Here is a 576,716-nt window from a genome sequence, read left to right on the forward strand (position 1 = left end):
CTAGAGGAAAAGGGAGAAGGAAGGAGAACTGAAGCAGTGACCCACTCATCATTGTTGTCATTATTGTCAGCATCATCTTCACCTTCATCTCTTCTTAAGAAGTGGGCTTCTTCTCCCACCAGCTGTGAGAGGACTAAGAGGGTGCTGAATGAACAGCATGGTTGAAATGCAACCATTAGCAACCTTCCTTCTGCCTTCAAGGTCTAAAGTGAGCTATTCAGAGAGGGCTTAGTCTGAGCTCTGACCCACCACGATGCAACCCAGGCACTGACTGCACTGGGGCTCCTCATGGAACACAAGTCTTTCAGCAAAACATCGAAGGACAGACTTAGGCATTTTAGGTGGACCAAGTCCAACACATTTCCAAACATCAGTATGTTGTGGCGATGTCAGTCTCTTCTAGTTGTGAGCATTTTTTCTAGTTAAATCTAGATCAACTCCAGCTTATAAGCAACCCCAAGGCATTTACATCATTTACATGCAGATCTTCCAAAAGCACAGCATGTTTTTGAAAGCTTAATATTTAATGCCTTCTTCCAGAGCAACATTCTCCCAGCTATCCTGAAATATCCTCCCATGAGCAGCAGAGACTATGGTGTCAACGTCTGGGGTTGTTTCCATGGGCCAGGGTGGAAATGCACACAAAACCAAAACCAGGACTGCAACAGCCTGGGAGGTTCATTAATGTTTTCTGAATACAAGACTCTGCAAGCTGCCATCTGCCTATCAGGGTGACCTGTGTATCTGTACAGAACGGAGGTGAATTAAGACAACAGCCCACATAGAAGAAAAAAAGAAGAAAAAAAAAAGGGGTTTTTTTCTGTTTAGTACATAATCTTTCATTTCCTCAAACCTGAGAAATATCATGCCAAGTCAGACCACCAGTCAGCAGAGCATAGGAGGCATTGTATTCAGAGGTACTTTCTAAGGAACATTTCAGATCACAGTTTAAATTATGGATCATGCAGATGGATTAAGAACTAGATCCCATTTCCTGGTTTATTCCTTGTTATGTGCTTTTCTCTTGAATGCTGCTGTTTAGGCATCTTATTTTCCTTCCCCCCCCCCCCTCCCCCTTTTTGTTCACCTTTTATTATTTCAATAAGCACACAGATAAACAGAAAGAAGCTGATGCAGAGCTGGAAGTTGGGTCTGCCTTTCACATGGTGCATCTGGAGCTGCAGACTCCACCCTTCGTCTGATTTATTTTAAAAGCCTGCTGTGTCCATTAATGGAAAATTGGACCCTTTTCAGGCTGTGATGGTGTCCATGGACAGGAAAATGGAAAGTTTCAGATTAAAGCTGCAGGGGAGCAGGAAGAAAAATATCTGGAGAATTTAATTGATGGTGGCAGTGCAATAATTGCAGACAAATATTTAAGAAATGGCAGTCTGTGACCCAAAGCAGATCCCTGGGTCACAAGGAGGGGAGCATGAACATCTGCAAGGCCACAGGGCTGAGAAATTAAAATATTCCTCACCAGCAGGAAATTCAAACATTTCACAAAACAGAACACATAGGATAGAACCACTATCACTGTGATGTTACATTTGCTAACCATCCAAGTTACTCGCCTCCTAAGATGTGAGACATATCTGATGACACCCGTCTGATTTGAGAAAGTGATAGGAATTTTGGAGACAACGTTCTGCAGTTTCATTAGAATAAACAGCTTAGAGAAGTCACCTTTACTGAAAACCTGATCAGACACTGGAGAAGCCCATCAAGGCACATGGAAAACCATCTACACCTGGGTTGCGGCTGCCCATGGAGCAGAAGGCAATGAATCAGTGAAGAGACTTCTCAAATCCCAACCAAGCTTAGAGACTAGCAATGGGATTTCTAGGGGGAAAAATAAATACATTAAAAGCTGTAAAACCAAGCAGAATTGCAGCTTTTAAACCCACTGATTTGTATAATAACAATACTGTCCTCGTATGATGGGTTTTTTTCTTTTTTTAGCAGTTAACAGAGTAGCAATAAAGTAAAAGCATAACTGTAATTATGGCTATTTATATAAGACTACTATAGAATACAGGAGAAGATAAAACCAGTATGATGGAATGGAACCTTAATGTATTCTACAAGCACCCCCCTCGCCCCCCCTCCCAAATTCCAAAACCTTAAAGAATGCTCTAGCTGAAATCGCATGCCATGCTCTTGCTTTATTTTTTGTTTTTAAACTGTTACATGGAAAATGATGATAGAATTCTATAGCAGGAACATATTTTTGGAGTTGTCAAAAATATTTCGGGCTACTTGGTACCTTCCTATTAAGGCAAGACAGCCAAATCTCCAGCCCATGAAAGAATTTGTCATGAAGTGAGCTCGTGACTTTCAGTCTTTCAGAGAGACCAACATGAAAGACACTGGCTCTTCAAGAGCATGTTCCCCTCTCTCCTTTCCCTAAGAAACACAAACACTTGCAAAACCTTTCCAGTCTTTACCTTTGGATGAAACGATTGCATGGACTGGGAGCTGGTGCAACATAATATTCCATTATTTTCCTCCTCCTAGATGAAGTCACAGCCTAAGACATTCCCATCAGCACCGCCATCTGTTTACAGGAGCTGTATCTAGCCTGAAGCCCATACAAAGTGAGGTGAGAGGAACATGATTGATACAGCAGATTCAATATGCATCAGTTTAAAAGATGTGGCTTATTAATTCACGGTGCAGAACACCTTCCTTCAGTGAGTTACCTTTAGTCTAGAAAACTCCCCCTGTTTTCCCATGATCTGTTGAAGCCCCAGACGCTGGCAGCAAGAGGTTACACAATCATCTCAGCTGTTTTCCACTGCATATACTCACTCCTTTAAAACAGGCTTTCCATGGTTTCAAAGAGGGGTTTGAACCAGAATGGTGCCTTTGTGTCATGTTTTCAGAAACAAGAAGAGTAAAAAAACATGAGAGGGATTTTGAAGGGAAAGGGGAAGTTATTCTCTAGCTTTTACAGCACTTTCTGTAGCAGGAGGTTAAGGGTTCCTCTGTCAAAATTTTCAGTGGCACTGCCTTTGCAATTCAGCATTTGCTCTGGTGAACTACACCGCTTCTCTCCAAACATTTCTGAATCACAGAGGGTTTGTTTTATGGGTTTGTTTGTTTGTTTTAACCCAAAAGAAAACAATGTAGTTGAGTTTTTTCCATCTGAGAGACTGCGGTAAGCAACTTACCCATACAGACGGCTATTCACAACAAGAGCCATTCAATTCTTTGCTCAGCAATTTTAATATTCCCCTTTGAATACAGCTGAGCCACATGAAATTCTGTTGTGTAAGGCTCTCCTTCAAAGTAGAGATTTATTTTCTTTGGTAACAGCTCATCAAGTCTTGAGGCTACAACCATCTGTGTTAATCTCTGCACAGTCTGTTCTTATTCATCATCAATAATAAGACCAAGGAGCGCCCATGCTGAAGACAGTCTGAACAGACAACTATAATAAAGAAATAAAAGCTGCCTTGCTGAAATTTTTAGCTTCTGTGTCTATCCTACATCCTAATTCTTTGACCATAACTGGAGACATCAAATGAGGGAAAACAATTAACTTCACCCCGAAGGAACATAATGTTTGAAAGAAAGTTCAGCTATGTTTTCTGAGTGGCCATTATGGCAGTGCAGACCTCAGGCTTTGGCAGTGGGACAGCCGGCAGCAGAATGGCAAAGAGAAGAACTTGGATGCTGTTTGCTTCTGCCTGCTTATTTTGTCTCTTACAGTACAGCTGTGGGGATGTTCTCTACTAACTGCTGAAGCTTCCTGCACAAGCAGACCGGGTCGCTCAACTGCTGGCAGGCAAGATCCAGGGCGATGCCTGCAGAGTCACATAATAGCGTTACCTCCAGCTTGATCTCCACTGACACCAGAATGGGGTTGTCACTTCTGTTGTTCAGCTCAAATGAAGAAACTCACTGTAAGGGCTGATCATGCTGAGCATCCTTGGCAACACGCTGATAATCTTTTTCCTGGCATTGGACTGCCCACAGACTTGCAGACTTACAGGCATGAAGGGTCTCAATTAAAATTTCTTCTGTCTGCTCAAACCTGAAGGAACTTAATTTGCTAACTTGTGAACTTGTGGTGGCAACTGGTGCAGGGACCCTTTCCCTGAGAAGGCAAAGAACAGTCTAATTTCTAGGCAATCAGTAAGGGAGAAGTGACTCCTTAAGAGATGTTTTCTGTGACTTGTTCGAAGCCAAAGCTCATCCCTTGGTGTCCCAGAAGGTACGTGACAGAGAAACAGCAAAAATCCCTTCTGGTTCCCATCTCTAGCCAGGACTAGAGGGGACAATTAGCCAGACTTGCTTGGTCTCCACAGCTTTCAAAGGAAGGTCTGAGAAATATTTGCCTTGAGGTGTTTCCAACCCCAGTCAATGAACGCTTTCTGCTTTTGTGACGTGACTGCTAGTTACAGCCACACAGTTCTTACAGTGGGCATTTGCAAATCCCCAAAACATTTCTGCTTAACAACTTCATGCCTGAACCACAGTCCTCTTAGTCGAAACTCCAACCCTTTCGTTAGTCTAACTGGTGTCAGTGATACTCCTGTGCTTATGCATGGCAAACAGCATTCCCAGCTCTCCGCCTTTCCTTTCCATCTTTGTTGCCTAATGACCAGTTTCTCAATCTGAATAACCATTTCCTCCAAACAACATCAACCCTTCTCCTTATCAGTTTCAAAGGGGTTGTGCTGGTTGTTTTATTCAGCCAGCTTGCTCCAGGCAGGTGCTGTTCTTACACAGTATCACAAGGCACTGGTTGCCTGCAACTCCAGCATAAACAAACTTGTTGGTGCACCAGCTTTCCCCATCGGCAGTGGTACAGAAATCAGAAGTTTAAGTGTAACCAGGGATCAAACTCCTACAGGAAAATGGGCCTTGCCTTTGATTCCCAAGCTGTACTGGCCCTCAAGTACTTGAACCAACATGAATCTTAGAGTAGAGCAACCACTTCTTCACCAGCCTCACCTATAAACGTAAAAGTTTTCCTCCCTCTCAAAGTGATGTTTGTCAGGAGTCATGAAAGGTACAGGACTGCTGATGGCAGACAGGAAGCAGAAAAGCTTGAGCAGTCACAGGGTCTCTCACAGTCACGGCTGTGAGCGCAGTTATGGGATTTCACCCATTACCTGGCAGGGGCACAGGGAGAGATTGGCACCCATTTCACGACATTCTTCTATATACAGCCTTCTCTATATGGGCAGCATGTTCACAGCTGAACAAGTTCTGGGCTATATGTTTTCAAATCTTAATGACAGAACAAAAGACAAAATATACTAATCATGCTCCCAGTGTGGCTTTCAAAGGGGTTTTGTATACCATCAAATCAAGAAATTAACATGCCGTCTGGCTACTTCCACCTACTCTGGAAGCCAAGACAGTTACTAAAAGGTAAAAGAGTAGTGTAACTTGTTCCCATCACGGATACTAAAGAGGAGCCAGACTCCCCATCTTGGTGATCAAGATGAGAGCACAACTTTTTAACCAGCATTTTTACAAAAACCAGTCCATTTTCTAGAAGAAATCAAGGCTTACAAAACGACACTTTAGTTTAAAAAAGGGTTAAGCTTCTCAAACCAGGAAAATAATATGGAAATAGTTACACAACCTTCATAGGCTCCTCTAATTCCTTTTTGGGACTAAACAGACATGTATTTGTAATACACCCTAATTTAAAAAAAGCAAAACAACAAACCCACAAAGAAAAGCTCCAACCCCCACTCCCCCCCAAACTATGAATAAGAAACACATTTTCAGAAGCAAATCTCATCCCGTTTTATCTTCTTGTACAAAAGTATTTCAGCCCTAATTTTTTTCAATCCTGCCCCCAATCTCCTTCCCCTCACCCACGCCTTCTTTTCAAACCAAATGAGCCTGTCCCTGTGTCTGTCCTCTGGAACAGGATTAAAGTTTCACACTGAGCCTGCTGCCTCGTTCACAGTAGCAGATGATCTGTCTGAAAGCTGTTCATTCAGCTCTGGGCAAGGCAAATTTGTTATGGAGTTTTCTTCAACCCGCCATCTCCCTTAGTTTACAGGTAAAACAATGCTGGAGGAAACCTTTCCTCAGCACTCAGTACAGCTCCCAGCAACTAACTTCTCTACAATACTTAAAAGAGCATCCTTTCCAAAGCATGTTCTATGTTGACATCACATTACTTGAATTCTTCAGATCTTCTTGTTTGAGGGTGGGAAACAAGAATGTAAATAAATAAATAAATAAATAAATACACTTACGCACCAACTCAGACATAATACATAGGTATTACAAAAAGTAATGGTAGATCAGAATTCTATCCCTTAGCAAATGTTTTAACAGGTCCAGAGTTTCTTTTAAAAATAATTTTAAAGGTTTTCCTATTGCATTTTGCTAAGATCACTTGCTCTGCAGATTTTCAGCTTCAGTATTGGAAGACTGGCATAGATTCTCTGCCAACACAACGCAGCAATAAGCAACAACAGAATCACTTCAGTGTTAAGAACCAGGTTCATTTAATTTATTTAATAACATTTTTCTGCTGGAAGCTATGTTACAGCAGCCAGATTGTTTCAAAATAGAATCCCTGTTGCCTGCATTTTTGTAATCCACTTGTAGTCCATATCCAGCAGCTTTACTCTTCGAGTCTTCTTTTGATGGCACTTGGCTTTAAGCGCAGGCTCTTTATGATGAAGGCCAGCCACATGCATGAGTCATGCCACTGCAATGGGTAATACAAGCCTTTTCCCAATTACTTGGTAAGAAAAAAAAAAGACGCTTGGAAAATAAGTGTAAGCAAGGTAGGATCAAAAAAGGTATGATGTGATTCAGGGCCTTCTCTGCCAGTGGTTTGATCAAAACCAGCAGATGTGAAAAGGGCATGATGGAACAGCCTCCAGCACCTGCTGCCTCTCAGAAAAACCAGCAGACTCCAATTTTTCTCTCTAGTCTCATGTGTTGACAACCCAAGAACAGTAAATTCCTTAAATGATGGATACCAATAAATCTGGAGGTTTTTGCATCAGCTGAGCTACAGACCCACCGCTTTGCATCCAGGCATTACTTGGTGTCATTGCTTCTCTGCAACGTAAAGGAGCTCCTCCTTCCTTAGAGCTGTGTGTTCAGCACTTTGTATTTTTGACCGACTGGAAAAAGTTCAGTTAGATATAAATGGTGCACCCTTGCATATTCCTGCTCTAAATTACTTAACATAACTGTTGACTAGTCTTACAAGGGCTGTTTTAAGCTTGAACTTCTGAGGTTTTTGGCTTTGAAGATCACTTTAACAACCCTGAAGTGTGTTCTTTATTATGCAGCACCCCTCCTTCTGTGGCAGGGCTGAATTAAAGACCAGGGTGCTGCTTTCTCAGGAAATCGCCAGGTTTGCTCTTCCTCCTCCCCTCCAGTCCCCAACCTCTGCAAGCAGCCAGTAGGTTCTGAAGCAGGTGGGGGTTGGTTCGAAGGGTACTTCTTCTTCTCAGTTGTGTTTGAAAGAGAACCCCAACTTCACTAACTCTGGTTCTTTGATTTGCTTGTGTAGCAACCAATTTAAACCTGCACTTTTTACTTACCGCAAGCAGAGTCTTAGAAATGCAAGCACATTGCACTAAGGCACAAAAAAATGCAGGCAGAGGTTAAACAGTTCAGTGTTGTTTAACACACAGAAGTTAAATAAAAAGGCAGTTGCCTTACTGTGCAGGGGTATACTAATGCAGTATCTGCAGGGACTGAATTCCCCCAGGGCCCAGACAACATAAATATGCCTGTCACAGCTAAGCAAGCTTTCTACAGCCATCCAAAGATGCCCTCTGATCAAAGTGCTACAGCAACCCTGGCTGCTGGTTTGGCCTCTACCTTTCCACTGAGACCACAAGAAAGCAAATGGGTGTTCTGCTTTGATAAACTGCTATGAACAGCACAGGCAAGATAGAGGAAGAAAAAAAAATCAGACTGCAGCCTATCCTTAAAAGTTATGCAAGAAGAGAGGTACACGATGAGCTTTTCCCACAGCAAAGGTTCCAGCTACGATTGCAAAACCTCAGCAATCACACAGGGACTCTTCCATGAGGTCTCCTAGGGTCACTATTCACTCCAAAGTCAGCAGAAAGGTGGCATAGCAAGGGTTCTACTGTATTGCCACAACTGGCTGGCAGAGTTGTCTGGGCAAAGCCAGAATGCTGCAGCCATCACTCCCAGCACTGTCTGAATTTACGGACTGGAATGCCATGAGGATCTATGGCTGGCTGTGTCATGGCTCACTGGATGTGAGGATGGGCCCAACTTCCCATGTGGCTCATTTCGGTTTCAGGACTAGGGCTCAGGTTTGAGCATTTATTTTTTCATGCTTGTCCCTCCCTCCCCCTTTCTTCCTAAACCTGAGTTTTCCACCTGGCAAAACAATGGCTCACTCCAAACTCAAGCCAGAGTGGGACCCAACATGCATAGAAAACATACCAGTATAAGGAGACCTTTCATAATAAATTGAGATAAGCTTAGATACAATATAGACCAGAGTACTTCTCTATTAAACTACAGCATTTCTTTTTCTGAAAACCAACTAATCTTTATCTAAAACTCTCCAGTCATAGAAATTGACTGCAAACATTCATAAAATTTATCTTCTTTGTTAACCTATGGTGTTTTATTTGGAATTAAAATGTAGCCATATTTTCAAGCCCATCTGGTGGAATTTGTTAGATTGAAGCAGATATGCCTCTGGTAACTGTAGCCTTGTAGAAACCATGTGTGTTGTCTACACCAGTCACCTAGTGTCTATCTACAGACAGATATGCACTTCTAACACAGCAATCTATTCAAGAAGGACGTGGGGGCAGCCCTCTTTCCATTGACTATGAAGGAAACTTGGTCAACTTAGATTAAGGGTCTACACTTTACATACCAAACGTCATGTGAGACAAGTCCCTCTCCTCATCGAAGATTTGTTACCGAGTTCCTTTTACCATGTAGACCTTTCCCACAATCTTGTAAACTCATCATTTAATATTATTTTCACATAGATTGGAGGCTGTAATATATCAAGACTTATTTCTAACAGCCATTAAGCAACCAGAAGTGCAATTATTTTAAGAACTCTTGAGATTCATTTCCTTACACTCTTTATGACATTCATTCAAGGTTCGTGTTCTTTGTTTCCTCTTGCAATAATTTAAGAGACAAACCACTGCTGGGAACAGTACGTGTCCCTCCACCCCCTCCAGCTGACAAAAACTGCCAGAGTTCAAGAGAAATTTTGGAGAATGGGAGACGAAAAAAGTTCACAAAATGCAATCACTACAGATATTGAGATTTATTGCTGATTTTCGCTTTTTGCAAAGCTGTCAAACTGCCACAGTTCCAGAAGGGGATTATCTCCTCAAGCCCCTTGGCCTCAGTCCCTGTACCAGTTCAGACAACTTGACTAGAGACCTGTGTGGCAGCTTGCCGCTTACAGAACAGTTGGAGGCAAAATCCGTCCTTGCAGATCCTGAATTTATGGCAGGATCTGGGCTCTGACATTGTTTGGTATGACCTGCTGTCTGCTTCAAACAAAAAAAAACCACCGGGGGCATCCAGTGGGGAATGCTGCTTTTCCTGAGTTTAGTTCCCTGTGCAAGAAGCTGCTACTGAGTGGTTCTCACACAGAGCCATCAGTATGAGACAGTGCAGTTTTTCCTTTACCACATCAATCTGATATCGTTTGTCTTGTGCTTTGAGGCAAAGGCTCCTTACCATCTTTGCCAACTATGCTGCTCCTTTACCAGCACCATTAATAGCATAGGTTTTTTTCTTAATTAAAAAAAAAAACAGTAGATCCTTTTCCTCATGTTTGGTTGCACTTCTTCATTCCTGCTGCCACATTTTTTTCATGATAGCTCTAGGCTGCAAGTCAGCTCTTTTCCAGCTGCTGAGGTCTGGTTCCTCTTTATGTGCCTGTCCTTTCAGTGTAAACAAGCAATGCTTCTCCAACTCCACCAATCACAAGGCTGTAAACAAAGTATATCACAAATTTAGCATCAGGCAGATCCTTCTACTTGATACAAAAAAGATATTATTTTATCTAAACACATTTCAACCTAGAAACAGTAACCCAGGTGATTTTTTTCATTTGTCTTTAATGAAGAAATGCTGAAACCCAAAATATCTTATTCAAATGATCTCATCAGAAACTACCTTTCCTGTGTTTTAGGGCTGGTGGTATTCAGTGAAAACGCACAGAAAAAAATCTAAATAGAGAAGGTTGCCCCTAGTTACAAGAATAGCTGCTCACCCTTACACTAGTAAGAATAGGAAAGGAAGGCAAGAGAGTCTGAACCTCATTAGCTTTATGATTCCCTCTTGCAACTTCTGTTTGTGTTCTGTCCTGAAAACTTGCCACTTGACAACACCAGGAGGAGATGTAAAGCCTAGGTTTTGGGGACAAGGGAAATCTGGGAAAACCCTTTTGCGCTGGGGTGATCCCACTGGCATAGTGAGGCCAGTGGAAATTCCTGTCTTTGCCTCTCTTGGTGAAGAGCCTGGTGAAAGGAGCTGCCCGAGCCAAAAAGGCACATGGGCCCAAGCACTTCCTTCCTGTGCTGCTCATGGCACAGCAGTGGCACTAAGGCTGCTCCCCAAGACTCAGCCTAGGAGCAGGACTCTGAGTCAGGATGAATGGTTTTACAAAAACCTTCACTGAAATATGCCATCAACCCACTCAATGCATGCAACAGTTAATAATCCCTGGGTCTCCTCTGTTATCTCTCACAGCTGACAGGAGTATGGTAAGATGCCGACTTTTCTCCCCTTTTATAACAATGCAAAGCTAAGTGTACTGACCTTTCATCTTAGCCCCATGGTTTAATTAGCTTATGAAACAGAAAAGCTCCTTACTGAACTTTATAAACAAAACAAACTTCTGTTAAGTTCATGTCTAAGAGTACTCTTCTTTTTTTCCTTGAAAAAAAAAGCATGTAAAGCTGAAGGCTCCTTGGTCTAATAGCATTACATTCACTTAAGTCTTAGCTTTGGTGAGCTGTTTTAAAAACCACATAATCGCCCTTGTTCCAGAGAGGAAAAAAATTGTATAACAACAGCACAACATCTTGTAATTACACAGTAAACAGCCCTGGAAAGTAGGTGCTACAGACAGTCTGGGATAGTCCACTGGCGAGACAGAATAGCTTTGGTGTGGAATTACCAACAAGGAGCAAAAGGCTGCAAGCTTTTCAAAAAGATTTAAACCACTGAGTCTGGTCACCTGCAATCGGTAACAACTTCTGAGTGCTTTTTTTCTGGAGAGGGTAAACCCCCATGTCTTATTACAGCTCCAGTTATAAACACACCCTATGCATTAATTCCTTTGGGAGCTAAGGTTGGATAATACATTCTTTATCCTAAAGAAAAAAAAACAAAAACAAAACACTACATACAGAAGACCTAAACTCTAAAGAGCCTTAGAAATTGTTTTCCTGTTTCTACAGATGTGTTATTTTTCAATTTTTTAACAGAGACTTTAAAAAATAAACCTATTTCTGACATACCATTCTAAAAATTAGACTGGCAATTATGTACAAAAGACAGTAAACTGCCCAGCCTTGTTCTGGAAAAAGATGCCTGCACCTAAACTGCTCTTTAATACCATATGTCTTACATCAGAGAAGAAGAATTCCTTTCTGAAGGATTTGAAATCTTGGGTATCCACATGACCATGCAGTCCAAATTACTAGGCAAAAGGAAACCATTGTTACATCTTCAAGATGAAGCAGAGCAAAAACCATGGCTAAATGCCAACCCTTGATTTTACCTTCAATTTACCATCTGGCAAATCCTCCAACTTCTGTTTATAGTGGGGTGACAGCTAACTGCATTTGCCCATCGTTCAAAAATTAACATATGATATTGTCCATGACCACACTGGAGCAACACTAAAATCCTCAGTGATTAATGTTCTCATGAGTGCTTTGCAGCTGCTATCATCCAACAAACTATTTCCAGAGCTTTGCTGATAAGCCAAGGCACTGCCAATGCACAAGCACTAACAGAATTAAAATTTAAAAAAATAAATTAAAGAAATTGTTTTCTTTTTGAATTATGACAAAGTCTAACGGTGGCCCATGGGCTAAAGCAAATTTTTTTTTAAACGTACAGGTGTGTTCATCATTTATAGAAGTTTCAGTCCATATAGGGCAGGTGGCATGCGTGCAACTATATGGGTCTGTGTGCTCACATTAACAAAGGTACACATTAATTTTTAGTGCATGTGTCAGTGAGTACAGAGATATAATCAAAGCCTAACTCTAGCACACACATGACAGACCTGCACAAACACATGTGAAACATGGTGAAGAGCAGCAAGTTAGTGGCATAGACTAGGAGTGTTGGGGGTGCATTGATATTGGTTAAGTCTCTGACATGCACAGGCTGCATGTATTCCTAGAGCTAAAAAAATTACACAACTTACTTTAGCATTTGAGATGACATGTGCCTAAAATACAGATAGGGATGCATATTCACACATAAGTAAATCGGGGCCAGTCTGAACTGGAGATTCTCCTTTCTCTAAGACTCTTATCACACCTGAAGAAAGGATATGCTAATTCCATTCAGTGAAGAGATGAATATTTAGGATGGCAATCAAACTGAAAGAATAACGAATCAAGTGGAGAAAAAGAAGCCTAAAGCTTTTCAAAAGTAAGTAGATTTTTATTTCCATTAACAAATCTGTCCTCAGAGACACATGCCTCACCCCATATTGAGATGTTATTCGCATGGTAGAAGCATTTAGGAGCATCAGCCATGCTCTGTGATTCCTTTTCACTGGGTGCTATATAAACATAGATCAAAATCACTTCCTTTCACCAAAGGAGTTTGCACTCCCATCCTTTATATTACTACCTAAAAAATTCATATTAGGTGATTTGTAATGTGTGGCCACGCATCACAAAATCCAGATACAGCTTTGGAAAAAGCTTATTATCATTATTTTTCTACTGTTTTAATTTTATGCATTCACAGTGCACAGTATGTTAGGGAAATTTGAATGCACCCTTTTGGTTAAAAAGATGCTGTCAGCAAACCTTGACTCCTGTGTTTTACTTCCAGTTCTGTCACTAAATTGCAGCATGACTTTGAATGGGTCATTTATTTGCCTATTGGATCCATTTTCCTCACTGTAAAATGTGCTGAGTGAATTGTGGTGAGGCTTTATGTCCAAAATGTCCATGTTCTCCCACAGAGGCAGAAGAAACACTCTTCTATTACTGTACTGCATCCATCACTGCACACCTGGTTCTCCTTACATGCAAAATAATACTGACAGCAATAGAACTTGACATTTAAAAGTATTTCCACATGAAGCACTGTGTGAAAATTCATCTTTACTGTTAAGGAAAAGTTCATGTAGGCACTTACCAAGAAATAGTTAGTACATTGGCAGTCATGACAAAGAAGAATGGTGATAAACCAGCAGTGATAACCTGTTAAATTGAAAAGAAGGAAGAAACACTTTGTGAATTTGTGATATCACAAATGAAAACTTAAATACTTTTGCTGAAATTTAACTCCCATGCATGCAGTCATACTTTTTTTTTTCAGTTGGAGAAGATAGTATGATAGTCACACATCACAGCTCGATTTTGACTCTGACAGAACCAAAGACACAGCAGAGGCAGGGCAGGGAAGCAGAGCAGGGGATCCCTTAGCACATATCCTAGCCGGCTTGGCCTAGAAGCCTGCTCGCTTTTACTTGCCCACAGCAGACTGGGGAGAGCAGTTGGACCCCAGGTTTGGAAAGCCTTGTATTTCTGAGGAGAACAAGAGCTTGAAATGTGTTTATAGGTGTAGAAAAACAAAACAAAAATTAGCAGGGTATAGGGTAAAGAAAAATATCACAACTTCAGTAGGTTTATATTACAAATCTCTCGTTACCCCCAGGTGTCCTGGGTAGAGAAGCTAGAGACAAATGACTTTATACTTTCCAAGTACTGATTCCAGAAGCAGCTAGATCCTGACATACAATGGTTTGTAACAGATCCCTGCCTCAGCAGCTATGGAGCTACCACATCTGCAGCCTGCGTGCGGTTTTGGATGTTTTGTTGCCAGATGGATAATGTAAAATGGAAAGAGTTCAAAGAACAGTGACAGAGTCATTAGATGGGGGGATTGATTTTCAGTCAACAGTTAGGATAAGCAATGCCTGTGGGAAAGGAAGACTTGGTAGTGGTTTACAAATACTTGGGAAACACAAGCACTGAGGAATGAAAGGAACTATTTAAGTTAATACAAAATTGCCCAAGGAAAAAGATGAAATTAAGAAACAAAACATTTAAACAATTATCAGCTAAGATTTCCTAATCATTGTTTGTCCAGTTGACTCCCAGGGGAGACAGCAGAAACTTCATTCTGTAATCTATTACTTGTTAAAGCATTACTACATGTGCAGTAGGGAAGCAAATGCCATTTCAGTGTAGATTCTGTGCACCAGAGCTTGGACTAAGAGTCAATACCTGCTACATTTTTTAGGGCCGCATGTTAAAAGGCAGGCTTTGAATCTGCCTGGAGTATAATCAGCGCAGGACCACAAGCAGCAGTGGCAGGTGAAGAAGAGAGGGTTGTGTGTCCTCTCTCCAGCCACACTCTGAGTTAGGTGGAGAGGGGACAACGATCTAAATGGAGCAGTGAGACCATGCAATGGCACAGGAGCAAAGGTGTTCAGTGGGGACTACACAAGGACTACCTCCTCTGGCCTCTTTAGGGATGTTTTCTACTTCAGGGAGATTCAGGCGTGCAGGTGGCTTTTTTCTTCCTAGACATTACCGTAACTCACACCCTGACTGTTCTCCATGTGCCTATAGTCCAGGCACCTGACTGAGGAAATGAGGCAGGAGAAGGACTTGATCCAGGCAGGATAACACACGACTGCAGAACCACTCCAGACCCATGCCATTCCTGCAACCAAATTTCTGCTACCAATACAGCCACAGACACACTGATACAAACTTCATCTAACTTCAGTGTTTTCACACAGCCACAGCAGTGTACCACAGAAGCAATGCTGTATAGTTCTAAGCCAACAGAAAAAGTGAGCTCCCACTCCTAGGGAAAATCAAAGATACATATCCTACCTCTACTCCTATAATCTTGGATCTGTACATGTACACAAACATACAATTAAACATATATACCCAAAAGAGACTGACAGAGGACAAGGAAAAATCACAAACAGAGAGTTATGCTTCAAAATTCAACATCGTTTTGCAACTGTGCATGTTCAGTGGCATGTCTCATAGTCATTTGCAGCCAGAGAGAGCTGACACCTACTCCAAACAGTGGAAGTTAACCATTCAGGAGATGAATCTTTCATGCACTTTACCTAAAAACCAGCTGCGAGGCTGAATACCCACTAGTTCAAAAGCAGTGCTCTAAAATACGTTTGCATCTTGTTCTAGTGGGCTGGATTCTCCCCTTACAAACTGTGCAGCAGATGCACTGACCTACAGGGAACCATTTCTCATTTACACTGGTGTGAATGCTTGCGGAATTAATGTACTGAACTTATTTTAGGTTAATGTTAACTTATTACATAAAAATATACAATACCAATTACCGACCATGTAAACAGAAACTAATGAAGGATGGCAGCTGTGGTATGCACAGAGCATTCTTTTTTTAAGCTCTTCTCCTCAAAGAAACTGAAGTGCTGTATCTGAGAAGTGGCACAAGTTAAAGTTGTGTCACCCACTCCCTCGTAGAGATTCCTGTTTATTAGAAACTTGATAAGAGGCCAAGAGCAGAGAAACAGACATTTAAGAACCGTCCAAAAACAGGCCCTATCAGAAACAATACACCATTCTGTTTGAGATCATCCCAAACCTCTGCAAAAATGCAGGCTGTAGCCTTTTGGACTATTATAGCTGAACACTGTTGTATTTTTGAGAAATTATGTAAGAGTCTCTCAGTGCCAAAGACAAACAAAATGTGGGTTGGAAGAGCGCATGAAGTAAGTGTGTGTAAGGAAAGAAAAAACAAATCACAAACAAACTAAAAGGAAAACACGTTGCTAAAATGTCTACCTTTGATTGTTTGTCTAAAAGAAGAATATGTTTAAAAATGAAAAACAAGTTTTCAGAGAAGCTAACTATGTAATGTGTTCCAGGGGAAGAATCGAAATTCTAGGGACATAGTAGAGAAGGTAATTTTATTTAAGTACATTTCAGTATTATCTGAAGTGTTTAAAGTGCACATTTAGTTTGAAAAAAAACCCCACCTACACTGATGTTCTGAATGGCCTTTAAAAAAAACCAAACCAACAAAATAAAATCAAAACAAGCTAAGTGCAGTAATCTCCCTTTCTTCACTTTAAAGGTCACAGTTGTCCTCCTAGGCATTCAGATGCTTTAGTAAAGGGAATGAGCTTTCAAGACAAAAGAAAGCAAGTTAAAGGGCAAACTAAAGTTAATGATTTCCAAATATATTTTGATGCTGAATCTTTAAAACTAAGAGGTGGGAAAAAAATTTTTAATTAGCTATAATATGCCCATTTTGAACAAAGCTCCCCAAGATTTCGACAGACAGTCACTAATTCTATCAAATGATACAGGCTGGATGGTTGAACGCCAACTATTTTAGAAACAGCAATAGCTCAATGGACTCTGCCTACTTCTAAAGGAACTGTGACCAATCAGTATTATGAAAGCTACTTTAAAAACATTCAAACCCTGAAATTTTCTTACAAAATTCTGACATGGCTTTTCGTGATTAGGAAAAAATTCAAGTGTAGCATAACTTAACAAAATATTTCTGTGTGAGTTGAAATATTTCCTGAGAAATCATTTCAAATTCTTCCTTGAATGAAAAAACAAAAGAAAACAAAACAAAACAAAACAACCTCCCCTTCAAGACTGTTACTTAAAATAAATCACTCTAAGTTTAATGTGTCATTCCATTGTACTGTGAAAACAAGACCCGTTTTAAAGGAACACTTTATTAGCACCTATTTGCTGTTTCTGTAGTTCCAATCACTGAGTTATTCACAAGTAATTTTAAAAATTATCAAAAATCTTGGCGTTTCAAATTGTGCTTCTTACCTCAACCAAAACCAGTTCTAGTTATTTACAATGTGCATCAGCATTGAAGGAAATAAAAGTATCCATGTACTGGGATGAGGTCTGAGGAGAGCGGGCTGATCTCCGTATAAGAGATTGGGCCTGAGTAGTCAGATAACAAAACACGTAAGTACTCTGGTATTCTTCACATAAATACTCTAGTACAAGGGCTGGACAAGAACCAGGAGAAAAAAACGGAGCAACTCAGCCAGTTAGAGGTTTCAAACTTACTGGTTACAGGAGATTCCCAAATTCACGTCTCCACATAAAAGGACGAAAACTTCAGTTGTCCCCATTATTCTGGGAACCAGAGACAGGCTCTGTAGTGGTTTGGTCCAAAATACTCATTACTTACTTATTCACCTTCTGTGAGATAAGAATTAGGAGAAAGCAAAGCAGGCACAAAACTTGAAAGAATATAAAGAAGTTTATTAACAGACCTAAAAGAAAGGAAACAAAAGGGGGAAAAAAACCCCACACCTTCAGAACTCTTCTCCTCCCCCCACCTTTCTCGCTTCTCCCACTGACAATGTAAAAAGACAACCCTTGAGATGTTCAGTCAGTTTACCACTTCTATAATAACCTCTTTTCAGTTCACTTAGGGAGAGGAGTCTCTCTTGCTCATGCTATGGAGACATCTCCACAAGAAGTTCTCTCATGGCTTCAGTATCACAACAAGACAGCCGCCTGGGATGGTTCTCTGCTTGCATGTGAGAGTCCCTTCCCTCAACTTGCAGCTTTTCCCACAACTGTTTTCGAGGGTCCAGTCTTGAGCTACTGGGGTACCATTTTAAGGTTGAGCTGTTCAAAAACAAAAGTTCTCTTTGCCCATCTCTGGGAGCATCTTCATCTCTAGAAATAGAGGCCCTCCCCCTTCCCTGGGAGCAACAAGGGTCCTCATCATCTTCATCTCTAGGAATCTCTCTGGGAGCATCTCTAGGAACAGAGGTCTTTCTCCTTCCGATTTGAAGCAAGAGTCCTCATCACTTCCATCTCTCCCTGTTCAAACTTCTCATCAAATTACAGCTGCTTCAGCATTTGCTTATTCCAGCACGGGTGCTTTTGCTCACAGGTACGGTTTGAACGCTCCACCCCCCGTGCTTTCATGAAATTACAATGGGTACTCTGATATATCATAGTCCATCACCACCATAGATTTACAACAGAATTTCAGCTCTTAAGCATCTCCTCTTTCTCCTCCCTCAGGTTTTCAGCTCTTCCTTCTTTACTTAATGTCAGCAGGCTTCATCTGTTCTGGAGGAAACTTACAGCACTAAAAGGGTTAATCTCACCCGGGCCTTGCAGCTGGAATTTCGCTTATCGCTGTTGGTCACAGGATCTTTGCTGGACAGCGGGGCAGCTTCAGCTGAATCTTTGGCTGCACTGGAGGGGGGGTGGGATTGTGTAGAGCTGGGCCACGCCGTCTGCATGGAACAGGGCTGGGAGAGGCTGCGGGTGGAACAGGGCCACACGGCTCCAGGATGGCTGTGTCCCAGCCCAGGCCGAGCAGGGCCCAACCCGGGCCCGCGGGGCCCCATACCTGTCCCAAGGCTGGAAGCAAGACAGAGCTTTCCTGGGGTCTGTCCATTCTTAAATGTGGACCACAGAGGCAGTCAAAATTCTAAGTGGCTTAAAAAATTGTCAATATTCAAACTAGCCAGTTGATAAGTTCTGTCAGGTCATAGAGGAAGCCATAAGCACCTCTTTGCAAGAAAATCACTTTCGGAGCTATGCTTGCTAACCCATGACAGGCTCAGATGACATAACACATTCCACACACTGCTTACATTGCCATTTACATTTAAGAAGCCCCTCTCAAGGACAACACAGCACCCAACTTGAGGATCCAAAGAGATTCATTCAATTCCAGATCATCAGTTTGCCCATTATCAGGCTGAATGACTGGCAACTAGAAAAACAACAGCATCCTTCAAGTGCTGGGTAACAGACCAAGATCCATAAAGCAGAAATATTCCAGCGTGTGGAAGAACTTGCTGCACAGTAGGGATAAATTCAGCACATATAATCACCTCTGCACAGGAAAAAAGGAGGCATAGGAAAAAATGTGCTCTGATGCGTCTCCTTTTTCTAAATCTGCTTTAGTGATTCCTGAGTGGAGGGAGACACAATTACCACTAGTTTTAAGGAGTTCTCAAGGAACTTTGATAGACAGACCACTGCACAACTCATGACATGAATGCTTTCCTCCTTTCTCCCCATAACATTACGGTCAGATAAAAAAAAGTTTCCAAAGAGAAAGTAAAATTTGTCTCATAAACGTTGCTTTAAGAAAATAGGGGGGAAATGGCATTTATTTTAGAATAAGAGATTAACTTAGTTTACAGATAACAAAATAAAAATAAAGACTGGAGAATTTCTTGCTGTAGACCTTAAGAACAGGCAAGATAACTATTTAGCCAGCTTCCCTAATAGGTGATTTTCTCGAACATATAACATCAGAAAACTCTGATAAGTCTGACATGTGGCTTGAAGACACAAGGAGATGGCATCCTAAGGGTTCCTGGTCCTTGACAAAGCAGGACTTTGGATCCTGCGAGATAGAGGAATGCGAAACTCTGCATTCTTTGCTGCCTTGCCTTCTCCACTGACCAGCTGTGGTTATACCGTAGCCTCCAGAGAGTCCAATCTCAATCAGCTCAAACCAGACAGCACTGGCCAGACAAATGCATCATTCTTGACCAAGCTATCATGGACCCCTTTCATCCCTGACTTTACAATCACTTCAGAGAAAGATTTTCAAGCTACAGAAGCTGGCTGTAGATTTTGAATATCTAGCATTTCTGAGTTGTTCAGGAACATGTTGTTTATATAGCCAAGAAAACAGATGAGGACATTTTCAAAATTTAGATTCTGATTTAATCTTCCTATCTGGAATGGAAAGATACGGTGGGGATTTAGTCCTGACATGACCATGATTTGTTAATATTACAACTGTAGTTGTACATTCCATATAAAACTATGTTTCCTCTGAAACTTTTAAATTGCTAAGAAGTTAAATATCATAGTTCTCACTGTGAACACAGAATACTTTACAAAAGTTTTCTTTAGTTTGTGTACACAGAGCCAACTCTTGTAACTTCACTTCCCCAAACTGCCAAAACCCCTGTCCTTACAAAAAAGCGTATTTTTTCCAAAGAGAGTGTTTTGAAACAGCTTGTCAAGTTTACTCAGTGTTCAAAATAAATCATTCTATTTACCATTGGGTCATCTTCTCAAAACATCAGGAAAAAGATTCTGATGTACATAACCTTTTGTTTTCATTCTACTGTCAGAATTAAAGCAATATCAAGCTTTTTATAGGCATAATATTTGTTTTGTCCCTCTTCTGCATGGTTTAACCAGCTGCTAAGATAATCATCAAAAATTACCAGGGAAATGGATCATTGGTAGTGCCTCTGAAAACAGCTTCATCAAGATAATCCAGTACTACCAAAAAGATAAAAATTACAGCAGACCAATATCAGTAACAACATATACTTTTTTTTCTTGAGGGAGAGCCACTGAAATAATTTCCCAGATTTCAGAGTTACATCTCTTTTGCACATACATTTACTTCGGAGTAAGCATATGTAACATGTGCACACGAAATGTTATGCCAGGTATGGAAATATGGCAAAACAAAACCAAGATCTTCAGAACAGAAAAAAGGAACAACTAATATTTTAATGCCATCTTCTGTATTGATTAATTCACATTAATTTTCTAAGCTATTAGCATAATTTCTCTTCGTTTACATACATTTTCCATCTTAGATGGTCTACAAACATTTCTATCTAGCTCTCCTCTGCTTTCCTTCATCCAGATTTAAGGCAATGTAACATTGCTGCACCTTGGCAAGAATACTTTCATTCACAGACATCCAGCAGCTACAGAACCAGATGAATACATGAAGGCATTGACTGGGACAGCCAAATACATGGAAGAACACTGAGGGACTGGGATCTCCCCTGTCCAAACCCTGACTGAAATGGTCCAGCAGGTACTGAAAAGTCTTTTTGAAATAACCCAGACTTGAGAGGAGATCTTTATAGAGCAGGTGCTGACAGTGAGGTTTCAAATGGCAAAAAGTCAGCAATGAGCAAGGAGAGGCACCAATGACCACCTGTAAGCTCCCTGATTGTGCAATGCTGGTACTGTCACTGGAAATCTGCCATGAGTTGGCAGCAAAAACCCCTGCTAAAGATGACAAACCTGGTACATATCCTGCCTCACAAGGAAGAGAGGATGGGACTAGAACTAATGTCAAGTCTGACTGGATTGCTGTCAATTAGGACAGGGAATAAACAAATACAAACAAGCTGTGTAGAAAAAAACCACAGTTTTTAATTTTTTCTCCATGGTCAGCAAACAAAATAAAGCACCATTAACAGCTGCAGATACTGTGCACTGGAGATGTCCTCCATCGTGAGCAGAATTAATGTATAGCTCTGAATGAATCCTGCATGCTGAACCAGACAAAATCGAAGTAGCATTCACTGTTTAATTTTAGGTCAGCTTTGGGGATGATCTACCAGAGAAATAAAAACTTCCCTGGAAGCTTTCAATTATATTGACTATTGCAATGACAAAACTTCCTATGCAATCATTAGAAGTTCAAAAGCTCTTCGCAAACCGTTTTTACAATACCAAGGTCAGTCTTTGGTTAAAAAAGATACAGAAAATTCCAGCAAAATTCCTCTGACCAACTCTCCTTTAAAGTCTCCTCCCCATAGATATTAATTTAGTTGTATTAATCAATACAGTGAAATAAACTGTGAGAGTTTTCAACTTTGTTCTGAGGGTGTGTTGTTACCAATCAAAAAGCAAGACAAAATATGCTGCTTAACATAAGGGCTTCAGGTGATAATGCAGCCCCTGAAGGAGCACTACTAATAAATCCACTGACAAGGAAGGATTTCAATCAGCCACACAACTTTTTGCAAGGAAAGGTAATGAACCTTTAACCTTGAACCACTAAAATAATGGCTCTTCCCAAACGAAACAGCAATGCTGTGATCCTGCCTGAAAAGCTGAGCAGCCCAAACAAGAGAAGGAAACATTTCAAAGTGAAATAGATTGGAGGAAAAGGGAAAGCAGAACAGGCTTCGCTCTCAATTCTGCCCACTAGTTTAACATTAACTTGAGCACATCTGCTGTGTTACCCTCATCCTGACCAAAGTGCAGACATGCCCTGAGGGATTTCATCCCCCATCAGACTTAACTGGAGACTGTCAGTCTATGAAATCAGCAGACAACACGATGAGTTTGTGCATTACTGCACACTTAGGTACACATTGCCCATAGGAGGACTCTGCTCAGCTCTTCTCAAGGAAGAAAACCCTTTAACCCTTCTGAAATGCAAGCTGTTCCTTAAAGGAACCTGGTGATGCTGGCACCATGGCAACAGTGGCACCATGGCAACGGTGACAAAGTCAGTAACTTCATGATCCACACAGCTTTGATCCAGCCACACAGAAGTTTTTTCAGATGCTGTAAATTTCTTTGAGAACCTTTATTTCATATTTGCCTAAATGCCTGCACTCATCTCCATCTTCTCTAAAGCATCTTTTTTCTCAAAGGAGGTTTTGGTCACTCTCTTCTGTCCTTTCTTTATATTTTATATTTCTTCTTTTTAAAAGCAATGATGGTCAGTTCCAGGGGTTAAGAACACAATTAATTCCATGTATTGTGACTCAAAAGTAGCCAGAGTTTAAACGTGCCTTAGCAGTCAAATGCCTAATGATAACGATAAAACTTAGTTCTAGTGTAAATGAATCTATCTGGTTTTCATAGCAATTAGCTTCTGACAAAGCTTAAAATCACCTACGTGTTACATTTAAAATATAGAACATGCTAAAAACAGAGGGAGAGGGTAGATCAAATGACAAACACAATCAGCCAACTTGCCCTCTAAAATGTTTTCACAACGAAAGCAACACAAATGCTTGCATCTAGAAAAATCATCAGATAGTTTAGGGTGGTTTTTCTTTCTCACATTACAAATACCTAAACCAATAATCCCTGTACTGCAGAGGAGTGTTTCTATATATTAGCTTTTAGACTGCTATAAGAAAGTAGATTTCTTAATTAGCCTTTAGAGGGAAGATAATCCTCCGCGTTTCTGTGGCTAGGTACCTATATGCAGTTCCTGTATTTAAAGAATTCGGTATCCATCCTCTACTTTCTATCACATTTATGAAGGTTATTTTAGTGCTGTTTTCTGTAAGTTCTTTTTGTTTCCAGGATTTGATGACCAATACAACCATGATGATGATCATGCAAGTGCAAGGTTGGACCAACAGGTGGTTGCATCCGTAAAGCTGCCTTAAAGTCATTGAGCATCCTGTCTTACCAGATTAATACATGAGTAATGTACAATCCTTTCAGATTAATATGCTACAGTAACTAGTTTTTAACTCTGAGCATCATGTGAATATCAGAAGAACTGCTGACTGCTGTCTAATTTCATAATTTTAAAATTCCATATAAGACAAAAGTGTCCAAGCTATTGTGCTTGCACCATATGCATCTCATTAGCAGTTTGGCTGCAGGAGAAAATAAACCATTAAAGGATACTGAAGCTGTGGTTACTAGGTCGTTCTGGAACCCAGCTGTGTGCCCAGCCCCATCCTACAATTCAGAAAGGGCTCAGAAAAACCTGTATTCTTGTGTTTAAATCACTTCTAGAGAGTCCTCTGCCTTCACCTCTGAGGTATGTGGCACCTGTCTTACAGCTCTCAGCCATACCAAGACTTTGAGTATAGCTCATGGATAGCCATTTTGATTCTTGGCCTTAATTTCCTTGTCTCTCTCTTTTCTTAACTTTACAAGAGCCACCACAAAGATATGATGATTATTTTATGTTGCAGAAACACCTTAAAATGTTAAAGTACAGTAAGAAAAGAAGGATGTGTGGGTTATACAGTGTAATTAATAGAATCTGTGTGAGAAAATTTTCCTCTTATGAGAAACAGGATATCATGGTCGTATTTACAATGATCAAAGAGGAACAAGGCAAGACAAGACTCTTCCTTTTCAGAAAGACCTACATCTATCAAGGTATAAACAAGTATCTATATATGCATTCATATATAAACATGTACTATATATATGCACCATAGAAATACATAAACATACATCATTGATGAGCTAGGACTGAACTATTACAAGTACATTATAACTTGTTTTGCTTTCCCCAACAAAAGTGAGACATTTAAAGAAAATCAAAACTCTTTGCTCCTTGGAAAATACCACATTGGGTTGAAAATTATGGTAGTGATTTCTTTCTGAACATCAAGTAGCCACTTAACACTAGCTTCACTCAAACGTAAAGATCAGACTTTCTGGCCAAAGCCGAAAGAAGAAGCATTTACCCTCCGCTATTGGAGATAATGGCCAAAACATCCATCTTCCCTTCCCGTGACTGAGATGGCTGGAGAAGGGACACCAATCTTCAGCCTATAAAGTGTAGAGCGGTTATAGCACAGAACACAACTTTAAGAGTACCTCTGCTCATATTTGAATATTTCTTTTAAATGTTCCCATCTGTAATCCAGATACTGTTACTACTTTCAGCGTTCCAGTTCAGTGCTAAGGACACAAAGGGAACAGCTGGTCCTAAGCGTGCTTTGCTGATATGGAAACACGATCAGTCATGATTCAAACAGGTGTGGGCACATGCACCAGACTCACAGCATCTGTTCAGGTCAGTTCTGCAAACGAGAGGCACAATCCATGCAGCTGAAGCTTTGTCAAGTAAGGACAACAAAAATGATTTAGCGAGGATCACAAGAAGGCTTCTTTATACCAAACAAATTTGATTTTCTTTGAATTTGCTGAGAAGCATTTTGCCTATTCTTGCTATTTCACCAAACTTTAAGACCCAACACCTCCTGTTTCCTGTAAATGCTTCATGCATTATAATGTTTAACTGTTCTTTTCCTGTATCTTTTCAGCCTGTCAAGGAGTCTCTTTTGCTTATATGCTACCTCATTACTGCGAAGGTCTTAAATGACTCCTGACATTTAGCTTCTCCCCTGAAACCTCTAAGTTCAGAAGATGACAGGGCAATGTGATTCATCATCTTGTTCTTATTTTATGAATTATTAAATATTTGTGTAATGGAATAAGGATTTCAACAGCAACAACAACAACTGTAAAGTGTTCTACCCACTAGGATCTCAGACACAAATTAGATTGGAATAAAGGAAGGTTTAATCAAGTCAATACTTGATTGGCAGAGAATTTGGGAGAATTTATGATTCTCCCTTCATGCAGCAAGTCTGGCGTCAATGTGCACATCAGAAAAAAGGAGGTATTTGCATCTTGACCTTAGTTGATACAAAATTTACATCTCATGGCATGCAGTTTATTAATCTTTCCCCTTTTGTCCTAGAAAAATTTCCATATAATGTCTACTACTGCTAAAATTGTTCACTCCTTGGAACCTTTTAAGCAGATCCAAGTCTGTTAAAAATATACACCTCTCTTTACTTTTACTCAGTCTCAGTATTATCTTCTGTTTGAGACACTGAATTTTACTGGTCAGTGATATGGTACATTGTGTAAGATAATTACTTTTTCTATCTGATTTGAAAAGTATTGATTTTCAGTTTTGGGCAGCAGTCAGCTGTACTAACCCTCTGCTGTTGTAAAATACCACAATAAAATATACTTCATCTTATGTTAAGCTCAGCAAGAGCTAGCCTTTTGGCATTCCAAGTTATTCTTCATCTCATGAGATCATGAAGATAACCCAGATGAAATGATCATGCTTTTTGTTGTCACACTTAGGTGGTGAATTTAGCAGCCAAACAGACAGTTTGCTTTGTATATCTGGCACAAAAGCAGCTGCCTCCTTGGGAAGGAACGAGGCCAGCATCTGTCTGTGCCTTACTTCCTCCCAAGTGCTAGATGCCCATGGGTGGGCATCAACCAGGAACTGTTACTATAAGTGCCTTGCAGGAGAGGATGCACTTCCAAACTCCTCACAGGCAGACCATGACCTCCACAGCTGCAGTTCAGTGGTGACTCAGCTGGCATCCAGGAGAAAAGAAAAAGCTGGTCCCAGGAGACGGGGTGTTTTTTAATAATGGGTTGTGATAACTCTTCATCATTTACTACTTTATGTGCACCATTTTATAATTCTTACTGAAGTCCAAATTAACCAGGCTGATTAATTCAATCCCTGTCAGCCTGATCTCTTTGAAAGTGCAAGAGATCATAGTTCAAGGACCCACAACTTCTGAAAGATAATTTCAATGATGAGGTGGCTAAGGCAAAAAAATGGGGCCAAATGCAGATGTTACAGGCTACATCAGCGTGTTTCCTAGCATCACAAAAACTGTGTGTCTATTCAAAAGTCAGCTGGACACTCAGCCCAAAGCCATGTGCTGAGGTGTTGCCCTACACTAGGTAATACCTTCACAAAACAGACCAGAAGCCTGAGAGCAGTAAATGCCCTCTGAGCAACCTAGAAACCCAACAGTGAACTTTTCTTTTCCCCATAGGCATCAGGAGGGTGAACACCCACCCAGCTGTGCACTCTGAAGTCACTGCCACAACTGGCTCAAATGACCCAGATGGGAGCTAGCCCAAGACTGGTAACATCTGGGACCCTTTGCTGTAGAGGGGGGTGTTGAATGGGAGGCTGCACACATTCTCAGAGATTGCTCTTTCTGTGTTAGATTCCCCGAAGGTCTCAAGCTGAACACTGCAGACTGAGGCCATTGTCAATTCAAGATCTGTGCATTTCTTGAGTGCATTTTCAAACCTCTCCGTGCCCCCCAGTGTCGCTGCTGTAAGAGAACAGATCCTATGAATGCTGCTTGACTTATTCATGGAAAGCCCAAATGCTGCTGAAAGGGTTCAAGGGGGCTGTGAGAACCAATGAAGATGCCCAGCTCAAGGGGAATATTTTAGTGAAAAGCCATGCAAGGCAATTTTCCATTGTTAAAATCTACAGAAACACGTGAAGTGCCTATGTTCCTTGTCAGCATTATCAAATGTAAAACATTTTTCTGTCATGACTAACTCAGAACTCTGTGGAGGATATCAGCAGTATCAAAATAGCATAGGAAACTTTGGGATGCACAATCAAGGGTTTTTAAAAAAAATCTGTTAGCAAAAATAGCAAGTTTCCATCAACTTCTCTCCCAGATGACACTTAGAATTTTGGTATTTCTATGCATGTATAAAGTCCATTTCCTATTGTATTTCCCATCTCACAACTCCTTTGGGAAAACCTAATTCATAAACAAACAATTCCCAGAGCAGATAACTAAATCTCCCTACTGACCCCTTTCCATACTACCCAACAATAATAACAGAGGCACAGTCTCTGCATTGCCATTCTTTGGTGTGTTTATGCTGTTTTAGTAATGATGTAATGGAACGAAAGTGACATGCTATTATTACTATTATTATGCTAAGGACTGCAAGGAAGAATTGGTATTCTTTAAGGTTTTATTTTTCCATTTAAAAATGACAGTCTTTCCAGGGCTTCTTAACCATTAAATGTTACAAAAGGTCAAAATATTCCATCAGAAACTTTTAAAAATGTGATACTTAAAAAAATGTTTTTTTAAAAACATTTATACTGATCAATTTTGAGAAGTGCCTTTTATGAACAATGTCACAAGGTTACACACTGTGGGCCTCAGCAGTCTCTGCGTGTCCCATGCATGGGAAGACAGTGACAGAAGTGACTATAACTGACTATACTCTTGGCCTTCCATTCCTTCAGAAAGGGCTGGGGAAGCCTTTGCAGGACAGACCCATTCCCTTCTAGCCCCTTAGAACAACCATCCACAGCAACATGATGTGTATAGGTGAAGAACAGCCCACAGTCATCTCCTGAGATTGTCTGAAGCCTATGTGACTTCCCTGAGCACCACATATTTCAGGAACAGAATGTAATCCATTTAGCCTGCCTTCCCTAGAGCTCTATGGCTGTTTGCTGACTTTTGTTGGAAGTCAAATCTAATCCTTAAACAGGTGTACAGAGTTGGACTGAGAAATGAATGCACTTGAGGTTTGGCAAAGAGCTGGTATGAGTTGGGGAGAAGAGAAAGACACAGAGACCTGTTTCAGAAAGCAGCAGCTGAAGTTTCTGAAGGAAGCCACCTGAAGTGTGACACCCAGAGGTGTTGGCCTATCACAGAGGCCAAGATCTCTGAGAAAGCCTGGAGATATTTCACCCATGAAGGTATTTAAAAATCAGCAAGGCACATCCTGAAAAGAACAGAGAACCAGCAAAGGAGAATAATGTGGCTATATCTTGCTTGTTCTTGGAAGCCCAGTCTTAGCTAGCTTTGGAGCCTTCTACATTAGTATGTTACACAGTGCACAGCTCTCCCATGTAATTTTGGCACTTACATCAGTGCATTAGCAACAGAAATGACTTCCAAAACAGTTCTCATTCTTTTGACTTCTCTTTGTCACAATAATGATTCATCTCCCAGCCTCAGCTCTCCATATGCAAGTAACTCCAGGAGACTAAATAAAAACATGGGAGACCAGGAATCTATTATGCAGAGGAACAAATGAACCTGCGTTCTATGCAATTCAAAATTCTGTTTGATCTGAAGAAAATTATTTTTGTATTGTCATTTTCTACTGTTGAGAATATAGACATGGTTTGTTAGGGGTAGGGATGAAAAAGTCCCTTCCAAAGATATAGTCCAAGCTCATGGTTCTGCCTCTAGCTTTACATTAAAGAAAATGCCAATACCAAATGTACACTTCGAAAGGATAGCATAATAGATAAAAGGAAACAAACTATTTCAGAGCATCTCTTAGGGCTCAAAGTTAATGTCTACTGAGACTGGATTTATTATATTGAGCACAGCTGAAAACTGTGCTGTGATACCACCCCCAAGTCACACCACATAACTTTATGTACTTATTTGTGTGACCATGTCATGCCCAAAAGCTGTGTAGCTGGCATTTTTAGTGGACACACAATTGCAGCCATTTACACCGCCGCCACAATATTAAAATTTTCCATTACCTAGAGATTCGAAATCTCCAACAAGTCTCAGCTGTTCTTACAAGACAGCTTCCTTAAATTGCAACAGTGCCCCAGGGAGCCTGTGTCACTTAGCTTAGTGGCCATGAAGCACACAATGAAGTTGTTATGGAGACTGATGTCTCCCAAGCAATTGTAAGGTGTAATTAGTGTTGGCTGCTACAACATTAACTATCAAGCTGTCTCCATGGAAACTACCTGAAAACCGGTATTTTTAAGGTTTCAGCAACTGGTCTTCTTTATAGACCCTTACTATGCAGTGAAGTTCACACTGATTGCCTTCTCTGCTTGAAGCTTAGCTGAGAAACACATTTTCTTTTCCAAGGTATTTGCATAGTCCCCATGGTGACTCACAGGAATCAACTATGTGTAGCAAGAATAAATGTACATATTTCATACAGTGAGGACCAATCATAAAGCAATGAGGGTTTTTGCCATTTTTAATTAACTTTATCCATATATGTGTGCACATCCACATGCATGCCAGTGCACAAGGTGTGTAGACGGAACAAGTTCAGTTCTTCTTTATGAGCCCCTTCTTGGAATCCTTGAATACTTCAGGGTCACAGAACCTCCCTCTCTCAGATTAGAGATGCACTTCTACCCACACTGGTGCCACAAAGAGCTCCTACCAGTAGAGTCCGGATGACTCTAGCACACAATTCTCCCTCTCTCCCAGGGCTTTGGCTTGCAGCTGCACAGTTTTTCCAGATTGAGTGAGCAGAGATCTTGTGAAAGTCTTGCACACAGTGCAGGATCTTTGCCGAATGAAAACGCACTGTGTTTATGGAACTTCAGTGGGAGTTTATGACATTTTTGCCTAAAGCTTTATGAGGTCCAAGCCAAGAAAGTAATGTGATTTTCAGCCAAGAATCTCACTGTCACTTTTGCCTGAGCCCAGCAGCATTCAAAAAAGACACTGCTTCAGTCTACAATAAAACCAAGTGGGCAAGTGCCAGAAAACCAAACACATTCTTGTTCTGGTTATGATATACATATAAAATTTTTAAACAGACTTTTTAATTCCAGAATCCTGTTCCATTAGGGCAGAGAAGAACAGGGGAGAGACATTACCCATGGCAGGACTTTTTTATAGATTTCCTACAAGTAAATAGTCCCCAGCAGAATATTTTCTAGCACTTGCATGCTAAGAGAGGAATTAAGAGGTATACAAATTGAAGCACATGCTTTGGCAGAGGCTTTAAATTGCAACAACATGGAAAAGCATTAATTCATTTTATTTCTCTTGATTGGTTTGCCGCTGGAATTACAGCAGATAAAATTCTCATGTGAACTGCTATGTGTGAAGAGAGGTGCAGTGAGCATAACCAGGCTAGGAGCCCCAGAAGACCTGCAGTTGTGGCCTCTCAATTTTATGAGAAGCAGAAAAAGGAGAATTTCTGCTTTAATAGAAACATCAGTACTTCTCCAGCCATTAAGATGGATATCATCAATTTTTTTTGCACTGACGTGAAGAGGGATCTAGTCTATCCTTTCTCTTCAAGATACCATGGGGATCAAAGAAGCAGAAACACAGACACAAAATATAAAATCCAAGACTACAGGAGTCATTCTGAATAACAGGAGGGATTCTGAACTGCCACTATATATTTTGGGGGAAGATTAAACCTGCTGGGGTATAAGTACAGTGGGCTACAGTTGGTACACAGAACCACAGATAAGAGATTCTTTCAGACACTCCTGCAAAGCTGCTTTCGAAATGTCTGGCAGCCAGCATTAAACACAGGATGACCTGGGGCAAACACATCTAAAGTTAACAAACAAGGAACCAAAGCAGCTGTCAGAGGATGCTTTTATGTATTAGGGAGCCTCCAACACTGTTCAGATAAACTATAGATTACATAATAGTGCCTGGGATGGTTATATAGAAAATAGTTGCATGCTCCTGATCCGATTATTCTGTATTTTCTTCCGACCCATGCATAGGAAAATCAGTGTAAACCTCAATGCAACCTCATTTCAGTTATTCAATTTCCTTTCTTCAGGTGAGGGAGGAAGAAAAAGAGAATTCAAAATCCACTGACCTTCCCATTTGTTCTTCCTATTTATAACGAGCTGCCTCAATAGGTTCCTACTGGAAACAAGCTGAATTCCCTACTGCAAGTTTATTAGGATAACACTGAACACGATATGGGAATATGAATTCAGAGTAACCAATATCTTGCTGAATTTTTCCATTCTATTAATGATTTAAACTATTTCTGCTGCTTAACTTTCAGAGACCCTAACAGGCTTCATCACCAGATATAGATTGGCAACCTTAATCAAAACAAACTCACTGACAGCACTGTTAGAGCTCATTAGCATTCTCACCAGATGCTTCTGTCTGTATATATGAGCATCTCCAGTTTTTTCTTTCCAGTACATGACCCATGATACTAGCACAGCTTTCAAATTAAAACAAGAAATCTCAGTACAGCTTCAAATCCTTGCTCTTCTGGGGATTAAATCTATGCAAGGCTATGACAAAGCATTTCATATTTCTTGGTCTTCTTAAAAATTTTTCTTTTTGGTTATACAGATCACTTCACTGATTTTTTGGCATGTCTCACAAATTTATACAGATATGACTAACACACACACTATTTGCTTTCACAGAAAAAGTGCAGAGAGCATTTGTCACTATAATTATCACACAGGACTATATACACAGATGAAACCTGTGCTTCATCTGTCTCTGCAGAAAGCAATGCTCTGACATGAAAGCTGTCAGAAATGATTACAGGGAAGAATTTAAAAACCTCATGCATTGATTAAGTTGCTGTAGTCAAAGTAAAGATCATAACAACAAGTTAAGACCCAGCTCCAGTTTTTAAGTGAATGAAAAATTAGAGGACAGGGAGGCCAAATATGTGGGCTTCACAAAGAATGTGTTCTTGGATATGCAAAGCAGAGCTGATCAGATCTCATGGTTAGTTTATTGGAAATGAAGCTGTGACAACGATCTCAGCCCCAGCTCATCAGTCACATAGGTACAAAGCGTCCAAATGGAAAACAGATTTTCCGATTCTCTGCACCTCCCTAGAGGCCTGTGCTGCTGACTGAGGACTACAGCACTCTCCTATCTTGGCTTATTTGCAAGATAAACATATTCTGGCCTCAAATGCTGCTCCTTTCCAACTGCTGGTGAAAACTGCAGTCAGTCTGAGAGACTGAGAGGATGATCTAGGGCACTACTCAATCCAAGAAAAATGCTCATGTGGGAATGCAAAGCTGTTGTTGTGACCAGAGGTGTTTTGGTTTTTTTCAACTGGATCCCATTCTGCAAGTCCAGCTACAAATACTTTCTATATTTATTCTTTATCCGCTTAACTTCCTTCCTTTTCTTTTTTTTTTTTTTTTAAAGGGAGCAGACACTTAGACTTAAACACATTTTTACAGTGCTAGTTAAATGCTGCTTTTCTGCACTTACAGTGATTTAAGATATGAGTGACACAGCCCTCATACCTGAGCAATGCTGAGCTGGATCAGTATGTAGTTTTAACACTTTCAAACACCTGCAGGAAGTAGTATTAATGACCAGACAGATGGGACTCAAATCTTAACTACACAGTACATAAATTTATAGTTCCTTGTAGATGCAAGGTTCCTTGGGAGAGTTTTCTGGGAGCTGGTAGATCAGGCCCTACCCTTCAGGCAAGCTCCAATTCAGCTCTAGCTTTCTGCCTGTCCATCTCTGTCTCTGCAGTCTCTTTTGATCCCTGTTCTAAAACTGATGTATAGTGCTTCCAAACTTTTCAAGTATTCACTGACTTATAACTCCAAATCAGCTACATTTCAGCACTTGGAGCAGCAGTTCCTCCATGCTCCTCATGTGTCCTTAGGCAGGTATGGTAGAACCCTAAAATCAGTTGCATAGCAAGCTTTCAAACACTAGTGGATGACATTTACAAACACTAGTGGACATTTTAAACACTAGTGGAGAAACTGCTAGCGTTGATAAAATTATTAGTGCTACAGACAGATCTCATGTCTTCATTACTTATTGCCCTCTTCGAACTCAAGATAAGCCATATAATTTGAGCACTGGGTTAGAAGCTACAACAGGAAAAGGACTAATTGCTCTGTTACAAAAACCTTCCAAGCAAGATAATTAAACCATGTACATTAAAAAGCACTTTTAAGGCTAAAGAACAGATTAAATTCTCACAGTGACATGGGGACAAGTTTTTAGTTGCTATGAAGGCACATAATTTCATTGATAACAGTGACTAGAACACTTAGGTCTAAAGATGGCTAAATCCCCAGAAATCTAGAAACCCTTGAACTCTGGGAAAGCTTTAATCCAGTCCAGACTTTGTGGCTCTGATCCACTTCAGCTGGGGCAGACTCAAATCTATTTCACAACACATCTTTTCTGCATTTTTCTCCAATAGGTCATAAATACCACATGTAGAACCATTTACCCTCATTCACAACACCTACCAGCAGAGCCGGCTATTCCAATCTCCAACCCAGAATGTTAAACAAACACCAGCCAAAAAAAACCCCAAAAAACTCAAGAGCAAGTTTTAGATCAGTTGACTTTGCTACCAAGGAGCAAGAAGAAAGCTAAAGTGCTAAAAGCTGCACAGTCAGAATGTTTGGAAGAAATTCAAACTAGTGAGAAACTGCATGTGACTTCTACAGTGGGGAACAGCTTGCAAAGCACAAACCAACTCATATCACTCCGTGCTTGTTATCCCCAGAAAAAACAGACTCATTTGACTACAGTTTCTAGAGAAGCATATTATGCAAATCTACGGTTTTGAGGGGTTTTTTGATAACGTAATAGCTTCATTCACTGTAGTAGGAAAGGTGAGATCACAAACCACATAGGAAGGTTGTGGTTTTCAGGCAGCCTAGCTGAAAGTGATGAAATTAAGCAAAATCTAACCAGGGAAAAGGAGTCTGACAAGTTCTTTTGACTGCACTCACCACCGATAATTTAAAAACTGAGTTGTTAATAGCTTAAATCAAGTACAGCCAGACCCTAGATCCACAGATCACAGGATAATTCCAGTAGGAATGGACCTCAGGAGGCCAGACTGGGTTGCTTAGGGCTTTATCCAGTCTTGTAAACCTTCAAAGACGGAAAGAGCACAGCCTTCCTGGGCAACCTCTGCCCTTGCCTGACTTGTCCTTGGGGTGAAAAAATTTTTCCTTGTACCTAATGTGAACCTCTCTGTTTATCTTACACACACACCCCTATGCAGCACTGTGAATAGCCTGGATCTGTCTCCTGGATGGTTTCTCCATAGCTACTGTGTGGCTGCTGTTTGTTAGGTGCTCCCAAAGATGTCCCTCTTCCAGGCTGAACAAGCCTGGTCCAGCAGCAACTCCCCAAAATGCAAGTGATCCAGTCCCCTGAATTTCTTGGCAACCCTCTGCCAAACTCACTCCAGTTCATCAGTATCTTCCCTGTATTGAGGTGCCTAAAAAAAGGCTCCCTATTCCAGATGTCGACCAACAAGTGCTGAGGAGAGGGTCATGATCACTTCCATGAATGTACTGTCTATCCTATTATAAGTACAGTCCAGGATACTTTGGGGGTTCTTAGCTGCCAGGGCACACTGCTGCCTCATGTGCAGCTTGCTGTCTACCAGAATCCCAGGTCCTTTTCCACAGAGTTGCTTCCCACCTGGCAATAATACAGTCCTCAGGCTGTATTATTGCCACCAACTCTTCCTTCCCATGTGCAGGGCTTCATATCTGCCCTTGATGAATTTTCAAAGATTTCTGTTGGTCCATTCGTCCAGCCTGTCCAGATCCCTCTGGAAGGCAACCCTATCCTCCACTGTTATTGACACAATTTGGTGTCCCTTGGAAGTGTGAGTGCACTCTCTTCTCATTCTTCAATAAAGATGTTGAAAAGGAAGGGACCCAGGACAGATCCCTGTGCCACTGCACTTGTCACAAGACTCCAGTTAGAGTAGGAATCATTAACCTCTACCTTCTGAACCTGATTCTCCAACCATTTTTTTTACCCATTTAGTTGTCTGCCCATCCAGACTGTAATAGTCTGATTTTGATATAATAATATTGTGGGACATTCTGTCAAAAGCCCTGTTAATGTCAAGGCAAATGACATCCTCAGCTCTCTCCTGCAACAAAAACAGCGAGAGTTCTGGTATTGAACTTCATGGAATTAGTTTTAACTCCTGGCTTAGGAAAGACACACTGCAAACAATGGCTGGTGCACACACTCTCAGAAGGACTATTCTCCAAAACACCTTTGGAACGTATAGGTTTGTGTTACTGGGATTCAGTAGTCCAAATCCTTAGCTGCAATAATCATCTCAGTTCCATTAGACTCAGTCTATACACAGTATTTCATTTCAGATAATGATCCTGGGATATTACACACCTGATATTTGTTGCACAAACAGGACCTAGGAAGCATCAAGGAGGAATAGCAAGAGAAACTAGAGAGATGCAGAAATTCCTCATTTCTCCTGGGAGATGCACAGATCCACTGTGTTCTTGTGAGGGTCTTTCTCTTACCTTTGCAAGGAAACTCCAGGCTGCATATTGCCCTGAGGTTGTGCTGCTTTTTAGCTTCACTGTGTGCAACATCAGAAAGAATCCCAATAGTCCACTGCAAGGGATGGGGAAAGCTTGTTAATAAAATCTCTTAATTTCAACTAAACAACCTCTTACAGGCATCTTGGTTTTCCTAATGCAGAACTGCAGTTTTAATCCCATTTGGAGAAAGAAAGCTGGTGGACAAGAAGCTTACATTATGTCCAGTACATCTTGGGTTTTGTTCAGTCAGTGACTAGAATCTGAGTAAAATAAGTCTGTGCTCTTATGGCTGGTCTCTAATGCACTTGCATAATCAGAAAAGTAGAGATTATTGAAAACATGAGGTGAAATATTAACTTCAGGCATTGAAATGGCTCTGAATAACAGCAAGGCTAATTTCAGCAGGAACCACACATATTTGGCAACTAACTCACTTCAATCTCCACAGAGCCTTGAACTGAAAAAATAACCACTGGAAAGTTTCTGCCTGAAGCTTTCAAACTGTTTAAACTTCATGAAGGCTAAATTCCAATTAGGAAGTCAAATACATCTCTACTGTATAACAAATAGATGACTCAGTAGTGCTGGGAACAGGATACTCCAAAGTTTTCTGCTGACAATTAAGGGAATTTTGATTCTCAAGTCATATAGGACAGCAGTCCCCCGTGCTCCTGTAGCCAAGATTACTCATAAGGAAATTCTGTTGCACACTTCACCAGACTTTATGGAGTTGATGGGGTTTGGCTCTGGATTTTGTTTCACTTGTGACATTCGTACAACCCCCTGATTGTGAGACAATGTAATGGTGTAAACCAGCAAGCAGGGAACAGAAAGGGACTTCAAACTACATAAGGCACAAATTACTGAGGCATAAGAGACTACAAAGTACTGTGGGAAGCTGCATGGGAAACGAGATAGGATCAACACAGCATGCAGGTGGTGAAGCAAAAAGTGCCTTGGCATTGGCAGAGGGTATGCTGTTCTGGATAGTGATGCCATGTAGTTGGGCCCCTCTCTACAACAGCAGGAAGGGTGGAAAATGGTGGCTCCTCAGGTCAGAAGTTCCATGCTGGGCTCCAGTATATCAGCCAAGTGCTGTTCCCTGCTCAATACGTGTGGCCAAGCTCCATCTCAGCCACATGTCCATACAGGCGCCGAACAGTAGGGTAAGATAACTTCCCAGGAGTAGAAGGCGTTAGGAATATTTGCATTGAGCCGTAACACAAGATCCTTTGGGATGTGTGTGAAGTCTGAAGCCAAGGAAGCAGATGCTGCTTTGATGACAAAATATAGGCCTAAACTCAGCAACTTCTTGCAGAGGATGAAGTGCTGAGCAGTAGAACATTCCACTGAGAAATGTGTGAGTTCAGTGTACCAACAGTGCCCATGAGTCCAGTAGCTTACGTTTATTCCAGATCTTCTGCCCTGCTGTAAAGGGCTTTCAGTCAGAGAGATCTGAAGATGTTTAGTGTAACTCAAGAGATTAAAAAGTAAAACAGCGAATATTGATGCCACAATTAACACCAATTTATTTCATTAAATAAATTGAGCACTTTGCACCTTACTGCTGATGCTTCAGACATTCTGCAGAGGCAGTAGATTGAGCTACATCAGTTGCCCTTACCTTACATTGCATAAGGTAAGGTAAATAAATAATAATAATAAATGTATATTTACATTTTCCTCCAAATCCCACATATCTACCAAGACACTAGATTACAATATGTTAAGAGAGCAACTGAGATGTTTGTTTCTCCATCTTACCATTCCTTTTCCCTTCCCGTAGTGTACAGTGCTATCTACTACATATGTACTGAAGGTGGGCCAATGGAAACAGGAGTGGGAGACTACCACAGTGGTAGTGTTCTAATGAAGTGAAAGAGAAGAATATCTGGGCTAGACAGATACCCATTAGTGCCTGCAATTAGACTTCACTTTTGAGAATAATAGATTTCACCTACCTACAGAATACCTAATTGCAAGTTACTTGTAGTGTGGATAGACCACACTTGGAAAAACATTAAAAAAACCTATGTACATTGGAAATTATTTAACAATCATTCTCAATATCCCCTTTCAAGGGAAAATCCAGCTACAAGTAAGAAAATCCCTATCAGGAAATATTTTTGCCATTAGTTACCATGAAAATATCTTTTTCACCCTCTAAAAAAAAACAACTTTCATTTGATAAAAGAGTGGGAGGGAAAGACAGGAATTTTTTAAAAAATTAAGATCTATGGGAAATATATTTATGTTGTCCTGTGAGAACTATGCCATTATGCAGTGAACTTTTGCTAGTCAAAATAATGGAACATTTCTTGAAGCTTTACCTTTTTACCCAAAACAGCATTCTGCCAAATAACAAGATGTACAGGCAAATAAATCCATGTACACCCATATACTGCTGAAGACTAATACTTCGTAATCCCTGCAAACAGCAAGTGTGGGCTAATCCCAGACTTCAGAAACATTTGAGAGATGCTATGTATCTAAGCTTTACTACACTGGGTAAACATTATTTTAATGGTGACTGGGAACTCTCACCATCAGAATGCATTAACTCAAGGAAACACATATACTTTCAGCATATTTGAATCTCAGGCCATCAAATGCACATCCACAGACATGCAAAGATATATTCTCTGCAATTCTACTGGCTTATGGCAGCAGAAACTAGTATAAGTAAGACTTTACATGCTCCAAAATTTTTAACTGAGAGTATAGGCTGGAAGTCAGTGGGATCCCTTATTTTGAAAACATTTACATGACCTGTTATAGAAAGGTTACCTGGCACAGCAGCTGCTGTGAAACCTGTAGAAGTACAGGAATGGAAAATCCAAGGCACTGAAGAGATCACCTGAGGGACAAAGCAATACACTCAGTACATGGTGGGAAAAAAATTACCCACTGTTACAAGCAAGGCAACAGCAATTACATGAACATTACTAGTTCAACGTTCCTTCAAGCCTTTACAGCTGGCTGAGTTTTCATCTATGATGCTTTCCACATTTCTGGTGTGTTTAATGATTTCTCTCTGACCTTGCTTCTAGCCAGTTCCTGCCTTTGGTTGAAAAAGGGAAAAGGGATACCTAAGAGTATTCTTTGCTAGTATTCAGAAGGTCCTGCTTAAGCAACAGTGGACAGATGCGTACCATATCCACTTCTTTTATTACACAGCTTGTGATAGTTCCTACTGAAGCAACAGGAAACACAGACATATGGTGGCTGCTTCCCCCTCTGGCATTTGAACTCTGTAACACAGAGCATGTTGAGAGGTTTAAATAAGTTCTCCTAGGTATAAGTAGGGCACTTGAGTACTTGCATTTCCAGGAACCTAAGCCTTGGTTGCTCTTGGTAGCGATTCCAGGAGTTCTCTGGCCTTCAGGCTCTACAGATTTGCAAGAAGCTCCATCCTTCACTTTTTGAAATATAGGACTGTTTCACTGAACATGTATGTCTATCCTGGTGGGGGTTTCCTATATACACAATCTGCACCACCAGGCAAAAGGAGGAATTTATGTTTCTTTAAATGATCCTTCTTTGTTTTTCTAGCTGAACAAATGTTTAATGAAAGAAAGAGATAATCATCTTTACCCTTCTAACTATGAAAACACAAGTATGGTAGGAATACTAGCCACCATAAAATATTAAATTACTCCATATTTACCACTTGATGTGCTGCTATTTCAAGTCCTGCCATGGGCCCAAGCAATGGGATCTGTGTTATGAAAGCAACAAAACAAAATCTCTGCATAGCACTGAGGACAATGCAAAGAAGGAAACACAGTTCTAGATGGATGGCTGGGACATTGCTCTGAAGAGGACATGTTGACTTAGGGAATCCTTGTTCTTTACCATGCACCACCTCAAAAACTGTTCTTTGTTGTCTGTCCCATGCTGATTTTTTTGCAAAGGGCAGCTAAGAATGGTATTGGGAAATATCATGCAAATTGCACCAAGTTATATACCCTTCTCTCCTCTTCCTACATGATAATATATATTATTGGTCATATTCAGGGCTAAAATCCTAAGAGTTTGGTCTCTAAAAACATGCATAGAGAGCAAAAACAACATGGAAACCTACAAAAGAAACAACTCAATTCACTTTACCTGCTGGATGGGATGCAGAGGCCAACAGCACCACACTAAAAAAAATTTAAAAAAATTAATTGGATACTACAGAATTTATGACATGGGCTGAAGACTACAAATTGACAGCTTTGTTTTTGTTTTTTCATGGTGAATAGTTAGGTAGAATAACTGAGATACAAGTATCAATTAAAAGAAAAGTTGATTGGGAAGGAATGTCTGGGGTCACTTAATAAAATTTCTGACTGAAAGCAGGACTATCACGAATATTTGTTCATGCTCTCTGGTTCTGTCTCAAAAAGGCATGTCTCAAAAACCTACCAGTACAGAGATTCCACACCTCTCTGGGTAATTTGTCCCAGGGCCACTCTACCCTCCTAGCAAAGAAGTTTTTGCTGTCCCATTTTTAAACCCCCAAAGTTACAATATATGGTTGTTGTCCCATATTATGTCAAATACTGCATTTAGACAAGTTTAAAAGCAGGTGAAAATAAAACCAAGTACCAGCCCAAATGATTCACACTTTTCAGAAATATACAAGTGAACAGGAAAATCAGCTGTGACCAGTTCTGCGTCTGAAGTATCACTTAAGATTTCTGAGGTCTTACAAAGGCTCACGCTCTTGAATTTGTGGTATAGAGCCTTTTTTAGTGTTACCGATCCTTCTTGTAAATTTCTCTCTCTTTTTGTTTTTAGGGTGTTTTTTTTTTTTTTTAAATTTTTCATTCCAAATTGTTTCTAAGGTTAGAAGGCTTCTGGGGTGCTGTGAGATGAGATAAACATGCACATCTGTAGAGCTACAGCTTCCAGTTACCAACAACATACATCCATGACAAACACTAAGGACAAGTGGGAGAAGAAGAAAAGATTATCTGGAGAGTTTGCCTCTTGATGAGCTGCAAGCACTGCACTTATAGACGTAAAAAGACATTCATTAATGTCATGAACTCTCAAGCATTCCAGGCCAACTCCCTTTTCCAGTGTTAACACAGCTACTGTTTCCAAGCCTGTTCACTCACAGCTGGTCCCAGCTCTCTACAGGACCAAGCTTCCATGCTTGGTGACCTGCTCTTGGCAAGCTTGGTGAAGCCCAGAATGATTCACAGAGTCACCAGCAGCAAAAGGAACTTCAAAGAGCATGGAAACCCCACGGCCAAGGAAGCCCTGGGGGAAGGTTGTCACTGAAATCGGCCGTGAAACACAACATGATGAAGGAGGAAAGGGTTTATGAGGGACAGACAGGCAGGTATTTTGGGTTTTGCATCTTACAAGTCTTTGAAAGGCATCAGCTGGTACAGTATGTTCGCATTCTCAATATTTATACATGTTTTTGAAAGACGTTATTGCCACAACGGCAAACAAGGCAAAGCAGACCACTTACAATAGGTAATTTAGCCCACCTCTCCTCCCCACACATGGGCGCTCTCCCTGTCAAGGGATGCCAAGAGTAATTCACAATAAACAGGCCCAATTCCTCAGTTTCCTCGTAAAGAGAGAAAAGGAAGCAAAGGTCTACTGCTTTTGTTTGAATAACAGAGAAAACAGGAGACTGCAGGACAAGTGAAACTGTATCAACAGTGACGAGAAGTAGGACTAAACCATGTCTCTCCACTTGCTTTTTGAATTATTTCATTTTAAACAAAACAGTCAGAAATACTCAGAGAGAAACTTCCTTCTGCATCCAAGAGGAATTGATAACCCTGACAGACACTCCACATTTTGGTCCAAAGGAAACACAAGAAGAAAACAAAACCTTATTTGTGAAGTGCAGGGCAGGTTAAGGCAAATGGATTAGATGGCATTACAGCTGCTCTGTAGCTCTGCTCTGAATGAAGCATCAGTAAAAAAGACACGATGATGTTGTAAAACCAGATTAGGGATTCAGAGGTTTCTAGCAGGACAGCCCGGATATGAGGCTGCAGCAAAAACAAATTCCCTGTGCTGGATTTCTCTGCTCTTCTCTTTTTTTCCCTGTACTCAAAACTGAGGGCTGGGTCACCTGTGGTTTCCTTCCTGGCTAAAAAGAGGTTTTGTCAGCAAGAACAGCAATTTATGCCTACAAAGCTGCCCTCCCCTATTGCAGAAAATCTACTGCAGCATTTTTAATTCACAAAAGTGACAGATTAGCAGCTCTTCCAGAAGCCAGATGTCGTTTTGCTGCATAGAGTAGAACCTTTACCTCATACCTTTGTCAGTGTCATTTATTCACCATTTGAAATTCTGTATCTGTTTTCTCCTCACCAGTGGCTGCTAGGCCATCTGGGCATGCATTTGTGAGCAAATATCTGACAGGGACAGATATTGGGATGTACTGAAACTTCCTTGCAGGTTCTTCAAAAACAGTAAAATATCTCTACCTGCCTCAGCACAGGAGAAAGCCCAAGATGAGCTACAACCTGCTCCTAAGACACATTTATGTCTCCCTCAACATGTCAGGCAAGCATTACTACCCCTCCCCTCATGCTACCCCTCACCAGCTATGGGGGAGAAATCTGGCTCCCTCGATCATAAAAAGTGGGGGAACACAAAGGAATAAAAGAAAATGTAAGATTACCAGAAAAAAACACTAGGAAGTAGAACACTAATGCAGAAGTCAAAGTACAGAGAAGTACAATACTGTAGTTTAAAAAAGGAGGTGGGATCAAAAGGATTGAAGGATTAGAGTCAGGGTCTTGGAAGTACATTGACCCTCTTCTCTTCCTCCCTGCCCCTGCCCCAGATGCTTAAACACAAGGAAGAGTAATGAACAAGATGGGGCTGGACACTGAGAAGCAACATCACCCCTCCCTTCTCTGCATAGCACAGCTCTGCTTTCCCTCCTACACTTGTTCCTGGCCCGGCTCCCTTTTTAAAAGCCATTGAATAATCATGTTGGAAGTGATGAAGTGAGAAGAACACCACACTTTCAACATCAGCAAATATTTTTTCAGATCTGTTTTATTCTGGAAAGTTCCCATTCATGTACATTTACTTACGGTGTTCTTCTCTCCCAAACTGTTCCAGATTTTAAAACAAGAAAGAGTGCGTGGCATATAAGGACAGCATATGTTAGGAGACTGCTCATTTCAGTTGCACTTCTGCAAGCGTCCAACAGAGCCTTCTTCTCTTTTATATTTATTTATTTATTTATTTAATTTTACTCTAACATACATTTATTTATTTATTTATTTTTACTCTAACATATTGGTAGATTCTAACATCCAGTAATTTGTGGCAGATCTTTTAATCTGCTCTATGCAGGCAGTCTCTACACTCAGTAGAGTGCAACTGTGCTTTCATACTGAACTGAGAAACATTTTGAACAGCCCCTATTACAATAATCCTATGTATTTTTCCAATGTATTAGGAAAAATATCTTCACTAAAAGGCTTATCAAGCTTTGGAATAGGTTGTCCAGGGCAGTGTCTGAGTCACCATCCCTAGAGGTATTTAAGACACATGTGGTGCTTAGGGACAAGGCTCAGTGGTAGGCTTGGTAGTGCTCAGTTAATGCACTCAATGACCTTAAGGGTCTCCTCCAACCTAAAAGATTGGATGATTTTAAACACTACCTGGCTGTGCCCACACAGCTGCATGTCTGCTGTCTGATCTAGGTTAGAAATAAGAAGCTTTAAAGACCTATTGATAATAGTGCTAAGAGGAGAAAATTGCCCTGATACCACACTAGCAAGTTCCTTCATACATCATAGAATCATACAATCATGCTTGTATAGACAAGGCCTCCAGAGCACATTAAACTGTCCTGTCCTGGAGGTGAAACTGGGGTCCTATCATGGCCAGAACAGTCCTTGAGAAGGCCTGAGAAGAGGAAGCAGCATATACCTTAACACCTTCTAAATCACACAATTTAGTGCTGGGCACCCTCTGACAGAGATAATCCATGTCTACAGTAATTCAGGCCCAGGGCTGCCTGGAGTTAGTGCTCATTCAGAGAACATTCCTTTAGTCAATGATATTTAAATGTAGTTTTGATTATTTTCTACAGAAATTAAGTTTGCGCAGTAAAGCTGTGTGTACACAGCTCCACACAGCTCTCAAACACACTAAACAGCTCCATCCAGATTTGGGAAGTGGCAGTGATCTCTGAGATAAATACATGTGCAGAGGTCTCACACAGAGACAAACCCTGCCAGTGCCTCCTGCAGCAGAAGGGTCCCATTAGACACTGGAGGTGGCACATCATGGAGGTTGCGGACAAGGAGAGAGCTTCTGCCAAATTTTACACCCTTTCAAACATCATCAGCTAGTTTGACAAAACAAAACTCTAAAATAAATCAGACGTCACTTACTCCATTGTCCATGGTACTGCTTGTTTTCCCCAGGCAAGATGAGGTCCAAATGCTATGGATTGTGAGCTTCTCTAACACATAGAAATACGTGCACATACAGATACATAGACATACAGATATACACAGACCCAAGCCAAACAAATAAGCATTCAGTTTGCTACCTCCCTTAAGCCACCTGTTTTCCAGCTTTGCACCATCACCTTGTAAGCTATGCTGACCTTTAAGCCTCTTCTTGGGGAAAAACTTTGGAAGCTTTGTTAACAAATTTTTGCTCTTAAACAGATGCTGAAGATAGCCATCTTCCAATTTGCACAAATCGACTGTTGGATTGTTTGTTAGTTTGTTTTCTGTAAAAAGAACAGTTTTAAAATACATATACCACTGCACCTCACAGTTCTTTAGCGAGAAGTTTCTCCCTTTCAAAAGCTTCCAAATAAATAATCATACTTTCCATGGAATGTGGGACTCCTGCTCTCTGCTGGACACAAGTTCACAGACTTCAAACTAACAGAGGAGCAACCCAGCCCTGACTTTTCAATCAAAGCTGAAAAATTAAGACCTTCGGACAAAATCTGAATTTAAAGGTTCAGGCCTAGGTGCAATTTTCAGCTAAAACTGAGACAGTCAGGCAGTTGCCAAATGAAAAATCAATTGATTTTACTGCTTGGTTCATGATTTCCCTTCAACACACAGAAGTAGCTACATCTCGTTCCAGACCTCATAGGTTATTTCTGCATGTGGCAGCACATTTGCAAATTCCATGACTAATTCTTCCAAAGGTTCAATAAACACACCTACCTTCTTTGCGTAAAATTGATTTGCTTTGCATTTCATAGTAGATGGAAAACAACAACTGACTTAAACAAGAGCCTACTTCAAGCAAACTGATATTCAGATATTGTCCATAAATGGGACCCTGGTGAATCACAAAGGCAAAAGCAGAGGCCTGCATTACTTATTTATGGAAATAGGAGATTTGATTGAACTAAGATAGAAAGAGATACACAGTGTTATCATATTGATGATGCTCACAAGATAAACAGGAATTAAAAGGAAGCAACTGTCCTACACTGGTGTCCCTGCTGTATTCCTATCAAGGATCTTTCATGTGATCAAACAAGAGCATACATCCATCTAATCAAATGGACTAGCACAACTAGACTTCCCTTTTGTTATGCTTATTCCCAGCTTCTGCTGCCTCTTTCATTCCTTCTGACCGCAGAAGGAATTTCTTTGAATTTATTATTCATACTTCACAGTGTTCCCAAATGACTTTAGGTATGAACCCAAGAAAAGAGGCCAACATATATTAGATGTGATTACGGATGGAGGAGAATTGAATCAAGTCTCTAGATCCCTTATTTGAAATAAAGCCTCACAAAAACCCAGCAGAAGCCATGTACACTGAATGTCCTGGTTTGTGGCTCTTTGAGGAAAGGAGTGGATTTAAAAAAGCAGGGGAATATATGGTCAGTGACTCAGGCTCTTTCACTAGCTACAAAATAACAAGCCACTCTTATATCTCCAAATCAGAAAAACAACTGAAAGTCAGAATTACTCAATCCCACTAATGACACTCAGAACAATCAGTTACTGCTCATGTTCTTTGCACACACTACTTTTGTAATCACTACCTCCTCTTCTGGCAATTTTGTACAAGTTTTATTTTCTGAAGTGGGATATTGCCAGGGAGTTACTCTGTAAATATTATTTCTGGAAGTGATAGATCACTTGTGCACGTGGTGATTTAAAAATTCATAATTAACACCTCGTTACCTCCCCAGGTGTATATTGGCATGTCCACCTACAACTGGAGCCAAAAAAATTCAGATGCTAAGACATTCAGCTTAGCACTGTTCTTTCAGTGAGTGTCCTGCTAAATAAATACATTTAAATAGGGGTAGCTATGAGTTTCTTCCACAAGCCACAGTTGAAAATGAAAACATACACCACATAAAAACAGCTATGGTGTATCAAAGACTTATTCATTTTACCTGAATACATAGTTGATGTACTGTTGGTCCAGATCACTAGGAGATGAGGGAAAGAGAAAAAGGTGGGTTTTTTAACAATGCACTTCATTTGGTGTAACAGATCTGTATATTAAGCAGTATTAATGTACTGTAATGTAAATTAATACTGTACTGTATTAATGTACAGTAATGCTGTAATATTACATTATATTAATTTATATAATATATAATAAGGTTAACATTAGGTAATACTAACATTATATTGTAATTATAAACATTATAAACATAATATAGTAATAATTTTATCAACACAAGTCAATTAATTATCATTTAAACAACATATTAATTAACTCAGAATTCACACATTATTTCTGTTGTTACTGTCCATGGAAGTTTCATTTAAAGTGAAGATAAAGTGAGACTGATTAAAATTTAGACCCTTTAACCAGAGATGGAAAATGGACTTGAAATAAATAAGCTTATCCATGCATGTATATTATACATCATGTGCAGTATCAATACATCCATCTCCATCCATACAGAGAACTGCAGATTATAGACACTGTGAACATGTAATGCCACCTGATTCCAAGACTACTGTTGTGTGGTTGCAGTTCTAACATGCACATGGGATTAGTGCAGGGTTTCAAGGTGTTTAAGGTACTCAGTCATTCCCTCCCTGTGGTAAGTCACCAGCTGCTGAACACTTTTGAGACTGTGTCACAAAGGGAGATACTGACAGATTCAAACTATGCAGCTTTCCATGTGAACACAGACTAACATTTCCTCTGAACACCTGTGCCAGTAATTAGGGGTTTCTTTTCCAGGGCTGAGTCATCACCCTTGGATAATACGCTGTTAAAACTAATTCAGTGTTCCAGTTAGTAGTATAACTATCAATAACCACATGCTATTGTTATGAACAATAAATAACACTCATCTTGCAAGAGAAGTTATTAATGATTAACCAGGAGTGGCCCAGCTCCTGCTGATCATGCAGAGCTCCCTACATCACAGCCATCTCTCCTTATAAAAGAATAAGAAAACACATTACCTTAAAGAGCCAGGTTTCCACAACTTGTGAAATATTTTGTAAGCCCCTGTAATTGAAATGACATGTGTAATTACCATATCGTGCAATCATTCTGACAAACAACAGCTTGTTTGGCCGTGGTACTGGCAGAGATGGAACCCCTCTGAATTACAGTTTAGCAACATGGCACAAAGGATTTCTAAACCATGAGTAAAACGAACCTGTTGCTTCAAATTAATGGTTTTCAAAGTGTTACCAGCTCTGAGTACAGTCATGCTTTGTGGTTCTGCTAGTCCTTCTGAGGTCAAGACATCTTCTAGCTCACAGCAACAACAAAGGAGAGACTCTGTGTGTGGGTTTGTGTGTAAATACATACAGTGTCACAGAATGGGTTCTTCAGCCCACACCATTTTGGGGGTAAGTTCTGTGACATATATGTTCATCTACACAGAGCTGTTGGCTCTGATCCATCTTTCCTATTTAAAGTTCTCTCAGCTCTAGGGTCTCCAGGTCCTTTACATTCTTGACCTGCCTGTCTACCTCTTGTTAACTTACATTTCTGTTCTGGGTAAAGATTTGAATGCTCGTGGAAGAAACAACACAGCTTCAGGCTCTATTTTTGCAGACCCGTTCTTTAAGGCTTTGGGGTGATTTTTTTTGATTCGCAGACAAAACTAGAATATGAAAAGTAAATGCAGTAGAACACTATGAAATAGATGTCCTCAAGTCTGCCTCCATCAGACAAGATGAAGGGTAGAACACACATCCTTTCTGTAATGCTCTGTCTCAACTTACTATGCAGTAAGTGAGTTCATCTCTTTGCCCTTTCTCGTAGCACCTTCATTTCAGTTGATAGGAAATCTAATTACACAAATAACTCCCAACAGCCATATCAACAACTCTCAAAACCAAGAGATGGAAGGCAGCTATATTTTCAGCATAAACATTATGTTGGCACTTCCTACACATTTCAAACACACAAAAGAAGCATTCTGAAGACTCTCTAAGTTATTTTCCACCTCCATGACCAAACACTGCTTTACAAATGAGACCCCTTGGCCTTGAGAAAGAAAGAACATTGCTCATTACAGCAAACAAGTATTTGAAGTGGAAAATCCATAGCTTTTACTTTTATATAAATGAGCAAATGTTTACCATATAATATTTCTCAAAAAACTACAAAACTATTTCTTATTTTTATGTTAACAACATTTCAGATGGGGATCTCTAGGCCTCCCTAGACAGGAATACATATAAACACATTACCTCTGCCCTGAAAATTTTACAGTATGAATAGAAGAAATAAAGAAGGAATCATCCCTGATCTGCAGACAAGACTTAACATATGAATGAGTCACTCAGTATATAGGACAGATAAGAATCAAATACAAGTCCCTTATTATCCACCAAAATACTCCAAAAGACAAAAATCTCCTAGTTAAATATTACTACTCTTGTTTTCTTCAAATTTTCTGGGTCTGACTGTGTCTAGCTTTTCAGGGAAGAACTACGATTTATCCAAATCAATGTTTGGTCTGAAAAAAAAGACAGAAGAAAACCTGATGGATTATGCAACTCATTGTTAAAATTTTTTAAAAATGCATATGATTGCCTAAAAAACCCCAACATTTCAACATCCTTCCTCTGGGACCATATTCCATGATATTTTAGTATATTTTTGTCAGTTTTTAAATAAAATCTGTGTGTGCAATAAAGTTCCAAGTACAAGTTATTGCTTGTTTTTTTCGTGTTTCTTCTCCCCTCAGAAAGAAGTCTCTCTCAGTATGCAACCATCAAAAAACAACCAGAAAAGTTTAGTGCTGATTAAAATTGTATGTGCATTTTCCCATCCACTGTTAGCAGACTGCAATAGGTAGTTTGTTCCGTTGCTGTTTTCAACATAAAAGCTATAAAAAGAATGCACTTTCTTATATTTACTGATCTTCGTTCTTTCCAAGTGTTTCTTACGTATAGAGTCTCAAATACCAGTAACTTCATAATAAAGCTGGTTTCGCCAACACATTTACCCTTCCTAATTCTTTTTCTAGAAGAAAATTACTTACCAACACAGATCAAGTGAATTAGAGCCCATAAATATCCGTTTGGATCAAACTGCAATAAAGAACATCTACATAAATAAAAGCATGATCGTGTAAATACACATATTGCAATTTCCCTGCAGTTAGCTTTGCAAAGCAAGTACAGTGAGTGGGAGCAGTGCTACAAAGACAGGGAAGATGACTAAAGAAGACTAGGAAGACTGAAATTCTTCCTGTCACACTTAGAAACCTGGCATATGTTGGTTATTCATGCTCTCAGCTCGTCTCAGCAAGGATAATTCTATTTCCTTCAGATGTGTACACCAATTTAAGTAGTCTGAGCATATGGACCCCAGCCTATTTGGTCTTGTATTGACAATCAGCGACAGGCAAGGTGATCAGACGACCATCACAAAGGTTTTTGTCTTGTCTCCTTTCCCCTCTGAGCCTCTGCAGCAGCTAAGCAGTTTCTCTACAAGGCTCCAACTAAACAGAGTATCCAAAGGAGGGCTTCAAATGGACGTCTGTCTGAGCAAAGTAGGCCCTCTTCACAATCAGTAGGGAAAACCAAACATTTTTGAGAGGAATTCACCTGGCATATTTTAGATGTCTGCTTTCAGATGAGATGAATTATGTACCAGGAGATCCTGCTCTGCGCCATGGACTATGATGAGAGCGAGCGCAGGTGCAACACCTCCGATGGCCACATTTGATCAGATGTATCCAGACAAGTTCCAGACTCATCCAACTTCAGATATTAACTAAGGTATCTAAAGCAAGGAAGCAGCTTTCCTAAGTGCCTGAAAGAGAATCTCCAATGAATAGATCTTTGCTGGATGGAGCACTCTCTGGAGGTACCTCCTTTCTTTCTCAGGTAGATACAGAAAGTGGATACAGCGAGAACAAAACTAATTCAGGAACTTCCTGAAAGTACACAATTAATTCAAACCTAAGTGATTTGCTGTAAGCCCTATTAAGAAGTAAAACTGTGGTTTCCCCTGCCACCACCTTCACCAAAGAGCTGTATGTCCACACTGCTCAGGGGTTTTACTATGATGCGAACACAGTAAACCCAGCAAGACTACAACACAGCAACAGCAAACATTTACAATTCCCTTGCAGGAATCCTACTCTAGCTTACAAGTAAAAGCTGCATCCCTCATATGCTGGCAAGATGTCAAACATCAAGGCCTAACTAGAGCTGCTTTACAAAGCAGAGCTCACCTGTGTGTCGCAGAAAGGAAGGCACACTGCTGCTGCCAGGAGGAACAGCACACTGTGGAGAAGAGAAAGAAAAAAAAAAAAAAAAAAGCAAGACAAATGCTTTCAACCTGGTTTTGTACTCTCAGCAAAGTAGAGGCAATTCCAGTCAATTTTACACTGACACTTCCCTTACTTAATTTTCTTATTCCGTATTTAAAAAGCAATTCCTGCCACCAAAATTGAGTTTTACATCATGCATTCTTCATAACTTGTACACAGCAAAGTTTTATGGGAAGAGAAGCAGCACAAAACATCGCAGAAGTGATGAAAGCAAGTATTTTTAGTGGAGAATATTTTTCTTCACTAGCCATCTTGGTTCGCTAGGCTTTTTCAGAAAGCCAAAATCAGCCAATTTCTGGTTGAATGGCTACCAAAAACTTCTTTCATTAGGATGAATTGCCTGTTACAACAATTCCAGCAGATGTGACTCCATTACAAGTGTGACATTGTTACTCCAGAACACAGAGCAAGGTGGAAGTGACTGGTATTACACTAGAAATGTCTTAAGGACAGCACAAGTCCTCTCCTAGCCCACTGACTCAGGCTAAATAAATTCTTAACCTGTGGCTGAGTCAATATTGGTTCAAGCTACATGGAATACACTGATGTGGAATTTCTGTCGACTGTCACTATTAATACTAACATACAGTTGGTTTTGCAGCTTATTTTCCTACTCTCTAAGGGCATGGGAAAAGACAGAATAAAGATTATAAAAAATAATAGTATCCTTGACAATAATCCAGTGGTGAAGACAAGGCCACAGTAAGTCAGATAATGGAAACAACAGGAAGAAATTAGGAAGATAATGCCTCGAAGTATACAAAAAAATAACCCAACATTATCCATTCTTAAGCACAGCTAAAAGATTACAGGATGTGGAGGACAGCAAATATCCATTCTTCAAGGAGATGTAGGGGGCACAGAATCAAATTTTTAACATATGACTGGTTGACTTCTGCTTGTCCCTTTCTATCTCCTTTTTGAAGCCTAAACAACTAGGGCCAACAGGGGTTGGCAGTTGTGTAGCTTAATATCACAGAATCATCAAGGTTGGAAGAGACCTTCAAGATCATTTGTCCAACCATCAACCCAGCACCACCATAATCAGCCTAAACCCTATCCCCAAGTGCCACGCCCAAACAGCTCTTGAACATTTCCAGAGATGGTGACTCCATCACCTCCCTGGGCAATTTATTCCAATGCCAAACCACTCTTGTAGTGATTTTTTTTCCCCTAATATCTGATCTGAACTTCCCCTGGTGCAATTTAAGGCCACTTCCTCTTGTTCGTTCACTTGAGACATGGCAGAAGAGACCGATGCCAACCTTGCTATGAATGACTCTAGCAGAAATGGGTCTCATTTACCTTTCATTTCTAAGGAAAGGCATTTTTAGCTACTTTCTAACACACTAATTATCTTTCTCTTACTGTTTACGAACTTCAAACTCACTGGAATTTCAAACATGGTTTCCATCTCCTTTCCAAAAGCATTGTTATGAGCACTGATTTTTCATTCATTTCATTTTTGTAAGGAGAAAAAAACATATCTATTCAAGCAATCGTTAAAAAAAAAAAAAAAATTAATTACTCCTGTGTTGCAATTTAGGCTCACTGCCCACAGGAATGCGCCTTACATTCTTCACTGTTTTGGTGTGACATTATCTGAAGCAACTACAGAAGCTGGAGCCAAAACAAGTCTGAATCTGAATCTGAGTAGTTTTAAAAGCTTACCTACAGACTTTCAGATGAGAGGTCTGCTGTAAAAAAGAACATATGATTAAAACATTAAAATTTAATGATAAAAAGGGTAAAATAGTGTTTTCTCCTTCCAAAATCTGGAAAGTGATGACAGCTGATCTTACTGCACCACACACATTAAAACTTCAACAAGCAATATTCAAAATTTGAGCACGGCTTAGCAAATTTAACTTGACAAAGAAGAATCAGGATTACAGATAAGCCTACTCCACCTTGATTTATATTTTCAGATTGCTTATCAGCAAGTAAACCTAAAACCAGACACGAACTTCATGCCTGCTCCTCAAACTTGACTTGAATTATACCAAAAACGTGTAAAATATGTACTCAAATATTGAGTTTTCTTAATTAGGTACTGCCCCATTCAAATCAGTCTTGATCTAAACTCATGAAATTTTCCCAGTTCTTGATATGGAATTATTCCTGAGAAGCTTCCAGTTAGGCCTGTGTTTGCATTACCCTTGTCCGTAGTGCTTTTGTTTTTAAAGACAGGAGTCATAAACTTCTGACATAGAAGGAAAATATGGAACACTTTGACAGGGACACTAATCAGAGGACAATGACACAGGGACACGCCATGGTACACACTGCTATGTCCCTTAGGCATAACCTTAGTGATCTCTTCTGTTGTTAGATGTAGTAAACACTCATTTATCTTTCTTCTTTATAGACAACAGATATAATGAATGGAAGATGCCTTTCACAGCAAGCCAAAGGCCACTGTAGAAACAACTTTGTGATGAATGATTTCCCACTCTTAGATCACACAGCAGCTCTGCAGTTAGTTAGAGAAACATTTCAAGAAAAGCCTAAAAAGAAGGCTCCCCAATTCAGTTTGTGAGAAAAACACCCCAGCTCTTACAAAAGGGTACAGGAATGATTCTCCTGACTTTCACAGGGGCAGAATCTCAAGCATTCAAAACAAATTCAAAAATGTACCATTCCTTCTGCATTTTATTTGGAGATGTGACCTATCTGTAATCATACAATACACTATATCTATTATACTGATTAGTTCTAAGGACATAATCCTCCTTCCTCTCAGCTCAAACAACGAGATTTTTATGTGGGGCATGAGAGAGAGGGAATATTAATTTTCAAAAGGAAAAAACAAGCAGGACCAAGCCAGTCTTAAAAATGCAGATCAGACTGGTGATATGTATTTGCACTGCTTCATCAACTAAAGGGGAAAAGGAAACATCAGTATAGATACTTGTCAACAGCAAAAAGCTCTCTCTGGGTCTCATTAATGAGTAGCTATTACAGTGAGTCTAGAAAAGTAGATGGCACTAATGCCTGTATTCTATCACAGGAGTTACCTTGACTTGATCAATTACCTCTTTCAGCACAAACTTCTGGAACCCGCAGGTTACAACTTCTGCTGCGTTGTGCACAGTGAGGAACACTGGGATTGGCTGCCGTGGAGAGAGAACAAAAATGCCCAAATCAACCCAGAACAGTCACACACATAGGAAGGGGCACTCCTCCCAGAGACAGCTGTCCCACATGTCTGTGGTTTGGGGTTTTGTTTTTGAAGCTGTAAACCCATGCCACATTGCCTAAAAGAGATTTAACCCATTCCAATCACTACCACATGGTACAGGCATCTTTAAATGCAGACCCTGCTGCAGACCTGCTTGCTGTTTCTCCCACTGCTGAATACTCAGTCAGTTTGTTTGTACATAGCTACCCCAGCAAGATTTGCCCCAGGTTTCTGCCTCTAGTTTTCCCTCTCTGATCCAGGATCTTCAGCCTCCACCGTAAACAGTTCTCATTTGTTGTCCCATTTCTGTTTGCTGATACTAAGAATACAGTGTGACTCCTAGCAACAGAACTGTGGGCAAGATGATTTTAGGTGATTGTTTTCAGTTACTGCTAGGAAGAGCTGCCCAAAATTAGGATAGAAATGCAATAGTTCATATACCAATGATGTCAAAATTATACCCACTGAAGTATCTGGACACCATCCCAACATGAAATCATTAAGAAACAAACCCCAACGATAACAATAATGAATCAAACACCCATTGCCCTGGGCAAACCCAACCAGAATTAGTGGTTCATAATACTTCCTCCAGATCAGATCCATGGTCTCTCAGACAGTTGAAACAGAAGCAATTCTATGCTCTGATTACGATAATCTAAAGACTAAGCCAGTTTAGGAAGCAGTATTTCCCCACTAGTGTATAGTATTTAAATCACAGTAGCAGAGAATGAGTTAATTTCTCAGTGATGTCCAAGCTTTTAAGTATCAGATGATATAAGCAGCAAATATCTCTCAAATGTGACTTTACGTATTTTCTGTAATTCTCTTTTCTTTACCATGAAGCCAGATAAGCATTGCTCATTGAACATTTTAAGTCATGATGAGAACTGGGGTGGATCCATAAACACAACAGTTACACCTAGATAAGAATGAAAAGCACACAAACACAACTGGCATGAAGTTGTTGGACCTAGCTTCACCAGTCCTGAAAACCAATTCTCAACCCTGCTGCTGGACAACTGAGAGCATAAACCCAGAAGTATCTAACATAAAAGCACTCTGAGCTTGACACAGCAGTAGGATATACAAGAAATACCCATAAACAAAGGAAAGTTGACAGCAGAATTTACATTCTTCCCTTCATGAAAGTAAATTTGTTGGGTTTTTCTTTCCTCCCTTCTGCTTTTGGCTCTTCCAAATATGTTTTGGAGCCAACAATGGCTCCAGTTTGCCTAGCCCAGTTAACCTTCTCCATATGTCTATTGCCTTTGATGCAAGTAGTTCTTAAATTTGTGAGTGGGCTTAATGCTTATGAAAAGAAAGGTTTACTGGCTGGGCAGGCAGGGTGAATAGAGACTGTACAGATCTCCCCTCACAGCTCTGCATACTTTTTTTAATGCATCACAGTCCAGAGCTAAGCAGTCCTCCTCCAGTTCTAGCCCTGAATCCTTGGTCTGGGGAGATTGCCAGCACCTCTAGGAAGAGGCACAAACAGAGATTAAAGTTGTAGCTTTGCCAATATACAGGAGTGTTTGAAAGTGGGTCCCCTTGGATTTGATAATAAAAGTACACATAATTTCTGCTTTAGGAACAAACCCACTTAACTCAAAGATGCTGTTGAGATGAGCCAATTCAGCTATGATTTTGGGAGAGTCCACTTTCCTTCTCACTCTGTCATAAAATTGTTGTACACAAAGTTATTGTAAGCAAAGCTTCTCTATAGGATTGAATTTAGCCCCACTACAAGGCAGCACATAATAATTATGGCCTAAGACTAGTCATCCTTTTGTCTTGCCTCATAAAACAGCCACAGAATTAGATCTCTAAATCCCCATTCATGTACAACAGAAGCCATTAAGAAATGGAGATGCACCTTAAAAAATATTTGGGATACAAATCAAAACCCTCCACAGCCCTTCTGCCACTCCAGTGCAGTTCATTCATGAATGACCAGAGCAGGAACAGGAGGTTGACACAGTAACTTACAGGATGACTAGGAAGCAAGAAGTAATAGAGAGGATGTGATTCATAACTCCTCCACCACCCAAGTGAGCAAGCAGAAAAGATGCTCCTGCATCTTTCAAGCTTTAGTGATGCTTCCAGACAGGGTTTTCCTTAGGGAACTTTGCTTACCTTACACCAAAGAAGCCCAATGGAACTTCCTTTGACAAGGAACCAAGAGGAAGTAAATGCAATCACCCTGAGACAGAACTAATCTGGGAGCAGAGGGCTTCTGAGCAGCTCTGTGCTTTCCCAATATTATTTGGGTCCAAGATAAGGCCTCCAACCTTGCTTACGAGGACAGAGACCTCCTGTTCTTTTCTGTTCTATCTCTCTGCTGGGATTTTCAAGGGATCACTACGATCAGAATCTGGTAAAAACGTCCCTTTTGATTCTTCTTGGGGTTTAGGAGGTGACAGGAGCAAGCTGGCTCTGGAGTTACATTTAGATGCATTGATAGAATGCAGAAGGGAACTAGTGCATGATATGGGCTTGCAGACTGCATACAGCAGCAAAAAATTGTTATTTTTTTAAAATTAGTGCCACCAATTTATTTTACTTTTTTAAAGGAAGACTATACAATTTAAGCATAAAGCATTCAAGTTTCATGAAAGCAGATTTGACATTCTGTAAACATTTCGTAAATTACTGTGATGCAAATGAATCATAAAACAGAGTAATCTAACCCTTCCCATAATTTCTTTCCAACTTTCTATTTATTTTTTCAAATCCTGCAAAGAATCAAAAGCTTCTCACCGGAATGGTCTTCACCAGTTTCCTGGAAGGATTTGCCACAGATCCCACAACCCCCTTCCTCCTTTTACAAAGTTACAGCTACTGATTTCTTCAGCTTCTTCCCTACTTGTACAATTCAGACCACTGAGAATCTGTTCAGCAAAACACTGCATACTCTGGAGAGATGCTGAGTGCTTCGGACCGTCGCAGAGATTCTTTCTGATACTTAGTAGGAATGAACCAGTGCATTAGCTCCATTAACAATGGATCTATTATTTAAACCCCTCCTGCCTCCTTTCCCCTCAACCCAGGAACAGCATTAAACACCATGTATGAAGGGAATGGTTTTTGTTTACAAAGTAGAGATAATAAAGAACTGATTTCTACTGGTTCATTTCTTACCAATCTAGAGAGTGCCCTAGAGCCAGCATAAATAATGCCCACAAAAAGTATTGATGCAGGAAGCCATGACAGGATTTCAGACCTGTGAAAAGAATTAAAATCCCATTATTTCACCACATTCTGTTTACATACAGAAAGCAACAGTTGCATGCAAGGAATGTAATAATATGCAAATACGTACATACAATTCAAACATGCATATTAAAGTCACTGTCTGATTGCTCAGTGCTCCTCCCATTTACTAAAGAGTCCAAGTCAGAAATTATTCATTTTATCTAATCCAAGACAGGAACTGACTGCAGATATATTTTGTTTGTTTTACTCTTTCCCTGGCTCCTCTCCCTCCAAAATCCTGTTGTTGTTTTTTTCTCCGTTAGAAATTACTCACATTGGTTTTAAAGGAGAGACATCTCAACTAATTTCCTTGATATTCTGTGAAAGGAACAAAACCTGACAAATGAAGGCATAAAATGGCTCACTTGCACAGACAGCACACATTTTCACTATGTACAAATACACTTGGCCACCCACACATTCATTTCTCAGCCAGATTTACAAAGAGACTCTTCCTAAAGATCACATTGTCTCTGTGGGAGCCTATCTCTTGAGATTTCCTAATGATAATGCTTTGACTAAGCCAAACTCCTAGAGGCAATTTGACAACTAATGGAGGGATGAAGTCATCAGATTGATTTGATTAATTTTTTTTAGCCATGGTTACTGCAGTAGGGTCAGGTTTCAGTTCTGAGAAGAGGCTTCAGAATTTGCACTTTTCCTATTTTTGATCTTGTTACTTAAGGGGAAAAAGGAATCAGATAGGTGGTAAATTTCAGAGAGAATAATGTAAGATTTTGGGCAAGGGAAGAAAGGAGTAGCAGTGAGGTAAAGGCCTGAATCAAAGGCTTCCCAAGACTGAAGACATGGCTGCCCCGTTCACTCTTCCCAAGCTTTAAATTAAAGTGGAGGGAACATTAGTGATCAGTGCTGGTTCTTGAAAAAAAAACCCAAACTGCTTGTAGTTCCTTAATTTGCATTTCACTTCTAATTAACATGTAAACTTGAAATGCAATTATAGATACTGGTACACCACCACACTTCATGGAACACCAGAAAACAGACCACTAAATGATGAAGCCAGAACACTATGAATGAAGAAAAAACATGTGCAAAGATTCACATAATCACAGACAAGGGAAAAACCATAAATATCACATTTCCTCTGTTATATATATATATATTTTTCCAAGACACTCAATCAAAAACCCAGGGCCACAAAAATAATCTTTAGATCCTTTCACCAGCATAAATATTTGCTCTGGGTTTTCTTGAGTAGTCACAATAAATTTTTATAAAAATACAGTTTCTTTTGAGGTTATTGACTTCAACTGGAATTTCATCAACCAAAATCTAATACTGTCATACCTCATTACCAATGAATTCACATCAGACACCAACAAAAATACCCCCCACCCTATTGGAACAGCAACAAATGGAAGAAAGGGGGAGGGAAGAAAAGAAAGTGGGTCTGGGAAGATAAAAGGAACACATGATGAAAACCAAATTTTCATTTAGAACATAAAAATATCACTCTTTCATGTTCCCCACCACTAAATTGTAGGAATCCTAAATATGTCCTCATCTCCAATGCAATTCTGAGAAGTGCAGTGGAAAAGGACTTCAGATGCATTTTCCATGATGTAAGGGTAGAATTTTATGCTGCCAAGTGGGAATTTCAGGACTGAAAAAGAATGCACGGATGTTTGATGTAACGTGTCAGCATCAACAATCTGTCTTGTATGTAAACCAATTAGCAGCTTCTTATGTTGGCAATACAGTGATGTACATGCAAAATAAAAAAAGAACTGATGAGTCTGTGGTCGTTTTAGGTCTAAATCCAAATCCCACTATAGGCAATGGCAGGTTCCCCCAAACAACACTTAAAGTAAGGCTCTGAGCTGCTGCTTAGCTGTGGGTGAAATGCAGCACTACGAGAAATGTCAACCAGAACACATCAGACTTATGTGCCTACAAGAGTTAGGCAGAAGCTGGGCAGCAGACTGCAGCACTGGAAGAATTATGCAGATGCTGCATGTTCCTCTGTGCTCCACAGAGCCCTTGTTTTACTAATACTAAAAGCTTTGCAGTCAAAATTTGCTGTTTAGAAGAAATTATGGAGAGTCCCTTACAGTATGTCCTGGGGGGAAGCAGAGGCAAAGCAGGTTATCCACAAAATCTAAGTGAGATTACTCTAAATAATATGTTTTCATTTGGTCTTTATAGTGAGGTTAGTATTCTGGACTTTAGACAAAGGATGATGATCTCTATGTAATAATTTAACTCTGCTGAGACACTTAGGGATAACCTGAATGGGCTCAGAAAGTATATGAGATCAGTCCATGAGACAGAAAAATCGAGACTTTTTGGACATAAACAAACAAATGGATGGCAGTTTATTATTTGAAGCATGATGAGACTAAAGACTGGCTATGATATTCCTAAGTATCCTACACATACAGCAACTCCTCCTCCCAAAACAACAGACAGATTCGGAGACAAATATTCTGTAAGGGGGGGTGGAAATGTCCACATCCCAGTGGTAGTATTAAAATCACCTTTGCACATTATGTTTGTTCATTTGTTTGTTTGTTTGCTAGTGAGTTTTTTGGTTGGTAGTGCTTTAGAAAACCCTCTGGTTTTTTGTTTTGGCTTTGATTAGTTTTTTCTCCAATACAGGAGATACATGTTACAAATCCACCTCTGCAAAGCATTAAAGCATGTGCCTAATCTTTGTGAAGAAGGACAGGTTTAAACTCATGCTTAAATAGCTGGATGAATTATAGCCAAAGCATGTCAATTAATTCTGGTTGTTCCATTCAGTCTATTCTAGAACAGGTATTCTCTATTAACTAAGCTAATGAAGAGGTTTCTCAAGAGGGATTTCAACCCCTTTCCCTACAGTGTGCTGACATCTAGTGGCCTCATGTCTCCAGGGTCAAAATACGAACTAATTTTTCATCAGAACTTTTCTTAGATAAAAACAATCTCTTCAACATCGGAGAGTAGTTCTTGTCCTCTATTTTTGTTAATATCTTCCCAGGTCTTGAAAAGAAAAAAAGTATCTTTTCCATGATGGGAAAAAAAGATTCAACTTCTTTAATTTCGTTATTTAAAGCAGAAGTAATCATTAGTGATGAAAAGCTGAACTATAAAAGGACATTACTGATGGCTGTATTCCTCTAGACTGTTCTGTGAAACAATATAAATTTGATAATAATATATATATGTATTGGTAACTGCCAGTAAAGCTAGGTTTGGACCCTAATCCTGTCTCTGCCAAAGACACTGACAGCTTTTATGATATCCTCAGTTGATTGCAGCTATAAAATGGGAAACTAAATTCTGTTTTCATTTACGACCTCACTTATATTTCCGTGGTGATGTAGTCATTTGCATGGCCATGAAAACAGAACACAGCCTGGTTTTTCTGACATACTCACAGGATTTCATTCTAAGTGAGGAGATTTAATTTTTCAAACCAACTCTTTGAATCTTAAACAGAAGGTTAATCAGTTGTCACTTGCTAATACAGAATCACTGAGAAAAAATTACATTAGAAGGGAAGTCTGGCAGTCACTTAGTCCAAACTGTCCCATCTTCAGAGTCAAGTCGCATTATTCAGGTCATCACCCAGGAAAGTTTTTAGTATCTTCTGAGATGAAGACTCAATGATTGCTGTGGGCATACATCCTCTAAGTGATACCATTTTGCACAACAAAAAAGATGCTACATTCCATACTGCAGAATGGATCCACCTGAGCAGAGTACAGCATGATGACTCTTCTGAATTGTGCTGTCACACTCAGTTCAAGGAGATGATCTTTGTCTACAAAGCACCATTTAATTTGGAGAGTGATTGTCAGCTAGGAAAATGTGAATGATGCCCATTTAGGAGACAGCTCTCAGAAAATGGCAGATCACATTTGTAGACTTAGCCCCCCGAGGGTTTTGTGGAAGGTTGTGTCAATGCTCTTAATTAACATTTCCAAGGTTTCTCTTACAATACTAAAAAAAAAAAGTACAGGGAAGAGATATGGACAGATGGTTGGACAAGATATCCTAATTGTGTTCACTAAGAGCTTTTTGGCTATCTTACCAAAGTTAAAATGAATCACTTTATATTAGTAGTCGGTTTAAGTGGGTGTCACTGAACACCCATTTGACTAAAATGTGAGTTCCCTTCTACATCTGTGAAGCAGAACACGAACACACCCACCCCAGCCTCTATTTTAGCCAGTTAGTAACATCCACAACCAACTTAACTATGTTGTAGTCCAGCTACAGAAAATAAGTGTTTGGCAAAAACCAAAAAACCTACAGTACCTTGAACACAAGTTTATCTCCACCCAGCCCAGCTTCCAGGAGATGTGAAGCAGAAGTCCACCCACCAGTGTCTGCCACCTGAAACAGAACAACACTAGGAAATAATATGTGTGGCCTAGGAAACACGTGCAGACAATTTAGAGTAAGTAGCAAGTAATGCACACTGATTTCTCCTACACTTTAAAATAAGTTATCAGCTTTCTTCTTTCTTAAGCTTGTGGTTTTCAGACAGCTGTTTCAGGTTTCATGGGTGAAAATCCTTGAACATCTAGCACAGTTCAGACAGAGATATTGTACTACAATTTTAAATGACATTAACATCCGCAACATATAGAATTGGGTTGATTTATTATTCCCATTTGTTGCAATGCATTTAAGCAATTATTTAAAAACTTTTTCACACATACACAAATAAACAAAGATTAACTCTATGCAGTGTTATTGCAGTTGGACACTGCCAGAGAAGAGTGAGCTCATTTTCCACATGGATATGGTAAATATTCAATGCTACTATCACAGCTCACTTCACCTTTTTTTGGATGAAGAGCATATGCGAGCTTAAAAGCCAAGTTTCCCTGGCGTTTGTGGCAGGTTTGACCATGGTTTAGCCAAGCCAGTGCTGAAATCCCATCAGCTTTATTGAGAAGAATTTCCTCTTGTCTCAGGTTTTAAGGACAGAAGTTGGTGACAGCTTCAGATGCGTAGGACTACGTGGTACAGTCTTAGATCATACAGGGAACAAAACCAAGGACAATGAACAATAACAGCATGAACTAAGAATTACATTCTTTTTCTCTTTGCTCATCTGTCATAGGTCTAAGTGAAAGTGCATCTGAGCCACTTTAAAAATTTCAAGGAAAGGTCACTTTTAAAAGCCAGAACTGACAGAAAAATATTAAGATGCTGAAATGCATTTCCAAATAATAGAAAAAGGAAATAACTGTGGTGAAACAGATGCGATAAGGTAGTTGCTTGCCATTGAAATATGCTTTTCTGTTGGTTTACCATGTCTATTTTACACAAATTACTCAAAACCCTCCCCCTATACAATTAAAGTCTCGTGCAAGAGACAGATTCTGTGTATGTGCCAAAACTGAAGAAAGCATTCATTGCATATTTAATTGAGCTGAATACACTCAAAGTAAGTGGAGATTCCCAAGGTAATTATTCCTAGAGTTGATTGCAGTCCTGGAACTGCAAGTCAGGCAAAAATGTAAGCCATGCTAAGCAGCAGAAAAGGAAGCAAAGATATCCAGTGTCTGCAGGTTTTGACATCTCAAAAGAACAAATAGGGGAAGTCTTGACTCTAAGAGGCCAGATTTTCACTAAATGTCTCATCAACAACATTGACGGTATATATGGACACTTACCAAAACATTAAATTTCTCATTACAGTTATTGAGATATGACGGTGACTTGTGATGCAGAGTTACCAAAAGCCAAGCAGGAAAAGAAGCAACATGGTATTTGTGGATGCCTAAAGATGGGTTTAAGGCTGGTTTTTTCTAGCATAGCAAAAGAACGCACCATAACTGCACACTATCCACGAGTGCCATTTCCAAAGACAAGAGGTTGTACTGTAATTGCTACTTTTCTATGCTGAAGCATAAGACTTTAAGGAAAATGAGAAATTATGGACTATATATCTTAATTACATCATCTCCATGATGTTTAAAAATTAACCAAGACACTTTAATGAATGCTTTATTAAGGCTTCATGAAGTATGTTCTCCCGACAGCAAAAGCCAGTAATGACACGAGGTAGTAAAGGTAGCTTCAGCATGAAACAGCAAGACGTTAAAGTCATTTTTCAAACAACTGTATTCTTAAAACAATACTTACCCTTGAAAAAGGGTAGGATAGGTAAATTGCAGGACAGACAGGACATACTGGAAAACAAATTGCAAATTAATGGACATCAAACACCTACAGTTTATAATATTAACAATCATGAGCAACAAAACATAAACAAAAAGTTTTCATTTTTCTATATTTTGGTAGAAAAGACAAAAAAGAAGTCTAGTAATTTCTCTTGCTGTGGTGTATTTTCTCCCCCTTCTCTCACTGGGCTGCACTGTGATCTCTGAAATGCTTGATAGGCCTCAATCTTGATGAACAGCATCTGGGCTAAGTTCCACTTGAGCTTATGAGAAACACTGTCTGCTCCCAGGAACTTAATGTTTTTTAACAAACAGCCTTGGAGACTTATTTTTCTTGCCTGCATAACAACCCAAGCAGAACAATATTTTTCTTACTGAATTTCCAAAGAAAGTTACCAACCCACATTGCAGCCAGGATGGAAAATTACTTCATCGAAACCCAACTCTCTTGTGACCCTATAAACAGCATTCCTGAGTGAGACCCTTTGAGCTCTCCCAGACCGCAGCAGGATGCAACCAGCAACGTCCCTCTGAGTGGGACACCTCTCAGAGCCAGCAAACCCTCAAGTTTGCTACACTTGGAGGATCACTGAACGACGATAATGGATCCTGGGCTGATACCATCCACTCCTCCAGGGTCAACCCTTTGCCTGTGAAGAAGATGCAAAGGCACCCGATGTGAGTACTTCACTGAATCCGAGGGGAATTTTTCCTGGGTATACCGTGTACATGCTCCTTTAGATCTGAGTGTGTGTGAATGTGGATATGCTGTAGCAAATTTGTTATGAATATTGCTCTCTTAGATTCTTAAGTACATTAGGTTCATAAGTAAGATAGGCCTGTGAGTCACTGTTGTGCCTATATTAAATTCTATACAAACCTTTCCTTAAATTCTGTAAATTAATCTTTTGATTAAGAGCTGCTACATTTAAGTGCTGTTAAAACCTTTAGGCTAAACTGTTGATCAAATCTGGGGCTAAGTTTGGCAAGTAGGTCCACTATGAATGCTGTGTGAGTGTGTTATTTCCTTTTATCCTTACCCTTTCCTATTCATACTTCATTGTAGATAATTTTAGGTCGATTGATTTTTAGATTGACTGATTTTAGTCTGATTTTTCTCTGTCTGCTTTAACTGTCTAATAATGATGTAGTAGATGTAATGATATAGTAATGATGTAATAACATAGTATCGATGGTAGTAGAGTGAACCTTGCCAACAAACTTTGTAGTGATTTCACTTTAATATTAAACCTGTTTTTGCCCATCCCTTTGCCAGTGATTCTTTGAGTGACCTAAAACACGAATTTGCGACACTTCCCATGCCAGAACTGGATGCTGGATGCTGCCTCAGTCACTGTGGAAGGTAACAGACACTAAAGTACATGAGGCATAGAGTGAACAATGGAGAAGGCTGTCATCTGAATTGCACTTTCACTTTCTGAACACACTCCATACATCACACTGAATGGAAAAGGATTAACAGGAACAAAAAGCCACAAGCACCAGTCAGTTAAAACCGTATCGTACCAAAGAGGCAGTCTTTGGCAGAACCAAGAGCAATAATCTTAACGTAATTGCCTCCTCATGACTAATGTATCTTACAGACTTAACATTCTGCTCACACACTATTTTGTGTAAAATATTATGCAGCCCATAAAGCCCATCAGAGATGTAATACATGGGGGTAAAAAGCAAAGCCTCTGTGTCATTGCTTTAGTGTGCTTTGTCTGGGCCTGCAAGTAAGGATACCAGTAGTGTCTCTTCACGTTATATATGTATATATGCAAATATGAGGCATAAATACATGTCTTCCAGGTCTAGCAACTTCCCATGGAGAAGTATATAAGTAGCACTTCTGCAAAGGAGAATAATGATTGAAGCTTCCTCAGAGGAAATGAAAGGTACCTGCTGTTCCTTCCAATAGCCAGCAGAAGCTGTCAATGGCAAAAGGAGAAGCTGAAAGCTTTCAGCAGAGACGAAACTGTGCTGAGCACCTTGCAAGGTTCAGTTTTCAGGTGTGTGGGATGTCACTAAGAAGCTGGCATCAATATACATAGACAATGCATGTTGATTCACAACAGGTCCTTTTACACATACACCTGTGAGAACAGCCATGTGCATTTTAAATCAGGACAATCTACCTGCACATATCTGTACTCCTGCTTGCATTTGCACACCACCTGCAACAACTGAAAGGTCTATATTCTGGTTATTTTTAACTTTATTACACTAAAACCTACATTCAGGTTTGAGAATGGAGGCCCTGTGTCAATGTCCCTCTGACTTCCTCTAAAAGCACAGTTAAGCCAAGTACCTTTCCCAATGCATGATGCAACCTGGCAGCTCTTTTAGCCCCTTTCTGTTTATCTAATCACTGCTCCTAGCAGTCTGTCAGATCAAGTGCATTACCTCTCCCTACAAACTTTGCTTCATGTCTGGACTTCAGTCTACTTCTGGACATCCTTAATGGCAAATGTATCTCGGAACAGAAACCACTGGCCAACGCCCAGAAAAGATTTAATTTTCACCTCTGAAATGCTGCTTTCCTCTAATCCTCCCTCAGAAAATTCATACTCTGATTGCTTCACCAGCATTTTTTTCTTTCAGAAATCTGCACCACAAATACAGATGCTCTCTGATAAATAGGATAGCACAGAGCAGTTACTGTATTTCCTCCTCCCTGAGTAAAAAAAATTGCTTTCAATCTATGCTTAAAGGATACGATTTTATTCACAATGTGGCCATCTTCAGCCTACTTCTTCTGCTTAGACATTTCAGCAACACTAATAAGAAATTGTTACACAGTGGAAAACAAAATTCTTGTCCTTAATTTGTAGGTTAATTAAGTTGCCAAAGGAACAAAGTTGCCATGGAAGTTAATATTTGTTTCACTACTGAAGTAATACTTTGAATATTTCACATTTTTTCCTTGGATAATTGATATTATTGTTCCAGTTAACAGATCTTCTTTTGGGAATGAGGGCAGCTGCCAGAGTGAAATACATACAGCATCAGCGATACTTTCAGTGCAGCATAACTTCTGACTCTGTAACACTTCATTCATTGGAATGATATGATGTCAACCTCCTTGCCCTCCTAAACAAGACAATAGTGGAACGTATGTGGCCTGGAAAGGTAAAGATGTCACACACAGCAAAACGAAACCGGCACGCTATCCGCAGTTTCGGGAGCACACTGGGATGGGCGGCAGGCTGAAGTGCCAGGGACTTCTTCACTCGTGGGGTAGTCCCGTCCGGGAAGGGCTGGTCCTCCGGCTCTCCCTGAGCAGGGCAGGGAAAGCAGAGGGCACCGTCTCTCCTCTTTCTCCTCTTTCTCCTCCTTCCTCCTGGCTCCCTGCACTTTCCTCGCCCCCCGCTCCCGGCAGCTGCGGACCGGCTGCCCAGCACCCCCGCACCTCCCTGAGCCCCGCCCGGCCCGTCCGAGACCGGGGCGGCCCCGCGCCCGCGCTCACCTTGTTGGTGAAGCTGGAGGCCAGGTAGAAGAGGCAGAAGGCGAGGCCGCCCGCCGGCTTCTTCAAATACATCAGTCAGCGCGGGCGCGGAGCGCGGTCCGGCGGGCGGTGGCCATCGGCCATGGCAGGGACACGTCGCCTCAGCGGGCGCCGCCTCTGCGGGGCCGCTGCTGCCGCCCGGCGGCCGTGCGGGGCTCAGGGCGGCCGTGCTGGGCTCAGGGACCGTGCGGAGCTCAGGGCGGCCGTGCCGGGCTCAGGGACCGTGCGGAGCTCAGGGCGGCCGTGCGGAGCTCAGGGTGGCCGTGCGGGGCTCAGGGCGGCCGTGCCGGGCTCAGGGACCGTGCGGAGCTCAGGGCGGCCGTGCGGGGCTCAGGGCGGCCGTGCCGGGCTCAGGGACCGTGCGGAGCTCAGGGCGGCCGTGCGGGGCTCAGGGCGGCCGTGCGGGGCTCAGGGCGGCCGTGCCGGGCTCAGGGACCGTGCGGAGCTCAGGGCGGCCGTGCGGAGCTCAGGGCGGCCGTGCGGGGCTCAGGGCGGCCGTGCCGGGCTCAGGGACCGTGCGGGGCTCAGGGCGGCCGTGCCGGGCTCAGGGACCGTGCGGGGCTCAGGGACCGTGCGGGGCTCAGGGACCGTGCGGGGCTCAGGGCGGCCGTGCCGGGCTCAGGGACCGTGCGGAGCTCAGGGCGGCCGTGCGGAGCTCAGGGTGGCCGTGCGGGGCTCAGGGCGGCCGTGCCGGGCTCAGGGACCGTGCGGAGCTCAGGGCGGCCGTGCGGGGCTCAGGGCGGCCGTGCCGGGCTCAGGGACCGTGCGGAGCTCAGGGCGGCCGTGCGGGGCTCAGGGCGGCCGTGCGGGGCTCAGGGCGGCCGTGCCGGGCTCAGGGACCGTGCGGAGCTCAGGGCGGCCGTGCGGGGCTCAGGGCGGCCGTGCGGGGCTCAGGGCGGCCGTGAGGGGCTCAGGGCGGCCGTGCCGGGCTCAGGGACCGTGCGGGGCTCAGGGACCGTGCCGGGCTGAGGGCGGCCGTGCCGGGCTCAGGGCGGCTGGAGCTCAGGGCAGCCCCGCAGTCCGGGCACAGCCGCGGCTCGGGTGGCAGCGGCCGAACCGTGCCCGGCAGGCGAGGGAGGGCATTGTCCCCTCTACTCTGCCCTTGTGAGACCCCACCTGGAGTGCTGCGTCCAGCTCCGAGGCACGCAGCACAGGAAAGACCTGCTGAAGCGAGTCCAGAGAGAGACGCAAAGATGATCAGAGAGCTGGAGCAGCACCTCTCCTGTGAAGACAGGCTGAGAGAGCTCGTGATGTTCAGCCAGAAGAAGAGATGCTCTGGAGGCACCTTACACCAGCCTTTTAGTACCTAAAGGGGACCTGCAAGAGAGCTGCAGAGGGACTTTTTACATGGGCATATAACTGTAAGACAAGGGGGAATAGCTCTAAACTGAAAGAGGGTGGATTTAGACTAGACGTAAGGAAGATATCTTTTACAGTGAGGGTGGAAAGACATTGGAACAGGTGGTGGATACCCCATCCCTAGAAGTGTTCTTGGCCAGGTTGGACGGGGCTCTGAGCAACCTGATCTAGTCGAAGACGTTTAGCAGGATGCTCCGCCCTGGAATGTGGTCAAGCAACTTGGACAATGCCCTGTTTACAAGGCTAACAGTGGTGGACTGAGAGGGCATCAAGCTGGTTTTGGTGTTGAATTATGATAAAACCAGTCTGACACATCAACCCCAAATTAATACCCTGACAGTGAGGCAAAGATTTGGCAGATAAGCTGCTAAGTTGACCTGGAGATATAGGACTGGCAGTCAGTCACTTTAAAAGTTCAGTCCACTTTCATATGGTTATGTTCTTCTAATATATCCCTTCTTGGAGTGTGTATGAAGATTCCTCCTTTGGGTGGGGACACCCCTCAAAGTTAGTCCTTAAGGGTGAGTGAGCAAAAGAGATTTTGCCCATGGTCGTTGGTATGGGTGAGTTACATCAATCTGTAATAATGATTCCTTTTTGCTAGTTTTAATAGAATTGCTTTAATATAGTTTCTTTAATAGAGTGCACTGTGCTATCCTATCCTATCCTATCCTATCCTAGTAGTTTCAGCTTCTATAGTGTGTAGTAAATAATTCTGATTAAGATCTTTTTGTCTAATCGTTTATCATAATGAATCAGTCATTTTTATATAAATATACCTGGTTTGCCATCATTTATCCTGCAGGACAAAAGTTCAATCACGCCTCTATAATTTCTTAGACTGAAACCATTTACAGTCTGAGGCTGAGATTGGATCCAGCCATACCTTGGCTCCTCTCTAAGAAGGAATTTAGAAAGCAAGGAGGTCCTTTCTGCACCTCATGACTCAGTGGAAGGGTTTCTCCAACTCCCACCCGTGACAAGAAGTCCCTGCTTATTGCAGAGGGATGGCCTAGATGGCTAACTTTAAAGGCCCCTTCCAACCAACTATTCTATCATCCTATGATCCTATGATTCACTGGTGACATGTAAACTACAAATATCCCAGGCAGGTGAGAAGCAGTGAAAGACACACCCTATCAAGTAATGGTTACTGGGTGACCTTTTATTACGGCCTAGGTAAGCCTTGTTTTTCCCAGTCCTGGTATTAGCAGGGCCCTACCTTTGCAGTTCTCACCTTGACTTTGCTCAGGTAACACAAAGTACAGGGCCCTCTCTGTACATGTACACCTTGTTTTTACAGGACAGAGCAAAGCAGCATAAATAAGAAACCTTATTTATGAGCATGGCCTAAACTAGGGAGGGAGGGAGGCACTAAGTGGTCAAATCCAGCCCATAAAATGAGCCTGTCTAACCTGCTACATTTAGCCTCAAAAGACAAAGCCAACAGAGTGCAAGAGCTGAACAGTTGACCTGCACTGAGATAAATTCAAGTATTTTAGTACATCAGATGTGATCCTATCTGGTTTGTAAGGTGGTGGCCCAACAGAGACATCGATTTCCAGTGCTGAAAGTTTTGGTCCATCCAGGCTTACAGAGATCACTGATGAGCCACTGTAATGGATGTGTCAGAGACAGCAGGGCAATTGATAGAGCATTTCCACTTTGCAGAGCACCTGTGTGTGTAAGGATGTCAAATGTATATTTGGCAAACAAAGGCACACTTTGCATTGTGCCAAAAATTCAGCCTGTAAAGCTTCAAAATACATTAAGTAAGATTTACGGATATCTACAAAGACTAATGTAAGCATGCAGTAAGAGTACTTTTGACTTTTTATTAGAGTTTATCATTTATTACAGTTTATTACTATTTATCATTTTCATGCAAAATATTACAGTGATATCTCTGAGCTTTTTGCAGCATTTCTTAGTACAAGTGGGAGACATGGGCAAGGATGATGTTATCTTCTTACAGCCAAATACAGAGGCAGGTTTGAATTCTTGTAGGCCACTTATAGAGAGGGATTAAGAATGAAGATGCAAATTTCTACTAATGTTGTTTATCAGGACTGACTTGAATTACATATGAAGTAATCACTATGCAGCTTTGGAATAATTTTGATTAATATGAAGGGAAGTTTCTGCTCCATCTAGATTTTTAACTATTTTTATTGGGAAGGATGAACGTGTTGCAAATGATTGTGCTTACACATCATTTTACAGAACATTTCTTCTTAACACAATTCAGTTCAAAGCTTGATCCATTCATACAAGAGGAAATGGGATCAAGGCCTAATCAGGAAATATTTAAGAGACTAAAACAGAAGACTTATTTTTGAGAATTAAAACTTAGTAACAAGACATAGGAATATTAAGTCACTGTTCATATCTTTCTGAATCAAAACCTACCAAAACCCATTTTCTTAATCAGTGCTTGTACAGCTGTGCAAGAATAATGATTTTTCCCAGGGCAGCAGGACATTGCTTTGATATTCTGCTCATATATAAAACTGTTAAATTTAGACAAAGAAGATTGAAGGGGCATTAATCTTCACACCCCAAAAGGCAGCTGCAAACAGAAAGAAATAATCTCTTTCCACCAGGGCTACGAGGGTAAGAAACATGCTGGTACTGCATCATCAGACAAAGCCACTCTCACCAGCACTTAGCAGTGCCACAATAACCATTGAACCTGATGATCTTAAAGGTCTTTTACAACCTAAATGATTCTATGATCCTATAATGCCTCCGTGGCACAAGCCTGCGTCATGCCAGCAGGTTGTGCATTACAACTTGGGTCCCTACCCTCTTCCAAATTGTTTCTCTTTTAGCTGGGGACTTTCTGGGGTAATGAACGCTGGAACAGTATCTTAAGAGATTGTAAGGTGTTTCGTCATTGCAGGTTGCTAAGGACAAATAAGATGAACTTTGGCCAACGAAGCTGATTCTTGCATGGCTGAGAAGTGATGTGAATGGCCTTTGCTGAGTCTGCCTGGCAGCATGGGCTTTGCTAGATGTGTAACAGGGAACTTACTCTGAGCAGGCTGGGGGATGCCACAGAGGCTATACAATCCCTTACCACTTCTGCCCTTGCAGTCACCCAGCTTTCCTAGGCTGGTTTTCAGAATATTAACAGTGAGTGTGATGGTACAGCTGGCTATGACTACAGACAGATACCTTCAATAGCTGGTGATGAGCCAGGCCAGAGGAGATTTCTAGGCACTGCTTCCTTCCTTTTAGGAAACTTGCCCAAGTAGACCTAACAGTGATTGTGTCGAAGCAAAGCACTATCCTGTTGCTGCTGTCCTGGAAATAGGGCATTTTAGTCACAATACTATTTTCCAGATAAACATTACATATAAAATTGAGATGTAAAAGGCAGCAGGTCACATACAAAGTACGTAAATTTGTATCTACAGTGACTTACAGGACTGGGATCATTTTAATTTGTTTGCTTATGGTTTGGTTAATTTGTTGTATTTTTTTCCTGTTTCCTCAGTTAGTTCCTGAGATAAAAACAAATGCCACCTATTTAATTTCACAGAGTCACAGAATCAATTAGGTTGGAAAAGACCTCTGTGATCGAGTCCAATCTACAACCAAACACCAAGTCAACTAAACCATGGCACTGAGTGCCACGTCCAGTCTTTCCTTAAACACCTCCAGGAATGGTGACTCCATCACCTCCCTGGGCGGCCCATTCCAGTGTCTAATCACCCCTTCTGTGAAGAAACTCTTCCTAATGTCCAACCTAAGCCTCCTCTGGCGCAGCTAAAGGCCATGCCCTCTTGTCCTGTCACTTGTTGCCTGGGAGAAGAGGCCGACCCCCAGCTGGCTACACCCTCATTTCAGGGAGTTGTAGAGAGTGATAAGGTCACCCTGAGCCTCCTTTTCTCCAGGCTGAACAACCCCAGCCCCCTCAGCCGCTCCTCATGGGACATGCGCTCCAGACCTTTCACCAGCTTCGTTGCCCTTCTCTAGACTCTATTTCATCCATTTGTTTTGCCGCTGGCTTACTGTTTGGTTTGGGTTTTTTCTCCCACCGATCCTTCGGTTACTTCCCGAGATAAAAACAAAAGTCAGCTATTTAACTTCTCCCATTCGCATTACCGGCAGCCCAGCGCAGCCCTGCGCTGTCCCTCAGGCCCCGGGAAGGGGCGGCCGGGCGGGAGTTCCGCCGCCTCGCCTCGCCTCGCCTCGCCTCGCCCCGCAGGCGGCCCCGGGAGGCTCCGCACGCCGCCAGCGAGGCCCCTGCCGCCCCGGTGACATCACCGGAAAGGCGGGTCACCCGCGGCCAATGGGCTGCCTGACGGCCGCGGAGAACCGGGGAGGACCCGGAAGGTTTCGCAGTTGGAGCGTCGCTGCCCCGCGGAGAGACCTCGCTCCTGCCGCCCGCCCGCCCCTGCGTGCCCGATGGACTCGGTGGGAGTCGCCGCCGCCGCGCCCGACGCCGGGCCGGGCCCCGCCTGGCAGAGCAAGGTGAGCGCTGTGCCGGCGCCGCGAGGCCGCTGTCCGGGCTCCGGGGAGGAGCAGGAGGACCGAGGCCGTGGAGAGGGCGCTGCGAGGTGGTGCCAGCACCACCAGAGTCACGGTCACTCGGCAGAGCGACCCGAGCGTGGTTTGGTACCGGCAGTTATCTCCTTGGTGGGGAGAGCTGCTGTGGCAGCCTGATAACCGAATTGCTTCCGTCCGAGGGAACTGGAGCTAAGTGAGCTTGGTTATCCCGGCGGTAGGCAGCGAGTCCCAGCTCGCTGGGATTCGTCATTCCCCAGCCCCCGCCTCCCCGAGCGAGGTGTGTGTGTCCCTCTGTTGTTTTGAGGGCAAGTTTTACGCTAGCTGACCTTTCAGGGCTCTAGAAGCGGGGGAGGAAGCTGCGCGTAAACCCCTGCTGTTGGGTTATTCCAAGAGAAGTTTTATATAGGCTGTATGTCTGCTTGTGGGCAAACTTCCTGGGAAGGCTTTACCCCTGTCTCCAGAGGGTACTGAGACTGACAAACTGACTTTTTTTTCCTTCGTTAGTGAGTGACCATCAACAGTTTTTCAACCCCAGTTCTCCCTATTGGGTTTATGAAGCTACTCTTTGAGTAGTTCCCATAGTTCCTCTGTAGAAGAGCCCTTCCATTACATGAGCTTATTTTGGAGCCAGTGATAGCTAGTTATCCTGATTATTGTGTTGCCACTGCACAAGGCTTGGTGAATTGAAAAAAATATTTATTTCCAGTGTCCGTGGGGAGCCCCTAGCACAACATCAATATCATGTTCTCTTGCTGATGTAATGAGTGAACAGCTGGCAAAAGAACTGCAGCTGGAAGAAGAAAGAACTGCTTTTCCTGAAGTGGTTGCGTAAGTTTAAGTCCTGGATTAGTGATTTCCGTAGTTGTGACGCCGTCTTCTCTCTCACACGCAATTTCTTACAATGTACTCAGTGCATAGCAATATAGTAAATGATTTGCCTGTTGCCTCCTGACTCTGCTTCTTCAAATCTTCTTCAGTGAAGATGGCTTCCCCAGCTAAAAGTCTGCCTTAGATTCTCTTCTCTGTTGCTCTTCCTTCTTTCGTGAGGTTTTCTTTGCATTTTCTGGGGGTGTTAGCAGTCTGTAAGCTATATTTAGAGAATGTCAGAAATGGTTTTTTTCTACCCCTTTAGGGACTCTTCTTAACAGTGTGCAATGTTATTTTGAGAGCTATTAGATATATCACCTGTATCCTCCTATTACTTGAGAGCTCTAAACAAAGGCCAAGAACTTACTAGTTCTAAAATTGTACAAATTTTGACTATATTTCCTGTGAAGCAGAACAAAGCAACACTGTTTGGGATTTTTTAAACATATAAATAAGTATACACATGCATACACCTGTATGCCTTTTTTCTTTTCTCTGAAGGACATCTTAAAAATAGAGCTTAATGCTTCTTGCAGAATGGTAAACAAGCAAAAGTTTAAGTAAAATTTGCATTGTAAATGAGTGGCAAAGAGAAATGAAGTCATGATCTATTAATATTTAGTGTTGGCTTGGAGTGGAGGCAGACAGCTGAGATCCATTCCTTTCTGTGCAGCTCTGCATGAAGTCTGTTGTATAGACTGGGGAAGTGGTAGAAAGCAGTGTTTCCACTTAGATTGCTGTGTTTAATTTTTTAAAATTTCTGTTTTCATCTTATATAGTGCTGCTGAAGGACCTTTTATTACAGGAGAAAATATTGACACTTCCAGTGATCTAATGCTAGCTCAGATGCTGCAGATGGAATTTGACAGGGAATACGATGCGCAGCTTCGGCGTGAAGAGAAGAAGATCAATGGAGATAGCAAAGGTACCTTCATCAGAAGGAATATTTTTGCTTTGGAGCTATTCTTGGCCCTTAGCTTAAATTGATGGAGCTGTGAGGAAGTAGCAAAGCCCTGATAATCACAGAGACATGCTTATTTGTTTTGTTTCTCAAGTCTCCATATCCTTTGAAAATTATCGGAAGGTGCATCCCTATGACAGTGACAGCTCAGAGGATGAGGTTGATTGGCAGGATACCCGTCATGATCCGTACAGAGCAGGTATGTGACAGCTTTAAACAATGCAATTTCTTCAGTCAGTAGACCTGAGAATATGACATAGTTAAATTAGGTCTTGTTTTAGTGTAAGGAGACACACCAGCTGCATTTAAAATCAGGTCACCTCAATGGGAGGTGTCAGCAGGAGGTTGGGCAGGTAACTTCTGTCTGCCAGTATATTGGATTCAGCGGCTGAATCTGGCAAAATACAGTGTACATGGGAAGTATTGTGGGATGTGCTTATCTGTCATCTACGTTTGGATGATATGTTTACATATCATCTGCACATGATATTGAATACTCCTGTCTTAGCATGCCAGAAATGTGTCTGACACCCCAGAGAAGACAGAGAAGTAAGTTATAACATAGCCAAAGAAGCTGTCATGCTTAGGATGAGAGAAGACTGTATTAAGATTGTACAATTGAAGTAATTTATTCTGTTTTATAAATAAAATTATGTTACTTTTGTGGACGTTGTGGGACTTGTATGAGCATTGGTTATGTTTGTTTAGATGTAAAATTTGGTTTCTTTTTCTCACTGCTGGCAGATAAACCTACTACTACACCAAGAAGGGGTTTCATAGGAAAAGGAAAAGACATTACTACGAAACATGATGAAGTGGTATGTGGAAGAAAAAACACTGCTCGCATGGAAAATGTAAGTGAAAACTTAGGGAAACTTACTTTGTGTATAAAACTGGAATGCTGCAATTCAGCCAAAGAGCTAATGCTTGTCTACCAGTGCTACTGGGTAGGGTGCTGACTTTTATTTTTTCCTGTTGGCTGAAAGCAGTTCAGTCTTTGGTTTATTGGTTTTTCACTTTGGCAGTTGGAGTTTTGCGTGGTTTCTGTTTAATAATAGTTTGTTATTGAGCAATTCAAGAATTTGCCCAAGAACTGGTTTGGCAAAACAAAACTGTCAGCAAGTTTGGCACACAGGCAAATAAAACACAAAAGCTATTTTTGAAAAGCATAGATATTGTGTAACCTTCCTTCTAATTAATTTTGTCTGATAAGCCAAGTGTTTCAGTCAATTGTTTGACTTACAGCTTTTCAATCTGTTTATCTGTAGTACATACCTTTCATTTTCTTTAAGGTAACTGGTGCAACTTCTCTAAATAAGGAAGTGCTGCCAGTGCTATTTTTACAGGATGTTAGGTTACCTCATATCAATTTGGGCAGAACTTTGAGTTCTGAGTTTAAAACAGTGTGTTTTTTAACATAGTGACAACATCGCACAAGTGGGTTTCACATAGGTCCAAATCTATCCTGGGTTTTTCCAAATCAGGATGAGAAATTTCTGTTTGTGCCAACTTTTGGTGTCTGCTAGTAACAATGCTTAAATTCTTATTATTTTTACTTGTAGTTTGCACCTGAATTCCAAGTTGGGGATGGAATTGGGATGGACTTAAAGCTGTCAAATCAAGTCTTCAATGCCTTAAAACAGCATGCATACTCTGAGGAACGTCGAAGTGCAAGGCTCCATGAGAAGAAGGAGCACTCCACTGCTGTATGTTTTTAATAAAGTCTCTCTATCTACTTCTTATCTTGTGTAATAGCTAAACACTGCTTTGGTAACTTCTTGCAACATTCCATTTTTAGTAAAACAGCTAAGCAATATTATGTTAACGTTGCTGAAGGAAATTATATCAGCCAGCTCCTACAAAAAAAAGCTCTTTATTTGAGCTGCATTACTGTGAGAGCCATGTTGAAGTACAAGCAAGCAGCTACTGGTTTTTTCTCTTTGTCTTTCTAAACTTGTCTCTTAATCAACTACAATGAATAAACTGCCTGGAAGTTATTTATAGAAATATTCAGAGGACTAATTCTCTGCAGTTGAACCATGTGGCTCCAGATATCTGTCTTCATAACAAGTTTCAGGAAGATGAGGTGACCAACTGACCTAATAATTTAGGAATTTACTTGATAGACTGTATGGGTGAGTTTGGAGTAGGGCCTCTGGTAATTCCTGATGTGGACCTCTTCAAATTTGTGTGTTTTGCTTTGGTTTATTGTTACTTATATAAAAGGAATATAATACTTGGGATATTGTGATTCATGATTCGTAAAGACTCCTTGAAAACACTGTAGAAATTGCTGTTGAGTCTCAGTCTATAAGTGCAATTAGTAACATACTCTATGTGCTGCACTGCTGATGGGAAACTAAGAGTATTAAATCATTAAATCAGTCCTGGAGCAGATTGGCTTTGCTTCATATGTTTATTTTGGTCAGGCTTCTTTTTCCCCCTCTGTCAGTTGAGAGAATTTTATTAATACATTATTCTTTCCACTTAGTTGAATTCTTGTGGTATATAAATATTCTAAACTCCTGGTAAAGCAAAGAATTGCTTTATTGAATTGAGTATTCATGTCTTGCCTATTCATTCTGTTCATCTCTTGTAGGAGAAAGCAGTGGATCCTAAAACACGTTTACTTCTGTACAAGATGGTCAATTCTGGGATGCTGGAGACCATCACAGGCTGCATCAGCACAGGAAAAGAATCTGTTGTTTTTCATGCTTATGGAGGAAAGTGAGTATGTTGTTTGTTACTGATGATAGCTTTAAGTACCAGAGATGACTTAAAAAGCAGAAAACACACAAGTATTTAAACATCTGCACCTTTTTATTCCCAAGATTAAAAGGTTGTATTCATGTATATGCAGATAATAATAAAATCTGAAAAGATGTGCCTTAACAAATTGGGAGAGGTAATCTATTTGATAAACAACTTATAATCAAAATGACAAAACCCAAACATTCATAAGTTTAATCATCGAATTGTTATAAACTTAAGTTGGCTTCTAAATTTGATAGAAAATTAGATCCTCTCTTATATTAAAAATTGCTGTATGTTGCAATGTATAAAAACCCAAACCCATGCATTTGCTTGTAAATAGTTAACTTTGTTATATATTTGTCTTTTTCCATGAGAAGTGCAACTGAAGATAAAGTCATTCCTCCAGAATGTGCCATCAAAGTGTTTAAAACAACTCTTAATGAATTCAAGAACCGTGACAAATACATTAAGGATGACTACAGATTTAAAGACCGCTTCAGTAAATTGAATCCACGAAAGATTATTCGTATGTGGGCTGAGAAGGAAATGCATAACTTAACAAGGTAAAGAAAGAAAAAGGAAGTGTAGTTGCCAAATGCCTGCCAGTTTCTTATTCTCTCTTTAAGGAAGATACTCTGTGTCTGGGTGTTTGACTTTAAGGCCAAAGTAATACACAACCTGGCACAGGTTGAATAAGCCTGTGATTTCTTACAGTTTAATAAATTGTCAGCATCTTCAGTGATTTTGCAGCAGAATTTACAGGCCCATGAAGTTAACAGGCTCTAGTTGTAAAAGTGATTAGTATTCCATGAGCATTTTAGACTCACTTATGACTTTAGGATCTGAATTTTCCTGTGTAAAATACTGTGAAATATATATAATTATTCAGTTTTCATTTGTCTCAAAGACTTTTTTTACTCTGGATTAAGTTTCTCACACAGCTCTCAGATTGCAAATGAGCAAGTGAGAACTAGAACTTTGGGACCTTTTAAGCTTTTTTTCTGTTTTCCTTAATCAGTATTTATTTTCTGATCCACAGAATGCAAAATGCAGGAATTCCTTGTCCTCAAGTGGTTATCCTTAAGAAACATGTCTTGGTTATGTCTTTCATTGGCCAGGATCAAGTCCCAGCTCCTAAACTAAAGGATGTAACACTTAGTAATGAAGATATGAAAAAGGCCTACTATCAGATTCTTAATGTAAGATGATGCTGATTTCTCCTCCAATTCTGTGTTGTGTTTTCTTTTAGGGGAATAACTGTAAGGACAAATCAGCACTTATTTACTTTACAGGATGCTTACATAATTTTCAAGATACAAAGTCCAAAGTCTTATTTTGCTGCTGTTTAATATGTGACTTAGAATCAATAAGAAATTATGCACTGAAAAAAAGATATAATAATCTGAGTGGAAAACTTGCTGGAATTTGATGACAAACAGATGTTTAGCAGCAGAGGAATTGTGAGCAAGTAGTCCTCCTTTTATAGAAGCAATATGTGGTTTAGAAAATTCTCTGAAGTCTTTCTGGGTTTACCAAACACTTAATTTGCTTAAGCACTCTCCAGTGGATTGCCTGCCACCTTTTTTAGCAAACCTAGAAACTGGAGAATGAATTAGAATACTGCATGGTGGATACTTTAATTTCCTATTATCTGCTTGGTTCAAACACACACTGGCTAACTGTCCACTCACTATTACATTCTAGATATTAAAAAAACCCAACCAGGCAACCAACCCCTTGGCTGGCAACAGCTTGGTAACAGGAGTGGTCTAGGTCTCAACTGAATCAGACCAGTGAGCAGCACAACTGTGTTTCAAGTGAATTTGTGTCCTGGTTAGGATTCAGTCTCTACAACCTGTGAAGCTTCCTTCCTATGTGATAGGAGTGAAAATGACATGTATATTTAGAGAACATGTTTATCTGTCTCCTGCACCTGGACTGTTTGGCAGAGCTGACATGAGTTTACCAGAGTAACTCTTCTTATTTTGCCAAAGCTAAGCTCAGTGATAAAAATGTAGTTTGCTGGCCGTTTGCCAAAGCTGCAATTCCCTGGATGGAAGTGTATTGAAGACTTGGGTAAAAATTATGTACATTATGTGAGTGGAAAGGGAAAGATGGGGTTGTTTTGTTGTTTTTTCTTTTCAACAGTCATGCTAGCAATATTTGTTTGGAGTATAGCACACTTCATTCATTAATTTGGTTCCTTGCAGATGATGCAGCAGTTGTATAGGGAGTGCAACCTGGTCCATGCAGATCTTAGTGAATACAACATGCTTTGGCATGATGGGAAGGTGAGTTTGTTCTTAATTTGGGGGGAAAAGGTTTCATCTACTGTGAAATATTAATACAAAGTGAATTGCTATTTCTGTCACTACAGGTCTGGCTCATTGATGTCAGTCAGTCTGTGGAGCCAACCCATCCTCATGGACTTGAGTTTTTGTTCAGAGACTGTAGGAATGTTTCACAGGTAGGACCTGTGATATCTTAGCTATACAGAAGATTACTCTTGTGCATTTTCCATGCTGACAGTGTCCTCTGAAAGTGGAAAAGAAAGTGGAAAAGTAAAATTATACCACTAGAACTTCTTTCAGTTATGTTTATCTGTGGGTCAACCGAAACAAAAATCTAATTTTGACTAAGTATTGTAACTGGGGGAAGTCAAAGGAATATTTTGTTCTGTGTAGTAAAGTGTTTAATGTGTGCTCTTTATATTGACTAGTTCTTCCAGAAAGGAGGTGTGGCAGAAGCACTTAATGAGCGTGAACTCTTCAATGCTGTCTCAGGTTTAAATATTACAGCTGACAATGAAGTAGACTTCCAAGCAGAGGTATAGCTTTCTTTGTCTAACAATTTTAATTTGGTTAGCTATAGTAGCTATTATAATACCTTAATTTTCCACATTTAGTTTGTGTGATTGGTGTGAGTAAAGTTTCAGCAGTCATTCTGCATCTCTTTTTAAAACCTTGAGTATTTTAACCTGCTACAAATGTTTACAGAAACTCAGATTGACAGATTTCTCCACCCCCTTTCCTGATGCCCCTGCTCCCAAGTAGAAGAGACTTCATACTGAATATAGTTGCTTCGTTTCAGCATTAAGGCAAATCTAGTGATCTGTTTTAGTTTAAAATCTGTTGTCTTGCCTTACATACATTAAAGGTTGTACAGCAAAAGGAAAGTCGGGTTAAAAATAATAATCATTCTACTGCTTATTTTTCATGGTTTAGATGTTAATGGATTTGAATTTAAAGTTTAGGCTAGCATTTTTAATTTTGAAGCTTAAAATCATGCTAGTGTAAATATGGACTTAGGAATCTTTGGTCACTGTTGGCTTTTAATTTTCAACCTTTGGCTGTAACTCCTCAAGGCCTGCATCCTGATACCGGATTTAAAAAAAAAACAAGTTGTCAAACATTCCGTATTTACTAATTAAAGTAAGGGCAATGTGGTGATTCTACTTTCCCAATTTGCTAATGAAATTGCAGGTTTATGCTAGTCCAGCATGGAGTAGGTGGGAGCTGGAAATTAGGTGACTCCTGGAGCAGGAGGTCAAAGTAAGAAAGAGATAAAGGGAACACAGTGTCACAGTTCCACGATCTCTGTATCACTGGAGAAAGGCACACTTCTGTACTCCGAGAAATACAGCTGAAGTCTCAAGGATCATCCAGTCCCCCCTCTAACTGGTGCATTTTAGTTACATAGCTTGAAAGTGTAAAGGAGTGCTGCTCATTTTAGTAACTTGTTGAGAACAGATGTTTTCAAGGCGTACCTGGCTGTATTGGAGCTGTTACATGTGACTGAATCTTTGAAATAGCAACATTGTACATACCTGCTCTGGCCTCTAAAGCTACTTTTTAATGCTGTTCAGAAGCATTCTGCTGCCAGCATGGTTTTGTGATTTCAGCATGGTTTTATTTTTGGCTCTCTAGATTGAAGCTTTGGAGAAGATGAATGAAGATCACGTGCAGAATCATGGAAAGAAACTGTCAATGTTTCCAAGTGATGGAGACCCACCTATATATGATGAATAGCACTGAGTTTATAGCTGCTCACAAAACAGAACACAAATTTACTGCTTCTAACTATGTTGGTGCAGTGGTAAATGTCAACTGCCAGTGTCGAGAGAGTGCTTGGCTGGGAATACCAAAATGGAAAACACAGCGAGCATATGGTGATGCCTCAGTGGTTTGCTTTTTTTTTAACCTGTCCCACACATCAGGCTGGCACTGTGAGAATGGACTATCACTACCACTTTGAACAGACTGACAGTTTCACCAATTGCCCAGTTACATTAGACTAATGTAGCTCAGGTGGTCATGTTTTGCATGATTCAGAGCTTACATATCTTTTAGTCTAAGAAAAAAAAATTTCAATCATCTATATTGTCCAAAGTATTTAGTGGGAAAGCACACTAGAAGAGTCCCTCATTTTTTTCCTAATGTAACTTGAAAAACTAATTAAACATTGTGTATGGACACAATGTCTTTCATCTATCTCCACCAAGGGCAAAATGAAAAGGCAAACTGTGCACTGCAATTGCATGAAAATGTTTATTTAGCAAAGTAATATATTTATAAATGCAAAAGTCTGGACCTTGTCATTTGAAGTACAGGGAAGGTGGCTCTACTATCTCTGTAAATACTGTTGGGTATTATATGAGAAAGAGATTTGAATCCAACCAGCAGAGGACTTCCTTGGTGCCATGCCAGGAAATCCTGAGTCAACAATGTATAATAAAAGAGTCAGCTCAGGTAGCTTCACTCTTAATATACAAAGGGTTCCAAGAACTTGGTGCAAGCCAAAAATAAAACTGTATAATAATCCTGTCTCTACCTAGAATGTCAGTTTGGAGCATCAAATATTCTTGCCCTAAAGATAATCATAGACAAATCTGAGTATTCTTTTTTCACCTGTAAGCAAAAAAGCTTCATTTAGAAATAATGATGACTGATATTGGTTTCCACAGTCTATTTTATGCTTTTATTCTTAATGTCAGTCTTTTTTTTTCAGCAACTTCTAAAAATCTAGCAATGTTTCTCTCCAAAACAACACATTTAAAGGTGAACTGACATGGTGGGATAGTTTGGAATTAAGAAATTCTAATCAACTTCTTTTTAACTGATTTCTAGTTTCTGATGCTGCTCTTTATCAAGCAGAATATAGTGATGCTACATGTGACCTTCTCACAGTGTGCTGTGAAAGTGACTTTTTTATCTCTTTTTGTTGGAAAACTGGTGGTGAAGTAAAATCTTAAGATCTTGTGGTGGTATTCTCGCATGGTTCTTTGCATCACAGAGGCCTTCATTGATCTTTGGTGCTTCCCTAGAGCAATATTAGGGTAGGACTACACTAATTCCTTACAACAATAGAGAAATGACTGTTTGGGTGGGTACTACATGAACAATAAACAACCTTGGTTTTGCCAGTTTCATCCCAACACTTGGATCCTCTTCCTTTTTCCAAATCGGACAAGTATCTTGCATTTACCCCTTACTTTTGAAATAAAGGAACTTGTATCTTTCAGATACTTAAGTCTGTTCCAAATTTCTCAGTGAAACAGTTTCCCAGAATAATGGTATCAGGGAAAGAACAGACCACTGTAAGGGAAGTGCTGCAGTTAGCTAACCACTTCAAGAAGACTACAAGCTTCTGTTGTCAAAGATAACTAGATCTCCTTCAGAGAAGGCTTTTTATTAAAAAAGTGATAGTCCTATTCCAGGCTTATAACTAGTTTTAGTACTCTTAACATTTCTTAGAGGGGAAAAAAATCTCAGAACAGTTGCTAATAGCTTAAAATGTTCTTGTAAAAGGAAGATTATGATTGCTACAGCTATTTGCATGAAGTGAGAGGAGAGAGAGCAGAAGTAACAGGAAGCAAGGGGAGGGACTTTTTTGAGCTACTATTTGAAATAGGCCCCTGCTTGTATCCCTGTGCTTGGACTGAAGCTTCAGTTGTTACTGTCATTTTTAATTTCTTGCTAAAATCTGTCTAGCACAGGCTTGAAAAAACAAAACACGCTCCAAATAAATTAAGCCATTTTCCTTGAGTCTAATTTAAATCAGTTGGGCCCAATTATATTATGTATTATATATATAATATTATATATAAATATATTTTCACTTCCATCAGTAAAATTGGCTCAGGAATTTGCATGGAGATTTTAAGACACCTGGGCATGTTTTCGAGTTTGCTAAAAGAAGCATTTTCCTGGACTCCTTTGAAATAAAAGGTTCCAGGATTATTATTGAGCAAATAGAATCTTAGTTTTGGAATTGGCCATTAAGGTTTATTTCTATGACAAGAGTTTCAAGTTGTGTGTATATTTACTTATTTGCTGATTTCTCCTCAAAGATACCTCAGTTTCTATTGCAATTGCAGGAAGTGCATGCTGTTCTTTAGAGAAGTAGGAGAAGGGTAAATGTCGGTAGAATTTTTTAAATTTTCACCGTGGATTAACTAAACTTCTGACTAACAAGCAATGAATTTTGTTACTTTGTAAAAAATTATAAAATTTAATGTGCTTTAAATGCTTTGGAAATACTTGTCATCTCCAGTTACCAATTTTTTGATGATGCAGGAGGGTTCTGCAGAACAAACAGCTTGCTGTAATTCTTAGTTGTGACTTTAGTATCCTTAGTCTGATGTGAAATTGCAGCTGGACTAACTGGGTCACAAGTCATTCAACAGCCATTTGCATGATACTGTGTTAGTATCTGGTACTTAAATTTCTATTTCTCCCATACTAAGATGTGCTACCATTTTAATCTGAAATTTTTAAATTGTTATGATCTTAGTCTTTTCTTTTCCCCTCTTTTTAAATTTTCCTTTCTAAACCAAATAGAAAATGCATAAGTGATATTCTCACACAATATCTAGATCATAATGTAGGGCTTACATCTAGTGAACTAAGATATTTGCCAGTGCATCAACAAAAAAAATCCCATTGCTGTTTTGTTCTCCAAACTAAAATATATGCTCAGCATCAATGCTGAGGACCAAGCCAGACTTTAACTTCAATAATGCTTTATTAATATTGTTCCTGAAATAAGGGCTGTTTTCAGAGTTGAATTACAACAAGCCACTATACAAGCAGTCTCCTGCCAAGGAGCAGGATCAATAGTGACAGTGCAGTAATTATGGACAAATAAAGACAGAACTTGGAAGCAGTTGTTTCCTGTTTTTCTCCACATAGAAGTTTTGAGTTTGTTTCTGGTTGGTTGGTTTTAAAATCACTACAAAAGGTTGGGCCAAAAGCCCCATCCTGCCCCTGCGGCCTCCACACAATGCTGCCTTGGTTTAGAAAGGCAGTGTTTTTGCTTGCCTAACTATTTTAAAGTCCACTAGCTTTGCTTTTAAAAGCAGAATAAATCCTCCTAGCTAGAGGGGTGCCCTGATGAGTGACACTTGTTACAGTCAGATCTTACTCTGGCACCCTAATTTCTTAATTTTCCTTCTCTGATAGATTCGCTCCTAAATATTTGCATTGCGGTCCCGTAATGTACCTCTATGCTCATTCCACGTGTTTCTTATTTACCACCTAGCCAGCATTCACACCTTTCCTGAAGCAGTTTTTGCAGCTTGCCAGGCTTCCGTTCTCATTTGTTAAGCTCACTGATATCTTTCGGGTATTGGCGTTCAGAATCGCTTGACACGTTTCCATTCCCAGTCTCTCCCAGCGTTCGGGATCCCGGCTGTTGCAAGCGCAGGCTCTCTCGCCCACCGCTACATTGCCTTTGAAACGCGATACAGCGAGCACAAGAGGGAGAAGACGCTGGCTTAGAAAAGGAAAGTTAAGAGAGGGAAAAAAAAACCAAAACAAAACCTGAGATCGGACCAATTTAAACCTTTCAGATTAAAGCGGAGAGGCACAACTTAGTAGAGGAGAAGTAGAAATTTAAGCACCACACAGACGCACTTCGCCGTCTCTCCGGCCAAGGTCTGTGTCCCGGCACCCGCCAGCGGCCCTTTCCAGCGGGGATCCGCGTCCCGGCACCCGCCAGCGGCCCTTTCCAGCGGGGATCCGCGTCCCGGCACCCGCCAGCGGCCCTTTCCAGCGGGGATCCGCGTCCCGGCACCCGCCAGCGGCCCTTTCCAGCGGGGATCCGCGTCCCTCCCCCGGGCCGCGGCGCCTTTAAGGCGGAAGCAGCGCGTCACGCGCGAGGGGAGTGTAAACAGGAAGCGGCCGCCCGGGAGCGGGGGTCGGCAATGGCCGCCGCCATGAGCCGTGAGGCGCCGGGGCCGGGCGAGGACGAGGCGCCGGGAGCGCCGGCGGCAGCGGCGGCGGGAGGAGCAGCAGCAGCAGCAGCAGCGGGAGAAGGCGAGGGGCGAGCGAGGGGCGGCGGCTGCTACCTGGCGCTGTGCGCGCGGCCCGTGCACTTCGAGAAGGCGAACCCCGTGAACTGCGTGTTCTTCGACGAGGCCAACAAGCAGGTGGGGGCCGCGGATCCGGGCCTGGGGGCTCAGCCCAGCCCGCTGCTGCTCGCCTGCTTGGCTTTGGTTCCCTGCCCGGCTCTGGTTTCCTCCCGTCCCCTCTCTCGACTGCCGGGCATGAGCCCGGTTGTTCCCCTTCCCGCCGGGTGCTGGCTCAGGACCTGTCACCGTGCTAGAGGCGGTAGTTTGCTTTTTTTCCCTTCACCAATTTATTAGGTTGGATTTCACCTGCCTTACTGCCGTAAGGTCTTTCTGGAATTCATCGGAGTCAGCACTTTTCCTTTCTGTTCCAAGTGTCCCCACATGACTGACAAACTTTGTCACTTTGCTCTTAGCTTAATTACCCTGATTTTTTTTCACACCCCTTTCAATTCCTGAAATTCAATATATTCATTAAAAAATGAATAATTACAGCGTTCCTTGTGGCACAGACTTAGGCGGTCATTTCTTGGCTTTAGTGCTTTTAAGCATATTCTCCTTAATACCTGTATGGACTCCTGAGAGTTCAGCTCGGTATAGCTAAAAGATCTACAGCCTGTCATGAGGCTTTATCAATGTGGATACATTTCACTGTCTAATTCCTGTAACCGTTCTTTGACCTCAGCATTCATGGAATTGGAATCTTCAAGCTTTCTTCCCCATAAAGCTGTCATGGATTGATTGCCCCATGTGTGGACATGTTTGGAGAGGGAGCAGTATTTCTGGGGGGTGTTTCTTGCTGTTGCACTCTGTTCAGAATGATGACAGAATCATTTAGTTTGGAAAAGGTCTCTGAGATCATGGAGTCCAAACTTTGACTGAACACTACCTTGTCAACTGGACCATCCCACTGAGTGCCACATCTTCCCTTAAACACCACCTCCAGGCATGGTGACTCCACCACCCCCCTGGGCAGTCCATTGCACTGTCTAATCACCTTTTCAGGGAAGGCATTCTTCCTAATGTCCAACCTAAACCTCCCCTGGTGCAGCTTAAGGCCATGTCCTCTGCCTCTGTCTCTGGGGAGAAGGGGGGAACCCCCAGCTGGCTACACCCTCCTTTCAGGGAGTTGTAGAGAGTGATAAGGTCTCTCTCGAGCCTTCTTTTCTCCAGGCTAAACATCCCCAGCCCCCTCAGCCACTCCGTATAGGACTTGTACCCCAGACCCTTCCCCAGCTCCGTTGCCCTTCCCTGGACATGCTCCAGCACCTCAGTGTCCTTCCTGAATTGAGGAGCCCTGAACTGGACACAGCACTCGAGGTGTGGCCTCACCAGTGCAGAGTACAGGGGGACAATCACTGCCCTGGTCCTGCTGGCCGCTATGGCTGATCCAGGCCAGGATGCCGTTGGTTTCTTGGCCACCTGGGCACAGGCTGGCTCACGTTCAGCTGCTGTCAACCAGCACCTCCAAGTCCACTGGGCCACTTTCCATTTATTTCTTCTTATAATCCATTGTCTTACATTTTGTGGGCTAGTTGAAATACCCTGTTGGGAGATACTGTATCATAGTGTGGGTGTGATATAACTACATAGAAACTGGTTGTTGAGAGCTCACTTGAAGGATTCATATTTTCCAGTGTAGATTTATTTGTCTGTGTTTTCTTGTTAAGCTTAAATAGTTTGATTTCCATTGTGTCTCTGAATCATGTGTAACCAGCGTTTCAATGACAGTTTCCCATGTGAGAGACCTGCCCATGCAATCTTCTCATCTTGCAGAGATTAAGTGTTGCCTTCATTTTCTATCTACTTAAAACCAAAAATAGTTAAACTAAGTATTTGTCATTCTAATAAGGCTGTGGATTTGCTTGCAATTTATAGTCTTGACACCTGTATTTCCTGCCTGAGCATAGCAGACTGGCAGCATGGCTGATAGTACAGAACAATGTCCCTGTTACCCTGAGACCTGATCTGTGTGCCTAGTGCTGCTGCACATATAACAAGTACCAATAAGGCATTTTTCTGCCTTTCTTTTTCTAAGCTAGGTAAAGGTTGTAACAGCATGACTTTTCTTTTTTTTTTTAATGTTATCTTATTCCAGCTCAATACATGTCATATCTGTAGCAGGTTTTCTACACATATATTTGAAGTTGTGCTGAAGGAATTCTCAGTTGCTAGGGCATGTTGGCTGAAACTCCTTAGGTACATGCAAGTCAGCAGGTTACTGTTAAACTATTCCTATTTAATAATGTGTTCTGACACAATTAAGCTTCTGGGTCATTGAGTTACATCTCTTTCCAATCCCCAAGATGAGCTTATTTTTGTTTTAAACAATGCCCTGATGTCTCAGATACTTTTACTAGTACCTGACTTAGAAAAATAAAAATATAAAAGAAGTAAAACCAAGATAAAGGCTTATATCAGATTTTTACTGATTTAACTTGCTCAGTAGTTCAGAACATGCCTACAAGACTCTTGCAGTACCATGCAATCTGACAACTCTAAGTAAACTTGGAATTCCAGATTATCTCTGTGAACTGGCGGATCTGCAGAAGAACAAAAATTGTGTCTTGTAGAAAAAATTAAAGATGTGGCTTATAGAAGAGGCAGCACGTGAAGGTTATGACTTTGAAAGAGTTAAAAATATGTTCAAAACTTTTTTTGTAGGTTTTTGCTGTTCGATCTGGTGGAGCTACAGGAGTTGTTGTTAAAGGTTTGGAAGATAGAAATCCTATTTCCTTCAGGTAAGGCCCCTTTATCTTGGGATAGAATCATGCGATCTTAAAATTATGTGGTACTTAGTCCTGGTCTACTGTAATTCAGGTATAAAACTTTAAAGTAGTTCTTTCTGATCATATTTTGATTTGTTCTTAGATATAATCTTGCAATTAAGGGATTATGCTTTTCCCTCCCTATAGTCTTCTGAGGGGAAGAAGTAATTAGGCTGTAGCTCGTTTTTTTTTCAACAACAGTCTTTTATTAAAACATGCTATACATATGAGAGAGTGATTCCTAAAGCAGCAATGACTTAGCCAAGGATACAGTTCAGCAGGTTATGCCTGTGATTCAAGCACAATGTCAAAACCTAGATGTAGGTTTCTCACCTTCTGTTCCTTGTTTAATCTAAATTGGCTTCTTCTGTGTCTTCCGTTTCTTGTGGAAACATTTTTTGTAGAATTTGACTACAGTAAACTATTTTTACATATGTCTCTGTTAAGAGTGATGGCTCTTTGCACTCTGCTGTGTAAGGAAGTATTCTTTTACGCCACATCAATCCAGATATGGATGAAGCAATTTATAATCAAGATGTGTTTACTGTGATCTCGTGGGTATTGCGTAGGGCCTGTCTTGAAAGTTGCTGGGTTTATTTTACTTTTTTGTTTGATTACACTTGTCAATCCTGAAGGAGCTGAAAATGCTTACTAAAATTCATGATGTTCCACTATTTTCGTACTTGGCTGTCTCACTCTCTTTGGCTTGACTTAATAACATATGCTGGAGGAGCTATATACCTTATTTGTGCCAATTGTGCTGATGCTTGTTTGGTAAGAATACATTTTTATTGATTTTAATGGTGTGAAAACAGCCTCACTCTCCCTTTAACATCCAAAGTTCTTCCAGAGGCTGTGTCCTAATGGGAGAGCAAGGAGGCTTGTGTCAGCTAGCAGGAGTTCTGGAAGTAACAGAGCAGGTTGCAGGATGTTGGTGAGTGTCACAGAACTCCAGACTCACTGGGACAGAACTGAAAATGCAGGTTTGGATAGTCCCACAAGTTTTCCAGTTCCACATCACAGGCCAACAGAACTGAGCATTTGCAGTGATTTCAGGTGCTAATTTGTGTGACCTTAGCCATGATTCTGTAATTGATGTGTTCAGGACTTCTGAAGAGTGAGCTACCATATTCTTTCAGTCTGGGTTTTGAATACATTACTGGCAGGCAAGAGTAATAATCTGTATTCAGAAGCATTTGCAGTGCACTTTTTTTCCTCTTTCATTGTCTTTTTTGAGGGTATATTCTTTAAGAAACTATTTTAGATAATATTTCCATAACTTGTGTTTCTTTCTGTACAGGATGGAGGACAAAGGAGAAGTGAAGTGTATCAAATTTTCCTTGGGGAACAAGATCCTGGCTGTGCAGAGAACTTTGAAGAGTGTGGTAAGAAACCTACACCCTGCAGCTAGGGAATTGGAGCTGGAAATCATCTACTTCCAGAGTAGAAGTCTCTGAGACAAATGTTCAAAAAGTCTGTTGGCTAAAAACACTCTAGTGAAAATTCCTCCATCATCCTGAGAGGCTGGACAGGCAGCATTGTTTTCTTGCTAGTGTCATCATTTAAGGAAAAGTGTAAGGGGGAGCCAACTTCTGTAAAGAATTCTCTGGCAAGGGTGGAGTGGAATATAAGCCAAGTTTTTCATATATCTGTATCTATATCTATCTCATCCAAAACAATCTGATAAACTAATATCTTTTCTTTTGTATCTATGTAAGTATTTTGTCTGTGCTTCATAATTGCTAATACACTTAATGGGTGTTTTTGCAGGATTTTTTGAATTTTATTCCAGATAGCCCTCAGCTAGAATATACACAGGAATGTAAGGTGAGTTAAATGTCCCAAGCTTATATGCTTAAGTGAAAATCTAAAGTTAGTTAGGCTGGTGACCTCTACTCTACAAGAGAACTAATTGAGGTACCTTTCAAAACACTAAAGGAAATGAGATATGTGGTCACTACTGTCTACCTAAACTGAGGTGAACAAACAAGTATTAACAACACCATGAAAACCTTCCCAGTCTTGTGAATGTAATTGTTTCCTAGAGGAAGCAGAAATGCTGTGAAGGCAACAAATGTCAAGGTTTGGTAAGGAGAAGAGACAAAGTGCTGATGATACAGAAGCAGTGGACAGTGATTATATTAGTGCCAGATATGTTAATGTGGATGTTTTATCCTAATGTCACTAAGCATTAATTAGATAATTAGACATTAGCATTACTAGTTTTTGTACTATGTTTGGTATTTTTAAACAATCTTTCTAATGTTTTGATGATTATTTTACGAGAAACAAGTACCATTGTCATTGTTTGGTATTTTCCAACTTTTAACTAAAACAAATTACATTTGTGGGTAATAGAATGCTAAAATAAATTTTTATACGTCTGATTTGCACAGATCCCTTTATCCCTGTAGTCTTTAAAGCTGAAGCACTGTCTGCTTCATTATTTAGGACTATGAGTTTAAGTAAACCATTCTAGAAAAACCTTTATAGTAATGAAACTTCTGGGTGTAATAGTAGTAGATTCTGAGTGAAGTCATGGCAAAGTTTTCCACTTCGTTTTTAGTTTCTCTAAACATATCTTCCTGCTTTTCATGTCAGGAACTGGTTGAATTGGCAGTAGAGTTTGAAGCTGAGGAACTTAGTTTCCTCTAGGGTGAAAATAAAATTTGATCGTGTAATAAACTTGTAAATCTTACATGCTGCCAAAAATCCAGGTTATACAGTAGTTGTGTTCATATGTAGTTTGGGAATGCTTTATAAAAGCAACTGATGCATGCTGGGTGTCTGGTTGGCCAAAAGTATTAACTCCAGAGATTGGATACCTAAACTGCCTTTGGTCTCGTGTTCTTCATTTAGTAGTATTAGCTTATCTGAATAGTTAATTTTTCCAAGTAAAAGAGTGTTTGTTTGCTTGTTTGTTAAAAGACAAAGAATGCCAATATTCTAGGATTCTGCTGGACGAGTTCGACAGAAATTGTCTTCATCACAGATCAAGGAATTGAATTCTACCAGGTAATACAAATAACTCCCATAGGACATGCTTAGAGACTTGAAAATGTAAATTTGTAACAGCATATTTGAATTTTTTTCTTGTCTCTGTAATTGAGAAAGTGTACTGGTTAAAAAAAAAACTTCTGCCATTTTGTTTTCAGACTACAATTTTTAATTTTTTTTGAGAAGAATACATTTTTAGGGCAGAGCAAATTTATCATTTACAGGTTTTAAAACCTTGTATAAAGGAGTACTCAACTAAGTCTTGAGAACTCTTAGATTAAGAGATGCTCTTGGCTTGTATGGAAATGAATATTTAAATCTAATGTGAAATACCACTTCATGCAAAACAAATCAGCATTGGGGAAGATGTGTAAATGCTTAAAAGGTGGCAAAGAACAAATAATTGACTAGCTAGAATAGCTGCAATTTGCAGAAGAGTTTCTTCTATGTTGACCTCATTGAGTTCCTCCGTGTAATTACCTTTGCATATGTTTTTAAAGATGTCTAATGAATAAATAACCAATTCTGACATTCATGATGAGGGATATTTAAACACTTCAAAAAAAAAAAAAAAAAGTTGGGCACTTTGCAATAATTTCAGTCCTGGAGCTAAGACACAATATTTCTAAGAATTACTAATAACTAGTACTAAAGAAAGTAACTGAAAAAGCAGCATTATTTCCTGCTGATCAAAGGGGAAAATATATATTTAGCACCTGAAAGGATTATGAATGTCAAACATGCAGGTAAAAGGACCAAATCAAGTAAGTGTCTTTTTAAGGAGAGGATATTTATGCCCTTAAAATGAAGAGAATTAGTTTATATACTTAGTTCTACAAAAGATTAAGGAAGCTGTGAATGCAGGAAGAATATTGTAGGAAGAACTTTTTGATAAAACTTCACTAGTTGTTTTGATGCCTAGGTTTTAACTTTTATATTTTCCTGATTCTGTACTGCTTAGAGTGTAACTCTGAGGTTTCTTGTAGCTTGCTAATTTCTGTTCACTTGTGCTAGGTAGACATAACAAAGCCTCTCCTGGCCTGCTCTCCAAGGTCACCCAGACCATCCTAGGCCCAAAGAGTATAATCCAAAGAGCCTCTAAGGGGGGGCAAGCTGAGGGGAATTACATCATTGAACTGAAGCTTTAATTGGAGAATTAACCCTGATATGCAAATGAATCAAACCTATAAAGGTGTGAAGAACTCATGACCTGTTCTCCATCTTGGGGTCCATCTTGGCAATAGCCTCTGGCCCCAGGGGGTACCTTTGGAGGCCTTTCAAATAAATACCTATTTTATTCTTTTACTCCTGTCCAGTCTCTGTGTCTAGGAGGCCTCTTAAGGCATCAGTTTCAAGCCAGGTGTTTTCTCCATTGTGCACAGAATGTATACCCAGGTCTGGATGAGTGGGAAAACACAGCACCTTTGAGCTCATTAGGATTTGATGTGCTTTATTTCCTTAGCTACAGTAAAGTGGGGCCTAAGCCATAATTGCCAGGTTTCTGATGTTTAATTCTAGCATGGTAAATGTCTTTACACTTAACTGTTTCTCATTTACATTCCTTGCTCCTGTGCATTACCATTTATGCTGTTGGAATACTGGTGGTAACATAATGCTAATAATTCTGTGTTTCCAGGTATTGCCAGAGAAACGAAGTTTAAAGCTTCTGAAGAATCAGAGTATTAATGTCAATTGGTACATGTATTGTCCAGAGAGCTCTGTTATCCTCCTTTCAACCACTGTCCTTGGCAATGTCCTGCAGCCGTTCTATTTCAAGGTAAAGGGGTGTGTTCCAAACTTTTCATTTTAATTTTTTCTTAAACTGCTTCTTCATCCAAATATTCTGTTGCTTGAATTTCTTCCAAGAGTGTATGTGTTCACATCCTTGTATGACAATAAGCAAATCTATAAGGTATTTCCTAGGTGATGGCTTAAATTAGGTAATTCACCCTTTCTTACATGCTCTTTGAAAAGTGGTGTGTCCAGACAAAGCTGGACAGTTGACCTTGAGAAAGGAAAGAAAAAATTGGTGACTAAAATATTTTACAACTTAGATGTCTTTAAAGAGAATTTTTTTCACTTTAATAGGTATTTATGATTTACTTTTAATATGAACATTTGCTCTCTGTAGTATGAAAAATAAAAAGTAAGGGCCTTTCACTTGTGATTATAATTATAACCTTCCAAATATGACTGGATGGAAAAGAGATAAAGAAAAAAGATAGCACTTAAGAAACAACTGTTGTCCCAAGCCAAGAGAGGGCTTTGTCTACAGTAGTTATTTCTTTTGATCTTCTTCCCTGTGGGCAACACTTACTGTGTTACTGGGAAAATATTTTTCATTTTATCTTGGAAAAAGTGTGTTGTGAGAACTAGAATCTATTTTAAGTTAATGATGCAGTCAGGTGATTTTAAAAATGAGGAAAGGAACTACAGCATTTGTCTTGCTCCTATGAATGGATTAGGAAGATTTCTGTGGCAGTTTAAGGGTAAAGAGATTAAAAGGCAGCTTATTCACATGGTTTGTGTTAATCTTGTGTAGGGTCTATACTGCATCCTGAATTGATGTTCCCTTAGGTGTCTGGGAGGAACCTACTAGCTGCTCCCAGTTTTCTTTTGAACATCTTAGGTTATGGTTCCCCCTTCTTCACAATTTATGTCAAGTTGCAGCTTGAAGCTAAACAATTTTTATCTTGTGTTCAGAAGGTAATATTTAAAGATCTCCTGAGAAAGGTCCTGTACTAAAATAATATTTGAAAATAGAGATCTAGCAAAGGAAATAGTTCTGTAGTATTCACACTTCACACTCAAGAATGAATCAGTAAGAATGGGAAGTGAATTTCAGTAGAAACTTGGGAAACTCTGAAAACTTGCTTAAATATAAATTCCATAGAAAAGAGGAAGAGGAGAGAGGAAGCCTTGGGTAGGAGAAGGGGTATGCTGTAAGGAGACGATGAATGGTAGGAGGTAGTGATATTTTCTGCTTCCCAGGAAGCAGTTATTTAAGAGTAGGAGCATATACTTTTCTGGAAGAGGGAATGTAAGTTAAGAGAACTGCACTTTTGAGATCTCCAGACCAGTTGTACATGGGATTTGCATACAAATTTGTCTTGACTTAATTAAAATAGAAACATTTTTGTAGCTGGAGTTATAAAATCAAGACGGTAAAGCTTCTGAAGTTACGGAAGTGTGTTAAAAATCACTTGGGGTTTTTTTTTTGGTAAAGAAAGCGCAAACCCTTTCTTTTGGACTATGGCCGCCCTTCGCCTGGTGGGGGCGCTGGTGATACAGCGTTCGGGGAAACGCGGCTCGGCCCCGTCTGGTTCAGGCCGTGACAGTTCTTGTTGTGCTGTTTAACAGAGTGGGACCATGTCAAAGCTATCAAAATTTGAAATTGAGTTACCTGCAGCACCCAAGTCATCCAAGCTCAGCCTTTCTGAAAGAGATATTGCTATGGCTACAATGTACGTATCTCACTCATCAGGTCTTTCTTGGGAAGGTGGGACGGTTCGGGAATTCTGGGAGAAGACAAAAACAATACGATGGTTGCACTTGTTTCTTGTTTTAGCAGCACTATTGCACTTCAGTTACTGCCTTGAACAAAGCATCTAAACAACCCTCTTGGGGCAGGGTGGGGAGGGGAAGGAAATGGAGAAATCTTACATGAAATTGTTCCCGATTACCACAGAAGTTTAGAGAATGTTTCATTTTTTAGTTGATATTTTGATAGAGGAATCGTTCACAGATGCTTAACTTGCATGGGTATAGGTCATGCATTGTGATGTCTTTTCACTTTTAATTAAATTATCACCTGACTTAGGTAATCTCATCTCTTCTTTTAGGATAAAATGCATGGCTCTAAGAGATTGGTAGAGCTTTTAATTGAAAATAATGCTTTAATCCTGTTGTCTTGTTAGATACGGGCAGCTTTATGTTCTCTATTTGAGGCATCACTCAAGGACTTCCAACAGTACAGGAGCAGAAGTAGTGCTCTATCACTTACCCAGGTAAGAGCAGAATGAAGAACAGTAGTGGCAGTTCCCATTTGTGTCAGGGTGTTATGGTTTAATCCCAGCTGGCAACTAAGTACCACCAGCTGCTCCCCCAAACCCCTGGTGGCAGGGGCACCAAAAGGTAAAACTCTTGGGTTGAGATAAGAACAGTTTAATAAGTGAAATGGAGTAAAAACTATTAGTAGTAATGAAAATGGGGTGGAGGAGGGAATAAAACCCATGAAAAGCAAGTGACACAATAACAGTTGCTCACAGCCCAGCCTGTCCCAAGCACTGATCCGTGCCTCCTGGCCCACTTCCCCCCGTTTATTTACTCAGCATGATGTCCTAAGGTATGGAATATCCCTTTGGCCAGTTCAGGTCTGCTGTCCTGGCCCTGCTCCCTCCCAGCTCCTTGCACACCTGCTTGCTGGCAGAACATGGGAAACAAAGAAGTCCTTGATATAGAGTAAGCTCTGTTCACAACAGCTAAAACATCAGTGTCTTATCAATGTTTTTCTCATACTAAATCCAAAATACAGCACTGTACCAGCTCCTAGGAAGAAAATAAACTGGGTCCCAGCAAAACCAGGACGAAAACACGTCTTTTATAGTCTAAACAGGCTTGTTGACCAGTTCTCATTTCTCTTTGTTTCCATAGAGAGGGCTCCTGTAAGAAGACACATATTTTAAAGCTGAACAGAACTGGGAAGTTTGCACTGAATGTAGTGGATAACTTGGTGGTAGTACATCATCAGGATACTGAGGTCTGGTTTATTTATATTATGTTGTGCCGTAACTTTGAGAAGTTCCAGGCAGGTTTTAGTAACACTCTAGAAATTACATTTCTATATTCTTAGCTTTGCCAAAAGCCAGAGTATTTGCAGGAACAAAACCATAACACTGTAAGAGATTCAAATTTATCCTTTTATCTTGATGGGCTAACATACAATCAGGGTTGTTGGTAATGCCTGCTTTCTTCTTACACTGTTCTTGCTTCTTGTCAGTTTCTTCTGATGCTTTGCTGCTGCACTGTGTAGGCTTTTAAGGCATTATACAAAGAGGTAGAATTAAATTGGATACTAAATTATTAATCCTGGGAAACTTCTCATATTTGAATGATAATGTTTCTATGACACAGACTTAGGCTCCTTTAGTTCGAATGCCTGGATCTGTAAAAACTTGTATGAAACAAGCCTTCTTGTCTTACCATAGGTAAACCTTCCTTGTCTGTAGCCTCGGTAGCAAGGCTTGGTCAGTGGTTAAGCTGAAGTGGTACTTTGCTCTTAACTTGGGAAAAGGCTTGGACTTCTTGTATTGTGTTCTCTTGGACAACTTCAAGAACTGGGGCATGTTACCTCCTTAGGAGGGTTAATTGATGTTTCATTTATATTTCATGTTAATTCTACTCATTAGCATTTAACCCAGAGCACTTTCTCCCCAGCATTTTGGTCAAGGTATAAACATGACTATAGAAACCCAGAAAACATTACTCACTTTGGCTTTGGGAGACACCAGTAACTGAAGTTTCACTGTCACTGAAAGCAAAGTTGCTTTCCATGGTGGTCCATACTGGGTAGAAGTGTTAGTGACTTGAGTTGAACAAGACTGAATGGTAGAAGCATGAGAATATCATAGGAAGATACTGGAAACTGGGAGGAAAATGGTGCATCCATGACTAAGCAGTGTCAAAGTCAGGTGTCTTTTTACCAGGGCCTGTAATGACAGTTCCAGGGGCAATGGTTTTAGACCAAAGGGGGATAGATTTAGATGGGATGCAGGGAAGCAATTTTTACCCTGAGGATGGTGAGACCCTATAACAGGATACCCCATCACCAAAAGCGTTCAAGGCCGGGTTGGGTGGGGCCTTGAGGAAACTGATAAGTGAAAGATGTCATCACCCCCAGTCCATCCCTTCCAACCCCAACTATTCTATGATTCTAACAGAGAATACAAGATGGAAATGTGAAAAGCAGACTGAATGCATGTAAAGGGGTGGTGATTCACATTTGTGAATACTAATTTCGTCTTTTTAATTGCAGACTTCAGTTATATTTGACATCAAGCTAAAAGGAGAATTTGATGGCTCCACAACCATCCATCAGTTTGTACTTCCACCTCGATCAATACAACCCTATCAAATACCTGTAGCAGGTAGAACCACTATATAATGAATAACCTAACACTTAGCAAGAGTACTTAAATGTAACAGCTCACATACAGGAGTGCTTCAGGTTTTAGGAGGCTGCCTACTAACACTTGAGTTATACATATTTGAGAGGGTGAGGAAGGAACAAGGTAAGAAGCAATTGAGCATAAGTTGGTGTTCCAACTGTGTGCCAGCTACAGAAGAGTTGCTGTTAGAGGTGCGTGCTTCTTATAGTACTTTGCTTTTACTTTGCTTGAAAATTGTTGGGTTTGGGGAGTTTCTTGGCCGTGACTCTCAAAACTTGTGGGTGCTCAAAAGCACTTCATGCTTTTCTGGCTTAAGTCAGGATTACATGACTTAGGAATTTAGAGGCTGAAAGACAATACAAGCTCAGAATCAAGTTTGGGACCTGTTTAGAAGTAATGCTACAATCAGTATTAGGACTTAAATGGTTAGATTCTTCTTGGATTTCTGTTCTCCAGCCCTAGAAGTGTGACCCTCAAGCTGGGAGTAACTAGAAATAGTCTGAGCACAGTTTCAATAGCAGGTGATAAAGCAGCAAGGTTCTCTTTGTAGAAGAGAAAGGTGCTTCTATACAAAAAGATTGCATATTAAAAGCTCTTTAACATCTGAGAGCAAGTATGATAAATCTGCAGGTGGAGACCTGTATTAAACAAAGGTTAGGATCAGAATGTACAAACCACTGCTCCTTTTAGAGAGTATACATTTAAACACAGCAAATGGAGTCTGTGTATTTAGAATTACAGTACTAGAGCTGGAATATTTATGCATGCATTATTTCACTTGGCTGAAAAACAAGAGAGTCATGTTTTGAAGGATTTGTTTGCCTTCTCAGTGTCAGATTTTCTTTGTAGATCTGGCTACACAAATGGGTCTCTCTTTTTGACTGCATGCTACAGTGTTAAGATCCATAGTTGCCTTTCAGTATAGGAGAGCTGCCGGAGTACTACTGCTCTTCACCAGATGTTATTTTTTCTGCAGGCCCAGCTTCTGTGACAAGTCAGGCTCCTGTTCCATGTAAACTCTGTATCCTTTAAATCCTCTCAAAAAGTAAAAACTTCATTCTAAGTATCAAGCAGGGAAGAAGGAAGCATTTGCTACCTTGGCTCCTTAACAGAGCAGTTTTAGCCAATTATGCACATGTACTTCAAGACAAAATAATATGCTTCATAATAGCCTCATAATGCTTTCACAGAGTTGTAAACACTGAAGTCTAGTATAATACCACATTTCCTGATTATTTGAGACACATGTATGAAATTATTGAATAAGTACATTGTAAGATTGAAGGCATCATTCCAAGAAGATGGTTCAAAACCTCAGAAGTAAAAGTGACAGTAAATGAAAATATGTTAATGGGATCTGCTTCTCTACAGTAATGTGAATTCAGGAGAAACAGTTTAGAATCAATGTTAATATGGATGTTAAAACTTTAACATTTAGATTCTTCTTCTTGGATTGTCTTTCAACCTGATATTATCATCAGTGCAAGTGAAGGTAAGTGGTGAGCTCTTGGACTCTACAGTATTCATTATCAGGGGGGCTAGGGTGTGCACTGAAAGTGCACAAAGCAGCTTAAAACTTAAGTGGCTTATTAGGTACATCTGCTGAGTTGATCACTCTTGGTAGTGATAACTGAGGATGGTGCTATCTCTACAACTTTTCAAGGGTAATGCTGCTCTAAAATACAGGCTTAGAAAGGTAAATAATCTAGATTTGTGTTCATTTAAGCATGGAAAAATTGTATGTCTAGGCTATACTGTACAAGGCAATTCACTTTGTTTACTCCTTCAAATCAAGGTTACCTCTGGAGTCTTCAGGTGAAACTTGAACCTGTAGTTAACCTCTTGCTAGATAAAGGAAAACTAATGGATTTCCTTCTCCAGAGAAAAGAATGCAAAATGGTTATCCTGTCTGTATGCTCTCAAAGTAAGTTCAAGTGTGTTGTCTGTATCTTGAAAGTACAAAACTGCTTATTCATACTCACCCAAGTTAGCTAAGCTAGTTTTAGGTTTGAGATCACCCCTGAAGTGACCTTGGTCCTGTGGGATGTCATTTGCCCCAACTACCCTCAGTCACTATTCTAAAGGAATTTAACAGCATGAAAAAATTAACTTTCCCCCCTTGCCCCCACCATTCAATTCAAATATACCTGACATGATTGAAAGTGTTGCATGAAAGTTTAAAATTAAGTACAGAATAGAGATCACCTTTTGAAAAAGGCAACATTCAAGCCCCTGGTTACTTCTCCTCACAGCTCTTCTTTTCTTTTTATCTTTTCAGTGCTCAGTGAGCCAGAAAGAGGATCACTATCTGTGATTGCAACTGTTTTTGACAAACTGAATCATGAATACAAGAAGTACTTGGAAGCTGAGCAAAGCTATACTATGGTAAACCATGTTAGCTAGAGTGGCTTACAGAGACAGGACAATTCCGTTTGCTTCTCAGGTGGCATGAAGGTGCAGGCATGCTCCTTTCTACTTAGGAAATTTAGGCTTACCTCAAAAGGTCCTGACTGCCTCAGGCTCCCAGTAAAAGTCTACTGTGCAAAGTGATCCTCACTTAACACTTGTGAGTTAATATACCCCAGTGCTTGAAAGCAGAGAGAAGGTAGAAGCTGAAAAAGCAACTGTGAATCAGTAACTACTACCTTGGTTTCCAAAGCACTGATTTCATTGCACACTGTATCGTGGCGTAACATAGGCAGTCCTGATACCTCGCACTTACTTCTGTTAAAATACCCAATTTGAGCACTAGCTCAGAGTACAGTCACATACTCAAAACTCTTGGAAGCCTGAGGGCCTGTGGCAGTGTAGTTAGCTTGATTCATCTCCTGGCTTTGAGGTATATAATAGCAGCTGTATTTATCTAACTTTAAAGAGCAGTTCTAAATTTAATATGAAAGCCCTGCTGAACAAGATGCATCTAATATAATGTGACCACAGATACGAATTTCCTTGTTAACAAAACATATTTATAGTTACGTTTGAAACAGAAAACAGTCTGTACAAGTGTGACTGACTTGGAACTGTACTACAACACTACAGTTTTCTTTCTAAAAGACTTTGTTTTCTCCTAGGTGGTAGAAACAGGCCTGAGTAGAAGTAATCCACTCCTGAAACGTCCTGTCCGCACTCAAGCAGTTATTGACCAGTCTGATATGTACACACATGTTTTATCTGTTTTTACAGAAAAGAAGGTAAGTTAATTTTAAAGGCTAATTAAATAATTTAAAGGGCTAATTTGGTAGCAGTATCAGAACGGCCAACTTAAGTTGACTGCTTGAAATTGGCTGCAGGAAGCTTTGTTAGGATTAGGATATTTTGATGCCCATTCTTATGGGGTTATTAACAGAAAAGCTATGCAAGTTCCCACTAACACTTTCTTCCTTGTCCAGGAAGCACCCCATAAGTTCACTATAGCTGTCTTGATGGAATACATTCGCTCTCTCAACCAGTTCCAGATTGCAGTTCAGGTAAATCACTTATGTGCTAACTACATTGCCCCATTCTGTGAACGGGGCAAGTCTAGTCTTGGTCACATGTGCAAGTCCTATACAATACTGACTTCTAGATTATAAAAACATGTATAGAGACATACCTTTCATTGTCTTCTTCCTACATTCACAGCACTACTTGTATGAGCTGGTTATCAAAACCCTTGTTCAACACAACTTGTTCTACATGCTCCATCAGTTTCTGCAGTACCATGTGCTCAGTGACTCAAAGCCTTTGGTATGTAAGACAAGTAGCTCCAATAAGCTAGTGAGGGAGGTGAGAAGTCTTCAGAATTTTAAGGTTATTTCTACTTTTGCCCTAGGCTTGTCTCTTACTTTCCCTGGAAAGCATTTACCCTCCTGCACATCAGCTCTCGCTGGACATGTTAAAAGTAAGCACTTCTCACTCTAGTAACTCCATGCCAGATGTGGGTTAGACTGGTCAAACAGCTTCCCTGACCAGGCTTGAGGTGACTAACTAGCATCAGTCATTTGCATGCATTGGAAGCATTGTCTTACAGCTGTGATTGACTTCACAGAGGCTTTCCACAGCAAATGATGAAATAGTGGAAGTTCTGTTGTCCAAACACCAAGTTTTGGCTGCCTTGAGATTCATCAGGGGTATTGGAGGACACGACAGCATTTCAGCCCGCAAATTCCTCGATGCAGCGAAACAAGCAGAGGATGAGATGCTTTTCTACACCATATTCCGATTCTTTGAGCAAAGAAACCAGCGGTTACGAGGAAACCCCAGCTTCACACCAGGTAAGCAATAAGCAGGTTGACCAAGATACTCAGTTGTACAAACACAACTAAGACTTGTTTCATTTCCAATCCAGTTGAGCCTATATTAGAAGATAAAACTCATGGTACTTTTTAGCCTATGTTTTGTACCTACCTTTAAGCACAGTTCCACATTAACTTGTCTTACTCCTTTGTCTGCTGCACTCAGGAGTAAAGAGGCTGAGCTAAACATAAACTCGCAGATGAACCTTTTTGACTTGCAGCTGCTCTCACTGCTTAGCTTAGCAGAGCCATTATCTCCAATTAGTGCTTTCTCCTGAAGTCAGCAACCAGGTTGGGAAACCTTTGAGTTCAGTTGTCTATTTCCACTAATTACAAAAAATTCAAGCCCTGTTTTATGCTACAGTTCTTCTTCCTTTAAAAGCCAAGCCAAACTTTTGCACCAGCAACATGTTTGCAATCACCAGACATGCTGTTGGCACAGAATCCCACCCCAAGCTCTTGTATCTTGACAGTAAAGGGCTCTCATGGCTGTGAATCTGCTGGTTAGACACATGAACTAGATACAGAAACTAGATCAAACATCTGCTTCACCTCAAGAATGAGTCACAGAACTGGAAATACCTCAGTATTCCAGTGCTTTCTATTTGTTCAACTCCTGTACTCAAACATGTTAAAGATAAGAGTTAGTACTAATAAATTAAGGTAAGTGAAACTACACAATCTTGGCTCTTGGTTTCTGAGTTGTAAAGTGAACATTAACTTTTATTTTGTCCCCCTAAGGTGAGCACTGTGAAGAACATGTCACCTTCTTCAAACAAGTTTTTGGAGAACAAGCTCTCATGAAACCCACAACATTCTGAAAGACTCTTCCACTGAAATGTATAAACTTAATTTATTGCATTTAAGTAGATTTTTGGACTACAAAATTGCTATTTTATAATAAAGTATATACAAGACATTTTGGCAAATAGTACTAAAAATATTACAACTTGTGATGGCTTCCCCCTAAAAATAGAGACAAAAATTGCATTGACCTGCATTTAAAATTAGTGTCAGTAGTTTAGCAGTCCATTCTCATACACATCACCTCAATTTCATTGACAAAATGCTATTCAACTCTCACTACAGCTGGTTTAGGTTTCTGGAGAAAAAAGATGCAACCTCTTGAAAACAGAAGTGTTTTAGTAATATTATTAACACATCTAGTAATACTGCTACTTGAGCCACACTTAGCATTTCCTGAGTTTAAAGCTATGTCCAAAGCTGCAGCTGGTATCTTCTAGTTGAATCTGTGCAGGAGTCAAGTCTGTGGTGGTTACAGTGTGATAGTCATAGAACATTGCTGCGCTTCAGTTCTTAAGAGCTGGGCCTAAGCCACAGTTCAAGGAGTCCACTGAACACTGTTAAAAACTAGAAGTAGAGGAGTCTCTCCCGTTCTGTACCTCTGGTCCTCTCTTGTGCAACACGAGTTTTAGCTTTATTTACTGATGGGCCTGAGTGAGAGAGAACAAAGTTATCCAAAGGCTCCACATTACAGCTGATCAGTCATCAGGAAGCATGCATGATCTTCATGTCTAGGGCCAGCTTAACATTCAGAAATGTGCTTCTGCTCAGCTGTTAATAACTCTCAGCAGCAACAAGGGCAGTGGTAGATGAATCCCCACCAGTCTTAAACTGAGCCTTACTTAATAGGGTTAAGTCTACCTTTAAGGACTACACTATACATGTGCATTTCCAAATTCAAGAGGACAGTGCTTGGACCATCCTCACTGCAAGGTATTACAGCTGGTGATGGGGTCCGAGGCTGTGACCCAGGAAGAGATGACCGGTCCGGGGAGATGGTCCTGAAAGGAGTCACCTTCCCGGGGTCCGGTGTCTTCCCTCAGCTGCTGGCAGAGGGGCCCTTGCAGAGGCTGTCAGCTCTTTAGTGATATCAGCTCGTGATTCCAGCTCAGGTCTGCAGGGCAGCCTCCAGGCCAAGCCAGACCAGAGAGAGAGACGAGAAGGCCCGTGTGGCTGGTTCCACACGAAGGGAGCTTTATTGCGTGTCCCCTCTGGCGAAGGGGAGAGCCAGGGACAAGAACCCTCTCTGAGCCACAGGGGCCCATTGATCTTGCTTTTATAGGAACACAGGGGATCAGCAAGGGGACCAATGGATTACAGAGGGTCTGGGACAGACAAATGGGTTACAGAATGATCTGCATAGTGTCTCCCAAAGGATTGTGGGTCTACCTTTCCTCGCCATGACCCAAGAAGTAGTTGCCTTTCCAGGGAGTCCTGCTGGGAGATTGAGCAATCTCCTTATCTCAGCAGACATCCCTCCAGGGCAGTGGCTGGGCATACCCCACAGCAAGGCAAGATTGTTCCTGCATTTGCAGGAACAGTGTCCCACGGGAGGTTTGTTACTTCCACCCTCCATCCCAGTCCCCAGGTTGAAACATGCAAATCATGCTGCTCTCTGGGGGCCACAGGGGCCCAGCAGCCACCTTCACAAAGCACAGCAAAGTGCAGCCACGTTGGCCAGGCTATGCTTGCTTCAGTTCAGCAAGCCCACCACAATGAGCTTACAGTGCCACCAGTCAGCCTTTGCTTTCCAAAAGACAGGCACCTTGGATGAGAGGGGCACATTTAAGTGCTGCTTTTCATCTCTGCAGTCCTTTCCATGGCATGGAAAGTCCACAGACAGCAATTTTTGTTTGAAGTGTGGTATAGAACAGACTGTCACATCTTACCTATGTAACTAAGGAGAACTGGAAGAAATATCAGTCCATGTGTTGCTCCCAGCACAACCATAGCTAGATACATCCTGAAGTAGAATATCTTGAAGATTTGAGATTTGGAAAAAGCCAATACTACAATTCCTCCAAATTTGGTCAGTGTGATACCACTGAAAACCTGGCAATAAAAAAAAAGTGTTTTAAGTGGTAAACAGAGCTTTAGGTAATCCATTCCCTTCAAGTATGTAGCATTTGGTAAAATTTCTGTGTAATCTAAAGCTCCTATATGTAGTATTCCTCCTGCCCTGCCAGTCTAGAACCAAATCAAGATGTACTCAGGAGAAGAGTTCATCTTTTTGGTCCCACAGGACAGGCTCAGTATGATTAAAAATCCACTTTGATCTCTGCAGCCACCTAATTAATTTTTGCTTGAGCCAGATACAGATGAAAACCATTACTTAAATTAACTTGTGTTCCAGTGAAATTCTGTATGTGGCTGCAGTACATATATCACAAGAACTGTCCATTCCAACCCCATATTTAGTTTAAGATCAGTACTGCCTAAACACTGAGCCCTGCTTGTTTTCTACAAGCTCCAACTGCATCCCATATTCACAACAACCTTTCCTAGTCACCTCTGACTATCTGGAAGAGAAACACTTGAACTTTAATGGGACAATTTGAGGTTTATCCAAACTACTAGGTCAGCTAAAGCATTTAGCTCTTCTCTACTATTAGGTAGTAGTAACATGAGATTAAAAATGAGTCTTCATCATCCCTATTACTAGTAGAAGCCTGGGTTGACCTTAAGAGCTTTAAGCATTCCAAAAAGAAAAGGCAAGGCCATCTTTATGTCTTAAGACTATCATCTATAATATTTCTTAAAATAGTAAAGCTGTTACTTGGCTACTCATTTTTCCCTCCCCACCCAGCAGATACTCACTGAGCTGCCCATGTGAGACAGAGCTGCTTCTGCACGCTCTACTCGACTGCCCTTGGTACTAACAGTGAATGCTCTTGTCACATGACTGCAGAATTCCACAGCAATACCACAGCTCTGGAGAGTGAAAGGAAACACACATGATAACACCAGTTAAAGGAGCGCTTTGATGGCAAGGTCTCTCTTCAGAATTCGGGATGGGCTAGAAAGATTCCTATCAGCTGTGATCAGTCCTCAGGGTAAAGTACCATGGGAAGTTACAAGCTTAGTGTTAGTTGCTTCCCAGAGGCTGTTGCAGGCACTGTGTGGTGTTTTACCACCAATCACTGCTAACAGACAAGCAAACAGGAAGCAGAACATGACATTGTTTCAGAGGTCAAAAGTTTCTTGATGTTGAAGCAAGCTGGCTTTGATGCAGTGCATTGCAGTGAACATAGAACACTAGGATCAGTTTACAACTATCAGGTTCAATAACATTGCTTGAGAATAACACTGAATGTACATCCTGATTTGATACCATAACAATTTAGCTGATTAGTCATTTACAACACTAACTGAACACTTAGCTAATCTTGGCCTTACCTAGTAGATGCATGCTTGAACATACATCTAACTCTAACATGGGCCAGCAGTTTACACTAACCCTCAGACCGGCCACAAACCTCTAGAGAACACAGTAAGCCAGAGCAACCAATAGCTGCTTGCTGGAGCTAATTCTGGAGTGCTTTACCAAGGCTCTCTCTGTCCAAATGATTCCATCCACTTATGCAAGAACAATACTGGTGCTAGCATATCCCAGATCTACTCTGTAGAACATAAATATAGCAGAAGCCTTAACACAGACTTATGCATCCTCCCCCTTCAGCATGAACCACCTGTGTTGATGTGGAGCAGCACCAAGCCTAGATAGCAGCAGTAAAGCTGTTGCTGCAAAACAGGAGTGACCTCCACCAGAGGCAGTATAGCTTCAGTTCAATTGCTGTATTTTATCAGTACCAGGACTAGTTGTCAGAATAAACTTGTTTTCTCTTCTTCTAGATGTGTTAAGATAGTTCCAATTACTGTTCAAATGCCTGTCGAAGTTTAGTAGCAGAATACTGCTCAGTATCTCGAGTATATATGTAGGACACAGAACTGCTCAAAACTTGGAAAGAGAAGCAAAGGGATGCCTTGTTGACTTACCATGACAAGATTTACTAATGAAACTGCATTCAAGCTGATGCCCCAGAGCCACATCACTCCAAACATGTTGACGATGATCATAGCAATAGTTATTGAAACCACAACAGCAGCCCATACTTCAAAACCAAGAAGCACAGTTGTCACCAAAAATATTGATCCCAAGGAGATGCAGAGGTTAAAGATAGCATCGTGCACAATTGTCAAGTATTGTTCATAGAAGACATAAAACACACTGTGGAAAAGAGAGAGGTTGGCATTAGCTATCTTCCCTTTTGTATGCTAATATTAGATCAGCTTCTGTGCTAAGGATAAAGTAGCTCCCCCCTGACAGAAGTCACCAACAGAACCTGGCTTCTTTGTATCAGTGAAATGTCATGTAACAGCCAGCATTCTGTAGGAGTCAACTCCTCACTAATACCTCAAATAAAGATTGTGTCTCAAAGTCAGGGTAATTCCCATATTTCAATATAAGCAGCTACAGTAGATACCAGGAGGTAGGTCCTCAGATCCACTGTGATATCTGCAGGAGCTACTGCAGGTGGACCGTAAGTACAGGTAGGATCCTTTGATGCAAAGAGATCAGTATTTCAGATGTACAGATACCAACTCCAACACAATTTTAGTGTAGTAGTGTTATACTTGACATTGCTGCTGCATTTGCTTTACATTTAAATAACTTATTTGAAGTCAATACATTCACATCACAGCTTGCAACTACCCATGCCAATATATCTGCTTATGTTAGAACTATTGAACCCTACTATAAAAGCTAGGAAATGCCCAAAAATGGAGCCAGAGCTACCTTTGTAGTGAAGGATGTAAGTTAGTTACCGATTACAGTAAAAAGAGGCCAGTGCTACAAATGTAAATTTTATCTTTCTGGTTTTACTAGAAATCCCCAAATCTCTGCATTACCTTCTGCTAGGCAAAACTCAGGTTTCTAAGAGGTTATTAGCCAGCTCCTTTTCTGTGTTGCTCAAGTATTTGTCACCAAGGCAAGAAACATCTAATCATACCTGTAAGGAAACACCCGGTAGTTCTTCTCTTTGATGCCCATGGTTTCAGTAATGTTGTCTGCTATAATCCGAGCTTTCCTCATAGCATCAATAAAATCAGATGATGTTTTCAGTACAGTATGGTAAGTCATAAAGTAAGTGGCTCCAATGTCAGTTTTGTTGTTTATAAAGTTGACAGCAGAATTATAGGCAGCATGTCCTCTATAAAAACAGGGACATATTAGATACCAGTGTCAGCACCATTGAAATTTATTAGCTTTTATAATCTTATGGAATTATAGAATGGTTTGAGTTGCAAGGGAATATAAAGACAGTCTAGTTCCACCCCTGCCATGAGCAGGGACACCTTCCACTAGACTAAGGTTGCTCATATCCCATTGCACCTGGCCTTGAACACTCGCAGGGATGGGGCGCAACTTCTCTGGGCAATCTGTTCCAGTGCCTCACCACCCTCATAGGAAAGAATTTCTTCCTAACATCTAATCTAAACCTACCCTCTTTCATCTTAAAGCCATTCCTCCTTGTTTATCACTACACCCCCTTGTAAAAAGTCCCTCTTCAGCTCTCCTGTAGGTGCCCTTTAGAGGGCTAACAGCTGGTAGCTGTTTCCAGCAGTTTCCAAAACTATACAAGCTTCAGAGCACAATACATTTCAAGATTGCACAGGATATTCTAGACCAGACTGACCATAGACATTGTCTCTCTGTACAGGGAAAAGCTGCTATTCCATTCAGTTGATGATGCATTTGTTCTTTTCAGAAAATACTACAGAACTGGTGACATGTCCATGTTTGTATGGCTTTTAGGAGGACATTAGATATCTAACCTTGCAGACAAAATCCAGAGCAAGTATCTTTGATGCACTGGTCTGAGCAAGGTCTATAGAATAAGGCTCTTACCCTTTGCCACATTTAGGATTAGGGTTGTCCGACAGGAACATTGGCAAAAAGGTCATGAAGTCTTTGCCCTGTGGTCTCTGCTTGCCTTCTTGAGTCAGTGGTCGACAACTAGTGCAGGATGGATCGCTGACTGAAGAAATATAGGATAAAGGTCAGCTACAGGATCAAGTATTCTTTTTCCTAACAGTAGTAACTTCTGACTTGCATTACTACAGGATGCAATTCCATAAAAAGCATTTTTACTGACGAACTAACTGATCCATCCTGAAATTCCATATAAGCTTCGTAGTCCTTAATTTTATTTATTGCTACTACTTTATTTATTGTTACTTTTATTTATTGCTGTCAGAGACCTCTTACTTGTGCATTTATCTTCATTAGATCTGATGAGAATTGCACCAAACTGAAGGACCTGAATAAAACCAAAGCACCAAGTTTGTGTGCTCTAAGAAAACCAACAGAAGGATCAAAATTTTTACAGCAAGTTACACTGGCTGTCTAGGTAGGCTGTTTCCAACCTGCAGCATTCCAGCAGAATATTTAAGCTCACTGGAACAGCAGTTCAAATAAATTAAGAGGGCAATTCAAGAGGTGCCTCCTTACAATAAGGAAAGGTATTCACTTGGCTCATACCATGAGCAAATTTTTTGGCTGTAAAGTGTATAAACCAAGCTAATCCACTAGCAACTGGATGGATGCCAATACCTGAAGCATTGCAAAACTGCCCAGTGGTATTGTAGACTCTGCAACAGGACGACTGTGGCTTCACCCAGTCAAAGTAGTCATCAATCCAGGACGATGGGGCATAGCCTATCCTCGTGCTAATAAGAGTAACATAACATATCCATCATCAGTAATTTTGTGTTTCATTCCAGAACACGTCACTTGATCTCTCCTGTGCCACCTTATGCCATGTCAACTTATTCTTGTCAAATCTGCTCAGTCCTCCATATAGTCCCATGCTCTAGTACCCCATCCAAGAGCCATAGTGCTCAGGTAGCTCATAACACTGCAGCTAGCAAACAGCAGGAGCGTTTTCACTGCATCCAGTTCTACTGCCAAGCTCAGCTTTCCATTTCCCTGCCCACTCTGTTCCCCATCCTATTCCACACCCTGTTGATTCAGTTTTCAAGCAAAGCTCCTCCTTCAGTTAGGCTGAAATGAACTACAGTAGAAGGAATTGGGAAAAGACTTCCTTGAGTTGTTAGCTGCAGAAAAAATTCCTGCTTAGCCTCCCTAGGCTAGCCTGGTTTATTCACCAGGTTTAGAAGCTGAGCATGCAGTCATTTTCCAGAACATCATAACCCTACTGAGAGGTTTTCACAAGTTTCTCTTACTACCATTCCAAGATTCCTTGAAGGATCAAGCCCCTTTTCCAAACCCAAGTACACCAATGTATCCCCCACCAGTCCAGACAGGTTTTATCCTCACTCTAGAAGACTGTCACACAGCTGCTTCCAACCCCTTCCCTCCCAAGCCCATAACAATAAAGCAAATACAACAGAATGTCAGCTACATCTCTTCCATGCAGCTATGCAGAGACAAGCATAAAAGACTTACTAGCTACCAATTTCCGCAGCATTGAAGACTTGCTGGACAAGTGAATCATTATCACATCCCATTCCACCACACACCATGTTCTGCCCTTCCAAAGAAGTGTAGTTGTGTCCTTCTTCTAGGACGAAGTAGACAGGGGGACCCGCATGCAGATATTTGCTGATGTGGCTGAAGTAATCTATTACATAGGAGTCCTTCAAGGGAAATTTTTCAGTTACTATTATGGAATGTTCAGGTAGCACAACAAGGTATCCAGGTTTCAATTCAGCCACAAACTGCTGAACAGTGACACGATCATAAGACTTACATCTGGCATTGAGAGAGACTGATCCAGTCCAATCTCTACATTGTGCATAACTGCAGCACTGAATGACAGGATACCCACAAACACTGCTATCTGCAAAAAAGCAAATCCATGGACGTGAGAACTGTACAGAAACAACAAGCAATAGGAGTCATTTGCTAAGCTAATAGGAACCATGCAAAGAGGCTCTAGTTTGAATATGCTAGCCAGGCTTAGTACAACAGTGCTAGTAAAATGTACTTAACTCCGAGGTCCCTTTGGAACTGTAAGGAAATTTATTCTTAGAAATCCGCAGTGAAAGATACAAATACCTTCTGTAAATAAGCACAGTAACCTTAAACTGAATCACAGACTTGGCAACAACACTCTGGATTAATGCACTGTAGAAGCCAACACATGCTGATTTTTTTACATAGGCTAAAGTAATTTGATTGTCAGTAACACAACCCTTAAATCTGGGCTTTAGACAATCCATGATCAAGCCTCTATTCACTGAAATACTTTTGAAGTTACAAAAGCTTATTTCTATACTAATGCTGAAAATTAAATACTAGAAGCTTCATTTGTTTCACTGTACTGAAGATTTTTCTTCCCTGTTTAGGCCTTCAGGCTCACAGCTCTTTTGCTCAAGTTTAGATGACTGCTTACTTGAAATAGACTATACATACTACTATTGGTCTCATCCAATCCTTAAGCAGATATGGAGAAAACTGATTTTTGAAGAACAGAAATAACATGCTCTCAGAATGCTGGACTCCACCCGTTTCTTCACTGCTTTTGATGCAACACAGAATATCCAGTCTATTCCTCTGAAAAGGGATTAAATGCCAGAGTTAGTGCAGTTCTGCAGATGTATTCATCCCCACTACACTGCAGTTACAGCTGCACTTATACTCACCTCTTGACGCTTAATATCCAAGCCCAGGAGACTCACAAAGCAAGTGACTTGAAGAATAAAGTCTATGAGCACAGCCATTCCAGCAAAAAGGGAGAACGTGTGAACCGCCGGCATCGTAGACAGTGTCCCTGGAGGAAGCGACCCAGTTTGTTAGGAGAGCTCCCTTCTCCTAGAAATGCACGAGTATTTTCTAGACAAACACCCAGTTTAAGTGGTAGCCTTACAGCAGGACAAAGGGCCTGTATTTTTGGAGCAAAAGAAAGAGCCCATACAAGCCTGGCTACAGCTGCTGTCTTTGACCTGTTTATCAGCACTGAGGCTGTGCAAAGGAGTGACTAGTTCTAAGATATTTCTCAATTCCAAAGTTAGGTGCAGACTGTAACACAGCAGTTAAGGAGTGCCGTCATGCAACATCTTGCTTCCATATTAAGCCATTCCAATGCAAGCTGATCCAACAGCAAATTACACTGCAGGTAAACAAAGCCATTACGAAAGAAGGCCAAATTATACTTGTAGGGTAACAACATAAGATTTACCTCTAAAACATATTGTAAAGTGAACCTCAAATGCACATCTGTCATAGGGGCATTTTTCCAAGCAGTGGAAGATGACTAAATGCAATGTAGGAGTTCATACACACTGATATTTGATCTATTCATAAGGTCAAATTTACTTGACAGTTATTGCAAGTCAGTAAAAACCTCTGCCTTTGCTGGAAAGTTTGACAGATTCAGAAGCAGATCTTTTTAACTGTGCCGAATTCTTCAAGTACTCCAATGCCTATCCTCAGCAGAAGTCAAGTTTAACTTGATTATAACAACAAACAACTAAGTTAATCTGCCTCTACAAATTCTTTACTTTTATATTTTAGTTTTGCATTTATTCTTGCAACATGCAGTTTTGACAAGGCCCTTATCTTCAAATATTAAAGGAGTCTTACCAAGGAAGAATGCCACAGTCTCCGAAAGGGATGAGAGAAACATACCAGGTGCCACATCTCCCAAAACTCTGCCAATCTGTTGATCCAGAGTTTCACCCTGAAGGCGTTCATCTCTCTGTTTTAAGGCAAAACTGTATTATTAGGAATCATGCAAGTGATAAAGCTATTTCATATGGCTTTAAAAAACCCCCAACTTTAAAATATCCTAAACTCTCCTGTTGTTTTCACTGCATTAACAAGAGGTAGATAAACAGCTGAGACTCTCTAAAACAAGAGCAGCCTGAACATTACTTGTTGTCTTGCTTCAAATTTAAAATATAGTACTAAGTTTAGTACTTCAGATAAAACCACACACTTGACAGAGGCAGTGACAGTTTCAGTGGGTTATTGAAGCTGTCAAATTAAAAAGCTGATTACCCACTAAGACTTAGTGTCAGAAGTCCCTAGTCTTAAGCATGTAGTTAGTTCATGACTACTGCTTACAATATGCTAAAATTACAAGTGATAAAAATACCAGTTGAGTTCTACAACTGTTTTGATATCAAGCAGCAGTAAGAAAAATGCAGAGACATAAATTGGGGGTTTTTTGTGAAGGTAGAATGTACACAGATTCTTGGCTCTCTTCCACTAGATATCTTGTGAGAGTCCAGAGCTGCTCAGATTGAGCTGAGCACTGGAGTGCAGGAGACTTCCTACTCCAAGCTTACAGACTTCAAAAATGACAGGCATTTTTAGAAGAGTCTGTATGAAAGAATAAATACCTGAAGTGTCTGAACCATAATGAAGATGTTGTCCACTCCAATAGCCAGCACCAAGAAAGGAATTACTTCTATCACAATCAGTGTCAGGGGGATTCCAAAGTAGCTGAAAATGCCTATAGAACATGCTACTGAGCTCAGTACAATCAGGATGCCTGCAATGCCCAGAGAGATCTTCGAATCCACCTAAAAAAGTTGTACTGAACATCAGCCAAACAAGCATCATCCCACAAAACAGATTATAGCAAAGGCAAAAGCCATATTCTTACATTTAGTCTACGTAGCGGAAAACTTTTCTGGGTTTTTTTGAAGATCCAAATATTAAAAAAAATAATCAACCTTGAAGTTACAAGTCCTAAAGCTGATATTAACTGAACATCTCAAGTGAAAGAACTTAGTTGAGACTATGAAGCACATATGAATTGTCTAATACAACAAGAACAATGCTTCTCCTAACTCCTGCCCAAGCAGGACTCAGTGCTCTAATACAAAACTGAACACCAGCATTCTGCAAAAACAGGTAAATCACTCAAAGCTAATCGGCAAGCTCTAGCTTCAGTCTTTATAGCAATGAAAACTCTACACATACCAGCAGTCTTCTACAGCTCTGGATATGTCCCAAAGCTATGGAGATGTACACAAACATCACAAGATAGCTTATCAACACAACACTAATATCACTGTTGCTTTCACGGTTGATCTCATCTTCAATACTCCGTTCAGCAGAAAATGATATAGTTAAGTTTGAATTATTATAGCTCTTCAGAAAGTTAATAAATCTAAAAAAACAAAACCAAGAGGTCAGTCACACTTTAGAGGATAAAACATCTTCCACTAGAAATACTTGAAAATCAGTTGATGGCAAATTTACATCATCTGTGTGGCACTGTGGCCAGTACCACTGTGGTACTTTGAGGGACCACTCTCATTTTTAAAAGAGAGGTGCTGGCTACACATACCTACTCTATTCTAAGCACTAGAAGCACACTACACTGAAATACTTCCCATGTTCTCTCCAGAGTCTGAGGACAAATAGGTATCTTGCATGAGTTATTTCAAACTCTAAGTACAATTTTCCTCAAAGATAGACCTAGGAATACACACATGAAAGATGACTACAGCTTGCTTGTAGTACAATTTATTAGCCCTTGTTTCAGTTTCCCAACTTGAGAGGTGTTTGTGACACAGGCAGATACTTGTCATACTTTTATTTTATCACAATTTTCTAGTACAGTAGTTTTTATCTGAACTGACAGCCAGAGCAACTGGCCTGTGCAAGCTAGCTCTTCAAGGGGGAAAGGGGATGAAAGCCTTAGATGCTCACCTGGATGGCATTTTAAAAATTGAAGGTGAAGAATTACAGCATCAAGCTCGACCTTTCCACTCATGGTAAATGGTCCAGTAAATTAAGAGTCTACCTGTGTAATTCTAGCCACAACAAAATAGATCAAATCCTTTCTGAAGTTACTTATTGGCAAGTACTACTGGGCTAGATGATCACTAAGAGGACTAGAACCTATGTCTCAAAGCAAACGAAGTGTGCCAGACAAAGTGAAGGTCTTATGACCAGCACAGTCTGTTTTTAACCAGTTTTTCTGCCTCTCAAAAGATCCCTGTAGTTATACTGAAAAAATGTCAGTACAGGTGTTTCTTGTTTATCTACATTTTAAGTCTTGTATGTATTTCAGAACACAGGGAGACTACTCACTCTTTTTCCCATGCCAAGGCTTTCATCAGCTTTTTTGAGTCATTGTAGTAGTTGTTCACAGGAAGAGTAATAACAAGAGCTGTAGCATTATTATAGTTATCATCTATAGAAGAAAAAAAAAGTTTGGCATTAAAAAATGGAACTTACATTCTATACATCTGTATAGCAGATACAGATAAGTTCAAAATTAGCATTGCCCAAAGCAATCCCATCCCTACAAATCCACTGAACCCCCCTGAGTTCTCAAACACACTACTGAAATAAGAACAGAAGCTGATAAGCATTCCAGGTTGTATTCAAGAGTAATTATTCATTATTTAACATGCTCATGACACCCCAACATTAAATTGTTGCATGGTTAGACAAAGAGCTACTATATAACCACTGCTTATGACTTTCCATCAAATGAGAAATGCGGCTTCCTAAACACTGTACCTCTTGCATACTCAGATTTTACTCAAAGTAAATACAAATCCTCTACAATTTAATAAAGAAGTGCTTGCCTTTAAACACTATTTTAAATATATCAAACACAAATATACTACCAAGTTATGTTTAATTAGATAAATTGCTTGAACAAAATCCTGGCTGCAGAGTAATTATGAAAGAATTTCCTTTGTGAACATGTTAATCTATTCTTAACTGCTTTGTCAGACCAGTGACAGAACTTTATTCTAACTCAAAGCAAAATACACATATATCCCAGCACACCAACCTGAGTTACTTCAGGTCTTTATCTTTCACCAAGCCCAAAGTAGACTGAACATCTGTCCTGTTGACAAGTGTGTTCCAGTTACACATTGCTTGCATTTTGCACTTCCACAGTAGTCTGCCTCCAATCCCAGCACTGGTCTACTGAAAACTTACTTTAAACACCCTTGCTTACTGAAAGTTTAGCAGAACTCCAGTTTCTCTGGAGTGCATTTAAACACCTATTTAAATCAGAATGCACCTTTAGCACCAAGGACAGCACACAAGTATATCCTCTCAGACTTAAACTGCAATACTGAGGTTTGCCACTCACCATCATATCCTCCCAACACCAGCCACGGAAATACAGGTCCACCAAACGTTCCTAAGCAGGGATCGTGAAGCAAGCTCGTGTCATTCAGTGATGCTGGAGCCCTAAAGAGATCACCAGCAATAATTGTTAGCTTCTGCTTGACAGCTGAGGCACAGCACAAAACAGAAAAAAGCTGTTGTGCTACCACTGAAAATGAAGACAGAAACAAGACAAGACTGCTAGTGGTATGCTGCCCTCGTGCTACATTTGCTTTGAATCTTTAAACCATTTTAAAGGTATCTGCCTTATAGCCTTTAAGACAAGGAGTACCTTCTAACCAACTGAACTATAAACTAAAGTGAAAGCTTAGAAACTGATCTTCCGTTCAGAACTCTTCAGAGGCATTGAAAACATGTTTGTTTGTTTGAGGTAAACCAGTCAGCATCCATACCAAACCAAGTTTAACTGGCAACTTGATTAAAAACCATGTAATTGTACTGCTTACCGAACACAGTATAAGAAGTGAGTGTGGTAATCAGCATAGACAAAGAACTCATCCCCAACAGTGTGATCCAGAACAGAATGGCTGTTCTGAAAGTAGTTGAGTACGCTCAGGATAGTGCAGTTGTTGTTGTAGGGAGCAAGAGGAGCCAGGCAAATGTCCTTCAGCATTACAGTCTCATTGTCGTAAGAAGCAGTTATGTTGACAATAGCATCCTGCAAATCCAGTACCTTTAGAAAAAACAAACCATAGCTTAAGAGCAGCACAAGAAAGCACTTCCCTTGCAAGACAGAACTTAAGTGCAGCTATATTCCTGCAAGTTTCCAGAGACAGAGGCATGTGTCAATAGAAGCACGTTACAAAACATTATTTCTGTGTTCATACTAAGAACTGGGACTTAAGCTTGCAAGTGTCTCACTAACAAAGGTTTTCAGCAAAAAGCTTTCATAGTAAGACTAGGACTTTTAATATGAACATCAAGTGACTGTTTTGATGGATACATAACATTGCAGATGAAAGCCAACTCCATGTGGTTATACCTGTTAAGTATGCTTAGGTCTTTGCTCTTGGAAAGTCCCAATTACCTGATGGAGAATATCTTTGGTAAGGGGAGGCCCAAAAGGTACATCATCTCCTGATGGGTAAGGTGAGTATGTCTCTGGGTGGCTCTTTGGTGCTTGAATAATAACTTGCTCAGTACGGAAGAAAGGCCCAAAGTGCATGTCAAAGTATTCCTTCTCCTTGCGGGCTTGGCTGCTTGGGGCTGACCAGAGATCTACAGGATTTGTAGTTGCTTTAATATATACAAAGCCTGAGCAGCACATTGCAATGAAGACCACAGAGAAAAGGATAACAGGACGTGGATTTCTGACACAGAAAGCCCCCCATGATGTGAATGTCATCCTCAGGCCATTCTCAAACCTTTCACCAAGCCTTTCACCACAGGTAATTTTTCCTGCAAGAGCAAGAAGTAAACAGTAAATGTTTGAGAAGTCAGTTAAGCAGCATTTTCTTGGAGCCCACTCAGAAAGATGAAATTTTATTCTAGCTCTGTTTGTAGGAAGCAGTAGAAGCTACGCCTCCAGTGACAGTCAGACCCTGGGACTAATCCCTGACTGAGGCCAAGGGGGCAGAAAACAGCTTGTACCTACACTGCCCCTTGTAATGTAAGATTGTCTTTGACAGCAGTAGGTGTAGCAAATAAAGAAAGAAGCAGTTAAAAGATATACACGCAATAAAACAAGCTACCTCAGCTGCTACACAAGTTAAACTACAGTTCTTTCATAGGATACTTTAAATGGATACATGGATGAGTTAAAACATGACCAAACTGATTTTAGAATCATGCTGCCCTCCCCACACCCCTGCAACAAAGCCCTCCAGAATTTCCTTGGAGCTTAGCTAGATCCATGAAGTGTGTACCCAGGGCTTTCAGCATCCAGTACAGCAGGGGTAAGTACTACTCTAAAAGAAGAGATGCTGGTCAAAAGGCTGAAGGCTATCTAGGAACAGGCTTTTAGCCTAACAAAGCTAGAACTCCAGAGCCCATCCCTATGAAAGGGATGCACTTAAGCTGAATTTCTAACAAACTTATTACTCTTATCCAAGCCATACCATTGTCGCCGTGGGAATTCACAGAAAAGGCTACATTGCTGTCAATTGGGGTGTACTCCGAGACAAAGTGCCGCCTCCTGCAAGGCGAAAAGCTGTGTTATCCTGCTTGTCCTGAAAGGCATCTGTACTGTTTGTACAACAATCTCCAGCTTTATGATCCTCTGGAACAACATACAGCCATGTCAGCTGTCTTAATAAACTCTTCCAGCTTACATCAAGCACAGCTTCTTTATGCACATTTAGAATATCACTAGCATTAACAACAGAGAGAATATCTTCAAAGTGATCATTACTTGAAATTCGCAGGAGATTTTTACTTTAGAAATATGAACCAGGCATCTCAAACACGCCTATCATTTCATAGTGCCCAGTAAGGTAAGGCTGCTGAACATGTTTCAAACTGTCATACCCACTATCCTTTTCCCTACAGACTTAATTCTTATTATAGAACAATTTTAGTTTCCTGGTCATAACTCATCAATCATAGAATCACAGAGTGGTTTGGGTTGGAAATAAACCTTAAAGATCATCTAGTTCCAACTCCTCTGCCATGAGCAGGGCCACCTTTCAATGATCAGTTTACTCAGAGCCCCATTGAGCCTGGCCTTGAACATGTCCAAGAACAGGGAGTCCACAACCTCTCTGGGCAACCTCTTCCACTGCCTCACCACACTTATAGCACAGAATTTGTTTTTAACATCTAATCCGCACCTACTCTCCTTCAGTTCAAGACCATTGCCCCTTGTCCTGTCACTACATACCCTTGTAAAAAATCCTGCTCCATCTGTCTTGTAGGCCCCCTTTGGGTACTGGAAGGTGCCGTGTAAGTAATCCCTAGAGCCTTTTCTTCTCCAGGCTGAACAGCCCCAACTCTCTCAGCCTGTCTTCACAGGAGAGGTGCTCCAGCCACGTGATCAAGGGTGATATGCTATAATTACTGGAAGCTCAGCTTCCATTTAGGTTTTTTTTTTCAAAATAGGAGACTAGGAAAAAGTATTCATGACTTCATTTGCAATAGGGCAGTAATAGTTTTGTTATGAATGTGTGTTTTCCCAGACTTCTGCATACTTGCTTATGAAAGTTGAAGAACAGTGTATGTGATTCTGTAGCTAGGAAAGCGAAGACAGTTCTGCATCAACTAAACCAACTTCTGCAATCACTTTCTACCAGGTGGTTTTCACTGCTAGAACACTCCCTGTCAGCATATGTGGCATCTGCTACAGAACATGACTTTTGGCTGGCTGAATTAGTAAGGACATAAGAATCTGACCAGGGCAAAGAAGTTCTCAGGGATAAACAAGTGACTTGAAGAGCTCAGCATTTTGAATGCTTTACCTGTAACACCAGACTCCAAAAACCAGTGCAAAAAATATGAGAAGAAAGCCCATGTAGGAGATCCACATGATGACATACACAGCATCCAAGCCAAACAATAGCCAAGGAGGAGGCAATGGAGGGGGTTGAGGTTTCGGACCACAAACAATTGAACAGTCCTGACAGCTGCATGGTCCTGTTGAATCATCCATGGACTCATTACAGCCTTTGGTAGCGTTATTCATAGGATTCATTCCAAGGACAGGAACATCTGTGACAAATCACAAGTTGCAGAGCCAGTTTACTACCAGGAAAAACTCAGACCTTCACAGTTAAGTGAGTTAACCCTTTATATGAAAGCCCCCAGCCCCTATAAAGCATAGCATTTCTTGGTCTTACAGATGAAGATTCCACTGCCTTTTCCACAGCAGGTCCCAACTGTTTACAGTTGGCTAATATATAAACAACTTGTCATGTCTATAACACTTCAGTCTGTAAAAGTAATAAGCACATACTCCTATCATCCCAGCAATGATTTGTCACCCCCCTTATCTGTTCACATTGTGAAATGTGCAACAATAATTTCCTTATAAAGAAATCGTCAAGGATGAGGGTACTGCCCGTTTCCCAAGGAATACAAGTAGCCAGTTTCCTAAGCTCAATCCATCATTAATGAGTTCTAGAGATTTATACAGTAAGAAGCCACATAGAAAAAAAAGCATGGTTTCCAAGCAGAAATCAAAAAACCAGTTAAGTTAATCTCCCATTGCTTTGAAAGCCTCTGACTGCAGACTTTCATTTGCTGGGCAGCTGTTTAAAAATCAGTGTTCTATCCACACAGCCTTTGACAGGAGCTTCAAAGGCAAGGACTATTCTGAGTTTCTTACCTGAAAAGATTGGAATTATGCTGAAAGGAGTTTGTCCATTGTCTTTACTGAACATGTACTCAATCCAGTTGGTTGCACTGCAGTCCTTGACATCCTTCCCACACAGCAACCCCAGTGCTTTAACATTGCTTGATGGAGCCTCCACATCTTTGCAGGCATTGTACATTGCTAGGAAGAGTCATTAAACCAATGTTATAATTTGAGTAAGCATTCCAAGTATTTCCAACATTACAGACTCCCCAAGTTCCAGGAACATACTTACAGCTTTCAAACAGAAACATCTTAGGATAGTGAACTAATGCTTTCAGTTGTATTTACAGTATTCAAGGTTACAATGCTTTGTTACAGCTACCTTGCTCTGAGAAAGCCACTCAAATCTGCATTATGCTAGGACCTACTTTTCTGCTTGACAGGAAACATTACCTAATATTGTCTTCAGGGAAAGCTATGAAAAGCATTTAGTACTTTCAACTTGTAGGCCATATTTGACTTTCAATTGTCTCAATTTTATTAAAGGTTACGGCAAAAAGCATAAAAAGACTGAAAGCTTGCTACAAAATCAAAATACAACCCAAATATTCTGTTCTCTAAAAACATCTGATTTTGACAATGGACTAGAACAATCCATTTCAAGACTGTCTCCTAGAGAACCACTGTAGTACACCATGTACAAACTTTATTATCATACTTGCCAGACTGTTTTAGTATCAGGTAGGCTTTGGACATTCAATACTTGGCAACAACTTTATTTTTGTGAAGTTAAAGTCATCAGGGTTATCAGCTATTAGCCATTTGTATAGATGTTCAGCGCCAGCTGAACCTTTAAAAACACTGTTAATTTAACAGTGTCAGTGTAATGTCCCTTGTCCAGGCAGAAGTTAAGTATTCCATAAGTTTTAAGGGGGACCTGCTGTTACCTATGTGAAGACTCAAACTTCAAAAAGGCAGTCAAAGAGATGTTTCTACCTCCCAATTCTTTCTGAAAAAGCACTGGTCTTGTTACCAAAAGCCAAAGTAAATTAACACACTGTTTACTCACCATTTGCAAATCGATCTCCAATAAAGTACTCCAGCTCTGTAATGCTACTTCTGTTCTCTTTTAAAATGGGATCATAGTAAGGTATGGTGCTTGTAACATTCAAAAAGTCAGACTGACTTGGACTACAAGTCAGTTCACAGAAGAGGTTTATCAAGTTGTAAAAACACGATGGACATCTGGGTAGGAAAGTCAATGAACAGCAATCAGATTAAGAGGTAAAGGTGCTATGTAGGTCAAGTCAGATGTGCCTTGCAAACAAACATTCTGCTCAGTGACAGGACAAAATATTTAAGTTCTGTAAGCTTTTAGTAAGCACTACAACAATTGTTGTTGATGCTACAGACAAACGACTCTAAGCACCATAATTCACTAATTAAATTGTCTGCCTCAAAGAGGAGATTCAAATAATTTTACTAGAATCTGAAGAAAAACTTAGCTGTTGCTAGCAGGAAGACTTCTTAACATTTTAGTTAGAACAAGACCAAATGGTACTTTATGTTACCCTCCTCTCAAGGTTTCATTAGATAAAGTAGTTTGAGACAAACTAAGGGAACGTTTATTCTACAGCTAAGTCAATCCAGAGTGCAAGTAGATGTTTCATGACAATACAGCCTGCTGCTCTAGATGAGCAAGTCATTCCAATAGTTTGCTCCAATAATCCTTTAAATGAAACCAACATTTTTTCGACAGTCTACTTGAAGACAAGTGGTTTGTTACTCTGTTACAAAGCTAGGTGTTTTGCCATTCATTAGCATACCTGGAGAGAAACTGCAGAGGCAGCTGCAAGCTATTTTTCAAAGTCCGAAGCTGATGAACATCACAGCAAGTGCTAACGTTGCCAAAGAATAAACCTGGACAGAGTTCCTTAAAAAACCAAAAAAATGAACAACATTAAGATCAAGAGGAAAAGAAGAATAAGCATGTTTAAGACTTCAGAATCCATTACAATAATGGGCTGTGCTTCAGCATATTTCACAACACAGTAGCTGTTGCTGTGGGAGATGCATAGGAGAAAAACAGTCCAGCAAACAAGATTTTTGTTTAAAGACTGGAGAGAATAATCACTTTTTTCACTTCTTTTATTCAATGCAGCACTTCCTTTCGAAAAGCTCCTTCAGATATCTTTAGTCACCAGGGTCTATATATAGAGTGAGAACGGTATTTGAGAGCCTATTGGTAAGAGGACAACAACACATATTTATCCAAGTTGAAAGTATTCCTGCAGCTTATCCTCCTCCTGGATAGTATCAGATTTCAAAGTCTCAGAAGGCAAGCCACTAACCACAAACTCACCAATTACCTGGAAGAGCTACTTCATGTTCAGTTTACAGAGGAGACAAATGTATTTAACACAAGTATAACTGATAGTAGCATCCAAGAAATGTACATTAAGTCTTCAGAAACAATACACAACAGTAGTTACCTCAACTAAATATTTAATGAAGTCATTCCTGTCACCAGCCAAACCACTGTTTAACTCTGTAGTTATTTCACTCTTTAAAACTTTGAACTATCAGATACCAGAAGGCAAGCCTGGCAATATTATCCTGTGTCGTGCATGAAATACATAAACTCTATTCTGACTGTGATTTTGTTCACTCTGGTAGCTAAAGCCCAAGTTAGAAAATACAGTCTCACACTAGGCACAGCTACTTTTGTCCAAATTTGCTCCATTTGAACAAGAGTCAGTTAGCACCTTCCTTTATCAGGAATGATCATCTGAAGGAAAATAGTTTAGCCCTGTCCTTTAGAGATCAGAAGGGCATAACTGTGGAACATACATTTTGGGAGAGCCTTAAAAAAAGCAATCTGATTAAAGAGTAGTCAAACCAGTGAGGAAAATTCGCAGGAAAGTGAACAAGTCCTATATTTAAGGTTTTGTCTGTGATAGCCTCTAATCACATTTTGGAGACTTCAGGTATCTCTGAAAAGGAACTGAGGTAAATCACCTTCACCCAGTTGGACCTGAGAAATCAGAGATAATCTGTCTACTTTCTCATCAGGTTAGGATGAGAAGTCATAGCACAGGTCCAACAGAACTCAAAGAATTCTAAAGTGTTGGAGATTTTTTTAGCAGCAGACCTCCAAGAGAAGCTCACCTGCATTAAGTCATAGCCATCTTCTGGTAGTGCTTTTGGTGGTCCATCATAAGCACAGTTGTACCTCTTGTCTCCAGAAGCAACTCCACATTCTCCATACCAGACACACTTTTGTGGAAGTACCTAATCAACAAGATAAATGATTAACTGCAAGGAATAGTTGCCAAATACCTCAGCTATTGTAGAATTTATGTGCTACTACTCCAAAAGCCTCTTACAGTCCAGATTAGATAATTTCCTGCTAATTAAGTTATCAGTGTGTACTACATAAAACACCCATTAAGAAAAGCAGGTGTTTTTGACATGGTGCACATCAGCACTGATCTTCAGCTCAGCTCCCCACCCTCCCCTGACCATTACAGAAACAAGAAGTGCACTGCCTATAGTTAAGATCAAGCATAAGAGTTACTTAAGAAAAACCTAAATCAGTACCTGAAAAGCATCTTCAAGTACAAGGTGGTTTAGAAAAGAATTTGTTCATGCAAGACAACAAAATAATTTGGGGGTTAAACTGTCACATTAGAGCACATGACTCAGTGCACATGGAGAGAAACTCATTGTTTATGTGCAATTTCACTTCCTCCTGCCACCTTTTGATCCTTCCTGAAAACTCAATACAGTGACAGATTGAGGAAACAGCATAGAGAGGATTCTGAAACAGAACTTCATGGATCTGCACTTGCCATACATCTATTGTCACAGTCTCAAAGGATGCCTGCCATCACCACTTTCAAACCTAAGCATGGAACATTTAAATGGGATTACAGCGCTATGAAAAAAAGCTTAAAGATGTTTTAATTTAAGGGACTATTGATAATTCAGAAATTTGTTCTTTATTATGTACATAAAAAATTGAAAAAGGGCAGTGGCACCTTGAAACCCTTTTATCTTTGTTCAGTGATACTGACACTGAGATATCCAAGATACTAGCCAAAATAATTATTCTGAAAATTAAAACATTTAATGCAATAACAAGTTATTTACAGCAAAAGCTTTAAGACCACTCCAAGGTTTTCCTACCACCTGGGCTGCAAGCAGAAAGCAGACTGCACAAACATTTACTACACTTCTGCCAGCTCTGATCAGGGGTTTGCTTACTACAGTTTGAGAGATAACTGACCTATTTTGATCTCCTTAACAACCTTGACCCAGCATTTTTAGAGATACCATATGTGTATGCTGCAAGGACAGACTGCTGTGCTTTGTGCTTGACCATGAATAGTATTGTTTACTGACCAGAGAGGCCCCTGAAAGGCTGTATTCACAACACCCAAGAGCTACCCAGAATCACAGTGCTTCCATAACATCCATTTTTGTGCTGAACAACACTGACAGTTCTTCAAAAAGTACGTCAGTAGTTAGTTGTTTATCAGGGACAATAACCATCAACAATTTACTCAACCCAGAACTTGCTTCCTCTTTAACCTAACCAGGGCAACATAGGCTGACTCAAAGTTATTCATTGCAAGCCAGGTCTAAAAGTCAGTTTAAGTACCACTTATCTAGATCACCATTTCATTTGTCTGTTTTAGCAGTTCTTCTATCCAAAGTATTGCAAGTTGGAAAACACTCCTTAAGATTGCACTTTTAAATACTGAATGCTTAACATCAGCATAAGACAAAAAGTCAAACTTCCGTAACTTGTAGACAATTTCTCAAAACTACATTGTAAACTTGTGCATGCATCAAGTTAATCTAAGAAGTTTACACTATGATGCAAATGTAGAAGCCATCATCTTCAGCTCTGCTTCCTCACAGCCGTATGCCCCGGTTTTAATAGCAAACAATCTGCTAGCAGTGAAAATGGTTTTACTGTTTGTACCAGCATCAGAAGCAAATTGTCTCTTCACAAGGAAGCACAGATTCACTACTATTCTTGCAAAAGGGCAAAGAATTTGGAGCTGCTTCACACTGCCCATGAGAAAAGGATTAGTTATTTCTTCAGTATCAGGCTGGCTTCCACGTTTAGTCTAGAACAGTTTGTAATCATCCTTTCTATAAAACACTTTCTGTCCTTCATTAAGTTTTGTTATCTAACACTTCTTATTTTTTAAAACACACAAATTCATCAACCTACTCTTTAGAGAAAGACTTCGCTTCTTCCAGAGTCGAAAGTATGGGAAAACTGGTAATGCAGTTAAACTTATCAGGGCACCTCTTGCATAGAAAAACTTGAGTAAATTTCAGCTACCACATCAACTGGACTGATAGTTCAGTTGTTTTAAAAACATTATCTGTATTTCAAGGCAGCAATTCCTTGGTTATAGCTACATGGATACAAAACAAAATACAATCTGTATTATGTCTATAAATTTACCTACAAGGCTTTCTGTCACCATTTTCAGCACAGAATATAAAACAACTTACTTGCACATGACACTTGGTGATGTACCAAAATGTATTCAGCTAAACAAAAGAAAAATAAAGCAAGACAAGCTTTGGCCTAGTATTAGTTTACATTTGAATTTGGATAAAGAATTTCAAATCATATTTCTGAAGTTCCACAAGAGTAAAACATACAATGGAAAAAACAACATTTGCCACTCAAACTTTCAGCCTGTTTAAGAAAAGCTGAACAGATCAGCTGCTTTAAACTACTAGAAGAGCATTTAGGCCAAGAACTGCAAGTCTGAATATTCTGTTTCAGTATTAACACCAAGAACGCAGTTTCAGAAACATCTTAAGATTTTACATTTATGTCATGACCTAGCAGGATTTCACTAATAAAAGTGTGAGTTTGTTCCCTGAACCAGTAAGCTTTGGGGATGCTTGATTTACAGTGGTTGAACCAAGTCAATAAGCCTGAAAACCACCAAATCATTAGACATCAACAGCCTAAAGTCAACACAACAGCTCTTGAGGACTAGCAAGTTAATAGCCTGCTTACCATTGAGTCAGCCACAAAATAACAGGAGAGGGCTCATCTCCCATGGTTGAGGCAGTATTCAGGGACACAAGTAACTACTCCACTACCACAGATAAGATATAGCTGATAGTTCTTCCCCTTGAAAACCCTCTAGTAAAAGCTAGATTAAGTCACAGACTAAGACAAGCACTTTGCTCTTTCCATTCTTTCAGAAGAACGCTCCTATGAGGGTAGGGTGAGATAGGGATGAGCAAGTGTGGTTGTAAATAAGCCATAGTTAACAAAGCTGCTGCTTGCAGAGTCAGACTTTTAGGTCACATAGTTGCTCACCTGGGAATTAAGTTTCTTAAGTGGGTAAAAGCCTAGCCCCAAAAGTAACAGAGAAATGCTACGTTGAACCCAGCTGCCTTCTAAACAAGGCAAAATACTTATAATACTCCGTAAGTAACACAAGACTCAGTTCATGGTTTTGGATTCTTTCTGAGTGTTTTCCTTTTAAGATCACATGACTAAGTACTTCATATATTAAAATGCGACTTTCCTAAGTATTTCATAAAGCAACAGCAACATAACCTTAGATTAAGGCTGTTCCTTCCTGCCTCTAGCACGTCTTCGAAACCATCTATCAGCACACTAACCCTCGCCCTCAGTACATTCTCAGAGTTCAGAAAACTGTATTCCTATTTCTGGCAGACTTATTCTTCTTAGACTCTAGAAGAGAAATTTCACCTCAGGCCCTTATAAAGAACTTGCACATGAACAAGTATGGACATTCCACAAAAGTTCTGTTAGAGCTTTCTGGTTCCCAGGCATTATCATTCACTTGTAACAGAACTAGTGTTCCAACAGATCATAAACACCTTTACTTCAGCCCAAGTTTCTTCAACTATAGGTTGAAACAAACCGATAATTTTCGACACTTCCAGCAACTTTCGCCGCCACTACCACCAATGAATACATAGCTGTTAAACAGACAAAGAACAATGATGATGCTGTACACAGAAACAGCAACTGTTTGTGGTCTTGCAAATGCCAGATGACAAGTGAACACTGTTTGGCTCTTCAAACTAAGATTACTAATGTATGGAAAAGGCAAGAGCATCAGATACGGCTGTTTCCCCTTCCTTCATCTAGGATGATGCATCTGGGATCTTGCAGGGCAAAAAGATCAATCCAGGAAAGAGCACACCCTTCCCCCACACTCCCTTTAATATCTGCTATTGTCGACTAGGTTGAGAGTTCTAAGGAAACACTCCACCATCCTTAATAAATGGGAAGACTGGTTTATGGAAACAGGTGACCAGTCAAGTTCACAGATGTGCCCCAGAAGTTGCATATTACCTCACAACCCTTCTTGCAGGGAGAAGGAGGTCCATGGACTAAAGGAAACTTTACAGGTTTAGTTCTTACTCTTTGCCTCTTTCAGCAACTTGTTCAGAGGCAGCCAATTCAGAGCCATGCTTTATCTGCCAAGCTCCTCCTGTTCCTTTCCTCATAGGCAGGAGACTGTTCCCTTTCAGATGGAAAAATCATTACTACTCCTGGTCAGGCAAAGCAAGCCACAGTTCTGGAGTTATCCAAGTACATTTCAGATGTCACAGTAAAGTCAAAGGCAAGTAGGAAGAGGAAGTTGCAATAATAGTAATAAAACAGTATCTGTGGAAACAAGCTGATGTTAGCTGACAAGGATGCATGCATGATCAGAAAGTGCAGGGTCCCTAACTAGCACCTGTCTGCAACTTAGTCCATCTGCACCAAAACAGCTCTGATGTCCTGCAGGTTAATAATAATAATGCACAACACCTGGATTGTTTTGGCTACTACCCAGCTAAGTACTATTCAGTTCTACCAGTCCTTCCCTTCAGTCATCTCTCCCCTTCTAAGGCAGCTTCCTCACTTTCCATCCAGAAAGGCTGAACAAGTCATTCCTGATTTTCCAGGAAGTAATTTAGGTGAAGTGGTTACTGTCTTGTTCTGGAGCTACACTGCCATCCCTAACAACGAAACTGCTCCACACAGGCATTTCAGAACTTTGTGTCCAAGGTCAGGTAACACCACACTGCAGGCCAGTGGGCAAGAGCAGCACTTGTCGTTAACATTTTCCCATGGGATTTCAGAAAATCAAATATATCCTGCAGCTTGGGATCTCAGCTTCTGATAGGAAACCCGTATCCAACCTTGATTAGCCAGTGGTTTAACAGCTTGTGATTTAGTATAATTATATAAAGATCAATTGCAATAGTGGCCATTAAGCACACAAATACCATCTAGTGCATTAGGACAGCCACAAGAAAACAAAATAGTAATGGATAGCTTGATACATATCTTGTACCATGCATTGTTCAGAGTGAAAGATACAGGCTGAACACTTCAAGTTCACTGTGAACACATATATAATGGAAGGATTGCAAACAGAAGTGTCACTCCAGTCCACCAACTGCTTTGAAACAGAAAAAACATGACATACGGCACTTCGGATTACAAACATCACAACTGAAAGCACAAAAACATTACACCACCAGTACACTTGAGGGAGAGAACAGGTTCACCTTCACAATGCTTCTCTTCTGCAAGCATCTAACACTATATAGGCTCAGCCTAACTGAAGGACTAGCTTGTCTTTGAAAGATATCAAGGTCCTCTTTGTGAAGTGTCAGGCTGTAAATAAGAGTTAATGGCAAAATTCCCCAACAGAACCAGATGCTGCCTTCTTACAGTACACAACTGAGATCTGCATGGTTAAAGTAATTCTGTAAAGTTTACTTCGAGGGACCACAAAGCCTCTAAAAGGATTCCCCCTAAATATTTGGGGAACTTATTTCAAGTTCCTCTCGGTCAGTATCCTCCTGATAAGATTTCTTTACCAGCCTAGGACACACCTGATTGCTCCAAGATAGTATCTCCTTCCAAAAAACATTACATAAAGGTGCATTGGTTAGGTGTGAAGTACCATTACTTACTCACCTGAAGACTATGAGTCACTACTAACAACCACCTTCTCCAGTGGTAATAGAAGAATGAACTCCTAGTTTCATGTTCAAGCTCTTTAAAAGTGTTTTGAAGAGGATATTAGAACAAAAGAACCTCAGCACACACACAAGACAACAAACTCCTATGTTTAAAAAGGGCTAATCATAAGACTCGACCTAGAAAGTATGTTTTCAGTGTAGGTAGAGAGGGGAAGAAAGCCAACCACTAAGGCTTACAAGACACTCCTTGTTTCTCCAGAGGAATGTGGAGTATCCCGCTCCTATCTTGCACTACAGCATAACAAAACATGACAGAGGAGTGAATGTTTTACCGTATTTTTCCCTAAAGCAGCAAGAAGTCCAGCATACTCTAGTCCTCAATTTTAAGGAAGCACGTAGTGTTACTACTACACACGAATAAACAGCAACTCTCACTCCGCACAGACCATTACTTGCAAGGAGCTGTCACCTACGGCAACTTACACCCCAAGCAAAGCGAACCAGACACCGAGGACATCTGCAAGCCTCAGCCGAGCATGTGACTGCGTGGCCACTCACATGCACGGGGCATTGCATAACCAGGGCACGCCACGGGAACGCGGCATCCCGGGGGCGACCGCAGGGGACGGGGACTGGCCAGAGGCTGAAGTTCGGGGGTGCTCCCCGACGGGCCCGCTGTGCCACTGGCTGTCAGCCCCGTCCCGACGGGGACCAGGGGCACGGGAGAAGGGGGGCCGAGTCCCATCGGGGGCGAGGAGGGAACACCCCGGTACCTCGCTTCAGCTTCACGCCGCCCCGAGCCCAGGGGCCTAACCCGGGACACCGCCGCCCTTATCCAGCCCCGCCACCTGGGACATCCCGGCTGCGGGATGCGGGGGGGATACCGCGGGTCCCCCCACCCCAGGCAATACCCGCGGGACCCCGCTGCCCACCCCCCGCTCCCTCTCCTCCCCAGAGTGCCAGGAGGCCCGGCATTCCCCACCCCACGGCGACCTGCCGGGAGGGACCTACCCGCACGGGCAACAGAAGCAGGAGGAGGAAGAGGAAGCCAAGGCCGCCTCGCCCGGGGCTGCCTTGAGGAGTCCCCATGGCGGCGCGGACTGGAGCGCGGAAGACCGGCAGACGCTGCGGGCAGCAGCACCGAGCGGCGGCGAATAGAAGCAGGAGGAGGCGGCAAGGCAGCCGCGCCAGCGCAGTCCGGAACAGCCGCTCCCGCCTGCCGAGGCGGAGGCGCCGGCCCCTTCGAGGAGAGGCCGAGGGCCGCCCCAGTGCCGCCGCCAACCGCGACCGCCTGCCCACCCCCAGCACCGCCTCCCTACTTACTGCCTGCCCAGAAACACCGCCCCCGGCACCGCCTCCCCAGCACGGCCTGCCCAGAAACACCGCCCCCGGCACCGCCTCCCCAGCACGGCCTGTCCCGGCGGTGGGTGGGGCCGCCCATCACGCCACGGCCGCTCCGAGCCGCGGGGGGATGCGCTGTGGGGCCTCGGCGGGAGGTTCGGCCCGGTGTGGGAGCGCAGCCGTGCCCCTCCGGGAGGGAGCGTCCCGCCCAGGCTGCACGGGCAGCCGGGCGGGGGCGTTGTCTAGGCGCGGGAGTGTTAATCGCCTAGTTTGTAAATATCAAAAGTCGCTTTAAAAACCTCTGGATTGGACAAAAGCGCCTTAATTTGGCTTCAAAGTCACTGATTCCTGATTTCCAGGAACTAGTCTCGCAGCCCTGCGTGCCGTGCGGCTGCAAGGAACGGGGCCCGCGGGCTGCCCAGCCAAGAGCCGCTGCCCGGGGCTGTGCCCGCTGCCGGGGGCTGTGCCCGCTGCCCGGGGCTGTGCCCGCTGTCCGGGGCTGTGCCCGCTGTTCGGGGCTGTGCCCGCTGCCGGGGGCTGTGCCCGCTGTTCGGGGCTGTGCCCGCGGCCCGGGGCTGTGCCCGCTGCCGGGGGCTGTGCCCGCTGTTCGGGGCTGTGCCCGCTGCCGGGGGCTGTGCCCGCTGTCCGGGGCTGTGCCCGCTGCCCGGGGCTGTGCCCGCGGCCCGGGGCTGTGCCCGCTGTCCGGGGCAGTGCCCGTGGCCCGCGGCCCGGGGCTGTGCCCACTGTCCGGGGCAGTGCCCGCGGCCCGGTCCGCTCCCGACGCGCTGACCCCGGGTGGCCTGGCCGCTGTGGCAATCAGCCGCTGTGGGAATGCTGCCTGCGCTCTGCCGAAGCTATCTGTGTTTGGGCTCTGTCACCCTGGGCTCTGCCTGTTTGGACTCTGGGATCAGTTCGGGACCTGGCTGGGAGGAGGCACAGTAAAAGCAGGGCGTGAGGCATTCCCGTGCGTGCTGTCTCTGATTTTCCCACCTCTTTATTGCCTTCCCCGACACTTTATTGCCTTCCCAGACAGGTAACGCGCACTGCTCGGCTGGAATAAAACATGTAATTTAGCTGATATTGCCATCTGCTGACAGAAACGTAGACTAGTCTGGGCGTCAGAGCCGCACGGGCTGGCGTTGTTGGCCGGCAACCTCCCGGGGATCACGTAATCCGACTTTCCGCTGAGAGCAGAACCCGGTTAGAGCAGGTGGCTCAGGGAATTGTCCGGCTATGAATAGCTTCAGAGATGGAGATTTCACAGCCTCTTTGGACAAACTGTTCCACTGAGTGACCACTTAGAGTAAAATGTTTTTCCTGTATCTAAAGAAATTTTCCCATATTCCATCTTGAGGCTGTTGCTTCTTATGCTGCCATGGTGCCTGACTGAGAAGAGTGTGACTCCCCCTTCTCCACATCCTCTCGTTTAGTAGCTGCCGTGATTACTAAGATGTCCCTAGAGCCAGCTTTCTGCTTAGGGCTGAGCAAACACAGCTCACAGCTCCAGCAGCCCAGGCTGTCGGGGTGGCAGTAAAATGGATTTTGCTACAGCATGTCAGTGTCTTTATTTTGTTTGGGTTTTTCTGTATGTTTGGTTGGTTTTTGTTTGGTTTGGGTTTTACTTGTTGGGGGTTTGGTTTGGTTTATTGTTTTTTTCTTGGTTGTTCTGCGGAGCCTAAACCTGGACACAGCACTCCAGCTGTGGTCTGACATGTCCTAAAGAGAGGAAAAATTCTAACCCTTGACCTACTGGCCACCCTCTTGCTGATGATGCAGCTTGCTGACTCATGTTTCAGCATTTCACCCAACCACCGTACTCTTTTCTTCTAAACTGTTTTCCAAGCCACTGCCCAGCTTGTATTTTTCTGCAGGATTACTCCACCCTAAATGCAGGACTTGGCATTTGGCAAGTGCAAAACAAATCTAGTGTAGCTAAAGTTATATTGTGGTTTAACTTTCATGTCATAAATAAAAAAATTATTCAGGACTGTGCAGTGTGATCCTAGAAGCAGGGGAACTAGTTGCCTCATTTTCCAGGCACTCCACATAAGCAGAGAAGGCAGTGGGCATAGCTTGCAGAGCTACAAGTTAAAAAAATGCGAGAACCTTGTTTCAGTGCTTGTGAAAAAAAGTGAAGGATAGCAAAACTGACTGAACAGAAATGGTATTTTCTTCCTGTATAAATTACATAGTGAATAAGTGATTTAAGAATGAGAGTAGAGAGAACCAATGTACAATGTTGTGAAACAAGCAAGAGGGAAGCTACTGCAAGGAAAACATTCACCACAAAATAATTAAGTCCATAACATCACACTTGCCTACCACCTATAGCACAAATAGAGAGAAAGGGTAGTATTTTAATATTTATCTAACTCTCTTAGGGGTATTTCTAGGTGGCTGACTAAATTCACACTGTTACTCCAGTGCAATCCCTCAGAGTGCTGCCTTTTTGCTCTCACAAGCTGAAGTGGTGTGGGTATGAAGACCAATTAACAAACACTGAAATCTTGCAATTATAATGGCAGATGCTGAAACTCAAACAAGTATCTGTTTTTATGTGGCCTATGTACCCTGGCAGCAAGGTGAGCAGACAGGTAATGCTTTCAGTCCTGCTGCAGCCATCAGTCTGGGTTGTGGCTCTGTGCCAGATTCAGGGGATGAAGATGGCAGCTCATGGGTGTTTAAGTACAATTGCATGAGTGTTATCAATGACAAAGCTAGCATCGTTGTTTGTTTCACTTTAAGGTTATCTCATTCCTTATGGACAGGGAAAAAGTAACCCTGAATAGTTAACCCAGGTCAACACGCTGACAACAGCTCATTGCCTCGTCTGTGATACACACGGCCCAAAAGAGAACATTCCAATTCCTGCCTGCTCCTTTAGAAGGACATTTATCAAGTTATGTTTTATAAGGTTCCCTTTTAGACCCGGGATTGTGCATAACTGTTAGGGACTTGGAAGATTTATGGGAAACACTTATTCTGCTTCTCAGGAGCGTATACGAAACTAAATTTTCCTGCCTGGAAGAAGAACCTGCTACTAATTCATTGAACAAGTCCTTTAATTGTCCATTAGGTTCAAATCAGCCCTTTCCCTCACTGGATACACTGAATGGTGCAAAGTTGCTTGCCAGAAAGCTCATGTGAAATAACTTTGTTGTGTTCTGTGTGTTTGATGGAAAGCCAGGAGTGTTGCCTGCAGGGGTGTAGGCCTTACTGTGTATCCATCCCTTTATTCAATGCAGAAATGAAACCTGTGTTACCACTTCCAGTAGCAACTGAACACCTAGTGGTAATGACCTTGCAATTTCTAGATGGCAATCTGTCTGAATAGTTACTTGTGCCTACCAATGGAAACACAGTACATGACTGTTCTGCAGCAAAATCAATTAAATGTCTATTGCTGTTTATTCTCCATAATTTGTTATGAACATTTATTATTTCTATTGAAATAGCACCCAGTGGCACTTGCAAGGACTGGGAGCTATGGTAAGCAACACCCTGCACAAGCACATGGGAAAGTGGGATGTTCCCCTTGGGGATGTCTTGCAATCTGTGTGCAGACAAGCTGCAACAGGTGAGTGAGAAGTTTCACTCAGTTTCTCATACCTCTGGTTTTTTGTAGACTCAGACAAAACCACTGTAGCTTGTTCCAAGACTGTTTTTCCAGCTAAACCAGAATAATGCTAGTACTAAACAAACCTGGTGTTTCCTATTTGGTGTTACAAATGAATCATATTCTTTTGATCAGCTCTCATTTGACTGCCTCCCTCACCTGTGGAGGCCTGCTTGGCATTTAATTATACACAACTCAATGTACCTGTTACTTTGGTAAGATGCTCTTGGCTTCAGATTAACCATATGGAATCAAATCAGAGTGAGGGGGCTGACAGCAATGTGGCTGATGCTGCCAGTACCTCTTAAATATGCAAGTTGTACGTCAGGTGATGCTTAGTCAAGTCTGTTTATCATCTTTTCATCTTCTTATCTGCCCTAGTGTATTTTGCTCCACCAACCTGTGCCAGTGTGTCCCTATCTAACCACAGACAGTTCTATGGCCACTCTTTAAGTCACAACCTTTGTGTATCTATCATTGAAATCACTGAAACTTGTTCATTTTTATCACACTCAGGTAAAGTTATTTATTGTCTTCTAGCAAAAGCTTGGGACTTGAATTCAATCAACTCAATGTTTGTTCCAGCTTTGCTACAGACTTGCTGGATGACGTGGGTAGGTCCCAACCTAGCCAGTGCAATTTCCTCTTCTATAAAGCAGTGCCAATTGCGTGGCAATATGTGGCCCAAGAGCTCCAAAACCAGGTGTCAACCACTGAGCTGTTGAAGGCAAACACTGTAGAAATGCAGCTGATTATTGCAGCAGAGTCTGCAGACATTCTGCGCTTGTTGCTGTAAGCAAATACATGCAGTGCGTCCTCATGCCAGAAACTGCATAAGCACTGATATGCTGAAAAATTTGAAGTCTGACCTACTAACAGCTGTGTATGGTTTGCATTACCATGGATTTACTGAGCCCTTGTAGCACCATGCTGCCACGTGGCAAGAATTTGCTGTCCAAGTGGAAAATATGGGCAGAACTGTCACAGAGGAGTCCCTAAGGGCACTACCAAAATCTGATTTTTCAGGAGCAACAGGAGATGGGTTTCTGAACTGCAATTCACCTGAGGAACAGACTGATTTTGACTTGAAGACATTTTGTCAGTTTTATAACAGTTTGTCCCAGTGAGTAGGGTCCAATGCAGTAGCATGGCAAAGGCAGGGCCTGCAGAAACTGTTCTTTGAGTCTTCAGAAAGTGGAATAACTCTTCTGCCTCTTACACAATATATTCCAGGCAAGCAGATCATGAGGTTGTGATATCACTTTTCCAAGGGGATTATGAGACCTTATATCCATATGCTGGATGTGTGCATACATGTGCATGTATATATCACATGAGAACATATCTGTGCAATCCATACAAAATTGCAGACTGTTTCAGGTCTGCACTGTAGGTTAGTGTCATGCTCCATCTGGGGATCCAAGCCATTGCCATAGCAAAAAGTTGTGTCTGTTCCTTCAGGAAGCAGTTCCTTCAGGAAGCAGTTCCTTCCTGATTTATCCATGTTCCCCAACAGCACATCCCAGATCTCTCTGCTGATCCTTGTTCCCTGGCAAGGTACAGCACTACGCAGCTCTTGTGCTAGTTATGAACCAACAGATTTGACATTAAAAGCAAGACATTAAAGCATTAGTCCAGCTAAAATGCCTTGTCAACACTGTGAGAGCAAAATGGATTATCTAGGGGCAACTTAAGTATGTGTCTCAGATTTCATCTTGCCACAGCTGCTAGGCATAGGGTCATGTTATTGATCCCATGAGAGTTAGTGTCTCCCTGAGTCACAGAGGAGGTGAAGCAATAAGTGTATTGATTCATATATTTTAAGATCAAAGGGACTATTATGATCACATAATGTTTGTTCCTGCATATCATATAATTTCATCCAGTAATTCCTGCATCAAACACAAAATGTTTCAGGTGATATATATCTTTGAGAATGAAAAGTAATTGTTTGTTGTGTTGATTTTTTTTTAAACTCAAATGATGAAGGAATCATCTCAACAATTTGTTTCTGAAATAATTATCCTCAGTCTTGAAAATCCACAGCCTGAAGTTTGAATTTGTCTAGTTTCAGCCTCTTGATACTGTTTCGATATGCTTTCATGTGCAAAATTAAGGAGCTTTTCACTCCCAGAAATCATTCTTTGTAGTGATTTAGGCCATGAACAGTCACAACACTTTCCCTTTATATTCTCTGAATAGAGTGAGATGCTTTATTGAGTTATGGCCATAGGAATTTTTGATGATGAGCTACTCAAAATGTAGCTCATCACAATAGAAAACTGTAGGAATAAGGCAAAAAAGGGATGTCAAAACAGTGTCAAAAATATGGGCTTCAGTGTAGACTTCTTCCTTTTTATAATGCACATAATCCACTGCACACCATAATAAGCATATCAATAGGGTGTTGACTTTTTTTTTAGCTGAAATACATCAGATCAGTATAAAGGCCAGTTTTACATCTAGGAATAAGAGAACCACCAAGACATGTTTGACCAACTAATTAAAAGTACAGTCTTATTCCTTTGCTTCCTATGTTGCTTTTTATAATCTTCCGTTCGGAGAGATCTGACCTAATGGATATTAATGTAATGGGGAGTTTGTCAGCCATGTCTGAATCTTTGAAATAAACCTTGTTATGTTATGCTAAATTAAGTTTTCCTGTTCCCAAGCCAGGCCATTCACTTTTTTTTTTTTTCTGTGAATGCTATCTCATTTGTGAAGAGCTGGAAAACAATAACAGTCTAATCAATCAAGTGGAATAGAACAAAGTGGTCTTCATGTAAATAGGAAACTAATTCTGGTATTGTATAAAGAGTAGAATACAGAAGAAAGCAAAGACATTGAAGTATGCAGAACAAGATAATCTGAGTAGTATATTTTTGTTGAGATGATATGGAAATATATTTTTTAGGAAAGCAACCTTCCTGTTGCAGAACATTAGTCTCACATGGATTTACATAAATTTACATATGCTTTATCAAATGCATAAAAGGTCAGGTAAAAAAAAAAAAGGTAGAATTCAGAACAGTATGAAACTCTCATTCCTGGGGGCCAAAAGGAGAGCTGCTGTGGGAAGGCACAGCTCCATTTAGTCCCAGGCATGCAGTACAATATTCTGTTGCTGGGAAAAAGAGCCTTTGATTAGGCTTGTAGCAAACTTTAACATTCTAACGCCAATGACTCAAGGTTTCCAGACAAGGGCTGTATTTTATGTCTGTTCAGTGCCCATATCAAATGAAGTACAAATGGGCTGGGGTTTGTGCTACCTGATTTTCTGTACAACAATTCTGAAATTTCTGAGACACCAGATTTGGTTAACTTGTGGATTTTCCAATAGTCACTAAGACTGGCTGAACAAAGAAGTGTGAATTATTCTTGCAATTAACTCTGATTCTGAGGCAGATAATCATCATTTTAAAGTGCATTAAATATGACCTGCAGCTATTTGATCTCATCATTTGCTCTAATCCTCTCAGGTCTTGTAAGCTAAACAAAGGTGGGTGAATCAATAGTGAGATGGTTTTGTTCCAGGAGAAGAGCATATGCAAGTCAAGTGGAACAATACTGCCTTTTGTATTGTTACTGAATAGATGTCCCTGCACACTGCACTGCAGTGATAATCTAAATGAAGCACTCCATGTATTTGGGACCTCTGAGGCTACACCACTACTACATCTGTGCTGGGATGTCACTTCTCTCCATGCCCTGCAGGCTTTTTGTTGTGCTCACCCCCATCACACAATGTCTTGATACTAGCAAAATAAAAAAAAAGCGCCCTATATTTTTCCTAGACTCACTGGTATAGCCTTTTGCTTGGTTGCATGTCCTTTGTACTCACTTGCAGCTGATGGGAAGTTACCAGGCTAATAGCACCTGCATAAATGTACAAGGGACAGCAGGCTGAGCCTCTGGCTCTGAATGTGCAGAGAAGCAAACCTGAAATCAGTGTGCTAGTGGAGCTTATTCTTTTAGGGTGTAATATGGAGACATATATGACACTTTAAAGGGAAAAGAAAACCCCAACTCAGAAAAAACCTGTTGTGTTATTCTGTCTCAGTTCTATTTCACATCTTTATATTATATCTATCTTCATCCTGTCATCTATGAAATTAATTTAATGCCCCATAATTCCTAAATCTAAATGTCTGAATTCACTCTTGTCTGTTGGCATGAACTGATGAAGGGCTGTTGTGCTTCACTGGTGTGTGAATGAAATAATTTACTTCCTCGCTTCCCTCAACAATGCATTTCGGAATTTACAAAGGTTAGAGTGTCTGCAGAGCACTTAGAAAGCCTTCCACAAAAGGCACCCCTACTATGCAAAGAACTACTGTCGATGTTAGTGAATCACTTCAGCCACCAAGGGAAAATGGGCTTCCGTTTTAATACAACAAAAAAACCACAACAGTATTTACTGAACACTTTAAAGATAACAACAGCTACATAAATGCTAAGAATTATTAAGGTTTCTTTGTGAAAACATTAATTGCATGGTGATAAACAGTATTGCAATGTTTGAGTCCATATACAGGCAGATAAAGCACCTTTGGGTTACAGGGAGCCCAAAACTGAAACCATCCCTCTTCCAAAGTCTCCAAGATGAAACAAATGCTCCCAACAGGAAGGCTTCCATGCCAGAAGTCTCATTTTGGTTGAATAGTGTCTTTGCTGAAGCTAGATTCAACTTCAGCCTGAATGGGGCAGAGAAAGACTTCACTGCCGGTTCTCCACCACGGAGCCCCCAGACAGCCTGTGTGTTGTATCAGCCAGCACTAACAAGAGCAAGAAGAGAGAAACAAATCTCTTCCTTTAACCTGTGCTAGCCCCACATTTCAAAGGCTGTTTAAAAATAAGAAAAGCCCATTATAGCATATGATCACTCAAAAAAAAAAAAGCCCTGACCTGGTAACTGCATCCTCTCAGAAGGTCAGCAGATGCTCTGTATGGGACACAGGGACCCAGGTGTTCTTCACATGTTTCACAAGATCCCCAGCTGCAGTGACCATTCATAGAGACAGCTGGACAAAGGACTTGAAAGTCCTAGTCTAAGTAGTGGGGAGAAAACATCTTCTCATGGACAGGCATAGTTGAAGAAGCTCTTTGCTGAGTAACTGCTCCCTCTGGGATGAGACAACTCCCAAGAAATACACCTGGGAGAAAGGAAGGGCCACCTGTAGATACGGACACCTGCATTTGTTGTCTCAGCTTCTTACTTCAGCTGTTGCAGGATCATTGTTGGATTGCCTTGTCCTCTCTCCTACACTCTGCTACCAGGAAAAAATAGGAGACCCTCACCAACAGTGGATGCTTTCGCAATTTTTAGGAGGACTGTGTGATTACTACAGCCTGTCTGATATTAAGAGTACTTATTGCATAGCTACTGAAGACCTTCTAATGATTATTCACCTCCTTTACAAATATGGAAGGGCTTTTCACCTTGAGAGTGTGGTTGTTGTCAGTTGTTGATCTGTAGAAAATGTAGGGTGAAAGTTAAATGCTGTGGCCAGGCTGCCCAGAGTCCCTCTGCTGTTCTCCAAAATAGTATGTTGATCTTCAGCCCACTGGAGGCTCCAAATAAACCTGTCTTCTCTAGTGTTGTTTGTCAAAGAAGTTAGGGTGCAGTCCCTTGTAATGCCGTGCAATTTAAGATCCCAGTAAGGCTCTTGAGATTTCTGCGTGCTCAGTATTTTTTAGTCTTTTGCAGATCTTAACCCTGGATACAGTCATCCTCTAAGTATCTTGCATAATTCTTTGGTTTTGTACCAGTTCATCTGCAAGTTTGTGTTAGGCACAACATTATTTTAATTCAAAAATACAGCAGCATAAATTACCTAAACAAATAATTTTTTCTTGTTACGTGGTTGGAAAATGTAAAGTTTTCCTGTTTAATGTGGAATAGAAATTGAATAGCAATTCCAGCATGCAAGAAAAGGTACACCCGGTTCTGTTCTCTTAACCAGAACACTGACTTCTTACCTAACTTACTCACAAAAAGAATAACTTTTATCATTTGATAATACATATGGCTAATTTGCAATACGTAAACTACATTCGTGCTAGCTCACCTAAAGATTTCCTTTTAACTCACCAAAGCAAAAGTGCAGCAGTTCAGCTGAATCCTAGGCAGACACTTCTTAAGCAAGATATATTTTGTGTCCTTACAATCTTCCTTGTCTTCAACTTTTAAAGCAATTTTTCAGTAATTTGCCAAGGTTTGAAAGCAGGTGAAATGCCTGGATTTATATACTGAACTAACTTTTTATCTCAGCTCACTGTAAATTAATCTCTAATGTTTTTGTGGCTAACAGGACATGGTATATACTGTTTATACTGCAGAAATGACTGGGTTTTAATGGGGTGTCTTAGAGCAACATGGTTAAAACACAGCTCTTCACAAACCACCTGCAATTTGCACTGCCTTCCCCACACAGGCACTAGTAGCATGTCTAAGTGTCTCAACCACAACAGAGGCCAAAACTGCTGTTCAGACTTCATTTTCCATGTCTGCATTAATTAGTGGGCCTGTTTAGGTATGGCTATGTGTAATTCTCTCACCAACTGTTGAAACACCTGTACTCTGTGCACTTCTCCCTTAGCTCCTGCCACAGACCTGGGGAACGAGTGCTTTGCATAGTAGCTGTGGGTACTAAACTGTAGTGTCACATATCTGGGTGCAGAACATACAAATACCATTTGTGTAGCATCTGTGCTGTTTGTTGTGCCTGATAGCTGAATTTCTGATGTACTTGCACCTGTGGAAACCCTGTCTGGTTTGCTCAGCAACCAGTCCTCCTCTACCAACAAAAATGCACATGAGGTCCCAACACATAAGATCTAACTAAGGATCCTCATACACTGCATGGGCATTGCGAAAACAACTGCTCCACTGTGTTTCTGTTGCTGGACAGATTGGCAGATCAAGATGCTGCAACTGAAAGAACATCCCCTTGCTTTTTGTTTGGATCATTTTTACGGAGCTTCAAGTGGTAGCAAAAATGTCACCTCAGCCCTGGGCTGGCAGGAGAACTTTTGCTGTTGTGATGGCTCAGGTGGGATCTCACCTCTAGTCTCACGTGGCACTTGGAGGTAGAGAGGAATGGTCACTGTCAGCAAAGGGAGGGCAGGGGCGTCATGGGGCCATTCCATGACCAACTGAATGCAAACAGCTGCAAGGTCTGGGTATCCTTTTGGCACAAGGGCGCAGTGCTCCCGACCCACACTGTTGCAGGTGTGTGGCCATGACAGCGTGGGGCTGCATGTCTGAAGCAGCAGGAGTGCTTGCCTGTGCGGGGATGTGTGGGGAGCAAACGTTGCTGCTGGGATCGCTGGGATCCTGGGGGACAGGCAGGGCTGCTGTGCAAACGCAGCTCCTGGGCCACTCCCTGCTCTCGTCATGGTGCCGTGGTCAGCAATGCCGGGCCAAGGCCCCAGCCTGTGGTGACCCTGTGGCAAGGGCGTGGTGCGTTCAGGGAGCGTGTACTGGACAGGCTAATCAGTTCTGCAAACTGTTCCAACCTAGGATTACTGTCATGCTACTTGTGGTCAGGGCACATCTCTGTCAAACTGCATCTGCTACAGGGCTGCATTAGCTTTTCCTTTGCTTTTCCTTTGCACGGAGGAGTCGGAGGATGCGTTCGTTTTTTGTTAGTTCTGCTGGCAGTTCATTTGCCTGGAACAAAAAACCCTTGAGGTTAGCAGAAATGAACAAGTATTTCCCAATCATAGTTGAAAAGCATTACACTCTACAGAAGATGGTACTGGGCATTATAATGACGTGGGTTTTTTCTAGTGTTGTCTCCACCACTGCTGAAGGTATCTTAGGAAACCATCTTTCAGTGTTCAAGTCTCACTTAAGTCTTCAAAACAATCCAAGGGTGGAATTTGAGTGACAGCTTATTTTGTGCTGACTGTCCAGGCTAAATTCCCTTGGGCTCCCTATGCTTCTGCCACAGAAATAAAACAGAGCATGGCTGCTGATTTTTGGGGGGCAATGAGGCAGGTCCTTATGTACTAAAGTTCATAAAAATCCAAGGGAAGATTTAAATTGCTATAAAATAGTGCTATCCTGCAAGGTTGGTAATAGAACATGAGTTTGTTTTTGTTTTTGTTTTTTTTTTAATTGAATACAAATTTGGTAACATAAAGTATTTTTGATGAAGCTGCTTCTGAAAATCAGTTATTCTATCCTGCAAATATACTGTGTCATGCCAAATGGCATGTTGTTTACAAAAACTAAAAAAAAAAAAAAAATCAGTAGGAGGGGTTTCAGCCACACACTTTCTTCTACTGCACACCCTGCTGCTGCAGATCACTGTCAGTAGCAGAAAAATCTTGTACATTTTTCAGGTTATAGTATCAAACCAAAATGTCTGTTAACACAAACTAGTGTGAGAGAGGCATTTACTGTGCTGCCATCAAGTGGAATGATGTAGAAATTAACAGCCACAGATTTTATATTAAATGACCAAAATATTTACAAGATATGGGCTGGATTACTTGTTTTACAAACTTTCACTCACCTAGCCATAAAACAGAAGTCAGTGCCAGACCATTCATTGACAGCTTAACAAACCCAGCTAGATATCAAACTCTAGCAGCAAATAGTTCAGAAATATGTCAAAGGAAGACACATTCACAGAAATTATCAAACATTCAATGTTAAAACACTTCACAGGATAAAACCGTGGTAAGTTTTCTACAGAAAATTTGCTGTTATCAAAAGAATGCAAAACTAATTCAACAAACTTACAGATCTACAGTAAGATATGGGAAATATGCATGTAATTTGGGATTTTTTTTTTTTTTTTTTTTTTTTTTTTTTTTTTTTTTTTTTTGTATTAGCAATGCCCTGAATTCTCCACAGAAACATGGGCTGCCCCCACCTTGATGGCACACACGGCTCCACCGCTTGGTGCTCCCCGTGCTCCTCGCCCGGGAGGAGGCTGTGCCAGGACCTACCTTGTTCCTCAGGCAGGGATCCGCTCCTGCCTCCAGGAGCAGCGCCACTGTCCTCACGTTGCCACTCAGGACGGCTGCATGGAGAGCAGAGGTCCCATTCTAGGAAATGCCAGTGGAGGTGTTTGTACCGTGCATGGAAAGAGAAGCAAAAGGCAATGAAACACAAATGTTTGCAGAGAACAGACCTACGAGTGAGAAAGAAGTAACATGGAAGAGATTAGGTCACCAAAGGCGTAGGGTCTGTTTCAGGGTGCTGGCAGCCTAGTGGGATGTGAAGGGAGTGATTTTAAATGCTTTAATAAAAATGAGAGTCAAGTTCACTTTACCACAGCAGTATTTCCTTTTAATAATCACCCTTGTCAATAGATCAGAGGTGACATGAACACAGCACTTGTTTCTGCCTGGCAAAATCAGTCATTAGCAAGTGAAACAGAAGCACAAGCAGTAATGGAAGCCATCTGTGCATTTTATCTTCTCTCTCTGATGATTAATGGCCTCAGTGTCAGACAGCTGACTGGTGGGGTTTTTAATGGTTGGCCTTTTGTTTGTGGTTGCAAACTGACAGTTCAAATATGTGTGGAAGCTATTTCATACTTGAAATTAATAACTAAGTTGATGCCACCAGCATTTTCAAGTACATTAAGTTTGCCAGTCATTTGCATGCACAGAGGCTATCAAAGTATCTCTTTTATGGACGCATAAAGTTAGGTCAGCCATTAAAAAGCAGCTTCAAAATATCTGTTATTTTTCAAGTCACTTTATGAATTCAGAGGAAAACAAAATCTAGTAGGAAATCTGCTCACAACAGATCTTTTAGGACACTATTTTTCTGACTAAATGCATTAGAGGGTTGGGTATAATGTTAAAACTGTACAGTCAAGAGCAATCTACTTACAATAGAAATAAAATCAAGTGACAAAAAGCAGAATTTCTTCTATGACACAATGTGCTTCCTCATTCCAAGAATTAAATTCATGGTTTTGTTTAAAAAGATTTGTGAGCGGCATTAAGGCTAAAAAAGATAATTTCATTTTTGTCTTGATTTTTTTGAGCTCAAATTCCTATCATCTTCCACTAGAGTAGTCAGAAATACCAGGTCTTTCATGAGACCCTTTGCCTTCTTGTGTTCTGCTGAAAAATCTCAGTGTTTCACTACTAACCTTCAGCAGGCCAAGTGTGGGAGAGAATTTCAGCAACTCTTCTATCACATTGTTGTACCCTTTAATGGCAGCCTTCAGTAAAGCCGTTGTACCATCCTTTAAAAAAAGAGGAATGTCATAAATGCCTTGCCTGCATTCCCCTTGCAGGGGAAGCTGGAGGGGAAGAAGAAGCTGGAGGGGAAGAAGAAGCTGGAGGGAAATGCCAGCTCTCCCCATGCCTCTGAGAGGAGGGTCTTCTCTGCTCATTATCTTTGAGAAGGCACCTCCACAGCATGTGCTGTTGGTTTTAGGGTACCTGGAGGATTGTTCCTCTGGCAGGGGAAAACTTCAGGGTAAAATGAACCATATTCCATCTTTGTCTCTCAACTACGTGGACATTTCCATTCCCTTATTCCAGAAGGTACTGCCAGGAAGCTGTCCCAGACACAATGGGAAAAAGGAAACCATGGTGGGACTTTGCAACCTGACAAACAGGAGGGACTCTGGAGGCACCAATCCAGGCAGACTTACAGCCCCCCAAAGGAGGCATTAAGCTGCAGACAGAGTGCAGGAGGAAGTGCTACTCACATCCCGCGCGGCGTCTCGCTCTGCTCCCCGGAGCAGCATCACTCGCACCACTTCACTGTGACCCATCTGCGAGGCAATCCACAAGGGAGCTGTCCCGTCCTGCAAACAAAATAAGACTGCTGATGGCTTCACTTCAGTGTTCTACGCCCTCTGGTATTTTACTGCCCAAGCCTACTGGAATGGACATACTTCAATTACTCGATCAAATCCTGCATCACAAGGAAACAGATGCAGAGCTGTGTCCAAAAACATGTGGGAGATTGGTGTAACAAGTTAGAACTGCTTCAGTTTGTGGAGTAGAGCCACCCTTACTGCCTTCTGTTGCATAATTTGCCAGAAATGTGCATTGCTCTGTGAAATTAAAGCCCAGTTAGGCACCAGCCGTGACTAAAACACACAGGGAGGTTTGAAACATAAGGGCTAAAGGTATCCTGTGTACTTTGAACTCTAGGTGGTTAACTGTGACAGAGGATACAGACAAACCTCAGCATGCACAGGCAGAATCTGCAGCTGGGTGCCTGTACATGGGGAGTGAAAGCTGTTTACAGAAACTAGGGAGCAATGCAAGGTAATCACCAACTTTCTGTATTAAATTACGTTATGCACCCTCAGGGAATCTGGTAAAAACGTCCTGCCTTACAGTGAAGCTGAATATTTCACAAATTTTATCTTCAAAACTCCACTAGAAAACAAGGGAATTATCAAGGAATCCAGCAAGAAACAATCTGCTTTGGAAAAGTTGTCCTATGCAATCATTATTTGAGCACAAAACCTCAGAAAATAAAATGCGCATTTGGAGTAAGCTAAACTTTGTGATGGATTTCCCTCCCAAAGGCAAAGGTGAATTGAAGCACTAGAAGTATTTCTCACTGCAAGCAGAATTTAGTTTTCTGTCTTTTCCTCTTTTTTATTCTAAATTACCTGATTCTCCAGACTGAAGGAGGACTCCAGCAGTTATGTGGTGCCAAACTGATTCTCATGAGCCTTTAAAAAAGGTTTTGCCTGTAAGGATTTTAACATAGAGGTGAGGCCCCACAAAGCAGGGTGTCTGATCCTGCCTTTAGGTCTTGCCAGTTCCCCTCACCACCCTCCGCAGCCTGAAGGCTTGGCTCGAAAGAGGAAGACAAACTACACTGAGACTTCAGCAACAGCCTTAATGAGAACTTTCAGGAGAAATCAACTTTTTACACTAAATAAGATATTGCCACCTTGATCAAAGAAATAGTCTTGCTCCCCAGTGCCAGCTGAAGATTCCTGTGACTTGCTTATGCAATCCAGAAAACCATTGCTGAACCAGATCTCTGCTTTCCATGGACTAGTGAATTAATCCTTTCAAAGAAACAGAAAAATTATTTCTTCCTTTGATATAATAATCTGGGCTTCCCTTTTTCTGATTCTGAGAAGGAACAAAAGCACATCCTGAGATCTTCAGTATTCTCAAATGGTGATCAAACATGATCTTTGCCCACCCTTGTATAATTTCTCTACAAGTTAACTCATTGAAATTAGTGACTGACCTCACTCTGGTATATATCCTGTTAATACAACAAGTGTTCTTTGTGATTCAAAAATAACAAAGGCTGTCATGTATACAGAGTATGTGATGTTAGTGTGATGGCAAAAAACATCACTCTCCGATTTACAGTGTTTTCCCTCCCAGTAAGCTGATGCTTCATATTTTTCTGATCTCCCCCACCAGAGGGCTCCAGAAAATAGCAATAGGTGCACTGAAAAAGCCTGTAAAACTTGGGAAATGTCTGAGAGCAGCCTACACAATTTAATCTGCATGAAGAACCAATGCTGTGCAAATTCACACTTGTATTTACACAAGCAATGAAAACACAAGCTCAGCATAGGAAACATAGCAGCTTTTTTTTACTCACAGTGAAGTTCATAGGAACAACCCCCTGTTTTCACGAATAAATGAAAAGGAGTAAAAGGAGATACAAATGTCGGGTAACATCACTGCTACCATTAATTGTCATTAATAGTATTGCTGTCAGACATCATCCTCAGCACCTCAGTTACAAGACAGAGGCAAAAGTACATTATGAGGAAGAGTGGCTATCTTGGAGGACTTAGCCTGAAGAGAAGAAAGATAGCAAAGATGATAATGGGCTCACATTGACTATGGTCAGCTTCTTTCTCTTAAGCAAACAGCATCTAGCATTCAGGTTTATGCAAATATTTATATGGAGTAGATGAGCTTTCTGTCCATTTTCATGTTGGTGAATGATGCAAAGCAGATACTACATTTTACTAAGAGGTCACATGAGAATTCATGTGTAAACAGATTAGGGCTTGGAGATGAGTCAGGAAGAAAGTGAGAATGGGGAAAGATACAGTTCGAAAACTATGCTTCCTCGTCCCTCTGCCCACCCAGCGGACTGCAGATCACTACAATCCCAGAATAACTTTGAACACCCCATAAGTTTTTAAGGTGTTCTTTTTTCCACATTTGGCTACATGCTAGTATATATGGACAACACCTTACTATATCCAGCAGCTAGAAGTTCCAAATATACTCTGACTGAAATTATTAATGCTCTTTCTCTTTCCCATTAACTAATGACTTCATCTTGCAGCTTTGAATCTCAACTTTTGCTTGTGGCTTGAAGTTTTAGAAAAGGCCAGATTAGGGTGGAAGGTGTAAGACCCTTCTAATTCCCAGTAGGAACTTCTAGGGGCAAAAACCTCCAACTCTCAGGCTGCTCAGTGTCATCTCCTCCTCTGCTCTGCCCATTAGTCCACTTGCACCACTACACCTAATTTGCCAATAGCAAATTGCTCGCTTGTCTGAAGTGCACCCTACGTGGGTTTACTGGTTTACACCTATGTGTAATTGCATATCATACGCTAAGAAAAAAGTCATTAATTTTCAGATTATTTTGAATCTGCTTAGCCAGTCGGAATAAAGCCTGTTGGGACACAGGCTGCCAAAACAGCATTGGCAAAGAATCTTACAGCTTTGTTTTGTGAGTTGAAGAAGCATAGAAATATCTCCTGTAGCAGGCTTCAGACACTGCCCCCAGCTCTGTCTAGACAAAAAGATGACAAAAGAATTCCTGCCCAGCTCCTCAATACTGGCAACTGCAGAAGGCAATTACAACCCAAGAGCAATGACATTGCCAGGGACGAAATTTTCCAGGAAGCGTCACTATTTGGTCTTGTGAAAGCTGAGCTGAAGGGCTTGCACATGGACAGGCAGGACCATCCAAAATGCTCTGTGGTGTCAGAAATACCCCCACGGGACAGGAGGTGGGACACCAGACTGAGGGGGAACTGATACCCACCACAGCAGCAGGAGGAGACATAGAAGGCAGATGCATGTGTGTAGGTCAATGGATTAAGCCAACAAAGTAGAGAGGAAAACCTGGACACCATGAGGAAGGAGAAGCATGAACTCACACCTGGCACTCTGCAGCCTTGTATTCGAGGTAATGTTGCCTGGAAAAGTTTTCTACCACAGTGAGAGCAATGTAGCTTGTAAATGAGAATGAGAGATGTCTGGCATCAAAACTGCCCCTTCTAGAGCTACATTCCTCATGACCAGCACACCACCTTGTAACAAAGTACAAATCCATTTGTTAGTAAAAAAGAGACTGAAGCCCATCCAACCATTACTTGACTAATTAAACAGTAAAAATGTTCCATTTGTTAAGGAAATGTTTCAGATTAAGTGCGACCAACTACGAATGCCACGCACTTATCCAGGCATAATCTTAGCAGGGATCGGAGGTACCCTCGAGCAAAGAAGGCCTGTCCTGCTGGAGATGAAACAGAGGAGCCAGGAGGAACATTCACACAGAGACAAGTCTTTGCCTCAACTAAGATTAAAAAATGCCTCATGAAACATTGTGTTGTAGAAATTGGATTAGAGAGCTAAAAAAATGGTGTCAGAAAGCATTAGCTGCATTATAATTACAGATAGCAGAATGCAGTTTTAATAGCAACAGGGTTCAGCTAAACCTAAGACTCCCCAACCCTGTTTTGACTTATTCAAAATGTATTAATGCATACCTTGGTCTCTCCTTCTACACTGAAATTTCAGACTGTGTTAATTAACAGCTTTTAACATTTCTTAAGCTTTTTTCTTGGGAGACAGTGTGGAGGCAACCTAGGAGCAGCTAATGCATCAGTCCAGGGGGTAGCTGCCAGCACAGTTCTGGTGTTCGGAGGTGGGGCTAGGGGCAGCAGGAAAACTATTTTAGTTAAGGCTCTTAAAATACTAATCCTCTTTCCTTACACCACAGCTAGGAGTGTACACAGACCTACACATGCAGCAGAAGCATATAGATAAATGTCTGTTGCCAGGCTATGATTTGTCATGCTTTTGGTGCAGATGAAAGGAAATACTGAAAATACCTGGCAGAGCTTGTCTCATGCCACGTTGTCTACTGTTATTAGAGTTTTCGCACTCATTTGCTCTCGCCTGCTGCTTTTTCACTTGCTGCAGTCAGTGATCATAGCCACCTGGCAGATGTGCATGACTGATTACAAGGACAAGACCTTATCCCATCAATTTCAAATGTGCAGTGAAGACCCAGGACAGCTACCTTGCCTGCAGGGTTTCAGCAGACCACAGGCGAGGCTCTCTCAAAGCAGGTAGAGATTCCTGAGAAGCCCCATCTCTAACCAGACACTTCTACATGCTGGGTATAAAGCTAGCTGTGCAACTCCCACCTCTGGCTGTTTAGGCACTGATTTTAGAGTCAAGAAACAGACAAACAATTAAGAAACCCTTTTATTTGGAAAGCAAGAGAGCTTTCATACATGTCTCTGTATACCACGTATGCTTACCTATCCCATAGTTAGTTTAAAACCTAGAAAGCCTCTTGCACCCTTAGCTAACTCCAGCATCCAGTGATGTACGGTGGATATAGCCCCAAACCCCCCAGCAGTAATCTCTGAAACAGCCACAAATCTAGCTCACACTTCCCATTCAATGATCAAACAGCAGCCTCACAGCTTGCAGAGGAGCTAATTTCATGGCTACCACTGGTTGTATGTGTTTGCAACATCAGGGCCACTAGAGTGACTAGCTGGAAATGGGGAGAAAAGCTTTCCATATGTATCAAGAACTTGCAGAGATGAAGGCAACACTCATGCTTGAATTTCAGAGTGCCCAGGAAGGATACAGAGTAAAACAAACAAATAAACAAAAGTAAAACTAAAAATAAAAGCTTTTGTCGAAGATAAATTTCAACACCAAAGCCACGTCTGAAGGTCTGGAGATTTCAAAGAACAGAATTTAGTACTGCCTCCTCCTAGAGCGCCCAGATTTTCAAAAGCTTTTTAAACAATTTTCAAAAGAACTCAGGGATGTCGTAGGCTGTGTAGACCTTCAAAAGTAATGTGGTACAACATAAACAGATCAGTAGTTGCAAGAGGTAGTGCTAGGCCTTTACATCAACATTCCATCCAGCTGGAAGGTTTTATTTTGATTTAGCTTGGTGCCTGACCCAAACATACGTGTGGTTCAAACCTGTTCAGAGGAGCAGTCAGTGGTTTGATCTGCTCTAGAATCATAGAATCATTTAGGCTGGAAAAGACCTCTGAGTCTCACCGTTAACCCAGTACTGCCAAGCCCACCACTAAACCGTGTGCCCAAGTGCCACATCTAAGCTGTCTTTTAAAAACCTCCAGGGATGCTGACTCATAGGGTGTAAGGTGTAGATCTAGAGCAGAGCTTTCAGTTTCACTTCTTCCAGAAATGACTGAGGTACTGACTTCAAAATCATGTTACCAGTCTGAACTAAAACACAGAACATGGGCACAGCCACAAATTGCCTTCCAATGAAACACCTCCACAGGAACCCAATGCCTGGAGAAATTCCAGTGTTAATTTTCAGAACTATAAAATTAGAACCCAGCTATGTCCTGAAGTGTTGATCATACCTGTCGTGGCTGGTTAACCTTTGCTCCTGAAGAAAGCAGCAATCGGATGACATCCAGATAGCCTCCTTGTGCTGCCAGGAAAATTGCAGAAGCCCCATCCTAAGAACAAACACATCCATCTTACACTGTGTTGAAGTGGTGCCATTTTTCCACACAAAAGCAAATCAAACAGAATCAAGTTCTCATTCCTTAGTCATTATGCTTTGTAACAGTAGATATACAGCCATGCTCAAGAAATAACTATCAAAATGAAAAGTCTAGTTCATAATAAACTATGGCAATATTTTCATTCAGTATGCACAAATATTGGCTCCCATCATGTATCAAATCCAGCATTAAATCCTGGGTCTGGAATACAAGAGTCTAGTTCCTTAAGGCATTGAGCTACATAACTAGAAATTAGTTCCTGTACAGCAATTATTTAGATTTTATATGTTCATGCAGATGTGTTCTGCTACATGGATACATGGTGGAAACACATCAGATACTTTGCAAGACTGCAAAGCCCAGCACTGAAGTCTGCCCTTGAGGCTGAAGGAGTCAGACCTGTGCCATACCACTATGCCACCCCAGAAACCACCATGCTACTGCTCTGGCACGTCTTGTAGAAGAGACTTCACTGTAATATAGTATTCTAAAAGTATTTAGTAGCCGTATAAGAAACCAGAATTTTCCTGCAAAAAGCTTGTGAAAGAATAAATTGTGAACAAATACAGGGTTTTATTTTTCTTTGATATGTCTTTCATGTGCAGATGTTCTCAGAATTTTACTTCAGAGGAACTTCTTCCATAGGGAAAAAAAAAATTAGAAGTCATATTTCATTAAGTGTTTTTGATGAAACATTTTCAAACAGCATTATAATCCATCTAACCAACTAGAAGTAGACATCTATATTGAGGGTGGGACAGGTGTTTATCCATCCTACATCCACAGCACTCAGCTCAGGATGTGCTAGGACAAGTTTTCCCAGGAGGCGAGAATCTTTTAGATTAAATAGAGACATGAATTAACCCCTTCACTGCATCTCAGATGCGCAAGTACACATCTCATGCCTACCCAGGCAGGTACTTATCTCAAAATACAGGGCACTTTAGTGAAAGCCTGTTGTTGACCTTGTTGGCATATCACTATGTTGGGACTAAATGCTGTTGCCTGCAGAGAGAGTGCTTAGCTACTCCTCTAGCTGAAAAACCCAGCACAGATTTGGTGAAGCATGAGCTGAATATACTGCCCCAGGGACTGAATTTAGGATGTTTGACATTGATTTCAAGACAAATGTCCTGGTAAACAAAAGAGGTGTCTGCTGGAACTATAAATGCCTGCCCCTGGGCCCTCTGATGGGCTGTTTTCTCTGGTTGCTGTGTGAGTACATGAAAAAAACCTGTTGGTACCAGAGCCTTTGCAGGCTTCCTCCCGAGACAGAGAACATGGAAATTTAGAAAGTAAACAAGGTTTTGTAACATTAAAAAGGCTCTTTATTGTAGGATCAATCAAGATGGAGAACCTTGCATTCACTGGTACCTATTTGATTTGAACTGATGCTGTAATGAGAATGCTGTTTTGAGGCTATAACACATTTCTGCAAGAAATACTATTTACTTAGGGTATTCTTTTGTCTCCTGCTCTCCTGACCCCTCACGTGAGTCAATTTAATATTAAAACATTGATCTGGATGGTTTTTTTGAGGAGTATCCAAATGTGTGCTCCAAATCTCTCTCATTTGTCTGCCTGCCAGTGAAACTGCCACCCAGGTACCACTTAACAAATGCAGCTTGGTCCACAAAAAGAGCTAGACAACCCCTATTTTCAAGAGATTGTATTCTTATTTTATTACACAACTGTTTCTGACTGGCTTTGCCCAACGTCTGTGAGCAATAAAAGTACATTTCTTAATCCAATTGCAAATATTGCTCATTTCCAGGAGAGACAAGGAAGTTATTTTACTGCCTTGACCTCTGGGTAAGAGTCTGCAGGTGTGGCAGCATAGCTATTTTTAAATTGAGTGGCAGCCCCTGGGATTACCCTGCAGAGGGATGAATCACTGCCCTCAGATCAGAAAGACAATTCCTACTTGGACAGCAGCAAGGGTGGAACAGCCTGCTTTATAAATGAGGGGTGAGGCAGCATGGTGGGGACCCCGCTATGACCACTTCTGCAGTCACCAGCTTTTGACTCCCATGCCAAGCCAGTAGGAACTGGGAGTGCAACAGCATCCTGCAGATCCAAAGCCAGTGGAAACAGCTGAAAAAATTCATATATCTCAGGGAAACAACTTCCTCTTTGTCAGTCTTGAGTGCCCTGGGGTAGGAAAGAGTGGTGGGAAGCAGGGGCAAAATCTGCTACTCATTTTCGTTGAATGCCGAAAAGCTCCACTTATCTGTGTCTCTGTTGGAGTAAATTAAATCCAGAGCTTCATTGGTTCAATCCAACTTTCTGAAAAGTCAACTAAACAACATCAGATCAGCCATTTTAACTGTACTTTGCCCAAAACCCTGGCAAACTGGAGATTCAAAAATATGAAATAACATAATTTTAACTGATATTAAAAAAAACCAATTTGAAGTAATTTAAATATTTTAACTTTTACTATTCTTTCTGGCAGAAAACTAATGTACTTCAGAGGCTCTAGAGCTGTTCACTCTTCTGCAAATCCTGGTAGAACATGACATGCTTTTCGTCCAAGGCTAATGGGTAGCACAAGTCTGTTCCAGATTTGGTACATATCCTTCATACAGATAATGAACCAAAAGGCAGCCAAAGAATCTTTTCTGATTTTGCGCTACTTCTCTCAGCATTGTGAAAAGCAGACAGTTAACAAAATTCATATCTTAGAGGAACAGAGTACTATAAAACGGCAGCGTTTGGCAAATGCCTGTCTGTGCTGGAGCCAGGGTGTCTGCTGTTGTCCAAGCAACAGCACATTTGTTCCACCACCACCATTGTCAATATTGTGTGTGTCAAATAACTCACATAGAGCTGGTCGTGAATGTTGGCGCCGTGCTTCAGCAGAGTTTCCACTACTTTTGCGTGCCCGTACTGACAGGCAGCCAGGAGAGCTGTGCCTCCGTCCTGTGAAAAAGCAAAGAATGGCTACAGTCAGGTGAGAGGCCAGGGGCTGGACTGAACATCACCATAATAAAAGAGCCAAACTTTAAGACTTTTCAGAATCTGCCTCACAGCAGTTCAGTAATGAGTAGCTACTGAATCTTTCATAACTTTAATGCCAAGTGTTGCCATGTAAAATCTTTCAACTTGGCTCAGTCACTATATACATTTTTCTCCTGAGGTTTTTTTTTAGAGAGGGACAGGAACTAAGAAAATTCTGCTTTTTGTTCCTCATCTTCTGCCTTGCCATTAGAAGCTTCGTTCCTTCCACAAGCTCCTCCATGTCTCTTCATTTTACAGACAAATTCCTCATGCCTGCCAAACTCTTCTACCGATGGAAGGACAGCACACCTTTCCACTGCTCCAGAGCCTATTGATCATCTGCTCTTTTTCGGCCACAACCTTGTGCCCTGTTTTGTCCTGCCTCTCATCTGTGGATTGCTGGCCTGAAACTGAGTAGGGAGAAAGCATTTTAAAGTATGCTAGCTAACTGTGGAAGTGTGAGTCCAACCAAAAGCATCAGTGAAAGCACCATTACTTCTGCTTGAGAAGTGATGCCTGCAGGTGGGATCAATCCCAGGCAGCTAGAGTTGCTGCACATCACCACTAAAGGGAGACCTAGGCACATGCATCAATCCCTGCTTGTAGAAACACTCCCTTGGGAGCCATCTGAGAAGGGAAACACCTCAATGTTGCCGGCAATTGACTCCAAACCAGCTGAAACAATTGAGACAGCAAATGTGGGTCTTGCCATCTTAAGGGTGCTGTGCCCCACCCAAAAATTCTCAGTATTTCTGACACAGATGTGGAGAGGAAGTTCTTATCTTCTGCCTGGGATGGCACCATGCCATTGTGCAAAGATGATGCACACAACAAAATATCCCAACCATAGGTCTGCTCTCTCCTTCCCTGCCTTCTCCTAGTCTCAAGCCTCTCCTCCACAAGATAAGCTATCTAAAGTATTTCAGATAAATGGTTTCTAGAGCTGCTATTAACGTGGACACAAGACTGTGCTTTCCCCTAGACTTGTTCTCTGAAACAACTCCAAAGTTGTCTGAAATTTTCCACATAGACAGATATCCACAAAAGAAGTTACAGCTTGAATGACCAAATGGATCTTTTATAATGGGAAGTGACAATCAAATTTATTGATCAATGGTGCAATTTCATGGCTATAATAGCCTGTGAAAACTCAAGCTCTGACATGACAGAACTAACCCACAGGCACTGTTTACAGCTACCCCCAAAACCTCATCTGCCTATGACATCGAAAAGAAAAGAAGGCTTGGGTGTCAGCAAAGCCAGAGATGTGAGGCTGTTGTGTGACAGTCCAAGAATTGCCTATTAATTCTGGATTATTTGAGCAAATACAGTGTGTTATCAGGTCAGTGGAGTTAAGTTTCTCTTATGAGAAATTAGAATTTCCTGCCAAATTAAACTACTGTAATTTGATGGGAACTGCTGGAACAAAACACAAAAGCAATCACAATTGTGCCTGGATTAAGAAACACCTAATACACCATAAAAGACAATGAAAAAGCTAATAGCTTCATGAAACCTATTTCCTCTTTCCAACCAGCTGAAAGCCACTTTGCTCAAGTGGTGACTCACCAGATCAAAGGGCTACAAACAAAAAAAAACCTGAGAAATTTTTAAAGATCCTTAATCCAAAGGAAGTTGAGAGAGAAAGATTAGTGAATTAAGAAGAGAAATTATGCTATCCAGACTGAAGGTCTTCTGTGGAGAGGCAGGGAAGGAAAAAGTTTTAGGAAGCTTAAAAATATTAAAGTTCCCTGTATGGAGGGTAAATAGACACGCTCGGTTGCATATGGGAAAAGTTTGTTTATTGCTTTATGGTCTGGCTTTTGTTTTCTAAAATTCTTGTGTTTTCCACAAACTCCTATTATTTTTAGACGATTGTTTGGTTATTAACATAATGACAGGTCCCAAATAAAAGGCAGGCCTGCAAAGCTGATCGCAGTTGGCACAGCAGAATCCCAATGTGTGATCCCACCTTGGGAGATGTGACAGCTTGGGGTTTAAGAAGGGCAACAGTCTCCCAAGATATGTCTAATTAACTCCAAAAGGGGATCCTGACCAAGTGTTTCGTTCAACCCAGTGAACAGTTTTAGACAGATTTTTTTTTTTTTTTTTGGAAGAATAACACAATTCCAAAATACACCATTTGGATCTTTCAGACTGAAATGATTGAGTTTTCCTAAATCAGTCTGATCAGAGTCCAGGGGTTAGAAGAAGAGCATTGGATGGTCCCCAATTCCATCTGTCCACTCTGAATAAAATATTTACTGGGTCAGAGACAACTGGGTAATAACTCCTGGGCTCATAGATCTGGTCCCTGATCAGGAAGACAATTGAGCTCTAAGACCTGCTCTACTGTCTGTCTGATATATGAAGCTGAATACATTCAACAGAAGGGACTGGGATTCCTCTGCATGCTCTGAGTTGGGGGTATCACTGTGAAAAATCAGATATACATCTTTTTGTAAGAAAGAGAAGTTGGGGGCAGGAATCTTTTCCACTGACCATGTGGTAAAACAGCACTTAGTTAAATCAAGGAATTGTCAAACAGTGCAGAAGTCCACTGTTTATTAGTAGGAGAAAACTCAGTCCCGCTCTTGCCTCTATTGAGCTTCTATCTGGTTTTCTCTCACACTTTACTCCAGCAGGCTCTAGCTGAAAACCCCAATGTTTTACAGACCATAGGGAAAGCAAAAAAGTTGTGGGGGATTAAAAAAAAAAGTGAATGACAGAGTTTTAACATCCCTTTTAGCCACGTGATTACCTCTTCCTTTTGGGCTTCAGCTGAGATAAGTAAAAAGCTGAAGTAGCGTCTTTGGTATTGGCAAGCCTCTTGGAAACTCTGAGCAGGGCAGCAAATGGGAGCTGGACACATGAGCAGGCACTGAGGCACTCCTGGGGCTATCACCCCTTCTGCAGTGGGCAGGAGGCCGTCTGTGCAACCTCTGAGAGAAGGCACGTTGCCTTGGGTTCCCTTCTTGCTCATGTCCTGTTTTCCTGCTTACCTATTAATCCTGCTCTGCAAATACTTCCAGCTCAGATAGGAGACCCTTTTCTCAGCTACCTCTGCAATTCTTCCCCTGAAACCATTTTTCTGCCCTCCCCAGAGTCTGTGCTCCTCACTGCCAGCACATAACAGCAGCTGCCAACCTCCAGTGAAAACACTTGGAACAGCAGCACCACGCTAAGTGGTGTAGACTTCCCTGTCTGTTTGCCGACTCCTTTCCTCTGTTATCATCACCTGAAAGTAGCTTAGAATTATACCTTTTTTTACCACCACTGAAATATGCTGCAGAGGAGGGGAACTGACCTTCTGCAATTGCTGCCTGCTGAAAAATAGCCTCTGACATACTGTTCAACATGCAGTACTGCTCAGAAAACACGCCACCATGTTTTTTAAGAACTCACATGGTTAACACATCTATCAGAATAAAAGAAAAAAGTTTCAACCTTTGTTAAATATTTCTATGGATGTCAGACTGGGACAATGGAGAATAATATTAATGATTAATATTATATGTAATAATTATAATTATATAATAATTAACCTTCAATAGTACTATTCATTCTCTTTAGATCATCAGCATTTATTGCTAATTACTTTATGACACTGTTTTAGAATAGGTTTACTTTGCCTGCCATAGCACATATCAATTCTAATGATACAAGGCTTAACAAGAATTGCATGCCTGTATTAAGATAGTTCTCCAGAATTCTCATATATGAGTAACAAATGCAGTAATCACAATTTACAGATAAGTGCATGAAAAAGATGATGGGCTTTGCATTTCCTTGCTTTAAAGTCTCTGTTTTCTAGGATACATTCAATTTGTGTGCTTATTCCAATTCCATGTCTTAATTTATAATAGAAATATATATTCTTTGCAAATGGATTCATTTTGCACTGCCCTTTAAAAACAGATAGGATCAGCTATATCTTTTCCAGAGCTGCTCCCAATGGAGTGTCTTAGTGAAAAAATGCCTTGTCCCTAACCTAAAAAGGCATATTTTATCAACTATATTGTTGCTGGGGTTTGGGAAGGATGGAGGAGCCTGTCACCTTGGTCACCTGTTAACGAAACGATGGAATTATTCCAAGCTATGAAAACCACATTATTAAATCAGAAGATTGAACTGATACAAAGCCACTCTAGCGGGCCAGTGGAAGATGTGGACTGTCCATGTGCTACACCTCACTGGTGCCTCCTGCTCAGGCACCCACAGGGTGATGCTGCTGGAAGATCATCTCACATGCACATCACACACCAGTTTCCCATGTTACGTCCATTGGGAGCTGGTGTTATCTTTCAACCAGCTTGTCTGGACATAGCAGAAAGCTGCAGCCTGGGGAGGAAGAGCAACCTGCAGCTTAAAAGATACTTGGCACTGGCATATGGGCCAAGTCAGGTCTGGGTTCAGAAGAGGAAGGCAGGAAAAGAGGGGCTGGAATTAAAGCTTCAGGGTGAGCAACACTAGACCCCAAACTTGCATTTGTCCAAAGAGGGAAGCCATTTGGAGCAGCTGAACACAGGAATATTCTTTTATAATTTAGATCTTTGCTCTCTTTTATCTGTCCTAGTGTTTCACATCAACATATTTTGTATGCTTCAAAAGAGATTGTATGTTTTCATGAAGGGTCAGGCTATTTCAAGCCTGCTGTTCACCTCCTGGATCAAATCTTGGCCTCTTCACAAACTCCTAGTTCACAGACTGTGAAAAGATTGAGTGAAGATGTAACTGTCCCTCTAGACAGAATAAGGTACTGAGCCTCTAACTTGCCAACTGAATGCAAGGGAAGATGACCCCTCTGAATCTTGCTAACCCGCACCCATACCCTGAAATAAAAGTTAGAGAAGCAACATTTATTTTAATGTGCAATGTTACCCAATAAATCTGTCCCATGTGAGATAATCCAGCACTTTAGGATCCAGCTGTTGTATTTAACACTGCAACCTCCTGCTTTGCCAACTTTCACAGCTGCACTCCATGTTGTGTTAAACAGCCACAATTTCATTCATGCTTTTATTACTGATTGCTGCAGTGGTCAGAGAGTTGCTCACCACAAATACAGCTCCCTGGGGTATCAGAATCCTACTGTATGGGCATGTGTGGACTCTGGCCACAAAATATCAGGATTTTTAGCCCCTGGAGCATAAGGAGCTGAGTTTCTGATGTTTCATCAATTCCCTTAGTATTTAGAGCCTGTATTTCCAGGGACTCCAGAAAGCAGGTATGGATTGAGGGAATCATTTGAATCACAGACTAATATATCTTGACAAATTGATTACTGTGGGGTAAAGAACTATTCCTTCTTCAAAGACATCACTAGGAATCCCAGGGTAAGTGACTGACAAGTGTCCTCCTCCCCAGATTATGGGAATGCTTCAAAATGTAGCCAGCATGTCAAGGACAAGTATACTTAATGAAAATATGCTCCTTTTCACCCCGTTTGCTGAAAGCAGAGGTGCTAATACTGCCTTGGGCAAAGAAACTGGGTTGATGTACTGCTGTCAGTGATGAGCTGCTGTTGACCCCATGAGGGGTAAGGAACCCAGGCTCCACTACCTGTGCTTTTGGCTATTCTAAGAAGATTTTGGAAAAGGATCTGCCTGAACAAAGAAATAAAAGCTCTGAGGTGCATTTCACTTTCTTGTCCCTGACGGGTAAGTGGAAATCTAGGGAGGACTGAAGCCATTATACTCTTATGTATCATATGGTGTCATGCAGAGGCATCCCCATGTTGATGAAATGTAAGTTCTCTGCAACTGGAGTACATAAACACCTAAGTCAGGATCCCACCTAGGAGGTACAAAAAGACCTTTTGATCTTGTATTGGAGGATGGCTTATGAGGAAAGACTGATATCACTATCAAAGGACCTCGATAAACTTATGCCACTAAGTCTAGGTAGGAAAAGCCAGTCCCAAGTTAATATTTCACAATGTGTTGCGTTACTCATATTACTCAAAAAATGTTCATGCAAGGAAATTTCATCATCTTAACACTGCCCTGTCATAGTTCACGTGAATACAAAAAACCCAGCCTTGACCTTCAGAATGTATCAGCATGCAAAAATAGACTCATCATCTTACTTTATTCTTAAATTCAGTGGAGGCTCCAAATGAAAAGAGAAACTTCACTACATCATTGTGGCCTTGCTGTGCAGCAAAGAACAGAGAAGTTGCACCTGACTGTAAAGGAAAAATGGATTAAAAGAATAACAAACGCATAACACACGACTAAAGTACAGACATTTCAAATTAAAATGTATTGAGCTCAATCAGTTGAATATCAGCTGAAAAGACATGAGGAATTTGAAGACTCCAGAGGACACCAGGTATCTTAACTCAGTCTTCTTCCCATTGCACTGAAAAATCTGTCCAGCATCATACATTTGAGTAAAACCCAAGAGGAACTGAAACCCCATATTTTAAACAAGTTGTAGAAGATACTGTCATTAACATGTGAGCAAATCAGGCCCCAGAAAATTACCATGTAAGATTTTAATGGCTGGACAGAAGAAAGAAGGAGGAGAAGGAAGGAAGAAACAGAGAAAGAAAAGAAATGCAGGCTTTTCTGACTTTGGGCTCACTCACCCCATGTAGAAAGTACAGGAAATTGGAGCTACACAAGAAATTCATTCCAGTGCCCAAAGCCTTTATAATAGTACGTGGCCCCACTTAGACCATTTCAGAGCCCCCTCTCCTGACACAATAATGGGACTCTCACTTCCCCAAGCTTCACAACAACTTCAGAGCACAAGAGCACTGGTTGGAGTATGTGCCTTTAGTTGCAGAACCATGCCATTGGGCTGTAGAGCTTAAACTTCATCTGTTTTGCTTCCTTTCTGCAACATAGTAATTTTGGAGGCTTTCAGAAGGGTTTTTTTTTGTTGTTGCCTTGTTGAATCAGTATTTCCTGAGTGATGATCAAGAGCAGTTCCATAAAACTGTTCTTAAATTTTTCTTTTGTTGCTGCTTTCCAAGCAATGTTTACCTAAGGGAAGGGACATGTTTAAGTACGTGTTTTGTTAGAACAGGATGCCACTGAAAGACACTGACAATCATAGCTGGAGCAAGTTTAGGCCAGTAAGTGCAGGGACACCTACATCATCAAACATGGCATTCACTGACTCAGTAATTTGCAGATGTCAGCATGAGATTAATACTCTGGTACCAGGGAAAGTAAGAAACATTGGCTTGTATTGTTGGAGCAATGAGCACACTGCTGTCCTGCACTACCTGCCACCATCCCATGTAACTGCATGCCCTCCTTCAACTGCTCTTCTCTTAAAACCAGTGGCTGTCCCAGAGCAATTCTGCTCTTTGCACTGCCAACACGCAGACCAGAGCAACTGCAATTATTCCTTACAACCGTCTGCATGGAGTATGAGTGAAAGGCAGTTTCCCACAAACATCAGTTGCTGATGTCCCTTCCATGCTGATGTCATGGTGCAAGACATGCCTTGAATGCCAAGCAGAGATGCAGGGAAGAGTATGGATGATAAAGCTGTGTGATTGTCAGAGATGAGTTGGCTCATACTAGAAGGCAGAAACTCCAAAGCATACAGGGTCAAAAATAATCCCTGTGCTACCAATGGCATCCACTATGTCTTAATGACCAGGCTGCAAATCAAAAGGTAAAGGTCTTCTCCTGATTATTTATCCCATCCAAAGGGCTGTAAACTGTTGTGCCAATAAGTAAAACTGCAAATACATAAATGGCATAACCCCGGGGGTTACATCTCTGATGTAACTGACCCTCACCAACCAGAAGTGCTGAAAATGTTTGGTAAGTTATAATAAATGTACCTCTGGCATCTGATTTTCTATTGTAAACTCCAGATATCTGATTCCCTGATGTCCTCAGAACAGAGCCTGTTATATGAACACACTGTACAGCAAGTGACAAAGAAACAATTGGCAACAAGCAGCAGACAACGCTCTTATTATTTGTAACAAACCAACAGTCACTTAATGAAGCCCTGTTTGAATCCTACCTCTCTCTGCAGATTGATATCTGCTCCTTGCAACACCAATTCCCGTACACAATCTATGTGGCCATAGTAAGATGCTACCATCAGAGCTGTTGTGCCAAGCTGGGAGTAAGGAAAAACAAGTCAGTACCTTCAACAGACACCTACAGCAATGAATCAGGCTGTCTGGAAGAGACAGCACTTCTGCCAAAAAACTGGAGGGAGCTTATGATACCTTACTGTCCCAAAATAAGTGCAACAAGTATAAAAATAATGGGTTTTGTTTTTAAACAGTATTTTTTTGGGTTTTTTGGTTTTTTTTAATCAGAGAATCCCAAAGTTCTTTGCATCATTTCCAGAAGAATAACCTCAGACACAGGAGCTGAGTGACTTAGCTGAGTCACTTAATTATGAGTCATAGTCAGGAGTAGGGGCTGGGTGATTTGAACAATAATTCCCTATCCAAATAAAGAGAGCAAACTCACTCAGTGACTCTTCACATTATAAGAAAGAACTTTCTGTACAGAAACATGTGTTCAGCTCCCTCAGTACACTATAAGGTCACTTCCAGTGAACGAAGTAGGACTTATATGTATGTAGTGTATGGACAATATGCAGAAACCACATGCATAAGGATGAAACACATCCTTCAAAAGCATTCACACACAACAGCTCAATTTAAAGAAGGAATGGGTGACATTATAAAAAAGAAACATGCAGTCTTAATTGCACAAAAATAATTTAGTCTAGAAAATGTGTATGTTTGATACAATTATTAATGCAGTGCAAAGTTCTTGTCCAAAGTTAGCCTTCTTTTGAGAAAAAAATGAACAGTAGCGACTTTATCTTTTCACACTGATCTCTGTCCTGTTTACTACAAGCCTCTTTGAACATCCTTCCCTCCCTGTCATGACAGTCATAGCATCAGCTCCAGAAGTACTGTAGGACAAATACTTGCCTACAGGGCAAAAATGAAATGAAATTTAAAAGATAGGTTAAAGTCAGTGGGATTAGAAAAACTCTTACACTTTAAAGGTAGTCAAAGTGAGAAAAGCTGCAGCAAGTTCATGTTTCAGGCTGGAAGTGGCATTAATCCTTGCCAATACCAGCATGACTCCATGTCAGTCAGTCCCAATGCCAAACAAAAGAAACCTGGAACTTCTCAACCTCGTTTTTCCCCTGCTCTTTGACACAGCTTAGCACAATCAAGTATCTCACCATGTGTTGTAGGCAGAATAGAAAGACATACTCATTTATCTGTGTTATCAGCCCATTTCTAATTTCAAAACTAATTTCAACCCATGTCAATTACAGTAAGGAAATTCACATGAAATCCACCATGTGTCTGGGCTCCTCTTACTTGGCAATCTTGTGCCTTCATGTTGGTGCCCAGTCCAGAGATTGGGTGGAGGAGGAAGAATTTCGGAGGCCAGCAGTTGTTCTAATTATGAGGAGGTCTGCTAGCTGACAGGATCATTGCTACCTGGGCTCAACTGAGCCAACTCTTCACTGTGATCTATTACTACAATGACATTTCTTTGCAAAGAGAAGCCCGAGGTGCTAGGATCTGTGTTTCTAATGTCAGCACCACAAATAACTGTGTAAGACACATTTTTGAGTGCTGGCAAATTCTTAACCCCCTGCCACTGATGTAAATCATCATGTTATTTTATCTTACATTTCAAGCTTGATTACTGACAAGAAAAGGTTTTAAATCATCCTGAAATGCCATAAGACTTTCCTATGTTTCATATTAGATCCCTACTACACCCTCTGCATGGTGGGCTATGGAAAGTGATGCAAAATGAGTGCTGTGGCTGTAGGTGCATTGTATGCATACGCTGTCTTTGCAGTCCACATCTACTCGCCCACTGTTCAGAAGCAGCTGGAGGAGAGCCAGGTTTCCTTTCCTTGCAGCCCAAAATGCAGCATTGGCAAGTGGTGTTTCTTTCTGGAGGAAAAAGAAAAAGGGGAAAAAAAAAAAAAAAGCAAGCAGAAATAAATCACTTTGGCAAATACATTGGACAAGCATACACATTGCATACATTCTGCATTCAAGCCAGGCAAGTTTCAGCTTAGTGTGCTGTTTCTTCAAACCCAGAGCATGGAAAGGAAGCTAATTTCATTTCTTTGGGCAGTTAAAGAGATCAGTCTTCCTGTGCTACCTCATGTTATTTCAAGTCTTCCTTGTGTCCATGGCAGCCTATGGCCTCTTAGATTGCTCTGTAATGAGAAATGATGATGCTAGGCCAGATCCACAGGGAAACATCACAGAAAACAACATGCTCAGTGATGCCTGTATTGTCTGCTTCTGTGGTGGGGCTGGCCATAGTTAGGCTGAAGCGTCCTGCTGATGTCCTGCTGCAGGACATCCTCTTAGGTTTCAGATTAGCTCTCTGTCATCTCCTTCTTTCCTGCACATAACGTTCCAATACAGGAATAGTATTGCTCATGCATCTCCCAGACTGCTTGTTCTACCTCCTGCCTGGAATTAACACCCTGTGACTGTGGGCATGTGCAAGATCTCCTGGGTAGGAGTGAATGACGACTGCTGCAGCATAGGAAAAGGACAGGAAAATAAAGACATGGACTTTGCTCCTGCTCTCTTTATCTAATCGATGCAAACAGCTGCCAACATGCTGCCTTGACAGGTAAACACTGTCACTGGTGAAGTGTCGAGGGGAAACACCGTGATGGCAGCGATATGTATCCTAGAGCAGGCTCGTGCTGATGATTTTTTAATAAGGCCCCAGACCACCAACAGAAGAGTAAAGCATTGCTGCACTGACAGTCACTTACACCAAAACAGAGTCAAAAATACCCAGGGTCATTGCTTTCCAGTGAACCCTTCCTTCAGGATACAAAGAGAGTGCAGATTGGATATAAAGTCAATCATTCAGCTTCAGAAATGAAATAGGTACTTCTCCTTGTCTAAATGTCAATGTGCACATGTAATGTGGTAAGGAATCAGGATTCAATGGTTTTATGGCTTACAATTAAAATGCACATATACAGCACAGTTTAAATTGCTTCCTTCACTGACATGAAGATAATAAACTTTGCAGAAACCAGCAGACACAAGAATCATGAATCTGAATCTATCCCAGGCCCGTCACACTGAGCACTTTCCATGGGTTGCATTTTCAATATTAATAGGTTGGAAAATTGGCAGCTCTTTGAGACGAGAGAAGTTCCAACCATTCAATAAATTATAAGTCACTTCCTATAAACTGATAGTGATATTTCTTGTACCAGCACACACAAGGGCAGGAGTCTGAAATTTTTAGCAATAAGCTAAATTCTGATCTTCTTTTCACAGCTATTGCATTTCCCTGGAGAACCTGTAGATAATGTTGATTACAGTAGAGACAGCAGTTTATACCCTCCTTGCTGGCAACACTGTAGTGTCTTCCTATCTTGACCCTTAGAACCACTAAAATTTTATTATTTACAGAGCTGGCAGTTAGGAATATTGTCTTATTGGCTTTGTTATTATGATATTCACTGGAAAGCTATTGCAAAAGAATTATGTTTAGACCTTACAGAATGGAAAATCAAATTCCTTACCTTTTATTGTCCCAATCTATCCCTTAAAGTTTTAGAAAGTTTTGAGATATGACAATACATCCATAAAAGTAAAGATTTATTTAATCCACCCCAGTTTTCACTATGAGGGCACAGTAGCAGACTGAATTTTATTATGGCACACCATACACCACCACCTTCACTGGTCAGGTAGGCAGCAACTGGAATCCATATTCAGGAACTCCTTACCTGCTTTCACCAGTTCACGTGAGAAGAGAAAAGAACTAAATGTCCAGTGTCACCCTGGACTGGAAGTAGAAGTTCAAAGTCTTTGGTCTTATGAGTCATAAATTCCTACCTCTTTTTTCTCCCCTGGAAGTTCTACAGTAGCTCTCCAGAAAAGTTGTCCTCATACTTTGGATCAGACCCAAGGAATGGAAGAATTCTTCAGTTCATCAAGGACACAGAAAGAAGTTTTTTGCAGTGGTGCTTTTGGCCCCATTTACAATGACTGCTACCAGCACTTGTGCTTCCCCTTGTGCCCCTGCATTGCTTGGGATTCCTTGTATAAAAGTAGAGTGTACAGCATGCTCAGCCCATCAACCATCCAGTGATAAGATTAAAAAATCAGATGCAAATCTGAGCTATTTTACCCACTAAGGTGAATGAAAGTGCAAACTCATTCAGATGGTCTGGGCACCTTGCAAGAACAGCCACATTGCGTACCATGTGGCAGTCTATATCTCCGGATCTGTATCTCTGTGCTCTTCATTTTCATCAGCAATACTGATATCATTGGTAGGCAAAATGTAAGACAGCACTTTGGGGTTGATAATCCAATTAATTGAATTATTTTTGAGAAATAAATGGGTTTATAACTGCAGGATGTGACTGCTGTTGTTCTAATATGAACTCAGTCTTGTCTCATCAAATACTGCTTAGGGAGAGGTAATGTTGAATTTCAAGAGATTAATTGGACAAATTTTTCATGTAATTCTTAGCATAAAGCTAGTCTGCTCCCAAAGCATCCTCAAAGTAAACAAGTGATCCTCAGCACTGACAGTCTGGGAGCAGAATGTAATAAACATTTGAAAATTATTAGCTAATAGCTTTCATCAAAATTGCTTGTTTCATTATGTCACTTGTTCCAGCATCAGCAACTTTCAGGATAAAATTTCCTTCACTTCCTCAAGTTCTCTAAAGTTTCATTTTAAAATCTGGCTGTGCTATTAATTTTGATTGTATGCTTTTATGAGAGCCCAAAGATGAAACGCTGGCATTATATTCATGCTGTATTGACATTAGAAAAAAACACTTTTTCAAAAATGGCCTAGAGGAAAATATATATTGTAAATCTGACAAAACCATTTCTCTGCAGGGATACACAAAACATGAATTGTGCTAATGTATCTGTGTCATTTTAGGAATATTGAGAGGGAAAGTGTAATTTAAATGCTGTGACCACCAGCTCCTGCTCCCTGCCCTACCTTTGACTTGCTGTTTGCAGAGAAAGAGCAGGTGACAGTGGGATGACCACTGACGAGGAAGAGTGCAGTTCTTAAACAGGGATCTTGCAGATGAAAGAAAAGAGGCAATAGACAAAGAAAAGAGAAGAAAGAGAACACTAGCACGCTGGCTTGTTCCTTGTACTGTCAAAATACAAGAAAATTCCTTTTCTTTCTTAGTTTTCAGACCAGTCCTAATGGGAAGGAGGAATTGAGCAAAAGGTTTTCAGAAGAAGAACTGGAAATCAGGATCAAGCATGATGGAAAAGACTAGTACAACTTAGGAGCAATATATCCTACATGAAGGATCCTGGTAAAAAAGAAAGATCGTTCAATATATAAATGTTGTTTAGTCAGGCAAAATGTGGTAGAAGAGAGGATATTTGTGTGAGAAAGAAAGATAAATGCTATGCCATGGGTAAGTAGGATAATAAGATGGAAAACATGAATAGCCAGTGGCAAACACAGATAGTAAGGATCCAAGTTAAGTTCATGACCTTCAGAGAGAAAATGCCAAACAAAAAGTCACAGAAAAGGGAGAGAAAAAAGAAAGAGGAAGGTATGGGCTGCAATTCTTCAGAGGGAGGAGAAAGCAGTGAGCTTCTTTGAACAGGAATACTTGGGGGAATACAGTGTGAGAAATAGGGCACAGAAAAGGAGCTGACAGGGACAGAACAGAAAGTAAGACCGGAAGAACAAGTTAAATAAACAAGGAGGCCAAAAAAGGATAAGATGCAAGAAGAAGCTGGCATCACCAGGAACATGGGGCTGTTAGGGTGGATGCTTGTGAGTAATGAAGGTAGGAAAAATCTCACAGAGACAGAATGGAGGAACAGAAAGACAGGAAAAAAAAGAAATTAGGTGTGAGACCAGTGCAGGACCAAAAAGGGGATGACCACAGAGGCTGCAGTCCAGAAAGCCAAGTGTATCGTGGGCTACATCAAAAGAATCATGACCAGCAGGTTGAGGAAAGTGATTCTCTCCCTCAATTCTGCTCTGGTAAGACCACACCTGGAGTACTATGTTCAGCTCTGGGGCTCTCAACATAAGGTTGTGGACCTGCTGGAACAAATCCAGAAGAGGGCTATGACGATGATCAGAGGGCTGGAGCACTTCTCCTATGAAGACAGGCTGAGAGAGTTGGGGTTGTTCAGCCTGGAGAAGAGAAGGCTCCGAGGAGACCTTAGAGCAGCCTTCCAGCACCAGAAGGGGACCCGCAAGAGAGATGGAGAGGGATTTTTTACAAGGGTATGTAGTGATAGGACAAGGACAAATGGCTTTAAACTGAAAAGGGGTAGGTTTAGGGTGGCAATTAGGAAGACATTCTTTACTGTGAGGGTGGTGAGGCACTGAAACAGGTTGCCCAGAGAAGTTGTGGATGCCCCATCCCTAGAAGTATCCACAGCCAGGCTGGACGGGGCTTTGAGCAACCTGGTCTAGTAGAAGCTCTCCCTGCTTATGGCACAGGACACCTTCTACTATGATGATGTTTAATGTCCCTTCCAACCCAAGGCATTCTATGATTTCACCACCAAGTGTAAGGCTGAGCTGCACTTGGAGCAAAGGTTCTCTGCTGCCTGCCACAGGAGGGCTTTAACTGCAGGTGCAAACCACCTGCTGCGCCACCACTGAACCGACACAGTGCCACTGAAGCACCAGCACTCCAGGAGGGAGATACCCTGACAGGAGTGAGGCAAGTACAGGGAATAATCCATCAAATCAAGTAATGCAACACAAGCAATATGGCAAAGGACTGGCACTGAGCTGCTGATCAATAAGAGAAGGGCAAGCACAGCATCCAGAAAGTGCATAACAGAGAAGATGTACATCCATCAGAAATATTACTTGTTAACATCATTAGTAAATTGCTGCTTGCTTCCCTCTTTGCCAAATAATCTTATTAATCCTGTCCTTAGATTAAAAAACTTCTTTTAGGCAATCTTTTGAAATGACTGCTCTTGCGTGGGTTTGGATGGAAGAAGCACAAAAGGTGACAGAAATCACAGCTGGCAAAGGGAACGAACCAGTCTGGCTTCAGTGGCCACCACAGCCTGAAAGGAAGAGCACGGACAAAGACTGCCTCCTAACTATTACACAACCAGCACCAGCAGAGATGGTCGGAAAAGTGAGGAGGAGGCTCCTGACTGCACCAAAACCCACAGCACGGAACCCGGCCACCCCAGAGCCAGCGTAAAGCTCCATGGAGGCTCGCGGTTTATGTAACACAAGCCACGCATCCTTTTGGGGTTGTCAGCTGGGAAAAGCGCCCGCTCCATCAGCTGGCACCGCAGCACTCCCGGGGGACCCCAAAGCTCGGGAAGGACGCTGCTGTTTTCTTTCCTTCCGCCCTACACCACCCTCGTTTTTCCTAAAAAAATAAAATAAATCAGTCCCCAAGTCCACGGATACGACAGCGCACTCCACGGGCTGCCAGCATGACAAGCGCAAAGCGGGAGCCCAAACGCGCATCCCCCCGCCCCTCTCCCCGGCGCCCGGCTCACCTTGAACGACATCCTGCACATCGCAGCGCTCCGCCTCCGCCCCGCTCCGCGCCCGGGGCAGCGCGGGGCCGGGGCGGGGCGCGGCGCGGGGCCGGCGCCTCCCTCCTGCATCACCTTGTGCTCAGGGGGTTCTGGCTACTACTGCTCTTTACAGGTTCTTTTTGGGGCGGGAAGAGAGTATTTGGGAATATTATAATTATTAATTATTATTATTATTATTATTTAGCCGAATAGAATGAATTATATTCGAACATACACTAATTATATCAGCACACAATTTTATATAATTACAGAAAATTATATTTTATTGTTACTTTTGCTGCCTATAATTATTATTTTTCAATTGTTGTTGTTAGTAGTAGTAATATTAGTATTATTTAAAATGGCTCCCTGCTCCAGCAGCATCCGGAGAAGCCAGCCCCCATGGTGGGGGACCCGCACCACTCAGCCTCTGGTTCAGACCTACAGATCAGGCCTCTGCAGCCCAGGAATGGCACTGAGATGGTCCAAAGCTCAAGCACCCTCAGCCCAGCCCTAGTCCCATCACAGTGTTAATGCCACCTGCATGGTGGCACCTCCTTTGTATTTCCCAGCCTCTTCCCTTCATATCTAGGAAAAACCTGTTAAGAGGTACTGTTGTGAGTACACCCATGATGCTACCACACAAACCTGTGGTGGAGGCGAGCGTTCCTTCGCTTTGCAAGCATCCAGCTATCACCAACACTATCTCCCATGGCTGATGTACCCTCATTAGGAAGCCAGTAAGTTCTTAAGGGCTTAATTTTAAGCCTTTAAAAATGAACAACCATAAAGCCAAGTCATGTCCTGTTTTGCCTGGCTGCCAGAGATTTCATTCAAAGTCTGCGTGATATAAAGTAGGCAAAGCAGGGCATGCTCTGGTGAGAGATTCCTGAATTTCTTTGCTATTGTTGGTTTAAACTGAGCCCTTAGGGATTTTCCTCTTTTGATGTGCACACATAAATCCCATTCACGAGAAAATTATGCGCGTGCATTGGGAGAAAATACTTGTGCTGAGATCCAAACAGCTTATTCTACAAATCTGCAAGTGAAGGGGTTTCTGCAGATCTTTTCCCTGAGGCAATGTTCATCTGTGCATCTGTGCATACAGTAAAACAAACGGTAGACAAGCAGATGAAAGCTGCTAATAGCACCAGCTCATCTCAGAATGCATGGCCTGGTGTGAACCTTAATTACTGAGTTCATACAATCCTGGATTGTAACTCAGATTTCTCCTTTAACTTAAAAATACTGAATAAACTCAGTAGATTGCATAATTGAGAGTCATTCTTGCTCTCATCCAGTTGCACAGTGATGATTGTCCACTGAAAGAGGAAAATATTACTGATCTGTACACACTCCCTACCTCACCCTTGGAAAATCCCTGTGTTTATTCAATCTATTGTGAATAACATGCCAAACTTTTCCCATTCATCAGCCCAAATATTAAATTTTATTACCAAGAAAAAACAAAGAATTCTGTGGATGAACAACAAAAAAGGAGATGAAAGCAGTACAGTTTTTCAGGGGTCTGTATTTACCTTGGGTGTCAGGCGACAAATTTTGAAGCGCCTTTCTTAATTTCCCCACACAATCTGAAATTGCACCTATTTTCGGTTGCACATGGTCTCCTGTGATTTTTCTGTTGTCATATGGAGGTGCAATAATTTGTCAGAACTGTTGAATACAGACATACATATATAAGGTATGTTCTTTCTTGGTGATCCTTTCAAGTTTATCCCAGAAAGCATGTAGAAACTATGTTTTTTGATGTAGACCTCTGACTATAATTACACTCAAAATCTTGTTTATGGGCAAAGAGAAAACACACCTCATATACATATAAAACCAAGAATTTATAATTAGTGTAACTGAAACTTAACAGTCTAATATAAGAATCATTACTAGAGCAGATGTAATTATTGCAGAAAAAGAAAAAAGTCCATACAGAGAAAAGATCTGTATTAATAACATTACAGTTAAAACTTATATACAATTCCTAGTTTTTACTTCTTTTCTGGATATTATCCTCACCTTTCCCGTGCTATGCTAGGTCCCAGAGTTGGTGGTTTCATTCTGATGGTGGTGGTTTGGGATGTTATGGTGAGCTGTCAGCATCTGGAATTGGTCGTTGCAGGGAATATCATGTTCATAGTAATGGTTTCTTCTTCCCTCAAGGATTGGCATAATTCTGTTTGCTAATGTGCTTTTCTCTCTGACTCTTTCTTCACTGGTCTGCAGCTTCACATTACAACCAAACTAATTCTCATTTCAATTATAAAAGCTGCTGTTAGAGATAAACCATGTAAAACAAAATTGAGGGAGGTCAAGAAAGTTTAAAGAGAGCAAACCTGACAAGCCTCAGTCCCGAGGCCCTGCACATTCAATGCCTGTTACTATTGTGGGAATATCGTATTTTAGGGCTACACTTCTCCCCTGTTCTTCAGTCTTGGCAGAATATTTAAGATTGCAAGATACTCGGACTGGTTGGGATTTGTTAGCTGCTTGGCAGAATTCATCTGCAGGGCAGCAGGCTGCATTCCTCTCACCTAGTATTTCATCACAGTGATTATTTCAAATATCCTGAGTCATGTTGTTTTGTACAAATCTGAAGGCTACCTAAGATGAATTGCAGGAACAGATTAAATTATTGTGTTTAAAAGCTGATGCAACCATTCTGTGTAAGTCACAGAAAAACCTTATCTGAGCCAGAACAGTTCAGGCACATCTATATATGGATGATTAAGAGAAGTAGCACAAATTTTGGGTTAGACAAAACATTCCTTTGGAGATCGTGATCTACACATCTACAATTTTTTATGCAAAGATGACATTAATTTCTATCTGCTTTAAAAACCAGCAATCAATAAACAAATACCCATTTAGAAATGTGAGTGAAGAGCAATGTAAGTTTGCCTGCTATAAGTGGAAATGGATAAATACATTTCAGCAGATGAGATGATAAATGTGTCTTGTAACTTTGGTGAGCTCTGGTGTGGGATTCTGCCCCCATCTCAAGAACCCGTTGTTGAATTTGACTGCCATCTTCCAGGCTCCAGAGGTCTTTACTGCAGGGCGTGCCACAGAACTGCATCTGTGTAACTCAGAAGATACGGCATTGACAAATACATTTCTGCAGTAGCTTTTGTCATTTCCCATATGGCGGTATGTCAATAATGTCGATGCTTCTGCTTTCAATATCTCCTGTATAAAGATCATTGATGAAGGCTCGTGACAATTATTCTCTGATTGTTACTTACTTTTTTTTCTGAAGCTTTGCAAATGGTGGAGATCTTAGTATAATGTTATTGATTTCAGCTGTGCCTGCGTTGTCTTCTTTCCTTGGATATTTGCTTCCATTAACATTTAATTATTGAAATATTTTTAAAAATGTATACAGGTTTCTATGTTTTTCTAGAAATAAATAACTTTCTTCAAAGTATATTAAAAAAAAAAGGCAGTTTAAAATGTAAAATGGAGCAATCTTCAGCAGTTTCAGTTACAAATTTTGAAGCCTGATTTTACCCAGACAACAACAGTAATAAGCTTGGCTACCTTGAACAGCAAATTCTATTTCTATTTTACTAAAGGTATGAATCCTCTTTACTACTGTAGTTCTCTCTGCATGATTTCAAAATCCTGGATCATTGCCTCTTAGACAACTGTGTATGTTTCTGCCTGTGACCTCCTGGGTGGGCCAGGGCAAGCCTTTTGTGCCAAAATTTAAAAAAATAACTTCTCACTTTAGCTTCCTTACGTTCTTTTGCATTGTAACTCAAAATGCTGACACTAGGACAAGGACTACTTTTGAAACCATCAGCCTAAGGATTTTGCTCATCAGTTTTTGTCAGCAAGATTCAATACCAGCCCACAGTAAGAGAGCAGCTCTAAAACTTTTTTCTCTTTCCCAAACTTTTGACTCTTTATGTTGCTGAAATCACTCTTGATCTTGGCTAAATCGTGCACTGTGCTGTGGAGTGAACTGAGCTGGCAAGCTCAGACACCAGCAGCAGTTCTGCTGTGCCAGCATGGACACCTGCATAGACCAGCAAATCCAACTGCTTGGCTGGCTAAATCCGTTCATGCTGACCTCTCTGGGACATCTAATTTAGTGCTCTAGTCCGGATGAGGAGTACACAGCTGAAGTGAATCTCCCAGTTGTCTCCCTTTACTGTGCTGTTTTCTTGTTGTGGAGGGATCTTGTACTGTGCAAACTGGATCCATTTTGAACTAACCTCAAAGAACTTCTCCAGGAGCAGACTCAGTGGACTGCAGCGGCAAACTGGGATTGAAAGAGAGCTAATCTGAATTAAAACAAACACAAATGCAACATGACATGGCTACAATGTAGACTTTTGATCCTCAGCACCGTTTGCTCTACAGATTCACTCCTGTCAGGCTGCACTACTTGCAAATATAGACAGCCTGTGTTGTGCTGCTACTACCTCAGCTAGTTTAGATATCTCTACACTGCAGTGCAGTCTTTGATATAGAAAAAATACCATATAATAACATGTCTGGTACAGCCATGTTGGCCCCCCTCTCCAGCCTGAAAAGTAGCCAAAGTCTCGTGCCATGGCTCCTTCCCTTTGCCCTGTGCATGATCCCAGTGAGAACGTGGGGAGTCTCACTCACTATTTGCCCAGGACTTACAGATGTTCTGCAGCACCTACAAATGGGCCACAAACTATCAGGAAATCCTAGGCCTGTCCACTGCAGTTTACTGTAGGCTTCATGTATGTGTGCTTCATCAACCCTCTTCAAGAACATGGTAAACCTGACCTTTTTCAGGGTGCACAAATCAAATTCATGGTACATAACATACACAATAAATGTGATACTTTCTAAGCATGCTGTACCTACTGACAACAGCTTGTGTCATCAGCTTGTACATGTCCAACAAGAGTGATACATCCTGGAGTGCCTGGGCTTGCCCATCCCTGCCTGGGAGTATGAATCATTCCTAATCCAGCATGCTATACCTAGGAATATTCTTCAGTCCAAAAGGAACCCTTGTCTGCTTCTTGGTTTGATGCCCTTTGGCTCCTTAGGGTTGAATAACTGGGCTTGCTTCTTTTCATGAGAGTAGCACTGCTCATCTCCTATTGAAACACTTGAACAGCCACAGAGAAAACCAGCTGCATGTTTCAGATTGACTACTGTTTATGTACTTAGCTGAAGTTTGCATGCAAAATGCTACAACATCATGAGGTGGATATTAATTTGAGTGCAATATATTACTGCTATTCCAACTGTCTTTTGATTAAAAAGTGACAGATCAGAGAGGCATTTCTAAATTAATTCAGCAAACTGATTTTACTTCCAGCCTTCCCTTGCATGCACAAGGAGTTTTAAATCAGGAAAGTGCCAGAGCAGATCCGTGAATGTGTCAGTATGAAAGTGCACAGAAACACATACAGGCTTGCTGCTGAGGTGGTATCTAATCTCCTAAATTTATCTATTTATGAACAAAAAAGACACTGCTCATTTCGAGCCAAAAATCGTATTCTTGCTAAAATTCCATAGACAAAGATTTCAATAACATAACTTTGGGGAGATCTGCTTCTTGAGACACTGAAATCAGTAAATCCTACCACACAGTGACAACTCCAAGGATTAATTCATAGCATTGCATCAGGTTAATTCATGCTGTCATGCCTTTCCAGTACATTTTCAGCCTGTGTTATGATCCTGATTTCAGGATTTGGGAAGCACTTTTGTGGGATTCTTTAAGGAATATGGCCTGGTTTTGTTGATGTCTTTGTTGTAGGACCTACTTTAATTTGAAGATGGAATATTGCAAAATTTAGGGAAAACTAAGTTAATAGATTGACTTCAATTTTGCAATTATCAGGAACATTAGTCTTCAAGTTGCATATTGTACTTTTCATGTAAATATCATTTTTTTTTGACTGTTAATTTAAATTCTTCATGTTGAAGAAAATGCATTTAAGTCATCAGCAATAACTTTAATAAAGCAGTCGATAAACAAAAAGATTTTCCATCTGGTCTACCATTTCCATTAATCTTTCCCTTGCTAAACTGCAGAATAAATATCTACACAGGCTGTTCCTTATTTCCATAATATTAAAAAAGTACAGGTCTATTTTACAAAAAGTGTATGAAGAAAGCACTTTGAGTAACTCTTTATTTTGGAAGTTATTCCTGGAAATGAACAGGGATAATATTAGAAACAGTAAAAGTTACTTTGAAAATAAATCTTGCAGACTTATCAGGAAAACTGTACCAAGTATTTATGTATCCCATAAAACTTTTAAAAATAGAATGGGGAATTTACGAAACTGGACCTCAAAATGGAAAAGTTTATCTATTAATATAAATAGTTTACCCAACATGTTGGTAACTGTATTCATTCATCCTTCTAGGGAGCTCTTACCTTGAATCTCTCTTTTCACTCCATGGCCTTTTTGCTGAGGCCTCCTATGACATCCAACTTCCTATCAGATTTGCTGTTATAAGCTGGTGTAAGGACATGTAGCTTCTGGGGACCACAGGAGTGTTATTAACTTCCTTCATCTGAACCTTTGAACTGATGCCTGGGCTAATGACCAGGGAATCAGAGAGAAGTTAGAGTTGCACTTGAATAAGCAGTAGGGAACAAACTCCACAAATTGCCACTTGAGTTTTTCAGTGAATTTGCTCTTTTCCTTCCTCTTTTCCATTTGTTCACAGCAAATTAATGATTTTTGCCACAGATATGAAGTGACAGGTCAAGGGAATCAATGAAAGGACTACAATTACCACATAAGACTAATTTCTAGTCCAGTATAAGCACCAGCATGCCATCTTCACTTAAGTGCAAATGCCTTCCAACCTTCAAACAGCTCAACTTAAAACATCTCTGTGTTCCATCTGTACAGGTACATGACACTCAAAATTTTTTTATCCTTCTCCTCCCAGTCTTGGAATTTTGCTCTCTTCAAGTTATATTGCTTTAAGACAGCGTGTACAGGTTGTGACTGTATGTTCTCTTCATCTGTCATTTCCTTTTGCTTTCCCTGCTTATCCTCTGTATATGCTGATTTTATGACTCAGTCTGAAGTGAATTGTTTACCTATTTTCCATCTGCTCAGCCAGAGAGAAGCCCATGAGCCTGTATTCAAGTCTGCAATCTTTCTAACCCTATGCCTGGCACTTAAGTGCTGATGGATAGTGGTGTAGATAAATGAAACTGGCTGTCTTGAGTCCATGAACAATCTAAACCTGATTAGATTGTGAAGTTCTCTAAACAGAAAGGCATATTCAAATGAAATAATATCATATCCGTTTTCCCCAGCTGTTGTTTGTATATTATTGTATATAACTTTACTGTGAGAAATGTTGTGAATCTGAAAACATATGTGTCACATGAGTTGAGAACAATGATGATATATCCCATATGCTGCTACAGGTAGGAAAAACAGCAGATAATCCAGGGCTTGCTATTTTTTTTCCCCACAGAATATAACTGACTTACTGTAAGTGGAAGATTTGTGTACATTTACTAAGATAAAAAACCTCAGTGTAAGAAATCGGGCCAAATTCTAGTTATCCTCCTAAGCCTAAGTAAATAGATTTGTTAAAGGGGGACACATGTCATTAGCACTGCACAGGAACCACAAAACTGCTCTGTATTTAGCATGGAAGTGTAAGATTCTCACTGTCTCGTTCACATGAGCCATCCTGAGCAGCCGAACAGAGTGTGTTTGGCTATTTCCTCTCTGTCCCAAAGGCTTTGTCTGAGGACAGCAGAAACCATTGTGGAGCATAACTTTCAAGGGTCCAGATTCTCTGAGATGGCTCGCTGGCACCTTAGAGCTCACCCCACCCAGTAAAATGGATCTGGTAGATTAATTTCATCCTCACTTGGAGAGAGTGGAGGTCCTCAAAGGAAGGGAGTGAGACCTTGGGCTGAGGGTATGTATGACAGGGCACAAGCAAGTTCAATAGGAGTCAACTCTATGCATGCAAGAGAGAAACTACTTGCCTTGCCAGTTACAAAGTTTATTTGAGTTAACTGGCTATAGCTTAGTCAGTTCAATTTCTCTGCCTTATGCTCTGCTGGTCAGAAAATCAGTCCACTAATTGAAAAGAAAGGATTTGGCTAAGGAACATAGGTAGACGACTGTATGATAAAATACCCAAATGGCAAAATAATACCACAGTAGGGCTAACAAGCCATATCACATCTCCTAATGAAGCTCCTGGTAATTAACATCACTGAAACCAATTATTACCAACAAAAAAAAAGAAGAAGAAAATAGTGATTTGTAAGAGCTGTGACTCTTATAATTATAAATTCTCTTCCATGGAGAATTTTTGTAGTGTATTATGTCTGTGTTACACAAATCTGCAATTGTGCTTAAAAAAACATAGCAAAAGTATTCTCCACTAAATCTTCTGCACTTTCACAAGGGATTTAAATTTACTATATTTTCTAAGTTACAAAAATTAAAGTAAATAAATCAATACTCTTAAACTACATCTGTTTGAATTTTCAGTTGCATTTTTTGCCTGATCCTCAGCTGGAACAAACTGATATAGCACCAGAGTCTCCTCAGTATATATTGCTGAAAGTCTGGCTTCCTATCACATTTAAACACAAGGTTCTATTTAAAAATTAAGAACTTGATGAGACTATGGTCAGGCTAGAGCTGAGATTGAAGTAAACCTGAGGCAGTTTGTAACACCAACACTACCTGAAAGTATAAAAGTCTTTCTGGAAACAGATCCTAGAAAAAACACTGCCTTATTAATAGAGATCAGATCAAAGACAATTCTGGCAGAGAAAAAGATGAAATTCAAATGCCAATCTAATTTAACCAATGGCTAAAAAAGCCTGTTAGGAAAAGCAGACTACAAAGAAGTGGTTTCCATGAGTAGCTGCTGGCATACTATGGCAGGGAGTCTGTGGAGAGCTGTTTTGCCATATTATGATGGCCAAAGCAGCAATAATAGCACCAATGTCAGCAAATAGAAAAACAGGATGTGAAAAATACAAGAGCTGACATTTTAGTTTTCCCCAGATGTTTGACTGACAAGTCATTGGGTACTGACCAAAGCAAGCATGTGCTTCTTCACAGAAAATTAGCCATTTTATGACCAAGACTTGTTTTCTTCTTTTTGAACTTTTAAGTCCATGAGCAACTCTATAAAAAAGTACAGGAAGCTGAGAATAAAAAGGAAATCCATTAAGAAGCAAAACAATAAAGTGGATAGATTTTAATGTTGTCCATTAGAAAGCTTATTCAAGGAAAAAAAAAAGATACATTAGCCTCTGTAGTTAACAGGAGTTATGGTCAAGTGTAGTTTGCTTAGGGAGTCTTAGCCACACCGTTAGCTACATACCCCAGAGTGTTCCTCTGGACTTACTCTTTGGAACTGGATGGCAAAGAAGTTGTGTCTCACTTACAGGGTTGCCCTAGACTCAGGATACTCAGTGAGCAAACATAAAAAAAACCTGGGAGGGACTGTCATGAGTTCTACACACTGGCAAGGGATGAGAGCTCATGGTTTTGCCTTGAAAGTGTAATTTCCCTTCTCATGAAAATGCAATTTGCCTTCCCATGAATGGGGAAAGTGTTGTAAAGCAGCAAACATTCACCTTCCCTCCTCTTTTGGCTTTGCACTTCTCTGCAGTGAAAGAGCATGAAACACCAATCTGCCACAAAGCCATTTTAAGGTTTTTTGGTCCACAATCCCATCAAGCCATTAGTGCTTACTAGGAAGTTTTTTGTAGCCAGGACATTGCAAGAAAAGACCAAAAGATAGGAAAAAATACAAGAGTTACAATGAGAATGCTCTTCAGATGTTGCAATTTAACTTGAGAGCCCTTAGAAACTGAGTGTGTTCACACACAGTGGTTTTCTGTTATAGGACTATGTCAAGTAAACTTAGGAAGCAGAATGTAAAGGAAAAATCTTAGTACATGGGATTTCTGACTAGGAAAGACAGAGCTCATATTAGGCCGTAGAACGATGCTAAGGAAATGGTATCTAGTAAACTACCATGCAACCATCACAGTTGCATGGTACAGCAACATTATGCAGACATCTAATTATGAAAAAGTTCAAAAAGCATCAGCTGAAATACCTGAATCATGTGAGATGATAGGACAGACCATAAGAGAGGCTCCAATTGGATGGCTAACAAGATCTAGCAGGCATAGTACAAGGACATTCAGAAAAAGATGGTCTATGAAGAAGGATGGTGTCATCCTAGTATGTAAATCCAGAAAGAAACTGGTGAAAGAAACAAGAAAAAATGAAATCAAACCAAAGGCAAGACGAAAGTGCAGCTCTGAAGAACTGAGTTTGGGATTACACTAAGTAATTTAGTCATCCAAACTGTTTTTGCTGACAGAATTGCATTTCAGACCTTGGTCCCAGCTTCTGTATGCCTCTATTCCAGTTACAAAGAGGATAATTTATCTTTTTCAAAGTGACATGGTAGGGTCCTCAAATACTATGGCGCAAGGACTATTAAACCAGAGTGCCTTCAAGTAACCTTATTTTAGTCTAGATTTACTGCAATAAGCTGTTACTAAAACTACTGGAAGTTTACATATAGACACAAACTGACTATTAGTCATGCATAAGCATTTATGGCAGGATGTGATAAATGCATTATTTCCGTGATAGAAGTAGGGATCGTTATCCGAGCTTGAAAGCTTCTGGTTGGGTATTTACACTCTAGGCTACAGATGTGCTTACCTGATAAAGATTTAGTCTGTGGAAGAGTCTTCCTGCAAAGTACTGAGTCTCTCCTGAAAATTATTAAGATTGGCTTAAACATAAATGCCAGATAGGAAACTTCAATGGGGGAACAAGATGCACAATTTAATCTTTAATGATCACTGAGTAGAGAATCAGGACTATCTAATCTGAGAGACTTTCTAGCTACCTGGTAGCATATTGATTCGTTACTATCTCAAAAAAAAGAGCAAATTCCCATAACACCCGGTGTGGCAATGTGGGACCGTAAAGTAGGAGCTCAATATTACCACTAATTACTCAGTGAGCAACAAAAAATGTAACTCACTGGGACTATCTATTGATGGTTTGATTTTCACTGAGGTTTATAACATAACATATATGAAACAGCAGTATGAGACAAGACATGCTATAATGCACATATCACTAAGAGAGTGAAACAGAGTTACATCAGCAAGGCTAATTTTCAACAAACATTCTTGACTTGAAATTTTAAACGAACGTATTTTAAAATAGAAAGAATGATCTATATTCATAATAGTGTAAATGCAAAATAATGTAATGTAATCTGCTTATGTCATAATAATACAGACCCAGTAACATTTTCAATTGCCTACGTTTATTCAATAAACTGCTAAACATCAGTCAACTAACACAGTTTACTCCTTGCAGACATGAAGAAATAAGGAAAGCAGACCTTATAGAGGCTGAAGGAAAAAGGAGGAGAGGCTTAACAGGGAGGAAAACAGGGCAGGTAGCTGGAGAAGAGTGTTTTCTGCAGAGCGGCACTGTCTTATAAATGCTGATTGCAGACAGCTGCCAGCTCATAAATTCTTACCTGTGTTTCTGGAACCTGTAATTACAAAAAAAAGATGACAGGAGGGGAAGATGAAGTATTATTCCATGAATTATTGATAGTGACCTTTTTATAGGATGAATTTCTATATTAGATAAGGTGAGCCAAAATTCAGTGAAGTTACAGAAAAATTTCAGTTTTCCATCTGCTGGTGACAGGCCATGCTGTTATCATCACCTCCATATACACACCCACACCATTGCTCTGTCTGCTTCCTCACACAAATTATTCTCTCTGGCTGTGCATAGCTCCAGGGTCTCTGCATAAAATTTTTAGTCACTTTTTAGAGGAATCAAGTTATCAAGTACCTGTGCTGGGAATGCCACTATAAACATTTTTTCCAACCACTTTGAGTCAAAGGCAAAAATCATCATTGCATGTTTCATAATACCTGCCCACATATTTAGAGAGACCTCTAGAGATTTTTCAAGAAAATCTAAAAGGTGGCACTTTGATCTCTATTTCTAGAAAACACACTGAATTAAAAAAACCTCCTTGATTGGCATAAGTGATTAACAAAAGGACAGAAAAATTACCTAGATGGCCAAAAAACATTTTTAAATCTAGGTATACATTAAGAAAAATGCACACAATTTTATGAGGGAAAGAACAGGAAAATTACTCCCTCTTTTTTTCTATCTTATAGGCTAATTTTGTGAATATTTCAAAAGTTTCATCCCTGTTTTTAACTTTTAGGAAATTAGATCCAAGAACATGTCATTATTTTACTAAACTATTTGGTTCTTGCTCGTGTAAGTTGTGTTTTCTCATGTGATGCTTACCAATAAATTCACCAATACTCTGTTTGAGAATGGACATCTCTTGTGAGCAAGGACTGCCTTTTGTGCTGTGCAACCCACCAAACAGCTCACAAGAATCTTCTCTTCAAAGTGAGATTGCAAAGGATCTTCTGAAGCTGGGCTCCTTACCTGAACCACCCCAAAAAGTGGGCAGGCCTTTCTAAGAGCTTGCTTGCTCTGGACTTACATCAGATACTTCCAGATGTCTGTTTGTAAAAACCGATATACTCCAGGATATACTTGGGATTTAACTGGTTTTCAAGAAATAGTTTGAAATCGTTTGAATAGTGGCTCTCCTATCTGATATCATGGCATTTTGGTTAATGGAACATATGTTTGTATTCAAACCTCTCATATTTCTTATGAAATGCAATCTATTGTATGAAGTGAAATGATGTACATATTCAATAAGATCATTTCCTTTCCGCAATCTCACGGTTGGAAAGGGGAATATTTTTAAGGTGCTCTAGAAATTGAAAGCATTTATGAAATCTGATGTATGTGAGTTGACAGCATGCTACATTTATGAAAGCCAACTTTTATTATGGAGGACACAAAAATTGTCTCCCACAGATATGTCTCTATGGTGTGCTAAAGCCACAGCCAAACAAACAAGGGTAGTGAGATTTTCTTGTAGGCAAAATCAATAGCTTGCGGCTGGTGCTTCCTGAAACAGTACACCAGGGATCTCTCTTCCCACTGCTGAGTGGCATGTAGTAAAGCTTTCATAAAGTTATGAAATGCTTTGCAACTCACATGAATCACTCTTAAAATATTGAACGCATGTGTCTCTACCCTTATCTTTTGCCTGAACCCCTCAAATTTTGTCAAGAGAACTGAACACGGGATGTGTGAACATGCGTAGGATTGAAAATGTGAATAGGTGTATGACATTTAGGATAGCAATGCCATTAATCAGTGCAAATCCTGATACAGATGACATGGTTCTTAGGCCTCCTTCTCTCTCTGCAACCTTCCTTCTCATCCCCCCAGCTCCTGTGTTACCCAAAGCCTGTGCCAAACAGCTTCAAAAAGACAGGAGACTCATTGTCTGCCCTGGATGAGCAGGAACACCCATTCGATAAGGGGCTGCGGGCACTGGCTGTGCATTGCAGGAGGGTGGCCCAGGCTGCACCGTTTCCAGCAGCCTCAGAGCACTGAAAATGGCAAGAGGAGCTGCGATTTTTGCAGCACAGTCACACAGGGTCTTCCTGAGGACCTGCAGAGAGCAGCTGGGTATACCTTGTTGTGGGGATGTCCCTGCTCGTGGAGAAAGCTTGGACACCTTAACTTTATTCCCTGTATGTGACATGACAGGTCAGGGGTTATCAGAGAATCACAGAATGGTTTGGGTTGGAAGGAGCCTTAATGATCACCTAGTTGTCTAATCCCCATGTCCGTGGCAGGGTCAGCTCCCACTAGACCAGGTCGCTCAGAGCCCCATCCAGTCTGGCCTTCAACACTACCAGGAATGGGGTAGCCACAAATGCAATGTGTTGTGGACAGATTATGTGCGTGGCATTCTCTGAGACTTCTTCACGGTCTGTCAGAAACACTGACCCGCGCACTTACCGAGGACGAGGAAGCTCAGAGCGCTCCAGCTGAGCCGGGGGTGGCACCTCTCGGCATGGCCGCAGAGCTGGGCGCTTGGGCACACACCTGGGGCAGCCCCGCCAGCCCGGAGACCCTTCCCCCCGTCCCGTCCCGTCCCGTCCCGTCCCGCCCCGTCCAGCGCACCCGCACGCCCCGGGGGACGGGGCTGTGCCTCGTCCCGCCCCAGCTCGCACCGCGCAGCGCAGCTCAGCGCAGGCAGGCTGTGAGAGAGGTGCAGGCAGCCCCCAGCCTGCTCCTTCTCCTTCTTAGCTCCCGTTCCTTCTCCTGTCCCGCTCCTGCACGCCCACCGCCGGGGCAGTGCCGCCGCGGGGTGGCGAGGGCCGAGCCCGGCGCAGGATGGCCGCGCCGCCGGGCTCCCCGCGGCTCTGGGCGCTGCTGCTGCCGCCGCTCCTCGCCCTCAGCGCCGCGCAGCCGGGGCCCGACGCCTCCCGCGGGACGGGGCTCAGCCTCTACCCGCCCTACTTCAACCTGGCGACGGCCGCCCGCATCTGGGCCACGGCCACCTGCGGGGAGGCGGCGGGCGGCGGCGGCGGGCGGCCGCAGCTCTTCTGCAAGCTGGTGGGGGGCCCGGCCGCCGCCCCGCTGGGACGCGCCATCCAGGTAACCGCGCGGCCGCGACCCCTGCCCCGCGCCGCGCCTCCCCATCCCGCGCCGCATCCCCGGGGTGTGTGTGGGGATACGTGTGTGTGTGTGCGTGTGTGTGCGTGTGTCTTTTTGGGGGGTCTGACGTGACCCTGCTGCGCGCGGTCTCCTTTCCTCCTGGCTGGGCGTGTGCCACGGGCATAGAAGGGGAGCGTGGACCGGCGGGAGCCCGCGCAGGGAAGCGCCGGGCGGGATGAATGGAAGCGAACAGCGGCGCCTCTGCCCGCGCACCTGCCCTCAGGTGTGCCGGCACCTCCTGGAGCCACACACCCACACACCGCCCCGGCCGCGGGGACCGGCAGCCGCCCCTCCGGCCGCGGTGCCACGGGGCTGCGGCTGCTCCCGGGCGTGTGTGAGCTGCTCGTCCCGTCGGGCACCTGGAAGTGCCTTAGGGAGTGCCCAGGGTGGTGTTTTGTGGCCTCAGCGCGTGGCCCGTGGTCTGCGGTGAGCAGCGAGCTTGGGGGGGATGGATGGGATGGGACTGCTCTAGTAGCCGCTGGCTGGACAGCGAGCAGTTCTCTGCGGGCGGCGGGAAAAGAGTACTGGCTTTAATCAAGTATTTTGTGGTATTTTAGAAGCACTAAATGTGAGGGTTATCGTTTGTGCCTTGCATTGCTTGTGGGAGGAAACCAGAGACTCCCTAGGACTCTGACAGGGAGTATAGGCACAGAGGGCAACCAGGATTGCACTGTTCTTTCCTAGCATAGCACAAGATTACTACACACGTTTTGTGCCAGTCACAAGAAAGATAACAATAAACTGCAAAACTTCTGAAAAAGGATTATTGGAAATATATTTTTCCCTTGGAAGAAACATGTATTTACACATTTGTTGGAGGATAAAAAAGGAGTAACAAATGCACCAAACCGTTGTACTGCAATAGATGCTTGGTATCTGATCAGGGCTTTGTTAAAAGAGGGGACTTTCCTGAAGCCTCAGACCTTCCAAAGTTATTTTAATTGCATTCTCTCTTGGTGGGAGGAGAGCCAGAATGAAATTGCGGTTTGAAAGGGATTTTGAAAGCTTAAAGGTCCACTGTCTGACTTCAGGCAATACAGAAAGCATACAAGTAAATTTTTAGTATCTTGGAAGAAGGACTAGTGTTTCAAAGTCTTATGAGGTGTTTGTACGTTTAGTAGTGAAAAAACCCTTAATATATGGTTTCAGAAGGAGTTGCAATGGATAACAGAGTTGTTCTTCTCAGTTTTTAATGAGAATGGTGCTCAAGAGAGGGTAGAGGACTAAGAACATGCAGCATATGTATTCCTTGCCATGTGCCAGAAGGGAGCGTGCACTATCATGCAACCTGCCATCACAGTTCATTGGGCAGCCGTAGCCAGCAGTGTGCTTTGCTCTGGACTTCCCTCTGCCGTACCACCCTGCCTCACAATGGAATCTTCTTATATCTCTCTCTCTCCTTATATTACCGTATATCTTTGTAGCACTTTCAGTCATAAAAAAAGCTCAAAGTGCTTTGGAGATGCTTACAGGCTGAGTAGTATACAGTTCTAGTAAAAGGGAAACTGGGACACAGGTGTTACATGCTTAAACTGAGGTTACAAAAAAAGGTTGTGATGATCAGGAAACTGCCTGGTTCTCTGTTTCTAACACACCTCTGAAGTTTAGGCACCCATCCTTCCATACTGAATGTGACACCCATGTTTAAAATTGCCTGAAACAACCATGCCACCAGGTGAACAGCAAACCCAGCAATCTCAGCAACTCGCTATAGCCCACTGCTGCAGATAGCAGCAAATCTCAAACTGACATGCCTTGAAATATCAGAAATCACAGGGTAATAAAAATCAGCCAAAGCAAACATCAGATAAACTTGGCAAGCAAGCGGAATGAAGCTTGCATGTTGCCATTGATGGTTTTTGTAGTTGTTCTCTTTATATGCTAACACTCAACTGGAAATGAGGGTTTGCTGTGTAAAGGAAGAGGGAGGCTAGAAAGGGGGGATTTCTTCTTAAATGTTTGACTTGCAGGTCCTAGGTTAGAGGGCTGTTATGGTTCATGCCCGATTAAAGTTCCCAAAGGACTGCTGATAGCTCAGCCCTGGCACGAGGAAGTGTGTTGTGCCTCTCATTGCGTTTGTGTAAGCACAGATACAGCAGCGTCTCTTTCCAGTTATAACAAGGCCCCATTGAGATACATGACATGAATGCTTCTGTGGTTTACCAGTAGTTGTTATGGTTCAAGAAGGGTTGGAAAGTCTTTCAAAAGGCCAGGGAAATCCAGACATGGAAAATGCACAATGTGTGTATTCTCAAGCCACTTCACCTCACAAGTTCAAAGACGCTGTAAATAAGAGAATTTCTTCTTTCATGGAAAATTGGAGAGAATTGCATTAAACTTTTACAGAACATGAACTTACATAGAAGGATTTAAAATCAGCAGAAGTATTCAAGTGTTGTTTCTTAAGAGTCTGAGGGAAGGTCATGTGGCTTTTACAAAGTGATAGGTGTAATAGCCACTGTGTTGTGCTGGTTCAAGTTCAAGTGATACCACACACTTGAGTCACTCTCTTTTGGACTCTATACAATGCTGGATTGCAGGAGTTGCTCTATGAATAGGGAAATTGGAAAAGAGGTGCAGAATGTGATCCTCATTCTGGCAAACAGAGCAGACAGCTCTGTTGCCAGTGCTATCTGAAAATAAGGCAGAGACGAAGAGCAGCCCCAGCATCATTTCCATTGCTCTGCCATTGGTTGTTCTCGTTCAGCTTGTCATTTAGTGATGTGTCTTTCAGTGAAGCCTGTAATATTCAGCAAATCCAGAAAGAGCATTTGGAGGTTGTTTAAAGGTGATTGGTGGGGTGGCCAGTCCCTTCATGGGCAGCTCAAGCAAGGCTCATAAGGCAGTGCTGGACATACACTGTGGAACGAGGTGGGTTTCCCTTATGTAGCACATTGGCATGTGGGACAATGACTTAATAAGAACAGTGTTGAGTGAAGAAATGCACAACAGTATAAAATATTTCAGCAGCTGATAGATAAGTGGCATGCCTGGTTTTGCCTGCCAGTCTGTCCACAGTGGTGTGCGGGTGTGAGTTAAAGTCTAACTGCTTACCTGTCCTGCCCTGCCAGTGGGCACAGAGCTGCTAGGTATCAAATAGTGAACAAATCCTTCATTGTTGTCACTTTCTATAACTTACAGGTGAGACATTTTCATCCCTGTGTGTCCCTGGTCCACACTGGTGTATTTCAGCAAACTCTTTCATGCAGTTCCAGGTCTCTCCTTTGCTCAGAAGAAGCAGGGGAAAGGAGGGTAGCAAGGTCACCAGCAAATGCACACCTGCCTGTCTGATGAACTGCAGCCAAAATCAAACCAAGTTTCAAGGCTCAGTCTACTGGAATGGAGACGTGTCCTGTAGCAGACGGGCTGAGCGTGATGTGCCTGAGATACTGCCAGTGAGAAGGAAGGAAGGCTGCTCTGTCCAATAAGTTTTTTTCTTTCATTTTTGTTTTGCTGCCTAGTTGGCAGGGTGGCTGGAATGTAGTTTAAAGAACTGAAACTTCAGCTGTTGCAATGAAATTCTTTGAATTATGTGCCCAAAAAGAAAAAGATGGTATCTTGAGTTCAGATCAAGTGCTCTGGTATACTGAAATCACATAACTGCATGTAAATTAAACTCCTCTGTTTAGTACTCCCCATTGTTTTCTTCTCATTCAACCTTTCTTTGAGGTTGTTTCCAGATCAGAGCTGGAACTGCTGTAACAGCAACTGCTTCCTGTGTACTTCCAGCCTGATGATTGTGAATGTAATTCAGATCTAAAGACTGTGTCTCAAGCCCATTATAAAGCTATTTAGGGAAGCTTGCCCAGTTGTAACATACATGTCAGAACTCAGGTATGCATTTGTCAGGGAAGATGCTCTGATGTGGTAGTAACTGCAGTTGCCAGTGCATAGATAGATTTCTCAGGGTATGGATTTTTGCAGATAGTGGCATGATGTTCTTTGTCGTCACTGCAGAAGCTGGCAGAGTTGCCTGTAGCTAGCACAGGCTGATGTGTATCTGCTGCAGCAAATCATCTGAATCAGACAGTGTCCTGGCATACTGTAGTTTGTATTAAAGTCAGCCAAACCATCTTCTCTAACAGAGCTGGAGGAGAATCATGTTATAACATGACCCCAGATGCAGTTAACCAACTTGTGCATGTGAGTATTTAGTCCCTTTGAATTGTCAAGAGTTAACGTATTCTTTTTCTTCTGTTTTTGTGTTTCAAGTTCTTTTTCTCAGAGTTCGAATTAAGACGCAGGAGATTGAGAATTCTTGTTCGGACTTAGTTGTTTGTTATATCTTATCAGTAATACAGCTGCACGGTATGTGCCTCTTTGTTGGCAGGCTGGAAAATGGCCGTGAGTTTTAATTTTCAAGGTTTTTAAAAGTCTAAACTAACCAATTATGAAATGCTAAGTAATATGTTTTTACTTACAACCCAGTTACTAACTTTTCGTGTTCTGCAGTGCAGAACTTTTGACCAGTGATAGAGCATTCAGATTTGTGAAGAAGAAGGAGAAAGAAGAAGACATAAATCCACACCCCAAATCCTCCATATTGTAACCTATTATTACCTATATCCCCTAAACCTAATTTTCTACATTTCTACATATTTCACCCTGTGATACAACTTTTAATTACACAGCAATAACCTCAGTGTTATCACACAATTTAGGAAGCTTTTCCCAGGGTTTTGGATTGAATACAGTGTACTTCTGAGGATCACTGCCTCTCAGCACTGACAGGCTGAAATTCTCAGAACCCAGGGTTCCAGCATTAACCCGCAGTCAGATTGGCACTGGCAGTGCTGAATCAGAACAGCTAATGGTAGCCATGTCTTCTGGAAACTGCATCATATGCTGGGCTTTCTGGAAGAGGAGGATGAGGATGGAACTACTGCTAGATGCAGATGCTGAAATTATTGCTATTGCTGCAGAAATATTCAATTCAGTGAACATCTCTGTTTCATACTTGAAAGACACAGGATGGTATATTTGTATCGCATGAGACCGATGAAGTATTTTCCAATCTGTTAGTAACTATGGTAGATGTGAAATAAATTCTGTTGAACATCTTAAACTCACCAAGCTTGCAAGACTGCCCCCAGCAAGAATGTGAGAGCCCTTCTGTTATTTCTCTATAAAGTGGACAAGTATGATTGCTCCAGTTACTTTACACTGGTTAGTCTTACAGGAGCGAGGAACCAAACAACGGCAGTTATATAGCAGTCTGTTAATTCTTAAAAGGCAGGAGTGTCCTTCATGCCATCTGGAAACAACAAAAGATTGTCACATTCTTTTGATGGAAATCTGCTAAGTTGATAAGGTAACATTTGCCCCATTCTCTTTATTTTAGTCAGGAGTCCAACATAGTGTCAGCGCCTCACAGACTGATGGATTAAGCAACTGTCCTACTGAAGTAGCCATGGCCATGGCGGGTGTACCGCTATTCAATGAAAATGTTATTTTTCTACAAAGATCTGTGCCTGGCACAGTTTAGCATTTTCACTGATTATCTCCACCTAATGATTGGAATAAGAAGTGAATGGGACACTAAAAAGATCCCTTAATAACTAATTTCAGCAGTTCAGCACTAATCTTAGTAGACTGTAAAATGCATTTTCTTGGAGATAAAAATAGTTTGTGGGGCAAGCCAAGATATGAAATCAAAAGACAATTAAATTTCCTGAAGTGAATTCATCATTATTGTACAAAGAGCTTAAGAGACTCTCAAAGGGCATCTCTGGATTGTGGCTTTAGTTGTGGACTGGAAATTGGGCAGTAACTTCTGGAAATGAAGATACAATGGGATTCTTTAAAGGGGAGCTTGAAGGGAGTGGTCTGTAGGATCTGTTGCATTTTCCACAAGTACATATTGTTTAGAAAACTCTGATTCAGAATGTATTATAATGGCATGAAACAAAATGAAAACAGTGTTATAAAATTCTAATACCAAGCTTATAGCCAAGTAGCAGAGCTTTTTTTAAAATGGTTTTATTTATACCAGGCTATGTGGATATGTGGCTATTTCACGACGTTTTAGAAGAATTGAGGATAATTTGTTTGTTGTTCCTAATCCAGTTCTAAGAATCGTTGTTTCACTAATTCTCTGCAGATTTCCTGCAGACACCACTGTAGATGTAATATAGGTAATTTCACCAAAGTCTGAATAAGTTCATAAAGATTTACTGTAGTTCCTTCATTGAGATTTCTGAAGTTTTCGTTTGTTACATAAAAGTTAGTGTGTAAAAGTGTGTAATTTAATTGCATGGGGAATAATTCATACATTAAAAATTGTTCTATGTAAAGGAACAAAATTAACCCCCATTTTTAGTCAACACTCTAGTTCAGAATCTCAATTAACAACCACATGTGTCATCAGTGCATAAGATTTTGTGTGATACCGTGTTTTTAATTTACTGTGTTTCAGGGCCAGTTCTGTGATTACTGCAATGCTGCTGATCCCAGCAAAGCTCACCCGATAACCAATGCCATTGATGGCACGGAGCGCTGGTGGCAAAGTCCCCCTCTTTCCATGGGCTTGAAGTACAATGAAGTCAATGTCACCTTAGATTTGGGGCAGGTAAGTGCCTGAGATGTGGGGTGAGGTGTGGACATTTGCATTTATACATATGCTTTGCATTTGGGAGGGGCTTTTGAGCTGATGGTTTTAACTTCTAACATCACTGCTTTTTTATCTGGTTTATGTCTTGTATTTTTATACCAAGATGGCTATATTAAAGTGATTACTTTCCTTTAGGAATTTTGATTATGGGGGTTCTTGGCATCAGACAGATACAGTGATGGTGTACTTTCTTGCACAGGTGCTGTAACTCATTAACCTGAGGTTACAAGGGGGGACCCCTTAGTTTAAACTCGGGCTCTAGATTCCATTTCATGTTCTCCTTTTCCACGAAGGCAGAGAGAGAGGCTTCATGATTGCTGTGCTTGCAGACATTTTGAGAATAATGTTTGGAGTCTGTTTTTGCCTCAGGGGTCCTTCTGGTTTCTCTGTCATCCAGCAAGATCTTCAAGATAAACAGAAAAATACTGATAAAGTGATCTGAAAGGGAAAGAGACAGCAAAACCAGTGTAATGTGAATTAGTAATGAGACAGTAACACAAACACCCATATTTCCCCTGCAAGTGATAGGCAAGTAGCTAAGAGTAAAGCCTCTGTATCTGTTTCTTAAGTCACAGGGATGGATTCTCAGCTGCCATAGTTGGGTGCTGATCCAGTGAAGTTAGCTACACTGTGCAAGTTCACACCTCATGAAAACATGTGTTTATAAATGTTGGGGAAGATGAAACAGGAAAGCCTTATAAATATGATTGCCTGACAAAAGATTTTGAGAATATGAAAACTATAAGCGACATCGAAATGAAAGCCACCTTTTGAGATACCAAGTCTTAGTTACTGAACAACTGGAAAACAATGGTATGGCCGACTGAAGGTAATCCCCTCTTGATGGAACAATACCCTCTGCTTGCAGGCAGGTCCAAGGGTCAGAGCAGACCCTACTAGCTCAGCAGAAGGGGTCCAAAGAGTAGTTTTGAGAAGTTAAGATGTAACACTCTATGGTAATATAAGAACTCTTATAGGCTGTATGTAAATGCTATAGGATTTGTATCTTGTATTAGATTGGTTAGTGACAATTAGAATATTCAGTACAGAAGATGATTTATTGTATTGTAACCAGAACTTCAGACACTCTTACTCCACTCTTACTCACACTCTTACTACACTCTCTCTCACTTCTTCACTCTCATTCTTCTCTCTCTCTCTCTCTCTTTACTTACCTGCTTACTCTCTTGCTCTCTTGGGCCTGCTCAGAGCTGCCAGCTGCAGCTCTAAGCAGTGCCCCTATACCCACGCCCTTTGCAATAAACCGCATGTTCCGAGATCTGACTATAGAGATCTCTCGTCACCGTCCGTCTATGCCCGGTCCAGACTGAACCCCAGATCTCCCACATATAAATATATGTGTGGGCCTGCAAAATATATGTATACATGTGCATATATATTTTGGACCGCGGTAACTGTTTATTGACTGATTATTTTTGAGCAGACCTTCAATTTAGTTGACAGCAAGGTAGGGGATAATTAAGAAAGTATTTCTCTGTGAGACTTACCTGCCATTTTGTCGGGGATTCTGGTGCAACTTATTTTACATCTTGTCTTACATGGGGTTTTAATAGTCTTGCTCCTCTCATGGCTGGAATGGTTCTCATTTTGAGGATATCCTCAGTCAGTGTTCCTGAATCCAGTAGAGCTGCAGTGCAGAAAGGCCATGCTAAACTTCTTTTCCGACTGTGTACTTGTTAGCTTCTTTGGAGGACCTACTGACAGACCCTTTTTGTGTGCTGAGTAAGCTTCTGAGAAACCTCCTTCCTTGAGAGGAGGGATATGAACTGCGTGCCCTCTTCTCATGGGACTCCTTGGAGATCAGCTGCTATGTGCTAAGATTTCTGTAGTTATTAAAGAATTTCTTAGAGGGATGTTGCGCGTTTCTCATTACTCTGGTACTACCTGGAAAGGTGACTCTGAATCCCCTTTCTTGGAAATGAAGGAAATCCAAGACAAAGGTGAAAATGACTCCATATCCTATGATTGGGAATGAATAATTTTAGCTGGTGGATGGATGAGGGTTTGGTAGGATTCACGTGATTTTTTTTTTTTCCAACTTCACAGGCATTATTTTGTATCTGCATTCATCCAGTTAAACCTTAACCTCAGGATTTGTTCGAACTTGAGATTCACTTCTGACATTTTGCCTGGTATCTTTACCCCCAAATTCATACAGTAGCACAGAATACTACTAATGAAGAAGAACATTAAGTACTGTGACAGAGTAGGTCTACTCAGGTGAACAGGTAAGCACTGAGACCCCAGTTCACCTTTACCTTATTTTAAAGTCCTAAATATTAAGAGCTTGGTGTGTATTAGTCATGCAGACTTTCTTAGTAATTGTCAGACAATTTTTCAGAGTGCAGTTCCTGTCAAGTCCCGTCCGTCAAGTGATCTGAGATGAAGGTTTTGGGTTTTAAGGAAAAAAAATTTGATTTGTGTCTAAATACTTTATAGAACCACATACCATAATGTTAAAAAAATAACAGGGATGTAGTTTTCCTCACTAATTATTTGTCCTTTTTCATTATTTTGGTTTTTTTTTAATACAAGGCTCTTTTTCTGCCAAGAAAATATGGAAAAGCAGAACGTGACAAAGAGTAAGGTACATATGTGTGCAGGAAAGCCATGACTGAGTGTAAGCTGATCATCAAGTATTCACAATTAGAGGAAGCAGGACATAGTGCAAAGTCAAAAGCTTTTAATTTTCTGCATTCCTGCCATTATATCTTTATGATTGAGAGCAGAGTCCCAGTGGAGCCTCTTACCGTGGTCTCACGACAGTATTTAATTGAATAGTTGCACCACAATGGAAATTTTAGTGCTCACTACAACAGAGTTGGAACAGAACATCCACCTGGTGCTGCTTCTGTTTCACAAGGGCTAGGGTGATTTTGAAAGTCAAAACGCCTTTAGGCTGTTAAATCTGTTTGCAAGAAGAATGCTCATTTTGCTGTATTTAGTAATACGAGAAAAAGCAAAAACCTTAAAGCAAAAGCCCTGCTTTACTTCCCTTTCTGACTTTCTGTACTATAGTTACATTTCTAATCAATCACAGTCGTTCTGAATAACAATTACAATGTTGATCCCTGAGGCAGTCTCTCCATTCTGTTAACATACCTGCTTACACTGTGGCTGTTCCTGACTTGTTTGAAATATTTGGATCAAGTGAAATCTCGATTATTTCTCTAATTGGTTATGTTTTTTTCCCAATGTAGTTTTCAACATATTTTAAACTTCTGAATCCAGAATGTCTGACTGAATTTCACTGCCCTTCCCCTGACTCTTTGGATTGCCTAATTTCAGCAGGTGTGTCCTCATCTTTGGCTTGCTTATTGCTCAGCAGATATTACAGTAATACTCCCCCGGGTATTTTTCTGAACTCTCTCTTCAGAAGAAATGAAAGTTCAGGATAGCAGGGTAGCGTATGATGAAAAAGAAATGTCCAACTACAAAAAGTAGTTCAAAGAAGCATAGCCCATATATTTTATTGTGGCTTTCAGTTATGTATAATTTTTTTTTCACTGTGCTTTTTAATATAGTGCTGAAAGACTCAGATTCAGTGAAGTCTTGTGCACTAATATGTTGGATAGTTTTATTGTAGCAATATTATTAGTCACTGTTGTAAATTAAAGGTACACAGTGGAATGCCATGTCCAAATTAGTACTTTTATTATGGAGGGAGGGCAACTCAACCATAAATTTAAGATAAGTGGTGTGGCCTGTGGAGGAATTCATGCTTTTATGCTTTCTACCAGTTAAAGCGTATAAACATTTTGTAAATAGCCTTACAGTTTGGCAAATCTTCTGAGTTGCTTTGATATGGTAGAGGTCTAATTTTTACATTTGGTAGCAATCCTTTGATTTACAAACAATATTTGTTGTTCAGAATATTATTCAGCTTTGGCTAATTGTTGGGAACTAAAAACAATTGTTCTTAACTTACAAAAGACTGACATGGTAACTTCAAATGTTTCTGAAGTTACAGTTAATTTAAGTGTCATTCTGTAAAATATAAAGTGTCCTGTGCTCACTTCTTCTGTAGGGAGAAACTCTCAAGGTGGTGGGAGATTTGTCACAAGCTGCATTGAAATGGGCTCCCAAAAATAGTCATTGCACTCATGGTGCTTGGCTTTTGAAGACTTTGTGTTATCACTGACCCTGAAATGAGACCCAGCTCTAGCCTGAAGTTGCATAACCTCTATAATAACACTGGGAAGTCCTACAGATTAGGGCATGAGAACCACTGCACAAGGCTTCTGCAGTGCTACAGAGCTGTACCTGCAGTGAGACAAAGCCTTTTCTCTGGAACCCCTGCACAGCTCTGCATCAACAGCAGCACTGAGCCCATCTCTGCTGTTTTGGTTCACACTGGGGAGAAAAGGGCCTTCTAAGTTTGGGGAAGGTGCAATATTGTCCCTACAGTAAACAAAAATGGGGATGCTAACAGCACAGAGGTGTTCCTTCTTATTAGAGAACTCTGGTTCTGAGTATTTCAGTTGGTGCAGGAAGCTGATTTGGGATCATGTCACAGAACAGTATGCTTTGAAGTTAGTTGTGAGTTTTGGCTCATACCACAAGAAGGTGCATCTAGTTGTGAACTCTAGAGTTACACAACTTCAGCTGATGAAGTAGCACCTGTCTGATGGAATCTTCTAAAAGTTGTATCAGGTAATGCGTGTTCCATTTATTCCTCAGTCACACTACAAGCAACTCAATTCAGAGTTGAGCTACCAGTCTTAATAAAGAAAATACCTTAAAATATGTTCTTTCTTGCTCATGTTTTCTTTTAAGTTGTAGTCAACATGTTGTGTTTTCTTAAAGATTTAATTAAAGACCTTTTCAATGGCTCAGCATTTTTCCCTCATGTTTGCACTAGTAGATGCATGTCATTGGTTTTAAAATGCATTTTTGATACTAATTTGATATTATTCTGAAAATATACAGGAACAAAACCTCACAAATCTTTTCTCCTTTGCTTTCCTGACTCCATCTTCCTCTGGCTCTTCCTTTAGGAAGGTCTTGGTTCCCGCTCATTGATCTCACTTCCCTCCCTCCATGTCTGTACTTCTGCTTTCCCCATTTTCCTTTCCATACTCATTCCTACATGTTACTTTAATTTTGTGATATGTTGTTCTAAATACCTCACTTTCAACCCAATGTGGTAAAAGCAGAACCTCTGATGGTTGCCTCCAATCCTTTGCACTTCCCTGGGGTTCCTTCCAGTGCTGATAGTCTACTGTGTTCCTTTTACTTTGGACTGCAGCCCTCATAAGGGGACATTTATCTTCTGGGCAACTGAGGGCTGAATCATACAAATCCTTTTCCATATGAATAGCTTCAGTGTTCTGTGAAGAAATAGGCCATATGTAAGAAATAGTTATGAGCATTGAGTTGGTTTTTGTCCAAATCCTAATGGAAAAGTGGCTGCACAAGAAATTTCAGGAAAATAACCGAGAGTCATTGATGTATTTGCCTGCAGCCTTGGCAAGAAGACCAAGGACTGGTTGAATGTGGAGAATGAACTACCTTTTCATTTCTGGAAGTAGTTCTCCCTTCTAGAGTACTTCCCGTGAAATATATGGAGAGAGCTTCTCCATTCTGGTCCTGCCATCAGCTGGGATAGAGAAAAGATCTCCAGATGTGTCTGTGAAGCCTATTCACAGGCACTGACTTACCTAACTGAACACACTCTTCAGCATCAGTGGCTGGTTAAAGGAAAGTGTGATGTGAATAGAACATGGACAGTGATAACTGAAAAATGTTGAAAATCCTGTGCTTATTCCTGGCTGCTACGCCCCAGACTGGAAGCTGGCACACAAGGAATGACTTCAGCATGCTGTGCAGTGAGAGCCTTTGCAGTCACTGTCACTGTTTATGCAGTGTAGGCCTTGCTGTGTATATGTGTACTCAGTTAAGCTGGATGGAACACACTCAAGAGGTCTGAGGCCTCTCAGGTACTACCCACACAGGATTTTCTCTTCACCTCTGCTACACCTATTTTTCCACATACCCAGAAGAGTAGCTGGCAGCTCCAGAAATGCTGGGTCGGCTCACTCTGGTTGGCATTTTTTTGTATTACAATTTATGTTACAAAATACATTGCTGGGAATTGATGAATACTGACTGGCAGGATTTTTTTATACAGTACCTGGATCTGCAAGGGTGCCTCAAGTCCTACTGAGATGTTTGAATAAAAGGACCGCTTCCCTCTTCGCAAAATCAAGAAATCAAAGCCTTTATTTTGACCAGAGTACATGGGATTTTTATTTCATTTGAATAGGGATGTTTTTGTGGCTCTCTGAGAGGAGACAGTGTTCAAGATCTTAGGGCTTCATTACACCAAAAAAAAAAAATTGGTTTAAAAACCAATGGGCATGCACACGCCAATCCTATGCAGTGAGTGGCACTAAGGTGTGTTCTGGAGCCGGTACTATGCACAGTTCACACTTCCTGGAATCCCTCTCCTGCATCAGTTCCCCCTGTGAGAAGTTTAGTTTGTGTACTGAATCATATCAGATTTCTGTCTCTTCTGAGCAATCCGCAACACCAACCACGTTATTCAAGACAATGAAAGAAACGTACAAGAACAACCATACCATGCTGAGGGAAGTTTTGGTGGTGCAGCTGTATCTGTTAGTAACAGTCTGAGGAAATTTCATCCTGCTGAAACAGATTCAGATTACATGAAGAAAGATTGCTGTGGTATCTTTTTGAGCGCATCTGGAGATCTGTAGAATGTCTCAGATAGATGGTCTACCTGGATTTAGTTGGGTTCTTGTTACTGCCACATTCCAGGACTTTTTATTCTTCATGAGCCAAAAAGGAAGAACAGTCTTTTCCTACAGAAGCAGCACACAACATACTGATTGTTTAGAACATAGTGTGTTTTTCTTCTGTGCTAGTTTATGTCCAACACTCATCTAACAAGTCATTTCAGTGTTTTAGTATTCTGGTTTTAGTTTATGGTTTCAGGAACAGAGGAAAATGTGCTATGCCTTTATATATACATATCTAACTTTTATCCATTTTTTAATGCTTTCTAGGATTCAACCAAATATTGGAAATTTCTCTGTGTAAAGAGTTGTTTAAACTTTTAGGGAGAAAATAGAGAAAACATTTTAAACTAATATTCTAGTGTTCTCCTGAGAATGGGATGGGTTATGGTGTTTTCTTTCTGTTGGTTTAAAATAAATGTGTGCATGTTGTTAGAGATCATGAATATTGTATCATTAACAATAATGGTACAGTGTAACTCCCAATCAATTGAAATGACCTCTTTTAATATCATCTTAAGTTCACCTGAAAGAGCTTTTATAGAAATGTCTCTCTTTATAATGTAATACTGTTAATATATAACACTGAATTTTAATTGTCATTCTCAGATGAGGAGGGCATTTTTCTCATTCTACTGAATGATTTTTAAAAACCTTTTCTGGGTGTTTGTGAATCTATTAGGCCATTGGCTGCAAGAACATTTCAAATCTGAACAAACCTGAGTGAAGAGGAAATAGTCCGATTAATGTGGAACTGGTTAAATTCCAGCTGTTGACAATCCATCAGGTTTGACCTACATGGCTGGATTACAGCAGAATATTGTTGGCAATTGAATGACAGACATAGATTGGCAGGGAATCTGAATCATTTATTCAAAGGAGTGAGCTGGTTTTATACACTTTTCTGAGGCACAGCATTTCCTTACATGGTGTGACCTATCCTGTGTTGCCACATCAGCAACACACTTCCTCAATGTCCTTCTATGGGGTGAACTCACTGTTCACTGGTCTGTCAGCTCCCGGCAGGCTCCTCTCTGTAGGGGTCTGCCAAGTGACACCTCCTCTCCCCAGGGTCCGGAGGAGACAAGCTTCTCTGTGCTGCCATGTGCTCCTTTGTGCTGCCGTGTGCCTCTGCAGGCAGGGTTTACAGCTCACAACCCAATTCTCTCTTATAATTCCCCGTAATTCCCCCTTTTCTGTTTTATACAAATAAGAATTATGGCAGTGATTGAACAGATAGAACTTTGAGAAACAATGTAAAGTTGTCTAAAACTTTTACCATCACTCAGAGTCTGCAACTGCTGGAAGGTCCTGTTTCATAGTGAAGACTTAGAAAGTCTTTCCCAGGCAAGACTTTCAAGTTTACTTTGAAAGAGGGTCCAGCTTTTGTAAAATCCAATTAGCAAGTCAAAATGACTTGATTACACTTTTAGGGCAGAAACACTTGGGTTTGATGGTATAATTCCCTAGTCAGCCAGGGCTAGGGCTTGGCCAGAGCCTCAAGCTGTGACTGAGGTTTCCCTAAAATACGTATAAAATTGCTTAAAAGCTTTATTAATATCTTGCGATCGTTTTGAATGCAATTGAAAAATTAAGAACATATAAGCTTCTTTACAGTCTTTCGCCAGGGGCACACCCCATCTGTGCATTCCCCGTTTTCTGTTCTAACAATATGTAACATGAACATTTTTTAACTTACCAAGTTTAAGAAAATGTGAAACATAACATGCAGTTTTCTTACTATGAACAGTGAAATAATACATCAAATACAACAACAAGTGCGCACCAAGTAAAAATAAGCAAGTTAATATCATTAACTGCTTAAATACTTCATTGTTTCTCAGAATGTATATAAATCTAGGCCTTGGAAAATTACAATTATATTAACATGAACTCTCTAAGAGGTTTTAAAAGCTAACAAACTTAATTCTTGCTTAAAGAAATAGTTTACAAATTGTAATTATTATCTATCACAAAAAGCACTCAGAACAATGCAGGGTATTACAAGGTGGTGTGGTAAAAAAGCAGTCTTGGAGATAGAGTCTAGGATTGTGGTAACATTTTGAATAACAAAAACAGAGTTCTATGGACCAGCTGCAGGAACGACATGCATAGCCTGCAGCCATTCCTGCACAAGCTGGTGCAAATGCTGTATGCTGCAGCTCCCATAGCCCGAGGAAGGGGCAGGAGATGGGAGCCCAGCTGTAGCGGCTCGAGTCCAGCCGGCCGTGTGGGTCTCCCCGGCCATGCGCGTCTGGCACCCGCACAGGTCAGGCGGCCAGCAGAGGTCTGCCGGCCTGTCTCTGCATCTCTCACATGCAGAGAGCCGCCTGTGGGCCCTTCCATGTGCCAAGCAGAGCCATGACCCCGCCAGCCTCCAGCGCCGCTGATCCTGCTTGTCCGTGGCATGGGGGCGGCCACCAGGCGCGGCCATGGCACGGCTTTGCCATGCACTCGCTGCTATGTGCTTGCCAGCACGGCACGGCTTTGCCACGCGCTCGCCGCGATGCGCTCGCCGCCACGGCACAGCTTTGCCATGTGCTTGCTGGCGCGGATGCTTGCCAGCGCCGCGCCCTCGCGGTGCCACACGCTCTCCCCTCACCACGGCTGCCACTGCCACTGCACTCCCTCAGAAGGCAAACGGAGAGGGAACACGCTCCCCCCTGGCTCCAGCCATTCGCCGCAACCCAGCTCCAGCTGATGCCACACAGCATGGGGCGGCATGTGCTTTTCTATGGTACCATCTGGCTTCCCTCCAGGGTCAAACAGGACGAGGGGACATCTTCTGGTTCTCTTCCCACTGCCCCGACAGACTTACGGTCGCTTGCTGGCAGCGCAGAAGGGCTCAGCACAGCTGCTGCGGTGGCACAAGCATCTTTCTTTGTCCGGTCTCTGGGTGCCGCCTGTGCTGTGACTGCTTTGCACACTGTCCTCCACGGACACAAAAGCTCCATCAGTGCTGCGTTGCGTAACTCGGTTCCATAATGCGTCTAAAGCATCCTGTGTCCGAGGATCAAAAATATTGGTACTATCTAAAGTTGAATCACAGTCTTTTGCCCAGAACAAGAGTCTGTTCAAATCTGTAGACTCAACTTTCATGCCGCATTTCTTTAAAATCCATTTTGATGTCTCTGGGACGTTGTGTTCCTGGAATACTCCATCCCCTACATCCCCCATGGCTCACCTACAATTTGTAGGGATTATTTGCTGGCCAGCGTTCCTGCTTCTTGCAGCAGCACTTCAAGTCCCACAGGGCTTACCTACAGACACACAGGTAGGTGTATAATAAATTCCTCACACGGGGCACCATTTGTCGGCAATTGAATGACGGACACAGACCGGCAGGGAATCTGAGTCTTTTATTCAAAGGAGTGAGTTGGTTTTATACACTTTTCTGAGGCACAGTATTTCCTTACATGGCGTGACCTATGCCATGTTGCCACATCAGCAACACACTTCCTCAATGTCCTTCTATGGGATGATCACTCGCTGTTCACTCGTCTGTCAGCTCCCGGCAGGCTCCTCTCTGTAGGGGTCTGCCCTGTGTCACCTCCTCCCCCCAGGGTCTGGTCGAGACAAACCTCTTTGTGCCGCCATGTGCCTCTGCTGGCAGGTTTTATAGCTCACAACCTAATTCTCTCTTACAACTCCCCATAGGGTATGATGTTCGACACTTACTCTTTCAAGCATTTCACTCCTCTTTCAAGCATGCATTTCCAGAGTGCATTGTTTCCATTACTGGAAACGAAATGCTGTTTCCACTTTTAAATTCAGTTCTTTATTCATACAAGAAAATGCTCAAGAGTTTTGATTAAGATGTATTTCTGGGATTTTTTGTGAAATTTTTTTTACCATTATATAATTGTATCAAAATGCTTACTTACAGTTTTAACATTCCTTTTGAGAGATGGTTGGATTTTTAATGAAACAAATTTGGCTTAAAACCAACCAAATAAACATTTTTTCAAAAATTAGGGCACTTCCTTTTTTTTCTCAAAACTGAGTGGCTGAAGGAAAACATTGCTTTGAGTTTAGTCTGCCTTTTTTTCAGGGTAAGTTTTAGGTCAGGATCAAGATTTAAAGAAGTGAAATGCCAGCTTAGAATATGTGATTAAAATTGGCTTTAGTGGTTGCTTTTCTAGGTCTTATTTCAGCAAGGTTACTCTTTTACCTTCAGCTAGGATTTATTTGCTAAACCAAGGATTATTTTTCTTCTGTAGTTGTCTCATCAGATCTGGAGAGTGACCACTCATCAACTTGGTCAGTATTTAATCTTAGTCGAAGTTTGGATGTTCAAGTACCATTTTGCATCCTTGATCCAGGTCAAGATCAAATCATAGGCACTCATGCAAAGTCAGAAGCAGGAGATGATAGGCTTGGTGACTATGTTTTGGTGATATGCTGTCATTAATTAACACTAAATTGTTATCAGATCTGTCCCTTTTGCCTTTCTGAATGTGCCAGTATAAACCTGAGCAGTATTTCAAACCGTGAGATGTAAGGAGAGCATCACGTGAATTGAAATTTTCATATGTAACAGTACTGTGAAGTTGCCATACTTTTTTTTTCCCTTCCATTTTTTTGATCTGCATGGAAATACGCTAGGAGTGGTGCTGAGTGGCAGTTCTTTAAGCATTAGCAGACTTGCAGAGTTCCTGATATAATACACATTTTTGAAGAGTAGATACAAGGTCGTTGTAATCATTCCACAATGTGACTACAAGCAGTGGAAAAGGCAGGACACTGTCTATATGCTTCCTTAATTTCTTCTTGAGCTTTCTAAACCACTTGTCTTGGTTAAATCTGTATCAGTCAACACAGAGTGTTATCTGCACCTGCTAACGTGCATGTCAAGATGGGACTCCCAAAGATCTTAAGACACAGGGGAAGAATGACTGCTAATGTTGCCTGCCAGTGCAAACCTGGTTTGAACAGGTAAATGCCCCTTGAGAGATTCAGCTGACCAAAAGCAAGAAAATGAAGCACTTTTTCTTTTTTAAGGAGTTTGAGAACTATTACGCTTTCCTAGAGGATACCAGTCTTTGCACTGAGTGGCCATACCAGATGACATGTAATGTCTGTATGGCCAATAGCTCTATTCTGAAACCTGACTGTGAAGTAGCAGAAGTTACTCAGGCAAAGAGTATCAGAAACTCAGAAAGAGCAGATCTTGCCATTGTCCTCAGAGTATTCACCTATTTCTGACAATGGCTAAAATCAGTAATTTGAGGGCATTACTCCACCTACGCAGTCATTGAGCACAGTTTTGGGTTCTGCCATGGTTCATGCCATTTGCTGCCACTTACTGTGCTCGGTATTGTTGCCAAGTAAGTAGTTTTTCCTGTGGAGATAATGTCTGGTTGTTGAGGTACCTAATTCAGTATCTCAGGAGGTGAAGCTGATGCTTGTCAGGCTGTGTTAAATAGCAGGGTAAATTTCAACACTGATGGAAGAGTTGGGTTATTTTTCCTCCTGGTTCTCTCTGCGCTGACCTAAGTTAGCAACATTCAGCAAAGTAAAGTTTCTGAAATAGGTTGCAAGGTACAATACCTGCTGCAGTGATGCCTTGGTGTGTGTAGAACAGGGGCTTGCCCTGGAGAGCAGTTGTACATACTGCATTAAATGAACGCACAACAAAAAAGTTTCATTTTGTTTTCTTCTGAGATGTGAGGTATTATCATGAGACTTCATGACTGACTCCATGAAGTCCCTGAATTCCTCCCATTTCTCCATGAGAACGTTTTACTTTCTACTGTGAATACAGTATGCAGATATTCAGAAGCCGATGTCTGAAATAGATGTGTGAGGATGGAGGCTGCATGTATCCATGGGATTGTCATGTGCAGTGCTGGTTAGGAACAAATATTTCCAGGGATCTGCTTCACTGCACTGTTCACCATTTGCATCTGCCTCTTGGTGGTCCCAGTTGGTGTGACAGCTATTGAATTGTTCCTAGCTGACAACTGAATGGGTCAGGCATACTGTTCCCAGTTCATGGTTGAGAGCTTGTAAGCACTTGTAGTTTGGAGTCTTATAAACTTTGCAAAGTATTAGCTTCAGGGTTATGACATTTGTGAGGTATGAGCAAAGATAAACTGTTTAGGTGTATTTGATGTGGGGGCTCTGGCAGCAGTTACTTGACAAAATGCTGACTGCAACTCCTTGTCTCCCCCATCAAAGTGAGCATCTCCTGCCAGCAGATGATTCTCAGTTGAGGCTGTTGAATGGGAAATTCCAGTGCAGGTTCATTTGAATATTAAGTGTACCTCAATATTGGTTCACTTTTATTGACGGCTCCCATCCATGTCGTGGTTGTTTACATTTAAAATGACCTTTAAAATCAATCCATGTTTAGCTTTTTGTGTAAAGGTAATTTTTATTGATGTTCTGGTTTTTATGACATGGACTATCCCAAGAGGCTTACAGTAAGACTTCCTGTCTTGTAAGATCCATTTTTTCTCTAGTGTTTGGGAGCTCTCTGTGTGATATACAATGAGCACCTAAAGAAGCCAGATTAAACTCTTAATGTCTTAATGTTCTTGAACACATTGCCAGGTGAAGTAGCCAGCTGAGAATGTGGCCTCTTATCTTCGTGGGAAAGAAACTGCTGAGAATAACCTTCTCCTTGTACACTAAAGAAAAAGTGTTTATTTGTATTATTTTTATTATTGCCATGCTTTTATAGAGTTCAAATAAAGCTCCTGACAAGATCTGTGTATATTCTGTTACCAGCTCTTCCATGTTGCCTATATCCTTATCAAGTTTGCAAATTCTCCTCGTCCAGATCTCTGGGTCTTGGAAAGATCAGTGGACTTTGGAACAACTTACACTCCCTGGCAATATTTTGCTTGTAAGTATCAATCCTTGTGTCATTGCTCTTTTGTGGACAGGTTTCTTTAATCATTTCCTCAGTAGCAGCAAAATCAAACCATGGTGTTTGCTGAAGATTTCACCTGCAGAGAAGACAGTGAGCGTTAAATACATTTCTCCTTTCTTATTTAGCAACAATAAATTAGTAGTAAGAGTGTATGAGTATGATACCTTGAAAACATAATTCAGCATGTGAATATTTTTCTCTCTCTTGGGAATTTTTGAGTTGTTTTGTCTGACTTGTTTTTTGGGTATGTCAGAACTTCAGTGTCCTTCATCCCATAGGACCCTGGAGTTTCTTGCAAAAATCAGTGAAATACAAATGCAAGATCCTGGAGTACCTATATAGCTTTTCTTTGTGATAATATGAGAAATATTGTGCCATGTCTTGTCAGGAATTGATTAGGAAGAGATATTATTGTTTTGAGGTATGTTGGTTTTTCTGTGCTGAGTGACACAATCACAGTTACTACTCTATTATGGGGACAATTTACCTGAAAGCACAGGGGATACTTCTCTGTTAATTTAAATTAGAACAATAGGTCTTATTTTCACACATAAAATGAATTTTATTCTTGCTTGGCTAGACTCAAAAGCAGATTGCTTGGAGCGCTTTGGAAAGGAAGCAAATCTTCCTGTGAGGAGGGACAGCGATGTCCTGTGCACCACAGAGTACTCTCGCATTCTGCCTCTTGAAAATGGAGAGGTAAGTGCTTTTAGGAAAGCAATGTGTGATGCTGGAGGCAAACAAACAGCATTGGTTTCAGAAGTTTGTTGGAAGTAATTTTTTATCTATGACTGCTTAAGTCTCTATCAGTAAGTCCATAATCTAAACCTAAGCGATATTTTGGGAGGGTGACCTGACTCCTCCTAATTTTCATCATTCCCTATGGGGGTAGGGGCTACTCAGAGCAGCCTGTGTTTATAGTTATCATAATTTATGTACCTCACTGTAGCCATGTGCATTCGAAGGTGTTGACTGCATTTTCTGAATACTTCCAATTTGCATGGCAAAACTTGGTGCATCAGAATTGCTCATGTGAGTAAAGGCTGTAGAAACAGATATTTACCATTCAAGAATAAGTAGCTGTTAAAAAAAAAAAAATCTCTATATAAGAAAGCTACATGTTTATAATATAATACAAGTATTTGGAAAACATTGCTTTGATTTTAGCCATTGTTCCTTTCTAGGCAGAGCTGTGGCTTGTATTACTTGAATGAATGTTAAACTCCTGGATGTGCTGATGGCTCCTCCTGGCATTCTGCTTTTATGCCTGATGTGGTTAGAATTCAGATCTGAACTCCTCAAGAGTTATTCAGAGTTTTGAGCAGATGGATCTGTGGTTTCATATTAAAATAGAACTTATTTGTTAATGTGTCTGTAAAATTTTCCTAATCAGATATTGTAAAGAATAATTTCCACAGAAGAACACTGCTGGTGCCATTCCCTGTTACATGCTTTATGACTTTTCCTGAAGGAATTGTGCTGCAGTTGGAACAGTCATCATAGCCTTGTTACGTGCTTCAGAGTATAGGAGCCATTTGAAAGTAGAAATCTGTTATCTGAATGGTTATAAACAAAGTCTTTTACTGAGCCCTGTACATACAAACTAGGTTGTTTATTCAGTAGAGATTCATGATTGCTAAGCTGCTGGCAGCTGTTTCTTTAAAAAATAAAAAAGTATTGGATCCCTTGTTTTGGAAGTCAGACAAACCTGCTTTCATGTGAGGGGATTTTCTAAAGCAACACTGTGTACTTTCTTCCAGAAGACCATTAAAATGCTCGCAGGCACTGGACCTGGTAACAATAATATTTTCCAGGAATGTTTATGCCTTGACCCAAAAATAAATGTGCCTTGGGAAAGAGCCAAAATCTGATGTTTTTAATCAGGCTAAACTTCCATTGACACTGTCAACTGTTCAAATAACTACTTGTAACTATTCCTATTGTTTTTTCCTATTAAAATGTAGTTTTTGCATGCTATACCTACTGTTTTCAAAACAGATAGAGGCTTTTTTTTCCAATGTGCTATATGGATAATGAGAATACAGGAGGCTCCAAGACTAACAACACTATTTTTCCCAATATCCTGACTTCAGTATGAAATGCCTAGTTGTTACTGCAAATATGTTCAGAAACAATAGTAAGTTTTTGGATTCTTTTATTAATTCTGCTCTATGCTGCTATTGGCACTTGCAGTTGATATATTTTAACAAGAGCGTGCTTACTTCTTTGTTAGATTGTCGTATCTTTGGTAAATGGCCGTCCAGGAGCAAGAAACTTCACTTATTCCCCTGGTCTTCAGCAATTCACAAAAGCAACAAACATCCGTCTCCGTTTTCTCAGAACTAATACTCTTCTTGGACACTTGATATCCAAAGCTCAACGGGATCCCACTGTAACTCGTAGAGTAAGTACTCTTGTCACTGAGATGTATGTACTCAACAATCATACCCAGCATGTTAGGCACCAAAAAATGGTCTGAATGTTTTAAGCTTGCAATATCCTGACAATGAAATTTGCAGTGACCCTATTTTTCTCCAGGTTTGTTTGAGACATGGAGGTAACTGGGCCATTATGGATTTATGGAGGGGCAGTAATGATTAATGATTTTGTAACAGACCATTTTCATGCCCTGCTTTCTAATATGGAAGGAAGTGGAGTGCATCATGGGAGCTATAAAGAGCCAAAGCAAAATTATTCTGAACTGTCTTTTTGCAGAACTGAGGAACTAAATCTCTTCACCTTTTTTTGGCACTACTTTCTGATATTTATTCACAAACGTTTTCGGAAAATAATGCCTGAGTTTCCAAAGGAGCAGAAATCAAAGGCTGTGCTTGAAAGTTCTTTCCACAAATCATTTGAGATGCCTAGGTGTTTTAAGTGCATTTTGGGCTATCCAAGAGCTTGAAGGCCGAAGTTCCACTCCCATTCAGTGGGTAAATACAAGGAAATACAGGGAACACCACACAGAAATTCATATACTTACAGAGATTTCAGACTTCATATTGTACTGCTATTTTTAACCTTTTCATTTAAAATGAAGATTTGGTAACAATTGGAGGAAACCCTGGGGTGAGGCACCACACAAATGTGTGTGAGGGTTTCTGCACTGAAAAACATAAAGCTATTCCAGTTATTTGACAGCACTCCCATCAAGTGCCCTTATTGCCTTAAGTAAATTTTAAGATGTTGCTCACAGGCAGAGGTAAATGCAGTATGCAGTTCACTTGGCAAGCAGCACAGCTTTAGTGTAAGGAACTTCTGGTGTTATCCTGGCCATGGGGTGTAGGTTAGATGAATGAAATCTCAAGTGTTTTATTAAATTGCTAAAGGAGAGTGCAGATTTTTGTTGTAGAGACCTTCCAAGTCTAGCAAACCTGATGTTCATATTTCTGATGTAATGCAAGCGAGGAAAGACCTATACATACTTCTTGTGCTTGTTCCACAGTATTACTACAGTATAAAGGACATCAGTATTGGTGGTCGATGTGTTTGCCATGGCCATGCTGAAGTATGTAATCCAAAGAGTGCTGAAAACCAATACCAGTAAGTAAATGGAGCCTGACATTTATCTGAGAAAAACAATACATGAATGCTTTCAAATGACCTTTTTATATTATCAAAATATGTAGTGGTGCAAGGATTTTTTTCTTTATATTTAAAAAAAAATAGAACCTGCTAATGGTTGGCAAGAAAACTTGTCAAGAGCGATTGTATGTGAAATATAATAATAGAAAGTCTTAGATTTTTCATTTTAATTGACATAAAAGTTTGGCAGCTTGAGTAATTTCTTAGAAACCCATAGTTCTTTTTGGAAAACATGACTTGATATCACCTTCTTACATTAGGAATTAGAAGTCCAACTCAGGAACAAGGTCAGTGAACTTCATGGAGATATTGAGCACTTTAACTGAGCTCATGCAAGATCTAATAGCTTTAGATCATTACTGTAAAAACATAAAAACAAACTGAATTAACTATTCCCTTTCCCTGTCAAGTTCGTGACCTCCACGTTGATTTCACAGGGAATTAGGTCAGTCTTCTTGGCTCACCAGCTATCAGGCTGTCTCAAACATATTTTAAAAACCTGCTTTAAATCATCTGTTGCTCTTATCCATAATGGCATTAAAACAAACTTCTATCAGGACAATGCAGTATTTCCAGTTGTGTTTGAATGAAGAGTAAGTGGGGGAGATAGGTGCCTCCATTCCAGATGTCTGTGCTAGGGAAAAGTAAGCAAAGAAGGTGAGAAATGTATGAAAATAGGATGGTTATACTCAAAAGTCTTACTGCCCCAGTGTTATTAGACTACACACATAAGAGAAGAATGTTGTAAAATGCCTCCTGAGTCTCAAGGTCTTTGTTCCTCCCAGGATTCAGTTACTATGCAGGATGGTAAGACCTAGCCCACAATTAGAGCCTGCCCTTTAAGTAGGCTATTTAGCTAAATAAATCAAAAGCAGCCCTAAATTTCATTGGTAAATAATGTGCACAGTCTTAAAAATAACAAGATCAAGTTATGATCTTGGTTTATTAAAAACACTGATAAAATTATTGTAAACAAAGCATAATGGAAAAATTATGAAGGCATGCGTTTAAAGGTGATAAATATTTTAATTACTGTAGGCCAACAAGCTTGAGCCTTGGAACGAAGCTGAAACAAGATACATCCTAAACTATTGTATACCAACTTGATTTAATAATCTAAAATAGTTTCATAATCCAGTCTGTTGAATCCAATTATAAACATTTTCTATAAGTAATGTGTTGTAATAAACCCATAATCACATGATTAAAGTAGTCAATCTTGAAGAATTTCAAGAAAATTCCAAAACATTCTAGTATTACTGATTGACTTCTTTACATGTGAGGTTTATGTCCTGTCCTTTTCATACAATGTGTAAGTCTTGTACTGCAGTAAAATGAAGAAAAAACCAATTATTTTTTATTTAAAAACTTAAAAAAAAAAAATTAAGCCCAGCTTTATTAAGAGGCTTTCACTTCTGTAGGTTTCAGTGTGAATGTCAGCATAACACTTGTGGGGAAACCTGTGATCACTGCTGCCCTGGATATAATCAGAAACAGTGGCAACCTGCAACAGCTGGGAGCACAAACATATGTGAACGTGAGTAGCCAAAAAGATGGTGGGTTAAAAGAGATACTGACAAGAGGGTGGGAATTAGCTGTAGCACACATGTTCATGGAACATAACCAGCATGCTTTAACACCCTTTTTTTCTGTATAGAGAAAATTCTTTCCATACAGAAAACGGAAAAATGCAGTGAATATTATTTATGTTCTTCTTTCTTATTAAACAGTGAAAATACTAATTTGTGTGAGAATATGACATGAGAAAAGTGGAAGACTTTTTGTAGAACATTGAGTCAACATCCCTCCCCAGTCATAGCTGTCTGCTGACAGGCTATGGCTTTCCAAGCAGAGCAGAGACTATAGGCACCTTTACAACTCAGCATATTCCTTTCCATTACCCTGCCTCTTGGTGTTCAGGTTGCAGAGATGTTGCTTGAGGCTGCCACTGCTTACAGGTGCTTGAGCTGACCCTCCCTTCTCAGGCTGAGTTGCCCCCCACTGACCATATGTCAGTGGCACAAAGGTGTTCTGGTGGGGAATCCTGGTGATTCCACACTTGTACCTCTTCCCATCCTTGTATTTGGGAGTTTGGGGTATGATATCCCTACAGACTGACTAGTCAAGCTGGAGAAGCCCATTCATTTGCCTTTCTCCCAGTTCCCCTGTGTTTCATTATTTTGTTAAAGAAAGTGACAGCATGGACCCTCTTTTGGTGATGGGTGTGTACTGTCACACATGGGTGTTTTGCATCCCCCAGACAGAAACCAGGTAGGGTGGTTGCCATCTCTGTGCACAGCCATTTCCTTTGTGTCTGGCCCAATTTATTTTTCTCGTCTGCCTTTCCTGAGAGTAGCATAGCCAGTGGGTACAAACTGGTAACAGGAGAACCTTAACTGAAAGCCAAAGAGATGGACCTATATAATTAGTCTGAGGAATAAAGAGATGGCTTGTTTAATTAAAACTGCAGTACTATGACTTGGGATGTGGGAGGGAGGTTGTGTGTGATTAAAATGTTTGATAGGAGGCAGGCATGTTGGGACACAATTTTTTGAACAATATTTGAAACCCCATTTAAGTACCCCTCTTTGAAAGGAAAACATTTTCTGCCAGAAAAGAGGTAGACAAAGAGCATAAATAATGTCATGTTTTTTGAAGAATGAGTTTATAGAGGATCATCTATAAGATTCTGAGCCAAAACCACTTCGTTTCTAACTAACGCTGAAAAAATTTCCTTTTTAGTATGGATTGCTCCTAGCAGTTTGAGGTGATTTGTTGAGAGCGTTTGCCAGGTGCAGGCTTCTTTTGCTGGCAGTCAGGAGTGAGGGAATTAAAGCAATCTTGTTCATCTTTCCAGAAGCCTGAGGTTCCTTGAGAGAAACTGCTTGAAAGAGGTTGGTGGGAGCTTATAGGGATCAGCCCAACATTTGGCTGTGAGCTTCCCAGTACGTATGGATCAGCAAATGGCCCAAAGTGGTGAAAAGGTGTTTGATGAGGTAGAAGGGGGTTCTATTCCCCTATCAGTGAAAATGCTATTACTATAATCAGAGGAAGCAATTTTCCATTGCTGTTAGAACACATAGCTGAGCTGTACCTCACAGATGGTTTGGCCCTAGAGGCAAGGGAGGTTTTATTTACATTGTTAATTACATGTGTATATATATATATATATATATATGTTTTATATATATATAATATTATCTTTTTTTCCTTTTTTGACTTAATATCTTAAGCCGGCATCTCATTGTGTAACTTTTTGTTTTCTTGAAGAATTATATGAGTAAGAAAACCCAAAGATCTTCATAGGCTATTGCAACCTGGCCAGGGAGCCCAGTCTTGAACCCTATCCAGTTCTTGTCGGCAGACCATAAGAGAACCTGATATCAGGGCACCTCCTCAGCTGTGTGGTTGGTAATTTTTGGGAAAAGGTTTCCTTATCCACAGTTCTTCAGAGAAAAAGACATAGAGAAGATACAGAGAATGATCTAGTTTCTCTTCTCGTCTGTATGATTATGTAGCAAGAATGGAGAATCAGTTGTCCCTGAGTTGTGCTCCCAGTTGTACCAGGAACTGGGAATAGACTTTGGAAGAATTACCTCCCATTTGCTTCTCTCATCCTGAAGAAGGGCCAGAGCCCTTAGCTTCTGTAACCCATTACCTTTCAGGGTATTGTGTCCCCTAGTCCAGATGAAGGGAGGATTTCCCTAAACATGAAGTAATAGCTTTATCAAGTCATAACTTCAGGAATTTCCTGGGAAGGTTGCCCTGGGGTGCTGAAGCAGCTGTAATTAAAAGATCAACTAGCACTGAGATGCTTGGGGAAGCCTGGTTTTGCTTTCTTCATTCTTTCAAAAAACATCCCATTTTCCTCTCCAGCAAAGAAGGAAGATCAGATCAGGAAGAAAAGAGGACATGGAATGAATTTATGGCCCTTTGATTTATTCTATTTTGTTTGCTGTTATGGTTGGTTACTACTCAGGATTATATTATAGCCAAGTTTGCTGGTATATCTGTATCTACAGCTGAATATGAGAGCTCTTTGGTGTAGGTCTTTTTATTTAAATGTATATATCTTTTCTATAATTGTTAATTTTAAATAAAGGTTTAGTGCACATTGCATCAGTCCAGATGTATTTTTGAGGCATGAAAAAATAAGATAAACATTTGAGCATGTTTTTGATAATTTAAAAAAAACTGCTGTGGCCATTCTTCTGGAGCTTCCTAGTCCTGCGTTTATGCATAACTAGTTTAGTTTTGAGATGGTACAACTGTTGCCTTCTCTGATAAGACTATCTGCATGTTTTCTTCATGTCTACATTACTGTACTATGTTTCTGGTATGAAAATCCAGTTGTTTATGGGTAAATATGTGCATTTGAGTATACTCCAGGATGCCTGAGTGTATGCACACATAAAAAAATCTAATCTTCTTTTCTACCTCTGCTAGAGGTAAATGCTGGAGATTGCTAAATTCCATCATTATAAAAAAAGCTGACTTGGAATATTACTTTTTCAGCCTGCAATTGCCATGGACATGCCACTGATTGTTACTATGATGCTGACGTTGATCGGCGTCGAGAAAGCTTAAACATCCATGGGCATTATGAAGGTGGAGGAGTCTGCATTAACTGCCAGGTAAAAAGGTCATTTTGATCAGTTTAAATAAATGTGTACACCAGTAGTTTTGGGTCTGACCAGTCCAGATAGGCCCATTTCTCTGATGGTGTTATTACTTGTACTCAAAGTGTGGAAAAAGGTGCGTGAAAATAATTTACCTTGTTCAGCATTGCTTGTTAATGTGTAAAAGACACATAAAAATTGTATTGATGCTCAGTCCTGTGTGATCGAAATAGAACCACACAATGTAACAATCAACTGTAAAAATTCCCTTTCCTCTTGTTGCAAACTCTGCCATTTCCCTGCTTAACAGAAGGAAGTAAAATTAACCAAATAAAATGCCAGCTCAGGCTCAGCTGGTTCCTTACTGCAGCAAAAGGCAGAGGGCTCTCTGTCATCAGTGGAAATAAAGGAGGATGTAGACTATACCAAGATGGAAAGTTATAGGTATTGGGAAAGCACAGAATCATAGAAGGGACCTCTGAAATTCTTTGGACTAGTGCTCCACTCAAACCAAGGCTAGATGCAAAATTATATCCAGCTGCACTGAGAAACAGTTGAATTCTGAAAATTTCTGAGGATGCACTTTACACGCACTCTGGGTAATCTTTTACAGCACTTAATCACACTCTTGTTCAGTAGGAATTTCTCCAATTGCAGGTTGTGATAGTTGGCTTTTGGGCTTTTGCTGTGCTTATGTGAGAAGAGTTGGTTCTGTCTTTTGTGTGGAGGAAGGATGTCTTAGGTAGAGGAAAATGACCATTAGGCACCTCCCCCCTCCAAGCCAACCAAAGTCATTCCCTCAGGTTCCCCTGAAAACTGAGTGAATGAGCTCCAGCCCCATAATTATCTTAGAGGCTCCATTGGATTCAATCAGAAGTTTTAAATTTGGAATCAGAGACTTTACACTGTGTCTGTCATAAAAGGATAGCACGCTCTTGGAAAGAACGAGAATTTCTTTCACTCTGATTTTGTTCTACTCTAGCAATGACTATGAGGAAAGATCAAACAAGACTCCGATAAAGATCTGATTTTGGACTTCTCTCTGCTTTGAGCGGGACTGAACTACTTGACCTCCTGAGGTCCCTTACAACCTAAGTTATTCTTTGGTTCAGTGATCTCACGGTTAAATAAATCCAGACTTACTTGGAAGTCTGTCTTCCTTTTGTTGTCAAGTCATCTGATGTATAAGCAGCTGACCAGAATTCTGCATTACAACAAAATTATCATCAGTTCTATGTTCCTGTGAAACCTGTGTGTCATGATTTATGTAATACCATGCTGTGCATTTGAAAATATAGCTGTATTTAAGCAACAGAAAAGGGAAATATCCAGTGAACAGTATGTTTTCCATATTCTTCTTAATATAATCAGATGTTGTCCAAAAGGCAGGCAGAAGAGAGTAGAGTTATTTTTACTAATGTGAGTAGAAGAAATGTTCTTTGTGTTCCAGTTGACATTTCTGCGCAGAACTTTGCTCATGCAGTCTGGCAAGATTTCCCATGTTGGTCCTTTCTGTCAGCTCTTTGTTCATGAAAGAACATTTCTTTCAATACTGCTTCCAAGATAGAAAATAGCAAAATTAGTCTAAATCTACAAGTCCTGGTTATATGACTGATACGAATTGTTTATAATTAATTTTGTGGAAGTTAAGGTGGATTAAATGAGTTTACCATAGATCCAATTATAGCTTTCTTTTTTTTTTTTTTTTTTTGTTTTCATCGACAAAGCGCATTAATTTTAGTTTAATTTTACTGTTTGTGTCAGGGGAAAGAAACATTTTAGGAATGGATGCCTGAACAAAGAAGTGATGTAATTGATAGATAGAAGATAGAATCAGTTTCTTTAGAGTATGATGACAAAGGAGCTCTGGAAATCACATAGTCCTACTCAAAGTAGGTGTAATTAGATCAGGTTGCTCAGGAACTCATTCCTCCAAGCTTGGAACACCTCCAAAGATTGGAATGCCACAACCACTCATGGCAACCTGTTTCAGTGTTTGACTGCCTGCATGATAAATTTTGTCCCTAATATCGAACTGAAATTTTCCATGTTCCAGTCTGTGCCTATTGCCTCTCATCCTTTTGCTGAGCACCTCTCCTAAGAGTCTGGGTCCATCCCCTTTGTATTCTCTGATCAGGCAGTTGTAGGGAGCAATAAATTCACCCTTCTCTTCTCAACGCTGAAGAAACCCAACCATCTCAGCCTCTTCTTTGATGGCATGTGCTTCAGTCCCTCACCATCTGAGTGGGTCTGTCCAGAGCACCTGTCATCGTATCACACAGCTCCATGAGGTTGATTGGGCATACTTTGCCCTAGGCACACTATGCTGGATGTGTCCCATCACCTTCCTGTCCTTTGTATGTTCTAAGATAATTTGTTCACTGGATCTCCTTCCCTGGTGAGCAGTGGGCCCCTACCCCCTTAGCTTTTGTTTTGCTGCTGCTCTACTCTTGGAATCTTTCTTTTTGTGTTTCACCTTCCTTCCTCGTTTTATCTCTGCTAAGCTTTGGCTTTCCTAACTCCACTACTGCATGTTTGGGCAATGTCTTTCTCTTGCCACCAAGTAGCCTGTCCCTGCTTCCACCTTCCATGTACTTTCTCTTTGAGCTTGAGATCAATCAGGAACTCTGTGTTTATCTGTGCTGGCCTTCTGCCATGCTTGCACATTGGAAAGAACTTCCTTGTTCTAAGGAGGCTGTCTATGAGCTCTTGGTCCCTGTTCCCACCCAGGACACTTCACACAGGATCTTGTCAAGCAGCGATCTGAACAAGGACAAATCTGATTTTCAGAAGCCCAGAACTGTAATTCTGCTATTGTCTTGTTTGCTTGTCTTTCATACATTGAAAATAACTTCTGGATTAACTGCACCCTGCTGCATTGTCTCTCTGGCATCCTCCTGAAGCTCTGTCTGGGCTGGGGCCACTGATGTGCCACTAGAGTGAGCACCAGTAGCCACTGAAGAATGTGCAGAGTCCTGAGTGCCCTGCTCATGAACTGCCCACCAGTCCATCCAGGAAAGGCTGTGTCCCTGCACAGCCCTGAATTGCAACACTCCCTAAGGAGGAACTAAACAGGGAGTGGGAGAAATGCTTTGGTTGCTCCAGGGCAGAGCTTCCTGCTCTGGTTCCCCAGCTCTCATGTCTATGAGCTCATCAGGATGCCTCATGACCATGATTTACTCAACTAGTACTTGCCATCACTGCTGTAATTCAAATTGCTTAGGATCTTTTTGTGTGTGTGTGTGCCTAAACGACTTATTTATAGAGACATATACTTTTCTAATGGAAAATCTGGTTTGAACTGCACTGTTCAGCTTTTGGTTTATTTTGGTCTTGCTGATCTTAGACACAAGGTATTTGAAAATTAATATACAGTATAAGCAAAAATTCATTATGCAGTTGCTTGAACAATATATACATCATAGTAAGAAAGTAGCCTAAAAAGAGATATTATATGATATAAAGCAATATTTTTTCAATTTTTTTTTAATGGGAGGAGGGGTTTATAGTGCTTTAAAGATAAAATTCAGCTGCTTTATGTGAGAATACCACAATTCAGAAGCCTGTAGAGAACAGGTGGTTAAAGAACACCACATAATGATTGATGTCTATTGCAGTCCTATTCCATTCTTTTTTCCCCTTCTTAGTTGTACATAGAAACAGTGTAAAGGATGTTATTGTTTCTTAATTCTTCCAAGTTCCTCTCTTTATCTCATATTATCCTTTTGTTTTATTTTACACAGCATAACACAGCTGGGATCAACTGTGAGAAGTGTGCAAAAGGCTACTATCGTCCTTACGGTGTTCCAGTGAGAGCTCCCGGTGGTTGTATACGTGAGTCCTTCTCTATGGAGTATCTTCTCCTGGTGGCTTGAGGGATTTGGGCTATAATCAAGGCATAGGGTGCATCTTTTGGGGAGGCAAAAATGAAAAAGTGGTCAAAAGATGTTGGAGAATAGCTACAAATGAATTTCTGTGTTGCTTTAAAGCTTTTAAATTGTATTCTTCTCAACTTATGTGTCATATGAGCATAAATCTTCAGAACAGCAGAAGGATAATAAGAGGAAGTAGGCCGTAAAAGGGTACTGGGGAGATAGGATGATGGAAACCTGGAGTGCTGCAATACACCCCACAGTGAGGAGGATCTCAGGATCTCTACGAAGCCATTCTCATCTCCTGCTCTCATGATCTTGTTTCTCTTAGCTCTCTGATGTACATGTGAGGTATCCTGTGACTCTTGGGTTACTTGAAAATTTTATTCTATAGCTCAAAAGGTCACAAGGGTAACTACTCTGATCTTATGCAGTGCTGAGCCCACTGATTAATAAGTGATGCAATGGGGTAATTACTGATAGAACATCTGAAAAAGAACTGAGTATAGGTAAGAGCTAGGTGTTGGATTATGAACAGGCTGAAGGAGCCATGTGACAGGTAGAAGGAAACTACAGTTATGTTGTGTTCGGGGATTGAAAGGAGTGGGAAGTCAGCAGAGCTGTGGTCATAGTGTTGCATGTAGTGTGTAAGTGAAAGGGAATAGTGTGGTGCTTAGCCTAGATCATGGAGACAGAGGAGTTGTTGCCACAGGAAAATTGCTGCAGTCCTGTGGAGGAACAACGTGCAGCTTTTGGAATTAAAAAACCCTGAACACTCTAAGAAAATAACATGGGTTTTCCTTTTAAGGGATGTATTGGTGATATGTAAGTACTTGGGAAATGTTAACTCTTTAAATAATGAGTCATTCACATCTGCAAGTTTATTGTTATAATGCCATTGTGCGCTGCTGTAAAAGGCAAATTAATTATTTTCCAAAGAGTGCCTAATTGCTGGTGCTTTTACTTAGCCTGCAGTTGTAACTTGGAGCATGCAGATGGCTGTGAGGAAGGGTCTGGCCGCTGCTTCTGTAAGCAGAATTTCCAGGGAGACCACTGTGAACGCTGTGCTGACGGATTCTATGGTTATCCATTTTGTGTCTGTAAGTATACAAGTAAAATTGCCCCTTTTTCCGTATTTTAAATGTGCATTAAAGAATTAATGGTTTTCACGCCTCTTGACTTGGTTGAAAAACATCTGGCATCTCAGCTTCACATGTTTATGTGTTCTGATAAATCAGTTGTTATACTACTGAAGAGAGTTGGGTTTATTTAACAAAATGATAGCGACTTGAAAGACAAAGAGATTGTGCTGCATTCTCACAATTCTGCATTCATTGGAGACATCAAGTTTACAGCCTATTCTCAGTAAGTTGTGAACTCTAGTCCTAAAGCCCTGAACAAATTGTTTAAACATGTGTCAGGATTTGTGGGGATAAAGACCACCTGGACAGGGAAGTAGTTCTATGTCTGTAATGAGGGGGAGCAAATGGGTGTGTGTTCTCCTTGACACCTCCTAGGATTTGGAACTTGCCTCTCTGATAAACAATGCTTTTCCCATAAAAAATTATATATAAAATAACTGAGCAGGAAATGTAGCATCAGGATTGTATTTGCTGCATAAAAGCTTCTGACTCCATGAAAAGATTGCAAAAATGCATCAGTGGGATGTTTTGTGCCCTCAGGAGAAAGAAGTGTGTTTCTGACAGCTGATAAAAAACAAGGGTTGATCTGGGACCAGATCTGAGGTCTGACTAGAAGAGAGGTACCACAATAAAAACACAAGAAAACAATACAAAACAAAGGAAAAAAAACCCTGTGAAAATTGAATGTTGTCTGAATTCAATGTCTGTGATAGAATAAATCCTGTCTGTACAGTACATTCTAGGTTATCACATCTCCTATATCCTCATGATTGAAATTCAACATTTTTACCGAAGTTCATCTCAGGTAGACATTGATCTAAGTCCCATGGATGTTTGTAGCTCATTGATTTTGGATTCTATCTCAATGCAAGAATGTTTAAGAATGGGAAAGACAATCCAGCAATCTGGAGGACTCTCAAGTAAAAAGCTCCTAAGATGTACTGTACATGTCATAACTTATGGCAGTTCACGTATCAAGTGGTAATGCCACACAGAAGGAGATGGACCTTCAGCTGGAAGCAGGAAATGTGACGTAAATATGGAGCTCCTTAGATAACTCTCACAATGCTGTCTAGTGTAAGAAAGCTTTCTGCATGAAAGGATAGGGAGCAGGAAAGCAACCTTGTGGCATTTCTGAATGGTGTCTGGCCTTTCATGCTGCTTTTTAGAGAAGGGAGGTTTGTACCTGAATTGGAAATCAAAAGTACACTGTCTCTTATCTCTTTCCTAAGAAAACTAAAGAAAACTAAGCTGAAGTTGGTTACTAGAGTCATATGCATATCGTGCTCTCTATATTGACAGGAGGTTGCTTCATTATTCGTCATGATTTTTAATGAAATGAATGTGTTTGTTTCAAATACCTCGTTGTTTCTTTTGTTTTAAAGATACTCCTGTATATCCTTTTACTTCTTCGATTCCAAGAGATGCTGTGGCTGGTGACATAATAGGCAAGTTCTTGGTGTTTTTTTCCCCATTTCATTGTTTTTCCCCATGTTGCTGTTTTTCACTGTTTTAGTGGCGCCTGGTCTTTTGTAGAATCATTGAGTTGATCTTTATGTAGTAGTTTTGCCTCTGTTGGTATTTATCTTTCAAGAGAACCTCTGTTTTTGCCAGAAGTTCATCATATTGTCATGTTTGTACTAAGCAGTTTAGTGGGCTAGCTCCAGAAAGAGTTATGGATCAAAGTAACTTCGGCCAGCCTCCGGCAAACATCTGCAGGAGGGGCTGACCATCTTGTTTGGTGCACTTAAGAACAGATCCATCAAGACTTTCTGACATGTACAGCTCTCTGACACAACAACCATTGCTTTGCAGTGTAAATCTCTTTCTTCAGGCTAACTGGCCTCTGCCTCTGGACTGTCCTCTCTCACCTGGCAAATTGTACATTGCCCTTGGCACTGAAAGATTTTGATTTCTAAGAAAGGTTCATATTTCTTTTTCAGCTCACTGCAAAGTTGCCTCCACACAATGATTCCCTTGGTGGGCTTACATTTTTTAGTCTGTATTATCATACTGCACAACAGAGACATCATCACAGCTAGCACTTAATCATTTGCATACTTATAATGCACTTCACCTTTTTACAGCATCCAGAATAATTGCCCTGGTAGACCTCGGTGTGCTCTGTTGCATATCCCCTTTTCTCACAAATTTTTAAAAAGAAGAAGGAAAACTCTGAAGGAAAGTGAATAAATATAACAGGAGAAAACATCTTGAGCTATTTACAATGAGCAGCATCAGAATTTGAAGGCATAAGAAAGGCAGCTGCCTCTAAGAGGAAGTTTCTGTAGAAGTAGTAAGTTTGTGCTGTTAGACTAAGCACAATTACAGGTTGTTTTTTAAATGAGATTTGCATGTAAGGCTCATACAAATAGGGTATTTTTGTTCAAGAGTAATATTTACCAACTACTGATCTGTTTATCTCTGAAAAATGATAATGAATTCTGTGATTTGATGCACTAACTTTGTTTTTTTTTCTTCTCCTTTCCTGTTTTAACTAGAAGGAGGCTGCAAACCAGGGTATTTTGGCCCCCAGTGTCTGCGTAAGTGATGTCGTTTCTTTGACACTTGGAGCCTGTGCTCCAGCATAAATGCCAGCCTTTGGCTTCCAAGGGAAGTAGGAGCTTTAAGATCATAATACTGCAAATGTTTTCTTTACAAATTGCTCTTCAGCGTGCCAGTGCCATGGTGCGGGAGTGCTGGGCAGTGACTGTGATGGAAGCACCGGGCAGTGCAGATGTCGAACTGGATTTGGGGGTTTTTCCTGTGATACCTGTGCAGCTGGGTATTTTCAGTACCCCTTCTGCCAGGGTAAGCCAAACATTCCCTTTTGGCAAGCATATCCAAAACACCAAGTTTTATCCTGAAGGGTGTTGTTATTTTGCCATGGACATGTATTCATAGCAGGCTGTCCCAAAACTCACACAAGTCAAAGGAGAATAATGTGACAAGGGAAGATTTTGATCTAAAAATGCCCCCCTTTCCTTGGTTGCTGTCTGCTGTTTGATTCAGCTGCCAGACTCTAGTTTGTGGTTGGATTTAGTAACATTAATTAAACTTAGAATAACTGTGGAAGCATTTCTGTTACTTATCCTTGGAATTTTTTTTTTTAATTGTGTTTGATATAAGTTAGCAACCTCACTTTGATGCACCAAGCTACCCTATCTAATCAATACTAGAATACTGACTGGTTTTGAACATCAATAACTGTCTCTATACTGTCTTTCTAGGCAATTTATTAACCACTCTCACCTGAGATTGTAAATCTAAACCATAAATTGTTTGGGTTCAGTCCCAGAAGTGATGGAACTACTTTCAATAGCTGGCATACCACTTGGGACTGATAAATCAGACTCTCAGTGGGGCCAGGCCAGGTGTAGTGCTTTGACACTGATAACTGAACTTTGAGCCAGCGTCACTGCTCTTTCGTTAATGTTTTCCTTGTTCCTGAATTTTTACAGATGTGAGCAATCAATAAAAGCTGTTATGAACCCATATAAATTTGATGGGAAAATTGTGGTTCTGTTGAGCATCAGGGAGCAGGGAGTTGCTTTTTCTGCTCTTTTTTCCATATATATTTTTATTTCAAGAAAGATAAAAGAAGAGAGCCTGTGCCTGTGCAGAAGCTGCCTCTGAAGTATCTTTTCTCATTGGCAGTGTGTGAATGTAACTTGCTGGGTACCCAGCCCGAAGTCTGCGATTTTCTTGGGAGGTGTCTTTGTCGCTCAGGGGTCGCTGGACTTCAGTGTGACAGCTGCCAGTCTGGCCACCACTCATTCCCTGCCTGTCAAGGTAAGGCTGCTCATTGCATGTACAGCATCAAACAGGCCCCTGAAAAGGCAGACAGGAGTGCTTTCCAGGACAGCAGCCAAAGCAACGTTCACAGCAGCAAATGGGCAACTCCCTCTTCTGCTCTACAGTGAAATCCTCTTATATTCTAATTCTCCAATTTCAGGCATGTTTCAATAGTAGGGAAGAATTATATAGTCCTTTTCCTCACAGGCTTTTTTTTCCCCTCATGGTCAGACTGATGTACCCTCAGTCAGCACAGCTGTCTTACTAATAACCAAGCATTTGAAAGCTGTTCTCACATGGAGGCCCACAGCAACAGGGCACACTTGACTGCTGAGGAACCAGCAGAGCAGAGCTGTGAAGCACCGGTCTGAATTTGCAGAGGGTCCTTGTTTGCTACCTTGTAAAATGTGTGTTCTGTAAATATGAAAATCCGAAGCCCTCGTTTTGCCCTTCATGGTGGTTTCTCACTCATTTTAAGATCACCTGACAAGCATTGACCCAACCTCTCTCCATGTAGGCATGAAACATGAAAGATCTCTATGGGGTTTCCCACCAAGGACTAGCCTGCTTTTTTACAAGACAGGGAAATTAATGGAGTATAACTTTTGAGTATCATAATGGTCTTGTGTGCATACGAGGACTCCCATCAAGTCCTACTTGGCCCTAGGTTTTATCTGCCTTTAAAGTGAGTGAGAGAGGGACCCTTAATCCTTAGTGATTTTGCCATTGAGAAAGAATATAGAGTATTATAGAGTTCTGGTATGTGCTTTCCTGTACTGATTAACAAGATTTATGTACAACATTATGATTTGCTTTCTTCTCTCTTGTTATTTTTGGCTATTGGCTATGTCAGTCTTCTTCCTTTGGGCTTATGCAGTTGTTTATCTCTGATAAATGGACAGCAGAATTCTTTATGGCCTCGTGACCTGGTTTCAGCTGGGGAAGAGTTAATTTTATTCCTAATACTGTGTACAGTGCTGTGTTTTACCTTTTTTCCCAATTCTTTTCCCCATCCCATGAGTGGGGTGTGAGTGGCTGCGTGTACCTGGTTGCCAGCTGGGGTTAAACTGTGGCACCTTGCAAAGACAGACTGTGTTGTGTTACCAAACAAAATGGGTGGAATAAAGAAATACCTACCACATAATTGTGGGTTTTATGGTTTGGAGTAGATGAACATTTTTAATGAAAAACATAAAATCAGGATCCTGCATTGGTACACACTGTTCACTGGTCTTAAAATAACCTTTTTTTTTTTTCCCTAGAACAAAATCAAGTAGCAATCTTAAAGCAAATCAAACCCATATTGAATATGTTTGATCTTGGAGCACCAAAAGCTGAAAAGAGAAATAAAAGCTTAAAAGAGCATGCAAAAACAAATTGTAAAAGACAGATAAAAATAGTTGAAAATACAGTCAGTGGGATTACTCAGAACTGCTGCAGTTCACAGTTTGTTCAGTTAAAATGAGCTGCCATGGGTTTAAACATAAATTAACACAGCATGCTGCAAGCTGTGGTGGAAAGTGAGCAGCCCAGCCTGCTACTCCTGTAAAGAGCTGTCATCTTCAAAAGGGAGACAGACCTGTATTTTTTGGGCTGCTGTGACTAGAACTGATCTCTCTGGTCTTAGCTTGTTGAACTCAATAGAAGCTTTATTCAAATAAAGTGGTATCAAAACAAAGCCTTTAAACAAAACAGTAATACTAAAATTAGGAGAGAATGCAATATAATAGCCAGCTGATGGGGGACTGTAGTGTAGGTGATGTTCTTGGAAGCTTCAGTATTTGTATTTCTCTTATACTAACTTCCTAGCAAGCCCTGTGTCTTTCCAAGCATCTTTAAAGTAAACACAGCAAAGTCAGATGTTTTTGACTGCAGCAGAAAGAGGAACCAAAAGGGGGAACCAAAAACATGAACATGTAACAGGAAGACAGTGTTTGTTTTATATTCATGTCAGTCAGCCCTTTCTGCCAGTTGTAACTTCCAAGTGGTTAACTACAGCACTTCATCTTGTACTTGGGACAGCTGGGATGCCCAGATGGGGTCCCATTCCTGTACCTGTGAAGTGTGACCCTGCAGAACATTCCAGCATCATCTCAATAAAATAGGAAGTCTTGTCTTCTGCTCTTAGCCAAAATAGTGGTAATTCCATGAGAAGTTTATTGTTAATAGTTGACAACATCCTTTGAGTATATATTTTAAAGATTCTTTTAAGTATTTCTCTCATGTGACATTCTTTCCAAATGTGAGATGGGTTTCTGTCCCTTACATGTGTCTTGCAAGGCATCAAACTGAATCTCTTAGCTGGGCATTACAGAATTGCAAGAACCAAGATTATCAGTGGTTGAGGAGGCAATTGCAGAATAACCATCTGTTTCAGGATATTTATTTTTGGTGGTAAAATCATGGTTTGTCTGGTTTTCTGAATGCAAATGATTGATTTACATTCAAAGGTAAGTTTTTTGGCAAATTCTAGATTTAGATGTGCATCTGTTATTTTTTTTCTCTGAGCAGAATGCAGTTGTGATGGGGAATACATGTGGTCCTGGAGGGCGGTGTCTGTGCCGTAGTAACTATGCTGGGCTTAGATGCAACCAGTGTGCTCCAGGATATTACAGCTATCCCAACTGCTTGCATGAGTAAAAGACTCCCCTAGTTTTTCTGGGGTTTTCCTTCTTATATCTGCAACACGGAAGAAAAGAAATCTTCTCAAATATATGTCCATTTAAAAGATTTCCATTTTGATGGCACAGGAACTTTGAGAAAATGTCTGTCAGTTCCATAGGTTAGTGTTCTGTTTTTCCAAGTGACTGCTTTGCATACAAACCCAAATACTATAAATCAGGCTAAATACACATTTAAAAAATAATTGTTAAAGGCTTCTGCTGTCTTGGAGTTTAAGGTATTTGAGTCCCTCCGAGGTAACATATTAAAAAGCCCTTTCAAGCTCACACCTGCCACATTGTGCTTCTTCACTACTCCATTCCACAGCTCTGTTTTCAAAAGATCTTTCACTGTGTTTGTTTTATAAAGGTATCAACAGCGAGTGTGACCCTGCAGGTAGCGCTGGTTCTCACTCTGTAAGTATTCTGCCATTGCAGCTAACAGTGCATGTTAATAATTTATGTACCTTTGCTGAACACATCCAACTCCTTTCTCAAGCCCTGAAGCCTGCTCTTAGACTCTAAAAGAATTGCACGAGTTTGTTTGCAGAGTATGGGCAGAAATAAATGTTTTGTTTTGTTCTTTGGTCATACCAGTGCAAACCCTTGTCAAGGGTGGGGGCTTTTTATCTTTTATATGCATACTGTTTATGTCTTTTTGGTGTACTCTTAACACTAACATATACATGAAGCTATAAGCCTATGCATGTCTCTAAGACCTGGTTCTGGGTTGCAACAGGCCTTTCAACATGAAATTATTCTTGAAAAATCATTACATCTTTGTTGCTGTTCCACTATTACTGTTATTAATATGATGATGGTTATTAGTGGTTGCATATTACCAGAAATCACAGTCATTGTTAAATGTGTAGCAAAGACCACCTAAAGGGTGAGTCTGATGGATAGTACGGGTACCTATGTAGGCTCCTGTATAGGGTTATGTCTGTCTTCCACCAATAAAGATAAGACTAAATATGAAAATGAATTATTGTTTTTAAGAAAATATGGAGTTTATACTTTGTGCAAAGCAGTTAATACTTCAGAGCAGTTCTAATAAGGCTATAAAAGAATTGGAAAGCACATCCTTTGGGACCCTTAGAATAAATTAGATTCATGAAAAATATGCAGAGTGGAATAATCCTGTGCTGATAGTATGAGACAAAAATCTAAGATGTCTGAATCAGCCTGAGATCCGTGTATCTGTAGAAGTCAGTAAACTGCATGAGCTCTTAACAATATTAGTTTTTTCTTAGTAGTAAAGAGCAGTAAGTTTTTTATGAAACAGGAGAACCCATATTAGCTCCTTTCTGTTGTTAGGGATATTGTCAATGTCTCCAGAACGTTGAAGGTCCTACCTGCAGTAAATGCAAACCCTTGTACTGGAACCTGGCCAAAGAAAACCCCGAGGGATGTACAGGTATGGCTTCATGACACGTTTTTCTGGCTTATGAAATGTAGTCATCTGCCTTCTCTGACACTATCTTTGCTGCTCTTTGTGACTTTCACAACTCTGGTTAACAGCATGTCTCTCATGCTGCTTAATTGTAACACCAAATTACCCATGATACCAGCATTTACTTTCACAAAACAGCCCATAATTTCATGTGTGTTTGCACACTTGAATCAGGGTGTGCTCTGAAGTTACAATGATGTTCACTTCAGATGGCCCTATGGCAGATTTACTGGAGAGAGACAGGATTTTTGCCTGTAAACATGAAATCAGAATTTGGCTCATTGAGAAAAAAGGTGCTTTTTCACTTTATATTCTTTCCTAACTTGCAGTGTAAAGCCTTCTTGTGGCCTCAGGGTGTGACAAATCTGTTATGGTTTTTATCTTTATAATAATAAATCTGTGATTGTCAATGTTTTCCAACAGGGAGTATATGTTTTTCAGGCAGATAATGATAATGAAGATTAAAAAGGGTAAAGATAAAAAAATTTTTAAAGAGTCTCTCCAACTATTTTCTTTGGAACAGATTCCACCACGACAGCCACTTAGATAGGATGAGTAGCTTTAGACCTGATAATGGTGTCATTACATTTTTTACTTCAGATCTCTAAATACTAAACAACTCCTCAAATATTAAGTACTGCACTTTTCACATAATTCATCTTCTCTGCCTTCAGTCAAAGAGTCAGTACTGGGTTTCTCCAAATTTCTAGGTCAGCATAGCTCCTCCCTGCAATATTTTCTCCATTTCTATTCATATGGAGAGTTGATTTGGTCCCAGAGTATCACTGCAGAATGGAAGTTGCTGGTCTGGCTGGAAGATGCTGTTTTGTATCAATTGTCTGAATGTTTCTATGAAAGAAAACAATTGTTCAAGTTGTTCAATATTCAAACTCAATTCTGTTCAATTCCAACTCAATACTGGTTTTTGTCAAATACAAGCTAGATCACTTTAAAACACACCAGGAAATCACACATACTACTTAGAAGTCCTCATTCTTTCTCCTCTTTTTCTTCTCACCTCATACCATTATCTGTCTGCTGTTCTGAACCTTCCAGAGTAAAATCCACCTTGTGGCACTTTGACTCCAAATTGCAGATCCAGGGTTGTGGGGTTTTTCCCTGCAAAGTATCACGAGAAGATGAAATGCAGGTGTCATTTTTTTCTTTCATCTGTACAGCATGCCAGTGCGATGTGAGTGGAACACTAAGTGGAGTTGGAGAATGTCAGCAGGTAAAGTGAAATTAAAAGAAAGATATTCATTAAATTGATTATTGTAAAGATAAATTATTGTAACATTTTCTAAGGTAGAAATCTTAGTACTGTTTATTGCTTTTGAACATAAACCAGCTAGTTCTATACAGCAAATAGTCAATTTTATACATCCTAGGGATATATAAAGCTTTTAAAAATTTTTGTCTTCTTGAGTTTATGTATTTTCTAGTCTGTTTATTGAAGATGATAAATGACAGAAATAATGTCCAGATAATGGGGGTTTTTTGTTGAGATTAGAAAGTTTTTCCTCTTTAGAATTAGTGGGAATTCAGAGTATTGAAAGATTAAAATTCTGGAAAGGTACTGAAACATTTTTGATTAAATTTATTTTTTTCACAGGAAAATGGGCACTGTTACTGCAAATCTAATGTTTGTGGAGATTCCTGTGACACTTGTGAAGCTGGTTATTATGCTCTTGAAAAAAAGAATTACTTTGGCTGCCAAGGTAAAATGAATAAAGGACATCTCTAGTGGAACATTTGCACTTAGCACAGAAGTCTTTAGAATTCCCTAGGCTATACTTTTAGAATGGGGATGTTTGGGTTACCCATGTGCACAGCATTGTGCACTGGTGCTGGTAGTTGCTTGTAATCTGTGTGACTCCTCTTTGCCTTTCAGCAGGAGAAGGAACAAGGCAGATGTTACCGCTGTGCTTCCCAGTCATTTTGTGCATGTCTTAGAAAACAGGGTGCTTTTAGACTGTGACATCAATACTTTTTTAGGAGCACTCAGCCTTTCAATCCAGCTTGAAATTTTTAGCCTTGACATACTTGTTCCTTAGTACAGCATATTATATACCTCGTTACTAGAGGTGTCCTTTAGTTGGTGCCACAAGTCCTGTCTCCTGTAGAAAGTCATTCAATATTGTTGTCCAGTGTCAGTTGAAAATATGCATGTTATATGAACACATACATTGTAATTTTGTCAGATAGATTAAATATTGGGGTACCAGACTTTGAAAAATTGACATCTTGCAAGTTTTTAAAGTTAGGTTTTAGATTTTGTTGTTTGTGGGGGTTTTTTTAATAATTATTATTTGTGATGTTGCTGCAGAAATTTTGACTTGCTAGGAAAACATCCGAATAGCTGTTCTGCAAAACTGCAGCCCTGCATTTAGCAATGTGGCATGGTCTATTATTTGAGGTTTTTTTAAAAGTGACTTTTGTTACATTCTAAGGAGAAATTAAAAAAACCACAGGCACAAACATGGGAAACTCAAAATAATTGCAGCTTATGCACATGTATTAAGTTGTGTTTGAAAGAGTCTGAAGGGCTCTGGGAGGAGGAAACTAGTCATTAATGGTGCTTAATTAGGTGAAGCCGTGGAGTGTTTTCTGGTAACTTTTGTCACTCTTTTTCTGATTGGCTTTTGCTCTTGGCCTTACAGGCTGCCAGTGCGACGTTGGAGGATCCCTCAGCCCAGCCTGTTCCCAGCCCTTGGGCAGCTGCCAGTGCAGGCCACACATCGTGGGCACGACCTGTCGGGAGTGAGTCCAGCTGGGGTTCCTGGTAGCTCCTGGCAGAGCTTCAGCACAGTTCTTTTGAAACTGTCCATAAGTCCCTTGTTAAACTTTCATGTGACAAATTTCTTTTTGGATTTGTTGATAATTAACTGTTGCAGTGCTAGGTTTGGTTTAGCAAGCTGCAGCTTTCCCTGGGAGCTCAGCGGGGCTGCTTAGGGCAGGGCAGCCATTCCGCCCTCCCGTAGTCCATTTCGGACGGCCCCGCACTCTTGCTCCGGTGGCTGTCAGCTCTACAGCACAGTGACGGCGAAGGAGGCGAGAAGGGACCCTCCACGAGGGTTTCAGAGGATTTTTCCTGGTGATCCCCAGAGGCAGAGAGACCTCCTGATCTGGGTGCAGGGGGGTTTTGTCAGATCGCAGGGGCGGTACCTGGGCGGAGTTGGGGTACAGGAACCAATAGGGAGAGCCCGAGGGAGGGGCCAGGGCTAGGGGCAGGGGAAAGCGGGGGGGAGCAACAGGGGATAGGAAAAGGAATGGGTGAAGAGAGCACCACAATTAACTTGGTAAATTGCACTAGTTATTGATATTAATTTTCCTGGGCAGTTTCCTTCCTATATTTTAATAAGTTTTTCTGACTTGTTTCCTTAAATAACCAATACCAGTTCTGCAATAGTATTGCATATCTATCAAGAGTTGTATAGGAAAAAGTATGAAAGCTGTAAAAGCTTCTGGAAGGAAGACTCGTTGCATCCCTCTTTCCAGGTGTCTTGAATCTACAAGCTGCTGTCAGAATTCCTCAGTCAGCAGCAGATCACCTCCCTTCCACTGCTTTTTTGCCGTTAGACGTAGATCATAAATGACTGGTAATTCTTTGTTGATTTGTTGTGGATTTTTTTCTCCTTGAAAGGCCTGAAAGAAACTATTTTTTTCCTGATCTGCACCACATGAAGTTTGAGATTGAAGATGGTGCTACTGTCGAAGGAGGGAAAATTCGGTTTGGCTATGATCCTCAGGAATTTCCTAGCTTCAGTTGGAGAGGATATGCCCTGATGTCCTCTATACAAGTAAGCTGGTATTTCACTCAAGACTTTGGGGTGAAAATGAAAACAAAAGTGCATGGTACATATGTCTTTATAGTGCTGCTGTGTGTGTGGAAGGTCATGGAGAAAAGACAGAAAAAAGAACAGGATCTCACTAATCCAAACCCTTTGGCACTATGCTGCTGTTTGGATTAGTGAGTGTTGGTATTACTGTCAGGTCATTTGCACATTGCTTCAGCAAGTGTGTCTTCATCAGAGATTTTCTTTGAGGTTGGTTTTTTTATGAGATAGGTGTAAAGAAAGGAACATATAGCTTTAAAGTCTTTAATACTAAGTGCAGAAATTCTTGTCATGCCAAGAACAGCAGAAACAGCAGAAGATTAATGCTTGGCTAAATAATTTGAATTGCACGGTTCTGTGGCAGTCTCTGTCCATAAGATTTTCAGGTACAATCACAGTGCTGTCACTGAAGGCATCTTGTATTGGGTAAAGAAGAGAAAGGTGCCGGCTTTTATTATGTATTATTACAGCAAACAGGAAAGTGTGTGGTTCAGTAAAAGAAGTTGTGAGCAGGGTTGTATTGGCAACATTTATTTTAGTTTCATGACAGACTATGAATAAACTAAACAATAGCTGAGGGAATAAGTAAATCACAGGTAGAAAGTCACCATAATTTCTCGGAGAAGGGAGCTTCTGGCTTTGGACTGAACTGCTGATCAAGTGAAGCAGGATTTTAAAACATTAGGTTTGAGTAATAAATGGGATTTGTTCACTCATCTTGAAAGTACTGCTTTGGTATAATTGTGTCCAGCCTCCATTTGTCCGGGGACTAATGAATCACTGTAGCATGAGACATAAGCACATAACCATTGCACAATGATTTCCTTTATGTTCTTCATTTTTCAGTCTTTCTTCTTTTGTTGTTTTGGTCTTGGGGTCTTTTTAATCCCAGATAATTTTTTAAATTTTCAGTATTATTCCACATTCATAAATTAAGGCAACTCTTCAGTATCTGTGATTTCTTAATGCCTGCTTTCTAATTCAGCTGCTTTTTGCATTTCTTTTCTAGTGGCATTTTGTACAGGCTTTTTATTCTGTTCTCAGATGTGTGAAACAGAGAAAACGTTTGCATTTGGGGAAGTGGACCCCAGTGGTGGGGAGGTTGCTGTGCCACAAGTAGCTTGGAAAGGGACAGCACATGGATTGTGATGGATGAACCGGTGGGAGCTGGGTAGTGAGGGGAGCTTTAGGATTTAGGATGGAAAGAAAGAAACCAAACTCATGAGATTGCACCAATCCTGTCTTTTGCGAATCCACCGCGGACCCTTAACATGTCTCTTAGTTTTTTGAAAACTAAATAATGGGGCTGTGTGAATGCTGAGAATTTTGTGGCTCTGGAGGTGCCAAGTTCAGCCCCAGGACAAGGACAGCATTCTTGGTATTGCAGCTCTAAGCAACTGCAGGATCTGGTGGAGGATCAGAACTATGGTAACAATCTGAGGTGTCTGCATGCTGTGGGATCTCAGACTAGGATCAATGATTGTGGCCTATTCCTTGGAAAGGCAGGATTATCGGCAGCCCTTGATACCATATGCCTCCTTTATGGCATGAGTAGGGAGAATAACAGTAAAATAATGTCTGTGTATCAAGGTGAGGTATCAACACACATGTTAGTTCAGCCATTCTATGTCCTTCTGGATCAGCTGGTATTCAACGAGAGTTTTATTTCACAGGAGATTTTGTTCTATGCTCTTTTGTAAGCTGCCCATGCCTTTTGTCTTTGCCAAATGGTTTTTCTTTCTCTGGGTGCTGGTAACAAGTAATGGACTTTCCTTTCCTCCTTTTTCCCTTTCTTTTTATTTTTCCCAGCCAGAGGTGGTTGTGCCTATCACTGTGGCTTCCCCTAAGCTCTTCCACCTAGTCCTCCGCTATGTCAGCCTGGGCTCAAAAAGCTCTAAAGGGAAGATCTCAGTTGCTGAGGGAAAACATTTTGGCACTAATTATACTTGTAAGTGAATTAATTTTCTCACTAGGCTTCCCTGTCTTCCTCTGTCATACACCAGCATTGCCATTCCAGTATATACTTGTCTGCATGAACCTTTTTCTTGTAGGGTTTTAGTCTGGTGCTTGCATGGCTTCTAACTGTTCCTCTATTCAGCACATTATGGCTGTTTTTGTTTATTAACTTCCATTTTTCAGAATGAAGTGAGGATAACTTTGAATGTGGAAAAATCAAACCTCTACTTATTTCGCATTATCCTGAGGTATATTAACCCTGGAGATGAAACATTATCTGGTCGCATATCTGCTTGTCAGTCTCAGCCTGGAGCAGGTAGGTGCAACTCAGCAGTGCAACAGGTCAGGGGAATGTTAGATCAGAGAAGGCTTTCCAAGGTACACCTAAGTCAAGTCTTTAATGTTGCTTAAAAGGCATCACTTTTAACAGTGTCAGTGCTTTTGTGCTTCTCCTCATACATTTTTGCTGTGAAATTGATGTGGCTGTGTTTGCATGAAACCCCTGCTTGCAATAGTAATCAACACTTGTTTTTTTTCGAATGTTTGCCACACTCAGTATTTTCAGTCCTATACTTGGAAGCTCTGAACTGTGGGTTCTGTGAAGCTTTTAAAGAAGAGGCAACAACACTTAGTTAGGTTTACTTGCCTTTAATATTCAAGTTTTAAACGTGGCTTCTGCCTTCATTCCATGTTTAACATTTGTTTAATGATGAACCCAGTCTACCAAGTTAGTTCTGATTACAGACCTCGAAAACATGTGATGACTTTCAGGCCCTGATAAAAGATAAGTACTCCATATCCTTTGAATGGTAGGGGCATACCAGGCCTATATGCAGAATTATGTCTTACTATTCCTGCCTTACTGATTGGAGTAAAGTTACAGATCCTTTTAGTAATTCAAGTAAGACCAAACTGAAGATTTCACAGACACCATTCAGCAGGGTGGCAGCAGTTTGTAGTCATCACTGGCTCCTAGTGACTGGGAGACAGGGAACCAGATTTTGTCTGTGTCCAGAGTCTTCAAAGAGGAAACCTTTAATATTCATAACAATTGATCCTCATGACCTCTATTTGACAAAGCATACCACAGCTGTATTTCTGTAGTACATAGAGTCACAGAATAGTCTGGGTTGGAAGAGACCTTAAAGATCATCCAGTTCCAACCCCTTGCCATGGGCAGGGACACCTTCCACTAGACCAGGTTGCTCAGAGCCCCGTCCAACCTGTTTTTGAATGCTGCCAGGGATGGGGCACCCACAGCTGGCCCATCATCTCTGCCTAGAAGTTATCTGTCTGTAAGTAAACATTTTAGATGCTACTGAGACCCTCCAATACCTGGAGTATTTGACTTAAAGTCACACAAGAACAGGTCTTGTGTCAGCTGGACATACTGAGAGTCAGTGCAGAGAGAGGTTGAATGGAAAATTATGGAAGGGGAAACCGAAAAAGTGACCATTTCAGAATATTGCAGAACTCATTACAGGGGTCTGGTCATTACAGGGGCAGAGCTCTGCTTTTCTGTACCAGTTTGCTCAAGAGTAATAAGAATGAAAACAACAACCACTGCATATCTCTGTATGTGGTCAAGTGCATTTCTAATGCATATTGTCTGAAAAGCATTGATCAGCTCCTGTCAAACAAAGTTTAATGGATCAATTAATCAGTCCAGCTCACTAAGCAAGTAGAGACATTTTACACAGTCACATATGTTTTTTACTTGATTTTTTTTTCTGGCAGGGGCTGCTCAGAGCAAAGAGTTTGTCTTCCCACCCAGCAAGGAGCCCTCTTTTATCACAATCCCAGGAAAAAGCTCCACAGAGCCTTTCTCACTGGTTCCAGGCACGTGGACTGTCAGTATAATGGCAGAGGAAGTCCTCTTGGTAAGAAAACAATTGAGGAAAACAGCTGCTAGAAGGTTGTCATGAAATTACTGCTCTGGAGTTACTTGCTGGGAAGAACCCTTCAAGCAAGTAAAATTCAGCACTAGTAAAAAGAGTATAAGCAGCAGAATACAATTATGAAAACCTACACTTCTGCTTTTTTCTTATTTCTTCCCTGACTTTCTCCTGCTCTAATTTTTCTTCTGCTTACAGACTTTAAGTCTATCTGGAATCTGTACCTTCAAATGATGAACTATTATTAACATACAGCACAAAGCATAAATGCCCACAAAAATTAGTAATTTCTTACATATCAGGTGTTGTGTCTAGAGCTTAGCTCAGCCCAGGCCTTAGTTTCTTGACAAAAAATCTTCCTAAGAGTATTGTAAGATGGGCTGCATTATGAGTAGGTCAATTTCTGTCTGCTTTTATCCTCCCATCTTTTCTCTCATTCACTGGAAAACTGAAAAATTTTCTAGCAGCAATTCTAAGAAATGGCTAGAGAAAGAGAAATGGTTTGAGGTGGTCATTTATGGAAAACCTTAAATATGTGTAATCACAAAAACACCATACTGAAATTCTGATGTATTTTGTACAGGGATAAAAAGTAAGCAGTGTCTCTAGTCATTAAGCCTGGGGCTGTGTTAAATTTATGGAATACCATGTGAAGTGTTAGTAAAGAGCCTGCAAATATATTTCTTGATGAAAGTATTTTTGTGCTGGGTTTTTTTACTAATACCTTTGAAAAGGTATTAATTATCTTAGCCCATCATGTTCTCACATTAGCAGTTGCTATACATAAGCACTAACATCATAATTTAAGTAAGCAAGGCAGAACAAAAATATACCAGCTTTTAAAGCACATCTTAATAGGTTAGATGGATATTTTAATCAAGTCATCTGGGATATATGAATCTCCTGTATGGAGTCACCCAGAGTTGAGTTGTGTGCTTCTGGATTGCACTCCTGGATGAAAACTGCAGGCATCTGGCTGTGTGTTAGTGAGAAGCAGGGAAGCTCCTTTCTAAGCACATGATGGGAGAGTGGCTTCAGAGTTTCCCTAGTCAGAGGGCAGCTGCCTTCATACCATCTTTCTGAAATGATAGAATTAGGGAGACACATTCTGATGTTACTGGCCCAAGTAATAACAGCAAAAAGCACCCCCCACATCTTGTGGATACCCTCTGTACAAATTATTTATGTGATTGGTTTCATTCATTGTTACATTGTGAAAGCCTGGTGATAGATGTTCTTTTTGTCCTTGTTTGAATGCTTTTGCGTTGTTGTGTTCTTTGTTTTTAGGATTATCTGGTGCTGTTACCTAGTGATTACTACGAGGCATCCCTGTTGCAGATCCAAGTTACAGAACCTTGCACACATCCCGGGCCTGCTTCAGCAGAACAGTCAGTAGATGGGCTACAGTGTAAACCAGTGCCTTGGTTTATTTTGTTATCATGTTGCTGCACTTGAAAACAATAATAATCCTGTGTTTTGTTTGTTGTTTTTCTTGTGTAAGCTGCTTGCTCTATCAGCATTTGCCTCTGGGCAGATTTTCCTGTGTCCTTGGCTCAGAGGCAGTGCGTTTCAGACACGGGGGAGAATCCAGAAGAGTACCTGTGCGACAGCCAACTCCCAATCAGCCAGCAATGGCCCATATCAGTGGAAGAGAGGTCAGATTCCTGCCTGCTAATTGCAGTCCCATCTGTGCTGTTGACTATAAACCTACCAGACTAAAATGATTGCAGATTTACAGCTCAGGATTTTCAAATCCTAGCACATCCCTAAAACAGACTCTACACCAAGGTCTGCATTTTACACAAAACTGTGTAGAAGTATCAGTGTAGGCAGATTTATAACTGTGACTGGAGTGGACATTCCACTCTGGCAAAAGCATTTCATTAAATAAAAATCCTTCTGCTTTAGGCATACTGGCTGGTTCAGAAGAAGTGACATAATGATTTGTCGGCAGAAATGGTGTACATACATCATTCTAAATTAATCTGTTTTTTTCTTAAATAGCTACACTTAGGTAAAATGTTTGCTTTACTGAAAAACAAGCAGAAGCAATTATGCCACTGCTGTAGGTCCTTTGAAAGCAAAACATGTTATATGAAATGAAAAGATCTACTAAAAGTGTGTTTGGCAAAAATACGGTATTTTATCAACTATGTGACAGAGATGTAAAATGATTATGCCCTTTATTACTGTGTTTGGATATCTATTTTAAAAATCCCAAGTATAGCAGGAGTACTCACATGCCACAGGCTCTGGTGCTTCATCATTGATGCATGTGCAAAACTTTACTGGTATGAATAATTGCAGTGAAGTCAAGAGGGCTGTTGACAGAATTATTTACATGTTTAAGTGTTTGTAGCCTAAGGAAATACTGAGAAAAAAACAGTTTAAGTTTGAAAATACTTGTGTAGTCAACTGGAGCAAAACCTTTGTAACCACAACACTTAACTACTTAGAAATATTTTGCATCAAATATTGTATTAACCACTTTGTGCAAGTAACCTGAAAGAAAACCTTGATGCTTCAAAGTGTTATTGTTTGCTGGAGAAGATGCTTTTGCTCTTTGTAGGGAATCAAAATGCAGCATTGCTATAGTAGGAATTTTGTTCCTGGAAATATTTTTTCAGTGGAGAAGTAAACTCAGTTTTTACATGTTATTAAGGATAGCTTAGAGATGATGGTGACAATTTTTTATCATCATTACCTTTCTTCCCTTTCTGCTGGGGAGAAGAGAAATGATAATATATTCATTTCCTAGGGTTATTTTAGAGCTTTCCTAGTACTGTTATAATAGCAGCTGTTTCTTGAACTTGTTTGACTTGATTAGAGGACAAAGTGATATTTATAAGCGTTGCTTGCATTCTGCTAGGTGTCTTCTGTTGAGACACTATGGGACTGGCCCTGGACTAATGCTGACCAGTCAAAAGAGCAGGAAATGGGAGCAGAAAATGGGAGCTTCCTGCAAGAAAAGGGAGTGAAAAATTTAACTACTTTTTTATTTTTTGATTTATTTTGACCCAGGTCAATTTGGAGATGACCGTAAATGTTCCTCAAGTTGGTCGCTATGTTCTGGTTTTTGAATATGCCAACAAAGAGGATCAGATATACACTGCAGAGGTAACAATACATAGCCCTGGACCTGTCACTGAAGGCAGAGTGAGAATATACAGTTGTAAATACAGGTAAGAATTTCTGAAGTAACCACTAAATGATTAAATAAGTATTTGCAATATAATTATACCTTTTATAAATTAGGATCCATTTTACCATGTAGATTGTTCAGATTCTAGGGTGATTTAAAAGCAAGTGCAGGCTTCTGTGGATTTCATACAGATTTTTAATTCTCTTTGTGCAATCAGCTCATTAAATATTGCTACTGCTTAAGTGAATTGTTTTCCTATACAAAGAGTTACTTTTTAATATACATTCTTAAATCCTTATAAACTATTAATCTCCAAGTCCAGTGGAAGAGCATTGCTGTTGGCTACAGATCCCTGCACTGCTTTTCTTTAGTTGAAAGTGTGTGCAAGGGGTTTGGCTATAAAAAATGTAGCAGCCAGTTTTACAAGAGCATTCCCAGCGTTTCTAACAAGATTTGCTGAAGCAGAAGTATAAAGGTCTCTGAAATTCTGTGTAGTCATCCTCTGGCTGTTAGGCTGTAGGCAAGGTCTTCAGTAAAATGCTTCTTTATCCATGCTGACTGATGAGGTTACTGCAGATGTTTCTGCACAAGAGATTTTGCCTGTCCTGAGTGAGATTGTCTTTAACACTTGAGCACTCAGCTTATTTTGAGCCCTTGGGAGAGCCTACCCCATGCCAGGGAACTACAGACATGCATTCCCCATGAGCCAAGTGTTTGGCAGAATGGAGGCTTAGGGATATTCAGGATGAAATTGCTCAGTAAGAAAAACCATTTTCATCAGCATGTTTGTGATACAGAGCAGAGCCATGTGGAGCAGTGACCTTGTCAGGTTATTGCTGGGGAAAGCTCTTACTTTACCCTGTTACGTAACACTTTGAGCCCCAAACTTCTTGCTATAAATCCTCCATTTCATTGGGTTTTTGGTGGATTTTGCCCCCAAATACATTTTATGGGCTGATTTCAAACATATTTGTTTGTTTATGTGACCCATTAAAAACATGCTCATGAAAATACAAGGAAAGCCCTTGCTGCTTTAATGTAGCAATGCAGCAAATCCCTCCTGCAGACATTCTGCATGAACTGAATGGTCACATTTTGAGTGAGGTGCTGTGTCATCTTTCCCAAACAGGAAGGTACAAGTCTCCTCTGATAAAAAATAAATCAGGCAATGACATAGTGAGGTACATATAGATAACAGTACCTTGTAGAATCTGTAAAATATTGTGCCAGACTTTCTTACAGCTCTGTGAGCTTGGTTATTCCAAATAAAACATGGTAAGAGAATAAAACACTACAAGCTTTCAGCAAATCATGAGTAAGGGACCTATATTTCTCTAGTTTTACATGTCCTTAGCCCTGAGATGACCTTTTTCCTGATCTGTGCTTTAAGCAAGAGTGAAACTTCCACGTTTTCTGGTTTGTACAGGAGGCAAACCTGTTTTTTCACTTGCATTTAGGAGTATCTCAGCATACATAATAGCTTCCTAAAATCAGGCCTTGCCCAGCTGCCACTGTGTGGGCAAGAGCTGCTGATTCACATGGCAGTAGTGGAAAGGAGGAACTGGTGTGTGCTGGCACCTCACGGAGCACGGCCCAGGTAGAAGAATATTAGTTACATATCATGTTACACAGCGTGGAAACCTCTGCAGATAGCATCTATGTCTGTCCACATCCTACTCAAGCCAGTAGCTCAAATGGGTGTTTGAGCTGAGATCTGGAGGCTTCAGCTGCAAACCACCCAGGATAAGCAGTGTTTTGTACATGGTAGATCCTGTGTCTCACTGGCAAGGACAGTGCATGTTCCACAGTGGCCACAGGCAGGTTAGTTATCATCCAGCAGGAGGGCTAGGTGCTGTGGCTAGCCAGCAGCCAGGCAGTGAGGCTAGGTGACAGCCTAAACAACGTGGCAATGCCAGCAGGCTCATCCTTAATCCTGCTTTCTGTCTCAGTTTCCTTTGTCGCAGCGTTGTAGTTGATGACAGGAATCGCATTGCAGCCTACGACCTTCTAGCAGACACAAAGTTACATCTTAAGGCATCATCCATTAATTTTCTTCTGGTAAGTTGACGTTTTCTTTTCCCCTTTGTAATAGTTATTTCCCTAATTGGGTAAACAAAGATATTTGTCTCCCTATGTTCACATTCTGTAAGGTAATGTGTGAAATTATGTATATTAGATGCTTGAATAGACACGCTTCAAATATACCCAGAGAATGCTGAGGCAAAACTTGTCAGTTTCAAAGACAAACAGAAGTTTGCCTTTATTGGTAACGTTTTTTCCAGCTTTCCTGTGCTTTCTTTTAGTTCCCCTTTCTCTTCTGCAAGTAAACTTTAAATGAAAAATATTCTGGTAGCTTTTATACCTAATTTTTTATTTTCTTTTTTTATCTTCCGTTTTTCTAAATCCTCAAAACCCATGTAGGAGTTTCCTGTGTCTCTTACAGAATTCAGGTAATAAATGCATTTATTTCCGGTAATAAATGCATTCATTAGTCATATATAGCTTTTAGATATTTTAGATATCTAGGCTTTTAGATATTTTAAATAAAAAGCCTTCACTGACCTCTTTTGGCCACACCAGGAATATACTTTACTGGAGACTGAATTTTCTTATGTGTTGTTTGTGGTTTCTATTTTAGAAACACAGGGTTTGTTAAAATCTAGAGTTCAAACCCAGCCAGTAAGAACTATTAGGACTAACAGCTGATACATACTTTCTTCATTTCATGAGTCAGTGTGAACTAATACCTTTTACATTGTCTGTTAGCTCTGTATAGCAATTGCTGTGTTAACAAGATCCAGTCTTCACAATCTTTAATTGTAGAGGCTACACTTAGCAAAGGATGGAAAAGGGGAAAAGAAGGGCTTCTGGTATATAGACACTAATCATTAAGTCGGTGATAGCAGTTCTGGGGTTAACGATCTGGGTATGATCCCTTCATGCAGACCAGAGAGGCAAATGGGAGTCACCTCCAGAGCTGGAGACATCTGGTTTAAATAAAGGAGAAATGGGGTTGTTGAGGCTATCTGTCAAAAGAGGCTCTTACAACTTGATAGTCTTTATCTCATAGTGATACAGACAAGCTGTCTAAACCCAGACTGTACTTAGCACTAACTTTTTAGCCACTCAAGAAGTGCTGTTCAAAGGTTCAGAATGTACCCTTGTTCTGCTGCAATGGCCTGGAGCCCTGTGGGTTGTTACACGAAGGACAGGCCAAGTGTTGGCTGCCCAGGAAAAGGGATTTTTAGCACTCTGCCTTATAAAGGTTTTTGTTTTTTCCCTGCTTTTAAAACACAGGCTGAACCCCCTTAGGAGTTGCTTCCAAACTAAATCACTTTGCATAATAATGAATTTTCCTTCAGCAATTTTTACTTACATTACTACTTGGTGCTAGCTGTCTTACTGCTTATTGGACATCGTCATCTCCTTTTCAAGTAGTTCATGGATAAGTTCTGTAACTTGTGCATATGTATTTTCCTATATATTTTATTAGTGCATACTCTTGTGTCTACTCACAAGCCTTCCCTTATGTCCTTACCACCATGGGTACAGCAGAACTACCACAGATTCATTTGATCATGTCTACTTTTAGTTAAAATAAAAGATCCCATATGACGTCTTGCTTCTTTTGAAATTAGTTCTGAATCCTGGGAGAGAAATCCTGGTATCACTGAAACTCATTCCCATGGCCTTTGCACGACCAAGTGTTTGTATTTGAGAAAGTCTGGGAATTCCCCCAGGGTCCAAAAGTCTGTGACATGACAGATGAGGGCTTTTCCCTACTACCTCTCTACATTCCTTGCCTTGCTTCTCAGCCTTTGGGCTGGTCTTCTGCCTTTCACTTTACCACACATATACTTATGGTTTAGTTATTTCACTTCTGAACAGCCAGTATTCCCTTGACAAGGACAGAAGAATGCTATTTAACCCTAGGGCATTGAGGTACAAGGAGGTAAAGGGATCCAAAATCTTGTGGGAGGTCCATGACAGAGCATGGCTTTGGGCTCATATCTCCCTATGCTAAAATTAGGCTTCATCCTTCCTGTTCAGGCCTGGCCCTGTTATTTATGATATTAATTGTTAATTGTGCCTTGTGCTTATTTTTCAGCATAAGGTTTGCATTATATCAGCTGAAGAATTTTCTCCAGAATACGTGGATCCTAAAGTACAGTGCATAGCTGCTTACAGGAGTACCAGTGATGGAAGGTAACTTGCTTGGTTTTATCCTTCCTATTATCTGAGGACAACCTTGAAAGGTAGAATAAATGGTGTTTTAATTCTTTTGAGTGAAGCTTTCCTCAGTGACTCACAGGTGGTTTGTAGGCCACTTTTGCAAAGTAGTCTTTGTAAAGAAGCTGAAGTGTTAGTGTTAATCTAGACAGTCTTTGCACAGGATGTTTTTAATAACTGCCTCTTCCTGGCCCGTCTGAACTACCCAGTGCTGATGTGTGAGAAAACACACATCTTTCACACTCCATCCAGTATGACAGGTGTCCAAGCTGGAGAATCATTCCTGCTTTGGTGGCCTGAAATGCTTACTGTGCCATCTGGAGTTTTCTTCTGCATGTTACTGCTTCAGCTGTCCCAAAATGGTGTTAATTTTTCATTAGGAGTGGGAAGTGACTGCCCTTTCGGGCACAAATCCACCAGCTAAACTTGGCAGCATCAAATTACTCAACATATAAACCCCCACCTCACAAACAAGCCATTCCCTTGTCTGTCTCGTCGTGGGGCCCTTAGGGTAGGTGTGCCCTCATCTTTCACCTCACACAGCAATGCCAGCTGATCCTTCTTCTCCATCATACTTTATAGGACCAGTAATTAGGGGATGCATATACTGCTTGGCTGATCCAGGCTGATCTCTTGCTGTGAAGATCTGAACCTGAACCTTGACTTCCCAAGTGGTCAGGTTTGGGTTCTGCAGAGCATCTGCTCTGTCCTGTTGATGCTCTTCCCCTCTCCATCTTTTGTTCTTTGGGACAGAGAGGAACTGTCACTGCGGCTCCCAAATTAGAGACCTCCACATTTCAGCCTGTTGCACTCCCCAGGATGTGCCTCGTGATGCCTACTCCTAAGGCTTTATTCCTACTGATCTAGCAGTGGGAAGGACCTCAAAGTAAAAGTAAATGTCATTTGCAGGACTTAAGAGGCAAAATGAGTTGGTGATTTGGTCTAATAGTTTTCCAGATGGTAGCTTCTAATACAGGGGTTGAATTGAAATAGAAAGCAGAAAAATCTGGATAGTAAATTGGATAAAAACATGTGACTGTGCTTGGCTTCCAAGCATGCATAGCATTGAACCACAGCTTTAATTCGCCTGCTCAGAGTGTTAGCACTGACAGCAGCTTTCTAAGACTGAAGATACTTGTCCTGTCACCTAAGTTATTTTGCAAATCCAGGCATTTATATTCTGAGTAAAACAAGGGAAAGAGGATGGGTGAAAAACATGATTCAAAATAAAACTAATGTAGAAACTTATACATTTTATTTTGGTTTTGTGTTGGGTATGTTTTAAAACTCTTGTTATATTTGCATCATTTTAGCACTCTGCCTTGTAGCTCATAAAGGTTTCGGTTTTTTCCCTGCTTTTAATACACAGGCTGAACCCCCTTAGGAGCTTAGGTTTATGTTTTTTTGTTGTTATCTGGTGTCATTTTTGCTTTCCTGAAAGTGTTTAAGTTCATCAAGTTGAAAAATGCAAAGGCTTGGCTCAGTTTAACAGTATTATAAGTGGATGCTGCAAATGATTTCCCATACAGGTCTGGCAAATACATCTCAGTTCTGGCCCTGAAACATAATTCCCATTCCAGTTCTGGGCCTGTCTGGAGCAAAGATTAATCATTGTCTGTTGAGTACTTACAAGAAGTGAACAAATACAACCAGAAAACCCCCAAAAATATTTTATCGTGCAGTCTTGGAAAATTCTTCTCTCAATCCCAGAATTAAATATGCCAAGGAAGAAATAGTTAAACACAGCAGTGAATGAATAAGGGTGCTTTCAAGGAGTACCGTTATTTATTTTGGCTCCAATTCTACAAATATTTGAGAATATACTTAACTTCTAAGTATTTAAGTTGTCCCATTGACTTCAGTGGGAAAACTTCCATGTTTAAGGGTTACACCTATGTAAATATTTGTAGAAATGAGAATTCAATGTTAGTACAGATTCTGGTGAATGTAACTAACTGGATTGCCTAAAATATATTTAATTTTTAACACTCCTGATTCTCTTACGTTTCCTCTTCCTTAGCAAATTCTTTCCACTGAAACTTAAAGTTACGGAAATTTTGTGTGAATAAAATCAGGTAATACATTAAAAGTGCACACACTTTCCCCTTTATAAGTTAAATCCGTACCTCTTTTTCTCATTTACTTTATGATCATTTGCCAAGAATCCAAACAGGTACAGGGGTTATTATTGCATTATCAATTGCAATACAGTCTGATACATTGGCTTTTCTAATTCAGCCGCTTTTCCTGTTATGATTAGAACTTTCTCCTGGCCCCAAGGATAATTACTATGGTTCTGTGTTTAGTGCAGCATGCATTCCCTCCATTTTTGAAACTCCACCAGCAGCTTTGGTTTTGGATGCATTCAAAGATGGGAAGATTTCCGAAGTACAGGAGAATATACTCCATGATCCACTGAGTGCCACTTTACCTGCTGATTCAGTTCATGGAGTCACCTTGACACCATTACAGGTATCTCGTATTTTGAAAACTTTGCTTCACAAGTCACAGAGAATGTTCTCAGTAAAGTTAAATAGATGAAACACTGTAAGAGAATCAAAACTGGATGATGTGATACCATGAAAATGTTGCAAACTGAGTAAGCCACAGACACAATATAAAGAAAGGGAAAAAAAAACCCAAACAGCAGCTTCTTTTGGAGCTACACAGCAGTCTCACAGACTGCAGAAGAATGTTAAATGTGCTTGGCAGGCAAACAGAGCATGCAGTTGTAATGCTATGTTCCTTGAAGAAATGTAACTTGCTGAGAGATGCTAAGCCCCCTCGCTTTCACTGCAGGTAGGGGGTACTTAGCACAGCTGATAAGCCCAAGAATGTTTCACAAAACAAATATAATCTGTGATTCCGTGATTTAATACCAGAGCTGTTCTTGTTTCTCCAGAACCAGATCACCCTGAGTGGCAGAGTGCCCCACTTGGGCAGATATGTATTTGTGGTACATTTTTATCAGCTGGCACACCCGGTGTTCCCTGTGCAAGTCCGTGTGAATGCAGGACATGTGTGGTCAGGTAGGCATCTGCATTTGATCTAACCCCTTTCCCTTCTCAGCATTTTGGGAAATGGAGCTGTGTTGGGTTGGCTCTGGATGGACACCAGGTGCCCACCGAAGCCGCTGTGTCACTCCCCTCCTCAGCTGGACAGGGGAGAGCCAATTTAACAAATGGCTTGTGGGAGGAGATAAGGACATGGAGAGATCACTCATCGATTACCAACGTGGGCCAAACAGACCTGACTTGGGGAAATTAGCTTAATTTGCTACCAGTCAAATCAGAGCAGGGTAATGAGAGCTAAAGCCAAATATTCAAACGCTTTCCTTCCACCTTTCCCTTTTTCCTGGGCTCAGCTTTACTCCCAGATTTCTTCAACTTCTCCCATGGGTGGCACATGGGGATGGAGAATATGGGCTGTACTCAGTTCATCACAGGTTGCCTCTGTTCCTTCCTCCTCAGCAGGGGACTGCTCACACTCTTCCCATGCTTTAGTATGGGATCCCTCATATGGGAGACAGTCCTCCACCAACTTCTCCAACATGAGTCATTCTCCTGGGCTGCAGTTCTTCACTAACTGCTCCAGTGTGGGTCCCTTCCATGAGGTCACGAGGCCTGCCAGGAGCCTGCTCCAGTGTGGGCTTCCCAGAGATTCACAGACCCCTTTGGGCATCCACCTGTTCTTGCGTGGGTCTCCTCCACAGGCTGCAGGTGGATCTCTGCTCCAGCACCTGGAGCACCTCGTCCTTCTCCTTCTTCACTGATCTTGGTGACTGCAGAGTTGTTTCTCTCACGTCTTCTCACTCCTCTCTCTCTGGCTGTAGCTGCTCTTGAGACAGGTTTTTTTCACCTTTCTTAAATATGTTATTCCAGAGGCACTACCATGGTCAGACCTGGCCTTGGCCAGTGTTGGATCTGTCTTGGAGCCAACTGGCATTGGCTCTGTTGGACATGGGAGAAGCTGTCAGAAGCTTCATAGAACCCATCCCTCCAGTAGCCCCCTGCAACCAAACCTTTTCACATAAACCCAATATATTTTTTCTTCTAGGTACTTTCAGTGCTTCATTCTGCCCTCATACTTCTGGCTGTCGGGTTCAGGTGATTGCAGAAAACCAAATTGAGCTTGACATTTCTGAACCCAGAGTCTCTGTTACAGTGATGATACCGGAAGGAAGAACGCTGGTTCTGGTACGTGCATTACATAAATGTGCTTGAAAATGTTATTCTCTGTTTCACCCTTCATTCAGAGATAGATGCAAAGATGAAAGCCAAAAAGGATAAATTTTTTAATGTTGTGTTTCAGATTAGGATCTTTTGCACTGCTTTTGGTTTTATTTTAAATTTTTAAGATACTCTGCACTGTTTTTATTGTACACTGCTTGTAGCACCACAACTTTGAGTGGCACATGCAAAGTTTATTTTCCTATTTTTTGGTTAAAATCTTGCAGGTTTTGAAAAAATCCAGAATGTATAATGAAGCAACATTTAAATATGTAAATGCCTTAGCTTATGTCTTTTCATTTTTCTCTGAAATGTACAACTTAGCTTTCTTATTGTTTTAAGGAAAATATCTTAGTTGTTCCAGCAGACACCTACAGTTACAAAATTCTTGACAAAAAGACAGTGGACAAGTCATTTGATTTTATCAGCCAATGTGGAGGAAACAGTTTTTATCTTGAGTAAGCATCACTTTCTGAAAAACTGAACATTGACAATAAACTGGGAATAATCTTACTTTTACTCTGTATTAAAGAGCTGTCTTAAATCCCTATAATTATGCTACAATAAAATGCTTTTCATGGCTTATGCTGGCCCATTAAATTTCCATGAGTCATTTTTCCATGACTTCCTATTGCAAATGCAATGTAAAGGTAGAGCTCTATTGCTCACAGTACAAAAGAGGAAAATCTGTGTCATCTTCCTGTCTTTGGTATTTCCATCTTTGGTATTTGGATTTTGCTTGGCATGTCTGAACTGATACAACTAATATGCACTTGCTATGAAAACAATCTCTTACCTGCATGTTCAAAGCCATTCACTCCTAATTTACTTAAAGTCTATCCTTGCATGTGTGCTGATGCCATCCTTACGTCAAACTGTTTGAAAGACAGAACCCTAATTTACTGAACCACTGCAAAGCACTCTCACAACAATTCCTGAGTGCCAGCACTTACATGATTTATATTTCAATTTAAATAGCCCAGAACGATCATCAGCCTTCTGTAAGGACTCTGTAAGGTCACTGGTGGCTTTTTACAACAACGGAGCCCTGCCATGTGATTGCCACAGCGCAGGTGCCACGAGCCCTACGTGCAGCCCCCTGGGAGGGCAGTGTGTGTGCAGACCCAACGTCATCGGTCGCCGGTGCAGCCGATGCCAGACCGGCTACTATGGATTCCCATTTTGCAAGTGTAAGTACATCCTTGCACTCCTTCAGCTCCTGACCCAACCACCTAGTTAATCATCTGCATTTGCTGCAGATGTTCTGCAGCCTGACTTTTCTCTGTAGAGCCTGATCCTGTGAGAGGCTGGTCAAGCCGTTTTAACTTCACCATAGCATAGCTTTCGGTTTAAGGCAGAAGAAATCCCATTCCCCTAAAGCACACCTAGTTCATGGTGTGCCTTTGCATGTGTTGTCTGATCAGGTATAGTAGGCTTTCAGCTAAACTGGTTAAAATCCATATTGCCACTACTTCAGTGAAATGGATTTTTTCTGCACTGACTGCTGAATAGTTTCCAATTTGTTAATGTTTAAACCCGTTTTACACCTTCAAGTTTTTCCATAGATAATCAGAGACACAGCATTCCTAATTCGTAATATTCTGATGTTAATAGTACCAACAGATCTGTAGATTTCACCAACAATCTTCAGCTGCCTTCCTAGATACTATACTTGATGTTTATAAACACCACTTTACAAAAGTGGTGCCCTTGACGCCAAAACTACTTTTTTAATCCTTGTCAGTTTTAGCAAGGGATAAACAATGTCTGTGGTGAAGTTAAGCAACCAATCCGTGGAAAAGAGCCAAGCACTAAACCTGCTCTTTGAAACTATTGTTGCAGTCAGATAGTTGGTTTCTATGACCCTGAACTTTAAACTAGTGAGAGAAAATAGTCATGTCTTCTATACATAAAGGTTGTGTATATTTGTTGCATATTCAATAAGAGTTGATTGTTGTAAGATGAGATGTGAATTATTTGTAGAACAATTTCTTTGATCTAGTATGCAACTGCGGGCAGCGTCTTTGTGATGACATGACTGGTAAATGCATTTGCCCTCCACGAACTGTGAAGCCAAAATGTGAAGTGTGTGAGAAATACTACTTTGGCTATCATCCCCTTGCTGGCTGCAAGAGCTGTAACTGCTCAGAAAAAGGAGTTGTTGATGTGGCAAGCCCAGAATGTGATAAAACCAGTGGGCAATGCAAGTAAGTTTGGGTTATGTGCGTTATAAACAATGCATGAAGAGTTTGCTTCAAAGCTCTTTTCAGGTGTTTAGAGAGGGTATGGGAAATGTAGGGCATTCAGTCTTCATTGTGAGCAAAGTGGATTTTATCCATTGTGAACAGTTGCAAACTAACCCAAGCTTTGTGGACGACTGAGTTCCCTGTAATTATTCATATGCTCGCAATTCCCCATTTTTCTGTTAGCAGGTGCTTGCCTTGAGTAATGCACAGGCATATTTTCCAGCTGTAAATTTTCTTCCAGTTCTGCTTACCTGTATTCAACATCCATATTTTACACCTTGGTCTACAGAGAGAGTAGTTCTGCACTGCAAGCACTGAACAGCTGTAGAAGTCTTAATTCTATTGTGAGCATTTTTATCCTTCAAAGTCAAATCCATTCCTAGTCAGTTCTCTGGCCATTTAAAATGTCACACTATGCAAAATCTGAGAACAATACTAATTTGCTGCTTTTTCTCTGTGGAAATCATAAAGTTGTGTCATAGCCATGCAATCCCTTCAAATATCCACCTGCCTGTTGTTTTATTTTCCCTTCCTTGCTCCATTCCTACCTCCCTTACTGACTCTCCTCTGTGTTTGTTGATAAAGATGCAAACCGGGAATAAAAGGACGTCGGTGTGATCAGTGTGCTCCTGGAAGTTATGGTTTCCCTAACTGTGTGCCATGTAGCTGTAACAGAGATGGAACAGAACCAGGTGTTTGCGATCCCCAGACAGGAATTTGTCTGTGCAAGGTCAGATAAATCAAATTACTTCTGCATTCACAAGCATTGTTTGCATGTCAGTGACTATTTCATATATAATGGGGTGAATAAAGTGAGTTTATAATTTAAGTTTTCAGTAAAAATTAAATGCAGCTGTACAAAGCCATCACACTTTGCAGTATGTGTATGGATTATCATGATAGCATTAAATACCATTTTTAATGGCTTCAGTATCTGTCAGTTGTACAGGTGGTCTTAGGTTTTGCAGGATGTTAGAGAGCTGCAGAGTAGATGTCCACTGATTCACTGAAGCAGTCTGTATCCTGCACATATCCGCTTTATCCATCTGTATCTTGCCTTTTGGATGTTAACCAAGTCCCATGCTTTTTTTAGCCATATTATGTCGGTTGACATTTTACCACATCATTATAGCTACGAAATCTTCTTTTGTTCTGATCTGCATAATTAAATGTGATAAATTTGAACTTTCACAAGTGACCTTTTATATTGTGGGTTTGCAAAAGCCAGCAGGAGGGTTTTGGCGAGGAAGTTACCAGCTGTCTCTGACTAATATTTATTACTCAGTGGCTCACATTATAAACTGGAAAGACAGCTCATAAGATAGCCTCCAAGTCAGTTTTATTTGCATTTGGAATACAGTCTATCCAGACAATCACACATTTGTTTCTATACATTTAAATAAACATTCTTTCATAAGGTTTGTTTCATGTGCAGGAAGTTTTGGGGACCTCAGCAAAGCAAAAAGAAAAGCACTGAATTTTCTTTGAACTCTGCCTTAACAGGAAAATGTTGAAGGTGCAGCATGTGACACTTGCCGACCAGGATCTTTTTATCTGGATGTTTCCAACCCCAGGGGATGCACACCTTGCTTTTGTTTTGGGGCAACCAGCAACTGTCGCAGCACGGATCGTCGTAGAACCAAGGTGTACCAAAGATTTTTTTCTTCTCTATCGTGAACTTACACTTGTTCCATTAAGGAAATTCCAGATTTCTTCCAGAGTTGAAAATATATTTTATTAGTTTCTAAGGATGAGAAATATTCTCCAAGCAATTCTCCGGGTGAAGATTTAGTGCAGCCTTCTTAAGATTAAGTGTAGTCTGAAAGTGCCATTCAGCAGAAATGGCCCTTTTCACCTGTTTGTTAACAAGTCACTAGTTGGACTGAAGTTGAGTGGGCCTTTATCTCGCTAGCTTTATCTTCAAACTCTGTGTCAGTGATCTCCTTCAAGATGCTTTGATAAGCACATAGCATTTTACATGTCTATGTTATAGATGCATTCTTAAGAATTGTGACAGATTCTACAGAGATTGTAAAAATTGTCTTTCTTCCCTCCCTATAAGAAACATGACATCAAGTGTGATGATGATAAAGATTTTTAGTAGCATAAATGAACAGTAAAATGGCTGAAGACTGAAAAAAAGGTGAGAGAAAGGACAGGAAAAGAGAAGAGAGCTAGAATGGTGGATGAGGAGTTTAGTTAAGGTTTAGACATGGACTATATGCAATCCAGATTGTGCCCTTTACTGTTTACAAGCAAAAGGTAAAAATGTGGCCTAAGTGAAATCAGTAGAAAACTTCCTCTAGGCATTACTTGTTCTCACCAAAAACTGTTTATGAGAACACGTCTTTTTGTTTTATTGCCCTGGCCAGTCAAGGGCAACACACCAGAATCCAGAACTGTTCTGATACATACACATTATGCTCTCTTTCCTCCAGCATGATGATAAATTAAAAGAGGCGTGATCTTTCATGAAACAGCAGCCATAGACATAAAATGTGCATTAAAGAGCCAGAATATTAGGCTACATTGCCTGTCACTCCAAAATGTCATGCCATGTCCCCTCCCTAACTGTTAACCTGATCCAAACTGTCTTTTAGGTTAGTGCCCTGGGTTTGATTTTGGAATGGAGTTAAAAAAGCATCTCCAAATTATATCCTTGGGTTTGTGTGCACAATTCCTAGTCACCTCCAAAAGGCTATGTCTTCATGTGGGTGAAGATAGAATATAGTTTCCAGGTGACAAACCAAATGCCTGCATCCCACGTAGCTCTGGCACATCTTTACATTTACACTCTCTTTGAGGTCCATGCATTGTGTGAAGATTTACGCTGGCTGTGAAGGGATTGGATGTCATGGTCAGGGAATTACAGAGGCTAAACAATTTCTTCTCATTGCTTGGTGCTGGTAAAGCTTAATAAAGGATGAAACAAAGTTTTATTTCCTTTATGTATTTTTCATTAGTTTGTGGACATGAGGAACTGGCACTTGGAGGCAGTAGATGAAAATATTGAGATTCCAGTCACTTTCAATCCAGTCAGTAGTAGTGTGGTGGCTGATGTTCAAGAATTGCCTGCTTCTGTGCAGAATTTGTACTGGAAAGCACCACCATCCTACCTAGGAGAGAAGGTAAATGCCACCTAACTCATCTGTTTTAGTAACATGTAATCATTTTTTTGCCAACATTGATAAAGAGTCTCACTGTTTTTCTTAGATAAGTTTCTCTCTCTTCCCTTGTCTTTCTTACCTGTTATGCCAGGAACCACAACATTTTGCTTCCGAGTACAGTGTTGCAATCAACCAATAACACAGAATTAATTCATGTTGCTTGGTGCCAGAGAGGTCTTTATGTGAACAGCATGATCAAGAGCTCAATGGCTCAAATGGCTCAAGGAGCTGGTACCTTTAGCTGCTCTGAAACCCAGAACACAGGGGACTTGTCAATCCTTTGGATTCTCTAGAGTATGCCCTGGGCAGATTTCTAAAAGAGTAAAAGGTGATTATGTGCTCAGTGGCACACAAAAACCCGCAACCTTTTGCTTTTGATACATTGCTTGGGAAAAGCATCAACTGGTTTTCTACTCTTTGTGTTCTTTGGACTGCTTGCTGCTCTCTCGACTCATGCATAGGAGCAGTTTCCTGCTCATGGTTAATACCATCAGCATCTCAGCCTGAGAATCACACTGACCAAGGGACTTGGACGATGGTGACTTCCAGGCCCAGAGGCCCCCTCTTTGGAGCTCTGACAGTGCCAGTACTTACCAGCCAGTTGCAGGACACACAGGCTTTTCAGATGCAATCCTGCTGAGACACAAGAGAAAACAAATGGTGTAGACACCAAGGCATGAAAGATGGTACAATTTTTTAAGTTTCTCCTAGTTCTCATTTTAAAGACTAGAGCAGTATTTTTCCTCCTGCTCTCCTATGTATCTCAGGTGAACAGCACATTTAGTTGGGGTGCTTTTTGTCAATGTTATAAAGGTTCTTGTTTCAGAGACTACAAATTATTTTTTGAAGAAATTTCATGTTAAAGCATACGTTATCACCTGCAGTGTTAAAACAAAGGTCCTTTTGTTGTTCCATAACAAGATATAGAGCAGGCAATAACCCTTTTTAAACACAGCTATTAAGATCAGTGCTATGAGCTTTATGTTGCATGTCACAGTATCTACCTAGTCCTGCCACAACTTGCTTTCATTTAGAGTGACAACACTGCAAATAAAATAGTTCTAATTTGGGTCCTGCTTTTGCTGTATGCTGTGTGTGAGTGTATATTTTAGCACAGGCAATACTGCAGTAATGAATGTCCCACCAAAATGCTATCTAGCTGTGAGTTTACAAGTTCATAAATTTACCGATTATTCACGTTATTGTGTTTTTAAAATGTCAGGGTTTGGTCTGCTTCCAGTGATAGCATCTCTTTTGGAAAATATGAACAAGATCGCTTCAGCTATTTTTCATTATGATGAGGGTATAAATACTGTTTTCCATGATCTGAAACCTTTTAACTGGTTCCACTGGAACATTTATATTTAGTGGAGTGCATTTTCTTTCCTCTCTCTGTCTTTTGTTTACAAAGTTTAAAGGGAACCAAATGTAAGATGTATAGCAGTACAGAAACTAAGAGTAATTGAGAAATTCAAATCATGTTGTCCCCATTTTTTTTATGTTTTAACATTCTATTTAATAGACCACTCTTGACGTTAGAAAATAAATACATACAGAATGCAGAGGTTAGTTTGTAACATCAATCTTGTCCTACAAAAAAAAAAACACATTGAAAAACAAGTAATTTAACAAAGCCTCTCAAATGGTGCAGTTCTGAAACATGTTAACAGGAAATCAACTCTAATTTGAATTTTCTTATGTTTTTGTAAAAGAATTTATTTATACAGGGTGGTTTGATTGTGCTGGCAAACTATAACCAATGTTCCAAATGATGCTTTTGGAAATGCAGTTGGCTAAGGAGAATAGCATTAATTATGGACCTGTGATCCAAAGAACAAATTTAGTATTGAGATGTCAGTATTTTGTTTGTAATTCATCAGAGATATGGAAAGGGGAGATTGAAGGTGGTGCTTACCTGTAGAACAGCAGAACCTGACAAAGCAGTTCTTCCATGGCAAAACCAAGGGTAAGATGTAAGGGCAAATGCCAAGAGGTGCAAACCAAAATAGGATATCCATGGCAAAATGCCTGATTTCACTTAGTACCCACAAACCTTCCCTCAAGTCTCTTCTTGGAACAAAATCTAGGCTGTGCCTGGAGCTTCCTTTGCTCCCAGTGTTTTGTACTGAGTCACTCACACGGCACCCAGGGAAGTGCTGTGTTTGTTGGGTGGTTCAAACACACTTGCCTGTGTTTGTTCTGGGCAGCAGCCCTCTGTTGGGTTGGGTTTGAGGCTGCCTGTGGTCACCTCTAGTTGAGCCAAAAGAAGTGTGGTTTCAGCTCAGCCTGCAGCTACAGTCTACTTATAGCAGAGCCGATACCAGTAGAAATCCTGTCCTGAAAGTGGAGCAAACATTTCCTGATTGTGTTCATGTTTTTAGTAAGTTTAGAAAATGCTGGCCCCTGAAACCCACTGTTAAACATGCTTAGTCTGACTTCTTTTTATCCATGGCTATTTGTTAGGTTTACCACCACTTTCACTGTCAGTCTTATGTCTGCTCTTGATGCAAATCTGTTCTGTACAGTCAGGGGAAGACTGTTCATGTGGACATGTGATTTCTTCATGACACAGGTGGTGTGAACCCAAGTATGAAAAACCCCATGATGCAGGTAACCTTTCAGAGAACAGTATCTGCTCGAAAAGTTGTATCAGATACGCACAGTAAACAAAATAGAAAGTAATTTCTTACAAACAACAGTATTTTCATATTTTTTCTAAAGAACAAAGAGCAAGTGTGAGTGCTGGAAGATGAGATAAACTGGAATACAAATTCATATTATTATCAAGCAATAGTGCAGTAAAGTATCTCTGGTCTTGTGCATTTTGTTACAGCTTTCTTCATATGGTGGCTTCCTAAGTTACCAACTGAAATCTTTTGGCTTACCTAGTGAGGGCATGGTTCTTCTGGATAAGAAACCTGATATACGACTAACAGTAAGCTTTGAAATACTATTTTTTCTTATAAGCAACACGAATACTATGATTTTTTATGTTACTTAACAACTATGGCTAATTTTGCTCTTATAGTGTACTTAACTATTAAAACAACTGGCTGTGTTTTAATAGAAGTGCTTTTGCTGCATTTTCCTCAAAGCCAGCAACACATCTGTTGCTGTTGCCAAAGTAACATATTGTTAAGCATAACTGATTTGAGCAAGTAAAAAGATAAAACAGGATTTTCTCTGTAGAATATGCCCGTGGAAAAAAACCTAATTAATGCATTGCACACTTGTCAACAAGTATGGCCTCATCTCTGCAAAAGATGTCCTGGATTTCATGTGTAATTAATCTCATTTTCTGTGAGAATTTTCTTCGGCATAAAACTAAGCATAATTGTAGGGCTTCAAGGGACCGAAATAAAAAAGCAATTTAGGTTAACAGTTTTTTAATTTAACCACTTTAGGGCCAAAATTGAAATCCTTAACTGTTTGTTGAAATTCTCAAGGGGGAGTTTTGTTTCCTCAGACCGTCAGAAGTACTAATTCAATTTTCTAGGATTCTTACTGGGAAGCATACCTCATAAACTACTAGTAATACCCATAGTTGCTGGTGCACCAGGATGCAAAGGAGAGTGTTTCAAAATGCAAAACCACTTTTATTCTAAAGTAATAACTAATTCCTGTGAAAATTGATCATCATTAATTTGATTCTCTTGGTGCTTTACTTGAAAACAATGTTGTTAATAGGCAAAAGCAGTGAAAACTTTGCTGGCACTAGACCACTTTCCTGAGAAAAAGGTACAGTTTTCCTAGTATTACTTAGTTTTAATCCCCCAAAGAAAAGGATTAGTGTGCTTCACCAAATTTTATTGCATCTGAACACTTTCCCATAACAAGCAGTGAAACAGCAATGTTATATCCTCTTTCTCACATAGGGCCATCAAATGGAAGTTGTTTACATGGATCCCAACAACCCACTGCCTGATCGCCAATATTATGGCCGAGTGCAGCTGGTTGAGGTAAGAACTGAAAAGGGAATGGCCTTCTCTTTTCTTCCCAGAGTCACATAGAAATACACACATGCAGAATATGTGCTGAGATACCAAATACTTGGTAACAGTGATGAGTACAAACTTAAACACTGTAGACCTTAAATACAAAGAACATTTTTTATCTCTCTGTACTGCCACATTGAACCTGGGTTCTGGTTCATGACACCTAATTTTAGCACCTCTGAGTTAGGCATCTTGTCCAATACAGCCCTTAGCACTCCCTCCAGGGCCTGTGGAGTAATAGTGAATCAGTCCTCAATAGAAGGTGATTCATTGCAGCTGCAGACTGTACTTAATAGGGATGGAATGAATTGTTACCTGTTTTCCTTGGTGTCTAGGTACCTAGTTTAGAATGGGGTGCCCAACATTCAGATAGGTGAATTTAGCAGGGGTTGTTCCTACAATAAATCTGTGCTCAGAAGGTCAATCTGGGTTATTTATTTCATATGCAGGCAAAAAAGATGTTTCTTCAAGCCAAATTCAGTTTTCAACAATGCTGTGTTTATTAGCAGCAAGAAAGCATGTGAAGGCAGCCCTGAAAGACTGGGTTTCTAGGACTTCACTTTCTGTTAAAAATAAAAGCATTTTCCGTCACCCTTTTATGGCTCAGTGGGTGATATCTAAAAGAGATCTGGATGACTGAAGAAGAACCTACAGGCTTCTTCACTTTTCAATACCTCAAAGCCATACTTACCTTGCACAGTAAAAGCTACATCCCTTTCTTTATGCTCATTATTCTTTTTTCCACCCATCCTGTGTCTATTCTCCTGGAGTGTCTTTCACCCCACACCAACTGGCACTAGACGAGTCTGTTCCATGGGTGCTTTCTCCCTTCTTCTGTCCTCTGGTCTCCTATGAAGCTACTCTTTTTAAGACTGCAGCACTGTGCTCGTTTTGTACCGTCAATGTGCAGGGCAACTTCAGGCACGCCGGCAGCAGTACCCTGGTGTCCCGAGAAGAGCTGATGATGATCCTGTCGGCGCTGGATGGTTTGCACGTCCGGGCCCTTTACTTCACGGAGACCCAGCGCCTGACACTGGGCGAGGTCGGGCTGGAGGAAGCCAGCAGCGAGGGCAGCGGCAGCGTGGCGCAGAGCGTGGAGATGTGCTCCTGCCCTCCGCAGTACGCCGGGGACTCGTGCCAGGTAGGAAACGTTCGCCTCCAGACTGTGCCAGTATCTTTTGCCTACAGCTATACATGCTGGGTTAGTTAGAGGAACAGGATGGTTATTAAAGTAATTAAATGTGCTCCTTGTAAGCCTGTGTGCTTTCAATGGCTCAAGTGCTTTCACCATCTGAGAAGCACTGTAGGGTTATTCTACTCATGATTGCTTTTATGGAGCTGCGAATGTCATTTTGCAGGTGTAAGGCACTGTAATGAGGAATTCTTCTGTGATGCCCTCTGAGAGGCTGAGTAATCTCTTAGTTTAATGGGTAGAAGGTCAGAATTTACTTACTCAAAGTCTGTGAGACCATACACAGTAGAGAAGATTCTCGGTGTTTCTTATTTTAGCAGGATCCAAGGGAAGTAGCCCAAATCCAGATAATTCAGGATACTACTTGTATAGAAAAACCTGTGAAATCTGAAATTAACATGCAAAAAATATTTGGAGATATGTGTATGAAAAGTAGTGTAGGCTGTGCAAAATAATACTATTAGATGAAAACTGGCAATACAGCAGTATATCCTGTCCCTGATGCAGTTCCTGTAGCTGTAATTCTTTTGGTTGTCACTTTGCTTAGCTTAGAGCTTGGCTGTTGCCATATGTAAGCACCCAGTGCAGCAGAATAAAGCACCAGAGAGATAAGCAGTGTACAAAGTGCACAAAGTATGAGGAATTACTCTCAGAGAATGGTTGAGCGTTACCATAAAGTAGCAATTGCTGTACTAACCTTGCAAAAGCTTTTTGAATTGAGAATGAATGAATAATATCTAGGCTGGAGCAGCTGCAGAGGGACTGAACAAAAATATGTATGGCTGGCTTACATTTCATGTGTGCATCCACTGCTCAGGACAGCTAATTCATCATCTGCAGAATAACCATTCTGGAAATATTTTTGATTATTTCACACTTCTGTTCCTCTGTGCCACACACAAATTGATGAGCACTGACTGAAAATTCTACTGCCATCCCATTGCTTTCAACATACTGCCTTGGTTAAACTAAGTTTAACAGGTTTTTTTATGAAACCTGGTATATAATATATATAATATATATAATATATATAATATAATAAATAAAAAGCCAAAGGAAGTGATCAAGACATTCACGGGGTAGTTCGTAAGCCCCGTATGTTTATGCAGCATTACTCAGGCAGTGATTTACTGCTGTAATCACCGAGCTCTGTCTGGCTGCCGTAGGTGGGGAGGAGGTGATGCCTGCCACACCTCAACTTAGGTATATATTGAGCTACAGGAACTGTGGGGTTCTTGTTAACCTCAGGAACAGTACTGTGTGCTGAGCGACTTGACTCACGCATAAAGTTTAAAGGTGGGGCCCATCACGGCACAGAACCTCATTAATCTGAGTCAGAAGCTGGAGAAGAAGGGGGCGTAATAAGAGAAGGAACGGTGAGCACCGAAGGGAGAGCAGCGAATGTTCACAGAGGAGCCAAAGTGAAATGATGGCCCAAGCACAGCGGCCAAGAAATGTAGGATGGCTGGTTGTCACTTTAGTGTCCCTTGGGTGTTGTTTAGCACAAGATATGCAGCAGAGGCTCTCCTATCCCCACCTTCAGGAGAGGAGCCAGTGGCAACAAGTTCAAATGGATTTTTATCCAAGAGAGGTAATTTGCTCATTTTTTCTTCCTCGCTTGCTTCCTTCTTTCACTTTGTTTTTAAATGAACTAATTTGGTAACAACTTATGCATTACTTTATATAGAAGTAATGAGAATATTAATCTAATGTCTCAAAGTACTTTACTAACGAAAGTGTGTACAAGAGGTTTCTTTTAAATTGCTGTTTACTTGAAAATAATGATCCTAAAAAGCACTTGAAAGTGCCTAGAGCTTTATCTTCATGTGGAATAAATTTATCATTTGTGTGGAATCACAAATGCTGCTTCAAAAACAAAGTGCCCACATACTCCAAATGTATCATTTTAAAGACAGCATAAATAGAAAAACAGAAGGCTGTACAGATTTTTTTTCCAAATGCAATTAGATGTATTTTTAAAATTTGTGATTTATTTTTCTCTCCAAAAGGAGACTTTAAGCAAATAAAATTTAGATGCATTAGAGCATATATTTTACTTAGTCATGCTATTTAATGTATTTCAGGCCCTGATTTCTTCTGAAGCTGTGTATATTGGCTCCCTGTTATTCAGGGGAAATATTCACCCTTTAAAAAATGTATCTGAAAAACTTCAGCTAAATTTAGTCCTTGCTCACAGTGAAGTCAGTATGCAAAGCTGTTGATGGTATTAGTATTCTGCATACTTTTTTTTTTTCTTTCTATTATCCTACCTGTAGAGAAAAGGCAAAGGTGCCAGTAGCGATTGTTATTTCAACAGCAGTAACTCAGTATTCCATCTGGGATCTGCCTTGTGAAAGATGAATATTTTTTTTCCCTCTGATAGTTCTGTCATTGAAAAACTCTGGTTCATCCTGCCTCTGCATAAATACTTATACCTCCAACCACTGGAATGTGATTTGTGACACCATCCCACAGACCCTTTGTTCTTCAGATTGGTCCCATCAGTCTTGGTGGTGTACTTACTATGAGAAAAGATTTATGGCTTTAGAGTTCAACTGTCTCCTGTTTTCTGCGTGTTGTTGGGGCCAGCCCCTGCCCGTGAGGCAGAGGCAAGGCATAGGTGCAGCTCACAAGAACATTGCTGGCGGCAGGAACCTGGGAGGTGCTGCCTTCGTGGGGAGCACAGCTTTCTTCCTGCTTCTGTACAGCCTCTGATCTTCCTTGCACCACACCAGCTTAGTTCCTAGGGAAAAAGTGCTGCAGAATGGAAAGGATAGACTTATATCCAGTCATTTTTAGTGCGGTTGGTGCACCAGGAGTATGCCAGAAGGTGGGTGTGAATTTTGATCTGTATGCAGGAGGGCTTCATGCCCAGGAGGAATTCCTTGTGCTTTCCCTGCCCATGCCAAGCAAGAACCTGGTTTTAACGTATTAGTTACTACCTCCCTGCTGTAAGCAAACAAACTTGATGTATCTTGCTTCATTCATAATGTCCCTCTGGTTCAGCTCCCTGTTTAAATCCAACTGTGATCTGACAGGCTGTGCTCCTGCTCCTGTACCCTCAATAGTTGGAACATTCTTCTCATGCTTCCTCGGGCTCCAGGGCAAGCCTGTACTTAGAAATGAGACCACTGTATGTTTTGTTACATCACCCAGCTGTGTCTAGGTGTGGCTTTAGCTCTTGGTAGACTAAACTGTGGAAGTCGTGATGAATGTATGTAAAAGGTATCCAGAATTATTTCCCAGGAGTACACTGTAGTGAAATTAATATCAAGATACAACCACTAATTAGTAAGTGAGATTTCCAGATGTTCTTCTTTAGATTCACACTACAGTGTTCTCATACTCAAATATTTTTCTGTGGTTTAGCAGTCGTATTCTACACCTTTGTAGATAGGCAGAGGAAATGTGTTTTGCTCTGAGGTTAGGGTCAATTTATTGATTGAATCATTACTACCAAAGTGTCTAAAGCACAGGGTTGACATGAAATTTGTTCATCTCCATTCATTGCAATTTAATGCATTAAAAAACTTAAACAACATTATGAGCTTAGGAGAGCCTGGAGGGAAATGTACACCTTCACTACTCCTTGGAAATGGACAACGTTTTCAAAATACACTTTTGTAACATGTAAAACTTTCTACCAATGCTCACCAATTTTTTTCTTTCTGCTTGCTGTCCAGGAGTGCAGCATTGGATTTTATCGTGAGAATAAGGGATTATTTGCTGGACGCTGTGTGCCCTGCAGCTGCAATGGAAATTCAAATAGATGTCAAGATGGTACTGGAAAATGTATTGTAAGTAATTAGTGACATTCAATAAATTAATGGGAGGAAAAGGAGAAAAAAACCATACTGTGGTTGTTAAATTCCAAGCAACTAAGAATAATCCTTGTATGCCTCATTCATAACAATTTTATATTGTTAATGAGCATAATATGCATACACTTAAATGTACGTTTAATGTAACTGTGGGTGATCGGAATAATTTGTGTCCTTGTCTTCGTTTTTTCTTTCCTCTGTAATTTTTGTTAGCTCCTGGTACAAAGAAGTCACCAAACATGTACATAAGGAAATGTTTGTAGTTATTTATAATAAATATGGGTCTTATCCTGGCATCTGCAATCCTGAGCTTTTTACAAATATTTATATGATGCTGACAAACAGCACATTCATGCATAGTATAGTCTTTGCAGAATCTCTTGTTTAAATCAGCTTCAGTGCATCTCCACTAATCATAGTGTACAGCTAGGTGGGTTAAAAAATATTGACTTCAATAAGATGAAATAAAAGTAATAGAAGTTAGATTAATTAGAAAATTTCAGCTGTTTCAGATTTTGCTCCCTGGCACTCTCTATTAAACCCAAAGCAGCCCCATGGGAGTGGATCAGCCCTCAGTAATGGAAGTGTGACACTTGGCTGACTGTGCTTCTCCGGTTTATATCCATGATGCTTCTTTGAATAGTTTGTCTTGAAAAATTCCCCCTTAAAAACTTTTGACTAATTTTTCATGTGCTGTGTAAACAAGAACGTTGCCAACATCTTTCATGGTCTGACTTTTCTGTTACTTCTTCCTTGTTCGCAGTGCATCCATTGTGCCTGCGGTGCATTCCTGTGCATTATGTCATCCTCCCCGACTTTGTTTCAACCAACCATGTTGCTTTAATGGAAACTATAAACCAATTCAGCACATTCTGGGAGATGACTTACAGGCTGCTGCTTCGGAGGGGCAGGACAGGCCGTGACAGGAAAGTGCTGCAGCACAGCAAGAAGGATCAGGAAGTTTCATTTCAGATTAGAATTATGAAAGCAAATTTTACTTTCACCTCATGAAGTATGTGATCTAGGTTTTCTTTATCCTGTCCTTCTCACAGCTGAATTAACTTTCAGATAGATAGAGCTAAATCAGCCCTTGGTCCTGGGACAAGATTTAGGGCAAGCAAAGTCATCCAGAATAATGTGGTGAAAAATGAAAGCCCTGAGGGCCTTTATTTCCATCATGAACCTCTGCCTAGCCAAGAGCAAGTCTGTCTCTAGAGGAGCCATGGGACAAAAACCTGACGTGGTGCAGAGAAGACAAGGAGGCTTCCCACTGCGGAGCCATCAAGTTCCACATCCAAATTGCAAAGCTTGTTCGCTTGGTTTCTTGCTCCTCACCTGGAGCCCCAGACACAAGTACCTGCATTTGTCAGTGTCTCTCCAGCGACAGCCTCCAGAGGAGGCTTTGTGAGGGAGGCTAAGCCAGGCTGGCTCCTTCCCCTGTGGCAGCAGCACAGCCCTCCCTGGCTTAGGCAGTTGCTCTGCTGCTGCTGCATGCTGGTGGAAGGAGAGGAGTGCACTGCCGTGCTACTGGAAGCAGGGGACAGTGGAGGGCAGGAGGAGGTGGAGGAGGCTGGACCTGGTTCTCATGTGTGGGCAAAAGGCATCTCTCTGCCATTAATCAGGCTTTGTGTCCTCATGGTCCCTGCCCTTCCCTCGCATTCCCTCAGCAGCAGCATGGTGCCAGGACTTGCTGATCCCATGGCATGTTGCTTCATGTCACGTAGCCCCATGTGTTTGACGTAACCTCACTGGTTCTGCTGTGGCCCTAACACACTGTGCTCTGACCTCCTTGTACCATATGGGTGCATGTGGAGTCCGCTGGAAGTTTTCCTTTAGGGTTTGCCATACTTGATGGATTGGAGGTGCTGTGACTCCAGGGGTGTCTCTGACCCTGTAATACTTGAAGGAGGACCCATGAGGGTGTTGCTGCTCTGGCTTCATTGCACTGTGCCTAGGGAGCTCCATGAAGCTAGAGGAGCAGCATGGCACATTTAGAGTGGCTTATATGTGAAATAGCTGAAATTTTCTTTGCAATTACAGAATTGCTTCAGTTTCTATAGATAGAGTGAACAAAACAAAAAGGCAGGATATAAACTTGGGGGGTGGGAGGAGGTCACTCTAAGATGAACCCAACACATACATTTTAAATACATCTCTTTTACTCTTTCTGCAGTTGAATTTCTTATTCAGGGTTATAAAAATTGACAGTAGTTTTTCAGAAACAGTCTGAATTTTCCATTAGATTTTTGCAGGAACATAGGCACCAGCTTTTGTAGAGGCCGCATTTTAAAATGGTTTCTTTTGCAAACATAGTGCCTTTGTGATACTTGGTGTCAAATGGCTCATGGGGCAACTGGAGCTTCTCCTGTTCTCTCCCAGAACCTTTTATCAGTGAGCCACAGATTTAATTCTTTAACCAAAAATGAAAACAAATTGGGTGTTACTACCTGAGGGAAGAGCTCGTGGTTGAGGGAATCTGGTGTGAGGAAGTGTGAAGGAGAATAGAGTTTTAGAGACGATGGGAAAGACAGAACTGTTTCTCATTTGTAGGGGAGAACGCCCTCTTCTGCCAGTCATGGTAGTAGGGTCTTCAAACATAGCCCTGAGCCATCAAGATCCCTGAAATGGAAGCACAGTTTGCTCAGTGACTACTTCCAGCCAATTTCCTGCTTTCTTTTTTCCATCTTTTGCTTTGTTAGTAATCCTTCAGCTCTGTGGGACATTCAATCAGTCTGTTGCACAGAAGACAAACAGTTGCAGAACCTGAGAGTGTGAATGCCTCTTGAGTGTTGGTCATTTGGAATTTTTATTATGGCTGCTTACGTATTTTTATGATTCTTACGTATTTGAACAATTTCTATTTTAAATTAGCAATGCTTTACGTAATGCAAAGGCAACTTCCTCATTCTATCTCCATAAAATAGAAATGTATGACAATTAGCACTAGAATTAAGGATGTTTCTAAACCAAGATACAATTCCCAACAATTTTATCATGGAAAAAGTGGCTCAGATGCATCAGTTTCAGTTGTATTCTTAGCTTTTGCTTTCCATCATTTATTCCAGTTACTACAGAAAGATACAAGTAACACATACACTGGAAAAACTACATGAAACTCAATTCTGATCTGAATCTACTAAGAGAAACAATTTTTGTATTTATTTAATGAGTTTTTTAAAGGAATTTATTTGGACTTGATTGCATGCTTTTAGATTGTATCTGCTTTCTAATTAGTGTTAAGATGCAAAATTTGAAGTTTTATATAAACGTAGTGATTTTTTAATTGTAATATCAGGACAGAGTGCATTAATGGTATGCTCCTTTACTAACTATGCATCTGATTGAGTTTCTTTAAAAATATGTTGAATTCAACTTGTTTATCTGTTGCTTTTCCACAAGAGGGAGGAAATTGGGCTTTCTACAGTTAGAAAATTGACTAAAACTGCTCTATCCTGGTTGTGAAGGCAGTTTGGCAATAAAGGCTGGATTATGTGGAAGGAAAAGAACATACTCTCTGAGCAAATTAGCTGCATTTTTTTAAATAACAGTAAAGCCATATTGAGTGATAAAGCACTGCTAACTGTCCTGCTTGTTTCCTTTTCAAGGACTGTCAGTATAATACCGCTGGGGAGAAATGTGAGCACTGTAAAGATGGTTATTTTGGAGATGCCACTCAGGGTTCCTGCCGGGAGTGCCCTTGCCCCTATACAAACAGGTACAGTAAAAGCTTGTAAGGAGAGTCAAGTAGGGGAGGGAAGAAGAAAAAAGGGGGGGAAAAAAAAAAAGAGAGAGAGAGAAAAAAGCCCCCAAAGCTCAAACTCTGCTACCATAGGAATATAATGGTCTTATTCACTGTTCTCATACTGAGAGCTTGGTGGTCTGTCTCACAGCATTGCCTTTTTTAATAAGCTGAGTATTCCAATCCTCATTCAGATCCTGAAGTTCAGAGGCACATTGCTCATAGCCTTGGGGACCCCCAGGCAGTAGTAGTGGGCTTATTTTCAAAACCACCAGCACTTCCTTCATAGTGAGAAATAGAGGTGAAGGTCTTTTCCCTTACACTGGGCATATCCAGAATCTTTCTTTTTTACTGGAATGTAAGATGTTTAACACCATTTCTCTGGCTAGGTGATAAGAGGCAACAATGAAACAAGCCTTTTATAGAAATTCAGAAAAATTAGTAAGATACAAAAATGATATAAAAATATTTAAGGTCTTAAGCACATATCTGGAACTCTGAAAGGGTATGGTTGCTTTTCCTGTGAAAGCTCTGTTTGAAGTGCAAACATACTGAGATGAAAAGTGAAAAAGTGAAACTTCCTTGGATCTAATAAGGTTGCCAGGCTTTTAAAATTGGGCAATAAATTGCATTTTTAATGCATGGTATATTTAGCCAGATTGTCATCATTGGTCAGTTCTGAAACATGGTAAATAAAATCAAATTAAAAAAACAGAAAACCAAAAAACCCAAAACCAAACCCCTAAGCTATAAATTGCTAAAAGCACCACATAGTATTTGCCAGGTGCATTAGCACACACCAAGTAACCTTAAGTAAGAGATTTACACCATCAGACAATAGACAGGTTCATCACTTATCAGAGAACTCTCTGATAGATCTGGTTTTGACAGCCTCTTCTGCAGGTGCTTGCCTGAGGCTGACTGAACATGTTTTTAGTCATTGTTTGCTTTCAGAGTTCTGCAATATCTAGAGAGACCATGAACCTGTGCAGTTTCATAACTCCAGATTAGGGTGGTGCATACCATTCCTGACATAGGAAATGCAACCCACCTGGCATTACTGGAGTTGACAGTTTTCCATCTAGTCAAATTCCAGCAATTCTTAGTGCAGACCTCTGTCTTTGATACACAGACTTGCTTTATCCAACTGTTCATAGATTAAAAATGAAAATAGCAAATGTGGCCCTGCTTTACCTCCTGCCTTTTCCTTCACAAACACTGAACTTTGAATCTACACAAGTCTGCTTGAAAGAGCAAAGAAAAATATTCATTGTTTTAACTAAATCCTTGGATCCCAAAAATTGTGCACAACTCTACTTGGCCTTGGTTAAAAAAACCCTAAACATATTAGCTACATAAAAAGATCCTCTAATGTTTTCGTCCATTAAAAAGGAAGAAAATAAAAGCTGTACAAACATGAGGAAATGTTGTCTAGCACAGGCTATTGATTCTTGCCAACTACGATAAAACCAGCTACCCAGACTTTATTTTATGACATCACTATTAAGGTTTACTTTAGGTATTCCTTTTGGTAGTGAACTATTATACTCAGTCCACAGGGCCAGGAAATGAAATTTTTTTAGTCTAAGGAAATAATTGACACAAAAAAATATGAAACTTCAAAGAATTAGTCACAGTAAATTATCTAGAGGCAATTAAATTAGCTGAGAAGTAATTTGGTGGTGTAAAAACTTTTTAATCTGAAAGTCATTAAACTGAACCTCTAGAGTGTAAAACCTATTTGATCATATGCTCACAATAATATTTTTGCTTCTTCTTAAAGATTTGCAACTGGCTGTGTGGCAAATGGTGAAGAAATCCAGTGTCTCTGCAAAGAAGGCTATACAGGAGCTCGTTGTGAACGGTGAGCAACCTGCTTCTCAAAACCAGGAGACACAATGAAAGGAGGGATGTCTGTGTTGGGACAGACACATACAGACAGGCACCTATGCACAGTATGTGCATGTACCTAAGGAGTAGCTATTTATATGAACAGCTGCTAGAGAGTGTTGCTGTAGTGCAATTCCAGTCACAAACCCAGTGCTCCCTGGAGAAATGAAAGCAATTCTCCACAGACTACTGACTGCACCATCTTTACCAAAAAGAGGTGTCTGCCTCTTTGCCCAAGTGCCCTATGCCTTGTCTTATCCTGCACCCTGGTAATAATGACTCCCGCTTATTTCACCCCTTTCCAAGTTAAAAACATTTTCCCCCTTCCTCCAGTGTACACAATGGTGCCTCAGTGGTCTTACCCAGCAGGAGCTACGTAACATTTAGCACCATACCCTTCATCCCATATCATTCTGATATGCTCCACAGTCAGAGCTTACACACACCAGGCTGAAGCCATCTCTTTTGCTGGAGCACTGCAGCAGTTTGGCAAGTCAAGAGAGGAACAGCATGGCAGTTTCAGGTAGCCAGAGGAACCAATTTCACTTAGTTGCAAATTCAGAGAGACCTGAAGTGTAATGGAGTGGTGTTGTCTGGTTTGGAAGTGTGAGGCCAGTAAGTCATGATGTCTCATCTGACCATAGGACCTACAGCAGGACATAGTCTTATCCTTCAAGACTGGTGCCTTTGACCCTGTCTAATCTGCAGGTTATAGATATTTTCCAGATTTAGCTGTACCTCAGCTGCTCATCATGGCCCTTTGATTCTGCATTACCACCCTAATAGGTCTTACCACAGAGTGACTTCTAGAAATATTAGCTATCCAGTCTGAACAATGTATTTTACCTTTAAAATACTTAGAGATCAGTCACACAGACTGCTTTGCTGGCAGGAGGCAAGAGGGGGTATCACGCAGCAGAAGGGTGATGATGTCACTCAGTGCCATTGCTGAAATCTCACCTGTGTGAGATGCAGTGTGATCCTCCTTAATACGTGCTTTCGGTGGGATGACAGACCAGAATGGTATGATGTGCTTGGTTAAGCCTTGTCAAATTTTCTGTGTATGTATGTCTGTATCTGTGTGCATTGTTTCTTTTTCAGATTACGTGACTTATTCATACAAGAGCACTGTGGGAGTTCTTTTATTTTTAGAAAAAAATTCTGCAGCGCTCACAAAGATATTTTTAGCATAGTGCAGAGGATACTGTAAACCAAAAATATATTTCTTCTGTCTGAGTCAAGACACGAACTCAAAAGTTCTTGAAAGTTTCTTCAGGAGAATAACTAGGTTTTTATCTCAAGGGAAAGTATATTTCACAAAATTAGCTTCAACTGTTTAATAAAAATTACTTGTTTCTCTTTATCTAGCTGTGCTCCTGGATACTTTGGAAATCCACAAAAACATGGAGGCTACTGTCAGAAATGTAACTGTAATAATAATGGGCAGCTGGCTAGCTGTGACCACCTGACTGGAGGTATGTGAGGGCCTGTGAACATGGAAGGGAGCATTGTTTTCTCTTTGGGAAGCAAAGAAGGAAGGTACTTGGATAAACTGAAGTGAAGGAAAGATCTAGACTTACAAGAAATGTAGATAATGTTTTACAAAATATAACGTTTCCCAAAACATAACACCACAGTGATAGAAGGGCTGTCCTGAGTCATCAGGTTTACCCTTCTAAACTGTTTTATCCTGTATTTCCCTTCATAAATTCTGCCAACTTTATTTTGGTTTTCTTTCATAGCAGTGTTTTTAAATATGTCATGGTTTCTCTGCTGACATGGTTAAATCATATCATGCCAGTCTGTTATGGATTTAGGAAACTGAGCATCCTCAATATGCCTTTTTAAAATGTATTTGGCACAGTTTAGTGAAATCTTCAGTGTCTGCATCAGGCACTGTGCCTTCTTAGGTATCCAAGCTGACTGCATTTACAGTGGAAGTTAGAACCTAACTCAGGAGGCTCTTCTATAAATCCTGCTACACATTGCTCTGCTAGCTAAGACATCCATGATTTCCCAGAATCAATCACATATGTACTTCACTACTTGTAAGCTCTTGTGTAATGCCATGGGCATATGTTTGCTTTATCTGTTAGAATTCTGAAGTAAAGGGCCTGATGTCACATTCTTCAGAGTGTCTTTACCTTGATTCACCTTGGTCCCTTGGGATACTCTTTTATATTCAGAAACACAGGCCACTGCTCCTGAAATGTCCTTGATTCTCCCATATTTTCATTACCAATAAAAATTCACTTTTCCTTCCCTGTAGACAGATTTTCTTCCTCATATGCTAGTGAAGTTTCCAACTAATAATTTCAAATATTTCCCTACTCTTCATTTCTATGCACTGCTGTTCATACTGCAGTCTAGTAACTGCAAGGAACCCATTGTCTTTCCTTGGCCACAGAAATTCGAAAAACAGCAAGTGGTGTGAACTGCTGTTGGCAGCTGGTGCAATTTTTCAATAGCTTGTTCTCATCTCACGTTTCACCATTGGAGTAATATATCTCTATATTATACCTTGTATGGAACAGATCCAAGCAGTGTTTGATGTTTTATCATTCCTTTATTTTTGAAGCAAGAGTTTGCTAGGATAAACAAGCCAGTTTGTTTTCTTCCAACTATCCTGATCAGCCGTCTCTTTCTGTGCAGTAGGAATAAACCCCTCTGTGATCATTGGCACAGCATGTTCTGGCAGGTTCTTGTTGCATGATGTTGGGCGCTTGGCCAGCACTTCACCATTTCTTGGCTGATACTGTTGGTGCACAAGCTGTAATAATAGTTTTATTTAATTGGTGCTTCACAGCGACAGCTGAAATGTGTCTGGTGTTAGCTGAATTACGCAACAGCAGAACTGCACGGATGTTTGAATTTCAGAGAAATTTCCTTCCTTCTCTTAAAAATATATTCTTTGTGACTTGTCTCCTTTTGGTGGCAGTGATCGCTACCAATCCCGTTTAACCTCCTGATGACTTAATGTGCAAGTGCTAAAGGAAATGGCACAGCTTGGCAGTTTGTTCCAGGCTGTTTCATGCTGCTGTTAAAGTTCAGGTCCAATTTTATCACTGTATCCTCTCACAAGTTGCAAGCTGTTGTTGACTCTTTGGCAGCAGCAGCCTATACTGAGTGCATCCTTTTCCTTCAGAGGAAAAGATATAGAATCATTAAGGTTGGAAAAGACTTCCACGATCATCAAGTTCAGTCTTTGACCAAGATGCACAGCCCTTTTCATTTTCAAGAGGAGATGAGAGCTTGGCATTGGGACCAAGTCTGTAGAAGGAACATGGGCACCAAGATGGGGAGATTCCTGTCCCATATGATGGCATTTTTAGGAGCCAGTTCCTTTCCTATCTCCTAGAAGTTAGGATCCCAGGATGTTACTCCACATGCACCTGGAGACTGTTAAGCTTCTTATAACAGGGTTTGTAAAAACCAAACGAGTGCCTTGGACAGGAAGTCACTTGTGCTGGCTTGTTGGAAAATCTGAGGGCAGCGTTTGTTATATACCACCTGCGTCTGTGGTCCGAGCTGCGTGCCTTGTCTTACGTACAGTGCCTCCATCTGTGCACACACTGTGGATTTCTCTTAAGCTTGATTAATACCTTAATCTTGCAAGCTGTGACAGGCATGAAGGAAGGTCATAAATATTTCTCAGTTTCTTGTGGGTAAGACATTCTTTGGGGAATCAGAACCTGTGGTTTGAACCTGGATACTAAAGTAGATAAAGGTGTTTGAACTTATGTCCTGGGTAAAGTGCTTTAACGATATAAGCTTGTATCCAATCCTGGTGGTGTTATTCTAGGCAAATTCTAGCAATACATTTGGCAGACTTGGTGTGAGAGGGTCTCCTGCTGCTACCCAAGTAGCATATATTGTGGGATTACAATAGGTTTCTTTTGAGGGATGGAAAAGGCGTTGCTTTCAGCAAGGCATAAATGGGAGTTGAATATTTTGGCATGTTTAAGCCTTCTGAGCATTTCAGCTCATTCACAGTGGATATGGATTTATGAAAGGGCACCATCATGTTTTAATGGCTGCCAAACATGAAAAGTGAGGGAAAAAATTCAGTAGTATTTCCATAAGAAGACTTTGGTTACTAATGATAACCTTGTGATTTCAGAATGTTTCAATAATGAACCAAAAGATGTGGATCCCAATGAAGATTGTGATGGTAAGTAATAAAATAGATCTGCAGTTGGATTACTTTCAGCTGGCTCTGAATACATACTGGTGACTCTTTTAAGGGTGACAGAGTTTAAAAAAGGACTGAGGTATCCTGTAATGAATGTTTTGAAAGCAAACATTCAACCAAATACTTGGAAAAATGATTAAAGAGGTGCTCATTTAGTCAGATGTAAATGGAACCTCCTCCTTACTTCTGACTTGGGTCACTTTCCTTTATGCTGCAGGCTTTATTTTTGCCTTTGTTCTTTAGGCAACACCAGGTGACAAGCTTCAAAGCTTTTCATTCGCATGTCACTTATTAATGTGCTCAGCGAAATGTTCTCTGTGTTAAATATCAAGGATACATATTGATTTCCATTGCTCTCTCCAGCTTGTGATAGCTGTGTGATTACACTGCTGAAGGATTTGAGCACAATAGGTGACGAGCTTCAGCTCATCAAGTCTCAGCTGCAAAGTGTCCATGCAAGTACCCACACCCTGGAGCAGATGAGAGACCTGGAAACACGCATCAAGGACTTAAAGGTAGGCATACAGAAACAGAAAAGTAGATTTCAGATTGAGTGGATAGGCAATGAACTCAGAAACTTCTGCCATAGTTTTGTCAGTTTTGTCAGGAGACATCCATCAACCCTGGATTCCAAATACCAGATGCTGGCAGCACTGGGCTTCACCTGTTAGAATGTAGCCGTGGTTCCCATGTCGTGCTCTGAAACAGAATCAGTATCTCTGCTTTTTGTGAGGCCTGCTCACCTTGGAAGTTATATCTCGGAGGTTTCCCTCTAGCTATGTCTTTTTCAAGCACTTCATGTCTCTGCATTACTGAAACCCCCCAACATTCCAGTTGCCATTACCAAAATTGATTCTAAAAAAATGTTCTTTGGTTGGAATAGCGGTTGCTATACTCACACATAAAAACCTCAGAGAAGGAATTGGTCAGTTTTCATATCAGTAATTCTGCTTTTATTTACCTTGGATAAAGATTTAATCCAGTGAAGTTTTTACTTTTTCTCTGCTGTGCAATGGGTGATGCATTAGATTGTTTTTTTCCTTTCTTTTCAGGTCTTATTGAACAACTACCGTTCTGTTGTTCATAATCAAGGTTCAAAGGTAGACGAATTGGAGACAGAATTCCTTAAACTAGATCGTGATTTAAATGCTCTCCAGGAAAAGGTGACTTACCAAATCTATTTAAAAATTCACATCTCCTGACTATGTATTAGCATGCTGTATCCAGATACTTTCAATCTAATAATTTTTTTTCCTTGCTAGGCTGAAATGAACTACAAAGCAGCTGAGAGATTATTTAATAATTTTGGCCAAACTCAGCAGAAAGGAAAGGATTTGGTTTCACAAATACAAATAGTGGTCAACAATATACAAGGTAAAAAATAATTCCTAACTCATGTTTTGATTTAGAGCATCCTTTCAGTTTATTTACAATATTCTTAATTAAGCGTAAGAGGTTTTCTTAGAAAACAACTTCATAAATCAGAATTTTGTTATAGCTGTAGAATTCACTCTTCCTATTAGAAATCTAGTATATAATGTTAGTTTAGGACCCTGTGTTCCCTATGAAGTGAAAAGGGACAGAGAAGCTTCACTACAGGGACATTTCGAGCAACAAATTTGACTATCCTGACTCAAGTCTAACTTTGTTCTGGGTTGTTATCATGGGCTCTTTAAAGTTAGAAGTTTAAAATTATTGCTGTGAACTTGGTCATTTGGGACAAATTCCAAGGCCAGTGCTGTCTTACTATCTCTGGTTGTGTGACATGGGATACTTTTCGTCCTAATAGAATTAATGCAAAATGGATTTGCTTCATTAAGGAAAAAATAAGACTTGCCTATTGCTGAATTTGTTAATGAAGCAGATCCATCTCAGAAAAGAGGTTGGCCCCATCATTGGAGCATTTTGAATAGGTTTAAGCACATCCTCTTTTTAACTTTGAGAGTGGTTTTTTTCAGTGCTCTTGGAACAGATAGCTGGTACAAATGGAGGAGGTAACAACCTGCCCCTGGGAGATGCCTCTGAAGAACTGGCCGAAGCTCATCGCATGATGGCAGAGATGCGGAACCGCAACTTCAGCCAACTTCAAGCTGAGGCAGAGAGGGAGAGAACGGAAGCTCAGCAGTGTAAGTGCTTGTTCTCTCAGCTTCTGACTTTCTAGAAAGATCAGTCTTAAATCTGAAGCATTATTGACTGGGTTGGAGTGGAGGGAGGGGCTTTTTGCAGTGTATCTCTGAGATGTGTAGCTGTTGTTAGTCAACAGGAAAGTGGTAGTTCTGGAGGGGATTTAAAGGCATTTTTAGTTGTTGTAGATGAAAATGGGTTGAGCTGGGGAAGAAACCCAGTAGATCCTCTTTTTGTAACTACATCAATCTCAGTAAAATAAAGATGTAGCCAATCCTTATACACCTATGCAATACTTCTGTGTATTGTAAGAGATGGGCAGTGGTACATAGAGTTATTTTAGAGGAATTGCATGTTTAATTTAACAATAGATTTTTGAGAAGCCGCTAGAGTAGTCCAAGGTCCAGATCATACAAGGACGAGGAGGTTCAGGAGTTCTAGTTGCACTAGTTGTACTCCCTGTCATGTTCTCTGCATGTGTTTTGGATTGGGACATTCAGAAACTTGATTCCAGACAGCAGAGACATCAAGAAAAGGCTTATTTCCTAACCAGAGGCATAGTAGAGGAATATGAAGGACCATATGAGTGACAGTCAATTTCCATCAACCTTGAACCTTGATACCTACCTCTGAGTGACTCTTCTGTATCCTGTTTTGTCGGCAGTGAAGTGGACATGCTTAAGAGTGTGGTTAATTTGACATCTTTTGTGTTCCTATGTTCTTTGAAATTAAATGTGCCCATATCTCTCCACTGATTACAGAGGAGGCTTTGATAACCAGCACAGTTGTAGATGTCTATGTTGTAGATGAAATTGTTGATGAAATTGTTATTTCCATATAAAAAAGAAAATTAGTATTTTCAGATCAGCCTCATCCTTACTTAATTTAGAGAACATTTATCTGTGCTCTGTGTCTTCAGCCGCAAACTAGTGAGCAGATTTGATCCAGTGAGATGTTGAATAGTACCTTTGCTATAGCAGCATTGGAATTAGCACTGCAGAAGATGCTCAGTTCACACAAGTACATCTTCAGAATCCTAAATGTCAAGCCCTTTTTAACTGAGTTCGTTCTGGTTCCCTTCTTCTCTGAACAAAACTTTTCTTTCTGGTCCTGATACTGCAGTACTGACACGTGTTAAGAATGAACTACAAAAGTACCACCAAGAAAATAATGGGCTTATTAAAGCTGTGAGGGATGCACTGAATGAGTATGAATCCAAAATCACTGACCTTCGTGAAGCTCTGAATGATGCGACGGGACAAATCAAGGAGGCTGCAGGCTTAAACAGAGATAATGCAGTTCTGTTAGAAGACATTAAGGTAATGTTTGGGTTCAGGAGAAAAAAGTTAAACCTCAGAAGATAAGAAGTGGTTTTGGTTGCTGCTTTTGACCTCACAAAGCCAAGCAGCCGTAATTCTTTAGACTTTCTTCAGGATCTCTTTCCATCTTCTGCTATGTGTATGGACAGGTATAAATGTAGTGTATTACAAAAAATAATGCCCTAAGGTATATTACTGTGTCCCTCAGCTGTAGGGAGGAGGAGAGAAGATCCAGCAGGCAGGAATTGTGCAGCAAGGTTGATTTATTTAATTATTTTACAAACTCTTTTATAGACTTTTTTCTTCATAGTCTAATTGGACAAGGATCAGCCACCCCTTGGGGTGATTGGCTAAAATCCTAAAACATCCATTGTCAAAATATTTTTCTACTATATCATAAAGAAGACTTCTCAAGGCTGCAGGTGTTTGGTTGTTTACAGAACTCTGCTACCTCTTCTGTGAGAGAGAAGAGTCTCTCACGGACTTAGAAAATAGCAAGAAAATCCTTGCTAGCAGCATTTTTGTATCCACAGTAGTGTACTGCTGCTTATGGCCTCTTTGTGTGACCAGAACAGCATGACACAGACAGAGCTCTGATGAGAGCAGGGAAGGAAGGATGAGAGCAGAAAAGTGCTCTTCTTACCACTTCTCTTCAGCTGCCACTAGTGTTTTTGTTTCCTTTTCTAGACCAAATTCCTGATGCTGATGTAATTTTCATAGTAAATTCTTTAAAGTATTTAGCTTTATCAACCATGAAAGATAGGAGCAAAAATGTGTGCAATACTGTTAAATTATTTGGGATTAATGTTCTACAGAACAGATTCTGAGGTCTCATCAGGACAAGGACCAGCTGTTATTACTGAGCAGTGTTTGATTTTTAGAGCTGGTAAAATAGTACAAGGAATAAGTGCTGCAGAACACATTCTTTTAATTGTGGTTTTGCTGGAATGCATCACTGGTTTAGCACACTCATGTCCGTATTTTAAAAAAAAAAAAGTGACTGTACCTTTGGTAGATCCTACTGCCAGCTAGATTAGGTTTGGGTTTGTTGTTTTGTTTTGGTTTTTTTTTTTAATTTTGGTTTCAAGATAAGGTTTTTCCTGCCCCTTTTCTTAACTCAATCACGTGTTGTTCAACTTCTCATTTTTCCTCAGAAACGGATTGAGGAGTTAAATGTGGAACAGAATGGTGTCTTGAATATTCTGAGCTCTGCCCGATCTTCCCTGACAGAAGCCAAGGGTCTACTTGGATTATTGCAAGAGAGCAAAGAGGTAAAAAGTTAACCACCTTAAGAGAGGGTTAAAAACCCCAATATCTTGTTGGAGATGAGGCTTATCTGAGCCAGTCAAGAAAGAAAGGATCTCATGGCCCATCCTGGATGCAAAAGGAGCCTTCCTGCACAGGTTTCTGTAAGAGAAGCTTGTTTGAGGGTTGCGATGTGTCTGAGGAAGACACTGAGCTGCAGATACCAGAATTTGGGAGAACATCTGTGAGAAGTACCATAAGCAATTGTGCTATTTTTGTATTTCTTTCTGGCTAATTGCTTTTAGCCACCATCAGAGGCAAGATACTAGCTAGAAGGGTCTTTGATCTGACTCAGCTTTTATGTGATGGGTCTGGAAGCACAATGTAATGACTGCCACTTGTTTCCAGTAACGTGCAGAACAAGTTGGAAGGGAATGTTTTTCCCTTTGATCTCCTCAGGTGCAAGGTATGTGTAACACTGAAGTAGACATGGACAAAATCAAATATGTACAAATAAAAATAAAATTATATCCTTTTAAAACTGTAGGAATATGAAAGCCTGGCTGCTCAGCTGGATGGTGCAAGGAAGGATATGAATGAAAAAGTGGCAAATCTCTCCTCAGCAAGCAAAGAACCACTGGTGGTGAGGGCCGAGGAACACGCCAGATCTTTGCAAGATTTGGCAAAGCAACTGGAAGAGTATGTTGCCATTTCTGTAAATGAGTAATTTTTGTACAGAGCATCTGTGGTTGTAATGGTCTGTCTGTAACTTCACGTGCTTTTATAACCATTCGCAAAGCTAGAGAAATTAAGTTGGTTTCTTTCTGCTTCTTCACAATGTACAGAAGTTTTCTTTTTCTCCAAAAACCAGATCTTCCCGTATTTTTCCTGGTTTTTTACCCCCAGAAGCGTGAACTCCCGTATTACCATTTCATAGTACGGTACTAACACTTCATTAACATCTTACTAACAAGAGAAAATCCTCATGTACAGAGTGGGAGGATGTTTAGCATATTTTTTTGGTAGAGTTATTTCAGGTACTCGTACTCAAGGATGCTTTTATGATATCAAAGAATTGAGGAAAATAATTGGAATAAATGCTGTCCTGGCAGTCTTCAGGCACACCTGCTTAGCAATATGGAGGAAAAGACCTCCTTTAGTTTTCTCATCCTTCAAGGAATCTTCGAGAAAGGCAAAAATATTATAAACTTGATAGGAATCAAGTGTTTCTCTCTCCATTATTTGTACTTTACACTGAATTATGAGAGAGGTTTTGGAAGCCTTCTGTGGTACATCAGAACAAAATGGAAAAAAAAAAGGTGAAATCCTGATTTATTTTTGCCTGTGCATATTGTTTGCTTTTTGTCATTAAACCAACTAGAAAGTCTCAAAAAGTTAATTCCAAAATACCTAACTTGGCTGGAAAATTCTTGATTAAAACCCCATATTTTTATTACTTTTTTTGTTAGTTTTCAGTGTGATTTTTTTCAGTTAAGAAGGCACTGTTCTCACAAATACAAGGCAGCTCATACTAGACAATTGAATAGTTCACAGGGAGTGGATAGAAGAGATTTTGTCTGTTTCTGATTCCAGGGCTGCTGTGCTGGTTCTTGGGGAAAACACAAAAGGTCTTGTAGTTGCTCCATCTTGTGATTCATCAGGGTGCTGGAGCAGCCAGAGATGATGTGAAACCTACAGTTCTCTGAATTCCTCTTAACTGAATTGTATTTGGAGGGCTGTGATTGAGGTGCCTTATTGTTGACCACGTGCTTTGGTGAATTCTTTCTATCTTAATCATTTAAAGGCTGCTTTGGAGTACCACAGCTTTTCCACATGCCTAAACTTATCCTGTCATCTGAAGAGTCTTTCCATGTTGGGTCTGCCTCCAAGTTTGCTATTTTTGCAGCATGAAGTTACAGATCTAATTGAAAAACATCTTCTGTATTGGTGCTACTTAGAAAATAGTGAGTTCAGATCTGTTCGGAATACATCTCGCAGCCTTGGAAGAAGGCTGCATTTTTCTCCCTGTTTCCCACAGGATAAAGAACAGTGCCAGGAAGGATGAGCTGGTAGGCTGTGCTGTGGAAGCTTCTACTGTCTATGACAATATCATTGGTGCCATCAAGGCAGCAGAGGAGGCAGCCAACAAAGCTGGGAAAGCAGCTGACTCAGCTTTATCGGTAAGTGTCAGTAAGTGGCCAGATGATGGTAAAGTTGTTACAACCAGATTTTTATTTTCTTTAACTATCGCAGTGGCCCCAAAATCAAACACCTGTGTGTCTTGACATGCTTTATTTTTCTGGGACCTTTATATGAGTTGCTATTCTGCATGTTGATGAATTAGTCTTGGCTTGGCACTAACCAGGCCAATTACTGCCTTTCTTTTGGGACTGCCCGTATGAATATTGACTGTTGCTTTCAGTGCAAAATAAAGAGATTGTACAAGGCAACCCTGGTAATCACTGCAGGTGATTTTACTCTTTTACTCTGCACTACTAACACCCACAAGCTCTTCAGCAGAGTTATAACATCTAACAGGTGTATTCTAGTAATTTCCTCCTAATACCCTAAAATCCATCTGAAGTTTGCTAAAGACCAAGGTTGTAGTATGCTTAAATTACCCTTGATAGTTGTTACTAAAGGTGATGTTCTTCACATGAGATCTCTGCCTGTGTAGAGTTGGGCGTTCTTTAAATTGGATTGGGCTCTCTTTTTTACTCTTAAAATTTTAATGTAATTATCAGCAATCTTACAGTACCGTGCTTCTATTATCAGACTGTGAAGAGAGAAGACCTATCAGGAAAAGCTGCAAGGTTAAAAACTGAGAGCAGTACACTCAGGGATCAAGCACAGGAGACTAAAAGGACATTGCAAGGTACTAAGAAAGAAAGTGGTACTAGAAATGTTGACACAGCATGAGAAGCTTTCATTGGACCATAAATTGTCACATCTCAGCAAAGCCCTGCAGCACTTGTTTAATGAAAAGAAGCTAGTTCCATTACAGTGGGACATTTTGTGATGGTTATTTCCAATGGCAGAAAGGCAAGAAAGTAGATTTCCTGCTTCTGCTATGCTCTATGCCTTTGCAGTACTTCTGTCCAGCAAATCCTTTGCCTTGTACTTGTTTTGCAGTGGATTCAATGCTCAGTGGCAGCATGAGCTGTGTAAGAGTGTAGACAAGTGCTGCAACGCCGCCTGTCCAACAGAAAGTTGATATTTTTGTTTAAAATTCACATGGGGCTTTCACTGTTTTGCAGCTCTTGGTCCAAACCTCGAGGACCTAAAACAAAGACTTGATGTTGCTGATAGAAAGAAGAATACACTGCAAACTGATCTTCTCTCTGCTCAAAACAATCTCAAGGGGATAAACAGAGGTTTGTTACTTAAGTGATCCCTTCTGGCCTGCCCCTTTCATCTGTTACTGTAAGAATCTGCACGTTCATTTCTCTGTGTTTCAGGTGACATTGACAGCATCATCACCAGTGCAAGGAACATGGCAGAAAATGCCAGCTCTGTCACGGATAGTGTGTTGGGTGAACTGGCCCCAATTAAAGCAGAAGTGGAAAAAATTAAGAGTAACTATGGAAGCACACAGAGTTCCAGCTTCAATAAAGCACTGACAGAGGCAAACAATTCAGGTATTGCAGGTGCTTCAAATCTCTGTTAGGTGACCATGGCCAGTTTTGCAGCAGAAGCTTTAGTCATTCAAAAGTCAGGCACGTACCATAAAGTTAGTATTGTGAGCTTCCTTTCTGCTGTGCCTGTCCCTTTCTACATGCAATAAAGTGACTCAGGCCATTCTGTGGCATGTGTTAAAAGCTGGTGCCGTGGCTGGTCTCTAAAGACTTGGAGGCCAGTGGCAAGCAAGGTGCCCTAGGGTTCTGTACAGGGTCCAATCCCGTTTAACATCTTCATTAATGATCTGGATGATGAGGCAGAGTGTGCCCTCAGCACGTTTGCTCCTGACACTGAACTGGGAGGAGTGGCTGATACACCAGAGGGTCGTGCTGCCGTCCAGACAAACCTCAACAGGCTGTGGAAATAGACTGCCTGGAACCTCATGAAGTCCAACAAGGAGAAGTCCTGCACCTGAGGAGAAATAAATCCATGAACCAGTATAGGCTGAGTGGGTGGCCAAGGTGGAAAAAAACTTTGTAGAAAAGGACCTAGGGGTCCTGGTGGGCACCAAGGTGAAGATGAGCCAGCAATGTGCCCTTGGGGTAAAAGGCTGAAACACAGGAGGTTCCCTCTGAACATGACAAAACACTTATTTTACTGTGAGGGTGACTGAGCACTGGCATAGGCTGCCCAGAGGGGTTGTGTAGTCTCCGTCCTTGGGAATATTCAGAAGCTGCCTAGACACAGTTCTGGCTCTAGGTGGCCCTGCTTGAACATGGGGATTGGACGTTATGACCTCCAGAGGTTCCTTCCAACTTCAGCTGCTCTGTGATTATGTGATTTTCTACTACATTGGCTAGAGAAGGGCCCTAGACAATTACCTTAGGCTACATGTCTGTTAGCTGAAATGAAGTGAAAAGGATTGCACAGAGTCTGTGCTGAATACAAAATAAGGGACAATCACATTCACAAACAACTTCATTTTACATCTTTTCAGCAGTTTTATCTGATAAAGTCAAGTAAGAGGAAAACATTTTAAATAATATAAATACAAGAGCTAGTCCTGCATGGTATTGCAGGGCTATAAATCATCCTTGAAGTTATGAGACTGGTTTATAAGTCATATTTAGAAGAACAAAAGGTCTGGATTTCATTTTATTTGCCTTCTGCATCATAGGGATGAAGTCTGCAAATACATTCAGGGTGTGGTGTTTTTGTTTTGGCTTTGGCTTTTTGCAGTCACAGGAGATGAGGAATTGTTTCCTGTTATAATGAAAGTTGAGATTCTCATCATATTTTCTTTTCTCCTGAAATAAACCTGGCCAGATAATGTAAGACTCACTACTAAATAGTTCTGACTAGCAGCCTTGACACAGGAGTATAATTCGTGCCCTACTCAGGCCAGCAGCCTGCCTACCCCAGTATTCATTCTCTGATGGTGGCAGCAGGAGATGCTACTCAGGCAGTGCACATAAGCCTGAATCCTGTCTTCTGTACTTTATCCTCATTCTCCCCTAGCATCCACAGCCACTGAATAATAATGTTAGAGACCACACTGCTGTTCTACTTAATATTTTTTTCTGGGCCTTTATCTAAAACATTTTTGGAAGTACTGATTCTGATTGCTTCTGCAAATACCTTTGGCCACAAATTCCAAGAGTACAATAACCTCTGTATAAACTGCTACTTTTAGTGAGAGCTCCCTAATATTGTAGGACCAGTCAAAACTGTTCTGTCATTACCCTGCCCTCTGCTTTCCTGATAATTGTGTAGCGATACCGTATTTCTGCATCTTGCCTTCCTCCTCCTTTTTAACATCAATGATTTTTCTTTCATTGCAGTAAACAATTTGACAAACCAGCTTCCAGATCTGTTCAACAAGATCAAAAGTATCAACCAACAGCTGATGCCGATAAGCAACATCTCTGAGAACATCAATCGCATAAGAGAGCTGATTCAGCAGGCAAGAGATGCCGCAAATAAGGTCTGTCCTGAGCATTGCAATCATGCTTGACCTGTTTGGATACACAACAGTACTTTTGTTCCTCTCTCTCTTTCTAAATCATTTTATTTAAATGTGTGTGAAAGACCAGGCATAAATTTAATTCAACGGCACTGCCCAGCAATTGAAATAACTGTGATGATGGGAAGCATAATAATTAGTACATAAAAATGACAGGATGCAGTAGCATCCTGCTACATCTTTCTCCCATTAGTTTTTTTTCCCAGGGCATCTCTGTAATACTTATTTGTTCAGCAGCCTCTTGCCTTCCAAGGTACATTGTGCTGGCTTTGGCAGCAGGGACAGAGTTGGCTCTGCAGCTTAGAGACAGGGCTCTCCACCCATGCACGGCCAATTGAAAGCTGATACTGCCAAAAAAGTTGCGCAGCCCTGTGCTCTCATTACTCCAGCTGCTCCAAGATGTTAGAAGCTGACTACTAGCACCTTATTAGACTGCCCTTTCTCATTTAAGCAACTGCTGTAGTGGCTGGTGATAGTGTGGTGTCAGGTCCCTAAGAAGCATCCCTGAGATCACCACAAATAGCCTAGAGTTACAGAGAATAAGAGGAGTCAGTGATCATGGTGTATTTAGCTGTAATAGGACATGTCTTTATAATATCAGAGGTGTGTTGTAATTCCCAGCAGACAGTCAAGTCCAGCTAAGTGAGGCATCAGGATGTGTTTGTAGACATCTAAATAATTCACAGACTTGCTCTTTAGAGCTGCAGGGCACATCCTTCCCTGTCCGTGTATTGAAGATAGTAGATACTTGACAGAGGCACAGTTGATTAATAGATGTCTGGAATAAAAAAGTGCTGTGTTAAGTATTGATAATACAGACTACTGTGTTATCCAGTCTGCTTCCTAATTATTTTGTTTGGTAGGATCAGAGTCCAAATCTGTGGTAACTGATGGCTGAAACATGACTAGGATGTGTAACAGGTTACTTTGCAATTAAACACACCAGTGAAATAGGAGCAGTAGCAATAGTTAATTGTAACATGCTGAACTTTGGTTTTCTTCACAGGTTTCTATTCCTATGAGGTTCAATGGCAGCTCTGGTGTAGAGGTTCGACCTCCGAGCAACCTTGAAGATCTGAAAGGCTATACTTCACTTTCCTTGTTTATCCAAAGACCTCAGCAAAGATCAGACATCCAACAGGGGGAAAATAGGTTTGTCCTGTACCTGGGTGATAAAGACGTAGGTATATTTTGATATTTAATCTGATTTTTAGACTAGACACCATGTTTTGAGAAAAGGATGGGAAGTGACCTGTTCTGACTGAAGTTTGTAGCTACTGTTGGCCTATTTGTTTACAATTGCCTTTAAGTGGTGGTAAAAGTGTTTTGTTCATTCCTTCCCTGGCAAAGTAACTAATAAGTGGCTGAGCCTTGGCCTTTGATGCTTTGCTATTTTGCTCCTTTGGAAGTTACTTCTTTGTCATGGGTACCATCACACAGTCTTATCAGAACTGTCAGTTTCTGCAGCAGTCAGCACAAACTCAGCCCAACTCCTGCCTTAGAGCTTTGACTCTTTTCACAATATAAGTCACTCTGAGTTTCTCTGTTGGTTAAAAAAAAAAAATGCAATCATTTCAGTTTTAAAATTCAGCCCCTCAGCTCTTCATTTTTTTGTTTTCTGAATATGCAGAATAATGCAGACCTGCTTGTGCATTCAGGTTTGCTCAATCACCATCAAACAATTTAAAAATTTCCTGCATGTGGTTCCTAGTCTTGTTATTTGACAGCTGCTGTATCTGTAGTGAGTCTCATGCCTACACAGAAAGCTGTTAAGAGGTATTTGTTCTACACTGGATTTTATATTTTTACCCCTGAATAACTAGCCGGGACATCCATTGAAAGCATTTTAATCATTACTTCTGAAATACAGTATCTTGAAGAAATAAAATGTGATTTTTTGGGGAAAATGACTTCTTCCAGTCACCTCAGTAGGAATCATTGTCCATCACTGAGTGTTGTTGTGAACATCTTTTTTATTTCACAGATGTTGAGTCTGATTCTGAGTAAAGGTGTCATGTTTTCATTGCTTTAGCTGGGAGATGTTACAAGTGACAAAAATATTCTAGATACTATTTTTACAAAAATAAAAAGCCACGCATGACTTTTCAATTAGTTTATAACTATATTAATTGAATCAGTGCAACATATAGGATTACAATTTTTTCTTCCCAGAACTTACAAACTTAATTCTCGTCATTAGGTGCGTGGATTTCTTATGACTCATGCACAGCATGTTGACGTCTCTGAGGAAGTAACTGTGGTATTTTACTTCCATTAAAATTAAAGATTTATTAATTATTATTTGCTTTGCTACTTTTAGACCTCCAAGGACTACATTGGTATGGCTGTGAAAGAGGGTTACCTTACTTGTGTCTATAATCTGGGAGATGGCGATGGAGAAATAAGAGTGCAGTCATTGCTGACTGAAAGCAAAACTGAGGAAGCTGTTATGGATCAAGTTACGTTTGAAAGGTATAAGATCCACGGTGCACAAGAGTCTTCTCAAAAACCTGCTAATAACATCTTTTATTAGTGTGATGTGATATTCTGCCTGTCTGTTTTGGTTTTAGGATTTACCAGTATGCAAAGCTGAAGTACGTCAAAGCCGCAACCTCAGTTTCTCCACATTATGAAAACCCTAGGAGTGCAAGCAGTGGAGACAGTGACATGCTCCTAAATCTTGATCCCAGCAGTGTTGTCTTTTACGTTGGAGGATACCCAACAGATTTTAGGGTACAAAGAGCTTCTTAGTGTTTTAAAAAGATTTGGTGTTAATAATCCCATTTTTCTTATGAGTAAAGATTGCAACTAGCAGTCTTTCAAAAACATGTGTAAAAGTTTATCTATGTCAGTAGGAATAGATGGGATGCAAGGAGATGCTACTTCCTACAGAATCTGCCTGGCTTGTAGAATGCTAGAGCTCAGAGAAGGGAGCATGCTGATACTTCACTTGCCGAGGAAAGCATGAAACCTGTTCAGCCCTGCTACATACTGTTCCCAATCCATGTGACTCTTTTAAATTGTGCTGCAGTACACCTAGGGTGGTATCCGACAGTTTGGATATTATATACAAGCATATAATATCTTTTTTATATATTTAGAATGTCATATTCTGTCTTAATAATATTTGCAGTAAGTCTTAGCAGATAACAATGTAAAATTTTGTTAGCTAATTTTGATGAAATGGTTTTAATAACACTGTTTTTCAGCCTCCACATAATCTCAACTATCCTCATTATGAAGGCTGCATTGAGTTACACAGCCTAAATGAGCGTATTGTCAGCCTTTACAACTTCAAGAGGACTTTTAATCTCAACACCACTGAAGTGCAACCCTGCAGAAGGTATGATATGAACACAGAAGTGTTTCACAGTTCTGTGATTTTATCATTATGAATTCTTGCCTTTTCACATCCAGAAGAATAACCACTGTAGCTAAACTGGTGATTTTTTTCTAACTTTTGGTCATTATTACATTTCTTAGAGAAAATCCTCAGTAATGACATGATTCACGTTTATGGCAATCTCAATCTGTTTAAATTTAAGTGTTATAAAATCCAGACACAATTTGTGGACTAATGTGTTCAGCTACTTTATAAAGTAAATATTACAATAAGTTTAAAAACGTCTGTCATTAATGATTTCCTCTCTAAAGACCATATATGAGTCTGATAGAAGCCAGTAGAAGGCTTTCTCTCTGCTTGGGTTAGATCAGAATTTGGCCCTATACCAAATGGTTTAACTTCATCTTTTTAAAAATTATAATGGCAATAAGTACATGTGGTAGAAGTTCTTGCTCTCATATATTCACACCTGTGACATTGAATTATTGCAGGTATAAAGAAGAGACTGACCAAAGATATTTCGAGGGCACTGGTTATGCCAGTATCACAGTGAGACAAGGAAGTGCTGAACAAGAACGGTATGAGCAGACAATTGAGACGACTGCAGATGAAGGCATCGTGTTTTTTGCAGCAAATGGGGTAATGTGTGGAATGCTTCTGTCTGTTTTGTGGTTGAAGAACATCTTAAAAATCTTGCTTATTAAAGAACATGTTAGATTTAGTAATAACTGTAAGGAAATGTCTTAGAAGTGTTATTTCATCTGTGTGGAAAATTAGTAGATTCTGCTGTATGTGTAATGTCATATGGTTTAGTCTTGGGTAGTTGTGCAAGAAACAGGGAGTTGGACTTACAGGTCCCTCCAGCTTGAGATAGTCTATGATTCTACAATGGTTGGTGAATACTTACTTTGTCAGCGCTGAGTGAAAATCATTCTAAGAAGCTCCTCCATTAGGCCATGCAGAGAATTAAGAACTGGGGGCAGGAAAGGAGAAATGCAATTGGAATCAAATCAATGCTGGAATATTGAAATCCTCCAAAATTGGAAGTGCACTCTTCCCAAATCTAGATATGTGTGGAAACAGAGTAAGAAAGAATATAGGAAGGGACATGATGACTTTTACCTGTAAAGATGCTCAAAACCACAGTGCTGCTACTTATCTAGTAATCTTGTAGGTGTATTTGCAATCACTGGGACATATTCTGGATAATTTTTCAATGCTGTAAAAAGTCAGTAAACATTTGAAATGACACAAAGTCCTTTAGAGATTTGGAGAATACCTGGAGCTGATAGCAGATCTGTTTATAATAGTTTAAAGTAATTATGATGGATTAATAAAAGTTTTAGTCTGCCTTGTGTTATCATTTCCCTGAAAAGCTTTCTTGAAGCAACTAGATAGCTTCATTAAAATTATTCATATGAAAGTGCAATATATATCTGAAATTGTGGCAGTTTAATTGTGGTGGTGTTTTTCTTTATTTCAGGATCAGTTCATCAGTGTGCTCATTAAAAATGGTCGTACAGTTTTTAGATACAAACTTGACTCTGAAACTCCAAAAGAAGTAGAAGCCAAAAAAATTGTAAATGATGGAACATATCAACAAGTATGTAATTTTAAAGAATCAAGGGATCATTATTTGTAAAAATACACATTAACTGAAACTGTCCTGTTGTAAAGTTTAGTTGTGGAGTTTTCCTTTTGTGTGAGGAAATCAAGTCACTGGGGATTAGTTTGGACATGTGAAAATTAATCTTTCTCTTGTCCTGCTTGAATGTGAATAGTTCAGTTTTTTTAACAGTGAAGCCACCAAAGGAAAAAACTTGGTCAGAGCAGTGCTTTACATAAAGATAGCTGTGTACATTGCAATTATTTGCATTAGTTTCATACTTAGATTAGTGTTTCCACCACCTAAGGGTTTATTTTTTCAGGGTGGGCTGATGTTTATAGAGATAACTCTTCGGCAGTCTTTGTTGTTGGCTTGTCTCCTTAGCTTCAGTCCAGCTCTTTTGTAGCAGTACCAGAGCGAAATCGTAAATATATTGTTAAAAACCTTTGATTTCCTTGTTGGTTAGTTCTCCCTTTTCCCCTTAATATATTTCCAACTAAATAGTGTAAGCTGCAGGGTCTGCTGCAAGGAATCTTTATGCTCTACTGGGTCAAGTTACCGTCAGCCAGCTGACTGACTTAGTTTTTGTGTCAGGCAGCAGCTTCTGAATCTTCAGCTGCAAATACAAGACAATATCTGAATCTTAGCTGAGGCGTGTCTTTAGGGCAATCTTTCAGATGAAAATAAAACCTCACCTTGTATTTGGATAGTTGAACATTTTCCTTAGGTATTTGGCTTTGACTAAATTCCCAAAGTTTGCAAAGTACCTTAGAACTACCGCAGTTATCCTTGATTTAAGTCACTAGTAAACAAGAGGAGGGGGGAAAAAACCACTGTGTCCTGCTCTGGGGGTACTTTTAATCAGCGGAATGACTTTGTTTCTTCCAAGTGAAATGATTCTCATTATTCGTGTATTTCAGATTACTTTGGTGCTTGACCGAAAAAACAGAGTTGTGTATGTCAGTCCTGGTATTAAAGCCAACATACGTGTCTTCAGTTTCACTGAGTACTACCTAGGTGGAGTTCCATCTTTTCTACGGGAACGGTGAGTAACTATAAAAAGACTGTAATATTTTAGGTTTGTAGGGAAACTCCATCTAAACTCTTTCCTTACACAATTTCTTTCACGCTCTGTTTCGACTATCTAGTGTGACATAAAAAATCAAGTGTATAATACATGATCGTAATCTGTGATTTTTGGCTAACGGTGAGATCTTTGTTGGGGTGCATCCTAAAGATTGGGTTTGATCAGCACGAGGTATGTGTACACAAGAAAGATTGCTCTCAATCTCTTGTTACTATAGTGGTGTGTGCTTTGAAATGCCAGGCTACTGAACTCTTTTTCCTTCCCCTCCCTGGAACCAGCTTTAATATATCCACACCTCCATTCCGGGGCTGCATGAAGAACGTGAAAACCCCAATCACTGCATCTGTTGTTTTTGATAAGACTTTTGGTGTCAGCAAGAAATGTTCAGATGACTGGAAGGTAACTAATTAATTTCCTCAAAAGCTTCTGCTGGAGTTCACAGACTCTGGTTTGTCTATAAATCCTGGGCCATTATGTTTTGCTTAGGTCAAAAATTATATTTGGTTAACATATGATGGCAGTAAAAGAACCTGCATTGGGTATGAAGATACAGAAATAAAAGAGACATCACCCCCACTGTGATAGCTTGTTACAGCACATAGTCCACCCTCTTATTTAATACTGTTTACAATTAAGTATTCATATTTACCATATAAGCTTGTTGGCTTCCAGTTGCTGTTACTGACTAGGCTGGAATACTTAATATTGCACTGTGTCTTTCCTCTTGCCAAGGTGTTTACACTTCCTAATTAAATGACCTCTCAGCCTTTTTTCTTGAAATATCTTAACAGGCTACTTCCATTGAAGTCTCTCATTCTAAGGCTCCACTCATCTGATTGTTTCATAGTTATTTTCTGTGCATCCTTGAGTTTTGCCACATTCTTTTTAAAACGGGACAATGTGACATTTCAGTGCTGGCTTAACCAGTGCTGCGTGGAGAGATGAAAACTATCCTCCTTCTGCTTCTACTTACTGCTACTTAATGGTGCATGATCTCATTTGCCCTTTTTACTCATTTGCCCTTTGCACTGAAAGTCTGTGCTTATTTTCTTTCACTTGTGGCATCTAAACTTTTCACAGAGCATTTTCTTCACGGACAATCTTTGCAGAGGATCTAGTCTTCATTCTCTGTATCTGTACAACTTCTCATGTATTAAAAGGTGTGCTAGAGTCACATAGTTTCAGTTATGTAGCTCATCTGCATGGCTTCCTAGTTACAAACTGTTCCTCCAGCTACTCAGTTTTGTGTCCCCAAATGTGAAAACTTTCAAAGCCAGAGTAGCTAGAGATGAACAGCTGATTGTTCTCAGCAAGTCTCCTCTCTCTTTTTAGAGTTTCTCGTATCATAGTTAATGCTGGTGAAACTAACTCTGGCAGTCTGTTCTGTACTGAAATAATGGTTTTTGAGGTTTGCTTTGTGCTTGGTTTTGACTGGAGCTGATCACAATTATGTTGAGTGGGGCAGCCGTTGTCTCATATTGGCGTTTCTTCTGATTAAAAGGAAAATCACTGAAATCATTATTTTCTCTCTTTCAGCTTGTCAGATCTGCAGCTTTCTCCAAGGAGGGAACACTGAGCCTGAGTGCGGCAGATTTCCCATTTCCCAAGGATTTCCAAGTTGGCTTTGGCTTTCAGACCACAGCTTCAACTGGAACACTCTTAAATTACAATCTATGGGTATGAAACACATTCTGCTTTAGCATATGTGATAGGTTTTATCTCTGAATCAGTCATGTCAGTTTGTGTCATAAGTCTCATGTAAATTCCTGTATTTGAAGGCAAGAAATGCCTTTTGAGCATGGCATCTTGCATGTCATAGGCCAGAGAAATGCATTCTGGCAATTTCTTCACATGGCCAACAAGTAGTTTGATGAGTAACTGAGCTTTGAACTAGAGCTTTGTGCAGAATAGCTCACACACCTGACACCACCATCCCAATATGTTGCCTAATTGGCTGGAAATTTTCTCAAGAAGAAATGGCTTTCTGCCCACACAGAAATGTTACCATGTCCAAATAGGCAGAGGACAGGGATTGGTTTTGGCTATGATCCCTCAGAAAGCAGGGAAGTTTAAGTAGAACCCCATTCTGGCTGGCTGGAGGAACTAAGAAGTGAGTGCACACCAGGCATTTGGGAAGTGGAGAACTGACTCCTTCGTTTCTGGGAAAAATAAACAAATATTTTAAATAAATGTTTGCTCTTCAGAGGTATTTTGAAACAGAAGCTATGCTAATCATGCAGAACTTCATATAACATCTGGTACTAGATGACTGAGAAATGCAGTACTAGTGGAAGAAAATTCGTTGCCTACTGGAGGCCACTGAGAACTGCATTAATGGCAGTAGCAAGAACTAATGGCTCTTGCATTTATTTAGCTGATCATTTGGTGGGGTTCTTTTACAGCCTGATGTTCTTTCCATCTTTCTGAGTCCTGGCTTTGTAACTGCAAAGATGCGAGATAAGGAAATCAAACTGGAAAAGAAATATGAAGATGGGTCAGTGCATTATGTGACAGTAATAAAAACAGACAACAGGTGAGTCCAGTTCTTCGTCTGGTTCTTATATGTTGCGGTTGGAGAAAGAAAATTCAAATTTTGTGGGACTCATTCTTTGGATAAATAGCTAGAAATAATCTCTTCTAGCAGAGGATGGCGAAATAATGAAGGGAAAGGACATTTGGTCTATGAATGCACATGCTGGTACCTGTGATGTTTCAGCTGTACCCTACTATGCATTTCTTTTGTAGGTTGTGTGAGTTTTGACTGCTTGTCTAGCTGGAGCTTTGGAGTCTTTGGAGTTCTTCCCCTTCCCATAACCTTCATGTGTGTCCCTGTAATACAGGTGGTTAAAGGACCAGGGAATAAGCAAATACTGTGACTGTTTCGTCAATAATGATCTGTTATGCAGATATGAGATATTAGAAGAGACAATTTACTGAAAAGCTCCTAAATCATACTGGTTGCTGTGGAATGCATGAAGGGACATAAATGTTAATTGAACTGGAAAGTTTTGAACGGTTGGCTATAACTTTGGGTGATTATAACTCAATACTGTCTGTACCATTTTGACACAAAGAATTAAATCCTATCCCATAGTTGGCAATAACAGCTTTTTCATTAATTTCAGTTGCATCAGGATTTCACTGTAGTACTGAAGTAAGAGCTTCAACTCTTGCTCATTGTCTAATATGGAAAAGCAGAGCGATTTCACAGCAGTCAATAAGCACATACTGAAAAAGTCCCAGAAGTAAGCTAATGAAGCTCTAGCATAATCACAATGTAACAAGAAAACACATCTGTCAAATGGTTCTTTTATATATATATGTTTCATTTTGTTTCCTAACTATTTCTTTATATATCATGCTTATTTTTATTCACTTTGTTTCAGAGTAACTCTGATGGTTGATGATGAGTCAAAAGCAGTTGACTCTCCCAGGACATCAAGCGCACAGGAATCAAACAGACCTATAAAATTTGGTGGAGATAATTTTGAAGGTTGCATCTCAAACATCTTTATTAAAAGGTATTTGGTGTAGAAAGGATTATGTTTCATACATTTTGGCCTGTTCTCCTTCTTTAATCATATTAAAATTACTTCTTGCTAAAATGCTTTTTTCCTATGTATGTGAAGCCTCCAGAAATGCATAACTTTGTTGCCCTCAAATACTCTTTCATTCAGGTATATTATACATGGAATCCAATTATAATTAAATCTGCTGTTCAGATGTAAAGGAATTTTAGTCTGAATCATACCTGTTTAGTAGTGTGTTAGCCAAAGAATGAAGTCTGCAGGGTGAATTGGATATGTCCCAACAAGGTATCCAAAAAGATTTGCTAGATTGTATTGTTATAGCTCCCCAGGGAACCAGGTAATGAAAGGAGCAGAGCTACTGACAGAACCAAAACAGTTGCAGAAACAAGTGAGAGCATATGTGTACAAATCATCTGCATGATTTAGGCTGTCTCCTTATTCATGTGTTTGTCTGATTATTAGAGACACCTTACAGGCAAAATTTAGGAGAAAAAATATGCATAAATATGTTTCTAGAAGAAAAGCATTCCATGAGTCGTAAGTCACGTCCCTTTGTGTTAGCTAATTTTGTTGAGTCTTTACACATGTGTAGAGTTTTCAAAAAATAGTGTCTTTTGATTTGATTGTCATACAACCACAGAATGGGTTGGGCTGGGAGGCACCTTTAAAGATCCTCTAGTTTTACCCCTCTGCAATGGGCAGGGACACCTTCCAAGTGCTCAAATTATGTGTTCATTTAAAGCACTACAAGACAATGAAGTAACCTATATATTAAATGTCACATCAGAAAACAAATTTGGAAAGTTTTTGTGCAAAAAGAGATGAAGAATTAATACTGTAGCTGGTCTGATGGAGTGAATGGAGAATTACCAGCATTAAAGAAGTTCAGGTTCTACTCCCAACTGTACCACTCTTCTCATAAAAAGCCACAAGCAAAGAGCTTTGTTGCTTTTTTGTAGCTGTAAAGTTTTTTGTAATTTACTGATTAGAGATGCTTTGTACAACTTAGAAAATTATAATATTACTTAGTATTATTCTTTATATACGTGGTAAATTGGCTTTGACCGTCTTTCTGATAATTTGGTTGTAATACTAGAGCTACATATGAAGATGTGATGGGCTTTGCCCCTTGATAAAACTCATTAGAACGTCTTATTTAAAGAGAGAGTGAAGCAGAACATGATGGTGCCATATTTTCTTGATTTGAAACTGGTTATGTATAATTAACAAAGTTTTGTAGTCTGATTCAGAAATCTTATTCAATCAAGGCTGCTGTCATTTTTTTTCCTCTTTTTTCAAGGGCCATATATGTTTGTGTTTTTTAAATAGCTTTTGTCAAAAATTACTTTGTTTAGAAAAGATGAGAACAAAACATCAGAGTTTTTCTATAGCCAAAAAGAAATGAGCAGAACCAGGGAAAATATGATTTACAGCATTGAATGTACATTTTTCATTGAAAAATAAAAATTGGTACTTTAACATTGTGTCACTGGGAAATATATTTTGTGCAGAACACAGTTTTATAATATGTTTGTTGTAGATTACAGTAAAGAAAAGGAATGCTGAGTCACAGCACTTAACTGCTTTCATCACTACAGGGCAGGTCAGCTCCCCGGGGTTCAAAATCTTGTTGATAATACTGGCAAGAGTGGTGTATCCCTTGGAGCTTGCCAGGAATACGAAAACCTTGAACCAATGCTGCTGCAGGAATTTAAAAATCCTCTCAGGCTTAAGATGCTCAAGGTATGCTTATTGTTGCTGTCATCTTTGCTCCATATTGATGCCCAGGCTGTGTCTGCACAGCCATCATTTCTGGAACTGAGATTCAGATGTTCTTTCTTTCCTTACATCTCACATCTGAAGCAAGTTCTCTCTCTGCTGGAGTTTCATGCTAAGCCCACACCTGTCTAGAGTGACAACAGCTTTTCTGTCATTTAGGGAAGGCTGTGGACTGCCTTGGGTGGGAACTGTTAAATGTGTTGATTAAAATGTTTCTATTTATGTGCACATACAGTAAATGTTTCAATTCCATCTTCCGTTTACAGAATGAAAAATACCTTGATTATTTGAAAGCTGCTAATGTGCAAAACCATACTCTGCCAGCTCAGTTTCATGATAGTAGTGAAGCATATCTCCTTGGAAGCATCCCCAACAGTTTCATGTCCTACATGTTTTCTCCATTGTTATCTACAGACAGGTAATAAAAACGTTCTCTGTTCTCCTCCTAATACTTGAATTGTCAAAGCTGCTTGACTCTTTGGGTGCTGAGTGTAAGGATTTTCTTCTTGCTTATGTCTTGGGCCGTAACAAAAGGTGGTTTTAAAGGCTCAGGTATTTTTTTTTCTGTGCAAACATTTACCTAAACTGAGTAGATTGAATGGGATGTGGTGGACAGTTATGGTACATGTTGATGCCAGTTCCTTATCCTGAATGTGTCAAGTTTCATTCACATTCAGACATGCAGTGTACTCCATGTTTCCACCAAAATGCTATTCTGCATTTCACAAATGGAGTTTCACTGGAGAACAGAAAAGATACAACAACTAACAAAATAGACCTATACTTGAATATGCTTACTTTCCACTACAGGTTACATTTTTCTGTAGATGTACGGACTCGATCATCAAGAGGATTAATAGTTTTCATGGAAGAAAGCTCTGAGGACTCTTACATGGCTCTCCACATTTCAAAAGGACGTTTTGTCTTTTCACTTGGCTCTGGAGAAAAACAAATCAAAGTCAAAACCAGTATTAAATACAATGATGGGCAATGGCACACTGTAAGTAGTATGGAACCACAGTGAAAGCATAACTAGCATTCAGCAGGCACAGCCCACTGCATTTTTAAGAGAGTAGAAACTCAGTTTTGGTCATCAGAAATTAATTCCTATGCCTGAAAGTTCACGTGGTTACAGGTCTCTGAGAGACCTTGTTGAGACTGAAGGTCTCAGAATGTTATTTTCAGTTTAAATATTTCAACAATATGGTGTCTAGTTTAAAGACAAAGAAAATCTCCAGTGGCTTTCATTGGCCTTTGGGTTTTTTATTCTCTTATGTTTGCCTCCTGGAAAGGTGGTCTTCAGCACAGATGGGAAGAACGCCCGCCTTGTTGTTGATGGTCTAAGGGCCCAGCACAGAAGATTGGCAACAAATTCTGCCATCAGCATTAAGCCACCAATCTACGTGGGAGGGCTGCCATCACTGAAAAAACAGGTAAATAATTGGCACATCCACCCATACACACTCCCCATGCTGCACTAATTTACATGGGAAAGTCTTTAATATGCAGGATTTCCACGCTGAAAAGCTTTGGGGGGGATTTCCAAGCACTGCATGAGCAGCATCTGTGACTGGTGTTTGCAGTGGTTCATTACAGATCTTTTTCCTCACCTGTTCACACAGCCTTCATCTGGACCCATATTTTCAATATGTTGCTGAGACACTGATGACAACCACGTACTGTTTTCATTTTTATTCCTTAAAAATAGGGAAGACCAAAGTCACATTTTTAATTCCAGAAATACCATCTTTCTGCAGAACATTTACCTCAGTGGATTAAGCAATAATCAGTAGAGAAGAAAAAGAATAATTCTCATTAAGGAATTATGGATGTAGAACTGGATTTCAATCTGAAATACATGTCGTTTCCATTTAAAAAATGGGACAATTAATGATCTAGGGCATTTTATAAAATCAGATTTAAATAAACAGACTTAGGAAGGGAAGGGATGCTTGGGATTTCACAATTCTTCTTGAATTGTATTTTTGACACATCATTGGGAAGCATCTGTTCTACAGGCAGGAGTCATGTTAACTCAGAATCAACTATTACTGTGTTTCAAGCACTTTAGTAGAATTTTGGAGTATTTTTTCATTGTACCAAAGATGGTTTTAGGTGCCTTTAGTGCCAGTTGGGTTTCTATAGTCCAAGAGTCCAAAAGAACTGATGTTTAGTATTATTACTAAAAATAAAAGAAGCCATAATGCTTTAGAATTTGTGTTTCGAAATATGCTTTCAGAATATACCAATGAAGAGTTTCAAGGGTTGCCTGAGGAATTTTAAGATGAATGGAAAAGTCATGAATGCACCTCAACAAAAAAATGGCATACTTCCATGTCCGGATGTTCCCATGGACACAGGGATTTACTTCTTTAATGAAGGAGGATATATCACCATTGGTAAGCAGTGTAGAGATTATGGTAAATGGAATTACGTCTGATGTGTGTATGCGTATGGGTCATTTGTTTTTACATGGTTTTCCAATTATCTCCTCCTATGATCATTCCTCTCCCCACTGTTTAATCCTCCACAGGTAATTTGCTGATGGGATTGGATTTTAGGATTGTATTTACCATTCGACCAAGGAGTTCAACCGGTGTACTCCTCCATGCTGGAAGCAAGCAAGACAACTACTTGACTATTTACATGAGAGGAGGAAAGGTGGGCACAGTCTGTTTCCATTCCAGCTGTATTGCCCTCATTCAGCAGGGGGAATTCTGACCTTCCTCTGTTGCTCCTGTTCTTTGTCACAGTAGCTTAACAGATAACTCCTTTACAGGTCGTTGCTGCTGGAAATAGTGGTGCTGGAGAATTCCAGACATCAGTCACACCTAAAAAACCTCTGTCTGATGGACAGTGGCATACCATTGCAGGTATGTTGCACATACCATTTCTTTTGAAGCTTTGAAGGGATGGTGGGCACAGAGCACTGCAGCTCCAAATTTTTACTGAATCATTTTACTTCTGTTTAGTCTGAGAATACTCTTTAGACAAGGTAAGTGTCTTGGGTAAATTAAAGGCTTTACATAAGATTTTTTTTGGTGGGCTCTGTTAAGCCCCAGACGACCTAGGTTTGTCAGTCTGACTCTGAATTAAAATAAAATCTGTTTTTTCTATGCCTTAAATTTCAAGAAAGATGCTATTTAAAAACAGTGCCATACCTAGCTGATTCTTTAATAGGGTTGAGAAAGAGTTCTCATTTACCTGCTTCTTTGCAGTCTCTCAGAAGAAGAACACTGTGCAGCTAGAGGTGGGCACACAGAGTAACTATACCACTGAACTTCAATCCTCTCCTCCTAGAAGTGTGTATCAGCCACTCTACTTTGGCAAAATTCCAGGTAATATTATTGCTTATTATTTTTTCATGTTTTTTCCTTTCCAAAACAAAGGTCCCATCCATTCATGTAGTCCTATATCATTCCCCCTTTTTGAAAGCCTTGCAATAATGAATGTTCTTTGAAATAATTCTTATTAACTTGGTCTTTCCACCTTTTTTTTTTAATAGCAAATTTGGACATCTCGTGGCTTCCAGTTAAAGACCCATTTTTTGGCTGTCTTCAGAATATTACCTTCAATGACAAACATGTCTCCACCAGGAGAATTTCAGAGGTTCATGGTGGAGTGAATTTGCACAGGTGCCCAGAGAAGTAACTCTGCTGTTACAGTCATTGTGCACATGTGGGCTGTGTCTGCTGAAGAACTGTGTGGATTCCCCTTTGCTGGTCAGCATCAGGCTGCTTGTTCTGAACAGCCGGTGAGCAAATGCATCCTCTGGATGTGGACTGTGCCAAAGCAAACAAAAAGTATTTGCTTTGATAAACTCCCTTTTAAATGTTACTGATTTCCAGGGTAATCTGTTGTGCCTTTTGAGATATATGCAGAAAATATAATTGCTTATACCCTATGGGGCCAAATTCTGCTCTCACCCACAACAGCAGAGACTTGAGTAACTCCAATGTCTTAATTTTGGAAATTTGCCTTAATGTTGGTCATCATAAGAGCAAATTTGATCCATTAATATAAAGAATTTTATAAAAATATAAATCTCTTTGGATTATTGTTTATAAAGTGTACATTGATGTTAATGTAATAATAATAATATAAATGGAGTTTGAAGCACTTTAAGGAGTGAAACTCTGGGGGTTTGTTACAAAGTTAGGAATTGTGGGACCAAATAAAGGCGGTGTGTTCCTAAAACCATTCATTTTCCTGTTTGGTTGTTTTAACCTGGTAGGTTTTTAATGAGCTTTTTAGAAGCTGCTAAATCCTGCTTGCTTTGTCCAAATATTTCTGTTGGTTTGAAGATGCTGATTTGCCTGAATAAGCAGATATCCATCATCTCTGCTCATCACAATTCGGTTATCTAAAAATCTGAAAAACAGAGTCATTCTTTTGCAATCTTCAGAGCCAGAGAGTCTCCTCCATAGGCAATTATTTTTCTAATGAAATGAAGAAAAGTTTTATCAAGAATAGCAGCTCATCTGCTACAATTATGGAGCACGAATTACAGGACTAACCCAGAAAAACTGTTTTCTTCAACATTCAAATCTTTATTTTGTACCTGATTGTGACCCACGGTGGAGGGCAGGGAACCCAGTTTGCTTTATTCTTCTGAGTAGAGGGCTGGACTGAATAGACTTGACATGGCTTCCTTTTCCACTGTCTTTCAAAATCAGCATTTTGATAATTTTTTTCCCCAACGCCCTGATGCCAGCCCTCTTTTGCAAAATGAAAACATTTTCTAAGGTTGGTCCTCGATTTAGGGAGGCATGCAGATAAATTCTCCTTCACTCCTAATGCTCCACTGCTGCCTTCTCAATGTACAGCAGCGTGTTTGAAATGATGTGCAAGCCGGACTAATAGAAGCAGATGCCAGATCAATAGCCCTTATGGCTTTGGTCATTAATCCCTTGTCAAATTTTTGCAGCTTTACAGGCCCTTTGCAGGGTGGCAAAAGTGTCAGAAAGCCGCTCACACCAAGTCTTGTGTTGCTTTCTCTTTTATGGCAACTTTTTACAGGCATTTCTGTTTCTGTGCAGAGGTTTCTGAAGTGTAAAGCCAGTTTTGGTGGGAATGGGATGCATGCTGGGTTGAGGCCTCAGAGGGAGCAGAGAATTGACATGTAATGGCAGAGACCTCTCTCTGGAGATGCTCTGCAGAGACATACTCTCCTGTACAGCAACCTGCCACATGGGACAGAAACACCCATCAGGCTGGAGGTGATGGGTTCAGAAATCATCTTCGGTGATAGCAGCAACTGAATCCTTTCTACTTATAGAAGCTCCCTGCTCAAATACTCAGGTGACCAAAACTGTGGAAATACTCAATTGATTTACTGGCCTGAGTTGACACTAAAAGTTTCCAGAAAGAGAAAGGAAGAACAGTTAAATTTTATCATGCAATTCTCTAGTAACATTCCCTATCTCATGCTGATCAGATGGCTCTGTGGAGCAGATTTTCCCAAATCACAAAAAAGGCCTTTTTCTCTTATTCCCCTCAGTAAAACAAAAAAAAGAACATGGCAAAGATTTTTTGCATCACAACCTGGAGCCAGTCCTGGATTTCAATTCCCTTCCATTTGATTTTATTTTATCAGAAGTAGCTTTAATGCTGACAAAAAGAAATTAAAAATGTATAAAGACTTGAGTAAATGTAGGATATATTGATCAGTAAGTATGAATTCCAATACAATACTACTTTTGCATAACAAAAAAATAGGAGTCTCTTTGGTTTTAAGGTTCTTTGTGGTTGTTTTTTTACACCCCCCCCCCCCCCCCAATTTTTTTCAATTGTATTGCTTCCACTGAGTCAGGCTGTCATACATTGTTGGGACAATGAATAAAAGCCAACTAGAGTTTCAGGTGCTGTACTTTCACATAAGTAAATCTATATCAGGCTGAGGAAAACTTAGTAAAAAGCTTTTTCACAGAATCAAAACATACTTTGAGTCAGAAGGAACCCTCAAGTATCATCAAGTCCAGCAGATGATCTTTACATGAGGGAAGAAGTTGTCCCATTTCAATCGATGAAGAATTTTTACTACTGAAGAAGTCCACATGGACACTGTGTCATGCAATTTTTTAATTGTTGTAATTCCAAGGCTTTCCTCATCAGTGTTGCCATTTGACAATAACTTCCATGAATTGTTTGCCTCTTTTGGCTGTAGCATTTCAGGTGTGCCCCCAAAACTAGCAATTTCCATGTTAGAATAAAATACACAGGAGAGGCTTTCCCTGTAACATTTTACTCTATAGTCATGCTACTCAAATACCATGTTCAGTACCCTGAGAGTGCATGGCTAAAAACCCCACACTCTTTAACAGCATCTTGCGGTTCTTCTGAATCCCAAATCAATTATAGAAAGAGAGCAGAAGATTTCCACTCTAGACTAAACCACATTGGTGGTGTTAGCGTGAAATCTCTCTCTTGTCCATATAAGTATCAAGGGCGAAGGGTTCTCATCCAGTTAATTTGGATTAGATTTAATAGGATCATGTTATCTGAGGTGGATGACACCAAGGCCTGTGAGTTTCCATTTATAATAACTACAAACCGCAGCCAGATTATTGGCAGCTGAAAGACAGAAAGCCTGACACTGAGAACTGAGAGCAAATAAAATGAAATAGATCACAGGGCACTCTAGAAGATAATAGATATTCATTGTAGGGAAAAAAATGCACATGTATATATAAAAAAGGAAAACATACTGCCTTTTCACTGCCTATAAATGACTGTAACTTAAGTTGTTAGCAACAAAAGTCTGCAATTAAAACTTTAACAGTCTTTATGTACCTGAGCTTAAGGGCCTGTGCTTTTGTTACTGTGGAGCTTTCATTTAAAACAGAGCCGTTGACCTTTTACACAGCAACATGAATTGGGCAACCTAACTTTGGTTTTGTAACCACTTCTTTGAGTCACTTATGAGCCAATTCATTTTAGCTTTCCATTCTCTTTGCCTCTTCGTAAGTCCTCTGTGGGTATTTTATGTGTGTATATATATATATATATACTTATAATTATTATTTGGGGTATTTTCTCCCATGTCCTTCCTTTCTGCCTGTGGAGGGCTGTGGGCCCTTGGCACAGGAACCCTCTGCACTCCCTTGGAGGAGAGAGGCCTGAGGCCAAAAAGACGCACCCCAGAGATAAGCAACTTTCCTCGGTCATGGTGACAAAAAGAGCCACTCCCAACATGCCTTGTTTCTATATGGTAATAGCTTGTACCCCGTTGGCTAATTGTTTCTACCCCACCCCCTGTCTTCCCCATATAACTTCTCCTCCGACCCCTGACCATAGGGATCTCTCACCCCTGGCCTTCCCTTCACAGAGGGTGCTGGACAATAAAGGCTACCTGTGTGGAGCTGCCAAACGAGGCTCCCGTCGCTCTGTCCCCAAGTTGGCCTTGGGTGATTTCACAAAGAACGGAATCACAAGAGCTGGAATCACTTGTAGCTGAGAAGTTGCTACACTTGCTGAAATCCCCTGTCGCTTAGGGAAGTTGCTAAAGCCTCTGGAGAAGCCTTTCCCTGGTGGGATGCTTTCTCTAGGAAGGTTGCAACACACCCGGTTGTCCATCCCCGGAGCCCTGAAAGCAACATCTGCCCTTCATAAAATAGCCTGGAAAATGCAGTCTTAGTGAAAACACTGTCAATGCATTATGGTTTTATAATGGACTCTTGCCATGCTTTTTGCTTCTTACCATTCTCTTTGTGGTTTCCTCATTTAAAAAAACCAAAAACTTCCTGCATCTTTCTCTAATGATGTAAGGAAGTTTAAGACACAACCTTCTGTAAATCTCTCTGCATTTTCTAAAAATACATTAAATGGACATCCCTGGCAAAAGGGATGTTAAAGGGGATGGTGCCATAATACAGTATTATAGCTTCACTGGAGGCATTAAGGCTGCAAGGCAGAAACATAAACATCCTTTGTGCAGCTGGCCCAGACAAAGTTGCAAGAGGCTGGTCATTGCCTGAGCTGCAATGAAGCACCCTCTAAAGCATAAAGAATTGCAAGCAAAATAACCAATGAGTTTTTATGTTCTGTCTGTCAGTTTAGGGGATCCTCTGTAGCAATGAAACCAAACTATGACCTGTGGTTCATATTGTACTGTGTCTCCTCCTTTGCAGCTGATAGCACAAGATCTTTTTTAAACACACTCCTATCATTACTTTACATCTCAGCCAGTTACTGTGTTTCCTACAGGTTGTTCCAAATGTGAAGCACACGTGAAATGTTCCATGAGGAACAGTTTCTTTGTTAAGGTGTCACTCACTCGTTGAGAAAGATGGAGCACTGCTTCATTATCACACAGAACAAAAAGAAAGATGGCATCATGGTCTTTTGTTTCTGTTCAGTTCTTTTTAAATTGAGAGCAACAACAGATTTCTCCATTGTGTGGGAGCCTATGTCTAAGATTTCTGTCATAGGAGGACTATGCACTGGTAAGAATGAATAATTACATTCATAGGTATGTCAGTAATTTATAAAATAACATGTATCATGGTTTGGGAATGGTACTTCACAGTTCAGTGCACCCACTGGGACTCTGCCAAACCACACTGACACTTGGCTGCTCTTCCTTTCCCCTGCCCCTTCCCAGTCTAGTGGGGGAAATTGAGAATTGGGGCACAAAAGGTGAAGCTCACAGGCTGAGAAAAGAACAATTTACTGGAAACAGCAATGAGATAAGAAAACTAAAAGTAACAGCAACAATATTGATAATGAAAGTGTACAAGGAGAGGATGATTCACATGCAAAGATGCTCACCAGGGACCCCTGAGCCAATGAACCATGGCAGACAATGTTGCTATGGTTTTTTCAACCAGAAGCCCTGTCCTTCCCCACAGACCGCACAGAGTCCCTTACCCCTGCTCCTGGCAATGACATGAGGTGGTATGGAATAACCTCCTGCCTTGCTCCTTCAGCCATGGTCCCTCAGCTACTGCAAAAAATTAACTCTGTCCTGGCCAAAACTGAGGCAATATGGAAGGCAACTGTTAGAATTCCCATCCAGAAAGAATTGTTCCGATCTGTTTTTTGATGCCTGAAAACATAACGAAGAAAAACGTTTTAAAGGATAGAGAAATAAATGACTGTGTCCAGCCAGCTCTTGCTGACACAGTTTTACTTACAAGGTGTTATTAGCCTAATAAGCCAAAATCTATCAGCATGAGGTATTACTTAATAGAGGAGTTACATGGTTGGGTAACAGCACCTACCATAAATCTTAATTCTAGATCCTGATTACTTCCTGGTCAGAATTACTGTCGTGATACTACAGACCTGGAGAGCCAGTAATATGCCCAGGTACTGATTCCTCTGGCAAAGTCAAGGGCTTCAACTAATAAAATTTACCTGAGAACAAAGTGTCAGATCAGTAATAAAGTTCTAACTTCCCCTTTTCTGTACTCATTTAATTCTAAGGTAATGACATGTCTCCAGAGACAGTAACCTAAGCAGTAAAGAAGCTAAAAACACTCTGAGCAATTCTCCAGGAAACCACATAGGCATGATCCAAAGTTCAGTGACTTAGTGGAAAGATTGAACCAGTTCACAGGCCTTTGGTTCATATGCCTTACTAGAACATGCAGTAAATCTCACATAATGTTTATAAAAAATGTATTCTAAGATATTCTAAGGTTTATAGAGAATTGTTACTGCAGATTAAATCTGTTTGTTATGTAATAAAGGGCAGGACGCAGTCTCCATAAAACCTAAGATAATCCATCTAATGCAAATATACATAAATGGAAACTTAACACAAAGGGTATTTGCATCAGCAAGAAGAGTGGAAGCAAAGACACCAAGCAGATAAACCGTGCTCCCTGAGGAGTGTCAGTGGTGAGGGCAGTGCTGGGAGGAGGTCTCAGAACGCTTGCCGTGAGCCATCCAACCTGGATGTGAAAGACCCCACTGAGGCTCAGCTGTTTCCTATGCTGCTCAGAATCAAAAGTAACTGCAGTCATCCCACTATGCCTTTACCAGACCAAAAGGAAAGAAAACTTCTTCTGGCAATTTCATTATTCCTGCATGCAGAAGAGTAGTACCAAATTTTGGACTGATTGTTGCATTTAGTCAGATTCTTGTAACTTGATATTGGCATGTTAAAAGAAGGTAATGTTCCCAAAGCAGAGCCACTTAAGAGGACACATGATCCCTGAATCTATGTATATTGCATTTATCACAAAAGATAAAACAAATCAACATGACATATATGCTCAGCACAAATTTAATTCAAAACAGACACCACAAAACCACTACTGGTCATTACTGTTATTTAATTAAAACTGAATGAATAGGTTAAATCTTTCAAAGAGACACTGAATGCCATCAAACAGAATAAAGGCCAGGTGCCTGATTGGTATAAATCAACATTGCTCTGTTGTTCCTGGATTTGGGCAGATAGGAGAAGAGGATCTAGTTGTGTTTGTGTAATTTATTGTTTTAAATGTTGGGGACACAAGGCATAGACCTTATAAAAAGGACTTTGCTGCAAAGAGTTAAAGCTAGGAATGTTACAGTTCACTTTCTGTGAAAAAAAATACTAGGTTTTTTTATCAGTGGGAAAAAAATGCTTAAAAACGAGATACAAGCCTAGAGGATGGATAGAAAGAAAAAGACCGTATAGTTGAAGAAGAAAAGCCTTGGTACTGCTCAGAGAGTACTTACCCCTGCCAAGGGAAGTGTCTACAGAAGAGAAGCTGCTAGAAACTGTTGGTAACTTGACTGGACAATTTTAGGTTATGTGGTTACAACAAGGAGCACAGCCACTGACCCCTTGAACCAGAGACTCAGTACCACCCTCCCGGGCTGCTCCTGTGTGCCTGTGTGGCATCGTGGGTGTCCCAACCTCTCAGCCCAGGGTAGGGCTGTGGGGCTGCGTGCCTACCTGCACCCCTTCCCCAGTGCTGAGGGGAATGGCTTTTCTCAGGCTTCCCCTCTTTCCTGACCAGACACTCAGTCTCTGAGTTTACAAATCTCTCTCTGCGATGGGGAGTCCAGAAAAATGGTCAGTATATGACAGGAAAGAAAAAACATCACGAAGTTGCCACTCCTGGCCTTTTTTATTTTACTCTCTGACCCTTTTTCTTTTGTTTGTTGTACTCAGTATAATGGAAGAGAACATCTGGACTCTAGTGACAGCAACCAAATTTGCATGCATATAGCAGATAATTAAGCACGTGTCTATCTGCAGCTGCAAACAGCAATTAGTCATAAGATAGCTTCACACACCCCTTCCTGCCTATTCTTCTGTTCCCCTCAGAGGGCCCTCTCACGTGCACATCTTTGAGAGGCACGGAGTGCTGGCCTCCTTTTTATTTGTGGAGACAGTTGTGCAGCTGAGCTTAAACCCTTCAACATAACTTTGAATAGGATGAACTTCCTCTGATCTATCAATTTCCAGTAGAAACGGCTTTCTGCATAAGACATGACGCGGTGACCCAAATCAAAACATCCGTGCTTACATCCCAGCATAGCTGAGACTATAAGCAGATTTCATTCCTAGTTCCTCCTCTTAGATCTGAGGAAACTGAGCTCTAAATAGGTGCTTCTGACTGCTGATGTTTTGTGTGGCCAACCCTTGCCTCTCTGCTGTTGTCCAAGGCAAATACTGCCTTCCCTGCTCCCTGCAGCTAGGAAGAAGTTTACATTTGTCCTACAGCTTCCACCCCAGGGCCATGAAGGGCATTTTATAACATCTTATAAATCATAAGATAAATCAAATAACATCTTAAAGTAAATACATTTATCCTAGGCCTTTTCATTTGTAGAGTCCTGTGGCAATGAAGCCATAGATAGCATTCTGTTGCCTAGAACAGGTATCCTCATTTCTCCTGGGATAGAGTCAAATTTTCTAGACAGGTAAAATAGAAGCTGCTCAGTGTTGCAACTAAGAGACACAGCTTAGAGTAATTTACAAAGCAGAACAAATTTCTAGTTTGTTGAAAACCAAAGACTGCATTGCAAACAGCTAATTTTCAGGCTCTGGCATCCTATCTTTTAATTTATCTGTATGCTAAAATGGAGTGTAGTAACAGGGTGGGCTTCAGCAGTGGCAGGCTCAGGTTGGAGAAGAAAGGGCTGGAGTGTGATCAAAGAGACCACTGTGCCTCGAGCAGGGATTAGGTTCAATGGAATGGCTTCACAATCTGGCCAACAGTGACTATTCCATGTGGCTCTTTACATTTGCTCATTGTAAGACCCAGCTGCCTGATCAAGGCTTTTGTTGAGGTCAGAGTCTATGTAACGATCTCTGCTGGGGAATTCCTGTGCATGTTTGAAATAACATTCTTGGGTATAATTTGCCATGTTTCCATTTACTTCTATGTGTTAATAAAATGTAGGCATTCCCAGCTATAACAAATTCATACAAATTGCAGAAAGGGTTGGCATCAAGTAGTCATTTGAAAACAAAACTTCAGTTTCAGAAACCTATTAAGGCCTAGAGATCTGCTGGAAGACAAAAGTTTTCTTCTATATGGATAACATGAATCTCCTGTGTTTCAGTGGGCAACACCAGTGAGGATTTTTGTGAATGCCCTGTAACAGCAATGAACAAAACAACCCTGGTTGGCACCAACAAGCACTGTAACACTGTCAACATGCATCTGCATTTCATGCATAGCTGTGCTTATGGGAACACATTCCACCACCAAATCCAGACAAAAATATTAAGGTTTTTACTATTAGGATAGGTGAACTCATTTTTCATTTGGTAACCCACAGAAAGTTACAAAATACATGGACCTATTTGATTTTAAGCAAATGGAGTGGCTAGACAGACTTGGGTGCATACAAAACTGGCCAGTAGCACTGGTAACACCCACTTGACCTGAGTAAGACCCATAGCATTTGTGGAGCAGTGTGATTACTCATCTCACAACTTCAGATGGACAAAAATTGGTTGTGTACTCTAGGCTATCTTTCTACAATCAGTGGAGGATGGTTAGTTATCCCTAAACAAAAACACACCCAGACACCATCTCAAACATATGCTGTAAGAGGACACGGCAGCAACCAACCTAGCTTTGGGCTCCAAGCAAGAAACCCACTGAACTTATCCCCTGAAGATGGATGCAGCACTTGATTATACTTAAGTCCTCAGGAATACTCAGCACACCTTGCAACCCAGCTGTAGAAATCTCATTGTGGGCTATTGTCAGCAGGCCACAGAGAAGAAAAGAACAAGCCACAGGAAATTATCTCCTGCTTCCAATTACGGGGAAAATTTGACATTATAAACGCTTTTGTCAGTCATCCTTTTCAACACTGAGTCACCCAGACATAGCATAGTTAGCTTTCTGGCATCTCCATATGATGAACTACTTTTTCCTGTGCTTTGTATGATTTGAAGCTTGGGAATCTAAGAAAAAACGTAGGTTGAACCCAAATGAAAGGCACATAAAATAAAGAGATGTGAGATAGAAGGCGTATTTATGTGTGCTTGTATACTTACAACCCCTCTAAAAACAGGTGAGTGCAAGAGCTATCAAAATGAAAGGAACTGAAAGGAAAAGAGAGGAATGCTTGCTGGATGAATTGCAGTAGAAAATAGCATTTGAGAAAAAATGCTAACGAAATGAAAAATGGGAAAGTGCACTGAAACAATAGAAGATGGTTTCTCCTTGTGCTAACCCTGGAAGATGAGCTCTGAAGAAATGGCCTGCAGTAAAAGCACAGCTTTTCTCACTGTATTATCCTGGTTATTGCCATGCATAACTCATAATGGCTAAAATGATGCAACTCAGTTCCAGGTACTTGCCTTGTATGTAGCTCTCAGCCTCACAAAACGTGTTTGTAGAACAATTAATTCTGAGTCAGTACAGGATAAGTCACCCAATGTATGGTTTTAAAAGGCACTGTGCTTTCAGAAAGGTAGGAGTGCTTTCAGAATCCAAATACACTTTTAAAAAGAGGAGGGTTATTAAATTTGTTATTATGCTGTTACTTTAATAAAAATCTTGTTGCAAGTTAAGATTTCTAAGTCACTCCTGTGGTTACCATTACACACACTCAGAATCTTGACTTTGATGTCTCCCTTTATCTGCAATGCAGTGTTTTGCTTGCAGAGCTGCCACTTCCTGTAGTGGGAACTAATTCTGGTAGTCACTGCTTTGAGGAACCTGTAATTCTCAAGAGTGGTTCCCAATTCACATACCATGATTAAAAAGTGCCCAAATAGGAACATATTATAAATTAATTTGTACAGAATACGTATTCCAAATAAATGGCCTGAGTTTCCAGAAGTAAGTGGAAGAATGGAAAACCTAATGGTAAGCAAAAAGAGAAATCACTTCTTATTGTAGAGAATAGGAACTCAACTGCATGCTGCTTATTTCATTAAGTACCAGGAGATAATACATATGGTCCTAGGTTTGCTAATTTCATTACACAACTGTCAGCTCAAAATCTGTTGGTCACGCATCAGCTTCCAGTCTCTTAAATTCTCTTTAAATGTTGGCTCATTAATCTCAAATTATGAAAATAATCTCACCAAATGACAAGAGTATACTTTCTATGTCTTCTTTACAGTTTTAGACATCAAAATGTGGAAAATCTTCCATTCATATCAACTGACATCCCATTCACTTAAACTAATGTTCACGACTATAGAACAACAAATTAAGGCAAAGACTAGAATGCAGATTATTTAAGCATATGGCTCTATTTAGCTGTCGCCTTCAGATAATGCTGTAAACTGAGTGTATCTAAATATACATACTGCCTGAGCACACCCTTAAAAGAAGATGAGCCCTTCACTTCGGGTTTATACAAATAGACACAATGACTTTTCTTGCAAATTAAATGGTTCTCTAAATTAAATGGTACAACTAGTTACTTTCTTGAGTAAGCAGCAAAAGTCGTCAGACCAAAGCACGTTTCACAGATGAAAAGCTAGTATCCAGAAATAAAAACTTTGATATCTGAGGCAGCATCTGTCTCTCAGTATGGCTTCTAGGTTTTTTCTGACTTGTGATAATATGCTGTAGATCATACTGCTTCTTTTAAAAGCCAGTTGCCACCTCTATGTGTGCAAGCCTCAGACAAGAGTTTTGTAAAGAACAGAGCACTGTGTTGCAGAAGACATGATTAAACTCCCAAAACATAAGGAAGTGAAATAACTGTGGACAAAGATATCAGTAGCTAAGCAGGTATAAATGCAAGGGAAGGAGCTCACCATCTTTGTAGGTATACTTTGTATGGACACTGCTGACAGAGCTGCTCAAATGAACATGTCCTGTGTGGTCTATTCCAGTGACAGAAAGTCAAAATGCTTTAGTGTGAGGCAGTTGTAGATCACTGAACACCTTGATGTAGCATAGCCACCAATGTTGATGCACAAAATTATTGGGTATTACAATCCCAACAGATATAAGAACCAACGCATGGACAATTGAAGTGGCTTGCTGAAAGACACTAGTGAGGCAAGTTCCTTCATGTGAACAGGTGAAAACAGTTTCTTAGACCATGAAGTAGTACTCCCATCTAAAAGTATACAGGAAATGTGAAAACAGGCCAAAAGCGACATCTGCACAAGAATTCATTGTTTGCAGTTTTTACTAATGCCAGGAGTGGGAGATTCACAACTCTGCCATGGCTGCTTCATAACCTCCTGCTGAGTTCCTGTCTGCCTTCATGGGTTGTACCCAACCATCAGCCTACCAGGCCTTTTTTTCTCATGCCTTCCTTTCTGTTTGCAGTCGTGACTATCTTTCAAAGCAAGGAGTGTAAAGCTAGGTCTTAGTCTCCTCTAGATGATTATTTGGACAATCTGGCTACATAAACTTGTGCTTCATGTTAGAAAAAAAAAACCCGTCACCAGTGGGGTTTGCTGACATTTTTGTCACTAGAATTTTAAACAAAAGATTCCCCACTCTAAGGCTAGGGAAAAAAAGAGGGGAAGAAATGCAGATTTCAAAACTGAAAAACAAACATGATGCCTAACAGCCAAAATAAAGCCTCTGTAGCTCAGTTCTGCTGAATGGCCTTTCCATGTCTGTAGTGAAGGACTACAGGAAGAAGAAAGTGAAAACTGTTGAAATGCTACCTATAGAACACATATAATGCCAAAAGTCTCAAATGGAAGTAGAAACGTATAAATGTTGCTGACAAGTGTTCTTTAAATAGTCTCACTTCAAATCACATTGTGTATCAAGCTGCTTGACACCCACGACAAAATATTTACTGCTAAAATAGTAAAAGAAAAATAAGCCTCAGTAATATATTATCTTTATTACATTCCAAACTCAAAAGATGTTTTACAAGGGGTTTCGATTACTCTAAGTGACAAGGATTGGGGGGAGCACTAACACAAAGGGTGTTTATTGAGCCTGATACGTTTGCCACAGGTTATCTATGGCCTTGCTGATTACTTGCTTCTCATCACAAGCTTGAAAGTACAAAGGCATATCCTCGCTATCTGGGTAAATGATTTGTTGACAAATGCTGTACATATAGTTAGATACGTGTGCATGTATATAGAGGAACATATAGAAGGAATCCTTCACAAATGCAACTGGTCTGTGAAGTGGCTTCACACACAAATGAACAATGCAGGAAAACTGAAGGGCCCCTCCAAAGCAGATCAGCAAAAATGATTAGAGGTTTAAAATTTATGACCTGCTTGTGAAAGATCAAAGTTGCTATTTGTTGTAAGTATTGAAAGACTACCAAGGCCTCAATCAAGAGCCCATAATGAAGAAACATGGGTATTGAGAGGGACAAATAATGTTTATATGCCCCAGTTTGGGTAAGACATCCTGCCTCACCGTCCATACAGAAAACAATTAAGCTCACCTGTTTTAATTTGCCACTAACCCCCTGCTTCTGTAACAAAGATGCATATAATTGTTTTCCATGTTTACTGGAGCAAGAACATGAGGGAAATTAATCTACAGACTCTCCATACTCAAAGTATTTCAAGGACATTCAGAAAAAGATTTTTCTTTTACCATCTAGATTAATTTGTTCTGACTATCCAGAAAGGACTGGGCTAGAACTGGTGGATTTCTGGTGATCACTTTGGGCTTTACATTTCCTGCTGTGTGGCAATACAGAGCAGGTATTTTTATAACCAAATGTAGATCTGAACTCTATAGGAAGTTCAGATTCCTCTGAAAGTAAAACATTTTGAATTGGCTCTTAAAAATTCAAGTGGCATGATTATTTTGGGTGGAAGTCTTTCCAATTAATTTTTATAAAACAGGACAGCATGTGGCTGCTGCCTGAACAGAGCAGCTGTTAGTATTTAATAGTTGTGTATTCCTTTGTTTTCTCCGGAACTGTGTGCATATGTTGGGCCATTAGCACGTTCTGGGAAAAAAAATTCCAACACTATAAAGCTCTGTTATTTAGCATTCTTTATATAGCAAAAATTATACACCTTTATATGCTTCCGTAAAAATAACTCTGACTGCACATCAATTTATTCCGTGATATGACTGATTATACATTGGGTCCAGAGCAACAATATGTGGATAAAAATAAACATTATCCAATACAAGCAAATATGAAAAACAATTGCCCTTACTTGCTCTGTCTCATCTTTCACTCTCCTTTTTTGAATTTCCAAGAACTTTACCTGCTCTGACCCAGCCATCTCTGTCATTTCTCTGTGCAGAAGTGACACAGCACAGTCTGTGTTACAGACTAAATGAGAGCAGCCACAAATCAGTGCTCAAGAGACTGGGACTAAAAGATCATTCACCTTCCATCTGATAGCTCATCATACACAAAAGCCTTCCTAAAAAAAAAAAAAAAAAAAAGGCAGGGAAAACAGAAAGCTTGTGAGAAGAAGGAGTAGTTGATTCTGGAGTAAGGTCCACTGCAAAGAAATAGTGGTTGTTCTTCCTATTGTTATTACTGTGACTCTCTTTAATTGAAAGAAAGGATCAAAAGACTAATTTTCAGTACCCTTGGAATACTTTGGATGAAGAGGCTCATTGAGCCTGTCCTGTTTTACCAATATGTCTGCATATTCCCTTGTCTATTGACAGAACAGACAAATAGTTTCATGTGTGTCCCCTCAGGCAGGGTTTAGCCCTCAAAAGGACAATGCATATTAATCGGAAAATGTCAAGAGCCAGCTCTGAAGATTAGCTTGGCTTTGTAGTATTGCTTAGTTGCTGTGTGGTATGGAAAATGCATGATGATAACTGATGCAGAGCTCACCACTCATAAATATTTAAGTGACAAGACACAATGGACAGGCATGGTTATTGTTCAAGATCAGACGTACAGTGTGAGGCACAAAGCACAAGAATAAGTGACTTTAGCTACTTCAAAAGTACATTTCCTTAGAAATGTACTTGTGAACTTAATATTTTTTTTATTCCCAAATACAATGTATTCAGAAATGGAAGATCCCCCCATTTCTATATTCACTAGCCATTACTGGCAGTCACTGACACAGATAAGCCCCCTCTGATGGTTTGGAAAAGATGGCTGTACCCTGGATTGCAACACCCCTTCAGAGCCAAAAATGGGACCATGTCTTACACTGAACTAGAATAGCAATCCTCAAAAAGGAGTTCAAAATTATAGAAGCAGATTCTGTGGGTTTGTGTCTGAGATTCAAAAAGTGTGGGAGATGTCATTATGATTTTAATAACTATTTCTAACATGTTACATACATACAGAGTCACATTTTCTGCAACACAGAGGAAAAAAGTTAATTCCATTCTGAGGGATTTTTCTTCTCTGCTGAAATGAGCAGTGATTCTAACTTAAATGCTGATTGTCAAGTATTCTAAATCAACTGCTGAAATTTCATGTCCATCTTAAAAACTATAAATTGTACCAGGCTTATTGAGGTGTTCCAGGACAGAGGTAGAGTTTTGGAACAAGATAGGTAAAAAGAAACCCAGCAAAATCAGATTTAGGGCACTCTGAGACAGAAGCAAGGAGTTAGGTTGCTGCATCCAGACACAGTGGAGAAGAGCCCTGAGACAAGTGGGACCTAATTTACAGACTATGAAAATGATATTAAAGAAAATATGAATATAGGCCTGCCCTTGGTTTTCACTCTTTTCTCTCTGATGCTTTAGATAAATTAATATGCTTTCCTGTAATAATTTATTTCCTGCTACTTCAAATTCTGCTATTCTCTGTCCTTTATGAGTAGGGCTAAATTCCAGTTAGACTTGTGGAGGAAAAACACCAATATTTTTTACTCAGGGACCAGTATGTGAAGATGATGACTAGCAGGACTTCTCCCTGTCAGAAGCACAAAGACAGGGCAGAAACTTGGAAAGCTTTTCAAAGGGAAGAGCAGTTGAGTATTCAAAGGTACAGGCTATTGTGAACTACGACAGCAGCGTCATGCAAAGGGGCTGTAACACCACCACAGTTCTGTATCCTGTAAGGGACGTGAATATTTTAGCCACTTTACCTTTCACTTATCTAACAGCTTCTGGGAAGCCAGAGTAAAGGTCTTGGAAATTTCAGGCCAGTTAATTTATTAAAAGTACAATTCTTGCTCACCAGTAACTTCATTGTCCTTGAGTAATTACAAATCAGTTGCCTCAACCTTTTTTCATGAGAGGTAGCAGACCACAGCAGCACAGGTTATTCCACACTGCCCTGCAGGGAGCTGTGAGGTGAAAGGAAAGCTAGCCACCGACTGACCCCTCTGCTGAAATTGTTGGCTGATGACTGCCTATTTTGCTGATGATACTATGCTACCAAGAGTTAAAAAACCCAAACAGACACAAAAAACCTCAAGAAAGATGCTTAGAGTGTTGTTAGACTGCAAAGTCAATGTAAGCTTTGATTGGCACGTACAAGTCATCCATGTAGTCCTGTTCACTGTGGTTTCCTCACTCCCTCGGCCATTTTTAGCAGGATGAATCAGCGGTACCACATCCTCCATGTGAATCAAACTAATTGTAACCCATCACAAGACCTCATCTGCTGTTACAGGGCAGGGAGACCTACAGCTCTGCTGATTTCCAATCCAATTCTGCAGGAAAATGAGGTTGCAGTGCAGATCACAACAACATGGGCACTATAAAACTGCTGCTGCTCAGCTGATGAAGTCAAACTGCAGGTGTCAACTTCCTTCATTAAGGAAGGTGTGTTCAACGTGTTACTTGTCTACTTGAACAGCTGAAGTGCAGTTTCATTCTGCCATTTTTTTTCCCGCACATTTATAGCTGTGTTTCTGTAGAGTTGATTTAGCTATTCACATCTTGAGTTTGAAAATTAATAGCTAGCTAATGGGTACTTATAAAAGCATTTGTTACAGAAGATAAATTATCAGTGCCAGCCTTCAGCAAGGTCTGGAGCAACTGGGTACTAGAAAGATCTCAAAAGAATTCTAGCTTCTTGTGCATGGGACCCAAACCTGCAGGAAGCACACAGCCCTTCTGCACTATTATTCAAACACGGGCTAGGAAATAGGAGTGTAGCGTTGGAGAAATGGAGTAGGTGTTTCACAGTGGACTTGGCTCTTTGCTGCTCCTCAGAAATAGTACTTGGACGTAGGAGTTAGCCTATGACAAGTTTTCAGGGAATCCATAAGAAGATTCATTGCCTCTTGATCGATTACATATGACAAAGGGAAAGGATGTAATAAACTGCTCCACCATGAACCCCTGCCCACAGAATCCTGCCTGGCAGATAACAATATAGGAGTAATTGTTTTCATTTGGAATGCAGTGTCTTGAAACAGAGAGCCTGAAACAGAGAACAAGGGCAGTGAAACTGCAACCTGCAATTTCCTTTTAGTGAGGCTGCTTGCATTTCTGGAGTCCAAATTTCACAAATAACCTATAAACCCACTGGAGAACACTGTTCCCTAGTCATGCTGTGCTGACTTCCTAGAAGCCCTTTAGGATTTCTAGGCTGTGTAGATCGTGCTGTTTTGGAGATGTGCATTGTAACAGAAGATGTGTCCTCTTTAAACACCCACCCCCTGAGTGTCCAGCCCTGCTCAGTGAAACAGAGGGGCTGGCAATCAGCCAAAGGACCCGATTAACACCTGACAGATTGCAGAAGCCTCCTGGCATTAGGCAATCCACACCTTTCAAGAACTGTTGTTGCAAGAAGTTATTGGTACAGAGTAATTCCTGAGGGGGTGGTAGCAATTCCCACAAGGCATGTACGGAAATATGGCAACTTGATTCGCAGGAAGACAGACGTTTTGCTTGACAGGGAAAAGGGGTTGCTACTAACAGCAGTGTTTGGTCCCATTCTTTTGTATGCCAGCAAGGGGAGGTGGGGGAAGTCTGAGCCTTAAATTTTTCTCAAGAGCAGCTGTAGCACTGCTCTAGCTGTCAGGAAGCAAGACCAGGTTGTTGGTATTATCCTTTGTATCTAAGCACAGCAAAGAAAGCTTCTTCTTGCAAAGAAGGATGAAAACAACGTGGGTGTATTTTCAGTGTCCAGGTACTTGGCCATTTTGGGTTGGAATGGATACATTTACACAAGTGTATTTGCTCACCCATCCTGTGCTTGGAAATACCTGCCAGACTAGCTTGTACCTGAACCAAACTTGCTAATGCTGATTTTTGCTGCCAGCATCACAGATAAGTTCACAATGCTAATCATGAAGGTATGTGTCAAGAGATAGGGTGCAAATTCCTAGAAACCCTTGTTTCCCAGATGTGCACTGGGGAGGTCACAAAGTCACCATTGTATAAAAGGGCAATTTTTAGTCTCTGTTCTAGTGACTGCAGTCACTGAATAAAATCACTCACAAAATGAAAAAAAAAATCAATTCTCTGGAAAGGGAAAGCTGCGTTATCAGAGGAGGACTTTGGACTTCTCTTCTTCACACTCTAGGCACAGCTGCAGCCCCAGCTGCCACATCCCACCCATGAAAAGCCCCAGCAGGTTTTGCAAGAAGCCACAGGACTGTGGAGAACCCACCTAAGTGTGGGAGGGTGGGTTGCAGCCACCTGCACCTGTGCAGTGCCCACCAGCACAGCAAGGTGAGGTGTGAGGATGGGGACAGAAGGTGGCACATGGAGGCAGAGGCAGCTCCCCACATGGACTCCCCTAAGCTGGGCGTCAGTCCCTGCCTCTCTCCCACTGGTGCTCGTTGTGCTGTCCCCAGAGCTGGGGGTGTGGCAGGCAGGGTTAGCACTGCGCTGGCAGCCAGGAAGGCCAGCCATGTCCTGTGGTGCATCTGGCAGAGCACTGCCAGCCGGGCAAGGGAGGGGATCGTCCCACTCTGCTCTGCACTGGGGCGGCCTCACCTCCAGTGCTGTGTGCAGTTTCGGGCACCATAATATATAAAACACATTAACCTTTTAGAGAGTGTCCAGAGGAGGGCAACAAAGATGGTGAAGGGTCTGAAGGAGAAGCCATATGAGGAGCAGCTGAAGTCACTTGGCTTGTTCAGCCTGGAGGAGACTGAAGGGTGACCTCACTGCAGTGTTCAACATCCTCATGAGGGGAAGCGGAGGGGCAGACACTGGTCTCTTCTCTCTCATGATCAGTGGCAGGACTCAAGGGAATGAAGCTGTATCAAGAGAGGTTTAGGTTGGGTATTATAAATAAAAAATTATTCACTGAAAGAGTGATTGGGCACTGGAATTGTTTGCCCAGGAAGGTGGAGGAGTCACTGTCCCTGGACGTGGCACTCAGCGCCAGGGTTTAGTTTATGAGGTGTTAGGTCATAGGTCGAACTTGATGCTCTCAAAGGTCTTTTCCAACCTAGTTCATTCTGTGATTCTGTGGAAAGGTTCTTCACCCAGAGGGTGTTTGAGCACTGGAACAGGCTCTCCAGGGAAGTGGTCACAGCACCAAGCCTGCCAGAGTTCAAGAAGCGTTTGGACAGTGATCGGAAGGCGCATAATGAGGTTTCTGGACTGTCTGTGCAGGGACAGGAGTTGAACTCGAAGATTCTCGTGGATCTCTTCTAAAACACGAAATTCTGTGATTCCGCGGAAGGCGCCTGAGGGCTCCGCGGGCAGGGGCGCCAGCGCAGCCCCGCCACCGGCGCAGCCGCCCCTCCGCCACTGCGGCCCCAGCCCCTCGCCCGGCGCCGGCCCCGCGCCTGCGCGCTCTCTCGGCGGCGCCTGCGCACTGGGGCGCGGGGCAGGCGCCGCCGCTTTCGGAGCCTTTGCGGGCGCGGAGCGGCTGCGGCAGCACCGAGTTCGCGCCTCCGCGGGCACCGGGCGCTCCCGGCTCCTCCCGCAGGTGCGCCGAGGCAGCACCAAGCTGCCCGGGAAGGGGTGGGTGGGTAGGCAGTTGGGTAGGTAGGTAGGTAGGTACATACATACATACATACGTAGGTAGGAAGGTAGGGGAGAGTCGGCTGGGTCCCGCTGCCTCCTCATCGTCATGGCCGGCTCGGAGCAGCGGGAGGACGGGGAAGCGCCGCTGCCCATCGAGGATTCGGAATTGGCGCTGGCCGGCATCAACATGCTGCTGAACAACGGCTTCCGCGAGTCCGACCAGCTCTTCAAGAAATACAGGTCAGTCCCGGCCGCCCCTCCGCCGCCCGCTCCCCGGGCCCCTTCCCGCGGCGGGGCCCCTCCGCCCCCGGGGGCGGGAGGTGAGCGGGCGGCGGGGCCCTGCCCGGTCCCTCGGAGCGGGGAGGGTCCGTGCTGCCGGGCGCTGCCTCGGTCAGCGCTCTCATGGGGAAGGGACACGTGTGTTTCACAGAATCACAGAATGGGTCAGGTTGGAAGGGACCGCAGTGGGTCATCTGGTCCAACCACCCAGCTCAAGCAGGGTCATCCTAGAGCACATGGCACAGGGTAGTTCCCCGACCGTTCTTGACTATGTCCGGTGAGGGAGACTCCCCAAGCGCTCTGAGCAGTCTGTTCCTGTGCAGGGTCACCCGCACAGTAAAGAATTTCTTCCTCACGTTCAGGTGGAACTTCCTGTGCATCAGTTTCTGCCCGTTGTCTCTTGTCTTCCTGGTTGGTACTACCGAGAGGAGCCTGGCTCCATCCTCTTGACACCCCCGTTTAGGTATTTATACACATTGATGAGGTCCCCTCTCATCTCTTCTCGAGGCTGAACAGGCCCAACTCCCTCAGCCTTTCCTCATAAGAGATGTTCCAGTCCCTCAGTCATCCTCATTGCTCTCTGTTGGACCCGCTTCAGGTGCTCCATAGCTCCTTTGTACTCAGGAACATAGAACTGGACACAGCACTTCAGATGTGACTTCGCCAGGGCTGAGGGGCAGGATCCCATTCCTCAGCCTCTGGCAATGCTCTCCCTGATGCATTCCAGGATTCTGTTGGCCTTCTTGGCCACAAGGGCTCGGGGGTGGTATGTGGTGCGCTGCTGTGGGGGTGTCTGGCGCCCTGTTGGAGGGGCAGAGAAAGGCTGAGCAGGGGTCCCTCGGTAGCACTGGCTGCATTTGGCTGTCGTGAATGTGTAAACACACACGTGTGGCTGAAGATGTGTCCTGGGGGGTTTTCGCTCCGGTGCTCGTGTGTGGTCTGATGTGGTCTTTAGCCTACAAAATGGATAGCAACGAAAGGTCTGTGAGTGCTGCTGTGATTATCTGTGGGCTGTAAGATTACGTTCATAATCCCCACATACATCATGTCTAGGTTTCTGCGTTAAGTAGGCATCTGGTAGGAATGGCATTAGTGCAGCTGTGTAAGTCAGGCTTAAAGAAAAGGTTGCCCCTACCTGTCCTTGCTTCTTTTCTTAGGACTAATGTCTTCCACTCAAGCTTGAGCTGCTCTAATTGCGCATACGTTCTAAATAATTAATCTGCGCTATAATGCTGTTGTCTGTATGATTAAAAAAGACTTTGGTTGACTTAAAATAGAACTTCATAGTGATGGTGTACTTATGTATTTAAAATCTTGTTTACAGAAAGGAGGGTTGGAAGTAGAGTGCAGGGAGTAAGACAGATTAAGAACATTCCCCTTAATAATCACAATGGAATAACAACTTTATTGTGTACATGCAACAAGTTAATATTAAATGTGTCATTTTGTCTCTAGTATATACTGTTGTGTAACGCAAAGTACTGTTGTGTGGAATATTGCAGGTGACAAGCAACGTCCAATTCTGCATTCCTCACATGCATAAGCATGAAGTCCAGCTCTTAACCCACCACTGCCAAGACCACCACTTAACCCTGTCTGTAATTGCCATGTCTATGCCATGTGAAGTTGTACCCTATGAGTTACTTCTTGAATGTTTCTTTCTTTTGAAGGCCTCAGTTGTTCTGTGTATCTAAGGAACCTGTTGGTTTTGGTTGCTTGCTTTTGTGTTGTGTAATTTTTTTAAGGTGCCAGTTAAGGAACACTCAGTGAGGTTTCCTCTCCTCCACTTCTGCTTGTGCTCTGCCATTGCTTTCTCTCAGTAGCGTGAATCTGAAAGTAGTCTAGGAATTCTAAATATGTGATGCTTCTTACATTTTAAAGTAATGCTAGGGAATAAAATTGTTAAGATTCCTGTTCTCAAAATGCAGTTTAATCCTCCCTTGAAAGGGTGAATAATGATTCCTTCTGCAAACTGTTCTCTTGGTAATCTAGAAGGTTTTATCTTAAATGCAGAAACTTGCCAATCTTTTTGCCAGGTGCAAAAAAGATTGGCAAGTTTTCTTTGATTTTATCAAGAAGTGCCTCTGAGTTTAGTGTACTTTTTGATCCTGGCTTTTAAACACCACCTGCAAGGAGTAAATAGGAGTCCCTTCCTAAGATTAATAGTTTGTGGTTCATAAATGGATAGTTGCTGTCTCGGGCTGGAGATTTTCAGTCATTTAAAAACTTTGTCCTTCATCCCAAAATTTGTAGCAGGCTTCCTCTTGCTGTGAACTAATAAACCCTTATTGAATTGCAGATTAACTGTATGTTGAAAATTTGCATTTCATATAGGAGAGAAGATACAGCAATGTATGCTCAACTTCCTATAAACCTGAATTCTGGAGACACGTGCAGTGAGGTCCACTTGTTTTTTCCTAATAGTGTTTGGTTCTATGCTTGTCTTGAATGTGTTCTTTTTGCAAGGACTTAAGCATCATATGTGTCTTTGCATGCAGTCTTAATGAGTATGTTTTTGTAGATGTATGCTTGGAATTATGAAATAGAACCCATCCTAAATGGGGCTGGTAAGCCGAATGAGGAGGGTTTAGAAGCTCGCCGTAATTTAATATAGATGTTTGTAATTTGTGGTATTAGAGGTCAAAGAAGTCTGAAGGAATGCAGCTTTTTTTAATTTGATGTGTGTGTTGTCTGTATTTCAAGTGACCTTTCTTGTAGAAAGTGTTAATTCTAGACTACTGCCTATGCAGGTAGTTTAGCTCTGTTTCAGAAGCTTAACAGTTATTAATGAATTGTAGAAGTGAAGAATGGAGAAACTTAGCAGAACTTCCTTTTTGGTAGCCACATCACTTAACTACTTAAAACCATTTCTTAGAAACTACTGGTTTTGATTCTGCTTTTTGTTACTTCAATTTTTAATTCATTTGCCTCCTGAAAGATCTTGTGAAGAATTCAAATCAATGCTTCTGTCTTTATGGGACAGTAGGCAGCCTTGTCTCCAAAACTGGCAGGATGTATTTTTGTTTGCTCTTCTGCATTTTTGCATCTTCCAGAAAGCTGACCTGAGCCTAAAATTAGTTATATTTGAAAGCTGGTCATAATGCAGTCCTTGAGGAAACCAGGGCTGGCATTGCAGCTGTGTTTCATTTGTATATCCACACCAGTGAAGTCTTGCCTATGTGCCACAGAACCATTATGTCTGTACATAATGGACGTGGGAGAGCGGTATTTTGTCTTCCAGTGGTTAGAGCTCGTGTATAGAGAATATATATTCTACAGAGAATCTGAAGAAGTCAGATGAATATTCAGTTGTGTGCCAGATACAACATGTAGTTGGAACTGCATTGACTATCACACTAAAGCACTTAATGATTTGTCAGGTGTTGTTTGGGAGTATTTTTGTTACTATACTTGAGGGAAGATAGTAGGGTTTGAAGAATCATCTACATGTAGCATCTGTATCTGCATATGCTTTTTCACGAGTTTATTTTTTTAGAAGTCCAGATCCTCTACTTAATAGTGGTGATAACATTCTGAACATGAATCAAATACCAATGGATGTGGTATTTTCATAGATCTGTGCAAGATAGCACCACTGTCTTTAATGCTTGTTGCCTTGTTAGGTTCCCTCAGTGCTAACTCATATTTGAAACTGTCAGATACCAATCTTTCTATTCAGCTTGAACAATGCTGACTCCATCCTAGTTCTCATCAGTTTATTGAGTACCTGTGGAGAGATAGAGGTTAACCAAGGACATAAGCAGTGGAGAGGGAGCCCTCAGGCAGCAGGATGGTATTGCTTTGGTGAACCCCCTGACACTAGCAGGAAAGCTGGATCTGGAGTTTTCTTTTTCCCCTTGTAGCTCTGTGGATTTCTAAGTATATAAGAAGGAAAGAAACTGTCAAAATAACTCTTTTTTTGCTGATTCTTCACTTCTTAAGAGCATTTGCAATTCAAAAATTATTTTAAAACTTCCTCCAGCTAAGAGGAGGGAAGACTGTATTAAATAAAACCAGGAGTTTTTTGCTGAGTGTTGACTCAGAACATAAATTGTTGAATCATAGAAATCCTGAGTTAGAAGGGACCCCTCAGGATCAATGAGTTCAACTCCTGGCCCTGCACAGGACAACTCCAAGAATCACACCATGTGCCTGTGGTCATTGTCCAAACGCTTCTTAAACTCTGGCAGGCTTGGTGCTGTAACCAATTCCCTGGGGAGCCAGTTCCTGTGCTCAAACACCCTCTGGGTGAAAAGCCTTTTCCCATCCTAAACCTCCCCTGACACAGCTTCGTGCCATTCCCTTGAATCCTGTCACTGGGTGTGAGAGAGATCAGTGCCTGCCCCTCCTCTTCCCCATACAAGGAAGTTGTAGGCTGCAGTGAGGTCTCCTCTCTGTCTCCTCCACCCTGGACGAGCCAAGTGACCTCAACCACTCTTCATATGGGTTCCTCTCAAGGCCCTTCACCACTTTGTGGCCCTCCATTGGATGCTCTCTGATGGCTTTGCATCTTTCTTACATTGTGGTGCCTTTGACTGGATGACAACTCTATGCCTGATGCACCCCAGGACACATGGTTTGCCTTCCTGGCTGCCAGGGCATAAATAATGAGATCAGGGCTATTATCTCACAAGAAATCCAACAATCTTCTGTCTCCTACCAAAGGAACATTTGACTCTGCATGAATGACTCTAACATCTGAGAAGGTTTGGTAAAGTTTCCAACTTCCATCTGAATGGAAAGAGAAATGGTACAAGATGACAAGTAAAATGTATAAAATAAGGTCATATCCACAGAAGAAATTGAAGATTATATAGATAAATGTGATTCTAAGACAAAATGTGTAAAGATTTAAACAATGGGGCCAGTGTAGAAAGCCATGCTGTACAACCTGCTGGGGTAAAGCAGAACATGGAGAAGAATTGGAAGCAGGAATAAATGAGAAAAAAGCTTACTATGGTTGCTTAAAAAACCTAAATTTAAAGTTGACGTGTTACATTATGTGTATTAACAGACACACAAACTTAGTAATGGAGCAGAATTCCATTATGGATAGCCATTTGAACCTCATATTACCAATTTAAAATGCTGTCTGTGGCTCAAAATACTTTTGACCCAAGTGCATGTTGAGAGAAGGTGACATTAAGCCAGCATTGATCAGTAGGTAGATTATGGCCCATGTATGGGCTGTCTAATCACTGCTGAAATTCTTGCTTATGTGGCTCAGCAAAGGAACCAGAAGAGCAAAAATTAAGTGATTTAGGAGATGCTGCAGTAGCTTCTCTAAAGATAAGGCCAGCAGAGCGGGAGGTGACGTCATCTGGTTGGGTGAAGGATGATAACATCTGGATTGGCAGTGTGAGAATAAATCGTGAGTGCCCTGCTAGCAACCTGCTTGTTGTTTGCTTTTGTTTGTGCAGCGATAGGCAGAGGAGCTGCTGCTAGGTGGATGTATAGAAAGGGGAGTTATTTACAAGGGAAGTGATTTTTAGTAGCAATATTCTCAATGTGTACCTCAGTGAGGTAAGATTTCATTTCTCAAGGCTAAGGCAGAGTAATAGGAATAGCGATGCACAAAGAACCAGCATCAGTTTTCCAGCTATGTGGATTGATTAGAAATATTTGAAGCATTCTGCAGTTTAAATCTTCCAAGAGCTGGGTACACAGAGATGATCACATTGAGTGTGATACTTAGTTTTGTGGCCTTCACGACAGAGACAGGTGGTGTTGCTAGAAGAAGTGGTAGAAAGGGTGGAAGGAGGTTGAGAAATCTGTTTGTCATATGGAGCAGTGTCTGGTGGCTAGAAGTCCAAGGGACGATGACAGAAAGCTAAACTGAAATCTGGGTTTATAACTCAGAGATTAGAAGTCAGATTTGGTGGAGATGGCAGAAGAGGTGTGATAGTAAGCAGATCTTATTTTAACACCAAACGAATTAACTCTGTGAATGATACAAATTCTGTAAAGACTTTTTACTCTTGTTAGTGCACCCACTCTTTGATCGGCTGTTTCTAGTAAAGTATTTCAGGCTGTTGTGATAGGATAGAGAAGTTTTTGTTTTAAATTACTTCAGGAGATGTTAACTCTGAGTTGTTAAAGAAGTTACATGATGTCAGTTAAGCTGCCATAGTTTGTTGTGGAAAGTAATTTTGGTCAGGTTGGAGAAAGAGGTTTTGCTAAAGTCCCCAATTCTTACAGATTAAGAGAGTGCAAGTGGAGAGTTAGTACAGATCTGCTCATAGGTTATAACTGGCTTGTCTCTCACCTTTGTGACTAGTTTTCAAAGTAAAGATGCAATTGAAAATACTTCTCCTAATCTCCAGTGTTTTGATGCTGTGCATCTAAAGTTCACAGTTAGGGCAAAACAATCAAAATAATTTGCAGAAGGACAAAACAAATTGGATAAAAACTGGGTAGAACAGGGCCACAGAATTATTTTTATATTCCTGAATTTCTCTCTTAGTTGTGTATTTCTAGTGAAAATAGAAATGTATGCTGAGGGTTCATTTAACAAAACAAATTTGGGCTGATTATGAAATGTAAACTAAACCTAGATCCGATATTTGCAGTTCTCAGTGTGATTTAATACTGTAATGCTTCCATGACACTTCTATTACCATGGGTATTCCATATACCAGTACTGGATGAGGGGTGTACTTATGCGCATCTGTCATGTTTGTAGTCTCACAAACAATTTTTAGAGCACATTTTAGAATAATCTGTGATGGAATAATGGCCAAAGGATTTGTATGTTGTTGCAGGAAATTCCTTACCTTTCTATTTACGTATTTTTCTGCCTTGTTTTAAAATATTCAATTGCTCCTTCTATATTTATCTGTGAATTTAGATGAATTATGTCATTTTGTTTTATTCTCCCACTTTGTGGGCAAAATTAATTTGTTTTGTTTCAACTTGAGCATCACTCTCAGCATGATGACTGAAATTGTAGAGGACTATGGTTAAAGTAGAAATGCCTAGAAAAACAGTGAGGAAATGTTGGCAAGTTAATTACGTTACTCTAAATTTAAACCTGAGCTAGGCCACAGTAGCTTTAGAAGCTGATGTTAAGAAGTGAAATGCTGCCCTGGAAATAGCTGTAGAAATAAAAGAAAATACGAAGAAGTAATTGATATTTTTGTTTTCTGTGTGCTTCAGTTCTGATGTATTTTTTATTGTGAAACTGGGCTGTATTATCTCAGCATTATTAAACCAAGGCTTGAAACCTCTGAATGTTATCATCATATGTGAAAATGGGGCATAGCAAACACCTTTCTTCTGAAAGCGAGTTAATACCTTAAAGATATGCTGTGAAATGAGGCAAATCAATCAGGGTTTATTGAGAGAAGTGATGTCTTGTGTAATGCTGGTTTATACGTCTGGAAGGAAGTTCTACTTCAGTACTCTTTAAGTTTTTGACTTAAGTTTAGTTACACATGCCAACTTCATTGATACATAGGAACCTTTTACTGTGGAATCTTGCAGTAATGGTGTTAATAACATAGTTTCTTATAAAAAAGATACTTCCTAAGTCCTAGTTTCCTAGGTGAAGTGCAAACTGCGTTTTAAAAATGTCTGGAGACTGGTTTCCTTTTTTTCCTTTCATCTTCGAGCTAATTAAAAGTCTTGCGATTTTTCTTTACTTAATGGAGGTTATTGCTTTCAAAGTTGTGATGACAACTTGGGTAGTGCAGTGTCCCAGTGTTAATTTGTATTTGGTTCTGTAGCTCTTGTCACCATTGATGCGGCCCTTGGTTTGCTGTTAGTACCTTCTCATGTTCTGCCTCTTTCTTTTTGTTTCCTAACAACTTCAGAGTCTGTGAGAAGGATGAAAAGTCATGTCTGAAGTTGAAGGTCACTTACAAGGAGCTTGAGCTTTTTGTGGGGTTGTGTTTTTCCCAGAAACCTACTGTAATCATTAGGCACACCTCAGTTTTTACTGGGACGGTACTGTGCCATTGCAAACTTTCTTCCTAGATCTCAAGGGAAAGACAGCCTTGAACTGTTGAAAAATTTATCAGTCAACATAATACAATGACTGAGCACATAACATGGTTGTTGTTTAAAATTGTATTTTAAACACTGAAATTACCTTACTAAATGATCTTCCATAAAGCTGCAATTATAGTCTCTACCCAGTGACTATGTAGGAATGTGCTAGAAGTGTTCCTTATTTTCTTTAGTGATGACACAAACTCTGTGTGAGGAACTCCTACAGTAAAGTTTTCATGTTTTGATTGCCAAACTCCATGGTCTCAGCAGAAGCATCTCCCAGACATAGGATAATATTATGCATCGTGTTTTCTTGCTTCAGGGTCCTTTTGTGCTACAGCCCATATGTGCTGTAATGGCAGTGCTTTTTATAGATTGAGTGACTGAAAGTTAGAAAGAACTGATCTGTGACATTTACCTCGTGTTATAGCTGCTGATAATTTCAGAATTGAATAATGATGTGGCTCTTGATTTTTTTGTTGTTGTTTCATATTTGATCATGGGGCATGAATTGGGAACAAAAGTAGCAGTGAGTGTCAAGGGTGCAAGTGTGGAAGCAGTTTTGAAACATCAGTTGAAAAAGGTAAGTATGTACTTGGGGAAGAACTTAGCTGTACTCAGACAAATATATGTTAGAATATTTGGGCAAATTTTCATTGCTTCAGTTTATTTTGTAGTCTTTAAAGACCAGTTGGCTCTCAATTGTAGTTAGCTGCCTCAGTTTTTAACATTATTTTAACATTTTTTAACTCCCCAGAGCTGCTTGCGTTCTGCGTATGTAGGTCTGATGAAGCACAAAAATGAAACATTTGGTTTGTTTCTGAGCTTCCTTGAAATATGATGTAAATGCAGCTTCATACTGAAGGACATAAAAATGATCAGAGTGATGTTGTGCTGATCTGTTCTGCTGTTTTAGATCAGTTGGGTGTTGATAATGCAGGCGTGACCTTGAAATGTGTGGTGAAGGTTGTGCTGGGAGTATGGTGGTAGGACTGGCTGCTGAATGGTCCCACATGCCTCATGAGTTGAAAAAGGGTTTATGAGGGAGCCACGTGCCCTCTGCAGCAGGAGTTGATGCTGGAAGTGCCAGCTGCAGCAAGTGCAATTTGCGTGGGTGATGGCTGCTGCCTTGTGTAACGCAGCTGCTGGGAGAGCACAGTCCAGGTACTGAGTAGCAGAGACATTTACTGGCAGCTATTCTTTGTTGCCAGCTAACAAAGGGGGAAGCACCCAACCTATTTTGCCTTTGGAAAAAAATAATGAAAAAATATGACAAGTTGTATTGATCTTATATTTAGGTGAATATCCAGAATTGAGCAATGTATATAAAAAGGGAAGGTTTTTTTCCTGTTATAACATGCTTTGTTTGTCTTCCCTGTTTTTCCTTCTCATTGTTCTTGTTCATGGCCTTGCTTTTAGATATTTATGCTAAATCAAAGTGAGAAAAGGTGTGTGTGTGTGTGGGAAACATTGCTGACTACTTCTTTTTAAAAAAAACGCAAACAGCCAAACTCTACTCTTGTTTTATATGATACAGGTTCACTACTGGAAATTTCTGTTGTAGCAATATATTTCTTTCTCTATGTTTTTCAAGTACCTATGCTGTTTTAAAACTGCTTTAATATAATGCTTGTAGAATAAAGTTGAAAACAAATTAAGTGCTTTACGGTAGCACTGTATGTTTCTGTAGCCTAAATTATACTTCTTAAATTCTGGAAGTCTGTGTTTTTATATAATCTGGCAGCCCACCACTGAGCAACGTGAATCAATGGTACCACTGTGTGTTGGGTTGACCCTGAGTTGATGGACAGTCTTTAAGACCAATTACGCTTCTCACAATTTACATATTTAAACCGCACAGAAAGGCGGGACTTCCCCTTTTGGTCGGAGCTCGGCTGCTGGAAGGTGGGGGGGCTCCGAGCCTCCCGGCCCCGCTGGGCCGGGCCGGGGCCACTGCCCCTTTCCCCCTTTCCCATCACTGCGGCACGGACCCTGGGTCGCTGGGGGGGACTGTCCCAGAGCCGCAGGCAGCTCAAACCAGCCATGGACTGCCACAGCTAAACCCATCCAGCGCAGCTTCTGGGGACAGGCGGGTCCCTCTCCTCTCCATGCGGAGCCGGCGGAGCCAGCGGGAGCCGGCAGAGCCTCCTGTCTGCAGCCAGCACACTTCGTGCTGAACTGAAGAGGACACCGTGCAGCCAGCAGCACAGAGGGAGCGAGGCTTTCCCCACCGTAAAGCCTGAACAAGAACACCCTTCAACATGGCGGCTTCAGAGTCAGAGAGAAAGAGAAGTGAGTCACGTGGGACGGAGCTGGAAATGGCGACGGGAGAGAAGAGGGCGGTGCCGCAATTCTGGCGCGCAGCTTAAAAGAAACCTTCTTGCATGCCGTGGTAAGAAACCGTAATACCACAAACTGTTTGTCTCTTTAACCCAATGAAAGAACATGGGGGGATGGAGTATCCTCGTGTGCCTATGAAGTTTGTGAAGAGTGCCTATGCCAGGCTATATAGAAGTAGTGAGAGGCTGTTAGAGACTTGTGGCGAAGAAAAGCCTCTGTGTGCAGGCCAAAATAACTTATCCTTAAAAAGATGAATAACCCCATGTGATGGCCCATGTTTTGTAGTATGAAAGAACTGTGAAATTCTTCATGAGAGAGATGTTCTACACACAGCAGACTGTTTGTTTCCGGGCGGGTGTGCTGTTGGTGGCAGTTTGGGAACCACGTGCAACTGAAGGAAAACCTTTTCTTCCTTAAGCATAAGAGAAAGACTTTTCAAGAACTGCAACACTGACTAACATCCCATGTTCTGTTATCCCTTGTGTGAGCTGGATAAAAGGAGAGAAGTGCTGGAAAGGGGGGGGGGGGGGGGGGATTTACTTTAATTTTGTTTTGTTGTTTTCTCTTTACTTTTAATTCTGTTAGTAATAAAGCTCTTTCATTGTACTGCAACTGTTTAAGGTTTGTGCCTGCTTTGCTTTTCTCCTAATTCTTATCTCACAGAAGGAAAATAAGTAAATAATGGATATTTTGAATCAAAACCACTACACACTGAGGTCCTGACATTTTAATGTTGTTTTTTTTTTTTTCCAAGAGCCTTCTATGTGGCATTACTGTAGCCTCATGGTCTGTGTGACTACAGCAGTCCTGAAGCTTGAAACCTGTCTGATGCATTATCAAGGTTTTGGTTGCTTGAATGTTTTGATCTAGCTGTGATTTCACCCTTTGGGAATCGCCCTGTGAAGAGAAAAGGTGAAGCATCTTAACACTGTTCCGCACAGTGTAGTAAGATACGGATTCTGAGCTTGAAACAAAACAGATACAAAACCATAAGCCTTGTAAGCACCTTGTATTACAACAACTTCATTATGTAGTAGATGCATTTTTTTAGTGGGTAGCTTAACTTAAATTCATAGAAGCAGATGGAAATCGGAATCTCTTAATAGAGCCAGGTAACATTTCTCTGTGTCATGGGTTAGCAAGCATACCAAACCACTACACTCTGCTAGGACAAAATCATAGTGATGGATCACAAGAGGGGAGTAGAATTGGCAGGTTTTTAATTTTCTATAGCTTTGGCAGGTTTTAAATTTTCTATAGCTTTTTCTTTTGACCTGAACTGAAGGCATTTTGATGGCAGTGATTTCTCTTAAAATATCTGTATCTTAATACCTGAAAAATTATTTTTTTAAGATACATTCAATATAGTAAAAGATATGAAGCTTTTGGTTTTCTGTTTCCATTATGTCTTGCAGATACCTTTGTAACTTGATACAAAAAACCCACCAAGATTTATTTACAAACATACAAGCTAAACTCAAGAAATTCAATATGGATCTGTATTACAGGAAATACGTGCAAATATAGTGTTGCAGTGCTAGGTTTGGTTTAGCAAGCTGCAGCTTTCCCTGGGAGCTCAGCGGGGCTGCTTAGGGCAGGGCAGCCATTCCGCCCTCCCGTAGTCCATTTCGGACGGCCCCGCACTCTTGCTCCGGTGGCTGTCAGCTCTACAGCACAGTGACGGCGAAGGAGGCGAGAAGGGACCCTCCATGAGGGCTTTGGAGGACCTTCACTGTTTCATCATGTGCTGGTGATCCCCCAGAGGCAGAGGGACTCGTGGTTGGGGAGCAAGGGGGTTTTATCGGATCACGGGGGCGGTACCTGGGCGGAGTTGGGGTACAGAAACCAATAGGGAGAGGCCGAGGGAGTGGCCAGGGCTAGGGGCAAGGGAAAGTGAGGGGGAACAATATGGGATAAGAAAAGCAGTGGAGATATAGACCACCACAATATAGTAACTATTTTTTGTTTTCTTTACAGAAACCATAGCCCATTAATGAGTTTTGGAGCCAGTTTTGTCAGTTTTTTGGTGAGTAAATGGGAGCACAGAGTATACATCTTGTGGGGTTCATGGTTGTATGTGCATGCACATGTTCATAATACTCTAAATTTGTTTCTTTTTCTGAGACTAAATTTTTTCCAAATTTTTAGATTAAACATAGCTGGAGAACAAGACATTATGCTGTGTAAAGCTTGTTTACTCATGTGGTTTAAATAGAAAGTAAAGGCTCTGCGATTCAGCTCCTCATATATTAAATATTTATGTGTTCCATTAAAAGACCCATAATAAAAAGTTCTCTTAAGTGAGCAGTGGAGTTATTTATTTATTTATTTGATTAAAATAAAACTCATGAATGTCTGTTTTTCTGGTAACTTTTGCTATTGAAGCTTTCTCCATCCATACTTCTGGGTGAAAGTTGTTAATTCAATCCTTTCACATTGCTTCCATTTTGGATAGATGAGAACTGAGAATACTGATTGACTAAAAAGCCACAATGAGCAAGTTTGGTTTGTTAAAGGCTTTTTTTGTATATAACGTGTTAAAAATTATAATGCCATGTATAAAAACTGAGCAGGTGTATTAGGAAGTGTTTGGCTCTTGTTTTTTAGACTGTCTTTATTCTGACTTTGCTGCTTAATCTTAGATCTCACCAGAAATTATCTATGGTAATACTCTTTTGAAAGAATTTATTATAATATGTCAGAAATACGTGATTTATGAATGAAATAAATATGAATTCTCTTTAGTATGCAATATAGAAAAATACACTGCTTAGGAAAACTCCTGGGGCATATGCTTCCTTTTAAGTCAGTGGCAGGGAGAAAGGAAAGAGAATCTCTCAGGTTTGCTTATCTGAATTGATGAACCAGTGCAACACCACAGTGCAGCATCAGAGGATCTTGAAAGTATCTTGCTTAGCTGCTGTTCTAAATATAGCAGCAGCACTTGGTGTGCCTGTGTCATTCAGAGCTTTTGTTTAATAAGCTCCAGGAAAAGAAGTTGCTTGTCCTGATTTTTTTTTTTCGGTTGGTTCAGCAGTAGTTGGAGTCAGATGTGGTTTCTTTTTCTTCTTACCTGTGTAGGGACTGTGGCTATTATTTTGAAGAATTTAATAGCTGTTTGTTGTTACTGACTTTGGAGGCCTGTTATTTACATGGATGAATTACATAAAAGCAGATACCTGCACAGATGCAAATCATGCCTTACATAACAAAAATTGGAAATTAATTTATAGGAATTTTTCTTCTGCTTAAAGTAGTGTGACAGTAGATTCAGTTTGACTGTATATGAACCTGTAAGATGGAGGTTAGCACTTAGTGTGTTCTGAGTTGATTTGTCTTGAAATTTCGGGAAAGTACTCAATTTTCTAGTTTGGTGTTTCTGTGTTAGAAGGATTGGTACTGATGTGTGTGTATTAATACTTCAGTTTAAAAAGGTTTTATTGTCAAGCTTTTATGAAAAATTTTACTATCCCACAACTTTTGTAGAAGTAAAGGTATTTGTGATTTTTATCATTCAAATGTGTTTGGTTTTTGATAGAATGCCATGATGACATTTGAAGAGGAGAAAATGCAACTGGCATGTGATGACTTAAAGGCTACAGAGAAACTTTGTGAAAGTGAAGAAGCTGGAGTTGTAGAAACAATCAAGAATAAAATTAAAAAGAATGTAAGAACATAATTTATGTATTGAATAAATTTTTCTGGAAATTTCCCTTCTGTCCTCTTTGTATCTTAAATAGATGGTTCTTGGTATGTGAAGAGCAGTTGAGATAAATTTGGAAATTAAGTCAAATATTTTGATTGAATTTCCTAATTGTTCTAAAATACTCAGTTTCAGGTGTCTTCTAAAGCATCAGGTTGTGTTGATGTTAGTAATTGTTTTCTGAATATGTAAAATTTGTGACCTACTAAAATTATTTCAGGAAGCTTGTAGCCTGTCTAATTCAGGCTAACTTTAATTCATCCATGCTCTAGTAATGTTCAAAAGTTGTGACGTTGAGGCTGCAGACTGCTATGAGCCAGGCATATTCCTAGGGAATTTTCCTTCCTTTTTCTAGATTTTTCATTCTAAATAATAAAGGAGGAATAAAGCATGGAGATTCAGAACAAGTTGAAGTAGTTGTATAGAAGCATCCAGTGAGCAGCCTGCCTAGTGTGACACAGCAGAACCACAGCAGAAAAAGAAGCCATTTCTCTTCAGTTTTTAGTTTGCCTGGTAAAAAGTGTTGAACCTGTTGTTCTTAACTCTCTGCTCTTGAGGCACTGTATTTTCCCTGCCACTTGTCATGCGCCCTTTTCTGTGCTCTTCCTGTCTAACATATTTTATTTACATGTCTTATGCATTTCGTAATAATTAAATGAAATTTAAGTTTGTTCTGACTGTTTGTAGAACCTTTGGAAAAATAACTGATAGTATAGGTGTAAAAATTCTCTGTTAAGTAGGATTTTGCTTGTGATGATCTGTCTGAGAAATTTTAGCATAGTTTCGAAATTCAAAATGCTGAGTTAATTTAGTAGCAATACTACCACTTGCAGTTAAAATGGGGTTTTTTACTTTTTCAGATTTAGACAAGTATTGTGTATTATCTTTGTTAATAATTTCCTGTTCTCTGTGTTTGTATATTCCAAACAGGTTGATGGACGAAAATCCACTCTATCCATGATAGATCGTCTACAAAGACAAATTATTGTAGCAGACTGTCAAGTCTACTTGGCTGTGCTCTCATTTGTAAAACAAGAGTTATCAGGTGTGCTGTGGCTTTTGTTTTTAGATATACTTTAGCAGGATGTCTTTTTAATAAAGCTGGATCATAAAATTGCCATATGACTATCAGTAAAAATAATTGTTTTGTAAGAAGGAACACAGTTGCATTTGAAACATTCCAAGACTGGTACACTTACAGAGGTACCCCACCTTTCTGTAGGTGGTCGTGAAAAATAAGATGAGATGGATTACTACAAATTAGAGCTTTTTTGCTTTTTTCATGCCAACAATCATATTCAGTTGACAATTTTGCATGTTTATCATAGAGGTGTTGGGACAAAAGTGGGTAGCATCTGTGTGCTTTGTGGCCAGCAAGATAAAAGAGGCTGTTAAATCTTGGCCACTGGGAAAATCCTGACGTTCCATATGTATCCTGTTCATGACAATTCAGGGAGGTGACAAACTGCCAGTGAAAGCAGTTTTAAATGAGTGTGCTGAACATAGAACTGCTGAATCAGTTCTTACTCTCTGGTCACCAGAGTGCGTCCTTGCATGCCAAAAAGGGTAATCCTGTTGTGTTGAATACAAACTGCTCCTTTCAACTGCAGAGCTCTTTCTGACGTTTTCTTGCATTCCTGCATCTCTTGCACGGTCTTAAAGCATGCTTTTATCCATAAGTTTATAGAAAATGTGGTCAAGGTCATATAGAAGGTGTGAGCATATCTCAGGTTCCTACCAAATGGATGAAGACTGAGAGATGGCAGACAGACCAGATTGAAAACTCTGCTGATCAGCTGAAAGGAAATGGGGAAATAACATTCAGATTATTTAAAATAACACTTAAGATTTTCAGTCAAGGATGTAATGCTTTCTGTGATGTGCAGACTTGTTTTATTCCAAGCTATGGCATCAAGAATATATTTGGTTTTTGCTATCAGAAATTCAGGATATATTTCTGTCTACTTTGTGTGTTGTGCTGCAGAAGGGTTTTCTTGCTATTTTTGATGCAGTTCTGGGTTTTTGTTTGTGATGCTTATTTTTTCCCTCCCTCTTGAAGCTTTTTTCCCTTGTTTCAGTATGTATTCTGCAGCTGCGTAACTGGGTTGGATGCTGTAACTGAAGGTGGTGTCTGTTCCCTTTCTCTCTTGTCTGCAGCTCAGAGAACTGAAGTGGGTAGCAGAGAATTGCAGAACATGCAGTATATTTGGGTTATTCTACTGAGTAAAAAATATACCTGAAATCTTCAGTTAAAATTCCGAGCAGCTAAATGCTACCTCAGTGACTACTAGTTACTGACATTGCTGAGCTATTGGATCCATTATTTTGTGTTTTAAAGTATATTACCTTTCTGTTTATGTATATACATTCTTTGTTTTTACGTATTTCCGTACAGAAATAGCAACCAGATTATTGAAATGGGTGTAATTTCACAAAAAAACCCCAGGAGATAAATGTTTCTGATCGGTGGATGGGTGAAAAATTCCTTGTGTTTTTCTTCCTGGAGCAGTTTGACAAGAAGCATATGATGCCACGCAAGTTGGTTTCTCATATGCTTAACACATTTTACATTTTCTTTTCCACCCTCGTTGATGTATTAGAAATAGTTTCATCATAAAGTTGTTGGCAGAGCAAATGACATTAGCTTCCCATGGCAATACTGAACTACCTTTTCTTGGTATTTACTGCTGCTGTCATGGGTCTGACTACTTTCATGTTGGGGAGTCAACTCAGTGATTTGGCTTGATTGAATTTTTATGTCTAAAAAGTCAGAAATGCCTTGTATTGCTGTATCAATATCATATCAATTGTGGTTATGCTGTGTTAGTGAACTGTTAAATGGCAGCACACCAACAGAAGTAAAGTGTAAAACTGTACTTTTTTTTTCACCATACCACATATTCTCCATTTCATGCTTGCATTGAGCACAGTGGTTGGCTCTGGGCAGAATCACTATCTGAAGGATAAGTAAAATGTGGGGTTTTCTTATTACCTGTGTGCTGCATAGCTGTGCATAGTTGTATGAGCATTCATCTTGTGGTGAACCACACAACTTTGTGCAGCCAAAAAGTGACCTAATCACTTAAAATTGGAGTAACGTTAGTCCTGTAATGCAGCTGCATCATGGTGGGGGGGGTGGTGTTGATTTTTTATTCTAATGCTTTTATCTGCATCTCAGGAGAGAGGATTTACTGTTTTTTTAATACTTTCAAGTTCACGTTGACAGAACCCATCTGTCATAACAGCGAATACAAATCTTACAGTCTTTCTCAGTACAATTTTTTAGGAATATCAAACTGACTTCATCCCCTCCTAATATAACAAGAATCCAAAAGAGGTAGTCTAGTCTGTGATGTTACTTTCTCTAGAAATGTTGGGGGTTTTTTGTGATTTGGGAGGGTTTTTGTCAAAGGCATCAAAGGCTTTTATAGAGTTGTTTGGTATTAATAGCATCTTGCTTTTCTTTGACACAACCCACCTGTTATGGTCTAATTCTGGCATTAGTTACAACACTGATCTTTGCAAATCTGGCTATATTTGTTTAGAACACTGCTGCTATAACCATGTTTTTATTTTATTTTTAGTTAGTCTTTGTCACTGCAGTTCCTAACTCTCAGGGCTCTGTCACAGCCAAAATGCTGGTGTCTGTTTTTTCAGTTAATGTGTACAAAGATATTCTCCATTTGTTTCATGTTTAACACCATTATTCAAGGGTGTGCTTATAACAAAGATGATTGCTGTGTTAATAGGCTCATTGAGCATCTTCATCTTTTGATGTCAGGCCTTTTTTTACCCTGCTATAAAGATCACAGACCGAGAATGCTGTCATTCTCAACTGAGAATGCTCAAGACCAGATTTTTAGGGAAATTCAGGTATCCATATTGCATTTGAAATTGACGAAGTTAGGCAACTGAAAATACTTTAAAACCATATAATTTTTGTGTGTTTTCTTTTTTTTTTTTCCTTAATTGTAATGCACTGTGTTCATGTGAAGGGCAGGGAGGTGATAATGTTGAAAATCTTACTGTGTAACCCAAAGGAAAGGCTTTTCTTGGTATTTTCCCATCAACTGTATTTTAACACAATTTGGGCTTAAGAGAGGAGGTGTAATCTCTTCTGAGTTTTGCTTCTCTCGGTTTGCTAGGCAGCCGTTTCATCTGCACTCTGTAGTGGAGCAAAACCCAGCATTAAGTTCTTTGATTGCTCTCTTTGACAGCTGTACTGCTACATCGCTGACTGGAGGTGCCTTTGTGTTGTGTGCTGCTGTAAAGTCTGGTTGTACACACTGAACTTTGTAGTGCCCAGTATGGAAGACCTCTCTGAGGGAACCATAGCTATTACAAAATCCTTTATACAATAAGTTACTGCAAATAGAGCATCCTGGGGTTGGAAAATAGCATTTACTACTTAGGATGTTCCGCTTCTGAAATATGTCTTTGAAGTATTTCTTTTCTTCCTTGATTTTTTAGCATACATAAAAGGTGGGTGGATACTCCGAAAAGCCTGGAAAATTTACAATAAGTGCTATACGGACATTAATACACTTCAGGAAATATATCAGAAGAAAACAACTCAGGAATCCTTGACTTCTGATGCTGCAAATGATAATCATATTGCTGCAGAAGGTGTAACGGAGGATTCGCTAAACAGACTGAAAGGTGCTGTTAGCTTTGGATATGGACTTTTTCATCTTTGCATATCCATGGTGCCCCCAAACCTGCTCAAAATCATCAACCTGCTGGGTTTTCCTGGAGACCGCCTACAGGGGCTTTCCTCACTGATGTATGCAAGTGAAAGTAAGGACATGAAGGCCCCTTTAGCTACGTGAGTAGCTATATTGAAATGCTTTGGTAGATAACTTAGTACTAAAAGTAAGTAACTGGGAGAAAGTCGAAACCAAAAAGTCATGTTGCTTTAAAGGAAACAACAGCAGGTAAAATAAACTGGTAGTTCATTGTTTGTAACATGCCATGGTTTAGTAAATTCATCACTTACTAATGTATGAGATCTCTGCTGTTAATTATTTACATTTGTTTGGGGTTTGGGTCAGTATTTTGACGTGTTCTTAAGTACCTGCAGTTCTAATGTCCTGTGATTTAAATGCCAGCAGACTAAATAAAAGCTCCCCCTGAAGGCTGTGTAAATTTACCTGAGTTACATTCTCTGCTGTGGGGTGCATACTACTTTGTGTGAGTCATTGATCTCATTTAGCTATGTTTTCTTACTAGTGACCCAAACGTTTTCAATTGTTTTAAATCTTTTTTTTTGTTTGTTTTAGCATCTCAGCAAAATGAGATGTTCCTTATAGTATTTTTAAGGGAGTATTTTTTGTGTACTCTTTTTTTCAAGACGATGTTCTGCACTTAGGTCTTTTCAAGAGCTGAAGGGTTATCCAGACCTAATTTAAACTGCCCTCATAAATGGCTTTATTATTGCATTATCTACAAATATCTACAAATTAATGCTTTTATTACTGGACCTACTGCAGGTACCATCAGGTGTCACTTTTGAAATGTTGACAGCAGAGCTAAAGTCTCTTCTGTGTCAGGAGAAGAGTTGGATTTCTGTTTTTTTTCAAAAAGCTTAGGATGAAATGTTCCTATTGATCTTTCTCCTTTCTGGGGGAGAAAGATCAATGGAACAATGATGTATTTGGGGAATGTTTCCTCCTTCAGCTGGTTGTGGAAATCTTTGTGCTCTGCCTTTGTTTCCAGGAGCGATGTAGGTCATGTAAATATCTGCCCTTCTGAACACAGGATGTATTTCTTTTTCACACTGATTTCAAGAGTGTCTGCTGGTGTGTGTTTAGTGCTTTTTGTTGATTTTTGTCAGGTTTGTTGTTGTTTGGTTTTGGGCTTCTTGTTTGGTTTGGTTTTTTTTGTTTCCCACTCTAGTGAAGAGTTAGTTTTCAAAGTTTTCCTGTGGATTTTTCTTTTCTAAAATCTACTGAGAGTTCTAAAGGCTCAACTGCTTTGATGCTATGAGCTCAATTGTTACCGTGCCTTTGGGTAACGTGCACTGAATTGTATGTTCAGGTGCAGTTCAGGAGTACGTTGATGTATGGCAGTAGTATTGTGTTTAAAGTATAAAGCCAGATTGTATAAGAAAAGATTCATATCTATCTTTGTCATTCAGAATAATTTAAAAGTTTGTCTGTGTAGAATGTTATCCTTAAATTTCTGTTTACAAGCTGTAATGTGTTTTACTCTTACATTTATTTTAGATTAGCTCTGTTGTGGTACCACACAGTTGTTCGTCCCTTTTTTGCCCTTGATGGCAGTGATAACAAGGCAGGATTGAAGGAGGCAAAAGAAATTCTTGCCAAGAAAGAATCTGCTTATCCAAATTCTTCTCTGTTCATGTTCTTCAAGGGAAGGATACAGCGATTAGAGGTATTGCACATTTTCATCCTTTAGACTGATTTTTCCTCCTGATCCTTTCTTATATTTTTCTGGTGTGAATGAACTGTGCAAGCTTCAGCAGATTGTGACTAAAGATACAGATACATGGAAAGATAAGAATGATCAGATTAAGTCCTTCCTAGTTTTGAGTTCACATGCAAAACTTGCTTTTCCACTAGATCTGATTTAATGACATTTTGAAATTCTTTTTCAGCTACTTGATACTTCTGTGACTCTGCTAAAAGGAAGTGCATTTGGCCACTTGAGTTTCTTGAGCTATTTCAGTTTTGCTTGTCAAGCTAAAATTGAGTATTATCTGCTGAGTGCATAGTATTTGTCTTTGTTTTATGCATTGTTCATATACAGCTAATTCTCTGCAGCAGTTCCCCTTAAATAACTGCTTTGCTTTTCAGGGGTCACATCAGGATGTTTTCTGTTACTAAGGGTGAGCTCTGACCTGAGCAGAAATGTATTCACTGAAAATGTGTTTGTGAATGCTATTGCAAAGCATTATTCAAACACTGCAGCAGCTTTGTGGATTTTGGCTGTATTATTCTCTAAGAATCTGTTTGAAGTACTACTCAACTCCTAGCTGCTGCTTTTATCAGAGGAGAATATTTTCAGAGCAATTACATGAACCAGAAAACCTAGCACAAAAAGCAGAAGTCCAGAATGTTCAAACCCTTCATGTCAACATCATAATTACAAGAGCTAATTGAGATGTTGATATTGGTGGTCATGCTTTGCTTGATTTGCAGTTAAGTCTTTCAAATACAGATAAATATTTTCAGATAGTAACAGAACAGAGGAGCAGGCTTCAGTGGCCTTTCAGATTTTGCAGGTGTATTCTTGTGTGGAATTTAGATGTTGTTTTTCTTTTTTTGCTGTCTTTTTGAAAGCAGTGGTGCATTTTGGGAATTACATTGTCACAGGCAAGTTGTCAGTCTTGGGAAAGTATTGCTATTGCCTGAGTAGGAAAGACCGTAGTGGTTTTTATTCATTTATATGCCTATTCCATTCTTTTGGTAAAAATCAGATTTGTTTGGAATAACTATACAATGAATGCAGAGTATAACTTGGTATTTTAATGTAATGAGGAATAAAATTCAAATGATTCTTCTGACTTTCAGGGTAAGTTATGGCAAAAGTCTAAACGTAAGTTGTTAATAAATTGAGTATATGTGTAAAGAAGGAGGATATATTTGGGGTAAGTGTCAGTTTTGTCTAGTCAGTCCCTTTCTGGAGAACTGTAATATTTCGAATGAGACTTGTTTAAATGTAGTCTTACTGCATTATTTAATGCACAAATACTGTATGGAGATAGCGAAGTTTTAGCTCCAAGTGAATGGAGACAGCGTGGCCATGTTAACTGGGTTAGCTCAGCTGGCAGAATGCTGTGCATTATGCTCTGTAGCCATGCCCTTAGTCAGCAGAAAGCTTTTTGGTTGATAGCAGGAATTAAAATGCCCTTTTGCTATTCATGCGTGTGTTTTCATGAGAGCTTTTCCATTCAGCAGCCTCTTCCCTCTCCCCCCGTCATTTCTTTGTTCCAAGTGGTGATCAGTCACAGAGGTTTTGCTGTGTCTAAATGCTCCGGGTTAAGTGTCTCAGGGTCTTCTGTGGATTTTGGTAGGACTTTCCCAGCTTAATTTGCTTAAGTGTTGTTGGCATAGTAATGAAGGAAGGAATGTGATGGGTGGCAATGGTGTGGGGAGCTGCGCTGGGTTTCTGCACAACGCACTTGTGGTTACATGTGTCCTGAATTTTGGCATTGGTCTTATAGCATCCATTGCATATTAGCGTGTCCAGCAGGGCTGTGTCCAGTCCTGGGCCCCTCAGTTCAAGAAAGACATAGAAGGGCAGCACAACTGGTGAAGGGTCTGGAACACAAGTCCTGTGAGGAGCGGCTGAGGGGGCTGGGGTTGTTTAGCCTGGAGAAAAGGAGGCTCAGGGTGACCTTATCACTCTGCAACTCCCTGAAAGGAGGCTGTAGCCAGCTGGGGGTTGGCCTCTTCTCCCAGGCAATGAGTGATAGGTCGAGAGGATGTGGCCTCAAGCTGAGCCAGGGGAGGTTCAAGTTGGACATCAGGAGCAAAATCTTCACAGAAGGGTTTGTTAAGCATTGGAACAAACTGTGCAGGGAGGTGGTGGAGTCGCCGTCCCTGAAAGTGTTCAAGAAGTGACTGGATGTGGGTCTTAGTGCTGTGGTTTAATTGACAAGGTGCTGATTGGTCAGAGGTTGGACTCTGATCTTGGAGGTCCCTTTCAACCTAAACGATGCTGTGATTCTGTGATCCTGAATCAGAAATGCACGGACACTCTCACATTACAGGCTAATGTGTTGAGTTGTAGTTTCCTCCTCATTTCCCAGGTGGGTGAGGAGAGCTCCTGCAAAGCCTAGGAAGTGCTTATTTGGCCTTCCTTGAAACTGTTAATGCACAGGTAGGTTTAAATTCTCTCCAGTGGGCATGGAGTATTATTCCAGGTGGCTTAACAAAACTGTGTTTTAACCTGTGTACATTTAAAAGTATAACTTGAACTGCACTTATGTATTTGAGTCTTGCTTTAACATCTACCATCCTTTAAGAGTTCTGTGATAAAATTTAATAGTGCAGATAGATAAAAGGCAGCTTAGATGTTACTCAGAAGACCTTGTGTGTTCCATATATGGTTATAGGGTTTGCATTAGGGCCTGCTGGCACTCAGTCCATCGAATTTTTTTCCTTTGATCCTGCATACATTTTTGTAACCTTCAGCTGATGGTATGTTCAGCTTCCATTAGGAAGCCTTCATGCTGTTTGTGTGTCTCTTTTCTTTTCTATGGAGGAAAAAACAGTAAGGTGTGTAGTTCAGCCATGGACACCTGGAGAGAGGGAAACTGTTCAAAAGGCAGGAGCAGTAATTCAGGACTGGACAGTGAGACACAAATCTGGCAAAGGAGGAAATTGCCTAGGAAGGCAGTCCAGGAAAAAGCACTGCCTATGTGAAGTGTTCCAGTCTATAAAAGACAAATGAACAGTTTGGGACTGTATAGTGCTTTGTGTCCCAGCAAGCATGAATGGATATTAGTCAGTAAAATCCTTAGCAGACTTCAGTTTTCGAAGAAGTAGACTTACAGGTACAATAAATGTGGAGCAGTTTATCTGTCAGCTTTTTTTTCCCAGATTCATGTTTTCGAGAAAAAAAGTCTGAAAGTGCTTGGAGACTACTGAATTGAGCAAGTTAAGGGAAAGGAAGGGTAGGATGATCTGGGAAGACTGGAATGAAAGTGCACCAGAAAGTTAAAGGTTGTACTGCTAGGCTGATCAAATGTCTTTTTTTTCTTTCCAGTAAGTAAGTTAAGAGACTGTATATTAAAAGTAGTATTTTTACTGACTTTTACATAGTTCACTAAGGCTACTTCTATGGACATATCTGTGCTTGATTTGTGATTGCATGGTACATATTCCAGCCTCACAGTTTCTTCTTTGTGAAGGTCTGACAATTTCTGTCTTTGAAATAACTTTCCACTAAAGCTGATAGTGATAATTTATGTAAGCTTAAACTGCTGCAGACAAGTGAGAATAATGTTTTATACTTAGGCCTGAAGGGTATATAAAAATATAATTGGTATAATAGTGGCTGAAACATCCTGGTCTAAAATATGGGGTTTCTGACTGTGTTTTTGTTACTGTGAAAGTAAAAATATTGCCACCCACATTCTAAACGTGTGTTGTCTGATACTACAATTGTGTTAATAATTACCAATTTAATTTTGAAACAGTGACTTAGACTATTCAGGTGAGGGTTTGTAACCAATAGTGGAAGATGGGCATGGTGGTAGCATGGGAGAGGGCAGAGTGAGAGGTGGTGTTCTGGATCTTAACCATTTCTGCTTTTCAGCCTCCAGTTTTGCTTTCTCTTCCTTTTTTTTTTTTTTCTTTTTTCCCTAATCAGCAACGCTGTTTAAAATCTTTTACAATCACAGTCATGCCACTCAGCAGTAGTTAAATTGATTGATAGCTTCATGTGGAGAGCAGTAAGGGTATAAAGCAAAAATGAAGTGTTTGGCGAAGTTGTGAACTGGACAAGGCTGCTTTGCTTTAATTAGGAACAGACTCCTGCTGGGGGGATGTGTGTATATATACAAGAAATATACAAGAAATTCCTGTGGCTGGGACAAACTGCAGGTTCTGGGGCTCAATCCATATTTTCTATTTTTGTAGGTACATGTAAATAGTCTGAAGGAAAAAGTACCAAATACTCCAGCTGACAGGCAAAGCACCAGTGGTATGTTCAGGTGTGCTAAAGTGTGGTTGATGAGCAGGCTGCTGGAAGTGTGCAGTGCTAATGTGTGCTTAAATGTAATGCTGACAAGTACTCTTGCTTTTTAGTCAACTTGTAGATGTTATAGAATCAGCAGCATCATTCTTAATTAGGAGTAAGAGGGTATGGTATAGAAAAGTAGACTGAGGACAAGAGTATTTACAAGCATTGAGAAGTCTTAAATGAACTTTCTGGAAGAAAATCACAGTGATGTGTAAAGTAAAGTAATTTGCAGAGCATGCTTAATGTCAAGGCTTATTTTCAGGAATTGTGCTGGGTTTTCTGGTTACTTGTTCCTGTAAAATTAATTCTAGTTTGATTTTGTGACTTGTCTAAGAAAAATGGGTTTTAGTGTGTTAAGGAATAGAAAGTTGAAATGTCCATAAAATGTCCTCTGGTGTAAATTGTTACCTTTTAGGTGTTGCTTTTTGGTTTCCCCTTATTCTGAACAGGTCATCTTAGAAGCTTTACAAATTCAGAGTGGTGATTGAGAATAGAGATGTTCTGGGAGGGGGAAAGTGTCCCGAAATTTCAGAACAACTCTGAGGAAATGTGTGCTGACATGGGAAGCTGCCTTGTCTTGTTAAGCTCTGTAGATGCTTAGTTTTTGGTTTGAGGTGCTTTTTAGTTCTAATCTGAAGTCCAGAAATGTGAGACTAGGGTTCTCACATTAGGTTTAATAATTCTCTTTATGGTTATTTAGTTCTGTATATTACATATTGTATGGATTAGTCTTTTTTATGTCTTTGTATTATGTCCGAGAGAGATGAGTGATGCATATTGAAGGAATTACAAGTGTGTGTGTATATATATTTATATTTATAAATCTCAAGAACATCAGTTTCAGGTGCAGCCGGGATGGACTTTATAATTCTTGTTGTTTGTTCTTTTAAACAGTAAACAGATAGTAGATAATTTAAGAATTAACACCAAGAGTAGTAATTCATATTCCTGGATGTTGCTGCAATCCCTGGAGATGATTGAAACTTTAATTATTAATGAATGTCTCTGAAACATACTTACATGAGCTTGATGCTGAAGGAAAATGTAGGCAGATGTCAAAACACTTGCGAGATCTAGAGAGTTAGAGAGGTGGGTTGTAGAAGGTTGAATATTCAACAAACTGGACTTGTATATTGCCAGGTGGTCGGTATTTCATGTGCTGCCCCAGGCAGGTGTTGGGCATTGCAGGCAGTGAGTTGATTGCCAGTAGTCATTGTATGGAATAAGTGATTTCTATTTTAGAATGCTTAGGGGTTTAGAAGGCAGTGTATCTTTGAAGAGAACTAAATATTTACATTTTCTTTTTGGGTTTCTTTGTCATTTTCCTCATAAGCATTGAAAACATAGATTTACAGAGCTTTTGAATTCCTAGCACAGAAATAAAGTTCTGAACTGATTTTATTTTATTTTATTTTTTCTGTAAGACTGGGCTCATGGCAGTTATTTTCTGGGAAGCTGTGTTGGGGTGATGCAGCATCAGTGGAGTAACGTGGAGTGGAGAGAATGTGCTGTTACAGAAGTGAACAAGGTGTACCTGGCTCAGGCTCCCTGTCACTTTCCAGGGCAGATATAACTCACCTGTCTTTCTATGTTGTATATTCTTCTGCCTTGCCAACAAGCATCTTATTTCAATCACTGTTGTACTTTTTAAGTGTACAGTGTTTTTACTGGTACAGCTGCAGCTCCCTGTGCTGGCAGTTGTGCTGTCTTGATGCAATGTGTATTATTTATAGTTAAATTATTCCTTAGCAACTAAACCAGTTTTCTCTGATGAGACAAAGGAGAAAACCTAATATAATCACTTCAGAGCTCTGTGTGTGCCTGGACTTAAGCTATAATGCTGCAGATTTTTGTAGGAATTTTTGAATTCAGTTATTCCTGCAGAGATGGTGAGATGCATTTTCAAGTGTTTCTTTTGCTCATGTGCTTAGTCAGCAGAGAGTGGCTTTAAAATTCTTGTATTGTATAAATTATAATAATTGTATGTGATAATAAATATTGGAACAGTATTAGAGCTGGTGTAGGCCATATTGGAATATATAGTATATTTAAAATGAATTAAATACTGATTTTCATTCCCCCCCATAATGACTGATACGCAGAAATCTCATCCCAGACTGGGAAAACCAGGTAGTCAAAAGAACTGTAATTCTAGTTCTTAGAAAAATGTCAGCCTCTTTTTGCTAAGCTGTTGCTAGCTAATGGTTTTATTAAAATGATGTTTCTCTCTTAGGCTGTTTTAGCTTTTTACATGTCATGCAGCATTTATGAATTCTCTATTAACTGTTGCTTAAAGGGGTTTCTGATGGATATAGGAGGAGGTGAAAAGTTCAAAATAAATGAAATCAAACACTAAAGGTATCCTATTGTGCAGAAAGCTAAACTTCATTGGCAGATGCTAAAAATGTGACTTTTATAGGTGAAATGACTGGTAAAAGTAGAAGTGAGATTACTTAAAAGCTTACTGCACAAACCCAGTTAATTTTGCACTCAATAGCACATAGGAGGAATACAGTCACTGATTATTAAGGTTGAGACACGATCTGACCTGGCTGCTATTACACTATAAAACTCCTCTGCTGTAGCTTTTTTTAACTACCTATTGAAAGAAATACGAATTTTTCCTTTATCAAAGTTAAATTATCCAACAAGTTTTAAATTTCAGATGCCTAAATTTGTTTCTTTTTCTTTCACTTTTGTTAGTGTCAAATTAATAGTGCCTTGACCTCATTTCATACTGCTTTGGAACTTGCAACAGACCAAAGGGAGATTCAACATGTGTGCTTATATGAAATAGGTACGTTGGATGTGTTTACACCATAAATAGCTCACTTTCAAGTTTTGACTGGCAGCTTCAATAAACAAACTGGATACTTCTTACTAGGATTTTTGGAAAGGTTTTAGACCACTGGCCGTTATTGTTGGTGGATTATGGTAATAATCTTCTTGTTTAGACAAGTAGAATTCAGTACTTTTTCATAATAAAATTATCTGCAAGTACAAGGTGATGCACAATCAGAGAGTAGACTGGAATCAAGGGCAAACTGTTCACCTACTGAATATTATTTAAAATTAGAAATAAATTCATCTGACTTGTCTATAAATTCATTATTTCTATGCCAAAAACCTAATCAGTTTAGTGAAGCTTCACAGTTTGGAGGATCTATATTTAATGTTCATTTCCTTCTATCAACAGCAGTATATGATGTGTGGTCTGAATTTGCATGCAAGTCTTTAGAGTGGAGGAGATAGGTTGCTTCAAGCTTTAAATGGGTTCTTGTCCCTGTGGAAAATACTAAGGGAAAAAGTTGTAGCTTTGTAAGTTTCAGCATTCTACAAAATGTAGTATCTAAATTTTAAAAATGAGAGCTTTTGGTGTATAATTTTGTTCCTGCTCTGAAATGTGGATTCATTATTTCCTGTGGAACCTTCTAATTCAAGTTTCCCAGTAAATAGAAACCAGTTTTTAATTTTCCAGTTACTATTATAGTTGTTAAACTAGCTTCAGCTCTCGTAACAAAAACAAACACAACAGAACTGTGTTTCAATAATGTTGACACTGAGTTGGAATTACTGTACTTTCCCTGAAATTAAATGAGTGTTGCTTTTAGGTTGGTGCAGCATGATAGAGATGAACTTCAAAGATGCATTTGAATCCTTTGAAAGGCTTAAAAATGAATCCAGGTGGTCCCAGTGCTACTATGCCTATTTAACAGCAGGTGAGTATATCCAGTGTGTTGGGTAAATTGTAAGTCAGTGATGTGGTAAGGTTTTGGCACTGTTTTGTTCTGGGAAACTTGCTGGTGCATGTAGTAGCTTCCACACTGCCTGCTGCACATGCAGCTTTGTGCCAGGCTTGACTTGGACAATTGTGTTTGTTTCCAGAATGAACACTTGCATGCTCACACATGTACGTGCCTGTCTGTACACCCCTCTCCATGTAGATAGCATTATTACCACTTTACAAGCTTGGTGGTATTACTTCTTTAATGGGTATAAAAAAGTAGTATTGACTTTTTAGTGATCACAGAGGGTACCTGGGGGAGTGGGGATTACCATGTTGGTCACATCCTCAGTCTGGATAACTTTCTGGAGGTGAGTGTGTGGAGGTTTTTTTCTGTTACCATATCATATCTAATCTTAGTTTTTCCTGTTTCATGTCCCAGTAGTGTTAACATATTTTTGTTTCTGTATTCTTGCAGTGTGTCAAGGAGCCACTGGTGATGTCAGTGGTGCTCAGAATGTGTTCAAGGAAGTTCAGAAGCTTTTCAAAAGAAAAAACAATCAGATTGAACAATTTTCAGTGAAAAAGGTTAGTTCTTGCATAGGCTGACTTGTTTTGGTACAGTGATGACAATTCAATTCTTAGTTCAGTATTTTCTTTAGAAGGATGTATCTCTTTTCTGTGGTGCTGCTTCTGTAGAATTTGTGGGAAGGAATAGGGTGGAAAAAGAATAGTGTCCTTTGAAGGACCTAACAAAGGAAATGTGAGTTAGCTATTCAGTCTACAACTAAAGTAATTATTAAAGCTAAAATACATGATCTGTAGTTGCTTTGGTAATTTTCCTTCTAGCTTTGCCTTTCTTACTCCTTTTTATCTTGTCTTGTTTGTGAAAGCCTTAGTTGTTTTTGGGAGCTAGGAGTTATCTAGGAAATAGCTCTCAGCTGATGATCGTGCAGATGTTACTGTGTCAGCATCCAGTCCGTGTGTATTGGGACTGTGAAATACAGTAAAACCCAGTCAGCCTGCATACAAGGAAGTTTTGATTTTGATCAATATGTAAGCCCTTAAATTAGTTGAAGCATTTTGCTTTTTAGTCGTAAAATCTTCCAGCTAAGTTACCACTGACTTTATTTTCATAAAATTGTTGGGTGACTTTATAAAACAGTTAAAATTAGTGTTTGTGATTCACTGTTTGTGAATACCATGTTCCTTCTAAAAGGACAAATGATGGATCTCCCTTCTTTCTCCTCACTTTGCAGGCAGATAGATTTAGAAAACAAATGCCAACCAAAGAGCTCTGTGTCCTGGCATCCATTGAAGTATTATACTTATGGAAAGCCCTTCCAAACTGTTCCCTCTCGAACTTACAGCATATGAGTCAAGGTATAATATGGCTTCTTGATTTATTTATTTACTTTTTAAAAGGAGGTGTATGATTTTATGCTGTTGTGTGGAGTAGCTGATTGCAGTAGCTTGAAAATTTAAACTTGTGTGCATGTGGCATAGCAAAATACAGGTGAGTAACAAAAGAATAATGACCCATTATAATTCAGCCTAATGCTTCATTTTACGGGTTTTTGGGAGAAGTTGTAACTGCCTGCTGCATGTAGCTGTTTGTTAATCATTATTTAAAATGAAACAATAGCATGATAGTTACTGTTCCAAGTCACTAAGCAAAATGTAACTCATTTAAACCTAGCTACAAAATAAAACTACCTATTCACTCCTGCATGTCAGTTTTCTTCTAAGAGGAAGTAGGTGGCTTGTGAGGTCATCTATGACATGCTAGGCGTTCTGTTTATCCTGGGTCCTGGGACCTTCTTAGTGGTGAATGGTTGCCTCTTCCTTAGACTCCAGCTGACCTTGGGTGTCTGTCACGTGAAGCTTGTGGTAGCAGTGTGTATCACAAAGTGTTCAGTGCTTCTCACTCCATCCAGCAATCACTCTTGCTTGCATTCTGCAAACAGTTTCTAGCTGGTTGAAGAGAAGCTCAACATGACCTGGCAATGTGCATGAGTAGCCCGGAAGTCTGACTTCGTCCTGGGCTGCATCAAAAGGAGTGTGGCCAGCAGGTCCAGGAAGGTGATTCTGCCCCTCTGCTCTGGTGAGATCTCACCTGGAGTGCTGCATCCACGTCTGGGGTGCTCAGCACAGTAAAGACATGGACTTGTTGGAGCAGGTGCAGAGGAGGGACACACTGATGATCAGAGGGGTAGAGCACCTCTCATATGAGGACAGGCTGAGAGGGTTCAGGATGTTCAGCCTGGAGAAGAGAAGGCTCCAGGAAGTCCTTACAGCACCTTTCAGTATTTAAAGGGGACCTGCAAGAGAGCTGGGGAGGAACTTTTTACATGGGCAGGCAATGACAGGACAAGGGGGAATGGCTTTAAAGTGAAAGAGGGCAGATTTAGATTAGATCTTAGGAAGAAATTACTGTGACAGTGGTAAGGCACTGGAGCAGGTTGCCCAGGGAGGTTGTGGATGTCCCATCCCCGTGAGTGTTCAAGGCCAGGCTGGACGAGGTTCTGAGCAACCTGATCTATAGAAAGGTGTCCCTGCCTGTGGCAGGGGGTTGGAACTAGCTGGTCTTTAAGGTCCCTTCCAACCCAAACCATTCTAAAATCCTCTGATTATTACTTGCTCATTTAGAAAATAAAACAAAACTTGTCTGCTGTGAGGTGATTTTTTTTTTTTTTTTTGTAATTGTGAAATTTTGGGGATTGTGCACAATTCTCATGTTAAGCTAGAAAACGATCAGTCTTGAAGTCAAGAGTCAGGACTAGTAGTGGTGTTTGTTCCAGTTTTGAGACAATTTGTCCATTTAAATTGCACGATGGCAGTGGGTTAGTTATATTCAGATCCCTAGTTTTCTAGTCACAAGGTAGGCTTTAAAATCAGATTTACTTACATAAAAATAAATTTGAGGATTTTTTTTGGCTGTCATTTGCCTTCAGAGCAGTTAGCTTTAGAGGGTGTAGGGAGTATGTATTCTCTCTCACGCACTCAGAGGCAGTGTAGGTCTCCCTTGTATAAGCTTCCAGTCAGTGGTTCACATTTTAATGTGAAATAGTAGTATAGGTTCAAATTCAGAGAAGTTTCTTGTAAGTTTGACACTGACAAACATGTCTGCATCAGCCATCCCTGGCTGAAGGTTTTCTGTGCAATGTGTATTTCAAAAACATGAATAATAGGGGATTTTTTTTCCACATTTGTTTCATCTTGTCATGGACAATTGGATTGTAATTTGTTGGGCTGGATTTCCAGGCTTTTCCTCAGGGCTAGAACTTGACTTAAAGGAATTAATTTGTATTCACTTGCATCTCTGTAAGTAAAATGCCAAGTAACTTGAGAGTTGCAATCCAAGCGAGAGCTGACATTGCAAATACTTCATGCAGCCAACTCATAGTTATCCATAGGTGGCTTCTTGGGGTTGTGGATTATCTGTGTTGTGAATGCAGATTTGGTAAGATCTGGCAGGGTTTATGCTGTGAGGCAAAATGTTTAAGGAGCTGCACTGCTCCAGACACAGCAGTTATGGGATGAAAAGCCTTGTACTCTCACCTTCCTGGAGGTGCTGGTGCGGGCAAGTGCACATGGCTCCTCATGGAAGTCGCCTTGATTTAGCAGAGCTGGCACTAATAAGCTTGATCAAAATGGGGCCTGATTCGTTTGGAAAGGGTTCCATGCATTGTGATTCAGTTTTTCCTGGAAACAGAGCACTGCTCAGCTGACGCACAGTCTGTCCTTGGATTGTGGACCAGCTAAGGTCTGGAAAATTAACCTTATCCTCCTGTCATCATTGAGAATTGTGATGCCAAAACACCCTAGTCTGGGTTCTTAAGTCCAGTACAGATTTTTGTGCATCTGTCACTTGGCTTCAGTTCAGAAAAAATCAGGTTTGTCTGAACTGCTTGCCCTGTGCTCCTTCTAACTTGGACTGTGTATTTTTCTTTCAGTATGTAGGACAAACCAGTGTCCCATAACACCAGAAGGAGATGATTGTTTCTTAACTTCACCTTTTAGTAGATATTTCAAAGACCAGTAGAGACCAGTCCTCTTCTTGTAAGAAGAACACCCCAACTGCCTTTGACTTCAACCCGTTCAATGCTGTTAGGAATTGCTCTCACGAGTGACAGATTTCTTGATGAGGTTCATACAAAATGGGTTGTATTTAAAAGAAAACAAAATACTTGGCTTTCTCTTAATGTTACTAGCATCTCCTTTTTCTGGTAAAATTTAAGTACCAGACTAAAAGACAATGTAAATCACAATTCTTGTCTAAGAAGGTATTTCAATCCATCTTGTTTACTGGAATCTTTTCATTAAGCTTGTCATGATGTGGATGATTCATCAGCTGCTGGTTTGAGGAATTTGCTTCTTGGTGCCATACACAAATGTTTAGGAAATACTGAAGATGCTGTTCAGGTAAGCAGTTAAATGGTAATTTACACTATTACTCCTATTTTATGTGCAATTCTTTTAAAAACAGTGAATATTTTTGAGTAAGAGTGTTAAGCAAGTCATAAGTTTTTTAGTGCTACTGCTCATTCTGGTTTGTGAAATGTGCTAGAGGTTATTTTAAAATCTTCTGGTTTAACATGTCTTCATTATATTCCGTGCTGTGAAAGTAATTGGCTGTGTTGAATGAACGTGGCAATTAAAGTGGTTTGTAGTAACAAGAGTTAAGGGGAAGATGGGAAGAATAAGAGAAAAGTTCTTGCTCTGCTAGATGTACTTTGTCCAAGAAAGAAAATTAATTGTTTTAAAAAATATCTTGGAGATTGACCTTTAGAAAGCACAGGTTTGCTCCTTCTCCTCTAGACATGTTAGAGAGAGAGGTTTGATTATTAGCATATACCAAAGAATAATTTTGCCACCACTTCACGTTTTGATCTCTAGGTACATTAACTCTCCTTTTTCCTCCCCAAAACAGAATGCAATTCCTATAAGTAGCAAGATGCTGGCTTTAAACCCTCTTTCCCCCTGCTCCATTTCTCTCAAACATATCTTAAATAATCTGGGTACTTCATCTTTGATGTCACAGTTTCTTGTTAGAGCGAATATTTTTTCAATATGAAGTTGGAAAACTCTTGAATCAGTCACTGTAATACTTGATAAAAATCCAAACAAATAATTTTGCCTTGGTATAGTAGCATTGGTAAAGACATCTAGGGATCTATACCATTGTAAATTTTTAATGTATTCTCATTTTAGCTTTGGATAATTTCTACAGCTGAAGGCTGAATGGAGCTTCTGTGTTGTTTGGAAGTAACAACCAGTCAATTTTAATGTACCTCTGCAGTCTTTTGTTTCTTTTTTCCCTTTCATTTTTACAGTACTTTCAGCGAGCTGCTAAAGATGAACTCTGCCGTCAAAGCAACTTGTACGTCCAGCCATATGCTTGCTATGAACTTGGCTGTATTCTGTTAGACAATCCAGAGGTAATAGCATGACCTGTTTTTAAACTCTTAAAAGTAGTAGAAGGAGTCAACATACCACTATGTAAAGAATGAAACAAAGTTTGTAGGTGACTGTGTATGTTTCATTTTAAAAATTTGTTTTATACCTACCAGAAAGAAACTTACTACTTTGGTTTCTTGGGGTTTTTTTTCAGTCTAAGAAATGGAATGTATTTTAGGTCACAATGTTGTAGATTTTCAATATCAAGGGTGTTCTTGCTGCTGGTGGCAACAAAGGCCTGGCTAGAATGCCCTGGGTAGGCAGGGATTTCTAGTCTGCAGGTGGTATTTAGTGTGGTAGATGCCTAGGGTCCTTTTCTTACCTGTTTAATATCCTGTTGGATGCCATTCAAAGTTTACCTGTACTTATCCTCTCCAAATAGAATTTGATACCTTCCTAAAACAGCAAGTGGTTTTTTTGGTCATTTAAATTCCATTAAAGCTGGTTGTGTGGGCATTTTGACTTCCACCCTGAGAAGTGAGGGTTTTGTTGTTCAGGATGAGGAACTTTGGCTTTCAGACTGTCCAAATGGCTTGGCTGACACTACATTTAATCATTCAGATCTTTGCACATACCCTGCCTCAGAAAATCTTAAACCAGAGCAATCTGGGCAGCACTCTTGGTGCTGTTTCCCTCCTCAAATGTGTAACCCCAGTCCTTGGAGTTTGTGCACCTTGTGTAGCATGTCCTTGATCAGATGGCAGGTTAGGGGGAAGTGACTTGAACTTCATTGTATGTAGTGTATGAAGTAGTTGGGCTGATAGTATCTCATATTTTTAAGATTCTGTTTTCAGTTGGTTTTGATTGTCAGGTTTAATTAGCTGAGCTGAGCGTTCCCCTTAAAAGGGGAAGGAGAGGAAAATCTTTCAATAAAAACAATTATCATGACAATGGGCAGAATACAAACTGCTTTTAAAACTAATTTTCTTTTGAAAACCCTGCTGCCCTAAGACTAGAAGCTGGGCCTTGAAGCCTGGAAGGAGGGTCTGAGTCCATAATGTTCCTGCTGCCTTTGTTTCCACGTTCATATTTAAATTTGATCATGTCAAGTGTCTCTAAAAAAAAAAAAAAACAAACCAAAAAGGTGGTTGGTAATGAAGGTATGTTAAGTTTGAAGACTGTGAGAGCAGTCCTTCCTTCCTCCTGCTTCACGTGCAGTGTGTGCACACAGTAACTGAATGTGCCTCATGTAGGGTGTTTGAGGGCTGAACAAGCCTCGGCTGGAGGAGCTCTGGTAGCATTTAGTGTATGAAGGATGTGCAGGAAGCTCCCTCTTGTGGCACTCAGAACATGAGGAGGTAAATGATGCTTGACTTCAGTAAAGTGGGATGGGGTAGGGGAAAGCAAGAGCTAGAACTAGAGGTGAGTGAATGCTGTTTCCATTCAGTAGCTGGGGTGCTAGAGCTCCATAATGGTTGAGAAGGGAGTAAGATTTTATGAGTCACGTTTATCTGAGAGGCTGAGCATGTTACAGACCTGAGCAACAGATAGATACCAGTATGCATTTTAGTATAAAAAGCATACTGTCAGTAAATTTACTTTGCTTTAAAATTATTTTTAGGCATAATTGCATGTTTGATTTACCAGGTCATCTGAATCATCTTCCTTGTTTTACCCTGAGTTCTGATCAGTAGTTCTTGATGTAACCGTACTAATACCTTGACATTTACAGGTGGTTTTGTAGTTCTCTTAGACACTGAGTTTAATCTAACCAATATAAATAGATAGTCATATTTAGGTACATTTGAATAAGAGAACTGTACTAGTTTGAAAACAAACCAGTGGGAGGCACCAAGTCAGAATAACAATTTAATGGAAATTAAAGAAAAGGAAAAAAAAGTAAAAGAAAACACTGGTTCAAACTGACAGAGTCAAGATACAGCCTGAGTCCCTGTTAGGCAGGGTGGTGGTAGCAGTCTGGTAGAATGGTGGCTGCAGTCCTCTGAAGCAGTGATCCTGTAGTAAAAGAGTCTGCTCTTCCTCAGAAGGTCCAGTGGTGGCTGTGTAGCTCCTGTCCTCTGGAAATCCAGTGGAAGGATTGTCTCTGGTGTTCAGAATCTCAGATTATATCCAGGATGGAATGCTTGGTTCCTCCCTCTGGGTGGAGCATCTCACAATGGGGTAATGAGTCACGAGGCCAGGTGTTGATTAGGCTCATTAACAGAAGATGGTCCGGAGGGAGTTATCTCTGAGTCAGGCGGCAGGACAATGATGGGCCATTAACAGCAAGACAGTCTGGGGGGAGGAGGCAAGGAAACACTGCCCCACCTGATTTATAGAATACACTGCAACCCAGGACAAGAACCTAATTTTTCTGTCTCTTATCAGGAAGTAGATTATTTATTTGCACGGCTTAAAATAAAAATGCACTATATGATAAGAAATAAAACAGGAGCTTTTCAGCTCTACCTTAATAGTAAATGTTAATCTGCAAATATATTTTTTCCTTAGAGTTTGAAATGGAGATTTCTGAAACAACATTCTATGTGTAATATCCACTATCTTGTTTTGTAAATAAATGGCTTCAACTTCGGTTAAGAAGCAAAAATTACCCTATTACTCTAATTACTCTATTACTCTATCAATTAATCATTTATCTATAGCCTTGTTTGTTCCCCTGTGCATTGTTGTAGCTCACCATCATCAACAGCAACTTGAATTTAAAGCTGTAATTTTCTCCTTTTCTGTAGAAGACTAGAAATACATAATAGTTCTTGCCATTAGTGTTTCTGGTTTCCTAATTTGAGAGGGTTTTGTCTGCTCAGTACCTTTTTTGAAGGTAGAGGCACTACTCCAGTCTCACCAGCTCATTTACTTAATATATTTCCTGTAACATTTGTGATGTCTTTCCAATGCAATGTTTGTCTTTTTGTAGACTGTGCAAAGAGGCAAAACCTTACTGCTCCAAGCCAAGGTAAAAACTAAGGCATTTTCTAATGTAACTGTCTGAGATTAAAGGGCATTTGGGAGGTTGTGTTTTGGGGGGTTTGGGGCAGAGGGGTGGGTGTTAAGTGGTGGTGTCCCTCACCTGTAATCTACAACTCCTATCACGTGGATGTGCATTAATGTGTATGATACACATTGATGTGTGCTCCGTAGATATGTGCTGTAGGTCAGCCATCACACAGAGCCCACATCACTGACACCTCCTGCAGTGTTAGAACCTTGATAAGTTTTTCAGCCAAGATTTGGCTACAAAAATTTTGAAAATGACAACTCTCCACTCCTTGTCTGTCCCAGCTGGTTTCTGCCTTGGGCATGTTGGGATTTTCTAGAGCTTTTGGATTAGTAGAACCTTTCGGGTTCTCTTCCAGCTACATGGGCTCCAATCTCCTCTCTTCACCAACTTGGAATTTCTGTAATAATTCTTTGCTGTGGGTAATGTGGGGATATTCCAACATGCCGTCTCCAGTTCACCTCTTTTCTTTGGACTCTTTTGCAACGTGATTTCTTAAGCATTACTAGCAAAATTATCTTCATATCCTGAAGTGAAGGAGGCTAATGGGTACGTATTTGGGGTTTTTCCTCGTTTTCTTTTCCCCCAGGAGGAATTCAGTGGCTATGACTTTGAGAACAGATTGCACGTCCGCATACACGCAGCCTTAGCCTCTCTAAGGGAAGTGGTTCCGCAGTGACCGACAGGAAGGCTTGCTATCCTTTCCCACAGTTCCTGCACTTTAAGATGAAGCAGAAGAAAGAGCTGTTGGGAAGACCAGCTTTTCTTCTGAAAACCACTTGTGCCAGAGACACTTTCCTAGTATGGTCAGAGTTGGTATGGCTGAGTAAAAACATTACAATTTTAACTAAAGGTAAATCAACCAGGAAGAAGGTTAAGTGACCTTGTGTTTTTAACTCTTCATTTTTTATTTTGTTCAAACCCAGCTGATCACAATTACTTGTAACTCTGTGGGTGAGCCTAAATAAGCACACGATTTGCTTCAACAACATTGGCAAGGTTGATTTTTACCTTTTAAAACAGATCCGTATCTAAAATTTGCCAGGAGGAGCGCTTCTGGTTTGATTAGAACAATACAGCGTAAGTAATTGATTTAAATACTGAAGTTGGAAATGGTCAGAATACTCCTTTTTCTCCAAGCATTAGCCAATACACGGGAGGAGGAGGAAAACTGTTCAGCTGCAAAAAGCAGATCTTACTAAATTTTAGTGGCTTATGTCAGTTACCTCATGGTGACTAATGGTGAATTTTAAACCTCTCACCCCCTTTTATTCTTTATCCCTTTCTTCCCAACCAAGCTCATATTTCCGGTATCAATGTTGTCAATATTTAGCTTCTTTGCTTCTGGTACATCCCAAACAAATACTTTGATATGCAGCTACTGCTTGGGCAGTTCTTATTTCAGCTCTTACATTCTGAATATTATGTTAAGATTTTAAATGTTTTTTATTCAAGCTGCTGGATCATTATAGTAGTGACCTTTAAAGGTATTTTAAAAACCCCCAACCAAACAAAATTCCAACCCACAAGTCTGCTTTGGTAGTTACACCAATATTATGGTGTCTTCAGTCTCTGTATAGTATTTCAAGCCTGTGGTGTTAAGTTATTGAAATACCTCAGAGAGCCTAAAACTTTTGTCATGACCATATGATTTTTGATACTTGGCCATCAGTGTGCTTATCTGTAGCTTTTTTTTACTTTTGTCTGTAATGCTTAGTATTTATGCTTTATATTCAGCTAATACTATATTCTAGGAAGGTAAATATTTTTTAAAGAAGCTTATGAATGGAAATCTGACCAGAAAGTTAGTTGAATTATGTTACTTTGTGTTCCGGTTTGGCCAAATTTAGAAATATATATCTCCTCTGAGAGAAGGCACAACCACCCCTCCCCCCACCAGGTTCGGGAAAAAAATAAATTTTCCTCGAAGGAAAGTGAAGAAGATAAAACTATTTATTTAACAAACACACGGGAAAGGAAAACAATGTTAAATGGTAAAATCTTTCACTGTAGAGGAAAAACCTGGGAAAGCGTTAGAGTCCTCCCTTTGGTCTCCTCGGAGCTGGGGCTTGGGCCGGGGCCAGGCCCTCTGTGCCCGGGGGAAAGTCCTCCCGATGTGCTCTGAGGTTGAAAGCAGTCCAGTAGGAAAGGGAGAAAATCCGAAATTCCAGAGAAGGAAAAGTTCAACTCTCAGCCTCTCTCCAGAGAACAAGAAACTGGAAAAAACTGGCCAAAAGCTGACTGGAAAAGCTGCAAGCCGGGTGCTTCCTCGCTCCCCCTGCCCCAGCTGGGAAAAAAAAACCTGCTATCTTTATGTGACCTTGAACAAGTTTCAAACTGCTTTGAGAAAGTTTTGCTCAGTTTTTTCTTCCCCCTCTCAGGCTCAGTTCAGAGGCATAGAAAGGCCAATAATTAATTTCTGGGCATAGGCAGCGATATGGGATACACATCATAACGTCACCCCAAGCTAAGAAAGCTGGATATCCTTGGAAATAGTTATCCAAAAGCCTTATCTTTACTTTGGTCAGGTTGCCTTAAACAGTTCCTTAGCTTAAGCTTTTTTTTTCATTTCTTCTTACCTTTTTGTAGAGCATGTTGCCAAAGTTCTAGACTTTGCCCACACCTAACCTTCATTGATTTGCTTTGAGGTGACGTCTAAGGCAAGACTGATATGGAGGAGAGAAGTACTGTCCTGTTTGGTAGGCCAAAGGAAATGGTTGAGACACTTTTATTTCTCTTTAGAAAGACACAGTTCTGCTATGAAAGGCATTCCTAGAGCAGTTTAACACTTCTGTTGCAGTTCCTGAAGGAGAAGAGGGACTCTTAAAAAAAGCAGTTTTATTTTTCTATAATCTTAGGTGTGTTACAGATAGTACACTGGGGTTTTTTTATTCCACTTTGACAGTAATCTTGAGTCATAAATGAGTGTTCAACCTTATTTGGTCAACCCAAATAAGTATTGAGTAAAAAATTACGTATTGTGTATATATATAGTGACTGCTTAGAGTTCAAATAATTATTTTGAAAATGGGCTTTAATGTACTTGAAATCTTATTTTGTCCTATCTGACTTTTAATGTTTTGCAATCAGACAGTCTGTTCTGGGTACATAGCTGGAAATGGTGCAGCTACTGGCAAAATTCTTTTTAAATACACTCCTTAAATATGATGTGAGACTTGGCTGTTCAGGACACAAAGCACCTGCATGCGATTTGTGTTGGGATATTTAGAGTCTGCATACTTGGAGGTAGCTAGCAAATTGTAGTAAATTTACTAAAAGGCCTGTTCTCACCAGGCCAGGAGTGGGTATAGAAAGACACTATATGTTCATGTAACAGTTCAATAACTCTGTGCAAAGTGCAGCTTTTCTGTGGGTTTAGCAAATCATCACAACTGTATGTTTCTGTATTAATTATTTCCCTCTCCCCCCCGCCCCCCCAGGAGATCCTCCTACACTGTATATGGCAAAATGATTTTTTTATGTTAGACTGTGCCTGTGATGAGAAAAAATTCAATGGTCTTTTGTGTAAACCAGTACGTTTTTATACTCTGGAACTCGGAGGCATGGTCTAATAGCAATAATGGAATATGCATCTTGCTAGTTAATATATTAAGGCCATCTTTACTGGGACAGGTATTTTTTGTTGATGTTGATGCAGTTTTTATCTCAGTATGACTCATTTCAAATAAATAACTAGAATTTTTAGATGTCACAAGGTGGCATATTTATTGTGATGTACTGTAAATGTTGTTAATTTACAGAACTTGCACTTTTATATTTCTGAGTAAAATTAAAAGAAACGTGGACATGAATTTTGTTCCTTTGCTTCTTGAGTTTGACTTTTAATTGGTTTGACTTTTAATTGGCCTCCTGAACAAGATGATACCAAGTATTGGGAAAACTTCTGGGATGTCAGGTGACTCTATAAGAAATTTTTCTAGTCAGCAGTTACCTCCAACCTTTGTTTTTCCAGTATAATTACAGTCTCCTGGATTAGCAAGTGAGTTACGTGTCATGTAGAGCTCAACCATAGGGTGAACAAGGTTTAAGGTACATTTTTAAGACATCAGATTCACTTGTTCTTCATTGAAGAAAAAGAACCACGTACAATTGTATTTGTTGTATTCCTACACCTTTGAAAAGTGTTTCTATTTTACTCTAAAGCAAGCACTTTAATTTCTTCTCTGACTTTGAATGCTTTTTTCATATTCTAGTTATGCTTTTTTCCTAAATAAAATTCCCCAAATGCTGTACTGAATTGCTTTTCAGCTTGCAACAATGTGATTGTTTCTTTCCAGCCATTGATTGTACTTGTGTTTAAGAACTGCTCTGTACCTGCTGCAAGTCTGAACAGGGGCAGCTGTTAGGTTGGTGTAGGGCTGATCAAACCTTGCCAGTGGGGTGAAAGCCAAGTAGCCTGTACAGCACTCAACTTCCTTTCCAGCAATCATTATGAAACACTAACAGTGGTAGGAAGCACTTTCATTAGAAGTTATGCAATCCTAAACAAGTATTGTTAAAGCTAATCTTAAGAAGTAAATTTATGCTTATATGTCTTATAAGGCAATTGGGCAGTCAGTGGCATCTGCCAGAAGCTTTGCAGGCAGCCTAGAGCACAAAGGAAAAGTGAAATTTAGGAGTAACAGACTTGTTCAATTAAAGTTATAAAAGTGTGCCTTTATTAGGAGATGGTGAAAAGTGGTGTTCCTGATCACCAGGCCTCTTCTTGACCTGTTTCCTACCACACAGTCAGAAATACAACTTAAAGCAGCCTTTCCAGAATGAAATGCTGAATTATTTCTATTTCTGGTCACTTTTTGGGTGCGTGTTTGGACCCCACAGCTGGACCCAGCACAGGTTACCAGCATAGGTGCATATTAGGGTTGCATATTCCTTCCCTGCTTCTGCTCAGAACCCCTTCGCACAATTGCCCAAGATCTTCACAGCCTACTTACCCCTGTGTTTTAACCACCAGTGTGAGTCAGCCATGGGGAGTTCATGTGCAGTTGTCTTACAGTTAGCCCTAATGCTTCCATTGCTGGTTTATCTTTTGATGTAACCTATTCCAAGATGGTGTTCCAGTCAAATAATCTGTTAAGCTCAGCGGGACTGGCTGTTGGTCAGTGTTCCTCAGGCATTTCTGGCAAGCTGTGCTTACGTAGAGGAGATGTCCAGGTGGGCAGAGGGAAAGAGCTTAAGAGAAAAAAATAACCTGTTTGAGTTGAGGATTTGAGAAAGAAGGGAGAAAGACATCAGAATTTGCTAAGCAAAATAATTTTTGTAATAAAGACCTCCCAGTCTTCCACTAAAAGCAATATGTTTACTGTATTGAAAAGAGGTACCACTGGGACTTCCTCCCAGTTAATGAATGACCCGATCCCTTTTCTGGTAGAAAAATAAGGCTTATCTGGGCCCTTGATTTGCTGAACTTCTGTCCAGTCTGTATGATTTCGACATTGTCTGGAAACTGCTACCTCTGCAAATGGGCAAAAGGTGGCAGGACAAGGTAATGACCTCAGTTGGGCAGGCTGCTCATGGGCTGACAGGCCCTTGCCTATGGGGCCAGGGGGTGATGTGTGTTAGTGAAGTACCTGGTACACTGCTCTCGATGGCTTCAAAAACCAGCATTCAAGTCCCAGCACAGTGAATTAGTTTCCAGACATATTTTTTCTTATAGCTGCTCTTTAGTTTCAGACAGACACATTTTTATGTTAGCTCCTGCAGCCTTTTTAAATATTTATGGCAGTTTATGCTTCCATTCTGTCACCTCTGGTAATATATTTTACTGTGGTTTATGACATCTGTACTTAAGCATCTTTGTGCAGAGAAGCAAATGTGCAAGTTCTCCTCTGCTCTGTAGTCATTGAGGACAGTTTTGAAGTAACCATGGCCACCTTTGCACTCAGGTATGTGTAATGCCTTTGTGAAGGCCTGTTGCTTCCATATGCTCTCAGTACAGAAATCTAGACTTTGGATTGTTATCCCTGCTCCAAAAAATGATGCATTTTCCACTTCTCAGATATATATTCTTGAAATATTCTTTCTATGGGAAAGCTCTTTTTCCTAGCTTCACAAGTCATAACATATGAATGTTTAATGTTTTAAATATTATGATCTGTGTTGTCACTCTCCAGGACTGAAGAGATAATGTGAGAAGTTTTCTTGAGAAATTACTAAGGATTCAAGAAGCATTTTGTGGTGAGTTTACTATTAGCATACGTTCTTATGAATGAACGTGAAAGTCATTCAAAATTAGCAGAGAGTTCTGCTACAAGTATGTTACTTTTAAAATCGAAAAGAAGCTAATGTAGATTTTCTAAATGCTTTAGTACCAACGAGTTTTAAATTTTCACTCCTGCTGGAATTCCTCTCAGGTTTATATAGAGGTGCAGACATCCAAGAATGCAAGAGCAGGTAGGTAGATGATGGTTTTCCAACTATAAAGAAGACTGATCTGCAGCAATGTTGGTGGTTAAAAGTTTTTATTCCACAGCAGACTCCTGATCCTGCCTTGCCCCTGTGATCTTTCTGTCTTCATCATCCTCTGAAACACAGTGGTAACGTTGAAAATAGAGTACTACACGGTGACCTTTTTTGTGCTTGGTGTACTGGAACAGAAAATGATCTTGAGTGTACCTACTATTAATGTGTCCTGGGAAGCAAATGTCACCTGCTCCTATCACCTGGGCCAGGTGAGGTTTGTTTCAGGGTTTGCCCTTGCATTCATAAGGTTCTGCAGTACAAATGAAGCCATTATGAAGGAATAACTTCATTCCTCTTGGGGTGTGGCTGAAGAGGTTACAGTCCCCAGCAGTGTCCTCTGAGGCCCTGCTAGAGGCCGCCAAGGAACATTGCTTCTCAGGTGCTGTATTTTGCAGTTTGTTGGTTCAAATCCCTTGGGGTTTGTATGTCACCTGTCTTAAAAGGCCAGGCTGTAAGCAGGGGATGGTCTGTGCACCCACCTCTCCACCACAGCTGGCACAGGGGTGGGATGTGGCCACAGCCTTTCTGCTTTTTGCAGGTAGCAGCATTAGATTGTGTGATGGCAGTGATGCCTTTTCCTGGTCTTAAAAGCAAGAGTCATACACGGTTAGAAGGGGAAAAGGGACTTTACCATGGTATTTATTTTAAGGATCCTTAGGTGTACACGTCCAGGTCATATGCATCGAGATGCACCCCGCCGAGTCTCTCCCCCCCCACATCGGGTATAACATTACAGGTTTTACTAATTAGCAAAGATTCCCCAATGAGAGGCTTAAGTGAGCCCCTCTCCCCAAGGAACCTTCCCCTGGATGGTTCTATCTTGGTTTACAGAATATGTTCTGGAGAGGACCTTGGGGTCTGGGGCACACTGATCCCTAGCTACGAAGCTTCTAAAATGTTTAGTCTCTTAGCTTGACAAACAAGTCCAAGAATGTAGGCAAAAAGCACTGGGAATACAGAAGTTGTAAAAAGGTTAACAGGGGTATAAAAGAAAAGGCAAAAATCTTCATGGCATCAGCATCATAACCTGAGGCTGAGGAGAAAATTACCCTCATCCTGTGCTGGGAAGAAATGTCTGGTTTGGCTGCTAGTGAGGAAGACAGGTTTTGGCAAAGGCCCTTGCTTAGAAGGGTTCTGCCTGTGCTGTGCATTAGGCAAGTCAGCGGCAGAAGGCAGGAGCAGGGTTCATGGTAGTGTGGGAAGGGAGAAAAGGCAGCGGCTCATGGGAATGTGTGAATGCTGTGGGCAGATGCAGGACCTTGCACTTGGCCTTGGCTGAACTTCATGAAGCTTGTGTGGGCCCAATCCTTGAGCTGGTCCAGGTCCCTTTGGATGGCATGTCTTCCCTGTGGTAAATCAACTGCACCACACTCAGCCTGGTGTCATCTGCAAGCTCACTGAGGGTGCACTTGATCCCACTGTCATTAAAGAGATTAAATAATTTTAGTCCTAGTACAGATCCTTGAGGGTCCACTTACTGCTGGTTTGTTTCCACCTATCTAGCTGCTTCCTTATCCATCATACCCATATAGCTCCAATTTAGCAGCCAGAATGTTGGGAGTGGCTGTTTAAGATCTTCCAGAAGTCCAGGTAGATGACATCCACAGCTCATCCCTTGTCCACTAATGCAGTGACTCCATCATCCAAGGCCACTAGATCAGTCAGGCACAGTTTGCCCTTGGAGAAGCTGCAGCTTGTGTTGGCTGTCTTTAACCACCTCTCCGTCTTCGGTGTGTTTTGATGTATCTGCCAGAAGGATCTCTGTACCATGATCTTACCAGGCACAGAGGTAAGGCTGACTGGTTGGTAGCTCCCACAGTTCTCCTTATCACCTTTTTTTAAACATAGCTGTGATACTCCATCTTCTCCAGTCACTGGGGACTTTGCCTGACTGCCATGACTTCAAATATGATGAGAGCACGGCTGCATAATTGAGAAATTATCATCTGAATGCCTGTGTTTTGGAAACGTCCCTGTCTGACCATACAAGAGGCAGCCAGGCAGTGACACTCATGGCACCTGGGCTAGGAGCAAGGTTTCCTCTGGAGTCTTCCCCCACAGTGCCAGCATGGGATTTGGGACTCAATGTGCATCAATGGGGTGCTAACTGGATTGCATAGCTGCAAGGCAGCCTTTCCTTTCTGTGGCATTGCCCAATACTGACAGGTTATAAATGGGTCTGACTTGGCTTGGCTGGGCAGGCAGAGTAATTTTTTTTCAGAAAGGATTTAGCTCTGTAATGCCTTGAATCATGTCTCATAATTTCTGATGCTATTCAGAAAGCAGCTCAGTGCTGAGCTATGATGATGTATTAAAGACTTGCCTTCTCTTCTGCTACTGTGCTGGTTTTACATAGAATCATGGAATGTTAAACGGTTGGAATGGACCTCAAAGATACCTAGTCCCAAGCCCTCTGCCATGGGCAGGGACACTTCCCACTAGACCAGGCTGCCCAGGGCTTTATCCAGCCTGGTTTTGACAACTGCCAGGATTGGGGCATCCACAGCCTCCCTGGGCAACCTGTTCCAGTGCCTAGCCCACCTCACAGTAAAGAATTTCTTCCTAATGTCTAAACTAAATTTCCCCTCTTTCAATTTGTACCCATGGCCAACACTTGCTAATCATGCTGGAAACCAGTCTGATTGGTTGGTTTGATTTTTTTCAGAGCTGAGGGTTTTATTAACCATGTGATGGGGTGCAGTTTTCATCCCCCAGTCTCTTGTATTCTTCCCTTGAAGCCATTTTTTGCTATCAAAAACTTGTTCATGTCTTACCCTGTTCTTCACTTGGATACCTGTCAATTCAACTAATCAAGATTCTTGAGGAAGCTAAAATGTCACCACCTCTGCATTTAAAATAACTTGTATGAATCCAGAGTTCTGAGTGGTTGGAGAGAGGAGATGTGGTCTTCTAAGCGGCCTATCTTATGTGCCTAATGTAAAAAGTATAATCATAGAATTGTTAACACTGGGAAAGACCTCCAAGGTCACCAATTCCAAATGTCAGTCCTCTGTAGCTGGAGAACCAGGGCCCCCAGATGGCCAGGCTGATGTTTCAACGTGATGTAACTGAAGCTTCCTCAATCTTGTGGGAAGCATCACCTTTCACCTCCACCATCACCTGCTCCTAAAGATCCATTACAGGTTGTACCTTTCTGCACTGAAACCAAGGTTACCTCAACCAGTGAGGTTGTATCATTGTGTTGGGATGATGAGCTGATCATGGATGTAGAGGTTCCATCTTTTATAGTTTCCAAAGTAATTCCCTTTGTAGACCGAACAGATTATCTGTTAAAGATGAAGCAGCCATTAAATGCAGGCCAGGCCTCAAGTACTACAGCTTTAGGTCCATCTGCTGATGATTTAGTTGTCATCCTGAGAGAATGGAATCTACAGCACAAGTGGAATCAACTGAGAAAGTTTGTCATGTCAGGTAAGAAAGTTTGGGCATTCCTATCATCTTCCTGTTCCAGCTTCCAACTCTACAGCTTCATCAGTGGTAAATAAATGGAAGATGACCTCTGTCAGTGCAATGGAGGGTTAGAGGTGACTTCTGAGAAACTGCTGAACCATCACTGTCTGCCTGGCCCCAGTGCACATGTTAAATTTCACTGCCATCTAGTCCATGAAATGTGGCTCTGGCCAGGACACTCTACTCCTGAGGGCAAAGAGGCAGGTAAGAGTGAGGGGAAGGTGCCTATTGACGATAAATGATCTTGCTGAAAACCTGTATTTTCTGAAGCAGGTGTTAGGGACCTAAGATGTAATCCACGTGTCCTGTGGCTAATGAGAGGTGACTAGTTGGAGCCCTAGTTTTGATCATTTATTCCAGCAGTGACCTAAGTTTTTCCACTTAGAAAAAAAATGGTGGTGGTTGCCTCTGGTAGCTGGACTTGGTGAGTTTCTGCAGCTGGGCTGAGTAGGTCAGCACTGGTCATCCTTCCACAAAGAGCAAGAGAGCTGGTGCTTATCTTTCTAGGTAAGGCCTTCACCAGCATCTCTTCCCTGGGGTGGCATGTGCCTAGCTCAGCCCTTGCCCAGCTGGAGAAATCCTCCAGGGTGGAGCTGTCCTGCCCCTACTCTCCCTGCAACAGTAGAGCCTTTTGTAGAGGAGAGTTGAGCTGAGGTAGATCTATAGATTAACAGTAGCTTTTTGTAAAAAAATCCAAACTTTTAGGCAAGTTTCTCCAAGTTCAGTTTCAGAAATACCACACAAAAGAACTTCTGCTCTGATGATGAACATTTTGTCACCCACATACCAAACAGTGCTTGCTGTCCCAGATCCCTTCTGTATCATGCTTGCTTTCCCTAGGTGTGTTGCAGTGGGGATTTCTGCAACATGTATAGACAGTGAGGCCTGTAGAAAAGAAATAGGGACCGATTCTTGCTAGATGTTTCAGAGATGTTTATTTCTCCAGCCGCATGGCCGGGGCTCTGCCGAGGAACTGTGGCAATCACAGGACCTGAGGGTCCTTGCCCGCGCAGGGAACACAAAACAACCAATGGGGAACGAGGCTGAGCAGGGCGTAGGGAAACCCCCTAGGCCGTGCCTCTACCCCAGGGTCCCCTCTCCCCAGACCCCACGGTAGGGGGGAGGAACCCCAACAAAGGTGTAGGCGTGTTTGTTTAAGACATAAGGATTTACACTATGACTGGAGCTCACTGCTCCTGATTCCAACAATTATTTCTGTCTTTTTAGCGACAGCCTCAGCTGCCCAGGACAGCCACCACCACATTCTAATGTGTGGACCTTCTGTTGTCTAACTTAGTTGAGACAAGGTCAAAAACCACCACAAAGCCTTCCTCTTCCTCGAGGTGGGGTTCCTTATTCCTGGGCAATGCTCAGCTTTTCCAGGGGAAAAGATCAACAAGAGGGTCAGCTGTCACAAGTGTCTGTTCCAAATTACGTGATGCAAGAAAAATAAAAGTGAGGAAATCCTTCACCTTTTGTTCTAGTGGGCTCTGATGTTCATGACATACACGACTGGAAACCTGTTTCTACCCATGCCATCTTTGGCCAGCCAAATGTTGGTTGTTTCCCTGACGAGAAATCAACAAGCCCTGGTTCTAATTCTGCAGCTGAAAGTGCAACTAAGCCATGCACAGCCAGTGTTGTCCCAGTTGCCATCCTCTGATGATGTAATGTCTGCAAAGACCAGCTGGCAGTAGCACACAGTAAGTGCTCCTGCAGAAAGTTAAAGTGCTGCAAGGACAGGCTACCATTACATCAGACCCCATGCCCCAGAGCAGGGTCTTGAAGAAGTTAAGCTTGCTTCTTTCATAGGAACATGCTACTGTTTGGATTTTACTACTCGAAGCCTAATTTAACCCTTTTCAAAATAAAATAATTGAGATGATTGCTTAAACTAGTTGTCCTATGTAACAGCCCCTGCCTTCCTCTGCTTGTTTACAAGTAGTGTAATAGTCCTGCTCTGGTTTTAGTCTGAAGGAAACAAGTTTTTAATCTCACATTTAAATACATCCTTTTGCCTGGAGCCTGAACTTGTAGCATTTGTGTAATATTCAGAGTGGGGCAAAATACCCTCCCCTTGGAGCGCATTCGGGCAGCACCTAAAGTAGTTCTTGCACACTGTCTACCGAGTTCATGTTAATTTTTAAACAGGTAGAGAAGAGAGGCTGTTTGCACTTCAGGAAAAGGTCAGGAGGGATGGAGTTTACATTGCAATAAACCAAATAATGTTAAGCAAATGTTAAAAAAAAAAAAAAAAAGCCCAGCAATTAGAACTGCATTCTGCATTCCCATGTTGAACATCTCAAATGTTAGCTTTGTGTGAACTGTGCCCACTGCCCCATCTGCTGGAGCTGTTCCAGTGAGGAGCCACCCAGCCTCTCCCTGTGCTGATGTGGTGTAGTCATGGGGGGCAGGCAGGAACTAAATGCTTTGCTCTCTGTAGGGCGAGCATTCCGTGCTGCGTGACCTGCACTGACCCACCAGCCAGGCTGCTTCTGCGGATCTTAGACTCACACCTGGAAGATGGCACAGCACTCAAGACAGATTTCAAGAAGCACTGGCCAGAGTAGAGAGTAGAGGCTCCCTACAGATAGAGCAGGTATTAAACTCCTGCATCTACAGGTCATTGTGAGAGCTGGGCCCTCACAGGAAAGGCTGCCAAGGAAAAGGCTTTCCCTTATCTATGCAAATATGTCTCAGCATCAGGATCTGGGTAATTCAAGTAGTGCCTGGAATAAAAATAGAAAGCATCTCATTGCCTTATTAACAATTTCAGTAGTCCACTCAAAGCTCAAGCTGCAGGAAGCTCTCCGTTCCCCAGCCCTCCCCACCCCCAGAAGGAGACTTCCTGCTTAGGGAGAAGAGAGGTCCCTGGAGCACAGGGAAACATATCCATCCTCATTGCAGCAGGTTTTGGATGAGGCTTGCTCAGAAGGGGTCAGCACTGTTGAACACCACTCCCTTTAGACTAGATGCAAGAAGTTTTTAAGCCTTTATTTAGTAGCAATTAAATTATTCAATTAACACTAACCTCCAGACAGCAGTTAAAATATTGTACAAAGAGCAGCTCGTCCTCTAGAAGCTCTGTACACAGTTCAATATAAACAGACTAAGATTGAATGCACCCCACTGAAAAGGGGTAAAGCAGCTGTGCACAGGAGGCCTCACTGAGGTGCTGTACTACCTTTGAAATGCACAAGACTTCCTCCCAGGGAGTTTGCACAGTACAGACACAGTCCTGTCCCCCTGCCATGTTCCACCAGGTCATTCCTGGACTGATTAGGTTCTTCCAGTGGTGCTGGGCACCGGAACTTCTAGTGCATGAAACAGATTCTTTTAAACCTGTTACTAGTGTGCAGTTCAAATCAAATCTGTAGATATTTAAATGGCTCTTAATTCCTTAAACCATAAGGTTGGTAACAAAACAGGAAAGCAAAATTCAAAACACTGCACAAAACACTGAATAAATAACCTCTGAGTAATGTTACCAGCTTAAACAACTGCATTACTGCTCCAGAGATGGGAACGCTTCTGGAACCTCCTGAGCAGAGCTCAGGCTTCAAGGGAATTACTTTAGTAAAAGAGAAGTCACCGTATGAAAAATTACATCTTTACAGAAGTGACACACCCTTTTCTTCATTTAAGAATAGAATATTGCAATTACTTTGTGTGCTTTTTAAACAATCCCATGTCACAATAAATAAAACCAGTTTTACTTGTGCCAATGTTATCTACAAAATAAAGTATTCACAGAACAGCTGAAGGTGTTCTATTCCTCATACACCACAACCTAATATAGGTGTACTCAGGGCAGCTTGAAACCACAGCAACTTTGTCCATGCAGGACCCACCATCAGCCAGAAAAGTTATTCCCCTACCTTTAGGACTGCAGATCATGTACCACCAGATTTATTGCAGAGATGCTTAATATTCTGTTTGATAACATGTCAGTATTTTCAGGAGATAAGTAGAACAAGGGAAAATGTTAAAACAGATTAAGACTTATTTGTATCAGTCAGAGGCTCCTTACTGCATTTTAATAAATATCAGGCAAGTTAAAGTAGTTTCTGTCCCAGTAGTTGCCAGAGTAAAGCCAGTCCTGTGTACCAGTGTGGGGATTGGGGCCTTGGTGGAACCATCTGCAAGGAAACATACAGCATGTTAGTGAGGCTATTAACACACACAAGTATGAGTTCAGAACTGCTTTGCTGCATCTTCAGCAGTTTATTGCACAAAATTATTATTGTGATTGCAGGAGTCCTCTTGGTTTTAAATTCATAAGTGAGTTTAAAGTCATTTTCAGTGACCACATTTCCCCAATTGCTACACTGCCAGTGTTTTGCCATTTGAAGCTGCCAAGATGATTGCATAAAAAAGGACAGGTACAGCTTTACTTCAAAGCAGTTGTGAACAACCATTCTGACATGCACAAACAGTAACAGTTTTTGCAAGACATGTAAACACCACAAGCACTGCAGTCCTGAAAACAAAAAGACATTATTTCCCTGGATCTAGATTACCCCTTGTTTTTTAAAGCCTTGCAATGCACTTCCTCATAGAATTGTAGAGGTACCTGGTTTGGAAAGTACCTTAAAAATCATCACCTTCTTTGACCTTTCTTTTCTGGTTAACATGTGTAGGAGCCCTTTGTGTTATTTTTTGCATCCCTTGCCAAGTTCCAGCTTCACCTTGGCCTTCCTTACCCCATCCCTATACAACTCATCTCTCTACTCTTCACAGGTGACTCGTCCTTGTTTCCACTGCCTGGGCATTTGCTCCCTTCCCTTTAGTTTGACCAGCAGTTTACTCGGAACAAGTGTGCCAGCTATGAAACATCACCCACAGGCTGCAGGAAACGTCGTGGATTATTACCAGTTAATACACTGTGTTACACTGTTGGCAGCAGGAGACTCATCTGAATGCCCAGAAAGCTGATTCCATCTGCATGGAGCTACTTGCAAGCTTTTACTAAGCTGGTTATTAATAGAAACACTGAAGCTGAGCACCTGCTTTCTTTCCTTTCTTCTCCCTTCCTGCCTAATCTGGAGGCACTGTATAGCACACAGTGAATGCCACTTTCTGTTTGGCCCAGTTACTCAATCTTCTGCCTCGACAGCACACAGTACCAGACCTCAGGCATATTAACTTCCTTCTGTATTTTGCCAAGCCACATTTATGGCACAAGCCAGCTTGGTAGAAGCTGTTTCTGTGGTTAATGTGCTCTACAGCTTCCTTTCACGTCCTCACTGACCGCAGAAGCCAGTTGTTTCTTTCTGTGACTCACTGCAGTGACCACACTCAAGTAAATCATCTGTGTGCAAGGCAGCCTGTTTAACTCTGCTCTTCCCTTCTCCAGCACCGTAAGGTTTCAGAAGAGAAAAAGCACAATCCAACCAAATATAACTTGATCTCTTGAAAAGGCAGAAGCCTAAAGGCCACCAGTACTGCAGGGTTATGTTACAAAGCAGGGCAGCTCACGGGTAAGTCTTGCTTGCTTGGCTCAAAAGGACTTGAGAGAGCTGTGCTGGAAGAAATGCCTTGTGCTGCCTCCACAAGAGTAACTGAACAGGGGAACACTCCAGTGGTTCTCCTGCTGTCCTGGTTAAGTGAACTGAAGTCAACAGAAGTCATTCACCCCTAGTACTGTACATAGCTCATTCCTGCTTCTCCTCCCACTGGAGGATTCAGCTATTCCCAAATAAGAGGTGTATGGATAGGCTCAGGCATCCAGTTCACTGGTGACAGCAGCTCATTCCAGAACTGAAGCCAAACATTTGCCATGAGACAGGGCTATAAGCACAGTGACCCCACCTCTCAGATTAAGGAATTCTACCACCCCACAGCTCACTAGTGTGTCCTCAACACTTGTACAGGTCAGGACAGTGTGCCCCTGGCTCCAGTGCCCACCTACTTCAACAGGAAGGGGAAAGGCAATGGGAAGAACTAAGTTTGAGAGACATGTAAGACCTAAACCAGTCAGTGATGGGGAAAAGACAGGACAGCTTTCATCAAAATCAACTGCTGTATTTCAGACCTGAATTAAATATTTTTACTCAAGACTTAAGATTACTGGTCAGCATTTAAAATATTAAGTGTTCAACATTAATCACCTCTTGAGAAACACTAAGACCCCACTAGTAAAGGGGATTCAGAATAAGTAAGTTTTTTAAAAAATCAGTCAGCGCTTTGGAGAATTGTCTTATGAGGGAGGAATTCTACTAGACAAAGGATGAAACCTGTTTTTCTGTGGCAAGGACATGGCAGTAGTTTAGATCTGAGTTCATAATGCACTGCAGAATAAGACCCACAGATGACCTGGGAAGAGGTAGGAGAGTTCTTCACAGCAGGCACTTTTTCCCCCATAGCACAACTCTCCCTAACACTTAATGTTCATCCTTTATAGGCAGCCACACCTGGCATTCCTACCAGAAGTTTTCTGCCAAAGCTTTAGAAATATCCTGGAGAGCAAAGAGTTCTTAAAGGATATCCCAGACACATGCTGAAGAGGTGTACAGAATCTGCACCACAGCAGTTGCAGAACCTTGTGAATGGTGTCTGAATTAATTATATAACCCAAAAACCACAGCTCCATGGAAATTCCTCAACTTCCAATGCCAGCCTTAAGTGCTTTGAGCTGTATTTAAACTACTTCAGGCACCTGGAAGAACACTATGTAACTATCCCAGGCTCTGAAAACGCCTGGTGAGAGCTAGAACCACTCTGAATTCAGGAAACGAAGCGAGAGCTGCGAGGCTGTCCAGCAGTTAGAAGCTTTACAAAGATGTTAATTCTCAGCAGTCTCTATGCAAACAAACCCAAACAATTCAGGAGAGCAGGCACAGGAAAAAGACAAAGGCAGTCATGTCCAAACCTGGGATTTTGGGATGGTGGGTGACTTCATTTTAAAAAAAAAAAAGAAAAATGTGATTTATAGTTACAAACATTTTAGAGATATTTAATCCACAGTGTCTGAGTGAATTAATAATAGAGAAGAGAGGAGCCTTGCTTACTTAAACTTTAGCCCTACTGTTTTTTTCCTGAGAAGATAATGCCAGTTTGTTACTATGCATTTAAATAGACCTCATCTGGTCAAACCAGATTCACCTGGTCAGGTTTTCATAGTTGCTTCTTAGCTTGTGTGTAAGAGCACCCAGATGACTCCTCATAGTTTAAAGAAAACCCCCAAAACATCCCCAGAACATCCTGGCAGGTCTCTTGTATGCTAACTTTTCCCTTAGCTCCTCTTACTTTTGTAGTTAGGGGCCCCCTCCAACAGAAGGCAGTGTCTTGGATATAGCTGGGTGATAAACTGGGTGAGAACACAGCACTATCAGCACAGAGCCACTGGGCTGAGAAGTCATGGCTGAGCTCACAAGGGAGGAGCCTTTCCTCCTCTCTTTGGCCAGGCATGCCAATTTGAGGCAATTATAAATTAACCAGCAGCCACAGTCCTTAGAAGCAGCTGTCAGAAGTAACATCTCTGTCGTGTCAGAACCAAGAAGTGCTCAGAGAAGACAGCACACTTTGTATTTGCATATATTTACATATAGGTGTGCAAGCAGGGAGGGAGGGAATGGAGAGCAAGGCTGACGCTTCCCTCTGGAAGCGCTACATCCTGCTGGGACTGAGTCTGTGAACACAACAGCGGCACTGCCAGACCTGACGCTGTCTGTCTGCTCTTCCTGCTGACACAACACTCTCTGCATGTCACCAGTGGAGACTGTCACTTAACCTGAATGCTCAAAGCCTTTACATAACTACACACACACTGAGGCGAGGGCACCAACCTCGTCTTCCAGTCTTCCTCTGACTTCGAACGATTTTTGCGGGCGGTCCTCTGTTTTTCTTCTAGCCTCTTCTTTTCTTCACTAGCCAGATCTTGAACAAATAAAAATACAGAAGATGTTGAAGCATGATATATAAGACAGGGATGTTACTTCACCTGCCCCAGAAGATAAATAAATAGAAGTAAACCAGTAAAGGTTGTCCATTCAAAAAGCCTTCTACATAGCAGTGAAGGTTACTGGTTTAGTTTAAGAGCTAAGCCAGGCCAGCTGTGGCACAGGATCAGCCAGTGGCATCCTAGTCTTTAAGACCGCTAAATATATATTTATCCATGGCCTGAGGACCCTGGGAATGTGTCTACGTAACAGCAAATGTGAGCTAAGGGAGGTGGCATATGTAGAATTTATTTCAGTAGGGAAAGTAAAGATATGACCAGTTTATTTCAGAAGTCTAGCCACCTGCTTCTGGCTGAGTTTTGGGTTAAGTTGCTCCTGGTGCAACTTAGTTTCTCATCACCAGAGGTTTGAAACACTCATGTCCAAACCACAGAGAATTGTCTTTCTGCAGCATCCCTTCATTTTTTTTGTTAATGCACTAATGTACCATCCTGAACAAGCAGACCAGTTGCTTCTCTTTGGTGGGAAGGATGATCAGAAGGTCTAAGGAGTAAGTCAGACTCAGAAGCAGATTAGATGAAAGTCAGTCTCATACCTAAATCCTCAAAAAGTATTTCATACACATCTTAAGTCTTCCAAGAATGATTCTCTTAACTACTTTGATCAGCCATTCCCTGTTGGCTACTAACCCACTGTGTATAACTACCTGCTACACAAACTTCATGCCACTAGTATATCATGAAGGAATATGGTCTGCTGCTAACATCATAGTTATTTGCACTTTAAATTAAACACACAAATTACTGGGGCTGCTCTGAACCAAATATATCCATCATCCTGGCCACAAAGAGTTGTACAGGCAGGGGAGAGTGGCTGTGGGAATTCACTGATCTGCTTTTTTAAAAGCCTCAAAGACATGGTTAGCAGCTTCTGAGAAAACAGAAACAAAACTGCAAAACTGCACTGTATTATACCATGACACTGGTTTTTATTGCTACATCTCAGACTATTTATCAGAAGTCTCACAGTTGTTGCCCTGTTATATACAGCTGAAACTGAATCAGGGTTTCATGACTTACCCCAATCAATTAGCAAGCAAGAGAAAGCAACAGCCCCCCTGCTTAGTCTACAAAGCTGGCCATCCTGCTTTAATATTTTAAAAGCACACTACCTCTACTCACTGGAAGTCTCATTATGTTATTTCTAATTCACTATTCTAGGACAGCAGAAGTGTTCAACTCCCAGTGAAGTATAATTTTGCATCAAGTGTATTTTTTGGCATTTGCAGCTTCACTTTAATAGTTTTGACTGCATTTCTCAGAACTGGTACATCAAAACACTCCCTCTGCATCAGGCTGATGGAAACAGAAACTGAAAAGTTCACACGTATTTCCTTAACACTGTGCAGATATTTTCCTTAATACTGCTTTGGTCACCAATCTGAACCACAGCAGCAGATGTGGGAGACTATGAAGAAGATGAGCTCCATCCCAACCATCCCCTGTACAGGAGGGTGACACCAGGAGCTCAACACAGCCTGCAGAAGGCTGTGTTAAGGAGCTACTGCCTGGCATCATGGAGGAATGCATGGCCAGCTACTTACTCTAGTTGTTCATCTAACAACTTTTTTCCAGTCCCTCAGTTTAAAGAAAAAATAAAACTGCCTTTGCCCATAACTGAAGTTACCTATTTCTCCATTTTCCATAGCTCTGATATCTGGTCGTAGCCGGCAGTCAGTTTTGGGAATGACACTCTCCATTTCTTTGTCCAACTCATTCAAAGCCATAGCAAAGCTTGTAAAATTATACATCTGAAATGCAGAGACAAAGATGAAAGGTGACTTTACAATGCCTCTAGCTGCTGTCTTAGTGCAGAAGAAAAATGCTAAAAACAAATATCCAAGTGCTTTTGTATTATTTAATCACTCAATATAGGATTGCCCCAGATACCAACAAAAGTGCCCTGTCAGGCAGTGTAGGTGATCCTTGGTGTTTCTGTTTAAGGAGGCCAGCATCCAATTACTCAGTGCACTCTTCCTCCTCTCTTATCTTCTTTCTCCAGCCCTACTGGTATTTTCTCTATCTCTGTAGAGAGATTTCCCCCTTGATTAAGGCAGTGAGGGCATCTTTTCTGCACCAACTCTTTGTCTTCTCAGTTGCACACAATACCCTTGTATTCTGCCTATTGGTCTCCAGCTTCACAGCCTTTCACACACCAACTTGTGCCATGCAGGTCTGTCCTTGGAAGTGTCTGGCCCCTAATAAAGCCTTCAGCGAGATTTCTTACACGGCTGGTGCCTCAGTGGGGGAAGCAGGATGGAGAGAAGAAGTGAGGAAATGCCCCATGCCACTATCTACACGAAGCAGCCCATTTTCCAGAGAAATTTCACTAATTCTAGACTGATCCGTGTGGCAGTTATCCTTCCAACCCCACGTTAGAAAGTTACAGTTGTGCTGGGAAAATTTGTTGCAATAAACAGGCAAATCCAGACTTGCTAATGACAAAACAAATGGATGTGTTTTGTGTAAACCATACCGAGTAACAGGATAGCACACATTTTCAATAAGAAGCAGCATAGCTGACCTGTGCTGAATTTGGAGGTCTTGGAGTTATCTTCCATAGCAAAACACTTCCAGGAATAACATACACGCTCTCAGAGTCTGGCAATGGCATCTCATCTGATTCCTCTGTATTGCCCACCTAAAGGCAGCACACAAAGAAAAGAGTAGTTCTTTGAAGTCACAAATCATTTACACCCGATCATTCAATGCTGGAACTTACAGAAAATGATTCCCTTGACGAAAGGTGAGTAATTTCAGCAAAGAGACTTCTCTAGATTCTGGTCAAGAAGGATTGAGGCATTAACATAGCACACATACTCCCAATTCCCTCCCAGTGGAACACTACCAACAGTTTCTTCCATCAACATCTTTGTAGATGTAAGCTGGATGTTCAAGTATTTAGAAATGTCAATTTTTCCACCTCAGAGATGTCCTGTTTCCTCAAGTACAAGCATTTTCATGCCTGATACTTAGCTTCATTACTGCTTCATTAAACGTGAAGAATAGAAGCCACATTCCTCATCCTTCCACAACAAAGAAATACTAGCACAAAATGCAGATGCTGCTCAGTTTGTGCACAACAGAAAGCCCTTCTTACTGCTCTGTGCCCAGAGGAGCCTTCCTTTCCATTAACTGCTGCACTACTGAAATGGCAAACTGCAAATGTGAAATGAATATCCTAAATTAGCTACATCTTCTGGGAAGGGTATGAAGGCTGACACATACTGCCTGAGGCAGCTGTAGCCACAGGACTGTGAAATGCTTTTCCCAGAAAGGAAAAAACTCCACGGAGGGTTACTGCGGCAGTAGAGAGTAACTGGTGATCACAGTGTAGGTGTGACCTGAACTAGGCCTAAACCATTCCCTGTTTTACACACAGCTTTCAGGCAGCTGGGCTCTGATGCTGCTGACATTAATTCCACCACAGAAGCGGATGTTGGAATATCAAACTAAAGCCACGCTGGACAATGAATAAGGCTCTCCCAAGAAAACCTGGTGTCACAATCACAGCTAAAAACAGCAGCACGTTTCAGAGATCACTGGAGATTAAAGCCCAACTTAAAGGCAACTAATGCTTTAAATACTTTGGCTGCAGGCCAGCAGCTTTAATCCTGCTGCTAATAAGCTTTGCTCTCCCATGGTTGCATCAGGTAATACTGAAGACATCCAGTACCCAACATGCACTCAGTTGTCCTCTGAGATAATTCATGTGTTCCATTTTCAGGAAAATCAGACGTTGTAGTAAGGATTTTGCTTCACTGAGGAGACCTTCACTGTGCTTTTAATAATGAACAGTCAGCAGAACAATGCGCAGACCAGGTTTAGCCCCTCAGCTCTCAGGAAGACAAAGGGGGCTTTTAGTTGACTACATCTGAACTGTGCTGGCAACCTTGTCATTCTGTTCTTTAAATGATCCCAATCATTCCTTCAGAAATTGGGAATTTGAAGCAGGACAGATCAGAAAGACATCCTTGTATCAAAACAAGGACAATTCAATATCAGACTGTTGAACTCCAAGCCTTTTATTTAAAGGCTACAGTACACAATGTGATTTCTGCCTCGTTGGATACATGATCTTAAAACAGCATAAGAATTACAGAGAAATAAGTAAAATGTGGATTTTCTTATGCTCTTATCACGATGATCCATATTTTATGCTCAGTGCTACTCGACTGTTCAGTATATTGCTGTGAGGATAGTTAACAGACCTGCCAAAGCAAGACCTCTTTAAATGAGGTGTCTGTAAATGAGGCACATGTGAGGGCAGTTGCTCTTGCCTACCTTATTCTCTTCCATGTATTTGCATTGAAAGTTACACACAAAATGCTTCATCTTGATTAACAAAAAAAAGTCATTCCAAGCAGAACCATGCATGGATCTACTATAACTCTTTTCATGTTAGTAAAATATCACCTTTGTATACCTGAATGCTTGTCTAGTTCCCTGAAAAATTATTTTCCTCTAAGTTTCATTCCTATAAAAATGAAAGGGATTCAGGCGAAAATTTGGGGTAAGTTGCAAAAGAGCTCTCATTCGAGCAGGTTCCTTCAAGGGAGGCAGAAGCATTTCTTGATTAGTAGCAATGCAGCATGAAGTAATAGCTGGAAAACAACTACATAAATCTGAAAATTCTAATTAGAAGTTTAAAAAGCCATGTACTTTTGTGCCTGAATGAATCCTTCAGTACCATGAAGGGAAAAACCACATCCAGACATTATATGTGAGACTTGGCTCATCTAAATGCTCCAAAACCATAGAAAATATCAGCTCCTCAGACACAAGGGGCAGTGGGAGTACATATTCAACATAGACTACCTGGTCCATACCTAGCATTACAAAGCCTTCATTTTCTACATAGAAAGGGCTCTGTTAATTAAGTAGGAAAAGCATTTTCCTAGAGTCAGAGCAACACTGCAGCTTGAGTTTTATGAAACAGGATGCTCCATTTCAAAATGAAAAGCAATGATCATCTTGAGCATTGTTGGAAAATGCAAACAGGCCGCTGAGCAAAGACACAGAGTGTGTTTTCCTTCGTTCCTTCTCCCTAGAGTTCTCCTGGTCAGACTCCCAGAGAAGCAGCAATCCCCAGTGCTTTACCATTCTCCTGAGGACAAGCACTGGAGCAAGCTCAGATACAGCAACAATCTGAACCCGCACAGGGACAATTGCTTTCAGAGTTCCCCATCTCTTTTCTTCATAAGTTTCTGAAGAAACTATCAACACCCAAACAAAAAAAAAAAACCTGGCTGCAGTCACCAAAGGGGAACAGTCCCTGTCTTAAGCTGCTATGTGAGTGGCTGTTCTTCACCAAGCTGTATGTTGTCACCATCACCATTCATCCTAAACAAGAAGCTTAGTGCTGACCAGAAGTTTGGAAGAATCATGAATGAGGCTTTTTCACAAGAGAAAAAAGCAATCAATTGTGAAGAAAAATTCAAAAATGCCAGGACTTCTCCAGTTGTGAAAATTTAATAGAAAACAATAAAAAAAATTCCTTGTAATAGCTGGAAAAGATGATCCTCTATCAATTAAGAAACTAATCTGTCCTGCTTCTAAGAATCAAAATCCTCCCACTAGAATATGTTACCATATATGATCAGAAATGGCCTAACTAATGGATATGTTATTTCGTCCATGTAACTTGGGAGGAAGAGGCAGGTAATGAACTAGACAGTATTGAGATCACACCAACTTTTGGGAAGTTTGAATACAAATCCAAGAGAAGAAAGAAAGCATTTTATCCCTTAATATTGGTACTCATCCAATCTGTTTTGTATCCTACTAGGAAAGAGAAGATAAGTGAAGAAAAACATAATGCTCCTAAATGCTACTAAAATATTTAGCTGTCTTATTATGCTTTTGAGATCCCACCTCTTTATGTGATTAATACCTGTTTACTGCTTTTCTTCTCTTCTGTATTTTTCTTGTCGTTTTTCTTGTAAGCTTCGAATGTAGCTGGGTCAACACTGTACAAACACTCAGTCCACTTCCCATACAACGCACAGAGTTTCCTTTTGCTGTAAAAAAAAAAAAAAGCAGACTAAGTTTACAAAGGAACTTAAAGAGATTTATTTCCCCATTTCAGACAAAAATATGTGAAAGGAGAACTTTTGAGGGCAACTTTGAAACTCCATTATTGGTATTGCAGAATTCATAACCCTGCTGTTGCAGGTTCATGCCCTTGACAGACTGTTAAAGGCATTCTGTTCTACAGCTCCCCTCAGAAACAAGGGCAGTCATTTGTTTCCCACTTAGAATTAAGCTGTTACCTTTTGTCCTGAATGTAGCCTTCAACTTTGTGCAACTCCTTCCCAAAGAGGCCGCAGGGCTTGAAGCTTAGTACACATTTCTCACCAGTTCTAAAGGCAGAACAAGACAGCACCAATTACTTCCAAATGCTTTTCCTTTTCAAACTTACAGGAGGTGAAAGCACTCACACTCTTAACGTACTTATGGTTAGTTATTTCCACGTTTCCATACTGCTCGATCCAAAGTTTGCCCACAATAATGTTATGCACGCAGCAGGTAGGATTTGTCCATGTGTAGGCTTCATTGTGCCTAAGGGAAGGGAATAAAAATTAGAACACTGTATTTTTGTACTGGATGTAAGTCCTTCAATGAGCCACCATCATTCCAAGTCTTGAAATGGGCATGGCAATAAGTCAGTAAACCCAGGGAGTTTATCAACCTATTGCTACTGATTTTATCAATTCCTTAAAACAGTCACTTTGGTGTAGTCACTGTTAGCATGGAAAGACACAAGGAAAGCCAACAGGACTCAGGCATGCTGCATTTAGCAGAACTGATGTCCAGGCACTTGAAGAACATCCAGGCCCAGGCCTCCACTGGTGCTATTAGCAGCATGCAGCATGTATGGGGAAACAATGGCAGTTCCTTTCATCTTCCCATCCCCTCCTCCCCACAAAGTGATCTGCCCTAAGACTTTGGGATGTGGGTGTTGGACACGTCCGTTCCTAAGCCACGAGACTCTAATGCATACTAATCATCAAGGATGAGGCCCTGTGCCCCTTCAATTATTACTGATCCACTTACTCAAGAAGCTCCAATGTCATCGTGCCTTTTGGTTCCGCTTCCACGCTCTTGCCCCAGAATTTGAGTTTAGGATAAATTGATCCATGAAACACAAAATCATTATTTAAGCCTTCAGCATAGAAAGCACTGATTGGTGGATGATGGCTGACTTGCTCTGAGAGAAGTCTAAATCCAAGATCATCTCTGTAAAATAAAGATAAGCAGAACTACGTATCAAGTGTAGTGAAGTTGCAGTTGTTTTCCCTGAGGTGAAAGAGGTATGTGGACCCATGCACAGCTGCTGTACTCGAGGCAAGAGTTAGTTAAAAGCCTAGGCTAACTGAAAAGATCAACTAAAACACAGAATGTCCTCATTTTAAATAACTAAGGACTTAATATAAAAAAGAAACAAGAACTATCAGATCTGGTGAATCTGTATAACTACTTTTGATACTGATCTCTTTCTTAAAATTTTCACCTAAACACAGGCCAAAATATTAACTGGAAGAAAAATGTGCTTTTGGTGCAGCTACACATTAATAGACCCACATTGCTTATTAGGTACTCTGAACAGTCCCGTATGCCCTCCTTATGCACACTTTGCACTCATAACATTTCAGGGGAAAAAAAACTTTTTTTGTAGATAAAACTTGCTTTTGAACCTGGCAAATTTCAGTTGCCTGCTCTGAATTGAAAAGTTAAGTAGTTTCTCTTCACTGAGAGGTGAATTGGTGAACACCAACATGCATTCCGTGCACCTGCAGCAGCTACTAGGAGAATGGCTGGAAGCTTATGAGCTGAAGTGCAGTCTGCAAGCCAGCTGACAAATCTCATGAAACATCTCTTACATGGAATACCACCCTCCAGGGCAGGCTCTGTTCATTACCTGATCAGTTCATAGGTCTCTCCAAGCAATGGGTTGAACGGCTTCCCGGTGCGTTCCCACTGCGAGGCTACAGCAGACACAGCAAACGCAGCAACACACTGTTCAGAGGGGTAAGAGCACACAGTTCATCAACAGCAGCCATGGTGTTACAGAATACCACAATATTTTCCTAGACAAGTGTCCTGGCTTCCACTGGGATAGAGGTGATTTTCCCCCCAGTAGCTGGTATAGTGCTGTTTTGGATTTAGAATGAGAATAATGCTGGTAACTCACTGATGTTTTAGTTGTTGCTAAGCAATGTTTAGCAACAAAGCCAAGGACTTTTCAACTTCTGATACCACCCCATCAGGCTGGGGGGAACAAGAAGTTGTGAGAGGACACAGCTGGGAGAGCTGGCACATTGACCAAGGGGATATTCCATGCCATGTGACATCATGCTCAGTATATAAATAATCTAGGGGGAAAAGAAAGTGTAGGTTCTGGGCGGGTTCGGTCGGGACGGAGATGGATGGAGAGATCTCTATAAGCAGGTCTTGGGACACAGTCGGTTTATTGTAAAGGCGTGGGTATTGGGGCACTGCTCAGAGCTGCCTGACTCAGCTCTGAGCAGGCCCAAGAGAGTAAGCAGGTGAGAGAGAGAGAGAGGGTGTAAGAGCAAGAGTGGAAGTAAGAGTAGAAGTGGAAGAGAGGAATAGAGAATGAATAGAAGAGAGAATGGAAGTGAGAATGAATAGAAGTGTCTGAAGTCCTGGTTACAATACAATAAATCATCTTCTGTACTGAATATTCTAATTGTCACTAACCAATCTAATACAAGATACAAATCCTATAGCATTTACATACAGCCTATAAGAGTTCTTATATTACCATAGAGTGTTACATCTTAACTTCTAAAAACTACTCTTTGGACCCCTTCTGCTGAGCTAGTAGGGTCTGCTCTGACCCTTGGACCTGTTTGCAAGCAGAGGGTATTGTTTCATCAAGAGGGGATTATCTTCAGTGGCCATACCATTGTTTTCTAGTTGTTCAGTAACTAAGACCTGGTATTTCAAAAGTGGCTTTCATTTCGATGTTGCCTGTAGTTTTCATATTCCCAAAATCTTTTGTCAGGCAATCATATTTCCAAGTCTTTCCTGTTTCATCTTCCCCAACAGAAAGCAGGCTGGGGGCTGCTGCTGCTTGGAAACTGCCTGGGCATTGGTCTGCAGGCAGTGAGTGACTGCACTGTGCATCTCCTGTTTAGTCTATTCTACTATTATTTCCTTCCCCCCCTGCACAGCTCTATCCCCCATCCCATGGAGGAGGTGAGGGGGATTAGGGTGAGCGAGTGGCTGTCTGGTATTGAAGCTGCCTTGAACCATGACAGTCCTGGTTCTGTACAAACTTCCACCACATGGGTCACATGCACCTGACTTAACGTGCATCTCTGGATAACTGCTTGTCATCCAGGTCATCATAAATCACCCCCAGCAGGCCTACTTCCCTCAGGTACTGATACATTTTCCAAGGTGCTCCACTTGCCTGGGTGACATCTCCCTTGAAGGAGTCTCTTTCCTTCACACCTCACATGAGTCACCTCCACAGGCTGAGGACTTGAGTCACTTTTCCGATCACTCTGTCACTGCCCCCTTTCCTAGAAAGGGATCCTACCTGCCTGGCTTCCTTACCCTATAATTCCAGACTACTGGCCCTATTATTACCTCAGCATTGGAGCAGGCTGGTGACAATGTGTTCACCTGGACAGCAGCTGGAATCTTTTTGTGTACCTCATGGCTCACTCAGGGATAGGGATTGGGTGGGTACTGCCTCATTCATGAATTCTTCATCTCCCTCCTCCCCAGTCAGCAGCTACCTCTCCTCTTCCTCCTGGTCTCTCATGACAGCCCTGCTTCAGAGTAGTCTGTCTTGTCTACATCTTTCTCCTGCTCTCTCTTGGAAGAAACCCCTTCCTCCCTTACCACATGAGCTGACTTTTGCTTCCAGTACTTCCTCTTGTGTATAGGGGTGACTCACACCAGCAGAGGTTGGTTCTTTGGTTCAGCAGTGGTGCCAGTCACAGGACACCTCCTGTGCAGCCCCAGTGCCTTTTGTTTTGTTGTCAGATCCAGGGGCCTTCTCTTCCCTTGAGGGTACTGAATAGTGCTGAATAGGGCTCATTAGGCCTGGGCCAGGCCCCAGCACCTTGCAGTGATTTCTGTAACTCTAGAATTGCCAGCGTGACAGCATACTTTTCCCAAGCATTTTATTAATTTTTCAAGATTCTGCGCTTGCTTAGGAGTGATATTCCAAAATGTTGGAGATACCCTCTAACCTAGTGCTTGCCTATACTATCCCACACATACCCCTGCCACTCGTATCTACCCAGCCTTGGGGCAGATCTCTGGGTGGTATCCAAAAATAGTTGTTTTACTGTAAACAAGATCTGAAACACAATCAAGAGCTGCAGCAAAAAAACATCCAGGTTTGATATCCTGATGATATTTCAAATTCTCAAGAGCTAATTAGCTTGGAGGAGAAGGAGATGATGGAAGATGGTATGTATCTCCCACATGGATTTGCTCTCTGATGAGAAAAGGCAAAAGGTGTAACTATGAATAGTTTCCTACAGATGGTTCCCAAAGTGTGGAAATGATGGCAATGCTGAGTACAAATACCAGCTCAGATGCACTACCAGGAATTCTATCATATCATAAGACAGTGTTACAAAGTACAACAAAATGCTAACCTTAACCCAGTCCCCAGAGGTGATAAACAGCACAGCAGGGAACATATACAGCAAGTTAGATGTTGCATAACAGAGCTCCAAGAACATTCACAGCAGCTCTGAGAGCAAATAAATCAACATTATGACCAGAGACTATCAAACTAATATCATAAATGCTTATAATGAATTTCCTTTATTATGCTCTGGTCAGATCTGTTGTTATCTCAACCCTTTATGCTCTGCTGCTTGTGGGGTGCCATAAAGGACTGTTGTGATTTAACCCAGCAGGATAAACACACATCTGCTCACTCACCCCCTCCCCAACCCAAATGGGATGGGGGATAGACTGGGGGGATAAAAAATGTGAAATCAATGGGTTGAGATAAAGGCAGTTTAATAAGGCAGAAACACAAGAGAAAATAATAATGATAGAAGAATCACAATCATCAAAACAAGTAATGCACAGCACAGTAGCTCACCACCCACTGACTGATGCCCCATCAGTTCCTGAGCAGCAGTCCCCAGACAGCTTTCCCTTGGTTTATGTACTGAGCATGACACTATATGGTATGGAATATCCCTCTGGACAGTTGGGGTCAGCTGTCCCAGCTCTGTTCCCATCCCAGCTTCTTGCGCCACAAGGCACAGAAAGTCTTTAATTTATTGTAAACACAGCTTAGGCACAACTAAAACATCAGTGTGTTACCAACATTATTCTCATTCTAATCCAAAATACAGCACTGTACCAGCTTCTAGGAAGAAAATGAGCTCTATCCCTGTGGAAACCAGGACAATAAACAAAACTGGCCAATGAATAAGAGAAACCAACAGGCAGCAAATTACAGGAGTTCCTCCTACAATGAGACCATCTATAAGGAAGAAAGACCCCACGCCATTCTCCAAGAGCTCACAGAAACTAGCAAAGCCAACGCACCTGCATTCGCTCAGTTGTGCTGGAAAGGGAGCTGGCTTTGTGGATGAGGTATGTGTGCTCCATGTACTCTGTGAGTCGCTGTAGGAAGCTCAGTGGCTCGTTGAATATAACCGGCATTGTGATCTTCGACAACTCCTGATGCACAAATGAAATTCGTGTTAAAAGCTGAATGATTAGATACACTGACCCGCAGTAACCCGAGTGTAATCGGCTTATTACAAAAATAAATGATGCTCTTAGTGCTAATGCAATGTGCTTGACCTGGCTCTGCTAATACTGAAAGGACAAAACCCTTACGAGCTCAATAAGCAGAGCTGTGCTGGAATTAAGGCTACTTTTAAAACAAAAAGAAAACCAAACATCAATCTTCCTATCAATGAATGCATTAAGAAGGTGAGATGAAACAATGGAATGAAATATTAAGGACCCTTTTAAAGACTAAGTTATTTATTATTCCATAAATAGATATAGACCATCTAATTACTTAAACATCTTTTTTTGGAGGCAGGAGGGCAAATATGGGGGGAGGAGAATGAGGAAGGACAGGGAAACATGGCAGTACTAGAGTACAAACAGGGATTTTGTATTCTGAAGAAAAAAGGGGATTTGTAACAGGAATAAAAATTTAAAGGAAGCCCTAGAGTTTGGGTGCTGTTTGTTCTCTCTTCCCATTTTTAAAAGGCATGCCCTCTGAATGCATAACACAGCCCTGGTTTAACCAGTCGGCAGCAGCAAATTGAAGCAGTGTAAGTGTGACTACTGGCCAAGTGTGCGGCAAACAGCGCCGTCCTGAGCCAGAACAGCAGCACCTGGCACCAGGAGCCTCGGCAGACACTTCGGTACAGGCCACTGCAAGTTCTGCTGCCTCCCACAGCTACAACCTCTGTGCACCAGTGGCTGCAAAGCAGAACTGAGACCCTTTTTCCCTGCACACACCTTATGCAAGGCAGTCTTCCAATCTGTTCTTTGTACTTTATAACACTTTTTCACTAAAGCCACTGTGAGAAGCCTCAGACACTTCACATCAACTCGGGAGACTTGGAGCTGCTGATGCAGGCATTCCCCAGCATTTCCACACCTCACTGCTTGGTGCTGCTCCTAACTACACCAAGGAGAGGAGGAGAAAACAACAGCAACTAAAACCACAAACCTTCCCTTCTGTAGACTACTGTTAGAGACTGACAGAAGTTTAGCAGCAACAAGTATTTGCAGCCTATTGTAGGATCTAATGGAGACAAGAACTCTTCTCAATTCACACTTAGCTGGAAGCAGCTTAGGTGCCAACCAGCTAACTCTGATCTGGCCACCGTCTGGTCAGTAACACCATGGAAGGGGGAAGACTTCAGATGCTAAAGGGAAGGGACGAGAGCAAAATCAAAGTGGTTGTTTTTCTGGTGTTGTTTTGTTTTTTCCACAGTCAAAAAAAAAAAAAAAACAACAAAAAACCAAACACAAAACCAAACTGCTACCACAAAGTACTTACAGGGTCAAACTCAAGAGAAGATGATTTTACTTAAAGAATATTGCTCTGACCAAGTCTTACCTTCTTAAGTTGTGAAAGCAAATAAAGCGTAAGCAGCAAATTAAAAATAAACTAAAACGAACAAACCAAACAACCCCATAAACAAACAAACACACACAAAAGACCTCTCCTCCCAAACAAGTTTTCATTCGGGCCTCAAATAAAACAATCACTCCCCATTTTTTATCCTAGCTTTCTGATTACTTACCATGCCAATACATTTTCTTAAGATACTCCAGATACTGAAGTCATTTCTGGAAAACATCGGAGATGGCAAGCTTGTTCTGTGGAAAGGAAGAGGGGAAAAAAGCAGAAGAAAAGTTTTCTAATACTAACCATGACAAATAAATGCAAATGCTCATTTATGAAAGTAACAATTTCCCAAATTTTAAATTAAAAAGCCAGGGGGAATGACAGTGCTACTTTGAAGCACTTAAATTGTTTTACCTGCGCAGAAACATTAATTTCTCCAAAAGCAGAACTATTAATTTTGCATAACACCAGAGGAAGAGAATGTCTACAGCAGTCGTCAGAACAGTTTTCACAACGGCACCATTAAGACATTTAATTGTGTCTTTTCTTTGTGAGAAAACCGAAGTTAAATGTGAATAGGCATGTAAGTATGTTCAGTACGTCTGAACAGATCTGAGAGTTAGACAGTGGGGTTGTTATGGGGTGTTTTTGCTAGTCACCTTTATACTGACCATGAAGGGCTACAATATTTATGACCTATACTAAAACCAGCCCTCAGGAACAACACAAAAAATCAGCATCATTTAAGAAGAGAAAACAGAGCAGCCTGTTTTACAGGGGGCTGAAATATCCCGAAACAAGTCATAAGTGTACTTCCAAGGACCAACAGTTAGGCTGAGAGCACAGCATGTATTTCTCAGCCTTATGGGAAATCAGGCACAGAGTCTGTTCAGCTTTCTTACTGCTACTGACCAGCTCAACTGTTAATCCAATTTACTTCCAGAAAGGCATAATTATTGGTCAAAGTCCTTTGTCCATAATACTAAAATTCATTTTTGGATCATGAAGCTATTGCTAATGAGAAAAATTCACAATTTTTCTGTTCTTATCAATAGATAAAAATTACCTAGAGCTCACTCAAACTGCATGAACTATTAGTTTCAAAGTTTAATTAACTCTAAATGATCATGTTGCCCTCCTAACCAAGGTTGTCTTGTCTCTGCTCAAGGCAGCTAAAGCAATCTTTCTCAGAGAGTGTGAACAGGCTGTACCTTCCTTCTCCACCTCACTTTTCTAATAAACAGAAACACTGCCAAGAGAAAAAAAATACCCAGGCTAAAGTGTTTCAGTAGCTCTCCTTGCTGTGCTACCTCCCCTACTTCTCAGCTGCCACTGAAACACCTTTACCAGGGCTGATGCTTCAGCTTTCAGAAAGAACAAAACCAAAAAACGTTTCTTAAAATAAAACAAGCCCCATCCCATCATAAACCCAGTCACATGTCTGAACTCCTCATAGTAGCAAACTACTGTGTTAGCAAGCAGCTACAAGCCCAACACTGACTTGTTCTCCTCAGCTCCCCTGCAGAGGATGAGTGGGTAGGAGGATTTATTTTAACTGACCAATGTACCACCACTCACTCCCTATTCCGACTTTTCACTGACAAAAAAAATGTTTAGTCAAACAGATCACCCCGAATAATATGAAATATAAAATACTTCTGTGGATGTTTTGATACAAATGTCCAGGAGAGGACAGTGTCCACCAACTATTTAGTCTTACCTTCACTTGTAATGTTTACTTGTTTTTCCTGTGTATCCTTTAATGCAGGCAGTCAGCAGAGTGATATTTGTGTTTAAGTAAGCCCTTCTGCATGTTGAACACATTAACCCTTAGTTTGCTGAAGTGTACACAGGAATTGCTTTCCTTACACACTAGAACTTACATTTTCATGAAAGTTAACCTGCCCTTTTGTTAAATTTGTTTAATCACTTGAAACTTGGCATTCAGTTTTAGCCGTTCATCCATATCTGTTGCCTATATCAGTCAAACCTGCTATGGGAGTCAGCTCTCTCCTCCCTATACAACACACACATGTACTGAAAAAACAAAGCAGTTTTAAGCCACCAAGGAATATCCCAGGGACAAGTAAGGACATGTGGAAAAATGACAGGCAGCCAAGACTTGAAGCCTACTAACCTTGACATACTCCCTGTGATTAAACAAAAGATTTTTGAATGCAGAAACTTCCCTCCAGATGTCAATTTCAAAAACAACTCAGGAAGTTAATTTTAGCTGTAAGTGACAAAAACATCTACTGGAATTTCTGTGCAGTAGAACAGATGAGATGTATTTAGGATCCTTTACTTAAACAATAACACTTGTCCAAAGCATTAGCTATTACACATCAACTACTACAGGAATCTTGTGGGGAAGGAAACATATGGAGTGAAAAAGGCATGTTTAGCTTGCTCTTCATGCCAGCCTGATCCAGGCTCTCATGAAGTTGAACACCAATGTGTTTGCATCCTGAAAGGCCCCCAATGCAGGGACCAAAGGGAAAACTGACTACAAAACTCAGCAATAAGAGGGAAATGGCAGTGGCACATGGATGTAAAATGTTGGCACTTAATATAGAACATTTTTTATGCAACAGAGTTTTTATTGGTTTGCTTGCTTGCTTGGACTTTTTTGAGGGATGGTTTTTTCTTTTCCTTTTTTTTTTTTTTTTAAAGTTTGACTCAGATTAAAAAATTCCCTCTTAAAAAGAAGTTATTTGAATGCTTCCAGATTATGTACTGTACTATTCACTCAAATCCTTTCCCGAGAAATGTACAAAAATTAGGTCCACTCTCAAAACACTCTGCGAACAACCAGTAGGATGCAAACTACATAAAAAACCCCAGAAAAAACCAGCAGATTATATGTTTTACTGGCTTCATCTATTTGTATATGTACTTCCCAAGATTTTTAATTCCTTGGAACCAACAGATTTATTCTTACATTTCCAAACCCAAAGCATGTATGCTCCCCCTGCCAAGCAAAAACCACCCTCCACTTCTGAGTGGAAAACTCTCAACCACTCAAATAATATTTGAGGTGCAGATTAGAGCTCAGGTTGTCTAGATGAAGACAGGAAATAATCTTATTTAAACTGATGGCTAAACAGTGTTAGGTACTCTCATGTGCAACCTAAAGGCAACCACAAATCCTTTACTCATCTGAAGGTATCAAGATTTTATGCAAAAGAAATTAATCTGGTCTACTTTTCTTGTTTCCATGTGGTTAATACAAATGGAAGTTTAAAAAAAAAAAGCTATAAGCAAACTCAAGGTTGTAAGGATGGAATGAAGTGATGTCAGAACGTTCTGAACCCCTCACTTTGCATAGCATCAAGAAGTTATAGTTTTTGCTCTGAAAAGGACACAGGTGGCATCACAGACAGTGCCTATCTGACCACATGCACATAGTTGGAACAAGCCCCCAGACAAAAAGAGGCACAAATTGAAGCCAGCAGCTCCAGGCAGGTAACACAGTTCTGAAGTCACATGAAACAAATGCTGTACCAGGCCAAACATGGCTGCTACCAACAGCCTCAGAAAAGAGGCTAAAAATACCACACATCTCCCATCCCCTGAGAAGGTTCTCTTGCAGGTAAAGTTTAAATCATCTGAGCTTCTGGGGAGAAAAAGTTTGCATCAATATATTTGGGGACAAGACCCAGTGTGACACCAAAGTGCCAGGTAAAAAAGCCTAACATTACAGCTCAACCTGTAATATTGTTACAGTCATTTAATTCCATAAACTACAGCCATATATTCTAGAGCCACTTAGTCACATAAAATATGGTCATACATTCTGATCTAAATGCAAAACAGATGAAAAAAAAGTTTTCACTTTGCTTTAGCAGTAAATTACTAGCCAATTTATGCACTCATTTTACTCTAAAATCCTATGCTCTCTCTATCACTAAAAGGCAGCTCAGAGAAACAAGTGAAGCAGAGGTACTGGTTTATTACCTTTCATTACTCTATAAAATCAGGGGATCTGAAATGCTCCTCCAGTCACCCGCTCCCTGCAGTTCTGACAGCACAGTGCAGCATTATGAGAACTTGCCCAGTAACTTCTTTTTTATAGTAAACAGAAGATCGAATCCTCTTAAAACTCCTCAGTACAATGCAAGTCAACATGCACCATCATTTTCACGTTGATTATGTACTGTATCCTTTCCCCTCACCGTTTCCAAGACAGTGAAGGCAACTCAGATGTCCACCTTCACCTACTTCTTCCCCCCCCACTCCTGAACTTCCTGCTCTAATTAGGGAAGGCACTTAGCCAAGGCCATAAATACCATCTTGCTAATAGCACAAGAGCAAAGCAACATGCTTTGTCAGCTGCTTTATGTTATCTCCCCAAAACACCCTTTACTCCACCCAAGCCCTCATTTGCCTTAGTCTTTGCCTAGTATGAGACATGCACAGGTTGACCCTTGAAACATCAGGTCGGACATTACCACGCACTTCAACAGTTACTGCAATTTAACTATTTAAGATACCAAGTAATTAAAGGCTATCTAGCTTCCTTCTGTAAAATTAAACATTATTTTCCTGTTTTTACAGAAATCTGGTGTCCCCATCATCATCCTGTACCTCCAAAACACATCCAGAACAGTCTCTTTGAAACATGCTGAAGTCTGGCTTTATCTGTAGCACAAATGCTATATTGCCCTTTCACTGAAACTGGAGAATAGTGGTGTCTATTACATCTCATTAACTCCAGACCTATTGTCCTCCTTTATCAGCAAGGAAACAAACAAAAATGGATCATTTGACAACACAAAATAAGCACATAAAACATGGATGAGACTTTTAGAATAAGACTCCCTTTGTTCACATTTGAGTTTCTGATGCCAGGCTAGCAATATTTTTCATTCATTCCTGATACCAACAGAAGGATCAAATGACTCGAAATTAAAGAGGCAATAGGAGGTATAAGTCATCAAAGATACATGAAGGAATTAAAATCCACATAGATTTCAATAAGATCTAATAAAGAACAAGTGTGTCCATTTTTAAACAGCACATTATATTTCGTTTTTACTTATTTAGATTGGATCATCAAGATGCAAAGGAGCACACCAACCTTGGAAAAACATTCTTTATAAAATCATAGCACAACCAATTACTTGTCAACCATCCCTAACAAAGTTTTAAAAGTTTTCTGTTAGCTTTTCAGAGATTCCTGTGGTCTCTTACCATTAATGCATATTATAAAACCTTAAGAATGGACAACATCCTACCTGTGTTTTTTGATTCCATTTGACAGCGACTCCCCACTGCCACACACCTTTTCTTCAGACATGCTTGAAGTTATTGTATCTTTTGAATCCATGCTGTCCTCTAATGAGTAGGCTGCTGTTGTTTCAAACCCACTTAATGATTTTTCAGATTCCGAATCTGCAAAAGAGCAGGTGCATGTTAATGAATCTACTGCCTGTGCTAGACTTCAGTCACTGACAGATCTCCCCTCCTCGTACAAAACTGAAACCTAAGTAGCCTACTGTGTCCTGATGACAGCATCCATTTGGTAAGTAACTAGTACTGCCAGAGACTGCTGCAGCCCAGCATCTAGATATAAAGAAATTGCACAATAAGCAAGACCACTATACATTAAAATCCTCTATCGAGCTGAGCCAAAATCTGGCATTTTTAATAAATTGAAGCTACTAGACCTTGCTCAGGACAAGAGCCAGTGCCATAGAGGTGCCAGCACCCTCCCGAACAGACAGGTACCTTGAGTAACGACTCCTTCTTCAGATGGGTCTGAGTTCTTAAGACACTCAGTGCTGTTCACCAACCTTCACTTCCTAACTCACTGAACAAGTATCAAAGAACAGGAGGATGTATCATATAGATAACACGAACCACGTAGGTCCCAGAAAAGTCTAGGTGATAAGCTTACCAATCAACAAGATAAACTTCGTACTGTGGAAGGCAGGTTAATAGTACAATCCACATCACATCTCAAACTAAACCCAACATCAACAAACAACACCTTCCTTCCAACCAGGTCAGGTAGTGTTTCTCCAGCTCTGGAGAAGAGAGAGTCTTGCCCCAAATCAAAAACTACAAATTTCCTGGGAAAGGCTGTATTTTTATGTTAGGTTTTCTTTCAAACCTGGCAAGACTGTCAAAAGATTATCCAATTGCAAGTTCCAGGAAGTGAGGGAACAGCTCAAGACATCAACTTCTATCTCATTTGAAAAATCCTATAGCAGAAACCAGGTACCACACTGAATGGTAAACAGCTTAATGCAAGCCTCACTGCTTCTTGAAAATGTAGACCCAAACTATAGTAGACACTATTCCTGCCATGTACTGCTTCCAGCATATGTTATTGCTCTTGGCTGCAAAACCCCAGAGGAATAATTGCAAAATTAGCCATTCTCTCACACACTCCTTCTCATTCAAACCCAGTAATCAAAACCTGCTGAAGTAGCAGCCTATCCAAAAGAATATCTCACTCACAGCTGTCTACTGCCAGGTGCTTTCTTGTTTTCTCTTTAAAAATCTATGCCAGTAGTTTCTCCAGAACATGTAAATTGTATATTGCTTTGCTGGAGGGTGTGTGTATATATATATAGTGATAAGAGGACTTTCTACCACATCCAGATTACATAAGGGTCAGAAACAGGACAAAATTCTGATGAATGGATGAGTTGTGTCACAATGTCTTCATCCTTTCTAGAGAGAGATCTAGAAGCAAAAAGGAGATCTCTCATTTAAAACATCCATGCCTATCCTTGTCAAGACAGTACTGGAATCAAGCCAGTTGCTAGGGAATGGAAAGAACTGCCAGCTGGTGCTTAAGGGTATGTTAAAAAAGTGGACTGGCACTCCAGAGAATCTTCTCACAATTTTCCCCAAATTTGTCAGTCTAGTTCTGTGCCAAGTTATGATATAACATATCAAAGCACTGGTTTGGTGGGTACTATATTTAACAAGTAGGGTAAGGAAAACCATTTTTACTTGGGACAAGTCTGTTACATAAAATACAGATTTGTCCAGAGATCCTAAGCACAGGTAGCCAGGAAAACAGTTTTCCTGCATATCCAAATATTGCAGAGGAAGAGACACTCTAGGAGTGTAACACAACTTGGGCCTCAGCTTCCTGACCACATGACAATCTATAAATCCCCTCGAGGCAGGTATTCCACCTCTCTTTTGAAAGAGCTGCTCAACTGTGCCAACAGTTATCATGACAAGAAGAACAAGAAGCCAACCCAGCAATGTAAAGAAAAAGATCTACTCCTGCAGAGTCCTTCTCTTGTACCATTCAGGACTGTCTTGCTTTCAGACAAGAGTCATAGCGTGCAAATTCTCTCAATCTGAGTTTCTGCAACAGAGCCAGGACTCCAGAGGCAGAAAGGCAAGAACAGATAAGCTTCACCAGAACTGCCAATCACTCTTGGATATGCTTCTCAGTGTAACAAGGATTTTTAAATACCACACACATTCAGTTCTCCTCATGCTGGCCTTATAGTGCCAAGAGATGATTCTGCTGGACTGAGCTCTGCACCTGCAAACCTCTCCAGAGCTGGAGACACTGACCAGACACCCTTCTCCGGGGCATGTGCCTTACCTAATGCAACAATTCATGCTATACAGTAAAGAACAGTAGAAGAATGAAACACAGCTGTAGTAAGAAATTGCTCTCTAGAGAAACCTCACCCATTTTCCTGAGAAATTGGGAAAATCTGTCTACAACAGCGGCTGCCATCAAAGATCTGTCTCCAAGCCCTTAACCTCAGCTACCCCCCTTTAACCCAATGAACTCAGCAAGCCTTGAGAGTTTGTTACGGTGTCAGAGTGAACAAGCCTAGTATTGTATTGTGAGCACAGATCAACAGGCAATTCAAACTGAGCTTTTTCCCTGTGCACTTGCAGCGAACTCTTTTCTGAATTAAGATTTGCATACTCCCCCGTCACTGCAAAAAAAGATTTATATTCACAAGTTTCTACAGAGCAGCTGTCAAACAGATGACTAGGAGAAAATGAGGCGTTTTTTTTAATTGAACTTAAGGGGTTGTGGGCTGAGGAGAGGGGAGAAGGAATAAGAGTCCCTGTTCAGAAGCCAAAATTTTAAAGTGATCTCTGAGACAAGACCAGGCTGACTAGGAAGCTCTCCAGCTCATGAAACCTGGAAGAGAAACAGTACAAACACCAGCTACATTTTGCAAGAGTGGGAAAGCAAGGGGAAACAGCAGAAGCAATGACAGAAACTTAACTCAAGGGACCTCATTTCCTATTGCAACAACTGGTAAGTCTCCAGATGCAGATGGAAAAGTTTGGCCAGTGTTTTTGATTAATAAATAAACCTGAGAAAGACAGTGTTTAACCATTGGCACTGTTGGGTTTGAATTCTGACCAGGTGTTTCCCATTGCTCTGAGATGTCTGAATTCATTCTTTTAACTCTATTCAAGGCAAGAATCACAGGCAGCGGTGCTCTCACAGAGGCTGTGAAGTATTTCTGGTACACATTCAAAAAAAGCCCCTTGACAAACTACTCTAAACATGGAAGGAAGAGCAATAGGTTTCTATGCTTTTTGTGCCATTTTTACTTTTAAGTGATCTGATAACTGGAGACAAACTAGGAAGCAAACAAAAGCAACGGATGTAGTCTGCTACTTCTTGTACCATAATATATAATAACATTATTTATAAACACAGCACCCAGTAGTGGTAGATACCAGCAGAAGCTGTACTATGACAGGTTAGCTTCAGTGTATTTAAATATTCCTGTAACTAAACAGCTGCTTTTATTGCAAAATTCCATCAATAACCCTCTCAACGCACACAAAAATCCTGTTTGCAGAAAAACCCCCCAAGTCTCAGATAAAACCTGTTTAAAAGAGAAAAACAAAGGCAGATCTCAATTCTCCCCAAACTGGGTGCACAATTTGCATATGAGAATGGAACCTTATCTGAAAGGCAAAAATCAAGTACCTTTACCCTTTAATTCTTCACCTGCTCAGCCATTTTTCAGCAATGTGGACAGACTCTGCATTTGTACTCCATTTTCATATGCTCCTCAGGTCTGTATTAATCCAAGCTAATAACTTCTCCAGCTCTCTAGGAGATGGCATTGGTCTTTTTAATTTTGCTACTTGTTCAGTGCTTCTTCCCCTCCCCAGAGCCCTCCCATTCCGCCCCACCCTGCTTTAAACATAGAAGAGTTTGACACATGTTAAGCATTCAATCCTGCAAGTGAGAGCTGCAGCACTCTGTGTGGTATCGAGTTTAATTACACATTTCCACCACTCCCATGATGAGCAGATCAGCGCACCGGGAAGCGCTCTTAACTGACCTATGGCTATCAGAGTTCAGATTAATAACACCCTTAACTTTGCTCTTAACACTGGATACCATGCTTTGGTAACACAACTTGCTTCTTCTGTAGGTTCTTCCTTAAATATCTCTCTTATTGCAGGGATTTAGGAACTACTGCGACTGTCAAAAAGTACTGACAACAGCCTATCACTTAAAAATAAAAAGAGAAGAGACTTCAGGAAATCAACTTCAGTAAGGAAACTTACCACATTGCAAACATTTTCCTTACTCCAGTTTTGGAAAAGAAAGAGGGTATTTCTTTAACTCTGGCCACAATTTCTACAAAGAGAACCACACACCACAGACTTTATAGAGGGCAATTCAATCTATGCCAACACTAGCAGGTAGCATGGCTCGGCTGCAGATTTGCAAGCGGAACAGATGGTGCTGAGGACTTGACAATCGAACCAGATACATGTCTAGTGCTGTTCTCTTCAGATCTGCTCTGCTCTACTGCCATGGACTGAGTGTCCAATAGGAACTACTGGGCTGTATCTTCTGATTCAGCTTCATTCAGGAGCAGTTGGATTGTTCTACAGTGTGAACCAGAGCATGGCAAATGGGGACAAGTAGCTCCTGCAGTGAATACATCCTTTTTGATACGCCTCTTCCTCAAAAACCTGCTTGAAAATTGCTCTGAATTGTTCCATTAGTGATATTTCTGTTGAGAGTAAACAAGAAATGTCTTTTATACATACAAAATTCTTTAAAAAAAAAACAAAACAAAAAGCAGCAGTGGCATCTTCTTCCAACCTGTCACGTCAAAACTAACAATTCTTCAGCTCAAAGTGCAAGCCTACTTATGCAACACTCTCACTTCTAAACTCACTCCTACAGCACGGATTTAAAAATTCATAGAACTGCAAGCAGAAAAAGATGGCATCCTGATAGAAAAAATACTCTAAGTAGTGGCATTTTCCCACTGACAGACATTATAACTTGTTATATCACCCTGTTAAAATACATTGGTGTTTGCTAAATCTCCTATACAACCTAGAAAGATAATTTCTGAATATGGCTATTTGTCCAAAATCAATATAATTTAACGCTATCAGTTTGCAGATCAGGTTAAGCAAAAGCTTTGCAGACAGTTGTAGCAATTTAGATTTCCAGAGACAAAAATTTTTAGCTTCTGATGATCAGACCTAGGCACTGCTCTATGAAAAATTAAAGATCACAGCTCCTCTCTCAGAAAGAAGACCCACATTCCCAAACTTTGAGCCAGTATCAAATATCCCCAGATTCTCTGTTCTCACTGTATTCTTGTCATACAGAGACAAGAAGCCTTCTAGTTGAGACTCCCTGGACACAGCAGAAAAGCATGAAGGCTAGAAAGCTTTACCAGGATCCCAGTGATGAGTAAAAAAACTGCTCCTCAAACCATACCAACAAAAAACTAATTCCTTTTATGCTTAAAGTGAAAGTGATAACATGCACCTAGCAGTCAGGAAAATATGTCACATTTCCCTTTTTCTCGCCACCTCCCCATCCCTGCCCCCTTCAGAGACAGAAAGGACCCTAATCTCTGCAAACCACTAAATGTGAACAACCTAGAGAAGAGAACCTAACACCAGTCTGATTAAATTGACAGACAGCCAAGGAACTGAGTCTGTCCCAGAAAATTATTTAAAATGCAATTAAGATAAATTATGTCAAGTAACTTCTCCCAAAGGAGAAAGAAATCACATCTGGTTTTTTTAATGTATGTTTGTATATATATGTACTCAGCAAGTTTCACAGTTTTACAAATCCACTTAATGTGATTTGTTTGTAGCTTCCAAGGACAAAACCACCACCTCCGACAACAAGAGAGATGGCTTTGGACACCTCCATTCAACAGTATTTAGAGATCAGGTCAGTTATGAGATGTATCAACTAGCAGCTCTTTAAAGCTTAATATTCTCTCATATGCACAAAGCAAGCCCAGCTGGAGAGACTGCATTCCAACAGCATCAGATAAAGAACTATTCTCTGCTTTGTTGACAGTCAAAAGAGCCTGAGGCCTTTCAGCAGAATTTTTCCTTTGGTTCCAGATGAAGAACCTGTTTTAGTGTTCCTCAGTCTCTTCTTCTCCTTGAAGGCTTGATAAATTTGCTACTGTGCCAAACAGCAGAGTCTGCTTCACAAAGTTGATTCACTGTGTTCCTGTGCATAGACTTCCTTTGCCTGTTTTTTCACTGCTGAAGTTTCTCACTGCAGAACACCTATCAAGGAGTCTGGGAACACTGCTTTTCTCATCTGTCAGAAGCATCAGACAGTTCAGTTCACAGAAAAAGTAACCCCATACTTGCTAGTGAAATTTGCCATCACAACCCAATTGTCTGCTACAATTAGATTATGTTCACCCTCAAGCTTTTCCAGATTCTTCATAGTTGTAGACAGGTGTGTGCTGCTGAATCACCTGGTTAGAGTGACTGCTGAGCTGCACTATGTACAGCCACTCTATACAAATTCATGCTGTAATCATGTCAGGCAGTTCAGAATCTTGCAAAACCACTATTTGCATGTTCTGCATATGAAATTATGAAAGATACTAAACTGAAGAACAAATACGAAAAGACATTTAATAAATGCATGCAGGATTTTGATTCATCCTTTTCTTTCATGTTTAACACTTCAGGTACACAGAATTGAAATGGAACAAGACTTTCTTAACATTGTTATCCCTCAAAACTAGGGATTTTTAGTCTGATCTTAACAACGGAACAAAGGCAAAAGCACACACCATCATGGACAAAGCAAGTCAGAAGGCTACAACATACGGTTACCTCTCCCAAAACAGGAGCTTTATGTTCTGCTATTTAAAAAAAGAGCATAAACACCCAAGCAATCAGACCTTCCATTACTGTCCTGTGGTCTTGTAACCTTTGGTCAGGCTAAGGTGAAGCAATACAATTCTACAGGTGAACTCTGGCAAATTTTTAGAGCCCTGCTCATAAAACACATCACGCATACTCCTAAAATGAGGTCCATGTTAGAAAGGCAGAGATTTCACTTGAATTGAGACTGCTCCCACCTTCTTCCCCCAACCCACCTGCCCCCAATACATTCACTACGCACATGCTGTCTACACACTCACATTCTGGACATCATCACTTACCTGAAACAGCATCATAGAATTGCTCTTCACTGAGGATGCTGAGAGGTGGAGATCCCTTAGCCAGAGACTGCTCTAGTTCATGGTGTTCGGTAGCGAGTGTCTCTAATGCTTCTGACAAGATCTTGTTTTTCTCCTGCTCATGCTCCAGTTTCAAATTCCTCACCTATAAGTAGATACATGTATGAATAAAATCTAATCTCTCTGAAGAATGCGTAGCTGGAAGCTAGTCAGAAAATAGACCCTAATGAATAAATAACTAGCAAACAGCTGGAACTGAAACCACATGGATTAATGAGAGTATTACAGCATTTGTGTGATGACAATAAGGTTGTTAGTCAGCATTTTTAGTAGCTGAAAAATCTGACACATAAGATCTGACAGTATCAATCACAATTCTGTAAGTGAATACAAGCCAGATAACTATTCTTTAAAACTGAGGGGAAATATTTACAGCTCTACTTGGATGACCTTAACTAAGGAGTCAGTGATCGGTTTCTACATGCACCAAGCTCCTTCTACTAGTCTGCTCCAATTTAGGCCAAGCAGCATCATCTAAATTGAATTAGAGAGCAAATGTGAATGCCAGCTACAAATAACTGCAACTGAACTATGAGCTGAAAACATTTAACCCTGAAGATTACAGGAGGAGGTTAAAAAAGAGATTCCTCTGGTAACTGACTTAACATTGATATAAACAGCCCTCCGTCCACACTCCCCAGTTTACTAAGGAGCCAGAAGTTAACAAAAAGAGAAGTCCAGCCACCAGATGGTGGATGCTTTTTAAAACCCACACATGCAATGGACTCCAGAGCAGATGATGTTATCCATGTTTTGAGTTCAGTACTAGTAACGAGAAACCAACATGTCCTTCCTATTTCCTCATTTTTTTGCTGGTGCTTCCTTGTCTCCTCTGTCTGCCAGCAGAGGGGAGAGGGCTGTAACTGAAGGCTCAGAAATGGTCACTTCTCCCAGCCCAGCAAGGCTTCGGTGTGCTACCTCTCCTTCAGCCCCTAAACCATCAAGTCTTTCCCTTTCTCCCTTCCAGTCCGTTTTTAAAAGCATCCCCAACCCCTGCCTTGCCCTCTAGTTTACTCTCAAAGGTCAGTTTACAACACTAATTCCCCCTCCACTAAGAACATGTAAGGACATGGCAATTAATCTCTTGGAACAGTTACAGGGATAACTTACATATATACCAACATTACCTTTTTGAATCTAATTTAAGAACTGTTTGTATGTCCTATCTGGTTACAGTTTACATTAAAGCTTTACTTTGGAGGCTTCAGCCCCTTCAGTTATAACCACTTCTCAAATAGTGGATTCAGAGCTGGGCACAAAAGAGACTAGTAAGGAGATATTAAAAGAGATTTGCTACTTCCAGAAAAGAGCTTCTATGCTGGCAGAAACATCTCCTCTAGAGAAAGATTTATAGAAGAAATTTTCATCCCCTCAGTTGTGCCAAATACTAAATCAGCTGGTTTGGCTGCCAGGCTCTGAGTGTAAGTGGGGAATCCAATTAAATGATAATTAAAAGAGTATAAAATTGGGTTGCTAATTGAAAGCAGAAAAACCAGTAAGTCACTTACTGTCTAATAGTTTTACTCTGAACAAAATGAAAAAAATATGGACTAGTTACTGTCACTTTCATTTAAAGTTCACTCTGACAGTACCAATGAAGCCAATTACTGCAATGTTTCATACAGATCAGACACACCATACAAATGATCTGTTATTAGGCAGTTTCTGCTAAATACATTTGGTATGCTATCAAATAGTTAAGGAACCACCCATTTAGAGAAACAGCATCAGTATTTTACTCTTCTGAGACAGGGAGGATAGAGGGCTGAAAAATAAAATGGTACTTTTCTTTCTTATTAAACACCAAAGTAAAACCAGTTATGAAAACGCTATTTGCAATAATATTGGTTTTGCAGGATTGAATTAGATGCCACTGCGCACTAATGCTTTGGTTTGGTAAGTGATTTGAGCAATTCAAATCTTTATCTAAAACTTACAGCAAATAGAAGGAAAATCAAAATAATCTAAAACCCCAGATGGACCTTTTTAGCATCCTTTTGTCACAGCTGTGACTAAAGCAACAACACATACAGGTCTAAGACCAAGCCTCCTCCAAAAAAGTATTTTCTTGACTTTAAGGTTCCTCTGTCTTATCATAATGTAGAGCTATCCAGAACTGCAGAAGGTGTACTACAAATAAGTTCCCTTTTTGTAAAATAAATTTCCAGCTTTACAGTAAGGTTCACTTTTCTGTGTATTTCCAGACTTCCTAGTTGCCAAGCACTTACTAGTACAGCAATTATACACTAGTAGGTAACAAAACCCAAAGCTTTTCATCTCTTCCATAAGGAACACAACGCTAACCAGAAGCTAAGGAAAAAAGAAAACACACTTCTGTTCCTTGCAACCATTGGGATGTTAATTCATAACTTAATAAACTGGTTTTAAAGCAACCTAAGTCAATATTTGGGGGCTTGAGATGAAAAGTTGTATTATAACATTTTTGTCAACAGTATGGAGCTTATGGGATGGACATACACATTCAGAGAGAGCCCAGGGGTTGCTCTACCAACCTCTACAGCCAGGCACCTCTACACTAGTCATTCCTTGAGGGCTGTTGTCAGTAAACACTGCAACAACACCACATCCTTAAGCACCAAAACAATTTCACAGTGTCAACATGAGAATGAAAAAAAAAAATTTAAAAACGGTTCTGCTACCTTTATTTGATTGATTTTGCCCATAGAAAAGCAATGCTGGGAGAGATAAAGCTGATACAACCCTGATGTACTCAACAATACAGGAGAAAGAACTTTGCTTGAAATAAGCCGTTTACTCTTTATTTTTTAGCACAAAGCAGCTTTAAGAGATACCTCAATTTTGTAATAATAAAAGACAAGGTGATGAGATACACCTCCTAAAAACTACTTGCAGTAAATTGAATGTAAAGGCAGAATGTTGTTGTTTTGTTTTCTTAGAATCACACATTCTCTTCCCAGCTTAACGAGAAGCACTGCAGGCAGATTGGGGCTGCTTCCAAAGTGTAAGTTTATTGAACAATGTAATTGAGTGATAGGTTTTCCCAAAATGTAAGAAGCAGACTGCCATTATGCATAATTTTGCCATGCTCTATTTCTCATTCAAAAGACATGGTCAATGAACAGGATCCGAGGTGAACTTGCTACTCCACCACCATTTTTGGTGATGGCATTTCAGCTTTATCCCTTTTGCAAAAGTTGTTTCTTTCCCACTGTGTCTTTCTTCATTGTCCCAACACAAAAACATCTGCAAGGTTACAGAGGGAACTTCCAGACCAGTTTTAAAAATTGTTATTAACAGAACAGCTGTAGGATTCATGTAATAGGGAGGAAGACGAGCATAAAACAACAAACTTGAGAAGCATTTCAGTCTATTAATTTGGATGCAGAGACAGCAGTATTTTTCAGTAAAGTATCACCAGATTTTGTGAAGTTGCATTAGCTGAATACTAAATCATTTTATGAACTGACACAAATATTTATGTACTGTAGTAAATATCACAACAAAATGATGCAGACACCTGTGTACACACAGTTCTGGAAATCCAGCCTGAGCATGAGGGATTAATGGAAGAATCATTTTATTGACAGTCTGCATAAGGCACAGCTTGTAATACAGCCGTGGTTTCTGTACCTTTCCTGGTGGTGCCTGAGATGAGAAAGAGACAGATGGCAATTCACATCCTACTGGGTTCAGCTCCTCATCTTCCAGCTACGGAATGGCTGCCACCTCTTTGATCCCTGTCACTGGTGCCCACAATGCCAGTACCACCAGCAGCATTATGAGCTTTCCTCTGAGCTTTACGCAGAAAGCGGCACCAAGTGCTCAAGTGAACCCGGCATGAGGCCAGCTGAGTTCCCAACGCTCAACTGGCCAGGCCTCCTACCTTATCCTTGTCAGGAGCTGTTCTGCACAACAGCAGATAGTTATCAATACAGCTGGCCTTGCGCTCACACTGTTACACAATGACAATTTAGATCAGTCTTGCTTCCAGCTCTAAGAGAATGGTATTACAGTCAAACTTCAGATTTACTATTTCTGATGGAAACTATCCACCCTTGTCTCAGAGAAGTAAGCAGTCACACCATCATTATCCTTACAGCTATAGACAGAGCTATAACCTCATATTGAAGTCTTGGTGGTTCTCTGTCAGTGTATCTAGATCAGTGCAACAATTCATTTTTAGAAACGTACTTCTCCAGCCAAAGATGTTTGATATCCACGGTCTGGTAACCAGTTTCACTTTTGGTTTTATTGAATGGAAATCTGCTTCCATCAGCTTTCTGTAACATTCTTGTAAATGCTACTGTAATATTTGGTGCCGTGAACACCAAATTGTGAGTTTAAATAGTAGAAGTGAGTTATTTTAGCAATCAGACTTCTCTTTCTTTTGTTAAAGGAAAGTAACAAACTATTTGCAGACACTCCTATTGCCTTTCCATGTTACCTGAAATCCTGCAAAACACAAGAGCATGGTTTAAAAGTTGGCGTCTTCATTGTGTACTACTGGCAGAAAATTCACGTGCCTATTCCAAAATATCAAAAAGCTTATCTGCGTGTAACAAACACCACTCCCATTCCATTCTGTACCCTCAGTCTTCCTTAGGTAGGTGGGAGACTACTAACATGCACCAAACCACTCTTTCTTCTCTTTTTTTCCTCCTTTTTTCTTTTTTAAGGGCTTAAGTCTTGAACTATATCAGCACAGCCTGTAACGAAGGCCTCTCTGTCCATCCTGAAGACATCTTAGCACAATACACAAAATACTTGCTTTGTTTGGTGCTGGATGCTTTTAATTTAAATCAATGCACCGCAACAGTGGCACTTTTGTGGGGTAGGAAAGGATCACACCACTCTATGCCCAGCTAATAAATGGTCATCTCAGCAACATGCTATTGCAGCTGCAAATAAACACTAAATCCAACACATAGCGTGCAAGGCATAGAACAAATACAGACACCTCAATAATATGCAGTGCTACATGCTTTCAACATTAGAATTGTAAATTAAAAGATAGCCTTAGATCCTACTTCTCCTAGACTGAGAGAGAGAAAAGACAGACTTCACAACACCGCAGTGTGATTTAGTTGAATTTTATTTTCAAGCACTCAACTCCAGTGTCAGGAACGACTGCCCAAAACACGCAGACTTCAGAGTTGTGCTGAAAGGAAGTACCTCCTCTTTCACAGAGAGACCACGAGGGGATCTGAAAGCAGACTCTGCTGTAATGTCAGAACACTGCGTACCCACCCTGCTCTGCAGTAAGCTGAGAATGGGAGAGCTGCCCGTGACACCGCCTCACCAACGCCTCGGACGACTCAGAAGGGAGGTTTCAGTTTTCAAAATGAATGGCTTTGTCCAACTGCCACACAGAAACTCCATCTTCCCAAAAGTGTCATTTCTTATGGGACATTTACCACAAAGCACACAAACGAGGTGCAAGTTTTCAGCAGGAAGGTAGGGGCTAGTCTAGCACCTGGCAGGAAATTATCACATAACCAAGGAATTAGAAAAATTCTGCTATAGTAGAACTGGCATTTTTCTGCAAACATCTCCTGATGCTTTCTGTAATAAAGTAAAGCAAATCAAACCTACCATTTGTTTCACACTACATCTATTCATATGAAACTGATAGTTTCCAGAGTCAGCTACTCCAACGGGACATACTATCCTGAAAGAACTTACAAAGCACTGCATTGTAACACATTACACTACAGAAAACCTGTCACAGAAAGCACTGGGAATCCAAAGCAAGAATTCTGTCCCTTCTTCTGGGATTTTTATACCAAATGAAATCTGAGGGTAGCAGTGGAAACACATACCAAAAAATCTGAGGCTAGGAGTGGAAACCACAACCTCAATGCAGAGTTTGATATGTACACAGTTTGTCTGTTCTAACAAGCTCATAGAATTGCAATTTTGCTGTCAGTACAATACAGTCCCTATTGCTAGTGCCTCCTTGCATAAGCCAGTCCTTTGCAATGTCCAGTTTGAACTAGTGCTGAGTAAACCTGTTATTCTGTTATGTTTAATGTAGAATAAGAACTAAAAAGTTTTACAGAGCCAGGCCTGCCTCCATGTCTTGAACAAAGGAAGAAATGTAAAGACTGAGTATTTTTCTCGAGGTGCATCTGTTTGGAAACAGAACAGTTCTATATATTTTGCTAGCTAATTTCAAAGCATGCTACTGCAGCACTAGCTCTACAGGACAGACTTCTATGAAAAGAGCAGTTAGACATTCTGCCACCTGGAACAGTACCGAATAGCTGCTTAAGCTACAACTGAAGTGAAAACTGAAACCAGTTGCTCTCAAAGAGAACTCACTCTGAAAGTTCTCAGTTTTAACCATACTTGAACTTCAACACAGGACTCTCTCCAGAAGGAAAACGGATTTTAGAAAAGGATTGACTTTTTACCTCTACTCATGGGGCTTAACTCCCACTAAGCACATATTAGTATATTATATGAATATGTATAATCCTGCTTTTCTCTTAACTCTCCACTCCCAAAAAGCAGGAACAGTTCTAGATTCAAAGTGTTTATTTGCAAGTATGCCTCAGGTATCTGAGGCACTAGATAAAGGAACGAGTCATTTATGAATACTCCTATGGCACTTCAAAAAACTGCAAGTGTGACAGCTCACATTAAAGCAACAACAAAGTGGTCCCAAACAGATTCCCAAATCGATTTCAGGAACACATCCCCAGATTCCTAAAGCATGTGAATATTTTACACAAAACTTTTGGAGTTCTGATCTGTTTACGCATAGGCCCTTCTACAAAGAACCTCTTGCTGACTCACTACTCCCCAGCACCATCAAGCGCAAGGGACTTGTGACAAATGTCTGCTATATAAACATATGTTAAAGTCTTGCATCCTAACTCTTCATTTGCTGGAGTAAACTAGCTCCTGTAAACTTCATCTCAGCCGTGGCTCGTCCCAGGGAGCAGAGGACTGATCCAAAATAGGTCATTCTTTACTTCAGCCACTGTTTCTTCCTTAGGTTTTCCCTCTCTCTGTGCCATAAGCCTGTCTGTTACCTGGCTTCAGAGATCTATCAGATCCAAACCCAGCATAGTTAGAAAGTGAAAGTTACTTGAACTACTGCTACTGCAACTACTGAAAAGCAAAACAAGATGTGATCACTTAATCAAGGAGGTAAGCTGAGCTCACTGGTGATAGGCAAAGGGTTATTTACTGTATCACAAGACAGCATCAGTCTTCATCTCCGAAGTCCAGCCAGCTGACTCTACAGCATCAGAGGACCACATCTTACGGACATCATCATATTCAAAAGAGAAAACACACTTGGAAGGTAAATGTAACAGCTGGCTTTCTTTCAGACCCATATACAGAAAACAGCACCAATACAGTTTCCTTTTGTACAAATGCTGAAAGACCCACATACACACAATCAAACCCCATACATACCAATTTAAAGTCCTGGTAATCTCCTCTCTTACATCCCAACCCAAAGTCTATAGAAGAAAGCAAAGACTTTGTAGAACAAGTCATACGACTGCCTCAGTCATTCCCAGATGAACACAAGAGTTCATTGTTAGTATACTATGAACATTCACATCAAAGTTCAAGAGGAGGAGTTTAGCAGGGCTGATTTGGAACAGCTACATTTCATTTTTCTGAGCATAAAGTTGTAGTATTTCCCTATATTTGATTTATTAATATAATCAAATTCTGCTAATGAAGGAAAGGAACAGGTATGATCATAAAACTTAGAAAAATACAGCTGAAGCACTAGTAGAAGCAAGAGCCAAGCTATCATCCCCACGGAAGAAATTCGTATTTTGGCAGGATCATGTTGACTCAGGCAGACATCTAGGCAGTAAGAGAACGGTTATTCAAGAGAAAAGCTGGAGATGCTGAGAGCACCTTTCTCCCAGCACCATGTCTAATATAAAAATTCATCATTCAAGACTGCCTGGAATAACAGTTTCTGAACTATCCACATGCTAGGGACAAGGCCTCTTTGCCTCCCACCTTTCCCTCCTAAGACACTAACACTTCCTCCTCAACACGGACCTTGCTGCCTTCCTTCCCCCCTCCTGTTTCCACATTTGGCTATGTCAAAGTCTGTTTACTGAGAGGCTGCTGAAGCACTGCAGTTTTAACCAGTGGAGAATGTCACAGATCTCAGCCAGTAACCTGTCTAAGAGCACAGGAGAAAACTGCAAAGACTAATTTCTGATTGCAGGTTAGAAGGCTGGTTTTAGCTTAAATTCTCGGATTTAAGCTTTTTCATTAGAGAAACTGCTTTCTTCAAAGTGTTTCTGCACAGTCAAGACTTAAAAAGCTCTTTCTGGCTTGTTTCTAAAGTGAGACTCAATGGCAATTCCAAGTCTTCCTTTCAAAAGTATTTGTTTTTCACATTTTACTTAAACAATTTAACTGTAATCTGATAAATGTCATGAAGTCTGCTTAGGTTTGAGAGCTGCAGAAGTTGCCAGTCTCCAGAGCCCATTCTGTCCCTACTTGTGCTCCAGTACTATAATACTGATTAGTCAATTATCAGGAGCTCAAAGAAAAAGCCTTCTGATTTTGTCATTTTCTGTGAAGTATTGTTTCTATTCTGAGTAATGCTGAAATTAAATATGGCTGCTATTCACTCTTGCCAACACTAATGCCAAAAACCAGCTGGGACTCAATGACATCTGCAGTGATGCACATGTTTGGGAAGCGCATTTTGAGTTGCAGAGCTACAAGATTACCAGAGAAAAACCACACTGCAAGGATATTTCACTGCCCCAGTGAGATTAAGCATTTATGTTCTCAGAGGCATATGCCACAAGTAACTTTACTCAAACTAAAGGCCTCACTGAAGCTGACCTATTACACTGATGCTAACAGAACCAGAACAACATATTGCTGGATACTTTCAGATCTGGTAGGGACAATTTTTTGTCTTCTCCCTTTGAGGGACTGGACATCTTTGAAGTTTGCTAGTCTCACAGAGACACCAGACTTTAAGATGTAAGGGTTTTTAAGAATGCATACAGGAAACATTTCCTTTTTATTCTTAAGGACTGTTTCGAAAAGAGATCTCGAGGCAGTTTTGATCTAACTACTTCCCTTAAGTATTCTTCCGCATACACCACTGATTACTTTGATCAACCCCTTTGTAATCTCTCCCCCATGCTTCTTCCCAGCTGGATTATGGCAAATGCATGCAATGTTTTCTCTTTTGAAGCAACTGTCATGTCTTTGCCATGTTTTTGTTGGCTCTTACTGGCTTACTAGTGCTGCTGGACTCAGTTGTTGACTCAGAGTGAAAACAGCTTCCTATTAAAAAAAATTAACACTTCTGAAGCTGTCTGTCTGTTCTACAAGCTCTGCACTGGGAATCTTGTTAATTATTCATTATTCATGAAGACTAACTGACAGGTTTTTTAAAAAGCAATTCCAAAACAAACATGCATGCTGTACAGCTGTTCTGCATTTCTGAAAAACTCAGATGTCTCAACTGCTAGTTTTTATTTCATTTTGGACACTAACCAAATTAAAGTGAAATATGTTACATAGGCCAGAAATCAACAGTGAGTTTTACAACACAATGCTGGAGTTCTGATCGCCAAATGAAATCCACCTTGGAAAGCATTCTTTACTGTTTCTGCTAGAGCCCAGAACACCCTCTTCTCACATTTCCAATATTAAAGAATCAGACTTCAAAGACCGATACAAATGCAAAAATCCCACTTCTACTTCAGATTTTAGGAGGACTTGGAGCATTAAGAAGATTGCCCCTTCTTAGGGATGATTGTCCTTTGAGACACTGTTTTTGTCCTTACTCCTAAGCAGGCAACAGCCAGCAGACTTCATCCAGGCCCTGGGTAGGTTGATAAGACATTTCCTGAAATTAGAGTATGTCATGCAGACATTTGTCCAGCAGCTAGGGCAAACAGACAAATATGCTCTGGAGTACGGAAATTCAATGCAGAACTAGATAATCCCATCTCAATACTCCCAATTAAGTGGAACAGATCTTTTCTCCTTACGAGCGTTCTCAAATACTTTTGCCCTTATACTATGGGAACTTTCTATTGTTGTGTTTGTTTGTTTGTTTTTTTCCAAGAACACTGCACCAAAGCTATTTACTGTTAAGCCTTCTATTTACTCCTCCCCTATATGCAATCCGGTAGCATCTACAGTTCAGAGGAAAAAGAGACCCCAGATTAAATTTCTAAGAAGTTCTTTTACAAACTTCTCCAATAAAACTCACTGGCTGCCAGAAGAAAACTTGTAGATTTGATGAAAGTTCTACGCTCTCCCCATCCCAAGCCGAAACAGAATCCAACAGCCTAGGATGACACATAATTTTTTAGATTCAATAAACTGCACGTGGGAAAAAAGACAATAGTAGAAAAGCACTGACCGTATATTATTAGCTGATCTTTGACACATGGTTCCTTGAAATTTTCTAACACTACTGTACTGGACTGCCCCTTAAGTAGTATTTGTATGTCTAAGGATTGCTCAAACTAAAGAAGAGAGGGCTCAGGGCAAATCTCATCTATATAAATACCTGAAGGGAAGGTGCAAAGACAACTACTCCTCTCAGTAGTGCCCAGTGGCATGACAGGAAGGAATGGGCACAAACTGAAAATCAGGAAATCCCCTCTGATTGTCAAACACTTTTTCACTGTGGTGGTGACAGAGCACTGACACAGGCTGCCCACAGAGGTTACAGAGTCTTTAAGCCTGGAGATACTCAAAAGCCATCTGGACAGGGCTAGGTGGCCCTGATTGAGCAGGAGGGGTGGACCAGAGGACCTGAGAGGTGCCTTCCAACCTCAACCATTTCCATTTTTTTCTTCTGTGAAATTAGGGTTTAGGCCTTAGCCCAAAATGTCGCTTCAGAGGTAGAGGAGATACAGGTCAGATGAAGCTGTATTTCCGCTATCCATAGGCACAGATGCCTGCTGTCTAAGGTTTCAAGCTGTCTGAAAGGCTCAGACAGCTCATTTTAACCTCAATTTGATTTGTCTGACCTTGCAGCAAGATGTTTCACTGGAAAAACACACAATCCAATTTGGATGCATAGCACAGGATACACCCACAATTAATAATGTTCTTGGCATTTCCAGAAAGGCATACTACAGATAATACATGGATTACCACATTACCTAGAGGAGGTATACTATTATCTTGACAACTCAAGATTATTCCCCACCACAATGATAAAAACCTTGTTTATGGGTGTCCCATTAGTGCATGTCTATCAGGTCAAACCCACCAAGTTCCTGCAGATGCTTTTCTGCTACTGTAACCCTGCACAAGGCCTGGAGGCTGATGCTCTGACCAATTACACTGAATATTTCCAGACAAGGTAAGAATAGGTTTGTTCTCTCTACCCTTTATCCCACCATAGCTCTTGACTCAAAAAAAGGCATGTGCAATAGCGACACTATTATATTTCAAGATTAACAAGAAACTGTACTTCTATTTAAAGGTCAAACATATTTGAACAAGCTTTTGTTGTGAAAGCAGTTAGCTTTGCAACACAAAACTCTCTGAAGCGGATGAAAAAAGTTTACAATCTACTTCTATGTTAAAAAGTACTCCTATGTTACGAATGTACACTGCAGACCCCCTTCAAATAGGCGTGCTCTAAAGCTATTCTCAAAGTGTCCTAGCATACCTATGGATCCAAGAGTTATTGCATTGATGTCCACGTTTTAACATTAATAATGTAGCACTGACAAGCATGAGAGGAGGGAAAACATTCCTATTCAAAAACAACTGAGTTCACATTCATCTTACAAATGGTTTAACATGAAGCTATGCAAGCAAAGCAAGCACATCACAGGTGTCACTCCCAAAGACAAGATATTCAGATGAGGGCTATGCTTAGAAATCAGATATTCAGATGAGGGCTATGCTGGGCATCTTTTCATACTGGACTCATCATGATATTCACAACAAATGGATACACTTTTTTTGTAAGAGGGCCTCTACCTTACCATTGCTTTGCAGCAACATTCAGTTCACTATAAATGAAGCATAGTTTGTTTTGTGTGTGCTAATCAACCAACCTGGACAGCATAGGCCTGTATTTCCCATTTGCACATAACACTGAACACATTTATTGTTAAAGTGCATTATTGCTGCAAGGAGAGTGATGTTAAGAACAATACAGGCAATATAGAGAAAAAGTTTACTAACATTCCTTTATGAACGGGCATGGCATGTACCTTCAAGAAAAACTACAGCACCAGTGATTTACTTTCAGGGTGTAAATACTTTCTAAACACAGCTCATTTACCAATTCTAGTGATAGTCTCAGTGACTCAGCAGCTAGCATTATGCTAAGGCATTTCATCACTGGACAACAGAGCAAGAAGAGATAACACACTTCTGAATACTAATATTAAAACAGATAAAGCTTTTAAAGTCACTGGTTGTCTGGGGGGCTGGGGAGAGAGAGGCCAACAAGTACACATTTGGTCACAAGATTAAAAAAATCAGACAAGAGGTCAAATTTCACAGTTGCTTACCTTGACTATAAAAATGGTATCAGCTCTAACAAGTCAGAATAAAAAAAGTGCAAAAAGCAGTTTTAGTTGAAATACCATGATTGTGACCTGGTCAAGCTTAGGTTAAAAACAAAAACCACAATGGACAACATGCTCTTCCATAAGCACTAATACTGTCTAAACAGGAAATCATCCATTTTACTCTTCACAGGTAGAAGACCCCTGTATTTCATGGGACCAGAAGTGACTAAAATAAACCAACTAAAAAAAACCCAGAAAGAACAGCAGAAAAGTTTAGATTCGGTCAATCTCCTTTATTCAAGAAAAGGCTACACATGGACAGCTTAGTAGCCCATAAGGCAAAAGACCCGGTATCACTGATGTTTCAGGAAGCCAGCAAAACTAAAATATACTAAAATGCCACCACATGACAAATTTAAGATGATTTTACAACTGTTAAGTGTCACAAAGCTTTAAGTTACTTATGCTGCCCAGAAACACTGCCTTTAAAACAGCTTCGCACAAAATACACACATAATAAAGAGTTAAATATTCTGTCTCCCTCAAAAGCATGTGCTAATATCCAGTACTGGATAGGCTACATTAAATTTATTTTTCATATGTGTAGAAATTAATTTTAATTATTACTCTAAGAAAATAGCTTTTATGAGACTTACACAGGAAAAAAAAGGCCTTATTTTCTTTTATATTAATTTTTCATAAATTAAGTTTCAAGAAAGAGAGGTCAAGAAGAACTGTACATCTCCAGAGAATTAGTAAATGTGCGTGACCACAGTTATCCAGTTCAGTGTTCCGATGTTTTATGCAGCTGAGACACAAAACCAGACCACTCAGCCAGACGGTGACTGCAGTCAATTATCTTATACACTTGCATGCAAAATCCCAGCAAACAAAGTTAACAGGCATGGTGCTATGCAGAGAGGTTCAGCCTTATATCCTGCTTTTTTGCTGCTTCATTTTTTTCCTGAAGTGTTACCAGTCCTTAGCTGACAATACACTAACTGGCTGGGAGCTAACAAGTTTTAGAACTTTGCTGTTCAACCATTCTTCCAAAACACATCACGTACAAATTAAGCCAGAATATGGAAAACAAGCTGATCAGTTTTACAGGCCATGATGACATCACAATGACATCAGAAGAATAAAAGTGTGCACCTTTTCACTCCAGTTTGTTTTTCAAGCATGAGAGGAAAACAAACAATATTCTCATAGCACTAAGTAGTGAAAACACTTAGAGAAGATATCCATATTATACATTTCTTTTCTGTTTGTCTCCATCAGCTTGGAGACAAGAGCATAAATTTGCAAATAAATTCATAGAAAACAGAATTCCTAATTCATATTTGAGAAGTAAGGAATAGTACTCTGTCAAGTACTATTCCATTAAACTTGATTGCTGCTTTGTTTTTTCTCCCTGCAGCCTCAGCTAAGACTGTTTTCTCAATGTTTTTGCATTAAAAATTAAATACACAAACAAGTGGTAGACAAGACCTTAGAAGTAAACCTCAGAGCAGGAGCTGCAGAAGCACATTAAGGAGGAGCCTCATTTCAAATCAGTGTGTTTTTTACACTGTGTTTCCCCAGAGGCCCATGAATGGATTCCAAGTTAGTTTACACGAGGCTGCTTAACAACAACTGCCAACAAAACACAACATCTACAGGCCAAGCTTTGAATAAGCATTAACCCACTATGGAAAGTGCAAGAACAAGTTAGCAGTGGGCCTCCAGTTGGGCTACACAGTGAGGAGCAGGGAATGCCTTCAGACAAGCTGTCTGACCAGCTTCCATGCAGGCTCTTTGAGCTACAGGTCAGCAAGACTTTCCTCATTGCTAGAAGTCAGTATGTCACTTTCTGTACTTTGAAATTAACCTTTTTACTTGTAGCTGGGGATATGCTGTATCAGCAATCTTGAAGAAAACAAACAAATAAAAAACTGAAAACCCCACAAAACTACCAAAAAGGTCTCCAGAGTTGGGACCCTGCTGTACTAGAAAGACCAGAAGCACTTGCCTTTTATCCTATAGTAACATCTGCGTGTCCTTCTGTGAGCCAGAACCATCTTTCACCCAGAAGCCTTTCCAATACAGCACTTGACCAAGGATCTTATCAACTGCTTCAAAACCTACCAAGTGCTTCAAAAAAAGCACTCTGTCAACACACATAATACCCTTTCATAAAAGAACAGCAGTAATATTTATTTATCTTTCCCCTGAATGGAAACTCAGTATTTCTTATTTTAAAAAGCTTCTGTCTGGGCTGCTGCTTAGCTTCACTGCCCACTCTGGTGACCTATTGAATCTTGGCTGCTCTAGGAAAATCTCAGAAAAAAGAAGTTATGTTCTTTAATTCCCCTACCTCTGAGATACTTTCACTAAGATGCTAAACTCCTTCCTCTACTGGTAAGGACATTGTCTTCATAGATCTGTAGTCAGCTTGATAGCTGCAAGACTTCAGTACACTGGTGGAAAAAAAAATGCTTCCAGAGGAAAAACATTTTGCCACTCACAAACATCTCACTATTAAATTACTCCAAATTTAATATCTTCACTATAGAGCTTTAGCCCGGAGGAAAGACATATACAGCACCCAAAAATTAGTACAGCAAGAATCATCAAGGCATGAGTAGAACTGTCGACATTCTAGCAGGAGAAACAACCTTCCAAATGACTTCCCTGTCGGCAGCTTTGTACTCTTATACACTGTGCCTGCACAACATTCCACAACACTTTATATCCTGTGCTCCACTGCATAAGGAAAAAATACCAGTCTTTATCACAGAGCCCATCTTAGCATAGAGAACCTTCCAATGAACTTGAAAACCTTCAAACAAGAGTCAAGTTGCACTAGGTATTTTTAGTACATTTCTACTCATTTGGTGGAGAAGGGAAGAAACAGGATCAAGTCAGTTACTGACCCAGAGTAAATAAAGGTTTTCTTGATGCAGGTACACCTTGATACTCTCAACATCAAACAGCTCTTCCTGTGTTTAGTCCAATCATCAACTGTCTGAAAACTGTTCTTCTTTCCACAAGTGTACAACCTGAACAACATTCCAGCTGTTCAGGGCATTGCTGACAGGCCTTGACACACTGAGGTTTTCCCTTGGTCTCCGCTACTCTCAGCAAGAGCTCAACAGAATGGACAACGTAATTCCTTTGTGCTCCTTGATTGAAAGGAATAAAAATAAAAATTAAAAAATAGGGCTGTCACTTGTTTCTAAGCACAAAGAGAAAAGATCAGAGAAACAAAGGCACTGGTTTTATCACCTGAGGGACTATGGACTCTGTTGTTCTAGGTCTAGTTCAATAGCCAACCAATACATGATCCCCTTACTAGACCTAACTCAGGAATCTTATCATTAACCTCTTTCCTAGCTTCTCTGATTTCGAGTCCCTCACCCCTCTTCATCTCTCCCCCCAAGACCTTATAGAGGTTAATGTAGCTGATGATATTGCCAGCTGGAAGAAAAAGACTGCTGATGGATGCCAGGACTTCTCTAGCAGATTTGCGCAGGGTGCCTTTATCGGCATTTCTCCCTTGACTGCAGAGTGTCATCACTGCTCTCCTCACCCGCATCCCCACAAAGAAACAGATAACAGAATTTCTCATTAAGGAGTCATCTGGACATAGGCTACAGGTACCTTCTTCATTCACAGTACAGTAAGGTAGGAAGAAGGTTTAAGTGATAACAGCTACACTCATAACTGTCTCCCAGAAGACAAATCAGAAATATATTAAAGACAACAATTCGCATGCCAAAGAGCATGCAAGCATTCACTCACAAGAACACACACAGACACATCTAACCTATTCCACATCTAACCACATCTAAAGACATTCAATTGTTTCCAAGAAATCGGAAATAAACTAAGGCAGTACACTGAACTTCCAGAGACTGGTATTTGCCAGTTGAACTGTGTGCACATTTTTTATTTACAGGATGTGCATACAAGAGATAGCACATTACGCCATGGTAAAGATAACTAAGTTCAAGGACTATGACCCACAGCATTTTGATATTAAAAAGTTTCTGTAGAAGTGATAAGCTTAACTGGTTATTCTTCATAGCTGAATATACAACTCATTTAATTCAAAAAATGAAGAAACCTTCCCTGAATTCCTTATCTCATCAGCTAAGGTTTTTCACCAGCTTGTAAACAAGTCCTCTCTTTAAGACAAAAACAAACCAGAAAGAAAGACAACACCTGCAAAGCCACAGACAGACTACAAATGAAACCAGCTTACAACTGCTATCCGTTCTACACTCATGCAATACGAGCTCTTAATTTACTGTTACACATAACCCTTGATGGTAAAAGTGAAACTTAAGAGCCAAGATACTCATCTGCACACTTTACCTAGCACTGGTTAGTGAAGAAGCAAGGTAAGAAAAGTAAAAAGCTTATTTCTTTAAATAAATAAATAAATAATTTTTTTTCTATCGATTTCACACAGCTTCAGCACAGGTAGCTCAAGTACTAGAGATGAATTTTAAACTCATTCAGAAAATCTAGCAGAGAGAATAGCATGAAAAGAACCTTAAGTTCAACTCCTTCTACAACTACATAAAATAACTCAGGACACAAAAATTACTAAAATCAAACTGCTTTAGGAATGTAGGTTCTGATATTTGCAAGAAATAGTCCAAGGCAAATCCTGCTTTGAAACACTACTTACTAACCTTGTGCCAAAGTCACTGCAGAAAACGTTTCAAGTTGTGCTGGCTGGCTCCGACATCAACGCCCCAGTAAACACTCAGATTAAAGAAACCAAGTTACATTCCCTTTTGCCCTCACATGTTTAACTATTTGGCAAAAAGTATCTGTGTTCGTATCTGCTTGACACTGAAGGGTTCATCCCAATGTCAAGAAGGAAGCAGAACCACAGAACAGCAGCCTCCAGCCCATCACGCACGCTACATACCGCGGGACGATTTCGGGCAGGCACCGTTCCGAGGGAAGCCGCCCCGGTTGCAGCAGCAGCAGCGGCGGCAGCACCTGCCGGGCCGGCACACGCCGCGGGCGGCCCCTTCACCTTGCACCACACGCCGCGGGCTCCGCGGCCGCCCCGGCGCGGCGCAGGGCGGGGCGGGGCGGGGGAGTCGCGGCCGCCCCGCACAGCCGGGGCGCGGCTCCGCTCAACACCGCTCCCGCCGGGTTCCGCCGGGCGCGGGGCGGCGGCACAGGAGGAGGAGGAAACCAGCCCGGAACGGCGGGGCGGCCACGCCGGCTCCCAGCCCGGCTAAAAATGGCCTGACAGACCGAGCGCGCCCGCCCCTGCCGCGCCCCCGCCCCGCCGCCGGGGCAGGGGCGCTGCCCAGCGCTCACCGCCGCGGCTCCCGGGGCGGCCCCGCAGGGTGTGCGGGGGGTTCCCGAGCCCTCCGGGGCCGCCCCGCACGGAGCCCCGCCGCAGTGGGTTATTTTTGGAAGCTCCCCCCACCCCCCGCTCCCGGCTCTGCGGCGTCACAGCCGCTCCCGCCGTGCGGAGCGGGGAGGTCACGCCTTTCCCGGCGCGGGTGGCGGCCAGCGCGGGGCCCCTCCGCCCGGAGCCCCGCCGGAGGCAGCGGCCGCGGCCCCCGCCCGCCGGGCAGGCACCGGGCCCCGCGGCCGCTCGGAGCGTCCCCGCCGCCACCGCGCACGCCGAGCCCCGCACGGCGGCACCGCGGGGAAGGAGGAGCGGCGGACAGATGGAGCGATCGGAGATCACGCTCATGCACCATCTCTAGCGCAAGTGGAAGACGGCTGAAGCTGTCTATTTCAGTGCTGCGTTAGCAGTTTTATCTGCAGACTGCGCGATTATGCTACAATTGCCAAAGCACGGAGATAAGTAACAATAAAGTTTTCTCTAGAGAGCCAAAAGTGTGTTCACTGTAGTTATCCTTACTGAAGTGGGGAGCCTCTCCTCATTAGTCAAGCAGTAGCTTTTGGTATGCTGACAATTTAAATAGAGGGAAAAAGAATTCTCCTTAAAGAGGCAAGATAAAAAAGCACCAGGCTTGAGAAATGTTCATTCTAGAGATAACCAGATTTCATGGGACATGCACAATACAGTTGCAAGGTTATATCTATATATATATAGATATATATATATCTATATATATAGATATCTTTTGCAATGCCAACAAAGCTACAGACTAGAAATCACCACTGAACAGCAAAGAACAGGGCCCTGACTTATAAAGGACAACAAAGCCAAATGCTGTGGGTTTAAGAACAGTACTGATCAATGAATGCAGCTTCTTGGAAAGCTGTAAGTCTTAGGAAGAGATTGCAGCTGTAATTTCCCTTATGAATCTTATGGCATCTTTAAAAGCCTGCACTATATTCCTGAACTCAGTAGTCTGAAGTTTAAAAATACCAAGAGAAAAAACTCTTCCTGTCATCATCGATGGATTTCACTAGCTATGGTGGAACATCAAGTTCACACCTCGGCCTATCCCTCTGTGCCCAAATCTATGTGCTTCCAGATTAAAATAAGGCCTCTATTACACCTACTGAGACTATTCAAGTTCAAGTAAGGTGAAATTACAAATTCACCATATGTTTGCCATATTCCACTCTGGAAAGCTATTTTAGTCTGGCTTGAAGCAAGATGCCAGCATTTAAGGAATACTAACTAACACTATACACCCACTGTTGTAACAATTTCCCCCTCATCTGCAAATGAAGCTGGCAACTTTAATATCAGACTTTCTTAAGGAAAAAACTCAGTGTAAGAAAAGCGATGCTTGTTCCACTCTGCTAGAACTTAAGTAAGTCTAAAAGACCCATGACTGGAGACAAAAGGACTTGGAAAGGAATGAAAAAAAACAAACCTAGACAATGGAGCCAGTGTTTGTAGCTCACTGTTAAATAACTGGAAGACTAACAGCACCAACACAAACCTCATTTTGAAACACAGCTTACTGATGACAAGAAGAGCCTAACCGAGGGATTATAGTTACCGCAGTACAGGAAGACAAGTTTATTCCATGGTACTAGGGCATCCTCAGGAAGGAAGAAAAATACCAGCTCTCCTGCTCCAGGAACTAGTGAATTTGACATATATTCCCAAATTGAAGTGTTTGCATTATGTTTAACACTATACAAGATATTTGTTACTGGGAAAGCCAGAAGTTCAACAAATAGCATTTCCACACCCACTAAGCACATGGTCTGAAAAACAAATTCAGAAGCAATATTGTTCAACACTTCAGTTAGCTAGTAAAAAGAAAAAAAAAAATCCAAAACCTAATTTTCTCAATATTTTGACCTTCAAATCAGCAAAGCAACAGCTTTACGGAATTCAAGCATTCAGTTTGAACATTGCAAGCAGTAGCTTGTAACCAAAATGTCTCTTCCAAACACCCAAATACTAAGGCATCCTTTTGTAGGGGCATATACCTACTCCTTTTCCAGAAGCATGAATTTTCATCCCATTCAGTATGGAAAAGGACAACCTACCAACAACATGAATTTGTACGGGTTTGTGTATTTATTTTTGTAACAGGTAAGCAGGGAACTAGCCAAATATGCTAAGCTGCTCAACCCTTTACAGACCCACACAGCACAATACATACCCCTTCCTGCTTTGTGAATAGGTTGAGGCACTCAGCCAGAGCCTCACATGTTTCCTGGGATACTTCAGAGACCACATCAACTTTCTGCAGGAGAGGAGAAGATATTCCTGAAAGCACAAAAATACTAGTAATGTTAGAGGGACATTGTAAACTACAGGATTCTTTTAATCATATTTTCCTCTAAGTAATACAGACATAACATTCACATTCTACAGGAAGGCTGGTGCATTGGAAGATCTGTGGGAGGTTTTTTTTTGCATCCTTTCCCTAGTACTGGTATAAGAGGCACATGAATAGATGGAGTTTCTCTTTCAGCATGGTTTAGAAAGCAGAGGCAGTAAGCCATGGCAGCCAGACACTGGAAAAGGGACTAGCAACAATCTTCTTTTAACCACTTTCTAGATTTTAAAGCTCCAGGTGACGGAACTTAAATAAAAAGGATACTGCACTGGTTTAATATAAGTTAAAGTGAAAAATTTAGTGTTTTTTTACCTTCTGCCATGTAATATATAGAAGAAAAAAATCTTACCACAGTGCTCAGTGCAGCTGTAAATGTAGGTTTGAAAAAAATAGATGGGGTTGTAACTACAAGCCTGAACAATTAAAGGGGAAGATCTTATTTTCATGGACTTGTCTTATGTGTAAGTAGTAAGCTTTTCACCTTACATCCTGACTTCTGTGACCATTTATAGAAGGGACTGCATGTCTAGAACCAGCAGGAAATCATGATAACTCAATCAGCTGGTAGAAATTGAGTCAATCTGTGAAGTTTTGTGATGTGCAGCAATTCCTCGGAAATCAAGTAAGCCACTTTCTCAGGAAGCATAGTTGTTGCAATTAAAATAATTGCTACATTTAGTGCCTGCAGACTCCAGGATCAGTTGACACCATTTAGTAACACAGGTGCATCAAGATGATGTCACACCACTGAAGATGAAGAGGTCCATCAGTGACAGTTCCTGAATTTATTTTTTAATTTATACTGCTTATGCAGGACAAGATACAGTACATATCTACACACTAACTGTGCTCCAATACCAGAGCTCACCAGTGACTCGAGCTGAGTCTTACAGCAGCTATTAAGAACAGCTACGGCCTCTAGAAGGAGGGGCAGCACACCGAGTGCACGAGCAGGAAACAACTTTATTTGTAATATACAAGATGCAGAAATCTCAAAGATAACTGGATCCAGAATAGCATGTTGAAACACATAGAGAATTTTAGAATTTTAAGAATCAGGAGCCAGCATAGCCATTTTTATATTACTCAAACGTTTTTAGGGAAAATCCCATACACACAGAAGGCTAACTCAGAAATTTGCATTCTTCTGGAGCCAGAGGAGTCAAATACTTTAAAGATACCACAACAATGGGAGAACTGGAAGAACTACAGAAGTTGTCTCTGTTGTGACCTATAGAAGTCACACATGAACCCAGAAACAGTTCACTGACCTAGCAAGTTACAAACATTCATTGGAAGGAAAACAGGAACTTATTACTGCTCTTGGCCAAGACCAGCAGTTTCTAGGAATGAGATAGCATCTTCTTTTGCTTTAGTATGGGTTTTGGTTGTTTAAGTTGTGTATGTCTTTTCTAAACATGTTCTTGTTTAAAAAAGAACTTCACTGTTCTTCAGGTCAGCATGATGGAGTCAGGGAAACTGCCTCTGTATTTACCAAAGGGAATTTATCAACCTTATAATAATTTTCAGACTGGGGTTTTTTTTGTGAAAAATTCAGTTTTACTGTAATAATTACGAAAACTTCACACTCATATGTATTATGAAATGTCACTTTTCCTTGTGAAATAAAAATTTGGTAAAAATTCAGTTTATGAAAAAGACAGGGTAACATCAACGAATAGCTTACCCCAGTAGCATATGGAGAAAAAGCAGTATTTTGGACTCCTTTTAAAAAGACACAGGGATGAAAGAAGAACTTTTTTCTCCTCAACACTGGTATTCTACTACAGACTACAGATCTGTACAGACAAACAACTTGTTCTCTAATTTGGGCTTCATAATTTCAGCCACAATATATAACTAGGACTCATGCTCAAAGGGCCAAGTTAGGTGTTCTTATAGAACTCCTCTGTGTGTTTAATACATGAACACGTACATGTTCAAGGCATTTAATAAAATAAGTACAAATCTCTAACATCTTGATGCCTGTGATATTTTTTAGCAGTTATGCTGCAAAAATCCAGGTACGTGTAAAGAATTATAACATGAAATGAAGCCTGAGAAGTTCAAAGCTGGCATAAAAGTCATGGCAAAATCTGTGAATATGTGCCATCATACCATGCCTCCAGTTCTCTGTATAGTCTTGTGATTTCACTGCTCTTTGTACCTGTGAGGAGACACTCATGCACTGCAATAAGCTACCAATTACAGATTTTTTTTTAAACCTTGGAGGATGACCCCTGTGTTATACTTCTATGATACTACTCAATAAGGACTATAACTAGAGGCAGTTTTCACTGCATTTACAGCTGCTAATAACATTTCTTTCAATCAGCATACTTCTTAGTTGTTTCTCCAAATCTGAAATCTTAATTGTTAGCAATTACTATAATGCTACTTTATTTCAATCTTTTTTGATGGAGAAAACAGTCCTTATTTTCAAGCTCCTGAAAATTTCATTTTGGGGAAATAAAAGCATTCTGTTTGAAAGAAAAAATTAGTTGCTTGGTAACAAACTACATTTTAAATGAATAAGCTCTACCTTTTGTAGCATCCAAAGATTTAACCATTGCAAGAAAGTCCGAAACCTCTTTACTGAGTCTTTGTTGGCACGCTTGTGCTTTCTGAAAGACAACAAGGATAGCTATGTCAGAAGTGCTTTGTTCTAAGGAAAGCGTATGCTTACTCTCTTTACTATAGTGAAATTTAAAAATTTAGACAGCATTAAATCTTAACAAAGATTCCCCGCCCAGAGACTGATAATATTAAAACTGAAACAAATTACTTAAATTACCTTCAAAGACACACAAGCTAACAAAATATTTATGCACATTTTATCGCTGACCAGATCTTGTTTAATTTAATGTAGTAGATCAACCCCCAAAGCTTTGTTGTATGTACCACTGTTGCTCTTTCCCTCATTCTTTACTGAACAGTTTCAAAATCCAGGAAGAACAAGTGCTTGTTCTTTGAGAAACTTAAGGACAAAATAAGCACATTCATAGGTTAACTGATAAATGGCAAGTACAGTGACATGCAGGAACCAACCCCAAGATCATCTTTCAAGCCTGCATTCAAACCTGGAGACAGTTATCATAGAATGGCTTGGGTTGGAAGGGACCTTAAAGATCACCAAGTTCCAGCCCCTAGCCTTGGGCAAGCACACCTTCCACTAGACCAGGTTGCTCAGAGCCCCATCTAACCTGGCCTTGAACACTTCCAGGGATGGGGCATCCACAGCTTCTCTGGGCAAGATGTTCCAGTGCCTCACCACCCTCTGAGTAAAGAATTTCTTCCCAATATCTAAACTAAATCTCTCCCCTTCCCACTTATCCTATCACTACACCTAGTGTGTAATCACTATTACACACCTGGCCTGTGTAAAAATTCATTCCCTCTCTTTTTTATAAGCCCCCTTTAAAAATTGGCAATGCGGTCTCCCTGGAGCCTTTGCTTCTGCAGCTCTCTCAGCCTGTCTTCAAAGAGAGGTGTTCATTCATTCCCAGTGATCACCTTTGTGGCCCTCCTCTGGACCTGCTCTAACATGTTCACATCTTTCTTGTGCTGAGGACCCAGAGCTGGATGCAGCACTCCATGGGGGGTCTCATGAGGGCAGAGAAGAGGGGGAAAATCGCCTTCCGTGCCCTGCCGGCCACTCTGCTTTTGATGTGGCCCAGGATGCAGTTGGTCTTCAGGGCTTTGAGTGCACTGTTATCTATTAAATAATACCTAAATAATACCATCTTCTGTAGGTTGCTGGGGACTGCCAGTGCCAGTTATCCTGCCACCTCTGCTCTGCCATGAGCTACTTTAAGTTCTTGTACTAAAAGGAATGGTACAAGACACTTGGAGTTTAGCCACATGAAGATTTTTGCACTGAAGTATCAACTTTCCCTTAAAATAGAAGTATACGTAGAGCAAAAAGCAAGAATCACAGGCTGAATGCTAGAATTGCCAAAGATTACTCATTTCCATTGCAGGTATGAGCAGTCACTGTACACTGCATCTAATGTGATCTGAGGTGATAAAAGCTCGTTTCTAAAACACTTCATTGGCTGTTCTATAGAGGCAGAGCTCGATGTGGGTTAGCTTTGGTGACACTGAGACCGGAGGATAACAAGTACAGTACGCAAGGCTCCCTCTCCTGGCTGAAACTCTCAACTCAAGCAGCTTTCTATCTTACAGCAACGCTGGCAAAAGGGACATCACAGCCCTGTAGCTATGATAAACATGCCATTTTAGCCACACAGTCTGAGCATGAATACACAACAGCAAGCAGCGCAAACACACAAGCAGCATTGATACATCCCTGGGAGGAATCATCACTTTTAGTCAAAGGGATACTGAAGTATTTCAACACAAAACAATACTAATCTGCAACTGCTCAGACACATGAGCCAAGCAAATATTCAGTACATACTTTCAGAGTGTCCTGAAGCTCTGTAACAGATACTGCATCATCATCATCATCACTGCTCAGCTGTTCCTGTGCACAGTAATGAGTGCTATATGCAGAGTGGTCTTCTATTGCTTCCAGCCAACTCTGGAAAGGAAAAAACAGAGTTAATAAACATTTCAAAGGTCATCTGCAAAACACAGTATCATGTATGCAGAACAACAAAGTTTTCTCTTGATAGGAATAAGGCAGTCATTAGTAAAATGAGACATCTCAATAGGCAAGATATAGATTGTTAGAAAATGTAACATGTATTGCAGATTAAATACTCTGTGGGCAGAGCATGACAGATTTAACTTATTAACCCTTAAGCACAAATGTAACCCACTCCTCAGTCTATCCAAGGTCACATAAAAAACCCTCTCATTAATTAAAAGACTGTAGCGAATATATTTTGCATCTCTGGGTTTCTGCTCAGACAGCAAGGTCCCTGTGACAGTCTGCCTTCTTACGCATGAAAAACTGTGCACAAAACCTCAAGTACTGTCATCATTAAGAGGCAGATACTTTTCCTGTTCATTGGATCACAGAGTGGCTAAGGGTGGCAGGGACCTCTGAAGGTCATCCAGTCCAATCCCTCTACTCAAGAAGGTCCACCTAGAGCTGGTTGGCCAGGACATCCAGATGGCTTTTGAAAATCTTCTAGGATGGAGATTCCGCAACTGCTCTGGGCACCCTGTGCCAGTGCATGGTCACCCTCACATTTTTTTCTTACGTCTAGAGAGAAATCCCTGTGCTTCAGCTTGTGCCCATTGCCTCTGGTCCTGTTACCAGGCACCACTGGAAAGAACCTTGCCCTGTCCCTTTTTGCACTTCTCCTCAGCCATTTACATACGCAGCCAAGTTTCCCTGAGCCTCCCCTTCTCCAGACTGAGCAGCCACAGTTCCCTCAGCTTTTCCTAATAAAAGTGATGCTCTGATCCCTTCAATCACCTTAATGGCCCTTCGTTAGGTTCTCTTTAGTATGTTCATATCTCTCTTGCTGTGAGAAGCCCAGAACTGGACACAGCACTCCTGCTGCCTCCAACTCCCCCAACTCCATCTCTAGTTAGTACACCTGTAGAAGTACAACAGTGAATATACTACAAATAGCTATAAAAAACAGACTTCTCTTGTTTCAGACCCACCTTTTAAGAAAATATAATTTATTAGGTCATCTGGGAATATGGTTAAGAGTAGAATGTACCATTAAAGATTCTTTTGTTTGGAATAATGATCTATGAAAGTGCAAAAGAAGGAGGTTGCAATAGAAATTTACCACATGGAGAAGTTAATGAAAAACAGGAAGTTAGATAACAGGGCATCATAGAGGCACAGAGCTGGAAAATAAGCACTTATTCTAAAGAAGAGATAATTACAACGGGTCCATTTTTTGCTGTCTAATCTATAACCCTGCTAAAAGATTTAATATCTGCACTTATGCTACCAAGTCCTGATGATCAAGGTATGAAACATGCTGCTAATAATGCATCCATAGCAAGTAGTATGCAAATTATTCATTACAGAAGTTACTGTATTTTAATGCCTTCGATAAAGGGTCATTATTACCTCTCTAGTTTGAGAAGGAAGGCTATTTTTAGGAATCTTGAAACGATGAACAGTGTCATCAAAACATCTGACAGAAAAGAAGGAACGGTCTGTAGATTTTATCTAGAGCAACGTGGAGAAAACACAAAATTAGTATAATGAATCAGGAAAAAAAATGAAGAGTAAGCTAAGCAAAAAATTACGCTTAACTCAGAAGTTTTTGCCTCAGTCTTGATCCAAGTAATTGTAATTTACAAAAACCTTGGTCAGAACAGTTTTCCAAAGTGTGTCATTACATCATGAATAGTAATATAGAGGTTCTTTATGTCTAAATATTGTATTTGTATTTATTTGCACCCCTTGATTCAGACAAAACCTCAGCAATGGTTCAAGATCACCAATATTAAGGAATTTGTAGATACTGAAAAGCAAGAGTCACTTTTCCATACAATATGGGTATATACATAAGTGCAATTTAACAGAATTTGTGGTGCCAAGCTAGGATGGCACAGTTATAGAAATGTCAAAATTATCCTAAATGCATTTTCCTTAAACACTTCATCTTCCTGTGCATTATGACACCTGGCCTTTTTTTCCTCTGTTTACCCCTTCCAAAATGGATTCCCACAAGAATAATGGAAATTAGCGAAGTTTTCCAAAAGTCACCTTCAAAATTGACTAGTCCTTCAGCTGAGATCAGCTTAAGTTATGCAATCAGTCACAAGCAGCCAGGGACAGCTAAGGAGGAACTGGAGCTTTGGCTATTCCAGATCACATGTTTCAAACTGACCCGGTCTGCTTTCAGGATGCCTTGTGTGTCTAAATCTTCAAGACTTTAGAAAGCAGTGAGGGAGCTTTACAGCCACTTTACATAAAAGAATACTTTGCTTGACAAGAACAAGCATTTCTTTCAACAGCACAAGCTTTCTCCCTATTTTATAACAAAGATCAGGTTACCAATCCAGCGGAAGTTTTCATTAACCAGCAATGGAATACAATGGAACATAAAAAACCAGCTCAGTAGTTACAACACACTTCACTTCCTACCGTGCAGACAGCTTGTGTTAGATGCTTGCATCCCTGACGATGATCATTATTCACTGCATCAGCTCTTTGAAAGAAGAAGAGATTTAGTAAAGTGAAGACAGGATTTATTTAAATCACTTTTCAGAAATTTAAACACAGAAATAACTTACTGTCTCCGATACCAGGAAAGGACTCCATGTTCCAGAACTATCCAGTAGAGTCTCCAACCAAAAAATCGTGAGCTCTAAGAATTTAAAGCGAGAGAGGGGAGGAATAAAAAAAGCCAGGTATACATTTAGTGCAGACAGCTCAGTGTGCAGCTGCAGTGTGAGCTGCAGATTGAGCTCTGGGTGGTAGGAGCCTGCGATGAGAGACCATGAACTGGCACTGACCCTCTGCTTAACCAAGGGCACAGCGACTTGTGGTGTCAAGAGCCGAGGACTCAGCAGGAAGACCCCAGACTTTCACAAACTCAGACTGCAGGGGCAGAAAAACCCAGGGGTTCCTTTGTTTGGGTCCCTCCTCAGAGGCACCAGCTCAAGATGCTATTTTGTTATTGCACCATGATTAAAGTAAGGATCCAGACATCTGAGACTCAGCTATGGGAAACCAAGGGTCAACCTTGTCTGACTGAGTGTGATGAGTTTAGGGAGCCAGGCTGGGCACCCTTCAACTCACTGGAGCCATCAACTGCAAAGGGGCTTTGGTTCCAGCAGTTAAAAGTCTCTGGTGGAAGAAGTGTGATGGACAGAGTGACTCCTGCATGGTCAGGCAGAGAAGCTTCCTTAACACTTAAAACTAGTAAACATTACAAAAACCTTTTAGGTTCTGCATATCCTGATGATCACAGCAACCTGAGAATATTTTACAATTGCAGCACTACTCTTGTTTTTGGAACCACCTGAAGATAAAAGTTGAGCCTGCTACTCAGTAAGAACTGAAATATTAAAATGTTCCATTTTTTTAATATTACAGGAATTGTTGGTCACCACTCAATTCTATTTTATAAAATCAAATGAGAAACAAAACATGTTGAGATATCCAACTAAAACATTTTATCTTTCTCAAGCTCTAGTACACAGTTCTCGTTTAAGAACAGTTCCTTTTATTACAATTGTGATATAGGAAAATTTACACTGAAGAAAACTTTGGAGATTTCATTAAGCAACATAATAAAGCATTCACATAGACTTTCTTTTAAGAAGGGAAAATAGATTCACTTGAGCAACACAGAAAAACAACTTTTTAACTCTTTGAATGCCACCTTCACGTTAAGTTTTAAAATTTTCTGAAGATGATGGCAAAATACTAGTCACAGTTTCTTAAAGACAATATATCAGTCATAGATTATCAAAGTAATCTATCAAGGAAAGAAAAAACAATATGAATTTTGCCCACGACACAGATAAGGAAAAAAGCCTTATCACAGTGAAGCTTTGCCACAAAAATTACCAAGAAATAGAGATTTTAGGGACTGAGGCTAAGATCAGGGTGCCATGAATCTAGTAGCCACTCCACCCAGCCAGCCCATCTATATATATTAGACTAAATCAAGCCGTTTAGCAAATATATTATAGAAAAATGCCTTAATTCATCAGTTATAACTGAAATATAGAAAAAGGACATACTGACATATAGCTTACAAGCTATTTTAGAAAGGGAAATAAGACATACCTTCCATAGGAGACCTTCATATCGTCTCAGAGGTTTGTTGATAACCTGCACAGAAGTTAAAGCTCATATAGTAATAGCTTCAACTAGACAGCCTTGGCATTTTAAATTGATACAAAAGTTCCTACCTTTCCAGTTTTACCTGCCAGTATCAGTTTCATTTCTGCACCCTGGGCTAGATCAAGGGGTGTCTGATCTGTTTAGTAACAAGACAAGGCATGAAAATTTGACACAAATAAACTTAGATGTACTTAAAAATAATTTGACACTCTTTACTCATCAGTCTGGCCTCCAAGCATCTACAATTACTTGGAACTGGGGAACATAAACTCCCCAGGAGCAGAAGATTAAAAAGCGTTTTGAACTTTAAGGCCCTGAACTGCCTGTCAGAGTTCTACTAACTACAGAGCCCTTTGCCCTTACTGATTTAAGTTTGTTTTTAGCTTTCAGCTATAAAAAACATTTTAGAACATTCACAAATACCAAGACACAGGCATCTTTAAGCAGAGGACAAGAACACAGTTTGCATAACATTTGCGTCAAGTTTTCGTCCTTTTGGTTTCATCAGAAGCCTTCTTCTGAGGAGTCACTTTCTCTGGGCCACATTTTCAATCTTGTGTTTTGCTGTTATCTGTGTTCAGTGTTTAGCATCAAGAAAACAAAAGCCAGGCACATTTCATTGTTAAGAAAGTAATTAAATTTTCTAGAAATGGCTAAGTTTGGAAAATAAAAGCACATACAAAAAGTATTTTGCTACAGTTCTTCAGCCTCCTGCAATTTACTCACTGTTGGCCTTCCTTTATTAGTGATACAAAGCCTGTAAAGCACCATAAGACTTTCCCTGATCACTCCACAGTAAGTAACATAGCTTACAGAAGACACTGAATTTGTGTCTCCACTTAACATTTAATACGTTTTTCTTTTGATACTCACCATTTTTGTTTCGTATTTTAGGATCTGCTCCATTTTTCAGAAGTTTCAATGCACAGTGCTTATGAGCACGGTATGCTGCACAGTGCAATGGTGTGTTCCCCATCTGATCAGTACAGTTGATATCAGGTGGTTTGTGCTTGTTTAACTGGAAAAAAACAAAGTTCTGCTTACTTATCAATCTTCCCCCATCCCAGACGCCATATTCTTTCTTCTAAAAATTAGTTGTTCCTAACTAGGATGCTTCAGTGTAGATCTGGCAACAAAGAGGGCATTTAACAAGTGTTACGACAAGGGCAAGGACTGCAACAATCAAACAAGACATTCAGCTAGAGCAAGGAACTTCTGTGTTTTGCTTGCTATACTCCTTCCACCCCTGCTGCACAATATGGACACATTTTTCCTGCTCAACTGCATGGTGCCAGGGAAAGTTGCCCAGTATAGCAGTTCAGTCATTTATACACCAGAATGGCCCTGCCCAGTTCTACTACCAAAAACCTACTGTTCTTCATAGAAGACTGCCAGGCACAATGCAGAAGTTAACACAGGCCAGTGCTAAATGCAGAAAAAGATTGTGCAGCCACCAGTTTCAGAGAGTAAGAACTCTGTACTGAAGGGTGGCAGACCTGCCAGTCTCAGTGACAGATATCCTAGGCCATTTAGAGCTCCTTGAATAGGCAATCTGTAACACAAACAGCTTTGCTGCATTCTGAAGTCTAACTATTAAGGTAAGAGCAGCTATGTAACCAAGGGAAAAAAAGCCCCAACCCAAACTGAGTTTTACTTGCACACAATATAAATGTTTTGAGAAACTGACCCCATCAAAGAGAAGGGTCATTAAGCATGACACTGCTAACTACCCCAGAAGACCACTACACTTCTGCTCAAATATGTGGCTACTGGATGTGTACATAGGGGTTGGACTGCATGAGCTGTAGAGGTCCCTTCCAGCCCAAACCATTTCATGCAATATCAGCTACTTAAACTCACAAGCCAAAAGGGAGTCCCTTAATAGAAAGGCTAAATTACTGATAAGCAGCCTAAGGAGACCAGAGTCACAAGTGCGTGACAACAACTTTAGAGAAACTCATTTTAAGTATTCTTGTTAGCCATATGCTACCTTTGAAAAATTACTCCATAATAACAGAATTCCCATGGCCACAATCTAAGTTAACATCAACAGCAACCACATTATATATGCTTCAGAAATAGTTCTATAAAGGATGAACTAGTGTTCTATAAAGGAACAACTACTGTTGTTTACAGATCAACTGAGAAGAGAACAAAAGTCAAAAAGAGGGAGGTTATGGAAGTATAACCTCATTAACACGGCAGTCAAATGCTTGCATTCCTGAGGACTCCTTAGCTTTAGATCTTTCCAACCAGCTGCTTTACATTTACTTTGTCTCCTGACTTCTTGCCTCCATACCTTTTAAGCCACATGCCTGTGCTTTCAGCAGCTTACGCCATTTTACAAGGGAATACTTGGAATAAAGTTTCATGCATCAACTCATTGTGATAAAAATCTCTCCAGTCACTTCAGGAACTGTACAGTACATTTTTTGAGAACTCACAGGAAGAACACACTGGCTTTGCCTCAAGTAGACTAAAGAGCCTGGGTTAAGATTCAGCTGCTGAAGATCTAACTTCTAGTAAATAACATGTTCTGGTGTTAGGTGTCACAGTAAAAGTAAATGTAAACAGCTAGTGTTTTATGAGCATAATAGTCTGCTAAAAAAAATGTACAGTAGGAGCAGAAAGGCCTGAACAGGCAAAGGAGGCAAAGTATGAGGAATTTTGGAGCTAAAGGGCAGTTCTGAAGAGCTACACAAATGATTGACAGAGGTATTAAGGGTGGGAAAGTCAAAGAGATTTACACCATAGAGCTGCAAGTGTATTCCAAGGAACACCTGGTAAGAATTGACTTAAAAACTGACTCAGGGTCAAAAATGTGATAAGTACTTTGAAAAGGTTTAGGAGTCAACATACAGCTGTCCTCACATGTACAGAGCTCAAAGATACCAAATATAAAAAAATCACTTAGAAATTAAAACGTTCGCAGGGAGAGTTACATGCTCACGCGTAGTTACATGCCACATGAGAGAAAGCAGAGTCTTTAATGACAGATTTCTACAAGGAGTCACCTTTTTTCTGATTTTTTTTGTCACATCAGCTTAAGGGTTAGTCAGCAGACGTGTAACAAGTGTTAAAATGATCAGAATCAAGGACAGATAACTCATATCAGTGTATTAATTACAATTAGTACAATTGTGCAGTGTATTAATGCACTATTCTTCCACATCTTAAGGGCTGTGTACAGTTCTAGTTCTGTCTCCATTTCAAAGAGGACAGCGCAAAAACTCAAAATAAGAATTACAAGAATGACCAAAGATTTAACAAGAGTTTCCTTGCAAGGAGTTAGAAAGACAAGGGATCTTTGGACTACAAGAAAAAAATTTAGAGGGGCGAAGTAAATTCTGAAGAGGTGTTCACTCTGGCTTCCAGGCAGAAAAATAAACAACATCAAGTATCTCAATATACAAATGTCACATTTGTGAATTTTGATGCCTGAAAAGGTATTACTAAAGGTGCTAAAGTAGGTAGAAAATGTTCCATACTGCATGTCTTCCTTCAAAGGACACTCTTCAGGGCTCCCAAAAGCTTGAGTTCAAGCACTGGGACTCTGCTTCAAAACCCAACTGGATTTCATCCTGAGCAATCTGCTCTAGTTCACTCTGCTCTGCAAACAGGATCTGGACTAGATCATGTCCAGAAGCACTCTCCAGTCTTTCTGTGATCTGCTTCTCCCACAGCCTTACTATGGCACCACATTGTTCATCTGGGATTACTATGAGTGTGCACACGCACAGAGTTTTCAATTTCTGCTCAGCATGAACAGTGTTGTGCAGACAACTGTCCATTAAAACCTACAACAGATGCTAATGACAAAGGGCTTACTTTCAAGAATAAAGACAGGCCACACTGTGGTGAAAACCTAGGCACCCATTCCACAATAACCTAATAAGCTTATCTCAGCAGACCATGAACCTTTACACTGCTGTTTGCAGCTAACTAGCTAATTCTTTCTAAAGGATTTAAAACCATGAAAGAGTTGAAAACCATTGGTTTTGCAACCTCCAACAAAGAGGTTGGAAAATCCTTGAAGGTTCAGCACCTTACCAATATAAAATGGTGCACAGCACTAATATTTCAATGTCACAGCCCTTTGAAATGCAAGGCACAATGTCATATTTTGTTACATCAGCATTACAGCTTGAATCACTTGACTTGAATTCTTACCAAGGCAGTCAGTTTTCCTGTTTCCCCCTCTCTTGCTGCTCCTAAGAGAAGTTCTTCCAGCTTCCTTTCTTGTGTCCTTTCCACGGCTATTAAAAACAATAAATAAAAGTAAGATCAGTCTCAGTAAAGTATGTATAAAGTACAGCATTCAAAAAACTATAGCAAAACAAGCCTAGCAAAGCAAGAGCTTCCAGTATTATTTATTTGGGACAGGTATTAATAGAATATTTACTCAGAAAAGTCTGTGTCAGAGCAAAAATATGTTCAAAGCACATAAAATTTGACAAGATGTGCAAGTTTTTATAAACATACATATTATTTTTCCAACAATTAACATATATTATTTTTCCAACACTTAAAACCAAGACCACTCCCTGCAGAAGGGAAAATGGGAACTATGCAATACCCGCACATCTTCCCTATGTTTTTTTCAGCTTCTCTTCTACTCTTCTTGTCATCCTACAAAAATTTTATTCTTCTCTAATGATTCAGCAGATGAGCAGTGGAAATGAGTTATATGTGCATTTGCATGTAGAATCAGAAGAGAGATCACTTCCACAGTCTGGGGTAGTGGACACAGCGTTCCAGCAGTATTTAAGAGTATCACATAGTAATACCAGGAAGCAACACAGTTTTTGAACTCTCCAAAACTATAATCAGTGAATTAGGTTAGTATTTGGACACAATCTGCCTCACCTCTGACACGTGTGAGGCCATGGAGGAAACAAGGGGAAGGGTTTCTATTTTTTATGCCTTTTGACACGTCTAAGACTGCAATAGCAAGTCCTAAACCTGATCCATAACTGGGTCACCTTCTCAAACTCTTCAGAATTTTGCTCTCTTAATGACTCAGTTGACACAAAGTCACTTACTGTTCTTGACTTGAGTTTTGTCTCTTCCAGTGAGCCAATGCTTTGACTACTCATGTACCAAAGCTGTAGCAAGGACTATCCCAGCTGGACTGAAATAGTTACCTGAATAATGCTATTTGTATTCATGATACTTAACTCCCAAGTCACACAAAAACACCACATATCAGTACTGCAGACAAGAACCAAAAACTATGACTTTTTTTCTTTCTAATAACCAAATTTAAATAGAAAATTCAACTGAGCTTCTGTAACTTGCAAGAAAAAAAGCAGCTTTTAGAATGCACACGTTAAAAAAAAACACAAAACAGACTATGACCTATTAAAGATACCTTCCAACATATTCCTTATGTCTTTGTCATGAGTAACTTCTTTTGCAGTCTCTCCACTCCCATTAACAATAGAAGCATCAGCATTATGCTGCAAGAGTAACATCACCACCTCCTGAAAAACAATTTGAAAAACACTGCTTAACTGCCTGTGCAACTGCAAGGCCACAATCAGGCTTCCCAGCTATGGGCATCCTGTAAGATGAGCTTTGTAACCAACGGCTTCTCACCACTGCTGGTTTCTTATGAAAACAGGAAGGGATGTTTTAGAGAGATTGAAGAGCGAGACCGACTGCAACCTTTCTGTCCTATCAGTCAGGCTGAAGGAACCAACAGGAGTTACAGATGAACAGACTGACCTGAAAAGCTGATGTACCTGGTGTGAATGCTTAATTTAATAGAAAAAATAGTATAATTGGCTCTTTTGACGAGACAGTAAGTAGCCACTCCTTCTGAAGGGCCAAAATGTTATCCATAGAGGTAGTACTAGTTTTGGAACGATGGTGGCATGTGGGAAAAAAATCAAACTAGTGTCACATTACAAAGGCCTATAAAAAAAGCTCTTTAGTTCTAATTAACTATGAAGAAACAGCACTTCCAGACACCAAATGGGCCTGTGTGTCCTAATTTAAGAGATTTCTTTCCTCTCCAGAAGCTACTAAGATTAAAACAATGTGGTTTCTCTCTGTGGTTTTTTTTTAGACAGAGTTATACAAGCTAGGCAATGTGCCTAATCCTTCTGAACACACTGTACCAAAACAGACAATAAGTCATTTTTAGACACTGTAAAAACATCTTTTGGAAGTGATCTTATTGCTAGCACTTTCTTAATAATTCTATGAGTGAGGCCCAAAAAAAGCCAGTGTACTTTACCTTACGCCCTGTGAAAGCTGCACGATGGAGTGGAGTGTCCCCCATGTCATTCAGCACATTCACATCTGCACCAGCCTAAACAGCAAGACCAAAAGACATCTGAATGTCCTTCCAACAAGAACTACACAGCTATTCCCTCTGACTGGGGGGAAGGGGAGAGAGGACACTAATGTAGGCCTCGTGGCAAAGCAGATCAAAACTGTAATGCACTTATCTTGGAAACAAAGATAAAATACTTATTTAAGATTCATAGCCGACATTCTCTAAATTGCTTCAAAGAGGAAAAGGCCCTGCATTTTTTCCAGGCATCTCTCACACTTTGAAGAAAAGGGTATATGGAAAATGAGTTTAATACAAGGGGTGGGGGCTGTTGTTGTCTTGGTTTTTGTTTGGCTTGGGTTGTTTGGGGTTCTGTAAGTCTTTGTGCTGAATCTCCCTTCGTCACACACTTTCTCCATCCTATACCTTTTACCTGAAAGGAAGAGTGTTTGCCACACTGCAGAGGCACTGTTCCAAGAAACCAAGGAATCCTATCCTCCTTTCATTAAGCATTTCTTCTACACCACTCTACCTAACCTCTCAAAGGGTGAAAAAGAGGGCAGGGCATACTAAACTTCATCACGTATTTTTAGATCATGTGATTTAGCCAGGTCATTGCTGCCTGCCTAAAGTTAACTGATGAACCTGACTAGATCCAGAGCTCTGTACCTGGTAATGCCTCCTTCACTTGCTCTTTGAGCACAAAATCTAGGCACAAGTACACAGACACACTTATACATGCCTAGCTTTCAGAAGTGCACGGCCTCACTTATTTCTCACCCTAGTCTTTAAATAATACCCTTTCAAGAACCCTATCAAAGGAACACAAAGTACAAAGTTACATATACTCCTCCAACTCTTGACGTTGGATGCTTGATAAATGCATTAAGTGATAAAACTTTACCTTTTGCTTTAAGTAGCTCGCTTGAATTGAAAATGGCATTATTTACTGAGCAAGTGTGTAGGCTAGAGAAGAATTTCTCAAAGAAATCTCAAACTTGTTTCCTCCTTTAAAGTCTGGATTATGGCTGGCAGCTTTTATTCTTAATGAAATTCAAGTTTAGATTAGCTTTGCACTTGAGGCTGTTTATCACACCCCTGCCATCTACAGCAAAATCTTTCAAATATTAAAGAGGGTCTAATATAATTAAGGTTGGTTGAAACTACCCTGAGAGCAAAAAAAAAAAAAAAAAAATTCAGTCAGAAGCCACATAATCACTGCATTTGCAGTTGTTATGCAAATACAAACACATCAGTTTTGATAGCAGAAGTCCATTGTTTCAAAATTCATCACACAGATCATTATTTCAAAGACATTAGAAAGAAATAATGAGTCAAACTGTTAGCCTGTGCCTGAAAGAAACACATACAAGCTACTTTGCACAAAATTCTGTGCATACTTCTATACACAACATGGAATTAGATAATGCAGTTTTTCTGCATTTGAGACACTTCACCCTTTTCTAAAGCTCCGTGACTGAAATTGCCTAAACTGAAGTACTTTATGTACTACAGTAAACTAATCAAACGGTTGAAGTAATTGCATTTCTAGTACCACACGCTGGCTTACTATACACAGATACCCACTAAGCTTCAAAAAACCTGAACTTTCACAAGTGCATACTATATATTACATGTCCTCAGTTCCTACACACAGGTAGTTACTCTCCAAGAGAAAACCAGTTAAGTATCAATAATTGTAAAAACTACTCAGAGTAAGGGCTGTATGCTACTGTATATCCTTCCACTGTCACTATTTTGGGTCCTTCTAAACCAGGCCTATCTTAATGTCACAACAGTCAGTTATCTCTGTTACGTGTAGATAAACTGTAGGAGTGGCTCTGCCTCTCTGCAAAGCCTCCTTCCTTCTATCACAAAAACCTGAATAAACACCAACTGCTTCTAGCCCTACACACAGAGGAAAATATAAATATACCTTCAGCAAATCCTCTACCACAACAGCATGTCCAAAGTAGCAAGCAAGGTGAAGAGGTGTCCAACCCATATTAGATTTACTTCTGCCTAAAAGACAAAACAGGTAAATTAAGTTTTGGTCACACAGCACAAAAGAGATGTTTGTCATGTGCTTGGAGGTTGTCATGGATTACCATTCTTCACAGTAGCAGAGGAGCAAGGAAGCTGGACACATCAACACTATTAATATTACTTAAATTATTAAATCAGGAGGCAGTTTGAGAATGCTGGATTCAAATTTTAAACAAAAAACAAACAAACACACACAAAAAACCCCTCAAAAAACCGAAAAACCCAAACAAAAAGCCCCCCAACTTTCTGAAAGGCCAAAGTCATGTAGCCTGACTGGGAATAAAACTTTTATCTGCATGTAACACCTTTCAACACTAGCAAGAGGCTTCAGTTACTTTCATTCTTCATTCACTATGAAAATGGCACATGCAAGTACATTTTTCTCTTGTTTATCAAAAAAACTCTGGTTTACACAATTTTATTTTCTTCACACAAATGAAAGGTAAGACAACCCATCCTTCAAATAAAGGATTCAAAATAAAACAGGTGGAATGACCTAATGTTGAGGCTTTTTGTTATCAGTTTTTTTGTTGTCTTGTGCTTTACTTGGTTTTAATAAAGACAGCCTAAGTCATGAGCTTTGAAATCTTTATGTGCAGTAGAATTCATGTATCATCTACAGCTCTAAGTTGCAGTGACAAATCATAGACAGGAAGCAGGCACAAGAAAATATGATTTATGCTTTAAAGAGCATTTAAAACATGACCTGGAGGACTGGCTGTATGAAATTCAACAACTCTCCTATAATCACTTTTTTAAAAGCAAGATATTAAAGCATTAGAGATTACTAAGGTTAACAACTCACTTTACTTTCCAACTGCAACACTCAACTGTATTAAGCAAAGGCAACTTGTGCTTTGTTTTTACTAAGCAACAGACCCACAGCATTACAGTGTCAGCTGAAAGCTATCATTTTGTACTTGGCAGAAAAATGAAAATAAGGCAGTAGAAATTGTTTTCAAATTACTGCCACCACTAAGTTTTCCCCTGTCATACAACCTCAGGTACTGAGGCATGGAACATGCACAACATAAGTTTGCCCTGAGGAAACAAGCCACAAGCACAAAGAAAACAAACTGTTCATCTTGAAAGTTCATCATCTTTTCTGCTCTCATATTAAAAATTAACATTAGAATGCGGTTCAGAGCTGAAATATTTTCCCATTTCTTATAACTGTTTCCAGCTAACATTCCTGCCCTTTATTGACAATTTCTTTTGTAATTTGATTATCTTTCTTCTCAACTCCTGTTGTTTCCAACCCCAGATTTACATCTCTCCCTCACTACAATCTGGCCTTAAACAGAGCTCCTACTCTCTGGCACTGATAGGCCAAAGTATCACAGAAGATAAATACTGTGTGGATCACTAACTCTGGGGCTATTTATGTTGGATAACAAACTAAAGGGACATCACTCATGCCTCAGTCCAATAGGGAATAAGATTCATTCAAAGAATACAAAAGAGATCTGAGTTGCACTGAATTCATATAATTAGCCCAGAACAGTCATTAGTTAACAGCACTGACAAGATGGTGTTGCTGCCAAGGAATCCAGTCATGAAAAAAAATAACCAGGAACCTGTCCAGATTTGGAGTTCTTACTGAATAAAGTAAGAACAGACCCTTGTTCTGCATCCACTCAGAATGTCTGCATTTCTGATGTTAGCTGACCATTTATTTCTCAAGCTTTTGAGGTGTTACTTCTCTTCAAGTGACCACAAGTGTTTGCACCTTTTTTATTATTATTTTAAATCATGACACCATTATGCAGGGGAGAATGAAAGGATAGGAAAGGAGAAAAAATGTAATTCCATTAAAAACAAAACTCCTCTCTCCCTTACACCCAGCTCTTTGCTTTAATGTCAGTTAACTCTAGTCTCAAGTGTCACCATTTGTTTAGAGAATGGAGACAAGGTAGGCAGTCATTTTCCAGCCATGGGCTGCTAGGCCACTGTGCAGTCATTCAAATGTGTATTTTGCCATAACACGCTACTGACTGTTAACTTTACCTTCCAGATTTTTTACTTTGCAAATTCCTAGATATGCTATTTTCTTGTATTTAATGAGAATGAGCCAACAATAGATGGCCTTAGAAAACATGAATATTTTGGATGAAACCTGGGTTTGTTACTGTTTTAATGCAGATACCCTCTTTCCAAAGAAGTGAACTGAGGAACCTGAAAAGAGAAGTTCAGATAATTTGGCTGGATTTTCCTCAAGCAAATCCTGCTTATCTGTGAGCACTGACAGGGTAGAATACAGTCACAACAGAGCAAGTGCAGGAAGCCTGAATTTATTTTCTCTTCCTTCACTTTGGCTGAAATTGTGATGTCTAGGATCACTGTTGCCAGACTTGACTTATGAGCATACAGCACACCCAGCCTCAGATACAGCTCCACTCTGAAAAGACAAGGAGAAGATGTCAAAGATAGGCTTTGTCACCCAGGCGCATTAACTTGTCAGACCTACAGCTACCAAGGCACACCCTGCAGGAAGTTTACGCTACCTCCAGTACAGCCTTCCACCTGCTCCAGAAGCACTTTATTCCAAGCCACGTGGCATTGCCATATCAGATGCAAATCCTGAAGCAACTGCTACAGCTCTGAAGACATTCCTCATACCCTGACTTTCTAGGGACATCTATTATCCAAGGTAATGACAGAAGCACAAGAAGCTGTCAGGAAGAGAAGGAAGATTGAGGGCTGCAAAAAGACAGTCTACAGTGTGTACTTTAGTTAATCATCAGGTTGTTATGTGATTACTATCTGGTAGTACCCAACAGATCATAACTTGTAGCAAAACAGTATTGCTGTCAGAAAGCCGGGGTGTACAACCCGGTGCGCCGTGACCTTCCGAGAGAGAGTCCTGCAAGGAACAACTCTTCCAGGGCGATGGCAGGCCTCCCTGGGCAGCAGGGGATTTCAGCAAGTGTAGCGATTTCTCAACTACAAGTGATTCCAGCTCTTGTGATTCAGCTCTTTGTGAAATCACCCAAGGCCAACTCAGGGATAGAGAGACAGGAGCCTTGTATGGCAATTCCACAGAGGTAGCTTTTATGGTCCAGCAACCCCTGTGAAGGGGAGGCCAGGGACAAGGCTCCCTGCCGAGGGGCAGAAACAAGGAGCTTTTTATGGGAAAGGCAGGGGGTGGGATAGAAACCAACCAGCCAACTGGGTACAGGCTATTACCATATAGAAACAAGGCATGCTGGCGGTGGCTCACTACATCACCATGACCCAGAGGAAGGTTGCTTATCTCTGGGGAAAGTCTTTTTGCCCTCAAGCCTTTCTCCTCTAAGGAAGCGCAGAGGGCTCTTGTGCCGAGGGCTCTTGTGCCAAGGGCTCACAGCCCTCCGCAACTCCCCCTTCTTTTTTTAACCAAGAACACCTCCCCAACGGCCTTTTTAAAGCAGTGTAAAAAACACGAGAACATAAGCCATACAGTAAGAATTACAATGAAAATCTACAAAGCACCCTTAACTAAAAAAAGTGCCCACCCTTGGAGTCCCCATTGTCCAAGAAAGTTGTTGACACTGTGATTTTTTCTTCTGTCTTGATTTGGTGGACTTGATCTTTTAGCAGCTGGATGTTCTGTGAGATGGAGTCACTACATGATGTTAAATCGAAACAGCACATGCCTTCAAAAATCTTGACAGCCATGTCCATGGGCTAGGAGCAGGAAGTTGATGGCTGCCTGGTTTTGCAGTGTCGTGTGTTTGGTGGTTTCTTCATCTCGGAGGAGGTTGCTAAGGGCAGCAGATGCTGCACTGGCCTGCTTGCTAAGGCAGCACACCAGGTGATTTAGCTCACCAAGGGCTTTAGCAGCGGCTACCCAAGGTTGAAGCAGGGAGACTGCTACCCTTTTTCCTTTACTCCAATCAATAACTTGAGAATCACAATTTTTGTCATATTCCATATACGATCATTTTTGGCATGCCAGTCTGTGTGCCGAATTATTCTTTAAACCTTGGAGTATCGTAACGTTTGGGGTGAGGGTAATAAGCTGGCCAAGGCTACAAGGACCCTCTTGAAGGCGTGAGGGGATCCTGGCCCATGCCCTGTCTCCACAAATAAGAAACACTCTCCAGGGCAACCCTTTGGGATGGAGTGAGGATGAAGAAAGTGTATGACTGGTGTAATTGCACCAATTTGGAGGATTATAAACTTTGTTATTTGGTGATACACTTTTTATGGGTAGACCTAATAAGGTCAAGATGGTTAAAATGTTGCTCAGATAGTTTATAATGAAATTGCACACAGTAAGGAGTTTTGGAGGACCCCAATAAGTCCAATTCCTGGGGTTCCTTTGGTGCCTGTGGAAGAGTCTTGGTCCACTCATCCCAAATGTCTACCGGACTGGGTTTCTTACCTGTATATGGGTATTCATGTGCTGCTAGAGGAATCCCTACCAAGCATGTCGACAATGGGCTGTCTAGGTTGCCTATGGACAGGCACAAGTTATCTTGTTTTAATGTCCTTGCTAGGGCCACCCAGATATTACGGCTGGGCTGTGGGACAACCAAGCTGAGGGCCTGTGGCGTTGTGAGGAGCGTCCAGGCAGCAGTGAGGGCAGCACCAAGGTAGATAGGTCTCATCTTTGGACAGGGATGGGGCTTCTGATAGGGAATATAAACGAAAATTTGTTAGCTTTGAGGTGAAGGGGAAGGGTTGTCTTCACTTTTTCTCCCTCCTCCCTTTCCAAGACAGAGGAGCTTGGCTAGTGAGGAGGCAGAATGGCAGGGGTAGTTATACGGCAGATACTGTTTGGCCTGAATTTTTCTTAGACTGTTTCCAATGGAATACTCTATGGGAGCAGAGTGAAACAAGTCAGCCTCTGAAAAGTGACTGCAGAAGAACAGAGATTTAACTCTGAAGTTTCACACAACTAGAGCAATTCCCCCAGAAAACACTAACTAGACTTCTGTGTCCTCTAACACTTAGAAGAATTGAAACTTCAAAAGCAGAGATTTCACTGTAAACAAAATCTGTATTTGGAACTAGTTTAGGTTAAATACAATATCATGAGCACATTCTTTGTAGCTTCCTAGAGCCCCCATTAGCAAGCAAGTATTAACTAGCTGGTATGTATTGTTAAACTAGAAAAAACAGCTAAGCACTATTTTTCACTTCATTACCTGAGTCTCTTCTATGCTGCAGACCTTCTGACCAGAGACCCATTTGCTTGATATAATAGATGGCAGATTATGCCATTTCATTATGCTTTTTTGACTTCAGATTATGTGCAAAAACACATCAGAGACACTTTGAAATCTCTTCTAAGCACAAGAGACTTCAAGAATTTATTTATGCGCACCGTTGCATGAATCTTAAGGTAATTTTATTCCAACTGTTTAGGCACTATGCATCTTGAATATTTACCAAGGACATACTTCTAAAGGTGGAGGACTTCAGCTTCATCAAGGTATGTTTGGTTGCCCTTTAAATTATGAACTAGCTCCACAAAGATGAAGTAGCAAGAGCTTTCGTTTCACAACTTGTTTTTCTGAGGCGAGTACATTAACCATTGAAAAAACAAAACACGGCTGAGTAGTCAAACAAAAGGATAAGTAAGCTCATGATTAAGAATGAGACTTGGGAAAGGGATAGAGCTTGTTCAGATAACAGGAATCCCTGCCCTTTAGGGCAAGGGTTTCCCTTCTGTTACGGCTGAGAGGAAGCACAGTTGATCTCCCCCTCTGTAGCCCTTTTTTCTCAGTGCTGCTTATCAGTTAAATGCCAAACAACAGAATATCAGCCTGGGGAGAAAAAATGGGATACACATACACTTTTTGGAAGCAACTAGAAACACAATTGTGTAAATAAAGAGAAATATAAAACTGCTAAAATAATAAAGAAGTAAGGTAGTCTGCAATTGCTAGCAAGCTTGCAAATCCAGTACCAGTTTTAAGTTTTAATGCACAGCAAGCAAGTTGCTGAGCCACAACTATGTTAGCTACACATGAGCAAAACTTCAGTATTGGACAAAGACCCAGACACAGATGAAGACCAGTTTTAGTTTCTTCTCCCAAGTAACCCAGTATTCTGCTAATAGTAAAAAATATACATTTGTCCCAAACATTTTTGCCAGTGGCAAGAAATGTAGCACTTCTACTGTGTGATAACAAAACACAGGACTAAAAAAAATATAAAAATAAAACTAACTCACACCGAGCAGAACACAAATGACTGACCTGATCTAATCTTCTCTGCAGCCCTGCTGCAGGCCATTTACCTCCCTAAACCATCCCCGGGCACTACAGTCTGTTTTGTTTAGTATTCTAAAGCTTCCAAGTTGGCATAAGCACAAACACAGGCAAAAAGAGGTACTGATTCCTTGTCTTGTTGACACTTCTAGTGTCTGTGAATTACATTGAGGTTTTCTGTATGCTGCAACTATCCATACTCTTATTATCTCTCCCCTATGCAAGTATGTCCTCAAGTCATAGCGTAAAAGCTGTTTAAGTGGGTTTTTTATTACTCTACTGAGCACTCCAAAGAAAGCAAGATTATACTATCACTATCAGTTTCACTACATGTGACTTCAACAGCGAGATTACAAACATTTGAGGAAGGCTACTAACCTTTACAGTTGATATCAAAGCTTATTTCTCCTTTGTCCAAGGTATCCAACAGCTGTTTAACTTCTTCAGCATTTCCATTTCTAGCATCATGGAGAAGCTGCTGTTCTGCTTCTGTAGTCATCTCTAATAAAAGATACGAAAGAACAGATTTTGCAATCTCTTAATACTGCTGTAAGTTACTGCTTAAAATTACATCACTTTTCCTTGTTATTTAATACTAACCCTGTTATGAGAAAGATAACTATTCTCTCTGTGGAACACATTTAATGCGCAAGCTGTTGCAACAGTCCAGCACTCAGGCTACTAAGAAGCATTAAAATTCCTCATACAAAGCAGTTAAATAACCAAATACCCATGTTTTCTTGCTTCTCTGTTTTCTAGATTCTAAGGGTGGCCTGGGAGCTGAAGATCTATGCCACAAACAAGGCAAGCTTTGCTACAAGCATAACCAGTAAGCATTTGCTTTTTCGTTACAAGGCTTTCACCCTTATCCCTCAAGGTTTCCAAAGATAACAGGAAAGGAAAAGAAAGGTAATTTATGTACATCCATTAGCCCAAATATTACTTAAGAATTAATTGACAGGTATTTTGGCTGCTGACCGTGGGGAACAGAATGTCTTTGCATGAAGGTGTCAGATAACCATCGGTGATTAGTACTATCATCTCTTGAGCCTGAGTACCTGAGGCCCTGCAACCTCGACTTGAAGGGTAATCAGGGACTCAGACAACTTTGTAGATTTGACCTTATCTTTAAGAAACACAAATAATACAATATAAGGAAGTTAACACACAATTGTAAAAGATCACTAATTAATTCTAATCCTACCATTGCTCTTGAACTACAAAGGAAAAAATGGTATTTATGTCTTTCAAAGAAGGGAAAAAACAAAACCTTTTAACATAACTATGTTACAGATCCCTACTAGACTGGGAGCATTAGACCTTTAGGCAAGCAATACTGGTACCTACCAGGTCTGTTGATGAATACTGTTACTAAGTGATATCTTAACCAATTTTTTTCCCACACTGAAATCACAATCTGAAGTTAGTTTGCCTTTTTTTTTTTTTAAATGCTATTACAACAACTACCAATTGTATGAAGTTTAACAAGTGCAAGTGCTGGACTCTGCATCTGGGACAGGGCAACCCGGGATGTGTGTATAGACTGGGGAATGAGATGTGGGAGAGTAGCAGTGCAGAAAGGGACCGGGGGTCCTGCTCAATGGCAAGTTGAACATGAGTCAGCAGTGCCCTGGCAGCCAGGAAGGCCAAGCGTGTCCTGGGGGGCATCAGGCACAGCATCACCAGCCGGGCAAGGGAGGGGATTGTCCCACTCTGCTCTGCACTGGGGCGGCCTCACCTTGAGTGCTGGGGGCAGTTTTGGGCACCACAATATAAAAAAGACATTAAGATAATACAGGATGTCCAAGGGAGGGCAATGAAGATGATGAAATATCTGGAGGGGAAGCTTTATGAAGGAAGGCTGAGGTCATTTGGTTTGTTCAGCCTGGAGAAGAGAAGACTGCTGGGAGAAGTCATTGCAGCCTTCTACATCTCATGGGGGAAAGCGGAGGGGCAGGTATTCTTCACTCTTGTGACTAGTGACAGGACTTGAGGAAAAAGCATGAAGCTGAGTCAGGGGAGGTTCAGGTTGGGTATCATGAAAGAGTTTTTCACCCAGAGGGTGGTTGAGCACTGAACAGGCTCCCCAAAGAAGCAGACAGCACCAAACCTGAGAGAATTCAAGAAGTGTTTAGACAATGCTCTCAGGCACATTGTGTGACTCTTGGGGCATCCTGCATAGTGCCAGGACCTGGACTCGATGATCCTGATGGGTCCCTTCTGACTCAGCTTATTCTATGGTTCAACTAGACCTAGATACAGCAATGCCCTATTTAAACACACTGCTTTTAAGATGTGCCAAGAAATTATTTTAAAAACAGCTTCAAAAGACTGTGCTCCTATAGACAATTTATTGCTGTTGATACAATAGGAAATAGGAAAACAAGAGGCTCTGTCCAAATTTAGTGTCTCCAGTTTAGTATGTTCACTAGGTTTACCAGATCCTGCAGTCAGTTAATGATTACTGGCCTCACACAGTTAGCTTTCCTATACTAGCAGAGGTTTTGATTGGTCCCACAAACTGTTTACACTCTGCTGTTCTGGACAGGTAGCTTGATTGCACCATGCACACTCACAGCTTAAATAGATGCAGGGAGCTCTTCGACTTTTCTTGCTGAGTGGCTTCGATAAGAAGCCACTCAGCAAGAAAAGAGACAGTGAGAACACTGGGTAAGGAACAAAAAGCCTGTAACAGATCCTGTAATACTCAAGACTGAGGCAGAAATCTAGAACAGGACAGACTGCCAAGGAGCTAACAATACAGCAAAGACAGGTTTCCCTACCTTTTCCTCAATCAGCAAAGGGGGAGAGAGAATCCATTTTCAAAGAATTTGACAAAGACTAAGGAAGCCCTTTCTAGCACATTTCAGAAGAACAGACTGGATCAGTCACCTGCAATCTACCACAGACAAAGGATACAAATGCCTTCTTCAGAAGTGGTTAGTCAGCACTCTTGTTCATGCATGCTTTTCAGTTCTACCAGAAGATTAAACAAAACAGTACTAGTTCTTCTAGCAGTCCTTCAAGCCCTGAAGCTACTTTTTCCTTTAAAACATTTGTGGAGGCAACACAGCAGAGTTTATTGTTACTGGGGCAGGTATAGCTTTCCTCAGTGAATCAGATCTAGCAGTGTCTAGAGAATGATCAAAATCATGTATGTTAATGTATTATCAGCCTGTAATACTATCTCTGAAGCTGACTGACACAGTTTCAGTGGGACACGGAATGCAGCAGTGAGAACCACACAAACCAAAGCTAAGAGGACAGTTAGACCCATTTTTCTGGCTTAGCCATCATGGAGAGGGGGCAAAGAAAAAAAAAAGCTAAGCTCATCCTTCATTTTCACCCCTTCCCACACAGTATTGCTTTAGCCATCTCTCAGACAAGAAACACACTCCTATTATTACCCTGTATCACTTGTCAACATCCCACATACTTAGCAGGTACGAATAGCAGTGCACTTTCAACGCATTAAGGACCTGCTGTTTCCATTTGATATTGATGAGAAGGAAGAAAAGATTGCTTGGGAAAGAAACCAAGACGCTGATTCAAATAACAACTCTTGTATGCAGCAAGGCCTGTTACGTACATGACCAGAATCTTAAACAGCTCAAGATATTCAGAAAGTTCAATCACTATATAAAATTACTTGCACAGTTTTTCTACCACCAAATACTCATAAGGTTAAAATCACTGATTTGTTTGTACTCTTACAGCAAACATTAGCACTAGAGTAACATGCATAGTAACATGGTCTGTCTGCTTCACTGGTTTAGTCCCCAAAGACCTTGCTGTTTAGCCCAAGCCTCCAATTTCAAATACACATTGTAAGCCTGAAGCATGCAATGATGCAGAAGAAGAATGACTGTCTGGCTATTAATCATAGTTAGACGGATCACTCACGTGAAAACGTTTCTACAGTTGGGGCTGGAAAGCAAATCTGCATGCAGTTACCCATCAGACAAGTGGTAAAGAACGAAGTTTCAGCTAACGAGCTCAATGACATGCCTAAATGAAGCTGGCAGCAGTGAGGCTCTTAACAGAACCTTTTATACTCTTGTAAACACTGTTTTAAGCAACAGGATTTGCTCTCTAACAGAGATGAGAAACCACCAACACAAGTCTGAGTGACAAGTTTAGAGTATGGAAACAAATCAGTACACAGGCCCTTGCAAGCAGTGTGCACTTGCAGTGTACTTTGTACACCTATACTCCCATGCAGACAGGAGTTTATTTGGTCCCATGACCCACCATGAAGAGAGATCCAAAATCCCCACGACAGTTTTGAGGCACCAAGCCAGGCCATCATCACTGAGGGAGAAACTTAATTGTTTGGTTTGGACTTACTAGCCTTAAGACACTACCAGCAGGTTAATCTATATGAATTGTGCTGCCTCTATGCCAATCTACTAGCCACTTAAGGGAAAACACATCTTTCAGTCAGTTGTGCTGCCATTATTAGCTTATTCCATTAATCAGCTGATACAGGTTAAATTGCCCTTCACAACCCCTGTTTATGCCTTGTGCCTTTGAAAGGCTTGCAGGGCAGTCTCCACAGTCACTGGTACATCATGACACAACACCACAAAACACTATTTAGCATCTCCTCTGCAGCTGAGATGTGACTGCAAGGCACTTCTGTTGAACTCATTAGGACTACCAGAGCAGTACTTGACTGCTAATTGAATCTTATCCTTTAAGAAGGTATAAAAAATAGCACTGAGATGCTCTGCTTTTATCTTCTTCTACGAGACCTATGCCAGAGTGATCCTGTCACACTATTACAGGGTCTGTCTTCACACAGCAGTTGTTTCCTACACAGAGAGCACAGGTTACCATTCTGCCTGCACACCTACTTAAGGGAGTTTTGCAGAATACTTCAAGACAAAATGCCACTTAACTACCAATATACAAACTACCAACTTTACCCCGCTGCTAGGATAAAGTCCAAGCAAAAAAAAAGCTCCTTTTCTCAAAGTGATCTACAAAGATCTAAAGTGCCATCCCTGACTACGAGGCAGCACTCTTCATAAGACTCACCTGCTTTTGCTTTGATTTCTTCTCCTGATGAATCCTCCAGCCACGTACACAGCCCAGAACAATGACAATATACACTAATTAGAATGAGTGGGTTTCACTCATATACAGCTAGAAAAGTAGGAGAAGCAGTACTAGCACTAGCCAACTTAACATTAAGGCTCTGAGGCAACAGCCACTGTTGCATAGGAAGCTTTCTCTCGTCAGGACAAACAGTAAGGTTGGCAAAAAGCATAACATTGTCTAGTGTTTCAATAGATCTCCCTCTAGCAATGAAAATTAGATTCCTGTAGGAAAGGATGATACCCGCTCAGGAAGATTTTTTACGTGTCCCAGCACGCATGCACTATGATGTGATGCTTGCAAAGAAGGCAGACAAAACGCACCAAACCGCACAAACAGACAGAACCTGTCTACAAACCCACACAACACACTGTACTGGCAGGAGCTGCTCCAAGAAGAAAGAGTGGCTCACTAGAAGCATGAGTGATGTTATCTAAAAGTAGTTGTTTCAGTCTTCGGGTAAAGGGTTGTAGAAGTTGGTCATGCTTCTATGACACAGTCTTCCTGTGAACGCAGCACCTCTCTAAAATCAATACACTGTTTGTTTAATAGCAATTAACACATCTATTCAATACCACTCCCAAGGAAACACTACTTAAACTAATCCTCGTTCTTGGCCATCTCCTGGCTGTTTTCCGCACGTATTTTAGTCCTGTTACATCAAAGACTTTTTTTCAGCACAGGCACTCCGAATAACTTACCCACAGCTCGTGCGAAATCTCACTGGGATCAGCAGACAGGCACAGTCCCAAGCAGTCAGAACTTCAGCAGAACCGCCTGGAACCGAGCGGCTCGTTCCGGTCCCGGTAATTAAACACTTTTTAAGGCGAGTCAGGCTCACGTGTCGCAGCAGCTGCGCTCCTTGCCTGCGGGGAAAGGTGCGCTCAGACCTGAGGGCACCGGCCAGCGCTGCGCCTGTTCCAGGGAGGGGAACAGCGGGAACAGGAGGAGGAGGAGGAGGAAGGGGCACCCACGCACAGCAGCAAGCGACGATACCACTTCCCAAGGGCCAGAGACCACCCCGGCCCCCGCCTCTAAGGCCGCCTCTGCTTCGTGATTCGAGCCGATCCCGGCTTTGGGCCGTCCCCACAGCCCGCACAACAGACTCCTGAGGGGGGAACCTGTGACACCCCCACCCCCGAACACGCTCCGGGCGGCTGCGGGGGAGAGGCGGCCACGGCAGCAACAAAGCCAACGCCGCCACGGGAGGGCGGCGCATCCCCCGCCGGCCCCGCCACGGAAGGAAACCCGCTCCGGGCGGGCGGGCTGACCCGCCGCCGGCCTCGCCTCGCCCCGCGAGCTGCCGCCGCCGCCCCGCGCTGTGCTACGCGCACCGGGGGCGCTTACATGTGACCGGCAGCGGCACCGCGGCAGCTCCCCGCCGCCGCGCAGGCCGGGCGGGGCGGGACGGACAGGGCTCCGCCCGCCTGGCCGCCGCACCGCCCCCGTGACCGAGACCGGCACCGGGACAGGGACCGGCCAGGCGGGCGCCCCATACGGGCAGGCTCTGGGGGTCCATATCTCGCCACAGCGCGGCCAGAAAGCCGGGAGGAGTGAAGCAAGGGCCCGGCGAGGGCGCTGCGTCCGCCCTCTGAGAGAAACGGACCCGCACCGGGCGCAGCCGGCGGCGGCCGCCCTGCCCTGGGAGGGACAGGGACTCCTCCCGGGGCTGCCCCGTGCCCGCTGCGGTTTGGTGTCGCACTCGTTTCAGTCGTGCCCAGCGACAGGATGAGGAGCAATGGCCGTAAACTAAAACACACGAAGTTGCACCTCAACGTGATGAAGAACTTCACGTTAAGGGTGTCAGAGCGCTGGAACAGGTGCCTAAGGAGGTCATGGAGTCTCCCTCTCTGGAGACATTCCAAACTCACCGGGACGCGTTCCTGTGTCACCTGGCGCTGGGTGACCCAGACTTGGCAGGGGGTTGGACCGGATGATCTCCAGAGGCCCTTTCCAACGCATGTGAGTGCCCGGGCTGCGGGTGCACGGCCTTGGCTCCGCTCTGCCCGGGGAGCTCCCCCGGCAGGGGCGGGACGCAAAGACGCCGACAGGCGTTCAGAGAGATGGGGGCACAAACCGGCCTCAAAGAGGACTGTAACACTACGAGAATGGTGCATCGCCAGAGAGGGGAAAAGGAAATCGCTTTGGTGGCTTATACAACCGTGTGGAGGTGAAAGAAAATTGTGAATACACACACTGCTTCTAAGAACAGCATAGCAACCTAAAAGAGAAATTGGGTGCTACCAGGGACAAAAAGTGAAGTACTCACTTTTTTCAAGGTCTTTTGGTCCACCACTCCTTTCCCTCTGTTTGTCCTACCCTTTTTTATTCACTACACCTTTCACCTGAAGCCAAGAGCTAGCACCTTGTTTTTCTGCCTTTTTATGTGAGAGGGGTTGCGTTTTGAAAACTCCTACAGTGCCTTTGAAATCCTGCAAGAATTTATTAAGGGAGCAGGAAAGCTTTGCAGTGTTGTGGCATGACCAAGTCTGTGTCATATGCAGAAGGAGCACTGAAAAGGCAGGGCAGGAGCCACAGGTGCCATGACAAACCACCACAGAAGATTAGGATGAAACTTCTGTTCCAAAAGTGAGCAAGTTTAAACCTGAGCAATTCTTGTGAAACTCTTAAGGCATAGATAATGAGGCAAGCTTCATTTTTCTGCATTGTCTGTAGTGAGATATATTTTAATATTCGAAGAATGACATACCAAAAAGAAGAAAAGGAACACTTCCATACTTGCAGAGATAACACAAATGTATCATGTTTGGACTTCTGCTGCCTTTTGTTACTTTTAATTGGTTTATCTTAAGAGATCTGCTTCCAGCAATGCTTTAGTAAAAATTATATAACATCTGAGAGGCTTCAGGGAAGGATCACATTGGCTTTCTTGTCTTAGGAGCAGGACTTCAAGTTGCTGCCCTTACCTTCAAAGCACTAGCTGCGTTATCCCCACATACCTTTACCTTTATTTCTTCCTCTTGCTTCTGACTTTGAGCCATCTTTCACAATGCCATAAATGCTTTAAGCAACCTCACAATAAAACCTTTTCCTGTTTTGTATTTATTTTGCATACATGAATGCAAAATTAAAATATGTATATTATCACCTTTTATTTCTTACAAATTTTATAATGAAATAGAGATATTGCCGCCCACCTACTCTATAACCCATTGCAATGCAACACAGAGTTTACAGTTCAGTTTCACCCTTCGGCCAGTCAATGCAGGGTTTTTCTCTGAATCTGGGTAAGAAAGGCCTGAAAACAAATAACCTAATAAATTTAATGTTTTAAAAAGACAGAGTAAAGACCAACAGAGATAGCAAATAAATCAGAAGCCATGATGTCCACATTCCTGCAGCATTGGATTGACCCTGGATGGACTTCTCTCATGGCAGGCTGTACATATCCCAGCTCTGGAGAAAGGCTCCTCTTTGGTTGCAGTATTTTCGTTTTCTTACAAGAAAATAGCCATTCATAAAGGATGTTCATGAGATAGGTTCACTCCTTGCTATGCTTCTAGATAAAGGCAAGGCCATGCACGTGGTGTAATTGCCTGCACTCTGTGCCAAGGAGCTGGTGGAGTTAATCCTGCTTCCAAGGGTTTTGTGCACCACAATCCAGGCCTGAAGGCAGTGCAGCACAGCACACACCTGGGCCTGCTCCAGTAACTGTACTGTGAATCACCAACCCCTGGATGTACAGTCCTCTCCTGGCCAGGATCACTACACTCCCCCTGCTTCCACTGTCCTCAAAGAGTGTCTATTTTTCACCCGTGTCTTGCCTCCTTGCACATCCCAGAGTAATAATGAGCCAGTGCATTTGGACTTTGAAGTGTGGAAATGAGAAAAAGAGTGTTGCTGATATCAAGGTTTTGTTCTAAGTGTCTTTCCCCTGGTTTGTTTCTTTTTTTCATGTCTTTCCTTTTTCAGATAACCTGCTGAAATTAGTGATTCAGAAAGCATGAAAGGTGTCCCATCTTAGGGCTGAGCACACTGGCAAACAGCCTTGCACAGAACTCACTGAACTGTCTGGGATTTTCACAGAATAGTATTTTTTATATCCTTTCGGGTTCTGTGATGGGGCAGCCCTTATGGCGCTGAGACTTTGTGTTCTTCCTCTTCAGACTACAGCATACTGGTCAAATTTGAGATATATGACTGGGCAAGGGAGTGCACACAGGAAAATGAGAAGTGAAAGTAATAAATGATACATGATGGATTGTATGTTTGTTTTCACGCAGTAACGTGTTAAATGACTGTGTGTTTGTTAGCTCATGAGCAGTCCTGAAAATTTGCTCCTTAGCAGCTTTCATGCAGCCCTGGTGCACTTCTTGAGGAAACTGCTCCTCAACTCTGAAAAGCACAGGTCCTTGCCCTATTTCCATACTGATTTTATTTGTTTGTGGATCTCTCTGTATTACCATGGGCAACTGCCAGTGAGTGATAGAAGCAAATGTTCATGTTGTTCTGAACTGCCTGCAATAGGAATTCTTGCAGATGTGAGTCTGCTGCTGAGTTTCTTTCATACTTTGCAGGAAATAACCATAAAATGTGAATTTGTGGATGGTGTGAGTTGGATTGCCTCCTGAGCTGAGAAATGCTTTTTGCTGATCAAAGCAGCACTGAAGCAAGCTCAGGTAGTTTCTGAGGTATCCTCTAGCAGGGAAAAAAATACTGTAAGAGAGAAGAGTTCCTTTTAACATGCCCATTTTTTATCTGAATGCAAGTATGGCAGGAGAAAATGGGAGAATTCACTGCTGGTCCTCTTCTCTCAGGAGGCTCCTAAAGTCTGCTAGTAGTTATACTTCATAGAAAAGCTTTTGGATTTCTGTAGCTCTGCAGAAGGCAACTGTACCCTGCTATAGCCAGCACAAAAACAGGGTTGTGGCTATATGAGAAGAAACATTTCTAACCAAGGTGTTAAGTCCCCTTGTACATGTGCTTCTCCTCAGTCTTACCAGACATGTAGTTTTAGACCAAGAATCAGGTTTGTTTAACGCACTTTCTTGTTCTTGTCACTGAATCAGTTTGGTTCAGTTTTAGTTCCAAAATAATAAATCAGCTGTATATGGAGAGTTGAACCTTATAGCTAATTTATTGTGGTCAGTTTAGACCACAGTCTAGCTAAATGCATCATTGTGGAACTGAAATCAGCTGAATTACTTTGTCCTCAAATGGATAAATGCTCATTATTGGATGACCCAATTAAGATTTCTATTATAGAATGAGATTTCTTTTGAATGTAGAGTAGAATTGGAGCATTAAAGAGAATTTAGTATTTTGTTGATGAGAAACTATAGCAAAATGCTCTCCTTGAGCTATTCTTAAGACACTACTGGAAGAGTCTCAGTAGAAGAAAATCCTGCCCAAAACCAGAGTACAGAACTGAGGGCATTAATCAGTAGTACACGACATGACATGACACGACATGACCTTGTCCTTATTTGTTCTCAATCTTCCTCTTCCTTTTATTGTACAGAAGACGTTGAAAATGCATCATGTTGTTTGAACTGTTGTATGCAAAATAAAGCAGGGCTATGGATATTTTACTCAAACCTTAATTCTTCTGTATTTCTTAGTTCTGTGTTTTTCACTTATTTGTGATTCAGTCCTGCCTGAATGAATATTATTTATATCTTGCTTACGTTTTTGTGCTCCAGTATTAGATTCTAGTTGCAGAAGGGAATGAGTAATTACCCAGTGTATTATCTTGCCCTGACAAAACAGAATAAAGAATTTGAATTCAAGGTAGTGATTTGGGCTGCTTCCTGACCTCAGGGTTTTCTTGGCTTAATTGATTTGACTTGAGCTTTAAATGTTTTTCTTTGCTATCTGTGGTTTACAAAGACTGAACTGATGGACCAAAGGTTAGACTTTGTAACCGTTTTAAATATCAAAGTTTAAGCATAGCTGGGAAGTGTATCCTTTTGGGAGATGCCTCACTATAAGGAACAGTAAGGTCCAGTTATGTACTAAAAAAATACCCCAAATAGTTTAGTAAACTCTACTGTACTGATATCCTTCATTTGATGTGTATTTCATATCTGCTTTAATAGAATGTTTCAGACAGACAAAGACATTAATTATCTGGTAAATACTCCTGTGCACCATATCAGTTCAGCTACTCTGTTACTGATTTAGTATCTATAAACATGCTGGAGATTCATTAGCCACATTTATCTCCATTTCTGTTTAATAAGACTTGTCACAAATAAAAATGACAATGAAAGGAAATTAGCGAGTCCTCTGAAATCTGTTAGGTCTACAGTCCATACAGCTTTTGTGATTTATTCTCTGTGCCCCCTTATCTGGAGCAGTTTCTTCCTGGCCCAATAGTAGATTGCTGAAGTCTTTCATAGCAATGCTTTTATGACTTATAGACAAGTCATAAAAAACGGCAATAACATTTTTGAGCTATTTAATAACAAAAAATGTGTATAGTAATGTAACTCACTTGTTCAGCTAAGTCAAAACTAGCAATTTACAAAGCACAAGCACTATAGAGAGATTGCTGTTAGGAAGTTTAAGTCCTGTCATAGCTGTCTCTTTAGATTTATAAGGCAGTTTAGTATTAGGATGAACAGATGGAGCACCATCTTTTCTAGGTCCTTATGGAGTAAAGCTTTCAGTTATGTCTTGGTCAGAAGGCAGTTGTTTAAACAATACACTCACTCTGTCTATGTCTCTCTCTCTTTTAAAATTAACTGGAATACGTGACTTTGTCTGATAAAATGTGCATTTTTGTCATGTTCTAAGACTGGGTATATTCTTTTTATTATAATTTCAAAAATAATGAAACCAACTGTGTCTGTGACACTGAAAACAAAGACTTCTATTCACTAACTCTGAAATAATTTCTGTAGAACCACTGTGCAACCAGTTCTCCATCCAGGATACACGTAGTTGATATCACAGTGCTAGTTTTCTCCCTACTCAGTTGCATCCTGGGTGTTTTTAATGTTGTTGTTGTTGTGGGTTGTTCGTTTGTTTTGGTTTTTGTTTTGTCTTTAGAACGCCTGCCCTGATTGTCAGAATCATTCTGAACTCTAATCCTGTTCTCCTGAACGGGCGCAAATTCTCTAAGCTTTCGAGAAGGGCAAAACGAAGTTTACCTTGAATTCTTCCCAACTGTGTTAGTATAAAATCACACTGGAAGGAAACATAAACTACAAAACCTGCAAAAACGGTGAACCCATGCTTTGCGTGCAATGAGATCTTTACTGATCAGTGCCGTCTCTAAAAGAGATGCCACAAACTTGCCCAAGTTAAATGAAATAAATGGATTTAGAGAAATGACATGAAATGTCATTAATGTAATGAAAACTGCTTGGAACACCTGTTACTCTTTTAAATAATTTTTAAAGGGAATTGTGTAGTTATGTCAATCGTTCATTCCGAGTGCCATAAATGCAAGGTGAAAACGGCTGCATCACTAAAATCCTCACTGAAACAGAACTGCTTACACACTTCAATTTAAAAATCGGATGTAAGAAATAAGGGAAAACTATTCAGGAGGGATATAATGAAGGTTGTGTAGCAACCCGAGACACGACTACACCGCCCGCTCCCCCCGTCCCTGCAGCGGAAGGAAGGGCCCTCAGCGTCACCCCACGGCTGCGCACACGGCCCGGCGCCGGGCTGCTCCCTGGGCTTTTCCCTCCTTCTCCTTCTCCTTCCCTTCCTCCTCTATCCCTCGAGTCCCGATGGCGGCGAGTGACACGGAAAGGGCCCAGCAGCAGGTGAGCGGCGGAGGGGGCGAGGGGGCTGCGGGGAAATCGGTGACTTCAGGGAGCTCCTGGTGAACCCCGGCCCCTGAGCGGCTCCGTGCCCGCTGTGGCTCTGCATCGCCGATCCAATTCAGGTGTTTCACTTCTAGGTGGAAGGCACTTCTCCGGTTTTTCTTTATAGAATTTGCTGAATATCCGCTCTTCCTCAGGAAGAGCTTAGTGCCAAACCCTCGGGGTCTTTCTCCTGCGGGGGTCCCACCTAGCCAGGATCAGCACCGATTGGGAGCTGCAGGGAACGTGTTGGCATCTGCTCCCTGTCATTTTGCTCACCTGGTCACTGCTGAGAATGACAGGATTGTCCTCAGAAATTCAAAAACGTCTGTGTGTGAGAACTGAGCGAAGGCTACTTACAAAATCACAGAGTCAATTTTGTTGGAAAATATCTCTGAGATCATCGAATCCACCCTGTGGCCGAACACCCCACCAAGTCAACTAGACCACGGCACTAAGTGCAGCGTCCAGTCTTTCCTTAAACGCCTCTGGGCACTCCACCACCCCCCTGGGCAGTCCATTCCACTATCTAATCACCCCTTCTGTGAAGAAACTCTTCCTAATCTCCAGCCTAAACCTCCCCTGGTGCACCTTAAGTCCTGTGAGTCAGGACTGGATCCCTAGTACTTATGGCCTTCCAGTGCAGTGAATCTGGTCACATCTGTTGATAACTTGTAGAAGAGCAAGACTTTAAAAAGATGAAAAGATGATTGGCACACAAAGTTGTGTGGGCTTTATGGGGGGGGGGGGGGTATTTACTTTTGCTTTTTTTTGTTTTTTTCTTAGATTGATGAAATTGAAGCCCTTTCATCAATCTATGGTGATGATTGGTGTGTTGTTGATGAAGATGAAAAAATCTATTGCATTAAGATTAGTGACTGTCTGGATCAACCAAAATGGACCCTCTGTTTGCAGGTATAGTGGTGGGAAGAAGTTTAACTAAGTTTTGCAGTTGGACTGATGCAGGTGAAACGCTTTAAATATGGTTTATTATCAACTCACATGCATTAGGAAGCTTGTGGATTGGAGTCTGTGATAAGACTTTTCAGTGATTGTTCCTGTAAAACATTGGTGTGCTTGTGATATATTCAGTGGTTGCGTATCCTAATTCCACATCTGAGCAAAGCATGTCAGTGTATTTCACCAAAGACTGATTTCTGAAATATTTTTTACATCGACTTTGTGCCTCAGTGACTCTGCTGCATTTGCTTCTAGATTTGCTTTCTGGAAAGTGTTGAGACAAAACAAAGTTTGGATTAACTTAATTGATCCAACTCCTTACTTTATGTTTTCAGAACTGGAAGCAATAATTTACTTAGCATAAGAAACATTGAAATGTCTACTTAGGGAAGTCCAGTGCCACTTACTTAAGTCCAGTAATCATGTGTGCAGCTTTTTTCAATTTTTTTCTGTACTTTATTTTGCATCTGTATAAATTGCCCCATGAAACATTTTTGTATGCATTACCATTATTGGAATTTAAAATGCAAATATTCGGTTGTTGTTATTCTGTGACAACATACCCAAGTGTTTTCTTCATTTGTAACATGAATTGTAGTCCTAGTGCTTGACATCAGAGTCCTTCAGTAAAGCTCAGCAAGCTGAGGGTAGTCCAATGAATACATACCCTGAATTTCTTTCAGGTGATTTTGCCTCCAGGATATCCAACTGCAGAGCCACCTATTTATCAACTAAAGTAGGTGAAGTTTTCTGCAAACGTTTGTGTTTTCTGAATTGACACTGTTAATTGTTTATCTGTAAGTGGAAGTTTAGTTAAAATGCTCCTTGAATTAAAGTACACTGGGAATGGGGGATGTTTCCAGCAAGGATATTCTATTCTTTATCTTGCTTTTTCCAAGATGTTTACAGCTAGAATCTTTATGGTTGGCAAAGTTATATTTTCAAGGTGTTCACCACGTTTACTTGGGAATGTTGGAAGCAGCATATAGCACAATTTTCATTGCATTTCTTTTCATTCTAGTGCCCCTTGGCTTCGAGGACAGGATTATACAGAACTAGCAAATAGCTTGGAAGAAATATATGTGTAAGTCCAAGACTGTGGAATAAAGTAAAAGGAGACAATGTATTTTCAGTTTCTATCTATTCTGCACTTGAATGTTGAAACACAGGATGTGAAAACATTTTGTTGTGTCTATGAGCGTAAGTGGCATACCAGTTTTTCTTAAAAGCTAAGGGATAAGTAGGTTTTAAAATAAACACATGCAGAATCTATTAACTGGAATCTGGAGCATCGTGGACTGTTTATTATCACAGTGTGCAGCTAACAACAAGGCATAATGAAAGCATAACAGCATTTAGAAATACTCAAATTACATGATTTTGAATCGCTGTGAAAGTGGGATAGAAAATATAGTAATTTTATATGGTTTATTTATTTCTTTCAGATCCCAAAGATAATATAAAATAAATGGGGGAAAAAAAAAAGTACAGTCTTGCCCTAGATACTGAAATCTGAGCATCTTGCATAAGAGATGTTTTTTTAACGCCATAAGGAAGAGAGCACTTAGCTTGCATAAGGGTTTTTTACTTTGATTAACTGGGTTTTTTAGCTAATTAAGCAACAGCTCATTTAAACAAGGAAAATTTAATTTGAAGTGTTAAAAATGCACAAGGATTTTAAGTGAAAAGTTCTGTGTGATCACATTCACTACAGTTGTTCAGTGGAGCAAAAAGGACAGAGGTTGTCCTTAATGCTGTCCAGATTCAAAGGATCTGATGGAGTCTCTACCACAGGTAGAGCTGCTGTAGGGAGTTATTTAAAGACCTGAGCATCCAGCACAAGTTGGCATGTGAGGGCTCTGAGCATGGTTCTTTTTTTGTTCTCCCCTCTGCAGTCCCATAGGCTGTTGAATTGTACTAGTTCAGTCCCTTGCAGCTCCCTTCTGTCTGTATCAGCTGCTGTTCAGAGCCCTCGCTGGTCTGCTCTCACTTTGTTAGTTCCTCAGGAAGTGAATGTATTTGGGCCTTATATGTCATTTTAGATTGTTGAAAAACCTGGAGTAGTCACTGATGTGCACAGTATTTGTGAAAGCCTTTTATCTATTCAATGTCTGCATGGTTGTCAGATGAACAGAGATACTCTGCATCGTTCACATTGTATTTGACCAGGTTTCTAGTCCCTAGGGATCTAAGTTGTGAAGGTCTGCAGTCTAAACCAATGTGAACTATACTGTCAATTGCTATGGAAAAAATGGATCACTACAGGTCACAAGTCTGTTTTGGGAGACACGAAGTGTAATTTACAACTCTTCAGAAACCGTAATTGGATGATGGCTGGACAAATTGCTATTTACTTTCATAAAGCAGGGAAATTTTATTCCTTTTATAATCTTTTTCATTCCATCACTAAAAAAAAGTCTTCAGGTATTAAAGCAGTGCTTCGATACAATAAGCAGTGTGAAATCATGGTGTTGATTTGTTCTGGAGTCTGTCTGGATTTTGCAGTCAGAGCTACAAGTTCATGAAATCCTTATTTTTGCTTGAATATTTTTCTTAAAATATGTATGTTTATTTGAATTTGATTGTTTCCACAGCCGTGCTGTATATGTTAAGCAAAGTTTAAAGATGTAATTTTGTTACTTACCTGGTGCCCAGATGGTGGCAGTAAGAATAAAATTAATGAGAAACCATGAGATATCTACAGCCCTAAATCTTTAGTTTTGTTTCTTAGACGAACAGGCACAGTTTATAACCGTTACAACCATTTGAAACGTGTTTTGAGTTGTTTGGGTCCTGCTGCACAAAAAGGAAGCATTCCTTAACTCCTAACATGCATATATAAAACGTGCTCATCCCATCCTCCCCCAGTACCCTAATACACACCTGTGCCCCCTGAGGGATGCCTATTAGACCTAAATCTTTATCTCCCTGTGCTATAGCACTGCCTGTTACCCAAACTGTAGTGTTTCATTCCAGTGCTCCACTGACCTGCCATCATAGTCCACCAATATGTGTTTCACCCAGTGAGCTACTGAGACAGAACTCTACACAAGCCTGCCTAAGCTCTTTATCTCTCTAGCTTATGTTATATTTCTGTGTGTCTGAAATCTGTATGTTATTTGATGTACTTTCCAAGTGAAATCTGTAGAAGTGATTCTTCATTTACCATGAGTTTTTACTTCCAGACAGAACCTTGGTGAAAGTATATTGTATTTATGGGTGGAGAAGATACGAGAAGTTCTCATACAAAAGGCACAGTCTTCAGATCCAGGTACTTCAGCAAATACTTGGGGTTTTCATTTTCCTTCTTGTTCCACTGCAAAGTAAGATTTCATACAAGTTAGCTTATGCCCACTTTTGAATTGGATCTAAATATCAGGAAACAGTCTCCAGTGTCATGGCTTACTGTTTTACAGTGGTAGTGTCCCTTTTAAAAAAGCAGTAGGGAAAAGAAGGTGTAGGTGGCCTGTGAACAAAGTCCTCAGTTTTCTCAGGAATGCAGTTACTTGTATGAAAGGACAGTGCTGCCCACAGGTGCATTATGCATTGTTCTGCAAATGAATAATTCATACCAGTAATTAACTTCTGGTGTTGAGTGCCCTGTTGGAGGATTGGGATTCAAGAGAAGATAAACTTCAGTGGAATATGCTGACAAATGACCAAGTATTCCATCATTTTACTTTTTCATCCTTCCATCAGTATCATCTACATCTATCTACATCATCAGTAGAGCTGCAGTGATTCTTCTGCTGTTACTCTTACAGAGTTTGTGTAAATTCACAGTTGTTCTTTCAAAAAATGGTGGGGGGGTGGTTTGTACATTAACATGCTAAATTGCTATGAAATGTGTCAGTGACATGCATGCATGCACATATGGCAAAAGGAAACAGAACTACTTTTCTCTGTCGGGTTTTATCTTAGTCCTGTGAGAAATAAAAGTCTGAAGAGAAAAAAACTCATTTTCAGTGTTGTTCTAAGGTAAGGTCCAGTCTTAGTCTTTCCATAAACTGTGCATTTTGTTGCTACATCACAGACACTGGAGAAGTCATTTTTCACTACTGTGACTAAAGGAGTGGACACTGAGAAGTGAAAATTTTACTGACAGTATTGGAAGTTTGGGTATTTTGACCACAACCTTATGGCTTCCATTTTTGAGCATGCTTTATCACCCCTCTGTTTTTTGTGGAAAATACATACAAGCACATCATAGGCCCTCTAAATAGGAATCAAACTGTGGTATATTAATTTGGCTCTAAATCCAGATGTCAGAATCGTGTATATTTCCTCCTTTGTTATTGACTATTACTTTTTGGATGTTCTATGCATGAAGGAAAACAGGATTTTGGGAATCCCAGAATACTTGAAGCATGTTGAGAGGGATGTTTCAAATCTAATGATTTTATAACCTCATGAAGTAGCATTGAGCAGCAGTTCTACGTTTTTCCCTAGATGACCATTAAATGACTGTAGTTTTTGTGAAGCAGCAGCTTAATTTGATTGCTAAATTCAGATAAAAGGTAGCATCTTGACTGTTTAATGGAAATAGTAAACATGATTGTTCTTTTTTTTTTCTTAGAAATACTGTTAGTATTGAAACAGAAGATCTTATGGAAGGATCCCATAGTATGAGTATTTTATTTTTAATTCTCAGGAAGTTTTAAGTTAATACTGGGCTGAGTACTTTGGGTTTTGTTGTAATTAATGTTACTATTCTCCATTTAAAAATTCTTAATGTCAAACTGTTTTTAACTGAAAAGCCAGAGACTTTTGAGAAAAAGTGTTTGAAATTTTGTTTTGCTTGTCTTGCAAAAAATGTGTAATAAATTCTACTACTTGTATCTTAATAGAACCAGATATTAAGAAAACCACTGAAGAAGTTGATGAAGATGATGGAGATGATTTTCTCTTAGACTATCAGCCCGTTCAGGAAGATCAAAGTAAAATGTTAAATTACATGACATCTGAAAGTCAGGAAGGTAAAAAATATGCTCTTGTTAATTCTGTTGAAATAATTTAAAAGAGGCCTGAAGATTCTGCTTTTCTACTCAGCTTTAGAGTAAATCTAGTGACAATAGAATTATAATAAAGTTTAATAACAGTGATTAAAAAACGTAACATGCTTTTGGTGGGTTTGTCTGTTATTTTCTGTACTTCACTTTAACAAGTCCCTTTTTTTAAAGTTGAGGCATTCTTTACTTTTATAGCCACTTGCATTGTTTCTGTACTCTTAAAAGAAAAGAAACACTCTCTTGTTTGTGACCCACAGATGAAGAACTGCCACCCATACATCATGGAAACCCAATCACAGATCGAAGGAGCACTTTCCAAGCACATCTGGCTCCAGTGGTGACAACCAGACAAGTTAGTAGAGATCAGTTCTTCTCCTTTTGCCTTTACTGAAATACTTGGAATTTGCCAAATATGTTGGTCTGTCTGTTCTGTGCATCTTTCTGTGCTAATATTTTCCGAGTAGTTACTGGTGTCTTGCTTTCACTGTCAGCTGAATAATTCTAGATAACAGCTCTGCAATGCTTCCTGCTATTCTTCACCACTATGTGCATTAGATGAAAGAGAATAAGAACACTGTTATTTGACTTCAGGATGTTGGCAGGTTTATCATAACATATTTGGAAGTTTCTGAGTCTATCATGTGTTAGCTGGAAAAGGAATTAAAATGAGTTTATAAGTGTTTTCCCTCCTTCAGAAAGGAATTCTGTTGAAAAACACACTTGGATCGTGCATAAGTAAATCTTTATCATGACCTAATTGAGAGGGGTTTGGAGCTTCTTTTGTACATCACTTTCCATCTGTTACCATCAGCCTCCTTTGGTCATCCCTGTTTAGTGGGGAAACTACTGTTCTTTTTTTTCATTAACTCAAGAGTTAAACCTTGAGAGGATTTTTCTCTTTCTTTTTGTGCAATTTTAGGTTTTGTTTTAAGAATTTTTGGTAAGGGATTTTGTCAAGTGCTTCTTGAAGTTCCAGGTAAGCTAGGTCTACTACATGCTCAGTAACTATGAAAAAACATTGACATATTGACAGGGTTTTTGGCTGATTTCTGTGTAAAAAAGCTGTAACGTTTGAAGCTGTTGGTGGTTTTTTTGTTTTGTTTTTTTCTTCCCCCTCAGTAGTTTGCTTAGTATGGACATAAGAATTGGTCTCTGAATCCTAGCATCCCTTCTGGAGCACTTGGACCTTTCAAGTTCACATAGACTGTACATTTGTTTGGGTTTTTGTGTATGTAGGAACAATCTTGCTCACAAATCATGATAAAAGCATTTTGAAATGAAAAAGATATGTTAAGCCAATGATTCGCATTTCTTCCCTTTCTAAAGCAGCAGAGGTCATTTATATATATTAAAGAATCACTTAAAGAAGGTACAGCTGTAGCACAAAAATGAATCTTGAAAGTATGTTTTTAGGAATCTGGTAGCTGGCAAATAAGTAGTGTCAAAGGTGATGATCGTTTCATATGACTTGTGCTTTAAGTCCATGTATTGAAACTTACTGTTTCAACTTACTGTCCATGTATATGAAAGTGTATTAAGAAATACAAGTTGTCTTCCTTCAGCATTCAAAGTAAGGAGAAGACAGATGTCTGAAGCAATATTCTCCATTAATAATAGGATTTTTTTCATTGAGGTATCTTTTATTTGAGGTGATTCTTGTCGGTTGAATTTCTTCAAGAAGAATTGAAAATAGCACAGTATAGCTAGGGCAGATATTTAATATATCTGTTGATTACTCCTCTGAGACATTGGTTTTTGCAGGGAAGGTAATTTACTTGCCAGGCATGTTTTCCCAGACTTCTGCAATTTCAGTAATGCTTTATATTATGTACAATAATGATGTCTTAATCAAAAGCTCTTTTTTTTGCTAGACCCTTGGAACGGGTTGAACAATTGCTAGCATGTTTACTTAGAAACATATGATGAGCTGATACTGATAAATGTTTTGAATTTGGTACTTCTTAAGAGCAAAGAGATAGACATGGGAATATCTGTTTTCTGGGAAGTACTGACACTTTCAGACCGCTAATAGGACATTTTCTGGTTTTACTGTTCTTTCTGTGAAGTGGAAGCTGTGAAAAAAAGCATGTTTGAGGGAACAGGAAAAGCTTGAAATGTAGTAGGGCTTTCTAAACATAATGTTTTTGTGAAATAACTAAAAGCAGTGTGTAGTGGGAATATGTATGTCAAGTTGTGTTCTATTCCAGCTTAACTTATTATTAGAAGAGTAGGCAGGTGCAATTGATACTTAATACTGACTAAAAATATTTTCCAGATCTGTCCCTTGTTTAATAAAGCAATTTGACCCTTCTACATCTTGAGCAATAGTATGAATGTACACAATGTAGAAATTCAAGGGACAGGCTGTTTTCAGTATCCCAGAAAAATTGTTTAAAGCAAGTATGAGAGTACTGAGAAGCTGGTTTTTGAGTTATCATACTGAACATTTTATGTCAAAGCATGATATTGTTTCATGGTAGTGCTAGGGAAATGGTTTTTTAGCAGTGGTATTGAGAGGGATGTATGAAATCACTGTTACAAAAGGAGGGTTTTTTCTGTTGTTTTCTATAGGTAAAAAGAGTTCTTGAAAAATTATATGAGAACAAGAAAATTGCAAGTGCTACCCACAACATATATGCTTACAGGTGAGATACAAACAGTGATATTTTTTTTTTTTTTAGTGTTCTTTGACGGATGAGTGCAGGACATAATAAAGAAATTCCTTCCTACTAAATTTCCTTGCTGTTAAAAGAAATTCCTTGCTTTAGAGAGTAGGTTTCTTGTTTGTATGGTAAATGTTGCAGGTGTTATTTTGAATTTGAGGTCAATACAGTAGGAAAGAAGAATGTGAAGCAGCATTAGGAATAGAAAAAAAAAGTGGATTTGAACATGTGTTGGTATACTTTGTGTAGTATGTCTGAGCATGGAAATGTTACATCATCCTGAACTAAATGTGTTTTCACTTGGGTGAAGTAACTTCTTTTCCCCCCCCCCAACCTTGTATTTAGAAATAGCTGAAAATGTTCAATTGAAATAAGAGTCGAATCAGAAAGCCTGATGCAGACATCTGGCATACGAAGTTTCAGCTGAAATACAAGAAACTTCAGGGATTATGAGAAACAGGTAAAATTGAGTTTGGCAGTCATCTGCTTCTGGCAACTTTTGTGAACATAGCTTATGTGAAATGAATTGGTCACAGTCCAGATGCCAGTGTAGGTTTTCTGAGGAATGTGGCAGTAGAAGGGAGCCCTTTGATTACTGAAGGAACCAGTCATCTGAAAAAGCACGTACAGGTGCTGATCCATTCATGCCCATCCTGGTGTGATCCTAATGAAACATGAAATGAGAGCAAGTGAAAGCTTATTTTACCAAAAAGTAAAAGCTTCTACCTAAGTTAGAAGTTTCGGTAAAGAGGGCATTTCTGTTCTTACAGATGATGATCTGGCTTCTTTCACTCTTATTATCCAAATCCACTTGGAAAAAATAAAAAGGAACAAGCACATACTTACTGCTTCCTCTTTGTCATATAATAGTAGAAGCCTCTTTCTCATTGTGTCACCTGTAACTAAGTTCAGAACTTAGGAAATAAGTTGGTAACAAACCAACTTATTGCTCAGTAGACCTCTAAGCATTACTTCTGGAAGATTAGACCTGGGCAGCTGACCTTTTTATGAAACAATACACCCAAAAGTTTACTGCAGTGCCTCCTGAGGAGGGAGATGACATGGAGAATCCAAAGGCAAATTTCAGTAATAGTTTCATGTTGCTGCTGAAATACAGACCTAATTAATTATTCATAATGTTTTTGTCCAAGTTCTTCCAGCTTCTAGGTTTATACCATAATTTGAATCTGTATCTGATGGAGTTGGTTTCAGCTAGATGTAATAATTAGGCTAAAAGCCTGGGTATTTTTCTGTTTAGGGACTTTAAACTGGAGTTTACCTGAAGTGGCTAAAGTCTGTGTAAAAGCTTCTCAAAACTTATCCTACTGTACAGATAAACATTTGTGGTTTACCCTATGCCTCATCCTGTTTTCATGTAAATGTCTGTGGTAGAGAATTAGAACTGATACACATGTGTATGAAAGATCTGAGACTTTATTAATCATGTAGAAATGTTAGTTGATTGACATTTTAAAATCCATTTTATGTTTTCCTTGTATAGAATATACTGTGAAGATAAGCAGACATTCCTACAGGATTGTGAAGATGATGGAGAGACAGCAGCAGGTGGCCGTCTTCTCCATCTTATGCAGGTTGTAGAAATTAATCTTTGACTTCTGGAAATCTTGAATTGAAATTGATTTTAAAAATCACTACAATGTAAATAAGCTTGTAGAAGATTTTTTAAACTTTTGTTCTGCTAATAGCCAGCCAGGTGATTGCTTTCTCAAGGTGAAAGGAGAAACACAGACTGTAGCACTTACAAGTCTCGGAGCACAGAAATGAGTAATGTTTCATAGGTGGCAGGGATAGTTTGAATGGGTTAGAAGAGAACTAAGCTTTAATTCCTATGCTTCCTGTGTGGTGTAAGGTACACAGAAAATGAGGACTGGGAGGGCTGACTGTCAGAAAATAACAGCTGACCTGTGCACAACCTTCACGTGGTTTCCTCGAGTAGGCGTAATAAAGACACCGATATATGAACTTGCAGAGTAGAACTTCAAATACAAAAGGAGTGAAAGAGTTGTTTTGATCATTTAGTCTGTTTTGTTGTGCTATTTCCTGTTCTGGGTCCTTAGCCCTCATACTCGCATATATTTTAGTCTTCAAGGGTTGAAATAATACTTGGCTACTAAATGTGAGTTGAGATGGATAAATTTTGGTTCGAGCTGCAAGCCCTCGTAAAACCGTAATTAAAATAGCACAGCTACAGGGGACAGCTGGGTACATCTTAATGCTGTGCCTCAGGTCACTTAGCTGTGTAAGCAGACAATATATTTCTTTTTATTTTATATTGATGTCCTCTTTACAACAGGAACTTTATTTTCCTGTCCATTTCTTGCTTGAATGTTCTTTTGCTTAGTATGTTGCACTCTTATTCCTGGAGGCTCTCCTCCACCCACCAAGCTTCCTTTTTTTTTTTTCTGAAAAAAATATAATTGATGGAAACATTCTGACATTTTTAATTTTGAACTTTTTCAAACTTCCTAAATAACTCAAACCAGACTTGGGAAGGTTGAATAAATAAACAAGCTTAGGTTATGCAATATATGCTAGTATATATGCTAAGTGTGAAAACATTATTGCTCTGAAAATAATGCAAAGAAACAATTTGGCAGTTACTGTACTTCAGTTTGTTCTGAGCTTATCAGCTTTTCTTCAGCATGTTAATATGTGCTTTTGAAACTTGTCTAGGCACTTATTATTCCATAAAAATCCTGTTTAGAAAGTGACATAACAATCCTCTTTCAAATATGAATGTGTGATAGAGATCAGAAAAATCAGCCATAGGAAAAGATTGTAATAGTTTATAGGCTGATTTCTAGATATTCATAGATCTTGCAGTTTTTTTGTTTTGAGCTCTTATGACATATGGTTATGAAAATAAGGTGATTTAAAACATTTATTGTAGCTGAACTTACCAGGTTTTTTTGGGGGTTTTTTTTGCAATAGAAATTAATCTTTTTTCAGATAAGTCCAGCATTTCAAGATAGCACTTTCTAGTTACAAGAAACTATATTTTAGATTAGTACCATCCTGTTTACTGTCAGCAGTTGTTACATACAGATTTTATGGCAAATACATAAATGTAGAGTAGAAAATGCCTGTCATTGCCCCCAGTCCTTCTCATTTTAAAATTCTAAGAATATTTCTGTTTTCACAAACAATGATTGACTCTCCTAATAGTATTGTTCAAATTAGTCAGACACCTGTTTTGTTCTCCTTAACAGAGGTGATTAATGGTTGTTGACATGCACATGTTAACAGTACTAGCTTATGGCATTTTATTTATCCATATGTACGATGCCTGTGGCCTGGCCTAGCCTTATCCACCAACACTTCCAAAAATGTAAATAGACAATCAGCTTCATGACAGAGTAATAATTGATCATACCAAAGAATAAGAAATGTAACTCCGTAATTTTTTTGAATACAAGATAGTAGACCTTTTTTACGTTTCAAATTGGTGTCAGCAGTAAACCAGGTTCAATTAAAAGATAACAGCTTTTATTGCTTTCTTTTGTTCACAGATTTTGAATGTCCACAACGTGTTGGTTGTGGTGTCGCGCTGGTATGGAGGTATTCTCTTGGGACCGGATCGTTTCAAACATATAAACAACTGTGCAAGAAACGTCCTTGTGGAATACAACTATGTACCATCAACGGTATGTTCTGCCCTTAGAATGAAGGCATTTGCACGTGAACTTCTGTCAGTTTCCACCTTTAGATGAAGGCAGAAGAAAAGTAATACAACCTGTGTGAATGGATAAACATTATACAAGTCAAAATTTTCCTAAATCCCAATGACCTATGAATACTATTCATATTAAAAATAATTCTCATGGGTGACCTTGGGAGAATACTTGTGGTTTACAAGAATATTTTTTAAATTTTGAAATGCTTTTCATTTCAGGAAGAATCATCTAGACAAGCCGGAAGGAGCAAAAAGATAAGGAAGGACAACAAGAAGAGAACAGAACACTAATTTATTTTTAAAAAACTTCAAAAGATTATTTTGCACATATTTATATGAAAAGAAAACCTGGACCCTATTGCCTTATCTGATAGAATGGGCATGTTGTATACAGAAGAGAGTTCAGTAAAGCCATAGATACATTTTCATCTCGTTTTGTGAATTCTTCTGTTGTTCTGAAGTAGAGCTTAGACACGAGCTTTCTGTTTCTTACACATTTGAGCTCCTTGTTATGAGGACAGTGCAGCATCTGGAACCGTTGCTCCATCCCACCCCTTCCCACCAAACAACAGTTGACTAATTGAAAATGTGAATTTCTCATCTTCTCCATTCCTGGATTCAAATACCTGTCTTGTATTAGTAACTGAATTCTCCCGTTTGTTGTGCTGAGAGTGGGACTAGAGTCATTCATACACCAGGTCGCTTAAAAAGTTTTAGATGCTCTTGTGAAAGGAAAGAATGGGGTTGAGTGCTGTGTTTGGAGTGCCTGGTCCTGCTCTGGATCAGATGTTAGATAGGACCTGCTTGGTGGCATAAGACTGAACATGGGCAGTGAACTAAGAAATGTGATGGAACCACTACAAAATTTCTTAGATGATTGTTCTGTGAGAACTGACACTGTAAGAGCCTGCTGAAAAGATGAGAATTTTGTGTTGCATAATTAAAGGAACCGGTGAAATAGACCATACAGTCAGTGAGCAGAATGAATCCTCTGTCCTTTAAAATGTCTGGAAGTGGACCATCAAAGCGGAAATGCATTTTTATTTTCACACAATTTCTTTCTGAGAGAGCATGAGGTGCTGTGTAACTGTCTTGTGGACACTTTTGGTTAGAGAAGTTACTCTTCCTATTTTTGTTTGCAGGCATTTCCTAAGTTTAAACTTCCTTTATTCTAAGAAAAAGAAGATACAACAAGGGAAAGAGATTACAAAAATGTCTGAAAACAGCTCTTAACTTTTTTAATTCTGCTGGGTCATTAATTTTAATGTTGAACTGAAGCAGCAGTTTTAACCATTTTTGTTATCAGATACTATAAGGTTTTAAGACATACTGCCCACTTGTGGAAGAGTTACAAATTTCATTATCTGGCAAAAGAAAAAAAGAAAAGAAGCATTATGGAATTAATTTATACCCAAAGTACAATTGCCTGTAATAAAAATATGTCAATGAGAAATCAAACATTACCAGGAAAAGGTGAATAGTGCCTTTTGTCTTTCTGGCCGCTCTGTTGTCATATCTTTTTATTTTACTGTTTTTGCTTTGTTATTCTGAAAATCAGTCAGGAGTATAGCTGAAAACAGGTTAGCTATTACAGCATTAGAGTTTCCTACAAGGTAGTATGAGAATGATTTTTTTGGTTTTTGTGTTTCAAATGACCAGACCAAGAGTTTATATCTGCTCTCTGATTGGGGTACTTTGTTAGCTGAGTACCTTCTGAAGAGCTGCTTGGTGGTTTCACTATCAAATACTTCCTCTAAATGTCCTACATGCATCTGGAAATCTTCCAGATGATTGAAATAATACAAGTCACATTTTTAAAAGCCTAACTTTTAAAAGTGAAGATAATTGTCTTTCTTGCATCAGCATACCAATTCTGGACTGTTAGTAACTTCTTCATATTGTTTGTAGTTCAGGGTGGTGTTTCTACTGTTTAGTATGTGTCCTTCCTTAATGTGGGGGAAAGAAGGAAGGGAGAGAAAGATGGGACATTTACTTATGAATCCTTGCTATTCATTTATTGCCTAGCATGTCTATTTCAGTGAAAAATGAAGGCAGTCTAGTAGCTACTGTAATATTTTTCTAGCTAGATGTGTTCTAGACTGGTTTAATCATAGTCAGCCACGCACAAAAAATTCCGCTAAAAGCTCACGAAGTGGGTCTCGTATCGAACTTCATATGTGTAGATGCTTTGTGACACACAGGCTTTTGAAGCTTGGTGTGGAAGAGTTGGATATTTAAGATTCCAAGAAATCAAGTTAGATTTAAGATCCAATAAAAAATTTTGAGGGAGGGAGAGGGAGTACAATTAGGCAGCTATTATATACTCCTGGAAAGCAAGAGTGTGGCAAGGTCAGCTGGCTCTCATGAAAAAAAGTGAAACTGCTGAACTTCATCTTGATGCTTCAGTATGGCTACCAGAAGAAAGGCTACTGGTATTAGTAATTGTGCCATAGTGTGTTTTCTGCAGTACCTGGACATGAAATAAAGCTTAAACCAGTGATGGACATACATGCTGTGAAGATATTTGCATGGATAATAAAGTTTTGCATTTTTGTACTACTGCCATTCAAACATTCAGTAAAAGCACTTGGCAAATGCTAATGAATTTTTCCCACAGCAGAGGCAAATACATGGCAGCCAGCGTTTTCCAGATTTAAGTATCTAAAATTAGACACCAAAGTGTTTTTAGAACCCATAATAAAAATGATTGAATTTTTACAACTGTAGAATACTCACAGCTCTCTGCAAGTGGCTTCATTACTCATACAAAATACAAGCATTTGTGGAAGACAAAAGCCTCATCGTGTTAAAGTTAATTGCCAAGCTCTCATTCTCATTCAGGGAGTCTGTATTTAGTTCCTTGGTTCTGGAGCAACAGCAGCTGGTGCTGTATCACTGAGGCTGCTGCTAAGATTTTTAAAACTGATTCCAGTGGGAGTTTTGAACTGATCTCTGAGGGTTGGGCCATTACAGGTTAACTGCTCTGGTAAGTAATTGTATTTATGCTTATTTACATCATATCAGTTTTCAGCCCCATAGTCCACAAAAAGGAGAACAGCAGCAACAACAAAGTTGACCATGCATTTGTCAGCAAAAAATATATTACAGTAGAGAGGGACCAAAGGCTTGCTGAATTGCAACAATGTCAGATAAACAAGGATGAAATTAAAAAGTCGTTTATATTCTCATTAAGATATGTACACAGGATTAAGAAGCAAAATTTAGAAGAAGTTGTATATAATGCTAGCAAGCAAAACACATCAGGAAGGGAGGGAGGAAAGCAAGAGTGAACCTCAAATCAGCCCTCCTGACCTCCACAGATAAGAATCGGGTTGCTTAAAGAAGAACTTGCATTTTAAAATATGAGCTTGAAAAAACTGCGTATTTCTTAACCAGAACTCTGCTAGAGCTACGCATGCTTTAACAACTCTTAAGAAAACTAGATTGATCTAGCATCAAAAGTTTTTAATTTTTTCCCGTCCTGAGGCAATTTTTTTTTGGATGCTTACTGGATGTTTCACTCATCCTATTTTAACTCTTTATGAATCTCAGCCTTTTGGATAACTTTGCCAGATACAACTTCCTTCCCAGACTGACCTGACCTGGATACCCACCATGCACAACAGCACGGCCGAAGCTCTGCACGCGGCTGCAACGCGTAACGAGACGTGGCCCAGCCAGTCGCCGAGCTCCGAGTTCTCACTGGGCGTGCTGGTGCTGCTGGCTTTCCTCATGGTGTTGCTGTCGCTGGTGACCATCCTTGGGAACATCCTGGTGATCCTTGCTTTCATTATGGACAGAAACCTCAGGCATCGGAGTAACTATTTCTTTCTGAATCTTGCTGTTTCTGACTTTGCAGTGGGTAAGTCACAGGTGTGGAGCCTCGTGCTAATTGTGTTGTAGGAGTCTTAGGAGCAGCAATGGTGTTTGTTTTCTGTGTGTTTTCTTCTGAGAGAACTATTTTGCAGCTGTGTCTGGGGGTAGGATCAGGAGTGGTGGAAGCTGCATGAAGTATTTCAGCAGCCTATGATTTTTCAGAAAAAAAAGGATGCTTTGTTAGTTAAGCAGGTAATGTTTAATGCTTCAGGATAAAATACTACTGTGGGAATTTTATGGAATAACAAAGAATGGTGGGAGTTGTTTGTGAAGAGTTTTGGCTGAAATCTAGATAGTCAAATCAAATACAGCCTATATTGTCTGACAGATCTTGCATACATGGCCAATATCTTCTATTTCAGTCTGCTGTCACACAATACAGATCATCATCTGACGTTTGTGACTAAATAATGACAAATAGTACTTTTAGACGTTTTGCTGTACATGCTCTATCTAGGGTAATACCTTGGGAATATGTGTTTGTATAGGTAAATAAAAATTACAAATCAAGCAATTTCTAAGAAGTTTGATGCTACATGTATATTTATACATAGGGACACAGTTTGGAAACTTGTACTGAGAAGAAGTACGATTGAAACACGAGTGTGATACTCAGTTGGAGACTGATGTATTGCAATATTCTTTGAAGTGTTGGCTGTCTGCTAAAAGCTTTGGTTAAATTATTGAGTGTGTAAAAGGATGGTTTTAAATAGTTGTGGCTATTTAATGAAATCTGTATTCTGACTTATATCACTTTTTTTTTTTTTTTTATGTACATATTTAAGAAGTATACTGAAAGAACAAAAGAAACTTTTCTTTTAGTTTATTGCCAGTGCCAGCAATTCTGTCAGGGGCACAACTTCTAACAGTCCTATCCTTGTGATGTCCAGATCTCCTTGTATAATGTTTTGATCTCTTCCTCTGTATGTTTGATGTCTTCTTCCAGCTTATTTCTGCCTTGTTGTGCTGCAGAGCTCTTGCTGCCTGCTCTCCATTTACAGTGCACTGGAAAAAAACAGAGCAGTGAGCGGAAAACCAGTGGACAAACTGGTGTTCTCTCATTGACTCACAATCTAGTGTCATACTGAACAAATACCAGCATCTAGCTGAGAAGTATGAGGTAAATAACATTCTCTGTCAAAGAAGGAAGTACAGCTTGCTTGTCATTACCTATTTTCCATAATTTTTTGTTTTGTGGTATTATGTTTATCTGAATGTCTAGATTTATTCATAAATTTGGTTAAAAGCTTTGCCTTTGCCTTAATTTGACTTTAGAGTCAAACTGATTTGTATTTTTTTAGCTATATAATTTAGATTTGGGGTATGCCTAAATTATCCTTACTTTCTTCTTGATCTAAATTGCTAAAAGCCTGCAAGTCATTTGCTTATTCTTTTAACGTATCTAACCTATCTGATTTTGACATTCAGCAACCTTTGCTTTGTCTCCATGCTTCTGGACCTATAGCTGCGTTTGAATAAAGATCTCTTGATTTGTACTAGAGGGAGAACAACAGGAACTGCAAGATTTGTATGGAAATGCAAACTCTCAAGATACTCGGTTACAGTAGTACACACACTATTATGCAGTAAATCTAAAGTTGAAACCACAGCTTTTTTCCTGATGTGAATGTTAAAATCAATAATGTTTTGCTCAAAGACCAAGTGCCAATTGCTCTGTAAATGCAGTGATTCCGTTTTGTTGCAGTGTCGATGCTGTTCACTGCATTTCTGCATCCCAGCTGACTGCGCCGTTAGCTCTTCAGCCTCCCAAGGCTGCACTGGGGCTCAGTAGGGTGATCACCTCAAAATCCATTAAAATGAGGTCATGTTGGCACTTTCACAACGTTTGGATTTAGCAGCCTATATTTAGGTAGCCGTGGGTGCGGCTGGGTCACTCATGTGTGTTCCCACAGTCTGGTGAGTTCCCATAGATAGTATCCTATCAGCTTGCCACTGAAAAGTGGTTATTATCAAGGTTTATGATGAGAAGAAATGTTAGGCTGGGTGTATTTAACTGTGCTGTTCTTGTCAGCCTTTTGATCATACAGTTTTAAAAATTAGTCTGGAACTCGTATTTCTACCAGAATTTACTTCTGGAACACTTTCAGACACATATGCTTCTAAGAGGATAAAAGCATGGCAACTGGGTAATTTATTGTAGAAAACAGTGAATTACATGGAGGGAAAGATGTTTTTGTTTGTTTTAATTTCAGCAGATAACACAGAATAGTGTTTACTTCAGTAGCTAAAGCAGTCAACTGCTCCTTCCTTTGGCAGGTGGTGTTAATTGGAGAAGTAACAATGATACATAATAAACACGATGCACCTTCCAGAGAGGTATTAATTTTAAGAACATTACTAGTACCTAGTTTTTAGTAAATGTTATTTGGTTGCAGGATAATACAAAGCCTTCCATGTGGGAATTCCAGTCAATATGAATCATGCTTTGATCAGATACTGCAGAAATGTTTCTCTGCTCTCATGTAGTGCAGTGCTGGCTGACGTGTGTGTTCGGTTTCTTTTCACAGGTGCATTCTGCATGCCCTTGTACATCCCTTATGCCCTGACAGGGACATGGCACTTGGGAAGAAGCCTGTGCAAGCTCTGGCTGGTTATGGACTATCTTCTGTGCACAGCTTCAGTGTTTAACATTGTCCTTATCAGCTACGACCGTTTCCTGTCAGTTACAAAAGCTGTAAGAATAACATTTCTATTTATTGCTTTATATATATTGAGATTTCTATAAAACTCAAGAGTGTTTCACAGTTAGCACTTTAAGCTAAATGGTGCTTTGTTGTTGGTACCATACTTTAATGGAGAAATGGTGATGGTTCAATGTTGCATTGGGACTTAGAGATAGGACATTGCCTTGCCTATGACCTCAATGTTACCCTCGTGCCACCTGCACTAGAAATTATTGAATTACACTACACAGGAGATGGGAAGGTCAAGGTGGGAAAGGGACAGCAGGCATGTGGAGCATTTGGGCTTTGGCCATTCAAAGTGGTGGTGGTCACGGAAACTAGGTTGAGTCAAGGATGTGCTAAGGCTTGGATAAATTTTCTAAGAAGAGGGTATGGAGAGACGTGAGATGGACTGAGTGAAGATCAGATGAGGATCTGAATTACTACAGGGGGTGATTGACATGTGCTGACAATGAGCAGTTGAGTGGCAACTGATCCCTTGAAGCAAAAAGAAGAATGAATCCAAATATGTGGAGAGGTAAGAGATGTTTCTTGAGTGTTGTCATTCTTCTGTTTCAGAGGATATCCAAGGACTCAAGTAATAAATACGATCATTCACCATTTCTAAGCTCTAATTGGTGTTTGGTCATAGAATTGTAGAATGGTTTGGATTGGAAGAGACCTTAAAGATTATCTGGTTCCAACCCCCTGCTGTGGGCAGGGACACCTTCCATTAGACCAAGTTGCTCAGCGCTCCATCCAGCCTGGCCTTGAACACATCCAGGGATGGGAGCACCCACAGCTTCTCTGGGCAACCTGTTCCAGTGCCTCACCACCCTCACAGTAAAGAATTTCTTCCTAGTACCTGATCTAAACCTACTCTCTTTTGGTTTAAGACTATTGCCCCTTGTCCTGTCTCTACTTGCCCTTCAGGTCCTGGAAGGCTGCAGTCAGGTCACCGCAAAGCCTTCTCTTCTTTCAAGGTCTGTTTGCTTGAATGACATGTTTCATATTAGATTGGTAGGTTCTCATTTGGGAAGTGCTGATACGATGCCTAATCACTTTCCCTTCTTCCCCAGTGGTGTGGTTTTACAGTTGGATTTTGCTGGTTTGTTGTTTTTGTTTGTTTTTTTTTTAAAGCTGAACAGTAAGTTCAGAGTCCCTATATCTAAGACATTAATGAAGCTGCAGAGCTTAGAATGTGAGAAATGTAAATTGAAAGGACTCCTGTAACCCAGCTGAGATCCATGTTCTTATTCAATTGCTGTTGGTCTTCTTTAACATGATCACATTCTGGTTTTCTTCTTTAGGTTATTAGGATGGAGTGAGTCCAGGAATGTGTAACAGGGCTGTTGTCCAAAGAAAAGACACCATGCTTCCTCGTAGACTTGGGATCAACCTCTGCCTCTGCTGCAAACCTAGCCTGTGGCCAGGGTCCAGTCACTCCAGATGGAACAATCTGTGAAGCTGTGCCCAGCTTCCTGTTTTCTGCCTCTAAACTGAGCTGCCTGTGGTCTTGCATAGGGTGGCAAATTCATTACTGCAGACCTGGAGCTGTGCACAGAGCTAATATGGTGCTTTAAGATATAGAGGAGTCTGAATCTTTAGGTTACAGATATTTAAAACAGAGAATCCAAACCAATGTGTATAACCCTGCACTACTGCTGTGATACTTGCTGGTGAAATAGGGACAATGTCCTTTGTTTGGTGTGTGGCTGTGAAGGTGCCATTCATTACTCTCTGTGTAGCATGCAGGTGCTCTGCTAATAGGAATAGGAAGCTGATGAGGAAGGCAGCAGTTCTGAGGAAAGCCTGAGATGCCAAATGTTGAACAGTACAGAGGAAATAAAAATATCCAGCTTTATCATCAACTTAGCAACTTTTGTGCTATGAAAGATGCAGGGGGACAAGAGTATGGCTGGGCTGTTACAGGGTGGGCTTAGCTCTTGTATTTCCTAACTTTGGATGATTTTATTTTAATTCTTAATATCCTGTCTGGCTAGACATGAAAATCTTTAAATTTAATATTTAATATTAAAATAGAGTGATTCAAAAAGGCAGGGGATGTTATAGTATACGTCTGGGATAGATTTTTCTGCTATGGCAAGAGGAAACAGTATGAAAAATTACATTGTCTGGTGTTTGCAGTCTCACATGGCAACCTGTGTAATATAGAAGGCTTCTACTTTTGCTGGGCATGTAGGAACTCCCACAGCTGCTTTCGCTCTCTGCTGAGCCTGGGCTGATGTATCATAAACCTATTCCTTACCAATTCCTTATTGCTACTTTACTGTGTGGTGGAAACAAGCTATCTCCTTTCATACCATGAAGCCAAATGATAGTTTAGCCATCATAATTTCTGCTTCTCTCCTATCCCCAATATTAAAATAAATCACAGAGCTACAGTGTATAGAGAACAAGACTAGCAGTTTTTCAGAACCTTACATAGTGAAGATGTCCTAGGTGTCTGGGGAGATACAGAACAAATATTACATTTGGCTTGATTTTGTATGGGTTTTTTTGACATAATTTTTCCAAAATGTTATCTGAATATGTGACACGTCCTTTTTGCTCACAGGTATCTTACAGAGCCCGGCAGGGAATAACATCCAGCCCTGCCATCAAGATGGTGGCCATCTGGGTCTTTGCCTTCCTGCTCTACTGCCCAGCCATCCTGCTTTGGGAGCACGTGGCCGGACACAGCGTGGTAGCGGCGGATCAGTGCTACGCCGAGTTCTTTGACAACTGGTACTTCCTGCTGTGTGCATCCACCCTGGAGTTCTTTGTGCCGCTGCTCTTGGTGACCTACTTCAACATGCACATCTTCCACAACATCCAGAGGCGCCAGCGGCGTGGCAGCGTGCAGGACTGTGAGCCTCCAAGGAGGAGCAGCTTATCCTGGAGGTTTTGTGGCTTGCCGAGGCCAGGGGCTTCATCTTCATCAGAAGCAGAGGACAGTGTTTCATCACTGTCGAGGTCATGGAGACCAGCAGTGGTGGCTAATGGTCCATCTCGAACAGAAACCAGTTCTACAGCTCTCAAAAGGAACTTTTCTGCTTCTTTCTGTTCAAGCACTGGATCAAAACTGCAGCGGGACAAGAAAATAGCAAAGTCTCTTGCCATAATTGTATGTGTGTTTACCATTTGCTGGGCCCCATACTCTTTATTAATGATTATCCGTGGGGCCTGCCAAGGAAAGTGCATCCATAGCTCCCTGTATGAAGCAACTTTTTGGCTTTTGTGGATCAATTCCTCTTTGAACCCATTTCTTTACCCTCTCTGTCATTTGCGGTTTCGAATGGCTTTTCTGAAAATATTATGTCCCAAAAAGTTTGCGACATTGAGATCTGGTAACACACCTTCTTCTTAGAGAGGTGATATAAATGTCTTACAGATAAGGTTCCTCTGTTATTTAGTGGTACCTTTTCATATGTGTCATCAGCATACACAGAGAAAAAACCCATTTGTTTACTAATGACATTGGTTAAGAGTGCAGCAGAGTTATGTAGTTGCCCTGATATTGCTAATTTTCAGGATCTCATTTTTGGTGTTGCTGGTATGATGCCAGATTAATTACCATCTAGTACATTGAAATGAATAACAAACTTTGCTGGATGTCCTCTTGGTTTGTGGGTGTGTGTATATTTTTTCCTTCTTTTTTTTTTTTCCCCCTTTGTTTAATATATAGAGCTGGCACTGTGAAATAACTCTTCTATCGCTATCTCCATAGAGTTACTGAAGGGAGATACCTGCTCATGTATGTGTTGAAGTAAAATTTATATCCTATTTGTGAACCTAAAGCTATCAGTGAAGAAGCAATTCTGCTATATTTTTAAAAGGTTGTAAAAGTACTCACAGAAGCAGTATATTTTCATTTAATAAACTATTATGAAGACAAGAGAGTGCCCTCTCCTTCTTATAATCCCCACAGTGAGCAAAATGCAAGTGAATGGACTGCCTAACCTGCCATATCTGTCCTTTTCAAATTTTAATGTAGTTCCTGCCAGGTGTTGCACGACACAGTATGTGCAAGTTGGTAATTCTGAATGATTTTCAGAGAATGAAATTTTCCTTGGTAAGAGAATTTTGAGATTTGTTATCCAAATAGTCACAGACATAAATGGTTGTTAGTCTTTTCACCCATACTGTTTTTTCACCTGACAGTGGCTGCCTCTTTGGTCACGCTTAAATGACATTTAGTGCCAGATCTGTGCACTATGTGATTGCCTAAAAGATAGGCCAGGCTTGGGCACATGATCACATTCCTGTTGAATTAGCAGAGCAAGCAATGCTAACTTCATACTGGATTTATGATTTTGGCTGGCTGTGCAAGAATAGACAATAGCCTCTCCAGTGTAAAGCTTTGCAAGTGCAAAGATATTCTATCAAAATGTCTGGAACAAATTTGATTTGACAGAGTGATTTTTATACTAGATCAGTTCTTTGTGTCCTGTTGCTGTGACATTATACAGATTTTCTCTTCCTCAGAACAAGTATCAAAATGGATTTTTTCTATTGGGGAGCAAGGGCCATATTCACTGCTTGAGAATGGGGTTTTCAGAGGTCTGGAAGCTGACACAGAGATGTCTTAAGCAGCTCTTAACAAACAAAGCAGTTGAATACCCAGTGCTGAAAGGAGTGAGTAGATGTGTTGGAGAAAGCAGTGGAGCTTGATTGCACCCCATCCCATGTGCCAAACTTTCTTACCATGTATTGAGTATTGCAACTCACCCAGAAGGCTTTCATGGATGGGTAAGTGAGAGTCACTGGCTACATTTTTTTCTCTCCTTTTTTGTGATTTTATTCCTCTTTGTTTATAAATATGAAAATGTATAAAATAAGGAAAGAGAAATCTGACGCACAGAACAATGAAGAGCAGCAGTTAATTAAATAGTTTTGATCTAATTTGAAATTGGCTGTAGAAGTGTTGCCATAACAGAGTACTCCTTTGCAAACACAATTCAAATGCATGGAAGCAGCTTAATTATAGCACAAAATTTGATGGCTTTGAAGAGCTAGAATGTCTTTCTGTTCAGAGATCTGGAACTGAAGACTCCTCTTCAGCTGCTCAGTTTATGAGTCAGATTCTTTCTCTTCAGGCTATGGGTCAGTTTTCACACTGGAAGATTATCTTCCACTGTTCATTCTCGCTATGCTTCCTTGCCTCACATGGTTAGTGTTACGGATTGTGAGCCTGATTGGTAAGAGAGATGCAGCTTCAGGAGGAGGTCATTGATTCAGCACAGTTGTTATTGCTGTCATGAGCTGTGGTGCTGGCAGAGACTTTGTGAGGTTTTTTTCCCGTGATGCTTAAAAAATCTAAACACACAGAGTTAAAACATTTATAGAATAGCTGTACTAAGCATCTGTTAAATAGAGAAACTGAAGGTAGGCCCGAGATAGAAATGTATTTGAGTCGTCTGCTTTTCTATCCCTATGCTTGTAGTATAAAAATTTAGTTTGCATTTTGTGCTTAAAGATGTGTTGTTTATTTTGGAAAAATAACCTACAAAATAATTGACTAGATAAACTGAGTCCACTTTTTGCAGTGCTGGAAAACTAATTTGTCAGGGAATTTGCCAGGCAGCACAATCTGCAGCGAATTTGAAACAACATACCATGGTGAAGCTACTAGAGATCAGTGTTTTTTAGAGTTTGTTTTACACACACAGTGTTCAAACTGTTTTCTCACACCACTCCTGTGTATTAGAAAAATTTGTTGTATTTTTCTAATTGTTGAAAACTTTGCTTAGTGCTCCCAGGGTAAGTCAAGCACTGGGTTACTGTGCCCACAGCTTTAAAACTGTCTTGGTCAGGGTGGCATCATAAATATTCTCCCTTGTAAATCACAAATCAGACATTTTTCAGGCTTATGGTAAAATATTTATTCAGCTTTTGTTCTTATGCCCTGACTCAAATGGATGTTTCTTGCCAAAGGGTTTTCTCACCCAGGTCTCTCTATCCAGTCACTCATCCATTTCACCAATTCATGTCCTTGAATTTTCTTCTGTCTTTGCAGATGTTCAATAGGCCTCATAAATACATGGTGACAGTATGACTTTGTGAGCTTCAACTCAAGCCACACCAGTTTTTTCTACTTTGACTCTCAGATTAAAAAAAAAGCTCTCAACAAATAAAAATTACATGTTGGAAGAAATTGTGTTATCTTTCGTTTGTTTATTTCTGGAACAAATATTGAACTTTAATGATTCTCCTAATGTCCATGTCATTTATTTTCCAAAGGAGGTACCACATAGATTTCCCCCTCAGTGCCACACAGGACTATGATTAAAACTTCAACATTTGATTTATTCCCTAATTTTAAAAGCAAATGACTATATTCCCTTTTCCACTAATCTAGTAATTTTATCGAAGAAGACAACCAACTTGCTCAGGCATGGTAAGTCCATGCTGACTGTTCCCAGTCATCTTCTCCTCCCCCAGGTCCTCAGAAATACCTTCCAAGAGGACTCACTCCATTATTTTCCCAAGGATTAAAGACGATCTGGCATTTTGATCTTGTGGCAGCATTTGAAGATCATTGCAACATTTGCCTTTCTTCAGTTGGGAATCTCCCTTCATCTCCACAACCATTCTAAGAGGAGAGAAAGTGGCCTTGCAAAGGTGGTAGCTGGTTCTCTTGATAGCCCAATGGGTTCCATGGACTTTTATGGTCAAGTCCTCTCAAGTAATCCCGCTTTATTCTCACCTGCTCATGGCAGGTCTCATCCTTGAACACGTTCACTAAGCGTGAAGGAAAGGGAGACCTAGTTAGTGAGGAATGAAGCTAAGGAAGCACTGGGTACCTCAGCCTTATCTGCACCTGCTGTCACTGGATAACTGCTCCCATCCAGCAAAGCACCTATATTTTTATTTTTCACCATTTTGCTGTTAATGGGGTGGCTGAAGTTCTTCATGCTGTCCTTGATGTCCTTTATAAGCATCAGCTCTAGGTGAGCTTTTGTTTTCGTAACATCATTCTTACGTGGCCAGGAAACATTTCTAAATATCTCCTTCGTATCCTGTCCCTCCTTCAAACTCCTTCATGCTGCCATGTTACATTGTAGTCCCTAGGGTCATGATACATCTGCTTGTTTCCTTGAGAACTCGGATGGACCATTCTTGTGCATGGAGGTTGCTGTCCTTAGAGGCAGGCCTTCAGCTTCCTTGAGCTCCTTGTCTTTTGGATCTGCCTCCTATGGGATCCCACTACCACTTTCCTAAATGGAAGTCTGCTCACCTGAAGCCCATGGTCTGCACTGCTACTGTCCTTCCTCATCCCCTTTAGGATCTTGAGTTCCACTACCTCATCATCACTACAGCCAAGTCTGCACTGATAGCATCCCTAAACAGCCCCTTTTTTACCACTGAGCAGCTGACCCAGCTATGCGTCACCGCCACTGGCCCACGCAGGACTTGTATCTGCAGGTTCCCCCTGACAGCCTCCAGGAATCCTGTTCACTGCTTGGACCTGCTGTGTTGCCCTTCCAGCAGATGCCATGAACTCTAAAGTCCTGCACGAGAAGCAGATCCTGTAGTCCAGACGCTTCCTTGAGCTGCTTAAAGAAGACTTCATCACCTTCCTCACCCTGAGCTCTGCAACATGCTCTCACCACAAGGCCACCCATGTCAAGTGTGGCTTGGTGACTGCCCAGGAAGCTCCAGTGCCTCCTCTGTGCTTCCCAGGCTGCAGCCGTGCACACACAGCTAAGGCAGCTGTGTCTCCTTGCCACGTTTTGCCATTCCTGAGGTCTGTTTCTGTCACCCAACACCTTTTGCTTTAATGACTCTTTACAACATATTCCCTTTGTTCCTCAGCAGAGTACTACATCTTTCCTCCCCACATCTTTCCTACCCTCTCTTTCCCTGTTTCTTGCCCTACATCTTCTCAAGCACCTGGCATTATGGCTGCAGTTTGAAATGCTGGTCACACCGTGTGCCATGGTGCTACAGAGTCGGTGAGTGTCAGCCACAGCCATGGCCTGCCAAATTCTGTGCACACCTACCAAAATAAATGGAATTGTGGTGAGGAAGGGTTATCTTTTTTTCACACCTGCGAAGGGCTAAAGGCTTGGCACTTCATGGAGTAAAATCTTATCTAGGATTACTTGGGAGGTCCAGGATTAGATGGGCCACACTATAAAGACCCCCAAAATCCAAATATTTGGTTTGTTCTTCCCAGAGCTTCTGATTAGGATGAGCTGAAGAGGTATTGGTTATGCTTCTGCTGCATGTAACTGCATTATAAATGCTCTGTAACCAGCAACACTAAGAAATATCTCTCTGTTATTAACTGTAAAATTTAAAAAGTGTTACAGCAGCAAGTGCAAACGTGTCTACATTTTACTATAAGAGAAATAGAATTGTAATAATATTAATCCCGTTCACCACTGTGGAGGTGAAAATGAGATATGGTTTTAGCTTCAGCACAATTAGGTATGTAAAACCACTTACACATTGCTAATATGCAAACTGCTTGACTGTGAAGAAAGTTATTTTCTGAGAAGCTTTTTTGACATCAGTAGATAAGGATCTGTGTCCAGGAAAGACACTGCTTATGAAGTGTCTTTCTTTAGGCCAATAGGTGCATTCAGATCAAGAAATCTTAGCGAGTCCAGGTCTTGGAGTCTTGTGTTCCATTTTTTCGATACTGTGAATCTTTTTTTTTTATGTGTCAGTATTCAGCCCAGCCTGTTAATAGACTTGTCCCAACCTTTTGGATAACTTTGCCAGATACAACTTCCTTCCCAGACTGACCTGACCTGGATACCCACCATGCACAACAGCACGGCCGAAGCTCTGCACGCGGCTGCAACGCGTAACGAGACGTGGCCCAGCCAGTCGCCGAGCTCCGAGTTCTCACTGGGCGTGCTGGTGCTGCTGGCTTTCCTCATGGTGTTGCTGTCGCTGGTGACCATCCTTGGGAACATCCTGGTGATCCTTGCTTTCATTATGGACAGAAACCTCAGGCATCGGAGTAACTATTTCTTTCTGAATCTTGCTGTTTCTGACTTTGCAGTGGGTAAGTCACAGGTGTGGAGCCACGTGCTAATTGTGTTGTAGGAGTCTTAGGAGCAGCAATGGTGTTTATTTTCTGTGTGTTTTCTTCTGAGAGAACTATTTTGCATCTGTGTCTGGGGGAAGGATCAGGAGTGGTGGAAGCTGCATGAAGTATTTTAATAGCCCAGTATGTCTCAAAATATGTTATAATGAGAAATGCATCCTTTCTCATAAAAATACTTTTAATGTTGCTTCAAGAAAAAGGAGAAACTGTTATGTGTGAATACTAATTGAAGAGGTTGTTTGCTACAGTTTATGATTTACCTTTGCCTCTCCTGTAAGAGTGTTCATCACACACTTCAGAGCATCCTTATATTTGACAGCTATGTGTGATACATCCAGGTAAATGAATTACTTCTCTACATAGTACTAACGGTTTATGAATGTATTACACTACAGCAAGACACTTTATCACCCGGTCTTTTTATTGGCTTCAGCTTAACAGAGGCTATTGACCCAATGGGTTGTTCAATACCAGTAACACCCTGCTGGCATCTCTTGTCTACATTCCTTATTGGTCCCCTCTTCCCATAGTGCCACTACAGAACTTTGGGAGAGTTGGTTGCTGGAGCTGCCATGGATCCAGTCCTGGCTGGTGATGCCAAGTGAGGCAGTGGTGGTGTGAATGCCTAGTGCAGTACTCCTCCATGGCTGGAGCCAGGGAAACAGTCCCTGCAGCAGAGAAAACCTGACAAAACCATGGTCCCATGGCAGATGTGCCAGCAAACATCTTGGCCTGAGGCTGGCAAGGAGGTACTGCTGCACACAAAGGCTTTCTCTTCAGGATGGCCACAGAGACCGGTATTCACTGAATCGTGAGAAAGGAAATCGCGGCCACAGACCGACTGCACTTCTGACAATACCGTCCCACCAAATGCTGCTCCTTTGTCAATGCTGTGTAAAGTGTATCAGTTTAGCCTTTAAGGTTTTCCTTCATTTATGCCATTTATAATATGTATTGCCTTATTCTGGGGCTTGTCCCATGGGGCAGAAACCAAACGATGCATATGATGAAGCCTTTGCTTTCCTGCCAAGGCAGACAATTTGCTGGATCTGCTGTTTCATTGCTCAGTTCTTCTGCAAAGGTCTGTTTCTCCTCGTATCTCATAGCTTAGTCAAGAGAGTTAAATATCTACCTTCCACATCAGTTCTTTGTGGCTGGTGCCTCATGCATTCTTAAATCAGCCAAGAGGAAATGATTGCCATCAGATTGCCATCAGCCTATACAGACTGTGCAAATCTAAGATTTTGCTTCTGATATTGATCAGCAAATACTTCATTTTCTGAAATTGTTGTGGGGTTGTTTTTCTTAAAATTTATTAAAAGCCTGGAACCTTTCCAGGGATGTGACTCATGTTTTTGCATCCACTAATTAGTAAAAATAAGAATAGCTTCAAATGTAAGTGCTTAAAACCTGGAGTTTGCCTCTATATGTTTAGCTAAAAGCAGTCATTACTTTTTGACATGGTGCCAAACATTGATCCCATTGAAGTTCATGAGAACAGGAGCTGTCATCAGCAACTATGAGAAATGTGTATTTAGTACCAAAGTGATGCTGCTTGTATTTGAGGTATATGTTAAAACAAGCCATCAGTACTGAAAGCCCTGTGAGCGTTTCCCTGTTGAGAACAGTCTGTCAGCTCACTGCCCAGGTTTTATTGTCAGTGGACCACATCACCCTGGATATGTTTAGTAACTTCTAAGATCTTGGTGGATATGTCAATGTACCGGTTCGGCCAAATTTAGAAATATATCCTCTGAGAGAAGGCACAACCACCCCTCCCCCCACCAGGTTTGGGGAAAAAAAAAAAAATTTTCCTCGAAGGAAGGTGAAGAAGATAAAACTATTTATTTAACAAACACCCGGGAAAGGAAAATAAGGTTAAATGGTAAAATCTTTCACTGTGGAGGAAAAACCTGGGAAAGCGTTAGAGTCCTCCCTTTGGTCTCCTCGGAGCTGGGGCTTGGCCCAGGGCCAGGCCCTCTGTGCCCGGGGGAAAGTCCTCCCGATGTGCTCTGAGGTTGAAAGCAGTCCAGTAGGAAAGGGAGAAAATCCGGAATTCCAGAGAAGGAAAAGCAAAGTCCAACTCTCAGTCTCTCTCCGGAGAACAAGAAAACTGGAAAACAAACTGGCCAAAAGCTGACTGGAAAACAGCAAGCCGGGTGCTTCCTCGCTCCCTTGCCACAGCTGGGGGGAGAAAAAAACCTGCTATCTTTATATGACCTTGAACAAGCTGCAAACTGCTTTGAGAAAATTTTGCTCAATTTTTTCTTCCTCCTCTCAGGCTCAGTTTAGAGGCATAGAAAGGCACAAAAATGAATTTCTGGGCATAGGCAGCGATATGGGATACACATCATAACGTCACCCCAAGACAGTCAAGAAAAGAATAATCTGGAGAGTTTAAAATGGATCTTGAAACTGCATAGAATTTTCTATTTGACTCTGGTAGATCAGCATTTTCAGGAATGTAGCATGAGCTATTGCACCACACTTTTGAAAGAATATTAGTGTTAAAATGAAGAAGTTGCTGGCTTAAAAATAAAACACAAACATGATTTTTGCTTAATGAAGTACTTCAGTGGAAAGTCTTTTGGACAAAACACAAATTTAACAAACCAAAAAGTAGTTCTGGAGTTATTCTCAGGTGGAGAACAAGCATGAAATTAAACATTCCTTGAAAATGGGAGATTCATACTTCTGCTGTGTCTGCTCTATCTCTGGTAAAAGAAATTTCCAAACACCACACAGACAGCCCAATATATTGTCTTTAGCTTACAAATGCTAACCAGTCTTACAGTGATAACTGCTATTGGCAGCACCTTTAGATGTGTTTGGGGGAAAATTAAAACACAGATAAAAGAACAGAGGAAATACAATGATGAGGTTACATGTCAGAATGCAACCACAGTGCATATATGCTGCAGTACTATTATATACCTTTAGAGAGTCTAAGTTGGTTAGACTTAAGTTTTCTTCTTCAGTAAATCCTTCTTTGCTGATTTGCTTTGAGCTTATTCCCAACAATCAGCATAAATCACACTAAGATCGAAGACATAGAAAGTCACCATCAGATTTCATGAGAATTTGAGGATTTCTGTGTGTAAATTACACATTCACCTTAATAGATTTGTTGATTTTTTTACCCAAGTACCAGCATAGTGTGTCTCTCTGCTTCCAGGAGTTTGCAATCCCCTATGAACCGCATGGTGTCGTTGTGGTTGCTTTCCACAGGTGTGTTCTGCATGCCCCTCTACATCCCTTACAGCCTGACAGGGAAATGGCACTTGGGAAGAGGCATCTGCAAGCTCTGGCTGGTTATGGACCATCTCCACTGCACAGCGTCAGTGTTTAACATTGTTCTTATCAGCTACGACCGTTTCCTGTCAGTTACTAAAGCTGTAAGTACTCTGTTTATAGCTTCTCTGATTTTTTTCCTTGGAGGATTATATTCACCAACCTTTGCCATGCTGATGAGCATAAGCCCAAATTTAGTCAAGATAATCTCTCAAAAATATACTGGCGTGTGGAGATTATTAGATATTTGCAGCTAGATGGGGTGAATATTCCATTGAGCATGCTTCAGTGCAGAGCTGGTCAACCAGGACCTTTCTCACCATTTCTGCTGCAAGTTGCTGTTGTGTTACTGCCTGAGGAAAAGCAGGCTAGGGGGTAAAAAGGGTAAGGCAGCAGACTGGTAAAAAAGGAGCAGGGAAAGAGGAAATTCAGAGTAATTGATTTGGGTTTGGACCTAAAATCAGGTATGAAAGGAAAAGACAGTAAAGCTAGGGCAGTGAAATAAAGGACACCAGGGAGGGTGTCTAGACCTGAGATGTGGTCACAAATGATTCTGGATAAGACTGGGAGCAAGAGCAAACAGACAGAGAGTGGAACAAGGGACAGACTGGAGTCACTGCCTGTAGATACGCAGCAATAAAATCCTCTTGGTGTCTGGAGAAGAACCTCAAACTTCAGACACATTCTGTCTGCTTTCTGTGGAGAATCCTACATACCTGGTGTGTGCTTTATGTCTTGGGCCCTGCTAGGGGTGGAGGCCAGCATTTCTCACCAGCCACATTGTTAGCTCAAGTGGCAGGGAATGTCACAGAGAACTAAAGGTTCCGGTTCTTTTGTGATGTATGATCATGTGATAGAATTTCAGTCTTATTTTTGTTAATGATAACTAATTTAAATTACTAGATTTACATTTTTACTAAATTTTATTATTTTACTTTATTTTAATTAAAGAAAACATCTGGGAAATCAACCACCAAAACTTTTGTTGTGTAAGAAACCTCACGCTGGAGAGCCAAAGACTCAGAATTTCCAAAGTGCAAAATTCAGAGCTTCTATACAAATGCAATTAACACCTATGGGCATTTGTATAATAGTTCTAGTGACATTAAGTCAAACTTTTGCTATCAATTGTATGTCTAAGCTCTCAGAATTACACATTCATCCTGTGAAAGGGATGGAGCAGGATGTGAACCACAATATAACTATCTGTTCTGCAACATATAGTGGAAAATAGGTACTGGCCCTGGAGTGGGTGGAGAAGGAAGGAAATGGGTGATTTTTTAGTTTCATCAGCTAAGGGCTGTGGTGCAGAAGTGGTATCTATTCCTTCATCCTCATGAAGTGTCCAGTAAGTAATTTTCTCATAGGTTAAATCTATGTGCCTCATTTTCTGTTGAGCACCATGGTGCATACCATTATTTGTTTGTAAAATGCTGTATAAAGCAGTGCTGTTGCCAGTGAGTGGGAGTCATGCTCCAAACAACTATAAAGTGCTAATTCCTCTGCTAGTTCAGACAATAGGTGTCTCAAACAGGGCATACCAAATTACTAGGTACAGATGGATGATCATGTTTCGTCCCCTGGACCTGGACCCTCACACAGTGATATTAACCTGTAAGAGAGATAACCCTATGCTCTGTCAGCATCAATGAACTAAACAGACTTGGGTGAGCTTCAGCTGATCAGCACAGCTACAGCTCTGTATCACCAAGCATCTCTTGAGTTCCTCCCCTGTTACTATTCTTACTTCCAAAATGAGTCTCTACAAGTCTGAACTTGTTACAGTGGGGATTCTGTAACACGATGTATCAGACAATGAGGCCCGTGGGAAAGAAATATATATATGGACAGATTCGTGGTAGATGTTTCAGAGAGATGTTTATTTCTCCAGCCGCATGGCTGGAGCTCTGCCGAGGAACTGTTCCAGTCACCGGCCCAAGGGTCCTTCTGCCCGCGCAGGGAACACAAACCAACCAATGGGAACGAGGCTGAGCAGGGACAGGGAAGCCCCGTGTCTGTGCCCTCAGGGCCCCTCTCCCAGGGCTACACGGCAGGGGAGGGACCCCAACATGACCTGTTTATGTTTATTTCCCTCGCAGGTATCCTACAGAGCCCGGCAGGGAATAACATCCAGCCCTGCCATCAAGATGGTGGCCATCTGGGTCTTTGCCTTCCTGCTCTACTGCCCAGCCATCCTGCTTTGGGAGCACGTGGCCGGACACAGCGTGGTAGCGGCTGATCAGTGCTACGCCGAGTTCTTTGACAACTGGTACTTCCTGCTGTGTGCATCCACCCTGGAGTTCTTTGTGCCGCTGCTCTTGGTGACCTACTTCAACATGCACATCTTCCACAACATCCAGAGGCGCCAGCGGCGTGGCAGCGTGCAGGACTGTGAGCCTCCAAGGAGGAGCAGCTTATCCTGGAGGTTTTGTGGCTTGCCGAGGCCAGGGGCTTCATCTTGTTTGTCAGAAGCAGAGGACAGTGTTTCTTCCTCCATGAGACCAAAGAAAGAGTCTTTGGTAACTGACTGCTCATCTCCATCCAGAGACTATTCTATAACCCCAGAAAATGACTGTCCTGTTTCCTTCTGTGCAAAGACCAGATCAAAACTGCAGCAGGACAAGAAGAGAATGAAGACCCTTGCCATAATTGTATGTGTGTTTGCCATTTGCTGGGCCCCATACTCTTTATTAATGATTATCCGTGGGGCCTGCCAAGGAAAGTGCATCCATAGCTCCCTGTATGAAGCAACTTTTTGGCTTTTGTGGATCAATTCCTCTTTGAACCCATTTCTTTATCCTCTCTGTCATGTTAAATTTCGAATGGCTTTTCTGAAAATACTATGTCCCAAAAAGTTTGCAACATTGAGATCAGGTTCTTTTTAGAAGGAAAAAAAAAAGCAGGTCCAAGAGGAGCTGGATGAGGGATGTAAGTAGCCACTGTTTGAAATTAGTCTGTTTCAGGAGATTAAACTAGTTGGAAAGTCTAAATAAAACTTTCATGAAATGTCTTCCTGCAGACAAATGCGCATGCCCAAGTTTTGTGTACTTTTCCCAGCTATTTTAATTGGCCAGTTAAAGGCTATTGCCTCTGTCTGACTTTGCCTAGTAGTCTACCCATATTATCTTAATTCTAGTTGCTGAAGATGCTCTCTTCAACTGCAGTACAGCTTATATTTTTGTTCACAGGTGACATTAGTTAAAAATACAATAAATTGTGTATTACCCATAGGGTCAATTGTATTCTAAAATTGCAATCTTCTCTGTTCTATTTCTTTTGAACAATTTTCACTGCATTCAGAACCTGATTTTTGCCTATATGAAACAACCAGTGAAGTTATGACTTTGTTGTCAGGCACATAGCAGGATTACTTCCTTTCACGAAAGGTTTTTGGCCCACAGAAGCAAATAGGGACTACTTTCAAAAACTTGGATGTATGTGGTCTCTGCAGAAGGCCATCACTAGCTATATTTGCTCAGATACAGCAGTAGAGAATTCAAGTGTGTAAAGCACTGCTGTGGATGCCCAACTATTCTGCAAGAAACCAGACTTCTTCAGATATAGTTTTGAGAGATCACAGGGAAGAGTAGTATTTGTTCTCACTCCTTGAGGGGGAAAATCCCATTCTGTTTCTGTTGCAAGCTCTTAGTTGGAGGTTGTGATTAATGGGTATATTCCTTACGCACTGTATAAGGCTGTGTTTGTTCTTCTGCATGAGCCAGAAAAACGGCTGACCTTGATGTCTGCCTGTCGTATGTGTGGTGAGAGCTGAGACAGCTTGGAGGTGATCTTCTTTCAATACACACTATCCATACTGTTAAGGGCTATTTAGTTGCATAGCTCTGGAATTACCAGGTACTAACTTCCTTCCTAAATAAACAGGTGTAACTTTAAAGTGTAAATAATTTCTTTTCATCACATAGTCAGTAAGTATAAGGCTGGGAAATAAATGGAAGAATGAAAACTAAAGAAATGTGAGAAGTATTTGGTGTCCATTTTATTTTGTTGTATATTCATACAGTAGATTAGTATATTTTACCTAACAGTCTTCTGAATATTCTTCTAGGCTGCATTAGCATTAATCACAGTTACATATTTTGCTATACTATATGATAATTTATACTCTTCTACTTATACAAATTACACATGTATTCAGCAATGTAAGAAGTATTGTCTCTCAAATATGTGATGAAAACTCTGATATTCAATAGAAACTACTTTGAAGACCCATGTTTTGCATCTGTTATAAGATTTTGGCCAGAGAGTTGGGCTTGTAATTACTGCCAAAAGTCAGTATATATATCTATATCTATATCTATATATATATGTATCTCCAAAGCATGCCAGAACACAAAACACAAGAGCCACTACACCCACCTATTTTCTTTAAGTGCAGCATGTACCAGTCTTTCATCTGCAAAGTTTTTGTCATTCTTTTAAAATGCCACTTGTAGAGTCAGTAGTGTTGAACACGTGCAAACAGATCCGTCTGTGTCAGCTTTCAGAGAAAATCCTCCTTAAAGTTTATAAGACATACTTTTGACTGTGTCAGCAATACAGAGTTAAAGATTTCATTCTAGTTAGCTTATCAAAGATATCTTTGAAATTTAGCTCTTGCCATGTGTAGACAAGGACACATAATCTTATATCTATGACGTGTTACATTTTTTTCTGTTCTTCCTCTTTGTTGTTCACATCTTTTGCTTTCTTCTCATACCACCCCGGTCTCTGCCACAACTCTTTGGTGCAGGCCAGAAGAGCTGAGTGCTGGTATCAACAGAGGCTTATTTATAAGCTGACTGAGGCCTTGTGAATTCTGCAGCAGTGCCCTGTGCAAAGCCAAGGAAAAGCGAGTTGAGGTTAGTTGATACAAGATATGGAGGACAGGCTTAGGTGCTCTGAGGAGCAGTGAAACATTTAATGCTGCCTCCATTTGGGCTGACTTGACATGTTAGGAGTGATCAGAATAAACACTGAGTGGACAGGGCTTCTTGGTGCAAACTTGCTTTTAGAGGTGTGAGCAGACATTTCAGTAATACCTCTGGCTTATTTTTGTCAGCCTTTGCAACTGTACTGGGAAATAATTTGTGAATCTATTTGGTCTTATCTCCCTCTCTTTTCCTTACCTATTGTTAGTAGGATAGAGGAGTCAGAAAGAAACTGGTGGGAAAGCAAAATGGATTTGTTTAGGTGAGGGGCTAGGTTAGTCTCTTTATTCTTCTGATGTAGAAATTATTTCCAGCAGAGAAAGGCACAGAATCACAGCATTGATGCTATGGTTTGGATTGGAAGGGACCTTTAAGATCACTTGTACCTGGGTAGGGACAGGTACAAACCTTTGACTGGATTGCTCAAAGCCCCATTCAACCTGGCCTTGAACACTTCCAGGGACTGGGCATCCACAGCTTCTCTGGGAAACCTGTGTCAGTGCCTCATCATCCTTGAATTTCTTCTTAATATCTAATCTAAACCTGCCCTCTTTCAGTTTAAAGCCATTGCCCCTTGTTCTGTCACTACCTGCCCTTATAAAAAGTCCCTCTCCAGCTCTCTTGTAGCCCTCCTTTAGGTACTGGAAGGCTGTTTCCCTGGAGCTGAACAACCTTCTCCAGGCTGAACAGCTCCAACTCCCTCAGCCTGTCTTCACAGGAAAGGTGTTCCAGTCCTCTGATCAACTTTGTATCCCTCCTCTGGACCTCCTTCAACAGGTCAATACCCTTCTTAGGTGGGGTGGATGCTGGATGCTGAACTGCAGCTGGGGTCTCACAAGATCTCTGTACACTGTACCCCTTACCTTTCAGCCAGGCTGTGGAAACCCTTGGAACAGTCGGGGGAGGGTTTAGACCAAGGAGACTTGTAGACTGTGAGTCCTTGTGGAAGTTGCACAAGTAACCTGCATTACTGACCTAAGTAATGCTTTCATGCTGATGGCATGAAATTCTTCCCATACCTGCTCTGAACCCATGGTCAGTGCAGGTCCTGCAAACCATGGCCTGGGATCCATGCTGATGAAAGGCATCAGTAAGGCTGATGGTTAGAGGGAAAATCTGATACTACTGTCAGATGCAGATTTCACTTCTCCCTTGGACTTGTGGAACCATAAAACAAACCAAAATTCAGATGTCCAAGACCAAAATCTAAAGTTGAATAAAAGACAGTGCCATGCTTTTTAGGAGGAATTTGTCTGGACCTTGGAGAGGTGGCTTTTTAGTTTCACTACCAAACAACAGCTTAGTCCTTCATAAAAAATCGTCCTTGGGCTCAAAAAAAAAGAACTGATGCGGGACCTGTTGCTGAGAAACCTTAGTCAAGACCAATTAAGTCTTACTGCTGTTTGTGTGAGGGCCTTGTGGGCACCCAGTAGGACTTAAATGCCATGACTTGACCTCCCCTGGACCTCCAGTCCTGACATCAGCCTGGGCCTAGGAGCATTGTTATACTGGGGTGGTCCTCTCCCGAGATACATGAGGGCCTGTAGGCTGCTCTGAGCTCTGTCTTCTGCATTTTTTTGAGGCTTTAATTGGGCTTCTGAGATTTGGCTTGGACACAGCTTGTCACCTCATGTTCTGTCATGTTCTGCCCCAGCCATACTGGGGGAACTGAAGTCATCCAAAGCAGCATAGTCTGTGATATCACTCATCTCTCAGAAAGATTCTCAGTTCTGCCGGCAAAGCATCTCTTGCTTTCTTCCCCCCAAAAAATTCCAGATCCCACTCTTTTTTTTTTACCAGTGCTATCCTAATACTTCATCATTATATCAATCTTCCTGTCACTTATATCCTTCAGTGATGCATTTTTTTTCCTTTCAGAGTCACCACATTTCTTGTACTCTTGTATTACCAGGTTTCCCACTTTGCATCAGGTAGCTCATGTTCATCCACACTCTTACAGTGTCTATAGATCTGCTGTGGCACATATTTCTCTGTGCCTTGCCCAACAGTTCCCCGGTCATATTTGTACAGCTGTTCCACTAAGTATAAAAAAAAATTTAAGCCAAGAAACACTACAAATGAATCCTGAGCAGAAAAACCAAATTTTCCTTTGTTTTCTACCTGCATGCATTTATTTTAAATACAATGTTTTAGCAGCAGTGTTAATGATGTGCATTAGAAACAACTTTCCTAGTGTAAATAGGGTAAACTGGTATAAAGCGGAGTGGCTGGATTCTTGTGTGGCAAAAGTGGAACAGCATCATGTGATGAGAGAAGATGAAGGCGAAGTTCAGTGTTTTACCATGCAAAAGGGGAGGTGGAAAAGGCAGACTGCTTCTTATATCACTGGTAATCACTAGGAATTGTCCTCAAGACTTTTCCTCTCTTTTTTTTCAGGATCTGGCTACTGTATGTCAAGCTGGAGCAAACTTTCTTGCCTTTAAGTGTTGGCACAGTGCTCTGATTTTCACTTGTGTGTCTACTTGTTCATTTACTTTCTCTTCTTGCTAAACAACTCTGCCCAAAATTTTTATCTTAAATATGCCAAGGAGTCAGGCACTGTGAGTACATCTCCTGGCTTTTCTTACAGCAGTTTCTCACAGAAGCCTCATTTTGGCTTTTTTTTTCCTCTCGCTGTTCCAACCAGCATGTTCCTGCAGATGTCACTGGTGCTACACGGTATTTTTAAACCCTGCAGATCCGTGGGTTTTTCAAAAGGTGCCATTTATATGTACAATCCTACATGATATGACACCAGCACCTTTCTGCTAAAACTGCCACCAGATCTGCTGTATTACATCTAATATTTACTCTGCTGCACAAAAGATTAGGGGAAGGGCTTATTACCTTGGCAAAGAAAGGAAGACTTTAGTCACACAGATAATCATAAGTCAGCACAGAACTTCTTCCTAAGTTGCTCTGCATAGAAATCATCCTGTGCTCAGAATTTAAAGCAGAGCCTTATGTCACCAGTGGAAAAAGAGAGAGGGTCACAGCAAGCTGAAAGCAGGTCCTCAGCATTGGCTTGTTGGAAAAAAGTGCCCTCTCTTCTGATATAAAAGGTTTTTTTCTCATTAAGCTATTTAAGCTAGACTGCTTGTGGGCTGGAGAAGTCCATCTCTCCTGCCCTTCTTGCTGCCCTTTGTCAGCAGCTTACTTTTGGGTTATCTTCAACTACCAATGGAACTGCAGCTTTGGATATGAGTACTTGAATATGTTTCTCAGTCAATTCCTATGGATCAGAGCTTTAGCTCTGCTAAAGTCATTGGAGATTTACTGAGACAGCCAAGTTGTGCCATACAACAATAGAGTAGGCCTTTGTCTGATCTGTACAGTGGACAACTTCAAGGGGGTCTGCTCAGCCGGGTTTTTGGGGATGGAGAACTTCCCCAGTAAGACAGATCTTGGTTCTAATGCTTTCCCTGGCATTCTAAAGGTCTGAGCAACTTTAACTCTGTCTTGAACTGCTTGTACATGGGAAACTGTTTGTAACTGTTAAAATTTGTGGAGTTGCCTGCCGGGACATTTACGTTCAACTGGTTCTGCTGCTTTTGACAAATGACTGCAAGTAGAGTCAATCCTCAAGTGTGTATAAAGAGAGTATGTCAGTACAAATGCCTTCTTTACAGGACATGAGCCATATTAGTTTCTGCAAAAAAGCCAAGGAAGTCAATGGGTATGGCTTCTGAAGTTTAAGGGTTTATATTACTTGTATTCTATTTCTGTAATAAATTCCAGTGTATGCAGATCAATCAGTTTTCAGCCTGTTCTACTAATGCCATCTCAGGTTAACTCACCGCCTGACTTTTGTGCTGTTATACTGACACAGTGTCTTTTTCTGTTCTCTATTGCTGGGTTGTGCACACTAGTTAATGTCACAATATAATTTTTTCGTTATTATACATCAGGTATAATGAGAGCAAATTGCACTGGCCTCTGACTCACCTCTTCTTACAGCCTTGCACCTGGTGTTGTATCTCTCCTCTTTACCATGCTGGAGGTACTGAAATTAGAGTGCTTTGAGAACCTGGGTGTAAAGGCCTGTAAGTTTTTTTCTTGGTAAGGAATGGCAGTACTATATTTTTCAATATTCTTCCCATCTAGCATGCAGATTTAAGTCTTCCTTGCTACTTGAATCTGTGCATATAAGAGACTGAAGAAAGAAGAGTTTAAATCAAAACTGAAGCAAAGTGGGGATTTCTTATCTTTCTGAGATTCTTCCCATGTCCAGAGCTTAGGCCCTAGCCCTTGTGCAAGTTATTTCTTGTGAAGTCAGAGATTTGTTGCTCCTTGGTAACGTGGGATGGCATATCTGTACAGGTAGGAAACCTGAACCAAATGGGGGATGTGAGGAGGAGTAGTTACTTGCCTACTAAAACAGCAAACAGGCAAAATACACCTCTGGTTCTGGTAAAGACCTTGAGCCATATTTGAGTGTCTCATCTCACACAGTTTCTTAGATGTTAGAAGGGATCTGAGTGAATCAATTACCATAGAGAGACATAGCAGATTTCTTTGGATGTATTTTTCATGAGAAAGGGAACCAGCAGAAGGACAAGTGCTATTCAGTGCTGTGCTATATCCAGTTCTGGGCTGGAAAAGCTCTGAGAGTTTAAATAGAGTACTTATTTTTTTTCTTTTCCCCTCCAAATTTTCTAGATCCTTTAAAAAAGGATGCTAGTAACATGGGTGCAGTTTACTAGGTTGCCCATTAAAAAATGGGCTCTTTTTTCCTCATTTATGACATGTCAGCTTTGCACAGAGGTAAAAGTGTGAACTGAACTTTTGCACTGCTGATAATATTACAGATTTCTGGCCAGGTTGGGGAGAGGGGACTACTTCACCCTCAGTGGAGCAACTAGAAGTGTTTCTGTAGTGATTAGTATTCCTGGAGTGTGTTTGTTTATTTCTTGGACTTGAAGCAGTTGTCTCCTCTCCTTCCTTCCCCTGATCCTCCCAAAGCAAAAATAACCATTCTAAGAGTTCTTGTGGGTGCTTTCTGACGGACCTTGCTGTTAAGATCTTTTAATCTTGGATTGCCTTTCTTTCTTGCTTCAGGCCATTAGCCTTTGCCTTGTCCCCTTTGACTGCCCTGGATAATTCCTGCCTCTCCATGGCTCTTCCCGGTTCAGATTTATTAATTGAAGGGGAAGCTGCCGCTGTGGCACCTGAAGGGCTTCTGGCTGACTGCAAAGAGAAGTGGCTGCCTGGTGGCTCTTGCCATCAGCTGTGCTTTGCTGTCAGTCAGGGTACTTGGCCTCCAATTTAGCTTTTCTAAGAGGCAAAAAGCTCCACAGCTCCACAGCTGTGAGGAGAATTTGAAAGCCGTGCCCTGCCCTGGAGAGAGGAGGGCAGAGGTGTGAGGTGGGCAACAGAGAACCAAAGGAAGCACGTTTCCAGAGCTGAGTAGCCTGAGCACAGGCACCTGGATGGCCCAGCCTGCAGGGTCTCCAATTCTAAATTATCTTTGCATAGAATGACAAACATCGAGGGCACACACTTTGGCTGGGTCCTTAGGCTGCCCCATCACCCCTACACTTCTGGGCTATATGAAGGTGCTGCAGCCCATTTTCTCTGCTGAGCTGTTAATTCCCTCTCCACTGTAATGTTCAAGGCCCCAGTAACAGGAGCTGCTAGTCCTTTAAAGCCTCTTTTCTTTCCTTATTTTATTACTCTCATCTTGAACTACTCTGGACATCTCCTCAGTGCTGGGGAAAGCAAAGTTCTCTTTCCATCTTTGTGGTTTTGTTAGGGGAACAGAAAGAAAAAGCAAAACTACCCTTTATTTACAACAAAGGATGTGATAGAGGGAAGTAAGTGACTACTTAACACTGAATAGGGAAAGTTAAGTTTCTCTGGAAATGAGGGAAGAGAAAAGGAGGCTGAGGGGAGACCTTATTGCTCTTACAACTACCTGAAAGGAGGCAGTGGCAAGGTGGGTGTTGGCCTCTTCTTCCAGGCAACTAAGGATGGAACGAGGGGAAATGGCCTCAATTTGCACCAGGGGAGGCTCACACTGGATATTAAGAAAAAACTTCACCGAAAGAGTGGTTAAGCATGATAAGAGGCTCACCAGGGAAGTGGTGGAGTCACCATCCCCGAAAGTGTTCAAAAAAATGGGTAGATGTGGCACTTTGTGGTATGCTTTAGCTGACATGATTGTGTTTGGTCAAAGGTTGGACTTAATGATCTTGGAGGTCCATTCCAACCTTAATGATTCTACAAGATCTGAAGAATAAATCAAAAGATTAGCTGCAAGCCTGTTTATATTTCGCAATATTTGTGATTATTGTGCAATATGCGACTGAAACCATGCTGAAGGACAACAAAATGATGGAGCGCAGTTATCCATACAAATATTGTGGGATGCATTCCTTAGTCATACAGACAAAATTGGTATGGTATAATTTGATTATTCCTTATTATAGTGGCTCCCTACCTCATAAATGATAAAGAGGGGTCCCCAAATTGAAGGGATGTGTGCAATACAGAGAATAAACTATCTCTGAAGCGTGAAAGTTCACATGAATGCAGACTGCCTTTGCAAAGTCGGCTGCGAGCCACATTTAGTCATGACAGTTCTAAAACCTCACAACTTTTTAATAATATAAAGTTTAGACTTTTATCTGCATAAGTTTAGTAAATATTGATCAGATTAATGTTTGATACAGTGACACAGGGAGCTTATGTTCTTCTATTTTAAGATCTTAGATGAGCTAAGAGTTTAAGGTGATTTAAGGATTTTAGATCAGTAGAAAATAATAAATGGTCTTTAAACCTTTAACGCAGCTTAGCTGCAGATTTGCAGGCCCTCAGACATTTAAAAAAATTAAGCCTTCCTCATGCAGCAGAGTTTGTGAAATCCAGCAGGTTTCAAAGCTGACTCGGTTACATATTATGTCCCTCTCAAAGTGTTCAATGCCACTGAAATTACTGTCACTCAAAGTTTAATTTTTTCCCCTCAAACATTCATGAGTTTGGTGATGACGTGAGCAGTTTTCTTACAGCATGGTCTTGCAGTGTCACCCTTGTAGGTAAACTGTACCTGGCACTGAACAGAGCCTTTCTGCTCCACACTGTTTCCAGCTTCTGTGAGAGGGGTCAGCTGGGAGAAGAGGTTGACAAGGCCTGTAGCACCACTTCATGTAACTGCAGAATAATTTTGGTTGGAGGTGACCTGTGAAGGTCATTCAGTTCTTGAGAACACTTTAAATGTGTAAACAAGTTAACAGGTTTTACTTTTTTTTAGAAATTTCTTTCTGTGTGTCAGTTTTGATTCTCCGAGGAAGTGAAAGCAGAGGAAGTAGAGTGCTACAATCCACAATTGTTTTCCTGTGTGAAAGACTTCTAAAGCAAGACAGATTTTAAATGGAAGGGAATGTTTCTGAGGCAGTAAAATGGGATCCACCACAGCGTGGCACTTACCTCCCCCTCACACCCTGTCCCATCAGAATGAGACAAGGGTTTCCAGTGGCCAAGGGGATCCTGTCAGCAGCCAGCAGCAACTCCTGCCACCAGCAAAATTAATAGCAATGCTAGTTTTGTGCTAGTTTCTTAACATGAACTAATTTGAATAATTTGATTTGAAAGTTGGTTCAGAGCATGTGTTTTATGTAAAATCATAGCAATTATCTGAAAATCATTGAGTGGGAACTGAGGAAATCTTCACTGAGAGTCTTCAAAGTGACATTCTGGTCCCTTTGTTGGGCCATCCTTTCTCACATACCTGCGTCTCAGCCTGAGTTGTAGTTAGCTTTCTGTGCCACAACTCTTGTTGGAAACATTTGCTTGGGCTGCAAAGCTTTTGCAGCTCGTTTTGCTTCCAGCCTGAATTTACTTTTGACCACTTTGTATGTATAGGTTCCGTGCCAGTGCTTTTTATTTTAGCTGAGTCTCTTTTCCCCAGGCTGCTTCTCGCAGACATATCCCCAGTCAGCCAGCCTTTGTTAGGCTGAACAGCCAGACATCTCACATCCATTTTCCTAACCTTCCCACTGACCTCTCTGTGCCTCTTCCAGCTGGAAGGCATCTCCCTGAAACATGGGTGACCAGGATTGTAGCAGTTTTCCATATGGTATCACCTGGGCCTCGTACAAAGACATGGATGCTTCCCTATTTTTACTAGAAATACCTCCCCTGCTGCCCTCATAGTTCCCTTTTCAAAAAAGGACATTAAGTGAATCTGGCAAGGTCTACCTTTAGTAAACCCATGTTGCATTTTATCCCATATTGCTTTTACCTCTGCATCATTAATTAGACTCCCCACAGAATGCTATTTTAAAACCTAGCAAGCTATTCAAGTGACTCTAATAGACCTGTAAATATGGGTCAATTTTTTCACCTTCTTAATTGAAGGTCATACCCTTGTTCCCCAGTCCTACAGCACTGTCTACAACCTTATTACTTTATCAAAGAGACTTGCTAACAGACTTGAAAAATCTTGTGGCAAAGCTTTTCTAATTTAAGGCAGGATATTATGTCATCCTTCTTATTCTAGCATGCTGGTCATCTTTGTCTTAGGGAAGCTGAACATTTTCTTTACATTCAATATTTAGTTTGGCTGACTTACCTGCACTTTTGTTCTTTCAAATTAATGACTTTACTTATGAAACTTTCTTTTTGCTGTGTTTCACATTTAATTTAAGCCGAGCCAGTTTGTAATAACTCCTTAAAAGATATTTTCTTTAATCATCTGTCTTTTATAGTGCCTCAGATATGAACCAAATCAAGTCCAGACTGTGATCTTCTGAATGAAGGTTGCTGAGGATGAGGATATTTGTTGGTCCTCTCAGTTAATGATATTGTCAGACCATATTACCATTAGAAGCATTTGTTTGCTAACCCACATCTAGGCTGTCACAGTTTGCCATAATAAAATTTTGACAGCACTTAGCTCATGAACAATCTTAGTGAGATTGTTGGGCATAATCAAATCTGGTGGTGAAATTTAGTGTCTGATCATTGGAAAATTATTTTGCCTCCCAAAAATGTTGTTCTTTCTTTTTTTCCTCAAGTTCTTCTTGTATATTGGTGCCATCATTTTTGATTATTATAGCTTTCTTTCTTCTCATATTACTACTTCATAAAGTCCAGGGTATATTTTAGATTTCATGGTGAGATTTGGTGGTCTCAAGTACAAAAAGAAAAAGCACAAACTGTATTCATCTCAGAAATAATATTGCACTCTTTAAAATATGCCCTTGCTGTGGATTTTGGAATAATCAGTGATGCCTAGTGTATTGTATAAACTTAGTTAGGAGTGTTCTCAGTTGTCAAAGTCGATTTCTTTTATTTATGGCTTTGATTAGCTATTTTTCAGTTTGGGGACATAGGGAAAATTTGGGAAGAGTGCAAGCCCATAATGAATGGCCAGGAGAACACATTTTTCTAAAACAAAAAAGCCTCTAACCAGACTATTCTATAAGCAAATATGCCCAATGGAGATAGTCCAGACAACTGCACCTGGACACCACCTGGATATAATTAAGGTCCCAGAATGGAAGGTGTGTTAAAATAGATGCCAGGAAATTTAACACTCTCCCTTCCTTATTCATCTGCTGCAAAGGGATGGCATAGACAGTACAGTACGATGGACCCATAGGACTCTGGATGTCTCTGAGGGAGAAGTTTTTTCTTCTTTCAGGTTCTGCCGGTGTCTGTATGCATTGGATTTTCACTGCTTCTTGACCCTACAAGGTGCAACCACACACCAAGGGTATTTCTATGGCTTACATTGGCTGTGCAAGAAGGAATTACTTTGGGTCTCTCCCATGCTCATATTCACAGGCCACACTCAGCCCCTGTGGGCTTCCTATTCTTGAAAGTGTTAATTCTTCTCAAAATAGCACTCCTCGTGTAATTTCTTTCTCTCACCCATCACTGACCATATTTTTTTTCCAATGTGTTGTTCAGCACTAAACTTCAGAAACACAGCTTTCATGTGCTGCTTTATTATCCCTAGATGAAGAAAATGCAAGCAAGTTTGCAGATATTTAAATCTGGTCTACTCAGAGACCAACTTGGTTGAAATGAAATGTAATGCTTCACCTGAAAAAAAGTGAAGGGGAAAAATAAGGTTCAGCTATGCAGAATACTACAATCAGTTGGTTAAAATCTAACATAATGCCTTCATTAAATGTTAAAAATCTCTGTTGAAACAGTATTAGCACAGCAGGGTTGTGAAGAGCCAGAGATAAATAATGACTCAGGGCAAATAGGCCTCAGCAGGAGAAAAGAGGTGTTTCACCTTATTGTGATCAGAAACTGTCCTTATATATGTTCTAAATTACCCCTAATCCCATTATTATTATCATTATATGTGACCTTGCTAAGTTTCTATTGTAAGAATAAATGGATAAGAAGGAAGTCTGAGTGAAGACTTTCTACATATTATCATGTTATATTAATTTTGTAGAGGAACTTAGGACAGGAGTCTGTTGCAAAAGACAATGCACAGGGTGACTTGGTCCCTGATTGACTTTCTCATACTGGAAGCCCCAAGGGAGGGACAAATGGAGAGGCATGCAATCAGATATTATCATGCTTTGCGTAACTGGAGGCTGACAGACAAGCTGGACTGAGATTTAGCTGTGCTAGATGCTTTATAATCACAGAATGATCTGGTCCTTGCCTGAACAGTGGTTACCAGCCTTGATGGGCAACAGAATGAAATGAAATTAGTGCACCAAAAGCATCTCAGCCATCTGCGACTCCTTATCAGTCTTCAGGGATTCTGGAAGAAGTGAATCTTGAAGAGGGGTCTAGGATGGTGGATCACACCTATCTTGTCTGTCTGTTGTTGGACTCAGTATTGTTCCTCGTTAATAGAATTTATGGTAATAAATAATTATGTGGTGATATATAGATAAGGGCAAAAGCAATGCTAAAATCCCTCTCAGCATGCAGGGCCTTCTAGAACTTTGCTCACCTTTGCGTCTTGAATCTCCATGACGCCATGATTTTGGTGGTTCATCTTTGCTGGAGGAGCTGGGCACAGCTTGGGGACACAGTGAGTGACCAGTGTGGTGGTGGGGAGATTGTGCTCCACGAGGGGGGATCAGCACAGAAGAAGGTGTGAAAAGGACAGAAGTAGGTTTATCTGCCTTTTTGGCTTCAATGGGAAGTAAAACAGACAGAGGGGCAGGGACCTTAGGAAAATGAGAGCAGGCAGAAGGGGTCTGCACTTTGGGTGGCCTGGCCCTGCCAGAGCAAAGGCCTGTAAGGCAGGAGGTGAATTTGAAATGGAGAATCAGTGTGAGGGAAAAGGTAGACAGCTAGAAAGGTGTCATGAAATCTGCTTTGAATACACACAAGAATTAATGTGTATCTTGGATTTTATCTCAGAGAAAAACTACTGTAATTTATGTAAATGATGATGAATTCACTCACATAGAGTTGTTTGTGCTTTAAAATAAAGTTGGAGTGACTTTAGAAATAGACAATGACTGTAGGACAGGAAAGAGGCGGTGGTGGTTCCCATCATAGGGGATAAATGCTGAGCATCTTCACACATAAAATGCCTGTGTAAAAAAGGGAGCCCATCTTCTTTCTTTGTGTGGAAGTATGGCTCTATTCCCAGCCAAACGTGCATGGTACAAGTTAGAATAAAAGAATATCAAATCAACTACAGAAAAAGAACACACGCAAAAATAAGTCTTGAAATGTATATATTTGGGCAGAGTATGAATGTTTAAAGGATATTAATATACCCTCTGAGACATGAGGAAAGGTTCTGCCATTTCCTATTATCTGGCTTAGTAGGCTGAATAAGTGAATAATTCAGAGAGCAAAGTTTCTCCAATGAATGAGTCACCTAGACTCCGAACTATTAGCATGCAGCCAAGACACATTGAAAAAGCAGAGTTCATCCACACTGGTTTTAGTAACTGCTCCACTCAGTGGGGAAATAAATCAGTTTTTCCTCAGTTAACACAAGATCTGAATAACCATCAATTCCCTCCAAAGTATCTGCAGCACAAATGGTATCACAGATGCTTGATTGTAGGTATAAATTAGCATATTATGCCCATAGGGGGAGGCTGGATGATGATGGCTTAGTAGCTGAAGCCTGCTGGCCTCTGGGAAAGTGCAAATGTAATGTCAGATGACTCCGTCCACCAGGTGAGCAAGAGAAGCTGTGCCTCCACAAAACAAAAAGGTGAAAAATGAAGACAAATTGTAGAGCAGTGTCTGTGGTCATAGACACAGTGCTACCCGACATCCATGCTTACTGACATTTAGAGGCAAGGAAAAGCACCTTTGGAAATTACACTGATACAAAGGAAGGATTGAGAAGTACCTGAGCAAAATATCACTGCATGGGTCTTTTCTCTTAGCTACTGGCCCTTCCTGGAGGAAGGGAAATGACAACTAGGAAATCTTATGAGTTAAAAGGAATTGTAGGAACTATCTGTGCAAATTCAGACCTCCATCTGAAGGCAGTATCCATTACTGAAAGTCCTGACATAGTTTAAAAGCAAAAGAGGGGACCAGACTCACTACACCAGTCTGGTTGGGCCACTGACTTCTTTCCTGTAAGTTTATTCCTCTTGTATTTCCTCACAGCAGGTTTTCCTCCCTGTCTTTGTTTTTGCTATTCTCATCCTTTTTGTTCTTGCCACCCACATTTTTTCTCTTTTACAAAGAAGAATTTGATTCCTATAAATCTTCCAACGCTCAACACCTCTCTCCTGGTGGCCTGTTGTTCATGAGGCAGCATCTGCACAGTGCCAGGTGGGATCCTTTGTCAGCAATTGACAGGAGATGCTGTTGGTAGCTATTACGCACATGAAAAGGAAGACGATTCCGAAATGAGGTTGTTAGAGAACCATGCGGCTCTTTCCTCATGTTGGGAGGACAAGTATAGAGATTTCTCCCTCACTGCTGCCTGCCAGCATGTAGCTGTCAATTACTGCCTGTGCTTTGACATCTGAGCAGCAGCCTGGCCTCTTCCTCCTCGGCCATCCCTGCCTCCTCTGCTGCACAGAGCTGCCTCTCCAGGTTAATGAGGTGCTGGTGTAATTTTGGCACCCACCTCTTGTGCTGACAGCTGTACCCCGGCTCCAGGACTCCTGGCGTGTTACTACCACTGTCACTGACCTGGGCCCCTTGCTGGAGCTGCTGCACATCTAACAGCAGCTGGTTTCCCAGGGGTTTTTCCCTGTTAGGCTTGGGGATGGAAGACAGCAGCAGTAGCCAACACTGTTAAACAAGCAACTTGTGTGAGAAAGTTTTTCTCACAGACTGGGTCGGTCCACCTTTTACTGCAGCTACTAAGTGAGGGGTGGAAAAGTGGAGTCCGTTCTCCTTCTCCTTAGCCTCCACACATGGGACAGTTGTGAATGCTCTGCAATGGGAGAAGCTCCCTGATGAGGTCAGGGGCACATCCCTCTGCCTGCCTGGGAGGGCAGCCAGCAGTGGTAACTACGACAGTGGCAGTGGTAAAAAGTCATTTTACAGTTATGAGATCAGTGGCATGTACTCCACAAAAGGAGAGTTGCACCCATAGGTGTGCCTCTGGAAGAGGCACCTCTGAAGGCTGTCCTGGTGCTGTCTCATCCAGGATAGGTCCAGCTCTGCCCACATGCCCATGGCATCCTCAAAACATTCACTGCTAGTGAGGAAACCACTTCCAGTATTTCTAGAAAGTGATTCTTAGGAGGCACGAGCAGGGCTGGAGCAAGGCTGGAGCAAGGAAGGTGTCCCGGGCACTCACAGAGTGTCTATTTCCAGGCACTGTTGTGAGGGGTTCTAGCAGGATACTTGCAGGGTTTCTATCCTCCCTCAGATCTACCATGTGGGAGGTGGAAGTGGTCATACTAAAATCCTGTCAATGTCTTAAACCAGACTGAGGGACTGAAATTTTACAAGAAGAGGGTTCCTCCTCTGTGGCTTGAGGTTGCAGGGGATGACCTGTAACAGCAAATGTTTACTTCTCAATTAGTTATTGATTTTTTTTCCAATTCACTGACAGTCCTGAATGTCCCTGGAGCAACTGGGAAAGCTAGAAATAAAGCTACTATTTACCTTAATTAGTAATCTGTGTTTTTTTCCTCTCAGGGGCCAAAAAATCACTTCTCAACATTTGTGGGTCATGGGTCATCCTCTCTCAGCATCCAGGTAACTTATTTAAATGTTAGAGCTATGATATCTACCGTGCAGCCAAGGATAATGAAATTGGGAAGTGGCTTCCCATGTAGTTACTCCAGTCCTTCATCTTTAATGCACAAGGAATGACTCAGGTGCACAGAGCCTTTCTCCCTCCTCTATGATGGAATTTTTCCACCTACTGAGTATTTTTTACTATTGTAGATCTTACGAGAGGAAAGATTGGTGTGGGAGTCATGGCAAATTACCTTGCAGCACTTGTAACTAGTACTATTGCCAGTAAAAGCGTATCCTTCGAAATACTGGGCTGTTGCTGTTTAAGGGATCTTACAGGCAAGGGTGATGATGAAGGGTCTCTGTAGCAGGAGGGCTGAGCCACCGCAGCCGCAGAGCCCAGCAGCACAGCCACAGCTCAAGGGCTGTGCTTCAGAGGGAGGAGGGTCAGGAGGAAAGGGCACTGAGGCTGAGCTAGGGCTGCCCCAGGCACTGCTAGTGAGTGGAAACTACTGCCTGTTAACTCGCCTGCCATCACTCCTTCACAGGAACTTTTTCTAGTACAGCTAATCCTGCTCTAGGGATTTACCAGGAATAAAAAACAGGAATAAAAATGTCACTGCTTAAACCAACGTGGTTCCACAGGCAGAGGTTTCCGGTGGAGACTTAGCCTCAGGTCAGTTTTTTAAGGGTAGCTCTTGTCATCATTTACACTAAAGCTGGACTGTTGGGGGAAAAAAGTCAGAGAGGTTGCAGCATCACTGACCCTTTGATTTTGCCCGTTTCCCTGTACTCACTATTTTGGAGCCAAGGTTCCAGTGATGGGCACATATCAGGAGAATCACAGCGTTTGCCATTTTTTTTTTTTCAGTCCCTTGACTGCAGCTGGAAGATTTACAGGCACAATTGTGAGGTTTGAAACAAGGAGACGGAAAAACACCACCAGGATAATTTCACTCATGTGAGGCTACTCCCTGTCTCTTTTGTGGTTTTGGGGGGCTAGTGGCCGGAGGCTTAGAGATGACCTTCCCCTTCAGAAATACTGTCTCCCCCTCACAAAATTGTTTCTGCCCGCGTTCTTTGGGCAGTTCCTGCTTTCCCCTGACTGACCCGCGACTCCCCAGCTGCCTTCAGGAGCGCACAGGTTTGCTGCTGGAAGGCGAGCCCCCATGTCCCTTAAGGTGCGCTCTCACCAGCCCGGCAGTTCTCTGCGCGCCGGCTTTTTTTCCGTAATGAAGGCAGAGCATCTGTAATGATCCCGAGTCGCGCCTGCAGCAGGAATCCCACCGGGTGGATGCGGCCACTGGATGTCACTGTTGCTCCGCGGAAACCCTCCGAAAGCCACGCAAGGAGAAGCGGTGGTAGCTATGGAGTGGCAGAACACGGGATTTTCACACCCACTGCGGGATCTGCTGCTTTGAGTGTCTCCGAGCAGCCCCGACTCACACAAAAGGTCCGTATGGATTCTGGGAGGGTGAGGTATGGATGCTATGGGTGTCGGTGCTGTGCATTCTTTGTTATAGCTACTTATTGATGGTGGAAGGAAACAGTGATGAAATTAGCAGGATCCCCCAGCAGTAGTTTTAGAGTGTCTTTGACATTTCCTGTGGCTGCTCGCTTCATGGACTCATAGAATCATGGAATGGTGGTTGGAAGGATCTTAAAGGTCTTCCAGTTCCACCCCCCCTGCCACAGGCAGGGACACCCTCCACTAGACCAGGTTGCTCAAAGCCCCATCCAACATCGTCTTCAACTCTCCCAGGGATGGAGCATCCACAGCTTTCCTGGGCAATCTCTTCCAGTGCCTCACTCCCCCTCACAATAAAGAGTTAATCTCTTCTCTGCATGCAAAGGTCTGAGGGCAGTGGGAGTCCAGCCGGGATGAGAAGGCTGCATCTCATGGATACATCAGGGCTGAGCTGCAGGACGCCAGGAAGGGAGCCAGGAAAAGCACATCATCCTCAGCCTGCACTCGCTTCCTGGGGCAAGCAGGGCGTGTGGGAAGCAGCATGTCACTGGTCTTGCCCAGATGAGCGGCTGCGGTGCAACTGGGCTGCCCAGTAAGGGAGCTGGGAAGTGTCCTCAGGTGCTCCCGATGCAGACAACATTCGACAAACACCAGTGAGCCCAGAGCAGTGGGTCTGTCCGGAGAGGATGATTGTGGACAGTACAATGTTAGGCAAACCTGTGAATACTTCTGCTTTGTGCATTTAGGCCACAGAAGACTGTAGGGCTGGGCAAGCAAAGAGACAAAGGCAAAGTAATTTTTCTTCTCTTTTCCTCCTCTCCAATACTTGTGTTGAACAGAAGCTCCTCACGGATGAAGACTGATTCCTAGATCTGAGAGTCCAAAAGAGAGCTGTTGAGGATTTGTGTTTTAGGGAATGTTTTTTCTCCCAGTTGCCAGTCTGGCTTTAGATTAGCTCTGCAGGGATGTCAAAATTTGTCTTCTGTGAAATGTCCTACCTTTCTTAAGATATAAAGTGGGCACCTGTTGTTTTCCTACTAAATCTCCATTGATTAAAATTCCAAAAGGGTTTCTAGCAAAAGAATTTAGTTAAATGGTAAGAAAATACATCTGTACAATTAATTACTAAAATAAAACTTCGGGAAGTCATAGGCTTTCCCAGAAAAAATGTTCTGGTAAACAAGGTAAAAAGTTGCAAATCAACATTGTTCCTTAGGAGATATTAATTTTTATTACATTCCCTTTCACTGAAACCTTGACTCAATAAGATATCTACATATGTGACTAAGTTATTTGGCTCTAATTCCCTTGGGTATCTGCAAACAAAGAACAGTCCCAGAAGTGACACTCTGAAGTGACCTTGATTGTACTTTAATAGTAGCAGTATTAAAAGAAGTGAGGTCGTGCCAAGGAAAAATAAGGAGACAAAATTTAGGCTTAAAAATTGAAGCTGGCTACAAGAAAATGAATGGAAACACCCAGCACCTAGCAGGTGACCTAATATATTTGGTTAAGTGGTCATCTATGGATGGTGCAGGCATCCCCCAGTTAGTGTCAATCCCCCGGAGAAGCTCCTATGGCATAATGAGGCAGTCAGGGTATCCCAGCTCAGGTCCTGAAACAGCAGAGCCATCCCTCAGTGTGTGTCCCAAATGCCTTTGGAGGAACAGTGACCTTCATGGATCCCATGTCTCTGCGCTCAGCCAAAGCCCTGGCTGTGAGGTGTCCCGAAGCTTGTGCTAGTGCTGCACCGCCCACAGGCCTTGCTGAGAATCTCGGAAATAATTGCTACTAGTCTTGCTACTTGGCCTGTGGGTGAGGTCTGACTCTCTTCTAGATGACTGTGGGAAAAGTGAGTCCTGCATGTGTGGATTTGCCCTACAGATGCTCTCTCTCACCTGGGGGCCTCTGTCCCCAGAGAAACATGCTTTGCCCCATAATTTTTGTTACCCAGGAGACTGCTTGAATCATGATGGGCCACTCTAATAGGAGGAAATACCCAGACTAGTGACTTCTTAAGCTTCTTTCTCCTTTGATCTTTTCTTCCTGGAGGCATTTATTTGATCTTGGAAGGACCTTAGGGCTACAGCCTCCCCTAGCAAAGATATGACAGAGAGCAGAGGAAAGATTCTGAGTCTTTTCTTCTGACTATTCCCCTATATAATACAGGCAAAATATTGACATGTTTCTCCCAGGAGCATAGGGGCAAGATGTAGCAAATCAGAGTGGAGATAAACTAAGTGAAATTTCCAGGATAAAAACAATAGGAAAAGGTTATGGCTCTGGGAGGTAGGATACTCTTCTCGGAAGTACTGTATGGGTCTCAGGAGGCTTGGATCTGGGAGACCTGACAGCCAGTGTGAAACTACGAAAGGCCAACAGGTTGCTTTATTTCTCAGGTCTCCACCTGTGAAATATCCCCTATCCCTTCTCTCTTTAGCCTTAGTGAGACTGTGGCTTTTCCAGGTAATACAGCAACGGAGCGAAGGGCTCTCACTTTCTGTAGGAGCCACTAGATGGGACCAGAGTAAAACAATGAAAATAATTTCGACATATAGCCAATAAAGACATGTTATCTTTGACCTTTAAATCTAGTCTCAGGATTCAATCCAAATGCCAGTTTAGGCTTCCAGAGTTCCCTGCTAAAAATTAATCATCTTCTCTGCTTCTTCTTTTTTCCTCCTTTGAAGTAAGCTTCATCTACATAGCTGGCATTTGCACTGCCTTGTTATAGGAGCCAAATGGTGTCCATCTGTAGACATGAAATATGGAGGGGCCATTTGGGCTGCTGAAGTGCTTCTCTTCCCTCACCACACTCATTCCTGAAAGCACTGAGAGGACCGTTAAATACCAGAGGGAGATCAGATGCAGACACAAATGGAGAAAAGCTGGGGAAAGCGAAATGAAGCACATTTTCATGTTTCCCTCCCTGCGAGCCGTGGCTGGGGAAATAAAGCAAAACCAGGACTCCAAAATCCAACAACTGAAAGAAAGGCAGCAGCGACGTTTGCAGTCTTTCCCATCCCAGCACTCCATTCCTCTCTGCACACCTCTTTGCCATCGGCAGTGAGGGGGGTCAGGCTGGACAGGGTCCCTTTCCCCGACCCTCTGAGGAGGGAAGGGCACTGGCAGTGCTGCGGGTGTAACAGCACCTCCTAATTCACATCGCTGACAATCAGTCAGAAACTGAAAGTAAACAAGCTATTTACACGTATTTTAAACACAGCTCGGTGCCCGGCAGCCCGGTTATTTTGAGGGAGAGGTTAAAGCAGACGCTGTAAGGCAAGGACCTTACATACCAAGCTCCAGCCCTTGGTGCATTAATATGGCTGAATGGAGATACTAACATAACCTTACCTGTAATGGCATGAACACACCACTGTAATAATTCATTTAGAATGATGACACCTGAGACCTAATTTAAAACTCCTAGATGAATACTGTTCTCACATTCAAACCCCAAGGCTGCTGCAAACATACCTAAGAAATCCTAAGAACTATAGTGAGCCTAATTGAATTGGACTTAAATGGACCATTGAGGTGGCCTCACAGAGCTCTGGGGAATTTATATTGTCTATACTGTATCAGAATCACAGCTTGAACTGAATAACGGGTTACATCCAATCATGTTACTGTAACTCATGCTTGAGGAAAGGGGGAAACCTTTTGCTATCAGCAAGGCTGTATGGAAAACAATTTCAAATCACTTTAAACCCGGTTGGCAACTACTTTGCCAATTATGGAGTCCTTTGGGAAAGGTGTGTGCTAGGGCTCGGGACTAAATGATTTATGTCAAGCGCCCCAGTCCCCGGAGGCACATACAGGAGGCTGGAGAGGAGGTGCTTGTGGCTAATTATTTCTCCTAAGAATACTTTAGCAAGGTAATTTGCGCTTGCAGATGAGTCACTCTGCGCGCTGAATATAACACAGGGAAAGCAGAGACTTCAGCGCTGCAGCACACAGACAGATAAAAGCGAAATGAACAGGATGTTCAGTCCTTAATCTCATATGCAAAACCCCAGCCCCCCGGCCCCCTGCCTGCCCCCTCTCCCCCAAGAGCCCCTCACCAGTGATGCTCAAGGGGAACCACAGAGGAAGGCCAAGCAGAGCCTCATCCCCACACCTAATTACAGAAAGGGGCCCAGTGTTTAAAAGGCTGATAAAAGTGTGCACTTTCTGTGACTCTTGGTGGTGCGAATCTGCTGGCGGCTGGGCATGCAGGAGGGAAAAGCTCGGGCAAGCTGAAGCAGGTAGCAGCCAAATGCCTTCCCAGCGTTCCTGCCTGTGCATCCCCTTGGTTCACTGGCAGTTTCTTTGCTCCTGTTGTCTAAAATCTCCTCACAGGTGCACTGTTGACACTGTGTTATAATTTATGAAGCTGCAGATGCCTGGAACATGTAATTCATTTTGCAGATGGCAAGTGTAAATTCTGCTGTTCCTCACATGGCACAGCCTTGCCTGTTAATAAAAAGGCTGACCTCCCAGATCCTGGCTACTCCGAGAGGTGTAGCAAATCCCTTTTGGATGTGTTGCTGCCATCGGGTAAGGTGTAAATAGCATTGATCTTGCAGATGATTCAAGCCTGATTTCAAGATCCCCACTACTCCATGGCTCTGGGGTGTGAACTTTGGGACTGACTCAAAGCAGGGTGAATTTTGGTCAGAAGTTTGGGATTGATTTGCAGCTGAAACACCCGTTAGAACGTTGTGCACGTTCTGAACACTGCCTTCCAGATTTTCATCTGATTTTAACCCATATCATATAGTTGACTTTTATTCAGGTCCTATCATTCACACTGGCTTTGGGATTTCAGGAGCAGCGAGAACATGGATTTGTGGCAAACACAGAGCTGCTGCTCTTGATCAGGAGTTAGCAGAGATGCAGACACACTCTCCTTTTGAAAAATGCATTTGTGGTTATCTGCTGCTTTGCAGCAGCTGAGGAGAAGAAAGAATGGCGAAGGTCCCTGTGGAAATGCCACTCAAGCCTTCTGAGCCCAGATGAGCCCCAGGCCCCCCAGCTGAGCCTGGGGCTCTGCAGAGCAGATGCACTGGCCATGCCAGTGCCTGCGGAGTGGGGGTGCGTAGTGAGCCACCGGGGCTGCAGCCTGCAGCTGCAGCACTCTGCATGGACCAATCTGCAGTAATAACCTAGGAAAGGTGTGAAGCACCTTTCTTCCCTGCAGCAATATGGGCAGTAACACAGCTGCCATAGACAGAGAGGGGCCAATGGATTTGCTAAGCCACAGCAAACAGATGAGTTGTGAAAGATGGAGTAGCTGAATTGGCTGGCTTCAAAATAGCAATCTGACAAACCAACGGCTTTTGGGTAAGTCTACTTTGTCCAGAAGATCTGTGGACTTCTTGTCCGTGCTCATGTGACAGCCTTCCACTGGGAGTGTGGAGCAAAATCCATTCTTGTTGACCTGATTAAGGCTCGGCTGCAAGGCACAGCCATTGCTGAGAGGCTCCTCTCTCAAGCATGAGCTGCAGGGGAAAGCCAGGTGGGAAAGCCAGTTAAATGCTGGCTGGCAGGGCAGGGACCAGGCAGTGTTAGCAGGCATTGTAAACCCATGGCTGGCAATAAAAGGATCTGTAGTTTGTAGCACTAAGGGCTGTATAAGCTGAAGTGAGCAAGCTCCAGGAGAACCTTAGCTGAGGTTAGTTTGGCTTTTTTGCTTTTCATTGGACATAATTGAGCCTGGGTTCAAAACATTCACATTGTACAGAAGAAGATCCAGACTCATGGTGTCTGTTAGAGAGTAGGGCAGAGGAAGGGAGGAAGCTGAGGCAAAACACACAACCCTGTTTTCCCTGCCCCTGCTCAACCTGTCCCCCGTGTTTGCCAAGGAGACACTCCAGAGTGCCGGAGTAAGATCTTACATTAGGTTGGTCTCATAAAGGAGGCAGGGCATGCACTGCTCATCCCTTGGGGATTTAAGCCACAGCAAAGGTTGTGTTGGAAGCTGCCACCCAGCAAAACATCAGTGTTCTGTCCTCTGCCTGATTGCCGCAGTCTCCTGGTTTATTGGACAAAAACCTGCTTCAAAAACTTGCATGTGAGAGAGCAGCCGGAGCACATTCAGTGGGAAGGGTACATGAAATGGAGCACTGGTTCAACAGAAAATCTTTCACTTGCTCTTTTCCTTCTTTTTGATCCACTTCCCTAGAGTCTTTTCAGGACTGTTCAACATCAGGCACACAAATCCTTGCCACAACAGCTTAGGAGTCATTCTTTCTGTCCCAGCTGATGATAAGAAACATTATTCTGCAATATGGTCAAGATCTTCCAGGTCTTTTATCACCCTGAGTAGGATCACAGAAAAACTCCTCACAACTTTTCCTCTTTTAGTACGGACAGTTTACAACTATATCATGCAGATCTTTTATGCATTTCTTTGTATTTTATTTTTTTATTCTTCCCAATCTCTTTTAAGCTTCTTCCCCTTTGCACATCTGAGCTTTGCTGATCACAGAGGTCAAACAGATTGAAAACATGTGTGCAAGTAAAGTGGCTTCACCTTTGACCTCAAACTATTCCTTCTTGGGAACATTTAATTTGCTCTAACCAAATGTATTTTTATTTTAATGGAATGCTCTTTGCCTGAGGCAAACTGTGTGGAAGTCCATCAGATGTGTTTTCATTTTACCACTTTGTAGAAAAGTGTATTAATCCATTTTGCTTTACATCTGGATTTTTTTTTAACACAGCCCTGGGATTTTCCCCTCTATCTGCAGCACTACCCATGGCTCCTGTGCAGAAAAAAACCCAGAGCAATATGAAATTAAATGGACCAAAGAGGTGTGTTAAGAATGAAAGTCGATCCTGATTGCAAAAGGGCAAATTCTTTTGGCATCCTGGGTTTATATATTTTTATTTCTGCTAGGTTATGTATTTCCCAAGGATGATGCTATGTGCTATGCCAGACGGCACAGGATGTGAAAATTTGGTTTATAACACTATCCTGGATCCTTCTGGTGAGGTGAGGTAAGCTTTACACTAGGATCAAGCTGTGGCTACAGCTCCTCGCTTCCAGCTCGTGTCTCTGTGATTTAATTCAAGGCTCGTAGCACTTTGTGGCAGAACACAATGTAGAAGATGCAGCCATTTCAGACTGTGTTATGGTTTTGATTGTTTTGGAAGTCTTACACATTAGTTTCTCCTAAGCAGCTCCCCTAAGCTGTTTGGGGCAGCTTTCAAGCTGCTATGCATTCATGCATAGCCTGTGAGTATCTGCCCAGCCTACCTGTAATAACTATAATAATCAAGAGATATACCTAATTTTAGTTAGATTTTTTTTTTTTTTTTTTTGCTTTGTAAGAGATAATTTCCAGTTCATGTAACCTTTGTTGTTAGTTGTCTCACCATTCTGATTCTGCCACCTCTCATTTCAGGGTCAAGTACTGAATTCAACATGATATGACAACCCAACATGAGAAAGCCAGAGTAAATGTCATCCCCTAACAGACTTGAATGATGGAGCGAGTCTGTGCCCAGGAATCTCCCATTCATTTTGCATAGTTCCTGCATCCTATTTGGGCAGCTTGCTACTGGAAGGAACATCCCTCCCTTTGAAACCCGAAAGGGTGAATGAGCCCCTGCGTGGCTGCAACGTTGTCCTACTTTTCTGCTGTGCTTCCATTTAACAGTCTGCTGTCAGAGGAAATTATTTCAGTACTACCACTGTCTAGAATACTACAAAAAGCCATAATAGCAACAAAAAAAGAATAGTGTGTAGATACATAAAGCTGTATTTCCTCCTCTTGTGGATTCAAGGGAGGATTCCCATAGTTGCATGAAAGTAGAGCCTACTGAGATTATTCACAGTGAATAAATTGAGTAAATTGGAGGGCTGGTGGTGTGTATTTTTTTCTTCTGTGCATGCATCAATTATTCCTCAACAAGGTCCAATTTCTGTCAATGGGAATATTATTCCTCAGTATTTGTTAAACAGCTTGGATGAAGCGTTTTCAGTCCAGTGAGAGGTTCACTTTGGATATCCACTATTCATTATTCACCGTGTGTGGTGTTCACACAAGTCATATGGTATTGTCTCCGTTCCTTACTTGAATAACTCTAGTTAAACAGGAGACTAATGAATGTTGGAGCACACATGGTGAATAACTGATAACATGAATAACATGGTGAATAATGAGGAACATGTTCTCTCACTTGCACCTGTACTTAGCTATAACCAGGGCTGTCTGACAGCATGGGGTGGTGGGGCCTGTAATCTGGGCCTCCCAGCTCCAAAGGCCTCTTTCTCCCACTGTGGCACTGTGTGTGCTCTGTGTGTGCCATACAAGTCACTCTGGGTGTGCAGCTTGTTGCACATGAGACACTTCTCAGCTGGACATGGGGCCTTGAGTACCCATACATGGGCTCTGTCAGTAGACACTGGTATGCAAACCTGCTAACTTCTCAATATGGGGGCAAAGAAATGGATATCTGGCATTTAAATGTCAGGAAACAGAAAGAGACATGGGACAAGACCATGGTCAACCTCGCTCCCTAAACATTCCTCTAGCAGGAAATCCAGCTCCCTCTTATTGTGCTTCTAATGCAAAGGAACCAAGTGGTCCCATGGATGTACCTCCACAGCAAGGTGTGATTTTAGCACCTCCACAGCAAGGTGTGATTTTAGCACAAGATGAAGAATCAGTGCCAGCTGCCAGTTAACCAGCATGCCTATCAGTGTCCTTGAAGGCGCACTGCAGAGGCCTCAAGGCCCACTGGCAACCAGGGATCCAGGGATCCTGATGACCAGTTTGGAACTTGGACAGCTGCAGTCAGACAAGAGGCTGCATGGTCATACCATCACCTTTAATGTGAGAGGCAAAAGCATCCCTGATCATATACTATTTTCCTTCTTACCAGCCTTATTCATCTTTTTTGCTCAAGTTCTCTTGTGTCTTCCATGATCTTATGCTTGCCACTGCTGGGTTACAGCTTGTATGCTTGTGGTATCTATCACCTTCCCCAACTTGCTTTTCACCTTGTCCACTGCTGCCAAAACCTTAAAGTTTCTGAAACCCCTGAAAGGGTGGTTGAATATACTTCAAATACACCATCACAGTTACTGATGAAAGAGTGTGGAGGAAAATGGTCCATCCAATAGTGATGGTTTTGCCAACACAACTGCCTTCATATTTTTAGGGATTGTGTCACCATACAAGAGGGTTTTATGCCTCCTTGTTCCTCAGAAGCTGTTGGGGCAGGACTACACTACTGTGTTGCTTTTGCCCCTTCATAGGTTTTGTGCTTTCCCACCTTCTGACTGCTTCTGTCCTTTTCGTTTCTCCTTGGGGGAGACTCCAAGGTCTCTTGGTGCTGGAACATTTTTCCTCATGTGTTTGCAGTGTCTAGCACAACATATGCCTGATCTCTGCTGGTGGATACTAGGCACTCGTGGAATACGAACAATAAATAATCTTCATTCCTGCTGCATTGCTCTACCTGTGCTATATATCAGATGAGAGAGGGTGGCTCTTAATCTTCTTACTGTCAGGATTATACAGGTATATTTCTGATAGAGAACTTCTAAACTACCATACAGTGAAAAGTTGGAAGGTCTCTTGTAAATCACACTTTACTCACATATAAACATAACTTAAATCAAGTTGATGAGCAATACCCTCCACAGGATAAATGTCTGATACTGGATTTATTTCAGATCTGTTTACACAAAGGATTGATGACGATCAATATCTGCCCTTGGGATGAGCAGGGAAACAAAAATGCTGGCAATCAGGCCACTTGATGTCACTATTGCTTGACAATATGCACAGGCAGCTGAGAGTATAAATGGGGTTAGTTCAAAAGGAGAGTGGGACAAGGGGTTTAAGGAAGGCCTCTGGGCCATCTATTTAAAAAGAATGAAGAATATACACTATTTAGGATTGCGCATAAATTCTGCCTCTGTACATTTAGCAGCATTAGTGGAGAACTCCCTTCCCTTCTGCACTCATGGCTGAAAGTGCTCTGACTGGGTTTGGAGCAGAAGGAGTCACACATCTTTCACTCGCTCAGTGTAAGAACAAGACACATTTTTTGTCTCTCTGACACCTCTGTGTGGGGAGCATTGTGGTACTGAGCAGAAGGCCTGCCTGATCCAGTGGTCCAGGCTTATATTAATAATTCTTGTATTTTACCATATGCCAGGTAAGACTGGGTCCATAATGATATCTATGAAGCAGAATACTTTTGTCCACTGCCATGAAGTTTTCTGGCTACCTGGCTGATTTTTGCAAAATACAGCCTGTGTTTCCCTTGATGAGTTTGGGTCCTCACCTGGGCAGTTGACAGAGGAAACATTTCTATTTGCTTACTGCAGAGATTTCCCCATTCAGTGAACGTATTAGTCGCAGTTGAACTGTAAATTATTTATCAAAGTCCATGGGGAATAAATATCTAATACTCCTACCCACACAACTTTGTCTAAGTCCCATGAAACCAGGCAATGAGTTTCTTCTCCTTTTGAAAGGCCTAAGGTTACTAAATAATTCAGAAGCCTCTCTCCTGGCTGTGGTAGGATGCGTGGCTTTAAACTACCTCAAAGTGCTTTTTGTTAGGAATTGAGCCATACTGGTCATTCCTTTGTCTTCTGGTAAAATGAGTATTTACTTGGATGAAAAGCAGGTGAATGCTTTTACCTGTGAAACTGTGACAGCAATTAAAAAACAAAATTCTTTATTCTTGGAAAGACTAAGACCATGGACAGTTTGGGTATCTCTTGGATCGTTCTCGTTTATGGAGAGCTCTTGGAACTGTCCTGTTTGGGAGGAGTTGCAAGTGCGCTGTACATGCTCAGAATATTTGTATTTTATCTGTTGGGAACAATTAACTTCTTTTTGGTTTAAATTTTCAATAGTCAGTTCACTTTTCCCCTGCTGTTAGTTCTCTCCCTGGAGCAGTAGTGCTAGTTATAGCTATTTACATGGCTCTGACAACAGGTGAGCAACACAACAGGCAATATCTAAATTATTTGCACGCACAGGATACTCATGAGTGGAATTTAAGCCATATCTCCTAAGCCATGAGCCAAATGCCTTTACCATGGGACAAGGTTCCCTTACTGTTAGGAAAGTAAAGCTTGAATCTCACCAGGTTTCCAGCAGGACCCATTTCTTTGTAAAACATGTTCAGCATCACAAGTGATGTTTGTAGGAACCTGGCCTTATTTCTTAATTTTCCCTATAGGTGACCCTACGTGGATGACTTCAGTAACAGGTGCTGTCTTTCACCTTCCCAGGAAAAAGGGAGATGAGGTCCTCCAAGGTAAGTGATCATCTATCACTTCAGCAGCTTGAGGACTCCTGTTCTTAAAACCTAAGGAACTGGCTCAGGTGTGTCTTGGCCCTCCTTAAAAAAGATCAAGGTGCAATATTGAGTAAGTTTTAAAGCTGAGGTAATTTGTAGTGACTCCACTGAGATATGGTTGGATGGTGACTAAAAGGAGACAATTAAAAATAATGGTGCACTGAATCAAAAATCTACTGGTTTATTTCCAAATCTTTCAGTCTGGGCATCACACTGTGTATGAGCTGAAGAGCTGAAGTGAGATCCCAGCTGGCACAGAAGCGTTGAGGCCAAGCCTGTGCACCCTTGTGGCATGGTGTGCTCTTCTCTGCTGTTAGTCTAGCTGGCCCAGTGGATAGTCTAGCTCATGCCAGTACAATCATAATTTTATCGTATTAATAGTGCTGGGCAATTGACAGAAGCATGGCACAAAAGACAAAAATGTATGAAAAATACCCTTTCTGACAAGCACTTTATTTTCCGTACAAAAAATTGCAGCCTCTCGTGAATTTTAAACTACCCTAAAGAATTTCATGTTGAGGCAACTGTTCTTTACAGAGTTCTGTAGCTTATTTTAAAAATACCAGTAGAAAGGTTTTTTTCTCTATTAAACTGCATATGTTTTGAGAGTAATTTCCATGGACTCCTTATTAATTTCTATAGCTCTCTGTTTAATTTTCTTTTTTTCATAAAGAACATTGTAAAACTGTAACTACTATGGTTGGTAACCATGTTTCAGGGATGTGTTGTGGCATCTCTAAATGCATTGGCTTTGATTTAATTTCCTTCAATCCATTCTTTGGCAATCTCCAACCAACTGTACAAGCATGGAAGAAAGATCTGAGCATTTAAGCTGGATTGTGAGTGGGAAGGAATTGGAATTGTCTTTAATGAGCTGTAGCCGTTTGGTTTCGCTTCTCTGACAGTCATGTGTACTTTAAGTAAAAGACCAAATCGAGCACTTTAAGATGTCTCAGAGTTGCCCCATCATTTCAGCATTACCTGGGCATTCTGGTGTGCTCTCCCATTACAAGACCATTCTGGAATTGAATGGTCAGTGATGATAAACAGTGATAATAGATTACTGAGTAGGGGGAAGGTAGGAGATATTAATAAGGTAAGATTTTTAATTAATTTTTCAAGTTAATTAAAATGTCCAAAAGCACAATAAAACTGCAGAAAATCTGGCAAGGGAATGGCAGCCTGTCTGATTAATGCAAGTCAACTGTCTTCTGAGGGTAATAGTAATAATGATGAGATTATGGATATGGAAGAACCTGCTAAAGAGATATGAGATGCATGTGGAATACAAACTGTGTCCTAGTTACTATTTTATGGTGCACAATGGATCTTATTAAGGAGGAATAGCAGTAAGAATTACCACTGAATTGCTCAATAAAAGTATTGTGTAATTAACACTGCTGCACCATCAGCTTGAGTGCTACCTCCCATTGATACTCCATATCCTCCATTTACTTTTAGTTTTTAACTAAAGTATGGGAGTTTCAACAGCAGATGCAGGCAGCTTGAAAAACATGTTGCCTTGTGCATGACGATGCTTGGAGAAAGGGAAGCAAGCACTGAAGGGCTGGAGTGGAATATCATATTCAGAAGAGACTGGAAGGAACTTCCACAAGTGAGAGTTTGATACTCCATTCCCTCAGTGAAAATAACACTGAAACAAAATAACAACAATAACTATGATAGAGAGAGAAAATACTTTCTTTCTGGCATCCCCAGCCTTGTCCCTAATGAGGTTTTGAAAGCATGTGTTCCCCATCCAAGCAGAAAACAAGTCCCACTGAGGCTGGTGCACAAGTGATGAATGGGATTCACTGATGGGTACTTTTTCACAGCATTAAGTTTCTTATTACATATATATGCTATGTGCCTGCTGCAGTGGTGCTCTGCTCTTGGCTGGGTATTCTAGGCAGTCTCCAATGGAAATATTGTAACATCTTAATTAGAGACATCAGTATCATACGGGAGAGGACAGTTAGTACAGTTCCATCCTGATGGAAAAAGGAGCAGTCTACATCATCAGGAAATATATGCTTTTGCAGGTCTTATGGGAGTTCACTTAACTCTCAAAGAAATATCCTTGCATTTGAAGGGCAGATGTAAACCAAAGCTCATGCCCTCTGAGCGATGCTCATCATTGTTTTTTATAGAAAAACAAAAGCTGCTGTCTGTGAAGCCAAATTCCTCAAAATTAATATCGAAAGACCAGTTCGACCACAGATTTGGCCAGACCAGAAATGAGATCTGAATTACCCATGTGTTTCAGGACGTTTGGAGCCTGAGTTATGAAGTTATGATTGACCAAGCCCGTGCTCAAAATGAATCACTACATTTTTTTTCAGTTCCTGGTTAGGTTATGCTATATCCCATGTTCATTTTATTCAAACTCCTTTCTGTCAAGAGCAAAATTCTTAATTCCATCTTCAGTGTTTACCCAGGCTGCTCTTAAAAATGAAAATAGTATCTGGAGGATTTTAGTCTTGGTGAAATAATAAAAGAAAGTAAAAGCCTCCTGTCTTGAATTCTGAGTAGGCTGCATCACCACATGCAAGAGAAATGGTTGCTATAGATTGCCTTGTTATTAAAAGGGGAGGGTGAAAAATGGCAAGGAAGGTTTGAAGCTGGCTGATGTAAAACAGAACAAGTTTATAGGGAGCTGGCTGAGGACTGCATTTTTATAAGGTGCACTTTAAACAACCATGCAGTGTACTAAAAATACCATAAAAACTATAGCTTCTAGCCACAAGTTTCAGAAAATGCTTAATGGCAAAAAAGAGAAAAAGCTGCAAGATATAGGGCATAAAGAAAATCTCATACCCAGAATGGAGGAACATTTAGGTCTAGGCTTTTGCTTCAGGCTCCAGCTTAGTGCAAGCACAAGACACCACATACTGTTCAGTAGGACAGGATTCATCTCCTTAGCGGCAAAAGTACATAAATGCCACAGAAGAGGAGCCACAAAACATTCAGTATCTGAGACTGACTCACATCTTTCTCTCCACCCTCTGCAGATCCCATCGACACCCACAGAAGTGCTGCCACCCATCCTGCTATTTTTCTCCTGGGACCTCACCAGATTCATCAAAGCAGCCTAACTGCCCGTCACTTGTCAAAGCCCATTGCTCCTTTGCTCCCATTTTATCAGGAAAACACTACCTGCAGAGGCTGGGGTGAGTGGTTCCCTCCATAAAACCATGCTCCCTGGATGAGCTGCCCTGCTGCTGGAATAGCAGTGGTCCAAAGAGATGAGCTGCCATGTTGCAGGCTTGGAAATCAGTTCAGCAAGGCATTAGCAGAAACCAGCCACTAGTGCTGTTCACACCAGAGGTTTTTTCAAGACTTCTCTTTGCTGTTGTTTGTCGCCAGCATCTCCCAAAAGGAGAGGTCATGCTTAGCTGTTTTTTTGTATCTCATGTTTACCTGTGAGTTGGTCTCTGGAGTTGACTGCTCTCGAAAACAAGAGGAGGGAGAGGCCAGAAAGGGCAGGAAGGTTGCAGTGAAACATAAAAACTTGCAGGAATGTCATGAATATTTGCCACGCTTCCCAGGATATTTAAATGTTTCATTAGAAGTGCATGGCATGGCCCTGTCAGTCACAGGATTTTAAGGGGCCCATCAGTGACATGTCTCTGAGGCAGAGTACCTGCCTCACCCCGCTCCTGGCTGTGCACCATGTCCGGAAGGTATTAACTCGCCACTGATCTATGATGGCAGCAAACTGAAATATCCCAGTGCCAGTGCAGTCATGCTGCCTGGGACAGATGGGATCAAGCTAGGGATCCTTCCTTTCCACCCCAATTTTGGAGCCAGCTGCTCCATCTGATTTGAGGAGAGGGAATACCTTGGTCTGCAGTTTCAGTAGCAAGTATCATAGGGTGGTTGCAAGACAAGAGGGAGAAAATAATTGTTCTGAAAACCATCACAAGTATTTTTTTTTTACAGGATGTTAAAAGCAGGCTTTTAAACACTCCTCTCCCAGTCCTCAGTTGCAATAGCAGGAGCTGGGGTCAGACATCTTTTCTTGCAGTGATTAATACTTTCCTACAGGAGGACTGCCATTAAAGGGAATGAGGCAGCCTGCAGAGCAAGGCTTTCCTCTGCGGGAGAAAAAGTGGCTCTGTGTCCGCAAACTGTGGCAGACTCTGGACTTCCCAGTTTTCTCTACTGCTCAGGCAGTCAAGTCTCTGACTGCCACCTCTTGCATCCTCAGTTTATGGCAAACATAAAACAGGAGGCCATTTAGAAAAATAAGATAAATCAGACCCTAAATTTAAATTGTGTTGATATAAATCATTCATGCAACAGATTGCATTTATTTATTGCCTTTGTTTGCAGTGCAAGAAATCTGTTAGATGTGCCTCGCAAAATTCATAGATTAAAAAATAAAAATCCTTATGAGATACAGGCTTTGTGCCCAAAATGCAGCACTTTCCTATTAAAACCTTTATTTGTCTTCAGAGGGAATACTTTGGCACTGTTTCCCTCGTCATCTACTTCCTCCTTCTCACCTCTGAAGCTGCTTTCCAGTCACAGGGATGTGTTTCATGCTCCAGCCCCAGTGGCTCATGGCCCTTCTGACCTTAGCTCCAGCCTGTCTCCTGATGGACAAGCTGACAGCTCTTCCCCCAGCCTGGAGGACACCTGGCAGCAGCCTCATGGGCAGTAGAGCATTGGGGAGGAGAAAGTGACCTTGTATCTACTCTTGGGACCAGAAAGAGAGGACAAAAGTTCATTTCAAAAAAATCTTAGTGGGACAGTGTTTCAAAGACCAAGAGTCACCTCTCAATAGTGGGACATCTGGTGACATTAGCTGAAGTTTCATAAAAGCTCCCTATGGCCTTTTCAGAAATAGAGCAGGTTTCAAAAAGAAAGAAAGAAAGAAAGAAAATACAGAACCCTATGTACTGGTGTTGATTTATCTCCATCTTCTATGCTAAGCTACTGCTCCAGCCAGCAAAGGATCCTAACTTGATTTTCTTCATCTTCGAAGCAGGAGAAACGGCTAGTCATGAATGTATGTTATTTACAAAGACGTGGTTTTGTCCTGCTTTCTTTCTTTATTTCATTATTTATTGAGTAAGATAATAGCTTATGGTACTTACACAGAGCCAGCTGTTTGCAGGATGCCAAGAGCAGGTGGTCTGGGAGGCCTCTGATGAATTGCAAAAGACACTTACCAGCTGCTATCGCTGTGTGAAATGAGCAAACCTGCAAAATCTTTATTTTCAATTGGATTGTACTTTTAAGTAAGCAAGGGAGACAGCCAGTATAACTACAGACCATGACCAACAACCCACATAAAGTGTGTGCAAACACAAGTGATTAATGTACTAGGATTTCAAAACATCCAAAATGAGTGAGTCAGGTTTAATAGGGTGCATGAGAGGGAAGGGGAGCAGGAAGGGATGGGTGGCAGCTGGGGTATGCATGAGGGGACTGCAGGACAAGGGACTGCTTACATGACATGGGAATAAGGCAAAGAGGAGCTCTTTGAGGAATCTGAATAGTCCATACTGTGTTCTTAACATCTCCCATATTTTTATTCTCTCTTGTAAACAATACTGTTGGTTGAAAGTTTTCACGGTCCTTTTCCTTCTTTCTCTCATCCCCTCAGCCCCTTTTTTTCCTTTTTCTTTTTTTTTTTTTTTTCAATTATGTAGGGCACTCTCATGTGCTTCCTCACCAGGGCACAATCCTTTGGTGGTAACCACATCCTCAAATGGTCACTGAAGAGATGCAGGGATAATGGGTTACAAAGACAGACATTAATAAGGTAAGATAAGAGAGGGGAGGTTTATTAATTTTTCAAGTAAAGTTAGGATGCCCAAGGGCACAGTAAAACTGTAAAGAATCTAGTGAGGGATGAGAGGCCTAGCTGATTAATGCAAGTCAGCTGTCCTCAGAGGGTGATTGCAATAATGATGAGATTATGGAAGAACCTGCTGAAGACAAATGAGATGCATGTGGAATAAAAACTAAGTGTCCTAGTTACTCTTTTGGAGTGCACGATGGATTTTATTAAGGAGGAACAGCAATATAAATTACTGCTGACTGAGATGCCAAAGTGAAGAGCCAGGCTAGCTTTGCTGGAATTTCTTTGCTTGAGAGGTAGCACGCAACCCAGGGTGCCTCGCTTGAAAACAATCCAAAGAAAACACGGAAAAGTGAAATGGGGGCTTCCTCCCATATTGCAAAAGAAGATAATATTTCTGCTTGATGTCTTTGATGTGCCTTTCTCTCCTCTCCCCTGTCTCCCTTTTCAGCTCCATTACCTCACTACTTCCCTATGCTGGGGCAGATAATTCAAGGCTTCCCAGTTTGTCCCAGGAGCCCTTACCCTGTCCAGAAGTGGCTCTTCTCCAGACAGCCCCACCGTGCAGTGCATGAATAAGGCAATGTTTCTGAGGGCAGCAGTTTTCCAGACTGCCTGCCTTCCTTTTCTGACCAACCTTTCCATTTTCTCATTCCTTCACATTTGCCCCCATGCTTTTACTGCCCCTGCCACCTTGGTCTTGCTGTCCCCAACTTCTCTTACCACCTATTCTGGCTTTTTCCTCTCTACCCTGGGTTTTGTGCTGCTTGCCAGGTCTGTGCAGATGGACCCTCCCACCAGTCCTGCGACTCTCACCGTCGCCTCCCTGGGCCTCACTCCTCTACAAAACATGAGGGCCAGAGGCACAATGATTACTGCTTTTGTGGCTGTTGATCAGCACACAGAAGACTTGGTGGGGTGGCACATCCTCTGCAGCACCTAAAAGGTGTAGGAATAACTTCCTGAAGCGGGAGGGCAGGGGATGACTTCCAGATGCGGGGGGCTGGTGAACCTGCGCCAAGTCACGCAGTGGGAACCAAACTGTAATTAACAGCATGGTAAGAAATGGCATGACATGGTTTCTTGTATAAATTTTCCAGGTCCTCTGTTTCTTTCCAGTGTATTAACTGTCCATGGTAACAGGAAATAAGAAATTATAATATTGACTGCTTGTGTTACAGTGCAAAGTCAGCATTTCCATTAGAAAATCTGTTTCTAATGGGTTTGAGTAATATAATAATGAACTTTAACTTCAGGATTAATCCTGGTATTTAGAGGTCCCAGTCGGACTGCGTTTTTTTCCCCTACAAAATTTAGTAGATACGTCTGGGCATTATAAGGCTTCACCACCTCCCCACAGCTCAGAATTCACTTTCTCCTGAAAGCTTTCATCTTCCCCATCTTTATCATCCTTGTAAAGTCATGGTATGGGCTTCTCATCTCTTTTGCCTTGATGATTTATTTTTTTTGAATGGATTTAAGTAACTACTGCATGTCAAAACAGCCTTTTCCCCCACAGGCTAAGTATGTAATTACCTGATAGATGGACAGTTCTGTATTATTAAGATGGTCTAGATACATATTTATGCAGCAGACAGTAATGACTTCATTTTAGCAGCTCACTACATATATATTTACATGACAGACCATAATGTTCTGCAGCTTCAGCCCCCATAAACCTCATTTGTGACATGTGAATCTGCTGTGTTTCATGCTTGGTGCTGCAGCCGTGCGGAACAACCTTATGTGGGGATACCCTCACAGGGGGAGTGGTTACTACTGGACGAACAGAAAGAGATGTTACATAAATGGAATGTATTTTCTAAAGGAAAGGAAAAAACCAAAATTGCAAACATACAAAAATAACAGCCCTAAAAGATCATGTAAGTATCGTGCCTCTGATTCCCAATAGCAGATGTTTCGGGTGTTGAAACTCCCACCAGAACAGCTGCAGGAATGTAGAATCACATCTGGGCTTGCGACGGGGCTGCATCATTACCCACCAACAGCAAAACAGCCAGATGCTTCCAATTCATTTTAGGGACAGAACTTAAAGTCTGAGTCCATGAACATCCCTGCTTTACAACTGCTATTTACCATTGGCTGCGGCTGTTCCTGGATGTGCTGCTGAGGCAGTGGCAGGAACCAGGACACGGCCAAGCTACTGGGTAGCACTGCAGTGGGGTGGGGTCCTCTGACGTGAGGGGAAGAGCTGGGCCAGGGGTCTGGGCTGTCTCAGTGCTGGCTTTGGGAGCTGAGGATGATCTCTTCAGCCTCAGGAAAGGGTACTGGAGGTATTGCTGCTGTCACTTAGCACACACCCTGCTCCCTCGTTTCAATGCCTGCAATACCTTCCCTGTCCTAACACTTTCTGCCTCTGGCAACCGCGTTCAGCACAGCTGCATGTTTTGGGATGGTGTTTTGGCTTCATGTGCTGCTGAAGGATGTGTAATGGGAGAGTGCCTCAAATCTAGGGACGAAGACAAATGAGGGCAGCTGGCTTGACACTTGGGCTCCGGTGCTCACGTCTCTTGCCACCCTCCTTCCCTGCGCTGGCTCTGGTGGACAGAGTGAGCTGTGGCCTGAAGGTGTCCCACTCCAGCAGCACTCACATTCACGTGTCAAAACTGCTTGGAAGGAAGAAGTTTTGCTTTTGCTCTGGCTCCCTGCATGATTTCCTGTTCAGAACTCTAGTTCCTGTTGCACAAATAGGTCATCTGGAGATGATTCCTCCAAGTGATGGTTCCTTGGTGTGCCGAATACCTAAAGTATGGCTTGCTTTTTAAAGAAAGAACCTGTATGCAAAATAAAATAACAGTACAAACATTTACAAGCATGTGCTTGTCCACCACTTTGTTGTCACTTGTCCATAGCCATGGACCACAGGAGGGGCAGAAAAAGGTTTTAATACAGCTCCTGATGTGCCTACAAGAATCACACAAAGGCTCCAGTTGACAAATGAGACTGAGGTAGTTTCGCAAAATGTTCAGTGTCAGACGGTTTAAAGGACAAACACAGAAGCAGATGGATTTCTCCTTCTAGGATGGGGGGTTAGTTGTCAGTGAGGCAAATGGCATCCATACTCTTGCATGAGGAGGAGACTGTTTGCTACTTACATGTCAAACAAGATCCTTTTTAGAGAAATTGATGACAATTTGTCTTTAAAAATGTATTCTAACCTACAAATCAGAACATCCCTCTCCCTTAGGGAGGGGATGTTGAGTGTTTTTGTATTGTTTTGATTATTGCTTATGAACATCTGCTATGACAGTAGCAGTGAGGTTTTCTAGGATTAGATAAGCTTCCAGCACTGCTGAGAATGTGGATTTCTCTCTCAAATGAAACCTTTTAACTAAGATCTTCCCCCCCTCACCACCATCACATGAGGATCTGGAGGAGGAGGAACAGAACTGTACTTGAGTCAGAAGGAAGATGTAGTCAAACCCTCCTTGGTGTAGGAAGCCCCATTTTTTGTGTCTGTGGTCTCTAGGACTGTGGCTTGCTGTATTGGAGAAGCCTCATGGAGAAGGGTCTCCAGCCCATGTAGTCTGTACCCCTCTTTCACTTTGAATTTCCATGACAATCACTTCATGTCTGTCTTTTGGGGTTTTCAGAAGCATCTGCCTTCATAGCTTTACTGAATGGAATAAAATATCTGAGGGATGTTCCTCTGAGTGCTGTGAACCCCCAGAAGTGGGCTGAGTGGAGGGTGTCCCTGAGCTCAGGGAGGGCTGCATTCACCCTCCAACATGCAGTTGCTGCTCTTCGGCTTCTGAAGGAAAACTGGGAGGCACAAAAATCCAAAAGGGTCACAAGTGCCTCTGAAATAAATTAGAATGTAAATTCCCCATGGACCCAAGGTTCTGTTGTGGGGGTAACCATGGCCAAAGCAGACCTTGCTTAAAAATACCTGCAAGGTTTCTTATGAGTTCACCAGAGAGTGCAAATCCTTTCACTGCCTGCAAGGTTCATTAATGTCATTGCAGCATTGTGTGGAGGCAAAATGGCAATATAGAGCAACTAATGAAAACAAAGGTTAAGTACAATTTTCCTGCTTCCCAAGGGAAGAGGATTTTTTTCAGGAAACAAATTTCTGTCTACACGTAAGAAATTGTGCAGCTTCCTTTTTTTTCCCTTTCCATAAAATTTTATACAAAACTTGATCATAAAGAGGAAGAACATAGTAAAATAATGTCTATTTGGAACAGAATATGGTATTATAGACTAGAGTACATGAGAAAAATCAATAGCTTTGTATAAGCATGAAGTCCATAATCACTCTGCAGTCATACCTTGGAGAATATATGCGTTTTAACTGTCTTTGTATAAAACCTTCCAGGGAATGGCACATAATAATAATTAATCATGTAATTAATACTTAATTTACAAAGGGCACAGTATGACCCACTCTCCTGCAGAGGCACTTGGGTTGACAAGCAACAGAAAAATAGAATTCAAATAAAAATACTCATTAAAAGGAAGTCAAGAAAGATAACAAACGAAGGAGGAAAGATGTGCCACTGCAAATGCATAAACAGAATAGAAAATGCTTAAAGGCTCCCAGCCTCATCCTGCTTCTAACAAGACTCCTGCTTGCTTTGGTGAAGACAGGGATATCACCGAGAGCCTTGGGAAATCCTCATGTGATGCCTTAAAAAAAACAGAAAAGACATCCATCTTCCATCAGAGCCTAGTGGGTTTGTGAGCTGGAAGTCGGAGCATGCTTTTTAGCCATGAATAAACTCTAAAGGGAACTGAACACCACTTACTGGTGCGCTTACTAACTTCTTCAAAATAGATGCAGGAAGACTAACAGGTGCTGACTTTTTCCTAAATTTACTTAGTCCTGCGTCTGTCAATTCCACTCTTTACTATAGCTTTAGACATTTTCCTGGTGCCAGAGTAAGGTTTACTGGTCTGTAGTTTTTGAAAATCACCCTTGCAAAAGGCTTTCCTGAAGACTGTGTCGTGGCTGTCATTTTTCAGTCCTGTGTAATGGAACGGGACTGTCAGATAAACGATGATTCAAGCTAAATTTGGTTGTGATCAACTTCGTATTTGTGCTCTTTCAGAGCTTTTGGGTTTAAAAAAAAAAAACCCTACCTCCCAATTTGCTACGATTTGAATTACTAATTTTCCCTGAAACGTCTTCACTGACACTCTTTTTGTAATACATTTTTCAAGCTCATTCCCCATGTGTGAGGTGTGAAAACTTTCTAGCTTCCGATGTGCATGCTAATACAAATAAGTTGGGTAGCTTTTTGAAATGTGCTTCCCTTTGATGAGAGTTTTGATCCCAAAGACTTTCTTGTAGGTCTTTTGCTTTTTTCCCCTTTCTTTCTTTTTGCCTCTTTCTATAGAGGAAGATGCTTCTCAGTCTTTCTTGCCTTCATTTGTATATCTTAGCATGCATGTATATAAAATTTAGATGAATATTCTATATGTAAAAGTTCATATTCTTATCTGTTTCTTCACCTATGCATGATTTCCCACTTTTTTGAAAAATGCCTTTTTACTCATAATGCCTTCTTTATTCTAACATTTATCCATACTGGTATGTTTGGATCTTTTGGAGTAATATATCTTTAATCTGAGCCTCTGATGTGCAGTCCTTAGACATCTTCCAGAACAGCAAAAACACATTTTATCTATTATAGAAGCTCTCTTTATTTTGCTTTAAATTATTTGCTGATGTTTATGTAGCTCTAATTTTAAAAATATAAATGTTAGTGTGATCTTTAGAGATTTTTCCCTCTGAAAGGAAAAGACACTGAATTTGAATGCATTATAGTCACTGTGATAGGGTCACGGTTGCATCTTGAAATTTTGCACATTTAAATCCTATTTGAAACCAAGTAAAACTACAATTTACTACTCTTCTTGCAAATGGCCAGACTAGCTAATCTGAGGAGTTGTTTCCCGTGTCTGAAAAACAGCCCTTGTGCTGCAGCTGACACAGAGATGCAGCATGTTTATGCAGGCGGATCTGATCATTGTGTGGCTTCCCAGATTTGTTAATCTCCCTTCCTCAGTAGGTTGTGGAAGACTAAAAATCTGCACTGCTTAATGTGTGTGGAATTCCAACCGACATCCCAAATTATTTCTAAGGTGATTATTTAATCTTATATTCCCTGGTACTTTAAAAACCACATCAACTTGTTGACTGAGTCTCCTTTTTATCATAGCATTACAATGTTTCACTGGTCATCTTTGTGCTCCTAAATTACAGGTGTTACTATAGGGATACTTCCATTTTAAACCTGGCATTTCAGCCCGTCCATTCGAGCCTTAAGACTCCTAATATTTGTTTGCAGTCACCAATATAATTACAGTGGTCTGGTGATCACTGTGTCTGTAGTGATCTAGTCAGTCTCACATGAACTTGTTAGACTGTGCTTGCTTCATTGTGGATTTTTGTGTGACTGCTATCCTAAAGTGTGGAGTTGCTCTGACTCCAGCACTAAAAAACCTCTCTCCCCACATTGTACCCATCCACCTGGTGTTTTTTCCCTGCGCTGGCATTAAATAAAAAAAAAAAAAAAAAAATCCCACTTTTGAGCTCTTTCATATAGAAAAGATCTGGGAGCCTTTCCCAAGTCTTTTTTCTTAGAGCTTGATCAGGCAGAGACACTTCTGTGCACAGCAGCCAACACAAAACCCACAAAATGCCAAATGAGCTCCATCTCCCAGTGGAGCTGACTTCAGGGAACTCAGCAATACTTCTCTTCCAACAGCAGGTCGTGGTTTTGGGAGAAGTTAGCACCTACCAGACCATCTGAAATCCCAGAACTTGCAGGATATATAAGACAACTGTGGTTTGATGCTTTACATCATCCTTTGGAAAACCACAAAGTAGTGCATACGGAGTGATGAAATCCAATAGACTTTTTTTGTGTGTTTAATGGGTTGTTTTGCCTTGTATTTCTGCACTTCCTTCATAAGCAAATAATACCCTAGTGAGGCACAAGAATGAAGTCAGAATTTGCAACTGTGGCAGAGAAACTATTAGAAGTCTATAAATAAATATTTTTATTGCAACAGTGCTGCATGAGCCAGTACTTTCTGGAAACCATATTCACATTGAGATGGGCTGGGGGACTATGTGGTGGTTACTTGGAAGGGTTTGTCTGGGAGATGTATGCAGCCTTCTCAGTATTCTTATTCAGTTGTGTAATTCCAAGCCCTGCAGTGTTGTTATCCCTTAAGAAAACTTCTTTCTATTTCAAAAGCACCAACTCTGAATGTTAAATTGAAAGGAGATAAAAGAATCACAGTGGTAAAAGCTGCACAATTTCTACCCTCTTCATTATACAATAAGCTGGTTCAGTATTTGCTTCTTTACATTTTTATGCAGATATAAAAGGCTACTTTGGGAAATCTGTAACACTATTATTAAATGTCACTGAGCAGAGCTGAGTATAGTGATGACTGATCCTCAAAAGATTTGATTTAGTACGCATTAGCTTCCCAAGTGTTGAGTTCTCATTTTGGACTATATCAACCAGAGTGCCCAGGTCTGAAGTAAGGACCATTCACATCAGCAGAAGTCCTTCCTCTAGCTTCAGTGATCTTTGGATCAAGATCTTAGTAAGAAAGTATGCTCCAGAAATTTCAATATTCTTAATCATGAGTAATAATTACCTAAAATTCATACAGGGTGACCTAAAAATCAGGCCTTGTTGTGCTATATTGCCCAGACAGTGGAATAGAGTCTATGCCATAAATCTAAAAAACAATCCAGATACAGTATTGGGAAGGGATGTGGACCACCGTGAAGATATACATCATAGCAGCAGTAAATATGTTAGTTCAATTTCTTCTTTAATAGGTTAAGAAAGACAAGAAAAATGAGAGGAAAAAGAATTTTGAAGGAAAATAGGATGAAAGAAAGAACTAGGAGAAGGAAGACTGATAGTTTAGAAGTGAAATAAAGGTGGAGATTCTAGAGAATGGGAAGGGTGTGGGTGTTGAATGCATCAGCATAGAGTTTGGTATATGACTGATCAGAATATTCCTACCAATAAATTAGTAGAGAGTCCTTAATTTGAACAATATTAATTTGGAATGGCCTGAAATGCCTCAAGTGTCAATGGACTTGCTTCAAGTATGATAGATAATGCTCTCTGCAACCCTGATGCGATGGCTTCCCACTGAAGTAACTCTGTGTATTAGGTAGCACCTAAGCAGCCACCAGCCTTAGGGAGTGACAAGAGAAAAACTCCACTTCTAATCAATGATGTGGCCACATTTAAGCTTCTCAGAACTGTGAGTTTGGATCTAGACTTTCAAGCATCCTGTGATCTTGGGAAGGAAAGCTTGATTTGTTTTGATGTTCCAGTGTTATTTAATTATGGACTTACCCTGGAGAAGCTTAGCTATGAAACCCCAGTACATGGCTAGTGAAATTGGAAATGTTTATAACACTCTAATCTTCCTCCGTGTTTCAGACAAGTAGAAGACATCTGCGTGAGTAGCTAAAACACTGTTCAATAAGGAAAGGAATTTTCCATCTTACCCTTTCAGAATTGAAAATCAACACTTACTCACACTTTCCCGAGCTGATTAAACAATTATTTCTATGAAGGAAATGGACTTGAGACTCTGCTACTCTGGAGAATCTTTGTATTAACTTGCTTAGGTTGAGGGGCTTTATTGGCAGTGGATTTCACAGTAGGATGTAGCTGTTGCACTCAGAGACTCCCCGCTTTTGGTAGATACACATCCTTATGATTTCTATTTCCCTTGCAAAGTCCAAGAGACATCAGGGAAGGAAACAGGGAGAAGAAATGGGACAATGCCAGAGAGCTGCTCCCTCAGAGACAGTGGGAAGCACAGAATAAATTAGAACAGCTCTGAATTTCTGTAATTTTCACAGCAGGTTGGACATGCAGAGTTGCTGAGAATTAACACCTGTGTTTCTGCAGAAGCAAATCCTCAGGAGAACTGTCACAGACTTTGATAGAGATGGAAGCGGCAGGGCTTTGCAGAAACTGAAAGGCATCCCCTGGAAATGTTCTCGATGCCTCAAGGATTTAAGGTGAATGCTATTCTCCTTGCAACAAAGACAATAATTTTAGGTATCATGGATGCATGAAGATGCTATGACACTAGCATATAAATACGGAGGTGGGTATTTATGCCTATAAAATACTCAAGAAAAGTTGAAAAATTAAATTTTTATAACAAAATTAATTGCTAAATTACAAAATAAAACAAAAATAAATACCCTGAAATATATATTTGCAATTGCAGATGTCAGAGAGCACTCATTGATCAACTCCCTATGGATCTGTGAAGGTTTAAGTCTGTGGGTAATTTCCTCAAGGTCAGAGTATGTCACAGGAAAGATTATTTCAATGTCTAATAAGAAGATGGATATAAACCAGAACTGTCTGGTGGCCTGAAGATGCCCAGGGGTTTTGACACCAGTGATAGTGTTGAGAGCTGCTTTCTGCCTTGTCCACTCCAGCATGTTACTTGGCATGAAAAGCCACCACCAAACTGGACATCACTGTGCTTAAATCTTGTGTCTGCTCCCTTGAACAGATGTTCTCACCTGCTTTCAGGTTTCCTTCCATTTTCTCTTGTGCACTGAAGACATTTAGTGATTTTGTCCTGCAGTTAACTTTTGCGATGCCCAGAGCTGGGCTACTGTTTGAGAATTTGGCAAGGGACTGGTGATGAAGAGGCCAAGGACAGGACAACTTGCAGATGAAGTCTGCTTGAGATGAACAAGAGGTGCGAGTGTTGAGAGAGAAGTGGGAAAAGATGAGGAGACAAAAAAGCATTAATGAGATCAGATATAAGTACAACATATGATAGCAGTGGAGGCTACAGAGGAGGCAGTGGACCTTTCAAGAGTGAAAAAGGGACAAAACCAAATGTGGGAAAAACCATGGAAACAGGGAAGGCATACTACACATCAAGCCCTAAAATGCAATTTTTCTCATTTCATTTAGTCACTGAATACTTTTCAGCACATTTAATAATACAATGGTTGAATTATAACACCCTAATTGCATTCACTGTAAGACCTTGTGGAAAGATTATTAAATTCCCCTAGTTTTGAGCAATTCAGTTACATCATACCAAATGTGGGCAGAAAGGAAAAAAAAAATCACTTCCCCTGTGCAGTGTTAGTGATATATAAAGCAAAGGAGAATCAATTTAATACATCACCACTGCAATGTGAATTTCTAGAATCATTGAGCTGAAAAGTACAATCCCACCAGTCTGGTACCATGAAAATGAAAGTTGATGTCTGCCTGGATCAATTTTATCATGAAAATAATGGCATCACTCTGGGCACAAGATTTAAAGCCTTCAAGGCTTTGGGGAAGACACACTCAGTAACCTACATGTGAAAGTAGATTGATTGAGAGTGGCTGGAACACACATAAAGCTGACATTTTTACCCATCGTGGCCTTTATCAAGACTGATAGGCTGAAACATTCTCTTTCTGAATGTTCCCCTGCTTTCATATGTAAGCTCCTGGGTTTGCATTACTCTTCAGGCTTTCACAAGGTGCGTGCATGGTACATCTGATATACCACTGGATATGTCTTGATAATGCAAAGACAATGACCTAAATTCATCCTACATTTAGATGCCTCAGAAGGAAGAGGTTATTTTCACTCTTTAGCCTTCTTTGTATAAGCAACGAAGTCTAGACAGAAACAGGTATCTCTTCTGAGACCAAACACCCTTTTGTGCAGATATAAACTTTGGACACGCATCACCCTGCCTTGATTGTACAGGAACTTTTACCTGTTGCTGGGTGCCTGACCCTGGCAAGTGACTCATGTATTTTACAACCTCTGAACCTCTGGCCCCTCTAGATTCACGGAGAGGTGGTACCATTCAGCCAACATTTTGGATCATAGAATAATTCATGTTGGGAAAAGAGCTCTAAGATCATCAAGTCTGACTGTTAACCAAGCACTGCCAAGTCCACCTCTGAACCATGTTCCCAAGTGACACCTCTACACATCCTTTAAGTACCTCCAGGGCTGATGACTCAACCACTGCCCTGGACAACCTGTTTCAATGCTCGACAAACACTTACGAGAAGAAATTTTTTCTGATGTCTAGTCCAAACCTCCCCTGGCACAACCTGAGACCATTTCTTCTTCCCCTGTCACTTGTTACATGAGAGAAGACACCAAACCCCACCTTGCTACACCCTCCTTTCAGATAGTCACAGAGAGTGATAAGGTCCCCCCTGAGCCTCCTGTTCACCAGACCAAACAACCCCAGCTCCCTCAGCCTCTCCTCATCAGACTTGTACTCTAAACCCTCCACCAGCTCCGTTGCCCTTCTCTGGACATGCTGCAGCACCTCAATATCTTTCTTGTAGTTATGGGTCCAAAACTGAACACAGGATTCAAAGTGTGGCTTCACCAGTGCTGAGTATAGGGGGACAATCACTGCCCTGGTCCTGCTGGCCACACTATTGCTGATACAGGCCAGGGTGCCATTCGCCTTCTTGGCCAACTGGGCACATGCTGGGTCATGTTCAGACGGCTGTTGACCAGCATCCCCAGGTCCCTTTTGGCTGCCAGCTTTCCAGCCACTCTTCCCCCAGCCTGTAGCAATGTGTCTTGGGGCTGTTGAGAGCCAAGAGCAGGACCTGCTTAAAGAGGCCCCAGCCTTAAAGAGAACTTAGCTTAAGCCTGTTGATGCTCCAGCCTAAAATAAAGCAACTTGTTGAATTACTAGTGTGAGAAAAAGTTAAGAAAGCATGGAGGCAAACTAAAATGAACTAGGGTTCATTTTAGGAAGTAAACAAAGGCTAATGAAAATGCTAATAAAGAAGAAAAAAACTTAATATGCTATTATGAAAACATATAGTAATTATGAACATTAACAGCATCAGAAGCTGGTGCAAAGAGAGTTGCTTGCTATTTCCCCAAAGATAAAAAGCATCTGTGTGCATCAGGAATGATAATTTTTTGGGTTCTCTGGGGCAGAGGATGATATGCAACTGCTAAGCCTCCATTTACTATACACAAACTTTACCCTGTGTGACAGTGGCTGTCAAAAAGTGTTCCATACCTAATGGCAAAAAGCAAATGTCTAATAAGATAGATTCACATGTTACCAATTAGGTGAACAAATCCATGGGAAGATTTCAAGTAAATTAAGTGAATTCTGTGGAATAAGCTACTGTTGAGCACCATTTTCTGCTACTTTGCTCCAAAATATCAACAAGTTTCCACAGTATTCAGAGAAGGAAGAAGGAGATGCCCAATGTGCCCCAAATTATTTACTTATGAAAAGCCACAATCCAAAATAACAAAATGTTTGGCAGAAAATATAAAAATGTCCGGTTGCATATTTTTAGAGAAAAAGGGATTTGTTGCTGATTGAAAAGGGGAAACTGTGGCTTGTGCCAGATCTTAGTATTTTTGGCACTTTGAATTAAACTAAACGAAAACGCAGATAGAACAAAATGTGCTGCATAAAATGAGAGCTGTAGAGTGTGGTTCTTGGGTCCCAGTACTGACAGTTTTTCTCTACAGTTACAATACCTGTTGTGCCAAATTACTTGCTGATGTAGTTTGCTGTGCCCCAATCATCTTAAAATGCAAGGAGAGAAGGCAAAAAGAAAATACACGTACAAGAAAAAGCAACTGAAGGGTAAAAGAATCGTTATTTATATCATAAGCAAGCAAGCTTGGAACAGTTTGTTTTCTGGTTCCCTGCTTAGAGTTCACACACTAGATGGCCAGTGTTTCTTTTTTATCAGTTGTAAGTTAATACTACATTTGAGATGGTGTCAGTGTGGCACTATTAAAAGGAAGGCCTTAATTTACCATGAAGGCTAATTAATATTATCCTAAAAATATGGACATAATTAATAGTTTTCCATGGTCAGCACACCATTGAACAAACAAACTATCCAATACACATATTGACAGGTAATCAAACATGATCATTACAGAAAACTCATTTGTTCACAGGTTAAACTAAAAAGAGATCAAGGGAATGTATCCATGAGTTCAGAACTGTCACTGAACACATTACATCTCCAGAAATGAGCCCATATATTCCCTTTTCAATGAGCAATCAGCCTAACCAAAAATGCAAACTCAAAGGCTCAGCGGTGAGGGTGTTATAATTATTTACACACCAATGGTCTTGCCACGTATTCCTGGTTGTGTTTTTTAGTGAAAGAAATGACTCAAGAGCCTTTGGGAGCTGAGAGCTGTCTTCGTTTGAAAGACAGGTGTCTGCTAAGGAAGGCAGGAGCCTCCCTTGGAATGGCAGATGCGACCCCCCTTCCCTCCGAGTTATTGTAATTTTGATATCAAGGGGCTTTTAGGCAAAGATGTGGGAAATAGGAAGAACAGTTCTTTACTATTATATATCTATAGGTGTATAACCAGTCAAACAAACAGCAATAACTGTGGCAGTAACAGCAAACAATCACAAACCCGGTCCCAGCCTTCTCGGCTGTCGGGCCCTTTCCCCTCGGGTGCAGTTCCGCTCGCAGCCGGCAGGGGCGCTGGCGGCTCCCGGTGAGCAGGGCAGGTGCGATGGTTCCCCCGCGGCTGCAGGGGGCGCTCCGGAGCGAGCTCGGGGAGCGCGCGGCACCGGTGCCCTGGGATCCCGGGAAGGGATGGGACAAAGGCTTCACAAACCCCTGGGCAGCCGATCCCGGTGTCCAGCTGGACCCTCAGGAACAGCAGGCTGGAACGGCAGGGACGAGCACAAATCCCGGGTGGCAGACGAGGTGTATCCAAACAGGGAATCCCCCGGAGGTCTGGGCAGGCAGGGTGAGCAGGGCTACAACGTAGCGAAGGCTCGAAGCAACGAGTAGGATGGCCACCGCCAGCTCCGAGCAGGGCAAGGAAGGCAGGCTTTGGGATCCCGGGGTTTCTCTGGCAGAAGGAAAAGCAGCCGACGAAACAGGCTCCCTCTCCATCCAAATGCCGGGACCGACTGTCCACACACCCAGGTGAAACAAAAGAGTAGCCAGATGCACCCCACCCCCATAGCCACCCCTTTTGTTTTTCTTAATTACCCAGCAATTTGTCCCCCTAGCAACACATATGGGGAAAATTCCTTTAACAGAAAAAAAAAAAAACAAACCCCAAAAAAACCCCAGGAGAGCTCCTAAAACCCCAACAAGAGCATATCTTGTCTTCCCTGAGAAATAATTAGTTGGGTAAACGGCTATTTATTAACAAGTTCTTATAAATAGTGAAATGGTTTTAAAGTGAAATGTTGCACACAGTTCGGGTCATCCCAGTTCAAGAAGTATGAACTTAACCTAAAAAACATGTTGTGAATGGGTATTATGATGGCATGAAGGGTGTGGGAGCTCTTTACAATCGAAAGGACTCGAAGATTTTGGCTTGCTCATGCTCAGAAAATGAAAGCTGGGAGAGAGTTAAGCACATGCACACAAAAAAGGGTTTTAGCAAAAATAGATCCTGGATCAGCTTTTTTAACAATGAAGTCAAAAATCCTACTGATTGGAAGATGGCACCTGATGAGCTTCTGAAAGGCCTTTTCAGACATTAGTATCTGAGAGAGCTTGAGCTAGAGCTAATGAACCAGGAGACGTGATCCACTTCCAGCTTCCTAAAACTGTTATTTGTTTTCATACACACGGTCTGTTTAAACTGTCTGCCCTGGGGAGCAGACTGAGGAGCTGACTCTGGCTTCCAGTCACACACTCCTGCCCCAGGGAGGAAGCATCTGTGAGAGACTCTGCCTGCTGCTCCACCTTAGCATCATTTCTTGGAGCAGTCACGAAGCGAGAATTGTAGATCAAAGAGTAAATTATGGTACTGTTCTGATAATAGTAACAGTGGAGCTGGTTCATGCGTTTACAGACATTACGAGGCCAAATAGCAAAGAAAAAGGAGTCTTAAACCCAGCTGGTCAGTGTAAGCTCTTCCATGTAGGACCTATCTTCTCCATTCCACTGTGCCTCTTCTTGGCTAGGCCTGCCACAGTATCATACAAAACTTAAAAATGTCCATACTGACACTCCCAGGGCTTATTTTCAGACTGTCTTCCAAATATTTATGGGCAATCTTGTGCCATCCCACTTCTTCCTTTTGAGCAAACAAGCACATACTTGTTGCTGAAATAAAATTTTTAAATTTTAGAAATGTTCCAACTCTTTCTTTCAGCCAACTTCTGTGCACAATCAAATTCAGAGGCATTTTGAAATCTACATTTATCACATGTTCCTTACAGGCAATCTTGCAATCTTCTGACTCAGTCCCCACCTGCTCCCCCCAAAAGTTTTTACCACTTTATACATTCCATCTGGATATTCAGCTCTATCAGTTGCTATTGATGGGGTTGTCTGAGTTTGTTTCAAACTGTAGTTTTTGTCACGGAAATCTTGCATTCTAGATCCATATGTGATTTATCTGAAACGCTGTCAAATCAATAAAATTTCACTTCAGCTGCCAGAAAAAAAAAAAAAAACCTATGTGTTTGTTTTGTCCATGAGGATTTAACTAGTCATTATGTAGCTGGTGATAAGTGAATATAAAAGGGGACCTCTCGTACCACATGGTTTTTAGCCATGTTATTTCTTCCAAGCTGGCCTAGACCATGGACCATGGCCTCTTCATTTCAGCTTGCTTCAGTTAAGGGTTGCTCTTTCATGTCCTTAGAAAAAAATCCCCACAATGTAAATCCGTGTATCAGGCTGGTCACCTTTGTAGCAATCACATTTTAATGCCATTCTGGTACCAAAGCCAAGCTCTGCTGGGTGCTGTCACAGCAAGCGCTGGTACCAAAGGGGGAGAGGCAGCTTTTCCAATCAATTCAGTATTTCTCAGCCACTTTAAAATGTCTCACACTCTCTTGCTCTTTCCTCAGGCAATGGGACTGTGAACTTCAGAAATATGCAAGTGTATTTCAGCTACTAATACTGAGTTCAGCTGCTTCTGAGATTATTTATTTATGTATTTGAAAATTAGTGTATGTGAGAAGTTCCCAGTTAAATGCCCTGGCTGTAAGTTGTTCATTGACAGAATAATTATTGCATGCCTGGGATGAAGTTTGCATAATCCATTCAAAATCACATTAAAAATCAAGAAGGAAAACTTGACAGATAAAAATTGACCTTTTGTTTTGCCCCTAAAGAATGGGAAAACGCTTTACCAAATTTTTTTTCCAGTGAAATTTTGTAGTTTTTTCATGTATAAAACCATGAAAAAATGGCAGCTACCTTCCCTCAGTAGCCCTAGATATTTGATGCAATTTATTCTGTGGACTATCGGTGTGCCTGAATTAAATCTACGACAACTCAGGGGCTGCCTGAGCACTAAATGACAAGTCTGAAACTCATTTTTCTCTTGTCTCCAGTGAGTTGAGAAGGAAGAAAAGTGGTTCAGTCATTCCAGCTTGAGATTCAGGATAAATCCCCTGCTCCACCACAGGCTTTCTGCAGGTCCAGGACGTGGGAAACTCCTCGGGGCTGAGGTACACTGCTAAATATCAGTTTTCAGAACCTGTGATGGTAGGTCTTTGTAGCATCCAAATATCCCCCCAGAGGGGGTCCAAAGCTGGGCTCCTGCTGGGCCAGCGTAGAAGGGCTCTCACTCCAATAACATGCTTTTCCTTAGCACCCCCAGTCCTTAGGTCTGGGTTATGTGTGCAGCCCTGGGTTCGGTGTCCCACGCCTCCCCTGCAGCACCAGGGGCGGAACAGGGTTGGCAATGGCCCAGCAGAGGTGTTCGCTGTTCAAGAGGTGCCAGGGCAGTGTCCAACCCCCTCCAGGATGTAGAAACACTACTTTGCGCCACAAAAAAAAAAAAAAAAAAAAAAATCATCCACTAACAAGTTCAAACCCTCAACTCTCCCCTGCAACCGAGCATTGGAACCTCTCTAAGGAGCAGTGAGAATCTCCTCCCTCTTGTGCAGCACAGATGCTGTCCTGCTCAGATCCCTGGGGACAATCTGTCTACTGTTTCCTTGTCTACCTTAGATGATTTCAATGGTGATTTTTACCACCTGGTGCACTACCCTGTGCATGGTGGTGTGCCCATCTGTTCCCTCTCCATCCTGCAGCCTTTTGACTGGGATGCATATTATCTGAACATTCCACTAGTGAGGTTTTTGCTGGAAAAAAGTCCTGAATTCGAAGCAATCCCTCACTACATGATACTAAAAATTATGATTTTCTCTCTCTCTGAGACCTCTTTCATACATAGTTACCCCACACAGAGACAACTTTCCCAGGAGGAAAGAGTGCTCCTGTCCTCTATCCCTCTGCCATCACGCAGTTGTCTCAAGGCTGCTTCCAAGGTTTCTCTGGCAGAGGAAGGGATGGATTACTCCTCTGTCTCCCTGTGTTAACATCTTGGAAAAGTAGCACAGTGAAAAAGTGCCCTTACTACCCACACTGCTCTTTGAGTGGCCTTTATGTAGTGTTCACCTTGCTGACTGGCCAGACCACTTTTTACGTTGAGTCACACAAAAAGGAGAGGATTGGATAAATGTCTGCTCCATGAGAAACTGCCAGGAGGATGCATGAAATTGGTGCCAACCTGCTCAGTTCTGTCAAGAGTACAGTGCTCGAGGGTAGCCCTTCAAGGTTTTAATGAAATTAAAACTGAAGATGTAGATGATTCTGTATAGAAAACTCCTGAAGGGTTTGAGACAGGAGCTGAGAGGTTGTGAGTGAATGATGCAAATGTGGGATTTTGGCACAAATGGCAGCAGCTCAAAAACCCTGCATGGATTTTTGGATGGCTTTAGTTAATAAATCTTGATGTAATCAATAGGGTCAAGGCATCTGCACAGGTTTCACCATAGGGCAGCATCTCCTCACCTGTAACATGGGCATGTACATAACAAGGTGCTGTATGGAGAAGCACTTCCACAGTTTGGCAGGAACAGAAAGTGAGGAAAGCATGTGAGGAGACAGACAAGCAGGGAATGTGAGGAACCACTTGAGGCAGAAGATGTGAGTGCTAAAACCAGAGATACCTTAACAGCAGATTTTCAATTTGATTTGGCCCATGAGTAAATCTCACCCAGATTGCACCAAGACATGAGATGTCCTGAAGAAGTCTTGTATTTCCTTGCATCATCCCAGTCTCCTGGGGAACAGCTGCTGGTCACTATCAGAGTTATCAGCCCTGCAGTCAACATATAGCAGCTTCCACAGTGCTTCCTGCAGCGCACTCCTCAGCAAATTACCCAGTAGACCTCAACAGAAATTAATTAAATAGCCGTGGCTTAGTCTATAATGTAATCAATAGTCACATCACTGTGTTATGTGGATGTAACTGCCTGGTTGCAGAAAGATTATCCAGCACAATGTGGTTTGGGTTTATATGTCATTATTTAATGATCATTAGCCCCCCAAGGATCAAAAGCTACCTTAAAAATCCTGCTGCCAGTGATGCTGGAATGTTTGCCCTTCATACTATATGAACAACTGGTGAAAGTTTCTATATCTAAGGATCATCTTAGAAATTAGTTTCTTTCAAGTTTTCATGTTGCAGTAAAGAATTTTGCAAATTGTTTTTTTAAAATGAAACTCACCTGCTGGTTATGGAGCTAACACCTGTCTGCATGAGAAGTGTTTAAGAGAGTGCAAATCAAAATCAATTACAATTTGATTGACCTGCCTTACCAAAAAGTCGTCCTAGTCCAGTTTGAATGCTTCACAGATCTCAGCTGGGGCTTGTCTGTCCTGGGGATTTGCTTTTGGCCCATGGTGGTGATCACTAATCCAAGCCACTGGTTGCATTCCATCTTTGGCAATTTGCTCTGCTAGCAGGATGTTCCTGTGCAGTCCTGCTACCACACCAACATTGGGGTGGAAGGTCACACGAGGAAGGGGGACTGGCCTTCTCTCTTAAAAAGGTGAACATTTTTGTTGATGTGGGTTCTGCTGGGTGTGATCAGTGGCATCCCATGAGCATGGGGAGGCAGCTGTCCACCCTTCACTGCTGTTCTGCTGCTCCTACTTATCAGGGATGGCATAAGAACTGGGATTTAGGCCTTACTGACCCTTCTAAATAAGATACGATTTTAAAACAGCTTCTACTCCTAAGGACCTTCTTAGGCAAATAAGTCTTTAACTATTTACAGCTTGCTCTATAGTCACCGTCACTGTCAAGAGAAAATGTTTCCCTTGAAATGGCATTCTCTCTCCAGACTGCTTTGATAAGCGTTGTCATGTTACGTGAGAACTGTGACCTTCATGTACAGTGCAGAGAAGCAGATAAACATGAAATACAGATGTCATTTGTGAACGCTTATTTCTGCAACATATATTCTCTTTTTGATGAGTCAATACTTTTTAACGGGTACATTCAAGTTCATTCTAGCTATAAAATTCAGATTCAAATCAGGAGCTGGACTTTCTGAAGCATCTTCTTTTGGATCATTCTCGGGCTTAACATTGATATTATCTTGATACAACAATTGCTGGGTATGTAGAAGGTATTTCCTTTAACCAGCCTTTCAGAATAATTCAAGGTGGTCTGTGATAACTATGAGCATCTCATTTTCCTGCTTTATAACACACTTAGTACAGCAATTTACCTGTTCCTATTCATCTCTCTGTGCTAAACTGTCCCATTCTCTTCGGTTCCTTTCATAGCAAAACCGTATCAGGCTCCTATTCATCTTGATTACTGTCTCTGCTGTATCCTTTCCAAAACTGGGTGTACAAAATGCTGTAGCTGCAGCATGAGCATTATTGATGCTTATTGTGGGACTGTGTAATCTGTACTTTTTTTCCTCTCTTTAAAAATCAGGATACTGCTCACCTATTTTTTGTTTAAAGGCAATTAAATTCTGAGCAGATCTTTACATTAAGTGTTCAACAGTGCTGCTTGGGGACTTCTCCTTAAACATCAGCGTGTTTGCATTCTTCCTGTGCCAGTACAAAATGCCTGAGATCACACTACACAGTCCTCCATTTTCTTGTGTCAGATATTAGCACTTAAAATTTAACAACTGATGAGCACATTTTGCAATTGGCTGCATTTCTCCATTTTATTTTCTTCTGGGATTTTGATATGTCTGGCAAGGGATGTAGGATATGAAGGAGACAGTCCTCCAGACTGTGAATTATCCAGGAATAGCAATAAGGCCTGCATCAGAGGAGTAGAAGTAGGCATCTTTTTAGTCTGCTAGGGCAAGTCACTATAATAATCCTAAATGTAGAAATATGTGGAGGTTTTTTTTTGACATGATGAGGAAGTAAATGCATTTGGTTTATGTGGCAAGGTTTTGGTATCAGGGCAGCTGCAGGACCGGTTTCTGTGAGATGAGACCAGGAGCTGCTGCCATGTGGGGCAGACCCAGCTCCAGCCAGCTCCAATATAGACCCAGGGCTGCCCAAATCTGAGTCTGTCAGTGATGCTGGTGGCTCCTCTGTGATAATGGATTGAAGATAGGCTGAAAAATGCCATGTGCTTCTGGCCAGCTTCCTTTCTATCTGGTCTTGACTGAATGACCAAGCACAAGTTCAAGTCAGAGGAGATTTTCCTTATGATATTTCCTTTCTTTTCCTTCAGACCATGTTATATGAACTCATGGGACATGAACCAAGCAGGAAAAGTACAGTAGTAAGAATTCTGAAGGGCTTTAGTATTGCATTAGTAAGCTTCACTCCCCTTGGTATAATATAAAAATGGCAAAGATGGTATGGAATGAGCATTTTTAATAACTCTCCTAAGTGTTCTATTAACTGCCGTGTATCATACAAATGAGATGCAGAAACTAGGGAAGCATTTTCAGTTGCTGAGTAAAAACAATTTAGGGTGTAAATGTACTTCCAGATCTGCACACAGGAATCCTGCCAACTGGGCTTGTGTTAATTTTATTATTTTTTTAAAAAGTTTTAGTAGAGAAGTTCACGACACAAAAGCACTGGAAATATCCTTGTATCGAGTCAGTGTGTCTTCGAGGCTAAGAATAGCCTGCAATCTGTGCCACACTGTAATGGTTGATGGTCACCTCCCTATGTTGGACAGAAGTCAGGGCTCATGCTGGCTCTCTGAGATGTCTTCTGTCCCAGCTTTTCACCTGAATGCCTTCAACCTCGGTGTCTGAGACCTGTCACCCGCCTTGGTGACTACTGATCTTCAGACACATCTGGAGTCCCTTACAGGGGCTGGTGAAACCAGCTTGGAGTGGAATTGCTGGAAATGTATTTATATAGATATACATGTATATGCTGTATATATGTATATATATACGAGCATAAAATGCTTATGCAGCTAATTAAAGGCAACTGCGACATTTCGTGGCATGTTGATATAATGCCATTAAAGTGAAATGTCTGTCAAACACCTGCTGCTCTCTGCGACCTCCTGCCTGGCAGCACTGCAAGGATGGAGATTAGAGGCATGCACAGCAGAAAAGCTGCTGTGTGGCATGCTTTTATTTCAACCAGTTCATGCCACACACAGCACAAAACACTGTAATTTTTGTTTTCAATTCTCCTTTAAAGTCCTCGGCGATTGTAGTTATCTTTGTTGGTACATAGATACCATTGTGAAGAGGAATGCTACTTCTTAATAATGTATGTCTCTCCTTTTCTCTCTCTTTTCTTCTATGTATTAGGAAAAAATAGATCAAAGAAATGCATTTTGCTTAGGAGGCAGAAAAATTCATGATTATCCTGAAATTTTTCAGGAAGGCTCAGAGGAAGACTTATACATTGACCCACTATTGATTACCTCTTTCCAAAATGTTATGCAGAAAAACCTCTTAGACTTTCTGTACAGAATATGACCTTTAGTAAAAGGCTAATCATGCCCTAGATAAGCTTTCTTAAAATTAGAAAATATCATAATTTTAGGTGCCAGTGTAAGCAGGAAAACTATTGTTGAGAAATGTGAATGGCTGCTCTGAATTTGAAATAGTAACAAAAAATGTAACTGCAGATGCCAGAATTATACAGGTTATACTGCTTGGATACTTCCTAAGAGTCCCTAAAATTTGTACCAGTACTGAACTGGGACAGTGGACAAATGTATTTCTGACAAGGAGGGATTTTTATGAGTTGCATTTCCCTGCTCATGTGCTGGGTTCCGCTGGGCAAGTATCTCCTTGACAGTGGGAATATACACAATGAGATTTCTTGAGATGGAATGGATCATTGGTCATTGTATAAAATGTCTTTATGGAATTGGTAAATGGCAAGGATAAGGATAGGCTACCATCTAGTGGATACATCGTAAAATTATTACATTTATATTTAACCCATTTTGTGACTTGAATGGCTACGCCAAAGAAGATCAAGTCAACTCTTACACACTGAAGTGCCACCTGAAAGCACTCTAACCATGTGTGCATTCAGCCTGATTTTAAAAAACCTTGCTGTGCTTTCTTCTGGTACCTTAAAGCAGCTCTGCTTGTCCCAAAGCCAAAAGAGATAGGACAGAGAATACCACATTTTTCAGGCATACTTATTCCTTATTGACCTCTAGGATACAAACATACAACCACACATTAGTATCTGTATGGCAATTTGAAGGTGTAAAACACAGAGGGAGGTCTAAAATAGACAAAATAGAAGAAAGAAGGCATTTAACTCAAATATCACAGCACATGTCTAAAGGCACAACATAAAGTACCCAGTGTACTTCAGCAATTGCTGCAGAAGGAGTACAAGTCCAATTTTCTTTATATCTCTGCTATACCCAACTGGCTTCAGAGCAGTGATTTCTAACCTGAACTGCCATGCTTGTCTCTGGAGGAATAAGGCCTCAGAAGCATCTTGATATGCTGATGTATGCCTGTGTACACTGAGATCTTTGTGTGATGTGGGTAAGAATAACAAAAGTAAGTAATGCAAACTATGACTCCCAAGTCTGATCTACATTGGTGGAATCATCACTGCAACTAAACAGACAGAAATGATGTGGAGTTGCTGGATGTAACCACATGTCTTTGTTGCTCTGAGATCTGCAGCTCAGTTACGAGGGACACGGTATTAAATGCAAAACATGGCTAAAGAGCTGGGGACCATGTGTGTTAGAAGAACAAACATTCTTGTTACAGGAAGTACTTGCATCAGCGAATGCGAGATAAACACAAAAATAGAGTAGCCTGGTCTACTGGGCTTCTGGATTACACTGATGGTGCTCTGATCAGGTAATGTAACTCCCCATGATAGCAGCTTCAGAATCATTTGTTACTATCTGATAACAATGAGACATGACATAGATCTGCCTTACTACCTGAACCACAGGTATGTCTACAATCCAGTTTCTTAAACAATAGAAATATGAGCCAGCCTGGGTGCCAATTGTCTTTGTGCTGCCTGCCTTGACCCTCCATATCTTCACAGAGAGTAACAGGTGTGTGCTGTGGGAGGAGCACATGTTATGTGCCTCCATGTAGGGGTGTGACACAAGCTGAAGGGAGCATTGGAAGGAGTGCTGTGGAAGCTGGAACCCTCCTGCTGTTGGCAATAAACTGGTGTAGGGGTGGGGGGGTACTGGGACTGCCAGTAGTATGGCCCTGTAGCACTGCATCATCTGTGGAGCAAAGACGAGGGAGACTGAGGACATGAAAAGACAGATCATGAGACATATTCCATTTGGCTTTAAGCTGCCTGTCTCCAGTGGTGTCAGTAATACAGCCACAGAAGCACATACTTCAGCACAGGTATCTGCCAGCTAGTTTTTCACCCAGCTCTAAGGGCAAGGTATGCTGCCTCTGCTGTTTCAGTGCAAATGAAACTAGCCCAGGCAGCCAGTTCTATGTTACAAATTCTCTCCTAGACTTAATAACATGAAAAATACAAGGCTCTTATCTACCTTATTAAAGGCATCAACAGCTGCTTTCTTTAACTCATTACCTGTGTACCTTTGGACAGTCTAGCTCGAGGTTTCTCAGCCTGCTGTAGCTATTTTGATAGCTCAACTTCTGTGCCTAAGCAAACACACAAAGCAACAGAGAGAGGGGAAGTTGAAACAGAAGGTTTCTCACACTCCGATTCAGGTGGACAGTTGTAATTCTGCCAGAGTGGAGTAGCAGCTCCTCCCTAGAGGTAGCAGCCTCCTTTCTGGTCCATTGGTTTTTTGCTGGAAGCTGGAATTAGAAGGGAAGTCTTCTAGATGAACTATGTTTCCTTCTATCTCTTGGTGGCAGGAGACAGCACAAAAATCACTACATAACCCGGGCAAAGTCCCAATCAAGAGTCTTTCCAGTTAAACAGTGAGATGTAGCAAAGGCCTGAGGTTTATTGTTAAAGCCTGTGGGACTTGGTGAGAGAGCATTAAGACTACAGAAAAAGACAAACACAAAATAAGAGGTGGAAACTCTCCACCTCTGATAAGGTAGAAACTCTCCACTTTTACAGATTTTTATATTTCTGCTCCACAGAAACTAAAGAGATCTTCTTCCAGATTTTTCTAGTAGTCTTTGTCCAACTGATCTTAGCCCACCAAAGTCATACCAGTGAAGTTTGTTTCCCAAAATAATGTGCCTAACCTTCAGGAAGTCTGCCCAGGTAGGATATTATAAGATAGGTCTGTCTAAAATGATCTTCTGTAGAGGTCTTTCTTCCACACCTGCTGCCTCTTGCCCATCACAGCATCAGCCCTGCAAAACAGGCATTTCTGAACCAATACTGAGAAAAACAATCCTGTTTTATAGAGGAATAGGATATGACTACCTCAGGTGTTTTAGCTACCTCACTATCCAAAGGGTAAAAATTAAGCCCAGTGCTACCAAAAAGGTTCCCAAATTGTAAGAGAAGCCTCTTTTTCACCCAATTTTTGCAAATAAAAAGGCACAAATTAAGAACATAATGGTATTTGTACACACATGCTTTTTCTGAGTTGCAAATAATACAATGCTTCCCCAGAAAAAAAAAAGTACCACTAACCACAAACTACTTGAATTCAATATACTGAGGTGTAAACATGGAATAAGTTCTCAGAACTCAACAAATCAAGGGTAATATCTAATTAGAGGACATATTTTTGTGAAATGGGGGTGTTTTGTGAGCAAGTTGTGAATATAAAATTTACTGGCCTGGAAGGGAGTTGGCTGGAGATTCCCCAGGGTATCAGATCTGAGGTACAGCAGCTCATACATCTCAAGGAATAAGAAAGAAGAACAAGGTGTGGAAGAGCTAAGAGGGAGAGGAGACTAAGAGTCCTTATGCTGACACATTGATAGTCAGCTTCCCAGCATAGGGATGTTTTCTTTTGACTTTTTTACTTAGCCTGGTTTCTGTCTCCACTTATGAAGATTTACTTCTCCTGAATGGACGTTTCTATCTACTGCTGCATTTGAATTTTCACCCCATGGCTGCACCAGCTCATAGTCATGTGTTTATCTCTGTTTTGGAGAATGGAAACATTTTAAAAGCCTTCCCCTCACCCAGCGCCTGTGACCTTGCATTGAGCAGAGTATGCAAACATTCAGAACAAAATCCAAATGCAAACCTGAAACCTGCCTTTGGGTTTTGTTATGAACTTGAAACTGAATTTTACCCTAAGTTTTATGAGCCTTGTCTGAGTTGGAGGGGACCTGGGCTGATTTAAGGTTTTACAGGGAACCATTTGATACTCGGAGGCTTAATGTGATTTTGGCTTGAAACAAGCAGTTCTTGGCTGGCTTCAGGCTTTTGAATCCCATATCCAAGGTGAAATCCAAGGGCTATGTAAACAGGACAAACTGAAGCTGATGTGTGCACACGCTCACGCATACACAAGTTGTGACGTGATGCACCTCGCCAAATTCTGCACGGGATTGTGGCTCTGTTGAGGAGCGTCGGGATGTGTCTCCTCACGTTCCAATCCAGAGCTGAGCAGGCTGGCGAAATACGAGTTGTAGACAACTAAAGCTCAGACTCTGCCCTTCTGTAAACAAACACCTCATTCTCCGCATGTTTGTGGAGTAATAGTGACATCCTGTGGCCAGTCCCGATTAGTCCCAAGCACGGACAGGCTGTTTATTCCTACTGGTGCTAGACACGAGGACCTGCTGGAAGAAAGGATGAAGGCAGAGCTGGAGAGGGAAATATTTCAACCTTCCTCAATCTCGATGTTAAATTTCAAAGGAGAGGAAAGAGTTACAACCCACTTGCTCTTTAGTCGTAATCCAAACATTAAGGCCCTTAGCTAATTTAAATGTAAAGTGATTTTAAACATGCTTTCAGAAGCTGAGCATAGAAATGAATACCCATGGGAGGCACTGGGCATAGCAACTGGAAGGAGGAATAGGGAAACTAAGCTCTGAGCCCAGAGCGAGGAGAGGCCATCGGTGTGGTGGGAGTCAGGGATGTTTGAGACCATCCTCCAGAGCCTTCTGAGAGGATCCAAATAAACCAAGTATAAAGGTACAAGCAGGAGGTAGCATGAAATGGAAGAGCAGTTTCATTTCCCCAGCACGCTGTATTTTGATGTTAACAGGCACGGCCGTGGCACTGTGGCAGGTTCAGTGAGGGACGGCTCTTTTTTCCCCTTGCAGTCAACACGCTCTCACTCAAGTACAGAGGAAAAATACTGCCAGCTGAGTCAAGTATAAGGATTGCCCAGAAAAGAGAAAATTTAAGAGGAAAAAAACCCCAGGTGTAGGGCAGCCAATAAATTGTCAATGAAGAGAGAAAGCAGGCAAAGAGAGCAGCTGGCTAGAGCCCAGCAGAAGAAACTCAGTGCCTGGGAGACCAACTTTCTGTGCTACATTATTTCAAAAGCCAAGAAGCCACTGGAGTTCAAGGAGAGAAGGAGCTGGACAGCCAAGGTGACTTTTCTTACAGGTATTCTCATTTTTATTGCCTAAATTACAGTAACTCATGTGATATGACAGGGATGCTGTTTCTGCCCTGAGGTGTCCACCAATGTGGTTTTATGCCTTGGACAGTGTGATCCAAGGCCAGCCAGACTCAAGGAAGCCAACTAGACACGAGGAACACATTGTGCTGTGGGATTATGTCTGAGCTGAGTGACAGAAGGGAGATATAAAATGGCAGAGAGTGTCAGAGAGAGAAAACAGTTTCCCCATTGTGTGGAGGAAAGAAGGAGCGGGGAAGAGGTGAAGTTGTGATATTTTCCAGTGACCACGACTTCCTTATAGAATTTGATTGTCCCAAGATATTTCCTGAATTGCACAGGGTTGTTGTGTGGGACAGAGCTCATGTTGTATCTGGTGTTTCAGAGAGAACATTCACTCTTGCAAGTATTTGATTTGCGTTTGGAGCCTGCGAGGTAGGGGTGGATATAGTGTCATCCCATGACACTGGCTTGAGGTTCAAGTGCTGTTTCCTACAGGGTGAGGGACTTGTTTCATTGGACAGCTGGCAAAAGAAAATGATTTAGTGAACATGCAGACTTTTAGACTACTCTCAAAAGATGGACTGGATTTCAGGTGATGAGACTAGTCTTTCACCTTCTTCTCAGATGGCTGTCGAAAGCCACAAGTACACCTTCGTCATATTGGGGTTCTGATAAAAAAGAACCACTTCCCAACCCAAAAAATAAGTAAAATTTGCACAAACCCCTCATTAGCCACAAACCAGTCTATGTCCCTGGTGTCTGGCACATCAAACCATGGGCTGATACACTGGTCTGTAATTCAGTGTCTCTGAGAAACAGCAGAAAGACCAGAGCAACTGCAGGAAGAGTCAGTGAGGTAAAACATGACAGATGCAAGAGTACTACTAATGTGGCCCTGAAACAAAACAGCTACCTGGAGAGAGAGTTTGGGGACTGAATGCTGACTGGAAGAAGCCCTGAGCTGTAAAAAGTGAAACAGGCTCCTGTTGTCTGGTTCTCTGCCCATACTCTGGGAAGCAAGATTTCATGTATTTCTGTAATGTAAGAAGAACTATATCCAAAATAGTAGATCATCATGATTTTCTCACTCTACTGGGGACAACCCACAGGGCTTTGGATTTGATCTAGCTGCTTGGCCAACAGCAGCTCGGGTCTGATAGATTAGCAAAGTCTCTGTGGCAAGTTTGTCATCGTTGCTGATTCAGTGCCCTCCAAATACCTGCCTCTCATCACTGTTCTGCACAATTCCCAAATTAGGCTGTGGTGCCAGGTAGTGAACTCTCCCACTTGCTATGCTCTGATTGAGTTTGTAGGTCTTACGAACACGGAGATAATGCTATTAGTTTTCAAGAGTGCGATTCTTTGATCTGATCATTAACTTTCTCCATTGCTCCCTGCCCCCTTTGCTGTAACCCTTTCCTGCTGCATCCACAAACTGCTGCTTCTGCTGGAATGGTAAGAGACAGGAGTCTACACCTTCCCAAAGCCTGAGGTTTACAAAAGCAGCTTTCAGGATCTGTCATGTTAGAGGAAAGTAACATGCTAAGGTTTAGCCCTCCTCTTGCTCAGAATTTACTTTTGTTAGATGGGAATATAGACTTAAAATCAAACATTTGCTTACAAGGGTCAAGTGTCTGCAGCTGGACCATGCCTGATCCTAAATCTCACCTGCAATAAATATTGCTGCTAAACAGAGCGCATCACAATAAAATTCTATGGCGTCTTCAAAATATATAAGCATAGCTAGCCACTAACATATCAAAGATGTTTAGGAGAGGACAAGAGTTAAGAAGAAGTCTTAGAGAATCCGCTCTTCCATCCCATGAGATGCTCACACTGGTGAAATTGACTGAAGGTCCTTGTTTTTTTATATTTATTTCCCCCCCTGCTTTTCTTTCTCCTCCTCTCTTTCCCTTGTTCTGCAGCTACTTTTCACTGTAGCCTTGAGTCCTCAGTGCACAGCTGTGTCCCTGCCAATAACCTGTACTCCTGGACCATTGCTGGGTAAATGTATATGTGACCTGGTTCATGCACACCATGGCCCAGCCTGCTTGTGGCCCGTGCTAGTCCTGATCCATTTACAACCTGGCTGTGTCTCAGGCTGCAGCAGTGCATCTGTGATGGGCCACGCTGGAATCATTTCAAGTCCATAATGGAGTCCTCTGCTGTGGAAGAATCCTTTTCCTCAAAGTGCCTCTTTCCTTTTATCCTACTCAGTGGTCCCAAACTGTTCTCTGCCCCATGTAGAATGGGGGAATTATGGTATCTAGGATCCTCACTGTTTTGGAGCAATGGGCACCCCCAGGGGTGGCCCTGGGGGAGGCTGGGTGAGGCGGGGTATGGAAAGGCTGGAAGTGCCCTCAGAATCAACACCAAACAAACACATCAGTGCTTATTAGATTAAACAAGCAATTAATTCAAGTAGATATAAGTTTAAGCCAATACTTTCTTCAAATAACTAGTTACCAGCATGCCCCCAAATCAGCTTATAGCTTTGGTGGAGCTACATGAGAAGGAGCTTGTTCCCAGGCAGAGTACATGTCTGGACTTCACAAAAGGCAGAGGAAGAGCAGCAAGAGCAGTCTGGTGCATGTCTTCATTAGGGAAGTTTCACAGAGCAGTCACGGTGCTAGTAACACACATCCGACATTGGTTTCTGCCTCAGACAATTCATTGCTTCCTGTACGATAACTGGAGCACTGGAAAAGAACATATTAGAGCAAGATGTGAAATCTAGCAATTCTGTTAAGGTTAGAAAAATTCTAGCTGAGCTGCAGCAAGAAAACAAGTTTTAAAATGCCAGCTGAGGCAGAAGGTTTTGTCTCATTGGAACTCTACTTATTCCATGCTTGAACAGCTCTTGCAGCAGCAGGAATCTGAGTAAACCTATGTATACAAAAGACAGGCTTAGTAGAGATGAAGCTGGTATTTGTTTATTGAAATGAATTTTGGCTACTTTTCATATTTTTCTCCATGATACCTTGTTGGTGGCAGCTGGGAATTAAGAGCTGTATTTCTGATACCTGTATCCTTTATCTATAGTCTAATCTGAAAAACTAATAGGGACACTTATTGACCAATACTAAAAATGTGGGGGGTTTTGAAGAAATTTGAGCTACTTTTTATTATTTTATTTTTATACTCTGAAATAATTCTCTGTTTGATTCCTATTTCACAAAGGAAAATGAAACACTGGGATGAATATATTGGTCCCTGGAAGGCAATTCCTGTAAACAAATTAATACAACTCAGGCCTACCTCCTCTACATTTTGTTCCTTTTCTTGTGCAGCCTATTGATTGATTTACCTGAGGGAAGAGATTCCTCTGACTCAGATACTAAGCAAGTTCTTAAGGAAAATATCAGCTTTAAAAAGGGAGCAGAAGAAAGAGCAGCAGTTGCAAAAATTGCTAATCTTTCATTTGCAGGAGCCACTGAACATCTGGATAGTATGAAGCTCCTTTAACCCCCTGAGTGCAGAAAGAATTAGCACCAAAGGGCAGCCCATGCTAATTCAGTGCCATTAAACTTGTATAAGCTAGAAGAATGTGATGTTATACTTCCATAGGGCCATATGGATACCACTTTGCACTTTGTATCCATCAGAGGGACTAGCAAAACTAGTTCAGTATTGTACAGTATGGCTCTTAGAAAGATAAAATAGCCCCTGTGCAATATTATACAGTATTACACATGTCTATCATATCACACCTTGGAACCAACCTACCCTTTTAACTATAGGTGGAGAGCTTGTCTGCTGACATGCAACTTTTGAGCTTCCATATTTAGAGCAGCAAAAGACTAAATATTGCAATAAAAACAGAGGCTTAATTATTATATTTTTTTAAATTAGCTACTCTCTTTTTTTTTTTTTAAGGAATCTGGTGTTTTATTAATGCTGCTGACTAGAGACTTTGTTTTCAGATGAGTTTTTATCTTAAGTCTCCAGCTTTAAAGTATGACTTCCTGCTAATCTTGCTGCTCCCTTTATTCACCTTTGTCCATAACAGAGGGGAAAACGTGGCACTTTCCTTGGAACCCCCTTCACAGCTTTCATGTAACCTTCAGTTAAGCCCTATTTTAGTTCTCTCTGAATATCATTTTTCTCAATGGTGAAAAGTGAATAGACTTTGCTTTCAGAGTCAACACTATCTGTGCTCAACAGTAACAATATACTAAAGATTTTATAGTGATTTTCATATGTAGATTTGAAACTGCTTTAACAAAGACAGAAAAATTGGTTTTAGGCCATTGGCACAAAGAACAGCCATACACAGAAGGCTGAGATTTTCAAATCTAACCCCACCCCCAGCCTGTCAGGGCCTGACAGCCAAGATGCACAACCCTGAGCGGCTCCTTTGCTGTGAGTCAGCACCAATGTCTTCCACTGGAGTTATTTTCTCTCCTGTAGGTATGACTTGGATATTAATGATTCCAAACAAGATCAGTCATCATACAACTTATCCTTCAATATACACTTTCATGTGTTAGGAAAATTATAAAGGATTATAACCAGAACTGTATTTTGAACACAATAAACAAGAAGGGGAACACAGTGGTTTACAAAAAAAAAACCCAAAACCTTACTTCAAACTACCTAGAATTATGCAAAATCACGGTAATTCTTATCATCCCCTATTGCTATAGGAAGCCTCCTCACTGAAAATGTGACTGCATGGGAAGAAATCTGTGGATAACACTTTAGAGACTCAAGGATTGCCAAACTCCAGCTCTTGGAGTTCCCTGGGGCTGGAGGTTTAGGTAAGGACTCCACTCTTGGATCGAGGCTCAGGATGTGCTTGTTTTCTCTCCTACAGTGGTGAGTCAGATCAGATCCGATTCACAGGCTCAGCCTCCCGCTGGGCAGTAAAAACACCGCTCTCCTTTTGGGTATAGTTTCCAGCTCCAAAATAAACACTGAGAGCAGCCAAACTATGGTCAAAAAACATCTAGAATGAGCACACTGGGTTGCAAGGGGGATGTCAAGAGGCTGTCGCTTCAGACAGTGCACCCTGCCGAAACTTCTCACATGACCTTCAACACACAGACAGGTCTCTGCTCCTGTCAAACCCAGGAGAAATGTTTGTACATTCCAGTTAATTGTGAAGCTTGGCAGCGGAGCAGTAGAAAATGACTGCAGAGCACAAAAACATCAGAGAGCTGTAGAGTGGCCTGCAAACTGAACAAGTATAGGGGGTCTGAATTCAATGCATCTGGGTGCAAATCAGAAGAAACCCTGCTAATTAAACCAACATAACACCCTGAATTATATCACCAAAAAACCCCAGGGTTGGATGCCAATATTATTTTGTTAGGGGAGATGAGCCTGAAGAATACAGTCGTATTTTTTCCCCTGGATTATTTGTGTGCTTTGTCAGACTTGCCATACAGTCCTGCCCTCTGGAGCTCTTTAAAATAACACACCTTATTGTGGTAACTTGAAAGGTAATTCACAAATCCCAGGGAAACACTCCTCCTTTGGCACAGGGGCTCTCAAAAATCATCTGTCACCTGGAGATTCCAGGCTACGCCTCCCATCCTGTAAGGCCCCTAGAGCAGGCTATGCTCTGTTAATGAGAATATCAAGGTAATTGCATTGCAAAAGCCAAATGTCTTGTTTTGAGCTATCTTTTCTCTGAGGTGAGTATCCAGATAAGATATTCAGTCCCATGAGAGTTTATTCCCAGCACAGCTTGCAGGTTTCACTGGAAGCAGAGTCTTTGGTCCTGGTACGCAGAGTAGATGCCTTTTTTGTGTCCACAGACCACAGAGAACGTAGTGATTTCTTTAACAGTGAAGGAGAGTTGACATGTAAACCACAACGGGCTGCTTTTTTTTGAGTGAATGCTCCATGGACTTAATCAGACTCCGGGTTTGTCCATAACAAGCTCAATATTTGCTATTTGCTCTTAGATCCTCAGCTTCATTAAATGTAAAAGTTTCAGCTTTTGCCAGCAGTTAGCTGCATCTAGATCTATAAAGGCTGTTCTGTCTCTCTAAGATGAGACATAAAACTGAGGCCTTGACCATCTGTGGTCATTAAGGATCCCATGGCATGCTTCAAAAGGTGAGGATGGTAGGTTTTGTCTCAGGACCAAATTCTATTCTGAGTAACTAAATTCCTTCAACCCTAAAATTCACCTCCAGCTTTTAATATAAGGTACAGTGTTTCCTTAAGTGTTCATAATAGAGTGATGGACTGCTAGCTGATAGCCACATCCTATCCCAGAAATTATAGTATTATAACAGTGGATTAAATGAAGTGTGCAGATACACATGTTCGTCCTGTTGGTCACAACATGACACAGAGCAAGCCTGTCTCAGCACGATAACACACACACACATGAAAGCACAGAGCCCAGAATTACAAGGTTTTAATTTTTACTTACTTAGGAAATTAAAAATCTGGTATATTACAGATCCTTAACCTTATGCTGATCAATAGAGAAGCAAATCGCACTGGAAAAGAGAGAAGGTTGGCTGCAAGGAGAGAGTCATTCCTCCCATGCCTGGAAGCTAAAACCAGTATGCAAAACCAGAATAAATTATCTACCATTACCTCAGTGAAGTGTTTTTAATTTACTGCCCTGTTGGATGCGTGTGGTGGAACATATACATGAGAAAAATAAGGTCTGTATTTGTGTTGAATGTGCTTCGTGTCCCATAATGCAATACATTGCATGTTTAACGTCCTGCCATAATGCTCTGGTTTAATTTGTTTGGAATTCTGCTAGGAATGGAATACATTTAACCCCAAGATACCTGTAATTCAAAGCGAGGAACCCATCTGTGTGCCACTGCTGAGGTCCTGTTCTGAGTAGAGCCGAAAGATTGCATTACCTGTTTTTTCAGGACATGTTGCAAGTACTCAGCACTTCAGGCATTTTGGCTCTACGTATCCTTTATCTGTGTGTGGAGCACCCTTGAAATAGAAGGTGAGCCCATGAAAAAATGGAGAGTCCATTTGATTAAATATGATACAATTATTTGCAGTTACATTTCTTTTAAACTCAGAAAGGTAGAATGGAAGATGGACTAATTGTAGCAGTGCATGGAAGAAATCTGGACATTGCTTAGAGTACAGACGTCTCAATAAAAAAGCCCTACTAAAGCTAAGAAGTTACTGTCTGCTCTTCTGTCTGCTTTTGTGGAGAGTGGAACCGAAGGTCTAACCATTGGAAATAATTTTTCTATAAACTACAGTTATTCGTAATACAATAATCCTTCATATGGGCTATAAACTTTTGGTTCCCCTCTCTTCCAAGTTGCAAGATTGAAGTGAAACTTGGCAGTATTCTATTTGTTGAAATGAAAGGCCCTAGGTCAGATTCTGATCTCCCATCAGCCTTACACCTGTGAACTGACTTTGATGGTGTAAACTTCTACTTACTCCAGCATCAGCAATGGCAGAATCAGACCCTGCATATGCTTTTTATCTAAAGCTGTGTTCCAGATGTGTTTATGTAGCCTGTTTTCAATAAAATGTGTGCATTTTAAGATGTAAATGGATTTTTCTTTAATTATAACCATATGGACTGTTATTAAATTTTCATTTTAAAACTGTAGATACTGCTAGCCCAGCCATATTGAAGTGTCACAATGGGTTCACTTGACCAGTGCAGCTTTCACACAGCACCCAAGCAAATGCAAGACTCTTAAAGCTGGGAAAGACAGGGAAAAACATGAGATGACATCAAAGTGTGTGTGGAAAACTGTGACTTCATGATTTTCCTGATAATAGTGTGCCACATCCCATTGAGGTATTTGCCTCTCCTCTATTCAAGATGAGGCAAAATTAAGTGCAAAGCTGGTTCAGCAAACTCCTTCAAGCTGAGTTATCACTACTGCTGGGTTCTTTTTTGTCTGCCTTTGCTACAAGTCAGCAGCCCTGCTCAGCACTGAGCTTCTTTACAGGTTCAGGCTGTGACTGGATGCCTTGAATCCAACAAGCCCTCAAAATCAGAGTTACATGGCTGGATTGGTGTGTTAGGAGAATCTGTGCCTCTCTGGAGTATTCCTTCCCCCCGCGTTCAGCCTCTGTGCTGTGATACCACATGCTGAGGCTCCAGGAAGGAAAGGTCAGCCTGCTGCTGCCCCCAGCCCAGCGATCGGCTTTGTGCTCAACATCAGCAGCAGTGCCTGAGGGGACGAGACCTCCCTGATTCTCAGGCTTGATGGTGCCCATTCCTGAGGGTCCCGGTACCCCCCACAGCCTTTTGTGCATCTCCACACCTAAGGGCTGTTTCCCAGCCCAGACTGGGGGATTGAATTTTCCAACAACAGAAAGGTAGGGGCAAGTTAAAAAGTTTTGATTGATGGATTTTCCATTAAAAAAAGGAGACAGATTTGTTAATGAATAAATGTTTAAGAGAAAGATGTCAGTGTTGATGGAGTTTTTCATTTAATCTTCCTGAAATGAAGCATTTCAGTAAGGCAAAAGAAAATTCACTTGGAAAACTTCTTTTAATTACACATCCACAGCTCCATGAAATAGGTGGCTGGTATAGTTGTTATGCTTATGCTTTTCCTTAGCACATTTCAACATTATTAAATGGAAGGTTTTCCACTACTCTTTCATAAGATTTTTAAAAAATTTATTATAATTATATGTGTGTTTTGTTTGTCTATTTGGAATAACTATTTTCAAATGAAATAGATTCTGAAAGCGAATTTTGTCTGACAAACCTGATAATGATTTGAAGTTCAGTCATGCTTCTGTGCTGTAAGGATGCTTTCTTCCCTGGACAACTGGAGAACACAGACTGTGCTTCTCTCCTACTATCATTATTATTTCCTCACCCTTTAATTACCACATTCTGGGTATGTTGGATACTTATGTTTGACTCATGTCTTCTTCAGAATACAGCTGCCAAGTGGTGGGGAAGTTCAGTCATCTCACACTTGGACAAGTTAAGAATTTTTTTTCCTCCTGGATTAAACTATTGAGGAATCCTGGGTCACGTTCGGCCGTGTCCCAGTAATGCATGGTAAAAGAAGGATGCTTGCACAGGACAACCACAACAAGAGTGTTCCTGTGCTCTCTTGCAGAGGGAAGAGTTTGATAAATGGAAAAAATGTCTATTCCTGGCAGTGGAGAATGGACTCCTTCACTGTAGGGCTCAGGCTTTTCCCAGACCCTCCCAGGGCTGCAGACATGAATGCTTGGTTTGGCTGCACTGTGGTGTGTTATGAAGATGTGAAAAGTGAGCTACATGGCTGAGCTGCCCCATCTGCATTTTTTTTTTTCATTTTAAAATTTAATAAAACCCCATGTGGTTACAATTGAAAAAAAATCCATTAATGTTCCCAAAATGCTTCATATCTAAAGTAAAATGTATATTAACTTCCCATCCTCCATCTCTAGTGAACAATAAGATATACTTTTTCATTGAATCAGTGAAAATCATTAAATAACTTATTACATCATCAACCCAAACCATGTACTTTTACTTACTTTTCTAATGACTAACAAATGAAGTTAACGTATCAATGTCTTTATACGCATCAGGGAAGAAAGGGTGGGGCATGTGAATGTGGAATCTAAACAGAGATTCTTTCATATTTTTATATCTTTTAAATAGGGGTAGGTGTTTCTGTCTGGAGACCATATGTTGGGGTTTTTTTTTTAACAATCTGTATGTGTGTTAAAAATAAAAAATTAAGTGGTATGGACAGCTACAGTGTGGGCTCTGGAGTTCTGGTGAGGTGATCCAGATCTGAAGAGATGTCCAGATGAAAAACCCTTTTCCTTCAGGCACATTTCCCCTTGTTTGGATCTTATCTGAACAGCACCTGTTCACAAAGTCCTGGATGTGCTTTCAGTGGAACAGCAGCAAAGTGGAATTACCATCAAGGGGCTTGTCGGTGTCAGCCTGGCTGATGGGGCAGTTTAATGGCATGCATGCAGAGCCATCGAGGCTTTGCAGCAGCGGAAGAGATGAGTCCTTCAGCCCCAGAAACCAAAGGGCTGGGTGTGGGAGGGGTTCTCTGCACCTTCTGCACTGCTGGGGTGTTACACATACAGCAGGGCAGTTTTAATTTCACCCAGTCTAGGCAGAGATCGGTTTGCTACAGAAACAATACCCCTAGAAAAAAATGGCACTCCCAGCTGCAGAAACAAACGAGGCAGTCACCTTTGAAGTCATTCTCAAGCCTGCCCCATAAACAGGCTGTCTGGATGCACAGTACGTCATCAGGTTCATCTTCCAGCCTGGGGGAGTTGTGTGTCATCACCTCTGCAGTGTGCCTGAACCCCGACGAGGACTCCTGAGCCTGTGTGTGCCATGGTGCAATGTGCAGTGCTGCTGCCAAAACACAAGACCAGCTGGTTTATTCATTTTACACAGTGCAAAAATGTTATTAAACTGCACCATACAGATAAGTACTAGAAAAATTGCTAGGTTATTTTTTTCACATAAAATTAGCCAATTTGCTGGTGTATGTAATTGTAAAGAATGCAAAGCATCCCATTCAAGTGATTAACCTCTTAGTTAATAAAAGCAACAATTGCATGTGTATAAATAATATAATAAAAGGAACATTCATATCAAAGTAATATAGCTCATACTATCCTGTTTCTCTCCTTAATTAGTAAATAATTCATCAAATTCTGCAATGAATTGTGCTCCCACCCACATTTCTTCATCCAATTATCGTGAAATAGGAAAGCAGGAGCCTTCCTTCTTTAAAAAGGATGTGATAATGAAATTGTTCAATAGCTCTTCTCAGCCCTCTGCTAGTCTAAATTAGTACTTTCTTGGGCATACTGTTTCTTTTGTTCATTTCTTCCCTGATTCACTATTTTTTTTCTTTTTAATTGAATATATCTTCTATGATAAATGTCATTTTACACTGACACACTTTAAAAGAAGTATATTTACCATGGTTTGTTTTCAGCAGACACAAATGCAATTAATTCTACAGTGCAGAAGAATGGCAGTGTTTGCTTGCCAAAGTGATCCTTTCATGCTTTAGATTGTATCACACTGTCCTGGGGTGACAAAACAAAATTAAAAGAATGTTATAAAATACAAGATAAAAAAGAAGATGCATAAGCAAGCATTTATAAGATCCCAAACCCAGAATTCAGACGGTCCTTGAATGAATGCCATGTTTAAATAAGATTCTTTGTTACCTGATCAAATTCTGTTTCTTCCATTGGATCTTTGCAGGACTCAGTGTCTGAAAGAGTGAACTATCCAATGTTATCTTTCAGCAGTTTGGTGTGTGATCATGTGTTTTATGTATTTCACAACATTCAAATCATGCTCAGAAGACAGAATTCCTCAGCTCTTTGTGGACACCTCACTGTAGAACTGGGTGGCCTCAAACAGTAAGGAAGAATATTTTCACAACACTGATATAAGATAGACTGTTGTCTGTATTTTATAAATGGTCAACTAAGGCCCACAGAAATAAAGATCCAAAGTATTCAAGAATTTCAGGTCCTGAATTTGAGGCACCAAGAATCTGAACTTTCAGAACAAGCCATGTGCATCTGTGCATGTGAATACATACGACTCTTTTATAGATGGTGTGCGCATTGGAGAGTATGTACACATGTATTATACAAAGCACAGCATTTATTTAAAGGACTGCCATTATTAGGGTCCTCAACAGCTCTGAGTGTTCTGCTATTTCCAAGGAGACAGCAAAACAAAGCTCCCATGAGGACAGCTATCACTGAGCCAGGCTGAGCCCACCGCGATCATGGGAGGAAAGAGCTCCCAGGAGTTTGCACTGAGTCTCTACCCAGTTCCAACCTATCCATGCCAGGAATTTGAAAACTTAGAGAAAATGATGGTTGATCTTTGTCTGGACCATGCCTAATGGCAACCAGAGCTTGAGACATGAAGCTCTTAATATCTAACAGTTCAGAAGCTTAATGCTTCATGTTTTGAAGAGCACATGGTAAATCGCATCCTTCTGGAAAGGTTGAACTGTGCCAAATATCAGATCCCTGTTTTGAAGCATAAGGCCCTCAAAAGCCTCAAAGATAAGACCATCAGATTTTTAAATTTGGGAGGAACAACACCCTTATTGGTTTTCTAAGGCAGATTGGAAAATATTCTAAGGCAGCTGAAAACATTTGGCAAAAAGGATTTTTAAAATCAGTCAGCTTGGGTAGACACCTGGTATTGGGAACTTCAGCAAAAATGTCTGGGTAGGGGAAGTTAATAAGCAGGCACTTTTGTTTTAATAGAACTATATAACATGTGAGGCCACCAGCTTTGCTTATTATAAGGTCATTATGAAAAGTATATTTAGGGAGCTATATTACTATTTGCTTTATTTTTCCATGTGGGAAGGTAAATTTCACTATAGAAATAAAACGATGAAAAAGTGTTAGCTAGTCTGTGTTGTTGCTTTTTTACCTTTATGTTTAAGCATGCTAGTACTTAATGCATTTTAAGTAATACTTGGAGCATTATGAAACGGATTTTTTTTTTCAGAGAGAAAAAACAGAAATCTGCTTCAGTTTGACTAGTAGGGATATACTTACTAGTGAATATTGATACTGAAATCTATTCCTGAAGATTCTGAGACTACCATGTTGCATGATTTAAACACAAAAGCCCCTGCAAGGATTAGAAGAGACAGATTGTCCTCTTCACTCTCTCTGTGGTGTCAGCTTTATTTTTTCTTGTTTTAAAGAGAAATCTCTTAGTGTTATGATAGGAAAGAAAATCTGAAAAATATGACCCCCAAGTGTCAGTGGTATCCACCTGAACAAATAGCCGCACACCCTGAACTTCCACACTCAGGCTGCTGAGTTCAAAGGCTGCTAAATCAGATGCCACTTGTGTGGTTTTTTTAAACGAAGTTTTTATTGCTCCTTAAAGCAAAGGTCTCTTACAAAGATCTGTGCTATCTAGTTTGATTGACTATTCTCTTGGATAAACTTTAATTGTAGCACAGAGGTGCTGAAGTGAGGAATTAAAAAGAGTCAGATGTCCGTGCCTGATGACATGAGTCAGAAGCAGTCCAAGAAGAGCACGAGCGTGCTTTGAGAAAATCAAATGTGTGGTTAATACTGCAGCCTCATTGTGAGAAAAATCAGCTTTCCTCTAGCTGTGGAGATGTGGAGCTCTGTTTTGAAGGCATCAACTTCTAATCTATTCTTTTTGTAAAGGCTGTAATTTTTCCAGTATGGAAGACTGTGTCTCCAGTTCTTCAGCAATTCTGGTGACACAAGCTGTGGTAGATGGTAGAGGATTTTATTCTGTTTTGGTTTTTTTTCTCTTGGCTTCAGGCAAAGATAATTTCCATCACAAAGCAGTACTCAGTCTTCTGGGACAAAGGCAATGCCAGTTTTCATGGTTCTGTGTATTTCTTGTAAGCAGAATCAGGCTTGGAGTGAAGGTGTAGTCCTCTGCACCATCAATTCTGAAAAAATCAGTTACCCCAGTATCCCCACATAAAGGGAAATAGCACTGTTAAAATGAAAGCACAGGTAAAATGGAAGCTTTCAAAATACCAAATGACATAGTGGGAGACTTGCTGCATTGTCTTACTGTGAGAGGACAGAATATGAAATACTGTTTTTTAAATGAGCATATGACTCCTCCCCCCAGATAGTTGGATCTAAAGCCTGATAAATCAAATATTACTCACCAGACAACGAAAAGCTTTAGTCAAAGGAATTTAAAGGTGTGTTAATTAGTCAAAAGAGAGAGTCCATACAGTCTTGTAAATATTATAGGAGAAATCTATTAACTCGAGTGAGCAGATATTAATTGAAACCGTTGTATAAGAGCTACAGAGTTCACAGAAAGTGCATTTCATTTGCTATTAAAGCCTGTGTATATGCAGATTAGCTTGCACTCTGCTACGATGCCTGGCTGTGAATAACTGGAAAACGTCCTCACAAGTTGGCTGCACATCTCCCAGCAAAGCTGTTACCTGCTGCCTGGGTATGAAGTGTAAAATAACAGGTGAGGGCTGCCAGGCTTCAGCGGCAGCGTTGAGAGGCTCCACTAAACACTGAGGGAAGGTCTTCTGAGGCAGATTTCCTTTGCTCTGTCTTCCTCAGGAGAGAGGCTGTGTCAAGATACTGTGGTCTTGTGCCAGAATTTGGCTTCTTTTTACAGTCTGGCTCACACACTCCCAGATTTCTTTCCTGGAGGAGCTGGAGCATGAGGGACCTCGTGGGCTCAGCTGGGGTGAGCACCTGGCTACAGGAGCTCACAAGCCTTCCTGGGTGCTCCTCAGGTTAGACTTATGTGGCTACCAAGGAGAGTAGTCTCTTAGCCTTGTTCATTTCACCAGTGGCATCTCTAGGGAGCTGAAGGTGTCCCTCGGGCATCTTCTTTTCCCCATTCACAAAGTACCTGCTGCCTTGCTTCCGTTTTGACAGAACAGCCTTTGCCAGTTAAGGATGAGAAATAAACAAGTAGTCAATCCCAATCATTAATTCTAAACCTTCCTCTGGCCCACCCTGTGGCCCTGTGCCATCCTTACCTCCCACTGTCTCTGTTTCCTTGCCCCTAAACAGCAGGTACTAGCCTTTGCTATCTTTCAAGGGACTCCCAGGGGCTGGCAAACAGCAGGCAGCTCCTCAAGAGATAAGCCCTAGCAGTACACAGGGAGATGTCTGGATGCCTTTCTGAAGCAAAATTCACTGAGTTTATTTCCTAACAGTCCCTTGTAGTTCTTGTAGCCAGGTTGAAGGGTTGAATTCACCTAAACTGCAGTGACCGAGTCACCCGTGTGGTGCCTGTGAGGTCTCTGTGAAGCCAGGGCAGGGAGAAAAGCCTTAGGCAGCCATTCAGATCTCAGTGGACCTGAAATGGCTCCTGAAGGAGCTACTCTCTGACTCTTATTTCTTGCCTGTACAGAGCCCAAGGTACCTGCACTCCTAAATTTGTGGCCTCATGTTAACTAGGCTTAATAATTCTTCCCCCCCATTCAGCTGAGCCCTCCACTGGCAACTATGAAGCTCAGGAGTGACCAAACAGTAGTTTCCCTATCTTTTTATAGGAGCAATAGCAGTCCACGTTCATAGGGATTTTTTAAACCTCCCACTCTTCCTGCAGAGGCTCCTGCTCCCCTTGTGCCCACCAGAATGTGCCTCTGCAGCACAGGGTTTATTGGTGGCTGGAAACACATGGCTCTGGCTGCACCAATGGCCATGCTGTGATCATCACGTCTGTGCACACGTGTGCCTGGAAGCACTTTGGATGCTCCTTGCTTATCAGACTAAACCAAGTGGGTGAAGAGGGAGGGCAGCAACACAGCTTTTCCACTCCAGTGACTTCAGTATTAAACTGTGTTTCCTCTACTTTGCCCAGCCCTGAGATATGCATACCAGGTCTCCAGAGAAATCAAACAGCTGATCAGGCAGTTAAAATCCTGGTTTTACTGCTGGGGCAGCATCAAATTTCCCCATCTTTACTGGGTCAACCAGTGAGTATGAAGTCTGTGCTCTTCCCAGATCCTGGCCTGGATAGGAGCCAACATCATCTGTGGTGATTGTATAGCAATCCCAAACCAGACTGCAGCTGCTCAAGTGCCGCATTCATGTGAAGCCACGACCAACCAAAGACCAGGTCATACACCCATGTATGATCTTAACCCCTAAGCCTCAGAAAAGGCCTGCCTAGATTGTTGCATAGGACTTATTCCACCCATGGATATAGCCACTAAGGGATAATAGGAAGGCACTCCATTTTGATGACATAGGGCAAGTAAGATCTTCCACAGCCTAGGAGGAAGGCCGTAGTGTTTCTAATTCAGCACCAACCTGAGATATGCTCTTGAGCCTGAGGTGCCTTTTGTGCTGTGCACAGCTTCCTCCTCCAAGGATTCTCTTTTGGGAGTATGTACCTATCAAACATCAGCCCTTTGGTCTCCATCTGACATGCTGCAGGTGCGAGTGTCTGACCATGGATTTGATGTATTTCCTTCAAATTTCCCAAGTTTGGAACAGGGACTACTCAAGCAGCTGAATCCAGGGAATGTTGAGAGCACATCTTAGTTATCCTGGAACTGATTCAAACTTCTGAAGAGGCACTGCACTGGGTTACCTCAGATCCAGACCTGGTTTCACAATCACCATCCTTCTTACTGTATTCATCCTTCAGAAAATAGAAGGTGTTACAGTTCGGTACAGTCATAAACACATCATTGCCAACGGAAAATTGTGTTGGCAGTTTCTTTTATACCCAGCCAAATATACAGAAATGGAAAGGTCAGCTATGCAGGCACTGGTTTTACATACGTGCATTAATTACAACACAGTTGCCTTTTGTTATTCATTTCATCTGCTCAATATGTATGAATTTGAATGAGAAGAAAGAGGAACCACAGAAAGACAGAAAAGGGAAGCCAGGACAATCTATGAAAGGGACTGATCCTCCCTTTCTGGACCACACACTGGAAAAGTTTCAAAACTACCCAATTGCAGGGAATAGGAAAAGCAAAGAGAAATGTATCCCATGTCACCTACAGCTTTTTCTGTAAGGCTTTCAGACGTGTGCTGCAGAGGCATTAGAATAGTTTGGTGGGCTCAGCTTCTTGCTTAGCCCCTACAATGGGGATTTTTCCCAAGCAAGGTCTGTGTGTTCAGGCACTTTGGTATGTTAGCTTCTTCTTAATTGTACAGCCATGGTCTTCATTTTAATACATCAAACAAATTTTTCATTAAACACCATGAGACGTGCACTTACTGGGGATACCTGCCCTCAGGTACCACTGGAAACTGAGAAAGAGAATACTGAACAATGTCATCAGGAAATTCAGAACATCAATTTGCATTCATGTGTGGATTGAACACTTTTGGCTATGATAATGTCTGAAAAACAGACAGGATACAGTAAAATGTGGTTAAGAGACTGAGTACAAATTTCATTATTATAGCTTGAACACTATTCCTCTCACAGGTATATCATAACTGTGTATTTACCTGACAATGCAGTGCCCAGATACCTTAGGCAAAAGGACTCCCACTGTAAAAGATGCAGCACAGAAGTTGTCAAAACCTGGTTATTCTCTTCCCAGAACAAGAAAGATGAATGCTGTGCAAGAATCACAGAATAGGACACAACTTCCCCAGGGAACACAAAGTGATGAGCATGAGCACTGCAATCAGACTCGCCAAGACTGAGTTACCAAAGCCTCCCAGCTAGGCCAACCTCCTTCTTCAGCTTCCTGGAGTATCTCATGGTGCTGAGTTGTGGGAGTCCCCATTGCATCCTTTTAGTTAAACCCCTTTGGTCACAGGAGCTTTGTTCAAGTAAGGAGAGCTTTCTGCTGTGCTATGACTCCCCAAAACCCCTGAGCCAGGGACCTCCAGGATTGTCCAAAAAATCCCAGTACTGCATGAGAGAAAAAAGTTGTGATTAATAATTATAACTTAAAAACTTATATGCTCAGATGATTAATACAAAGTGAATTCTCCATAGTTTATAAAAAATATTTCATTATATACATATGAAAAATAAGTTACATAGAATAAGCTGTATAGCCAGCACTGTACCAGAAGAACTTCCCCTTTCTGGTCTTTCAGTGTGGATTGCCCAACGAAATGGATTTGCTGACTGCTTAGGTAGTCATTTCATAGGAAGGCACAGTCATTTGGTATTTACTGGATACTGGTATTGACTTCTAGGAACATGAAAGAAAAGTGACAATGAGTTACAACCTCTTTGGCAAGTAGTTCAACAGACCTTCCTGAAACTGTTCTTGGCTCTTTCAAACTGGGGTCCTGCAAGAACCCCGGACAAAACATCAAGTCCAGAGTGAATACAGGTTGGGCTGTGCATTGTAGTGGTCTGGTCCAGAACAAATTAGCATGGATTTTCTTTAATCCTCTGACCTGTGTTGCCATGCAGGGGTGTGGGCATTTACTGTAAGAGAGGCGGACTATCATATTAAAGCTTTCTCCGTGTTCTTCATGTAGTAGTAGATGCAGTAGTTTCAATTTGTTGCAGAGCCCCACAAGAGCTGCACTGATACCAGCCTAACAGGAGGTGCTTAGTCAGTGAGCTACATTTTAGAGTTTTCCCATGGTGGGACTCCCGCAGCCCCCAAAATAACACCAAGTGTACGTACACGAGAAATAACATGATGCCTCTACCCTGTTCTCTGTAGGTTGCAATTATCTGTATGCTCTAGATCTTGCTAGCCTTCTTTTAGTTAGCATATTTAGTATGCTTTTAAGGGATGGGCTGAATCCTGATTAGATATTTGTTTATTATCACAAGCAGGTGTGGGGTAGTTAAGAGTTTCTTGGAGTAACTGATTATTAATTTGATGCAAAATTAAGTAACCATACAAGAAACTACTGTTTAGCTGCAAAAGCATGACTAAATAACAAGGAAGGACTTGGACCTTGCCTGCCTCCCTTACCTGCTGCTAACAGAGTGATGTGTCAGAAGCAGGTAGCAGCTCTGTGATGCCAGCACATCTTTATATGCTGTTCACATTCCATTGCAACATGTCACATTTGATGTGGCATAATGCAATGTGACTAATTTAATCAGATGTGAAGTGCACTACAGCAACGCATCAAGTCTGAAAATTTGGAGAAAAAAAAGTTGGAGGAAAAAATGAAGCTTTCTCCAATCCATGGCTGGATTACTATTCTCAGCTGGAGGGCTTCATTTTCTGAGCTTGGCCTTTTCTATTCTGACCTTCCAGCCAAGGGCATGTGCCAGGAGGCTTGTATTTCCCAAAGGCAGTGACACAGTCTATTAGGTCATATGAGCTGGATCATCAAGCCTTTGTCCACCTCAACTTCTGGGCCACCATTCCTTACCCACCCCCACATCCCCCAGCACTAACTCACTATACGATGCCCTTGCCTTTGACAGGTCAGGAGGGAAAGAAGCATTTTATTGCTGAACACGTACATAGCAGAGCCCAGAAACGAAGCGAGCTTTCTGTGGTCTGGTGCTAGTCATTTAGTAAGTCTGCATTTAATTAGCTACTTCTGAAATATGACAAGGAGAAAACACGAGATTTACCAGTGCGGTTGCATTTCCAACCCAGGGCTTAGCATTGTTTTGTTTTAAGGTGATGATTATAATCATAAATATCAAAACAGCCCACATCCACAGGAAGTTCATCAAGCTTTCAGTACTTTTGGAAAGCGTATCCACACTCATCCACTCTGAACTATCTCTTAGCCTGGGGGTCTGCGGGTGGACAGACTGCCATGCACAGACATTAGCAACTGCCCATTCAAACACCAAGTGACAAGTGAGTCGGAGATGACTCTTTCTTTGGTTTAGTCCTTTATTTTAGAGCTGCCTCTTCTCTTTGTACATTACCAAGGATATGGAAGGCAGTGCAAGTAGTAATTTGCCTTTTCTTCACTGTAGGCCTGAGGGTTTTTTTGGTTATGTGTTGTGGTCCTCGAAGAGTTGTGAAAATGTCTCAGAGGAATTCACAAAGTGCTAGAAGAAGCCTGAGAAACACTTAAGCTAGTGAAAATCTGTGAGCTAGTTGAACCTAAGGGGGGACTGTACAAGGGTCAGGTAGTCCAGAAGGAAGACTGTATTTTCACAAGATCTGGGAAATAGTGCTATCTGGAAGAGAAGTAGTACCTACTCCAGTTACTGTGGCAGACACTTCCACAGACTAAGACTAAAATAAAACCTTAGAAAACTGTATGATAAAATATGCTTATATGTTGCAAGGAAACAAAAACTATTTATTCTGACCTGGTCCTGAGCATACCTCAGCCAAATGAGAGGTTCACCCTTCCTTCTTTGCCTCTTTGGGGACCAAGGAAGCTTTGTGATGTTGTGCTCCTTTAAGACCCAAACATCATACACAGCTTTTGTGGGGTCTCTTCTCATTTCATTAGGCCTAGAAAGGCTTTGCTGATTACAAATGAGAAGATGCTGTGTTAGCTCCTCCTACGGTGGTTTGTTTGCTTCTTATAGCCCTAGTCCTCTCCCCCTCCCCTATCAGTGGAGTTACCACTGTGTTCCTACCTAGGAATAAGGAAAGGAGGTGCTTTCACAAAGAAGTAGGGCTAGGTTGCAAGGTAAGGTCTGTTGGTGTTGATTTAGCCCTAAAGCTTCCCTTTTGCTTTGTAATGTATGAGGTAAAACATGAGCTTTTATAGCTCTTGGACTCTGTTTCCCATTTTCTTGTGAAACCACTAACTTCCTGAACTTCCCTGTTCATTGACCTTTACTCTTAGCTTTAGGTGGGTCCTGTTCAAATGGCTCAACAGAACAACCCAAGAGCCCTGGATTCCCCTGGGGAGGAGGATGTTGCAGCAGACAGCCAAACCCAGCAGCCTGCCAGACCGCGGCGAGTTAGATCCCGGAGAAGAAGGCGTAGACAGACAACTCCTGCTTCCCAAAGAGAAGATGAACCTAGGACCTTTCAAGGTGATCTGTGAGAAAGGGGTAGTAGTATTGGGGGATGAGTGCTACTTAATTTTGGTTGCAGATGGGTGCTATTGAAACCTGAATTCCTCATTTGGCTTGTCTGTGTGAACATAAGAAACTCCCTTGAAATAATGGTTCAAAAGTGAAAGGGCTTGAGGTGATACCCCTGTGGCTGTCCTGTTAGTATTTTCAGAGCTGCTGTTTTCTGACTGCACAAAATGTTGTCTTGTGTCCTTGCTCTGGCTCTCTTCTCCAAGACATAAAATCTCCCATTTACTTAGAAAGAAAGCAAAGAAATATCATCTTAGAGCACTTACTCTAGAATTCCTTATTTTATGTGAAGTATGTCTGGCTTTGAAACTTAACTCAAGGCATCTTTATGCAGTGCTTGGAGTTAAGGCTGTTCCCTATGGTTTGCCAGTTTCAGAAATGTTACCTTCCCACTGTGCAGATCGGCTCTGCAGCTCAACAAGAGCAAATGTCATATAGGATCTACTGGGTTTGTACCTACCCAGAGTGACTTGGAGTTAGAGAAGCAGCAGCACAGTAATTTCCTAGTGGCTCTTGTCCTGAGGAACCCAAAGGCTTCTTTATAGCAGAACTGCAAGGCAAGGATGCTGCCAGGTGTCTTTGTTATAACAGATAGGCAGTTGGTTTCCAGACCTTACAGCCAGCTTACGTGTGGAGGAAGCCTCCTTCTAAATTGCAGAGGTGTTTTATGCATATAGACCTCCTCTCACGAGGAGGCAATCTTCCTGGCCAGCTCATGGAGAACTCCAAATACCCTTCTGTGCTTGCTGTTCAGAGTGGTGGGAATTCCCGTTGCCTGGGAACAGGTTTGATGGTGTAACACAAACCCTTTTCAAAGGCTACAGCTGGGCCTCGATAAAGATTATCTAGCAATATTTCAAGGTCAAAGCTTCCTTTCCTCAGTACTTCTGAGAAGACAGAAAGACCACAAAGAAATAGAAACCAAGAACTGGTATATTGAGGGGTGAAGGGTGTGAAAGAGACAGAGGTGTTAAAGAGGTGGGAGTAAATCAAATGAGTTGAGCTCTTGAATGAAAGACAAAATAAATTATTGAAGCTCAAGAAAGGTTTGTAGTTAGGTTTTTACCTTCCTTCAGTTTTTATTTTTTTTGCTCCAGTCTTCTGTTCAAGTTAGCATGCTAGGTGGATTGCAGGACTGTTGCAGTGATTTGTATGGAGCTGGGAGAACACTGAAATCCAAGAGTGTTGTGGTCATTGTCCTTGGCTTCAGTTCCAGCCTTAGTTAACCAGAGCATGAGGTTTCTCTTCTCTTACTGGGAAGACAGGAAGGGCTGTTTTCACAACAGTAGAGGCCAACAAAATGGAATGCAGTTAATTCTTTATTCTGACCTTGGAAAAATGATGCTAAGTCTTGTAATAACCAATTTACTTTCTCAAAGGCTTATGGTGAGGCTGTGGGAAAATAGTGTGAGACACCTTTAAAATATTTAATGATTAGGTGATGTATGGACAATCAGACACAAGCTTTTACTTGGCTTTGGATCTTTGTTTTGTTCTGCTTGATCTAATTTCGTTACTTTCCTCTGCAGTCTACAAATTCAGCAGTCGTGCCCCACCTGTGAGCGCACACTGCAGTGGTGGAAGCTCTCGGATCCGTGCACTGCCTGATGATGGAAATGTTATGGGAATGATGGCTAGGTCTGCCAGATATTGGGTGAGGCGAGAACCTCCTCCATGCTGGGTCAGAGACTGTACTTGTGCTTGTTCAGAGACTGAGCTAGAAGAAGGGCATCCTCCTAAGAGCTGTCTGTTGCTGCATGATCTCCTAGATGAAGAAGACAGCTTGACCTCCCCGATAAGAGAGGAATTATTTTTAGTGGATGAAGACAATGATGGCAGCATTGGGTACACTGGGACAGCCAGCTCTTGGGCCGGTGTTAGAAGTGATGATGGTCCCAGGAGTTTTGCAGAGGAGTATTCGCTGGTTCCCTTAAGCAGACGAAAGCAATATTCTGCCCAGACTTTTCATGAGGCAGTAGAAAGATATTTAAGAGGGTTTTGAGATTTGTCACATCTGTTTTGAATTTGGGAGCCAAATCTGTGGAGATGCAAATGCCTGTCAACATGTGCACAGTTTGTCATAGTACAGGCTAAAGCCTGCAGAAAAGCCATGAAGGTTCAAATAGAGTAAAGCTCAGTATATTGCTCTTAGATTGACAGACAGAAAGTTATTTGCATTCCAGTTTTGTCTCCTTCGTATGTGTTGCTGCCTTCTTCAGGAGCTTAAAAACCTTTAGTAATCATAAGGCATTAAAAATGGAAAAGTTACTTTGAGTCTAAGCTAATGTAATGACTATTTCTTTTGCAATTTTAAGAAACAGAGGCAAAATACAGCCATATTTCTTTTGATTTCTCTGTAGTAGAGTCTCTAATAACTTCTTGAAGGATATTTGAAATTCAAAGCCTTTGTATATGACAGTATTTCCTTTCACTAAATGCTTTAATTTACTCTATAGAGGCCTAGAGGGTTTGGCTCTTTTGGGTGTGTTTTTTCTTTAACTTGAATGAAATCTAAAAATTGTATTCTACTGCATATATTTGATTATTCATATATAAGCAGTTATGTATGATAATGTGAGATAGCTCGAGCATAACCTGCTTAGAAAGTCTCACACCCTTTATCTGTTAGCTTGTCATATGAATTAAAAATTAAAAAAAAAATAAAAATGTGTTCTGGGGACCTTATCAAATTTTTCAGTTCTTTTTTTGAGATGGTGTGTAGATGGAAATAATGATCTGGATTTCTTAGCTGAGAAATTTTGGCTTAGACATTTATCCTTTATATATTTAAGGGCTAGATTTTAGGAATATATACCTTAGCCTGACAGTAAAATGCCAGTGCATGGTTACAGGAAAACGGCAGTACTTCAGGAACCTGATCGATGAGGGTCAGCAAAGTCCAACTCCTGGCAGGGACAGGCCCCACAAATCATGCCAGGTGACTGAGAATATTGTCCAAATGCTGCTTGAGCTCTGTCAGGCTGTGACCAATTCCCTGGGGAGCCTGTTCCAGTGCTCAAGCACCCTCTGGGTGAAGAACCTTTTCCTATATCTAACCTAAACCTTGCCTGATACAGCTTCATGCTGTTCCCTCAGCTCCTATCACTGGTGACCAGAGAGAAGGGCTGTGGACTGCTTTGGTGTTTGCTCTCAGTCAAAGGAATGAAGACAGTCCATGTTATGGAGATTCTGCAGATGTTTGTGTTCTTATGCTAGGTGCTGACAAATGAAACACCTAACCTCTAAAGGCCTCTTGACTTTACTTAATATGCCTATAAGCTTAAAATTAGGCATATGCCTACTCTTGAGTCAGTCTCCTTCTTTCACACTGGAGGCTGTATACATGAGGTAAATTTTCACATGTGTAAAGTTACACTAAAGAGAATCAGGCAACTTCTGCTTTATGCAACGGTTCAAATTGAGAAAAGGCTGCTGCTTTAGTCAGAGCAATTTGTGGAGTCTGCAAATCAGAGGGGTGGTTTTACTGTTTGTTTTGGATTTTTTGTTTGTGTTTGTTTCTCCTCTCTAGCCATCTGTTAAAATACTGAAAGATGAATGGTAATTCCATTTGTTTCTTGGAAAGGTGCATGTGACTTGCTTTTTCTTCCCTCTTCATTTGAGCCCCAAAGTAAGTCTCATTCCTTTGAGTTATAACTGAGCAGCTTTCCAGAGCAAATAACATAAAATGTTGTGTGGGGTTTTTTTCTGCATGTGTGGTTCTTTGGTTTGGGTTTTTGTTTGTTTGTTTTTCTAAGACTTCACTGAACTGTGAGATTTTGTCTGTACCTGTTGGTGTGGCATTTGGCAAATCTTTGGGACCACCTGGTGCAGCAGTAGTCAAGCATTTGGTAAAAAACCATTTGGTCTATGCAGCATAGCAGTAGTTGCTTATTCCTTCCTAATATGTGTGTTATTTTCTACTTGGGTGTTTCCAGAAATACTTGGAGCTTTTGCACTCAGGTCCTTTAAGGTCTCTACACCAAAAAATGGATTTTTTTCCCCAGCTGAAGCTAATAGAGTCTTTTATTTGATCTATGTTACATCAAAAGGGTATTGGAAGTATGCATAGTTCAATTCACCTGACAAGCCTGCTTTGTGAAGGTATTGCAGGGTATGATGCAGAATTAAAACTATTATCTTGTTGTTATAGCTGAAATACTGTAAGGCATCTACAGACACCTCTAAAATTATGCCCTTGATTATATAAATTTCAGAAAGTGATATGTTCATGAAAGTCAGCCTGGCAATGTTTCATGTAGTCTTTCAAGAGCTTTAGTTTTCAGGCTCGTGAAAGGTTTTATTATTTTTTTTAATAAAACAAAATCCCTCATAAATGTCACCAGTAGGTAGTAAGATACCAAGCATTGTAGAGGTGTCAGCTTTTTGACAGCATGATTCTGTATTGTGCATTTTCAATTTGACAACTATGTAGTTTTTCCTTGTGAATCTGAGATCCTGTAAGCATTTCTGTGCATACTTGTCTGTTTTTCACAAACGATTCTACAACTGGGATTTTTATCACATGTTGAGTTAAACACAGGTAGAAAGGTCTGAAAGATCAAGACCTCTGAGGCAAAATCCTCTCAGAGTAACTTCTGAGGAAAGAAAAGCCTGTGAGGCAATAACTTGAGATATCTTCGAAGAAAAATAGATCAAGCAAAGCTGAGGAACAGCTTGCAAAAAATAATAAATTTGCTATCTCTTTAAAAAAATAGATCAGAGGAGATAATATATTTTTCTTTGAGAATTTGAATTCTTGTGTGCGTTTTACATTTGGCTCACAATTAGGTGCCTGTTTGTATATATGAGTGAAGTCAGGGAGTTCAGGACCAAAGCCCTGTGTTGGAATCGCAGCTCCCATGACTCCAGAGTTTCTCATGTTGCTGAGCTTTAAATCATCATTTTCTTCCAGCATGGGGGTTATAGTGTCTCATCAGCTTATTACATGGGCACAGCAATGAAAGGGCAAGATTTACTTTTCTAATTATTCATCCTAGATAGATTCATGGATAAACCAAAGTAGCACAAAGCTGGCTAGCCATTGGAATATGAATGCATCAGGGTTCTATGTCCATGCTCTGTCTAGAGGTACATTTTAACTTTTACATCACTGCAGCATCACTACTGCTGGCACCCTTCCTTGATGCAGCCAAGAGAACTTGAGTATCTGGATGCAAGAGGACTGTTTGCCCTCTCCAAGTATTTTCTTTTTCTTTTCTCCATTTGGCTTCCTTTTCTTGGTCTGATCAAGGACCTGGGAGAACAGGTGTCCCCATGGTGCTCTTTTATACCTAGCCTGCATCTATAAAGGTATCTGTATTTTCTTCAACTAAGAGCTGGCAGGAATTGGAAGGTTTGAGAGAGGAGAACAATCTCAGTGAACTTAGAGACCAGACTAAGATCTCCTGAGTGCAGAGGCTATCTTTGTTCTGCCTTTCCATCATAATTAATTCAGTGGGGCCCTGATCCATGACTAGGGCTCTAAAATAATATAAATGATCATGACCTGTTGGAGTGAGTTCAGAGGAGGCCATGAAGATGATCAGAGGGCTGAAGCACCTCTCCTGTGAAGACAAGCTGAGAGTTGGGGTTGTTCAGCCAGTAAAAGAGAAGGCTCTGGGGAGACCTCAAAGCAGCCTTCCAGCACCCAAAGGGGGCCTGCAAGAGAGATGGAGAGGGACTTTTTACCAGGGAAACTGGTAGGAGAGGTGGGCAATGGTTTTAAACTGAAAGAGGGCAGGTTTAGAGTGGATATTAGGAAGAAATTCTTAGCTGTGAGGGTGGTGAGGCACTGGAACAGGTTGCCCAGAGATGTTGTGGGTGTCCCATGCCTGAAGTGTTCTAGGCCAGGTTGGATGGGGCTTCGAGCAACCTGGTCTTGTGGGAGGTGTTCCTGCCCATTGCCATGGGAGTTGGAACCGAACGATCTCTAAGGTTGTTTCCAACCCCAAACGTTTTATGATTAATTATTTCATTACAGGAGTGTCCTTTCCCTTGCCCACGTTCACCTGATGTGTAGAAAGACACTTCACAATATTCAAAACTACTGATGTTTTTCTATGCCTGTCTCTATAGTCAATAGACTTTTTTCACTGCTCTGAGCAAAAAATCAAGACAATCTTCAGTAAAGGATCAGGAGTTGTGGTGTTTCGAGGTTTTTTTCTATTTGAACCAATCTGTCCATGCCTACTTAGAAAGATCCAAAGAACCTGTGTCAAAGTGTTAGCTGAAGAGCTACAAATAGCATTTTATTCCTTTCTCCCCACCTCCTCCCCCCAATAACTCTATTGTTCTTATAAATCCACAGCATTCCAGCTGTGACTTGACAAGAGCCCTGACAGTCGCAAAAGCCAAATCACAGGAGCAGTGTTCTTGTTCCCTGAATTATTTTACACAGCTAAATTTAATACTTCCCCCCACTCCTCCACCTTTCACTCCGGCAGATACTTAAGCTGCAAATTAGAGATGTACTGAATTAGCCTTCAAACCTCGCAAATGCTGTCAGAAAGCTGACTCTGTAATGATGTGGCTTTGATACCAAGCAGATTATTGCTTATGTACAGCAGCACTTACAAACATGTGCATGCTTGTAACTCCTGGCCTCGGGGCCACGAGGCAGCCGGCAGGTCATTAATGTACAGTGCACGCAGGACAGAGCCCCGCGGACCCCACAATCGGCACGCCGGAGAGGAAGAGTCAGACTTTCCAACAACCACTTTCAGCTGGCAGAGCTGTGATTGGAACCATGTGACAGTTTGAGGCAATGTACTACAGGCAGCCAATTTATTACATATGGCAATATGATTAATGGTATCAAATGTTTTTATAAAAAAAAAAAAAAAGTCCAAGAATATTGCAATGGCCAATTGCACAGAGTCCAAGGCAGTACAAATCTGTTCCATGGATTTAAAGGCAGGCAGATGAAGTTAAATGAGAGGGGGAGAGCCAAGATAATGATTACAAAGTTAAGTTTCAAAAAGAAAAGTGTGTAGAATATGTTCATGAGCAACAGCCCCTTTTCCTCTCCTGTCTTATGTCCTTAATGGATATAGGCTGGAATAAGTCTCTGAAACTAAGCTGCCTCCTGCTCTTAACCTCTCTTTCTGTAATCCAAAGACTCATTAGCGGTATCCAACAACACTTACAAGGCAAACAACAGCAGGTTAAGAGGCAAAAAGGACTGTTATTTTGGTGAAGACTGTTTGCTTTAGTAATGATTTCTTCTTTTTTAATCAAATGTTCTGGTTTAACACACAGATGGTTTGTGTCCATCGAAACAAAGGTGTTAAAGGTACTATTACTGAGGGGAAAAAAAATCAGGAAATGGAAGTATGGAGTCTGCACACTGCAGTATCTTTTTTTCCCTGGTTTCTTGTTGTTCATCCTGCTGAGTCAGGAAGTTCTGGCACAGTTTTGGTCTGTGGCAGGTGCCCAGACAGGAGCTGGGCACAGTTTAGGAGTCAGCACAGCATAGAGGCAGTTCCTCAGAGTCGGTCTGCAGGAGGGTGCATTTCTCTGGAGAGTGGGAATGGATGCAGCCTGGCTGGTGTGCCTCCATGCCACAGAGCAGTCCTAAGCACCTCTTAGCTGCTAGTGATGACATAGCTGAAGTTGTTACGAATTATGCCCATTGAAAAGGTTTCACATATACCACCTTACATGTGTTTCTCTGGCTAGCTCCTGGGGCCTCATGTCTGTAGGTAGGGCTGCGTCCCCTTCCAGTCTCCTTGTGTGCAGCTGGGCTTCCTGCCTATGATCAGTACCTTACCTGGGCTGTAGAGCCAATGAGACACAGAGGAGCTCACCTGCGTGTAGAGGTGTAAGGCAGGAGCTGCTGCCCTCAGCAACAGTGCATGCACACCAGAGCAGCACTGGAAGAGACCCACAGGGGTATCATCTTGTGTTCTCACCTAACCAGGGCTGTGCTGGCCCCCTTTTAATTTGACCTGTATACAGATTGCCCGACCATTCCTGGCAGTGCTTAGACAGTGCCTCCTTCACTTCCACACAACTGCACAATGACAATCTGCGTTAAGACTTGTGTGTTGGGATGGTGGGTGGCTGATGGGATCGCTGCTAAACACTGCACATGTGTTGGACTTAAGTCTCAGAGTCCCATGGAAGAGAAACCCAATGCCCAGTGCCTTTTGCCTAATAACTACAGCAGTTGCAAACTGCTGCCTTCCCCAGGGTAGCTTTGAAGGTACAGAGCTGCTAGTCCTGAGTGAGCACAGCTACAAATATTTGGCATCTAAGTATGATTTCTTTTGTCTACTCCTTTTCCTCTTTTCTCACTCTGCTGCTACTATCGATGGTAGCACAGCCCTTTTGTTAATACCCAAGACTCCTTTGCCAGAGTGTTGTAATACACTGCATGAAGAGCAAAGTATTTATACCTCTCCTGCCTCAGTACAGAGCATACGGCAGGAGGTCTGATATGGACTGCTGCTGCATTCCGTATGGCTTGTGGCCACATGGTTCCTCTTCTCTGTGTGTGTGTTTATTATTGTTGGATAATGCTAAGGCTTGCAGTCATGTGGCCTGCCAAGGGGATTTTGAAAGGCTTATTTGGTCTTCAGTCAAGGAAAAGATTTCCTATACTTTGTGCTAAAAGAATAGTATTTGATGTAGATGCTGAGACTTGCCCTTCAGACTCTCTCTGCTGAACACAGAGGGAGCTGACTGCCCTGACCACAGGGACTGCACCCACCCTAAATTCCAAAAGCGGGTGATGTGAATTTCCCCTTCCCACAGGTGCCCCAGGGTGCGCCTCATGGCCCTCTGAGCTCCTGCTTATGAAAAACAGGCTGGCTGTACGTGCCTTAGCATTTTAACAAGACATGGAAACCTTTGAACAAATTGCCAGAAAACTTTTAGCAGGGCGAGTGTGTGTGCACGCTGCCTGCACCAAGTGACCCTCTTAACGCCAGAGAGGGAGAGACAAAGTGTGGCACAAAGAACGAGCAAATGAAAGAGCTGGCTTGCAACTCTGATCCTTATGGACTTTTCTTGAGCTCTAGCAACAAAAAGTGTAACTCTTGTGATGAATACAGTCCTACTGTTGTATTCCTACCTTCCAACAATAATTTCAATTGAACCCTACAGCATGTGGAGTCCCTTTGCTTTTTAGGTCATAAAAGCAGTATGTGGAGTAGAGACTTAAAAAATGGACTTTTAAAAGACTCCAATGCCTCAATCTCTCCAAGAATTCGACTGATAAATCTCCTGTGTAAAATGATCACATTTTATAGAGAAGAATCTTTGTTAGACATTCATTAGCAATAACATGTGAGCCAATTGAGGGAATGAAACCTTTCTTCTGTATAAAACCCACTGTGGTCACTAAAACTAATGACTTTTTCGGCCTACCACCCTTTAATTCAGTAGTGAAGCACGTGAATTTCCTGTATTGCTTAGTTCTCCAACAATTTGTTTATCTTTGAAGAGCAGGTCCCTGACTGTGTGAAATCAGGCACATCCAAAAGGTTAAGTAATAATAAAAAAAGTAGATCAGGGCCATAAATGTGGTGTTTAAAATCATGACAAAGTTCTGACTGTATTGAGGAGGTCTGGAAGAAGAATGGTTAATGGGCTTACTTCTATTTCAGCTCGTCTCCACATGAGAAGCAGCCTGAGCAAGAGAGAATTGAAAATATGACATGAATTTAAGTGCTCTGAGGCTGATCTGAACCCATCAAAGCTGGTGCAAAAAATTCCATTGGCTTCAGTAGCCTTTGGAACACTTGATGCTAATTACCAAAAATAAAAAGAAAGAAGAAGAAGAAAAAAAGGAAAATTAATTTTTTTTAAGCCACCATGCATTAAATAGAGGTAGCAAGAAGGAACACTTCAGGTTCAGATGGGGGTTTTTGTGTGTTTTTCTTTAGATACTAAAGTTTTGAACAACGAGACACAAAGATGGTAGAATTAACAAAAAACTTGAGCAGGCTGAAAAACATAGAAAGGCATTTTTAAAACACCTGACAATAGGAAGATTTACTCTTATGTTTAACTAAGGCATGTTGTAAAGAGGAGAAAGAGGCAATTGGCCTAATAATTGTGAAACAAATTCTGTCCTGCTTTTGCCGAAGCTTTATCTGTGTTTCTGAGGGGATGTTAGCTATAATGTGCCTTGCCTGAAGGGAAGACCAGAGTGTTTCAGGGCTGCCTTTCAGCTGGAATGCCAGGCTTTCCCTGCTATTGAAAGGAAGAGACGGAAGCTGCCTGTGTACATCTTGTCCAGATGTGGAGCCAAGGCATGAACTAATGCCTAGCAAGTGCTCTTGGGTCCTAGGGCTTGGGAAAAGACAATGGGTTTCTTAGAGGTTTTACAGATTTATTTTTCCTTGAGGAATACAATACTTGAAGCCTGTTTTGTTTTTA

General features: G+C 41.0%; 11 protein-coding genes and 1 long non-coding RNA gene across 26 annotated transcripts; 7 read left to right on the plus strand and 5 right to left on the minus strand.

The window, feature by feature from the left end:
* Positions 1-6,468: 6,468 nt before the first annotated feature.
* On the minus strand, positions 6,469-66,559 carry TMEM241 (transmembrane protein 241). 4 transcript variants are annotated; one of them, XM_032123574.1, is made up of 15 exons: positions 66,405-66,559; positions 62,895-62,941; positions 61,053-61,130; positions 56,673-56,754; positions 53,386-53,463; positions 52,022-52,044; positions 50,252-50,303; positions 49,052-49,100; positions 47,010-47,055; positions 45,977-46,012; positions 39,715-39,749; positions 38,392-38,461; positions 35,584-35,677; positions 13,360-13,424; positions 6,469-9,953 (listed from the first exon to the last, which is right to left on the minus strand). In XM_032123574.1, the coding sequence occupies exons 1-15, from the start codon at positions 66,474-66,476 to the stop codon at positions 9,893-9,895; spliced, it is 888 nt and encodes a 295-aa protein (XP_031979465.1). In that variant the 5' UTR covers positions 66,477-66,559; the 3' UTR covers positions 6,469-9,892. The 4 variants fall into 4 exon arrangements, with proteins under 4 accessions (XP_031979465.1, XP_031979456.1, XP_031979474.1 ...); XM_032123565.1 differs by having other exon boundaries at positions 52,022-52,047; XM_032123583.1 differs by lacking the exon at positions 66,405-66,559 and adding an exon at positions 63,333-63,556 and having other exon boundaries at positions 52,022-52,047.
* A 5,538-nt stretch (positions 66,560-72,097) lies between these two features.
* RIOK3 (RIO kinase 3) lies at positions 72,098-82,419 on the plus strand. Of its 2 annotated transcripts, none has more exons than XM_032123549.1 (13): positions 72,098-72,281; positions 73,024-73,145; positions 73,964-74,109; positions 74,240-74,344; positions 74,890-74,999; positions 75,708-75,851; positions 76,745-76,872; positions 77,274-77,462; positions 77,939-78,098; positions 79,110-79,190; positions 79,277-79,366; positions 79,619-79,726; positions 80,826-82,419. In XM_032123549.1, the coding sequence occupies exons 1-13, from the start codon at positions 72,216-72,218 to the stop codon at positions 80,925-80,927; spliced, it is 1,551 nt and encodes a 516-aa protein (XP_031979440.1). In that variant the 5' UTR covers positions 72,098-72,215; the 3' UTR covers positions 80,928-82,419. The 2 variants fall into 2 exon arrangements, with proteins under 2 accessions (XP_031979440.1, XP_031979432.1); XM_032123541.1 differs by having other exon boundaries at positions 72,119-72,281; positions 77,277-77,462.
* Positions 82,420-84,916: 2,497 nt separating this feature from the next.
* RMC1 (regulator of MON1-CCZ1) lies at positions 84,917-102,190 on the plus strand. The gene is made up of 19 exons (XM_032123530.1): positions 84,917-85,327; positions 87,911-87,987; positions 89,315-89,399; positions 89,785-89,841; positions 90,943-91,029; positions 92,648-92,788; positions 94,372-94,475; positions 94,929-95,018; positions 95,665-95,770; positions 97,046-97,157; positions 98,155-98,199; positions 98,617-98,670; positions 98,974-99,102; positions 99,457-99,563; positions 100,253-100,372; positions 100,571-100,648; positions 100,803-100,907; positions 100,993-101,061; positions 101,209-102,190. Exons 1-19 carry the CDS (start codon positions 85,103-85,105, stop codon positions 101,443-101,445), a joined length of 2,028 nt encoding a protein of 675 aa, XP_031979421.1. The 5' UTR covers positions 84,917-85,102; the 3' UTR covers positions 101,446-102,190.
* Positions 102,191-102,289: 99 nt separating this feature from the next.
* NPC1 (NPC intracellular cholesterol transporter 1) lies at positions 102,290-129,874 on the minus strand. Its single transcript, XM_032123515.1, has 25 exons — positions 129,640-129,874; positions 122,794-122,916; positions 121,452-121,558; positions 120,695-120,870; positions 119,656-119,823; positions 118,790-119,039; positions 117,455-117,531; positions 116,425-116,795; positions 115,844-116,070; positions 115,360-115,460; positions 114,336-114,438; positions 113,217-113,406; positions 112,631-112,813; positions 111,870-111,984; positions 110,930-111,057; positions 110,700-110,840; positions 110,035-110,124; positions 109,731-109,921; positions 108,876-108,991; positions 108,171-108,300; positions 107,272-107,472; positions 106,256-106,487; positions 105,077-105,190; positions 104,149-104,311; positions 102,290-102,909 (listed from the first exon to the last, which is right to left on the minus strand). The coding sequence occupies exons 1-25, from the start codon at positions 129,715-129,717 to the stop codon at positions 102,827-102,829; spliced, it is 3,858 nt and encodes a 1,285-aa protein (XP_031979406.1). The 5' UTR covers positions 129,718-129,874; the 3' UTR covers positions 102,290-102,826.
* Positions 129,875-136,434: 6,560 nt separating this feature from the next.
* ANKRD29 (ankyrin repeat domain 29) lies at positions 136,435-182,873 on the minus strand. 4 transcript variants are annotated; one of them, XM_032123620.1, is made up of 10 exons: positions 182,779-182,873; positions 163,130-163,240; positions 161,314-161,412; positions 159,407-159,505; positions 153,142-153,240; positions 150,172-150,270; positions 144,274-144,372; positions 143,707-143,802; positions 142,547-142,645; positions 136,435-141,257 (listed from the first exon to the last, which is right to left on the minus strand). In XM_032123620.1, exons 3-10 carry the CDS (start codon positions 161,392-161,394, stop codon positions 141,174-141,176), a joined length of 756 nt encoding a protein of 251 aa, XP_031979511.1. In that variant the 5' UTR covers positions 161,395-161,412; positions 163,130-163,240; positions 182,779-182,873; the 3' UTR covers positions 136,435-141,173. The 4 variants fall into 4 exon arrangements, 3 of the variants coding, with proteins under 3 accessions (XP_031979511.1, XP_031979498.1, XP_031979520.1); XM_032123607.1 differs by lacking the exon at positions 182,779-182,873 and adding an exon at positions 168,821-168,880; XR_004242979.1 differs by lacking the exon at positions 182,779-182,873 and adding an exon at positions 168,821-168,880 and having other exon boundaries at positions 141,190-141,257; positions 142,547-142,731.
* A 124-nt stretch (positions 182,874-182,997) lies between these two features.
* On the plus strand, positions 182,998-294,276 carry LAMA3 (laminin subunit alpha 3). Of its 3 annotated transcripts, none has more exons than XM_032123642.1 (76): positions 182,998-183,420; positions 189,896-190,048; positions 203,602-203,719; positions 204,327-204,445; positions 205,980-206,150; positions 207,192-207,289; positions 208,753-208,868; positions 211,847-211,965; positions 215,694-215,784; positions 216,791-216,922; positions 218,350-218,412; positions 219,466-219,507; positions 219,638-219,775; positions 220,622-220,756; positions 223,790-223,836; positions 224,737-224,836; positions 226,051-226,103; positions 226,485-226,590; positions 227,533-227,632; positions 228,516-228,672; positions 230,518-230,656; positions 232,402-232,544; positions 233,847-233,947; positions 234,061-234,214; positions 235,581-235,741; positions 237,651-237,759; positions 239,810-239,907; positions 242,238-242,403; positions 242,834-242,960; positions 243,988-244,127; positions 244,503-244,618; positions 245,139-245,350; positions 246,163-246,367; positions 246,992-247,136; positions 247,910-248,050; positions 249,370-249,534; positions 252,407-252,508; positions 253,449-253,532; positions 254,479-254,709; positions 258,444-258,557; positions 262,187-262,296; positions 264,104-264,184; positions 265,579-265,685; positions 268,331-268,381; positions 268,766-268,917; positions 269,455-269,565; positions 269,665-269,776; positions 270,361-270,528; positions 271,649-271,845; positions 273,000-273,116; positions 273,638-273,789; positions 275,129-275,270; positions 275,866-275,965; positions 276,348-276,464; positions 276,549-276,728; positions 278,550-278,692; positions 279,738-279,911; positions 281,052-281,203; positions 281,302-281,464; positions 281,941-282,074; positions 282,566-282,713; positions 283,558-283,677; positions 284,601-284,725; positions 285,046-285,166; positions 286,304-286,444; positions 287,170-287,300; positions 288,154-288,288; positions 289,896-290,040; positions 290,343-290,494; positions 290,887-291,076; positions 291,369-291,509; positions 292,316-292,475; positions 292,610-292,737; positions 292,856-292,949; positions 293,295-293,414; positions 293,582-294,276. In XM_032123642.1, exons 1-76 carry the CDS (start codon positions 183,157-183,159, stop codon positions 293,725-293,727), a joined length of 10,035 nt encoding a protein of 3,344 aa, XP_031979533.1. In that variant the 5' UTR covers positions 182,998-183,156; the 3' UTR covers positions 293,728-294,276. The 3 variants fall into 3 exon arrangements, with proteins under 3 accessions (XP_031979533.1, XP_031979553.1, XP_031979543.1); XM_032123662.1 differs by lacking the exon at positions 230,518-230,656 and adding an exon at positions 230,848-230,980; XM_032123652.1 differs by having other exon boundaries at positions 219,469-219,507.
* Positions 294,277-313,135: 18,859 nt separating this feature from the next.
* Positions 313,136-352,325, plus strand: TTC39C (tetratricopeptide repeat domain 39C). Its single transcript, XM_032123733.1, has 14 exons — positions 313,136-313,502; positions 325,848-325,896; positions 327,409-327,537; positions 328,504-328,618; positions 332,044-332,398; positions 333,798-333,966; positions 340,987-341,080; positions 341,895-342,002; positions 342,486-342,595; positions 343,267-343,390; positions 346,335-346,432; positions 347,344-347,448; positions 350,343-350,381; positions 351,013-352,325. The coding sequence occupies exons 1-14, from the start codon at positions 313,369-313,371 to the stop codon at positions 351,100-351,102; spliced, it is 1,719 nt and encodes a 572-aa protein (XP_031979624.1). The 5' UTR covers positions 313,136-313,368; the 3' UTR covers positions 351,103-352,325.
* An 11,025-nt stretch (positions 352,326-363,350) lies between these two features.
* On the minus strand, positions 363,351-443,830 carry OSBPL1A (oxysterol binding protein like 1A). Of its 6 annotated transcripts, XM_032123686.1 has the most exons (29): positions 443,529-443,830; positions 443,252-443,416; positions 437,829-437,951; positions 431,141-431,226; positions 429,166-429,240; positions 428,296-428,407; positions 427,095-427,180; positions 423,798-423,942; positions 422,993-423,060; positions 422,868-422,912; positions 421,364-421,437; positions 421,215-421,278; positions 420,189-420,290; positions 418,605-418,727; positions 416,727-416,808; positions 414,005-414,111; positions 393,880-394,042; positions 386,689-386,845; positions 381,627-381,702; positions 379,897-380,031; positions 376,259-376,356; positions 375,394-375,576; positions 374,791-374,898; positions 374,610-374,699; positions 374,231-374,357; positions 370,862-370,978; positions 369,965-370,088; positions 368,165-368,255; positions 363,351-364,516 (listed from the first exon to the last, which is right to left on the minus strand). In XM_032123686.1, exons 3-29 carry the CDS (start codon positions 437,947-437,949, stop codon positions 364,414-364,416), a joined length of 2,862 nt encoding a protein of 953 aa, XP_031979577.1. In that variant the 5' UTR covers positions 437,950-437,951; positions 443,252-443,416; positions 443,529-443,830; the 3' UTR covers positions 363,351-364,413. The 6 variants fall into 6 exon arrangements, with proteins under 6 accessions (XP_031979577.1, XP_031979567.1, XP_031979586.1 ...); XM_032123676.1 differs by lacking the exons at positions 437,829-437,951; positions 443,252-443,416; positions 443,529-443,830 and adding an exon at positions 435,617-435,857; XM_032123695.1 differs by lacking the exons at positions 414,005-414,111; positions 416,727-416,808; positions 418,605-418,727; ... (11 more) ...; positions 443,252-443,416; positions 443,529-443,830 and adding an exon at positions 411,370-411,506.
* LOC116450874 lies at positions 433,526-435,609 on the minus strand. Its single transcript, XR_004242992.1, has 2 exons — positions 433,755-435,609; positions 433,526-433,648 (listed from the first exon to the last, which is right to left on the minus strand). It is a non-coding gene; the product is annotated as an uncharacterized LOC116450874 (long non-coding RNA).
* A 6,257-nt stretch (positions 443,831-450,087) lies between the features above and the next one.
* IMPACT (impact RWD domain protein) lies at positions 450,088-463,619 on the plus strand. The gene is made up of 11 exons (XM_032123772.1): positions 450,088-450,292; positions 451,118-451,246; positions 451,975-452,027; positions 452,313-452,375; positions 454,477-454,562; positions 456,139-456,267; positions 456,558-456,652; positions 458,872-458,945; positions 460,465-460,555; positions 462,494-462,628; positions 462,877-463,619. The coding sequence occupies exons 1-11, from the start codon at positions 450,257-450,259 to the stop codon at positions 462,946-462,948; spliced, it is 963 nt and encodes a 320-aa protein (XP_031979663.1). The 5' UTR covers positions 450,088-450,256; the 3' UTR covers positions 462,949-463,619.
* A 1,676-nt stretch (positions 463,620-465,295) lies between these two features.
* Positions 465,296-473,322, plus strand: LOC116450857 (histamine H3 receptor-like). Its single transcript, XM_032123744.1, has 3 exons — positions 465,296-466,519; positions 469,062-469,228; positions 471,796-473,322. Exons 1-3 carry the CDS (start codon positions 466,273-466,275, stop codon positions 472,585-472,587), a joined length of 1,206 nt encoding a protein of 401 aa, XP_031979635.1. The 5' UTR covers positions 465,296-466,272; the 3' UTR covers positions 472,588-473,322.
* A 4,614-nt stretch (positions 473,323-477,936) lies between these two features.
* On the plus strand, positions 477,937-485,240 carry LOC116450862 (histamine H3 receptor-like). Its single transcript, XM_032123759.1, has 3 exons — positions 477,937-478,239; positions 481,510-481,676; positions 483,672-485,240. Exons 1-3 carry the CDS (start codon positions 477,993-477,995, stop codon positions 484,455-484,457), a joined length of 1,200 nt encoding a protein of 399 aa, XP_031979650.1. The 5' UTR covers positions 477,937-477,992; the 3' UTR covers positions 484,458-485,240.
* The last annotated feature ends 91,476 nt before the right edge of the window (positions 485,241-576,716 follow it).

The sequence above is a fragment of the Corvus moneduloides genome, chromosome 1 (genome assembly GCF_009650955.1).
Source record: "Corvus moneduloides isolate bCorMon1 chromosome 1, bCorMon1.pri, whole genome shotgun sequence".
Taxonomy (NCBI): domain Eukaryota; kingdom Metazoa; phylum Chordata; class Aves; order Passeriformes; family Corvidae; genus Corvus; species Corvus moneduloides.

Excerpts from the sequence above, each read along its gene's own strand:
- TMEM241 (XM_032123565.1), bottom strand. The coding sequence starts at position 66,476 with ATGTATTTGAAGAAGCCGGCGGGCGGCCTCGCCTTCTGCCTCTTCTAC. Across the intron at positions 61,131-62,894 it reads TATCCTACCCTTTTTCAAGG|GTGGCAGACACTGGTGGGTG; the intron begins GTAAGTATTGTT and ends GTTCTGTTTCAG. Across the intron at positions 56,755-61,052 it reads GAGATAAACTTGTGTTCAAG|GTCTGAAATCCTGTCATGGC; the intron begins GTACTGTAGGTT and ends TTCTTTTCACAG.
- RIOK3 (XM_032123549.1), top strand. The coding sequence starts at position 72,216 with ATGGACTCGGTGGGAGTCGCCGCCGCCGCGCCCGACGCCGGGCCGGGC. Across the intron at positions 76,873-77,273 it reads TTTCATGCTTATGGAGGAAA|AAGTGCAACTGAAGATAAAG; the intron begins GTGAGTATGTTG and ends TTTTTCCATGAG. Across the intron at positions 77,463-77,938 it reads GAAATGCATAACTTAACAAG|AATGCAAAATGCAGGAATTC; the intron begins GTAAAGAAAGAA and ends TCTGATCCACAG.
- RMC1 (XM_032123530.1), top strand. The coding sequence starts at position 85,103 with ATGGCCGCCGCCATGAGCCGTGAGGCGCCGGGGCCGGGCGAGGACGAG. Across the intron at positions 95,019-95,664 it reads GTGCTCTATCACTTACCCAG|AGAGGGCTCCTGTAAGAAGA; the intron begins GTAAGAGCAGAA and ends TTGTTTCCATAG. Across the intron at positions 97,158-98,154 it reads CTATCAAATACCTGTAGCAG|GCCCAGCTTCTGTGACAAGT; the intron begins GTAGAACCACTA and ends TTTTTTCTGCAG.
- NPC1 (XM_032123515.1), bottom strand. The coding sequence starts at position 129,717 with ATGGGGACTCCTCAAGGCAGCCCCGGGCGAGGCGGCCTTGGCTTCCTC. Across the intron at positions 112,814-113,216 it reads AGAGCTGTAGAAGACTGCTG|GTGGATTCGAAGATCTCTCT; the intron begins GTATGTGTAGAG and ends CAACTTTTTTAG. Across the intron at positions 105,191-106,255 it reads CATTAGTAAATCTTGTCATG|AGCTGTGGTATTGCTGTGGA; the intron begins GTAAGTCAACAA and ends TTCACTCTCCAG.
- ANKRD29 (XM_032123607.1), bottom strand. The coding sequence starts at position 168,841 with ATGTGCAGGATGTCGTTCAAG. Across the intron at positions 163,241-168,820 it reads TGTGCAGGATGTCGTTCAAG|AAAGAAACACCACTTGCCAA; the intron begins GTGAGCCGGGCG and ends TTTTTCCTCCAG. Across the intron at positions 150,271-153,141 it reads ACATTCACGACCAGCTCTAT|GATGGGGCTTCTGCAATTTT; the intron begins GTGAGTTATTTG and ends GTTTGTTCTTAG.
- LAMA3 (XM_032123642.1), top strand. The coding sequence starts at position 183,157 with ATGGCCGCGCCGCCGGGCTCCCCGCGGCTCTGGGCGCTGCTGCTGCCG. Across the intron at positions 227,633-228,515 it reads GTGGGCACGACCTGTCGGGA|GCCTGAAAGAAACTATTTTT; the intron begins GTGAGTCCAGCT and ends TCTCCTTGAAAG. Across the intron at positions 232,545-233,846 it reads TGGCAGAGGAAGTCCTCTTG|GATTATCTGGTGCTGTTACC; the intron begins GTAAGAAAACAA and ends CTTTGTTTTTAG.
- TTC39C (XM_032123733.1), top strand. The coding sequence starts at position 313,369 with ATGGCCGGCTCGGAGCAGCGGGAGGACGGGGAAGCGCCGCTGCCCATC. Across the intron at positions 342,596-343,266 it reads AACAATTTTCAGTGAAAAAG|GCAGATAGATTTAGAAAACA; the intron begins GTTAGTTCTTGC and ends CTCACTTTGCAG. Across the intron at positions 343,391-346,334 it reads CTTACAGCATATGAGTCAAG|CTTGTCATGATGTGGATGAT; the intron begins GTATAATATGGC and ends CTTTTCATTAAG.
- OSBPL1A (XM_032123676.1), bottom strand. The coding sequence starts at position 435,842 with ATGAGACCTATCTACCTTGGTGCTGCCCTCACTGCTGCCTGGACGCTC. Across the intron at positions 421,279-421,363 it reads CTTTCCTGGTATCGGAGACA|AGCTGATGCAGTGAATAATG; the intron begins GTAAGTTATTTC and ends CTTCTTTCAAAG. Across the intron at positions 368,256-369,964 it reads TATGGAAAATGGAGAAATAG|ATCTGGCTAGTGAAGAAAAG; the intron begins GTAACTTCAGTT and ends TATTTGTTCAAG.
- IMPACT (XM_032123772.1), top strand. The coding sequence starts at position 450,257 with ATGGCGGCGAGTGACACGGAAAGGGCCCAGCAGCAG. Across the intron at positions 452,028-452,312 it reads CCACCTATTTATCAACTAAA|TGCCCCTTGGCTTCGAGGAC; the intron begins GTAGGTGAAGTT and ends TTTTCATTCTAG. Across the intron at positions 454,563-456,138 it reads GGCACAGTCTTCAGATCCAG|AACCAGATATTAAGAAAACC; the intron begins GTACTTCAGCAA and ends GTATCTTAATAG.
- LOC116450857 (XM_032123744.1), top strand. The coding sequence starts at position 466,273 with ATGCACAACAGCACGGCCGAAGCTCTGCACGCGGCTGCAACGCGTAAC. Across the intron at positions 466,520-469,061 it reads TGTTTCTGACTTTGCAGTGG|GTGCATTCTGCATGCCCTTG; the intron begins GTAAGTCACAGG and ends TTCTTTTCACAG. Across the intron at positions 469,229-471,795 it reads TCCTGTCAGTTACAAAAGCT|GTATCTTACAGAGCCCGGCA; the intron begins GTAAGAATAACA and ends TTTTGCTCACAG.
- LOC116450862 (XM_032123759.1), top strand. The coding sequence starts at position 477,993 with ATGCACAACAGCACGGCCGAAGCTCTGCACGCGGCTGCAACGCGTAAC. Across the intron at positions 478,240-481,509 it reads TGTTTCTGACTTTGCAGTGG|GTGTGTTCTGCATGCCCCTC; the intron begins GTAAGTCACAGG and ends TGCTTTCCACAG. Across the intron at positions 481,677-483,671 it reads TCCTGTCAGTTACTAAAGCT|GTATCCTACAGAGCCCGGCA; the intron begins GTAAGTACTCTG and ends TTTCCCTCGCAG.